The 576716-nt window shown below is 39.4% G+C and overlaps 2 protein-coding genes across 3 annotated transcripts; one reads left to right on the forward strand and one right to left on the reverse strand.

The window, feature by feature from the left end:
• Positions 1–64548: 64548 nt before the first annotated feature.
• On the reverse strand, positions 64549–311591 carry rtn4rl1b (reticulon 4 receptor-like 1b). Its single transcript, XM_041797752.1, has 3 exons — positions 310752–311591; positions 72835–73286; positions 64549–67289 (listed from the first exon to the last, which is right to left on the reverse strand). The coding sequence occupies exons 1-3, from the start codon at positions 310762–310764 to the stop codon at positions 66396–66398; spliced, it is 1359 nt and encodes a 452-aa protein (XP_041653686.1). The 5' UTR covers positions 310765–311591; the 3' UTR covers positions 64549–66395.
• A 627-nt stretch (positions 311592–312218) lies between these two features.
• Positions 312219–431789, forward strand: dph1 (diphthamide biosynthesis 1). Of its 2 annotated transcripts, XM_041797790.1 has the most exons (12): positions 312219–312322; positions 319742–319891; positions 341208–341271; positions 378754–378875; positions 394399–394553; positions 402597–402718; positions 407288–407356; positions 408893–409049; positions 412940–413040; positions 425026–425104; positions 430469–430603; positions 430985–431789. In XM_041797790.1, the coding sequence occupies exons 1-12, from the start codon at positions 312271–312273 to the stop codon at positions 431063–431065; spliced, it is 1287 nt and encodes a 428-aa protein (XP_041653724.1). In that variant the 5' UTR covers positions 312219–312270; the 3' UTR covers positions 431066–431789. The 2 variants fall into 2 exon arrangements, with proteins under 2 accessions (XP_041653724.1, XP_041653733.1); XM_041797799.1 differs by lacking the exons at positions 312219–312322; positions 319742–319891 and adding an exon at positions 337339–337357.
• The last annotated feature ends 144927 nt before the right edge of the window (positions 431790–576716 follow it).

Raw genomic sequence — 576716 nt, forward strand, 5'->3', positions numbered from 1 at the left:
GTAATTTAAGTATTGATAAACACTGCAATCAATAAACATTTACAAGGGGATCCATATAAAAAAAAAAATTTGAGGATCAACTTTTCTGCCTTGAAGGCACTTTACTACAAGTAAGTCCTTGATTCAATGAATGTCAGTATTTATTATTAGATTATAAGTATCAATGCATTGATATTAGTGTTAAGTATCTTTGTTATTTTGGTTTAAGAGAGAAAACTTTTAAAAAAAAGAATAACTTAAGAATTTAGAGACTAAAACTGGACTAAAAAATGTTTGAGTTTTCATCAAAAATTTTATGAAAATTAGACAGATTAAAAATGTGACTAAAACTAATAAGCATTTTCCCCAAAAGACTAAAACAGACCAAATCTAAAGGAGCTACCAAAATTAACACGACATGGTGGTAGGGCTAGAGTGTGGTTTGTATTTTGGTGTGTCCATGTAACTGCAATACTCCACTTACTCTGTGTGCAGGGAGCGCGTTTCAGCGATGTGCATCGGCTTCTTCATGGAGTTCAGCGCTACGCTGACCTTTGGCATATGCTGTGGCGTGGAGTCAATGCAGAAGCACAAATCAGGCTTAACAGTTGGAAGGGTTCATCAGAATACCAGAAATGTGAATCATGTTTGAGCTGAGCAAAACAAACACTGTCTTGTCGATTCTTACTTGTACAGCGCCAGTTCATAACTTTTGTTATCTGAAGACACTTTACAAAGCAGGCAGATCTAGACTGTAGTCTTGGTTTTATTATATGTCAAGACCCAGTATTAACCCACCATGAACACGGCTCTAATCAACATTCACTAAAGTTACAGTGACAAGGTTAAACTTCCCTTACTGGGTAGAAACCTTGAGCACAACCAGACTCATGATCACCAACCATCTGCCAAAGCTGTTTTAAAGGGATAGACAGAAATGCAGGTGGATAGAAGAGGGAGATACATTTGTGGCTGACCTGGCCTAAAATCCACTAAAGCTGTATTTTTTTGGATGGCAGACATAGCCATGTTAAATAATAGACTGATAATTTTAATTTAAGTTACGATAAGTTCGATGGTAACGCCTCTCGTCCAGTGACAGCTGGTATAAGCTCCAGCACCTGCGATCCCCAACAGGATAAGCGGTATAGAAAATGGATGGATTGATGCCCAATTTTCAATGATCTGAGGGATGAACTTTTAAGGATAATGTCTTTGATTAATGATGACTGTTTTTGGTTTGATGATGACAACAATCATCAGTTCTGTTTCAGGAAAGGCACCTTTGCTAAAGCAGATTTTACCTGCAAAGCCTGGGAGGAAAGGCAGTGTGGGTTTAATACTGAGCTGGGAAAAGATCATGCAACTTTGTAATTGTTATGAATTGATCTTTTGTTAAACACTGCAATTGTAACTCTGGTATCTTATAAACCCATGAGGGTTGGGCACTTTTGTGCACTACATAAATAAAGTGCAGTTAATCAATAATGGATTTTGGTAAGCTGTAAGCAGTACTTTCAAAAGGTCATGAAATATTTAACTTTGTATGAGATGAATCTAGAATATATGGAAGTTTCACTTGTCAAAGGAAAAATGCTGAAATTTTTCATAATGCTCTAATTTTTTGAGATGCATCTGTATTTTCATACGGTATATTTGATTTTTACCATATCAATATTGAGAACATTATGTCTTACACCTTTAAGCTGCAACTACTCCCTTTTAGCTCCTAATCCAAACCTGTCTGTAGAAAGGAAACCAAAACATGCAGAGGATTTATTCAAGGGCTGGTACACAATGCCCTCTATCTCCTCAGGTTTACCTCAGATGTGCAACAGATTCCCCCTGTAAACTTAACTTTCATGTTGTATTAAAGCCGAACATCAGTGAGGCTGCACCCCCCCCCCCCATTTTTCTTGCGATAACATCTTGTTCTTGCTGTGCTGCAGCTGTTGCCTGTAGTGTGCTGAGATGGATTAAACCTGTTCTAAAATGGCACAGAGAGGTAACTATCACTTGTTTATGCTTTAAGATTTTATATTGAAGGTTGCCTGTGAATTCCTTCCTACACTGCTGACACTGTTTGGCTATTTTAACTATTAATGAGCTTCCCCTACAGGTGTTGCATGTTTTATAACTGAGTCAGGTGTAGGGGTGGGTGCTGGTCAAAAGGTCACATGGGATATTGTACCCCGGTCTTGCCTTAAACTTTCAGACAGTTCTAGAGCAGCAGCAGAGAAGGATTGATGGTTTGTAGAACCTCTTTAGCCATGTGAACAGAAATATTTTATTCAGTGATGCACACAGAAGCACAGGGAGGAAAAAAGGCTGTACTCCTGCCAGGGTAAATCTAGCAGTTTCCCCAGGGACTCCAGGCTGGAGAGTTATTTTCTGCCCTCATTTACATCTGGCATCCCATCAGCTTCTATTTGAAGCAGGGAAACTAGAACTGTTGTTGAAGCTTCAAGTGAAGTCTCCTGATAGTTCAATTCTCACACCTGTTTTGTAATTTTGATTAAGCTGATTACACACCTCCAGTTAAGTAAAAAATTAGATTGTGATGCAATTCTAATTGATTTTTTGCACTTGTTAGAATGAGATTGGCTGACTAACGAGACTGAATCACGTTTGGTACTCAGAGATAGTTTGCTCTTGCTGTATTTATTAGCAGTGGACGAGCACTCCTAAATAGAATAGTCACTCATAACATGGAGAGAATTTAAATATCATTATAATTTGTGGGATGGCACTCTCTTCCAGCTAACAAGAAATAAAACTCTGGTCTCTTCAAGGCATGAAGGTTTTACTATTCAAAACCTTGGTTTGTTTTATAACTAAATACGTGGTGTTTAAATAGAACTGAACCACCTTTAGTTAGCTAAAGTTAGCTTCAGCGCTGCAGCAGCCAGTTAAGTCTCCCTGTGCTCTTTTAGTCAAGACTTTGCAGCAGAAAGTTTAACAGGTTTATCTGCAGTATTGAGAGTTAATGCTCTCAGAGTTTAGACATTTTAGGACAAAATGGCACAGCATTGGCCACCAACCATTATGCTGATTTATTTCTGTGTTGTGTAACGTCACTGTTACACTGTTACAATGTTATTTAGCAGACGCTCTTGTCCAAAATGACTTACATTTGAGAGAAAGTACAACACCAGCAAAGATCTAGACGGGGGGGAGCAACATCAGTAAGTGCCACAGAGTGCTTCAAGTCTAATCGGACTGAGGTTCTGCCATGCAGTGTTAGAGGCTATGCACGTTGTATGGAAGGTTTTATTATCACAAAAAAAAAAAAACCCAGCCATGAAACAACAAATCTTTAGTGTGAGACCTCACATGTTCCCCACCAATTACATTGTCTACACCTACAAATAATGACCCAAGAGCTGGGTGCAAAAAGAAAAAGAAGTAGAGCAGGACAGTGAGAGCCAACTGTATTTGGGAGACTCATTCTACCACAGGAGACAACAGAGGAGAAGAGCAGTTAAGTGCGTAGTGTTCTCAAAAGAGCTGGGTGTTTAGATTTCTCTTGAAAATATAAAGGATCTCTGCAGATTGAATGGGGTTGAGTAATTCATTCCACCATCGAGGGACAACAGAGAACAGTCAAGGTAGTGATTTAGGGCCCTGATTTGATGGAAGCACCAGGCACCTTTCACTGGTCCAGTGTGCACATTTCAGTTGTCACTTAAGTTGACTTTGGATTTAAACAGGATTTTTAAGTTTCCACTGGATAGTTCAGCTTAAAAAAGTTAAGTTAACCCGACGGAAATGTATGAGTAAAACTAGGTTGATAGAACTAAAAATTTCTAGGTGCCTTTTACTTAATAAATACTGTTTTTTTTTTTTTTTAGTTTCTTGAAAATTTAAAGTAATCAATTGCCTCTAATATTTTGAGTTTCATTAACTAGAGAGGGAAACAGTCAACAGAAGGATGTTTGTGTTTTGTGCTTTTGTGTTTATGAGATGGCACACGTGCAAACCCCTGTTTGAGTCTGGGGATTTGCCCATCAGTGACCGGTCCCCAGGATTCAGTATGTACCTTTAGTCAAGCTGTGCTGATTAAAGATGGAGAAGAAAGAAATGGAGTGGAGGCTCTGCTTTAAATGGATTGAGGAAAATTGCACCCACTGTCAAAATGTCTGGCAGGTGGAAAGCTGCTGGTTACAATAATTGTTGCAATCAAATAAAGTAATAATCCATTGTCGCCTCTGAAAAGCACTTCAGATTGAATCTGTAGGCACAAGTGTGTCACAAGCCCTGATCCTGTTTCCACTTTAATTGGATTTGTGTATAGATAAAGTTCTGTTTTTCTGCTCAAGTACTAGATTATAAGGCCAAGTGGTGAGTTTGTTTTCTCTGCTGTGCCTCCTTGTCATTGTCAGGGTTAGAAGTCCTGAATAACACTACTTTCTTTGGTTCAATACCAGTGAATTGTTTCAGTACTTTGTTTTGTTTTCTTTAACTTTCCTCAGTATAATGTCAGGCTGAGGACAGAGTTTCTTTGTATAAATCTGACTGATGTGTTGTGTAAGTCTCAGGGAGATGTAATCTTCTCCCATTGGCTGAAGAGTTTGAGTGACAGGACAAGGTTTAATACTTTTGGGTCAAATGTGAGGCTGAGCATCATAGAGTTTAACTGTTAACCAGGTTTATACTGTAGCCTGACTTTGTGCCCCAAACCTTCCTCTGAAACACATACAGTTTTCTGTTTATTTATTCACTTGTTTAAATTCTGTCCTCTTTTCATTCAGCATTCAGTAACCTCTATCTAAACTGTGTGTGTAAGAAGAGCTGCTTCATGTACCGAGGTGATATGAATTTGGCTCTCAGTTTAGTTTATCTCAAATATACACAAAGGAAAGAATGAGGCCAGATGTTTGTTTGGATGCATTTTTGTCTGTAAGATTTATTTTTAGGATTTTTATGGCTTTAATGTAGATAGGACAGTGGATAGAGTCGGATACTGTGAAGAGAGAGAGAGAGGAAGAGGGAAGGACATGCAGGAAAGGTTGGATTTGAATTTGAGGACAACAGCCTCTGTTCATGCAACACATGGGCACAACTGCTGGCACATGTGTTTCACATAACATTGGTCAGTTAATTTTTTACCTTAAAGGCCTTGTTTAAGTCACAGGATCATCATAAAGCTTTTAATCATGTGAACAAAAGCTCCTATACAGAACTATTTTTTTAATGATCCCACATGGACAAAGCTGTACCTTTTAACTGATCTTGTCCTGCGTTTGTTTATGTTGTAATCTTTCATAAAAATTTTGGTCAGCTTTATTTATTTAAACTGTAATTTTTTAATATATTTCTGACACAAACCGGGAGTTAAAGATATTCTTGTTTTGACCATTGGGGTGGTGTGCCTCGAGTTAAAGTTTGTTGCAAATGGTTATTTGTCCATATAATCCTTGGGTGGTTGGTGTCTGTAAGTGTTAATTTTTTGACTAAAACGCTGAAGATTTTTGCAGCTACCTTTTTCAAGTGAGAGACTAGACTAGGACTAGCAATGACTAAAACTGATGAAAAGTAAGTTAAGTTTACTTCAAGGAAAATCCATGAAATTTCTCCACTGTGAGTAAATCTGTCAAAACATGACATATCTGTAGCTCTTCTACCTCTCAGCTGAAGGCAGGGAACCCAGGTTTTAAAGGGTGCATAGAACCCACAAACATGATTTGGTGCCAGATTTAAGAAAGATGTTAGGACTAAAAGTAAAGACTAAAATGTGAGGTTAATTGATAAAATGGGACTGAAATGCTTTTGAAATTTTGTTGACTATAACCATACTAATACTATAAAGGAAAAAATGACTAAAATGTGACTTAAACTAACAGGTACTTACTCTAAAGACAAAAACGAAAATGAAAAATAGCTGCCAAAATTAACACAGAACAACTAATGAGAGTAGACCGGGTAGTGTTACCAACTTGACACTTTCATGGCTCACTAACAAACAAAACCATACCCTCGGCCAGCCAGGATTTCCACCGTAATCTTTTGCTTTTTTCCCAAAACCATTTAAGATTTGAAAATTGTGTAGTGTGTGGCAAACCAAAGAGTGACCTGATCCATTGGTATCTTTTTTCATAATACAAATAACTGACAATGAATGTCTCTGACTCGGCCACTCCAGAACATTCACCTTGTTGTCTTTAAACCATTTCTGTGTAGCTTTCATTGTGTGCTTTGAGTCATTGTCTTGCTGTAAAATAAATTTCACAAGGCATAGTTCTCTTGCAGACTGAATAAGATTGTCCTTCAGGATTTTCCTATATTTTGCTTCATTCATTTAACCCTCTACCTTTACAAGCCTTACAGGGCCGGCTACAGAGAAGCGTCTCCACAGCATGATGTTGCCACCACTGTGCTTCACTGTGGGGATGGTGTGTTTGTGGTTATGTGCAGTGTTTGGTGTCCACCAAACATAGTGTCCTGTCTGATGGCCAAAAAGCATTATTTTGGTCTCATCAGACCAAATAACTTTCTTTAATTGACCAGAGAGTCTCCTACTTGTCTTTTGGTAAATTATAGTCAAGATTTTAATAGTTTTCTTCAACAGTGGCTTTCTCTTTGCCACTCTCCCATGAAGCTTTGACTGCTGATCACAGGCGTTGTCTGTAGAGTCTCTCCCATCCCAGCTGCTGAAGCTTATGAGTCCTTCTGAGTAGTCATAGGTGTCTTGGTGGTCTCAACACTCATCTCCTTTCACGGTCACTCAGTTTGTGAGGACGGCCTGATCTAGGGAGATTTACACGTGCATATTCCTTCCATTTCTTGATGATGTATTTAACTGAACTCTAGAGGATGCTCAGTCCCTTGGAATTTTTTGTATCCATCACCTGACTTTACTTTTTAATAACGTTTTCTCTAGTTGCTTGGAATTTTGTTTTGTCTTTATGGTGTAATGGTATTCAGGAATACTGAATAACCAGTGAATGGACCATTCAGACACAAGTGTCTTTATAGTACAGTCACTTGAGACACATTCACTGCACTCAGGTGATCCTCATTTCAATCAAGGGTATCGTTTTATTCTTATCTGAACCATTTTAACTAATGGATTTATGGCTATAACTAATTTTAATCTACAATTTTCCATACATTGTTTTCACTTTAATAGCCTCAAATTAATGCTTCTTCTGCTTTACAATCACTTTGTTGCTTGCCTTGTGTCTGCTTTACCAAATGGACACCATATCATTGTAAATGAGGGTTTCCCATTTATGATCTCTTGGGTATGAATAAAATTTGATCGACCAATGACCTTAAACTTCAACATAGACTATTTTACCATTTAAATTGCTTAAAAAGAGAAAATATGGGCCCAAGCTCAAGCCAGAGGTCTGGATTCAACCCATTAATCCCTGAGGTGTGATGATATCTATGAAAATGTAGAATTTAACAAGCCAAGGCATCGTGTGTGTAATGCTAATCATCTGAGCAGGGTGTGAAGACACTGTCTTTTTTGTTTACAGGAATAATCATGTGACTTCCTTTGGGTTATCTAATCTACTTTTTATGTTTGACTTCTCAGTTCTGCCTGCAGGTCATGTCCCACGTACTTCTGCAAAACAAAACAAGCAGATTGCTTCCAGGTTCTTTCTGCAGGTTTCAACATCTGCATTTCATTAAACCTGTGTCAGTCTATTTATGTATACCCTAAAGATTAGAAAAAGACATGTGAGCAAGTGTGTTTAAAGCTTTTAGACTGATGTGATTCAGATAGATAAGGCCTGATTTCCATATGTATTAGGGAAGGCGATCGCTTGTCCTGTGGCTGTCAGTTTTCTTTAAAGGCCCAGAATCGGCACCACAGGGGCATTTTGAAAGGTGCTGGTGGAATATTTTTCCAGACACTCATTACATTCAAGGAAGGAGAAAAGAGGAAGAAACATCAAAGGTTCAGCACGTCACCCAAATTACTATTCCTCGTACGGTTTCCAATATCGAAATAACTTTGAAGTTTCATGTTGCTCTTTTGTAAACCCCACAAAGGAACTGACATCCCCATGCTTTGAGATCTGCTGGTCCTTATTCTGTATGTGCAGGTGCACATGACCTTGTCTAGGTTCGCTTTAATTGGATGACCCGCTGCTTTGAATCAGGGCTGCTCATCAGTGAATATTGAGGAGGGGAATCATCTCCGAGTTCATTGAAGTGTCAAGATAACAAGTGATTAGACAGAGCGAGGAGAAGTGTTGGGAGACTGTCAGAGCCCATTGGCATGCTGAAAACATCAAATGTCCGTTTTTACCCCCCTCCGGAAACTATTCTGTCTCTGTGAATGAACATGAGAGAACATTACAAACGGTCATTTGTTATGATTCTCATATTGTACTGTTCAGCTGATATGTGTGCGTCATCTCTGCACCCACCCTCTACATCCACTTCCTCCCTGCTTGTCCACTTTTACATCTCTCTGCTTTGCTCTCCTTTGCAGCCTCTACAAAGAGACATTTTTAATAATCTCTGTGGTGTGAGATTTGGACAGGCATTTTAGTTATGTAACTTGGCCCTGCTTCTGTAGCTCTCTTTTTCTCCCTTCCTGCTTTTTTGTCTCTTGGTTTCACTTTTTCATGCATTTGGGACTTTAATTGTGTAGAAAGCAGGAGCTGTGATGATGCAATGATAATAACTAGAAAAAAGAGATAGAAATTGAAATAAAAAACAATGGGCAAATATAGAACCAAAAAGACTATTTATTAATTTATTTCAGATTTTTGGCTTTTGGGTTTTTCATGTCCGTATTAGAGGAGCAGGACAGTGGATACAGTCACAAATTGGGAAGAGATAATGGGGGATATGCAAACAAAAAACATTAAAAAAAAAAAAAAAAAAACCGAGGACAGATTTGAACCCTGAGCTACCTGCTCTGAGGACAACATCCTAATATTGGTGTTGACTGGACCAACTGACTGGAATATAATGATTTTTGGCCTGTTAAGCTATGATTGATGACAGGACAGTCCTCTCAAACATATCTGAATCTGTGCAGTTATTAAATTTATACACAGGAGCTGCACATTTCAAACAATGCTCTGAATGACACAAAAACACAAGTTAATATGTCTACATGTCTCTCGCTCCTCCCAGTGCTGAGGGAGGGCAGTACACTACAATACTAGGAAACAGTTTATTTTAGCAGGCCCTAATTAGTCATTTTATAGTAATGAGGGGTAATTATCTAATAGTTTCTATAGAACAATGTGGTATTTACCTTGTAATAAGTTGACATTTTACCATAATGATAACTATATTAATAACAGAAATGCGGTAATATTAAACAGGTATTTTCCTAGTAATACTGTATCAATTATCTAGTCATTCCTTGTAATACTGTGGTATTTTACCTGAACCCCCTTACCCCTAACCCTGACCCTAAAAACGACTTTAGAATTATTCAGGCAGGACTCACCTTAATTTAATGGGGCAACGTGAATAAATTACCTGGTAACTGTCAATCAGCTTAAATAGAAAATTATCATCTTAATTTAATAATCTTGATTTGCACCTGATCGTCAGCACCTGTGAGCCCTGCTACTGTGCTCAGTAGGTGTCTGCTCCAAGAGTCGGCATGCCACGTTTGACTGATCTGGATAGGGCCCGTGCGATAGGGCAACTTCAAGCTGGTGTTCCGCTAAACCAAGTCACGGCATTATTTGGAGTGAGCCCTAGAACCATCTCCAAACTGAAGGCCAAGTTCCATATAACAGGGGATGTCAGAGACAGGCGGCAAAGTGGGCATCCCAAGAAGACCGTTCCCTCACCCTATCAGCACTTATAGGAACCGTAGGCTGTCTACAGATGTGCCATCCAAAGCTCTCTACCCAGACAATTCCTGGTCTCATAGGGCTGCCAAAAAGCCTGCCATGACTGCCCTTCCCTGTCAGGCCTATTTGTGCTGGTGTCAGCATAATGTACACTGGAACCTGAACATGTGGAGGACCGTTATGTATAGCCATGAGTCCAGATTCTGCCTATGGCAGTTGGATCATAGGGTCAAAGTTTAGGGAAAACTTGGAGAATGCTATGCTGATTGCTGTACTGATAGAGTAACATCTTTTGGTAGAGGCAGTGTGATGGTGTAAGGCGGCATCTCCCTCACTGGAAAAACGAGTCTTGTCATCATTGGAGATAATCTCAATGCAGAGAGATATTGAGATGAGATTCTGCAACCAGTGAAATTCCCATCTCCACAGTCTGGGTTCAAACTCTATCCTCCAGGATGACAACGATCACCCCCACAGAGCGAGGTTTATCTGAGACTACCTCCAGAATTTGGGAGTGGAGAGCATAGAATGGCCTACCAGCAGTTCCGACCTCAACCCCATTGAACACTTATGGGATCAGCTTGGGCGTACTATTCGTGCCAGAGTGACCGACACAACCACGCTGATAAATTCTGGTTGAAGAATGGGATGCAGTTCAACAGCAGTGTGTGACCAAGCTGGTGACCAGCATGAGGAGGAGGTGACAGGCTGTTGTGGCTGTGTTTGGTCCTTTCACATCCTACTGACGCTCCTGTTTGTGAAATGAATAAATTGTTAAATTATCAATATGTCTTGTTTCTTTAAACTTCAATCATCCACCAAACAAGAGTCAATGGTGGAATAAGCTGTTTGGCATTGGCAGAGATTTGGCAGATTTTCCATGGGCGCAACCCGCATACTCAGCTCTGCTGCTCATCCTAAAAATGCAAGGTGGCACCATTTAAAAGGGAAACAAACAGGCTTTCTAACTGTTTAAGATTTATTGTCATGAAGTATTGTTACAACGAAGAAAAAATCTCCCAAACAAATATTTCCTTGTTTTTATGCCAAGTTTATATGCGGTCTGTAAATCATCCAACGTAGCTATGTAGACAGTATACATTATGCTGCTTTCTCTCCACAGTCCACGTTGTTCTAAATGTATTCATCAGAGTGTAGATTCACCATTAGCATTTCTGTCTTTCTCTTTCTCTTTGTTATCCTATGTTTCCCAGGTATCTATCTTCATCTCCTCATTGCAATGAGAGTCCACGTGGAACTCATGCATTCAAACATGTTTGTTTGAATTTATGCCAAGGTCTTGTTGGAAAAACACACTTTGCTTGCTTCTCTGTTTCTCCGCGGGATACAGATTAGATCTCCATGTCAAGTAGGCCGGCCGGGGACAGAGGAGTCACCCCTCGAGGGGGGAAGGCCGTAGCCCGAAGCTTTGATACGATACGTCTCAGCAGTCTCAACCTCTTGATACTCTGGATGATACACAGTGGTGATAGAGTATGTTTCTTTTCCTCCGTCCACACAAACCCTGTCTGAGTTGTGCAAAGAAATTGGCTTATTTACTTACCGTCAGTGGAACCTGTTTCTGGAACACGATGAAAAAAAGAGGAAGTCAAGGAGAGTGACTGGGCTGTCTGAGGAGCTGACAGAGCCCTTGCTCTGGCAGCTTTACACACTTCCTGATTCATGATGATATTTTGACATCTTCTTACGGACCGCTTGAATGTGGAGAAACCTTTTAGTGATGGTATGGAGGAGGAGAAAGAAAAGCTGCAGAGGTTGATTTTTTTGAAAAAAAAAAGTTCCATTGGAGGAGTTTTACTGTTTTCCCTCCAGTTCTTCAAATGTGTTCATATCATCACTGCCTCATTTAAAGAATTTCCACTGACACTTTGTGATGTCTTTAGCTTATTACTGAGAGGACGTATGTGTTTGCAGCTACTGAAGTGAAACTCTGAACCGTACACTCCAGACTATTACAATTAGAGCTGCACAAAGAGACACTTGAAGACCCGAGTGGGGAGGAAAATCTGTTTGAAACTGTCAAATCCTACTGTCACTCAAATCAGCAGGTTGAAGAACACAATAAAGGAACATTTCTGTGTCACACACTGAGCTGTCAGCTCTTTGGTCAAAGGCTTAGGGTGTCAGTTTGAGGCCTCAATTCTGTCTTCAAACCAACTCAGCAAGCAGAGCTGCTATTTGGGGATTCATGGCAACACGAGTGACTCTCGGGTTGTTTCTTTTTCTCTAAAATGATAGTGCTCAAACTGCCTCTCACATTATCACCCAGATAAAAGAAGAAGACACACAACCTAGCTGTCAAGGTGCTTCAGCTTCTGCCCTGCCAACCAACATGACCTCAAACCAGCCCGCAGCTATCATCTCACATCATTTCTTGCCTCGTGTTTGGCTAATAAAACTGACAAAGTGAAAAGATGAGAAGATGGAGAAGCTGAGGGATGCTTTATGAAAATTATTAATGAGAGGAAATTAAGAGTAACACGCAGCTGAAGATCTATAATTAAACAAGAAGCGTCCGGGTGCCAACAGAGTGTCTTGCGAGGAGCTGCGGGCAGTGCATGCATGTCTGTAGTGGGAGAGATAACGCCGCTGCGTGGGTGGGAATGTCTCCTCGAGCCAGGAGAAGCCTGAACCAGCACCCATTGTTTTTGCCTAATTGAAGTCCTGATTTGGCCAAGCAGTGACCTCTGTGTTTCCTGGCCTGTGTTTGAAGTTTTCCTGGTAAGGTAGCCACAAGGGGGAATTTAATGGTGTGTCTGTTTGGCCTGTATTTGGTCTGTTTATCCCATCTACAGCTGCTGCGGAAACATAACAAGACTAAAACAAACGCAAAGGGGAAAATATATTACAATCGAAGCAGAGAATATGTCCATGGCTGGGCTGGAAGCTTTCCAGCTGAAAGGCAAGGTGGTGGCACCAAGTGAAATCCGGTCTTACTCGCAGGCTTCAAAGCCAGGTGGAGAGATGAAATGGTCAACATCTAAATCCTTTCTTTCATGCCTGTCAGCCCCTGGAATCGACAGCCACCCCTTAAGACTTAGGTTTACACCGCGTATAAAGACAGAGGGCCTGGTGCCGTCCCCTGCCATGTTCTGTACCCTGAGTTACCCCGATAAAGACATAAGCCTTGGATCTGGTGTCACCAGGAGCAAGGTTTCAGTCTGCAGGGATTTCTGTAGGATGTTTATTCTGTCATGAATAAACAGTGTAGAACAAGAGTTTATAGTAGTGAGATAACACAGTTTCTGGTAGGGATAAGAAGAAACAGAGAGGAAGACATAATGTAATTTTCACACTTTGAGGTGATGCAGTTTTTTTACTAGCAGTTGTTGCTGAAATGTAGACGAAACAAGAATGAAAAGAGACCTGATTGAAGAAAGTGTTTTATATCCTTGCTTAAATGATACACACTCAGAACAACAATATCCATTAGCCTTGGCAGCCATTATGATGAAAACAAAGGCTATGTTCACAATGCAGGCCTCATCTCTCAATTCAGATTTTTTTTAATCAAATCTGATCTTTTTCTTTGGCTTTGCACATCTCTTGTTTTTTTTTCAGATATGCATCTTTAGGCTTTTATTGTTATTCGGAGAGGAGGATTGTGGATAGAGTCAGAAACAGGGATGAGAGAGTGGGGGAGAGCCATGCAAAGAGGGAGCTGCGGACTGGACTTAAACCTGGGCTGTGTACATGGGGCATGACCTACCACTAGGCCATCTGTGCCCCACATTACCTTTTTAATATGGCCTATGTGTAGACTTCTGTGCAAACAGGTTCTGGTCCTGGACAGCTTAACTGAACTGACAGCTGGGCTTATCCCCCAAACTATAGTCCAGTTCATGAAACAGACACTTGATCTGACCATGACGCCTACATTGATTAGGATCCATGGCCTCTTTAAACCCAGCTTTAAGGCTCTGTATTTTGGCACGATACAGCAATGTCTTTCTGTGGCCACGTTCAGCCATTTCTTTCAAAAGTCTTTCAAAAACAGGACAGTTATGATGCAACAATCACGTTTTGCTTGTACGTCACCCAAAATACTTATGAGGTCTAAAGCTTCACTGTCCTTCCACTGACTACCTCCATCATTGCTATCTTCCATGTTTGTTTTTATTGAGAGTGAGACTTAGGAATGTGTGCAGTTAGCCAGCTAAATGGCTAAATTCATATATCAAATTAGCCAGTGCAAGATTTACAAGTTGACTTATTACCTGTCATTTTTTTAACACAGGCCTAAACTCCCAGTCAAATACTCTTTTAAAAAACTGTAATGAAGCCTCCTGCCACTATTAGCTGTTGTAGCTTCAGCTACATTAACATGAGAAGCTTAGCAGTTGGCATGTTGTAGTAGCATCAGGGTATGACAGTTAATTGTCCTACAAAATAGAGATAAAGTTGTGTGTAGACTGTTGGGTTTATATTCACAACTTAAATGATGAAGAACCACATCATAAGCACAACATTAACCTACAAAGAGGAGCTGGCAGAGCTAGCTGCTAATTTTAGCCACACTTGACTCCGCATATTGGGCTCACACATTATATACCCACGACCCTGTGACGAATCTGACTGTTTTCTAAACATTTGTCCTCTTTAGACTAGTATTTAATGTAGTATTAATGTTGTTTATGTAAATAGGGAAAAAGATGCCCATGAACATCATAAGAGAGACCCAAAACCGTGGTCATCCTCAAAGATCTGATTTAGTACCACATATGAAAGTGTCCTGACTCTGATATGAAAAGGTCTGATTCTATGTGACTTGTGGGTTTACACTGTCAGAAATGAAGCAGATTTGAGTCTGATATGTGCAAAATAATTAAATCCCACAGCCGAGTCACCCGGGTTACCTGAGAGTCATTAGTGGAGTTGTTAACCCAGTTTCACCTAAGGGTGTGTCCTGTGATCTAGCATGAAAGTGTGGTTTGGTCTGTTGTCAAAAGGAAGGGACAAGAAGTGTCTTAGTCCCCCACCTCTGTTCAAAGATGTTTTTTTAACTTGACAAAGATGGCTTCCTTAACACCTCTCTCAAACAGTGATCTTCTTTAGCCAGTTTCCTCACGCTGCTATCTAGGGGTGCATGATAAGACGATCTCAGATCGTGAAGAAATAGAATGTACTGGCGATCTGCTTAATCTGTTTTATCGTAGGATTGGCTCTACTACTTCTCGCTTTTTGCCCCCCCCCTCCCCGATGCAGTGGAGCCTTACGCTAAAAGTCAAAGTGAAACTTAAGATTTTGTTCTCATGACGATTTCTAACTCTTATACAAAGCTTCAGTGGGCAAAAAAAATATTCATTTGCACAATCTGCATAAAGCTTATCAATGTTTTTTGATGAGCTCTAAAGACCCTGTCCTCCAGTCTGCCAAGGTTCAAACAGAGATGATGCGTGCCACGGTTCAGCAGAATAAAGTGTGTCTGAGGCAGAAAGCCTACTGTTGTAACTGTTACAGCTGACATTGTTTTGCTTTCAATTATTATTTTCCTTGTTATTTACAAGCCTTTCCACCTGGCAAGTCAACGTCAGGATAACGCAGTCACGGGTGAAACGTTATAACATCAGCGTCTTTTTATGGAAGGAGGCGGTGATGTCTGTGACGTCCAGTGCATTTCTTTGGCCTATATTCATACTACTGCAGCACGTAATCCTGCCTTTCCTCCTCTTCTCTCCTTCATTGTAAGCAGCAGGCAGGTGCCAGTGTGACACGTTTATGTCACTGCTCATCACAGCCTTATGGAGATGAGGTGAGATGTCATAAAGAACCCTCAATCAAGACCAGTTGCCCCTTTGACAAAGATTTTGGTCACTTTAAATTTCAGTGTGAATGTAGCCATAGAGTCAGATAGGCTGTTGTTGAAATGTGAGGTGTGGATACGAAGCAGTAAATGGATGACTAGGTCCTTATCATCATTCAGTTCATTGATGACCATATTTGGCACAAAAACATGCCTATGATGACTGAAGCAGAGCATTAAAGGATGCAAAGTGCTATAGTAAAGACAGAGGAGACAAACTGGACTTTTAAAATGGGGATCTAGGGTCTATGTCCTAGAAGGCCCTTGTCACATGGAATTAGTGTGATTGCATACCTTACCCTCTTGGTACCCAATTTTCAACTGCATCCACTGTCCTGTTCTCTTATGAAAGCCTAAAAAAGCTCAAAAATCAGTTAAAAAAAAGAAACCCCAACCAGATAGGACTGGTAGGACTTAAAGAGCTTCTTATGTTTTTACTCCATCTTGGTCCAAGCCACAGGGTCACCTTTAACGTAAGTTTTAGTTTGGGTGATGTAAAACCAGAATAAAGGAACACTTGCCCAATGTATGCACATTTTACTGCTGAACACAGCTGATGCGTTGATTTGAACAACCTTATTCATGGTCTATTATCTGTCTTGGGTAGTACTCCAGTACACATCTTAAGAAGCTTTGCTAGATTTGAAAAAGTGGTGGAGACCACAGACATAATGAAATTTTTAACAGATTTTACATTATAATCATCCAAATGCATATGCAAGATTATTCAGCCAGGCAGCATGACTGGGGAGGAATCTGGCCCAAATCAGTGTGATGCCTAACCTTGCAAAGCAGATGGATACGCCCGTTTCCTCATTTTTCACTGGCAAATCCATCTTGCACAGCTCCCGTCTGAACCGTTTGGGCACAGTTAGAAAATGACAGGACCAATCAGGGACGAGGGGCCGTACTCTCAGGCGTGGCAAAGTCGGGACGTAAGCAAGCAGCAACAAGAATCCAGTGCAATTGTGGCAGAAGACATTAACGTGGATGCTGCTAAAGTACCAGTTTTATCAGAACTGGACGACATTTCTTTGTTAAAAGAAGAACAAACAACAGCTGTGAGTTGTTTTCTTTTCAAAAACGACAAAAGTCTTGTACTGACGTGTCTATAGCCGCCATGATTCGAGTTATTCCTCAGTAGCTGCACACGCGCACCTCGATAACGGCTACGTCACGTGTTTTGTTGCTCTGATTGGCCCGTAGAGATGTGATGGACAGAATGTTCATCCAATCACACTCCAAGTTTTTTTTATTTAAATTCTCTGCCCTTTCCCAAATGCTTAGTATTAAAGGTTTTCCTGATGGATCTGTGAAACAAATCCATCTGGCGTGTCAGGTTATGTGATGCATGAAGTGAGAATATTTATTGCAAAGTTCTCTCAATAGTTTATCATTTTTAGTTTAGGAAGCAAATGAATAGAAGTTTTAGACTGATATTTGGTTTTTCTCTGAACTTCATACCTTCCTTTTTTTGAGAATATGACCTTGTGCCCATGACTTCGAAGCCAGTTTAATCTTTTACACAAATGATTCAACCAGAAAAAGAGTTTATTTCAATCCAGGCTGAAGTGTTCCAAATGTGAGTCATGCAGTGTTTCATTGGTAAAAATAAATAGAACCAGGAGTGCCAGAAATAGCTCCAACAGCTTTGCAACTTTGATTTTGCTTTCTCTCTTAAACTCTTAAATCTAGCTGCTTTTAAAAGTGACTGAACAAAAACTTTCACAAGGATTTAAGGGTTGAACTTTCAACCTTTCTGCAGAGATGCACAGGTATACTTAAGGAAGCCATGTCCTCACAACTGGGTGTGCTTCAAAGTAAGTCAGAGTTTTAAAGGTATGATATGTAGAATTACTGCACTAAAATATCTACATTGCTACATAATAAAGCATGGACTACTGGAGGCTGGTGTTCTTTTGCTGCATTTCACTTTATCTTGTCTTCATGTTTTGTGCAGCTACTTGTGATGGACCTGTTATTCTCTGCAATCGACAGTGTGTTCTGTCTCTCATATGCCCTGGGCAAAAATGTGTTGAACACATTCAATGCCTCATTGTTAAAGGTAAAAATCTGAGCACTATCTGAAAGTTGTGACTTACACATTGAGAAGCTCATTATTTTGGGCTTGTTGGCATTAAGTACAAGTGATTAGTCACAGAGGTTTCTCTTGACATTTAATGCAGCTTATTATTATTTTTTTTTGCACTTGTCAAGGAAGACGATGCGTATACCACTGTATCATCAGCATAAAAATGAAATTTGCATATTCTAACATAACAGTTAGTAAATAAAATCGGGCCCAATATGGATCCTTGCAGGACACCGTTTTGAACATTAAAAAAACAGACAATCAACTTTTACACTTTGCTTTCTACCACTCAAGTAATTTTGAAAATATTCAATCCTGGCATTAGCAGCAGACGTTGCCAATGTTGTTGACAAAGTTGATATTGCAAGCCCCACCCCTTCTTGATTTGGATGTCCAATGAGGAAAAAGTGACACTGATGCTGCTCCAAAAATTGACCTTTATTCATCTTAGACTACTGTGAGAATGGCAGCAAGAAAACCAAAGTTCAGCGAGGTTGTATTTTCACTCAGGCTGCTTAGCAATGAAAACACTGTCACACACTGATTTGAAAAATAAGTGCTGGCAGAGCAAAACCCAGCAGCTGTGGACACACACCTTTAAAAATATTTCAACCTGAGATGAAAACAATCCTTTCTTTTCAGCGTGGTGTTACCTGGCAACCTGACTGAGAGTGAGGGGAGTTGACCTTTATCCCAGCTGACATTTTGACATTTTATATCAGAAAGAGCACAGGTATAACTAATTATTGTCTTGTAAAGGACTGTGCCTCTTTAGCTGTACTACTTTCAGGCTGCATGTCTTGTAGTGGAGTGGTTCACTGGGACCTCTAATGAAACAGAGTCATTGTCAGATTAACAAGTCTGCCTCATCTTATTCAAAATATCCACCGTAAAGAAAGCCTTGGGGGCCAAAAGCTTTAAAAATCATCTGTCCTGTGAGGAATGCTGTTTATTCCTCATTAAATTTGAGAAAAACTGAGCTGTGACCTGTCAGATCAGTGGATAACAGTCAACATACTCACTTGAATATCAGTTTCATAATAGTATTGTGTGTCATTTTCACACATAAATTTGTGACCATGAGCTAATGGTCATACTTAACTTCCAAGATAATCATATAGTGCTGCAGTAAGGTGCATTTTATAATTTATGATTTCAACTTTCTGTTTATAAGCAGAAGACTGTGGTGGGTTTTATTCCTTTATTTTCTAAACTACAGAGTCTTCAAGGAAAATGTAAAACTGGGTTCCCCACTTTGTGTGTCTTGGTAGACTTTTCTTTGAATATTGGTGACAGTGTTTTGAGAGAGAAAAGAGCTGAAATGAAAACAGTTCACAGTGAGGTTTGCAGATAAACCAGTCAAACCCCAGCTTTGTTTGTGGGCAACAAACTCCTGCAGCTGAGTTTTCTAATTTCATTATCAACGTTTTGGCCACTGCACACAGAATTCTATTCACCTCCATTATTCTGGGGTTAAGCATTAGTCTGGGGATTGGATATCTTAAAACTGCAGCAAACAAAAGCAGAACTGTCTGAATAGCTGGACGACACAAGGACAAATGGGAAAATATGTTTTTTTATGATTTGGTGAGCTGACACTTTTACCAAAACTTCAAGAATTGAAAGAAAATCAATGATGAAAGCAGTGGAGGGCTGTTCTGGGAGGTCACGGAGTGTTTTGGTCATATTTATTTATTCAAACTCCAGCTGACAAAACAAACACATTCTGATAACACTCAGTCCAACACAATTACAGCCTTGCCACAACAAATACAATGAAGTAGGACCCGCCTCAGTATGTCAAAACAGAAAATATGAGGAACATGATAAAGGATTTATTTCAGGGCTGAGCTGCATTACAGCGCCCACTTGTAGTAATATAAACTGTTCAAAAGGCTTTTCTGGATAAATACTTATATGTTTGTACTTGAGTTAAATTTCAGGGTTTTCAACTTAAAGTAGGGCCACTTTGTACTCCTGAAACACCAGTCAGATTATAGTACTTTTTATCCCTGACATGATTTGTTGTATTTTCTCACTGTGACTTTTAAAATGTGGATCTTTCAAGCACATTATTATAGAAAGGGCACCAAATGATGTTTTGTCATGACAAAGGCCTGCACACCAAACAACCCGGTGCAAAAACAGTTTCTTCCCCCAGGGTGTCACTCTGATAAATGCTTATAAGTCACCACTGAACAGTCACAGATTGTCAGATAATTGAACTTTCATTAACACACACTTTAGCTTTATGTTATACTGTATATCCCACTGTCTCTTACAGAAGAGAATGCTCGCTCTGGTAAAATGCTTTGTTTACATTCGTGACTGCACACCCAGAGCCCTCTTAACGTCACTGATGTTTGCACAAACTATAAAACGCAGGACAAACATCAAACATGCTAGACTTTTTGTTGGAAGATCATCAGGTTCCTCAGAGGTGTTCTTGATTGTTGCTCACTAGATTTTCGGCGCCAAGCATCCTGAATCTCTACGACCGTCTGGTTGGACTATAACTGTGCTGAAAATGAGTAGACTGACCTTGGCTTACAGCAGTCAGCTAATCAATAAGTTTGAGAAAAAAAGGTTTGAAGGGTGTTTTGAAAGATGTCCTTTTTCATACATTTTCAAACATATTTTTCACTTCATCACTGTAAAGATTTGTGGCTAAATCAGGGACAGTTTTAATGATTTAGGGGCAAGTATCAAACGAAGCCCTTCACCGTTTAGTTTAAAGCAATCAGTGAGTAAACAAAATGTTTAAAAGCGTCTGTTTTCAGGCAACAGAGTTACAGGACAGACCCAAATCTGTAATATAAATACCCAACTGTACTTCATCAGCTACTGGAAAAGCATATAACTCAGATCCTTCATACTGAAATACTTTTGACATGTCTCAAGGCTAGGTATGATGCTTGCTACTGGTGCAATTCTTATTCTTCTGCCACAAATTGTAAATTGTTGCATATTGTATGCCCACACATTTCAGGCCTGTAGCCAGACAAAACAAAGGGAGCCCCCCCCCCGGAGGGGAAACTTAAAGCACTTTCTTCCTCATGTTAGAACTTATTTTAGGTTTCACTTGGCATGCATCTCACATTTGCAAGTTCTTCACACAATCACTTATGGAAGGAGAATCACAAAAATCATACTTTAAACAAGATTGAAGCTTCTGATTCATTTAGGGTTAGTTAATTATTTTATTCTGTTGTATTAATTAACATTTTTTTTGGCTTTTGTTATTTGAAAGGGGGACACATTTATGCAGTAATCCACCAATTCTTTGTGTCAGTATGTATAGGGATACACTTGACTATACTATACTTCACATAAAGACATTTTGCTTTATTTTTAAGGGGCTTGGATCTTACTGTTGGGGCCAGGAGTCCCTCCTTGAGATGTCAGTCAAACTCTATTTACATTCAAAATAAATGTCTTGATTATTAAAAGCAATTTTAGACATGTACCTCATATTTGATGCACACTTCAATGACTATCTTGAGGTCCCTTGAAGCATGAGGCCCCAGGCCATCGCCTACCTCTGCCTTATGGTAATACTGCCTATGAATACAATTGCTAAACTTTCTTTACTTACTAAAAGAAAAAGGCAGGATTAAATAAAGCATTGTGGCACATGGATCTCTGAACATGGAAAACCAGCTATTTTCACTCATTTCAAAGTTTGTGCTAACATATCCATAACATATGTATAAAGATAAACGGAGCTACTGCCACTGGAGGGTTAAGTAAAAATAATATATCACAAAATCTGCCTTCTCCTTTAACAGGTAGGTCAAACTATGGTAAAAATACCAGTCAAATTTTTGCCAAACCAGGATTCTGTCATGAGATTTCAGTAATAGGATGCAAAACAGAGTGAAGGCCTCACCATGATTTGTCCTTGTTTAATGTTGCAGCTATTGATTCCTGGCAGATCTGTTGACAAATGCAGCTCCTGTGTGTTCTCATGGTGGAAAATATGACAATAACAATTAAGTCCCTAAACTTTCCATAAACAGGAATCTTTGCTTCAAATCGATACAAGAATCTGTTCTGCTGTGAACTGTATGATCTTAGGCTGCTGTCAACTACATTTGTACAAGGGGCAGCTGTTCTCTTGGCAGATGCTGTGGGGCTGGACTTCAATGTAAACTATGATAAATATTTTGTCTAATTAACATATTTCTGTCAGAAACACTCTCTTCATACATTTTACCATTTTATTGCAAAAAAGATAAACAGTTTTACTTGGAGGAGAAGGCTGTGCTCAAAAGATGCTCCCTTAGTCAAGCAGCATGCTTTGACTTTCCAGGAGGTGCATAGCTAGAAACCCCCTTATGGATAGATACATTTATGACAATGCATACTGAATACAATAAAATTAGTTCAAAAGCAATAGCATGAATCTCAACATGAGGGTGCAACAAGCTTAATACTATAAAGGAGGTGGCTGGGGTGGAGGAGGTTAAGCTTTGCCAGCTGCAGCAGCAGCATGGTGAATCAGCATTAATGCAGGCATCTATTAGTGAGAAGGATGTCATACTGTATTTAGATACACTGCTGTGATAGGCTGAGGGAGCTGGCTGATTATTGGCCATCAGCTGACCACAGCTGGGCGTATGAGCTAACGCTGAGCTTCATAATTCTTTGAATACTTTTATTTCTTTAAAAATTGTATCATTTTTAGCCTTAGTGGTGAAATCAGTCACGATTGCCTTTACTGCACTTGGATTAAGCCAATCCTGACAAAATTGCTGTAATTTCAACTATTTAAAAGTCTGTAAGGATTTTCTTAAATAAGATAGTGGAAATACCAAACATACATTTTTTTCTGCTCATTTTCTGAATTTAGCAATCTTCTGTCGGCCGAATGGGAAACTGTGGGGGGCCTGATGTGAGCTTGGGGCTACCTGCTGAAGATCATGGACCTAAGGCATCTTTAAAGTTTAATCGTGGAGTTAAATATCTGCTTTGGTTATCAGAAAGGGCATGCATCAATTACAGGGCTCCACCAGCCTGCTCCTTCCAGCAGGTTATGGTTCTAAATTAGTCCATGAAATACAATATGTATTCAAACATATTGAAGTGACTAGTTTGTTTTTAAACACTTGTTCTTTATTTGTCTACTATGTTCAGATGAAGACTTGTGAGTCGAAATGCACAGACATTCCTGTTCAATAAAGGATTTTTTAACTACATCAGGGTGCCCGGATCCAAAAATCCGGCAAGTCATTCATTCTTTTTTTTTGCTGTCAGTGGGGCTATTTTAGTTTCCCTTTACACAACAGAAAGACAGAGACAAAATATCCACATTAATGTTCAGTCAATGGGCAAATAAAGCACAGAAGTACCAATCGCAGGGCCTTTTTCAACATTGAGTACTTTAATTCTTTATATGCACATAAAAAGATGTTTTCTGGTTGTACTTAGATCCTTTACGTGTTAAAGATGATTTTGACTTGTAACGGAGTAAATTATAACAGTGTATTATCATCACTTTTGCTTAATTTAAGTACGTACATGGCTGCTGCCTCCACCACTGCCTGCAGTAAAATAACTCCAAATCTGATCTGACAAGTCAGTGGTTGCATCTTTGAGCAGTAAACAGCTGTCACTGAGGACTTGAGGACACTGAAGTCTTTCGGGGCTGATATTGCTTGTTTCGGGATAAATGGAAATCCAACCTGCTGCTGAGAACGGCCTGACAAATATTGACTTACCTGTCAGCCCATCTGATCCTTAATGATGGCTTTGTGAGCCTTTAGGGATGTCATTCTCTCAGCTAAAAAAGAATGACAGTTTCTTGTGCAAAAATGCAGTTGGATACATGTTGAGGCATGGTGATTTGAGGCTTATTTAAGACAGATTTTATTTGTGGGCTTAAGCAAGCACTGTTGATAGTGTCAATATGCAGCAAGTTGTAGGAACCAGACTGATCCGTGGCATTAAAAGTATAACATGCAATTTTCAAAGCGGGTTTATAGTAGATGTCCCCACCTCGTGTTATGATGTGTAACTTTCAGCTGAGTGCACATTTATCTCAAATATAGTGTGATTCTGTTCATTCTTGTAATAGCATAGAATTATCCTCTGATTCTATTCACCTTCATTCAGCTCTTAACTTGTTGAGTGATAAAACAGAAGTGTTGGGAAAACATATCTACTGGGCCAAAACAAAGATCCAGGCATTTGGGGTTGCCATGGATGCTGGGTCTGTGAATGGTGAGAGCTTGGAAGTTCTAGAGCAGATCACCTACTTTGGCAGTGTAATCCATTGATCCACTGACTGCCAGGCTGAGATTAAACACAGGCTTGGATTCGTGCATGGGGCGATGTGTTCACTGAGCAAGACAGTGTGGCGATCCTGGTATCTGAGCATGCAGACAAAAGTGGGAGTCTTTTGGTCCTTTGTCCTCCTAGTCTCACTATACTGTTGAGAGGCTTGGATGTTGACTGATGGCCAGAGGTGCCAGCTTGGGTCCTTCGGTGCATTTTTGGGTATTGTTAGCAAGACCGTGTGCTACTGCTAGTATGTTTAGTTGTGCGAGGATTGGGAAGAGTCCGCTGCCTGATACAAAACAGCAGCAGCAGCTGTGCTTTTACAGGCTCCTGGTGTGCTTTCCTGGGCCTGGTCCAGCTCACCGCATACTGGGTGCCGGGGACCTGGCGGGCTGGTCAAGATGCTGGAGGTGACTGCAAGCATCGAGGAGGGGCCAGCTGGGAGAATACCTGGAGCGATGGGGCATTAGCCTGATGCAGGTGTGGAAGATGAACATCAGGAGGCCAGGGCAATACAGGACCAAGGTTGACACGGCAACCAGCATAATGCTCCCTTACCTGACCCCTCTTATTGATCCTAAAGCTGGCTTGCAATCTCTTTGTGTCTTTGGACCATTCGGTGTTGAAAGGTCTAGTCCATGTAGTGACAGGGCTAACAGTTAGAGAAACATTTTTTGTGTGATGCTGTATGAGGCACTGTAAATTCATGCAGCTTTTTCCTGCATTTTGATTGTCAAACTTGGGAGGATGTAGTATTTTATGTGTGATTCTTGCATTCTGTCTCCAAAATCTAGGTCTTGTTTAACTATCCTATACTTAACTCAAGTTAGACATTAGTCTAGCACAGTGTTTTTTCAACCTTTTTGCCCAAGGCACACCTAAGATCAAGCAAAAATCTCAAGGCACACAATATCCATATCCATACAAAATAGCCTCTTTAAAACATGTTCCAGTAACTTAATTGGTTGTACTGTACAGCTATACAGTTAACCTGGACACAACTTGCCTCAAGGCACACTAGTGTGCCTTGCTAGAGCATTTGAGAACCACTGATCTAGCAGATACACTAGTAGCAGTAGACAGCTACTCTCATTTGATAATAAGTCAAACCATCCCAGCATACAGCCAACAATAAACATCTGACAACAGGAAGTAACAGGGCTCTTTGGTAACTGAGCGTGCAGGTCTGCTTGGCTATGCTCATAAAGTCAGAAGGAGCAAGCAGAAAACTGGCATTCAATTTTTGCCATTTGCTACCACAAAATCACCCTGTCAAATCAAATCACCCCTTTCGAAAAGGTAAAGCATATTTTCTGACAGATCCATTTCCTCTTGTTATTCCATTTTTTTCATTTTTGACCAAAAATGGAAAAACAGAAAAACGAGCAGTTTTTCTGTTTTTTCACTTTGGTTGCAAAAATGGAAAAACAAATAACAATTTTTTTTAAAAAAAAGGGGTCAAATTTGTGCTTTTTCAATTCCATTATTTTGTTTTCTTCATTTAATGAAATACTTAAAGAAAAGGAAATCATGTGACCATTGGAAAAGGTGAACATTTCAAAATAAAAGCCTCCATGTCAAAACAAGAGCCATCTAATGTGTTTTACAGTATGTTAATAAGCCAAAAATAAGTTTTCTTTTTTTTTTCCATTTTTGGTCAAAAATGAAAAAATGGAATAACAAGAGTTTCTCCTGGTTTTTGAGTCTGGTTTCAACCAGGAAATGGATCTGCCAGAAAATACACTGACCCAAAAAGTACCCTCATTAGGCAGGTGGCGGGTGCTTATTTCCAAGCCTGTGTAAGGTACTATACTGTGCAGGACAGGCTTAAAAATGTGGCAAGTAGGTCACCAACAGGTAAGAAAAAGGACTGACACAACCCTAGTTATGTTCTGGATGTCCTTGGGGGTAAGGGAAGATAATCTGCTGAAAAAAATTAACAGTGTTCACACCTTTTGGGTGGACGTGGCAAGTAAGCATGTCTTAAGGTACTGTCCAGTGGGAAGTAGGGTTGCCATAAGCCCCTGGTCATGCTGGGGATGTTACAAGGGCCTGAACACTGCCCACAGTCTCTCAGACAAAGGAGATGTCAAGAGAGTGAGATGTTTTTGCTACATAGATGTGAAGAATGTTATATTTTACACCTTGAACAGGTGTGATGCTGTCATCTCACAGGACAGAGCGAGCTGTGCAACTTGTATTTTTTAAAGTCTTTTATTCATGATTAGAAATACGCTTAGGAAAGAATTCATCAGTGTGCACAAATACCAAATAATGTATCTGTTGCAACCTTGTAATCAAAATAATAATGTTCACCAAGGCTTTGTTCCTTCTGTTGAAGGTGCCTATTATTAATCAAGATGAAGAAATGTTTGTGTCCTCGTCCACAGGAAATAAAACACCACAGGCTGTGTACATACTACATCTTATAAAATGGGTATTAGCTAAGCTCTTTTTCTCCCAGCAGCTTCATGCATATGCAGGCAAAAGCAATTATTTCTGTGAAAACACTTGCAGCCTCCATTAACTCATACATCACACCAGCCAAAACCAACTTTATCTGTCACTGAAATACTGCAGAGCTGAATGTGATAAAAAAAAAATGTCTGCAAATATCCAAATTGTTTAAGGACACAATTTCATTTATCTGCAGCTGTTTCCCTGCCAGCTGTGCGAATCAGAGAATCAGGGACAAGTAAAATCAGAAACAAAAAAAAAACCCTCCAGCAAATAAATGTCGTTTATTTGCCTTGGTAATGTGCTCGTAAGAACAAATGTCAACATGTGCGGATGTGATTAAACTGTTTTCAGTCACAAGTTTGCAGCGGAGGTTGATTTCATTAGAGTCTTGTGCATGCAGGAGTGCTGTAAAATAAGTGTTAATTAAAAGGAAGTGTTGAAGAAATCTAGCCTTCTAACACAGAAAGGACAGAATTGTGTTGCGTTAACTGTGCATGTTGCACCAATGCGTGTCTAAATGTGTCGGCGAGCTAACATCAAACAGCAGACAATAGAGCTGAGGCAGATAAGAGACAACAGACAGATAGGGTGAACTGTCTGAATGACAACTCAGTGGGAGTGTAGTCCCCCTGTCTGCTCCTTAAACCACTACATATTGATTTAGCCACAATTGATTATGACTTCAAATTGCTTTTAAGCAGACTTCAGGATAAACAGGAATGGAGTGATTGGGTAAAGATGTATTACCCTCTATTAGTTTTGATAGAACTGGATCCCGAAAAGGCACCCAGTGACTGGAGGCTATTCTTCAAAGTAGGGGTTAATGATGCAGACAAGACATAATCTGACACTCTAGAACAACAGAAAAGCGTAGGTTAGTGTTCACTTCTTAAAACAGCCTTTAAGAGTGCCTCATCTTCCCTACAACATCACCACATGTGTACGTTTGTTCATATCTAGCTGGTGTAATTAAAACACCAATAATGAACTAAGCAGCAGTTATGATGGAGCTCATACGCAGTGACCCTGACCGCTCTTACTGATCAATAAGCAACTGGGCAAAGACTGTGTTTATTGGCAGCCGCCTTGTTTTGGTTGGCTGCGTCGGTGTTGTTACTGTCAACGCTCCCTCATTAACCACAATCATTTACACACGGGATGAGAACAGCTCTGCCAAAGCTGCCCTTTAATTATGGCAACCATTGATTACTTTGTGGCAAACTTCAGTGGCTTTGATGACGGTGCTTGTTTGGAGGAGGATGCATTATTACACATGTAGTGATCATTTGTAAAATGAGAATTGATTAAGCAGCTGATTACTCTGGAGCCAGGCTGATGTCTCCAAGAGACAACTGGGGGTTCATTTTTACATTTTCAGTTTTACTGTAGTTGTTGCTTAACAAATATATTTGTCATTTTGATAAGGAGGCTGCCACATAACTGCTACATACATATTATCACCTTTGAGTAGATTTGGCTAACATTAGGGTGTGACTAGTGGTTTTGCAGAGTTACAAGCCACTCAGCATTTTCTCTAGCCTCAAACTTATTGTTGGGAAATAACATTTTATCTTGCAAATTGGGTGCATTTTGTATGAAATTCTCCATTTCCCCTGTCAACATGATCATTACTGCTTTCCTCTTCTCTTGTCTTACGATGGTAAGTGGGAATGCACAATATTGGTTTGAATACTGATGTTTGAATTTGTATTTTAGAAATAAAACTTCAGTCCTTAAAACACACTTTAGAATTAAGGAATGAGGATAAACAGAGAAAAAGACCTTAGCTGATGTAGGTCTGTTGGTCTTTCCTAAAACCTAACAATTTTATGAACATACAGCTGATATAGGCTAACATTTTTGAGGATTATTGGATGTAAATATTGGCTGAAATTTTCATATCTGCAGATAGAGATAACAAACATTTTGTGTTAATATCTCCCATTACTTATATCATTGATAATATGGTGCATTCCCAATGAAAAGCTAACCCTGAGAGAAGGGCTGACATTTCCTGAGCTATACTTATCTGATTAAGGCACCTTCATCAGTGATTGTCTCCGGTCTCCAATCCAAACGTCTCTGTTGCTGTAACAGTCAGCACACAGCTACAGCCACTGCAATCATACCAAGATAGCAGCATGCACATATTGACCTTACAAAACCATAAAAATCTGTGTTTTCCATCAAAGAGCTTTTTTTTTATTTTATAGATATGTTTTTTATGTTTCTATATTGACATCCAATGACAAAAGAATTTTTTTATGTCTGACCTCCTTCTCTGTGCTTTTGTCCACTTTATTTATACTGTCTTTCTGTCTCTTGTATGCCTGTCGAACTGCTTAGAGTTTAACCCCTTAAAGCTTGATGACTCAAATAATAGCCAGAAAATTCTCACATATTACATGTCAAATATTATGCACAATACACTTTTTCAAGTTTTTTCAAGCATGAAAAAGTGTACCCTCCCCCCAGCCCCGCACCCCCTTCTCTTTCTCCACCTTTCAGAAAATGTGTGCTGAAACAAAGCTGTTCTCAGACTTTCCCTTCATGATGTCATGTGGGGAGTTAGCACCGCCCCCCCGGGTTCGGTTGGCCCTCCCTGCTTGGAAGAAAGTTCCGCCCTGGCAAGTGATAATCCACTGGAGGGCTTTTTTTTTCTTTATAATTAATCAGATTATATTCAAAAGGCTTTTAAGTAATTTATTGGTCATTTTGATTAGATAAAGGTCTCATAAAAGTGTGTATAAAATATGATACAATAGGCTTTAAAGGGTTAAGGTTACATCTATTCCAAAATGCTCTGTTTAGGGGGTGTGTCCTTTCAAGGTCACATTTACAGACCAGTTATGTCACAGCAGTGCTTTGAAGGCTGTCCTATTTCGAAAACTCCTTGAAAGGCATCCTCCTTTATGTCATGAAATTCATGGCACATCAGTTCAGGCCAAACCAATACATTTTTAAATTAAAGTAATTCATCTCAGGCGAATAGCTACTAATATTAGAAATAGAAAGGGACCTTGAATCTTCAAGTTACATTGGCTATGTTTGGCAGTGGTTAACAACTAGGATGAGCTCCATTGAAGCACTCCCCGTAGCATCACTATCAGGTGTAGTTTCATTATTTGTCCTCAGAAGCACATTTATGCTACATATTTGAATTTGGTTACATGAAATTATGATGAACACAAGCTAGCAGAGACTCTTTCACTCAAAGTATTTAGTATTTAGTAATGAAATATGTGATTTGGGACACACTGTATCTGTCAGAAGCACACTTCACCTGGTTAGGTTTAGATGAGGTAAGTTGATTTGTTGGAATTGAAAGGCCTAAACTACCCCAGCTTTAGCATAGATTTCCCCGAGTGGAGCTACTTACAGCCAGCTTCTTCCAACTCTCCAACAGACTGGCGCTCATATTTGATGAACCAAGTTAAATACAAAGATTGGGAAAACAGAAAATATTCAACACTAAAAGAAAACAGTTAGTGCAAAAAAAAAAAAAAAAAAAAAAAAAAAAAAGGGCAGAACTGCAATAACATAAAAATGATAAGCAAATGGACTGGATTAGTGACCAAACTAACAGGTATCAGGGGGCTCAAGATCAGCACCATGGAGAGCACCACGGCTCGTTGGGCTCACAGCTGTCAGCCCTTATGGTGCACTTTCTGTCCAGAGGTCTGTGGCATCCTTTGTGGGAGACCAGAGTCTTATTTTGTTTATTATAAATCAAGGCCTTCAACTTGTTAATAGAGAGATCCCACAAGCTCACTCAATGTGGCACATACATTTTCCGCAGTGGTTTGACTGTGATGGCGGTAAATGCTCAGAAATCTAGGGTGTTTCATTTGACAACATAATAAGCATCAGTAAACAAAGAAAAAGGACATTTTAGGAAAGGCTGGAATGAAAGGCTTGTAGTTTTTATTGAAACAGATTCACTTGCATCTTAAAATCCCTTTAGACCACATGGTCTCAATCCAGTCTATGAAGCCCTGGTCCTTTGAAGGATGGGTGCTGAAAATTGCTATCCCTGAATTGGTACAAAGGTATAGAGGAGCACAGCTTACTATTTAGTGAAGTGGATATTATTCATCTTATAAGCTACAGAATTCTCTCCATCAGATGACTGCTAACGTTGACTTTCTTCCATTAAGTAGAGGGAACGCTACAGCCAGGTTATGCAGAGCTTTTCTGCTAAAATGAAGTGAAAAAAAAAAGATGTGAATGAATGCAATGAATCAAACTAACAATGTTGGCATAGGTATCAAAACAAGGACATAGAAGACTATAAAAAGCCTCGCTCTGCAAAGACAAGCAATAGAGTCACATTTGAGTAATTTACTCCATAATGTTGTTTTTCTTCATCTACTTGCAGCATTTTGTCTGTCATGATGCCTTCTCTGTCGCTAATGTTCACTGAATTGTTTGGAAATGTATCTTTAAGCCAAATTCTAACAGGAAAGAATTACATCAAAACAAAAAACTTCTGCCAGCACTCAGTAAATGCACCAACAGTCACATTCATAACACACATTTTCAATCTGAGCACCCCTCATTATTTAAACATAGTCAGATAAATCAGCCTGAATGGGTGAGCAGGAGGATTCACTTGAAAAAAATCAAATGTTTTGTTCTTCTGTTCCAGTAAATGTGAAGATGATGTGTTTTGTCTATTTTTTATTCAAATTTCTGCTTACTGTGGGGTAAAAAAAAAGTTAATCCCTGTATTTATGATGTCAGGAGTCCATGAAATCAGTAGAGGAGGGGCTGGGTGTCTGTGAAGGTAGAACAAACTGTCATCGCGTTGATACTCGTGTTTTTCTGAAAGGCCCACGAGGAGACGTAAGGACTCTCACTTTAGTGCTGTGAGAATAGAGAAGAGCTCTTCACTCACTGTTTGCATAAAGCACTTCCCCCTCTGAGAGAGGGATAACAAGGAAGATGCTACACAGGGAATATAATACAGTTTTACCATGCAGCTCGCTTTCAGCCATTCCCCTTCTTTTCAACTGTCTGATTAAGTTTTTCATTGTAGTTAGCACAAATTTTACCCTGCTGACCTCATACATTCTAAACAAGCCACATTTAGATGAATGAAAGGCAGAGATGACACCCCTCACCCAGGAGTCAGGCCTCTGTCATGTTCAATGTATGTATTTGTGACACATGCTGACAAAATGCCTAATGCTTCCCAAGGATGCAGAATGACTTTTGACCTGGTCAGTGTCATTTCTAAAAGTTTGCCAGGTTTGACCGGGTGTCTGCATTGTGCATTTTAGCTGATTTAATGAATTGAGAGAAGACGTGTGGGTCCATGGGTTTTCAGCTTCATCAACAAATAGGAGCAGTAAAGAAAGACAAGTAATGATTTTCTGTCTAGAGTGAAAATGAAAACTAGAAATTGAAGTGGTTTTCTTTTTCATTGTTGAAAAATGATGAGGTGAAGTTTAAAATGGTTTGCTTTTTATATTTCATTTAAAAAAGTACCAAACGCAGCAATAAAAAGGGTTTATCTTTTCATATTTTAAGGCCTTGTCCACATGTAGATGAGTATTTTTTTAAACAGAGGTTTTCATCCATCGTTTTATAAAATACTCTCATCCACAAACGCTATGTTCTCCAAAGCATCTTTGCCCACATGAAAATGCAAAAATGCACTTTTAAATGCTATAAGAAGCGTGTCATGTCACTCTATGAGGATTGACTTGTTTCTAAAAAACAAGTCCATCTTATTCAGAGATAGCGAAGAAGTCTTTGACTTGAAATTGTTCTCATCCAGAAGCACTGACATTCCCAGGAGGGTTTGTGTCTTTGTTGTATGAAGCTGAAGGTACCTGCAGAGTCCGTTCAGGCGTCTGTTCATCAACATAGAAGAACAGCAACAGTATTGGCATGTTAAAAGTCCAGTTAGCAACAATACCACCATTGTTACTGTGTAAGACAATGCATCTGTCAGTAAGGAAATACAGACTAAAGCTTAAAAAAACATTGGATTAAACTTTCATTTAGGGTTAAGGTCAAGGTAAGGGTCAGCAAACCAAAACTTAAAAACCTGACCTGTAAAACCTAAAAACAAAATGTTTTATTAAGCTGACTAAACGGTCTGCTTACGGGAAAAAAGCTTGTCCTACATGAAAACACTCTAATATGCTAATGTAGCGAAGGCTAAAGCTAACAAAACTGCATCAGATACGTAGCTACCATAATCTAGCTACATAGCTATCTTGGCTAAACATAAAGTTAACAAAGCTACGTTAGCTTATGTTACTTCTGCTAAAGCCAGACTGATTTTAGAATGCGAACGGTGGCTCGCTTTAGCTACTAATGAGCTAAAGTGATGTCATGCAACTTCTTCTAAATGTGTCCTTACGTGAATTAATCCCAGATTACACCTCTGACCTTTCTTTTCCTGTTTCATTCATAAAATGTTGCTTAGTCTGTAAGGTTTTCAATGTGGTAATCTCTTGAATGTAACTGCCAGACTTTGTTTATGGATTTAGTCACTTCTGTTCTGACAGAGGCAGTGTCTCACAGTAGTGGTCTGCAAGAGGGGGCGTCTGAGATTTGTGGTCTGCAGCTAGACCCGTGTCATGTGCCATGGAAATGAAAGTAATATCAAACAGGGGAAAAATTGGTGCACAGTAAGATGTCAGAATTCCAAATCTTATCTACATATAAACATTGAGCAGAGTTTCTTGGGAAGGAAGGTCAAAACGCACAGAAAAAAACGCCATTTTCAAAAATTCCTGTCTTTGTTTGGACAAGGCCTAAGACCTGTTGTTGTCATCTGTAGAGTAGTAAACCATATTACAGTACAGGTTTGATGGCCTTCCTGCTGGGCATGTCTGCCTAATGCATCTCCAACAGTGCCTATGTGCGCAGGTGTTCTCCCAGAGTGCCCAGACTAGGAGACACCAATCTGAACACCTCTGTGGGCCTTGATGCAGCTCATCAGCTGGGGACCACCGATGTTGAACCCAGTATGTTGATAGAACCTGATGAACCCAGTTGATGAATCCTGGTGGTGGAGCAGTGGTCGGGATCTTTCCCTGGCACCCCCTGCTGGCACCCTAGGTGTTACTCCTCCAATTGGTTGAGGAGCCAGTGCAAACCCTGCAACCCACTACCACATATGATGGCTTTCCAGCTGGCTTCCTTGCACTCTGTGGACAGGTCTAAGTATTTTGCCTTTTTCCACTTGTGAGCAGCAGTCAGACCCTCCTCTCATGGGATAGTGAGTCTCATCAGTGGGACTATCTTGTTAGCCATGGACCATATCACTATCGAGGGCCAAAGACATGTTTCAAGGATCTCCCTGGGGAACTGGAGCTGTTTCCAAGGTCGACTCTCATGTTTCACTTGTTGCTAGGTGAGAGGAGCCCTGCCACGCCTGTCAGGCGGGCTCTCAACCAGCCCGGGAACTGGTTTGGGGGTGTATTGGGCTGTTCTCACACCCATGTCTAGTGGCCACTAGCAGAACAAATCAATGCCTAGCTGGGGGCGGGGCACATGACCGGGCCCTTTAAACCCAGTAAAGCTCATGGTAACATTGCTTTACAACATACACATGCCCGCAACAGCGGGGCTTACAAGCATTACTACATTTTTTACACACAGTTATGTCATTTTGAAGTCAATCAAACGGACATCAGTGTCTAACAAACCAAGAGAACAACAAAAACACTACACAATTTCCTCAAGCGGAAACCGCGAAAGGGGCTCGGTTGATTAGCTCTTTCAAAACAGGGTCGTAGCAAGCTAATAATTCGATTATTGACACAAAGTTGCCAGCATTTCCCTTACCAAGAACCTCTCTGTGCCCCCTGAATACCAGGTTGCATGAAGCCAGAGTAAGAGTTGCATTTACAATGCATGACCTGTCTCCAAAACAAGGTTGCATTACGCACATTCCTCTCCATTTCGGCATCTATTGTGCTGGTGAGTTTCCACTGCTTGTAGACTATGCATGCACCAAGATGTATTTGCTTGGATTCATGCTTCAAAGAGGTTTCCAGTCACCATGCATTGTTGTAATATGGGGCAATTCGGTTGGCAAAAAGCCAGCAAGGCTCACAGTAACAGCAGTCTAATTTCAGGAAATAGCACATCCAGCTGCGGGGAAGTTTCATGCCAACTTTAGTGGTAGGGCTGTAACAACTTTCCAAAAAACACCGATTGTCGTTATCGGTGGGAAATGGACCTTTGGGTCTGCATGGGCCCATCTTAAGGATATGTATATCTTTTAATGTTGGCGTCCTGGATGTTTTCAGCAAAATTGGCCTGATCACTTGGAAAACTCTCCAGTGAAGGGTTTTCATCATCTGCGTCTGCGTGTCACCTGTAGTGTGAGAAGGAGACCTGCTGCTTTCATTTCCAGTGACCATCGCAGGTGAGGAGGGGGGCTGCTGGTCAAGCACCAGGTCTGGCTCTACCCTGGAGCAGCTAACATCACAGCTATACAGTGGAGAGAGAGAAAGAAGGGAATATAAGCCAGGTGGCTGGGTAACTACAATAACAACCATTCAACAGTTTACAGCTAACTCACACATTGTTTATAGTGTAGTGATAGAATTGCTACCTGTAAATCTGGCTCCCTGACTGTGCTTCCAGTTCTGGCGGGCCTGAATCGCTGCCAACAACAATGTCAGGTTCATCTCCAGGACGACGAACAAAACATGTGTCCAGTTTTTGTAGTTTGGCTTTTCCTTGCTCCTTTTTTCCCTTTCTTTGCGCTTTGTCGCACTTTTATGGTGATATGAACTGCAGCTCATGTTTAGCTTAATACCTTAAAATGCTCCACCTAGCTTGCACTCTGTTGACAACTTTTTACGAACCATGACTCATCCTGACTGGGGCAACCTATATAAGCCCACACATATCCAGCGCTGCTCCTAATAGTAATTAGAAAGTTATTCAGATCAGCCCGTGGAGTGTACTGTTTCCATGACCCGGGCACACGGGGGAGGGACCCGCTTCCCTCGGCTCCTCCAGACCCCTCCTCCGACCCGGGCCAGGGGAGTGCAGCCCCTCCGGAAGCTCCGCCCCTGATTGTGGCAACAGATCTGATTGAAACACCTGAATTCAATAATTAACAAGTGTGGCCAAATACTTTTGTCTATATAGTGTGTGATGTGAAAAAAAAACGTTTTTTTTTTGCCAGTAGCTTGTTAAAAATGGCTGGTCACTGTTTTTGATGAAAATACTCCTCAGTCAGAATAGAATTGTCATCTTTTTCTTATTGCTTTGATTGAGAGCCCCCTGGTGGCAGAATTTACTTACCATGAGTTTAATCCATCTCTTCTATCTATATCTGTCTCTCTTGTTTCTTTTTGTTTAACCCTAAGCTTGGAGCAAATGAAAACACAGGAAGAGATGTTTAGAGTGTTGCTGCTCATAGCTCAGTGACTCACAGGATTTGAGATGAATTTGGAAAGACATTTTGAGGCGATCCTGGACTTTCTTGCATGACTGCAGGACAGAAATACCTGCATGTGTAGGGAAATATACTATAGTGAGATGATATCAAGATAACACAATGTGTCAATAGATTTACTAACACAGCTTGTATGATGCAAAGCACCAGCATTCATGTAACAGTCATTCATGCTATACACATACACCTCTTATTTGATCCCCAGCCTGCAAACAAACATACAACAAACTTTATTCTCCACAGATCGAGATCTGCAATCTCTGTCAGGGTAACTCATGAAAAATTGAAGGAAACAATTAAAAAATTGATGTGATTTTTATTTTATCTGTGTTTATATTCTACTGGGAGAAGAAAAATGCCTCTCAGAGGATTGAACTTGACTGTTTGTGGTTCAGTATTGACATGTTTTCAGATGCTCAGAAGAACAGGCGGATCTGTGCTCAGGATCAGAGTCATTCTCATGCTGCAGGGCATCAAACAAAACAGTCACTGTCTGACAACAAAGAACGCCATGTACGAGCAGAAAACAAAAGTAATGCTGTTCAGTGTTGACATGTTACGTTCGTGCCTCTGTTGAACTTGGGGTAAAGAGATTAAGTAATAAAATGCAGAAAAGAGAACAAAAGGAGGTAAAGAATTAAGTGCTTGGTGTTTCTTTGCACAACCTTTCCCTGACCTTCCCACAGGAGGCTCCTCTGTGTCTGCTCCACTCCTCTGTGGGAATTAACAAGGTCTTACAATATACTGAGTTCACACATACAAATCTTCAACTATCCTGCATTTTTAGAGAGAATTACCTGCTTTTTTTCTTTAAGAAGACAGTCTGAATTACAACAACCATGCTTATGATGGGTTATTCATTAAAAAGGTTGTGTAAACCTTAAAAATTAGAAGTTTATTTTTACATATATAATTTACATATTACATATGTAAAGAACAATTTAAATAATTAACTTTGTCTTTGAGTTAGCGGTGATTTGGCCAATCTATAATGAGAAACACTGACATATTTACCACATGTGACACACAGTTATTTTTCATCTCATTTATCTTGTTTTCAAGATTTTAAGAAGCCAGAATCTTTATTAAAATTGAACCTTGTATTGTGACATATTTTTTTGTTATTTTATAAATCACAGAATATTGATTATTTCCATAATTTCCTTTATTTTAGTTATGTTTTTAAGGGAATTTATTTTACAGTCTCAAACCTAATTTCCTGGCCAGTTAGGCATTAAACAGTTTGCCCCCAAATAACAAATCTAACAGAGCTTTGTAATTTGTAAAACAAGCCTGCTCCTTATCATCCTACTGTTAAAATGATTCTTAAAAAAAAAAACAAAAAAAAAAAACAAAAAAACAAAAAAAACAAAAAAAAACAAAAAACAAAACAAAACAGGGGAACAGCAGTGAAGGCATCCCTGTTCCAGGCCTGGCAGACATACTCTAACTGATGTATGTACAGATTGGACAGAAATAGCTCTGGTAGAATAGCAGTGACCAGAATGTTTAATGGACTGCAGTTGGCTTCTCATTCACACACATGCACACACACTGTCAGCAGCCAAGCCTCCATGCTCTGGCTCTGGCCTTGCCATTGGGAACAATTTAATATTCACTGTCATATGGAAAGAGGAATCTAGGGATAAACCAACATCAGCAACAGACAATCCTTGATCCCGCTTTCATGCCTCTACAGAGGCAAGTACACTCATTCACTCTTCCATTCATTCCTATAGGAATCTCTGTGATAGCAGGCAGAAGTTTTCCAATTTGAACTCTTTTTGTACCGTGAGTATGCAAATCTTTTTTTTAGCTTTGGCAATGGATTTTTGAAGAAAAGTTAAATCCAAAATTTGTCTTGACACACTAAATATGTTGGAATAAGGTAGCTGTACACATGTAATAACACTGAGATATGTGTGACTGAAGTTTTTATTTAGACAGAAAGTTTTTCACCCCTTTCCTGGCTGGGTTTAAGTTGGGCAGGTCAGATACATGGGCTGGCAACGCCACCAACCCACAACAGGGTATTACCCCAACCCTCTAATGCTACAGTGATTTAAAAATCACAGTAAATCATCTCAGCACAGTCTGTTGTTAGCTGATGTCTCTGTCTGGCCCTGTTCTAATGGTATACTTAGGCTAACAAATGGAGAGGTAGGGATTCATGTGAAATTACACGCTCTGTGTGAACACAGAGCTGAAAACAACAAACCCACTGGGGATTTAGTTGTGATGTATTTAATAATGCTCAATTAGATTTACAATGTGTATAATTTTCACTCTGAAATATTTGCATTATTCAAATGATGACTCCCCCCATTATATATAAATGTGATTTTTATATTAGTGCTTACAGCACCTCGGATAAATCCAACAATTTTTCAAAGCCAGAGAATTCTTAATTTATATTTATACCATGGTCTTGGTGAATACTCGATTCTGAATGGCTCTGGAAATTCCATTGGTGTCAATTAACTTCTGATATACGGACACCTTTCGAACTTCTCAAGTAGTCCCGGTAAAAATAATCTTTTCACTGTTCCAAATTAATGTGCAGCAGCCGTTAGCCGTTACTCCGTTAGGAGTAACTATAGCAACCTGAAACAGTCATATTTCTGAGCAGGGAGTACAACGCTGCCAGTCTAAGAAGCCTATAGACCGTCATCAACTGTCACTTTACTGACATAAATAAAATGACAGACTCAAGGTTTAAGGCCTGTAACCTAAGACGGTCTTATCTTTTATATCCGACGTTGTTGACATAAACACGACTATGTGCTCTCAGTTGTGATGAGAGGTTCTGTTCTGTGTTTACTTATGTAAATGAGCAGCGACAGTAGCCAGTGATGTGCGCTTGATATATGTGATAAAATGCACATGTGCTGTGTGTCTATTGATGTGTGTCAATAAAGTTTTGTCCCTCTTAGAGAGAGGGCGCGAGATCCAGTTAGAGCAGAGCTGATGTCCCACTGTGTGATTGTTCCTCCGTTAATAATTCGGTCTGGTACTGGATATGTATGTTAGAAAAGCTGAGCAAACCGACTCTGCTAACAGACGTACATCTTCTCTCCATCATCTTAACACAGAGAGGTGAGTGTCGCAAAAAAACTCACTTCCCTCTTGTTCTTACTGCTATAAACTATTGTCAGAAGATTCAAATAACACAAACAAAAGAAAATAAGCCATTATTTCTGTATAGAGCCAAAGGAAACGCTTCTGATAAACCGGCATGATAATATCTGATAAATATTGACGTGTCTGACGGACAGTAAGCACCTGCAGGGCGTGGACAGCTGTTTCACGTCTGTGACCTCGTAGTGCTGAAAGAGGAATTGTTCTGTGTATTCCAACAGCTAAAACTGAGATTTTTTATCAGATGACTGTTCATGTTAACTTACAGTTTATAGTCTGATCACATGACTTTCCGTCTCACTCGTCTTCATGTCATTTCATTGATAAATCCGTTCAGAAAGTGTGCAGAGCGGACTATATTTTTGTTCCATTGTGACTTCGTATCTATGGCCCGCCTATTTACTGGAGTAGTGAATACATTCCCTAAGAACGTTATGGGATTGGAATGGCTATTCCAGTTATTAGTCAAGCCTTTAGGCGTTGCTAGGGGAAAGAAGTTGTTGGTTTTGTAAAACTTTCTATTTTGATCACAAAACATATAAATCATAAATTAGTAGTTTTATTAATTATATTTGTTGGCAAGTGACCAAGGTATAAGGTTAATGCCCTTGGAGGTGTCCAATTATCAGGGATTAATGGACGACGCGGAGGTGTGAACCGTCCGACGCGAAGCAGAGTCGTTGGGCATTAACCCTTATGTAGGATCCAGAAACTAGTGTTATATATTTTCTAAGGTTTTATTATTTTAAAAAAATTAGCAGTATTGTATTTTAATTCATGTTCATAGATTGAAGATCCACAGAGCGGTTTGTTTTAAACGAGACATTTTCAACAAAAAACAGATTTTTTAAAATTATTATTAATAAACTATTTATAAATAATGATTATTAAACTATTCATTATAGACAGTGATTGAAGTGTGCTTGTCACTGACTCTTGATGAAGTTGTGTGGTGTTCAGAGTGAAAGAGACTCAGTCATATTTGAGCTGCTAACTGTAAAAATCTATACTTATTCTGAAAAGAAAATTCACAGGAAAGAATCGGTAAGGGACAGAATTGTAAGAAGAATTGATAATAAAACGGTATCATTTCCCATCCCTAGTTATTCCAGACGCACATAATTGGGCTCAATGTTTGACGATAAACAGCAACGTTGCAGTCGGGCTGAGTTAATGTAGTCTGAGCTGGCCTTTGAGGGCAAATAGAGACCAGACATCCACCGTGTGCCTCCTTTGCATACATTTCAATTAATCCTAGAAGCGCTGCAAGCTACAAACAACTCATTGGATTTGGGCAGGGTTAACCAGAAAGGCTACTTTTAACAGCTTTTCTCCCCTATTAAAAAAATCTTCCATGAAACAAAAAAGGTAGTTTACTGTTCAGTAAAGCCATCTGCATGAAGGGCATTTCAAACTAAATAGAGACCTGGAGAAAAGGAGATGTGGATGGCACTGAGCAGTGCATCTCCACTTGTTATCTTGTTTTGTTTAAGAGCCCCTTGGTGGAGATTCAGATACTGTGTGTTAAACGTTTGAAATGTAGCTCATTTTACCTTTAAAGACTATAAGTGAGTGAAGATGGTGAGCCATCTGGGACATCGGCCCTTTAAAGATTCACAAAAAAGCATCACAGTGCATTAGAGGTAAACTGTATCAGGATGAAATAGATGTTTGGCACTGAAAGTATAAAACATCACATTCCTTCTCTGCAGATAGGAATGTACTGTATGTGCCTGCAGTATGTGAACATTGTGTTCCTGAACTTGTTCTTACAATATGTGTGTTTGTGTCTTTGTGGAAGTTGCACAGTGACTGCACTGCAATGTCTGGAGCATATGAAAGCAGATCAAAGGTGTCTGGAGCATGCTGTCAAATGAGAGCAGAGGACATTGTGCGTCACAGCATCTCCGGACAGAACTATGGCCTGTCCGCAAATGTCAGCTTTCTTTCTCCTCATCACTTACTTGTGTCCTTGCGGGGGGGCTGTTATGGATGAATAAGAGAGAAGGAAGGCAGAGGAAGCCTGTTTGATCTGACAGGCTTGAGTTTAATTGACTGTGATGGCTCTACAGAGGACACATGAGAAGCGGGATGGACACGAAGCAGAGGTGGTTTCCATTTTTCACTCACTGTTGACAGTGAGGAGCACACGGACTTGGATGCCACTTGTCACTTTGAACCACACTCTATGTAGGCGTCACACACTTAAACGACTGCTTATAAAAGTCTGAGATTGGGTTTATCTTTGGCTACAGATCCCCCTGGTTGGGCCTGGAAATATTATTATTATGATAGCCAGAGTATTGTATTCACAAGAATCTCCTCACTCTTCTTGGTTCCATTTTACAAAATCAAAGCAGCACAGACATCCCAAAATATTTTGAACGCTTTGATCAGGAACTCACTTTCATGAAAAAAGACCTTAAAAAGATGTATCTCCTGCGCAGCACCTTTCCACGCTGGCTGATGTGAGGCTCCACAGAGGTAATAATTTCAATGATGTTACACTCAGCTATTTTAGATTCTGACAGTTGCCTCCCCTGTGCTCTTGGTATGGAGGGAGTTGCACCAAAGCTGATGGGATAGATGGAATCTCTTAAGAGTCTCCCTGTTGAGACGACGTAGCAAACCAGATGGGATGGGAGGCAGGTTTTAACATCTTATTTTTAGCGGCGAGTAAAAGAGCGACACGCTGACAAGTGTAGCGTTACCACTCTTCCTCTGTGACGGAGTGGCATTCACGCTGCCGCCTCACCGTTTGCTGTCACTGCTGCAAGGATGTGACGCACGAGCTCCATTCTTCAGCCCAAACCCCACAGAGACAGCAAAGGACACCATCGGGTACATTTTTACATTTTTATAGCAAGCTCAGGAAGCTTATTATGAAAGAAGCACAGCCTTTCCTTGCCATTAAACTTGGATAAAAAAGGAAATTCTCACCATTTTTCATTTTCTTTGTGCTGTTTATCTATTCATCTATCTTCTCATTTATCACACTTGTCACGAAGACTTTCCCTTCCTTTTTTCCTCCAGCTACTAATAACCACCTCTCTTCTGCATGAATTCACATGTCAAACATTTTTCCTCATCGTGGTTCACAGCTCAGAATCAGAACCAACAATTTGGCACTTCCTTCTTTTAAAACAACATTTTTAGGTTTAAAAAATCAAACAGGAAGCTTAATTTTGAGAATGACTTATCTTTAAAGATAAATATCTAAAGAGTAAATTAAACATATCATAATGGGATCCGGTACAGATTGCACAAATATGCTAAAATCCCCAGTGATTTGTATTCATCATACGCATCAATTTAGGTGAAAAAAAACAGGTGGAGGCGGGCCAGAGGGCTGTTGGTATTCCTCTCCTGCTCTAATATCACCCTCTGCATTAGATAATGGACATGAGGGAGCTCAGAGAACTCCTCACATGTTGATGCACATCTGTGCAGGCCAGCTGTTCTCTGCTAAAGCCAAGAGAAACCTGATGGAGAAGGTCAGCAGGGGTTGGACTGTAAAAGCAGAGGCTGCGCTCCAAAAACACACCTGACAGAGGAGACTTAAAGGTGCCCTGTGGAGGGTTTAACCACATGTGAAGCTGTGGAGCAATGTGTTAGGAGAGAATTAGTGGTATAGAGTACATATATCTAATACTCTGACAGAATCTGCACAATGGTTTGGGCTTCTCCTAAGCTTAAAGCTTTCGTTTTTCTTATTAGTTTGAACTGATTTTTTTGTACATTTTTCACTATCTACATACACAGATTCCATAGGATCCATGTAGTCCCTTGGTGCAATAAACTAGACTGGAAACAGATCCAGGGAATTTGGGTGCAAACCACAGGACAGAGCAAAGCCGTAGTACAGAGAGATCACACTGCACTTGGATGCTGCTGTGGGTTTTTGTGGTTAGACACTTGCCAGTCTTGTGGTAATTTCTTGTTAGACCCTGAATGACCTGACATTTCTGCACAAACTAAGGACTCTTAAGGAGGCCAAGTCAATCCTGGCTGATTGCAGTCTTACTTTGCTTCCAGGGTTTAAATTGCTTCTGTCCAGCCTTAGATTGAGCCTGGCAGCATGTAGGGAAATGACTAAAAATCTCTCTTGTCACAGCTGCAACTGGCCTTTGAAAGGACTAATCATGTGATCATTGGCCATTGGACTAAAACTTATTCTAGCATCCTTTATGTTGTATTTATTGATGGATATATTAGGCCAAATGGATGTTTGTTTTACAGATGACCGCAGGATAAATTGTCTTTTACAGGATTAATGAAGCTACCTTTCAACCTATAACCTTGAAGGACAGATCAGTTCTAATGTCATCTTACACCTACACACCATGGTTGTCAAATATTTTAAAAGTCTGATACCCTTTCATGACCAGACATACCAGGCTGTTCCACATATTCATGGGAAATGTTTCACATCCATCTGGGTGGAGGGTTGGATGAAAGTTCTGTCTGTCACATACAGGTCAAACATCTAGCTGGTCAGAGAATTGAAAAAAAACCCACCTTTTTAACCAAGAAAAGCTTTCAGTATGCTTCTTTGCTTTTCTTTTTACTGAGAAATGTTGTCCAGTTCTGACAAACAAACAAAGAACTATCACTATAGCTTCATGTGGACAGGTTTGCAGTCACTTCAACAAAACCACACTGCCTGTTTCTCTTACATGACACTGATTGGTCCTCTAATTCTCTGACCAGGAACGAGCCTGAAGCTTTGCAACATGGATTGATCTGATGACAGACAAGAAATCTGCCCAGTCCGTCTGCTTTGCAAGGTAAACTTTATCGATACCATGCTATAAAGCAGTGGTTCTCAACTGGTCAGGCATCAGGAGCCACCACTACCTCTTTAGGAGAAATTGCAACCCATACTCTTAAAATGTTTAACCATTTAATCCTCTGAGCCCTAAGGGGTTTTCCTAACCATTTTGTCCTGCCTGGACTTAATATCTTCAAAAAGGTTGTAAAAAATCAACTCTGTGGTGCACAGTCAAGATCTAAACATCCTTTTTCCAAGATAACCTGGACTTTAAGAATATGTGTTATAGGACTATAAAGACAAAAGAAGAAACTAAATGGAAATCAAAAGATTTGTTTGTGTGACATACAGTAAACAAGGCTAAGACATTTTGCACAGCCTTGTTCTCCCATCTCTTGGGGACCAAAAAGAAAAATATAATAGTTCCATGATACAAATTCTTCAAAATATTTATATATTTACAGAAAAGTCCTTGTGCTTCTTTGTGTTTGCTTTATTTGTGCCATTATTCAAAGCACTTCCTGTCTGCAGAGACACAGAGGGCCATATTACAGGCTCTCTGTCTATCTCTTCATTCAGAGCTACTCAGACGTGCAGTTTGGCAAAGCATGACGCAACTACAGAACAGCCTGCCATTGGTTGTCACAGCCCATGTGACAAAATATGGTGGCTAATGCTAAGCTAGCATCATAAAGGATTGAAAATTGATTAAAAAAGGCTAAAGAAGATGTTCAATATTGGAGATACTGGTGTGGATTTAATCTTTGAATTCTACAGAAAGACACACAAGTTCCAGGCTTGCTAGAAAAGCTTCTGTAAGAGCTATGAAGGTATAGACAGCTTCATTTGAACGGCACAATGGAGGGCTTCCAGAGGAGGGTTCAAAAGTTGATCTAACTTTTTATAACGCATGTCCCTTCTTGTCATATACAATAACATTGGTCACAGAGGGTTAAATGTATGTGTGAAAAATAGGTAACCCTAAATAAAACAAAACATGACTGACAAATTCGATGGTACTATTAACTTTTCAAGAGTCAGTATTGGCAGTGTCTACATTATCACAAAGTAAACTCTTTATTTAGTTGAAACCATTCTTTTGAAACTCAATACAATCATCTGGCCTCTTCTCATCTCTCCCTGATTTGTAGCTCCATGTGAAATCTGAATTCAAACCTCCTAGGTAAAAGCCCGATGCTTAAACCACTCAATCAACCTAACCTTCATTTTCAGCTGAGTGTTAATATTACATTAGCTGAGGCTAATGGTCTCTTCTTCTTTTTTATGGCTCTTGTTCATCTCATTTTACTTTAGCTCAATTATCACGTATTATAAAATAAATACAGTATGTTAGAAAAATATTTTTAACACTTTAATACAGGGAAATGTCCTTAATCATTCTGTCTTCAACATGAAGTATTTCTGCTGACTCACCTTAAACTCTCATGTTAACATAAATTTAACCCATGAACTACTTATAAACATATTAAAAAAGGGTCTGAATTAATAGAACTGATCAATTTAGGCTCTTAAAGTGAAAATCCCACTGAGTGACAGCTTTTTAAGCATTACTATATAATGGGATGATTCTCCCTGACAGATCTGTTGGCTCCTCTCACCTGTAGCACTCCACCACTTACTCTAACAAGGATGTTTTTCTAGCTTCACACTTCAGCTATTGGCTAAAACACTGGCATCCCTGGATGATATCACCCTTTGAATGTTGTCGTTCCTCTGACACATCAGTAAGAAAGCAGGGTTGATCATCTGCCAGCGACCTGGAGTGATTTTTTTTTTCCTCCACAGAGATGCAGACCGGCTTCAGACTGTCAAGTGTCGAGCTGGTTGGGTTCCAGCAGATCATTTTGGGCTGCCATGGCTTCATCCAATTAGCTTAGAGCGCTGCAAAGTGCACATTTCAAATTAAAGCGGAGCCTGATTCACTCGCCACAAAATCAATGCAGATCCGTCGCCTCATTTTAGTGGCTGTGATGCCAGAGTTGGTGTGAACACAGTGAGTTTTTTTTCCCCCTGCCTTTACCATCACTCTCTTTTACTCTGTGAACTACATGTGATCCAAAGGCCTTACAGGATTAATGCACCATCAGGGAGCTACAAACAAGGCTAGCAGTTGAACACAGATCAGTCTTTTGCTTTTCATAATCTTTGTTTTTAAAGAGATGTAGGATTTGTTTTTTTTTTTAAACACAAAGAGGCCTTTGGATATTTGGCATCTTTCTTCCCGCATTAGTCAGGCACATTTCAAGGCTAATGAAAGAAAACTGACAAACATCTCAGAGGAATATTTCACTTTGATAAAACATTTTGTTTTAACTGCATGCTTACATAACTTGTGACATTAGTTGCCCAGTAAACTTTTTTTTAAAGCTTACTCTGTTAGCTTGCTCAGAAAATCCCTTTATTGATGATACACTGAATGTAGCTTTTGTCTGCGAGCAAAATGAAGAAGTTTTAGAATAAGCAACAAAGGAACATATACAGGCTGTATGTATTCAAAGGAGATTTTTGTGCCTTCAAAAGTATTCACCTCTTTGGATGTTTTACCCTTTTATCATTTTATAAATCTATTATGGTCAATATAATATTTTTTTTAATTTTTTTTAAGATTTATTTTTGGGCCTTTTCATGCCTTTATTTGATAGAGGAAGGACAGCGGATAGACTCGGAAACAGGGAAGAGTGGGGAGAGACATGCAGTAAAGGGCAATAGGCCAGACATTAGGACTGATCTGTCCTAAAAGTCCTGAATCTTTCAGGTTGGTTTTAAGTATTTTGCTTACAGCCTTGCTGATCATAGCATGGAAATTTAATTTTTAAAGTAATTTTAAAAATCAGATTTTTTTTTTTACTTGTCAGAATGTATCTACATAGGAGGATTAGGGACATTTGACAACAAAAATTTGGTATTTTTTTTTTTAATTCAAAGACAAATGACAGAGTTTTGACTTTTTCGCAGAATTTTGACATTTTCTTAAAATTAAAAAAGATGCATGCCAATTTTTTAATGGCCCTAATACTCTTTCATATCTATACACTCACTGCAGTGTAAAATTACTTTCAAAATTGTTCTAAAAATACAATTTTCAGTATTTTTGTGAATAAATTTATATCTCCAGCCCCACTTGTTGCTTTTTATGTGCTTTGTTTGAAAATGCAGAGCTTTAATTGTAAACTTTTTCACCAAATCCCTACCCTACCTATGCAATGTTACTTAAAAATATAAACCTCAGACATTTTTAGGAGGCAGAAGTGAAAATTATTGGACTCCAGGATGGTGTATCATGACTTTAGAATGATAACGGCCCTTTTAGCTCAGTTGGTTAAGAACAAAAGGATGTTATCTACTAAGTATTTGTTTAGGTTGAACAACATTTTTTTTTTGCCAAATTATGTACAGATTTGTTGCCATTTGAATTTAAATTTTATTTTAAAGTGTGCTAAAACATTAAACTGTCTGATAAGCCAAAAAAATTCTAGAGAAATGCCCACCACCCTCGGCCATCTTTTGTTTGGGTTTAGACCCGGATTTTAAAAATGTTTGGCTCTGCCCCTGGTCTGATGAAACCAAAATTGGGCTTTTTTTGCCATCAGACAAAAGGATGTGTTTAGCAGACATCAAACACTGCACATCACCACAAACACATCATCCCCACTGTAAAGAGGTGGCAGTATCATGCTGTGGGGATGCTTCTTGGCAGCCTGGAAGGCTTGTAAAGGTAGAGGGTAAAATAAATGCAGCAAAGTTAACCTGACAATGACCCGAGGCATACAGCAAAATGCTTTAAAAAAAACAAGTGGAATGTTCTGGAGTGGCAGAGTCAAAGCCAAGTTCATAAACTATCGCTAATTTGGTTAATTTTGTGTGCTAGCTCTCATTTAGACAGGCCAATTCTTGTGGTAATTTCTTGTACACATGTACGTTACACAGTATGTAAAAATCTAAATTTACTGTACAGTGTTGGTTTACACAGAAGTCTGGCTTTTGGCCACAGTCTCTGAGTTCATGGTTTGTTTTGTGTTAACACAGCTGGGGTCTGATACTCGTGTGGGCGGTGCAAACCTACTTGGAGCTCACACAGGCGCTCTGATCCACCCATATGCTGCTGTATATGTGTCTTGGAGAGAAGGGGGCGATGAACATTACATGTAAAAAATATGTTCTTTTAAGAGCATGTTTGTGTATTATTGTAATGTTTCGTGCTGCGTGTCAGTGTGGGTGTGTGTTTATGTGAGTGATGCCTGCGCTGCGGGGTGAGAGCGCGGAGCGAGGGAGTGAGACGAGCTTGAACTCAACCTCAGACACCCTGCAGCTTCACACTGAGTGGGAGCTTGTGGATGTGAGGGGACACACTTGTGAGGGCTTCTTTTATTTGAGTGGGAAAAAAATATTCCAGTGACAGTGCAAACAGCATCAGAAAAGCCTCTTCAGACAGACAGGCTCGCTATCCGCATCCAGACTTTTTTGATGCAGATTGCTTGCTTGGGGTGCTGACCTGTGCAGGGCTGGCATTAAAAGTGGGGGTATCATGCTGCTCCATGACTTCGACATACATTGTTACATTGCTGAATGTTTACATTGAAAACTCTGCAGGTAAAGAAGCATTGAAGCATTGGTCAGTCTGAGATTTTGTTTCATTTGACGACACATGCCACTTGTTTCTTAAGCAGGGACCATGACAGTGCAGCTGTATTCACTTGATCATGAAATGAGGGGAAAAGGAGAACATGAAACAACCACAAAAGCTGAGACATTCTGTAAAATGTAAATACATTATAGAATTTTTTCCAGCCTTCCCCAGATCTGTGCCTTGCAACAATCCTGTCTCTGAGCTCTGCAGAGTTCCTTTGACCTCATGGCTTGGGTTTTGTTCTGATATTCAATATGCAATCATGTCCAATCAATTTGATATAACAAAGGTGGACTCTAATCAAGGTGTCAAGACATCTCAGCAAAGATCTGGAGAAATGGGAGGAACCTGAGCTAAATTTAAGTGTTTTTACAAAGGTTCTGAATTCTTATGTTAATGTGATATTTCAGTTTTTCATTGTTAATGAATTTGCAAATATTTCAGAAATTCTGTTTTCACTTTTTCTACAATTGTAAGACTTTACCATGCAAAACGAAATCCATACATCAATCCAGTATCTCTCTGGGCCCTCTGGGCTGACTGAGAAGATAAAATCTGCTTATATCAGTGGTGGCTGTGGTTCAGAGTTTGTCCTGTCTCAACTGGAAGGTCAGAGGTTCAATTCCCTGTCCCTGCAGCCATGTCAGAGCATTGTTTGGTCATACAACCAGGCATCCATCTTCTACATCGCTCATCCTATTTGGATTTAATCCCAAAGTGATCCCTCTGCTGGATCAGTGGTGTGTGAATGTGTATGACTGAGAGTAGCTGACACTGTACACTTTCCATAGCTTCTTCTGCTTTTAGTGGGTGAATGTGTTATGAAAGGGTATCACTTACCACATTGATTTGCCACAAAAGCTACTGGCAGTCCAAATAATTCTTAAAATGTTAGGTTTTATTTCTTAACCTGCACTCCAGGCAGCCCCTGGACACACCCCTGCTCTTACAGATGAAATCCAGCTTGGTTATACCACAGAAAAGGTGGTCTGATTTGTTATCCTGGTTGTCTTTGTTAGTACTGATGTTGTCTTCTGCTGTAATCCTTGAAATAATTGTAATGTTGTCTTAAAAGGCAGTGAGATAATGAAACAAACCCGTCTTTGTTGTGTATAATCAGTACATAACTTCTATGAGGCTGCTGTTAGTGTGCGACTGAGAAGTGTGCGCAGCCTGACATGATAATTAGATGCTGTCGACCCATCAGCTGCAACTGACATCCTTCATTGCATTTCAAACGGCACAGGAGGCGCATTGTGTCTGCCCTGCTAAATCTGCCTTATTTCTGAGTACTTAGAGAGGCAGAGAGGATTAAGAGGGTTTGGGAGGGTCTGTCACTGGCTAGCCTCAAGGTGAGTGACAAAATCACTACAACATCAGCATATTTCATTCTCTTTGTACCCAGCGGTAAGAGAGCCAGAGAGCCACTTTGTCAGGAGATCAGAACAGAGTTTTATTCAAATTAAAAAGTGGGAGATATGCAGACATGGTCTCCCAAATTGTCCTGTGGAAAAAAAAAGCTCAGAGCTCGAGAGGAGCAGCTGTATGTCATGTCCCAGAAATCCTTGGGATGTTTTAAATAATGAGGCCTTTCGGTGAAAGCTCTTTAAGTGCAGAAAAATACTCAGCCTGGGAAATGTTTATGAATATTTGGCTCTCCAGTTCTGTGTTTACTTGGATTAAGGAAACACTGACTGAAAAAATAATAAAGGGAAAATGACTTTACTAATTGATCAAAATAAGACACTTGTGAGTAAATGGTTTCAGAATGGCTGGAATGATTTTTACTGGCTTAAAGGCAACTTTTAAGATGTTTTTCTTTGAGGGAATTAACTGAAAGACTCAAAGACCTTTTAATATGGTACTTAAGAAAATTTCATGGACAGTAATTTGACTTAATTAGGCTGTGTTGATCTATGAGCAGTTGTTGATTTCATGAGTAAATAAAATGTTTAGTTTCAAGGGGAAAAGAAACACTTAAGCAGTGTCTGAAAATCACAGATTTATTCCTTACTTCCCATCTTGATGTCCAAGAGGACTACAATGAGCTCATAAAATAAAAAGATCGCTGATGGACACTTCCCCCTTTGATGCCATACGCCGATAAAAAATGTTTATACTGTCACACAACACAATGATGTAGTTCAACACTGACTTAACCTTGCAAAGCAGTTGCATTTGCCAGACTCCACGTCTGTCATTAGGCAAATCCATCTTGCAAAGCTTGGATGTCAGTCCTCAACCACATTTATTTATTAGAAAAATAGCAAAGAGCCACGACGAAAGCTTTTCTTGGCAGAGAAGATGTTTTTGCACGACTCCTGATAGGCTTTGACATAAATTAGCCACCAATAAGTTCACAAACTACAGCATGATAGTCCGGACAGCTTAGGCTAGAACTGGATCCATGCCAGCTGCCTCATTTTGTCTCTTCACTCTGATTTGCCCATCGTGAATATGATGGACAGAATGTTTGTCCAGTCACCCTCAAAGAATTTTTAAAAAGTCCTGCCCTTCCCAAATGATTTGTATAAGACGTTTTCCAGATAATGTAAAATACATGTAAAAACAGTCTGTCTGGTGTGTCAGATTAACACTGACTGATGATCAATAATAATAATGTACAATTTAAAAAATCCAATATGATAAATATCAGACTACTGTACTTTAATAAAACATTATACGCACAATTTCCTGGTGTTGTGGTGAATTTTACCATTGCACTCTGTTGTGAGTGGAGGGATATTTTGTGATGGCAGCCATGCTCCTGTGATGTCCCACTCATGATGGGAAGCTCACATGTTGTTATCATATTGTGCAGTTACTGAATCTTCAAGGTTGTCTGTCATACTAATGTCTGAGTTTGTTTTATTGTTTCCAGATTTAAACACAGCTGCAAAGGTGGTACATACTAGAGATCCAGGTTCACACAAACAAAAGTAATCACATGCCTATTTAGACCCACCAGATCAAAGCTAACATTAGCTCTGGCCATGTCCCAGTTAACTTTTAAGTTTGGTAAAAACAGTAAGATTTGCATTTACAAAATATACGTAATTCATTTTTATCTTTTAATTACAGCCTATATATTTCAAATGCAGCCTAAGTGATAACTTAGAAGTGGCTGCACGCTAATGCTAGCTTCAATCTGACTGTAGCATGCGTGCTAATAAGTATAATATTTAACATGAAATGTTGTCTGTTCCCTCTCAGGGTTTTCAGTATCCATTGATTTTGTCATTACTTTTCCATTAGGAAATGGTTAAAAATGATCAAAAATCTTGATGATCTTGACAACAACTTTGAACAAAATGGTATGATATGATAATACCATCTGAACTTCCCAGTCTGAGAATTATGCTACAGGAACATGGCATCCATGGGAATGTGATTCACTACCGACAGGTGTTCCTTAAAACCCTTTTTTACTTTTCTTTTGGTGATTTTTTAAAGATTTGTTTGGGGCTTTTTCTGCCTATGATAAGGGCCACCTCTGGCCTTAGAGAGGTCTTAGGCAGAATCTTGTATGAGACCCCCTACACTACACCATACCCTCTACCCCCCCCACCAGACCACCCTCACCCCTGACAAACTCGCTTTACATTACACCTACAAAATTATGTTAATATAACTATAATATAACTTGAAATTTGGCTAATAAGGCTGTGTTCCTTACCATATAATTACAAGAACTGATTATCTTCATGCAGTCAGTGTAAGAGACCAAGACACATCCATCAGCAGCCCACGAGAGGACAGAATAAAGTGCTGCTGCAAAGAAGAGTTTTCTTCTCTCAGATTCACCAGAGGAGTGATTAATTGTGAGCTGGTGGGGGTTTGTGGTGGGGGGCGCTTTGTGTGTCATTAGCCCCTTGACTGGAGTGTGGACCCCTCCAGGAATGATGGGCTCCATGGCTGCTTCACACTAAAAAAGACAACGTCTCTGTTCCTCAGGCCTCCTCGATTGATCGTGCGTGCTAATTGCAGGCATTGATCAGAGCCAAAGCAGACCAAAGAGGCTTTTTTAACGAGAATGTGAAAAACAAAGAGAAGGGCTGCTGTCTTAAAGGGATATTTAGATTTCAACCAGCCTAGGTCTTATTTTTACAGTGTGAGCCATATAAATCATACTGTTCTTTGCAAGTTAAATAACTAAAACCCCATGACATTGCTAAGAGGCCTTTAGTTTGGAAAATAAAACAATGATAGAAATGTAAAAGAGTATGGAAAATGCCATCTAATTTAGTTTAGTCAAGAGATTGTTGTATAACTAAACAGTCATGCACATATAAAAAAGAAGAAATAAAAAAAAACTTGAAAAGGATATTAAAAATTAGTTAAGACATATATTGTCAAACTAAATTAACTAAAGATGACCTAGTTTATTCTCCTTAGCCTTTGAACTAGTTTCAAGTTTCCCTCATTGATTATTATGGAAATCTGACATCAATAAACTCTGTCTGGCCCGTCTCAACTTATGCAACACTGACTTAATTCAGAAACCATTTCAGGTCTTTTGGCATCATCAGGGTTGGAAAAACCTCTGTGGGCGCACTCACACTAGACCATCCGTACTGTGCCTGGAACCGTTTCAGCCTAAAGTCCGGTATGTTTAGCTAGTGTGAGTGCAATCGTTCCATGCTTTGGTGCGGCACGCTTTGCGGCCCCGGCACAGAGGGACGAGCTGGGCCTGCGCACGGCACAGATGCAAATGAAGGAGCACAAGTGTGGGAATGTGAAGTAACAACAAAAGGACCCGCTTCAGAGCGCAGAGAGCACACCAGGCAGCAGCTGCATGCTAGAGACAGCAGAATTTTTTCTAGAGAGATAGCGAGTGATCTGTATACTTTGTCTCATTGTATTTCAACAAGTTACAAAGATTTTATCAGAGCTGAAGAATTTAACTTTGCACAGCTCCACTATGACCCCATTCTGCTGGATCCCTTGTTTGAGTCACAAACAGCTGCTCACAGGATAACAAACACCTTTCATCCTCCGTGCGTGAAGGAGAGTCTGCCAAATACGTGGACAAGTGGGTGCCGGGGTTAATCATACGGCTGATTTAACCTCTCTGAATATAAAATTATGATGCCATACTATCATCCACTCTATTAACTAACCTTTAATTCTATTTCATATCATCAAGAAGTGAAATTGTGATCTTGTTTGCTGACGTTTGAATGGAACATCGTTTATTAATCCTGTGGCGTTTTCACTTCCAGCTCTCATCAGATGGTTAAAATTCTCTCATCACGGTAAAAAAACTTTTAACTGAACATTTAGTCCTGCTCTGGACACAGGCTGTCCTATGACATGAGAGCTTGTTTGGCGCAGCACAGAAAGTCATCCAAACATACGCAGAGAGATGGCACAGTTCATAACACATAAAGGAATGCCAGAGGGTTCAGATGGTACACGGACACGCAGAAAAATGACTGTAGGGGCTCATACGAGTTAAAAAGTCTGGGTTTCATTCAGCAGAAGTGCCTGGAACTCTGATCAGGTTCCAGATTATATGCTGTGAGCAATGACTCTCCACTATGAACTGCTTTCTCTCACTCTCCTCACTGTGCTCTGTATAGTTAAGCTAGCTACTGATCCCAGGTTAGGTGAAATGACTCCAGTTATTTTACAGCCTAAAAAAACAACACTTACATATACTGAGTCATCAACACGTTTAAGTTCATCATTGGTGGATTCTCCTTGTGATGAAGTCGCCGCGTGATGTATCCGTGCCCAGGCCTGGATGCGTTGAGCAGTGTGGGTGAGGTGAAGTGAGCTTCAGCAAGGTTAGAATACAGCACGGTACGGATGGCCTAGTGTGAGTGCGCCCTAAGTGTATTAGGGATTACTGGGGCTACTCCTCCCTTTAAAACGTCCAAATATTGTAGTCCAGCAATGCAAAATAATGTGAGTAAATTAATTAAATTTAACCATAGTAAAAATATTGCTCATAAATGAAGAAATGATGGTTCAAAAATACATTAAAATGCATAGATACTGGTAAAAATGACACAACATTCATTGCTTGGCTAGCCGGCTAAGGGGGGCCCTTTGTAATATTCTTTCTGGGGAGATAAAATCCCTAGCTACGCCCCTGCTTCCTAGGGCCCCAGGTTGGCAGAGCCGAAGAAGCTCTTCCCCCTTATGGGCTTCCTTGGACACAGTTAGGGAGTTGCTCTGCAGGCTACTCGTTTTCTTTAAATGAGGAATCTTCTCAATCAAACCAGAACTCCATAAGGTTATTATTCTACTTCCCAGTAAAGCCCTGCTGTCTCTGACTGCAGGATTATGGTTAAATGAGAGGGGAGAGATGGTCTAATGGCCCTTCCTGGCCTGGCCTGCTCCTTTATGCATCACAGGGCGTTGTGAGCCATGAAGCAGTCACTTACTGTACACAATGAATAAGGTTGAATTTTCAGTAGGATCAGGTACGGTGCGGTTATGACAGTGTGTCTTGGCACCGGCCAGTCTTTGCAGGTTGCAGCAAGTTTCAGAAGAAAGAAAAGGTAATAATTATATACACAATTGTGGACTGGCCTTTCCCCCTAAGTTGTGCTGTCATGATAATTTGATTAGTTAGTGATGACAGCAATTTTTGATTGTTTATTTCTCTCTTTCCCTGTTGGGCCCCTTGTTAACTTATTTCCTCCAACAATAACAATATTTTTGTCACAACAAGCAGGAAAAAATACCAAGATGTATTTTGATTAAATTCATTTTACTATTCTAAAATAAAGCTGAAGTTTTCTTGTAAATCAGCTCAAACTAAATGACTTCTGAAAGTATTACAGTCAGCATTATGTAAAACCAGCAGTAAGGAAATATGATTCATGAAAAGTAAAAGTGCTCTAACCAGCCCCTTCCTCCTGCTCCTACTCCCACAAAAATGTTTCAACCTATTTGTATTGTTATGGAGAAACATGGCGTGCTGACTTTCAGTATTTTTTCTGCATATTCCGTCTGTCTTGAGGTCAAACATGAGAGGATTAGCCAGTCTTTAATCCATGCAGGTGGTGTTGTGGCCTTGGGCGGCTCGAGTCCTCTCAGTTTAGTATGCATGCTGCTTGGTTTGAAGAAGTGGAGCACAGCAGCGCTCTGGGGGGATTTTAAGCTAAATAAATAGACAAAATAAAAGAGCTGGAATAAGAAAAGGGTTTTATGGAGAAAGAGGTGATATTAGCTTTGTGATTGAGTGGGGAGAGTGGGACTCAGAAGGAGGGGGAATAGGCGCAAGTGTTGTGGCATTTCGTGGTGTGTCTGTGGCTCTTAATTATCATGTCCCCGCGTGTGCAGTCTCCCTTCCCAGCTCACCCACTTTCCTCATCTCCTTTTTAATTTTCTAATTGCTTGGTTTTAATTAAAGCAACACAGAAGTGACAGTGAGTCAATTAAAAAGCCAAGAAATAGGCACAGATAGTCAAAGGCTGCATGTTTCGGGAGGGGATTTCTGTCAGGGAGCAATGTTTCCTCAATACTGTCACACCTTTGCATGAGTCAACATGCTGCCTCTCACGCATGAATAAGTGATGTGAATCTATCATGCCGCTTCTATATTGGGAGACCTATGTTGTGGTGATGTGTAATACACTGCCTGCTTTTTCTATTTACATGTATGATACATTCATACAAAAATCCTGTAGGGTTGTAGAGTAGCAAACACTTCTTTTATAATGTATTTCTTATTGTTTCTTTGCTTTCTTCTCGTTTTGTGGTATCATGTACTCGGCTGTGTTCCCTTTGTGTGTCATTTCTCTCCCTGGTGAATCTCTGCCAGTTCCCCTCCCTCTAACCGTTCAATTACTGATATGCTGTAGCCTTCCGCTCCTCTCATTTTCTTAATGATACCACATTCCACGTTTTAGGACCCATTTCTGCTCGTTCGCTCTTTTAATTATGCAGCCGAGTTTTCTTTGGCTCCGGCTTCTAACAGCACAGCCTACCTGCTTTTACTCAGAGGATCTTCCTCCAGCTGAACTGGGTCCTGGCTGTATGCTGATCGCTCCTACATTTCCTCTGCAGCCAGACAATTACAATTATGTCCCTGCCTTTAATGTACCAGAAAATAACTGGGCCGAGTCAGACGAGAGTTGATGAGTCAGATCCTAATTTACCTAAAGCTGAGAAAACCAAACTATTCAGTGCAACACTCCACTGACAAGAATGATCAGTACAGCTGTTAAGTATCTCAGCTGCTTATCTTCACATGCTTGTCTTTGATAGTTAAGCTTCAACAGTAAAATAAAGGTTTACCACTGTTATCTGTATTCAACTGATTCCTAGTGATTTTAAAGACAGAGTTGAAAAATTAAAGAGTTCAATTTAGACCTCAAGATTTACTTTCCAAAATGAATGGCATTTTCAGATTACTTATTTGTAATGGATTATGGGTTTATATGTCTCTCTAAACAAATAAATCAAACACAGCCTGACAGTCCTGACACAGAAACCAGACACTGAACTGATCCTGCTGTTGGGCTGACATCAAAACCTGATGTTGAACCGACAAAAGCACCCAACGCTGGGCTGACACCAAAACATAACATGGAATATAAATTTTACATTTTTATTGATGTTTTTATTGCGTTAGTTAGAGCCAAGAAGTCAAATTGAGTGTAAATTTCTTTTTGAAGAGAGATCTGAACAATGTAGCAACCATACAAAGTCACAAAACACATTAAAAACACAACAGCACAGTATGGAGAAATCTCAACAATCACGTATTATCTTTGGAACAAAGAGTGCCCTTTAAAAAGCAATAACTACAATTATCTGTCACTGCAGTAATCATGACCCACTCGAATATAATATATTCGATTAAAGTCAGAATTCTGACTTTAAACTCAGAATTCTGACTTTTTTCTCGGAATTCTTACTTTTTCTCAGAATTCTGACTTTAATCTTAGAATTCTGACTTTAAACTCAGAACTCTGACTTTAATCCCAGAATTCTGACTTTTTTCTCAGATTTCTGACTTTTTTCTCAGAATTCTTACTTTTTCTCAGAATTCTGACTTTAATCTCAGAATTCTGACTTTAAACTCAGAATTCTGACTTTAATCTCAGAATTCTGTATTTTTTCTCACAACTGAAAAAAAAAAAATTTGTCTCAAAAATTTTTATTTTCAGTGGCCCTAATACTCTTCCGTAAATATGTGACCTTTAAGATGGTTATTTACATTTCCAGGTAAAGATAATTATATTTTGTAACCAAAAATCTGTTGACAAATCCATTTAGTTTGGCATTTGATAACAAAAAGCAGCCTTCACCTCATTTAACATGTATACTTGACCATAAGGGGGCAATTAAAGAGTAATCAATACTGCCTGAAAACTTTCTTCTTTCACTAAATTTGATAAAGAATAAGTTGTTGTAGTTAAAAAATGTAATTTAGCTGAAAAAAAAAGAAGAGAGCATAGGATGTGAAACTGGGAACATGACCCACCCACTGAGCTCTGTCATCTGGTTGCCCTGGTTTGGGTTCTGGTGTTTGAAGTCGATCTGACTCAGAAAAAAATCTCTTCACTTTCACTTCGGTGTCTTCAGTGAAAGATCACCAGGGACCAGACAGTCTCTATTAAGTAGTTTGGCTTCCTGAGACATCTTAATATCCAGCATTCGCTTCCTAACACTGTATTTATGTTTTATAATCAGTCTTCTGATGTATGAAGACACACAGTGGGTGTTAGCGCTGCCAACTGTAATCCCAGGGTGAAGTTATCAGTTTGAGTGAACACTCTTTAAGGCTCTTACAACTTAATTCAGAGTAAATTTGTGTTTACTTGTGTTGCTTTATTTTTAGTGGACATTAAACAGACATAGAACAGTTCTCATAATAACTACTGAACAAAATGATAATATGTGGAGGCTTGGGCTCTGTTGAGGGTATAAATAACAACAACTTCATTTTCATTTAACATAGCCAGGTTCTGAGTTTTATAAAAAAAACAAACAAACAAACCCCCCAAAAAACCTTTTAATTAGCAGAAAGATTTGCTGACGAAGTCATACCTATGGACAGCACTACAACGTGTTATATCCACTGTAGAGTGCACATTATAAGACATAGGGTGTTATTTTAGACACAGGCTATGTTCAGCTAAGCTAATTGTCTTCTCCTGTTTGTGACCAATGATTTTATTTATTGAACACTTAATGGTATAATCAATCTCAGAACACCCCTGCAATCATCATTTATCATTGTTGGTTAGATGCCTTACACCTCTGGGAATGCAGGTTAGTTCATTTTCCTTTAGTTTTGGTGAAGCCAGCAATTAGCATAAATTACTTCCAGGAAGATTTTCTTCTATCAAGATGCAGCTTTATAAAAAGTAAAAAGACAAACTTTGTAAGGTCTCTCCTCAAGATTGTAAGAAAACAAACTATTAATTGCATGTTTTTGTTTGTAGTTTGGTTTGATCCTTTCTGATACTTTTTCTGGCAGTGAGGGAATCTAACTGCTGATTGGTTTTATAAACAGAACCAAGCAGGGTTTTTTTGTCTCAAGTGTCATTTGTCTAATGTGGCTTGTTAGCTGTACATTGCAGATATTTGTTTACAGAGACAATTAAATGGAAATGAGGGCCTGTTGTTTTTCTGCTGGCATTGCTCCTTTTCAGTAAAAAGCCAATGTAGTTCAGCATTTTAGCTCTCCGTTCCCCAAGTGCTAAGAATTACCATGGCATGAGCTGTTTTTTTGACTGTGGTGCATTTTTGGGAAATTTTGGCAAGTCCATGTGCCCACTGCAGACCTGCTCAGGACAGCAGGGATTGGAGAGGTAGGCTGATTGATACGGGAACGGCTGCTCTTTCCCAGTCCTGATCCAGCCCACTGTATACTGGGTGCCAAGGATGTTGTAGGCTGGTCCTGGGCACCCTGGAGAGATAAAGCATGAGCCTGGCACAGGCCTGGACGATGGCCATCAGGAGGCCAGAGCAGTACCAAGGTCGACCTGGTGAAGTGCAGAACCGGCATATGCTGATAAACCTGATCTGGAAAAATAAAGACAGATGAAAGTTTTACAGTGGGTGTGTAAACATGACAGGCACAACATAAGATTATTTTTCTTTTTTAATGTGGAAATTTTGGATGAAAATCACTGATTCAGCATGCAAAAACCTTATCTTTTTAAAACAAATGAAAGTCGAACTCCCTCTCGGGTTGTTGTTCTCAGCTCTGTGCTCACACTGATAGGATGGTGAGTCACTCAGCTTGTTTTTGTTTTAGTCAGAACTGTTGTAGTTGTATAGTAAGCCCTTAAGGAAAACTAATGCTGTACTGACCTTGAGCTATCTTTATATTGCTATGCATACTAATCAAGGTGGTTCCACACCCTAAATAAACTTTTACTTTACAGAGCTACTACATCAGTAATTGAAATAAATCAGTTTAAAGATAAGTGAACTGTTTCAGCCTCCAAAGACAAGTTCAATTTCCTCTCAACTTCTACCTCACTTTCAGTTAATGCAGAATAAAGGAGTATATAAAATGCAAAAAAAAACAACAACAAAAAAAAAAAAACATAAATCAATTTACCACTGTTGCAGGCTTAACAAATAAGCAATTGCTACCTCAAGATTTATGAAGTTCTCCACTCTGTGCATGGGTCCCCTTTTCCTTCTAAACTACAGTGATGGATGTGCATATGAACAAGTTTATTAGAGAGAGAGTCCACACCCCATCAGCTCCTGCAAATAGAAACAAATGGATGCAGAAATGCCTCATGTGTTTCCTGTGTATCATTTAACATCTCATTCAGCTCATTCAAACATGAAAACAGAAATAGGATAGGAATACTTAGATGACTTTGGAATTATCATGAATGGTACTGTAGTCTGGGAAACTTCATATAACATAGTTTATGAGGTCTTTGGTGCCATTAAACCAAAAGATTAAAGGTAGCCCATATGATGAGACATTCAGAGTAGACATCTAGTAAATGTCACACTGAGCACTAGTTTCTCAGATCAAAGTGGTTTGGCCATACATCCTCTGTCCCTCATCAGACTGCATCACCTCATCTCCAACCCCTAACTCTGAGCTCTGACTCCTGCAGTCATTACAGGGATGATGTACATTCAAATATACAGTCCAAAGATGATTAAGTTCTTATTTTATGGAAGTATTTTGGACCAATCAAAGCCTTTTCTTCAGTTTTGAGAGTCCTTTGGTTTTCTTTGATTTATACTTACTGCAACAAAACTTGACCATTAGGCCTCTATATAAAGCGTCCCTGTGTCGGTAGGACTGTCTCTCTTTCTTTACCCATTTAATTGCAGGCCCAGCAGTTGGAGAGGGAGTATGAAACATGTTTGAGCCTCTGAGTGAAACATAAACACGCTGAATGAAGCACTCTTCAATCAGTGTGAGTACAGAGTTGAGAGCAACAAAACCCAGAAAGGATAATGTTATATGGCCTAAATTGAAGTGTGAACTGGGGGCAACTCTGGCTCAGCAGGTAGAGTCAGCCAATTGTATCGTACTGCATTGTATCTTTTCACATAGTATTGTGTCTTATCATATATTTTTGTATTGTATTTTATTGTGTTGTATTGTATTGTATTATGTCATATTGTATTATATTGTGTTGGATCATATTGTATTGTGTGAAATCATATCGTATCTCAGTGTATCTTTATTGTGTCGTATCGTATCGTATCACATTGCGTTGAAACGTACTGTATCATATCGTATCACTTTGTAATGTTTTGTATTGAATTGTGTGGTATTGTATCATATCATATCACATCACATCATATCAGATCACATCGTATTGTATCATATCGTATTGTTTTGTACTGTATCGTATTGTATTGGGTTGTGTTGTATCGTATGGTATCACATCATATCGTATCGTATCATATCGTATTGTATCATATTGTATCGTATTGCTTGTAGCGCCACATTATGTAATAATGCTGGATTATGTAATAACCCCAACCATAGGACTTAGTGTGGGCTCCAGGGTATGCCCTACCCAACTACCTTGCCCTAACTCTAACCGCTTAGTGACTTATGCCTAAACCTAACCCCCCTTCAGGGCTCTAGACTAAACACCTAACCTTAACCCTAGGACCTAAGGTGGGCTCAAGGGTATACCCTACTGCCTTGCCCTAACCCTAACTGCTTAGTGGCTTACAAAATGCAGCGTTATTATGTAACGAATTGAAAATTTATTACATTATTACATATTGCGGCATTATTACATAATGTGGTGCTACATTGCTTACTGTATCATATTGTATTTTGTGATAATGTTTTGTATTCTGTGGTATTGTATCATATCGTTACGTATCATATCATATCGTATTGTACCAGATTTCGTATTGTAATGTAATGGATCAGTTTGGATCACATCGCATCTTATCGTATAGTATCATATTGTATTACTTTGTACTTTATCGTATTGTATTGTTTGGTACTGTTTCATATTGTATTGTATCATATTGTAACGTATTGTATTGTATCACATTGCATCATATCGTATAGTATCATATTGTATTGCTTTGTACTGTATCGTATTGTATTGTTTGGTACTGTTTCGTATTGTATCGTATCGTATTGTAACGTATTGTTTCGTATCACATTGCATCATATCATATTGTATCATATTGTACTGTATCATATTGTATTTTGTGAAATTGTTTTGTACTGTGTGGTATTGTATCATATCATATCATATCATATCATATCCTATGATACCAGATTTTATATGTCATTGTGTTCTATCAGATCAGATCGTATCACATCGCATCTTATCTTATTGTATCGTCTCATATCGTATTGCTTTGTACTGTATCGTTTGTATTGTGTGATATTGTTTTGTATTGTGTGGTATTGTATCATATCATATCTTATCATATTATATCCTATCGTACCAGATTTTGTATCGTGTTGTGTTCTACAAAATCGTATCACATCGCATCTTATCGTGTTGTATTATATCGTATTGCTTTGTACTGTATTGTATCATATCAGATTAGATCGTATCACTTTGTACTGTCATATTGTATTGTGTGGTATTGTATCGTACCGTGTTGTATCATATTATGTTGTATCGTATCGTGTTGTAGTGTATTGTGTTGTAGCGTATCGTATTGTATCGTAACGCATTGTACTGTATTGATTTGTACTGTGCGGTTTTGTATTTTATTGTGTCGTATTGTATGGTATTATATTGTATCATAATCTGTTGTATTATAATATATGGTATTGTATTACATCGTTGTACAATTATGTATCATATTATATATAATTGTAATATATCATATCCTAAAGTATAATATCATATTGTATTGTATAATGTCATGTTGTACCGTATTGTATGGAGTCATGCAGTATTGAACTGCATCATATCGTATCATACTTTGTCATGTATCGTATTGCATACCAATTTTCACTCTACATAACAGCCTTCACCATCAGTGTGATCGTGGAGTGAATGCGTGTGAATGGTCGAGTGTGATCTGTATTGTTAAAAACACTGAGTACTGAGACAACCAGAAAAGTACTTTATAAGCTCTATTACACTTACCATTCAAATCCATTTAATTAAAGAAATGAGACAGACAGCAGAAGGAAAGGACTGGTTTTCATGACTGGAGACATAAGCTCACCTGCTAGGTTTTCTCCCAGGCCTTCAGCTTAGTTAGTTCTGGATCGTTTTGGTGAGTGGTGAGCCCAGGCTTCATATGACTTGTTTATATTGGTCACATTTTAATAAACTTCAAAGGCTAAATTCATTCAAGTTCATGGGTCTAAGTCTGCTTTTGAGTCCTGTAGAGCTACAAGTCGACATCATTACTTCTTTGCGACACCTTTCAAAGGTGACACAGTAACTGCTTCACCTTCACCTCAGGAGTGGTACATTTAATACTATAAGACAGTCTGGTGCTGTTTCAACAGCTTAAACCCATTCTTAATTTCCCACATGAAATAAAATTGAAAGTTATTCACAAAACAGAAAAGAAACAAAAAAGACGAGAAACCCAGTGTTGCCTGTCAGTTCTAAGAGTTTGACTTCACTTACTTTTTAGAGAGTCATTATTAAACAATGTATTTAGTCATGATATTTGATATCTGCTACAATAATATTTAAATTGTTGCATACCTTCAAAAGGTGCTTGATTTTTCATAGAACCAAAAAGAAAAGAAAAAAAAAAACAAGATTCAGGATGTGGTCATAAGCCAAAGCAAACTAATGTAAAAATTTAGTGTTATAAAATTGATTGTAGCATTATTCAGTTTTCTTTGATTTTCACAGGTTTTTTAGCTCTTCCATCTTCAAAATGCTAGACCCTGCATATAAAAAGGCTCATTTTAGAGGCTTATGTAAGGAAGGTGTGAGAGCATTTATTAGGTGGGTGTTGGAATTAGCCGGGAGGGGAATCTGCTGCTGGTGAGCGGATGAGCATCAAACACCAGATGCTGGACTTGCCATCAGTTTAAACATAATTACAAAGCACTCTCATCCATGCATATAACCATTCCTTTGCTGCTCATTTATCATTGAACAGAATTTGGGGAGAAAAAAGTCTAATGGAACACTTACTTCAGGATCAATTTCTACCGTGGAAGGTGAATTTAAAGAAGAGGAAATGGGATTTATGTTCTAAAGGCCCATTAATAATAATAATAGCCTGGAATATCTACAGATCCCTTGTGACACTTTCATTAATATCCTTAGTGCTGTTTCAATGATTTATTGAACTGTAATATATCACAGTGGTCTCAATGTCAGTTTTAAATGTTCTTTTTTTTCCCTTTTTGGTTAGGAATTTTTTTCCCTCGTTTTCTCTTTGTATTATTTCTTTTTTAAATTATTTATTGCCGATAGTCTAATGTTTACAAGGTAAACTGCACATAAATCATACATGTGTGCGGGAAGAGTCAGTTTGTAGGAGGCAGTTTTGTTCAGGTTCTGATTAGGAGAAACAAACTAGAGTGCAAATAGAGGAAGAAACAGGATCAATTTCTGCTTTAGATGAATTAAATCGAAAAAAAGCATGAAACAGGGGAATAGAGCACTTTCTCCAAACAAGCCCCATTTAAAGAAACAATAAACAGAACCAGACCAACACGGGTAGACATAAGAAGATATAGATTTTAATATCTTTATAAACATTTTTGTACTGTCGTTTTCTGATGATAACTTACTGAACAATCAAATTATGGCAAATAAGGAAGATGAATAGGCATACAGTCGAACGGGTAATATGGAGGTGAATAGTTGTGCATTAACAAAAAATGGCTCTAAAAATATAACATGAAAAATACGTAAATAAACAAACCACCAGGAAATCAAAAAAGTCAAAAGACTCCTCCCGACAAGAGGAGCAGATAACCCTGTTATCATCATCAATGTCACTGATATTGTTTTTCTGATAGTTATACAGGAAATGATTAATATCAGCACTGCAAGAAGTCCTCATGTCTTCTTGTTACTGGTACAGTTTACATCATTGATACAAACACCATCCTATCAGTAGATTCAAGAGAGGCACAAAAGCTCCTGAAGTAGGATGTCCCGTATTTGTTCATCTTTTAAATCCACGTTCTACGGCATCTTATTATTTCAGAAGCGATTGTCTTGTTCTTGGATCCCCACATCAGTTAACATGATCCCTGTTCTCCATGCTCCTGTCAGTGTGCTTTTTTTTTTTATCTTTTATTGATCACAAGTCATTGAATGTACACACACATTTTTTCCTCAAGTCTTGTCTCGGTATTCCTTTTGAAGTTCAATGATCAAGAAAAAAATGTGTTCCTCATATTCTCAGAGAGGAAGGTTTTTCCCTCCCAGAGGAGAGATCAGTTCAGAACAACCTCAGTGAGAAACTGAGAAAGCCCTGTTTGACCCTTAGACCTCTAAGGCTCCTTTTGGCCCTGCAGCGGGGGGGGGGATCTGTCTCTTTAGGTCCGTTTTGTGCCTTACAAAAATCATATGAACAACATCTGACACAAGATATAGACAGACTCTTCAATATTCACAGCTTGATCTCCCAGAGATGCACATTGTTTTCCAAGCAAATGAAATTAGGGCATGGCAGTTCTCATTATCTTGAAACAATTAGCAGCTTAATATTTAGTTGCACAGAAGGAGAGAGGTGAGAATGGAAGCAGATTTGCGTGTTTAATGTGATACCAATGAGAAGTAGGTAAATGGAAAGGATTGTTGGTATGATACCTGAAAAAGCCATCGTTTGGCAGTAGCAGAAAGTAGCTGTTAGCATGTGCCACTGCCTCATACTTTGTACAAACTAACTAGCTGTTGGTTGTAAAAACATCAATGGCTGTAGATTTGTATTCGTTGAGAGACGGGCACATTCTTATGTCTGAAAAAGACTGACATTTTATTGCCATGCTAACACTTTACCTCCTAGTTTATGAGAAACATTCTTGAAATCATGTTAGCATACAAAACAAAAGAAAATACATTATGCAGAGAGGATGAGGAAATGTCAAGGTTCAATATTGAACTTTTTTTGATAGTAATTTACAAACTCTCAACTGAAATTAAAGCTAAACAGAGTGCCTAGCTCATCCATCTCAGAGCTAGCTAACTTACTAGCCACTTGCTCTGTCATCACCTCCTTTTTTTTTTTTTTTTTTAAATTTTCACCACATTTTGGTTGTTGGAGCTCTGGTTGAGGGCAAGAATTTAGAATATATATATGAAGACATGAAATGAAGTCAAACTAGCGTAAGTGGCAGTGCAAGCTTGGTCGCATTAACCTTTCTGTCCTCTTTCTCTCCCTTTGACTTTTGTGCTATGAGTCTTTCTGCTGTAATGTTTGTGCTATGGGTCTTCCTGTTGTAATGTTTGATGCTCTGATGCCTGTTTGAGTCTGAACAGTAAAGCTCCCTACACAACATTTACACATAAAATCACACTCACACACATACATAAATGACACACAGGCCTTGTAGTGCAGGAGCTAGAGAGGGTCTGAGGGCTGTGTCTTTGCAGTTAGCCAAACCCTCTGAAGGTCAGCGGAGAATGTTGTGAATATTTGTTGTTAAAAAGGCCACAAAAAGGGCAGGGATGTGTAGTAAAGACTGGGATAAGGTTGCCCTATTGTTGGCTTGCTGAACCCCACTAGGGGGGCGGACAGTGGTCCGGGGGGTGCACTTGTGCTTCCTCCTTGTGACGGTGCCATCTGGGGATGTGTGGTCATGTTTCCCCCCCTCTGTGAAATCTGGGGAGGAATCCTCCTTGTCTGCCATGACCTCCTTTGAGTGGTGAACCTCGTTGTCACCCTTCCCCTTGCTCCCCCTGGTGCGAGGCTTTGTGCAGTTCCGAGAACGACCAGGTCTCGACGGCTGGACTAAGTGGGTCTGCCCTCCAGAGCCTACCACTACTCCACGATTCATGGACGGATTCACCGTACCAGATAAATTGTTAGTTTGGGCTCTAGACTCAGAGTTAGGAGCAGTTGGCGAACAGTTGGGAAAGTCCTCTTTGCGCAGTTCCTTGAGGTCTTTTCCATACATTTCAGCTGGTGTCTGGCAACCCACTGAAGATGTTGAACCTCGGAAACGTTTTAACCATTCCCACAGAGACAGGGCCTTGCAGTCGCATGACCAGGGGTTGTCGTTGAGGCGCAGGTATTCCAAAGCAGGCAAAGTATCCAGGCACTGTCCAGACAGCTGTATCAGGGAGTTATTGAACAGGTAGAGGGTGGTGAGACGTTTCAGGTCATGGAAGGCCAGACGGTCAACCCACTCGATCTGGTTTTGGTGCAGGAGCAGTCGGTCCAAGGCTCGAAGGCCTCTGAAGGTGTTCTGGTTGACGCTCCACAAACGGTTTCCATGCAGAAACAGATGGCTCAGGTTGTGGAGGTCCATAAATGTGTCATCCTGCAGGAACTTCAGATGGTTATCCTGTAGAGATACAAAGGGCACACAAACACAAGATTATATGAACACTTTTTCCTCACAGTAATAGATTTTGTGAATATGTGGGAATGTTTCATTGCATTATCATCTGTTCAACTGGAAACTCTCAGTGGCTCTCAGACTGTGCCTGCACTCCAGTGCAAAGTGTTCCTAAGATGCACCGTCCATCTGACTTATTGCATGCCTTTCTGCTTCCTGAAAAGCAGAAAACAGTGCTGAATGGATAATCATGATACTATGACATCTGAGCAGTGATGTGTGGAACAATTCTGACTCAGACACTGTAGATGAAAAATGCTAGACAAAGGCTATTTGCTGATGTAAAATGCAACTGCCAGCTTGTCAATCAAAGCACTGAGGTAGCAGAGACACTGACTGGACTGTCAGTGCATTTTTATGATGATCAAAAAGATGGTTTATTGTGTTAGTCCATCTAAAACTGAACTTTTAAGATACCTGTAAACATGCTAGTTTGACACACTATGTCGACAGATAATTTGGTTGGAGATTGATGTAACTTTGCATATACAGTATGCACCTCAGTCATCCCAAAACTGGCCTAGGTGGTCTGCATGCTCCACTATTACCATGCTAGGCTTTGACCTAGAAGTTGGATAGCAACAATTTTTAGATGAAACTGTTTTTAATCATCCTCTTTCAGATATCATTGTGAGCATTACTGATAGTATGTATCAAATTTCTAGCAAAAGTAAAATATAGCGTTTGTATGTAACATACAGGGGTCTCATTAAAAACATGTACAAAACTGGCCTGAGACTGGCATTCTCCACTTCCCACAGTATGTGAAACTATGACCCATGTGTTCTTGCAATTTAGAGAAAGGGGGAATTTGATGACACACATGATGAAGTGGTAAATTAAAGCCAGATATATTTTTTTTTACTGAAACATGTCTCAATATCAAACTTTATCCCACAATCCATGTTGAGATAAGCAGACAGTTTTTCTTAGTGTACCATGTGAGCAATATTGTACCAATATGAAAATATATTAAGTTTCATCATAATAAAACCCTGTCAAGCATTTCATTAACAAAGTCTCACCTTCACTTACTCTGACTGCATTAACTGCACCATAACTTGATAGTTTGATATAGACATCCACACAGCCAAAAGTGTGAACAAACTGCACCAAAGTGCCAGTAATCATTCAGATATTTCCCATGTTAACTGCCTGTATAGCTCTTACTCAATTAGAACCTTTTATCAAAATCAGTTGTGGTGCAGATTGAACTTTACAGAATGCAATAGTAAGTAACAAAATGAAAAAAAAAAACAAAACCTTTTGCTCACAGATCAAACTTCTCTTTCATGATATCCTGTAAAAGGGGAAATATTGCTACCTGATGTGGGCACTCTGACATTATGTGAAGAAATCAATATGGGTCCTCCAAACAAATATAAACTGCAGTAAAACTTGTGTGTAGTGATAAATGGTGGATTCTTTACTACAACAGGAGGAGCCTGTGAAAACAGCAGCAATGTGGTTTCAGTCTGTCTTTTCTTCTGTCTGTGACCCATTCTGCCATAACAAACAACAATGAGTATACCTAACTGCTCTTTCATTCATAAACACCTACATTTTCAGTGTCAGAATGTTTATTTTCTTTCCTTCCGGTTGCAGTTGTGATTCATCACTGGAAACTTTTGTTCTGTCAGCTCATTTTGTCGTGTTTTCATTCATATGGAGGTTTGCATTGAGCGTTTATGACTGAATGTAGACGTATAGAGTGCTGAATGGAAGGCTGGTCTATGTGTGCACATTTCCAGGTGGACTGGGATTTATAAAGAACATTTGGTGAAGGCGTGCATGTACACAATTTAATACATTTATATTGTTTTTGGTGCACACCAATACCTGCGTGCATACTTTAGTCTGACTATGCGCTATAGGGCAGTCTCAGAGTATGATACGTACGCAGTAGGATACAGGGGCAATGATGTAATACACATTGCGAGACATAATGGTTTGGGATAATAAACATTTCCTGCATATAATTCCTCAGAGTTAAATTTTCTTTGTTGTCTTTGCAGAGTTTTAGAGATCCTGCACTTTAAAAAATTTGAATTTAGTGATTGAGTAAATTAAAAAATATTCTGTTTGTAATCCCTTAGCTATTAATAAATACAAGCACAAATTCAAATGGCCCTCTCTGTTTTCCCATTTGCATTTGCAAGAATGTGTATTTGCTTTCTGCCTTAGACCTAGGCACTGCAGTTTCTTTATTGAACCAGAGAGAAGGGTTTAAAGATGCAGTACAATAAAATATACTTCCAAAAGTGACCATGTCTAGGTTATATAGTATATTGTTTCATTCTTATAGTATCTCTAATATCACCTTAGGTTTTCAAGACAGAGAAACACCCACACGGCATTTCCAGTACCATCCACCTCGGAGGCCTCCTTCTCAATGCTTCTTGTTTTGAATTGAGGACTCTGTTCATTAAAATGCCACCATAGCGACGAGGGGTGGTACTTCGGGGCAGCAGAGTCCTGACGTAAACAAGCAGCAGCAAGAGCTGGTGCAATTATGGAGGAAGAGATTAGCGTGGATGCTGCTAAAGTGCCAGTTTTATCAGAACTTGACAACATTTCTTTGTTAAAAGAAGAACAAAGAACAGCAGTGAGTTGTTTTCTTTTCAAAAATGACAAAATTTGAGGACTTATAGTCACCATATTTCATGTTATTCCTCACTAGCTGCGCACGCGCAGTGATAGCAGCTACATCACATGTTTTGTTGCTCTTACTGGCCCGTAGAGATGTGATAGACAGAACATTCATCCAATCACACTCCGAGTTTTTTTCAAATCCTCTGCCTTTTCTCAAACGTTTCCTATTGAAGCTTGGCGTGTCAGGTTAGGGGGAAATACATTTAGAGGTGCACTCCTAAATGTAAGAGTTAGCACATCCTTGGATCCCACCACACATAGGCATTCTGGGACTGCTTTCAGGATGAATAAGTTCACTTTTAAATGAATTTCTCTCTCATCATTAGAAATGTATGAATGAAAATAAAATGTAAACTTTCTGTTTAGTAAATACACCTTCTGAGGTGCTGTTCTCAATTCTAAACAAGAAGTAAACAGCAGAGATGATCGGAGCTGAGCAGCGCTTGTTCGTCATATTACATAGTAATTACACTGTATTAGATTTATAACATATTTACATTCTGCATTGATTATGCATTTAAAAAGCTTCTGCATTAAAGCAACTGTCTGAAGCCTTTCTTATTAGCTAAACCATTGGTTCTTAAATTGTGTGGCAAGTCAAGGTGTGCCTTGGAGATTTGTGCAATTTATTACTACAACAACAACAATACAACAAAAAAAGATACTGTAAGATGTGTTAAAGGGGCTATTTTGCATGGATATGGATATAGTGAGATTTTAGCTTGATCGTAGCTGTGCCTTGGGCAAAGAAGTTTGAAAGCCACTGAGCTAAACTGTATGGGCTCACGTCTTAAAAAAATAAAGTATACGAGTTATGTTTGTCATCTTCTGGACCCACTTACAAGTTGGGGGAATTTTGATTTTACAGTGTATTGCAGTGCTTAGATAACATAAACAGGCTCTGGTGTAACAAGCTGAGTTGTTGCTACAGTATTTTACCTTTTTTTTGCACAGCTTGCATTTTGCATATCTCATTATCAACTCCAGATGTCCTGGTGTTGAAAGAAACCTGAAATAATACACTGTCTTTGTCTTTAGTTTTGGTGTTCTGATTATTTGTGCTGCTTTGTCAAAAAATGCTACTGCAGCATAAAACAATAGCAGAGTCTAGCTGTCCATACATCTAAGGTTAGGCTTAGGTGTGAAGCCTACTGACCATATGTCGAAGGGTTTGGGTTAAGTTAAGTTAAGGATAGGAAAAGTCCCAAATGGTTAGGTTTAGGGTAAGGCACTCAGGTAGGTGATATATTTGAGATGATTTGAGGGTTATCGGGAGTTTCCTGAGTGATGAGCAATGGCCTGGGCAGTGACAGTCACTGTATCTTTACCAACCTAATCCTAACCATTTACCCATGCACACAAATGCAAAATAGCACATTTGGATGGGTTGCAGAAATTGACAAAACACTGGCTCTAGTTAGACTTCTCTGTATGCTGTTTTTTTTTTTAAATTTCAAGTGTACACTACATCATGCATCTGATAATCTGCTCTGGCTTTGTAATTGAATGCAGTAGAGGTGATGCATATTTTGTAACTGACAATAGCATCTGCAGCCATATCGATTCTGTAACTTTTATATTTGTGTACAAATCAGTAAGGAGTAGGATATATGAAGATATACTGCCATATCATGTTTTTTGGTCACAGACCTACTTTGCACTATTTTAGAATTGAGACCCCAGAGCTGTAAAGTTGTCAATGTTTGCACTGTTCAGTGCACAACCAGTTTTCTGTATGTTTATTTATTTCTTTTTGGTATGTAGCTTAAATGGTCAACTGAATGACAGGTCCAATAGTAACTGTCTTTAAGGGGTCATATAGCACTACCTTCTGTAGCAAACTCACACAGACTTTTGAGAAAAAAAAAAAACAGTTGTTTCCCCTGGTGCTTGTAGACTGGGACAAAGACGATGGTGGAATTGAATGACCTAATTTTGCTATAACAGTGACTTAATTTAATGGGCAGAAAATATTCTTGAACAGTGGCGTGCACAGAGTTTTTCAAGGGCAGGGGCGATAAGAAAAAAAGGACACATACAGCGCGTTCTTGCCACTGAAGAGGGCACTAAGTTTCGCATGTTTTTGAGGGCACTTTAGACATGTATATTTGTTATACAAGTAGCACATTATATAGCCTTACAACAGACTAACTAGACAGACTACTCAAGTTAGTTTGTAGTCAGGATCAGCATCCACAAGAACTGTGTAGATTCAACATTGGACTGTGAAGAACACACAGAAATAAATAAATAAATCCCTAGGGGGTCTGGGGGTCTTCCCCCAGAACATTTTCAATTAAGTAGATGCCATTTCCTGTATTCTAGTGCATTTTAACACCATGTTAGCACCAGATAATTCAAACTGGTTCTGTGAGATATACTAGTAGTTCTGGCTCAGTATAGATCAAGAAAAGGCCCAACATAAAGGTCATTGCAACAGTACTGTTTCAAAGTATTTCTTGGTCCTAATGGTCTTCTGGAGTTTAGTGTGTTTTTCCACCCAAGAAGGCAATTTAGTGTGTTTTTTCCACCCAAGAGGGCAGTTAGTGTGTTTTGTCAACCAGGAAGGCACTTCAGCACACTTTTTAGCTCCCAAGAGGGCACTTTAGCTCATGTTTTGCCTCCCAAGAGGGCACTTTAGTGCACGTTTTGCCTCTCAAGAGGGCACTTTAGCGTATGTTTTTCAACAATTGGGCCACAAGGGGGGGTGACCAGCCCCCCCCCCGCACACCACTGTTCTTGAATGCAGTTCAGAAATAAGGCTACATGTTTTGTAAAGGAATAAAGTTGCAAAAGTTAATTTGCTACTTCAAATTAAATTTAAGTTCCTCTCGTTTACCTGTAGGTAAAGATACTGCAGGTTTCTGAGGCCTTTGAAGATGTCATTAGGGAGGGAACTGAGTCCACATCGGTACAGATGTAGCGCATTAAGCCGGCTCAACCCATGAAAAGTATCTTCAGCCAGGGAGCGCAGGTGGCGGTTGTCTCCCAGATCCAGCTCTTCGAGCAATGTGAAACCGTGGAAGGTGGAGGGCTCGATGTACGTGATGTTATTAGAGTATATCCAGAGAGTGACCGTGTTGGAACTGAAGTGACCCCGGAGTAAGCGGTGGATCTTGTTGTTCTGTAAAAAGATGCGTTCGCTGTCAGGAGGAATGCCTTCGGGTACAGACAGGAAGTTGTGGGCTTGGCAGGAGACAGTGCTGGGTGCAGTGTAGCAGATGCAGTGACGGGGGCAGGACCAGGAAAATTCGAGCCCACAGAGAACCAACAGGAACTCCAGCCCGCAGCCTGCAGATAGCACAAACACAGACAGACATACACACAAACAAAGGTTGAGCAAGAGAGAGAGAGAGAGGTTGAGAAAGATTACAGACATAAATCAACAAAACACACACACAAAGACAGGGAGAGAAAAAGAAAAATCTATTGAGTACAGGGTTCATTTAAACTGCATGTATAGATTTTGTTCCTGAAAAGCACAAATAACAAGAAGACTCTTGCAGCATCATCAAACTAACAACACAGACAGTGCTCACATGTGTTTGTGTAGCACACAAACAATATAAATTGGACCTAGTGACATTACCCCTCGAGTTCTGAGTGGAAATGCTTTTTCAACCCAACTTTAAACTATTGTAAAGGGCTGCTGAGGCAGGCCGTAACCCTAAGCTATTTTGTCTAACCATTTTCTCTTGCCTGGACTTACTTTTGTGAAAGCTTGTAAAACATCAACCCTGTGGTGCACAGTCAATCTCTAAACATCTTTTTTATAGGACAACCTGGGCTTCAAGAATATGTGTGCTGCTGTAATTTTTCTTGAATTGTATAAAAGCTGTGGAACTATAAAGACAAAAGAAAAAAAAGTGAACAGAAATTCAAAGTATTTTATGTGCACACAATAATGAATAAAACTTCTAACCCAAATCTTGTTCTCCCATGTCTTGGGAACCAAAAGGTGAAAAAGCAATCATTCTGTGACAAGAAGTCTTCAAAAATATCTACATATTTACAAAAAAGTCCTTGTACTTTTTATAGTTAGATTTATTTGTGCCATTATTCAAAGCAGTTCCTGTCTGCAGAGACACAGAGGGCCACATCTCTTTCTCTTCATTAGGAGCTTTTCAGGCCGTCTCCTCTAGGATATACATGCACAGTTTGAAAAAGTATGCAACGATGGCACAGCCTGCCATTGGTTGTAACAGCCCAGTCATAATGAATTGTGGAATACAAAACAGAAAATGTAGCAGATAGCATTAGCCACTAGCAACAGAAACAATTGAACAAATTATTAAAGAAATTGATAAAAAGACATTCAATATCAGAGTTACTGGCATGGATTTAATCTTTAAATACCACAGAAAGTCACAGAAGTTCCAGGCTTGCCAGAAAAGCCTCTGTAAGAGCTACAAAGGCATGGATAAGCTCACTAGAACAGCACAGTGGAGGGGAGGAAAAAATCAAGTGGCCACAATTTATGGGGCAAAAGTTATTTAACTTGTTGTAATCTGCATCTCTTTCTGTCATGTACAACAATGTCAGTCTCAAACGGTTAAAGCTCCAGACAAATAGCCACACTTGTCAGTCAGATCACCCACCCCCCTTAATTATGACTAACTCTTGGCCTTATTTTCATCAAAGCAGATATATCTGAACCACAACACAAGACAAAAGCACTTTTAAAAAGTACACAATTAAAGACACCCAGTGAGGACATGCATCTCTACATTTTATGCATCTCTACAATTTATTTTACCATAGCTTCCATGGTAACATGTACAGTTTTTTGTTACCCATGCCGGTGAAATCGGCAGGGGGTTATGTAAAGGGTTCCATATCTTTGTTCGTTTCTTTGTTTCTTTGTTTGTATGTGTACAAGATAACTCGAGAATGGAAAGTCGGATCTTCACCAAACTTTCGGGGAATATTGGGATAGTGACAGGGAAGAATTGATTAGATTTTGGTGATGATCTGCGCACCCGTTCGGTTTTTCTCGGACTTCAAAATTTTAAACACCATAGTAATCAATGGGAGCGTGAGTTCCTCGGTGGCGCTGCTTAGGTGTGGGCCTGCCGCCTCAGACAGCCATTCTAGTTCTAAATGTTTTTTTTTTTTAGCTTAGCTTGTTATCATGTGAAAACCAGCAGTACTTTATAGAGAAATAAAGATAAATATATGTCGATCTTGAGAAAATAATTGTTTTTTTCCACAGCAAAATGGAGTTAAATGAAATGCTTAGGGCTTCTATTTAGCATAGTCTTTTTGACATGATTTTTCTTTACCCATTTACACATCAGATTTCCACTGAATACAGCTCCAAAACCCATTTTTGGGTCCCAACCCACCATTTGAGAACCACTGGTTTATCAAATGGCTTAATTTTTTAACACTGGCATGATTTGGACCAATAATGTTTCCAAATTTAGAATGTTATATGTTAACATTTGCAAATTAGGGTCGAGGACAAAGAACAATGGGTGAAAATAAGATTTGCTAGTGTTAGAAAAAAAAAGTTAAAGACATGTAAGACAGATATTCCCTACCATTTTTACTCAGAGCCCCCCACTCGTTTCAAAGATAAGTTGAGACAGGTTTTTTTTTTTTTTTCAGCATATTATTGCCAAAAATCAACATACATTTAATTATATCATTGATTCAACCCAAAGAAGACCATTGTATAAACCAGTGGTTCCCAAAGTGGGCCATGGGCCGTAGGCCATGTTAGGGGGGGCGCGGCAACACAAGCTTATGACTTCAACACTGCAAAAACAGGAGCAGTTCATTGATGTCACCTCAGATTCAGCAGTGTCATTGAAAGCTTTGGCCATACTCTTTCCTTTAACAACATGTGTTGTTTTTTCTGCTGTTGCTGCAATTAAGACAAAAAACAAACCAAAGCTGGACATTGAAAATGCACTGAGATTGTCAGGGGGGTGCCCGGTTGGGAACCACTGACTTGAGATATAAAGAGAAACATCACTAAAGTCCTTCAGTTTAATAGAAATCAGCTGGATAGATGATATTAAATCTCACTTTAAAATCCAGAATTAGTTTTAAAAAATCAGTGTTGTAGATATGAATGCATGGCACTTTTAAAAACACAAAACAACATCTAACAAGACATCCACAGTGTTCAACTTCCAATATACAATGTCTTTAAAGAAAAATCCATTAACACCCATGCATTTCAATAAGCCAAATTCACACTATACTTTGTCCTAAGGTGATAGGAAATAAAACAAGAATGTGATGCAGAATCTAAAAACTGTTTTTGTCATGATCTTTTGGATTTTGTTGGGGACACCAGAGCACATACTGCCTAGCATTTTCTGTCGTCTTGTCACAGAGCAAAGATCTTGTCTCTCTGATTGCCTCCACTTGTGGGTTGCACAGATGGACCTCCTCTGACACAGTTTACCATCCAACTCCACAGAGTGTATTTAGGCTCACAATGAGTGGTGTGCTGAGCAGAGCTAACAATAACACCTGGTTTAGTGAATCAGAGGACTTCTCTGGGAAGCTGATTGGATCCCTTGTGCATCACTTGCCGGATTCAACACATATGCAGCTATTTCAGCTATTTTACCCTTTTGGATATTCTCCTACCTCCGGGACATGGGCTATTAAGAGCCCAATCTCTTCCCTGAGTCCACTGGCACTCCTTTGCAGAGCACGGAGGCTGTGATCGGTCTTTTTGTGTTGTTAAATGGGCCGTGGAATGCTTATTTAAACTTGTAGTAAGTTGCTCTGAGGCGCTTTCTGATTGGTGACATGATTCCCCAGATCCTCAAGACGGGAAATGTGACTTATCCACAGTCTCATCTGAAATGAGCACAACTCACAGCCCATCATGAATGCTCCATCTGACAAACCTCTGGCTATCTTCTTCCCGATTTATAATTCACAGCATGGCGAAGGCCTGATTCACTGCCTCCAATCGATATTCCTCTGTTGCCTTTTAACTCACCCTGTAATCCTGGGTCCTTTATGTTGGAAATTCAGGAGCAGCAGAATTACTTTCCACCAAGAGACAAGCGTATTTATCTACTATATTTTCTTGCCAAACTGTGGCTAAGCTGTGACATTCAGCGTCTGACTTCACTGACCTTTAGCAGTAATTCTCTGTGTCTAGTTGCAGAGCTCGAGCATGTCACCTGAACAGGAGTGTGCTCTCTCGGGCACAGATCTAATCCTATTTGTTAAGCCCTGCCACTGGGCAACAATGGAAACGCATGCATCCTCCCAAATCAGAAATGTACCCAATAAATGAGGCGATTCTTCACGGATGAACACTGTCAAAAGGTTGAATGTGAGTGTGTATTCATGTGTGCTGGTATGCAAGTAAACATGTTGTGCTGCAGACCATGACATGTCATTAGAGCACTACAGCATGCATTGACTTTATTTGGACTTTTCTTTATAATGCCATAACCTTCTCCAGTACATGGATCCTTTAATTTGTCACTGGCAATATCCACATTTTTCACACCGTCAACACCAAACAAGAAAGCTGTTTGAGTCCTTTGTAGCCATGCAGCTGTTATTATCTCAATTGTTCTCTCTTCTCGGCATTTCCATGAGGATGTGTCAAGCATGGCACCCACAGACTGAGTAAATAGGTGAAAATTGTTTCCATTACTCTTGGAAAAACAGGACTCACTTTATTCATCAGACAAATAAGCAAGACTGAATATTCAGTGGCTGTTTGGGGAAAGTTTCCATCAAGAAGCCACGAGGTACTTAAAGCTCCTGCAAGGAACTTTAGGTCTGTGTCTATTTTGGCACCCCCTGTGGACAAAGTGGTACCTCTTTTAACTTAACCCTGGTTTTTACTCCTAGATAACAGGGCACTATGCCATATTAACACTGCAGTGGCACAAGCTGTCATGAGCACTATACTCAGGCCTGCCCACAGAGTTTGTAGGGCCCCTGATGGGCCCTTCCCAGTTGTGATTTATTAATAATATTAATGTATGTGTGTTGGATCAGTAGCATTGGTGCTAGCATCCTGGCTAACAGTTACTTCATAGATGAAAGGTGGCTCTATATGTTATTGGGTTCTTAACACTGCATCACTTATTTTTTGTCTTCTTTTGCACTTTAAACCCTTATTAGCTACTGTTACCTAATGTTGAACACTTTTTGCCACCTTTAACTCTTTCCATTTCTTTATCAGGCCCTTTTTGCAAAAATTTTGCTACTCTTAACCCATTATTGACACCTTTTGACCCTTTTCTCACTTTTAACCCATATTAACTCTTTTTGCCCATTTTCTCTACTCTTAAGCCCTTTACCACTACTTTATCCAATATTTTGGCAACATTTTTACCATTCTTAACCCAATATTGATTTTGAGTTTTTGCCTGTTTTGCCACTGTTAGCCTATTTCAACACTTTTCAAACATTTATGCCTCTCTCTCACCAATTTTCACTACCTTATGTAGCCATTAACCCATTTTTGCCCCTTTTGCCCATTTATGCCACACCTTTACCCATTTTCACAACATTATCTGGCTGTTTTTGCAGCATTTCTGCCACTTTTAACCAATGGTTGATCCTTTTTGAACCCTTTGTCGCCACTTGTAATCCATCTTTAAGACTGTTTTCACCCATTTTTACAGTCTTTAACCCATTCTTGATACTTTTTGACCCCTTTTCTTCTTTCAACTAATTTTCTACCTCATTATAACCCCTTTTCACCACTTTTCCTGTCAATTTGCACCACTTTCAACCTATTTAGGCCCTTTTCCTATATATTTTTACAATTAGTTGATTAGTTTTTCCTTAAAGTTATTACAGTAGTGTTAAATTTAACAGTTTTTCCCAGTTCATAAAATCTAACAGGGTCTGAGATAAATTCACACTTTGGAGAGTGTAAATGTTTTAACTCTCTTGAAGTGTTTATTATTAACACTTACATTAAAATGCACTTTAAAAACAATAATGTATTACATCCTTTTACATTTGGTGTAAATTTGAGGTATTAATAATTTCAATTATTGACACAGAGCAATGCACTTTCCATGTTAAAGATTGCTTTTGGCTAGGATGGAACAAAGAGAGATGTGTAACTAGAATATGTCCTCAGCTGAAAGCCAGCGCTCCACCCTTTATTATTATTATTGTTTTAGAACAGAGAATTAAACAGATTTTGCTGTGTTTGGACACAGAGATGCACCCATGATATTTTTGGGACCCTGCAAGTAGTTTTTGACAAATTGTCAAGTTGTCTTGTTGTTGTTGGCCAATTGTGGTCTGTGTGTTTTAATACGTTGTTACAAAATACTCTTTTGAGGAGGTGCACATCAGGCTATGTGGAGGCCTCTGAGGAAGTTCAGCACTATGCAAACTCATGGAATATGTAGAGATATAAATCTGGCTTTAGTATTAGACATAATGGTTTTAAACAATCTCATTCTAATGTCTTTTAACAGTCAAATGCATAATACATGGAAAATAATTGCCACAAAAAATGTTACTTCGTCTGACACCTACCCCATCACGGAACTTTCTGTCATAAAAATGACAACAGAAATAATGTTTCTTGTTGACTTTATTCTCCTTTGCTTTTGCAGGTCATAAAGAGTTATCAGTATTCATTTTGGCAGGTTTCTTCACCAAGTAAAAACTCCTCACAGGAACTTTAACATGCAACTCAATTTGATACTTAATTTTGGTTTAATTCTACTTGTCTTCAGACCCTCAAAAGGAGCATTTTTATTTAAAAAAAATGCATGAAATGCAACAAATTTAGTCTCCCTTTTGCTCTTACATTTGTTCTGAGATTAAATTATTCCAACCAGAAGCCTCAGCAGGAATTCATCCACGAGGTTTCATTATTCATAAAACTGATCCCCCGCTCACTCCAGTGATTATATTTTTTCCAAGCCTTAAAGTATTTCCATTAAAGCCTCACTTCATGCATGTCAATAGAATTACAGTAGCAGATTTTTTAGCAGGAGAATGATCCGAGGCGGCGAGAGATAGGCAGTGATAAGTGTGATCCACGGGCAGAGCGGGGGAATGAGAATGTAGATGCAGCCGAGATAGTTAGACAATTTGAATCAGTGATGTGCTAATCACGTTGGACACATAAGGATGCGCCTCCTCTCCTCTCATTCTCCTCAGCTTGTCAGGACAAGGTAATAGATTCTTTACTCTGCTTAATCTGCCTGCACAAAATGGCAGCTTTTACTGCATTGTCAGATTTATAGAGAAAAACACAGAGTAAAAAACATGAGCAGTATTGGGTGCAATATCTTTCCCTTCTCTGTGAACAACATCCTTTAACTGCATGCCTGATGAAGCTTTAGAAGATTTGAATTTATGATCTGAACACTCTTTAGATGCTCAAAGTAACTTGTGAACTCGTCTACATGCAGATTGAGTGACGAGGGAGCAGCAAACACTGCTCGTCTTGTTTGCAGCCACGCTGAGGGCATGTGTGCTCTCTTTTGAAGATGGCAGAACACGCACTTCCACGGGAGACTCTAACACCTGCCAGCTCACTGATCTCAGCACCCCGTGTGTTTACATCTCCAAACACTACTTAAAATACAGGTGTTAACGCTGGAACACACGTGTATCATCACAAAGCCGTGTCCCAGAAATACAACGTGCCATTTAAATCATGTATACAGAAAAAAAGACACCGCTTGGACTCAGAGACACAACAAAACTTGAAACAAGTTTGAGAATGAATGAGATGGATCATGGCGGTTAAAAGAGCACAAAGGGCTGAATGAAGCTTGTGTATAGAGCTTTGAAAAGGGCGACTTGTTTTCAACACAGAGAAAAAAAACAAGTATTGTGTAAGACTGCTGTCCTTAAATGAAAAAGTAAGAAATTAATTTGTCATAACCGCATTGTGGGCTCACACAATGAGCCATTCAGCTCAAATTGTATTATATAAATAGCTTTGGACACAAAGGAGCATATACATGCCAATAGTGCCTATTGGAATTTGGCAGAATAAAGGAGAGGCTCTGAAAGGGAGATAATGTGTTTTTGGACAGGAAGCAGCACAGCTATTTCTGTGCCGTGTATCAACACTCTCGTCACAAGTCTTTCACCTCCAAGTCTGTCCCCACGCAGCTCCTCATCACCCCGTCTTCCTCCTCGCTGATTAGCGATGACAGATGCTATTGATAGACGGAGAATCACGTTTGACCCAGCGACCCCATCATCAGCAAGTTCCTTTTCTTTCCATGGGGGCGTAGGAACGGAAATAGATAAATAAATGAATGAAACACAATGGCTCGGGTCCCCTGGCAGGCTGCAGAGTGACTGTGTAGAATATCAGTGAAGCATAGTTCACAGCAGATTTGCCCTCATGAATAACACATCTCTGTTAATAGGAGGGGAATGGTTTAGTGTGTAGAGTTGTGTGACTCTGCCCATCATTAGACTGGACAAACTCAATTTCCTGTGTCTCTTCAAAGACCCTGATAAGCACCCCCCATGTTTTCACTGCTGTTCCTAAATAACGCCTCTCAGTCCACACTTGATCACTGTTTACAGTCATGTTCATGTTGCGCTTTATAATGTCAGAGCAATGTAGCAGACTATTGACTGTCTGCACTAGTTCTTCTGAGGAGTATGGCTTCAGATGTGTGCTGGTATTATAAAATGAAATATACTGTCACTGTGTTCAATAATGTTAATATTCTTTAGAGCAATTCTCATGTCAGAACCTAATTTATATTTGTAGCAAATTATCTGTATTCTTATCTGCATTATGACTTCATATCCATATCATACGAGCTAGCTGCAGAGGTTAGAAAATGTTTAGTAGTAGTTTTAAGTAGTTTTCTTCTGCTATTTAAATGACTGTATGTATAAATACAACTGCAATACACTGTGCATGGTAATGCAATGCTCATAACGCATTTTCCAAAGAAAATAAGATGATGTGATGTTAAACTCAAGAGCAGTTTATGCACAGATCTTGGAAAGCTCAGTTCCACAACATGTGTGCAACACTGAAGGGGGTTGGACCAATCAGCAAGGCGGTAGCTACGGGCAGGGTTTAGTTTGACTGGAAGCAAATAGCAATGGCTTACACTAGGTTGTAGAGGCAGTTTCATCAGAATTGTACCACAATTCCTCAAGCATTAAAGAGCTCATAACCACACTGAAAGCTTTTTTTTTTTTTGAAGGAAAAAGTGTTTTCATTCTTCTGCAGACCTGCTTTGACATGAGTTTGGGAGAGTTGCAGGGGGGTGTAGTGCAAGTTGGTATGGCTGTCTGTGGGTAGAGTGATTGGCTCAGATGTAGCCATGAAGGCAGCTGTATCAGAATTTGGCCACATTTCTCCATGAAAACAGAAGCACAGAACTACACAAAAACAGACAGAAGAAATTCCTGCTTCAGCATGGGATTGAGACCATTTGGGGGAGGATGAGTTCTACTGTAAACCGGTGTTTACAATTGCTGCTACCGCTCAAGCAGTGTTAATGTTGGCAGCTATTTTTAATTTTAGTCTTAGTCTTTGATTAGATGTCTTATAGTTTTAGTCACATTTTAGTCATTTCTAACCATTTCTGTTTTAGTCTAGTTCTAGTCCATAAAGAGTCCTCACATTTTAGTCTTTACTTTTAGTCCAAGCATTTATTCTCTTGCCTAAATCTGGTACCAAGTCATGGTAGCGTGTTCTATACACTGTCAGACATGGGGTCCCTGCTTTCTACAGCTGAGAGGCAGAAAAGATACAGATGCATCGTTTTTAGACAGATTTACCCACAGTGGAGAAATATCATGGATTTTGAATGTCTGACAAAAACTATATTGTATTTTAGTCTAGTTTTAGTCATCTTGACAAAAACTAAACTTACTTTTTTCGTCAGTTTTAGTCATCACAGATCTATTTTTGGTTAGTCTTAGTCTAGTTTTTGTCATGGGGAAAAAGGCTGTTGATGAACATTTTTGGTCATAGTTTTAGTCGAGGAAATTAACACTGTGCTCAAGAGATTAACAGTATTAAAGCCACAGTTTTATCAGAATTGTGCCAATTCTGTCTTGTCACCCTGATTAGCCCGTTATGATTGAGACGGACAGAACATTTGTCCAGTCACCTTCTGAGAACTTTTTGAAAAGCCCTGCCCTTTCCAGTTGTTCTCTTTGGGAGCTTTCCCAGATGAATGTAAAATAGATGCATATGTAATATGCATAATATATATAATACAGTGTTTCCAATACATTTGTTTATTTGTAGCGGACTGCCACAAAAAAATTAGGCCCGCCACAAATAGATTTTGGCGCTACCTGTCCACCCTTGCTCTGTGTATGTAGTGTGTCATTATTATGACTATACCGCAAATATCCGAGTATAATTTATGTGGAAGTTTTGAGCCATCAGCATGCATTTCTCACTGGAGTTTCACTTCTCCCATTGTCCCTGAATGCATCTCTCACAGCAGAGAGCTGTCTCTCCTCCGCCCATCCAGAAAACTCCTGCACATGCGGGTTTGTATCAGCGGTGAGAGAAGCAAGGGAGAGGAAGGTAAACAGAGCAGCATGGCGAGTTAGCGGAGAGTTAGATGCCTTTTAAGACGGACAATGAGAAACAATGCTGGATCTGCAGCGCTGAAGAGTTGTTCAACTTTGAAAAGGAAGAGGTTGAACTTCAGCAGTATTTGTTAAAATATGCTACAACATGACTCTGAGATAACGGCGGCAGTAACAGAACACGCCGCTACAGACATGAGCCCAGTGTTGTTGTTAAAATGCCCAATGCCCTGAGAAAGTGTGCAAACTCTGCAGGAATTTATTTCAGTATGTATTTATTTTAGATTAAGTTTATTTGGAGTTTGTTTACATTTTACATTAAATGAAAGTTTTAAATCCAAATCCAAATCAAACTCCATGTTTCTTTTTTTTTGCCCCCCCCCCCGCCTGGCAACCCACCACCACAAATAGATTCTGGACCTGTGATACACAATTTATTAATTATGTATTATTCACACCCATTCATACACTGATGGCAGAAGTCGCAGTGCTAACTTATTTGCAATATTAACTAATCCCATTCATGCACATTCACACGTCATGATGCAGTAGTGAGAGCAAGTTACAGTTCAGTGTCTTGGTCATGGAGACATGAGAGATAACTGACTCTACTACTAAGGGGCCCCCCTTTTGAATGAAATATCTTTTTTGTAATGTTTTCTGGGAGTGGTCAACTCACCAGAAATGCAACGATATTTCACTATAACCCAATTTTCCACCCAAACAACAGCAGCTTTACCAGCTGTCCTTCTCTCTTACATTGTCTAAGATCAGCACTACAGGGACAGACAGGACGATATTTAAGTGATACATTTACACAATCTTATGTCCTTTTCATACTATTTATGCAGCACTTTTTCTGAACAATACACTAAATAGAACATCAGCTCCTGACATTTTCAGTACGGGTCAGTGATTGCATATTAATTTTAATTAACAGTGTGGGAACAAAAGCACAAATTAAAGTGTTTGTTCTTAAAGGATGAAGAAACAGCAATAAAGGCACCAACGTGAATATTCACTCAAGCTGTCTTCATTTCCATTTTTAAGAATGTCTCTGCTGACTTGTTAAAAGCACTGATTGCTGCCATTATTCTCTGACTGCACAACAAACTCACACATGAACACTCCCGCCAGACGATGCGAGCAGCAACACTTCTGCCTGGGAATATTTGTTTTTTGTTGTTTTTCTTCTTCACAGCCTTCTGCAGAATGTTATAGATTTTGTCTCATTTGCCATTCCCCGGCTCCACTGCAGGCGATATTACCTCATAAGGTTGCCTGACTATTCTTCTAGAGAGTGAAAGGAAAATGGGAGCGAGAACAATGACAGTGCTGAGATCTCTTGGAAATGCAGAAGAATCAAAATATATCAGGAATATATATCACGTTGGGGTTAAATTCCTCTGATGCAGAGGCATCATAGAGCTGTGTCTGTGTGTGAGTGTCTGCTTTGGTGCAGCATCATAACTGGTTTCATCTCTTATCTCACACTTGAACAATACAAAGAAATCAGGTCACAAAGAAGCTGTTTTATAATTCCTTAATACAGAGAATTTACAACATGATAAGAGGATCTTCCTGATTGTGAGTTTAAGACTCATCAGAGTTTCCAAAAATCTCTCTATCTCTCTCTGTCCAATTTTGTAATAGATACTGATTTTACTCGAGAGCTCGATCAGCCTTTACCTTGATTCACATCATCATTCTGTTTCATAATAAAAACTTTATGACTGTGTTATTGAGGATACTGAATACATGCTCAGGTGCTGCAAGTGTACTTGGTAAACTGCTAGTCTGAAAAACGTCATAAATTTATTACACTTATTTTACATCATCCAACTCACAAGTCTAAACATCTTATTTGAACCTCCTGAGACCTGAGCTTTTGTTTGAATGCATCTTCTGTTTCCCCCACTTATCTAGGATCAGTAGGACATGATAAGTTCAAAAGCTCTGCCTTGACTTTGAACAGGAACTAGTTTTGACCCAAAGTGATGTAAAGAAATCTGTAGGGCCTGTTTCTGCAGAAATCCAACACCATATAGGTTTAAGAGCAGATGATTGGGCTGTCGGCCAGCTTGTCAGTTGTTGGGGGTCTTCAGTCAGTCAGAATGGTGTCTGTCACTGAGAGAGGGATGGAGGAGTGATTTTGATGATGGACCACAAGGAAGAATGTCAACAACATTTTCACTAAGATTTCTTATTTTATTGGAAAATTTTCTTTCCAAAATCCATAAAACACAGTGGAAATTTTTAAACGTATTTTTGAAGAATTCCATTAAAGTAACCCACAATTTCTTCAAAAATTCCCTAAATTATTTTTGTCTTGTAAGCCAAGATGTAATGTCCTCATATTTACATGCAGGGACTCTCATATATATATATATATATATATATATATATATATATATATATATTATATGCTTAACAAATTTACCAGACCACCTGTCATATTTGTCTCAAAGACCATCCAGCATCATGAAGTGCTTTAATGCAGACTCTTTCATTTTCAGTGAGCTCTCCACATTTTACCATTTTGAACAGGAATGAGGAGTTTCAAACTGAATTCACCCAAATTTGACTGTCTCACTGGGCTTCTCTGAGAAGTCAGAAATGAATCAAGCATAACATTCAACCACTAAAACAAAGTTTTCTGTTCAGGAATGCAAGTCAATAACTATAATTTGACATATTCATCAAGAAATAATAATGTGCTTTACTATTTTTTTCCGTTTTTTTTGTAAATCAGTAAATTTGAAAATTCATGGATAACAATAATAATTCTATTTTAGCATTAGAAATATCATTTGGGTTAAAGAGCTTCTACATATTGATGTATTAACCATTGCAGAAACATAAAAAATGATTTTGGTAATTACCAATGCTGTTAATTTAGGCCAGCTGTGGCATAAACCTCACTTTGGTTAGAGTTAGGGTGGTCTAATAAATTTGTTAAGCACTGTATATGTAAATATAAATATAATATTTTTTAATGTATGCATTGCTTGCGGCTTGGGCATATATGTTGAGTCTCTCTGAATGTGATATAAAAACTGATTTAGGTAGCACGTCTTTAAATAGGATGTTTATCTGGACTAGTGCAATGAAATTGGCTTAAAAATTGTGAAGCTGCCAAACTTCAAGCCTGTAGCCAGTGCTTACAAAGGGTTCCTTTCTCAAAAGAGAAAAACACATTGTTGCAGTTCCTCCTCTATTTTTTATGCATCTTAAGCTACAAATCAGACTTCTGCTAGGAGTGCAATGCAAATCTAGCAGGAGTGTTTGGTGTTACCACTTCTACAGGGGGCTGAAAAATCCCTGCAAGTTCGAGATAGTGCTAGATAGCTTGTGATTATTATGATGAAATTTACAAGTTATGTGAAAAGGAAGAAAAGACAAAATTACTACTGATTTTTACAACACAAAGATGTGCAGCTGGATGGTGTGTCACAGATCTGAGTTGTTAACACAATCATTAAGGAAAGGGGAATCATGAAAGTGGTGCTTTTAACAAGATAAAAGACTATTTGGTTTGATTTTGTATTTTGTTGGATTAGTTTTAACCACTGAAAGTCATTGCTAGGGGTAGGATGGCTTGTACTTCTGTCAAACACAGCATCCAACATACAAACTGCAAACTGCACATGTGACAGATTAGTGATCAATAAAGATCAGTGATCAATAAATAGATAATGAATAAAACCCTTGTAGTGACATTAAAAGGAAAATCCATTGTTAGAAGGGTCATAAACCCAATGTTAAAGTTCATGCAAGGTTAAAAAAGGAAAAAAAAAACTAAACTAAACTAAAAACCAAAACAAAAAACTTAAGAGATAAAAACACTTTAAATTCACATTTTTTGGTTAAAAGTACTCCAAATGTTAGGATTTTCTAGTCAATCTGTGATCTGCTTCCTAAGCCTTTCTGATAAAAAATGCCTGTGATTGATTAGTCATGCCTGCTGAGGTCAGAAGGGGGAGCTCTCAGCCATGATGCCTCATTCTGGCTAGAGATGGGATTTATGGCTCTTTGAAGGGAGAGGAGCCGTTCTAAAAACTGGCTCATTTTATATTTTTTTATTTAAGTAGCTGGCCAGGGGGTGTTTATGGTTAAATTTACTGGGTTTTTTTTGTGTAAATGAGCACTTATGTATTTGTGTTGATCTGAAAATAAGAAAATAAGATACAAGAAATATAAAAATATTGAAGAAAGATGGAAAAAAAAGTTTAAAAACGATATACCTTTTCATTTACCTGTTTTATTTTGTTTACCTGTAACAGAGAAAATGTAAAGAAAGTAGTGATAAAGGAAATGCAATTGCTTAAAACCCTCTGATCGGGTCGTGTAAAGGTGTAGACCAGCTCTGCAAACGATTAGATTTTTAATCGGATGGGGCTTGATTGATTTAGGTGTTTACATGCAGCATTTCTAATCAGGTTGAGGGTTTCACCTGATTAGAAGTGTCCATGTAAATGCAGTTAGTGGGACATCCAGGTATTTTTGGTATCCTGCAGATCTCGCATTTGTATGCATATATATCAGTACATTCTGCTAGTACAGGCAGTTTCAATCACAGCCTAATACACCTGCTTATGGTGAAGTTTTTCATTGTGACATCATAATTCTATTCAGACAAGCAAAGCTTGTTGATCCAGCTGCTATTCCTCAATTTCTGTGTTGGAACATTGCACGCTCTAATCTTTGTATCGCCTATATTTTGTTTTGCTGCCCATTAATTATGATCTTCCTTCTTTTGTCAGGTTGGCTTCAGTTCAGTGGACTGAACTGCAGCATGTTTTCGTTTTTTTCTCTTTGTCATGGAAGTTATGAGCAGGTAAGAACTGGTGCCCAGTCGCTTAGCAGGCTGGCAAACAGAGCACCAAGTCATGTCAGGGTTAAATGGATCAGTGTGTTCCCCACATTATTGATATTTATGTCAGCTAAGTGCTCTTTGGTGGCTGTTGGATATTGTGAGCAGCAAGAGCGGGTCCATGAGGTGGCCCTGTCGATAAATCTCATCAGATTCACAATTTGGAGTGGAGAAATAGAAAGTTAAAAAAGATGTTGTGATAAACTGGGCAGAAAACTGACTGAAGTTTCACTCTCTTGCAGACAGTTGATGCTGCGGAGAGATGAGGATCTCATCCGTAAAAGTGCTTCTCAGAACACAAACAACATATAAAAGCAGAGAGGCAAACCAGAGGGAAGTTCAGCATAAAAAAGACAGAGATAACGTGAGTGACAGCAGTGTTTCTCAGGATGAGGAATCGGAGGAGCTAAAAATAACTCTGCAAAACAGGCGGTGGTGTATGGAGCATGTACAGAATAAAGGAGGGATTTGTGGAGAGTGTGCAGTTGTATAAAGCTCATTTATTTTAAAAGATGGAGCTTGAGGATGCTGGGAACCATGCAGGCAAAGAGGTGGATGTCTGATGGCTGAGTTACCCACAGATGTTTGATACCTACATTTTAATTAACAGGCTTAATGGATGTCTACAAGGTGCTAATTCCACTTACTTACACTTGCAGGCGCATCTGTACCCGCTGGTCTTTCACACCCTCACAGCACTCTGTTGAGCCTTTCTAAATGCCATACGCCATGCATGCAAATACACATCCATCCATGCGCAAATATACACCGGCACACTCACCCAAATCACCGCCGTTGGGGGCAAGACTATCAGCCACCAACTACATTCATTCATCATGACAGCACAAAGCCAAATGATTCAAATATATTGCACTCCCTGTGGCGGTGTTGCACAGCGCAGTCCAAACTAAACTAATGGTTCAGCAAACTGATATAAATCATCTGAGTGTTTCCATATGTAGTTCAGCGAGTGATACAGAGCGTTTATAATGCAATTCGCATCAGCAGTGGCTAATAATTATCTTTCATGGTTGAAGGTATTTCATGTTATGTAGGGCTCTTGAAATGTGGAGTAATGTTTACAGTCTGTTTCACAAAATACATGATAGGGATAGCTGTAGATTAGGGACTTGATGATGAAGGGTCGAAGGTTCAAGTCCCAGTACAGAATAAAGTGCGGAAATAGGGCTGTTGCAGAAAAGATGCTATTTCTCTGCTAAAGCACTGCTAAGGTACCCTTACTATACCCCTGTACTATAAAATATCTGTATTAGGCAAGGCACATTTATTTAAAGAGACCAAATCACAGGCAAAGCAACTCTATGGGCTTTGTACAGTTAAAAACAAAAACACCCAGAACATTAAAAGAAAAAAAGGAAAAAAATTGAACATTTGTTGTAGATTTCGAAGAGACCGTATGGCAGGGTGCTAGCTGACCAGGATTATCAGATTTATCAGCTTGACGTGTAACTCAGTCTGATAAAGCACTTTGATATGAAATATATCGGGATGTTTCCGTTGATATGAAGTACTGTAAGACCATTTTGACAGTGTCAAATATACTTAGACAGTCAAGTAAACAGTTAGAAGACATGATAAGATATAAAACAGGTTGAACATCTTAGCTTAGACTAGCTTGTTTAACCATTCATATGTCCTTTATGGTGTACATATACTGTATGTTGCTTTTCTGGTAGGGCAACTTCACCTATGTCTTGATATGCAGTGTAAGTCCTGTTTTATCTAATTAATTTCCCGCACATATATTCCAAGCTGTTTAAAGGGTAAACCAGGCAATATTATCCTCTCCCCATTGGCTACAGGTAGTTTATCAGCTTTTACTCCATCCGTAAAAAAGTGCACTTTCTTGTGTTGAACCCTAGGAGGCATTGTGTGTATTTTTACAGATTTATGGACATCAGTCACATGCCTATGTGGAAACCAAGCTCAAGTCTTCTCTGAAAGTCACTTTCTAACAAACAAAAGCATTTATATGTCAAATAATCAGTTGCAGTATGTTGCTTATACTGTATAATGTCTGAAACCCTGTAGTTTATTCCTAAAACACTATACTTTATATTACTGCATCTTCACATGTGTAGTCCTGGCCTATGTTTTTGTAGCATATGCAAAAACAGAGGGATAAACTGCCTTTGTCTGTTTCTCATTAACAATATTTCACATGCTGATGATGTTCGAGTGCACTATAAATTTGTCTCATTGTCACAACATGAGGTAAATTATTAGGCTTGTAGTTATTAGGCTTTGTAATTAATCGGGATTAATAGTGAGAAATCAATCAGAAAAGACATGCTTCTGAATGAGATCAAAACTTTGGAAACAGGGTAAGAAGAGGCAAGGACAGATTGAGCACTTACTAGCCAATGTTGGATGGAGTTAATCTGTGGAATATGGATTTATACATACAATTATGGGAATTAAGAGCACAGAGAATTTTTACATGTGTTGTTATGGACATTATTAAGCTACTTCAGCCATGGTGTGATGGCATCAGAGTGTGATTTGTCAGCATGCATTTTTAATCGCATTTTGCATTTATTGAAAATATTAGACCATCTTATCTAATCATTAATTCTGCTGAATTACAACCGGACACCAACCAACCGGACAAAAAACAAGAAAGACTCAGGCAGGGGGGAATAAACAAAGAAGGGAAACACAAGAAAGTTAAAGTAGATATGGGTACATGGAACAAGGGCAACAAATAGAATGACAGAAAAAAAGAAAACAAAACAGAAGAGCCCATGAGATTTCAAAACACCAGGGAGTTGGAAACTTTAGGGAAGGAAAAGGAAAACATTCAACAGGAAACACATCAAACTTAGGGCCGTGATTAAAACACCATGAATCAGAATCAGGACTGACAAGGACAAGACACGAAACACTGGGGGAAAAGCAACAGAATAAAACAAGTAAGACACAAGACTAAATTTGGAAACAATTACAAAGAAACACACAAAAAACACAAGGAACACAAAAGACTACTAAATAATGAACAAACCAAGGTCAGACATGACAAACCTTTGGTAGCTGAGCAGCTGAATAGTCAAACATGAGGGACTCTGAAACTCTGTTGTTGCTGAGCAGAGATCATAGAACTAGTGTGGATTTATTCCTGTTTTATCTTTTGGTCACTTAGAGATATAATTTGCAACATTTCAACATTCAAGAGCAGAATCAAATGTATCCTAACTAAAAAGATCATTTCTTTTTAATAAAGATTTGGCTTTGGGCTTTTTATTCCTATATTCAGACAGGAGAGACAGTGGATAGAGCAGCCTTTTCCAACCTCCATTATACTGTGGCCCAGTTTGAGACCTGAACATTTTCTGAGGCCCACCACAACCCACACAACTGTGACACAAGGATCAAATATTTACACTTTATTTTCCATATTCTTGTTTCATGAATAATGAATTCCAATGCAAATGTTTTGTTTTCAGATATTGTAAGTAAAATTAATGAGCCATGCCATTTATTTTTTTTTTCTAATCAGACATCTGCAAATAAACTTAGATTTTCTTTTCTATTATTCTTCTCTGTAAATGTTGTTGCTCAGCAAACTTCTCAAGTAGCTTTAATGTCTCAGAAGACACTGATACATTCTTAAACTTGGGAAGAAAGTGGCATAGTACCATGTTTAGCAATGTGTCACCAGTTAATCCAACACTAATTTAACCATGACACCGAATATATGCATCAGACAGAAAGGCAAAACAAAGGTGACATGAGTTAAAACTTCTAAATGTATTTTGATACTTCTGTGACTGACAGTATTAAATATGTTTTCAGGTATTTTCTGATCATTCCAAATGTAAATTTTTATTTTTATTTCTATGAGTACCTCTAGGCCACCGGCCCATGGTTTTGGAAGCACTGGGATAGAGTATGCAATTAAGGGAAGAAAGTGGGGAATGGCATGGAACCTCAGGCTGCATTTGAACCAAAGTGCCCACTTTGACCGCCTCTTGGTTTGTTGTTCTCAGCTCTGTGCTCGCACTCATGGAGCAGAGGTTTTTTATACTTTGTGTTGATGCTCAGACTTGCTTCATGCATGTTTTGTTTTTGCTTCTTGCAAACCTCTTCCTCTTCATCCTTCAGCCTTCAGCCTTGTGTGAAAAAAGTTGGCCATGCCACACTAGGATGCTTAAGCAAAGGCTAAATGGTAGTGTTTTTTTTTTTTTTTTTTTTTTTACAAGCGCTCAACTCTCTAACTCTATGGAGTTTCAAATGGAAGAAATTACTTCACTAAATAAAAATGAAAGCATCTTTGGGTTGTGTATCTGAATGATCACTCCTGCTGCTCTCAGACGGTGCAAGAAGACATTGGGGTAGCCGTTGAAAAGCTTCATCTGACTGGCTTAATATGTAAATATGTATAAAAAAGTCCTCCTAAGTTGTGAATATGTTCCCTTCAAATAATCAAACCAAGGCCAATTAATGCTGTCACACCCTGACTCCCTTAATCACACTAATCAGTCTGTCTCACAAACTATGAGGCACAGCTTTGAGGCTGAGTTTACGGCTTTCAGCAGCGGTCTGAAGGGATGTCATCCCGCCCGGCTCGTCCAGTCACAGCGTCTTGTTCAATCATGCTCATTTATGTCAACGACAGAGTGCAGCACAGCCAATCATCATGTGTATCTGTTAGGGTGACAGCTGAGTTGTTGTAATGCGATGACAGCGAGTAGACAGATGGAGATGAAGCAGCAAATAGAAAACCAAACTGTATCGACTCCATTTGACTTAATAAATGTAGGGTGATGAGGAAATCAGGTTGTTTTACAGAGTTGTTGTGCTCTTGTGCCAACAGAACTGGGGCTCTGGTTCCGCTACAAACCACAGGACTTGGTTTAAGCCTTGTCAGTGAGCATTTGCTGTTTGAAAGATCAGATTAAGGCGTTGAATCATTAAAAGCTCAAGACCGGCTGCTCTTTAGCTTGACAACGTTTGAAGTGCAGGGGGCCCAAACAAAATAGTGAAATTTCCCCATGGATAAGTAAATTAATAGTGTTTAGAAAAGCTGAGATGAATGGCAGACAGAAGAAGACAGAAAAGATATAATTCTTCTTTTGGGATTCATACAACAACATGAAAACTATAATAAGCTATTATCTTAGATGTTCCAGTCATTATTCTAGTGTGCCAGTGGACCCCACAATTTGTTCCCCTTCATTTCAGATAGCTGTCTGCATAAACACTGTCATCCATGCGGGGTTGGCTTCAGAGTAGTTATCAATATCAGTGTGGTAACATGAATAGTTTTACTGTTTCCACCCAACAAAAAATTTGTCTTTGGATGCTTATTTAGGTGCTAGCTGGTAATCAACAGGATTTATGGAGATTGTGTTGTTTTCTGCCAGCTCTATGTCATATAGACAACCCCCTTTCCCCCAATCTGTCATCCCTTTTCTTATCAAACATTGTTGTGATTTAAAATCTCAATCTTGATTTAGCTACTTGAAACCACTGATAAAAATTGCATCATGTTGACATGTGTAGAAAATGACATTCACTCACCTTGCAGGCACACAACACATTCGCCACGGTACATGCCTCTAAAAGCTTTTTTGGTAAATGATTTAGAAGCTGCTTTCTTTGCTTTGGAGTCATCATGGCGGCGTACAGAGCCGTACCTGTGCTGAAAGGAGGCGTTTTCCACTTCAGCACTCTCCACCTCTCGCTACCCCTTTACATGTTGCTCTTAAAACAAACTGTAAGATACCCTCCTGCTGCAGCAGCTGCAGCCTTGCATACAAACCTCATGCGCCCTAGATTCAGTGGATCAATTATTCATTGCAGGTGAGGGTTTGGTGCTCCGTGTACGTAAAGGGCACACACACACATAAAAAGAGAGTTTCAACAGTCTCAACTAATGGCTTCAAAGAGGCAAGAAGAAAAGTGAAATCAGGCAGAAAAGTACGCAGGGAACGGCAATGCATTGTGGTTCATTAGTTTCAGAGACAGAGGGATGACCAAGAGACAAAAAAAGAGTCCCTGTGTGTGCATAACACAGACATCAACCTACATGTGCAAACATCTAGTCAAAATGACAAGATCATCTGTATTGCAAATAATTCCTTTCACTGAGTGTAATTAGCCTAACATCCTTACAGTGATTTGCTCCATTTATGGAAATACTCAGACATATTGTGCACAACCATCCATTCACTGAGAATGCTCAGTATGCATATTACTGGAGTGATGAGGGTCAAAATCAGAGGTAGGGGGGTTGTAATAATGTGCTGAAATGGTCACATGATGTAGAATTTTGCTAATTTTTCTTCAACTTACTTCGCTTTTGTCTTGAGAGCATCTGATTCTAATGTAAATGTAAACAAAAAGGAAATGTCTGTCTTCCTCTTTTTCTCATCTTCATTCAGTGGTTTGAAAACTAAATTACAGTTTCATTATTGCTACCTACAAAACTGGATTGGATAAGGGGGGCGGCTTTAGGGTTAACAGTGAAAACCAAGGTTATTATAGTTAACTAAAACTAACTAAATAACTAAAACTAAAATTCCAAAATCATTTTAGTTAACTAAAACTAAATTAAAACTAAGCTTTCCAAAAAAAAAAAAAAAAAAAAAAACTAACTAAAACTGTATAGTGCTCTTACAAAACTAACTAAAATAAAACAAAAATAGAGACAAAATATCCTTAGTTTTAGTCTTGACACAACCATACTGACTGGCACCTACACCTTAGTCTGGGAGTGTAAAATTGCCTGAATTGATTGGTTGAGACTTTACATAGCGGTAGTTTTATGTCTGGAGTTGTATTAAAACATCATCTTGAAATAAATAAAATGATAAATGAAGAGTAGCCTGTTTGAATATGTTTTTAAAAATTGTATGATGTTCACTCAGCCCAGACATGTATCCCAAAAAAAAACCTACCTAATAAAAAAACCTAATTAAAAAACTAAACTAAAACAAAGCTTTTTTGCAAAATAAAAACTAAACTAAGCTATTAAACTATTAGGAAAAACTAATAAAAACTAAACTGAAATTGAACATAGAAAGTGAAAACTAAATAAAAATAAAATTCAATGAAAAATCTAAAACTATTATAACCTTGGTGAAAACTAAGAAACAGCTTTTGAGGATGAGTCTAAGATCCCGCTGCATCTGTGTTAACCCTGTTCCATCTGGGCCGTCTTCTGTAAGTGTGAGCCACATACTACCTTAGCCAATTCTGTCGCAAGGCATGGCCTGAGGCTGCTGGATTTGCAAGTTCACATGAATACAAGGATATACAACGACATTAGATTTGTGCACACAGTCTCACCCGCAAGTGTTTACATTGGCTAGCTCCTCAGGTTCTATGTGAAATGGTACCAGTACAAAGTAGCTCTTTTGCTACAAAGGGAACTAAAATGGAATATTTAGTGGTGTAAAGATAAACTGGTCTGGATTGGCTAGTCAATCTGAACGTCAAAGGTTTGAGTGCATCAGTCCGTGGAGCCTTGGATAGGTAAAACCGTAACATGAACATTACGTACTATTGGTAACATGAACCGGTCTTTGGACCGGTTTTAACGTTAGAAACTGGTTCACACCCAACTAAGTGTCTAAGTGAGGCCTGACAGGAGGCCTGATATTTGGTCTCTTTTACATAGAAACTCAAAGGCACTTGGACTGTTATGAAATGATTCTCCCTTTTTTCCTCATTTTTGTGAAAGCCAAAAGTTATTTGGATTCCACAATCTGTTTGTATCAGATCGAATTGGATCAGAAGCTAGCAGAGGTGGTGGTTTTATTTCTAGATGTATATGTACTTAAAAAAAATCCCTACTTGCTCTTTGGGTGGTCTTGTGTCTCTCTCAAGCTTGGGTCCTCTATCAGAGGCCTGGGAGCCTGAGGCTTCTGCGCCATATCTTGGCTAGTCCCTGGGGTGCCCTCATCTGGACAGAAGTCTCAGACGTTTCTGGAATCAGCTGGAACCTCTCTATCAGTTTGGGGTTTACAGCCCCCCAGTGCTCTGATTACCACTGGTACCACAGCTGCCTTCACTACCTAAACCCTCTCCAGCTGTTCTTTTTGGCCGTGGTATCTCTCCAGCTTCTTGTGTTCCTTCTTTCCGATGTTTCTGTCAGTCGGGATTGCTACATCTATCACCTTCTTCTGTTGTTTATCAACCCCGACTATGCCTGGTTGATTAGCCACCAGTTTGTCGGTTTATATCTGGAAGTCCCACAGGACCTTGGATCAAATATTTTTCACCACTTTTGTATGAGTATAGATTTTTTCTTATGAAATAAGCATTTAATATGTGCTTAATGACAAATCTTGAAACTACAAAATTTAGCCTTATGTTACATGTATGAGGCCCTTTTAGGGACTGGCATTGGAGATTAGCATAAGCCATTAATGCTGCAGTGCAGTGCATTGGAAAATTGTCATTCGTTACTCTCTGTCTTCTCCAGCTGTCCCTGCCAAATAAAACCAATAAAAGCATAAACATGTATGTTGTCTCAGCTGATAACAAGTAAGTAATTTTCATGATGGAGATGTTATTGCATGAGGCTGTGGGCTAAATGACTTGGCAAGGCCACACAAGTTTCACAGGATTGGTTGAATTTGTGCTAATAGTTGCAGGCTGCATCACAATTTCCTAGACAGAAGGATAAATCTACCAAATATAGCCTTCTTTCCTGATCGTGTTTCCTTCAGACAGACTTCTTCCCCTACAGTCTGCCCCTGTAGTTCTTTACAAAGAATGCTTGTTGAATGCACTCCAGTGTTGAAACCATAGACCTAAGTCTGCATTCAACATACAGACAGGCCTGCCTACAGATTTAGCTGGGCCCCGAAGAGCTCATTGAATGGGCCCTCCTCAGTTGTGATTTATTGATGACGTCAGTACACAAGTGTTGGATAGTGTTGGAAGTGGAAGTGGTCATTTTGCAGTGAAAAAGTGTGTGAGGATGTTATTGGATTTTATGTTGAAATTATTTAATCATGCTACTTCTATTTGCAGGTTTAACTATTTTTTGCAGCTTTTTGCCCTTTTTTGAGACTTTCCACTTCTAACAAATTTTTGTCAATATTTGCCCATTATGCAGAAACTTTTGACCACTTTTTCCTCTCATTTTTTACGCTTCTTGTTGCCTCATTTAAAATTTTTTCTGCTTTCATCCACTGTTGCCACATCTTTTTACATCTTTTAACCAAGTTTTTTTTGCTGATTTCACCCATGTTTTGCCACTTCTTTTTGCCACTTTGAACTGATTTTACGACTTCCGCACATTTTTGCCACTTCTTTTTGCTGCTTTGCCACTTCTTGCTAACCTTGCAAAGCAGATGGATATGCCATTTCCTTGTTTTTCACTGGCAAATCCATCTTGCAAAGCTCCAATCTGAACCTTTTGGGCCCGGTTAGAAAGTGACAGGACCAATCAGTGACAAGGGGATGTACTTTCAGGCGCGGCAGAGTCGTGACGTAAACAAGCAGCAGCAAAAGGCCAGTGCAATTATGGTGGAAGAGATCAGCGTGGATGCTGCTAAAGTGGATTTTTGCCTATTTTGTCGTTTTTTTTGCAGCTCCTTACTCAGCCTCGATGGGTGAACAAAGGGACATGCAGGTGACATTTTCTTTCTGTATCATACACAATACCGGTAACTAGAGTTTCCAACTGACAACTGTAAAGTGTTCCTTTTTTTTTTTTCTTTCTTTTTTACATTTTGTCCTTTGCAGCAAATTATCCATGATCAATAACCAAGTGATCAGTCTCCCTTTGCTCGCCCATTACGTATCGAGGTTGAGTCTGTCACCTGTGCGTCTCTGCAGGTGATCAGACAGAGAAGAAAAGACACGAGTGCTGTTATGTCTCCCCTGTTCATTGATGAGTATTTAAGACAATAACAATGAATCATATGCCTCATATTGATGAATATGTGAAACTAGACCTCATTATTGGATAAAACAACAAAGATTCTCTCTCATTAGCACATAAACACAGTGTCTAAGATCTGCTGTTACTAATAGCAAGTTTTGACTTTTTTCTCGTCATTTCGACTTTAATCTCGACTTGCCCAAAAGTATTTTTCCTTCGAAAATGGCCCTAATCCTCTTCCGTACCTGTTCATATCATAGACATATGAAGATTTTTTTATTTCCAAGTTGATCAGACCCACAATCAGTATCTTGATTTAACGTCAATAAGTAATCAGTATCATGTTCAAGCTTTCAGCTTTATAACAAAACAATTTTCATGTAGATTGGTTCAGGATTAAGCAAGGTAGGGCAGATTTTAAAGGAGAAGTAGGCTTATTTATATTGAGTGTTCGCTAATCCCGCCCGTTCCAAGATGGCGGAGCTGCACAGGCTATGTTTAGCAACTGCGAATGCAGCATCTATGTATCCATATCTATGCTTCCATTGACTACAGTTATAAGCTGCACGTGCGCATTTGCTCCTCTCTCTTGCAAGAGAGAGGAGCTCTGTGGGTACCAAGATGGCGCCCCCAAAGGAATCACCACTAACCAATCACCAGACGGCAACAGGTGGCAGCAGAGAAATACACTCCGTTATTTGAGACACACAGAGGAAGTCATACACTGTCATGGTAAATCTCTGGCTTTCTGCCAGAAACTGCACCTGCGTTCGTTGTCTATCTCATGGAGAGATGCTGGGAAGACAGTTAGCAAAATGCAATAAGAAAACTCAGTCGAGTGTTAAAAATAAGGTCTTTTGAGAGGTGAACAGGTGAAGGAGAAACTTAGAATTTAAGAGCTTGGACTGACCAGCCAGATATCAGGATGAAGCAACAAAGCTTTCACAGAGGAAGAGGGTACACTGAGCCATATTAGACTAATAATAATAAGAAAGTAAATCAATAAATAATAGTTTTGTGTGTTTAAATATTTTTGCTGCATTCAGGTCTGGCATTTATCTTTTTTACTCAACCAGTCACTATTGAAGCAGTGACTACTTGCACCTTATGTCCAAATATCCATATTTAGAATAAATATTTAATTAGCACTTTAACATAGTATTGCCATGTATTGAGTTGATAATGTGTGATAAGTTTAAAATTTCAGTTGAATGTGATAAGAGTTAGTTACTTGTGGTTGCTGATGTCCCTTATTATAGCCATCTTATATATTGAATAATATATTATATTATCATATGTACTAGTTGTTCACAAACCAAACATGCAGATGTAAAAAAGTCATATTAATATGACTTTTTTTTTTTGTTATAGCCTCCCTGAAGTGAAATGCACCAGCCGCCACTGGTTTAGATTGTTATAAAATTATCTTATTTTCCCCTTTTTTGTAATTTTTGTTAAACTAAAAAGTAATTTGCATTCTACAAACAGATTGTGCCGGATTGAATTGAACCAAACCAAACCGAATTGAATAGAATGGAATTGGACCGAATTCTGTATTTTAATGAATCATCAGTCATTTGAATCGTAGCCTGTGAATCGAGATTTGAATTGAATCATCTTGAGAAGGGGAGATTCACACCTTAATGACCTTGTATACAGACTAAGGGTTGGTGCATTTTTCTGCAGAAACTAGGATGAAATAGGACATAGAGTACAAAAGATAAAGCGTGGATCAATAACAAAAGGCTGAATTATGCTGCAGGAATGTCTTGATATCTGAAGTCTGTTTTGTTGCCTTGAGTCTTGGATGCTATTTTAGATCCATTGTAGCTGCTGTGAGCCACATTTCAAAGCTTTTGGAGGGAAGTAGATCTGATATTAAAGAGATATCTTAGTGATTCCCACTAATAAGCAAAGTTTATACAGACACAGATGCATAATTTGATTGTTTTTTGTTTTTCTTTCCTCATCAAAGAGCAACAAATGACATTCTGCCACATTCCCTGATAATCTTTGCTTTTAAGACAGTTTATTGGGAATGCCAGGATGGAATTGAAATGTCTGTATGCATGTGTTTCTTCTTCAGAAAGGGTGGGGGAGTGAGGAAAGGAAGCAACAACAGAATACAAAAGAGCAGAAGAAAGAGAGGAAGAAGAGAAGTGGAAGGCCTTGATCTTAAGAGAGTAATCCCTTTTCATTAAGTGCAGTTTTTCAGACCCTGAGAGCTTCACCATTGATCCTGGTGTAATGTCAATTCATTAATGCACTGGCCCTCTACCCGGCTTATCACCTTGAAGGCCTCCAACAGCCTCTCACAACAAACACGCTCAGCATTTACCGTAACTTTTTGTCTCAACATGAGTGGGGTCTAGGGGATAAGGACTACTGTACCTTCAGCTTTCATCAAATTGAATTTGGATCTGCTCAGCCCTCGGCTGGATTCCATCTTGGGCTTTCCACTTTTTTAGTGGGGCCGCTCTGTCTTCATCAGTCCGTCTTTGGTTTCATATAGTGCAGCTCCAGCACAGGAAGATAACTTATCATCATTTCATTCGCTCAATTCTCTGCAGTGTATCAGGGTTGCCCTTGAGTCACTGTTGTGTCTCCATCTCGCAAATGCACACATACCTGCTCCCGTTTTATTGAGTCTGCACTCAGGAGAAATTTACCTGCCTCCATTATGAAATCACTTCAATTTAGAGTGTAAAAAGAGATAGTTCAGGAATATTACCTGTTAAATTTCCAAAAATGGACACAGTTAATGTCTCTTTTACTTGTTCAAATTGCTGTTGCTCTTGAGGCCTTGTCTCTGCGGTTCTTTACGCCTCTCCTCCTCATGTCGTGTCCCCAACTTGCAGTCTAATTGATTCTGTTGTTCTTTCCCTAAACTACAAAGCAGGAGGCTTTGCAGGATAAGACACAGTCACTGTCTAGGTGTGATTAAAGAAAGCCTGGTCTGGCCGTTGGAGATACTACAGCTGCTTATGGGATTTAGTGAGTCACTGTAAAAGCACAACACCAAACCGAAGATTCACTTCAAAGTGTTTCGTCACCAAAACCTTAAAAACATACCAACCAGTAATTAATTTTGTACTCTGACAACTTTGCGTGGGTGTCCGTGTTTTATCCATAAAGAGAAACCCAAGGATCATGACGGCAAACTTGATCTTTTTTCACAAGATGTTTGGGTGTTTTTATTATGTTGTGAGTGCTGCAGCTCTGCCATTGAAGTTTTTTGCATCCTGTCTCTCCCTCTCCATTGTAAACCTGAACCCTCTGGAGGCAAACCACACAAACTACTCAGCTTTGTGAGTGCTTTTCCCTTCCTCCCGGCTGCTTGTCTGCATGCAACTACTACTCACCAGTGAGTGCTCCCAATCCCCTCTCTCCTTATAAAGCCAAGTGCCTCGCTGCAGACGTTGCACAGATAAGTGGTTTATTTTTTTTCCTCCCTACACAGTGATGGCCTGAGACTAATTTTCTTGCATGTAATGACTTGGTCCCTTGAACTTTTTCAGACGTACAACCAAAGATGCAGCACTGCCTCTGAGTGTTGCACCATGTGAGTCATAAACAAGAATCGTATGCAGACGAGCAGCTGCAAAAAGAAGATGTCAGGCTCTATCTTAGTTCATATAGCTGGATGATGAAATGTGATTCCCTCCAGCGGCTCTCCCTCCCATCTCTCCTTGAAGATGGACAACGGGGAGTAAAGTCAAGGACAAAGCCAGCACCAGTGAGAGGTTTGTTTACACAAGAAATTGTGAGTGTGATATTTCAAAGATGGAGGGAGAGGTGGAAAAAATCATGGGAGGGCAGAGGAAAGGGTATAGAGAGGTGGAGAATGAGAGTGAAAGTGTAGGTGAGGTATAGAAAGAGTAAAAACAACAAAGGGAAGAAGAATAATAGACACTGAGCAAAATACAACCAATTTCCACTTTCAGCTTCAAACAGGTAACAACAAAAGCACTTAAGAACTCCTTCGAGAGTAATTCACTCCCTCCTAGAAATGGTGCTGGTCTTTGGCGGTTTAATTTCTCACCTTGTTGCGGTGATGTAAAGGTGGGCCAGGTGGCATCACTGTTAAATGTGGTTACAGCTATAAAAGACCTCATCTCTGACCCTACCTGACCAGCTTGATAAGTGGGAATACTTAAGAAATATTTTTAAATTTCATTCAGAAAAGACAGTGAGACACAGCTCTCCAGTTCATAGGACTGCAGCAAAAACGAACATTTACATACGGGAAACTATATGGGGTGTCAGTAGCTCAGTCTGTAAGGACTTGGGTTGACAACCTGTTCAGACAAAGTCTGGAAATTCCTCTGGTAGCTGGAGAAATTCATGTTCAGTTCCTGAGTGCTGTCCTCCGCTGCTCTGGCAGGGGTCCTTCGTGGGCATCAGCCTTCACTCTGATATCACTCCATTTATGCATGTCCATGGGATCCTGTTTGTGCATGAACATGTAATTCAGTCTGTGTTAGGGTAGCATGTTCAATAACAGAGTGTAAAAATTGAATTTCCCCTTGAGGGAAGTTTATCTTTTAGTAATGGGGATTCCTTGACATTTGCAGCCAGCTTTAAGTGGACACTTGGGGGACTCTAGTGTCTTAGACTCTTAATTCCAACACTGGTGCTGCTTGGTTGAAAGACTATTTTTATTTGCTTGTTGTTTTCTTTTTGAACCCTGGATGCCATTTTAAAAATACTTTTATTTACATGATAATTCCTTAAATTCCTGGGGACCAGTTTCTTTGTTTCACATATATAATTTTAAATAATCCTAGGGTGACAAAAATGTGTTTTTATCAAATGCCATTTTAAATAAACACATGAGGCATCCTCCTTATCAGCTTCCTTCAGCTTCCCCTGTCTTTTGGAATTCAACCAGACAGAGAAACTGATTTGATCCAAAACTTCTGGGGTCAGATGGACTTAATCAAGAAGAGCGACACTGTAAAAACCTTTAACTTCTACTACAACACCACATGAGGGCTTAAGCCCACAATCCCAGCAAAGATTTATGCTGCCAAACAGAGAAAAGTCCAACAAGCCTGCTGAGAAAAAAGCTTTAGCTCCTCCAACTGTTGCATAGCTCTTATACAATCTGGACCAATATATCATCAAAGAAAAATAAACATCAACCCCTGGACATCTACAATGACAAACCTGTGCTGTTTATGGCTGAACAAATACCAAGTGGCAAATAATCCGGGCACTGTGATCTAGTTGAAGCTGAGAAAGACAAACGCTTAGTGAGTGACCAAAGTCTGGCTGTTGAGACTGTTGGACAATCTTGGCAACCAAAAGAAAACAGACTGTGGTAGTTCTGCCAACAGCAAGCGAGAGGAAAGAGCAACACTTCCTGCCACTTCTGCCTGTTCAAATACATAAGAACTGAGTTCTTTACTGAAATAAAATTCAAATGCTTAAAACAAAAGCCAATATTTCATTTTGAAAAAAATTATCTGGCACAGCTATAGAAGCTGCAAATATGTCAGAACATGTCAGAGCCTGAAGGAAAACCAAGAGAACAGAGTGAACAGATCTTCAAAAAAACTCCCTCCACATTTGGATTTGTACCTCATTTCTGTTCTTCTGTTTCTCTGTCATAACAATCATTTGTATCCTATCAAAGATTGAATGAAAAACATAAAAAGAAAAATGAATTGGAAAGGAAGCTAAAATAGATGCATCAAAATTTAACAAACGGGATTGAGCTGGAAGAGGAAGAAGCATAAGACACAGACCTGAATCCATCAGAAAGTAAAAACTGCATAAGTTGGAGATTACTCTCTCAGTTTGTGCGTGCGATGCAGGACTCCTTCACAGCACACTGACCAGGCCTCATAAAGCACCCCTGCCTTGCATATCTCCCCACTGGGGCTATTATCTTCACACCTCTATGCCCTCAGCACCACAAATGTTACCTCCACACCATGTCGCCCTCTCTCACCCACATACTTTGCTCCACCCTCAGGCAGCAATGATGGTGGGGCTGCTTCAAAGGTTAAACTGGGCCCCAGTCAACCATGGGAGGCTATAATGGTGAAAGCCCAAAGTCAAACACACAGAGTTTGCAAAAGTGATTCTTTCTGCTAAGCTCACACAGTTGACAAAATAACAAACTTGATGTGTGTTTAGCACTTTAAGGGGGGTTTAATTTACTTTGGAAAGAGCAAATAACTGACAAAAGCGCCAAATAAACAATGAAATGTCTCAACACTGAGCAAATGTAGGTCCAAAGCTCCTGTGAGGAGTTTGTGAAACTGCCTGAAATTAACACTGAGGCCTCTTCATGACTTCCAAAAGCAAAGGAGACCAACTTTTGTATGTAGTTATTCTAAATACTCATCACTGCTGCCTCAGGATCAGTGCTGTCAGCCTCCCATGTGTCATAAATTATCTTCTTTGCAGTAAGTGCAGTTTTATGAGCTGCTGCTCATTATTCATCTGCTCCAACTCCAACTCCAATATGATACTCTCAGTTTCAGTTGCTATGTTTTCCTGTACACAAAGAAGCGAGAAATGTGGAGCCAAGACCAGGAACTGGCAGAAAACTTGCACTACACATGTACGTGGCATTTAGGTAGACACAGCAATGCACAAGAATGAGGAGCTAACAATGGCATAGGCCACTGCAATATAGCTATTGTGTAGATTCACTTGCAGAAGTACAAATCTAAATATGACTTATATTACTTCTATAATTGGAGGCGTGTATGACTGTGTTGATTTGCACGCCACAATTGTCCTTGATAACTCTCAGAAGACTTTTTGGGTGTACTGGTTTGAAACTGAAGCCATCAAACAATCACAAGTGCCAAAAGATTTTCTATAAAATCCTCAATTGTTGCCCAGACTCATCATCTGGGCAAACCTGCTACGTCCCATTTATCTCATAAGTCAGATGTAAAACTACAAATAAGGAAGTAATGTTAAATGTAAAACTTTCGGATATGTTAAATTTTTCAAAGATATGTTATTGGGCTTTTATTGCCTTTATTAGTGGATAGGACAGTGGATAGTGGATAACTGCTGGGCCATCTGCGCCTTCTTTGTGACACTTTCTAATGGAAAAATCACGGAAATATTTGTTTTATTCTACATATGGCTATATAAAGTCATTCCAAATGTCTTGCCTTCTACAGTAACACTATAGTTACCAATAGTAACACAACATGTGGTTTTTTAAATGGTGTGTCTTTTATCCAGTATCTGTCTCGTCCCTTTCTGTGTGCTCTGTATGCTTTGATCCAATAGTCCATCTACTTGTGAAGGAAATGAAATATCTTTAGAAGCACAATTTCTATGAAAAGAAACACACAACAGCACATACATATACTTTCTTTAAAAATATTTTCTTTTACAGTGAAAATGTTGGACAAAAAAGATGAAGCATCACAGTCAGACTAAAAACAGACAGCGCTCAGTCATCAAACCCTCTCAGGGCCTTAGCATGGCATGTTATGAAGTTAAAGTTAGCAAATGAGCCAGTGCTTGATGTTTTTTGAGACGATTCTCCATGTTCGTCTTCCTTACTTCCCTTGTGGTAATGCCTGCTCTTCTTTACAGAGAATTTTCAAGCATACGGGAGAAAAAACACACTTTAAGCTGCATTGTAAATGTGATGTGTGGGTTGGTGCGTGGGTGGGATTGGGGTGGAGAAGTCGGGGGGGGGGGGGGTACAGTGGCTTTGCTGGTGAGACTTATTAATACACAATATGCAGTTATCTTGTCTGGAGACACAGTGATTAGTACAGTGTTAGGGATAATTGGAGGTAAAGGATTGTGAAAATTTCATGGTAAGATAATCTAATAGAAATATCACACATAATGCAGTTTGCCTGCTCTGTGTTGAGTGTAGCTGGGATTTCCTTACAATGCAGACTTTAATATTATCTGTGATGTGCAGATGCAGATTTCAAACACCCACGCTGCATGACTTAAAGTAATACATCTCACATTTGTGGTTGTTTAAAGCCTGGAAAGACACGGAGAGTAAATGAGCAGTTTATGCAAATGTTCCCCTGCTTAAGACTTCCTCTTTGAAATCCTGTCCTCCTCTACAGGCTGTAATAAGCCTTATAGTTAAAATAATGATGAAACCCAATGTACTTCATATTAATGGTTATCAATTTCAGCATTTAATACTTTATATCCATTGTATTAATCCTAATTCTCTATTACCTGAAATCTATCATGCAATTGTCCTAACTACAGCAGTGAATGTAATGAATCTTTATTTCCCAGACACATAATTTGATCTTCCTTCTCTGCTTTCTCTGCTGCAGAAATCCACTAACTACTTCATCAGACACCTCCGCTTATGGCTGCTATTAACCAGTCTTCTACACATGTAGGTAGCGTTTATGTTCTTAAAGGCATATGTTAGCTGGCCTTGACAAAAGTGTATCTGATCACATAGAAACAAGGTCTGTAATCTATTTAATGCCCAAGACAGGAATACACAAAGAAAAGCTTTTTTTAAAACATGCTTAAAATGTATACAGTCAATAAGATAATTGTCTAGAACAACTCTAGTGTTGGTTTGTCATCTTAGAGGTTCTGTGTTCAGTCGTCATAAATAAACAGAGTCAGGTAGACTTAAAATAAAGCAACAAGAAGCATCAGTTTTATTTTTTTGTAATTACCTACAGGACAACAGATGGAATTGAGCCGTTATGCCAATTCCAGCATGTTTACATTCATGTGTGTTGTGGACATGTTAATTAATATGCAGGGGATGCCTTTCAAGCATGGCTCTGTCCAGAGATCCTTGGGCAAGTCATGCCTGAAAAGCCTCCTTCTTCAACTTAAGGGCGTCCTTCTCCACTGGTGCAGTGCCACCAGCAGGTTCTTAGTTTGCCACCATGACAGCCATCGACTGTCCTCAGGCCACAACTCCCTACATCTGCTTCCACAATAGAGGCTGTGAACACGGACCACTTGGGTTCCATGTCCCCAAACTCACCTGAGATAGTGGTTGGAGTTGAAGGCCTTTAATTCATAGGGCTAGAGACACCAAAAATCCATTAACATGAATCGGTCTGTATTTTTCAGGCTGTGGTGACCCACTGAGATAATCACATATCAGTATAAACAATGTAAACAAACAGCAGATTAAAATCAGACAATAACTACATATGAAGTATGAGAAAAATGAGAAGCCATCATTGATAAATCACATACCAAGATAATACAACAGCAGAGGAGAGAAAACCAATGATATATACCAACTACAAAAAGCATGAAAGGTCAAAGTCCGCATTTACCCCAGGGATACTACAGCCTTTAAGGGCATAAATCCAACATGCCTCTCTCTGTTTGAGGCCCTTTATTATATCTCTTTCCCATACATCAGACCTGATGACTTTAACACCAGACACTCTTGGAGTTACATCACTGTCATGCTGTGCTACCACATAGTGTTTGGCCATAGGATATGTTGTTTCTGTTGTTGTTTATTATGTTAAGCCCCAGAAGCCTGGGAAAAAAAATGTTGCATGTCTTCACCTGTGGTGACTGCAGGAATAATTTACTCCCTTTGTCTTAGTGTGTCACTGTACCCCCTGAAGAAGGCAGGAGCTGATACATGCTGATGTATTTTTCACTGTTCTAGCCCTATAACTAAAAGCAATTTAATGTTTTTTTTTTAAAACACCCTTAGTGCCTGGATTTGGATTATTTATACAAGTTATTATTGGTCTAAAGTTCTCCACCTTTTTAAAGAATTTATTTTGATGAGCACAGGTGATCTGAGGGATCATATCATATCATATCCTATCTTGTTTTGTATTGTGGATTTACAATGAAAAAATGAATCAGAGGGCAATGTTTCCAACAAAACGTTGAGTAAAAACCCCCGCAAACTGCCTAACTCAGGGGGAGCTCAGCCATCCACACTTTGAAAACCACTGGTACAGTGTATCAAGGTACCATGTCATGTGGTATTGAGATATGGTATATGGTATATGGTACGGCATGGAATTGAATCCATAAAGTATGGTATAGTAAATAGTATGATAATGATATATGGTATGGTATTGTATTGTAATGGTATATAGCAATGGTCATCAACTGAAATTCCCTGAGGTCAGGTTCAACAAAATTTTCTTTAACAAGGTCTGAAAAATCACTGAAAACAATATTTTCATGAACTGGAGGCAATAATACAATTATAATAAAAATAAAGATTAAATATCCAAATAAAACATTTTCCGTTACAAGTAAAATCTTCTCAGTTATTTAAATATTAAATCAGCTACCTGACAGCAAAGGATCTAATTGAAATAAAAAGATTTAATGTTAGAAAAATGAAGTAAAGGTCAAGTATTGTTTCCCCTTTCCTGTTTTGTAACATTATTTTTTGATTAATGGTTCAAAACATTTTTTATTAAAACATCTCCACAAATTAAAGATTAAACAGCTTTTACTCTCTCCCTATTCCTTTCCTGTTACAAGTTTAAATCTAAGCTGAAATCAGGGCTATATCAGACAACTATGAGTCGTGAAGAGATTTATATGGCTACTCAAAACCAAAACAACTTTAAGGGATCATTGTTGACCAGAGAATGATCATGCCACTGATCGTATCAAGCTATTATTTCATTTATTTTCTGGGACTTTTTCTAGACTCTGCAGACTTTTCTGTCTCTGCAGCAGCGAGCTGCTTACAGACGTGCAGTCCCATTCTCCTGTGCAGGTCAAGATAGATCATAAATGTAAAGAAGCTGCAAAGGTTGTAATAGGAGCTAGGACATCACACAGGTCCAGATAGGATGGCACTGGGACTAGATGGGGACTGTGGCCAACAAATCAATGACCGCATGTAAATAGTATGTTATAATATGGAATAGACACCATAAAGTATTGAGTGTTAGATGGTATGATATGGTATTGATTGGTATGGAATCTGCATAGTATGGTATTGTCTATTGGTTTTGGTAAAAAAAAGTACTTACAAAGTTATTCTAGCCACATTAATAACATTGGTTATACATCTGACAAACTATGCATGACAACCAATGCAACTTTGTAACATTAATAATGTACTTGCCTTCATAATGAACACAGACATAGATTTCTTAAGGTTAACTTCCTGAAAGACACTGAAATTGTCTGTTGTGTCACACAGGAATCAAACCAAAGTCCCCTATTTCTTCGATGCATTCATCTTTGACCACACATAATAAACTTCCAGACTACATACTTTGCCATCTAATCTTAGCCCCACATCATGACTATGAGCTAGAGGATATTATTCAGGGCTTTGAGGATTAGAGGTTTCATCAGATTCACCACAAAATGAATAAACAGTCTCAGAAACTGGCAGATATTGAATGGTGCATAGAAGTCTATCACCTTTCCCTCTCCTCTTAAACCGGTGAGAAGGGTACAAACATGGCAGATACAAATCTGTGCCCTAGAATAACCTTAAACAGTTCAGATGTATGCAGTAAATGCATGAGTGCATTAGGCCCCATTACTAATATTGTGATGCTGATTGAGAGAATTGTTTTTCATGGTTACTATGACGTAATCCACCAGTTTGTGTGTAACTTTTTATTCCACACATAGTCCAAAGCAAATTAATATTGCATAATACAAAGAAAATAAACTTTAACTTGTTTCACAGAGCTCTCTAGCAGCCGCGGACTGGCGCTGATCTGGCAGCTTCTCAGCATCTATGCCAGACCCAACTCACAGCGGGTCATCTGGTGCCAGAACACAGACGACACTCAGACACAATCAGCTCAACTTGGCTAGATTGCCTGAATCCCTTTGTTCCTGTCCTGTTCCCTGTATCATATAAAGGCAGAGCAGATGAGGAAACTGCAGGAGAGAATGTGATCAGGTAAAATAAGGTAACATACCTGCTCTCCTTACTGTGCTCAGTGTGCAGCTGCCTTCAAGCCCTTCTGCGTATGACACATTCTCTTTTCATTCTCAAGTTCTAAACTTACAGTATTCTGTCCAGCATCTCAAGGTTTTGAGTCTCCACCACAAGAGTCACAGCGTGTATCTTTAAGTCTGTGTGGTCCTGTTTGTTCATGTGTTAAGCTTTTAAAGATGTGGTCTGCTGTATGGGTCACAGTCAGCACCTTCCTTAGAGAAATGCAGCATGCAATCATCAAGACAGGCTGCAGCTCTAACTCACAAGAGGAGTTTTTAGCTGGTATACTGCAGTTTCACTCACTTCATTTATCAGGACTTTTCAGAGCACCAAATAGGCAATATCAGCTACTTTAATTCACCTCTTTGGTGCACACTTTATCCAGTATTTTTCCCGGATTTTTCTCAACCTTCCAATCATTAACTGCTTAAAGCAGAGGTACAAAATATCTTATTGGGTTTTTGGTGAAGACAGATAATCTGTGATAATCGAAAGAAAGAATTGCAATTTTCCAGGGTTGTGGTAACATAGTTGTTCGAGGTCTGCTCACCAAATGTGTAAGGGGGTAAGCAACCTGAATAGGTTTATATTTCTGGTGAACGATGAACTGAAAACTTCAATAAAATAATGAACATAAAAGCGAGTGTAGTTCACTCCAGAGATAGAGCCTGAGCATTCATGCTACAAGAGGCCATAGAACTGACAACCACTGTATGCTGGAGTTGGGAGAACTGCATCTGGTACATATACTGCCCCTTAATACACCTCAGCCCTGAATTTAGACTATAATAGCACCTGAGCCATAAAGTAAAAGCCCAATAGTACGATTACCAACTCATCAAATACACAATCCAACAACTCCAAAATGCTCTCGTGGACAAGTTGTAACCTGCACATTCACCACGCTATGAAATAATCATGGAACATTACAAGACGAAGTTGTTTTAGAGGCAAATGCAAAGCCGGAACTACACTCCAGGCATGGCTGCTGGGCGGAGCGATTTCAAAAGCCCACTTTTAGTGCAGGTACTTCCGTCAACAAAACTAGAAAAGAAGCCGTTTCAGCTACGTCCAGCCAATGATACTCCATGTAAAACCAAGTAACTACAGCACTGCCTGAGTTGTGCACTGTGTCACTCCGCCCAGGAGACCCAGGAGGTCTCCATAGCGTTAGCTTGAGCAGCTGGCATATCAGCCTCCCAGATCTAAAAACAGCTTGCACTGAAAACTAAAGGAAACGAACCTATTACTAAGACTATAGAGATTATGGCAATGGATGAATTTGCCAAAAATGTTGAAGTATCCCTTTAAGATTGGAGATTTAATCAGGGTTTCATTTATGCATACATATGTTTTAGAAGTAGTTACATGAACAGTGGCTTGCTTTAGCTTTGTTAGCTTTAGCAAACGCTAAACTAGCTCCACTAGCTATGTCATTAACGTTACTATATAAGCTGATGTAGTTAGGTTAACTTTAGCAACATGAGTTTAAGTAAACAGCTTAAGCTAATGTTGCTCTGTGAATAACGTACCTATGTCACTAACATAGCTGATTAGCGAGATTAGCTTTAGCTACCTTAACTATGTAGTTCTGTTATCAATAGCTAAGTTACCTTTAGGAATGTGAGCTTTAGAAAACAGAGCTAAAGCTAACGTAGCTATGCAAATAATGTAGATATGTGCAATATATCAGCACACTTGCACTTTAGCACTACAGCACTTTATCATATGCCTTATGCAATTTAACTGGAATGGTCAATTTATCTCTGGTCTATCCTAAGCTAAGTATTGTTTTATTTGGGTCTGTGTATTCTATTGTATCATCTATGTTGTCTTGTTTTGGTTTTGTCTGACTCTTATGTAGATTTTTAATGTACTTTTTTTTTTTTTAACATATACCATCATCCTGCCGGGGACTACAGATGGAAATTAGCCTATGGCAACAATCTGGCACATTTACATGTCTATGTCCATTAATGTGCATTGTCCCATGTCACAAATAGATAAATAAATGTAGCTTACATAGCTGCTTTGTGAGCTTTGCTTTGGCTACATTTGCTAGCATAGTTCCATTTGGTACATAGCCATGTTAGCTATGAAATTTTGTTATCCATAGCTAAGTCAGCTTTAGAAATGTGAACTTTGGCAAATATAGCTAAAGCTTGCTTAACAATGCAGATAACATAAAGACTTAGCTTACATAACTGCTTGTGAGCTTAACTTTGGCTAGCATAGCTTTGTTAGCCATGTATCTCTACTAGCTATGTTAGCCATATAGCTATGTTAGCTACATAGTTCTGTTAGCTATGTAGCTACGCAGCTCCATTATCCATAGCTAAGTTAGCTTTAGGGATGTGAGCTTTAGCAAAGTAGTTAAAACCTACTTAGCTACGCAGATAATGTTGATACGTAGCTTACGTAGCTTCTTTGTGAGCTTAGCTATAGTTTGGTAGCTCTGTTCGGTATGTAGCTTAAGCATCTAGCGTAGCTATGTAAGGTACACTGGATGTGTTAGAAAGTTTTTGTGGAGGACTTTTTCCCATCAAGGAGACTGTTCACCCAGCTTTATTGAACTTTTTGTTATCAGGTTTTGCAGGTCAGGTTTTTGACTTCCAAGTAATTCAAACCCTAAATGGAAGTTTAATTTGATTTCATTTCAGAGTTTTAGACTGTATTTCCATGCTGAGATACACATTCTCTCAGATGAACAGTCATGAGAGGGGCCGTCAGAGTTAAACAGTCTGCAGCCAGACTGTCTTGCATTAACTTACCATTTTTGTACCTAAAAATGTCATAATTGTGTTACATTTGTTTTTGCTATTTTATTAATGATTTACAACATCAATTTATGGTGTGATGTAACTTAACGTGAGATCTCAGTCATTCTCTGCCTGCCTCTCTGACTCTTCTACTTAAATGGTTGTTTTTCCACCTGCAGGTTTTTTCAGTCAAACCTTACATTCGTAATTGTTCACAGTATTCATTGCAGCAGCAGAGCATGTTTATGTTTGGCATCAGACTCCAACTTCATCCCTCCTCACAGATTTATTTCACATGCAGAATTGAGGAGCGATTAGATGGTATCTTAAACCCCCCCGTCAGAGCTTTCAGGTGGATGCTGGTGTGGTGGTGGGTTGAAAGCAATAATGCAGCACTGATCTAAGGCAGAGCTGGCAACGGCAGAGTAGAGGGAGAGACTAGAAACGTTGCAGCTTAAATAGACAACCAAATTAGAAGGGATGTTTATTTTTCAGGTGATTAGATAATGATGTATGACAGGTGGGAAATCAGTGCAGCACACATATGTAAATGTTGGGCTAAATGAGCCAAATTCCCAAGACATGTATGACAACTTAAACCACCTCTGCACAGGTACGACAAACAACCTGTTAAGTTAGCATTGATTAATATGCACACCTATATTTTACTGACATGCAGAAATTATAGTTTAGTTGAGTGCTCAGCTCTTCAACCTTTCCTTTATAGAATAGGTGTTATGATATTTATACAACCCATAAATTTAAGAGTTTATAGTTTATGGCCTTGTGAGTGAATGATGCTGAAATAATGGCTTGGTGCAGCAAAGAAACTTTTGAAAAGAATGTGAACTATTTCATTTTTTCAGTCTGTAAACTGTGTGAATATACAAAGCATTCAGAGAGTATTCAGACCCCCTTTTGCAGCCTGATGCTACAGTCGAAATAAATTCTGAATACTATCTACATGCACTGTTTTAAAAATGTAAACTTTCAACATAAAGTTAATTTACATCTTTGTGATTGGAGCTTTAGGTTGGATTAATTTAAGTGAACAATACTTCATGGAGCTTTTGTTCTCAAAGCAGGGTGCCTGGGTTCAGGTCCGGCCTGTGGCTCCTTCTAGCATGTCGTCCTCTCCCTTCCCCTATTCCCTACTCTGTCCACTCTCCCTGATAAGATCAGAAACCAGACTTTGGGGCTTCTATGCCTTTATGTGAAACAAAAACTACATCTTGAGCTGCAAATACTAGACATTTTCATGAACCTTTCAGGCAGCAAGCATCTTGGTTCATCATCCTCTTTTTTACAGAAACATAGAACTTGTAAATGAGATGCATGTCAGCATCCGACTGTCTTCCCTTAAAAAGCGAAGAAAATTTAAGGTCTGTCTCTGATTTCAAATGAAACTCAATGAGATGGTAATACCACTCTGTCAGGGAAATTGCATGCTGTAGAAAATGGTGAGAAGTAAACATGAAACAGACTTAATGGGTTAAAACATGAAAAACTAATGGTATAATCAGAGGAGAAGGAAGGCTTTTTGCAGTAGTGACTGCTTTCCAGAGGATATTTGTGTCTTAAAATAAAAACATAGGAATATACTTTTATGTTACTAATAATGTGATACTAAGTGTGGCTATGTGGTATGAAAATAATCATAAATTACACTTCTAATGTGAAATTTATTTCAATTTGTAATTTTTAAATATTATTGATCAAATTGATGCAACATATTGAATGAAATTGACGTATTAATTGATCTGATCTACCACACAAGGCCATCTAGTCAGTGAGTGAGACAAATAGCACTACTTTCTCTATACACTCTAGCCCAGCCGGTGTGTTTTAAAGTGTAAATGTGCAGAGTTAATGCACTTGAGCTCCATACTCAGAGGGAAAAGAGAAAATGAACCTTTTTCCCCAGCGCTCACCCAGACTAATGACACGACAGGAGTTAGAGAAATTGTGGCAGTGAAAAAAAATTGGGCAGCAAATTTTTCTCAGTCAAGAAGAATTTTTCACTTTTAAGTGCAGGGATTTTGTTGTAGCTTTCCCCTCTTTCTTTCAGCCTCCCTCCTCCTGACATGTACTTTGGCACTGTGGGAATTAAGTCAGTGGATTGCTCCAGTTAGAGATGACAAAACAGAACGAGGAAGTACATTTCTCTTACAGAAATAACTTAGACTGGGCTATGGAGAGAGAAAGAGAACTGCAGCTGATATGTTGAGGGATGGAAAGTGGAGATGGTATGACATTTACAGCGTTTTAGATTTTTACAGTCAGCCTGATGTGTGTGAGATGGATACACACCTTCATAAACAATCCTGTAAAAGCAGCATGAAGCCCACTCGGCTCCATGTAGCGGGTGAGATAGAATCTACTGGAGATTAGAATCGAAAACTTGACATATGACATTTGTGTGTTTATGCTGTGCACAAAACTGATTTTTTTCCAACCATCTCACACTTCTGAAACACCAGTAAGACTTGAAATGTGATATTTTGTCCTCAGTGTTGTTTTAATGTGCACAATAACTTCCTTTCCAGACAAATCAACGTGAGGCTATGAGGCCTGTAAACTACACTTTACATAAATAATTTCAGAGCTATTTTAGCTGTAAGCAATCATTGTCTGAAACCACAAACTGATGTACTGCTTAGCACGTACTCAAACAGCCTAAGAAGAATACTGCAATATTCTGAGTGATGGTTAGTATGCAGTCTGGAACATACTAATGTACATCACGCTACCAATCATGTGTTTTCATTCTGAGCTACATTTAATGAGTTAGTTATGTGCCAGCTCATGCACAACAAAGCACAGAATAAAGGAAGGATATTTTCTCCTCTTAGAATAATTGTGTTATTCTGAGAATATGATTTAGTCCAACAGTTTTTGAAAAATACATGCAGCCATATCAATCATATCAATCTTTTATTAAAAGCCATAGTGGTACTGAATGAAGAGCTGTTTGAGAACCAAAAGAGCCCGCCCTTCTTGCTGAACTGAACCAAATGATCCAGATCCCTGAAAAGAGCTGGAATTCCCACCACAAGTTAGCACCAAGATGGCTGTCAGGAGGGATTTTAAAAGGGACATACCATAAAAAACAACTTTCTTGTATTTTTAGCACATATTTTGGGGTATTTGGAGTCAGGGGCAGAGCCAGATGTGTTAAATATCTGGGCTAAGCCAAGACAAAGGATGGTCCAGGGGGGCCACTTCCCCAAAATACTTTTGCTTATCAGACAGTTGTATGCACTATTTTTACACAATTTTTAAACTAACATTTTAATTCAAAATGCCAAGATCCTTGCATTATAAGAAATGATGTTTTTTTTACCTCCAAAAAGCACTTAATTAATTACATCATTTTATTTCTCAGACTAACTGCACTAAAAGTGTCATTTTTAAAAAACTCTTAAATCAGTTTATTTTTCAAAGTTACAATGTTACAATGTCATTTAGCAGACGCTTTTCTCCAAAGCGACGTACATTTGAGAGCAAGAACAACACAAGCAATGATCTAGACAAGAAGAAACAACATCAGTAAGTGCCATCAAGTGCTTCAGGTCCAATTGGACGCAAGTGCTGCCGTGTAGAGTTTAAGGCAGAGTACCTAAAATATACGTTGTTTATGTAGTTGTTTTTTTTTTTTTGTTTTTTTTTTTTTTTTTGTTATTAGACAGCAACAATGAATCAAGGAAAATGTGGGATCACTAATCGCTATTCATTAGACTTCACAACAACTATTTACCAAGTACCAAGTGCTGGATCATTCCCAAAGAGCTGGGCAAAGAAATCCCAGAAGTAGAGCAGGACAGTGCGAGCTAACTATAGTTGGGAAACTCATTCAACCACTGGGGGCAGCAGTGGAGAATAGTCTGGCTGAGACTCAATCTACTACTGGGGACAACAGTAGAGAATTGCCTAGCTAAGTGCAAAGTGTTCTCTGAAGAGCTGGGTCTTTAGCCTTCTCTTGAAAGTAGACAGGGAGTCTGTAGATCGAATGGAGTTGGGTAATTCATTCCACCATTTAGGGACAACAGAGGAGAAGAGTCGAGCTAGTGACTTAGGAGCATGATGTGCTGGAAGTACCAGGCGCCTTTCGCTGGCTGAGCGTAGTGGGCGAGAAGGGGTGTAGACCTGGATGAGGGACTCCAGGTAAACAGGAGCAGTTTTAGTTACTGCTTTGTAAGCAATGATTAGAGTTTTGAATTTAATGCGAGCTGCAACTGGAAGCCAGTGTAGAGAGATTAAAAGAGGCGTGACATGAGCTCTCTTGGGTTGGTTGAAGACCAGACGTGCTGCTGCGTTCTGGATCAACTGCAGAGGTATAACTGTGCATGCAGGTAGGCCTGCCAGTAATGAGTTACAGTAGTCAATACGTGATATTATAAGAGCCTGTACCAGGAGTTGTGTAGCATGCTCTGTCAAGTAGGGTCTGATCCTCTTGATGTTGTAGAGGGTGAAACGGCAGGATCGAGCAATCGAGGCCACATGGAGCTTGAAGGTTAGCTGGTCATCAATCATGACACCCAGATTCCGGGCTGACTTAGTGGGCAAGAGATTATTTGATCCAAGCTGGATATTGATCTGCGGTTCCATAGTGGGACTGGCTGGGATGATAATGAGCTCCGTTTTGGGCAGGTTGAGCTGAAGGTGACGTTCCCTCATCCATTTAGAAATATCAGCAAGGCAGGATGAGATCCGAGCTGAGACAGTTGTGTCATCTGGTGGAAAGGACAGGAATAGCTGTGTGTCGTCTGCATAGCAGTGATAAGAAAAGCCATGGGAGCGGATGATTGCACCAAGTGAGGTGGTGTATATTGAGAAAAGTAGGGGACCAAGCACAGACCCTTGAGGCACCCCTGTTGATAAGCCATGCAGTTTAGACACTCCTCCCTTCCATGATACTCTAAAAGATCTCCCTGTGAGGTAGGACTTAAACCACTGTAGGGCAGATCCTGAGATACCAAGTGAAGAGAGTGTGGAGAGGAGGATTTGGTGGTTTACTGTGTCAAAGGCAGCAGACAGATCCAGCAGTAAGAGAACTGAGGACTGACCAGCTGCTCTGGCCAAGCGAAGTGATTCCGTTACCGACAAAAGTGCAGTTTCAGTAGAGTGGCCCGCCTAAAGCCAGACTGATTCTGATCAAGTAGATCATTGTTCTGCAAGTGTTCTGAGAGCTGGTTGAAGACTGTGCGCTCCAGTATTTTTGATAGGAATGGGAGAAGTGAGACCGGCCTGTAATTTTCAACCAGGGCTGGGTTGAGAGTGGGTTTTTTGAGCAGTGGTGTAACCCGCGCTTGCTTGAAAGCAGCTGGGAAAACACCTGTGGACAGAGAGGAGTTAATGATACAACTCACAGCAGGGCTGATTGTGGGCTCAATCGCCTGCAAGAGATGTGATGGTATCGGATCGAGGGGACAGGTTGTGGGCTTAGAGTCAAGCAGAAGCCTGGTGACCTCGCTCTCACTTAGTGGAGAGAATGAGCTAAGTGATGCATCACTAGCTGGTGGCAGAAAACTGAGTTGGACAGGCTCAGAGAATTGGTTGCTGATGGTAGAAACCTTGTCAGTGAAGTAGGAGGCGAACATGTCTGGAGTCAACATACTGGAGGGTTGTGGGTTTGAAGGAGAGAGGAGCGAGTTAAAAGCAGAGAAGAGTTTGCGTGCATCAGTGGCAGCACAGATCTTTGATTGATAGAACGCCTTCTTAGCAGATTTTAGAGCAGAGGTAAAACAGGACAGTTTTTGCTGATAGGCACTCAAGTCAGTGGTTTGTTTGGATTTACGCCATTTTCTCTCTGCCGCTCTGAGCCCTGCCCTTTGGGTTCTGATGACCTCAGTGAGCCAGGGACAAGGTGGAGTATTTCGAATAGGCTTAGACACCAGAGGGCAGAGTTTGTCCAGAGAGGAGGTCAGTGAGGAGCAGAATGTGTCTGTGGCCTCGTTAACAGTGAGTGTGAAGGACTCGTTACATGAGGCTAGTGCAGCTGAGACCTCGTCAGACAGCTGTGTTGGGTCAAGTGACTGAAGGTTTCTGATCTTAATTGAGTAGTAGATTGTTGAAGTTCAGGTAAGCCAAGTGAGAACTGAATGAAGTAGTGGTCAGAGAGGTGAAGTGGTGTTACACTCAAATTAGCCGTGGAGCAATTGCGAGTTAGAATCAAATCCAGTGTATTACCAGCCTTGTGTGTAGGAGGCGTTTGAACCAGTTTCAAGTCAAAGGAGGACAGTAGTGAAATAAAATCAGTAGCCTGGGCTCTATCCAAGTGGATGTTCATGTCACCCATGACAACCAATGGTGTGCCATCATCAGGGATGTCTGAGAGTAACATGTCCAGTTCCACAATAAAGTTGTCCAGGTGACCCCCAGGTGGGCGGTATACCACAACCATGTAAGCCTTTATTGGGGCAGTGACCTGTACTGCATGATATTCAAATGAGGTGTTATTGTCCAAGGGTTTGAACTGGCTGAAGTTCCAGCTATGAGAAAGAATAATGCCTGTGCCACCTCCTCGGCCAGAAGAGCGAGGTGTATGAGAGAACACTGCATCAACTGATAGAGCAGTTGGTGTTACAGTGTTCTCAGGACGGACCCAAGTTTCTGTCAGGGCTAGGACCTGAATGTTAGACAGTTTAGTGAGGGAATTGATGAATTCTGCTTTGTTAACTGCAGACTGGCAGTTCCAGAGGCCAACTGTGATAAAAGGTTGTGGAAAAGAGGCATTCTGCAAAGTGGATAGATTATGCAGGTTTCGTTTTCTGTAACTATTGTGCTTCTTTCTGTTCCCATATATGACTTGTATTTTTTGGTTGCACATGTTGCGTTAGACTGCTGAGGTGCGTTAGACTGTTGTGAGGCAGTGCTGCCTGTTGGTGGCCTTGCTCGGTGGACTCGCACAGGTAGACTCGCTGGTCTTTACCCAATGTGGGCTTCCACAAGGGCTGACGCTTACGCTGACGCTTCAGCGCAGTCTGTGTACTTATATAGAGAGATATGCCACAGATGTGCACAATTGAGTTGATTGTGCACAGCCGCTAACCGCCCCAGCTGGCAAATTTAGATTCAAACTCTCTTAAAGCTTGGACTACAGTGAAACTCCGCCCCGGCAGTTTACACTTTAGCAATCAATAGAGGGAGCCACACGCGTCAACTGCCTCACCTATTGTTGCAGAGAGAGTGAAACTAACACGTTCAGCCTAAGCAAAACTGCCAACAACCTACTTCCAACTGAAACAACCAAAAGCAGATTCCTCTTACCAAGTAGCTTCTCCCTTCCTATCTCAAAGATCAGAGCTTGTGCAAAGTTACTTTGCATAGGTAGGGTGGGAATTTAGGGAAAAGTTTACAACTGAAACTATGCAACTGCATTTTTAAACATGCAACAAGAACATGCTGAACAAATGCATTGTATTTGTATTGCATTGCATTTTTAGTACAATGGTAAAATTACATTTTTGTGTGTGTGTGGGTGTGTGTGTGGGTGTGTGTGTGTGTGTGTGTGTGTGTTGGGGGGGGGGGGATTTTATGCCTTTATTTATGGAGGAGGACAGTGGATAGAGACAGAGTGGAGCAAAGTCATGCAGGACAGTAGTTACAGGCCAGACCTAAACCTGGGTGGCCTACGTACACAGAGCGTGCCTCAACCACTAGGCTATCTTCACCCCAAAAAGTACTTTTATACTGAAGTGAGTGCAGACATTTTAAAGGTAAAAACATATATTTTTTTAGTTTGGCTTTAAGAATTACATTTTCATGTTGTAATCAGTAAGGCCCGATTTTTTTATCGCTTATTTCCTTTTACATTTATCTAGCATAACACTAAGCATCATACTTTTAACCAACCTGGACATTAGCCACTACCGACTTAAACAATCAAAAAATTGATTAAAAAGTGGGCAAGAAGACACTTAATACTGGATTTTTTGGTGTGTATTTAATCTAAGACCCTAAGAAAGTCACCCAAGTTTGTCATTCTTGTCGTTTACGGTAACGCTGGTCTCAGAGGGGTAAAGAGACATACATCAAAGGCAGCTGTTCTGAGGATGGCTGTTTAAAGCTGGTTTATACAGGGTCAAAAACCTACTCTGGTGCTAGACACCTTATGCTTTGACACAGGCGGCTGTGTTACAAGGTGGGACAGGGGTATGACGTGTCACCTTTGACAACAGAATATACACAGGTTTACAACTTACAAAACTATCTAGCTATTAGAATACTTTTATGACTGCATATGAAACACTTCTTTATTGGTTTTATTTTTACTGGCTGGAAAGCTATGCCATTAGAGAGCTGTTATGTATTATGAGGTGGCTGGGTAAGAGGAGTGAGCTCTTCTATCAAAAATTATGGCCAATCAGACATCCAACCATTTCTCACAGAAAAATTAATGCATTTGAAACACACTATAAAACTGGACTTAACATCGCACCTACAGTGAAAAGAATGAAAGCATTCTTTTGAACTGATTTAAGCTTTTAACAAAGTGTTTAGCTGTTTAGTGTTAACACTAAACAAATGTTTAGACAGTATTAGGACAGTTTCTTTGTTCCATCTGAAAACACTTATTGGGGGATTATCTGGTGTTGTCTTCATGTTTTTAATAAAATGTTTCAAACAAGAGTTAAATCTAAAACAATAAATCTTGTGAATCATAATTTTAAAAACACTCCTTCCTTCTTTTAACACATTATTTTGCTAATCAACAACATAAAACCCACCACTCGTGTTATCTTACAAACCAGATTCCTACTAAAGTATTTAATTAACTGTTTTGTTATACATTAATTAGCTATTCCCCCCTTTTCAAGCCCTCATGCTAATTCCAGCTAACTAGCAACTCTATAACTCTATTGTTTACAGTACAGACATGAAAATGGTATATAACTTATTCTTTATTATCGGCAGAATCAAACAACTCCTGTAAGTATGTCTGGAAAATCTTATGTCTTGACTTCTTGTGTTGGGGGCTTCGATGTGGTTAAATATGCTTACTTCTTTTCAACCACAGTATAATCAGTACATATACACAGCTCAATTACACCCAAAGGGCTCGTCACAGGTTAATGTGATGAAGCCGCATGTGTTCAGCTACAGTATGTGTGTCAGAGAAAGTAGCACATTGTGTAGGATGCTCTAACAGTGTATAGAGGAGGGCCTGTACATGTTAGAGGGTATGCCAGTGTGTAGGAGGGAGTGTAATAGTGTTTGTTCAACATTATGGTGCTGCTGGGAGAACAAGTGAGATTTATAGCTGGAATAGCGTCTCTTATACCCTCTGCTCCTCAGTAGTCTCTTGACAAATCTATCCACATATGTAAACTATGGCACTATTTTTATCTACTTTTTGTCCTCAGTGGTCTACTTTTTATACTTTTGCTTTTTTCCCAATAATATAGCGTTAGCTGCTAAAACTGTGCTGCTGTAGTTATTTGTATCACTGCCAGGGCTGCCCATGAGGGGGGATAAAGAGGAGCGCTTTCTGAAGCCCTGCCAAATTGGGGGCCCATGGAGGTCAGCGAAATCATGCGTTCATTGTGAAATTAAGCTATAACAACCATATTTAAATTTTTACCTGAATAATAACCATTCTTATCAAAGCAACAAATAATTTTCTCATTCATTTATGTCACAGTAGTCATTTAAATCATACATACCTTTTCTTAAAACAGAATCAATATGGGTTAAAAGTGGCAAATATGGGCTGAAAGAGTGGTGAAATGGGATTTTAAAAGTAGCAGAAATGGGTTAAAAGTGGCATAAATGTGTTTAAAGAGGCAAAGGATTGGTTAACAGAGGTAATAAATAGGTGGAAAGTCACAAGAATAGGTCAAGTGGTAAAAAGAGCTTACAAATGGTAATACTTTTGCCATTACAGTGGCAAAAATGGGCATAAGAGTAAGTAAAATGTGGTCAAACCTGGCAAAATGGATAAAGGGTGTGATGAAAAGGGGTTAATAGAGGTAAAAACGGGTCAACAGAAGCAGAAATAGCTGTAAAGTGTCAAAAACTGAATGGCAGAAAAAGTGGTGGAAAGAGTTTAAAGTAGCAAAAAAGGATCGAAAAGATTGGTTAAATAAGATTAGAAAATGGCATAAAGTGATGAAAGGGGTTAAAATGTGGCAAAAAAAGGTAAAAACTTGAGAAAATTGTGCAAAACTGATGAAAAGTGTCAAATAATAGTGGGAAAATGGGCTGAAAAAGTGGTTAAAGGGGTTCAAAAGTGGCAAAAATGAGCTTGAGCTGTAGCAAATTCTGAAGTTGGTACATGTGCATTAACCAGTGCAGTTCTGCTATAGCTGTTCCTTGGAATAATATAGTAATGGTCTATTATGTATGTTACAAAGTCAATATACTGATAATGCCACAGAAACAGAGGTTCATTATCTACAGATCAAGCCCTTATGCTGCGACTTTGTAAACTTTCCTTTGGCTGTATTCTGTTAAAACAACAAAATATTCCTTTTTTCGTCCTAAAATAGTCATTTTAAAGTTTATCCAAAACTACAGTAACCTTCAACACAGAAAGCAGCCTTTAAACACTCCATGACAGAGTAGAGTAGCCCAATACACCCGCTTTCAACTCTAACTTTAGCAGCACACCATGGTCCTCTTAAAAGATGTCTTTACAACACTATAACACACCACCTTCAGCTGAAATGAAGCCAGTTAGACCATCTTGCTTTACACAGTTTGAAACAACGACTGAGGCTAAAAGATGGAAGAGAGTGGTGACAGCTGAAAGTAAAAGAGAAAAAAAGAAAGAGTGATGCAATGTTAGGTTGTATGGTGCATCATTGTCACACATTCAGCAGCTTAACTAGGTGTAGAACGTGGTCCAACATTCACTTGCTTACAAATAAATACATAACTCCATTTTACACCAAGAAGTTTTTTGATCTTCCAGTTAGCTCTGTAGTGTTGAAACCTTACAGCTCTATCTCAACCATCAGATTAAACATTACCCTCTACAATAAAGCAATTTAGCCAATAGACTAAACTGCAATAGTTGAATAGTTTACATGTGAAATGCACATATTCAACATATTAACAGTTTCCTTCAATGGGCATTAGCAGAGTTATATATGAGTGAAATCTAATTATATTAGAGTACCTTGCCAGTTGGCTGCTGACAGTGTCTTTGCCTGCTTTACACCCTCTGCTTGTTAACAAGTGCACATTATCTGAGCAAGTAAGGGTAAACGCAGTGTGCTTGTTTAATAGCAATGCAGTTGCACTCAGAAACCCAAAAGTGCACCACAACAGATTCCTATATTGTTGCTTTTAAACTCAAAAATGTAAATATGTACGACTTCCTGTCAAAACTGTTGTTGTCTTGCAACTTTCTGTCTTTTCATTCATGTTTTTACCTGGAGCAAAGTAAGTACAAGTCCTGTTATTAAGTAACAAAATAAATCGTATATCTGGTCTCTTGTCTGTTACTGAAAGTCATTGTCATGTTTGAAGTTCCTGTCACACCGTGTCCTAATTGCAGACAACAACAAAATTAGCTTGATTACATTGATTCTGATTGTAGAATCCTGACAGCACGTTGCCCTTTTCCTATTTTCTCCTCTGTTGCTTGGGTTGAGAAGACCAAGGAATCAGATAGATAACAAGGCATAATGAGCATCAATTGGAGTATTTCCTTGCTTTTCCTTTACCTTCCTCGCTCTAAAGAACATGTTGGCTTGTTTCACAGAGTGGACAAACTAGGACAGAAATCCAGCAGAGCGGCACTCAGACCTGATCAGCTAGGCTCATCATTAACAATATCCATATTTTTGTTTGGTGTTCTGACTCGTGCCAACACAGAGAATTATTCAACACTGTCAGATCCCCAGCCAATAGAAAGCACCAGACATCCTTTGGTTCCCTTTCAAAATAAAAGTACTAGCGGCAATATTTTTTTACAAGGAGAAACTGAAAATCACAGAGCGGAGAATTCAATATTTAACGCATCCAGTGTGGACAGCACACAAGCGATGCTGTGGAATGTGACGTGATGTCTGACGCTAATGTGCAATTAGGACCGGTGTTAGGAATATTTCGAATATTTCGCTTAAGAAGCTGACCAAAATGTCTCATGTTGTGTTTTCAGACCTGCAGAAGCAACCATGATCGTCATGGACAAGATGGAAAATTTGAATACTGTAATTATTAACATCATAAACTTCTGCTGCTGTAAGGTAGGCATCAGACCTAACTTTGACATTTCCCATTTTCCATTGAAGTAAATCTTGATGCATGTTTAACTTGAAAGCAGGATGACAGGTTTTTTACTTCTAAAAGCTCACTACACAAGAGACCGGCCAAATCAGCTAAAGACACAAGAAGTTCCTCTATGTCCAATGGGGACAAAAACTGTAGCAAATGGTTAGTTTCTCACAGCCGCTTTGACATAAAAGCTCTTTGTTAAAGTCTAGGAAAAGTCATTGCCAAACTTTAAAAGCTTCACCACAGAGTTTTTTGTCTGTCCTCTCCGTAAAGTTGTCCAACTTCCCCTCGATCTGCTATTGTAAATATAAGTGATATGCTGTGCTTGTATGTTAATCAGTATGATAATGTTGTACTTTCTGGAGCAACTGTCAATGTTTTGTTTTGTATTTCATTAGACTGGGTTTGAAATTTTGCCTCACTGCCTGTTTTGTGCCAAAAAAAGAGGTTAAAACAATCTACCAAACAAGCTTGCAAATTCATGTTAAACTTTTGCTCCTCATGAGTCAGAAAAACCTTCAACACAAACCATGTCCTTAACTTCACTGGTGAGTTTCCTCCATTTACGGAAACAGCTCCTCTCTGCCCAAGTGACGCCTCACTGGGTTAATCACTGGAACTGCAGAGGCGAAGCTGGATAAATAGACTCTGCTCATTTACCCTTATAAATGCTTCATTGTGCAGCTGCCCACTGCTGTTTCATACTGTCTGATCTTGACAGTGTCTGCCTTCCAGTCTAACAAACAAGGCGATGACTATCTTGCCATCTGTCCCACCTTTTTGTCTTCATGACTGCTATTTACTCTTCTGCCTCCCTCACGTCCTGCCTGCTGTCTGCACTGCCTCAGATTCACGTTTATCTGCACGATGTACAGGATGGATTATTCACGCTGCATGTGGGTTAATTTATCCCTCTTAAATATCACACCAGCATGTAATTTACAGGCAAAGAACTGGTTTCAGAAATCTATTGAAAAACATTTGTTGGCATTTTCTCTTTGTTAACACTTTGATAAGAAATTTGACATCTAAATGGAATTTGATTTCCATCCATGACTTACATGCCTAAAAGTAAAGAAATTTTGTTAACTCTAATGACCGCCTGGCATTATGCTTTCATGCCCTGCATGCTGCATGTCACATTACTTGCTTTCCTTGCTCTTTCCTGTCACATTTAAACTCCAAAAATAACTTAACTTGCATAATTTCTTTCAATTTCCACAGCTGAATAATAGTAATATGCGTCAGCCTAAGAAACACATTGCATGGTTACAAACTTAATACATTCTGAGATGCTTTATAGATGCCAGCAATCTTCTCTGAGCTTGAACAGGATTGGTTTTTAAACTTAAAAGCCGAAACACTTGCTTTTTTTCACTTACATAAAAATTTCTTTTTACTATAGTTAGCAGTCATGATGGCTGATTTCTGCTCACAGCTCCCTTCTTAAGGCAGCCAACATGACAGTGACAGGTAACCTGATTGTAACACTGGCAGGCAGTGTTAAAATCATGGCCTCACATTTGGTCTCAACTTATTTTCTGTTTTGATGTTGGTAAGCCACCTCTGAGGACATAAAAATGATCCCCTGTGAACTATTCTGCAGAAATGGTGTGCACAGCATATGAGGCCAGCTCTCTCTACCCTGCTGTGAAAACATAACACTGTTAGGAGTGACTTCCCACAGAGCTGCATCATTATACTCTGACTGATCCGCCCTGAACTCTGCAGCACTTCTAAACATCCTGCTTCACATATTTTAAGTATTTATGAGCCTCCTCCTGAAGAGCCTCTTGTTTTCAGCAGTCTTTTTAGAACCACTCCACATTTCCTCTTCTCTTCATACCACTGTTCATTTTCATTCACTGGCTGTCACCTGTTGTCTAACGTCAGCGGTACTATCACTGCTAACACTAACAAGCCAGCCCTGTAGAGGAGACAGTGATTGATGGCATTTTTTACCTATTTTCATCTCACGGCTCATGACAGGACAAACTATGTCAGCTGCAGATATTGCTTACAAACAGCCAAAGATTGCCTCTGCACAGTTCTGCTGACACACCACTGTTTTCTCTGTTTTAGTGACCAATTTGTGTCTTTATGCTGTGCTCAGAGTACAGACTGCAGCTGCTACAGTCACATCAATAATCTGTCTGACACCTAACCCTGCTGCACTGATGGTGATGCAATGTTGGAGTAATTAGAGACAGCCTCTCCAAACATACAATCTCCAGTGAACAAGAAACAATTTTAAGTAATTTCCCTGCTAAACTGTTCTTTATAATAACCAAAATTCCATATGTTTGAAATAAAACATCTAAATTAATAATTAAGGTATTATTAGAAAGTGTTTTTAGTGACATTTACCTAATTTTTTAAAAAACCGATACAATTACATCAAAAAGTCCTATACTTAATTTTGACCTATACTTAAGACTTTTTCAAATTTTGTTTTTACAATAATTGAAGAGATCATATGGAATATTTGATGTTTTTAATAGAACAACCACTGCCACCATATTATCATTAATCAATGGTATCATAACGTACCATAAAGTACTATACTATACAACACCGTACTACACTTGACAACACTACTGTATTACACTATACTACAACGTACCCTAAGTACCATACTATACTAGTATATTCTTCCGTACTATAAAACACAGTAATATACTATACTACACTATACCCTATTTGCTATGCTATGCCATACTATACTATACTATACTATTCTATACTATACTGTAGTATACTTTATCGTACTACTATACTATGCTTTACTATGCTATACTAAAATATGCTATCTCATGCTATGCTATACTATACTATACTGTACCCTTTATACCATACTATAATAATGTATACTGTATTGTACTATACTACACAGTAATATACTATACTACACTATACCCTATCATACTATACTATACTATACTATACTACACTGTTCTATACTGTAGTATACTTTATTGTACTACTATACTATGCTATACTATGCTATACTATACTATACTATACTATACTACACTATACCCTGTTATTATGTACTATACTATAAGTATACTGTACCATTCTATGCAACACAGTAATACACTTTACTGCACTATGACCCATTATACTGTGCTATGTAATGCTATGCTATGCTGTTACTGTAGTATACTGTTTCATACCACACAACACAGTTATATACTATACTATAGTATACTATACTATAGTATAGTATAGTATAGTATACTATACTATACTATACTATACTATACTATACTATACTGTAGTATACTGTAACATACTATACAACAGTACAATACTATATAACACTAAACCATTTTATACTATATTATACAATACTGTAGACTACTGTCAAATACTGTGCCATACTACATATCAAAGTACTCTACTATACTTTACCATACTCTGTATGGTGTCAGAAGAAAGGACATTTCACAGATAATAAGCATATTTTTATTTATGTAAGTTCCACCTGGACTAAAGTCTTTTTAAAACATCAGAATGTGCCAACTTAGAGCTATGAGAAGCTTTTCAAAGAGCTGATGAATTATGGGTGTCTGTTTGGGTATTTATATTTCTTATTTTGAACATTTACTGTAGTTCTGTGACTCTGTTAACTTAAAGGGATGCCTCCTATTTTGTTTAATCTCATTATTATCACTTTTAGGTAAAGGGGGAGGGTCCCCATATTGGTCTTTGCCCTGGGCCTCCAAATGGCTAAGTCCAGCCCTGCCTCACACCTGCAGCTCCCCCTCACAAATCATTCTACTCTGTCAGTTTGTTGCTTTCATTTTTCTGTTTCTGCCCTTTTGACGATATTTATTTTTTAAAACATTTAAGATAAAATAAAACACCCATGTTTGGACAAGTTTTACTTAATTTTACATCATTTCAAAATGTGATCTGTGTATGTTTGGCTCATTGATGATGATGCACATTGCAAAAGTCATCATCAAACACAAGTATGGTAGAGCACTGGCAGGAAGTGGCTGCAGAAATGTGTTAAAACGAGGGCATTAGAAGCTTCACTCTGAACACAAGACAGCACACCTCTATGAATTAAAATACTATACTATAGTATACTATTCTATTCTATAGTGTAAAATAAGATACTTAACCACACAACACAATACAAAGTAACACAACACTCTGCTATGTACTCTATTGAATTACATTGTCATACCACAACAAGTGCTCCACGTCATTTTTCACTCTGGTGGGTTTAATTTATGTTTGTTCATAATTTAGAAATCCTAGCCTTTGTTTATTTGTTTGTTTGTTTGTGTGTTTTTTAAAATGAAGACATGCACTTAATAATACAAGGAAATGTGTTTACCTTTGAACACTTCTGTTATGTCGCCTATTCATGAAAGTCTTCAGTAACAACTCTGACAAACCAGTGTGCTGAAATCATAGATTTTGTGGTCAAAAAAGTTAATGTTATATAAAATATTAAACAAACTTTCACAATAAATTGAAGATAACAAGATAATGCAAATAATGGACTTTAATAAGGATAAAGTCCCTACTTTAGGGTGAAATTGTGAATAGTTTTGCTTAAATGTTGTTTTCTTTATTGAAACAGATAGTTGACCAAAACACTGAAAATGCTTTCATCCAGCTACACCCTCACTGATAGCCAACATCAGTTCGTGCAGAGTTTCTGAGCAGAATATTTATGTAGCTGGTAAAGACTTTGGTGTCAGTCTCACAGTGGCAAATTATCCTCCACTGACTCACTGCTTGCGCTGATGTTCAACAATCACAGAGGCAGAAATAGGCTGTACCAGACCCAGACATGCCAGTTTGTTCTCAGCAACAACATGGAGACTGAAATGCAATGCAGCCACAAAACATGTCTGCTTTTTGAGTTACAGGTTTGATTCCCATTTTTCCTTAACTGGAAAAAAAAAAACTTTTATATTGCTGTTGATGTTGGGATGAAAAGAATGCGTCACTGTTTCCCTCTCGGAGGATTTTTTTGAAAGACGTTTAAGAAAATGGTGACTGAAGTGGAAGCAGACAGCACAGGTTGCGATGAGGCTGTGATGTTCAACTTTTGCACTACTTTAAAAAAAACTCTTTTTGACATTGTGAAGATGTTTTCTGAAATGTAATGACTGTAAAAAAGCTGAAAAGGACTGCTTAAGTTTGGCCAATAAAAAGTGTGGGCCGCTATGCAACTACAAAGTAATGTAGTCATAGGAGGAACTCTGTTGAGAGAACACCCTGCATGACATTGAGATAATGAACTCAATAAAATATATTTATACCTGCCATCTGCTGCAGTGACATGCATGGGTTGATATAGGTAGTTCTTTGAATTCTGACCAGTTTCTCTAATAAATCTGTCATCATAGCCTTATATAAAGAGTTACTTGGTGATGCTGTGCCAATTTTTTGTCTGAACCGCCAATCACAGAAAGCTGAGGGAGGATCTGTCTGGCCGTGTTCGAGCCAGAGTCTGTTATTGAGTGACATTCTGCTCTGGAAGCCATTTAAAAAAAGAATCTGCATAATTGCTGCCCCTAAATGTGACAGGCTATCATTATCTCTGGACAGCAGCTCTCTTTGAGCCCAGCTCATTCTTGTTTGGAGTATGATGTGGTCAGAATTGAGTGGACACAAAGCAGCCCGTATTCTGTTTCAACCCCGGTGCCTCTCACAGTCCCCCCAAAACACTTAAAAGCTTTACTGCTGCAGTAATTACAGCTACACGGCTCTGATCATCTGCCAGAAGTTGGATGTTTAATCTTATCAAAAGCAATCAACACAAGGAACAGCCTCCATATGCCTGATGAAAGACCGTTAATGCAATGTCCCTTGATGTTTTTTCATTTTTATTCTGCAAAGCGTTATTATTTATATTTCCTTTTATGAATTAGGCTGTCTGAGCTGGGAGAGAGCCATTGGCTCTGTCAAGCTCCATTACAGCTAAGCATTTCAGGCAATGACATTTTCCAGCTCATCTTCAAAATTGCTAATATCACACAAACATGCACACAGAGACATTTTAATACTTTCATTTATGTAAGTGACAAAAAAAAAATCAGGTAGCACAAACTCTCTATTTTAGGGTTTTGTCATGTTTACTATTGCAGGAAAAAAATGCCCTTTGTAGGGTTACAGTTGGAGAAAAGTTCACAACAAATGCAAACACAAATAACTACAGACAGAAAACAGGATCTTACAAGTGCATTCACATTGTTCATTGTTCTTAGACATCCCGGCTGTCTGCAAACTCTCACTACCAATATACAGCCACAACTGATGCTGCCAGAAATAAACACAAGCAGTCGACATTCATAACAAAGCATGCACTACAGACTGCACAACCTTAGTGAGCAATGCTTCCGCTCCAAAGGCCAAGAGCTAAGCTCGGCACCAAAACAAACATTTATCAGTAATGAACTCACATTTCCAAACATCATTTACATCATTTACATCATCAGTGATGCTGCAGTTGCTGTATGCACATTTGCATGGCATATCATATTACTGAATCACTGCATAAATATTCAGCCCCTTTAAAGTGAGTGATCAAATTCAAAAGAGGTCCAGCCAATTGGTGATAGTAGTTTAACGATAAGTGAAATGGACCTGAGTGCAGTGAATGTGCCTCGAGTGATTGCAGTACATACAGGTACATCTCAAAAAATTAGAATATCATGAAAAAGTTCAATATTTTTTTGTCACTCTTTTCTGAAAGTGAAAACCATATAGACTCATTACACGTAGAGTGAAATATTTCAAGCCTTTATTTCTTGAAATGTTGATGATTATGGCTTACAGATAAGAAAAAACAATATTCAGTGTCTCAAAAAATCAGAATATTAAAGAAGATCAACAAAAAAAGGATATTTTAAACAGAAGTGTCAGGCTTCTGAAAGTATGTTCATTTCTATGCCTTCAATACTCGGTTGGGCCTCATTTTGCATGAATTACTGCATTAGTGTGGCGTGGCATGGAGGCGATCAGCCTGTGGCACTGCTCAGGTGTAATGGAAGCCCAGGTTGCTTTGATAGCGGCCTTAAGGTCATCTACATTGTTGAGTCTGGTGTGTCTCATTGGGCCACCCAACAGCTGATCACTGTTAATGATGCAGTCAATGCTAGATAATATGTGCATATATAACTTATCTAAACCCCAGTGGAGAAAAAATGAGGTAACAGAACTTGATACTTTGTTCATTTTATTTCAAACTACATTATAGATATTAAGAGAAATTCAACATATAACGTCATGTACATTCCTTCAGTTAAACCTGAAGTGAGTTGTCTCAGTTGATTCTATAAATGAGTTAAACTAGACTCGTGAATTTGACCAGTGTGTTTGAACTGTCTGTTTAGTCCACTGATGATCATTCCTGTACATGATGGTAGTGACTATTAGATTCACACTCTGGGCCCACTTAAATTCAATCATCAAGATATGGAAGGAATATGGCGTGTGTGTAAATCTGCCTAGATCAGGCCATCCTCACAAACTGAGAGATCATGCAAGAAGGAGACTAGAGAGAGAGGCCACCAAGACACCTATGACTACTCTGAAGGAAATCCAAGCATCAGCAGCTGAGATGGGAGAGACTTTGAATACAACAAGTGTTGCCCTGGTTCTTAAAGTCCTGGTTAAAGTCAAAGCTTTATGGGAGATAGGCAAAGAGAAGGCAAGCTCATATTAAGTCTCAACTAGTGTTCCCCAAGAGACATGTGGTAGTCCCACAGTCAAGTGGAAGAAAGTTCTTTGGTCTGATGAGGCCAAAATGGTGCTTTTTGGCCATCAGACAAGATACTATATTTGGTGGACAACAAACAATGCACATCACCACAAACAAATAACCTCCACTTTGAAGCACAGTGGTAGCAGCATCATGCTGTGGAGATGCTTCTCGACAGCCTGCTAAATACTGACCTGCACATTCACCATGCTATGAAATAATATTGTATAATTATGTAACACTACGACACATGAAGCAAACATGTTACTTGGCCATAGTTACTTGGTTTCACCTGGAGTATCATTGGCTGGACGTAGCAGAAACGACTTCTTTTCAAGTTTTGTTGACGGAAGTACCTGCACTAAACGTGCGCTTTTGAAATCACTCCGCCCAGCAGCCATGCCTGGAGTGTAGTTTCGGCTTTGCATTTGCCTCTAAAACAACTTTGTCGCATAATGTTCCATGATTATTTCATATATTTCATAGCGTGGTTAATGTGCAGGTCACAACTTGTCCACGAGAGCGTTTTGGAGTTGTTGGATTGTGTATTTGATGAGTTTGATGAGGGAAAGCCATAAAAACTGGAGGTCTCCATAGCGTTAGCTGAGCAGCTGGCATATCAGCCCCCCAGGTCTAAAAACAGCTTGCATTGACAACTAAAGGAAACAAACCTGTTACTAAGACTATAGAGATTATGGCAATGGGCAAATCTGCCAAAATGTTGACATATCCCTTTAAAGGGGATGAATATTTATGCAATCACTTATTCATCATTACATATTTTTATTTAATTGACATTACTGTAGAAATCTGTTTTCACTTGAGAGAGGGTTTTAGGTTAAAAGGCCAAATTACATTGATCATGATTTATTTATAAAATCAATAAAAGGGTGAAACATCCAGGGGGCGAATACTTTTTTACAGGCAGTGAACATTTTGAAACAGGCAACAATAACTAAAATTTTTATTTTTTTTGTTGCTGAATGGGTGATAATGGGTCTGAGTATTTAAGTAAAAGGGGATCATTGCTTAAATTTAGTTTTCAAGTTTTTTTCAAGTTTTTTTGATTGTCTTTAGCTTTTACTGTTGTCGACAGTCTTTTTACTGTTAAATTTGATGTCACATTGCACACATTAACTACAGCAGATTTTGAGAGGGTGATATAATCCAGCACTTTAAGGTGACAGGATGACTTAGTCATCTGAATACATAAGAAGCCTAAGCCTAAACCTGATTAAATAATCTATCATCCAGCTTACGTCCAGTCTTACAAGCTTTCAGCTATGCAGAGAGATCCAGCATTTACATACTATAAAGAAAAAGACCCCCTTAGCCACTAAGAATGGTGCTGACTTATATCTTTGCCAGAAACTTTGGATGTATGCAAGAAAATATACACATACCTGTACTCTGTTTTATTAGTAAAATTTAGTCTCTGGTCTGTGGTTGTGATGCCTGTCTGTAGGCAATCCAGAAGAATTAGCTGCAACAGTTTGGAGAGTATGCTAGCCAAAGCAATTGGCCTGTAGTTCTTTGTGCTAGATATTTGACCAGTTTTGTCTTTGACAGCACAGACAAATTAGAATCAGGTAGTCAACATCATCATTCTTCCTGACATATCAGTGGATAATATTGCTGCATTTACACATCAGCCAAACCTGACTTCACCTAAATTCTACTCTGACACTGGCAGGAGAAAGTATGGATAAAGTCAGTTTAATAGGTGTTCTGTTTATTTTCACATCTGCATCTAAACCCAAAAAGGAAATCTATGATTAACAAGCTGCTAAAACATTTTCAGGAAATGCTGCCGATGTGGATAAAACCAAAACAGGAAGCTCTTCCCCCCTTGATGTTATACCCAATCACTCTAACATTTTGTCATCTTAAGCCCCGAAAGGATCAGGCAGGCTATGTATTAATCAGGCATTGATCTGGTCTTCTTGTATAAACAAAGACATAATGACTCCCTAGAATCATTCACTGAAAACCCAATGACTCATGTTACCATCGCCCTAGAAAACAGGATTTATTTACAACATCATCTGGTTCCTGGCTAATTTAAATCACCCGCCGTGTCACAAAATGACTTATATCATTTAAACATGATGTTTGCTAATCCTTTCTTGATGAGTAAAGGTAACCATTTGAGCTTTGCCTCCAAACAGTTGAGTCAGGCTTGCTGAGGATGTAACCCCCCTCGTGCTCAGGGAGACACATGTGAAACACGGGAGCTGGCAGAGTAATCACCACATGACATGCATCTCCACTCCCAGACATTAAGGCGGATTAAGCTCCTTCTTGCCAGTTTAAAAGCATCTTCATGGGACTCAAATTTTGTGCCGTTTTGTGGAATCAAAAAAGTGTTTTCCTTTATGGATAGATTTGTCGTCTTGCAGATGAATATTTAATAATGACCCAGGGAGTTTTAAATCAAAACTCGGCTGCGTATACAAACCCTAACTTTCTTGGCATTCCTGCAGAGAGAGGGGGGAAAAGAAAAATCTCTGTGAGCTGCCGTTTTCTCTTCAGCTCTGGAAGTTGATTGACTTTGCCGTGTGAGAATCCTGCTCTGTAATTATCAGTAATTACATGTTTCTCCTTCCATGCCAGTGCTTACATGTGTTGTGTTTTATTTTAGATTGCACCATTAAATGATTCCCAACTCTCACTTATTTGAGAGGGGTAATAATTATGGTGATTGTCTGTGTTGGGTAAATGCGGGGAATCAGAAGAGGCTTTTTGTTTGGATAAGAGGCTCAACGAGGCCGCTGCTGATAGAGGAGGAGGGGCTGAATAATATATACATCTATCAGTCTATCATAGAATGGTCAAATTATCCATTTATCCTTCCAAATATACATCTATGTTTCTATCTATCTACTTATCTTAATGTCTACCTGTCTATCTTTCAGTTTTTCTGTCTATCCGCTTGTATATCTCTTATCTATGAATCCATCCAAGTCTCTTTGTGTCTTTTTATGTTTTTATATATATCTGCATGTTGATCTACTAATCAACTTATCTGACTGTCTATCTACATATCTATTTATCTACTGCTCATCTATCTCCATTTCTTTGAATCTATGCAGTTACATGTCTATCAAGTTATCCCAGTATCTATCAATGTATCTAATTCTATGTATCCATTTATTTATCTATGCATTTACTGCATTTGGTTGCATTTCCAACAAGTGGTCTGGTGGTAATGCAATTATCTGTGTTTCCAAAATACCCAGTACCATCCTACTTTTTTGTCACTCTTTTGTTGGGGCACCAAGTTTTCCTATCTGATCCTTAAGGGTAGAGCTACACAAACTGCTGCCTTATACCCACCATCTCAAGTAAGAGTACAGTTGACTGTGGAGACACAAGTAAAACGATGGTAAACAACATCAAACCAAGCCAGACCAGTTGGTGGAAACACATCCTGGGTCTATGTTCTATCTATGTTTTGTCTGCGGACAAGTGTTAATAAATCTAACCTTCTTATTGTGTAAGAATCATATTTGCTTTATTTCTGTATATAACCTTAGCACCAAAAGTAAGGAACTTTGTGTTTAGTACATCATTTCTTTGTTGTAACAATACTTCTTGGCAATACATCTTATAACCTTTGGAAGGCCTGTTTATTTCCCTTTTAAATGGCACCACATTTGTAAGGAGCATGCATTTGTGGGATGAGCAGCAGACCTGAGTGTTCCAGCCCTTCCCTGTCAATGCCAAACAGCTTATTTTGCTGTTGCTACTGACTCTTGTTTTGAGCTTCTGGTACCCCCAGGCTGACAATCTGGTGCCTGATTGTCACCATAGAACCAATCTCAACGCAGGGAGGTAGTGAAATGAGATTCTGCAACCAGTGGCAACCTGATATCTCCACAGTCGCGACTGAGCCCTTTCCTCCAAGATGAGCGCTCGCCCCCACAGAACGGGGTTTGTCAGAGACTGTCTCCAAAATTTGGGAGTGGAGGACGGAATAGCTTACCAGCAGTCCTGGCCTCAAACCCAACTGAACTCTTGTGGGATCAGCTAGGACCTGCTGTTCGTGCCAGAGTGACCAACACAACCATGTTGGCTGACTTGCAAAAAATGCTGGTTGAAGAATGGGATGCCATCCCACAGCAGTGTGTGACCAGGCTGGTAACCAGCATTAGGAGGAGGAGCCAGGGTGTTGCGGCTGTGTATGGTTCTTTAACACGCTTCTGAGGCTTCTGTTTGTTAAATGAAAAAATTGTTTAATTGCCAAAAAGTCTTGTTTCTTCAAACTTTAATCATCCACCAAACAAGAGTCAAGGGTTAAATAAGCTGTGTGGCATTGGCAAATTTTTCATGGGTGCAACCCACATACTAGGCTCTGCTGCTCATCTCTTAAATGCATGTTCCTTACAAATGTGGCACCATTTAAAATGAAAACAGAAAAAATTTACAACAGTATAACATATATTCCAAGAAGCATTGTTTTGACAAAGAAATAATTCACTAATAATGATTAAATTTATGCCTTATTATTTCAAAAAACTTATGTTAAGTCAGTGCAACATTTCCCTGCAGCCACAGTGATGTAAAAAAGGTACTCCACTTATTTTAGCTGAGACTCATACAGATGCAGATATATTATAACCTTTTTTTTCCTGTAAAGTAAAACAAAACAAAACAAAACAAAACAAAAAAAACAAAACAAAGCAAAGTATCTCAGCCACAAAGAGAGGCTGACTCAAGCAGAGCTGAGAGAGGAGCAGGGAAGTATTTTATATTTGATTTTAAATTTAGTATTTTCATTTAAATATTCAGGGCTCAAGATGGGCCTCCTTGAATGTGTAGCACCCTCAGCAACCACCTTTAACTGATGGCACATGGGCATATTTTGCTGATACTTAAGTCTGATAGATGATTTATACTGTTTGGGTGATATACAGTATAGCTAAAAATATAGACAGAAATGTTCATCTGCTTATAGCGAGATTATGCTGATGATATGCATCCCTACTTTTTGACTTTTCCCTTACTTCCTTTTCAATCCATAACAAGTTCCTTGTTCTGTGGTCAAGTTCAAGTCATAAGTAGTAATTTCTCCTTTTTACAACCATACACAATTCCAAAATGAAATGAAGACTAAAGGGGAGATTAAATGAAGCTTAGTGTTAGTCCATGCAGGGCACCGTAGTCATACACCCAGGTGTGATCAGCTGATGGCCAGCTAATCCTAATTATCCCCTTCACCAATCACAGCTCTTCCTCTCGACAAAGTGGCGTATTTAAGTATGATACACTTATCTCTGCTTGCACTGATTCTGATGCACCGCACTGCTGCTGGCAAAGCTTACCCTCCTCCACCCCAGCCACCTCCTTCATAGCATAAAACTTTTTGCACCCTCATATTCAGATTTATGCTTCTATGGATAGATTGCTTTTGAATTAATTTTATTGTATTCAATATTATCATAAATGTATCTATGAAGGTTTCCAGCCATGTGCTCCCAGGAAACTTAAAGCATGCTGCATATAGGCCAATATAGGAATGATCTACATAACTTTTAATCTGTTTATATATATCTATATATATCTATTTGTTTTATTAATCTATCTTTGTATGCACAAACTATCTACGTATAGCTTCATATCAATACATCTACATGCATATCTACATAATTAACTAAATATCAATCAATATGTTGCAAATCATTCTATGCACGTATTTAGGTATCCATCTATCTACCTTGCTACACATCTATCTGCTTGTTCTGTGTGTCTACTTCTGTCCTCTGTACCAGCAAATCTGTCTACAGCTGCGTATCTATCTGTCAGTCTGGCTGGCTGTCTATCAATCAAGTCTGCATGTCCACCTATTTTCTCATCCATCTATGTCTTACTGTGGATTCCCAAATATGGACAAACACCTGTCTCCTCGGCCCGAGGACTGTTGTTTTTAACAAACTCCCAATTATTTTCCCCTAATGAGCTCCCGCAGTGGTGGATGCTGGTGGATGTGCTCCCCCATCATCATTACTGTAGGGACAGCAGTAGCAGAGCTGGGCCTGACTGGCAGCTTACACGGACCTGTTCCCCCTGACTGACTGCAGGCTGCACTCCCTGACAGCTGGAAGCTGGCCTCCCGGAGCACAGACACACACAAACGCAAACAGACGGGAAGAAATTGTGTGGCCCTGCAGAGAGATGCTAGAAATATACTGGGATTTGGCTTCAATATCATGATTACTTTTAATATCTACAAAATCAATATCACCACAGGGCCAAAACAAAGAACAAAATGCCTCAAAGCAAGCAGCGTAGATCATTCTAACCCTTGAACATATTGCTTTCCTCCTTTATTTATCATGTTAAGTTTAAGGTGTATAGTATTCTATACTTTCACAGCAGCAGTGTAAATATTGTTTATCAGCTTGGTTGAAGCTTCCATTACATTAGTTTTTCCAAAAATGTAGCCAGACTTATGCAGAGTTCTTGGGAAACTTGATCTTCCCTAGTGGATGTATGAATTTCAAAATGAATCACACGTTAAAGAACATGTTTTCTGATCAGTCATTGAACTCTTAGGGTCTGACTGGGTACAAAATGCTACAATCAATTGTCTGAGGCTCAGCCTTGTCTGGTCATTTCCATTTTAACTCTTATAATCTTTGTCTGCCGCAGATATAAGCCCCTGGACGATGATATTGACATTAAATTTAAGCCTGCAGAAGCTTAAGCATGCACATTTGATGAACATTTATCAAATAAAATCTCAAATTCAATCATACAAAACCTCTCTGGTTCTCTGAAGAGAGAATAAGGATTGCACTCATTTGTGCCTGCATTACTACGCAAAGCAGGCCGGGGTCAGCAGCAATATAAAAAAGCAGCAGCCATAGCAGACCCACACAAGACTGCTATTAACCTGGTATTATGCTGCTGGACTCAGAGTTTGATTTAAGCAGTAACCAAGGTTCAGTGGTTAAATTTTTACTTCTTCTTCGATATGACTTTCTGGAAAAGTATGATTAAAAGTCTCCAAAGTGCAATTTCTCTCTCTTTAATGCGTCATCCTGATGATTAATACAACTTGCATGGCTTAACAATAGCTTTCACATCATATTTCACAGTATGGGCTCTGCCTGCTGGCATCACACAGAGAGAGTCTTCAAAGAGGCTAAAATAGAGAACTTAAGCACTAAAACATGCTGTTCCTACACAGAAACCTGAATAGAAGACAGTCCTGAATGCACAAATCTGTGGATTATTTCCTCTTTAATTAAAAGCACATTTCCAGTTCAAGAAAGAAGCAAGATGGGTGAGACAGCTGGTCGGTGATGTTGTTTTAGCTTGAATGTGTCTTCCATTGCATGTGACTGAGCTAAAAGGAGCACTGAGTCTGCCAAAGTCCCATCAAGGTAAAGAAGATGTGGCTCTAACTCAGCAGACTGCACTTGTGTGACTTAGGATTCATAATGAAATGCAGTTTACTGGGGTGAAAACGTGTCCATATGTAAGGCCAGATTAAACTATTAGTGACCCCCTGGAGCAACATTTACAGCACATTGAGACAACATAATTCAAGGCATGTCACGAAACACTGTTTTGTAAGTAACTTCATTTTGACAGGGGGCATTTTCTCCACGCAAGACAAAGAAATGAGATTCAGCGTGGCAATGCAAACTAGCCTTTGTTTTTTATTTGAATTGATGGTCAAAACATGCAAAAGATAGCTTTTAATTTAGATCTAAACAGTTAATTTGCATGTAATTAAAATGGGTGCATTTTGGGCCCTAAGGAAGAAGCCCAGTGTATGAAAAGCTGTTTGGGTTAGGCTAATTGTCTTTTAACTGAATGCTTTGTTCTCATAACAAATGCTAACAAAGGCTGCAGAGATGTCACTGCAAATTTTCACTGAAGCATTAAAACATTTTATCTTGAGCTGCTTATGTTTCCACTGATTTTGTAGAACCCTGTGATCCCGAAAGACATAAGCAGAGTAGAAAACGGATGGATGGATAAATGGATGGATGGAATTTTATTTTAGTGCATGATAAACATATCCCATCTTGCTCTTCACTAAGTTTACCCACTAATCCAAAGTTTGTTTTACCCAGAGTCTGTGGATAAAACAGCTCAATGCTAAACCATAAGGACTTAATCATTGTCACAGTAATGAATTATAAACAGAATACTTTTTTCCTTTTCGAAATCGAGGACAAATGTAATTCTTTTTTTTTTTTTTTTTTTTTTTTTTTGCTACAGGACATTAATTTAATGCATGATGAATTTATGGTAAATGTATGTTAAATGTCAAGTCTCTGTGAAATAAATCTCATATATATATATATATATATATATATATATATATATATATATAAAATAAGAAGCTGCAGAGCCCCAATAGCTGATTTTAAAGTCATGCCTCTGATAAGACATTGCCAACAATTTAGAAGTAAATAAGCTGACCAACCAAGAAGGTCCAGACTACTGTCTGGAGGGTCTGCCCCAAAGTTTGAGAACTACTGCCGTTCCCATGACTGTGTGCCTGATGAACTGTGCGCCTGTTCACTGCCAGAGTGAACGAGCTGAGCACAACTGACCTTGATATCCAGGCTCAGAGAGGGAAAAGAATGAAGACTGACAGAAATGTAATGAACTGTTTGGGAATATTAAGTGCCGCTCTCACTGACATTGGATTGCAGTTTAGAGGGGATATTATCCCAAAATTGCCCACTGCACCTGTAGAGCGTCTATCTGGGAATGAAAGTCACCCCTTCACTGACACCCAGAAAACAAACGCTTTGAGGGGGTATGTGATGAAAAGCTGTGAATTCAGTGTTTGTCTTTGATTTAATATTGTGCATGCGCTGCTGTGGGCCATTAAACCAGAGTATAATTTCATCACATGCAGAGGTAAAGTGTTTGCATAACTGTATAATTGCCCAAGAGGTAAAGGGCATTTGCCTGTGCTCATCATATACAAGCAAACAGTGCAGTGTTTGTCTGTCTACCCAGACAACTATTTGCAACACAGATATTCTTCTGCAGCCTGGATCCTGACTCCGTAGACTGAGATTGCTTCTTGATAACACTGTTCTCATCTCTCAATCCCCCCTACTCACAACCACAAACACTCGGACAAGATTCAGAGCAGGAAAAAAAACTGTTGCAATATAGAAAGGTGTATTGCACACATCTGGGGAAAGAAAAAAAGGTTTTTTGGATTTGCGCTCATATCAGGTTCTGCTGTTTAATAGTGGTGTCAGATTTGGTGGATTTGAGAAGGGTTTTCATCATAGCTTTATGATCTGCTGCTGTGCTCTGTTTCAGATGAGTGTAAATTACAAAGGATCATATTCCAAATGTTTCTGGGAGTCTTCAGAATGTCTGACAGCAGGCATCAACATTACATTAGCTTTCATTTTCTGCTGAGCATATGGGTTTGGCATAATGAAGGAAATGATGAAGGAAATTAATTTGACTATGCACAGGAGTTTGGATTTTTAAAGCACACATTTCAAATCTTCCAAAACAACCGAAGCACAGTATAAAAATGAGTTGACACTGTATTGTTTTATATGCATTTCTCTGATCCTAAGGCATTTACGTCAGGCCTATTTGTTTTAATCATGAATTCCACAATAGCTTTATCCTTAAGCAACCAAAGCCCAAAACATGCACCCTTGAATTGTATTGTCTCCGTTTTCCTGTAGTAACAGAAACTTTTTGGTTGTTTCCCAGAGATCTCTTAAATATTTCACTGTCACAGGATGACAAGGCTGGCTTGCCTGTTGTAACAAGTTAATTTAAGACATTTTCTTTAGTTCTCAAGAAATTAACTCATTATCATGAGAAAACAGCATTGTTATTATTATTACTTAAGGTTTGGAGGCAAGGTAAATCATGGTACCGTATTTTATGGGAAAAAGTAATAATTTCATTCATTTATGCTGTGGTAAAGTATAGCCTTTTTCAAATGTAAACCCCATTTCTTAAAACAGAATAACCTTTTTATTTTGTGATGTTTACAATGTGGATTGTCACACTGACTAAACCATTTGGAAAGTAAGTGCAGACTTAATAAGCCAAACGTCAGAGTGCCAGAGTAAAATAAAGGGAACGAAATAAATTGAAGAAAAGCGTGAGAATTTGGGTTTAAAGTGGCAAAAAACTGTCAGAAAAAATGATGCAATGTGGTAACAGAGTGGCAAATATGGGTCAAAAGTAGCAAAAGTAGTTTCAAAGGAGCAAAATGTGATAAAAGCAACTAAAATGGTTAGGAAAGTCAAAAAGGTTAAAAAAATAGTCAGGAAATGGTAAAAAGCAGTTAAAAACTATCAAGAATTGGTTAAAGTTGTCTAAAATGGGAAAAAGAATGGTCATAATGAGTGGCTAAAGTAGTGAAAAGGCGTCAAAAATAAGCATATAGGTCAAAAGTGGGCAAAGTAAGCAAAAATGGTTGAAAGCAGCAAAAAATTGTTGAAAGCTTTTAAAATAGATCAAATGTGGAAAAGAAAAATCAAAAATGAGTGAAAACGGTGATGAAAAGGGGTTATAAAGTGTCATGAATGACTAATTTGACCATTAGAACCCAATAATAGCGTGCTACTTTTTTCATGTCCAAAGTTAAATAACTGTTAGCCAGGATGCTAGCACCAATGCTACTGATCCATCACACATGTATTGATATCATCAATAAACTAGAAAAGCACTCAGAGAGCGCAGGCCTCCGCCACTAGCCCTATCTCTCAATCGTGAAGAATCCTTTAATAAATTCCTGGATCTGTCCCCATGTGCCCCCCACCACGGCATTCGCCGATTACTCCCTCCCTGGTAGGGTGGAAACACGGTGAGGCAAAATATTGGCTTCACTACAGGAGGACTGCCATGGTGAAAGCATTGCCTGCTGGTGCCAACAGATGCACTGACAGTCTCACTCGTGGTCTCACTGGACGACCGGAAGTCATGGCAGAGGTTGAATATTCCTCTGTTCCTCCCAGCATTGTGAGTATTCTTGCTACAATTCGCTGGCTTTCTCTCTGATACGCTCCAACTCATCTCCTCGACCGAGCGTGTGTCTTTCAAACTCTATGAACTCCAAAACTTTGAATGGAAACACACCCAAAATGCTGCTGGGATTGAAGTTATTCATGTCCACCATCTCCTGGTGTACAGTGGTAACAGCGCAGAGCTCTAGCCCTATCTCCCAATAGTACAGAAAATTCCTGAATCCAGATGGTGATCCAGATCACTCCCAAAATCTAATCAATTCTTTCTTATGCCATTTCTGACATATCCTGATAATTTCATGAAAATCCGTCTACAACTTTTTGAGTTATGTTGCTAACAAACAAACTAACTAACTAACTAACTAACAAACAAACAAACAAACTAATAAACCCATCCGATCACATAACCTCCTTAGCAGAGGTAATTACAACTGGGGATGGCCCATTTTCTGGGGTTTTCATTGGCCAAGCAAATTCTGTGGGCAGGCTTGCGTCTGACTGATTACTTGTCTTAATTAACACGTTTCCAACATTTTGTTTAAGTATTTTAGACATGCAAAATCACATCTATTGTTGGTTTATCCCTTATCTTTTCTACATGAAGCACTTTAGGCTCCATGTTTGCACAAAAGGCTAAATAAGGTTTATTGGGTTTGACTGAGTGTATCATCATGAATAATAATACAACACGCTCAGACACTTCAGGGGATTTAAAAAGAAAGTTCAAGGTAACAAATTTTAAAGTAAAGCATAAAGTTATGAAGAATCCATCACCATGACGTATGTGCAAACATAATCAACATTTACTCTGCATCCTAATCTTACCAGTGTATTGACTCTGCCCCATCACAGCCCCTGGCTCTTCAGGAAACAGTCTGGACTGGGTGGATAAAAAGTATTGATAAAACTCTTCTTTGATGGATAATTCAGGGGGTGGCAGATGAATCATTTTGAAGCCCTTTCAGGAAATTTGCACCATCACAGCCAAGGCACAGTGAGACTACCTTGAAAAAGAGTGCAAAGGAAATTGGAGGAAGTAGCATCAAAGGGAAGGCACAAAAAGATTTTTTTTTCTTATGATGCTGAATGAAAAATAATTTTAGAGAAGTTCAAAATAATTCAAAGTATCAATAATGCCAACTGGTTGTTTGACTTTTTATTTCATCTGTTCTTGTAGAAAAGTTGGTGATTTTAGGCCTGAAAGAATGTTTTGACTCTCTCTCAAAGATTGCAACTGCAGATTGAAACCAGCAACACCTAATTATTATTTAAGAGTCAAGGTTTACAATTATATATAGTTTTCGGTGAATAAAATGTGCACAATTATAATGTCCAGTTGAAAATATTCTGCATGTCAGTTGGCTGACTGTAGTCTAGAAGAACTACAGGTAACACGTTCATGTTAACAAAGTTGGAGAGTTGATAGAACCCAAAGCCAGTTTTTGCTCTTTTTGGTCAGCCTGTATTTTTTATGCGAAAATGCCTGTAGAATCTCAACCCTTTAAAACACATTCAAGTTATAGATGTCTATTTTTCCAGGACAACCTGGACTCTCATAATAGGTGTGCTGCAAAGATGTCAGAAGAACGTATCAAAAGTTATATGACCAGAAAGACCATGTTAAAGGACAAAAAAGAGATAAAAAAAGACATGCACCTTCCCTTATTTCTACACGCCTTATCATCCCTGCCCCTCCACATACATGCAAAAAACAACAACAAAAAAACCCCCTCTTATATTCAAAACAATAACACCATCAGATTTAATCCTAAAGTATTTTTCTTACACAAAATAAAAATAATTAAATAAATGATAAAATGAAAAATTAACAAATTAAACTGCACGGTGCTTATCCTCCAAAGCCCTGAATGGCTGGTACAGGCAGCAGTAATGTGTATGCTGCAACCACCCACCGGCTTTATGGTCCTATTCCACTTCTATCTTCTTTTTGTCTCAAAGATATTTTAAGGGTAACAAGATGTACTCCTCCAAATAGATTTTTCTGGATTCAAATCGGAGATATTATTACTAATCAGCCTCTCTTTGTGTGTGGGACTTAAGACACAAACTCTTCCAGAAAGCCGGGTACTGGCAAGCAGAGCATTTTTGTCCCATAATGAGATTGGGACTGATTTAAGCAGAAGATAATTATAGATTAAACATGTAATCCTAATGCTCCAAAGGCAAAGAAAGATATCAGATTAGTTTTTAGTGGAATGAGGAGTCGGGACTTTGCAGGTGATAATAAGGTGAGACAGAAACCTGCTCTGCTCCGATAGAAGCCTTCAGGACAGGATCGGACTCCTGTGAGAAGACATGTTCCACAATGACACATCTTAAGGGAAAAGTGTTGCATAACTAAGTCATCCTCTACGCAGACATTGAGGAATATTCAGCCTCAGTCAGCCCATCTTACTCAGTTACACAATCCTATTCAACAGCAGCACATCACACCATCACACACTCACACAGTTTATTTCATTCAGCCTGCACACCAGTCCATACAAGCTGGGATCCTATTTCCTAATTACTCTGCCTCATAAAAATTCTCAGAGCTCGTCCTCGCCACTCAACCTGACACTCTGTAGAGATAGTTTAACTGGCAGGAGTTCAGGGAGTGAGAATAACACTCACCCACCTTCATCTCCATTTATCTATTCCTATTACATTTTGCATTAATGCTAATATTTGTAAATGCCATGCTGAAATGCAGCGCGGTGTTGTTTGTTAAAATGGTTTCGCCATGTTTGGATACACTGAGTGTAATGTAGAGCTGAGATAGCTCGAGGGGATAATGGGAAAGAAAAACTGAAGCTGGCTGGCACCAATAAAGATGAGACAGACGGGCCTGGATGTCCAATTATACTTGAGCCGAGGTCAGGAGGAGTGAGAGGTAGTAATGCAGGCATTCATGTCACCTTGAAAAAGTAGCCAGCAGTTTGTACTACATGTTCACTGCTTAGGCTTGACAGAACCTTCACAATAGCAAAAAAAAATGTAATAACTCTAATCTGTGAAATATTTCTGTTAAATGACCTTCAGTTATCTTCAATGCCTTAGCTAAAAGCCCTTCAAAACTTGCAATGAAGATTCCAAGAATGCAAAATCAAAGTCCAAGTAGCTTGAATTAGAAAGCTACTTTTATGGATAAGCACTCACTGCATCTGATTGGACACAAACAGAAGTAAAACGTTAAATAAATAGCTGCAGCTTTTGCAGTATATAGGTTCATGTGCACACTGTATGTGTTGCATTTTAACATGCAGAATGATTGTATTGGCTCATTAGCAGCTCGCCTTTACAACTGTGGGAACTGATTTGGTTAAATTTCAGAGCATGTATATGAAAATCATGTTTCTTTCTGCTATGTTTGGTAGAACTTACCCCCTCTTTTCTTTTGTTTAATGATTTTCTCTAATGAGATAATGCTGCAACATCACTCTAAATCTTTGGTTTTGAATCAGTAAGGTATCTGTTTGTCCATTCATCCATGCACCCATCCATGGTTTAATTAATGTATCAATAGATGTATCCATCCGTCAGTCCATCCATCCATTCATACATCTGTCTGTCCATTCATCCATCCATCCATCCATCCATCCATCCATCATGCTTTTTGACTTGATTTTTTTTCTTAAAAGCCTTCACGTTTCCTGTAATAATTAGCCTACTGTTGTAGTCACCTTTATTTATTTGAGATCTTAATTAAAAAAAAACAAAACAAAACATCAGGATTAAAATGCTTGTTATCCCACGCTAAACTGTTTATTACTTGAGATTAGGGGTGTGACGAGATCTCATGCCACAAGACCTCACGAGATCAAAATGCCATGAGATTTCTCGTTGTGGAAAAATCCATCTCACAAGATCAATATTGCGCTGACACTTGGAGCAGCAGCTCTCCTTACACAAAACAATACAAACTAGAAATTATAAAAGATCACATAGATGCCCCGGACACTTGATAATTGTTAGTGGGAGAGCTAATGAAGTAACGGAGCGGATCCAACCCCCACCCCCTCCTCCACATGTGCTACTTGCACATGGTCTGCCTATGCATAATAAGTTCATCATAATGGTCCGAAATGATGAAATGCTGCTGCTGGAAACCTGTGCAGTATCCATGAGAAAAAGACAGCGTTTATTTAGTCTGTGTATGCGCACAGACTCGCTCATAGTGCTGGTATCTGTGACTTTGTACCTTTTGATTCTGTCGCTGCATCGTCATGTCTCCTTCTCATCTTATCCTCTGTCAGTCACACATCCATCAGCTGTTGACTGAGGGTATCATCAATCAGAAGCTCAACATGTGTAGCGCAATGGGCCGTGGTGTACTGCAGCAGTAAACTTAGCAAACAAACTCTGCTTGAGCGCCATAGAGTCCATTGTCAGCAAACGTGTTATTGACAGAAAGATTTATTTTGAGTGTTTTAAATTTGGATGTACTGAAAGAGGATGAGAAATAGTTTGATCTTACTGATGCAGCTCTTTATATTTCACTCAGTTGTAGACATTTTTAAAAGTATTTTCAAAATAATCTAAATGCTTTTATCATATATAATTAAATATAATATTAAATATAATTTTTGTAATTGTAGCGATGAGTGCATAGTGTGGTAAAATAAAGTCGTGGTAGACTGTTAAAATGAAAGGTTTGATGTGAAGAACATCAGACAAGACAAACTGTGTGTAAGCATTGATAGCTTATTCAGTACAACAGGAGTTAGTTTAAACATTATGGCGATTATGACTTTCAGCCATATGAAGGATATGTTATCCACCCATGTATTTTTTTCCAAAATTAAAACAAAAGTGTAAAATCTCGTCTCGTGTCTCGTGAAACCAAATCTTGTCTCGTCTCGTCTTGTGAGATAAGTGTCTCGTCACACCACTACTTGAGATATCAAAAATGCAAATGAAATGAATTTCTTATCTCCAGAAAACAGATGCTAACAGTATAACATGATAATTAAGTCCAGATCTCAAAAAAAAAGTCAGTATCACTCCTGCTTATTGTTAGAATGGATCATAATAAAAATGTACAAATGCATGTTCTCTTGGGGTGTTGATACTTTGCTAAAGCTGTGACTTGACTGTTTTATTCAGCATTTAAAACTGATATATGTGTTGATAAAGAATAAACAACTGTGCGGCTTTTCTGTTTTATAATGAATACATGTTCTAACCTGAAATATCAAGAGCTTCCCAGTACTTTCTCAGTCTCCCTACTGCTAGTTCCACCAGCAATGACCACAGCATCAGAAGCACTTTGCTATTATGGTCCATGCCATGTCTGTATGAATTAGATGTTAAACCACAGCTTGTTTCTATGGCTACAGCTATCTGGGCTGTGTTTGTGACTGACCAGCCACTCTCTCTGACACATAAACTTATTACACTGGCCTTGACATCCATGCAGAACCAGTCAGCTTTCTAATAAGACAATACAGGAGAAATATTTGGGACTGAACGATTTTCTGTTTGCAGTGGTTCAGAAAAAATACTCTCACTGTGACCTTTTGGTTATCGCCACAATTTCTACTTGTGCACTTAAATATATCAGAATCTAATGGACAATTTTCCATGACATTTTCTCCGCACATTCAGCCTCCCCTGAGGATGAGCTTCATCCATTTGGAACCTCTAAAACACCACCACTATGTCCGTACACTTCTGCAAAAATATCAACTTTGTACATGGCCTGGTACTGTGTTTTTTTTAAAGTGAGACCTGACCTGAAAACCTTAACGTGCTTTAAAGACTCCAAAACACAGACTCATCAGGTCTCTCCTGGATGAGAGAACAATAAAATTTTTATGGCCACTTCCCTGCAGTGGTTAAGTGTTTCACACTGTTGTTTGATGGCGTAACACTTCTGTTTATACACCACGTCTTGCTCTTTACAGAATCACTGGACTGTGTAAAATAATGAAGGATTTTCTTCATTGTGTGAGCATAAGAAATTAGACTGCTCCTTCTTTCTGCAGATTTAGCATGCACAATTAACATGGGAACAATGCCATTATAGAAAGTATCAATTCCCTTTTCATTTGCTTTCATGTTACACCATTTTTTATTACAAACAAGAGCTGGATAATCGTGAACAACTTTGAATTAATGGTGGATTTTCCAGCAAATTTAAAGTCTGTGAGCGAGGCTGATTAGTCTGACAGAAGTTTTCTTTCAAGTTCTTTTTTAGTGAGTCTGTGTGTTATTGCAAGTGTCAGGATCTGCTATTGTAATCAACTTCTTGCATTAGAGTGCTCTGCAGTGCATGCGCGATGTATATTGCTGTGGTAGCAGATGGTTTGTCATTTTGTCTGATTGATATTTGATCTTGTAGTTTGTTGCGTGATGGCACAATAAAGGCACAAATAACAAGGTGCTCCTGTGGGACACCAGGTAGCCTCCGAGGCAGACAGAAAAGCCCTTTAAACATCTCAACAGGAGGCACAATGAGCGTGCAATTGTGTGCAGCAGATGGAGGAGATGCTGCAGAATAGATAAGAAGGAAGAAGGAGAGAGGATGGAGTAGGAGAGGAAATTACTGAGCAGGAAAGATTCGTTGAATGGATGCTTACATGTTTATACTGGAGAAAAATGCACAAGATGTTGCTCTGCAGTGTGAAAGCTTGTGCTAATATATGGACTTTTTTGTGCTGATCTATCTTTAATGAGTATTTTTCAGATTTTTCTCTAGGCCTCTCCTCTGTCTGATGCATGCGGTGAATCCCTGGAGGTCTGAAGCCTTTAGAAAACTGACTGCATAGCTGCACTAATATGAAGAATTGACCACTTTCCCTCGCCAACTTATAGCCAACTTGTTCATTAATTGCCTATTTAAAAAGAAACATGGGAAACTTGACTGCACAGTCTGGAAGCTTCAGGTCTCCCTTATAAGTGTCTAAAATATGCATCACGACAACCAAAAAGATGTCTCTTGCAAGCGTTATATAACAATTTTGCTGTCTGCAATGTTGGAAAGGTAATTTGGGAATAAATAATGTCATCCGTCTGCTTCTTTGCCATTAAGTGGTGTTTATGAGGGGAGATAGCTGCTCAATGTAAATATTTATTTGTAGTCATGCATCCCTTGATTGATTTTGTGGCAACTGCTTTCCCCAGAAAAACAGCAGAGGGCTTGTGCAGCATTGTTAAACACAAGCCTCCTGAATAGCATAGCACTAAAGCCACAAACCCGTATAAATCCAGGATGACACAAGAGTCTATTTAATTTTTTACATGCTGCCTCCATTGTCCTGAAAATACAGCAAAGCCAGCATGAAATTGCAGATGCATTACTCTGGCTAAATTACAGCCAGCGGGCTCCACCGGCACTTCCTAAAATAGATGGGAGACAAGGGGTCAGTTACAGTTTTGTCATCGGCTGATAGGAGCTGCTCAATCCAAGTCAGTTCCACCTACTTATGTCACAAGAGACAATTCCCACAACTGCGAGCGGCACAAGCGCTGTCGCTTTGATTAATGAGACAATAACATTTACAGCCAGCATCCAGTTTAGTCTTCCTCAGAAGTGTTCCCTGAGCACTCCATCTTCGCTCACAGATGTTTCACTTTGGTGTCTTTACTCTCGCTGAGGAGAGTGACGTGAAAAGGAAGTACAAGCATACAAGCATGTCAAGGTAGAGTTAATATGAGGTCAGTGATTGGTTACATAGCACTCAAAGTATCTGGCTGCAGACCGCTATGGTGCGGCATTTCGAGTTCATCTGTTGAAGACCTCTACAATGAGGTGACCCAGACTGTGGGACTGGAAGTGGCATCCATTACCCAAACTGGAACCAGAATGACGTACTGAATGATGTATATTTTCCGCTTGCTGTCAGAGGTTAGATGTTTTACCAATTTATTGATTTCACAAATTAATCATGCTCAATATAATTTTGATTTTTTGACAAAAACAAAATACAGAACACCCCTCTTGAATGTCAAAGTGATAACAGATTTCTACAAAGTAATGTAAATTAAACAAACATATGTTATCTTGAATAACTGTATAGATTTTCAGCCCCTTTAAAATGACTGACTTTATCCAACAAAGGTCTAGCTGGTTTGTGCTAGTAGTCTCACAATTAGAGAAACGGGGATCACCTGAGTGCAGTGAATTTGTCTCAAGTGATTGTAGTAATAAAGACACATGTGTCTAGAAAGTCCAGTCACCAGTTACTCAGTATTCCTGTCTAACATTACACAACGAAGACACAAGAACACTCCAAGAAACTTAGAGAAAAGGTAAAAGTATAAGTCATGGGATGCATACAAAAAAATCCCAAGGCACTGAAACATCCCCCAGAGGTCAGTTAAATTCATCATCAAGAAATGGAAGGAATATGGCACATGTGTAAATTAGCCTAGATCAGGTCATCCTAACAAACCATGCAAGAGTAACCATGCAAGAAGGAAACTGCGGTGGCATATGTTAAAAAAAAAAAAAAAAGTGTCACATAAGCCCTTAAGGACCAAAATGGCTCATTTCATAAATGAGGTGATACAACTATAATACAGTCATGTTTTAAAACCTTTTTTTGGTTAATCTTTTCAACCAACTCTCCATCTATTCATAAAAGTTGGATAATCATGACTTTCAAGAAATGTAACCCTTTAAATGCCAGGTTTAGTCACCATGCCCCCTTGTGTTTTCAATGAGAAAACGCAGCAAGACACCTATGACTACCGTGAAGGAGTTACAAGCTTCAGCAGCTGAGATGGGAGAGACTCTGGATACTACAACTGTTGCCCGGGTTCTTCACCAGTCAAAGCTATATGGGAGATTGGCAAAGAGAAAGCAACTGTTGAAGAAAACTCATTAAATCCTGACTAGAGTTCCCCAAAAGGCATGTGGGAGACTCCACGGTCAAGTGAAAGAAAGTTATTTGGTCTGATGAGACCAAAATGGGGCTTTGACCATCTAGTGGGCACCAAACACTGCACATCATCCTAAACACACCATCCATACTGTGATGCATGGTGGTGGCAGCATCGTGCTGTGGGAATGCTTCTTGGCAGCCGGCCCTGAAAGGCTTGTAAGTTAGAGGGTAAATGAATGCAGAAAAATATAGGAAAATCCTGGAGGACAATCCTATTCAGTCTTCAAGACAACAAAGACTTGTGAGATTTGTTTTCCAGCAAGACAATAACCCAAGTTATACAGGAAAAGATGCATGGAAATGGTTTAAAGACAACAATGTGAATGTTATGGAGTGGCAGAGTCCAAACCCAGACTTCAATCCATTAGAGAATTTGTGGTTGGACTTGATAGGGGCTGTTCACGCCTGATCCCCGTACAACCTGACAGGACTTGAGCAGTTTTGGAAAGAAAAATGAAGAAAAATTGTAGTGTCCAGATGTGCAAGTATGATTGAGACCTATCCACACAGACTCAGTGCTGTGATTGCAACCAAAGTTGCATCTACTAGATGCTGATGTGAAAGGGGTGAATATTTATGCAGTCACTTATTCAACATAACATATTTTCATTGAATTGGCATTACTTTGTAGAAAAAATCTAAAACATGTGCAATGAAAAATATATTCATGAATCATGCAAAGCCATTTGAGTTTTTGTAGAGCAAAAGAAAGTGTGCTTTCTTTCATAACAGCTCCTTTGAACATAAACTCAACAATGTTCATTAGAAATTAGTGGTTAGTATGTTCATGATGTGGGTTCATGTCATGCGATCATGTCTGTGTGGTAGGAACAGAATTCATGAGCCTCTGTGCACATTTATATGCATGTGTGTGTGTTTGACTCCAGTGTGTAGTGTTAAAGTGCATATACTGTATGGGTGCACTGGCCTGTCAGGCTAAAAGCAGGGCAGTGACAGGTCCTGACTGTGAGATTGACAGGCCTACTGGGAGCTGGACAAGAGATGGATTTGGTCCCACTAATTGAACTGTAAGAGCACTGAAGCTTTCAAAGGAGCCAGACTGAGCACCAGCTTCACTTAAGATATGTTAAGGCACCAACTATGTGTGCGAGTATGTGCGTGTGAATTGTCATATTTGTACCTGTATTAATGACTCAGCATTCTGTCAGGACTGCGATAAAGCAGAGCTGCTGTTCTTGTTTTCCATAAAGAAACAATGCTCTGATTTAGTTTTTCTTTTGTTGCTGTGAATGTTTTTGACAGGCTGTATTGAGGCCCCGTGCCTCAACATTGACAGCTCTTGCTTTGCCCAATATTGTGTTACTTTTCCTATTTATCAGAGGTCTGAAAAGTCAACTTTATTGAGTCTAGCATATAACTCAATCCGGGGTTATGGTAATACTGGGATTCAGACATAGCAGTTTCTGTACTTTAGAACTCCAAATGACATGGTCACTATGAAAGGTCTCACTTGAAAACACATCAGTGCTTTCTACTATGACAGTTTGATGAATCTTTTATGTGTTTATCAATCTTAACTCCATGGCTTGTGTATTATTAAAGTGCGCGTGTGCTGCATACATTAACCCCCTGGACAGGGCCGAGACAGGCTGTGTTCTCTCTCTCTCTCCTTTCTCTCTTTGTACCTAGCTGTCCATCATCTATCATTATCTGTTCACCCGCCTCTGTCTGTTTACCAGTCTTGTCTCTCTTCATCTCCATCCTGCCTCTCATCCTCTGTCATGGCCGCCATCTTCTTCCTTGCTGCACCTCTGCGACATCCCTCCTTCAGTCACCTCCACCTATCATCCTCAGTGTGTGTTTATACACATATCCATGCTGTCAGATGGTCCCTGTGCTTTCTCTCGGTCCCACAGGAGCGATGTATCAAGAAGAGCTGTCTGTCTGTCTTTTTCTTCTATGTGTCTCTGAGCTGAGAGACCCCAGTCCTCCTCGTAGACGGCCTTTTGAGTCTGGCCATGGAGCTCTGACAGAATCTTTAGAGAGCCTGTCTGGAACAAGACAGGAAGTGGAAATTGAGAGGGCATTGAAGAGGTTATGAATCCCTGTACCAAGTCCTCTGCTGACAGTCAGCACATCCCTCCTGGCTCCCAAAGAGAGAGGCTGAGATGGATGGGACTGAGAGTCGAGATGGACGGATCCCAGCTGGAGAGTCGACTACAAGAGGGTCGAAAACAAGGGGGGGAACAACACCAACAAAAGATGGAGCACATGATAGAAAATCTAGGATGACAGTGTAAGCATGAGCGTGCATATGTTTTGAGCCTGTACGGATGTAGAGAAGGGGAAGAAGACCAGAGAAGCTTGCTGTGAGTGGTGCTGCAGCTCCACAGAAGGCAGGGCAGATTATGTCTGGAAATCCCTGCATACATGTGTCAGCATTATGGGTGTGTGGTCTGTGACAGAGAGAGAGAGAGAGAGAGAGAGAATGTGGGACAGGGCATACTTCTGCAGTAAGCTCTGACTCACTTTGGCTTCCTTTTCTGTTGTGCCTGCTTCCCAACCTGCCTATTGTGATCCAGCCTGGCACCAGGCTCAGGTTACAGCTCAGCCCGTCCCACTCCAGTCCTGGGAGGAACACAGCAGTCCCTCCACAGACAGGGCCTATTGATCATTGTATTATATCAGGTCCTCATAGCACTGGCATAGGTTTAACTCGGTCAGTATTGGGCCGTGTGTACAGCTAACAGATGACATTTAAACTATATGGCACGTGTAAGCCTGCTGGACTTTAGCTGACAGCCTTACTAATGGATACTTTACACATGGCATTTCTCCCCTGGCTTATTAATACTATTAAAACAGCTTGTTCAAGGTGAAGGCGACAACCGGTCACGTTATTTTGACCAGATACAGTGGGTTTAAATGTTTCTAATAGGCATGAACTTTTTATACAGCCTTTTCATTTTTGTTCCTCCTAACCTGTAGGGCCTTTTAAAATTGAAATACAGTGGCATTATTTCAAATGTATATTCCTCAGACTGCTCAAACACAGCTCAGATCCCCATGAGACTAAAGCATGGTCCACACCACAAGTTAACTGTGATTTTAGGCCCAACATCCCCTCCTGACAATCAAGACCCAGTTTTTTGATGGTTGTAAAGATTGACTCACCAGATTTTCCTATGATATGTAATTTTTTAAAAGTGAACCAATATGAACCATGGAGACAATGAAGTATGCACTCTGTGGATTATCACAAAAAATCAAATTGGGAAGCGTCGGACTGAAGGAGAAAGCTTAAAAACCAAACAAACACAATAATGCAATAATGTGTACTTACTAATTACTAAACTTCTGATTTTCTTTCATGGATGCATTTCCCACACATGTCATTTCTTACACACTTTGCAGTGTGAGCGCAAAGTGGAAGGCATTTTGGGAACGTTTACAGTGGGAGGCCAGGTAGTGTTACCGCTTTTAAATACCTTCTCTCCTTCAATATGTGAAATTTATTAATGAAACAGAAAGTTTTACTGTTTATTTTAAGTTTTTATAGATCAATTCAAAATAATAAGTAGGCAGCAGAGGTGGGTGGATCTGAGTATTACATGGTGCACTGCCTGCACCACATTGTATTGTATTCTCTTTTTATTGCATTGCCATTGTATGTACTGTGCATCATATTTCCTACACTTTTGTATGACAAGGTACATTGCCTGTACTTTGATACTAGTACTGCTCATGTTGGTATCATTAGCATTTCTACAGCAGAAGGCAGCAGCAGCTAGTCAATGATGAAGTCTGGAAGCAATCTAAGATTGCAGATATTCCCATCAGTGACTGTTTACCAAGCCCAGAGGACATCAGCTTTTTAAAACCAGATGAGCTAAAAGAGGCATCTAAACTAATCATATTGCAGGCTTGGTTCTAGCTTAATTTCCACTTTTACTTCCCATCCCTTCAGAAAAGCTGTTGTGGTGGATGATATATCAATGTATTGATCCCAACACTTAGATGGCAGTTGTTTTTAAGACTAGTTATCTGTGGTTAATCTAAATCACACTGGCTTTCCCTCTCTCCCTACTTCCCTCGCTATATAAGTCATAGTGATCGTGTATGTGCTTAGACTCTAGAAGATAAAGCTGTTTCACATGCATTTGAATGATTCTTGTGTCCATCCATTTTCTTGCACTTATCCAGAGATGGGTCATGGTGGCAGCAGGCCAAGCAAGTCCACCAAGGCATCCTTTCCCCAAGCAACATTTTCCAGCCTTTCCTGGGGGAAGAGTTGGGAAGAACTCTTCCAAGGTGCTCCAAGATGAGATATAAAATTGCTCCAGCGAGTCCTGGGTCTACCACGGGGTCTTCTTTCATTTGGACACAAACGGAGGACCTCCATGGGGAGGTGACCAGGAAGCGTCCTGATCAGATGCCAAAATCACCTCAACTGGCTCCTTTTGAGGCCCACTTCAGCATCTCTCTGGATGTCTGAGCTCCTCACCCTTTCACTAAGGTTGAGCCCAGACACCCTCCTGAGGAATTTCATTTTGACCGCTTGAACCTGCTTCCTTATTGTTTTGATCATTACCCAGGGTTCATGATCTTAAGTGAGGGATCGAGCTGAAACAAGATTGACCAGTAAATTGAGATTTTTGCCTTCTGGCTCAGCTCCCTCTGCACTATGGTATGATATAGTGTCTTCAATACTGTTGATGCTGCACCAATCTGCCTGTCAATCTCATGGCCTATTCTACCCTCACTCATGAACAAGACCCCAAGACACTTAAACTCCCTCACTTTAGCCAAAGACACCCTCCCCACCCAGGGAGAGCAATCCACTGTTTTCTAACACAGAGCCATAGCTTCAGACTTGGAGTTGCTGGCCCTCATCCTGAGTGCTTCCCACTCAGCTACAAACAGCCCCAGCACATGCCAACAGAACCACATCATCTGCAAAAAGATGAGATTAAATTCTGAGGTCACCCAACTGAAAACCCTCCTCCCCCCTGGCTGCGCCTTGAGATCCTGTCCATAAAAAATCACAAACAGAATTTGAGAAAAGGGGCAGCCCAGGTGGAGGCCAACACACACTGGTAATGTGTTCGACTTTGTGCCTATGATGCAAACTCAAATCTATAATTGTTGACAGTGATGCTTGAGGTCTTTTGTATTTTCAACATCTGTCAAGATTTTAAAAATATTTAAGCATGTGCCGGGTTTTAGGAAAATATTTCCCAACCAAAAAGTGAAAGTGGATCTAAATGTTGTGCAAATAAATAAACCGTCAATATACATACATGCAACAATGAGTTCAGTAGCTGTTAAATGATTGGAAAATATAAATTTTGTTTAATCTCAGAATTTCCATAGCTATTAATGCTTCCCCTTGCTAAATTTTGAATTCCTCAGGTTTGCATTTAAAGCTAGTTCTGATCAACTCTGAATTTTTAGAGACTTTTTGAAACTCTAAGGGCAGTGGTGTCCTTATTGTACACCACTATGGCTGCAGTGAGATGTTGCAGGGGCTTAACCAAAGTGTGATGGAAGGGACAGCAAAACATATGACTTATGTAATTTAAAATAATCAATGTGTTAATGATGGACCTTAATTGATCTAAGTTAATGAATGAATGCCCTAAGGCCCCTTGTGCTTCTCCTGTAGTACCTTTGAGGCCCACGAGAGGGCCACTAACCTGAAAAGACTCATAAAGGACGTATTGACATGTAGGTAATTCTCATGATTCACAGTGCTTGTTGGATCCCTTTTTACAGATATATAAAGGTCATACAAGTGCTCAGGAATGCATGTATTGCCCCAGAGGACCCCCATAACAAAAATAATTTACAACCAGTCCCCCAGGCACCAGGAGTCAGCTACCCATTAGCCTCCAATATGCTCCTTTCTTCTCATTTTAATCACCTTTAATGGAGAATCACTCATTATTGTCACGGTATCAACCACTTTGATACACATGGTGGCTCAAAGACATGTCAAAATCAGTTAAACCTACATTTGGATCCATCTATGTATAGCTCCAGGGGTAATTGGTGCTCCACTCACGTCCAAAGGCAGATGATCTGGTTACACGCAGGAAGAAAGGACTGCCTTTGAATCTAATGGAAGCCTGATTATTAAATATAAATGGGGCTGAAAGCAGCATGGACAAATGCACACGGTCACTGGAAACAGCCGTTTAAATTGTTTTTCACGCTGGAGCAATTTAGGACATTTTTTGGACACAGAGTCTTGTGAGACGGCAGAGTCGTGTTTGAGTATGATTTACATGTAAAGCATGAGGCATGAACAAAAATAAAACAGTAACATTAGCTGATGCAGTCAGGCAGGAAGACAGGAGATTTAATGAAATCCTGTGTAAGTCAAAATACCAACAGTGAAGCACAGAAAAAGGGCCAACTTCAAGTGGAGGAAAATCAATTAATCCTATAACAAATAACATATAACAGGTGAGATTCATGGGCTCCCTGAAGTAGGAATGATGCTCAAAAGCATTTGGATAAATTAAAGCTATAATTGAATAAATACATAATCATGGATTTGAATAATGCATATGGCTTTTTAGAAATGAAAAGCTTTTTACACTTGTAATTATTTGCTTCAAATCAGACCATGACATTAACTAATGACACAATTACTTTACTCTCAAATGCACCATTTAATCATTCTACATTTCTGTCAAACTTGTCAACTTTCCATATATTCTGCTGCATTTAAATTAGATTTTATACATTCTCCCTCTCCAGAAGTGACTCTTCTTGTTACATAAAGACTGTAAAGAAGTGATGGGAGGCTGTTTAATATTCATTTCCAAATGCCAAGAATTATTTAACTTTAAGTCATTGTAAATTTAACTTTAAGTCATTATAAAGATGTCTCTATTTTGTCATTTTTGCTGTTAAGGACAAAACATACGCAAGAAGTTGTACATTTAGTTTAGGCTAACTTATTTTAAGTGGTGAAGCTAGTTAATTCCCAGTTGTTTTATAAGTAATGAACCATATTAGCTGTCTTACTGAGCACATTTACATGCTCATTCATGTTTAATTTCTGATCTATCCTTGTTACAGGGTCTCGTGATGACAGAGGCCAGATATTTGACAGTCTTTGACAGTCTGATTTTGATACTTTCTTGACATATCGGTCATATTTCTTTGTTAAAACTGAGATTACAAAAATGGATCTGAGTATTTGGCTTTGTCTAAGGCCCTCCAGGTAACATATCTAGGTTTTTAAGAGCTTATCCAGATGTCTTAAACCAGAATGTGATGCTGGCATGCACAACATCATACTTGAGCACCTTTCACACACAAACTACACTTGTGGAAATTTCCTGACTACTTTTAAAGTCTTCTGTCATGTTGTCTGTGTACTTCTCCATTGTGTTGACTGTGTGAGACAGGTTTAACTGTAACCTGTGTGTTATGACATGGGGACATATCCTTGCTTAGGCCTGGTTGGGTCTGGAACGGTGTCGGGTCAGGAATGGGAGCATATGCCGGTTTGGCACTTAGGCACATCAACCTAGTCTTGTACTTCTCTGGCTACCTGATGGCCATCCTCCAGGCCTGCGCCAGACCCATTCCCAATCTCTCCAGGTATTTTCTATGGCTGACCCCTCCATGACGCACACAGTCTCTCCTGGCATTTGGACCAGCCCACTGGGACCTTGAGCACCCAGCATGTGTTGAGCTGGATCAGGCACAGAAAGCACACCAGGTGCCCATAAAAGCACAGCTGACCCCTCCCATCCCTGCTCTATTGAGCACATCAGCATTACACATGGTCTTGCCAACAATACCCAAAATGTGAAGTTTTAACGAAGGAGTCCAGGCGGTGCCTCTGGCCATCAGTCTACGTCCAGGCCTCACAAGAGTGTAGGAACACTGGAAATGCCAAACTGTCTTGCCCGGCAAACCCATTGCCCCATGCACAAGTCTAAGCCTACCAATTAATCTCAGCCTCACGACCAGTGCATCAATGAATTACGCTACCAAGGTAGGTGAACTGCTCTGGAACTTCCACACTCTCACCATTCACAGATGCAGATTCGATGGCAGCACCCAATGCATCCCAAAATGCCTGTGATCTGCGTGCTTTCCCAACACTTCAGCCTCCTAACTCAGCAAGATCAGAGCCACTACAAAAAAGTCTACCAACACAGTAATTCAAATTATGTTGGTATTTCCAATATATAAACTTTAAAACGTAGTTATAAATGACTTAAAATGATAGATAATTCATAAAATTTCACGAGCAACACCTGATGACTACCAGGTAAATAAGTAAACTGCACATAAATTATAGGTGCAAAGCCAAAACTGTGTGAGCCTTTCACAAAAATGGGTAAAGATGCATACAAAAACACTGGCAGTCAAATACTTGTATTATTTCAAGGATCCATAAAGAATATTGTAAATAGGAAGTGGCCATGTGTGGAAAAAAAGGAAATGCATGAGCTGGCTGGAGACTTCTCAGCTGTTTTCTGATTTTGTTTGTGGGATTTCACACACTCAACTGTTTTCGGCCACATGTAATTAAACTTGTGATCTCCCTGTAAATGATGGTTGTCATCTTTGTGATTGCACAGACACGCTTAACACAGCTCATTTAACACCTCTTGTCTATGCCAACACCTCTTTAAAGGTGTTGTCTGATAAACTGCAACACTAAAGAAAATATCAGCCAATTTGCAACATTCTCATACACATAATGAACATGATAGAGAGCTAATAAGGTGATGAATCATGGTCACAGCAGTGAAGGAGAGTCATCTGTGGGGATGTCAGGAGGTTGGGGTAGGAGATGAAAAAAAACCCACTTGTGGAAAAGAAAAACATGGGGAACATCAGAGGGTGGAGGTGTGAGGGTGTAACGGAAGGAGACATCAAATGGGAGCGGGAGAAGTGGGATGCTGTCATTACCCCTGAGAGGACAGGTGTTGACCACGATTAAGACCGAGTTTCACTGGCAACCATCTGGAAACAGCCCTCCCTTCACCCGTGAGGGACGAGACATTTGCAATCATCCACACAAGAGGCCACATATTCAGAAGCACACATGCACATCTCCACACAGCGGCATCTTTATGAGCGTGCTGCTGGGCTGAAACAAACAAACTTTACACAGCGAAGCTACAGCTGAATAGAAGCTAGAGGGACGCTTGACATGAATAATGAATACAATAATATCTGCCTCCATTTTAGATCCTTCTCCTCCTGCGAACACTGACACAACCTCGGCTATAGGTCTGTCCTGACTACTCTGCTGGCTCAACCCAAAATCATTTCCCTACCTCTCGGAGCTGCGGGGTAATAAGGGAGCAGGAAGAGTGAGGGAGAGAAAGAGGAAGAGTCTAAATGAAAAAGCAGCTGTGGTTTAACATCTTCTCTTTCTGGGGCATGGCTAAGCTTTATTGGATTTTTTTTTTTCTGCCTCTGAGTTTCGTCAAATCAAAAAGAATTTTCTCATGACCTTTGGCACATATTCAATGTCAAATTTAATCACTTTTCTAGTCCAAATACGCTGTACATGAAATTAAAACGCAAAGACAGGGACAAATAATAAGGTAGTGTCTGACAAGTCTCACATATTATCCTCTCCTTCTTGTTATGCAATGTATAACAATGCTCAAGTCCCCACTCTGCATCTTAACCCTACTTTAATCAGGAGATGTATGAGATTTATGAAGCTACTTAACACCGAGCTCTATTGTTGTTTCACTGTACAATAACTGACAGTAATCCTCAGACCACTTCTTTTGATTGGAGACACTAAACCAGTATGGTCAATTTCTGCTTGTATAGCATGAGAGTCAAGAGTTTAAAGCTCCTTAAAATATGATAGCATGATGAAAGTCGGCTGGAGAAGGGCACTTAAAGGTATGGAGTGTAAAAAAAAACGATACAGCATGTTCTTTACGTGTGATGTAAGATCTCAAGGCTTTAAGATGAAGGTCAGGTTGAATTTTCTCCACTTTGAAAGTAAAAATTATAACCAGTTTTACAGCTATGCAGCGGTTCCGGTCACACAAACACCCACCCACATGTCCATCCAGTCATCTGCCCATCAATAATGCAGTGATATAATTTGCTAATGAAGAGATATGATGCATGTTAAAGGCCGGTCATAATTGTCTCTAATGGCCCGTAGATTATCGCATATTTAAAAAGTGTTGCCCTTTTTATACTTTACTGCACTGTCTGTCTCATTAACTCTGGTCTAGTTTTTTAAGACTTTCATTGAAGTATTTCATTAGGAGTTACAGCGCTGGGTGGTTAAATGGGAAACAGGCACATTTTCAGCCCCACTTTATGCAGGAAAGAGCTTTTTCTCTGTTCAAAATAGGGGTGTGCAACTGGTGGCATGGGGTCCACATGTGATCCTATTTCTCACTTTTTGTGGCCCAGTCAGTTTACAACATTAACAAAATCTGCGATAAAAGATTTAAAACTGAGTTACCAGTACAGCATGTACAAAAACAAAAAGCATAACAGCATCCATACGTTATCTGTACTGCTTATCCCGTGTGTGGTCGTGGCGGTCTGGAGCCTGTCCCAGCTGTCATTGAGCTAGAGGTAGGGCACACCCTGAACTGGTCACCCAGCCAATCGACATACAGAGAAGACCAATCAGGCACCAAACAGCCAATTATGAAGTCACCAATTAACCAGTTACCCTAACAAAGTTGTTTTGGTGTTGGAATGAAGTCAGAGTACCCAGAGAGAACCCCCTGGAGAACGTGCAAACTCTGCACAGAAGAGCCTTGACCAGCAAGCGAACCAGGAACCTTCTTGTTTTGAGGCAATAGTGCTAACCCCTGCATCGCTGTGCCACCCACATTACAGTATGAATAATTGAAATACTGTTTTAATAAAATTTAATTACTTTTAAAATCATGCATAACTTTAGGCATGCAGGCACTAAGGATTCCTTGCAGTGCCTGATGGGCCACAACTTGGGGTTGAATGGAGGGATAGGCAGAGTCAAGCATGTGTGTCAAAGCCAAGGTCAAGCTCGATGGCATATTTTTTTTGTCCTTTTCACTCCTAGTGAAGAGCCCAGAGCCTGCTGGTGGTTTTCAGGCTCTTGGGACATCCACACTATAAACAAGGGCTCGTGGCAGACAAACTACCTGGACCACCTAGGCCATGCTTACTCATCACATCCACCCCTTACCCTGCCCTAAAGTTGTGGACTTTATTTCTTTTCAATAGATTATTTACCCATGCCCCTGGTAATATGCGAGGATATCCAGAACACGACTGGGGTTGTGTCAGTCCTCTCTCCCACTCAATGGTGCCCTGAGGCGGCTTACTCGTCACATCTACACCAATCTTCAGCCTCAATTTTTGGTCCAATTATTCCTAAAAGTTCTGCACAGCACTGTATTTGTACTGTACTGTTGCCTAATTAATTTTATGAGACTGTTAAGTGAAATGGGATTAATTTGTGAAAAAAATGGTTTGAAAGTTGCAAAGAAAAGGCAGTAAAATTGTATTTTAAAAGTTGAATAATGGGTTAAAAGTGGTAGAAATGTGTTCAGAGTAGCAACACCTCTTCAACAGAGACAATAAATAGGTGCAAAGTGGCAAAAGGGCAGAAAAGTGGGTGAAAAGAAGTTACAAATAGCAAAAGGGGATTAAAAAGTGGCCAGAATTGGTTTGAAGTTGCAAAAAACTAATGGGTAAAAAATGAATGGTATTTTAAAAATAGAACAAAATGGGTTAAAAGTGGCCAAAATGTGAAAAAAGGAAAAATAGGTTAACAGAGGTAATGGATGGTAAAATGTTTCAAAAAATGGGTCAGAGTGGCAAAAAAAGGTGATAAGGGGTTACACATGGCAAAAAGGGGTTAAAATTAGCAAAAATTGGCAAAGGGAGTGGTAAAAATTGGTTAATAGTGATAGAATAGGTCAACAGAGTCAGAAAAAGCTGGAAAAGTGGCAAAATCTTGCAATCTAGTAGAAAAGGTTTAAAAGTGGCAAAAAAGTCTTAAAAGTGGCACAAATGGGTGGAAAGGGAAGTAAAATTGGATTAAAAAGTGGTAAAAATATGTTTAAAGTGGCAGAAATGGGCAGGGAAAAGAGTGATGAAAAGGGTTAAAAGTGAAAAGAAATTATCAAACCTATATCAAATCAGAAATGTCACAGGACTGGATCAAATGTTCACTTCCATTATATTTTAAGCATCTAGTGCAATGTCTTTGGCCCACTTAACATTAGAGTGTTTTAAAATTGATGTTCATACTCATGATCTAAAAACAAATCATTCTTATAGCATCAATAAATAAATAATTCATGATAATTCCAGTTCCAATAGAAGCCATTTAATGGTTTGACCGGCACATTAACTGCACAGCTGCTTTTGAATCAGGTTTACATTAAGTTTTATAATAAGCTTCATTTCCCGCTCCTCCTATTAAGGCGTAGTTCATCATCATCATCAGCTCAGGATCCTCTCTGCTCAAAAAAGGTACTCCTGCAAGTCACTGGGATGGAAAAGCAATTCATTATAAAGTAATGCAGTGTATATCTGAAAAGGTGTGTTTTGTGTAAGGCTATAAGGTCGTGTGCAGGGTGTTGGAGTGAGAATAAACCGAGCTAAGAAAGTTTCATGCAAACTAAATCTTTTAACAAGTTCTTTTTCAGACTCCATTTTATGCTCATTGAAATAATGTTTAAAAAGTGGTGCATAAATGTATTAAATATGTATTACCACACACAATACAAATTAGTTAATAAGTGCTTAAAGTCTTTGCCAGATTTCCCTGCCTGAGCAGACAAAATTTCCCTTGGTGTTTTTGGATTTCTTTACTTGAAATAATGAAAATAGAAACCAGAGTTTCATGAAGTAGAAAATACTCTCAATCATGCATGAAGGCAGCAGTGTGGGAGAGATGGAGAAAATAAAAGTTGCCCCCGTGGAGGGGCCTCATTTAGATGCATTTGATAGAATGTGATTTTGTCTGCGTATGCACGGTTTGTAAAGTAAGCATTTCTCCCTCAGAATAACTTTCATTCTCAGTAACTCCACAGATTTGCCCACATGGGGAAGTTTTCTGGTGTTTGCATAACCGATATCGGTTGTAGTTTGCACACAAACTTGCTTCAACAGGATCTCTAAAGTAGTACCAAAGTGCATTGGAAAGATTCCAACACTCCTCCGCTTCTGCAACTCCTACTGGTACACCTACAGCAAACAATACCTTTGTGCTCTCAGCAAATAACCCCAGAAAATACACACTCAAGTCTCAAATACGAGGAAGCATTCTGTTCTCACTTATTACATTCTGTGATATGTCGAACGGGGAGAATGAAATAATCTCGCTCAGCATGTCCTGGAGATCCCTGTTGTCTGTGCTGCCCCTGCGGACGAGTCAGTGGCTGCTGGAACTGTGAATGTAAAGCTGAATGAATAAGATGATGGGACAGGTTTTTCAATGCTTCGGATCAGCCCTGATTGCAACCTTAGATGCAAATGCTTATTTAATTTAAGAGCAATGTTGAAACCATCAGCTCGATAGAAATGCTACTTTATAGTATTTTTCTGTCTGTAGGTGGTAAATGCAGAAATGTGCAGTTATTAAGTCATATAGTCATGTTACACAAGCCAGTTAAAACGAACTTTGCTTTTAACCCTCTGACACTGATAAAATATACTTTACATTGATGTTAAACCTTTTTACATTTCTGAATTTTCAATGAAGAACAAGCAAAGCTAGTAAAAATGGTAGCTTTAGGCTGTTTATTTCAAAGGTTTTTACAAAATATAACCACTGATATGGAAGGAAAAAAACACTATAAAATTGAACCATTAAGGTTTTATATTATTCACAAAGGTATCCCTAACCTTAATGATGAATGTGCTATATTTCCCTCAAAAATGCAGATCATAATCTCTCTGAAGGACTCTTCTATCAGCTTGTTTGGGATCAATGAGCCTTAATTAAAGATCACTAAGTCCATCACCCTGTGCTTCTGTGATTAGCATGCTCTTGATCTGCCTACCTCAGCTCCATCAGGCTAAGCCATTTTGCATATCTTGCAATTTTTTTCTCTTAAAGGATCATGGAAAAAGTAGCAGGAAAAGGACCACTACAGGCATTAAAATGCCAGGGACATTTAGGGGACATTGAAGATACTCTAAAGATGGAGTACTGAGCCCAAGACCCTGGAATGGATCCCCACAAACTGCCAGAAAAGGGAAGCAAAATGTTGCCGTTCTTTCATTCCTCACAAGCTTGGCATCCACATCAGGGTATTGGCAGAGGGAAGACAAACTTTTACACAAAGAGAATCAATAGGTAAAAATTTAATTTCCCTTGTGATCAATAAGGTATCCATCTAATCTAGTCAGACCATATGACTCAGACTTCATTACAAGTAACAAAGCTGAGACAGTCTCGCCATTTTTCACCCAACAATGATCAGTGTTGGTTAGTACGGTGGCCGGTAAGGGCTAACGGTCTGCAAAAGCCAGACACATTATAAATGAAACAAAACAGCTTCGATATGAGAAACGCTTCAACTTTGGAGTCACAGTCAAAAGTCCAAACAAACTTTAAAAGGGGAAACACGATGCAACTGACAAAATGCTCTCCAAGAATCCAAAACAAAATCATGAATGACAAACGCGCTTCTTATGCAGAGACAATTCCACACTCAAAACGATCCTAATCCAAAAAGTGCTTCAAAACCAGAAACGTCAAAAAGCACCCGGCCTTCAGGGGCCGCTCTAGTACAAAGAGCCAGAGGGAGAGACAGACAGATGGACGAGAGAACGAGCCGAGGAAGGACTTATGATTGTGTTTTTAAAAGGCATTATGCGGAGCGTTTCTCTTATTGAAGCAGTCTTGTTTCATTTAGAGTGAATCTGGCTTTTGCAGACCGTTGGCCCCTACCGGCCACCGTAGGTTAGATATATGCAATAGCTTCTATATCTTTCATTTATGGCCTTTTTTCTATTTAACTTGTTCTGTGTACAAACGACAATTTATGTTCAACAGGTCAGTTTTAAATCAGCATATTAGACACGACAACAGACTGCGTTGTGATTCTCAATTAATATTATGTTGGTCAGGTCAGCAGATCATTTATCACTATTTGTGGGCATGTTTGCACACTTGTGACAAGATAAAATGCATCGAGGATCAAAAACAATGAGTTCATGATGCTAAAATCTTATGAACATGTAAAATACTTCAAGAATTATTTCTGTCAAAAGGCACTGTTAAAATACTAAAGAAAATATGTTTTCTTCACTCTGTGTGGTGGATTTCAGCGGTGGCAGGTAGTACAGTCACCCCCCATAGCCACTTTGGCTGACTGAATTTAGCACATCCTGTGTTTTACTCTAACTGAGCTCAGCTGTTAGCACAGATGCTGTTACAGTGGTAGATGCAGGGGTGGAAAGTAACTAATTACATTTACTCGTATCACTGTAATTGAATCACTCCAACACTTTTTGGAGTACTTTTTAAAATTACTACATTTACTGAAGTATATTTTGGGAGAAGTATTGCACTTCGTTACATTTTTTTTTAAAGCATCAAGTAATGAGTAAAAAAATAACACTAATAGCCAAAACAAGGAGGTCCAAGCTTTCTGCCAACAACAAGAAAATGGCAGGTTGTTTGACTTCCACAACAGTCAATAGCACATAGCAAGAAATTCATCCAGACACTGCTGTTTCATTTTACTTTGGGTTAAGTCACACCTTATAATAAACAACCTGATTAGAGATCTATATCCTCTTATTGTTATTGCACATGAGGATAAGTTTGGATTTCACTGTCACTGTAAGGCTGCACATAAAGGGGGGCAATTTCCCCCAAACAAATGCAAAATGCTAGACTTTTGCACATTTTATATCAGGCCACAAACTTTGTTGGTTGTTTTCCCCAGGGCGAATGGGAAAAAGTTCTTCAAAGTTGGAAGTACAGTGTTCATTTCCAGGGATTGCAGATCTATTTCAAGTAAATTTTAGCACGACATAGTCAATCTTAATCATATGTAACTTTATTTCTAACAAGAAAAGTATGGCTAGAGAAACATTATAGGGGGTCAAAGCGTGCTCACTTGCTAAAGGGTCAGGGTGCCACATTACAGATACCGTACTCTCTATATTCTAGAGCCTGTAATCTGAAGGCTGGATAGCTGTTAGCATCTGCCTTTCCAGTGTATTTTTCTGTTTCTTTAGCCAAAACATCAGGATCTGTATAGACTTACATCATACCAAGAGCTATAATAAATTAACGAAACTATTTCATATGAGTCAAGGTCTACCTGTTCCCCATTAGCAGTGGCATGCCTGTGTCCTACAGTCTCTTGATATTAGTTGCCTCAGTAGATGCCCCCACATCATTAGTTTGCAGTGACCTTCTGCTTCCTTACTTATGAATTTGTGCTCTACTTTTGGACCTCTCTTCTTCTAGACCTGCCTTTGTGCCAAAAATAGATTATCATCTTGGATTACTCTGCTTGCTGCTGTCTGCATTGGGGTTCTCTTCTCCTGTCTGTTTTCTAAGTTTTGATGCAAGGTGCCAGAAGAAAACTCTTTGATTATAACTGTCTGTCCCTCCTATTTCAAACTAACCACCATTTGTTGTTCGCTTCTGTATTTCTGCACCATACAATAACCTTGCATAAGCCGGTAACCTCTCCACCTAAGCATAGCTTCTCCCGGCAGCTTGCAGCAGCCAGCCAGCTAACTAATGGGCCGTTGTGGTGCACGGCAGGAACAGGCGTTCCTAATGATCCATAACTGAGCAGCAGTAGGCTGTACAGTAAGAGCACTCAGGAGCCTTGTGAAATCTAACCCCAATCTCATTTTTCTAACAGCGTGCTCTTCCTGTATAACATGGCGTCACTGGTGGGCGTGAATAATAGAGGAGTGAGACAGGCTCTGAGCACCTAGTCTGCCAGCACCGTCCCTTTCTGTAACAGTTTTAGCATATTTGTTACAGTACCAACCTCCCATGTATGCTGCTGACGCACTGCCATTGTTGACCAGATAATACAATCTGTTTTGGCTCTGGGATTTTCAATCTAGTCCATATTTATTCAAGTCTGCTTCATCCACAGCAGATTCTCCAAAGTCGCTCCTGCACGCATGCAGACGGGCTGAGCTGCTCTATTGTTGAGGGAGAGAGAGAGCCTGTGCTGATGCTTCACAGCCTCTAATCCTATTGGAAGCTGGGCCTGCTGTTTGTTTCCCTGTGTTGGCCCTATCAGTCACACTTAGATGAAGCCTGAGGGGGAGTAATGTGGGTAGATTGGGCCTGAGTGGCACGCGGAAGTTGGCAGGGCAGATGGGGGACTGAGAAGTAATACTGTGTAAAGTAGCACAGCCAGAGGTTCAGTTCACCGTGGATGGATGTGTAATGGTAATGAAGAGAGATGAGATGAATCTGATACTCAGAGGAGGGAAATGTCTCTCTCTCACTCCTTTACTCTCACACACACACCCACATTCTCACACTCCACTCTCGAGAATGGCCCTATGGATTATGAGCCGATAAACATCATTTGCCGCTGTGCCGTTTCTGCAGTGTCTCCACTTTTACATGTTTCAAGAGCGATAGACTGAAACTTAGAAGAATACTACTCACTGATATACGGCACGAAAGAAAAGTGCTGACATAATACGTTGCAAGTTCTCGAAAAGAAAAAAAAAATCAGTGATAGGCCACATGGCTGTGGCTGTATCAGTGTGTAATGGAGTTCCTCTGGATAAGGACTCTGGATGATGGAGAGGGGGAAAGGCTGACATTTGAAAATGTCTCCATCTGATCCTGGGCTCTATCTAGCTTGGTGGGACAACAGTGTCAATGGGATGATTCACTGTGCCTATTTTTAAGCCTCCGGCAGACACTTTTAATGCACGGCTAGCTCATTTTTTTTACAGAATATGCAATGACTTTTAAAATATGCAGTGATGGATGTCACAGCCAGTAAGAGAGTGCATTTCAGCGTTGTTGCAAATAAATAAAACATAAATGTGATCTATTTTTGCAGCATTTCATCCTGGGAGCTTAAATAATCTGTGATAAAATCAATAAAAGGACCTTTTCATGGAGCTTGATATCTTATTAAAGCTAACCAAATAGGATCCAGTGCTTAAAAAGAGCTGCTTTAATGCCCAGTGAGCTTTACTATGAGGAAGAAGAGAAAATGAAGGACTGTTTGATTCGTTTTCCTCCCTATGGCCTGGTGGCTAATTAGAGCAGTTTTTGGACTGAATAAGCAGAGGAGGGGGGTTGGCTTTACTTGATTTAAATCTCAGTCAAAATCATTAATAACAGTCTTTAGTTGGATGCAAGGTCCAGATTAGCGCCTGCACCATGGCTCTACATAACAAACAGCTCTAAAGTATCCAAACATAGCTCCTTTCTCTTACTCTACTTGCTAATGAAGATTTATGGCTGCACTGTCAAATCAGTAATGATTTACATAACACGACGGGAGGCCTGCCACTGATGGAGGGAGAGAAGTGAAAGAGGGAGGAGGGCTATTAAGAGCTTTGAGGTTCTCCAGCAGGCTTGACGCTCCATTATTACGCACACATACAGTAGGTACCAGTGGGAAATAATCTTAGACGGATGATCATATCTGTCAGATTCATGAAGCACAAAAACTGTCAACAGTGTGTGTGAAATAATGGTGATTAATACACTCGCACTGAGGGCCTGGATCTAAATAGGTAACAGTCAGACGTGATCCTGAAACAAACAAGTTCTCGCTCAGTTGGAGCTAGTATTAAAAGTAAATGATAAACATGATGTTCTGCCTGTTCTGTTTCAAACCCGCCAAATTCTGTAACATCTAAAACCATTGCTCAGCATTGTTAATTACCTTGATAACTGAAGTCTCTAATAAGAATAAGTACAAACAACCCTTTACAGATCATGATGCATGACATTGACAGCTGGATTTCCACTAATTATATGATTTTTCTTCCAGCTATATGTATTACTCCCTCAAAATCCAACATTAATCTCTTTGCTTTGTCTCATCAGTAAAATCTCTTACTGTGGGGTTGACCCCTTTGTGTTTCAACTTTCATTAACCAGATAACATAATGCCTATTTCCTTCTGGGATTATTTAAATAATGAAATGAGACCATAAGACACCAATGAGCCATGACATTAACCTTATAGAGCTTATGAATTGCTTTTTCATGGTAAAAGAATGAACAGACCAATCAGCATCAACACAAGCTTTTCTGGGTGCAAAAGGCGTGCCTGCTTGGCTTCAACACGTCTAATTTACCTATGATAATGATAATGATATCTAAACCTGCTGAGCATGCATTATGCAGTTTACTCCCCTCCCCTGCTTACTATGTCATATGTTTTAGTGCTATGATTAGCTCAGAGCTCGTCGTCCAATCACCGTTTTTAAAGGTTCTGCTCTTCCTATACACCCTGTATGAGCTGTGGCCCTGATGGGTGTGAAATGCAGTACATCCCATCTGATGAATCTCTGAAACTGTCTATCTCGCGTGTCAGGTCACCATAACATCAACCAACTATAAAGTCTTGGAAAATTCAATACAACTTTCATGTAAAAGGACCTTTAAACAAAATGTATGCATTTTGCATTTTTATGCCTCAAAATGAATTTAAAAATTCTGTGTACATAAAATCTGTTGTATATGTCACCTCAGGTGTAGTCTGTTTTTGGAGGTCTCCTAACTTTGCAAAGCAGATTGATTTGCCAGACTGTCATCAGGCTGACCAATCAGCGTCATTTGAGGAGAATGAGGCGTGACAACAAGCGGGGTTGTGAGCCAATAGCAATGACTGCCTCCAGTGTAGCAGTTGTAGCTATAGTATAGCAGCACTTTTCCCAGAACTGGACCACATTTATTTACTAAAGAGCAAAGAATGGCAGTGAAAGCTTTTCATGACTGAGAAGATGTTTTCACTATTCAGCTGACCTGCCTCGGCATGACTTTGCTATCGACCCAGGTGGGGTTGAGCCATGGTATACACTAGCTAGCACCAGGGTAGCAATTAGCTGTGATGTAGCTGTAGAAAATTGGCAGTTTAATCAGACCTTGACCACATTTCTGTTTTTAAAACAAAAGCAAAGGGCCACACCAAAAGCTACCCTTTGCAGAGAAGATGCTTTGCACATCTTCCGATAGGCTTCGGCATGAATTTTATCCACCGACACGCTTTGCTGCTCACCGTGGTAGCCCTAGCCTGTCTAGCTCAGGTTAGGACTGGAGCTGCGCATGTTTACTACCTCATTTTGTCTCATAGCTGTTTGGCCCGTCATGAATTAACACAATGAATGGAGGTGCATTTTCAAAAGCGTCAGATTGCATGCTTAGATGTTGATGGTGGCTGAACTTGTAATATTGGTCACACTGGCAAATGGGCTGCTGCCATTTTTTATATTAAAAAAATACTAAAAGTGAACCATATCAAATTTTACTGCATTTTCTCCCCTCATTCACCTATGTATGCAGTTGACAAAGTAATAGGTACAGTTTAAGATATAATGCACTCCAGTGCACTATAAAAACAAAATCAAATATTGTATAATGTACAATGATTGCCTTTCTGACCATGTCAGAAGTAAAGTAGAATTTATAACAGAACTCTTATTGCATTGGATGCATTGGTGGTGATATTGCCATGGCTGATCATCGTATTTCTTAATACTTGGCTTATTTGTTATTATTTGATATGTTTATTCTGCTTTAAAAGCCATTTAACCATACTTATTGAATTTACTCAATTACTCAAAAAATCCTTAGTTTTGTTTTCCTATTGGAAAACGATTAAATGAAAATGATGAGGAAAGAAGAGGTAGGATTTTATAGTTTGCAATCATTCAGGAAATATATGGCTTAATAAAAATAAGGAACCGTCAACAAAATTAAAGGTTTGCATCACAGACTGATGCCTTTCTACAGTTTCATAGTAAGATGCTCTCACTGCAGAAATGAGATCTAAAAAGAAGAGCCACTTTTGAAAACAAGTACAAGCAGAGTGCATCTCTGCATACAGTGTAAATATTGAAAAGGCAGTGAAAAACGTGCAGCCCTCGTCTTTTCTATTGATCATAGCAAGAATGATAGTCATCAGAATCTCATTTCTCTTCGTCTTTAAAGAACCTGGGTAGCAGGTGGACCCTCCAAAGCCTGAAGCTTGGAAAATCAATCAGGGACGTAAGCATGAGTTCCACACAGCTCTCTTGTATGGCCGTCTCACTATGCCCAGGTTAGCTTTAATCATCACTGATCCCTCACTACTATTCAGCGGCTCCGTCTCCTACCCTGAAAGCCTTTGATATGGATAGGTGTGAAACCGGCTCTCATTGCTGATCCCTACCTCCACCAGGCTCACCTTCCCAGTAATTCACTTTGCAGTCTCCGGTTTTTGAATTGATTGCTTTGCTTTGCCTCCATAAATTGGTGTTTGGAGAGCGCCCCTCTCTCTCTCTTCTCAAAAAGGCACCCATCAAATCAAATGGAAATCTAATATAGGCAGGTAATGGGAACGGATAGTGGGTGACCTGTGGTTCAGAATGATGCGTGCAGGTGATGATTTGACATCTGTGGAGATGAGCCCACAGCTGGATCTATCTTACTTGCTCTCCAGTGAGGCATCTTAGGGTGTTAAACAAGTGTAGCACTCTTCAAACCAGGAGGACTGCCTTCATAGTGTGAGCAGTGTGATACAGGTCCAAGGTCAGATCTCTAATCCACACAGCAGAGATGTTCCTGATGGGAAAATAATTACAGCAATACCTCCTTTGATTCTCAGACCTTTTCTCTGCTCTCTATCCCTTTCTATCCCTCTTTCCTTCCTTGTAACCGGCAGATCAAACCTGTTCTTATTCCCCAGGGACCCGATGTCGCAGCCCTTGGTCTCTCAAACAGATGCTAAGGTACCTTTGAGCTTTAACTTGATGTGATTCAAAGTCTTTGTTGCAACACTATACAGGGAAACTGCTATTATTGGAGTTTGGGGGCGGTAGATGGTTGAACAACAAAGGATTTTTAAAAAGGAGGCAGATAATCAAATCCCATCAGAGTGTGTAAAATCATTGATTTATTTCTTAACTCTCACCATGACGTTTTAACCTTCTTCATGGATTTTGTTATCTTATCCCAGCCACACTTCTTGATTTCAGTCAATCTCGCTACACAGAAGGTAAACTCAAAAACAGGGACTAGATGTTGGATGCATTCTGGCTTCCATTTGTAGTCCAAGTAAAATTTTTGACCTGCATGCAGACAGGGAGGATTTGATTATATGCATGAAACCCATCCTTTAGAAGAGCAGAAGCAGCAGGACAAAATCTGCTTTAATGTAATCAACTAGGATGTAAATGTCCAGTGGGTTATTAGATGATTTGGTGTTTAAACATTGTGACCCAGCAGTAGTCATCACCAGAATAAATAGTTGGTTGACCAATTTTTAGTAAAAAATGTTATTATTATGTCAAGCCTGTAGTGGTAGTGAAATGTTGTGTCATAGCTGTAATGCAGTTGCCTGCAACGAGCTTGAGCAACCTGGATCTAAGCTTGCACACTGGGCCAGTGTCATCTCAGAAAGTAGAATGGTTGTCAGTATTTTAGAGCCAACAATAATATTTATTTTTGTGCATTTTTTTGGCTGTGCTAGAGGACTGAACCCATGAACAGGGAGAGTGGGAATGACATGGGGAAAGGAGCAACAGGCTAGATTTGAACCATGCAGAGCCATCCACTTCGAGGGCTCTGTATATGGGATGTGCTGACTAGAGGAGGATTTTGTCAGGAGTCCTCTGCGTCACTGGATAAAGACTTGGATTAATAATCAGCAGAGGGCTGGTGGAATAATGCAATACTATCGTCAGACAAGCTTTGCAAACCAACTGAACATTGTTTACATAGTTACACTGTGATTCTATCTTAAATCGTAGTAAATAAACCGTAAATAACAGTATTACTCAATATTTTCTGCTGAAGTGTTTTCTTAGAAAAACAGACTGATCATCTGAGACGCCACCTCTTTCAGAATGGAAATACATGCTAAAACTTTTGAAATAAAATTGATTTAAATTTCCTTTTAGGGTTATTGTAAGGGTGAGGAAGCCAAAAGTTAAAAGGTTTAAAAACTGACTGCAAAATGTAAGTACAAAACATTTAATAAAGCTAAGTAAACAGTCTATACGGGTTTTCACCCTTATGCTGGTGCACATTTTCCTACCACACTTTTTCCTTCCACTCAACTTTCTATGAATATGCTTGGATACAGCACTCTGTGAACAACCAGCTTCTTTAGCAATGACCTTTTGTGGCTTACCCTCCTTGTGGAGGGTGTTAATGACTGTCTTCTGGACATCTGTCAAGTCTGCAGTCTTCCCCATGATTGTGTAGCCTACTGATCCAGACTGAGAGACTGTTTAAAGGCTCAGGAAACCTTTACAGGTGTTTTGAGTTAATTAGCTGATTAGGGTGTGACACCATGACTTTCCAATATTGAACTTTTTCACAATATTCTAATTTTCTGAGACACTGAATTTTGGGTTTTCTTATCTGTAAGCAATAATTATCAACATTTCAAGAAATAAAGGCTTGAAATAGTTCACTCTATTTGTAATGAGTCTATATAATATATGGATTTCACTTTCTGAAATGAGTGACAAAAAATATTGAACTTTTTCATGATATTTAAATTTTTGGAGATGAACCTGTATAAACTGTAATTTCATCCTGGATTAGACCTCTGATTTTTTCATTTTTGAAATGTTGCTTCATCTGTAATGGTTGAAATGTAGTTATTTCATGAATGTTACTGCCAGACTTTGTTTATGAATGGTGTTGAATTTTAAAAAAAAATCTGAAACATTGTACCAGCAAATAATGCCACTTTTGGCATCACAGATGAACTTCTCTGATAGTTGCTGTAAGAAATTTACGGTCTACAGCCAGACCGTATTGCTTCCAGATTGTCTACCTATGGACCTTAACCTCCACTTCCAGCTCAATTCTTAATCCCAAGTTAGTTGTAGAACTGTAAACAAAGAGCATAATTGAAAGGTAGTCAACATTATCTTATCTAAATCTTCTCATCTGGTTACACAAAAACATCACAAAAATTTAGTGCTGCTTTTAACAGGCTTTGCTGTCAACATACAACAACCAGTGGATTTGACAGGAACAAAACAGGCAACCCTGTGCATCTGCATGACTCATACCTTGAGCATCAGGGTGAGATACAAAAGGATATCTTGTGCGTCAGGACAAGACAACGAGCTTCGTCAGTCGCCACCCTGGGATAAGGACGTGTTGCGTGTCATTAGTGATTGAATGTAAAGATTACATGCTTCACAGCTTAGAAACAGAACTTAGAATTACAGAAGCAGCAGGAGGTTTTCTTGAGAAAAAGGTCTACATGGTAGGAGGTGAGGAATGGAGGTGACTCTGAATAATTATGTAGGCATGTGTCAGTCTGTCAGTCTGACTAAGTGATGCATGGGAGATTTCAGGACACTCGGACCATCTTAAGACTCGCCTCCTCAGCCCAAGTTAATCACTTTTGCTTTGTCGCCCATTTTTCACATTCATCACACCCTCCTTCTGTCTGATTTCTGATTTCTCTGATCCTGTCTACCTCAGTATTCCTCTCTGCTCTGCCATGTCTAGACAGCCACCGTCGAGGCTGACATTGCCATATCACTGATCGATGAATCACCTTGAATAACACATGCAGCACAGCTGGGCAGTGTGGTTTTCCTTGGAGCCACAGATACACAAATAAACACGTACAAACATATTTGACATAACAAAGCCTCTGACTGAGTCTGCATGCAGTGTAATAGATGAATGTCATCCCTGCAGGCACCCCTACCTTTCAATCAATGCACCACATGCAAAAACGCCCTGCTGCGATGTTGTTATTTCATGTGAGGAATGCAGGTAGCATGGATTTTCCAAGAAAAGGGCGTCTGAAGGGCATCCTTATCCCAGTAGGATAACACAACCCATGAATTACTTATGGTGTTGTTGCATCTGACATGGACTCACTCAACAGCCTCATGCTTACAGCTCATCTCCTTTCCGGATGTGCAGGATGTTTTATGAAAAATCATTGACCCCAGACTGACTGAAATCCTCTTTCCTCGCCCAACAGACCAGCCAGAGTCAGACATGCAATTAAAAAGGAGCAGAAATGTTGTTTAAATATTTCATCAGCCAAGCAAAAAAGATCAGCAGACATGGAGGGAAAGTGTCAGTTTTGGTGCGAAGGAACAAATTTTAAAGAACTAGGACGTGTTTTTGTGCATGAGGAATAAAGGTTCTTTGAAGAGGAGGAGAAGATGGATAGATGGAGGTGTAAAATGTGACAGGACAATGGAGGAGGAGTGAGAGAGAAAGGGGTGCAAAAGGAATGCACAAGTCAGTATATTGAGGAAAAAATTGGCCTTTTGGAACCAGGAAGTTGGAGCTTGACCTGCCTTGTATGATTATTTAAAAAGGGGACATGGCTGGATATACTAAGCAGTGCATAAACTGAATAAGTGAATCGTGATCTTGTCTCTATTGAATATTTTTAAGAAGTATGTGCAGTGCAGTGATTTCACCACCAAGGGAAAGAAAATTCATCCAAGACCAAGGACTTGCTCAAGGTCATTCCTTCTTCTTTTCTCTCCTCACGACAGCCTTTTCAGAGCAAAACCACTTTGTATCATAAAGTCGTGATCACAGCTATATTCCCTGCACGTATGCGAGAGAAAAAAGATGATCTATTACTTCAAGAGTGGGCTTGATTTTTAGCTGAGCAGGTTAATTCGAAATGAGACATCAATGTATCAGATCTGCTTCAAAGTGGCACACCAGCACTGATATGCTTTGCAAGTTGAAAAATAAGCTGTTCTATTTATTTCATTATAAAACCGTGCGTTTGCTGCAGCGTAGCTTGGCTGTCATAAATTACAGGAATAATAAAATATAAAATGACATGCACATTCTAAATGAAGCTGCTGAGAATCATTGAAAATGACTCAGACTTATCTGAATAGCTGAAGTACCTTTTCTCTCCTGGCTCTGTTGAAAGTTACACTTTACTTTTTGGGAAGCGCCAGTTATAGCATAATTACACCGTGCCTTGAAACTGAGAACAAGACCGCCTAACTCAGACTAAGTTACCCTCAGTTCTCTTTGCTATCACACATTATGGGACACATTTTTCCTTACTTTCCCTTCCAAGAGAAGAAAAAAAGGACATAATTAATAATTGCCTTGACTCTCAGCTTTGAAATGGCTCTTGAGACTATCGAGGCAACTGTGGTATAAGCAGTGGCACTGCATCTCTTGTTCTGTGTGCAGCCTAGATTTCCTCCTCCTGAGAATGGTGTCTCCCTGGCGACTGTCTGGTCCAATTGAGCCCAGCGCTGATGGCCTGTAAAAATCCCAGTTCCTAGAGCTCAAGCTTCTAAAACATTCATCATTCCCTCACTTTCCTCAAGGTGCACATTCAGCCTGTTCTCAGAGATTTGACAGGGTCTTTTTTTTCTGTATTTCCTTCCTACCATTGCTCCAGTAGTTTTCTAATCACAGTTCTATTTTACTTGCTGGTCAATGGGCCAGCTAAAGGTCAAGAGCAATGTGCTTCCTGTGGTTAAAGCCAAGCTAAGATCGACTCACTTGGACTGTATTTCCTTTATGTGAAATGGCTGTGTTAAAAAACAGGTACAGGCTTTTTCTTGAGATCTTTGTACAACTTTGAAAGAAGATTGCTCACAACGTCACAAAATCTTTAACTTAGCTGTTTCTTACATGTCTCTTCAACATCACCTTAAGTGCCCATAACAGGTATTCACCCCCTTGGATGTTTCACACTTTGACTGATTTTATAAATCAATGGTCAATATGATTTGGCTTTTTTGAGTTTTTAAAAAAGAAAATAACCTCTTAAATGTCAACGAAATAAAAAATATGTAATTTAAAATAAGCGAATGCATAAGTATTTGCCCCCTTTTAAAGAGATTGAACTGATTTAAAAGTAAGGTCCAAATTGGTGCTAGTAGTCTCACAATTAGTGAAATGGGAATGAGTAGAGTGAATGTGTCCCAAGTGATAGGAAGGTCCAGTCACGGGTATATCAGTATTCCTGGCTACTATAACACCATGAATAAAAAAGAACACTTCAAGCAACTTGGAGCAAAAGCTATTGAAAAGCCAGGGGATGGATACAAAAAATCCAAGTCATGAAACATCCCCAGGAGTTCAGTTAAATCCATCATCAAAAAAATGGAAGGAATATGTCACATATGTAAATCTGCCTAGATCAGGCCATCCTCACAAACTGAGTAATTATGCAAGAAGGAACCTAGAAAAAGAGGCCACCAAGACACCTATGACTACTCTGACGGAGTTACAAGCTTCAGCAGCTAAGATGGGAGAGACTCTGCATACAACTACTGTTGCCTGAGTTCTTCAGCAGTCACAGCTTTATGGGAGAGCGGAAAGAGAAAGCCACTGTTGAAGATAACTCATTAAATCTCGACTAGAGTTTGCCAAAATGCAAGTTTGTAGACAAGAAAGTTCTTTGGTCTGATGAGACCAAAATGGTGCTTTTTGGACATCAGACAATTTGGTGGATACCAAACACTGTACACCGGCAGACACACCATCCCCACTGTGAAGCATGGTGGCAGCATAATGCTTTGGGGATGCTTCTCAGCAGTTGGCCCTGGAAAGTTGGTAAAGGTAAAGGGGCAAAATGAGTGAGACAAAAGAAAAGAAAATCCTGGAGGGCAATCTTATTCAGTATATTCAAGATCCACTTTCTAGTCCAACAATGACCTGGAGCATACAACAAAAGCTACACAGATAGGGTTTAAAGACAACAAAGTGAATGTTCTGGAGTGGCTAAGTCAAAGCCCAGACCTCAGTCTAATAGAATCTGTGGCTGCATTTGAAAAGGGCTCTTCAGGCCTGATCCCAGTGCAACGTGACAGCCTGAGCAGTTTTGCAAAGAAGAATGTAATGAAATTGCAGTGTCCAGATGTGCAAGCCTGATTGAGACCTATCCACACAGACTCAGAGCTGTAATTGCAACCAATAAATACAGACTTCAATGAATTCTCCCTTTCTTTTTTAAAATTTACATTACTTTGAAGAAATCTGTTTTCACTTTGAAAATGAAGAGGGTTTGTTGTTGTTTTTTTTTTGGTCAAAAAGGCCACATTTTAGTTGACCTTTGTTTATTTATAAAATCAATCAAAGGGTAAAATATCCAAGAGGGTGAATATTTCTCATAGGCACTGTAAACCTGTATGAAGATTGATGCCAATATCTGACTCAGATACTTGTATAAACTCATTCCAACTGCATATTTGGCTTCAGATAAGGAGATAAATGGTCTTTTTGTACTCTCAATTCATCACTGATAAAACCCTTGTTGCCATTCTACATCAGGCTGATGTGTTGCTTTACCCCAAAGTCTGAAATTAGTTGTTGCTTTAAATCACCCAGCAGTGACGAATGTGCAGTTTTCCACACTTCTTACCAATACCTCTTCTCAGCCATGGGGCTATTTGTTGCTAAATAAAGATCAATACGGAACAAGATATCCATGCAGATACTTGTTCTCAGGGACATTTACTCATTAGTTCAGCACATTTGTGTTTGAAACAGCCTTGGCCTTTGTGCACAAGACAAGATTCCTCTGCAAAGGAAGATAAAAGGGCAGGAGGAAAAAACAGAGAAAGGTGATTAAAATGCTGTGCTAACATGAAAAAAAAAAAAGATTTAGAGCAGCTACGGTTTCTTTGGTAAAACATATAGGGATTCAAATAAGCCAAGCAAGAGTTACAAAGGGTCAGAGCCTTGACCTTGTGTGCCTCACTCTGTTGATCATATTGTACACAGTAACTTTTCACTGAGCTGTTGTCACTGAATCAGAGACACAGAACACACGTTACCAACTGTGGCACAGTCTGCAGATTCTTCTCATCTCCTGTAGAAAAAATTTCATACTTTTCTTCTCCCTTATATTTCTGTTTTTTTGTTTGATTTTATGACCAAATGCACTGCAGAGAGTCTCTTCATCTAATGCTGGGTCCTAAACAAACTTCTTGTTGTTTCTGCTTACGCCATCTGTTGACAGACCAAGTGTTTGGCTTAATCTCTGCTCCTATAGCAGGGGTGTCAAACTCAATCACAGCAGGGGTCGAAACCTGAATTTAGGTTTAATCTGAGAGCCTAACAGGGTCAAGATTTAACCAAAAACTGTCAACAGTGTTTTCACAGGTAATGAAATTTAGGGGAAATTAAACAGTGATGATAAATGATTTTTCTAAATAAAAAAAAAAAGGAAAAATAATTAAATATCACAGCATCAATGTTACTGTGTGTCCATGTCAAATAAATGAGTTAAAGGCTCAAAATATGAGATAAAAAGTCAACTTTATAAGTCCTAAAGGTCAAATACAAAACTAAAATTCAAACTAAGGTTTTAAAAGGCAAATACATGATATTGCCAAAAGTATTCGCTCACCTGCCTTGACTAGCATATGAACTTAAGTGACATCCCATTCTTAATCCATAGGGTTTAATGTGATTTCGGTCCACCCTTTGCAGCTACAACAGCTTCAACTCTTCTGGGAAGGCTTTCCACAAGGTTTAGGAGTATGTTTATTTTACTCCATCATTTTACGTGGACTACCACTTCGCGGCTGAGTTGCTGTCATTCCCAATTGCTTCCACTTTGTTGTAATACCACTGACAGTTGACTGTGGAATATTTAGGAGCAAGAAAATTTCCCGACTAGACTTGTTGCACAGGTGGCATCCTATCACAGTACCACACTGGGATTCACTGAGCTCCTGAGAGCGACCGATTCTTTCACAAATGTTTGTAGAAACAGTCTGCATGCCTAGGTGCTTGATTTTATACACCTGTGGTCATGGAAGTGATTGAAACACCTAATTTCAATCATTTGGATGGGTGAGTGAATACTTTTGGCAATATAGTGTATATGAGATAGAGAGTTCAAATCATGAGTTTAAAGGCCAAGATATGAGATAAAATACAAAATCAAGAGCTTTAAAGTCAAAATACAAGATAAAACTCAAAATTGTGCTTAAAAGGTCAAAATATGAGATAAATTCTAGATCAGGAGTTTAAAAAGTGAAAGTATGGGATTAAAAGTAAAAGTTAGGAGTTTAAAATGTTACAGTATGATTCAAAATGAAAAATTGTGAACCTAAAAGGTCACAATATGACAGAAAAGTTCAAAGTTATAAATCTAAAAGGTGAAATATGAAATAAAATGTCAAAATCCTAAGTTTAAGTCATAATCTTAGGATGTAAAATGAAAATATGAAATGAAAACACAAATTAATTTCTTTCCATTAATCCTGGCTTTTTATCTAACAATTTCTACTCTCTAATTTTTCAGATTTTAATGACTTAACAAGGATTTTTTTTTTTTAAATCTTCAAGGTTAAATTTACATTTTTATATTGGAGGAAATCTGCAGACCTCATCCATGTGAGCTACTCCTAATTAAAATATGAAATGATCTTGCTGGCGGGTAAAACTCCGTGGGCCGTATTTGGCCCACCACCTTGAGTTTGACACCTGTGTCCAATGGGAAAGTCCAGCTAATAGAATTAACTGTGTGAGTTATTGTTGTGGCTTTGTTCAAGAGTGCACTCCAGCTCTTTGAGAGCATGACTTTTTGATTTTGAGTTCAGATTTTTTTTTTTAACCTTGCCTTTAAATCACACTTTTGTGTTCAAAACCGACTCCTTGTCCTTACATCTGCTGCTCTGTTTCCACTTTCTCACAATTCTTGAAAAAGAGGAAGCAACTATAGATTTAAAGCAAGCAGATATTTCCAGCAGTAACAGAGAACATTTAAACACAAGTCATGCTCTCAAACATTTTAAATGCACTCTTGAATGAAACCACAATAAAAACTTCAACATTCTTCTGTCTGTATTCTGATAAACGACTCCTGTTCATGCATTCCTGCAGTCATCTGAATATGAAAGTAAACCTCAGTAACCAAATGAGAGCCTGACAATATCAAACTCTTCTCTCTGTTGTTCTCTGCATGACTTTGACCTCTGCTGCAGCCATCCATGAAAACAAACATCCTACAGATAAAGGGGAATAAAACGCCAAAGGATTTGCATCTTAAAATCTGTCTGCTGTTTTTCAGGTAGACTGCACAAGCTGGCAGATCAGCTCTTTGGGTGGGAAGCTGTCTGGAAATGTCCCTGGCACTGATTGTACCCAACATTTCTGCAGCAAGGACACCTCAAAATCATGTACAGTATGTGTGCTGCTGTCCTCTGAGGTCTGGTAGTGGAGACTGTCAAAGCTAAAATAAATTACCCACACACACTCGTAAGCAGTAAACCCCACATTTCTTGTGAATATAAAACAATTTACCGTTTTGTCCTTGGTGGAAAATCAGGGGACTGTGTGTTCTCCGTTGATTTCCATTAAAAGCAGCAGGAGTGACATGGAGCTGGAGGCTGAGGTAGAAGTATAAACAGCGGCTGTGTGCGCATGCAAATGAGACATATTAAAATTAAAGTGTCTTGGTTAATCATCCTTTATCAAACCCTCCAATCTGCTTTGCAGTCCTCGTCACCGGTCAGGCTGACACAGCCACTGAGACACACTAATAACGTTGCTCATCCAAACAGAATTAAACCTGAAAGGCCTCAGCTAGAGAGGGATCCCCAAGGATCTGGAGCTAAAACGCTTGGATCCATCATACAGGAACAGGCAAGAGAATTTAAATACAAACCTATGGAGACCCAAGTTATTCAACATTAAAACAACCGTTTTAAATGTGATCCAATTATAGAAGTAATAAAGAGCTATATTGGAATCTAAATGCCAAAAGTCCATAATATCTAAGCTCTTTGGTCCTCACAGCAGTATTGTAGTGTGAACAAAATGAGTGCCACATTCAGCTATTGTGTAAGTCAAAGCCTATTTGAAAGAGATAAAGAGCTTTCTTATTAAGCTCATGTGAGAGGCAAGTTCATTAGAGGTTTGGATGGAGTGGGAGGTGTGAATCAAACCTGAATCACAGAGAGAGAAACACATAGAGCTGAGCTAACCACAGACAGGCTCCAAAGGGGCAGGTCTTTGGCCTTGCTGTCAATACCGGGTCACACTCACCAAAGTGCATGTGTCACGCTAACAGAGTCGATGTTACAATGATTACAGTTTCCTTTATTCCACTTTTTTCCTTAACCTCTAATTACCCTGCGAGTCAATTAGTGTAATTGTTGCAGTTCACACTAGTGAGATATGTTGCAAACCAGCTACAGAGACAGAGAAATGGGAGCTGAGAGAACTGGCATTTATACAGGATACAGGTAGCTCTAGGAAGCTTGTTAGACTGCTCTACATTTCAGGGCTGGTTTAATGTTTGATCATTTCCACATTCTGGACACTTTTTTGATTTCCAAAGGGTGCAAATATGTGCAGTTGCCAATGTCAGTTAAAAGCATGACAAAGTTGCTTCAGGACTGGAAGTAATTTCACCGTTTACTTGCAAAGTTTCATCATAAGGAGGACATGGTGTGTTCAATTCCTCGAGATCTATCAGGTGATGGGATAAAATGTTTCTTTTTATAAAAATATTCAGTGCTGCTGCATGTGTATCCGTGTAATGCGAAACCAAAAGGAGATATTTGTTTTTATCGAGCATTTATCAGCAGTCATTTTGAGCTGTTAACTGTCATGTGTAGTAAAAACTCAAAAAGAAAGGACCCAAATGCAAAAACTCCAACTAAGGTGCTAACAAAACCAAAATGCACTAAAGGCTAAATATACCAAACTTAAATCTCACCAAAAAACGATTACTAGAGAGGTTAACACGCTGAGGGTTCACAGGAAGCAAACAGACGAACTGACAAAGACACAGGGGAAACACAGAAACTATACACAGGGACTGATTAGCCACAGGGAGACAGGTGAGGACAGTCAGACACAGGTGAAGGCAATCAGGGTGGAGGGAAAACACAAGGGCAAGAAGAAAGCCAGAGAACACACACGAGGAGAAGAAAACTACAAAATAAAACAGGAAACACTGAACAGGAGAACAAGGAACACATGGAGGGACGAGGATTACAAAATGACACAATTAGAAACTAAACTGGGAAACACAAGGTGTTGGGAACACAGGAGGTAGAAAATCAAACCCAAGGAGCACAAGAAACCTAAGTAACTAAAAATTAACACAACTAAACCCCAAAACATAACAATTAACACTAGCACTGATAGGTTACCAACTTTTTGGTAACAAACCAGCATATAGGGAGCTAAAAACTTAGCAGTCCAAACTTTAATTCAATGCCATACATCTCAAAGATGATGAATGATGCAGTTTTATTGATAGATATAAATGAGCTGTCTGGGAAATGAAGGCTCATGGCAACTTAGCAATAAAATTACTTTTCAACATGTAGGCTTTCACTCATGAGTGCTGGGAAATAGAGCCTCTAAGCAGACCCATTAAGTACAATAAAATAAACAAGAGTGGAAGCCACTTGATGAAATAGTGACCGCTTTATTTGCTGACAGGCATCATAAATCAGATAAATGCCAAACATAACACAAAGGGAACTGTAACATGAAGCAGACGTATGGCTCAACCTGAGAGCTCCTCTTTTGCAGGAGCCATAAAACAAAGAGTGTAAAGGTGGACTCTAGACAAACAAAAGTCTCTGGGCTATCCGTGTTTTATGTCTCTGTTCAGCTTTATTCAGCTGCCACCGTTGAGGGTCTCCTTACCCAGCGGTGCAGAATTAGCGACAGGAAATTAGAAATATGAAATACTTCCCAGATATGCAGTCCTGGTAAGTCAAGTAGAACGACACCACCGCACGACCTCCGCACTGAAATTCAATCAGCAGTGAGGGGGCGATGTGAGAGTAAGCTGCCTGACAGACAGTGCTAAAAGGGGTCAGGAAGTCCAAGGCTGCTGATCAATAAATGTGAGCAAGCAAACACATGATACATGCCTGACATGCACGTACACACAAACAAACTCTTTTTGTGGGTTTAGAGTGTTTAACAGAAATCACAAAACACTCCTCCACCTTTGTGTTTTTTTCTTTTGATTAGCCTGTATGCAAAAATTTCTTTGTCATGTTTCTCTAATTGTGTCTGCTTGAATAAGTGAGTTATTGATTATTAAAACTTTGAAGCATGTGTTTTGTTGTTTAAGAGTTTGGTTTTACCAGTTTTATAAATGTTTACACTGTTTCATTCAGTTTTTATTAACATTGTTAGTAGCAGGTTGCTAACTTTAAACAGTGCAGAGCCACTACAACACGCCAACATAAGTGGCAGCTAGGCTTGCAGCTGTCAAGACAGTCTGGCTGCAGAACACAAATCTCAGATGCCCCCTTGCAGACCCCTAACTGTGAGACGCCACCACGCTAAAACTTCCAAAATAAAATCAGACATGCGGGTAGAGTCAGAGTACTGGATAAGGTAAGGGTTATCCAGGGATAACAAAAGTTAAACCTCAACATCCTGACCTGCAAAACATGATTACAGAAAGTTTAATAAAGCTGAGTAAACATTGTGCTTAAAGGGAAAAAAGCTCATCCTCCATTGAAACACTTTGAAGCAGCTAATGTAGCTCAGGCTGAAGCTAGCAAAGCTATGTAGGCTACATAGGTAGCATGGCTTATGAAGCTATCATAGCTCAAGCTAACTAAGCTACATAAGCTATGTGAGCTTATGCTACATTTGCTAAAGCTTATGTAGTTACATTGCTAGGTAACCTTTTAACCAAATTAGCTTTAGCTACACTTGCAAAAGCTAACACTGCAAAAGCTGACATAGATACATTGGCTTACGTAGAAACCTTAACTTCATAGCAACACTTTCTTTAGCTAAAGATAATGTCATGTAACATTGGCTTATGTAGTTATGTTAAATACGTAACTACATAAGTTTTAGCTTGAGCTAACGCGCCACCGTTGGCTTCTAAAAGTCGGTCTATACATAATTCAATACTGGATGAGACCTCTGACCATTTTGTTTGTTACATCCACCAACCACATTGATTTTCTGGTGTTCGGTCAAGGCGAGACTGACAATGGATGGCAAGAAGTTCTATTTTAATCAGGAACCTGAAAGATTCTGGGCTTTGAGAAAAAAATCTGTGGCTTGTTCTTCACTGTTCTCCAACAGCAGAACCACCTTTAGCCATGACACTTCTGTGGTAGCAGTACAGCACACCTTGCTATGTAGTGATTAGTTTTTGGGTGATGAAAAAGAACTAAATTAAAGTGAAAAAAGTTGGTTTCTTGATTGGCATACAAACCAAAGGTCTGATCCTGTATTTGAAACAATATGGTATGCATTTCTGAAAGGATAAGGATGTTTGCTATGCTGGTTGCTGTAATAACACCAGAAGAAACTATCATTGAACATGATCCACACAACTCCATTTTGTGTATTTACTACATCAGACCTATGATTGGGTTTCTGTTACTGCCCTGCAGACTCTAAAAAGCATTTAGCTATACTCCTCTCTCCATTATTAAATGTTCTTGCCATTACTTCTGATGACTTCTCACAGGCATTCCTCCGAAAATAGAACTCCTTGTTCAGGGAACAGACAGACAGAGTAGCGGGTGGTGAAGATGGTTTCACTGCAAAAGAGACGGCTGAGAATATGTGTAGTGCAGAGAGGGGAAATCTGATCAAATGAGCCAATCCCCAAGTTTGGTGCTAATGATGAGCCTGGAGGAGAAGCCTCCATCCGCTCACCAGATGTGTATAAGATGGTAGCTACGGTGATAAAGAGATGAAGGGAGCATGGCCCATTATGGGTAACTGCTTTCACTAAAACTCTAAAGTGATACACAGAAGACGTTTTACATTACTGTGAGCAATTTCCAAAGAATACCATCAGTTTCTTTACTGATATTTCACCCTGCAGGCAGCAATTCAGTTTATTTTAGTGCCCTATTAAAATCAGCCCGCAGACTCCAGATCTATCTCATCCACAGCTTGAGATCCGTCACAGTGAACAGCTCGGCTTCTTCATCCGAATTTTATTTGTGTTATGTTGGCCTTACATTAGCGACCCGGGACCGATTTCAACACATGCGCCACTGGTGCATTTACTTACATTCACTTGACTGACAAACAGAATTGATGAGTGCCCTCTACTGATGATCTAATCTAGAAGACAAACGGCATTGAAACACTGACAGTGCCAAGATAATACTGTGAATTTAATCCTTTCTGACACTTTAAAGGATAGCTGACAGTGGCATTTAAGGTGCTGGCAAACTTTGGGATTGTCTTTTCTGTTTTTAGCAGTAGAAACGTGCACATTAAGCCATTTCACATGAGAATGAGTACTGCTTTGCCTAATATTAGCACGTTTTTTTTTTTTTTTAACAAAACCTGAGGACAGCAGGAATCTGATATATGGTGAAAAGTTAACTTTGCTCATACAAGGCTTGCAGATCACTCTAGACAGTTTGCAGTAATGTTTATTAATAATATGCCAAACCTGCACCACAACTGAGGAATTTCTAAGTGATCCTGTGCTGTTTGCAGTGTTAACACAGTGATTTGTGTCAAATACAGTTACTTTGAGCTACTTTTATTGACTGCTTGAGTTGTGTAACCTTGATCCCACTGCATTATCTGTTTAAACAAAGCTCTGTCGTTTAATTATCACTGCACACCATTTTACAATAATAAATCATTAGCTAATAATAACCTATAAATAATTTCTCCTATATTTAATAATCTATCAACAAAGTTATAACAGTGAAAAAGAGATGTGGTGGGAGTATTATTTCCTCATTTTATCCAAAAAAGTGGAACCAAAAACATCAGTATTAATGATCGAGGTCCAGACACTTAAGAAACATGGGAAAAAAACACTGTGTGCCAATGCTGCTTACAAGCCAATACACATTTGTGTATTTTTCATGTTTATAGCTCAAGAATATAAAGCCCTTTTATTTGTTTCAAACCATCTTAAGTGCCTGGACCTAGATCATCTTTACCAAGGCTCTTTCTCTCAACACAATGGACCATTTGAATATGATATACTTCTCACTAATCCCTGCTTTCATTAGTGCTGATGCACCACTCTGCTGCTGCTGCCAAAGCTTCACCTCCTCCACCCCAGCCTTCTCCTTTACAGCACAAGCTCATTGCACCCTTATGTTCAGATTCATGCTACTATGAATTAATTGCTTTTAAACTAATTTTAAGATTGAGATTCAGACAACTTTATTGTCTGTTGTGACAGATATTGCCTTAGGTGTGGCACAACATACAGTACGACATACGAACCAAGACAGCTGAAATAAAAACGATACATTCTAAAAAAGTAAAGTAAAATCCATTTACCAATAAATGCTTAAATATACTGAGAGTGTCCCCGACTGAAATAGAGAATCAGTCTTTTTTAAAGTGTAAAAAAAAAAATTGAGCACATCATTACTGTCATTATAGCTGTATCCAAGAAAAAAAAGTGTAAGATGGATTTATGGCCAGGACAGTCATGAGTTTATCTTATTCAATATTGTTGCTCTGCTTGTTATCTCTTTTTTTCTCATGTCCCTCTATCCCTTTACGAGCCACAAGATGGTTTTGGCAGATGGCTGTCAACAGGAGTCTGGCTCTGCTTGAGATTTTTGCCTGCTAAAGCGAAGTTTTTCCTCACCACTGTAACTTTGCTTAGAGGTACTTAGTGATGTGCTCATAGTGGATTAATGTTGGGTCTGTATAAATAATATAACAGAGTCTGGCCTAGATTTGCCCTCTTTATAAAGTGACTTGAGAAACATCAGTCGTAAATTGGTGCTTATACACCATTTATAAATCACAATAAGTTACATGTAGATAATCAAGTATGGTGATTTTTGCAGACAATTGGCCTGAGTTTTTTCAAGAAGCTGGTTTGGTTTTGTTGTTGAGCACCAGAGAAAGCAGATGAAGGAAGCTGGGGTGGTTGCATAGCTCGACAAAACAGCACATTTTGTTAATTTACTTTCCTCAACTTTTGTGAAACTGACAGACAAAAACTTGATCACTGTGATTGATGAGCAACATCATTTGTCTGAACTGTTTAAAGCATACAGACTATGGTGTGTGCTAATGCTTTGTCAGTTTCTTTTCAATGATTTAAAACATGGAAATGAAACATTTCTGGTTGGGGACCAGCTTGATTGTTTTCTCTTTATTTAATAAGGTCTGCCTAACTTTCTTTGGGCCCAATTATTGCTATTTATTGAACAAGGCATGGCTGACTGGTGTGGGTTCACAGTGGGCGATCCATGACTCATAGCCATTCTTCCTTTGAATATAATCATGTACACTTCACATGTACGTTAATGAGTCAGGGCTGTAATTAGGTCATTGAATAATTCATATTGGTGGTATTGAAAAATGTATGCCTGTATACATCAGCACACGAGATGGAGCGTGGCCTAACGCACCAATTATGACGAATGATGAAAGGATGTAATGAGCGCTGATTGTCAGGATTTCATCTCAGTTTTCTTTTAAATTGAGCCAGACAGAGCAAACCAGCAGTGGTTTACTTTAGGGGAAAAATATTATCGTGGATTTGTGTTAATTATGAACAGGTCTTTTAATTATTTCATCAGTGTTAGGTTATAACAATGGGTTCACTCCCAGCTATCTAGGGCTCTAGTAGTTGAGGTATGACTCTCCATTTAATCACATCTTTGTAATCTAACTACCTACTTATCTTAACCCTTGAGCAACTGGTCTAATTCCTTTCAAATCTATAATCTCCGGCTGCGTGCTGAGCTATAAGGGCATAAGATTCACACGTTAGCTACATGGTGGAGTTCCCTTGAGCCGGCTGTCAGGGGGAGTCTGGAGCTCCTCCAGCTGTTTATATTACTGATGGATATCATTCGACTTTTTTTCTCATCCCACTTTCCCCTCTATCCCGGGAGAAACTAAGCCGAGTGTCAATCCTGCAGGGGGCCCGTGGAGTGATTCAATCGGATAGGTTCTCTCTCTAACAATAATCTACACGCTGTCTCCAGAGACCGGCACATAAACAAGAACGCATACATTCACAATGCAACCGTACACACGCTCAAATACTCTACCCTGACCCCGTTGAAGTGCAGGGACCCAGCACCATTTTTGTCTCATCTCTCCCCCACTCCGCCCTCTGCTCTTCTCATTTTCCACCTGTCTCTGATCCTCTGCCTTTTTTACATTTCAATCCAGCGCCTGTTCCTCCTCGTCCCAACAAGGGAGCAAGCAGAGGAGGAAAAAGAAGGAGCGAGAAAACGTGAGGGAGAAAGGGAGTTGTCCCCTTTGGGTAGCTAAGCGATTACCGTTTGAAAGATCCAATCCCTTGCATCATACTTCTCCCAACCTCCTCTACACTCCCATCCCTCAGTGGGAACCTGTTTCTGCCTCTTCTAGACGTCTGGTGCCTCTCACTACTTTTCTCCTCATCCCTTCTTATCCGTTCATTCTTACTCCATTACGACTCCCCTTGTTGTCTCTAATCCCACCCACAAGCAAAACATTTAAACCGTGCTCACGGGTTTCTGTGTTTGTGTTGTCATTACTCCCTGTGCATAGAGGAGGCTCACTGAGAGAGTGAAATAGAACTCTAATGTAACATTCAAGCAAGCAGCCCCAGTGCTTCATGACACAAAAAATAAACAAAAAATTAATGAGATACACAAATTCAGTTTTGAATAAGTAATCACAAAAACGAAACAAAGATATAAATCACATCAAAGTTAAAGCTTCTGTGAGGATTTAATCCCTCAAATGACTGAAATGAAAACTCCATATGACCTAGACAAATGATCTTTCTTCAGACTTTTCTCACAGTTTTTCTAGAACCTGTTTGCAGTAGTGTTGATTCACTCTGACTCTTCTGGAACCAAATCCTCCAAAATGATACACATAATGTCAAAGAAAACAACCAGCATGGCCTTGAATTTGGACTGTCATTCTCATGCTTTCTTCATCCTTGGGGATGCGTGTTTTCCAATGCACTGACAGCTGTTTCGTCTTAAGATCTAAGTTTCATCACATGTAATCACTGCTTCTAAAAAATTTGGCTTTCTTTCAATTTGTTCCAAAATGTCTCCACAAATGTGCTTGCATTTTTACTTTTTATCTGAAGTCAGAGGTTTTGGGACAACTCTGGCACACACTTTTGCCATGTTCACTTTTTAATGCAAAAATTGTTGCACTGTCTCTTTATCAATGGAGACCATTTCTGCTATAATTTTATAAAGAGTAATCGATCATTTTGTTCAGTTTGTTGAATGTTTTCAGAAGTTTTTGATGTGCTTTGGTGCCCAAAATGTTCATGGTCTTGGACATCCTCTCTGCCTTCACAAAATCTTTTCATTCAAACACTCGTGCACATAACCTGCAATATTCCCCATACACCTCAGCTGATGTATGAAAAGATTTGGCTGTTGTTTTGTTCAATTTCAGCAATAGTTAATGTGTTCCTTAACTTTAAGCTAATCATTTTACAATGTCTAGGCAAAGCACTTCAATCAGTAGCTAAAAATGTTTGATATACCATAATACTGCCTTTTTGAAGTACTTTTAAAGGTACACAGTGATAGACAACAACATACGGTGCTCTGTGAGACTAATGCTGTTATTTTAGTAAGAATACATGCCTGTGTGTGTGTTTGTGTTTGGACAAGTGTCTATCTGTGTTTGTGTAAGCATATGTTGTGAACAGCTTCAGGAGCCATGTCTGCTGCCTTATCTGTCTGAGTGGAGTGCTGGCTGCTCCAGCAGCAGATGCAGAGTCCACTGCCCACCGCTTAAGTGGAAGAAGACTAATCCCTCTTCTCAAAGCCCACTCTAGTAAACAGCACTTCTCCAAAGCCACCCATGCACGCCCAGCCTGTCCAGTCCAGCCGCGGACCCCCAATACTCTGTCTACGAGTTCCTTGTGAAGAGATTACCGAGAGCACCTGATCACATATCAAATAATTTCCAGCAGAGCTCCTTGCACCTGCTAGCAGGCCACAAGTACTTCTTTTTCCTTTGGATTCTTCCATGAAGCAGAGCAGGCCCATGTGCATTTCCTGCATCAATATAACAATTGGCCACAGTCATTATCCTTTATCTCCATAGATAGAGAAGAAAATACTGTCATGGAAACCGCAGCACCTGGAGTTAGAGCCTCAGAAAACGGAACCCATCTAACAGCTTGAAAGAGGAACAAACTGCCAGTGAAATGTTCCTAAATGAGTTTTCATATTAGCGATGGGGGGTCTTTTCCCAGTTTTTCCCTTTTTCTTCAACTGGCAAACGGTCTGATAGTAGCTGAGAGCCAATGGGGTATGATTCACTTTAACTGAAAAAGATTAAATCTAAAATTTAAAATTTCTCAGTCCTGACCAGTTCTGCAGATGGGACTCAGGGCAGAGAGAAAACCCAGTCTGGTTTTGTTTTGCCTGTTTCTTTTCTCCCTTTTGTGCATTGCAGAGACAATGTGATAAGAACAGCAGTTTATGAGAGGTTTCCTGCCCCAGTAGTGCTGCTGAAGGCCGTTATCTGCTTACCTTGCTGCAATGAAACAAGGTATTTAACAGGGAAGGTCAGATGCAAAATAGAGATCTGCCATATGGCGTGACGAGTCTTTGATGAGGAAATTCATCAAAATCACAGCCATAACTGGCAGCCTTGTGATTTTTCATCATAACGCTTCCTTTAGTTATTTAGAGTACATTTTTAAAGGTGGGCGGGTGGTTGGAGGAGGAGTGGGGGGGCAAGGTGGGCAGATTGAAATTCATTTAAGTGAACCTTGCGCATGCTGCAGTCGGCTCTGCATGGATGGTTGGCTCCCTACTCAATCAAGTCTGGTCAAAATTGACCCATATCATCCATCCCTGGGTGAGTCAGGAACAGAGTGTAATGTGCCATGCTGGTACATTATTTCAGCATGGCCTTGCTTTGATAGATTTTTAGCTGTAAAGAAAGTGAACTGCTATCAGAAAGCATGCGGCCTTGTCTGAATCTGGATAGTTTCGCAGACAACACAGTCTGTCTTTCAACTTTTCAGATCCGGCAGATTGGTCAGGGGCCCATATTTCAAGCTATGACCACATCTAACATGTATCCAACAGGTGAGATGAATATGAGATACCTGAGGAGGAATTTATGATAAAACAATCTCAGCTTAGACTTTAAGCATAAAGACATCAATACAGAGGAAGTCGAGCGCTGAGGTATTTTTTACATGTACCAATTATATATAACATTATAATGTCAAAATGTACAAATGTTGAGGCACAAAATCTTATACGAACTTAAGAAAGAGTCAAACTTTGGGTCCAAAGGCCTACTATGCAACTTTTAGGGCAGATTTTCAGACCAAATCAAAACCTGTCCTCATACTTTCCCAATCCGTCCCATTCTGATTCACCGAGAGAGAGAGGGAGCAACTACATCAGTCAACAAAGCAGATTTATGTCTACCATCACCACAATACTGCTGATATTATTGTAATGGTACTGGTTAAAGTTTGTTACATGGCAAATGGCAAAAATGTGTCATCCATTAAAAACATGCATTTTTGTCGCATTTGAATCCAGACTCAGTCTACTAGATTAGTTTAATGTTTGTTCGACCAATCCATATTGACAGTCCATCATCTTCATAGTTTTTTTTGCACTTTTCCTAGTACATCATCTGCTGAAAATAGCTCATCAAAACAATAAAGTAGAGAAAAGTGTCTGGGGATACTTGGAGTTTGAAGAAAACACAAGATACTTGTGCCCTACTAAAGGAGAAGCATGAATGATGAATAATTTGTGTGATTGTTTTTTAAGCTTTACAAATATTATGTACATTATGTGGGTTTCCTGCAGACCCTTTAAAAGTCTTAAAAAGTCTAGAATTGCACATTTGAAATTTAATGCTATAAAAAGTCTAAATAAGTTTGATTTTTACCTGTAAGAGGTCTTAAATTTGGAAGGCACGTTGACTCAGACATATCTTATCCAGTCTTTGTTTTCTATCCAACCTTGTTTGATTTTAATAATCTTCCTCCACAAACTGTTGCATCATATCCTCCATAATACAGGAAATTCAGTGTTGGATGTTTCTAAATTTTCCTGGGGAGGACCACCAGACCTCCTTCTGATTTTATGTGACTGTGATTTAATAAACACCAAACTGTTGTGGAACACTAGTCCAGTGCTCTAACATCTGGCCAATCAGGTTGGCCATTTAAAAGTGGTGCAGCCAACCCTGATTTTAACAGGCGTTCCCTGACAAAGATCAACATTCTGCTTTTTATTAGTTAGAATCAGCTCAGCACACCTGCAAAAATGTGTTATGGTAAGAATCACCATATATCATACTGATAGAATAGAGGTATTAATTATGCCAGAAACCATCAAATTTGGACGTTTATGACCAAAATAATTTCTTTTGCCCTGTACCATTGAACATTTCATAAACAGTTCAATAAATCAGTTCAATCAGCCTTGGTGTGGAATACGTAAAAATCTCATGCCTTTCATTTTGGAGCATTTTTCATGCAAAAAGGGGTCCACAGTTCAGGTCTTAAAAAGTCTTAAATTTGATATTTTTTTTAAGTGTGTAGGAGCCCTGATTATGACTCAAAGATACACTTAGGTTAAGATATAGTCAATGATTGGCGCGCCGGTAGTCGAGTGGTTAAGGCGCATGCCATATACGCAGGCAACCCGGGTTCGAATCCGGCCCGTGGCACTATTTCCTGCATGTCTCTCCCCGCTCTCTCCCCTGTTTTCGACTCTATCCACTGTCCTATCAAAATAAAGGCCAAAAATAAATCTTTAAAAAAAAAAAAAGATATACTCAGTGATTGGCTACACTTAAATGGCTATTTGATGGCTAACAAGGCAAATATCTAATCATTTATAAGGATTCTGATGAGGCCAAACAGATTTCAGGTGGGGCCTGGTCAGCTCTGGCTACCACTGGCTCCACCACTGGAACATCACTGGTGCTGCTGTTTGCTGCTCCATTAGAGTGTTATAAATCATGACATCTTCTGTTTGCCAATATGTTTACTATTTATAGATTGTATCAATTTAGACCTTAACTCATTGAATGCCAGCCCTTTTATAAAATGGAAAGTGGCTTGTGCCAGTGTTTTTGGCCATTTTGAGTCATCTTTCAAGACCCACAGAATATTTTGCACTATGATTCTGAAAACACCAAATAGCTCAAATGAAAGAAGAAACTTTCTATTTCATCATGGAAAAAACATTTGTTTGTAGCTTCTTCCGTTCTTGATTTATCTTAAGTTGAATAGAGGCTAGTTTCACCAAAAAGACCACTTTTTTTCTAGAAAGCTGAGAAAAATGCATTTTTGTGGAAGAGAGTCTGTCAAGCAGAACAATGATTTGAATGATATAATTTCGCCTTCAATGACATAAAAGACATCTGAAAATTGTATTACAAATGTTATTTTATTGTCAAATAAATAACAATGCTTCCAGTCACTGTCATGCCATTTACAGTCTGGAACTGGATGGCCTCCACGGGACCTCCCTATACGCCCACGTCCTCTCCTGCTTGTTGCTGTATGCATCCAGCTGGCAAGAGGCCCCCTTATTTCTCCGACGCACGGGGGAACCTTGTGACATTCTTTAGCCTCTTGGTCGGCATAGACGGATGAATTAGAGCGCAGATCCCTGGACTCGCTATCCTTAAGTTCAGTGTCGGTTTCAGTGAGTAAGCGATTTCTCAGGCAAAAGTTTAAAGTTTCTTCCAGTGTCTAAGTTGGAACTTTTAGCTTAGATTACCTCTGTAACGATCACTCTGCTCTTTGACCCCAGGGTCTCCACCTCTGATGTTTGATCTACCGTCACTTCCGACTGTAGTGTTCCGACTATGTATCCCAGAAGCCCCAAAATTACTCATAGCGAGCGTGAGAGCGCCCCCTTGTGCCAGCTGTTGAAAAAACATTTTGACGTATATATACGTCAATGGCACTCAAGCATCGGTTTTTAAATGACGTATATATACGTCAATGGCACTCAATGAGTTAAAAAACTAGTCAAAATGTTTGTTTACAGTGTTAGTATGGTACTACTTTCTTGTGCTGAAACTAAGAAGTCAGTCTAGCACAAACTGTTCTGTTGAGGGCCAAAATTCAATCGATTAAAATAATTTTGGGGGGCCAATCAAAATGAGGCCACATTTGGCCCCCAGGCCATAGTTGGACACCCCTGATTTAGGATTACGAGGTCAAGGTAACAAGGCTTCATGATCAGCCTTTGCCTATGTCTTATGAAATGTGCAATTCAAATAAACTTGATATGCTATATACAATCAAGTGCATACATTATAGGCATGTAAGGTGCTAAGGATTCCCCACAGGTCTAATGTGCCACAACCCAGAGCTAGAGAGGGGTGAGAGAGGTGCCAGTCGAGATGGAAACATGTCGACACACAAGGCCAAGGTAAAGCTCAATGGCATCTCTTTTGTCTGCAGAGCACCACTGGTTTTTGGGCCTTGACGAGGGGCTTGTGGCAACCATACTTCCGGACCAGCCGGAACCGTAGACCATACTAACTCGCAACATCCACCCCTTACTCTGCCCTAAAGTTTGGACTTTATTTTGTTTTCAACAGATTATTTTCCCATGCCCTTAGTTATGTGCAGAAACATCCAGAGCATGACAGGAGTTGTGTCAATCCTTTTCCTGTCCACAGTACTGTACAACACATTGAAAATGGAACCTCTTCAAGTAAAAGGGATACCCGTGTAGTTTAAGCTGTAAAATGAATTTCTGCGACTGAAAAATGTGCTGTTTATTCTTCCGAGTCAAAGTGAAGTGAATTTTACACTTGGAAGTCTGAATGAATGTGTTTACTAAAGCTAACTGACATGCCATACAGCCTTTGTTTGATATGAATTAAGGGTAAATCAAGCTTAAGCTTTGTTCAAATCCCTAAAAAAGGCACTGGAGAAAATATAGATCGAAGTTAGAAAATCATTATGACACACATGCTGACACAGTTCAGTGTCACCGTAGACTGAGTGGACCACAAGGAAAAATCAGAGGATTAAATGATATCTGTTGAGTCAGGATGAGACGGGGTCCAGTCAGGATGTGTCTAGAGGTTCTATTAGTGGCTCCCTGCACCTGTGAGACTGCTCCACGCTCCGGCTGTGCATCAATCTTTTAGGACATGAGCCTGTGGAGGAAAAGGTGGGCCAGATTCTGAGCTGGTGCAAACAAGCAGAAACGAGCTGCAGCAGACCAGGCTGGGCTTGGCTGCTCTGCTCCGGTCTGCTGCACGGGCACGCCAGAGGAGCTTGGCCTGTTTGTCTGTCTGCACAGCAACAAAACAGGCCGGCACAGCACAGCAAGCGTGGATATTTTGGCCACAGTCAATGCATGCATGTGTGTCGGACACTTTGGTAACAACAGGGAATGTGGAAAGCGGAGAAGACTCCAAGAATACAGAGCATGTTGGGTAAAATGTGTTAGTTTCTGCCAGGGAGACTGCATCGCACTTTGATCCTTTTTTACTCATCCAATCCAATACACAGAAACACTGAGGCAATCTCAGGTTGTCTGTCAGCTGTCAAAGAACACACCTTGACTGCCTTTCCCCCCCTTTTTCAAAGCTGGTCACCCCACAAAAGTGGAGTATGTTATTTCCTGTCAGAAATCCATTTAAGGTGTAACCCTACAATGTTACTGTCAGGAAAAACTAATGAGCTTCAGTTCTCATTCATCACTTTTCACTTCACACACATGCACAGTCTTCAGCTCCAGCAGTCGAGGACATACTCAACTACACAGCAGGAGCAGACTCTCCGTTTGCAGCTGATTCTGTTTGTTTCTTCTGTTTGATGGAGTCGAGGATCCCCAGGGCACAGTCAGAATATTGTGGGCAGCCGGAGCGCATAAACAATCTGACGCTTGCTTTTTAGGTGGCGTTCAACATCAAAACAAAGGGAAGAAAGTTAGCTTTTCATAGAAAGGTAGTTTCTATTCTCTACAAAGCATAGCTCTGCTTCTATGTTGGGTTTAACAACAATACTAAAGCATTTACCTGGAAATGATTCGCTCTGGAATCCATTATAATGCATCATGCACCCTGATAATAATGTTCTCTGCAGAAATGTGTTGATTTTTGCTAAGTTTAATGGGGATAGCTTTCTAGAGTGCTATTACGCCCTTGCGTTTCAGAGTGGCTTCAATTAACCTTTGTAGTGATTGCACTGGAGGACACGTTAGAATCCATTGTTAATCCAATAATTATTGCCTGGCAGATGTGCTTGACTCCATGCTGTCAGCCAGCTAATTCACTTCTTGTGTTTTTTCCGCAGGAGTCAATAATTCTTCTGATTAGAATCGGAATTACAGTTTAGAGCTGGAGACATTTATTACAGAGTTATGTACATTCTGTTTACATGCATTCTGTTCTAACTGCAAGGCACATGAAGTCAAATAGATAAAACTGCCATGTAAATAAAAGAGTGACTAAACCCCAGAGATTCAGCTGAGAAAATGCCCTTAGAACATCATGAACAGCACAGGGATGGAGGGGGGATAACATACACACACTCCCTCCTTCCTGCTGTCCCTAATCAGCCACAACAGATTAGACTGTAATTATTAGCCTTAATGTCATAACAAGTAAAGGTGGACTTACCACAAGCTACCTGAGTGTGAAACAATGATTTATGGCCATGTTGAAGACACAAGTTCGCATATTATTAACGTTGTTTTAAGAAAATCATTGTTTATTTGCGATCTCAGTCAACAGCACCACATTACCCACGATGTCATAGTGTCAGTAACTAGATGACCTAGTTACTTTCCTGCAATTAGTCGTGGAGTTACAGGAACACTTAAACAAGTAATGCATTAGGCACAACACTGTTCGTTTGAGTATAAAAGAGAAGGTATCATGTTTTTTAGGAAGCACTCTGGAATGGTACAATAGGTTGTTTGCAGTCATGTGATCTTGATGATACGCAAATTTCAGACCGGGGGCAGGAAGTGAAGAACATCAGCTTTGAATCAATGGGAGCAGAGAAAAGTAAATGCATTAATTAATCAGGTAACCTGGTGTGGAGACAATTGATATCATATGACTTAGTCAAGGGAGACCTGAGCCCTATAGTGCTGGGAGTTGAACTCTTTTCAGCAATCTGGTTCATTTGGCTCAACTCACCAAGAAGAGCTGGCTCTTTCAGCTCCCAAACGTGCCAGTTTGGCTTCTTATAACCTGCCAGGTTTAGCAATGTCATGACATATGATTGATATTTGCGCTGGTATTTTACTCCAACTATGTTCATTTTTTCCAACTGAGGAATATATCATGTAATTATTTCTACAAATAAACTGTCTCCCCAAAACACTTTGCAGGTCAGATGAAATGTGCTTACTGCTTACTGTTACACCATCAAGAATGAGTCCTTAATGCATGGTGTCCCTGTGGTAGAATCAAGACCCAACCACTGGTCCTCAAAAATGAAGCCAATGCGGAAGTGCAAAAAATTGCAATACCCTGAGTGTCCACTTGAGGCTGGCTGCAGGAACACCAGAAGTCCTGTACACAACACATGTTAAAAAGCCTTCTTTTAATACAAGAAATAAACTGGTTTACAGCCTTGTTCAAAAAAACTAAACATGTCTCATTAGCTAGTGTCTTCATGTGCTCTCACTGTACGTGGGGTGAGTTTCTTTTGTACAACAATCATTTCGATTATATTCAGGAAAAACCTCACTGCACACTGATTGGCATGTCTCATTTAATCAAAGGATAGCTTGATAGCCAGAAGCTACCATTTTGTCAACCAGAATGCTAGCTAGCTAGCTGACAGGAAGTTGAGTTAGAGGGCGGGCTGTTACGTTGATCCAAAGTTCATTTGAGACAGCGATTTCAATATGGAAGCCACCGCAGATTGGCTTCAAAAGCTGTTTGAATCCGCCTATTGTAAGCAGACGGCTGACATCACATAGGGTTTGTCCAATTCTTTTTACAGTCTATGAGTAGAATAGTCTGGATAACAGATTGCCCCTACTAATCAATCACACACACATGTATGAATGACCCATCACTAGAGTCTTGAGAAGTGTTGCACTGAGACAGAGGCTACCTATGCCTCCTTAACTTTTCTCCCTCATTTCCCCATAAAAATGCTTTTATTTGAGATTTATTCACCATTAACCAAAAAAACCTTGTGGGGTAAACAACCAAAAATGATATGTTGTTCACAAATAATTCTGTTCAACAAAACAGCTCTTTCGTGTGAACGACAGGAGTTGGCACCTGTCTGAGAACAAGTTTCCTCTTTCAATTTTTGTGGTTATTTACACATATAAAGACCTGAACTAGTACCAAATAAAGAGCTATTTGGGTGTTAAAAGACCAACTTATTACAGGTCTGAGCCAAATGATCAGGATCTTTAAAAAGACACTGATTTCCCATTGCAACAAGCAAGGTCAGAAGGTCATAAGGTGTGGAAACACAAGCGAGATCCGTGTGGCACAGCGTGACAGGATGGGACTGAACCAAACCACGCTGCTTTGTAGTAAATTGTGAAACAAGCTAAAGAAATGTATATGGCCAAAAGCAGTTGATGTTAGCTGGAGTAGTGCAGGACAAAATCTACATCAAAAAAGGAAATTATAGGATGCATGTTACTATTTTAAATGAAGGGTAGAATCCAGTAAATAGTCCAGTGTAAACTTAACTTCACTAAGAGTCAGACAGAGAATAAGTAGTAGCAAAATGAGGCAAATTCCAAAGCTAAAGCCATATGGGCACTAAGTACAAAAACAAACCAGTTGTAAGTACTTGGAATGAAAGGAGAACATACACTGTGAATATGAGGCTAATCAGGCAGAGGTGAGAAGAATCAGGGGGAAGCTTTCAGGGAAGACATTAAAATCAGGAAGTAAAGCTTTTGAACCAGGTGGAAGGGTGAGTGCAGAAAAACCCCCAGCAAACAACAAATAAATGGATTGTGCAAGCATGCCGAAGCATGTCAGTAATCCATGCAAGTATGCAATAAAGAATATAGTACGAGTTTGACTGACAAAAAAGACATACATACCAAGCTTTTTCTTTTTTATTTTATAAAAGACTTTTAAGGATCTGCAAATAGAAAACAAGCAACATTTGCAAATGTGTCATTTAAGCATGTTGTCAGGCTGGGTTCATTGGGACCAGAACAGAGGTTTTGCATAATTTTTTGGCAAGTTCCACATCATTAGCTCCAAATTTGTCTTTCTTATAAGTACAAATAAAGTGCAACAAGGAACAAGTATATTTTTGGTTTGAAAAAACGACTCAGCATACCAGTGCCTGCAGAGAAAACTATGATTATTTTTAATATCGAACAGAAAACTTTGCTGTTCTTGATTCAACTTGAAATTTCTCTCTGAATTGGTCTCACAGGAATGTGATGAGCTCCAAACTACTATCATCTGTCTGCAATGCTCCACAGAATCATAAGAGCACTCTCCATCACAAGAGTGCTATTCCCTGTCAGCCGCGGAGCAGTCAGTAAGACCACAACTTGAACTGCACCGGCCATCCCAGCCTTTTAACCACAGGGCTAAATGACGGTCTGCTGCTCTGACAGTGCTGATGTTTTACTGCCTATATGTTTATGGAAAACTGACATGTATCTGAAGGGCAAATTATCCCCTCAGTGTGGGAGCTGAGTGACAACAGGCAGCCTCTCACACCATGCTATTTCTGCTCCTCTCCAAAAGACCCATCTGCTGTGAGGGATGCATTTATTGATGACTGTTTACTTCTCCTGGTTTGCCTTTGTGCCGCGATTTAGGCCCTGAGTCACTCCAGCAATTCAATGCCTCTGGCTCTGCAAAGCATTTGACTGAGCATTCAGATGGCCTCAAACATCACATCGCACCCACAGTATGTGTCTGGGAATGGTTAATAGTCTAACTAGACACAGCAGAGTGAAATTTGAAAGCGGGGTCTCACTAAAGTGGTTCATTTATCTTGTGTGAACAGAGTCGGCCCACGCTCCGACAAAGAGCAAAGACTTACAAGAAAAATTCTAATCAAGCAACAGAGTAGCATCCACAGGCTTTTGTACGGTCATTTACTCAGAAAAAAACGACCCCGGCACATGATGTCCTGCAGAAACAAGAAACATCTCAGTAACTGGTTGTAATTATTGTGACAGGAGGTGTCTGCCCATCTCATCATCAACCCCTCAATTACTAAAGCAAATTCAAAAATCTCAACTCAGCTCCAAGCCAAATAAAGGTTATGGCTTGAATTTGGATTAAAAAAGCTTAGAGAATACAGCTCATGAAATTACTTTTATGGGTGACAGTAGAGGTTGAAATTAACAATGATAAACATACCCTGAAAATGAATATGAATCCTCTTCTGGTGCAAAATGACTCTAATGAAGTGAGATAATATCAATTAATAAAACAGAGAGGAGGGTGGAGAGGGGCAGAGAAGGGTAGTTGGAGGGTGGAGAAAGTAGCAGGAGATGAGAAATAATGATAGAAAAAGAGAAAGGTATGAATTAAGGAGATAATATACCAAGCCAGCAGTGCAAAAATAGTTTACACTTCATTGCATGGCTAAGGAGGTCAATTTGAGCATGGCAACAAACAACTCTGTTTAATGATTTATCAGTCTAATCTGATGCAGATCATTAGACGAAGAGCCTCTGTACAACTAAAATAAGGCAAGCATGAAAAAAAACCATCAGGAAGTCTGCTGCAAAACAACAGGATTCTGTTCTGGCTAACTAAGTTTGGCAGCTCCTTAGTGGTAGCATGTATATAGTTGATTGAAGACTGACTGAATCTTCACCTTTGCACCAGCTGTCTTTGAATGATAGGTGGGGTACACCCTAGTCAGATTACTAGTCGATCAAAGGCTGACATGTAGAGACAACCACTAATGCTTACACCCACAGGCAATTTGGAGTCACAAATTAACCTCACAAGCATGTTTGAAGCCGGAGAGAGCGCATGCATAAGGAGAACTCTGTAAGTCTCCATCTAACCAGGACTGCACAGCACTAACTACAGCATCACCATGCAGCCCCTCTTTATTTCAGCGCATCACTTTTTACACACATGGGGGCTTAATCCATGCATGTTGTGCTGGTGATTGTATATTTCCATTAACAGCGACTGATCAGGATGTGCGGCAGCAGGCGGCGGGATGTGAGGGATAACCGGCCCAGCTGAGACATAGCCTCACTGCTGGGAAGTCACCAGCGAGACAGTCACACAGACACGGAGGAATGCGTGCTTTCCTGCAGAGCGGAGTTTGTGTGTTCGTGTGTGGACAGCGGTGTGTGCTAACGCTGTCACATTATAAATGAGCACAGCTCGTTGGGGCAGCTGGACCGAGCACGGGGCATCTGGGTAATTTTGAAGAGCTAGAGAGAGCAGGTTTGTCGGCCCAGCTGTGCTAGCTGAGGTGGTAAAATGGGTTTGGGTTGCATGATAGAGTGTGTGAGTGCATATAGATACATACAATGTGCATGTATGCAGGATTCTGTAGGGAAAGAAGCTCCAGGAGTAGCTGTAGGCTTTGTTACAGAAATAGATGGAACCACTTGGAAGTCAATTTGAGAACCATTGAGTGGCTCCAGTTTGGCACTTGGCTCTTACATCCATATACCGAGGAGTGAAGGCAGAATATTGAGGGCTCCCTTGCTGACTGACTGTAGAATAGGTTCTAAATCCTGCCTCTTCCATGTTAACAGATGGGAAATTGGTCAAACTATAAAGTTGAAATGCATGTCTGAGTCTGGTGTGCGAGTTAGTGATACTTGTGTCCATATCCATGTTATCAGCTTTGGCTCGGTTAGTTATTTGGCACAAGGAAGAGTGGATTTAATATTATCATCAACATTGCTATTAACAAATACAGCTCTTTGCTGTGTTCTTCACTAGATTCCACTTTCATACAGCTAAGGAAGACGGATGTGTAGTCCATGTTACAGTCTGGAGGAACATAGTTGTATCTCCCTCAACTTCTCAATCACAAAAAGCCAGACTTTAAATCCTTGGTTCTCAACTGGTGGGTCAGGACCCAAGAGTGGGTTGCAAAGCCATTTTAGGTAGGTTACAGATGTATGCCTGAAATAAAAACACATGTGGCAGACAGTCTTTTGTTTGGAAGGCCATGGCTCCATCTCTTTGTTTCATCATATCTTTTGTTCCATGTCATGTGTAGAAGAAATACTGAGAAATGTTGTTTGACTGATGTCTGGTAACTTCCACCCCCTACTGATACAAACCTTTAATCTGGTCTTTATCAAAAGGAAATTTTGGGCCCCTCAACTTTCCAATGTCTCACACCTATGTGCTGACTTCCTTTGTTAACACTGCGATTGAGGCTCAGTAGGTAGAGTCTGTCTTTTCTCAACCGGAAGATCCGGGAATGATCCCCAGCTCATCCAGTCACTTTCTGATGCGTTCTTGGGCAAGACACTTAACCCCAGTTGTTCCCAGTGCTTTGTAAGTGGCATGTGAATGTATACGGATGTGTATGGACCTAGTCATAGTACCTGTAAAAAGTGTTCACCCGATAGTGGAGTGCTAGTGGACTCATAGTGAGTGAAATGGGATCCCCTGTGTGCAGTGGATGTGTCTCAAGTTCAAAGATACCTGTGTTTGGAAGGTCCAGTCACTAGTTAATTAGTATTCCTGGATACCATTACACCATGAAGACAAAAGAACAAGATAATTCTAAGACCTATAAGACAGCTGGTGAGAAGGGAAAGCTCCATTTGTTGTAGCGTCACTTAGCAGTCATGTTGTCTATCTGTAGTCTAAAGCTCAAACTGCACTGAAGAAGAATTGACACTAGCATTAAGACCATAAACTCACAAGTAAAGGTGAGAAATCAACCAAGAAGTGTATCATTTTCTCCAGAGGTTCCAAACAGTTGGACTTCAGTATGCAGCCCTTGGCCCCCTGCTGGCCATCAGCAAACCTGTGGGTTCAATTCCATACAACATTTGAAACTAGAAGCTGCATTCACACTCTTTTAAAAAAGTCCAAGGGGGCAGCTCAATCTCAAAGCCTTGATGCAGTCAGGGAATAAACAGGCCTGCAACTGAAATGACACTTCACTGAAATATTGATCATCCTCCACTGGAGAGGTGGAATAGAATCCACTTAGCAGACAGACACAACGACAGATAGATGAAACGCTGTAATGCATATATGAGGGAATGGGGATCAGAACAAAACCTTCAGGCAGTGGTGCGAAGCATTACATAAACATGTTTTCTTTCCTCTTCTTTGAACCATACACTTATAATTTGCTGGGATGTCGATAGGTGCTGCATAATTTATTTAGATTGATACAGTGTTGACAACTCATATATTGAGGCTCCTTATATGTAGGATAACTTTAAATAAATAAACAAATAAGCAAGCCACAGCGCTGAAAAGAGAAATGTAACTGCAAGTCTGGCTACTCTGAACAAATAAATAATTCAGGTAACAATCAACTCACAATCTTAGCTGCCAGGCACATAAACAGCACAGATACAGGTACGAACAAAGATGGAGGAGTTGCCTCACTTTTTGCACTTCCTGTCATCTGAAAAATAAAACTTTGTTGTTTGTTCTGTCACTGAGAAAGTCCTCAAAATACCAGCAGAAAGCGAGTGGCTTTTAATAAATCAATTAGCACTATCTGCCTGTGATCCAGCTGACTGAGGAACGAGAGGGAGGGGAGAGGAAAATAAGAGGTGTTGGAAGGAGGGAGAGGACATGTGGAGGGAAGCGAAGAAGGAGAAGCCTTTGTGCTTTTTCTTTTTCCTCTGCCTCACTCTAATTAGACGGGCCAGTGTGAGCAGAATCCTGATGGCAGGATGCAGGGAGGAACAGATGTAGGGAGGAGGAATGAAATGCAGAGAGAGGGTTGGGGGGGGGTGTACCATGCTACTAGCCTGAGCCTGAGCTGGAGAGGTAAATATGATCATGTGCTGCAAAATGTGATGATAAAATGTTGGCATAAACAAACGGATGGGGAGAATAAGATCTGGGGAAAGAAGAAGGAAAATGAAAAGCAGCAGAAGAATTTTGCATGTTTCTCATTGCAGACAAAATCTAATTTGGGTGAGATGCTGCAGCGAGCTCAGTTGATCCCCTCACTGCTGAACTATTCAAGACCTAAACACTCTTTGCTATTAATGGCCTTTTCTAAATGACAGTCTCTCTCAAAACAACCATTTCTCCTCAGAATTACACAAATTCATGTCTTTTAGACTGAAAGACATGCCGGTTTAGGAGAGTAATATAAACTGAGGGTTAACATGTCTGCAGAGCAGCAGTTTTCCTAAAGATGCATCAGCAGTGATACTTACATCATATTGCCGTGACAAATACAAGTAGCTTGTCACGTGTGTGACTTTAAGTTTCACTGACTTAGTGGACATCACTAGTTTCACTATCTGCATTAAATAATATTGCTTTTCCTGTGTGCTTAGGCAACAATCATCCATCTTTACCCATGTGACATTGGTTTGAGTCCATGGAGGAGGAAACAAAAGTGGGAGTGTGGTTGAAATCAAGACATCTTTTGAGAGTTGGAGGTATTTACACTGATTCAAATTTGCTGCACAAAAGGACATAAATAACATAGGAAAGTGAAAACTGCGCTAAAGTCAACATGTTAACACAAGGCTGCACAGTGCGACATACTGTATGTCACATGTGCCACAAGAAATATTGGTCTGTGCTAAGAAGTCATTTTATCTCATTGCACCTGATCATTTTGTATTTGTGGCAAATAATAAATTAGAGTTGAATGTCAGTCCCTCAAGCATCACCCTATTCGCTGGAGCACGAGCAGCTACTGCTGACGAGATGGCAAGGATGTCACTGGCTGCAGGTGAAAGACGGGGCCGGCTCAAGACAAACACTATATGGGTAGTCATTAGTGTTGTAGGACTCACGATCGGTCTTGGTCTTGAGACCGGTCTCAAGACCACATTTTGAAAGTCGTGGTCTTGTTTTGGAGTCGAGAGCATTTCAACTCAGCCTTGTCTCAGTCTCGGACCAGCCAGTCCCGGGATTTTCCATCAAGATCGGTCGAGAACAGCACTGATCTGCTATTCTTCTACTTCATTAATGTGATAATAAGGAGAAGCACTTGATAAAACAACACATAGCTATATCTGCAAAAACCTGGACATCAGTCCATCTTATTTCTAGTCAGACATACCTCTGAACACTTACGTTAGGCCTCATTCACCTCATGTTTTTCTTTGAAAGAGTTGACACCTTATTTGTATCTGTCATATTTATTAAAGAGAAAACTAAAATTAAAAAGAGAATGCTTAACTGTTCAACCTTGTCATGGTTTTAAAAAATAGATTTTTATGGTCTTGGTCTTGTCTTAGTCTTGGTCTTGACTCTGTCTCAACCCCAAAAAGCCTTGGTTTTGACTTGGTCTCGGTGCCCTCTGGTCTCGGGCTAGTCTTGGTCTCAGATAGTGTGGTCTTGAGAACAACACTAGTAGTCGTCATGTTTTAAGAGTAGCGCTGCCGTACACGAACACTTAGTGGTTTTATTAAGGCCTGTAGGTTAGACAAAATTCATGACTAGTATCAGTCAGCATTATACCCTGCTCTCTTCCGTGTCTCTCTCTCTCTGAGTATCTCGCTTGCCCGACTCCTATCACGATCTGTCACAGGTAACAGTTGGTGAATTGATGGAGCTGCCGCATGAACTTCTAATTTAAGGTTTATTTATAAAAATGCATTGTTCTCTTCCTTGTTATTGTAAGTGCTGTTGTTTGTTCCTGTATTAAAAAGACAGACAGCAGTATGATGGGGAGAGAGATGAAGTAGAAATAGTGAATAGAGTTGAACCATGCAGCACTATATTGCAGGAACTCTAAGTGTATTGTTAGGGTAAAAACGAGTGAGATTACAGGTTTATAGTGAACCTTATATGTTGCCTTCTTATAAAGTTACATTACATAATAAATACTAGTCCTGTTTCCCTGAGTGCCTTTACTATGGCCTCTGGTCCAGTTTTAATTGGTCTGTGGTAAATTCAAGAAATGAAATTCAATATGGCCCATATTAGTACATGATGCTTGTGTTCTATTGTGCTATTGCTGTCTTATTCTTGACCAGGGATGTATTATTATGCCAATATTTAAATATTCATTTTAGCCAATACTAATATCAATACAGATTACTATAGTTCAGACTGTAAACCTTAAACTACAGCGGCAAATAGCGGCATGAATGGTGCTCATAAAGGGTCGTAAAGGGTTACTTTTTTGGGGACACTGACCTCAACACTGCATGCCAAACTAAGTGAAGGCTTTTGGTGCAACCACTTTTACATTTTACCTGCAATCTATCAAAGCCAGGCTGTAGTTGAAGGACGGAAACAAAACTAGTTGACTGAGCAAAGATGGCTGTAATAGAGGCACAAAATGGGAAATAAAAGTGAAACGGGGGATATATCCTCTGCTATTCAGAGCCTGAGTCGTGCAGCTGTGAACCCATCCATCTTACACACCTTCACATAAACCTCTCACTTCTTCCTGGGCTTCCATTTCTATCTTTCAATTGGAAATCAGTGGCATAAGAGTGTTTTTTGTCAGAGACAAAGGAGGTTTCTCATTCACACAAACACACACTTATTCATCTCTTGTTTTAAGATCAAACAGGACAGTATCACAGATTGTGCATGCAGAAGTCCCTGTGTTTTAGAGCAGCTGCAGGGCAGAGAGGCTCACTAAGCCGGAAAAGTAATTAAATAACAGTGAATCAAATTAAGCCAATAACACAGTATCTGCAGTATTAACACTGCATTATTTTTGAGTGTAATCACTTCAAATATTCTATGAGTTTTTGTCAGATAAGAAAAATTGTTTGCAAAGTGCAAAAAAGCAATATTGATTTAATTAAATTAGTTTTCAAATTTTGTATTGATCTGTGTTATTTCATAAACTCTGTCTGCACAGGAGAGAAAAATGTCTGTGAACTACAAAGAGTATTACATCAGACTTTCAACAGAGTTTTTAGTGTGTGATAAATAAACCTTTGAGTCTTTTACACTTGAGCTTTGTGTAACTTTTTAATGAGTGACAACCTGCTCTGTTCTTCAAACGGCGAGACTATAAACGCCGCTGTCAGCTGTGTCAAGTTTCGGCAGAACTACAGAGGAGGTAGGTAGGAAAAATCATCCCTACAGAATATTTGGGGAACAAATGGATTATATGCCTCGAGCTCAGCCTCGTCGTCGTCATCGGCCAGATTTGTCATTCTGTGGGATTTGAAACGTCTTCCTGCAAGCTCTTAAAATGGTTTTCCTTGATTTGTGCCACCATTTGGATAGCCAGGCTTTGCCACTGAGTCAACACAGGGCACTTTTTTAGACTTTTACAAAAGGTTTTCCCAGCTGATATTTCTATTTAAGCCAACCTGATTTCATTCCTATGTAACCAATGCTATTTTTTCTACTTGAATGCACATTAAATTGCACAGCATCCCTCGGTTAATGATAAAAGACAGAAAAATAGTGCAATTCGAGTCTTAGATTTATCATGACAAAGGAAAATCTTATACAGATTTAGTACAATATGTGCTTACTGAGATCTAAGGTGGCTTCATCAAATATTGAGCAGCATTTCAAAGGGAGCTGCCACAGTATGATTGAGAAAAGCAAACATGAAAGTGAGATAATCCATCAACACATTTGAACCTGCAAACACTGATGACCCATTTCTTCTTGACACCTGTTCCAACACTTCAGCTGAATGATGCATTATTAACAACATTTATCTTTCACTTCCTGAGCATGTGGGTGCATTTGTATGCGTTGTGCTTGTATAACAGAGAAAAATCTTGTAAAAGAAAGGTGGAAGTCTTCGGCCTGTAACGCCAAGATAATTCTGCTCTCCTCTGACACTTGTTTGTACCACACGAGCACAGAGATAAGAGCTTTTTATCTTTTCACCTTGAGACTCAAAGGAGTTAAAATCCAGTCGAGTGCAAACATTGGTTTGGATTAAAATTTCTGCTGATAGAAAACAAACTAGTGAATTTGTTTTATGCATTCATGGGCTCATATTTTGGCTCTTTTCATGATCACAAGGCTCATCTTTAAAAAAATGAATCTACTTGGAATGAGAGCTATGCTTTCATGTGACACTTTGATTCAGTAAAATGGCTCTGAAGGCTGTATTTCAACACCAAATCAAAATATATTGTTTAATGGTGCCTTTTTAATCTAAATCCTGCCTCTAAGTGGAGGCGACAGAGCCTTAACAATGTTCTGGATATTTCCTGGAAGCCCCCTACTCTGAAACAAAGCTCCTTGGCCGCTGTGGATAATCCATCTGATTCCAGTTTTTCCAGGAGCTGTAATTAAATTTCCTAACGATCGAGGCGCTATAACAGAGGGGGATTGGGCACTGAGCGGAATTGAAGTTCAGAGGAGCGAGACTTCCATAATGAAGCTTATTCATTTAAAACGTATAGCACGCCACCCACCAGTGCTATCTCACTTTCACCATGTAGTCGCCAAATGACCTGACAGAAGAAAGAATGATATGCAGTACTATATGTGGCAGCAGCTGTAATCCATTTCAATATGGAACCTGGTGGACATCACAAAGATGCAGCACATGCTTTTAATGAGAGAGGCAATTAGACTGTAATGCTGAGGGTTCACATGTGTGTGACTCTTAATTTCAATTACAGGATACATCAGTTTCCAATTCAGCTCTGTCTTTGCTCTGTGGGGAAATTTAAAACCTCCACTATGACAGAGCGCTTAATTGTGTTAAGTAAGATGGGCCTGCATTCAAGGTGAGTGCTAATACCAAGTGAAAAGAAGAATGTAAAGCTGATTGCTTTTATGAAGGAAAGACAGCTTCTGTAGATCAGTGTTAATTTTGTCGACTAAAACTATTGCTATAAGTGTTCGTTGACGGCCTTATTTCCCTGACAAAAACTAGACCAAGACTAACGAAAATAGATCTGTGATGACTACAACTGACAAAAAGTTTAGTTTTCATCAAGATGACTAAAACCAGAATAAAATGTAATGTAGTTAAAATGGGGTAGTTTAGGCCCTCGTTTAATAAGAATTTGCCTCCGAAAAAACCACCAATTCAACTCAACTGAAATCTACTCAAGCTCAGGAAAAGGTGCAGACGGGAGGAGACTGACACAGACGCTGCAAATGCAACTGACTGACAGCTGACAATGAGTTACATGAAAGAGGCTGCAACTTTCTGTGAGTAAGTAGTTTTTTTATTTGGATGGAATGCATGAATTTTCTTTGAACTGAACTGGGTTTTCTTGTGTTGAAACTGAACTGAGAAAAGGGACTCCAGGTTTGGCAGGGTGAATAGAACACACTACCATGATTTGGGACCAGATTTAGGTAAGAGAATAAATGCTTGGACTAAAAGTAAAGACTAAAATGTGAGGGCTTTTTATGTTTTAAAACTAGACCAAAATGTTTTTGTGTTTTCATCAACTAAAAGTAGACTTAAACTAAAAAGGGTAGAAATTACTAAAATTTGACTAAAACTAAAATACATTCAATCTAAAGACCAAGACTAAAATTAAAAATATTTGCCAAAATTAACTCTTTTTGTTTGTTTTTTCCTGAGCTGGTGTCTGGCCATGAAGATTAAGCAATAACTTATGATGGGGAGGCCTTAACTTTTCTAGGCCTCCCCATATTTTTCACTTCAAATCTCCTCTTATCATGTGTGATTATACAATTTATGTGGTGCAAACCGTGATAGTGTTAGCCACATTCTGTAAACCAACAACATGGTTTTTGAACTGCTACTATGATGCTTTCTTAAATAAATAGTGTTCAATTTTTCTGTTTCCTGGGTGTTTTAGTCTACTCTACAAAATGCAGAATGTGCATTTGATTTGATGTGAATTAATTCGTCTAGCTACCGTAACTGTGAGCGTAGCAGGAGTAACTTGTCATCTGCCTTCGGCTATCTCCATCATCAGAGCTTGATTTTGGTGCCAAAAGTAAAGCACAGAGTCAACAAAAGGAACAGAGTTTAAATATCTCATATAGGTTTTCACAGTTCAAGACAGCTGGACTAGCTTCTAGCTAACTTGTTAGCAACAGGAAGAAGCCCACACCTAAAAAAAGAGGGATTTGCTATCTACTATGTAATGGTCAGACATACCTTTGTCAATAAGTGGATTCTTTCCTGTGTATGGAACAACACAGTGATGATAAAGGAGATAAGTGCTTTCTTACTAGCAAGTTTGATTGCCACAAGACTTAGATGTGTTGAAGCATTGTGGGAGACTTGAAACTACTAGGTGGCAGTAATGCAATCGAATGGATGCCGACCACCATCAAAATAAAATTAAGTAGAAGAAAGAGCATGATTAGTAAGTTTCTAGGGTGGCCATGGTCAATCCTTGTTATTCCCCCTGGATCCACCCCAGCATAGCCTGCAGACAGAGATGATCCGATAAATGCATTTGGTCAAAATAATAAACATGCGTCTTGGGAAGGATGTTTCTCAGTGGTAAAATGGGCCTTCCAACCTGAAAGTTGGCAGTAGAATTCTTGTTCCCTTCAGCCCACATCCATAAGTCACCTGGCTAAAAGACTAGATAATCACGAACCAAGTGCTGCTTATTTACTATTTGTTCATAAGGAATAATGCTACAACTGTCATGAAGATATTATACCGAAAAAAAAACAAAAAAAAAACATTTGTTGTAAAAAAGCCCTTAAGGCTGGACTGTCAATCCACCCAGTGATCTTTATTCTACCCTTCATCGACTGCCAAAAGCACTGGTTAGCGTGAGAGGATAAGATTGATCCTCAGGGAGAGGGTGAGGGGCTCAGGGGTAGAACTGCTGCTCCTTGCCATGAAAGAAGAACCGATTGAGGTGACTCAGGCATCTGATTAGAAAACCCTCCAAGGTAGCTCCATTTGGAGGGCATGTCTGACTGAGGGGGGAGTCATGACAGATCCAGACCACCCTAAAGGGGATTATATATATTGCAATACCTGGAAATACCTCAGGATCCTTCAGGATCAGCTTAAAAGACACCCGGGCTATTCTACTAGAGCAGTTTCTTCTATAATCCATACTCAGCTTTTACTGTAAGCCTCTTTAAGATGATATGAGAGTCATGAGCATTTGCCACCTGCAACATGTGAAATGTAGATTTGTGCATGAATAAAGATGGTGTTTGGGTGCTTTGGGAGGGGCTCATGTTGTCCTTTAACTGCTGAGGGATTAAGCTTTGAATTTGACTTATTCCTTTTAAGAGACTTTAAGGAAAATCTCAATGAGAGGTGCCTTCACTGGCAATTTGATAGAGCTGAGATCTCTGTTTGAAGATGCTACCATCCTATTGGTTTAGAATGTTTTATACATTTTTGAAATTAAAATGTTTTACTGACAATGTGATTAGTTTTATACTGTTTATGTCCTTCTTTGCAGTTAGGGTTAATTAGTTAGGTTAGTGTTCCCATTAACTTTCAAAGAAGGAGATATCTGTCATTTTATTTAAGTACTAAGTTAATGTTACATACATTAATGTTACATTATATTAATTTTATATTTCATATGGTGGCTATTTTGATAAAGCATGATCTGCAGTTTGCTTTATTTTTGCATTTCATTAGGCCAACTTGTGTAAACTAAATTTGTGTGTGGATAAAAAAAAACATCATAGAATTGGTGTGAATAAAGCAAAGCAAAATAGGTTTAAAAGATTGGTTTAGAATTTTGCTGGCATCAGGCCAAAACATCCTCTCTCCAAAATCACCACTTTTGAGGGAATGAAAAGAACTGCTGTATTTTTATAACAATGTAACCCTGAATGGTGATAGTCAGCATCTTTTTGACCCTTTTTTTAGTTAACAATTTGCAAAAACCCACTGACAGATGTAAAGGATCTTGAAAAACACAGTTTTGTTTTGTTTTGTTTTGTTTAGTTTTGTTTTTTGTCGTTTTTTTTAAGTTAAGACCATTAAAAATGGAGATACAAGTTTTTGGCCCAATGCCAGTGATTTCCAAAATTAAGAACAAATAATGATTATGTTACATAAATGTGCTGACCTTTAAGTCTTGTACTATTGCATTCTTTTTGCATCTGCATAGCAGAGTTGAAACCTTGCAAAGCCGATAGATTAGACAGATTCCATGTCTGCCGTCCAGCTGATCAATCCTACTGAGCTTTAGTCTGAAATGTTTGTGCAAGGTCTGAGAACGGATGAACCGATTAGTGCCGTTTGAGGAAAACGTGGTGGTAACCACAGGCGTTGTTCAGTTGTACTGCAAGCCAGTAAACAGTGATGGCTGTTGAGGCGATGAGCTCAGATGTAGTGCTAGCGGCAGTTTTATTAGAACTAGACAAAAATTTTTTTTAAACTTATCTTGTCCAAAAAGACTTTGTTTTCTCTCCTCCTGAATAGCTTTGGTATAAGTTTGATTCACCAACTGGCACCACTGATAGTGAACAATAATAGCATTAACTGTCGTGCTAATGCCTGTAACGTCATATATCTTGCTGGTCGGACTGGCGAGCAATGAATGTGACAGACGAAATTCTTGTCAATGTTTCACTAGATGTTTTATTCATTTTAACGTCCATGATGGAAATTGATTTGAAAAATAACTGCTAATTAAGACCCTGCACGGACTTATGAGGGCATTACATTTCTTTACATATCTTTCTTTCAAGATAGCAATGAATTCAGCCCCTAGAATTTTAGTGATTATCCAGAACTTTCTCTGAAATTAGAGTAATTCGCTTGGAATGTTGCGGGGGAATTTGCCGCAACATTTTCAGTAATTTTCACTATTTTTCACAACATATTTTGGGGGGAAATGTTTGAATATTTTTTCAGTGTTTACTTTGAAGTTCTGGTGGGATTTGCTTTAAAATTTCAGGCATTTTTATGGAAAACTGGGCGATTTATTTATAAATATTTGGAAATTAGACTGAAAATTTTGAGGGAAAGGATATATAGATATATACATTTTCACAGAAATTTTAGAGAATTTGTTTGGAACTTTTCCAAGGATTTTGCTTATTTGTAAATTCTTGGGAAATTGTTAAGATATTTGCTCTGAAATTTGGGGGCATTTACATGGAATTTTGTAGGATTTATTTTTTCAAATCTTTCAGCTTTTCAGAAAGTATGACTGAAACCTTCAGGGAATATTCTAGGATTGTTTTTAAATGGAATTTAAATAAATTTTTAAGAATTTCAACAAGTTTTATGCAACGACTTGGAAATTTGGGGAGATTTCAGTTTTGGAAGACTCTAGTAATTTGAGGGAAGTTTTCAAAGACCTGCAGAACTTTCAGTGAAAGTATTTCTGGTCTTAATAAGCTCTTGTGGTCATCAGAAAAATGACACATATGTAAGCTATTTTCAAACATATTCTTTTTAAAAAGTCATACTACAGGTAAAGTCATAAAAATTTTGTTTTGTGTTAGATCCAATTTATCCAAAATAAGTGGTAGAAACTAAAACTGCATTGCAAACAAAAGCTTGAGTCTCAGGAGATTTATGGTTACCAGATTAACAGATGTGTGCTTGCACTACTTCATACCACATTCACCTCTTTCACTATCGTTTGAATGAGAAAGACTTAGCATCACGTGTCACTGAATGTGTGTTTCCTTGAGCTTGAATCCTGACTACACTGTGTGCTGGATGTAATGTTTGAAAATGTGCCTCAGTTGTGAGATTCTGAGGTTTTTCCATCCACGTGAGAGGGGATAACATGTCTTTGAGGTCTTACTCATGTGTGACAGTAAGAAGGATCATGGGATTAATGGAGAGTGTCAGCTGCACTTATTGCAGGTGTTATGTTGGGTTAAAGATGTGAAAGAAAGTGAGGGCCACAGATGATCGCTCTTCATGTTCTGCTGTTGGCTGGCATTGGTCAGGAAATTTGGAAAAAGAGGGATGTGTTTTTTCTTTACTTGCACAGGGGAGTATGAAGGTTTTGTTGGAACAGCCCTGCTGAAGATGCATAACAGAAACACGGATAGAAAGTGGGAAATAAGCTGCAAATATCCACACAACCATTCCCTAGATGTAAAATCAAGACTGAAAAGCATCAACATGAAGGCTTCACACTGATAACAAATGGCTCAACTCCCTAATCTTTAGTGTAATGCCATTATTATTGGTGACATGGTGTCAGCTGTGATAGGGTACATCACAGAGTCATTCTGTGTTCATATTTCACAATTGGATAGGGAGAGAGCGGGGTGCTTGAAAAAAGAGAAACAAAATTAATCTAACGAGCTTTTGCTTGTTAAGTATGTCTCCAGCTGAATGACAATAACGAGGCATCCGCTTACCACGATACACTTTCCATTGTGAATAAATGAATATGTGAGCACGTCACAAAACAATAGGCAAATGGAGAAATTAATTCAATGAATCGAAAAAGCCTGCAGTGCCAGATAAGCCATAAGGCCTTGCTGCTGAGGTAGAAAATATGACAGCAGTTGTTAAGCCGCACAGATACAGTGGATGGATCTACATTTTGCAATCTGTCCGTGCAGGGTCCACCGTGGTAAGCTTGGAGCTCCAGCCAGAGATTCTTGCATCATTAATTCAGCATCTCTTTGGCACTGGGTTTTGGCTGCTTTCACTTCAAATACGGGCAGAGAAAATGCTGGGACAAAGAGAGGTCAGAAAGCAACAGAGAGAAAAAACTTACACAAGAATTCTGACAAGCTCTCATAACATTTACCAGGCTTCACCTTAGAGCGCAAAAAATTTGCTCCATTTTGCAATGTTTGGCCAAGGCTAAGAGTTCACAAATAAATAAGTACTTATGTGTGCGACTTCAAACTACAGCGGGAAAGATCAGAGTGAATCCTTCTTAGCATCCACAGTCAGACCCACAGCCGTGCATGAGAGCCAGCAGCTGCCCAAGGGGGTGGGAGTCTGCACATCCAGGACCAGCGAGGCCACTCGGTTATCAGGACAGCTAAAACAGGCACTGTGCTTGGCACCGAGCTACAAAGGACCCGGGCCCTGCAGGGGGAGTCCTGTTTGATGGCAGGGTGATAAAGATGGATGGTCACCCTGCCAACTACCTCGAAGTCATAAAGCAAGGGACAAGTGAGGGGGGAGGGCAAGTTGCAGAAAGAAATACAGCGGCAAGATAGAAAGGGCTTGATAGCTAGAGTATAAGCTGCACTGAGTAGCTTTGAATGCTGGGTAATTGGAAAGGGAGAGCCCTTGATCAGAGCAAGAGGACTCTGCTTACAGCTAAGGGAGACATTTTTAACTGTTGCATATTTTATTTTCCACTGTTATTATCCTGATAGAGCTCTTGAATTTGTTCTCAAACAGCATGGAAAGTGCTGTGGTGAATGTAGCATTCACACAGTATTCTGACTACAAAGACACAATGTGAAAAAGGACAAAAGTTTCAAGCATGTGACTTATCCTCTGGACGAGCTCTGACTCCATCCCAACAGCTTGTGTTTCGCCTGAATGGGCTCATATGGTGACCATGATGGAAAGAGTTCTTATCACTCAGCATAAACACAGACAGCTTGAGATTTGTAGAGGAAGAGAAATAGGGTTTTTTTATGAGGAAATTAAACTTATGTGAGGTTTACAGCATGACCTTGACAAATTTTATCCTCAGATATTGATATATGTCTCATTTATTTATGAGTGAACTGGAGAGAAATTGATCGACTTGCATTTGTGGTGTATGGCGACTAGAAGTGCATAAAAAGGTTGAAGTGCAAGCGGTGACTCAAAGAAAACACACATTATGAGACGGTAATGAGGTTAAAATTGATTTTCTTTTGTATGGCTGTTTTTTTTCACCGTTCAATGATGACTCAATGAAAGATGATTTCAAAATAGGAAGCATGGAAAGGCGAAAACTCAAAAGGGCGTAGGCCACATTAAAATGCAGCTCCACAAATACTCATTATTTTTACACTTGTACAGTCAAAGAGGAGGAAAAATCTCTGCGTTGTAACACTTCAGATTAGTGGACTGAAAAGAAAAAAATGAGTGAATTTGAATGTTTTCCATCTCCAGCTTTGTGTTCTTTCCTCTGAAGTGTTTCCAGAATGACAGGAAGGTACATGGGAAAGGTATTTAAGCATGACAGTGGAGCTGGAATTAGTTAAAGCCATAAAATACTACGGCTGTAAGAATCCCTCCAGCTCAGTCGCCCAGCCTTAGCAAGTGACCTTGAATACATACATAAATGTATGAACACATGGAGACAATATAGAAATATTTACATCTAGATACACTGCTGCTCCTCTATGGCTTATTCTCATGTTCCACAACTCAAGATGACACAACTTCAACATTTCATTTCTCAGTTGTCAAGTGTAAACCAGGTGCAGGCATCAGGTTTGATTTTGTGAAGTGTAGTCAAACATTTTTCTATCAAAGTTTTAAAAAACATACAGTGAGGTGTTCAGGGAAAAAGTTTGGATCACAATGCAAATGTCAAATATCTCATCTTTGTAATAGAGATGTTTGCAACTTGATGCATGAAGTTGTTTATTTACACAATTTGATTTCTACTAAATCCCATCATTTCACATTCAGTAAGTCAGTCAAACTCCCTCCCTGCTCCCCCCTTTTTACCCCAAGACAGTCTGGCTGCAGACCGCCTCTCTACACACCTGCTCTACAGATTAATTACACTTCCCATCAGGGTTAGAGTTAGGGTGAGTGTTAGGTAGGGTTACCAACTTTTTCAGTGCCAGAAAGGGGCAAAATATTTTGCTTTCAGCTCAGTGCCACAGTCATGTGCACATGAATGTACTGTAAATGAAAGCAATGTGTATTTAATCTGTAATTTTATGAAAATTCAAACAGCCTATGTAATTCATAATAAGCCTCTTTTTTTTTACCCCCAAAATAGCCTCTACTCTGAAAATTCTACCACAGACCTCTGTCTGAGAATAACTAGCTGTATTTTTTAAAGAAAATTAATTAAACCATTACAAATTGATCATTTTTCTGACATTTAAAGATTATTATTAACTTGGGACCCCCTGTAAGTCCCTTAGTGACCTCTGACAGTCCTTGGACTCCACTTTGAGAACCTCCAAAATACACCTTTAAATAAACATTACAGTAACTCCACAGCTTGGAGCCTTATGTTTACAAAACTTAAATATCAAAAGAAAGGCAAGCCTCACCGAGTTTACTTTTTCATTGATATTTCTTATTGCTCTTTAGTCTTAGCTCTCTTGTTGCATTTTTTTTTAACCTCCGGGTGTTGTCGACGTTAGAAGAATTGCACCAAAAAAGTTTGCCTCTTTAGCTACTATGACCCTCTTTTGCATCTCTGTAGCAGCATGCCATGTCATGTCATGCTCACCTCTGCAGACCGCTGAAAACTCCCAGCGGCACAAAGTGCAGAACAGTTTTGTCAAATCACCAGTGACTGACTTATGCCATCTTTGTTGCATCATATTCCTTGTTGTGGCTATAAAGCAGTTTCTTTTATGCAAGTTTATGCATATTTTTAACCCACAAAAACAAAACTTTTCTCAGTGGGATTGTAGCTTGTAATGCTGTAGGTATCACTGATGTGCACATGATTGATTGTGATTAATTAACCTTGACTGAAGTGATCAATGCATGGTGGGCTACTGCTTGTGTAAGATGATCTGATCCAGGATCCAGTACAGTGTTGTCTTTCTTTCTTTATTAGGATCCCCATTAGCACTAGCAAAAGCATTGGCTATTCTTCCTGGGGTCCAACACACATAAGGTCATACACATCAACACACAATAAAACATAAACAAACAAATATGGTCAAAAAAAAACAAAAAACAAAACAAAACAAAAGCAGAAACAGCTCCTCTAAAAGTATAAAAACATGTACATACAGAAGAGAAACAAAATGGCCACCCATTTAACAAACATGATGCAGAAAACTAAGTCATAATCACCTTTAACTCATCAAATTTAGTGTCTTTCTATCATCAGATATTACATGCATGTTTTGTGATTGCAGAATTACAGAAAATTAATGTCAGTATAGGGGGCCATCCCACTGGAGACAAACAAACTTGGCTCAAAATATAGGATGTCTCAGTAAATACAGGACAGTCGGCAACACCAAATATTAAAAAATAAAGACCTGATCTGCAAAACCTAATAACAAAACATTTAATATAGCTAACTAAACAGTCTGCTTCAGAAAAAAAGCTAGTCCTCCATGAAAACAGTATAGTTTACATAGCTAAGCCAATACTGCTAAGGCTAACTTAGCTATGTTGTCATGTTACCTACGTAGTTTACATCTCTACTTAAGCTAATGTTGCTAAAGCTATATGTTGCTATGTTAGCTTACATAATAAAGTTAACTATGTAGGAAGCATAGCTGCTACATAGTCACAATTTTGGCAACTTACGTCATTTTTTGTCCTTACAGTGGGGGTGTGTCTCACAGTAGTGGTCTGCAAGAGGGGCATCTGTGAGCTGCTGTCTGCAGCCAGACCCCTCTCCTTTTTATGAGTTTAAGGTATGAAAACAGGGCAAAGCTATCAGCATTTCAGCCTACTATTAAAAAAAACTTTGAGGATGAATTTAGCAGATTCTTTAATTCAGCACAAATTGAAATTAACAAAGAATTCCAGTATTTTTCCCAAAAGTGTGTTTAATGTTTTTTGGGACAAAAACGGTTTTAAAAGCCTTCTGTAGCTCCAGACAGAGCCTGTGCACTCTGATATCTATCTCAAAGTTGTCATCTGAGTCTGAATCTGTGGAGGCTGAATGAGTTAAAGGTGTGAAAAAGAGATCTAAAGGGGAGTTAGAAGTGAACTTATGAGGTCTATATGTCTGTGCTTGAGGCCTGGAGCTGGATGCCACATTAGCCACAAATAGCATTACACTGAAACCTCTGACCAAACTGTCATAGGTTGTTAATGCAATTTGTGGAATGATGGCAGTAAGTCTAAACATGGTTGAGGAATGGTTGAAATGAGAAAGCTGACCTCTATGTTCTGTCACATTGATGAATTCCCTTTTATTAAAGCTGGCTTAGCCCAGTCATGAGCAGATGCTCTGTATGCAGAGGTAAAGTCCTCACAGTACAGGCCTCAACTAAAAAAAAAAAAAAAAAAAAAAAAAGAACTAGAAAAAAAATATATAAAAAACTAATAAACAAAATGAAATTCCAACTGCCATTATGTCAGTGACATATGTAAATGTACAGTCTTATACCGTTATTCTTCAGGTTCATAGAAATAATTTCTTCTGAAATGGTAACTTAAAAAATACTTAGAACAGAAACTAATTTAACTTTCTGATACAAGCTTCACCACGAATAATAGTAAATTTCTTACTTACTGAAAAACAGGTGGTAATTGCAGCGCTGAAAATGGCCTTGGAAAAGTGTAAATCCTAACCAAGAAAGGACAAAATGGCGGTTTCTCCCTGCACATGCTCAGACAGGGCAGTGTGTGGTCCTCATTTGAATACAATATTTTTATGTTCCTGGTACACAATGAAAATCAACTAGCCTGAACACGTTTTTAAGATTACTTTTTCATAATTAAAATCACTTTAGTTTAACACAACTTTTTTACGTTATTTTAACACATTTCAAACCAACTTATTTTAACACAGTTTTATTATGTTACTTTTTCACAATTAAAATCAAGTCATTTGAAATGGAGACAGCACATTTTGAAATTAGTCAAAAAAATATAAGAAGGACTGAATTACACATTTAAATCAATGAAACAAACTTAATAATTATACGTTACAAATACTAAGGGTCAAAATCTGTTTTTTTCAGTGTGTCTAGGATGATATAATACAACACTCTGAAGCCTTTTTCCTTTTCAGAATGCTGAGTATGGTTTGCCTTGTTATATAATGAGTGGTGGCTGTGTTAGTATTATATGCTGTTTTTTTTTTTTTCTAACTCAAAGGTTAAACTCCACACTACCATCATACAAGGTGATTTAATGCATTATTTCAGGCTCTAGGCACTGATACGCTCTATTTCTCTGCAGCTCTCATTGTACCTGCTGCCTTTTTTAAACATTTATTTAGCAAGAGAAAGTTGACTGAGCATGCTTACCCTCTCTCTACAGTGGCCTGCCCAACAGTCATAGAGCTACACATATTTACACCTGGGACCTGCACACTGCAACTCCAGACCAGCGCTATTAGTCACTGTGCCACTTTGAGGCAATAGTGGGTTCACTGCTTTTCTCAAAGGATCATTAATAGAGAGCAAGGGAGAATGGAGCACACTCACTACCTTCCCCTTTTGTCTTTTATCAGCATTAACCTTCTTCTGTTGACAATTTCATCTCTTAGCTGCTTAACCTCCTCATGCCTTAGACATCACTGTCTAAATTGATAGCGTGTGCACATATTTTGTGTAGACATATTTAGTTGAATTTTAATTGTTGTTATCTGCCCTCCTAAACAACACATTCTACAAATTATCCTCTCCACATCTGATAAATTTTAGTCTGCTCTGGGTCACCTAAGACATTAATCAGTTTTGTTATCTGCCTAATGCTTCTCATTAATATTCACATTCACACTATCATGCTGCTGAAACAATGAAAGGTATAACGGCTGCAGATACGACCTTTCAGCACTTTCCCTTTGTTTCTTCTTTCCCTCTCCTGCCTGGCACGGCCTTTTGTCCCTTATGCCCATTCCATAACTATGTATCATGTCATATCTTGCATTCTCAGCCCTCTCTCAGCCCACCCTCCCACTACATTAACCTTTGCACATTGTGCAAGCAAAAAAATCTCTGCCATAAAAATCTCTGGGAGGTCTCGAGGGGCTAAAGGCCATTAAGTGGTCTACAAGGAGTCTTAAACTCTGCCACCCTTTTTTTTCCTTGTATGACGCCTGACTCTTCACTCTCAACAGCCTATTACAAAAGAAAAGGGGACTGCAGATACTGTAGACTTTTTTTTCTTTTTCCTTTGGGTCCCAGAAGAGAGCTTTGCACTTTCAAGATCTTCACAACCCACTGACCACAGAGTCCACCAGAGCTTGTGTGAAGTCATGGAAAGACAGGATCCTGCAGACCTGCTCTGCAGGTGAATGTATTTACAGTACCTGCATTGTAGGCTGCACCAAGATGCAGTAAAAACATCACACATTTAAAGATGAGAGCACTCCCTGGATTCAAACAGAGTTAGTTTGTAATTCTCTTTGGAAAGCGAGACTTGTAGATATCAAATCAAAAGATAACACCACTGCACACTCTACTGAAACAATTTAAGAGTCTCTATTGTTTCAGCAGGTCCCTGATGAAGCCTCCATGACCATGCTGAGAAAATAAACACATAGTAATTGTTTGAAAAGATACTCACTTTGATTTGAAGAAGAAAGGCCATCCTTGATTTTGGTCTGACATCCATTTGTTGAGCATCACAGGAAACTAAATCTAGCAATGTTGTGTGTTTTCTGTGGTTAGGAGTTAGATACTTTTTTCAGACTGCAGTTCTGCCAGTCACAAGCCTTCATTGTTGTCAAAAATTCATAAGAAACAGCTTGCAGTAACACTGCAGCTGAGAGTGATGTAACATATCAGACTTGAAAACATGTGCACTGAAGCCCAACTCTGTCAGACCAGTTTCTATGTGACTGCAGTGATTTTTGAAGCAATAAAGGCAGACTGTACATACCTTACATGTGTTTTCAGTGAGATGGATGGCTGAGGTTGCCGTATGTCTCTTAAAGCAGCTTTAAACAACTTTCTGACAACAATTGAAGTTTAGCAGCCAGTGACTTTGGAAAGGCTGCCCACAAATTTGGCAGGGCCTAAAAATACAGACAACCTGATAACCCCCCACCTTGTTTGGATTTACTGATGATATCAATGCATGTATGTTGGATCAGGAGCCTTGGTGCACAACCTTGCAAAGCAGATGGTTACGTCCATTTCCTTGTTTTTCACTGGCGAATCCATCTTGCGACAAGGGGCAGAACTATCAGACATGACAGAGTCGTGACGTTAGCAAGCAGCAGCAAGAGGCCAGTGCAATTATGGAGGAAGAGCTTAGCGTGGATGCTGCTAAAGTGCCAGTTTTATTAGAACTTGACAACATTTCTAAGTTAAAAGAAGAACAAAGAACAGCAGTGAGTTGTTTTCTTTTCAAAAACGACAAAAGTCCAGTACTTACATGTCTATAGTCGCCATGTTTTGCGTTATTCCTCAGTAGCTGCACACGTGCAGCTCGATAGCGGCTATGTCATTTGTTTTGTTGCTCTGATTGGCCCGTAGAAATGTGACAGACAGAATGTTCATCCAATCATACTCCGAGTTTTTTTCAAATCCTCTGCCTTTTCTCAAACATTTCCTATTGAAGCTTTCCCAGAGGGATGTGTGAAACAAATCCATCTGGCGTGTCAGGTTATTGGTGCAAGGATCCTGGTTAACAGTTACTTCATTTTGGAGCTAAAATGCATGTGAAGCTATTATTTGGGTCTGATGTTGAATTTTTTTTAATCCTGACACTTTTTAACCCCCTTCTCACGTCAACCCATTTTTGCCCCCATTGCCCATATTTGCTCCTTTTATCCCATTTTTGCTTTTTAAAACAAATTTCTGCCACTGTAACCTTGTTTCAGCACTTTTTAACCCCACTTCACTTCTGATTCTATCCATTTTTATCCCCTTTGCCCATATTTGCCACTTTTATCCCATTTTCCTTTTTTTAACCTATTTCTGCCACTCTTTAGCCTTGTTTCAGCACTTTTAAACCCCTTTTTACCACTAAATCCACCAATTTTTGCCCCCATTGCCTATATTTGCCACTTTTATCACATTTTTGCCCTTTTAAACCTATTTCTGGCATTCTGAGGTTTGTCAACTTCATGGCCTCACCATGAAGTCTTGCATTACTATCTTGCATTACTTTCCTAATGGTTTAGTTCCGTGTGTCCATCCACTTTGTTAACATCACCAATAAAAAGTTAATTCTGGGGCGTGCCAGTAGTCAAGTGGTTAAGGCACGCACCATGTACGCTGCCGGCAAGGGTTCAAGTCCGGCCTGTGTTACCATTTCCCGCATGTCTCTCCCTACTCTCTTCCCTGTTTCCGAGTCTATCCACTGTCCTCCTCTATCTAATAAAGGCATGAAAAGGCCCAAAAATACATCTTAAAAATAAAAAAAAGCACTCGGAGAGCGCAGACCTCCGCCATTAACCCTAAGTCTCAATAGTACAGAATCCTTTAAAAAATTCCTGGATCCAGACGGTGATTCGGATCACTCCCAAAATCTAAGCATCCTTTTTTCATAGCAAAAAGCTGTGATTTTTTTATCCTAACACCTCCACCCACACTGCAGCAGCAGATGTAACCTCTAAACTCAGAGAGAGGGTGAATAGCCTCTAGTATGTGGAGGAAAAACCAAACTTGATCCAGCAGCCCCTGAGGCACTGGGCGTGTGGCCTCACCAACTAAAGAGCACCCGTCCCCCTTCTCTGTTTCCCTTGCTGTGGCAGAGCAGCTCAGTATATTCAGTGCCCAGTATTTAGCCAAAAGTGGTGCAGAGTTATATGCCTTCAACTCATGTTGTTTTCAGGGTATTAAAGGTTTATTTGAGTATCTAGCTCAATTATTTAAGCTGCCCATGGTCAATGGTTGGGAGAAAAAAAGTGTCGATGATTTATTCATGGCGAAGTGCAGCTGGGTTTTAATCAGAGGAGGCTGATAGAAATGCAGGGAGAGGAGGGTGTTTTCTTCTATTTTATTGGTGGGAATAAGACTGACAAGGACATGCTCTGTCTTTGTCTTTTTCTCTCTATTTCCTTTGTCTCTCTATTCTTTCATTACACTCTATTATAGAGAACAAAGAAATCTCTCCTCAGATGCTCTTACACTGTTAGGCATTATCAATTTGTGATGAAATGTAGTCATTTTATTATTTTTGCTGTGCCCCCCTTGTTTTAACCTGCCTCATCAACTTCTGCCTCAGTCAGTGATTTCCCAGGATGACTTTCACCAGCTGCCTCATCATACCATCTCACAACAGGAACAACCCAAAATTCCCCTCTCTCCAGGTGGGACAAGGCTCATTAATTGCAAAACTATTAGGTGAATAACCACAATCAGCAATGCTAAAATTAGATTATTATGTGAGCTTGACTCATTTGCAGGTGTAGCACATCTGTTTAGCACCATTCAGCACCATTGTGCAGCAGTAAAATGGGAAAATGCCAGAGTCTGCCTCTGCAGAATGTCCTGTAGTGCAGAGCTGCAGTTTATGTCGCAGTCTCTCATGATCCAGCTAATCAGAAAGTGTTAACAATCCTTTTCCTCATACATTGGTGTTTAATTACTGGATGTAGCTAGAAGGCTTTTTTGCCAAACACATGCAGACATGTTGCACCAACTTTAATCTCTATGTTTAAATTCTACATAAAGATATGAAGCTGCCAACAGGAGTGGTGAAGTTCAGCATGTCAAATGTTCTGCTCTCTGTTAGTTTTCCGAAATGTATTAAGCAACCACATTTTAGCAGGCTTGAGTGTATACAGACAAAATGTTTCATATTGACAAGAATGAACAGGTGAAACTTTGTCTTTGCTGATAACACACCAACTTCAACTGACAGTATTGCACTTGTAAACTAATTTGCATAAAAGTATAACTAATAATATGTTAAAAACCAAACATTTAAATTTATGCCAGAAATCTCCTTGCTTGAATGCCAGCCCAGGATTTGGACCAGGAATGTTCTTGTTGTAAAGTGGCAGCGCAAATCAACAGATCACTGTGCGCCCAAACAAAAACATCATGATGCAAATTTAAAAAAATGTAAAAGTCAAGCTTTGTCCGTTTCTTTCTTCATGAGGAGATGATGACTTTTGTTGTACTTTGTTTTTTTAAATTAAGGTTAATCCTTTCTGGTGTGTTTTGGGAAGAGAAGAAATCTAACTGCTAATTGGGCCTTTCTATGTGGAACTTGCATGTTCATGTCTCACAATCAACAGCCAGTTAGTCAATCAATCAATCAATCAATCAATCAATCAATCAATCAATCAATCATTTAATAAATCAATCAGTCAATCAGTTATTCAGTCAGCCAACCCATCAACAAACTAGTCAACCAACAAACCAACAAACCAACCAATCAATTAATCAATCAATACATCACTTGATTAGAAGGTAAGACAACCAACCAACCAACAAACCAACCAGCCAACCAAACAACCAACCAACTAGTCATCCAACCAACTACACAGCCAACCAATCAACCAATCAATCAATACATCACTTGATTAGTCAGTAAGTCAACCAACCAGTCTATCAAACAACCAGCCAACCAACCAACCAACCAGCCAGTCAACCAACCAACCAACCAACCAACCAGCCAGTCAACCAACCAACCAACCGACCAAACCAGCCAGCGAACCAACCAACCAACCAACCAACCAACTACACAGCCAACCAACCTATCAACCAACCAGCCAACCAGCCAGCCAGCCGACCAACCAACCAAACAGTCAAACAATCAACCAATCAATCGATTTTCATTTCCATTGCACCAAGTTATCTCAAGACACTTTACAAAGAGGGCAGTCCTAGACTGTACTCTGTGCCCCTATGCATTCTCTGTTTCTCTCAAGATACTCAGGTTTTTTCCTGTTCAAAGATGTTGCTTTTAGACCAATTTATGATGCTAAATTGTACATTGTTGTGAGTATGCAAGCCCTGTAAATGACTGTAAATGGCTGACCAAAGACTGCTGGGATTGGATTAAGTTCATCTGCAACCCTGAACAGTATAAGCGTTAGGGCTGAACAATATATTGTATTTTTGTACACCAATTTGACATGACCACCACAGCAATCTCGCTTGAAAGTTGTTTAACACTGACTGCCAGCTTCTATAGAACAGAGGAATTTATGTCCATTCCCAGAGGCATATAGCATCCATCAGACAATGGTGAACAATACATGAGTACCATATCCAAAATATGATATGAAAAATCTTGATTTAAAAGAGTATGTCTGCCATTGAGACACTACATGTATACAGTGGAAATGTCACATGGATATACTAACACTCATATGTATGACACATTACAGCAGCAGCCAAAAGTCAGTGAATATTCTCCAGCTCTAAAATAAAACACTCTCTGTCAGAGCTGATTTTTAATGCCAGCATCTGAGAATCCTCAAGTCATGAAATAACAATCTCGCTGCAAACAGAACATAACACATCCAACACGGCCTCCCTGTTGATAAAAGGTGTTGGGATGATGCATTTTGGCACTGCACTCTGGCATTTAAGGACAGGAATTCACTGATTGGCCTGATGGGTACAATAAAAGGTCAACATTTCACATTTTACACCTCACAGAATGAAGCATCCTTTTACTGATTGATCCATGGGGGGAGCTGCATCACTTTCCTGCTGTTAGGAGCACACAATAAACCTGTCAGAGTCTTTGCCTCTTTCTCGGAGTACTCCATCCCAGCTCTGTACTTTCCACACCCCAGAGGACCTCACGCACTGTCAGCAGGATACCGTCCTCATTAAACACCTTTATGATGGTGATGAAGGAAACAAAATGCCATTCGCACAACATAAATCAAAAGACAACTCCCGAAAAACTATGATGCGCAACACAGGTTGGCATGGCATCATTTATCACCCTCCTGATCCTCGGCCTTCTGACTTCCCTTTCCCTCAGTGAATCACCTGCAGCACAGTCAACCGTGTCATCTGTATCCACTTTATCTCCAGCCCTGAGCCAGCAACATTACAACAGCATGTCACCAAATATACACAGTCACAGAAGCACCTGTTTCCCTCCAAAAAAATGAATAAAAGAATGGAGGGAAACAGGGAACAGTCATGTCTATATATAACTCCACAGAGCCATTGTGAAGGTGCAGATCAAAAATGATGCCGAACACTTTCCCGGCCATCCATCACCGGTGCATCACTGCTGAGAAGACAGAGATACACCTTTTTTTTTCTATTCCCTACCAGGAATCCAAATAATAAATGGTCTCATCTCAAAGGCCTCCAAATTTATTCATTTTTCAGAGAATTACTGAAAAGTAGCTGAGTTACAGAAAGCTGAAAATGCCTGTTTGTCTCTCTCAAAAGCAGTTAAAATCCAAAGATATGTGACTTGATTAGATGGTATCAAAACAGCAAAGATGGAAATGCTTCATCTAGGCTTATCAGTTCAGCCTTTTCATGTGAGTAGTCTTCAATCACTGTTTCAAGCAAATCAACACCCAGTATTAATTCAACACGTCGCTTTTATGTGGTCTAATCAGTTCATTCAAACATCATGAAGTGGATTAGCTTTCTGTGTGGATCAATGACAGCATCTCATAATGTTAACTCATTAAAGGCCCACACCCACCAAACTTTGTTATCCAACACTCATGCCTTCAATCTTGTCTCCCTTCTCCAGACACAAATCCTTTTTCAATTTAATTCGTCTTACATCCGAACAATAGACAATTTAAACATGACACTTCAATAAAGCAACACAATGTCTCAAATGGCTTGCTGTATTTCAGTGCATTGTGCTGCAGTTAGGAAATAGATGACAGTATTGTGCATATTGTGTGAACATCGTTGTTTAATGAGGCCTGTATGGCACAATCATAAAAAGGCTCATATTACATCAATAGGTAGAAAACGGCATCCACAGCAGCTTGTTTTCCTGTGACAATCATGTCACAATGGCATATTTTAAATTGAAATAATACAAGTTTGAATATTGCAATGAAAAAAATATCACTAAACTCAAGCACCCTTATCTATTTTTAACAATACATTTAAGTGGGAAATATAAACAGTTGAGTCTATAGGCCAGTATGGAGTAGACAACATGATTACATCACGGCAGTTACATGCTTATAGTGAAAACTGAAAAATAGCAGAAGCAAGCAGAGGGAAACCGTATTAGAATATCAGATCAGGGAAAACATATTCTAGTGCAGATGGATGACAGAACGGAGCAAAACTTAATAAAAAAAAGACTTGACCTATCATTTCACCGAAGAGGCCAAAGAGAGTCTATAATGATTTACATTGTGCAGTTTGGGAAAAAAAATTGATGGTGAAGTAAGGCATAGATGTTGTGAGTAAGCCAATCACGTGGCACGTGCAAACTGCAAGTGGTTCCTGGCATATAAGCAGGGCTGAAAAGGCCAGGACAAAAGAGATGCTGTCGAGCTCGACCTTGGCTGCAGAGCCAAGTCTTGCAGCCATACGCTGCTTCCTCTGCAAGCTGCTTTTGAAACCCTCCTCCACCTTGATGTTTTCTGTGTAGGCTTGTGGAAGGACAGTGGGATCCCATAACAGTCATACAGCCAGATATAAATAACAAATGCATTATAATTGCTACTCATAAAATTAGAATTTTAATACTGAAAACTGTGTGTCTTTCTTGACTTATTTGTACTGACTGAAATCCATGTTTTAAGAAAAATTTACAGAAAGAAAAAGGTTTTACTTGGGCGTGTAAGACAAATTTGAGTGAAGCATATATTAAGAGGCAATGTTTACACTCATTCAATTTGACCACGTTAACTTAATTTCATGAGGCTTTTATTTTAGGATATGCTTTAATATATATTTAAGGGGTGCAAGTAGCCAAGTGCATGTGTGCTTGTGCTGAATACAGAAGCTGTAATTATGCAAAGGGTGGGAGGCCCGGGTTCAAATCTAGCCTTTAACTCTCTCTCTTCCCCAGTTTCTGACTCTACTGTTTTATCAAAATAAAGGCATTACGGCCCAAAATGAATATAACAACAACAACAACAACAATAATAATAATAATAGTAATGGTCTGTCAGTCTCTCTCTGTTATGAAAGCCCTGCATGAACAGCAGCGTGAGTTGGTAACACTACCTCTGTGTTCTCTAGAAAAAGGGCAGTTTTCTTTTGGTGATGGAGTGAGAGAGAGAGGGCCATGTCTCCATGACCCCTTCACACAACACTGCTTATTGATTGATTGCAAGTACCAGGGCTAAACCCCCTTGCAAGGACAAGTGGCTTCACACGCCCATCCAGCACCCACTCAAACATGCACACACTCACACTCACACATCCATACACCTACAGCCTGTGCTTTGAACAGGTCTCTAAAGTACACTAGGCTCGCCTTTTGTTTGATGACAAATTCAGTGCAGCAGCAGCTGCAAACACAAAGTCTGTCTGTAAGATGGATCGTCAAAGTCAGAGCTCGAGGACACGCATCTTAATGTTTGTTTTTATGCGAACTTTAAATGTAGGAATAAAACAACTGAGGACATACACTGTGCAGTCAGCCCCGTCCAAATACTGTACTTATAGTGGAGCTTTATTCTTTAGTTTATCTCTGAATATTCAGATCTCAACATAAGATACAACTGAAGAACAGTGTGCTTTTGATGTTTTTGAGAAAGTTTGGAGGATTCTGATTTAAACATGGCAATATCCAATGGAAGAAGACATTTCTGTGAAAGAAATGTGGCAATAGTTGGATGTGGACCAGTCTGGCTAAACCTCTGCCTTTCACAAGCTATGAAAATTAGACAATTGTTCTTAAAATTCTGAATGAGCCCCCATTTCTCGCTAACTGGCTCAGAATAGGTGACAAAGAAGGGTGTCATACATGAAACAGTTAATATATCAAAAACTTCAGTTAAAATAATCCAAAATATGTAAATCAGTTAGATCAGTCATGAATGCAATGTATGTATGAGTGTGGAGGGTTGTGGAGTGCGAACAAAACTGAAATTGCTGGTGAAGGTCTGGGAGGGAGAGAGAGGAGAGAGATGTTAGAGTGGAAGCTACATGAATAAGCTGATGCCAGATTAACTCAGGTGTGCACAGTTTACAGTTCAGTTCGCTGATGTCCTACCAAGTCTGCCTATTGGCTTCTGAATCAGGAAACCAAACCTTTACAAGCAGAGAGGGCAGGCCATCACAGATTGTTTTTAACATTAGAGGCACAGCCAAATCTAACAATTAGAAGAAAAACATTTGGCATTCCTGAACAGACTTGCGGCATAGTATCCCCTTCTTTAATGTATTGGCCTATACTTCTGAAATGAATTATGAACTTAATATTTTTCCTAATGGGTATAGGGTAGGGCTGCACAATAAATCACTGTCATGACCGGGCACTTTTCTCACAACACAAGTTGAGATGAGAGAAACCTTATGACTCTGTCTTCATTGACATTTGTTTAACTTGGTTTTAGTCAAGAGTTTTATATGTTTTCACACCATTTCGCATATTCAGCTGAAACTCAAGCAAGCTATCAGCCAATCTCAGAGCAGCTGTTGCCTGTAGCTACATCTGAAGCTGTTCTAGATTAAGAGGTTATTTGTTACACTTTCTAATCTTATCACAGTATCGAAAACAGTCTTGCACATCACATTTTTTCTTGTATAGTGTAGACCTTGTGTAAAAAATCAAAATAAACTAAATTCTGATTGTCAGATTCAAATAGAAATTCTCCATGTTTAAGCTTATAGATGTTCACTGCAATAGCTTTAACAACTCCTTGTGTTCCTTTATATCACCATAAATACTGCAAAAAGAACAGATGTTGCAATATACCTTTTGTCCAATATTGTTCAGCCCCAGTTTGTGGTCTTGATTGCTATTTTTAAGTCTTACTTAACGTTGCCAGATGTTTATTCACCCAATTATGATCCAATTTTGAGTGAATTTAAAAAACAAATCGTGGCAATTGCTAAACTGCCAAAGTTCATAATCCAAAGTATGACATCTCCCTCTTTTATAAAGCGTGTGCCTCGACCCTATCCAACAACTTTGAATCAGATTTGAAAGCTGACTTCTAAACAGACCTCATAGCCAAACATCAGTGGCCAATCTCAATTATGCCAGTTGCAGCAGAAGCGGAGCAAATTGCATCAGACAGGTTCCAAAATCCTGTGAAAAGCCCTCAGAGGAAAGCGGAGGCTTTCTGTAACAGCCCACAGTTTTGGAATGAGAATTTAAAATATATTTTCTCTGTAATGTTAAGTTGTCCTCATACTTAGTTTAGGTGTCCCTCATACTTAACAGAATTGTACACCATGAAATACAAGCAAATTGCCTGCCTCGGTCCACAAGTGTTGTCCTGTCACCGCGGCTGATGAATGTGCCTTTGTGTTCCCGGCTGTTGTGTTGACTCAGGTGCATGAAAACGGTGCAAATCAATGAATCCCGCTAGCAACAATGTTGAAACAAGAATTATGTTGAACCCACAGACTTCAAGCCTCTGCACCAAAATGCTGAGCTACAACATCTAACAGAGATTTTTTTTGACAAGCAAAACAACACAGTGAGTGAACACTGCATTGATACATTGCATTAATCTTTGTAATGTCAACCTGCATTCGCTAAAAAATACACAACGGGTATAATCATGTTAACAAGGAGGCAGTGATTCCTGTGGGTGTGAAACTTAGAGTTTTTGATTTATTTTTATAACATTAGGCGTGACCAAGCCTGCATGTGTCAAAGACCAACCCTGTTATCCCACTATCTGCTTAACCCACATCCACACATGCCTCAAGGCGTGTTTGGATTGTGCACAAATACACGAAACCCACCCAGTGTGAGCGTGTATCGGTATATGAGTGGCGGAAGTGATGGGTATGTTAAGAGGTTATGGATGGAGGCTGCAGGGCAGGCGTAGGCAGAGACAGACTGCCACCAAGCAGCTGTTCGGCTCAGCTGGTCTGCCGTGTGTTATTTATTGCAGCACTGGTTAGCATCCCAGCGTGGTGTCTGCAAAGTGGGTCAGCACATTACCTCCCTTCTTTACTCCCTCCCTTCTTTTGCTCCTCGCTATCTCGCACTCCCCATCATGCATCCCTTTCGCTAACACTGACTCTGTGTGACATCTGTTTCACTACATGTCTCACATCTTTCTTTGCCCCCCTCTCTTCTTCCTTTGCTCATCCCGGCCCATTTAGCGTCTTTTGTTTGTCAAACTTTCCGCTCTTTCTTCACGCCAGTCAAATTCCTTTTAACGCTGCTCCGATCCCTCTCCTTGTGGCCGTCTCCTGATCATTGGTGCATCTCTGTAGTTATCCCCATGTAGCCTGGGCGAGCAACAGAGAGAGAGAGTGGAAAATGGGTGGGGGTATAGCCAGTAAACAGCAGGAGTAGACTGCTGCAGCTCAGACACCCAATGAGCTTCATTAGCAGCCTTCCACTGTGATTCAGGAATCACATTAAAAATAATAAATGCGCAAAGCTCACAGGAGGGAACACACATTCGCATATGCACATACCCAACACTCGCACGCTGGAAAAAATGCACAAATACAAACAAAGTCCCAGGCTCAAAGGCTTTTCAGCAAACACAAGTTCATGGACTTAAAATTAAAAACCTTGTGCTGGGTAAGAATGTGCTCAAACATGCCCTGGTTTCTCCCTCCTCAGAGCATGTGATCATCAGGACACGAGGCTATACGAGGTTGTAACCAGCTGAGTCATCAAGGTTTCCTTTAAATGGGCGCTGAGGTTGGTTTAGGACCCTTAAGGTTTGAGAACTGCAAGGTTCCGCCGAACTCTGCAGAGCAATGCTGATGATTTGCAATCCCCTCACCGACTAGCTGAACACCTTAATCAGAATCTCTATCCCAGAAGCCCCGGAGGCATGGGCAGGCACTGGCCTATTCCCACAGCCGACTTGCTGGGATACAACACTTAGATCTCATAAAAAATAAGCACCTGTGTATGAGGTGCACCTGCATCTCAAAGGGAGGAAATATTAAAATCTATGCCAGCACCTCTCCTCTAATCTCTTTCCTATTCATCATCATTTGACGAGAAAAGGTTCAATCAAATAGCTGCAGCTTCCTTACTCTTTAACAACAAAACCCTTCCTATCAGTCCCCGTGATACCAAACAAGCTGTGTTTAAACTATTTCTTACCCTCTCATGTTTCTGAATTTTTAAAGAAGAGAGAAAAACATTGAATCTAGGCCACGCAAAGTGTGAATGTTTCATATTCTACATTTGGAAAACACACATGTACGTACTTACCCAGCAGTGAGATATGATAAAGAAAATTAAGACACTCCAGTAAGTCTTGCAGCTGTTAGTTTTTCAGATCCTCCTTCCTCTGCCTGTTTTTTCCCCTACCCTAGGTTCCTTCCCCCCCCCTCCCTTCTTCCGGCTCTTTCCCCCTCGGAACAATACCAAACACGTGCTGGCCCGTGCAGAGAGAATAGCTTTGGAGGGATTGCAACCAATTAAAGGGAGCAGCGCTACACTTTGAAGAACTGCTGCACACAAGACAAAGCACTGTGTTTGTAATCTAGCCCAGTGTCTTCTCGTCGGCTTGTGCTCATCAATCCTGTGGCTGCAGCGGGGTGGCAAAGGGGCAGGGAAGAGGGGGAGCGGTGCTTTGCACCAGGGTCACTCCATCATCACCCTGCACCATCCTACCACTGCATCTACTCGCACCCTAATGGCTCATCCACACGGCGCTATAAATGTCAGCATTGCCCACCCCGCTCCACAGGCCATGCCCATATAGTGGGAATCAACCTCCTGGGACTTGATACATGTTTTTGTCCTTCTCTGTCCACTCTGCTGCCACCCCAGAGAGCACAGGGCTGCACTCTGCCACATAATGGGCATTAGTCATGGAGGCTCACTCACTCTGCTGTGAGCCTGAGACTGTGTTTATGTTGACAGCCATAACAGGTGCTGGGACTGGATGACCAATCATAAATCCTTGCTCAATGATTTTTAAAAACTCATATGATTTAAGCCTTTTTAAGGACTATTTTTTCTTTCATAGTGAAATAAACTTTCACAAAAACTAAATCATTGTTTTCTTAATGAAACAAAGATTAAAAACATGCCTTTTTGCTGTTTGGACCATTTCAAAAGACTGGCACCAATCAGGTTTAAGAATTGCTTTAGAATATGTATAAATAATTCATTCAATTCACATTATGATGTCATGGTAGAGCTTCATAAATCCTGAATCAAACTCTTTGGCCAAGTTGCTCCAGCACTGCAGTACAAAAATTAACAAAGGGTAACCGAGAGCATTATGCAAAAAGTGAAATACAGAAAACAAGAGCTGCAACTAGTTAAATGCTACTTTGGCGTCAGTTTTGAAGCATTAACCAAGAAACCCTGCTCTCTACTTGCCCTTTAAACGGTGTTATATTTTTTATCAGTGTTATTTAAGTTAAAAAAACAAAGGCTGCTTTATGTCCTGGTTTGCCTTGACACGGGCTCGTCCCGTTTGCCCCTGGTGTGGATAACAGCTATTCAAAGAGCAGACCTGCAGAGATGTGGAACAGCAAATGAAGCCCAGTGCAACAGTGATGGAAGACTGTATCCAGTAAAAGCCTGCTGGCCATGTGCTACATGTCCCATTGGACCAATGCTCATCTTCTCTGCGCCTCTTCGCTCTGACATTTACTTACTGCATGCCTGTATCCCTTTCTAATATCTTTAAGAGAACTTTCTTGTCCATCTGTCATTTTTTTCATCTCTTTCATTCTCCTCAAGGGTGATGGGTATTTTTATCCTTTTTCTTTCTTGCTTGCCTTTTTTTCTTGGCTGTTGAACTCTCTGCTCCCCCTATAGAAAGGAACTTGCTGCTCTTTTTAGCCTTTATTTGTTGACAAGAATTTACTTCTTGCATCAGCATTCATTTTCCTTCAACACTTAGATCAGTTATGTGGATTATTTGGAATAATTTTTACTTGTGCTCAGATACTCATTGCTAAATCTGACAGTAAGTTTTATCACTTAAGGGGACATTTAGGAAGCAAAAGTGTTTTAAATTCCTGAGCTTTTGGTTTTTAGTTGTGCCCATTTTTTTTAAATTGATATAATTTAAATTTAATCTGCTGGTGTTCTGGGCTGTTAGTCTGCTCAAACAAGCAGGTATCTGATTGGAATTTTGAGTTATTTCATGAATATAATTTGCATCTCAGTTACTTACCAATCAATAGTAAAAATAACACATTAATCCTCATATCAAAGAACAAATTCACTGAAAACTTAGCAAAAACACATAACAGCTCACTCCCTATGAGTGCTATGTCAAAAATGCCTGCCTTTGCAGTGATGTTGACATTTAGACAGATGTTGTGCATGCTCTTGGACTGGATTCCCCAGTAAAGTTGCTTCTTCTTCTCTTTTCTTAAAACCAGCTGCAGCATTCAATCTGATCTGCTCTTCTATTTTCATTCATATGCATGCCTATGTGTGTGATCATATTGCCTGCCTTGTTCCATAACACTGTAAAATATGTGCTTGCTTAGGCGAAAAGTTACCTTGTTGGCTAGTTGATTTAATGTCATTATGTGGCGTGTTTCCTTGAGTTATGCAAACTCTGCTGTCAGACTGTGACAGTTTCCTGCAAACAGCCACAGAAACCGAGAGAGACGGAAAGAAGAGTGAAAGAGGCCAGGGTCCTGCCATGTTTTTTATTATTACTTTCAAGGACTGCATAAGCAGCCATCTTCAACCAGATACACAATGTTTGAACAGAAACTTTCACACTTCATAGTCATCACATACACGATACTGCCAAAAGTATTCGCTCACCTGCCTTGACTAGTATATGCACTTAAGTGACATCCCATTCTTAACCCATAGGGTTTAATATGACGTCGGTCCACCCTTTGCAGCTATAACAGCTTCAACTCTTCTGGGAAGACTTTCCACAAGGTTTAGGAGTGTGTATATGTGAATTTTTAAAGCGCATTTGTGAGGTCACACACTGATGTTGGATGAGAAGGCCTGGCTCTCAGTCTCCGCTCTAACCCATTCATTCAACCCATTCTTTCACAAATGTTTGTAGAAACAGTCTGCATGCCTAGGTGCTTGATTTTATACACCTGTGGCCATGGAAGTGATTGAAACACCTGATTTCAATTATTTGGATGGGTGAGTGAATACGTTTGGCAATATAGTTTATGTTAGCTTGGTCTATGGACCTATATTTTAATAGAGAAGATCTGAGCCAACATAAGCCAGCTCAGGGTTGAACAAGCAGCCTACCATTTCACTAAGCTCTTGCCAATGTGTTGAAGCCCATCCAATATTTACTCCAGTCCGGCCGCTTGCTTGGTTCCTCTCTATTTTATCTCTTAGCTGTTTTACTTTCTAAGATATATATATTTTTGGGAAATTCAATGCCTTTATTTATAGAGAAGGACAGTGGATAGAATTAGAAACAGTGATGAGAAAGTGAGGGAGAGACATGCAGGAAAGGAACCACAGGCCAGATTGTACTGTCCAAGTACATGCGGCCATCTGCACCCCATTATTTTCTTAGCTTTATCCCTCACCATCTTCTTCCATCTCTAATCCTCAAACATTGTATCAGAAACCTCTGGGCGAGCTGGCTGGTGTGTTTATTAGCTGTATGCACTGCTCGAAATAGAACCACAGCCCACTGCCACAGTTACATAGTGATAAAAGCAGGGGAGCAACCACGGGCATCCCGTGGAGATGGAATGTATGGCGTTCTTCCCCCATGGAAAAAATGGCATCCATCCCATCTTACTAATGGTACAGGTAGATTGAAGTGGCATGAGCTACACTTTTGGCCCCTCTTACTATGTCACTTAGAGCTGTACCTACATATTTTGATGCCAGGTTGCTTTATGGACATTTTGGGAGAAAGAACAGGCCGCGTACAGTCACAGTGCATACTGATGGCTGCTGAGGGTGAGAGAACATCATGCAGGAGGTGCATTGTCTTTTCAGCACCAGGACAGCTCCACAGAGGATGTGAAGCCTTGTCCTTTCATAGTGCCGAATAAGAATTGCAATTCTCCAGTCTTTATCCCAGTGAGTCAGTGCTGGAAAAAAATATGCGTATGACAGAAATATGAGTGTATGAAAGCTTAAACCAGCTGTGGCCTGAATGTGTCAGGTTCAAATGTCACTTTGTGTATTGAATAAGGAATAGAGAGGAGAAGGAAAAGCAAGCTTTACAGGGTTGCCATTGGCCTTAATGGAGTCTGAGAGGCAGCTACATACACAACGTCCTCACCAATTGTTCTATCTCCTTCATTTTATCCTTATCCCTCAGTTTCGCTTTAGAGCTATTAGTAAATGTCAGCTGGAGAAAGCACAGATGATAACATTGGGCCTATAAATATTGACATGACACCCATATTGCGGCACACTTCACAGCTATCATCCATCCTGTCACATTTACAGAAAATGTGTTCCTATAATCACTGTAGAATCATGTGTCCTATTCAGAGCAGATAAAGCATGGACTCCCTTCTTATCTCTACCCAAATGTGAACAAATAAAGCCCATTGTCAAGCTTCATGTCACTGCATGTTGTGACATTATTTTTCATTGTCTGACAATGTTACCACAGCAGCTTGTACCATAATCCGCCACTGTGTATTGAAGGTTATCTGTCTTGTATGCACATGTACGCGCATGTATCTTACAGATACCGCCACTATCACCATGACTACCACCACACACATGCACCCTCACACTCACACAGTTGTTCCTTCTAATGATGTTAAGAAAATGCACATTTTTAATAGGCCAAACTTCAACCGGCATCTTCATGTAGCATTTTCCTGATCTCATTAGTGCCTCTCTTCCTCAGCCCATGTGAAAGAAAGCGAGAGAAAGAGAGGAAGAATGCAGACTGTGTGCTGGTTGGTGCCCTTGATAAGACTCGCTTCCTGAAATAAAAAATAAACATGTCTGTCTGGCTTTCTGCATGCCGGTCTGACATTAACTACAAAGCCCCATGGAGAAAGAGCGAAAAAAGGAAAATTAGCTCCTCTTGACATGATTGTGGCAATTGAACCGTGGATTGCTGTTTGCCTTCAGTCTGGAAAAAAGCAGTTGTCTGAAAATCATATTTGGCTCTACAAAGATATGTCCTCTGCGCCCAAACATATTAGGATGTATGGCAAATGCAACCGAGCCTTACATAAAAGACGACACGAGGAGGGATCTGTCTGCACACCAGGTGGGAAACACGCCACTTATGGTTGGCGGGAGTACAAACTGTGAAATTCAAAATAAAAAAGACACCAAATACACAATGAGCGAAAGATTTTAAGTCTCCAACGTTGTCCAGCGTTTGTAAATTGGCAGTGGTTGAGCAAATAAATCTTGGCTGGTCTGATTAAAGTTGCTGCGGTCGAACAAGTTCACTCTTAAAGGACTGGGGTCAATGCAAAAAAACACAAAGTGCTCAATGAGGACGTGGCTTTTGCAGACAGCGCGCTCTTTAATACATGCAAAGCAAAAGTTAATGTGAAAAGCTTCTTGGGATACTGCTATGCCATTCTTTGTAGAAAAAGAAAAATATTGGACATGCATTTAATTTAAGCTCTGAAGCTGGGCTCAGTTGTCTTCCTGGAGTAGAAGGGCTGAGTTCAGAGAGGCGGGAAGATGAGTGGCTGAGAGAAGAAAGGGCTTCAGAGAAGAGCTTCCAAACCATAATGGCTGATTGAGTACAATTTTTCCTAGAAATATTTTTGCCTTTTATAGGGCACTGATCGAAATTCTTGGAAATTCAAAATTTAAGCCCTATAATATAATTGGTGGACATCCAAAGATTTTTTTAAAACTTCTGTCACTGATATATATTTCCCCTGACCAAAACCTTTTATCTCCATTTTTCAGGATTTTTTTTTTCATAAATTAGTTCTATTGGTCAACTTTTACATCTGAAAGTGTGGTTGAACACACTTTTAATCAATATAAATTGTCAAAAAGAAGCTGACTATGAAAATTCAGTATTAAAATCCATCCATATGTTGTCTTCTGCTCATCTGGTCAAGGGCAGCAGGCTAAGCAACTCAACCCAGACATCTCTCTCCTTAGCAACATCTCACCTCTTCCTGAGGTGTTCCCAGGCCAGACAAGATTTATTATCCCTGCAGCAAGTCCTGGGTCTACCCCGGGGTCTACTCCCTGTTAGACAACCTTTGAAGACCTCACCAGTGAGGCATCTAGGAGGCACCCTATTCAGATATCCGAAACATCTCAACCGGCTCCTTTCATGGCAAAGAAGCAACGGCTCTGCGTCGAGATGGCCAATCTCTAAGGCTGAGCCCAGACACCCTCCTGAGGAATCTCATTTGGCCGCTTGAACCTGCGACCTCATTCTTTTTGGCCATTACGCAGAGTTCATGACTATAGGTGAGGGTTGGAACAAAGATCAACCAGTAAATTGAGAGTTTTGCCTTCCGGTTCAGCTCCCTCTTCACCATGACAGTACGGTGCAATGTCTGCAATATCGTCAGTGCTGCACCAATCCGCCGATCAATTCTTCCCTCACTCTTGAACAAGACCTGGAGATCAGTGTTAAAATGTATTGAAAAACGTGTGTTTTTTACCCTTGCAAAGCAGATGGATACTCCTGTTTCCGTGTTTCTCACTGACGAATCCATCTTGAAAAGCTCCCATCTGAACCGTTTTGGCCCGGTTAGAAAGTGACAGGACCAATCAGCATCGGGGGGCAGTACTTTCGGGTGTGGCGAAGTCGTGACGTAAGCAAGCAGCAACAGCTCATCAGCTGTATGTCCAAAAATGGTACCTCTATTTTTCATGCTTAAATTTCAGTAACTGCAAGAAATCCAATGCAAACAAAACCTATCATGACATCAAGCACTACTATTCACCATTGTTTAGCATCTATACAAAATGATTGTGTGAGGCTATTTCAATTACTCTAGACAAATATGGCCCATTTAGTTGCTTCAGAACACAATTTACACAGTGCCTCCATGTAATACATACTAAAATAGATATTTCCTGGCCAACAGGTAATGTATAACAGGTGTCCTGACCCAGCATGCGTTGGCCCTGGCACGACTCTGGGGGGACTGATAGTGTCCTTGACAACTACTATTCACCTGTATAATGTGAGTTTCATCAGCTTATCATGGTTAGGTATGATGTAAGAGCCATTTGTTTGGGGACAAAAAGACATAAAACTGCATTTTTCGTGGTCTGGAGGAAACAGGAAGTTTGAGATGCTCTGGGCCGCTGTTCATTGGTCACTTTCCATGATGCTGACTGATCTCCACTGAATGGCTGAGAAAAATCATTCTTCTTCTACTGTGTCACTGTGAGCAGGGGGAAACCCAGCCCAAGTTGACAAGAGTGACCATATATGGTTCCTTGCCCCATAAAGGGTTAATGCTTATTGTTACAGGGAAGAACACAGAAAACAACATTCTGCTCTGTGTAGTGTTTTTCCAGCATGCTGCCCCTTTATTTAAATGAGTCTTTGTACACCAGAAACAGGGTGTGCTGAAGCAGGGTTGCATAATTCTGCCAACATAATAACAGCTTTAGAAAGATTATGATTATTTAATTGACAAAATATGACCATAATTTCACTAACTTCAACACAGTCCTGCATCTTCAGTGCATCTCCAAGCTCAATATAAATAAAAGTCATGCTGGTTCCTTCGTAGCATGACACCACCAACCCGAATTCCTCCCAAAAAAACAAAAGTGTGGCTCCATCTTGCAAGCTGCCTGTGAAGTGAAAACACTCTCGCCTGTAGCTGCAGCTGTGTCTGGAAGCACAGACCAGTTAATCACAGCATGCTCCAAACAAATGGCTGCAACGGGTCAGACGGTTTACCTGTGTGAGTTTATGCATCGGATCAGATGCTACAAAAATAGACAATATCACAGCTGGTAAAATTACAGTCATTGTTGAATCCTAGAACATAATTGTGGTTATCATGGTATTAACTGTGAAGCCCAGCATGAAGGTAAGCATCCCCCTTTGTAGGAACACTTGTAGCTTCGCATTGTTGATATTGCACTATGCTGCTTTTAATATATATTTTTTTTAAACGTATGATACCACTTTTTTCACAAAACATCTAAAAAAATTTGGAAAGGAGAGAATTTTAAGCCTGTAATTTCTAACCTGTAGCACGTATGGCTGCATATGTTACATGATATTACATTTCATATTATCCTGAGCAGATGCAAATGAGGGGCTAGAGCACCTTAGGTCTGATAGAGATGATTAAAAGTAAGATATGCATGTGTCTATATTCATGAATTACGGTGCATCACCCCATGAGATTGCTGCAGCGGGAAAAATTAAAGGAGGAGCCAGGCTTTGGCTGGCAGATGTGCTGTGCAGCAGGAACACAGGTGCAGTCTGCTTTAATGAGCGAAGGGAGACCATGTGGACTAAACTCCCTCATCTGTTGCCATCACACACCTATGATGAGTCCTTTTTGGGGTCAGTTCCGCTCCGTTTACCTGCCTCCGTTTACAAACAAGTGTCCAAAACTGGCCATATGGAGTCAAAGACGGGGTGAAGGGGCCTCTTTGGCACCTGTGGCCTGTGTGGGATTACCAGTGTTTACTGTGGGTGCTATTGCTGATATATCATGAGAGGGGTTTCAGTGAGAGTGCAGGATCTTTTGTTGCTGTATGACCTTTTCTCAAAATGAAGAATTTATCACTGGAAGTGTTTGGCATGGTGTTGGAAAATGCAGTGAGCTGAGCTAGCAGGAGCTCTGCCTTATTGTGGAGCATTGCAATGTTTCAATAAATGAAACATCACAAAGATGAAGTCTCCTACATTTCCTCTATATAAAACTTAAAGCACAGCAAAAGCAAAAGAAGCTGCCTGTTTTTTTAGACAGTGCACCACTTTTATTTACAGTCAGTGCAACTTATTATGGTAGTTTTACTTGAAATGGCCTGTGCTATAGTTGCTAGTTATTTCTGCAGAATCAAAATACGTCAATAATATGTTCAGTAACCCAAGTGTGCAATGCTGATACAGAACTGGATAACACAGTTTGTCATTGAGCCTATAATTCTACAGTGACCCTACCTCAATGCTAGACATTTTACAGACCTTTATTTCATAACCTCCTGAGACCTGAGCTTCTGTTTGGAGTACATTTTTAGTTTCTCTCACTCAGTTGGGATCAGTAGGACCTGTTAAGTTTAAAAGCTCAGCCTTGTCTTTGAAACAGAAGTCATCTTCACCAAAAATGATGTCCACAAATCTCCCAAAAATCCTGATTCTGCAGGAAAAAAAACAGCCCTGGATCAATTTTTGAGCTGTTTTGGCTCGGTGACATCCACTTGGTCAGTTGTTGGGGGGGTCTAACACATTTAAATACTGAAAATTATGAAGGAACTTCCCCAAAATTTCCAAGCAAATTCCCCAAATATTCAAACAAATTATCTAAAATCTCCATGAAATTTTCATAATGTATTCTCCCAACATTTTAGGCAAATTATCTTTCACTGGGCATTCTGGACACTATCTCATAAGTTCTTAAAGCAAAAATGTTTTTATGTGTCCTAATATGTACATGCAGGGATGCAGCTTGAATATTCGGTACATTTGTACTAACTGCTTTACTTCTTTATTCAATTTCTTTCATATCACTAGTTATAAATAATAAAATTATGTTATGTAAATATAAAAAAAAATCCAGCAGCCATCTGCGAGTTCAAGAAGTCATTGCAATACAGCAATGATGCCACAGAAGCAAAATTTTCTGTTATTTATTGACTTTTTTTGGAACTTTCTAAAACAGCACTTTATTTGTACTGATGGTATATTTTTATTTGCTTTATTAAACATTTCAAATTGATTAATTTTTTATTCCTATCCAATTTACTCACCTTGTTTTTACTGCTCTTTTGATTTTATTCTACCATCATTACCTTTGTAGTATCAATAAATCAATAACTTATATTTATTTTTAAAGCGTTAGTTCATGACTAAATTTATATCAAGGTACAAATGCTAAACCGGATGATGTAGCAAGGATCAGCTGATCACACTCATGGGTGATCGGCCGCAAGAGACCTGATTGGGGCATCCCTATTATTAACCCAACATTAATGCACATAAACTGTAAGTGTATGTAGCAGAAGATGTCTTGTCACCCAGGTCCTATTTTTATTTAATGACTAATTGCTGTAATCTGCCTTCACTGAAAAGTACAGTTGAGTATCATCTGCATAGCAATGAAAATCCTCAGTGATTCCTCATAAACAGGGCATAAACAGGGTGAAAACCAGTGTAAGTACAGAACCTTGTGGAACTCCTTCTTCTATTTTCGTGTACTTTTGGCACTTTGTCTTTCATATCTTGGCTGGTGCTATATATATTTATGTTAAAGGAGGCTACCTCAGCTGTTAAACACATTTTTATATTTTTACTGCTATGCTGTGTTGACAAGCTTCTCTCTGAATTTTCATTGGGATGAATTTTGTGTCTCTGATTTAGATTGTGCTCAAGAACCAATAATTTTGAACACACACACACACAGACGATGAACACTTTATTTGGTTCACTTTGTCTCACAGCCCAGCTAAAGGGGAAAGTAGCTACTGAAGTTGATTTACAGCTACATTATTATCAGGTTTTGAGGCATAAGGTAAAGAATAGGTAAGTGATGCCATCATCATACAGAAGTCCCTGAGTCTATGATAGAAGTACTTATAAAATAAAGCTAGTATATGGGCTACTGCACTGCCTGATCAACAGGAGACTGTGATATCCATGATTTGCTTTAGAAAACAGCAACGCTACCACTTTGCTACTGGGAGCAGCAGCAAAAGGTTACTATCATGCATAACTTACCAATCTAGTGCCTTAAGGTGCCTTGGTTAAAAAACAGAGAACACATAGTGAGATATTTAAATGGTAACTTTTTTTTTGCTGATCCCTGATGCTTACATTTAAAAACTCATAGCCAATGGGACAGCTGTCTAAGGATTACCAGAGGTCTCACTGTCGTATTCAGTTACCACCTCTGTGAGCTGTACAAGACAGTGTTGTGGCTACTCAAGATTAACTTTCATGTTGCATTATGATATGTAGTCCATGAAATGTGAACAGGGCTGTATGCCATCCAATGCAGATGTGAGTGAAAGTTTACTGAAGAGTAGTCTGTTTAGTGCACATACACTGTCTCAGAGGGTTCAGAAAGTAATTAAAGAATTTATACTGTTAATGGGAAATATATGTCACATACTCAGCCAGGCTGGCTGTTTGAAATTTGCATCAACCTGAATTTCCCATTAGATCCAGACAAGCTTTGCTGTGCCTGTGGCTGATGCAAAGCTAAATGAACGTGGGCACAGGAGCTGACCTAGAGCTATTACTACATCTATTGTTTTGCTGCTTTGTCTGCAGTTTGTTTTGATCCACCAAACAAATAAATCCGTTTTAAGATTATGGTGTTTCATCATCGCTGTGCTTGGGGTTACAGGGACAAACATGGGAGCAGTGGTGAGTTTGGAAGAAGATAAAACTGCATTTGGGTTTGTGATGTTTTTGGAGTCCCTCCTGTCTGACATGGCTGGTACGGATGGGTTGCATTGCAAACAGACTTAGCCAGAGCGGTGCTCAGGATATCACACATGGGCATAGACGGATGAAAGGTTCTGGTACTCTGCTTGTGACAACAGCCGTCACAGATCTCCGCTTTGATGGCGGCGCCCTATCTTCAGCACCTGCTAACCTCACGGGATTCCCGTAGAGGACAGGATCAACATTTCTTTCCCTCTCTCTCTGAAGTGTCAGCATCACTGTTTTTATCTAGCAGTGCTTCAGCTAAATATCAAATCCCTTGTACTATTTACAGTGAAACCTCTGATCCCCAGCTTCACTGTTCATTACCATCAGCAATTACAGATAACTGAGATTATTAGACTGGGAGAGAGCTGGAGGAAAGTTGCTCTTCATTGATTACAGTGACAGTGAAATTGGAGAATCAATGTGTCTTGGTTATCACAGCCATTTATCACCATCAAGTCTGCTGTCTGTGTATGTCTCAGCAATATGAACTGCAGATAAAGTGCTGTTTATTAAGAATGAACTTGTGTTGAGTCCATTTCATGTGTTTTCTATCAAGACAATATCAGTTCATTTTTATGCAGTAATGTAGGACTGGGATACACTGAATTTTGGGAAATGCTCTTTATTTCAAATCCCTGACTGATCTTAATAAGCTGCAAGCCCTTTTATGTAAGCCGAGACTCTCCCTGAGTCCGCTTGGAGAGGTCGAATTCAGTTAGCCTCCCCGGATCTAGAAATGCAGATAAGTTTGCTGGATCACATGAACAAATGGTCCTCCATGAGAGGAGAGACTGCTGGTCACTTAGGCCAAAGAAATAAAAGCAGTCCCTGTGGTTTGCCTCCCTCTTTGAGTTTGACCTCTGCGCTAACACAGTCCTCACTACAGATGGCCTGCATGCGCCTCGCTGCTCATTGCTCACCCAGGTACCATCGCTGTCACCTTGTTACCCCCGACTCACACACACCAGTCACACAGCCTGCTGACAGGGCTAAGAGCTGGCATGTGTCCAACAGCCCTGGGCCCACCTCCGAGCAGCCAGGGAAGAGCTAACACAAGCCAATTGAGAAATCTCTTGGTGAATACACTTATGACTGCCTGTAATGCAAATACAAGCTTTTACTGCACAGAAGAAAACAAAGCTTTGTTAACTGGTGCCATTCTGAACATATGAATAGAGTGTTTTTTGGAGATGTTTATCATCTGCTAGCCTCAGGACTACACTGATGTCTGTATTTGATTAATGTTATATCAAAAGCATGTCTGCCCCACCACTTTAAAGCATCTTGGTCCTGTTTATAACCCTGCACTGTGCATCATCACAAGTGATAAAATCTTGACTCACCTTCATATATTTTTAGAGCAGGTGAGATGGTCATTTTATACCAACAGAGGTGTAGTGCAATATTCTATCTTTCTTACAGGCTACACTGAGAAGCAAATATAGTACTAATATTATCAGGACAAAAATGTACACTAACTAGGACAACACATCGGTCCAAAATAAGCCTGGAAAGACAAGTAAAGTCATGCACAATATGAAAACATAAGTTTGTTTTGTAATCAATATAATGCTTTGTTCAGGATCCAGACAAATACAAGTCCTTCATGATATGTCATCTGCCTGTGGCATCGATATCTAAACCGCCACATCAGATAGACTGTTTCATATATCAGTTGCTTGGGATATATTATACATCAACATCTTTTCTGCCAGGAAAAGCTTTTAGTGTTTTTTTTTTTTTTTTGCTTTTTTGATAAAGAAATATGGTCCAGTCTGATGAAACTGCTAATCAAGATTCCGTGGCAGCCATTGTTTACAGGTTAAGGTGCAGCTACACCATGCCCATAATAACCAAATTGGAAATTAAAGATTTACTTAAACATTACAAAGTTTTTCAAATGAAAATATTCATTGTCTTTAGATTTTGACCTCTTTTGGAGGCAAAACATGATTAGCTTCAGAATACTATAGAAGTAATCATGGTACCACCAGTTTTATTTTATAGTTCCAACAGGATATCTATAATAATCACAAATATTGAATAACTAATTTCATTTTTAGCAGTGATGACAAAGTAAAAATATAAAACTGTTATATGCCATTTAAGTGTAATAAAACTGTTATACTGTTGTAAAACTCACAACATTCACACATATTTCAGGATTTATACCACTTTTTGCATTATAATTCCACCAGAAAACATAAAAACTTCACAAATATTAAGCAGAAATAAGGTTCACAGTAAAAATGAAAACTGATAAAAACCACAAAAGTATAATAAAACTGCTATAAGGTTATATAAATGATTTTAAAAATCACACCTTTTTTAGTACTTATACCTTGAAAATTTCTACTAATCAGTAAAATATACCACTGGATCACTTACATTTTTTACAAACCTGTGACAACATCCAGCTACCCTTTAGAGACCTATTAACCTGAATTATGATACGTTATTTGTCAAGAAAACCATTTTGTGTTGTAGCTAGCTAAGTTGGCCATATATTTAACATAGACACCATTTCACACTCCTAAATGGGTGCATGCCCAAATATAGTTCCTTCATGTTTCACACTAAAATTTTGATTATTGCTAGAAATCCTAAGCAATCTAAATCAGCATGGCATTAAGCCCTAGTAATCAATTTACAATGGTTATGGTGTTATGATAGGGCCATTTGTTTGGAACCAAAAGAGACATTAAACTGTATTTTGCGAGTTCTGGAGGATACAGGAAGTTTGAGACACTCTGGACCACTGCTGAATGGTTGGATGGGGTGATGCCACTTTCCCTGACATTGACTGAAAAAGTAACATGGTTCTACTGTAACACAGAGAGTTGGGAGGAGGCCACAAAAGAGGTTGACTAAAGTCACCATCAATGGCTCCTTGTCCCATTAATAGTTAATACATACATACAATACATTCTGATAAATACTGCCACTATTGCTACATCTGAGCTACAGCCTCCCTGGCAGCCATTGTTTACTGGCTTGCGGTGAAACTAAACCCCACCTTTAGCTACCACCTCCTCCTCCTCAGACGACACTGATTGATCCATCCATTGTCAGAACAGGCATCAATGTTTCAGACTGAAGTTTTGCAAGATGGATCAGCCTGATGTCAGACATGAATCTGGCCAATCTATCTGTGCAAGGCTAATTAATATTTGTGTAACCATCGCTCAGAATTGCAAGGAAAATGTAGCATTTGACAAATGTTTTATAAAGCCTTATTGATGATGTAATCCTTAAATCTGCTAAAAAAAAAAAATGAGGACAGGAAGCTCTGAAATTTTCTTGAACTGCCTCACAGTAGGAGACTGTCAGACAGGAGTGGGATGTCTGAGGAGGTGGCACGACATGAAATTGTCTAGCAGCATTTGTTGTTTTGTTGCCACTTTTGCCTTTATATCGATGCTAGGAGAAAATTAATTTTCTCACAGAGTTAATGAATAAATTAAAATAACATACAGTGCTTAACAAATTTATTAGACCACCTGTCATATTTGTCTCAGAGACCATCCAGCATCATGAAGCGCTTTAATGTGGACTCTTTCATTTTCAGTGAGCTCTCCACATTTTACCATTTTTAACAGGAATGAGGAATTTCAAACTGAATTCACCTTTTTATACCCAAATTTGAGCCGGCTCACTGGGCTTCTCTGAGAAGTCAGAAATTAATAGAGCATAACATTCAACCACTAAAACTCATTTTTCTCTTCAGGAATGCAAGTAAACAACTACAATTTGACATATTCATCAAGAAATAATAATGTGCTTTACTATTTTTTCAGGTTTTTTGTAAATCAGTGAATTTGAAAATTCATGGATAACAATAACTATTATATTTTAGCATTAAAAATATCATTTGGGTTAAAGAGCTTCTACATATTGGTGTATTAAGCCTTGCAGAAACATAAAAAATGATTTGGTAATTACCAGTGTTGTTAATTTAGGGCAGCTGTGGCATAAACCTTACTTTGGGTGGTGGTCTAATACATTTGTTAAGCACTGTGCTTGCAAGCAGAAAAGAGTTTGAACTTAAATTATATGCATGATAATACCAGCGGCCACTTCATTAAATATCATCACCCATACCCTCCCACTTACTGTAATCATTTTCCTGAATATTACCTGTTGCATTCACAGAATTGCTCACCTGCTGTTATTTTTATTGGGGGGCATGCTGGGATAATTCACAGACAAGTTAAGGTGATAAGATTGCCTGTTTGCATTTACATATCCAGACAGTTTAACACAATTTGGAGTTGTTTTGGGCAGGTATTAATATACCACACAGCAAACCTTATAGCTCAGATAATGTACTTGTCTAATTTCTAGTCACAAGATGTATGTCAGTCCAACCAAATTTGCCTGGCAAGTCCCGATAAAACTTCTTACTTCAATATATAAAACACACAAGAAAGGCTACAGCTTTGCTTGAAATAATTAAAAAATTTTATCTGCAAATGGGGCGATCATATTTTATATTAAGAGTCTTGGAATGAGATTTACTATCTAAGTTAGTTTGCCAATCTTATTTTAAAGCACTTAAGCAAACTTTCATGACAATTTAACTTACGACAGGCAATTCAAGTCTAATTGTGCGTGTTTGATACCTTGGAATAGGATTTTTATCTGGACAGGTCTAGTGAATGTGGCTTAAAGTACATTCAGTGACATACTTTTGAGTAGAAATTAGACCACTACACATGCTAAGAATTTAGTTTTTGCACTGTGAACCCCACAGTCACCCATTTACCTTCATCCCACCTCCACGCCTCCTCTCTGTCCATTAACAGCAGTAATGCCCCCCCCCCCCACACACACACAGTAAACCATATGGACACACAAATACAGTACATAGCAACCCTGCAGCAATTGAATGCACAGATTCACAGCCATGGAAGGAAAGAGGGAGAAGGGTGGGGGCAGCGAGAGACAGGGGAAGAGACAGAAAGAGAGAGAGAGATACACAGCTAGAAGATGCTTTGCTCACAATAACAAGCAAAGACCAGGCTGCTAACTGCTAGGAGCCTCCAGCACAGATAAACACAAGATAAAATGTTACAAACACACACACATATGCAGCCACTGGAAAGGAAAAGACAGAACTTTGAACAAGTCAACTTAAGTGTTCAGAAACCCAGTGAACTCTGCGCACAGATACATATGCATTATTTAATGTGCATGTAGAAAAATATCAGTTAACATGCTGCAGCACTTCTATTTCTATGACATACAGTACGTTGGGCTTCCAAGTGCTAATTTTTTTCTTTTTGCTGGTATGATTCTGTGACAATGCAATGAGAATATGCTGCAGTAAGCAGAAAAGGTGCTCTTGCTTTGCATATTAGCCTTTCCATCCATTTTCAGATAAGAAACCCTGCAGCCAACACAAGGTGCTGCATAGGTAAAGAACCTCACAGCAGCCTTGATCAGTTAGTGCTGCTTTGAACACCTGTTGTCTTCACTTTAAACAAAAGCCTGCCAAGGCTAGGCTGGCTCTTGCACATTATCACTGACTTTGAAATGTCCATAGCAGATTATTTTAGTACCTGGTAGTTTTACAGAAAGGAGTGTAATTACCTAGTAATATCTCAAAAATAAGGTGGTAACTACCTAATAATAAGTTGGCATTTTACAAAGTAATACCTCTGTAATATTAAGGTAGTATTTATCAAAGAGGGCAGGTCTAGACTGTATTTGCTGTTATGGCCTAAGATTCAAAATGGCTAATCCATAGAATAACAAGATATTACTATACTATGCTATACTCCTATACTATTTGTATTTTGGCAATTCTCTGCTAATTATGTGATGTTTCCTAGTAATTTCTTTTAAAAAATTGATCATTTTTAATATAAGTTGCCTGATAATTCCAAGGTAATTTATTCATTTTGGTCCAGTGAATTAAAGTAATTCCTTCCTGAATAATTTTCTGGTAATTTTTCAGGTTAAGGTTAGATGGTAGGGTAAGGGTAAGGATAGGTTATGGTAAAGTGAGGTGTGAGCAAGGGTTAGTTTAGGGTAAAGGCAAAATAAAGGCTAAGTAAAGGTGAAATAAATAAATCAATATTACCATATGTCTAAGATATTACTTGGTAAAATGCCAACTTATTAAAGGTAACTGCCTGCTTTTTTTTGAGAAATTACTAGATAGACACTTATTACTATAACATTTTCAGGTAATTAGGGCCCACTAAAATAAAGTCTTAATATTTCTGATAAGTGCATCGTGTGACTGTATTAGCTTATGCCATTGCAGCCCATTTATCAACAGTTTTGTTTTCCTGTATGAGCATAATCAGATCTAGAATAAATCAACGGTAGAATTCTTTTCCTGTCTGTCAAGTAATCCATAAACAGTATTTGTGTTACCTTCCGCCCATATCCTGTATTTGTCTTAAAACATTTCCTCTTTTGATATTCTCTCCCATTAGTGAAGTCGGCATGGAGTGACAGAGACAGGAAGTCAAGCCCTGATATGAACGTTTGCAATCTGGTGCCTCCTCATTGCTTGTAAATACACTCAGCAGCTCAGATCTGCCAGTATGAGCATGTGCTAATGGAAGGGAGGGAACTCTTCAGACATGTTTTAGGTTATCAACAGTGCCCTCATTGACATTCACCCACATGGAGGGATTTTGCTAAAGTAGCTCACATGTGAGAGGAGAAGTGTATGTGTGATTGGGCTTTAGATGTTTGCCTTAGAGCGTGTGCAGAGTGTTAATGTCAACACAGGGTGCAGAGGGTGAAGCTCATTGTCTTTGAAGACGTCAGAAAGAGATGAAAGGGTTTTCTTGCACTGATTCCCCCCCTCTCTGTTATCCCTCTCTACCTTTGCTCCCCTCCATAATCCAATGACGTGCCTATAGCTCTCTCCCATTTCCCTACTCAACTTGCACACATTGTAGTATTGACATGCATAGGCCATACCACTCTCTTCTTTAAAGGAAAATGGATTTGGCAGAAGTGAGTCGTGAAGCACTTTTGCCTTGTTGAAAGTCTCATGGGGGTTGCGAATGGATAGATCTCTTCTAGGAGAAGGTATAAAGAGAGAAAAAAAACCTTCAACACATAGTTCATCTTTTAGCTCTAAATGCAGCTCCCTACGCTCCACAAGCATCCCAACAAGTGCTTAACTCTGGCTTCTTAAGAGATGTTAGGTTTACTCTTCTCTGCATGCAGAGGTAGAATAAAGGTTACAGAGGTAAAGGTAAATGTCACAGTAATAAAAATTTCTGAGACATGACTTTTTGTATTTGCACTGAGTCTATATTAGCTCTGGTGAAGCGCTTGGCAAAAACACATTTGCACTGTCATTGGAGTGCTGCAGAGCAAGGAATTTAACTGTTAAAAGACTTGGGCAGACTTTTTAACGAGTGAAGGATCCTTAATAGGAATAAAACTTCAAACAAAGATGTCTCATAGGTACCTTATAGTTTCTTTTACAGACTGATTAGTTAAGAGACATTCAAGGTTAGCAGTTTGCAAAGACAAACGTTAATAAATAACACTTACTTTGTAATGTACGAATTTAAGCAAAGATGCATCTACATACATATTTAATCCTGTTAAGTTACAACTTAAAGACTTCAAGACATCTGTAGCTGTGTCCCAATTCAGGGGTTGCATCCCTAAATGGGCCAAGCCTATAAAGAACTTAGGCTTCATAACCAGCGTAGACTGGTTGGGCAGATTTGAAATGAGTCTGTTGCAAGGAGAATTCCCAACTTGCATAACCAGTCATTCCCACCCTTACTCAATTGTTTCTAAGCCATGTTGCCAGTCATCAAAACTAGCTAAAATACCTAACTAAAACTTATAAATGTTGGGAACATTTTAAGTTTCCAGGTCTTAAGCATTTTTAGCTGATCCTGTTAAGCTGCAATTTTGAGCGATGTAAAAAGAAGAATGTAGCTGTGTCCTAATTCAGGGGTTGCATCCCTCAGAAGACCAAGCCTACGAAGGACTAAGGCATCGTAGCTAGTATAGACTGCTTATGTGGATCTAAAATTGGACAGTCTGGTGCATGGAGAATTCCCTATTTGCGTCCCCACCCTTACCCTAGTGTTTCCAAGCTATGTTACAAGTCATCATGACTAGCTAGCATAGCAACCTAACATTTATAAATGTACGGAAATTTTGAAGTTTCAAGGTCTCAAGTATGATCTTTTTTTTTTTTTTTAGGTAGAAGTAGTTACATAAACGGTGGCTCACTTCAGATTTGTTAGCTTTAGCTATATAATTAACATTACTATATAAGCCAGTGAAGTTTAGTTAGCTTTAGCAGCATGAGCTGTAGGAAATGTTGCTTATGCTAATTTAGCATTGTAGATAACATATCTACACTAGATAACTGCTTTGTGGTCTTAGCTTTAGCTACTTCAGCTATGCTATATGTTTTTTTTTTAGCAACAGGATATTAAGCAAACATAAGTAAAGCTAACTTAGCTACATAGATAGCATAGATAAATAACTTACCCTACTGCTTTGTGACGTTAGATACATAGCTCGGTTAACTACTTAGCTTACACAGCAAACAGAGCTCGTAAGCTAGCTATGTGTTAAAGTGTTTTCATGGAGGACAAGCTTTTTTCCTGTAAGCAGAGTGCTTATTTGTCTTTATCAAACATTTTGTAATCAGGTTTTGCAGGTCAGGGTTTCATCTTTTAACTGTTGGTACTGTTACCTACGTCCTTGCACTAACCCTAAGGCAGGTAAAGGAGTAGGAAGGTCCAGGACAAGAAAATAAAGAAGATAACCAAAAAACAACCCCAAAGGCAATTTAAAAAGTGACTTAAGAAAAGAGAGTATGAACTGGTTAAACAAAAGGGAATAACCTCATATACTGTTCATGTGACATTGATTAGAAGACAAATATGCAGGGGACAAGGAAGTGGGAATTTGACTTTTGAGTATAATCAGGAAGACAGACTGTGACAGAAGGATGGCGAGAAAGAAGAAATAAGTAACAGAAGTACTGGAGATCTTGGTGAGTGTTGAGATCAGTCTGACTGAGCTGTCACTCAAACACACCAAATAGACACCCAACACATGGCTGCGTAGGTTGCTAGCTAGCTAAACTTGGTACATTGGCTGCTAGGGTGAAGAACATAAACAGCACAGCAGTCAAATTGGTGAACTAAAAAGATACAGGAATTATTTCACTTTTTCTCTGAATAAGGTTTTAAGTATGCTCACACAGTGTCTGCACTGCTTAATATGCTGCTAGCTATAGCATTTAGGTCAGTGCACTGAGGTCTGCCAACAACTTCTCTCTACCTGCTCTCCCAGTGCAGAAGAGACCGTCTCAGCTTTTCAATTACTCTGACAGTACAGAGGCAATAGCACAAGGATAAAAGAGTAAAGGGCTGAGGAGATGTGCCCGTCTTTTCAATATTTCTAACACCAATTCGGCTGTCCCTTATGCTGCAGAGGCAGCGTGAATGTCAGAGAGTAGAAGAGATTAGCACAGTGCCAACCCTGACGTAGGTTAATACAGGAGCAGACTAACCATTTATAAGCCGCAATGATTGATTACTGTCAGACTTGAGTGAGAATTAGCCCGAGCTGTGACTATTTTCTTGGCTAAGCTAGCTATTTTGTCTTGTTTTATTGATTTAACATCTAGCTTTAATAGGGATCACCCATTCTCCTCCTAGCTCTATCTTCCCTCTGTGCTGCAGCCTCACGCTTGAATCAGTATCCACTGCATCCCCTTTTTTTCAAATCCTAAAGGGCAGGCTGTTTTATTTTAGTATTTCATTAGTTTTCAGATACACAGAGAAGACAGATTGGAAGCTTGCTCCAAACACACCCACCGCTGCACACTCTGCATTGTAAACCCTTTCTTTCATGCATTTTTTCTGCCTTACTGGGCAACACTTTCTGAGACAATCTGTTCTGCTACTATTCAGCCTGAACCTGCCCAATACCTCAAAATAGCTATGAAATACCTACAGGGAGGTCAGTCATTCATTCGCCAGGTACAAACCAGATGTTTTTCAGCCCATATTGCCATTTTTTGACATTAAATCAGTGGATGACAATTCTACAACAAAGTAACCAGAATTTATTGATTATTTTTGTGACTATCTGAAGTCACCTTCATCCTTAATCTTTTCCGTTTCATGTCTTATCCAACCGGCTATAGCTGCTCAATTGTTCCTGGGCTGTTAAAGCAATTCACAATCCTCTGTTGCTCATTGAGAAAGGAAATTAGAGCATTTAAGGAAATGGTTGGACGCTGCAGCTGGAGAGTTTTATTAAATGGAGATCTTTTACAGTTCAAGAGCTTAATGGCGTTTAATAATAAAGGACACTCAGGAATATTTAACACTTCTCCAAATGTCGGAGGTTTTGAAACATATTTAAACTGAGTTATTACTTGGCTTAGATTGTAAAAGTTTTAGTTTTCCATGTAAAGCAGCCATAAAAAAGATGTAATGCATGTTTGAAGTTAAGGGCTGGGGACTGTGAGACTAAGAAGATAATGATGGTGGGCATGCACAAGGCCACACATGAATAGGGATAAAGGAGAAAGCTTTCTGGGGTCCATGAAGGTTAGCAAAGAACATGGCCTGTCCTAAATCTAAGCAAAGATAACCAAATTTTGTTTATTTTTTAACAGAAATACTCAGCATTGCTAATTAAAACAGGAAATTCACATCTTATTTTATGTAGCTCCAGGAAATGTAGAGTTTCAAAGTGTAGACCTTTTTTCTGAAGATGATATGAATTCATTAACGCCATGAATCATGAGCCAGTCAATAGACTTTACCTGCAGGTAAATTTGTTATGGATTCTGTGTTGTCATGCCAGGACAAGGGCTAGGTATTTCCCATAGCCCCACCATTTAGAGGCCACAATACATATTGTGATACACATTGATTTGGCGTAATACACATGTCTTAAAGGTGCAGTGTGTAAAACTGAATATCAACATCTAGAAGTGGGTTCTAGGTTGCATTTCTCTGCTGGAAACTGTGGCAACCAGTTGAATTTAATGTGTGTCTGTAATGTGAATACAATACAGTACAATACAATACAATACAATAACTTTATTTATCCTTTTTCCTCTATGTTACCATGGAAACATGTAAAAATCCAAGATGGCAGCATCCGTGGAGGGGACCCTCACTACGTATGAATTAAAGGTTTATTCTGAGTTGTTTTTTCAAAATAGCTATTTTTGAATTTAGATGACAAAACACTTATTTAGATAGACCGTCTTAGAAATGTTTTGCTTTATTTTACCAAGTTTGTTCGGCTAAATGCTACTAGGCTAAATATTACACACTGCACCTTTAATGAACACGTCCTACACAGAATACACTGTAGATGTTCCTCTATATTGTCTCTCATACTTTTCACATACTATTCTGGTTTTACTTTACTATAAGCCCACTTGCATTTGTGAGAATAATTTTTTGCTTTACTTCTACATAGAATGACAAAGCTGTTTCTGTAATAGATGGACAAAGTAAGGATCAGCTACGTAACTCATACTGCTTGAAGTAGCTGCTTGATGTCTTTGTTATCAGCACCCCTATTTGTCTCATGTCTTTACAAAAAAGCATAAAGTGCTGCTTATGATCTCCTGATCCTGTTTAGAAGTTGAGGGAAATTTAAATTTAGTAGCATCATTCCATGCTGGCTGGGGCAACACAGATTAGCCTACCTGTTGTTAACCTGGTGTTGTGTCAATGAAGATTGGTGTTGATGCAGTGCTATACCTTGTTACAGCTTGCATGACTAATATCCATCAGCTGGCTTTTTTGTTAGCTGGGATGTGTATTTTTGGAACTGCTATCACAGCATACGACCATTTTGATCCTGTAACATTTGTACTGATACATGTATTGGCAAGGTATAAGTGACGATATATTGCTGGGTGGGGTTTTTGAGCAGAGACTTAGCTAGGATCTGAAAAAAAGTTGGGACAATGGAAAAGTAGAAACTAAGAAAAGGACGATAGAAATGACTTGTTAAAGATCTCTTTCAGTCAGCTTCAAAGTTGATCCAAGCCTGGCCTTGAAGGCAAATGGTATCCAGAAGGCCCACGGTTGTTTGGGGGGAGATTTTTTTCAGGGTCACTAAAATGAGTTTTTACAGTTTCTTTGTTACTGAATTTAATGCAACATTTATGTCTGCAATACAAATCATATCCAAATGGGGGGCTCTACCCTGTAAAGTTCACCCTCTCCACCATAATAAAACACAAAACAAGACTCTACCAGCCACTGGTTGGCAACAGAGCTGATGTCATAGTCATTGATGCCTGAAAAAAAAAAACAAAAAAACACATTGTTCCAGACCAGAGAGCCACTGAAGGCCCAAGGAGTCGAGCATGTTAAGAAAGCCTTTGTGATGGAGGTCAAGTGGCCCCTTCCAGGCTTGTAGCATCAGGTCAGGAACAGACTGAGTCTGGAGTTAACATTATCCAAGCTAGCATGGGAAACACTGCAATAGGCTTGCACTAACAACTGTGGTCTGCCATTTCCACTCATGTATGAGACTGATGTACGTAAACATACAAATGACACCTCCTTGTGACCAATGCAAGGAAGAACACTTGTTTACAGTTGGCTAGAAACCTGATAGAAAATACCTGTAGCCGTGGGATTATTTTTTCAATTTTTCCTCACTCAGTCGCTAGGAATATGGGTTTGTGGAACAACCAGGACTAAAACAGAACTAAATTGCAAGAAATTAGTGAAAATCTGGAACATTTTCAATTTTGAGGGATATTTTGCAAAAAAAAAAAAAAGTTAACTTTTCACTTTTTAAGTGTGAATATATTTCAAACTGCCAAGATGATCTGACAGCATGTCAATGTCAAATTGACTGATAAATCATGCTCCATTTGAATGAATGGGCTCCCAGTTGACTCGACTCTGTTACCATATGTGCGTGAAAATGAGGGCTGAATTGATTCCAAGCCTAACTTAAATTGCTGCGCACCACTCTGTTGCCTCACATATTGAACTAAATGATAGCTTTAAGTGAGCTTTGGCATGGTGTAAAACTGCCCTCTCAGGTGCTCGGTGAAATTATGTCTAAACATAGGTGAAGCCTAAACGCACAAAATGTTTGGCATGGCATTTCAAATAAGTCTGTGTGTCACACAGGAAAAATTTCTATGTAGATCCCAGCACCAAAACCTTTCAAGGTCATTTAAAAGAAGCAGAGCTGCAGCTTGACAGCAGAGGAGAGTTTCACTTTGTACAGCAGGAATATATTATCTTTTCTGCTGCTACTATTTAAGAACAAATAACACAAGCCCCTCAACATGAGCTTCTGCTACTATCAGGGGAAATCAAGAGTTGAGGTGAGTAACAGCTCACAGTAACCTCAAGGTGTATTTCATGTTGCTAACACTGCACCTGTAGCAGAGCAAAGATCCTGGCAGTAAAGCAATTTGTACCCCGTCACATGCTGATGTTTTCTGCCTTGTTATATTCAGCGCAGGATCTCTTCAGCTGATCCGACTGTGACACAGCTGAGTCACGTCTCGCTGTTAGGGTGAAAGATAGAGGAAGTCATCCATCCATAGGCCTGCAAGGGGTAAGACTTTGAAAGAAAAAGGCTAAACAAGGCAGAAAAAGCTCAGGGACGAGCAATAAGTTGTCCCTTAGGTGACCCAGTCTGATGAGAACAACAACAGTGCTAACTGGCCACAGATGCGCCCACACAGACAATGTTTTCAATCAGATGAAATAGGAGAGCTGTATACCCACAGGCTCTATACGTGACTCTGCAGGTTATCCTGTCATGATCCATCTAACAGCTAATTGGTTAAGCTACTGCTGCAGTGGGGGTAAGCATCCTATCACATCTATGATCATGACCTTAATCCACACATTAATTGTGTTTTCTTGGCCTTACATTTTTTTTAGAAGTTTGCTTAAGGAAGAGTCATTTTCAGTGTCAAAGTGATTTAATCTAGAACCACATAAATAGCTGCAACCAAGGGCCACGTGCTGTTGTAATTAAGGCTGAGTCTGAACTGAGGCACTGGAGGGAAGCATGGTCTCTAAGGTCATACTACAATCACAGCCTTCACATGTGGCCTGCCTGCCTCGCTCTGCACCATGGAGAGATCTGAGCTTCCAACCAGGTGACTTTATTATCAACTGCTTAATTGGAAAAACATGCTTTTCATTGGCTGGGTAATGACTGTGAATGGTTTTATAGCTCGTCAAACAAAAGGCTATTTTCAATTACCTGCAAACCCAAGTGTTCGAATGCCATGAAATTGAGCGATGGAAGAGTTTGGATAAAAAGCCTGCTGATGTGCTTAAATCTGTTCAGTTGGAAAATAGACCTTCAGCACCGGTGGTTGTATAATAACGCCTAATAATGTTGAAACTTCACAACTTCTATGTGTCAGTGACAACAACAGATTTTGTTTCCATCCATTACATACAGTGTGTTTCAGACCTAACGTCAAAAACAAAAACAAAGAAAAGCCTGGTTTTCTTCATTTATTATAAAAAAGTAGGGATGACTCATTTCAAAGTCAATTAAACAAAGTTTATTTCAGACTAGTTGATGAGTCTAATGGTAAGAAAACATTCAGAAAATTGAACATAATTTATCCCCCCCAAAAAAGGCTCATCATGTCTGTGGGCAAGCAATGCCAAGCCTTTTTTGCTTAGGAAGGTTCCTTACTTACTACTACTACTCAGCCCTAAATGATAGGGAAAAGAGTTTCATTACTTCCTTCCTTATCTCCTTTAGTAGAGGAAACACTGGACCATCATCAAAAATAAGCAGTCAACATGGCTGTCACATAACTGAATTATACAAGATTTTTATACAGTGGAACTTTAGTTTTATTTGAGAGGAGAGTAAGCAGAGGAATCCCCTGTTCCAGATGTCATATCCCTTCACATGGCTTATATATTTTATCCTTTTATTTCATCCAAACCTCCAATCAACCAATAAACTTAAGTTATGTCACTGGTTTGAGATATTTAGAATTAATGTGGCTTGGAGAAGCTAGCTATACACTGAAGCAGACAGGTATCTGAGCAGCTGATTGGGTCATTTTGACGAGAGTGACGATGACATGCCGTTCACTGTTGATACTTTTCTAACCCTGAGTACACAGAGGAACTTCTGGGTGGAGACTAGCAAGAGAGATCTGACTCGCTGGTGTAGATGTTGAAACTGGGAGCCCATGTTCACAAGAGCTACTTCTTCAGGACTTTTCTGATCAAGGATAGAGGCTCACAGATGCCTGCAGTCTGCATCACTCTCCATCCAGAGTTCTCTGCTGTACTGAATGCCAGTGGGTTTTTTTTTTTTTATTTATTTTTTTTTTTTCTAAAGATTTATTTTGGGCCCTTTGTGCCTTTATTAGATAGAGGAGGACAGTGGACATACTTGGAAATGGGGACCAGGTGGAGAGAGATGTGCATGTGGCAAAGGGCAACAAGCAAGATTTGCACCCGGGCCGTTGTCACTTTAGACATTTTATTCCTCTAATGGCTGATTATTAGACCTGTGACAGTTAGTACAATATTTTTACTTTAAAAAAACACTATCAGCTACTATAGTCGAAAACAAGCTTAAATAACTACTCTGAGCTTAGTTACTTGCTTCCTCTGACAAAACCCACAGAAACAGCTGTTTAAATATAGCCAAAGCTTACAATGCAAAATAGCGCCAGACACAGAGAATTCTGGGTGAAAAATAAAATGCTCCAAAAGTGTTCACGTTAGTGTACATTTGAGTAAGCATTGTTTTTTGGCCCTTTATTCCTAACAACTGAGCAGTTGTACCCATCTTCTAGCCTAGCATGTCTTCAAAAATACTGTACTATCCCTTTAAAGTCCACATGGCTGTGCTGGGTATGCTGCTCTGGTTGAGTTATTACATGCCAGCATTACATAGCACAGCTTGCAAACAACTCCATCTCAGTTAATTAGCTCATCTACGCTACAAGAGGCTACACATCCATTTACTGCTTGTTTACATCTGGGTAGTAGCTTAAGGAGAAAAGGCGTAAAAATGCAACAATCCGTGCTTAGTGGCTGTTGCAATATTGGGCGTGTCACAATATTTGAGCAAAATTGAGGGCAAACATGTAACTTTTTGATAATTTGTTTAAACTGAGAGTAAATTTGGTGGCAGCTGGCAATGGTGACAACTTTTAATTGGTGAGTTGCACATATCACCAATATAAAGTCTTCACACTGCATTGAATACCTTTGGGGAAAAAATGGTAGAACAAGTGGTTCACTTCAATATAAACTCTGCAGTTCCCAGTGGCAGCATTTAAGTTACTTGTGCACCAGCTAGCTTTGTTGATTACCACAGTGGGACACAAAAATCTTGTTTACCAGCAAGATCAGCAGTAGCTGATCTACTGCTCTACTGTTATTCTTTATGACACAGTTTACCTTAAATTTACCTACATCTCTTACATGTTCCCTTTTGCTGCACTGTTTTTCAGCTGTCTTATGCTCTGCTCACTTATTTCTCTTTGCCTCATCATTCCAGCTCTCTTCCCTCTTTATTTTCCATCCTCACTTCATCAATCCCCCTCTGTCATTTCTCTCTTTACTCTGGTCACTTTATCTACATCACTCAAACTTATCTGCCATTGCTCTTTCAATCCCAGCCCCTCAGTTCATATCCTCTGGAAGATGAACTTTCTATATATAACACAGCAAAGAAAAAAGAGACAGGGAAATGGAGAAATTACTGAACAAACAGTAAGAAAAAGCTTGCACCAATCCATTTCTATGCACTGACATGGAGGCCTGTTCCCAGTTTTACCAAGTGCTGAGCCTCATCCCACACCTTTAACCTTGAAGGCAAATGTAGCATAGCACTCCTTTTTAAAATGTTCTGTGTAGGTTTAACAATTTTCATGATGGGGTGATTCCCTTTGGACACTGTGATTCATTTACACCAATGGCTCATGTTGCCTTTGCTTAAAAATCAAGCCAGAAGCTTACATTTGCTGTTTTTAGTTCTGTTTTACTCAGAAAAAGATTTACAGGATAATAAATGTGTAGTGAAATCTAACATTATCGCCTTTAAAGGGAAAAACATATTTAAAGTAAGAGCTAATTGGCACCAACAGTGCTTTTGTTTCCAGTGTTGGAAATTTGAACTTCAGGAGGCCTTTGTTTCTTTGTTTCATAAAAACAGACATGGTATTTTTTTATCCCTAAAGCTCACCTTTGTCTGACAATGGAGAGTCTGATTGTAAAGAGCATGGGACTGAGTGTGGTTCTGATGGAGCGGACTGGAAACACTGTGTCTGGAGGTCAGCTCATCTGAGGAGCACACTCCAATCACTTGTGCACAGTTCACGAACAGTGAGAGCCTGTATATCTCACCTTGAAATTAATTGGTTTCCTTTATCCATGTCCTGAAAAAGAAGGATAAAAAAAACCACACAAATAAGTGGCTGACGAAAACACGAGAGTGGGGGGCAAGGAAGAGGGCAAGGGGTTCATTTTTCTTCCACTTTGAGTCACCGGTTACTCATGGATGGAAGAGAACAATGATAAATAAGGGGAAAGAAAGGTCTATCACCGAGGAAAATAGGAACCGGGAATCAAGCGGCTGCTATCAGAGATTGTAATCACAGTGCTGCACAGCTTGAGGTATTACTGAATGCCAAACCTACCATGATGAGAATGAGATAGCAGGAAAATGATCCTTTGAACTGATTCAAAGTGAGTGATTGTGATAGGAAGTTTTGTGAGCGTGTTCTTGAACATGTACTGTATCTATGATTGCATACCATTACATAAGTGTATCTAGAATGTCTCAGCCAAATGGCTGGCTTCACAACAACAATCTGAAGAGTCTTGCCATTAATCATTGTCACACATATTTGTTAAAGAGTTATTCATGACTCTCACGACTACTGCAGAATTAAGCTCCATCTGTTGCCCTTTGTTCTATTTGGTTAGGGATTCACATCTGTCTCTCATTGTCATAGCTCTTTATTGTCTGGTAATTGTTGTTTTCATTTTGTTCCACAACAATTTGACCAGATCACAGTGAAATTAAGTCATTTCTCCCTGGATTTTAGTTTAAAACTTTCCGAAATGACTTGTGGGAGGGAATTGGTGGGTTTATTACTTAAAAATTGCATACAGTGTTTACTTCTTCAGTCAAAACCTGATGTGTGATCAGCAAGGCCCATAAGGCGGTCTTGCTGATCACACATCAGGTAAAGGGGAGAGCTTTCTGGAGCCCAGCAAAACTGAGGGCCAAGGGAGGTGAGAAAAATCATTTTAAAGTTAATCTATGATAACTGTATTTCATTTTTAACCTGAATAATAACCTCTGGAAACCAAAAAGGAATTTACAAATTTATTCCGTGGTACAATATAGCCCTTTTCAAAATGTAAACCCGATTTCTTTAAATAGAATTTCCTTTTTTGGGAATGTTAACAATGTGCATTAGGAACATTGTACTCAACTGTTTGGAAAGTAATGTCAGACTTTGGCCACTTTTGCACCATGTGTGAAGTTACCCTCTCAGTTAGACAAGTCACCTGTGGGGACCATCTTCAGTATAGCAAGGATGATGCACTGAACTCTGGGTCAAAGTGCGCCCTTTAGTCTTTGTTGCTTTTAGACAATCAAATTAGCTTAGTTTGGGTGAGATGATTAGCAAATATAAATATAATTGCAGTGAATGAGAAACATGCAAATTAAGTATTTTAATCAACTTGTTTGGTTTTACAGTGTCCTCCTGAGCAGGCTGGTTGCATCACTTTCTAACAAATACATGTGGAGAACCCTGAATTAATATTTAGCAAATAAACCACTTGGATGTAGTTCTTACTAAAAATAATTCCTATATACTACAACTGGAGTGGCAGAGCTAAGCAGCACGTCTCTAGTTATAATTTGTGCACCAAGAAAAACAGTTCTGTAGTTATTTCAAGAAAAAAACATAAAACTTCAAAGATATGGTGTAAAACATATATTCAGCTGTGTCTGGCAGGATGCTTTGACTCCCGTCAAGCCAGACTCAGACTTGACCTTAAGGGGGAGGGCAGGGATCTTGGCTCGGCTTCAGGGCCATGGGTCACCTGGGCTGGTCTCAGGCTCAGGCATAGAATCTAACCTCTACTTTATTAAAGCTGCTTAAGGCTGGCTGTGGAAGACCTTGAAATCACACAAAGACACATGCAAGAAAAGTGCAGAAGAAAACATGTTTCAGCATTGCCTTTATGCTGATTAAAAAAAAAAAAAGAAAGAAAAACAACAGTAAGAAAATGTTACAAAGAATGTTAAAAATGTCCCTGAATGAAAAAGTCAGGCATTCTTTTATTTAGTATCTCTGAATGAATCATGCATTCCAGTGGTGAGCTGGTTGGACATCATAACTGGTAAGAATCTGTATAAAACATATTTTTGGGATGTGCCCTTTAAAATTAAGGTGTTTTTTTGAGTCTCAAAATCTAGCTGATGGGTCAGAAGAAAAGTTAGTTTCTTGAGCTTTTAGATTTGTGTATGAATGTGGGGGTAAAGGAACAAAATACAACAATGTCAAGTTGGGCTCTAGGTCAAGTAGAGCAATGACAATGAGCTTTTATGCGTGCTCCTCCTGGATGATTACCTGTGATTTTGGGGGAAATTACCGTGATAAGCCCATGCTGTCACAAATCTTTTTAGCAGTCTGAGCCTGTGTTTTATATCCCCTGAAACTGAAATGGCTCGTGAATTATAGGTTGGAATACAGAATATGTGGTTGCTCAGATGCTCTAGCAGAGCGTGTGAAAAGGTCAGGAAAGAGATGACAGAGAGCAGGAACAACAAAAAGGGCATGCTACGAGAACCACTTCTGGAAATGGATGCAAATTACAATTTGCTAGTTGGAAACCAAAAACATATATGTAATACTATAGTAGAAAGTACTTAAATGTGCCTTAACAGTAGGTTGTAACAAAAAGGAAAAGAGCTAAGCGAGGTTTCTATTAGAAAATAAGAGACCACATGGAGGCTAGAGCCTCTGTTCTTGGAGGATGACTGTACTTGCAAACGTCATATATTCAAGATTACAGTCGCTTTAACAAATATTGTTCAGCTAATACCATAATCATAGGCTGAAGAAAAAATAAGATGATGAATTTGTAATATGATTATTTTCTTTTTGTCCAATTTTGAAGCTTTAAAGAAATTAGTCTATATCCCTGGCCATGTCTGAGAGTGTGACTAATACCTGAAGAAGGCATATCATCTGTTAAAATCACAATAGAATGGAAACATTCTTCTACAGTGCAGTAAATACAGCTTGGGACTGATTTCATAGGCCGTGTAGGGGAGGATCTTCTAATTGTAGATAAACCTGTATCCAGACATCACTGAAGCAAAGTTCTGGCACTGACTTTTCTGGTTTTAGAGACTTCAGTAGTTTCCCAGGTGCTTTATCAAAGTCCAAAGTGTCAAAAACTCACATTTTTAAATGAATACCTGAGTTTTTCAGTGGTTATCAGGTGATGAACGTGTAATTTTGAAAAGATGGAAAATAAAATGCGGATGGCGCAGCACTTTGTGAAGCACATTCCATATCCGTCCCTGCTTTCGGCTCTGATTGGTTGATGTGTGTGCATCCGCTCCAACTTTGATTTTGGTCCCCACAAATGTGTGTGTGTTAAGTTGAGAAGGTTGCACTCGGCTACATTTGGGCAGTAAGATCCATAAATCTTCCCGTGATCAACACCAAGCAGAGCCTCATGGACGTGGCACAGGTCTTGCTTCATTACCAACAGGTGTTGCAGCTCATCTCCAGACACACCTTGCGTGGCCTCCACCATTGTCCTCCCTGCAAAATCCTGCCCACCAAGTTGGATCAGGTCCTCTGTTGGTCTTGTATGGAGCACTCCTGCTGTGATAAAGCTGTATGGATGATCCATATGTGGGCCGGGATTGAGATGTATATCACCTGCCAGGGGTAGCAGTACCAATATAAAACTTGGCACACACCCTTTCCCACGCTGTGTTGAATATTGTGAATCAGTTTTTGTTTTGAAAAAAAGAGTGAAGTCTTGTTTGATCAGTATTGTTAACTGGCTACGTTAAGCTTGGTTTGGTGTGGTTACCCTTTAGTTCCAGATAATATCCAATAGGAACCAGGAGAATCAGACAGCAGAGGAACAGACAGCAAACTTTTCCTCCATCAGAAATCTTCCATTTAAAAGTTCTTTGAACCATAGTATGATCCTTTGAAGATACTCTTTTCTGATTAAAAGTGTTCAAAGAAAAATGCATTAAAAATGACAGAAATGTAAAAGAAAGACTGAAGTGGAGCCCAACAAACCACCTGCGTCCTCCTCAGCAGCCATCTTGACTTCATCTTTTTATCAACAGATTACATCCCACTCTTAGAAATGATGGTTTTAATTTTTACACCTTTGTTTTCCATTAGAACAAATGACTCTATCAGTACAGCACTCAAGCACTGATAAATTACTTTATGCATTAGCTGAAGCTTTAACAAGTTGATGTCACAATTTTTATTTTTGCACTGGCATAAAATAAAGGCTGTTGCTGTTGTTACACCTAATGATAGCGCATGTTATTGGTCTGTCCTTTGGATCAGTCTAGAAAGAGGCAAAGAAGTGGAGCGAGAGGCAACAGCAACAAAAGTCATTTCTACAGCAATATTTTGGTTAGTTTGGAGGTTGCGTTCTGCCAGTTAGGGTAAACCTTATGTCTTCATGCTGCAGCCAAATAATGATGCAATTCAAGCTACAAACCAGCTAGTTTCAGGGTTTGGTGTGGCCTTTAAAACCAAACTTAAGAAAAAAATTACACTAGCAGGTGCAAAAGGCCCTAAGGCTGATCTGTTCATCATTTTAGCAATGCATTTCCTCAGTAACTCATGTTTATTTTCCTTTCAGCATTATTGTAGTTTCTTAATATTGGAAGTCATGATTGCTTTTCTTTCCTCCCAACATTCTGTGCAATGACATCCCACCAGTCACATTGACTCATAACCTCACACAGTTTATATCTCAAAACCTATTAGTCATCCCAGAGTCACAAAAGGCCATGCCATACCCACAGTATAGTTACCTGCTATCACTGCTTTATATCACTTATGTGTCCACTCTTTAGCTTCCACAACTCTCACAGTCTCACCACGTACTGAAGATGCAAAGACTAAAACATAGTCGTAGACACAAGTGCACACAAACTCCAGGAGGGAAAAGGATATGGAGCTGTAATGTATCACCCCCACTGGCATGGCCTTTTCACACAAGCTGTTGTGGGTCTCTTATCACCCACTCTTCTTCCGTGTGCAATGGCAATATTTCTGCAGCTGAATGGTTTGAACATAACCATACATCAGCAGAAACTTTATGGTCTCTGTAGGAGACTCCTAGAGGACAGAGTAAACAGGTTCAGGGCTGTCTAGGTCATCTCTCTCTTTGTTTCTTTGCTGCAACACAACGTGTGAGCCAAGGTGGGAGGAAAGGATTCAAGGCACAAATGGGAAGGCTGAGAGGAAGTGTTTGATGTGTGTGAGTACACAGACGCGCCTGATTAGACAAGAGAACAGCAGCACTTTGTGGCTTCCTGTTTCAGCTCACCTCATTACTTTTCCATTCAGTATCAATAACAAGTTGTACTGTCACAGTCTGCACTGCAGGGGTAAGAAGTCATTAGAGATATTTATTGATTCCTAAAATAAAACAGTCTTTAGGAAGGCATTATGTATAGAGTGGCTAATGGTATCTTGTTACAGAACAAATAAGGTGAGGTCAGACTTAAATCAAGCACCCACTTATGACGGTGTAGATACAGGAGGGATGTATCCACGTGTTCTTGACTGTTCAGTTCACTCTGACTTAACTTTGACCTGCAAAACTGTGGAGCTCTCCAGGGTTCTGTCTTTTCAGATAGTGGGTAGACTGACCTTTGATTCAGCAGATATTGACTGTCTATAAATAAAAGATAAATCAGCAGAAATTTTCTGCTTTCTCATTCTTTATTTCATTTTAAATGACATTTATGTATGGATGGCTCTTTAGTGTTACTCACTAATGCATCCTGAAAAAGTTCCTAAATTACCCCATAGAGGCTGTTGAGGCCATTTTGTGACTTTTTTTTTTTTTTTTGGTACATTTTCAGTTTTCTTTTTGTTATTATTATTTTGCTGGCGTTAATGCAAACAACATACATTTTGGAGGGTACTTTTCTTTAAATTACATTTTTAAATTTAATTATCAGAACTTTTAACAGGCCAATAATATGCTCTGTGGACTTTTAGTATACACTCAGGTTGTTGGTGACCGAAAATGCCCTGTTGAAACCCATTATTACCACAGTTTTTGATCCCCTAGCCATTCCAGTAAAAATATGCATATTATTATTTTAGGCTTTCTATCTAGAGACAATGCTTCAAATTTTCATATTTTGGTCAGGTCGTCACCAAATGTCTCCATTTTCCATTTAAGGATAATCCCATTTAATGCAATTTGAAGTGCATGAAAAATTCATTTCATTTTTTGTGTTTTTTACATTACAAACATCAGGGGGGATTGTGCACATAAACTGGCATTTAAAGGCTTACATTCCTAAAAAGTAATCAATACTTGATATTTATGATCAAGTCTGATCTTGATTAAAAAATTAAGGCTAAAAGTGGATTTTTTATGGTTGATATTTTTATTGCTTTAAATTTATGGTGTTCATTTTTGGTCACAAACAGCCTGATTGTAACAATTTATTAAGATTTATTTTAAATAATAACATTATTGCTTATAATTAATCATTCTTAATGTATTCAGTGCAGTAAAATTACTTAAAGGAAATCCAATTTGCAAGTCGTATTTTTCATTTTTTGTGTTTTTACATATCAACCATCAGGGTGTTTTGTACTTAAACTGGCATTTAAAGGCTGAAATTATTAAAAATTAATACATTTTGGTAGTAATAATCTGTTTTAATCTTGATTTAAAAAACCAAGACAAAAAAGTTAAATTTTTTATGCATAGTGTTTTTATTCCTGATAATGTATGGCCTTTACTTTTGGCCACGAACAGCCCGGGTGTAACAATTTATTACAATTTATTTAAATCTTAAGATTTTTTTATTTTATTTTTTTTTAGGTTTTTTTTGGGGCATTTTTGTGCCTTTTTTGGATAGAGGAGGACAGTGGACAGAGTTGGGAATGGGAAAGAAAGCAGGGAGAGACATACAGCAAAGGGCCACAGGCTGGATTTGAACCCCGTGTACATGGGTCAGACACGGTCAAACCACTATGAGATCTGCGCCCTCCAAATTCTTAAGATTTAGGAAAATAATAATGCATAAAAATCTAAGTTGTTTTTCATTGCTGACATATTGAAGGCTGTGATTATCCTTCAGGAAAATTCAAGTTTCATGATGTACATAAAAACTATTTTGGTTTTGTGTTTTTTAAAATCACAACTGTCAGGGTTTTGCATTTAAACTAGCATTTAAAGGGTGAAATTCCTAAAAAATAATTTAATACATAGGATCAGGTCTGATCTTGATGAAAAATAATGCAGAAAGTTGGAAAAAAATATTAATGTATTTTTTTTTATGTATGCTGGCTGTTTTGGTCACAAACACCCTCAATGTAACTATTTATTTTATACCATCTGGGGATTCGGACCTTCTTGTTCAGTCAGAGAGTTTCCCTTACACCAAGGAAGGAGGAGAAGAGTCTCAGGAAGCAGGATGTGTCAAAAAAGAGATGGGAACAGAAAGAAGGAACAGAACACAATGACATAAGAAGAGTCAAAAGTCTGATAAGGTGTTAATATATTACAAATCACAAAGAATTTAACACATTTCAGTGTATTCTCTATGTTCTTTAGCTAAAATATAAAGATTAGGAGCAGAGGTCTGCTCTTCATAACCTGCATTTGTGGATGAAGTATTTAGAAATAAAAATCAGGGTATTTTTCATCAGCAGCTGTTGAGGTTGCTAGGCAACAAGGGCCACACTTTAAAACTACAGGGTAATGGAAGCCCTGGACAGCTGATGACGGCAATGGGGACTCCTCTGTAGGCCCAATAGTCTCAATTTAGATCATCACAGGCTACAAAGGTCCTTCATATGCTGCTTTCTTTAAAGGATACAGCCCTCAAACATGGTGCACCTTATTGTGCCATAACATTAATGCTACAGAATGTGTTTTGAACTTACTCAAGTCATTTCATTAGGAAGCTTACTTGAAAAAATCAAATTATGTCAATGTAAAGTACTCTTACGTTTGAGTTCACAAATGTTGCTTACCCTCAAATCTCTGTAAATTTCCCGCTGTTTTTCACCTGTGTGACAGCAGCTAAGTTACTGTCAGCTCCTTCTGTAACAGATCTTTTTGCAGCTACTCTTACATGAGTTATTCTGAGCGCATGTCAGCTTAATATGTGTGATATTGGCAGCAACAGTTACAGTGATAAGTAGTAATAGTCAGTTAAGCACTCTCCTCACTCATGCAGTTAAGTGTGAAACTGATATAGCAACGTAATCGCCTCTGCTTCCATCTTGACTTCTTCGCTGAAAAATCCATATGCACCTCTCCCATTGGGCTTAGCTGTGCTATACATAGCCCTGACCTCTTTTTGTAACCTTATACTGTATGTATCTGTATCCTCTTGACAAAATGACCCTCAGACTGTGCTCAAAAGTTAGACTATAGAGGGAAATGTCAAAGACAAGGAGATACTTCATGCCTCGTCCTTTATCTGCTGACTTCCTCTGTACCTTTGTGGGTTGTTGTTGTTGTTTTTTAATCTCTTTATTTTGATAAAACAGCTGCCATTTTCATATCCATCACCCTCCTCTGACATTTTACCCATCATTCATTTACTTGTCATGCAGTCATACAGGTTATGGTCTCGTGGAATTACAAGAATCACAGCCCTGTTCTGTTGTTGATCTGTGGCTCTCCACAAGGAGTTGTTTCCTTCATTACCCAAGCATACGTGAGAAGGCTTATTGACAAACACACAGAGTTGGACTAGCAGTCAGGGGACACTCTCCTAACAGACAGGAGCACCGACACTGTTGACACACTTGGCCTTTAAAGAGAATCCATTAAAATATTGGCTCTCACAGGAAGGAAAGCGCCTGCCAAAGATGCAGGGGACACCAAAGACCTTAAAACGTTTGAATCTCTGTGGCAGAAGTTACTGGGCCATTGAGAAGAAAGTATTTGTTATTATTTTTGTGTGAATGTGCCACAGAGAGCAAACTGGATAAAACTGTGCCAAGCAAGCTTTGCCTGGAGAAAGCTCTTTGTAGTGGCTGTTTGGGTAAACTTATGAACAATGACTCCTGTATTTAATATGAGTTATGTGCAGTGATTTATAATATCCACACTCTCAGGGGAGTTATATTAAATGTACTTAATCAAAAACCAATAAACAAAGAAAGCTATATGTTTGGCTTCATTACAAGGTTATTAAAAACTGTTTTGCTTTGGTCCAGACTTTTTGGAAAGCAGGATTGTATTTAATTTTCTAAAGGTTTAAAGATTTATTTGGGGGGGGGGTTCTATTGTTGAGAGACAGGACGGTGGATAGTACTGGTCTGCCTCTTTATGTCTGTCTCTAGGTGTCTCTGGAGATCCTGAATGAAGACATGATGAAGTTCCAGAAAGACAACCATCACTGCAGCCCTAGGCAGAGTGGCTGGATGGGAGCAACACTGTCAGTGCAAAAAGCCCAATGAGAGTTTAGAGAAGCACAGATGAAGGACTCTAAGACAGTGAGAAACGAGATTCTCTGGTCTGATGAAACCAAGACTGAACTGTTTGGCTTCACTTCTAAATGTTATGTCTAGCTGCCCAACATTATCCCAACAGTGACGCATGGTGGTAGCAGCATCATGCTGTGGGGGTGTTTTCCAGCAGCAGAGATTGGGAGATTGGTCAGGGTTGCTGTAAAGCTGAATGGAGCAAAGTACAGAAGTATCCCCAATGAAAACCTGCTCTGCAGCGCTCAGGATCTCAGACTGGACTGAAGGTTCACCTGCCAACATGGCAATGACCCTAAACACACAGCCAAAACAACACAGGAGTGGCTCAGGGACAACTCTGCGAGGTCTAGGGAGATCTGAAAATGGCTGTGTAAATCCCCAGTTCCAGGTGTGCAAAGCATTTTGTCACATTCCTCATATTCAAAAAGACACAGGGCTGTAATTGCTGCCAAAGGTGCTTCAACTATCGTGACTGAGTAATGGATCTGATCTGCTATTTTTCCAAAGTGCTCTTTTCTGTGTGTTTTGCTGGTCCAGTTTAACTGTTTGTCATGCTGCTTGAGATTCAATTTTCATTGGTACTGAATGTTTTTTCCGTATCCATATGCTTCCATAAAACATGCAAAATACAGATGAAATGGGCACACAGCATACAAGCTGAAGGCTCTTTACATATCCACATGCAAATCAGAGGTAGAGCATAAATGAGCCTTTACACTGTTCAGTCATTGGGGATATAATCTATAATCACAAGTCTAAAGAGAAAAGTGTTATTATGCCACATTATTCTTAAGCTCCCAGTATAAGCTGCTTTTATTGACAACATTTAAAGTGACTTAACTATAAAGTCACAGTATAACAATTTGCAGACAACTGATACTGAACTTGATGGTTGTTGCCATAGTAACAGGAAAGTTCAAGTCTGTCATTCATCAGTTGTTTTTTTTTTTTTTTTTGGCTTGTGAAGAGTGTCATGTTTTTGGCTCTTAAGGGGCACTTGATATCACATATCCCACAACAGACTGAGACAAATGACCAGTCCATCTGGGGAGGCAGCAAAAAGAAGCCTCTTGATATTAGATCCTCTCACATCCTGCATGCTCATCCACAGTTTTTGGTGGTGCATATTTTCTGCCTTCTCCATTTTGCAGCCCTGCTTGACATTCAGATTACGAGAGCGGGGTGATCATGCCTTGACATCTTTGAACGTTGCATCATGACTAACTGGGTCAAACTCTGAGGTTGGGTAGAAAATAAAGAGCTTTAATTTACCATTTTTTTTTGGAGAACTTCACAGAAAAGCTGATTCAACTTTGACCCTAGTGAGTCATGAAAAGAGCAGAAAGTTTGCTCCCTGTGGCATCAAGATGTGGAGTAGTTATGAAAGGAAGAACCTCACCGACAGGGCTGAATCCTCTTATGATGGTAATGCTTGGTTTCATTCTCAATGAAAACTCACTATAGCCTTGTTTTGCAAGACTTTATTTTTTTGTGTGTGTGTTTAGTGAAGAGGCACATTTCAAAAAGCGAAGGTGCCACTTTAAGAAAAAAAAATTGAAGTGTTTTTGTCACACTGACGTCATGTTTTCATGTTGGAATTCTTCTCAACACCTTTTCAAACTTATGAGATAACACCTAAAAGTAAAAAAGGTACATGCATGTGTAAGACATCCTCAGGGAGCAGACAATGAAAAATGAAATGTCACAGGTATGTGTGAACAAGTATAAGCCATGGTGCATGTAGTAGAATAAGAATTTAGAAAATGAAAATTCATACTTCCATCTGGAATTACAGCTGTTCTTGATGGGTTTACCATGTTTGTCATTATTTGACAATCTTACTTTTTAGAGAAACAGTGATTTATCAGGTGTGTTTCCAGGTGATTTTATTCATCTCATGCTTACACTTACACTGCTTTAACTTTTTACAAGTAAAACTGAGTACCAAAGCCTGCCTTTCAGATATTCTGTCTTCATGTAATTCCAGTTTTGACAGTAATATGATATATTAAAAAAAATGAGACTATTTTAATAAAACATCACATTTTTTATCCAATTGCATTCCTATATGCGGTTCACCCTGAAAATTTCAGGAAATTTAAAGGGCCTTTGCACAAATAGAAAATATAAAAGGCATACACATCCCAAAGTGGGTGCAGGATCCAAAACAAAACTAGCATAAAGAAGCAAAAAGGACCAAGACAGTCTGGCTCACAGACCATTTATCTGAGACGCTGTAGATCTCAAAATGTAAATGCATGCCAAACCTTTAGAAATAAATCAGATTAAATGTCAGTTTAGGAAGAGTTAAGGTAACTTTTAGGATACCAAAAGTAAAAAGTTAAAAACCTGTTAAACCCAATCAGAAATGTTTAATAAAGCTCAGTAAACAGTCTGCTTGCAGGAAAAATGCTTGTCCTCAACAAAAACACTAATGCAGAAAGCATCGCTTACATAGCTCCATTAGCTGCATAAGCTACGTAGATAACAGAGCTATGTAGCTAATATAAATCCAGCAAAGGTCACAAAACAACTATGTTAGCTATGTGGATACGTAGCTCAGTTAGCATTATCTATGTTAGCCAAAGCTCACATTGCTAAAGCTAACTTAGCTATAGATGACAAAGCTAAATGTCATCGTACAAAGCAGCTTTGTAAGCTACATAGATACAATATCTACATAGCTACATTAGCTTAAGCAATGATTGCTAAAGCAAACATTTACTTATGTAGTAATTTTAGTCACATAACTAGCAATGTTAGCTTTAGCTGAAACTTATGAAGCTCAAGTGATCCGCACTGCATGAAACTACTTCTAAAACAGGTCTATACATAATTTAAATAATTACGCCTCTTACCTATTTCTGAGTATTTCTTTTGAAATGTATATCAGAACGTGGTTCTATAAAAAAGGGGGGGGGGCTTCTGGCGAGTGCCAAAATTCAAGGATATTGCTGAGCTTTGACATGCTAACAGGAAGCTTGGAGTTTTAAAGTACCTGTTTAAGGAGGAAGACCGGAAGGAGTGATAGCATGTACTAAAAGAGGCTGTAACATCTGTGAAAGGTGAGACAGTACTTTTTCCCTCAGGGTTAAGCATGCTGGGATATTTAAAGCTGTTGGCAAAAACAGCTATTTCTGTTTGATTTGATCCTAAATCATCTTTTTTTTTTTACTGTGTGGACTTAAGGTAGCAATGGTCACACTGCGGCCCATTTGGTTTGGTAGAGTTAAGTTTATTTTCAGTTGGATTTTTTGTCACTTTTTTTTCCCCAGCTTTACTCCTCAGGCTATTTGCTCAGGCCTGTGTGGTGCTGCGCTGTCCAAGGTGCTGAAAGGACAAATATGCAAAGTTCAGTCTTTATTATGTGTATGTTGATGGTAGCAGTTTTACCCCTAGTTCATGAGCAGAAGGACAAGTTTGTTTTAACAGTTACATCCAATGTAAATGCACTGCAATTTGCCAGCAAATCGCCCTGTAATCGCCCCAAATCAGTTCCACCGCAAACACTCCAGTCCACAAGTGTCACTCCGTTCTGCTTTGTTGGAGATATGCTGCAGGTCCACTGCGTCAATCCACATAGAGCATGTTCATCTTAACAACCGGAAAAACGTGCAAAGTATCCAGTCAACTTTAAATTACAACATAATGCAAGGAGTCAAGTTTGTAAATCATTACTGCATCAGCATTACATCTCATTCTGCAGCATAAGCAAAAGGTCATCAGGAGATCAGTGGGCCTCAGAGCTACATTAGTGCCATTTATGAGGTAAAGTTAACTTCTAAGGTGAAAAATCTACATGAACCTTTTTACTTTATATTGTACTCACCCATGGCGGAAGCAATAAAATCATAGAATCATGCTGCAACGTGAAGCAAATTAACCCCAAAAAGGCAAAATAATCCACTGTTGACATACTATTCCTGTGTGAACTGATAGTGCCTTCCTGACCTCTGCCCTCTTGCCTCAAGCTGATCAGGGCTGTCCTGTGTTGTGCAGCATTCTGGACACACTTCAAGTGGTGAAGTCGCTCACCTTAGGTCAGATCAAAACTGTGGCGCTGTAGAGGATGGTGCAGCCGATGTAAGTGGAAAGGATGGGTTATCTTTGCATTTAGAACTATCTTCATTAGCACATCATATTGACACTAATAGGATGAAAACATACTGTATTACCATTAAAAAGGTTAAGCCCCCTGACTATTTTCCCATGTTTCCTCAGTTACTTCATCCTGGCACCAGGCTTGGTCTGAAAGCTCTACAGCACCCCTCCTCCAACAAGCAGTGAAATTTGAGTCTCCCATAGCTTCCCATCAATATTACAATAAAGAATTTGCAGTCCTTTAGTATCAATATTTGACTATATCACTGTAGCCTATTTGTTAAGGCGTGATGCTTATTATGTTACCTGTAGGTGAGAAATGTTGGTGTCCTTACAAATATCAAAGGTGCATTAGATCCAGAGTTGAATCTTTGAGAAGCGCTTGTTTTTCATTTCAGACAACACAGAATGCAATATTATTATGCGGTCTTGGATTAATAGCCATAAACTATAACCAAATAATATCAGGCCATTGTCATTGACTCAAAACAAAACTTGGTGCTGCAATTAGTTCTGTACTGAATGAATTATTCCTGCATATCTGACCACCAGGATGCCATTAACTCTGCATTAGGGAAGTCTTTCAGAGGCCGGTTAATAGTACAGCTCTCCCTCCTATTCTCTCTCACTCACATGTCCTCCAGCCTGATGAGCCTGCACAGAAAGAAACACATCACCGGCAATAACCCTAGGCTATTTGACTGCAAGATGCCTTCCATCACATTGTATTTAGGTACATGATGGATAACGGAGCACATTAATTCAATATTTGAAAAGGCGGAGGCAATTTCCAACATACATGCCACATATCTCTCCTACATTAGTGTCAGCCCATATGTCTCTCTGCTGTGTCCTGCATACCAAATGAGTGATGGATCCGAAGGAGGTTTAGTAATAAGAAGAGTGTGTTTATTTGCCAGTAATACTATGTTAGCGAAATAATGTATTCTACGGTTGGCCTTTCCTATTAAACTTGTCTCTCATGAGACATCAAAGGGTGTGAATTTTAAATGGCTATTATCCTCATATTAAGCCCAGGTTTATGACACTCACAATGGAGTGCTCTTTGATTGCGCCGTTTCATTATAGTAGTGCAGGGGACGCTTATATTTGCATGTGAGTAAACAGTCAAAACGAGTGACGGCACAGGGGGAAGTCAAAGCACAGAGACCCCATTTATCGTTCTCAACAAGTTGCCATTTGTAGTTGAGCTCTGTGTACATACACAACTGCAAACCGGCACATGATTGCTCATTTTCTGTGTGTCTGAGAAATAGACAAAAGGCAAACATTAGTGGTGAAGACGCACACAAATTCATCACACTGTTCTGGGCCCTACGTTGTTTCAAACAGCAGAAAGAGGAGCCAAAGAGGGATAAGACAGTGTGTGCTATGAATTCCAATGCTACGTCGCCGATCCCTTTCTTCCAGACTTATGACATTTAGTCAGTTATCATAGCTGTCAAAACAAGTGTTTTCTCCATGCTGCAGAGCTCTGTAGGTGATGGCGTGGGAGACAAACAAGGAAGGAGGAAGGGAGGGAGGATAAGTGGATAAGAGGGAGCTTAGTAGAGCACAGAGTGGTGATCTGTGATGTGGAGAAAAGCTGGAATGATAACCAAAGAGGGATGAAAGTGAGATAAACAACATTTAAATCATGTGAAGAAGAACCTTCTAGAGGAACTTTACAGCATTGTTACCCTAACATCCTTACACCACACCCATGCTGCCTCAACCTTCATTTGGGCTCAGTGCAGTTGTCTTCTCTGAACCCAGGCTTATCACAGACTGCCTCAGTGTGGACACATCCAGCCCTGGAGGCATGCCCTGGGGAGAAGAGGCCTCTGGATTTTGTTGCAGAGCTCTGATTTAGCTGTTCCTCTGATGATCCAGCTCAGTATTCTCTGCTCCTGTCAGGGTGTGATTAGGTGCACACAGGCAGCTTGTACTTACATTAACATGCTATTTGCAGCCAGCGTTTCTAGATGCTATCTAACGCTGCTTTGAAAGGCTACAGTGTATGCGCGGCCGTGTCTGGGATGCCTGCTGATTATCATTACTAACAAGTCCACAGACAATTCCCACAGCGAGTTATGAGTGTTTAATGACAGGAAACTGCTTAAAACGCTCTCCTTTATCATTTCCTATTGCCGGGCCTTTGCTGCTGCATGGTGAAGAATAGCACAGGTGGACACATTTGGCACAGCAAGAGTCTTTCAGCGCTCATTCAGAAACGTTGATTATGCTGCCAATTTCTTACTGTAGCTGCCTTAACAACCTGTTACTCTGTATTCATTTTCCGATCCTTCTCTTGGACCACCGCGGTTGCTCCCTCATTACCATACATTGATCAGAATAAAGGACTCAACTTGGCTCGGAGTCGCTCTGGGCTGCACAGTCCCACGGCATCCACCTACTGCCTCATTAAACCACTATTCATAATCCCTGTGGCCTCTAAAGCTAAACTCAGCCCCTTTGTGTTTTCTGTAAAATGCCTCACATTAACAAATGCTGGAACAAGTTAATACTTGGAGCAAAAGTGATTTTAGACTGATACTAGTGGATATAGATACCATTCACCTTGAATAAATTAAAAAATGGCTTCTTCAAACACCATCAAGCTAGCAGAGTTTCTGCTAAAATTTGGGTTCATAGATTAAGACCTATCATTTCCAAATGGTTCTTCCTTTATTTATAAATTGGTATTCTTTTTAAATTATTTTTTAACATCTGCTTTATATCAGATTTAAGTGGATATAAGGAAAGGTAAGGACAGCAATGGGTGTCCTTTTTGCCTGCATGAGGATTAAAACAGTTGCCCTTTACTAAGCTGAGCTGGATTGACATATTGATTTTGCCAAGATATGTCAAATTCTTTGCTTTGCCAAGCATCCGCATTCACCCTGATGAGTAAGTGCAGACTGAATCTGAAAGAGAGAAGTTCATTTTCATTTTTGTCAGAAATAAAACAAAGCCTGCAGGGCTTAAAAATACCACACATTCAAAATAGCCAGATCCAGACTGCCAAGTATAGATTTATATCAAAGTACATGAAAAACACTCAAAATTCATATCTTTCGGACTTCATTGTTTCAATAAAAGTAAAAAAAAAAAAAAAGATTTAATTATGCTTGTAAAATTGTGAGTGCCACTATCTACCATCTTTCTTTATTAAAAAAAAAAAAAAAAGAATTTGATAACCTGACACACCAGAAAACCTTCAAAAAACAGTGTTTGGGAAAGGGCAGAGCATTTGAAAAAAAAAACTCGGAGGGTGATTGGAGGAATGTTCTGTCTGTCACATCTTTACGGGCCAATCAGAGCAACAAAACGCGTGACGTTGCCACTACCGAGGTGCGCGTGCACAGCTATTGAGGAATAAACTCAATATAGAACTCTATGACGTGAACCATGGCAACTGTAGACATGTCAGTACACGACTTTTGTCGTTTTTGAGAAGTAAACAACTCACTGCTGTTCTTTGTTCTTATTTTAATGAAGAAATATTGTCAAGTTCTGGTTAAATTGGTGCTTTAGCAGCATCCCTGAATGTCTTCCAACATAGTTGCACCAACCTCTTGTTGCTGCTTGCTTACGTCACGACTCCGCAGTGCCCAAAAGTACTGCCCCTTGACGCTGATTGGTCCTGTCACTTTCTAACTGGACCCATACAGTTCAGACAGGAGCTTTGCAAAATGGATTTGCCAGTGAGAAACACAGAAACAGACGTATCCATCTGCTTTGTAAAGTTAAGAATTTGAGACATATTTAACAAATTTAAACACATCAAACTGAACACATCTTGGTTCTGATAGTAGACTGTATATAAAGATGGACAAGGGAACAGCCACTTGGAAGTGAAGCCAACATGTTAAGAGCTTCTCCTGCTGATTTGCTGTAACATAGGTGATAAATTCTGCATCTTCCATGTTAACCAATGCACAAACTTTAGTGCTACACAGAATCTGTCTTGATAGTTTTTGAGATTATTCAAAATTATAAATTCAAATAAATATCTTAAGAAAAAATGAAAACAATGTAAAACAATCCTGCTCTGGCATCTGAAGCAGCCTTAAGATGACCACACACTAGATGATAATCATGCCAATTGTCAGCAAAGGCCCAATTACCTGTTGGTTCTTCAGATTAGCTTGCCAGATTATCCAGACTATAAACATGGACGTTGTTTGTGGTGAGCACAAAAGACAGTCGAGCAGACATTAGCAGAATTATGATATGATATGGAGGAATAGCCAGTCAGAAGGCAGGGTGACTAAAGGAGGAAGTAAAACAAAAGCACAGTCATGGCAACAATAGCAGGCGGCAGCACCATAGACGGCGCTGATAAACCTAAAGCGAAAAGTTGGATGGACGTCAGAAATGGAGGAGACACAAGAAAAAGACACAAGATTATGTTCAGCTGTGGACTGTACCAACTTAACAGTTATTTGACTTGTCATGGAAAGCTGATTCCAAGCTTTGGCTAGCAGAAGGGGTGTATCAGTTTGGTGGCTCCAATCTTTGAATGTCTTGTTCCATATTATGAAGCATCAGAGGTAGAACACGCATATCAGTGGATAGGGTGCAGAATCTAAAAATGATGTAGAAGACAAGGGGAGAAGGTCTGCACACCAAGGAGCTCCCATATCAGGCTTTTATTAGCAATTGAAGGGACATTTCATGGGATACATAATTAGATACTGATGGGCTTCAGCTGTGTCAAGTCACATGTGTATGTGTGCGTATTTAAGATGGCTACTCAGATACATTCACAAGTCTGAAGAAGAGCACGTAGGCTTGAAACATCACTTCAATTGCTAATAAAAGCCTGACATGGGAGCTCCTTGGTGTGCGGACCTTTTCTCCTTGGTTTCATATTATGTCTAGCAAAATATTTCAGATAAAGCCAGAGGGATTTTTTTGGTTTCATTTTTGTACAAGAAAAGGGATATTGTGTTGTCTATATATCTTTGTTGGGATATTTCACAGTCCTCTTGTAGTATTCAATAAAAACTGGGATGGTGTGCAGAGTATTTACATTAGTGGCTTGTTTTGTACTATCAGGAATCCACTGTAGATTAATGTGCCAATAATTTCTTCTGTCTACTATTAAATTGGATCATGTCGGATTTTGATTGATTCAAATTATTTCGTTTGGTTCAGCTTCTCTCTGGTTTGAATATATCCAACACTTGGAGGTACATGCATGTGCAAGGAGCACTTTGGCAAATCATCCTGTTTCAAAGACATATTACATATTTCCAAGAACTGGGCTGTAAATCAGATGTATAAAGCCAACTATGATTGCAAGTTAAGCATCGTTCTGAAAAATAATACACTTTCTGTATTCAGCAACATAATATTTTTTTGAAATAGATACAGAAATCTTGCTTGTACTGCTTTTTTGTATCTTGGTAGTTGCAATACAGAGAGCAGAGCTTTTTCTGCACATTTCCACCTAACTTCTTCACACATAAAAGCTTTTTGATCAGTTTAAATGGTGGACTTGGAGTCTGGTGTAGATTTTGAAGTGAAAAACCATCTTTTAAGGCATTAAGGTCAGCGTTAAGATCTGTATAGAGATATATGCATTGGAAGTATTCCAACCAGTAAGGACTCTAAAAGGATAAACAGCAACCACCACAGCAACCCAGGCACAGCAGGAGTCTCCTCTGATGAAGAAGGAGCATCTTTATTCATCCGTATCTCTCTCTCGTCTCCATCACTCTGTATCTTCCTTTATTGTGCTCTCTGAGGATCCCTCTCATGTTATTCTGCACTGGCCTATTAGAGTGTACATCCAGCCAGCGCCACATTAAAATCCCTACAACCCAATGCCTGTGGACTCAGATAAAGATCCCTGTTTTTATACAGAATAGTTTGATCCATCTCCGACAGCACTCCACATTAATATTCTCCAACAGATCAGAGACAAAAGAGCCCCAGACCCATGTGCTGTTCTGTACTGACTGGTGTGTCATCTGTGCATCATCCAAAAACAGAGAGAAAGAGAGAATGGGGGTGCGGGGATGATGTCGGGATACTCAAATATACGGTAACACTGCATGAATTTTTCATCTGCCAGCAGCTGTTTTCATAACCTTTTCTCAGGGCAGCCGCTGTGGTTTCTGCAGTGCCAGGGAGTCATTGGCACGTCAAGCTTGGCAGTCATGAGTGTCCGAAGGAGTGCGAAAAACAGAGGAGGTGGGGTTGTTGGCCGCGACGGTGGGTCAGCTGCAAGAGGGGACGAATGCGTTGCTCTCTTGGGTCTTTGGTTATGTTTGAGAAGACAACGGGCATGTGTGTTGCGGTGAATGGATGCCCCTGGCAGGTTTCCCCTAAGAGGGAGTCAGGCGAGAGACAGGATGCTTATCCCTGGAGAAACTGCCCAACCCTCCGTGCCAATTTAGGTCCTGCTGCTGGTGCATGATGGGAAAGAAAAATATCCCTCCCTCCCTTCCCCTGTGAAAAGCACCCTGACCTGAATACCGATTCAGATAAATAATACTCGCTCTGTAGACGAGTGCAGAGACAACTTTTTGAGTATTCATCATCTTAAATCCCCCTTCTTGCCCCCTTCAAGGTGAGATTCAGGGTGTGAGGACCGCCGTGTCAGGCAAACCTGGCGAGAAACACAGTGAGGAGTGAGAAAAACAAGCAAATGTGACTGCGCAGTTGAGAGCTGCAGCCCCAGATTCACAATCATACTGGGAATCACAACACTTTTTAATAATTCAGGATGAATAGAGGAGAGAAAATTCTGCAGCAAGCAAGCAAGGAAAGCCAAGGAAATGACAGGGAAGAAAAGAATCCAACAAAACTCTGCGAACTAAAATTTCCTAGTCTGGAGACATGTCTGCGGCACTGCTATATAGGCTTACGCTATACATCAGTGAATAGAGATCTCTTTAAGCATAGAGAATCGCTGTGCTTCTTGTTATTTATGACCTTGGCTCACTCACACATTCTCCAGCAGCAGCCTCTCTCACTGTGATGTCTTCATTTTATCTGGAGCTCTGCTTAAGAATGAGGAAATTCTCAAATTAGCATGCCAAGCAAAGAATTCACAACCAATTTCACGTTGTAAACATGTAATCAAAGTATACATGCAGGGTGGCTCAGCAAAAATCTGATGACACATTTCAAGCAAAATCTGAATTAAGGCATGCACAGTTATGGTGGTTTGATTTTTCAGCTTGTGCATTTCAGTACACAGTACTTCTGTTTATCATGAAATTAAATTCTAATTAATCCTGTCTCAAATGAATCAGTTTGTTTTCTTGTTCTACTTCTCCCGACCCTGGCGCAAACCACGACTCATTATGTTCCACTATTCTTAATTTTTTTTTTTACCACCGGCAACAAGGTAGTGAGTGAGAAAAAACCTTTGCCAATTAGTCCGAGCCCTTGTGATTTTGCCATTCTTGCTAACAAATCCAATTTACATTAATTATTCATTTTGAGGTCGCACACACAGACACTCATTGTCCCTGCCAGAGGGGCCTGAAGGAGAAGAAATGCTGCAGTAAGGTCTGTTTGTGTCTACATAGTTTTGTTTCAAATACCTCCACTTAGCATGTCTGTCATCCTGTATTTTATGACTGCACCAGTTTGTCTGTATTGCATCAAATATGTGATATCTTGCAGAGTAAAACAAGTCTTTAAAGTCCCTGTAAAGTCATTTTTTTTAAAAAAAATCTGTTTTTTAGGTTTGTTGTATGACAGGCCACTCTGTTATGAACTGCCAGGCCAAATTTCAGTCACAGAAAACATCTCTAAGTTTATAAAATTAAGCTTCAAAATGATGAAGATGAGGCAGTAAAATCTGCTCCAGGATAGTGGGCATGTTGGTTGAATGAGCTGAAGCCACACCCACTCATGAGAAATAGGATCCTCTCAGATTAAAAAAAATAATAATAATAAAAAATGCTTCTGATCAGAACGCAGCTGCCTGGCTTTGCAGCAGAGAGAGACAGAAGCTGGGGATTAAATTTACTGTTTTTGGCATTAATCTCTCAATTATGATAGGTTTAATGACCTGTAGGTCACCAATGGCTGATAGATTTGGGAAATTTACCTCACAATGAACAAAATTAAAGCATTTAACTGGCTGTTAACTTCCAAGGCAGTGACATCAGCTAGCAACAGACTGTCCTGAGATGAACTCTGTGATTTCATATCATTGTATCATTAGTGGGGTGCGGGGTATCCTCATCAAGACTGGTGATGTCATAGGTTCACATATGTGCCCTGCCCACATTAAACCAAACCAGGAAAGAGGTGAACAACTTTCTCACAGTCTAAATCCAAAATTCAGTCACATATTGATCTCAGTGTTTTCACATGTTTACAGCAACCTTGTTCCAACATATCTTGTGTGTGAAGACACAAATTTTGGATTTCACTTTACAGGGACTTCAATTTCATCAGTAGCCTATGTAGAAAACAAACTTGTATGCATGGAGAAATGTCCTCTATCAATCTTCAGATAGTGTTTACGTCTGTACACCAGGTGCTGCTCGGGCTAATATTTTCCTCTGACCTTTTTCTGCAGTTTCATCCGCTCTTATAAACCTGCATTCAATATAAAATCCCAGCCAGTTCAGACAACAAACACCTTTGCCAATTGTCCACATGTCTATCTCCTTCCCACAATGCCCTATTTATTGTTGTGATGGGGAGATACGCTGCAGCCCTGTGAGTGTTTACTGTGGGATGCAGGGGCCGAGCCAGCCAAGCTGCGGGGTCACAGGACGGGTGTTGAGAGGTCAGAGCCTTGATGTTCAGACATTTTCTTCAGGGAATGTTGCTTTCTTTGCTAAACACACACTTGCGCACATACACACATATCTTGGACAAGTCTTATTAATCACAGGGCAAAGAAGAGGGAGTGTATTGAATAAAACACAGCAGGACTCAGTTTAGACTGGAGGCAGAGGGAGTAGACCTGTGATTCACTGCTGAGGCTGACAGATGTTGCTCCACTTGTTGCTTTTCTAGAGAGGAGACTACAAATAATGAAAACATCATGCTGACAGGATGAAGTCTTACCATGCTTATTTTGTTTAATTTTGCAATACTACACTGCAGAAACTCAAATTAGAGCAATAGTAGCCTATTTGTCTAATTTCTGGTAAGGAATATATCACTTCAATTACAGTCCTGGACAAAAGTATTGGTATCCCTGGAATCTTTACAGAAAATACATCATTTCTCCCAGAACTTGTTGCAATTACAAATGTTTTTGGTATACATGTGTTCATTTCCTTTATGTGCATTGGAGCAACACAAAAAATCTGAAGAAAAAAGACAAAATTGACATAATTTTACACAAAACTCAAAAAATGGGCCAGACAAAATTATTGGCACCCTCAACTTAATATTTGGTTGCACAACTTTGGAATAAATAACTGAAACCAATCACTTCCTATAGCCATCAACAAGCTTCTTATACCTCTCAACTGGATTTTTGGTCCACTCTTCTTTTGGAACCTGTTCCAGGTCTCTCAGAGTTGAAGGGTGCCTTCTTGCAACAGCAGTTTTAAGATGTCTTCATAGGTGTTCAATGGGATTTAGATTCGGACTCATTGCTGGCCACTTCAGAACTTTCCAGCGCTTTGTCTCCAACCATTTCTTGGTGCTTTTTGAGGTATGTTTGGGGTCATTGTCCTGCTGGAACACCCATGACCTCTGATGCAGACCGGGCTTTCTGACACTAGGCCCTACATTGTGGCCCAAAATCTTTTGATAGTCTCCAGATTTCATGATTCCTTGCACACAGTCAAGGCACCCAGTGCCAGAGGCAGCAAAACAACCCCAAAACATCTTTGAACCTCCACCATGTTTGACTGTAGGTACTGTGTTCTTTTCTTTGTAGGCCTCATTCCATTTTCTGTAAACAGTAGAATGACGAGCTTTTTCAAAAAGCTCTACCTTAGTCTCATCTGTCCACAAAATGTTCTCCCAGAAGGATTGAGGCTTACTCAGGTATATTTTTGCAAACTCCAGTCTGTTTTTTTTATGTCTCTTTGTCAGCAGTGGGGTTCTCCTCGGTCTCCTGCCATAGCGCTTCATCTCATTCAGATGACGACGTATGGTCCGAGCTACACTTTTGCACCCTGAGTCTGCAGGACAGCCTGAATTTGTGTGGAAGTTGACGTAGGATGTTTATCCACCATTCCAACTATCCTGCGTTGCATTCTTTTGACAATTTTTCTCCTCTGTCCCCATCCAGGGAGATTAGCCACAGTGCCATAGTTATAAACTTCTTGATTATATTATGCACCGTGGACAGAGGCATCTCAAGATCTCTGGAGATGGTCTTATAACCTTGAGATTGTTCATATTTTTCCACAATTTTGCTTCCTAAGTCCTCAGACAATTCTGGGCTCTTCTTTCTCTTCTCCATGCTTGGTGTGACACACACAGGCACACAACACAAAGGCTGAGTCAACTTTTATACATTCTTACTGGCTTCAGGTGTGATTTCTAGATTGCCAGCACCTGTTACTGCCACAGGTGAGTGTAAATGAGCATCACATGTTTGAAGTAAAATGATTTACCCACAGTTTTAAAAGGGTGCCAATGTTTTTGCCCATTTTTTGAGCTTTGTGTAAAACTATGTCAATTTTGTCTTTTTTCTTCTGTTTTTTTGTGTTGTTCCAATGCACATGAAGGAAATAAACATGCGAATACCAAAAACATTTGTAATTGCAACAAGTTCTGGGAGAAATGGTGTATTTTCTGTAAAAATTCCAGAGGCGGGGAGCAGGTGGCCTAGTGGTTAAAGGCGCTCCCCCATGTACGCAGGCGGCCCGGCTTCAAATCCAGCCTGAGGCCCTTTACCGCATGTCTCTCCCCTACTCTTGACCCTGTTTCCGACTCTATCCACTGTCCTCCTCTATCTAATAAAGGCACAAAAATGCCCAAAAATAAATCTTAAAAAAAAATTCCAGAGGTGCCAATACTTTCGTCCATGACTGTACTTCAAGCCATGTGTATCTAACAAGTCCAGATAATCATCTTATTTAGGGATATTATACCATACTTTAGACAAGAAATATTCTGATCAAAATCATTTCTTGAACCAGGTTGTAAACATGTAGTTTAGGACATCAGATATTGGAAAAAGTAGGCCTACTTCTCTTAAAAAGGCCAAAAATAATGATCCTCTCTCCATCCATCTCTGTTTAAATGAGAAAAAAACATGCCATCAAATTGTGCATTCCAACCTGATAAACTTTAAATTCACTCAACATAATCTCTAACACAAAGACCTACTTTGCTGGCTTTGTTTGAGCTGCACATCTATGTTTACAGAGGCCTGTGTGCGTTCTTAAACATCTGCCATACCACTCATTCTCTGTTGTTGTTTTTTATTCTGCTGAGGTATTTTTTAATGCCAAATTCTGTTACTCTCACCCTGTATTAAGAGGACAGGTTTTCTACAACTTATATATTGTCTCTTGTGACACATAAAGTAGTGACTTGGCCAAAAACACTTGATCTCACCCACCTAGTCCATCTGAAAAGTGTTCTGTCTGCACCACAGATATGCTCCGAATGAGGGGGCATGCCCTCGCCTGTTGTTTCTTTTACTGAAGGGGAGTGCAACACAGCACTGCTCAGCACAACACAGAGTAGATTTATCACAAGACAACATAGGAATAAAGAAGAAAACATTCAAAGAGTGCTATATTTTGCCTGTCTGAGGTTGATTTGCTCCCTGTTTTATTGTAATGTTGGTTTAGTGATGAGATTTGTCAGTCTTTGCATGGGATTTTATTTTGAAATTGGAAGGATCCTCTGTTTGAGTTGATCTGCTTTCTACAGATTGGTGCCTGCTGGAAACTGGCTCAACTTAAAATAGACTCAGCATGAGGGGGTCTTTTGGCACGCCCTGGAGACAGGCTGGGGTGCATGCTCTGGAAGCCCAAAGAATGACTAGAAAGGATTCAATAGGCTCAGAGTGCACAGTGTAGACTGAGAGCTGCACAGACAGACTATGAGGAAATAAGGGGTTGATATGGCTTGCTAGCTTACATAAATCAATTTGCAAAAATGTGCAACAGATCCAGACTTAAAAAAAAACATCAGTTTGTATCAATTTTCGTGGACAAAGTGGAAACACTTATATCTGCTGGTTTTTCTTTAGCTTTGGGGTCATAAAGAGGCATCTAGCTTAAAAGTCATCACAGGAGCTTTAAACTTAAGCTGTCAGATCTACAACAACCAGCAAACCATAGATGCAAACCCTTAAACGAATTACACTAAATTAAAAATAAGTCAAATAACACAACAGTTTGGTGTGAACAGAAACAAAACAGAAGTTATAGTACAAACTGTTTTGTTTCTCACATATGTAATCATAATATCACCTAGATCAGAATTATGTGGGCCACGATGAGTAGATGAGTAAAGTATGCCGAGAGAAAGTTGAAGCCTTTTAGTTCTATAGCTCTTTTAGTGCATGCACCTGCTGGGTGGGAGGCAGGGTGCTGAAGAGGGCCCATACATACACTGATGTAACAACAATGGTGTGAATTTCCTACAAAGATAGAGAGAGAGAGAGAAACTGTGTGTGTGTGTGTGTATACACCTGCAGCCGGATCAGCTCAGATGCTCCCACACAGTGCCAAGAGCTATTCCGATCAGCGGGATAATAGTGCCATCATCGCTCGGTTTCATAAGCCGAGGCACTACATGCTGAGATGAGAAACCGTCCAGATGTATGCATTCTAACAGACAGTTGCAAACTAGTGCAGGTTGTGTATGTGTGAGTGTGTGAGCAGCGCGGCCTGCTGTGATGGACCCTGACAGATTAGGATGTGGGCGCAGCATCGTCCCACTGCCGAATCATGAAGTGTGTATTGTGTGGAGATCTTGGGACGGGGAGGATGTTTCTATCATGAACAAGGTGTGAAATCTGGAAATAAACACTGCTTGGTGGACTGCTCTACTTTTAAGAGTGGGAAAGATGGGGGTGGATAAGGTTTTCTCTCTTCTATATGTACTTATCATCTCTGTTTGTCTCTGTCATGCTTTCTTTCTTTTATCTGTTTTATAACTCTTTTGAAGGAGTCGTTATCTTCAGCTCTCAAAAACATCTTTCTACAGTAAACAACACCTTTATAGTGCTGCTGGCACTATCCTTTACTTTATGCAGTTAAATGCTTAAAAATTCCATTTCTCTTTGATTCCTTGTGTAAAATATAACAGAGTTAGCTACAGTTGTCAAAATTTTGGATACTTCAGTACTTTTCAGTATCATGTGATTTAAAAGGATACCATCTCAGATATTTTAATCATCTATATTCAAAAAAAGTATCAAATCTTTGGTTCCAAAGTCATATTTTTAGCCTCAAGAGAGAGAGAGAAGGAAAGAGAACAAAAGATGCACAAAAACATTGGCTATTCTTTGGTACTGAAAACATTGTGAATATCTTTCTGCATTTTTGACACTTTGCAGAAGTTATCTTGCAATTTTTGGTAATTAAATCAGGAAATTACCCAATAGTAGGGGCATGGGACTTCTACTTTTGTTGCCATGGTACAAAAACAATAGATATAATTGGATTTTTACTAGCTTCTTATCAAAGTTGTGTGACAGCTGTTACACTGTCAACAACAACAGTTGTTTAGTGTTACAACAATAATGTGATCTGGTGTTGTCACCAGTGAGAGAGGACGCCACAGACAAATTTGGATTCCCAAAGAATCAAGACTATGCACCCACTGCAGCCAACAGGAGGTGGAAAGAGAGCTGCACTTTTTAACCACCTGTCCTTTATAAAAAGGACATCATCGATATGTTCTTTCCACTTTTCACCAGAACAAAACAAAATCAATTCACCAGGATGAACAACAAACAGAAACTTCATTATCAAGCTGTTGTTGAAAGAGTCACCACCACCACCACCATGAACATGACTGCATGAACATATTTTAGAAAGAAACACTAACACAGAAAATAACTCAAAAAAAAGTTAGTTATTTGACTGTAAGTACAGGCCTTCAGTGCAATATTTTCATCAATCCTCAGAGCTGTTAATAAGCATTATAAAAGCTTTAAATGTGTGAGACACCCTGGTTAAGCAGAGCTTAAACATACATACATACATAAATGCAGGCCTGCCCACAGAATTGGCTCTGCCCCTGAAAAACTGGGCCCTCCACAGCTGTGATTCATTGATGATATCGTTACATTTGTATTGCATTAGTATCGTTAGTGCCAGCATCCCGTCTAACAGTTACCTCATTTTGGAGCTGAAAAGTGTGTCAAGCTACTATTAAGTTTTAAAGTTGAATTTACTTATTTTCACCTATTTTTGCCACTTAAAACTCATTTTTGCTACGGATTAACCCATTTTTGACACTTTTAACCCATTACTGCCACATTTTAACCATTACTCATCACTTATCTGTCTATTTTTGCCACTTTCAACCCATTTCTCTTACTGTTAACAAATGTTTGCAATTCATTAACCAGTTTTGCCACTTTCAACCCATTCTTGCCATTTTTAACCCCTTTTCACCACTATTTCTGCTCATTTTACCACTTCTACCCAGTTTTGCTACTTTTTGCATATTTTTTCAACTTTCAACCCTCATTTAACCAATTATGCCTCTTTTTTAAGCATTTTGCCTCTTCTAAACCATTTTTTTGCCACGCTAAATCCACTCTAGCTATTTTTAACCCATTGTCATCACTATGTCTTTCCATTTTTGCCACTCTTTAACCCCTTTTATTACTTTTCAGCTCCTTTTTGTCAAATTTACCATTTTTTCCACTTTTGGCCCGTTTTGGCACTAACCCTCATTTAACCAATTTTGCCTTCCTTTGCTCATTCTTGCCTCTTTTAAGCCATTTTACCACTGTTAACAAATTTGTGCAACTCATTATCCCATTTTCATTACTTTTCTGCCCATTTTGTCCTTTTTCAACCAATTTTTGCTACTGTTAAGACATTTTTTGCAATTTATTAACTAATCTTGCCACTTTCAAGCCATTCATGTTGTTTACAACCTTTGTCCCTTTTGCAAATCTTTGGCCCATTTGCACGACTTTTCTGCTTATTTTGCCACTTTTTGGCAATTTTTGGCAATTTCAACCCTCAATAAACCAACTTTGCCATGTTTAAGCCATTCTTGCCATTTTTAACCCCATATCATCACTATTTCTCTCCATTTTTGCTGCTATTTAACCCATTTTCATGACTTTTCTCTTCTTTTTTTGCCACTTTTGGCCCATTTTAGCACTTTCAACCCCCATTTAACTGTTTTTGCTTCTTTTTACTCATTCTTAGATCTTTGAATGCATTTTGCCACAGTTAAAAAAATTTTGCAACTCAGTAGCAAATTTTAATGACTTTCATGCCCATTTTGGCCCCCTTCAACCCATTAGCTAATGTTCACAAGTTTTCACAACTTATTAAACAGTTTTGCCACTTTTACCCCATTCTTGCAATTAGAACCCCTTTTAAACCACTTATCTGTCTATTTTTGCAACTTTCAACACACAAATAATCACTATTTCTTTCTACTTTATCATGACTTTTCTGCTTATTCTGCCACTTTCACCCAATTTTGCCACTTTTTGCCCATTTTTGCCCCTTTCAACCCACATTTAGCTAATTTTTCCACAATTTACTCATTCTTGCTTCTTTCAATTAATTTTGACACTTTTAACCAATTTTCACGACTTGTCTGCTCATTTCTGCTACTCTCAACAGATTTTTGCCATTTTCTGTCCACTTTTTTCTCTTTTCCTAATTACTTTATTCTTCCCCATTAAAATTGTCTCAGTTTTTCTAATTAATTTTCAGGCATTCTGACGTTTGTGCACATTATGGTTTAGCTTCAAAGTCTGACGTTACCATCCTAAAGGTTTAGTTCAGTGTTCTCATCCACATTGTTAAGGTTATAAAAAAGGTAATTCTGTTTGAAAAAAATAGGTTTATATATTTTTCAAAAAGTCTATATTTTATCACAGCATGAATATATTGATACATTTGTGTTGCTTTCATATGTGAGTTTTTTATGATGATTTTGCAGACCTCAATGAGCTCCCGATTCGGTTGGGCCCTGAAGGCTCTCCCCTTTACCCCCCCCCACCCCACCTTAAGGGCAGCCTTGCATACATGAAAAAGAAGAAACGCCTCGTGTGCACTCTTGCATGGAAATGCACATCAGTCTCAGAGGTCAGTGGGCCTCTGTGTCAATGACACTACACTAGGCAAACATACAGACGTCATTACAGCCTGCTTTATCTCCTCTTCCCTCCCCTCCTGTTTTACTTTCCTCCTTTTACCCTTTCTCTATATCAGCATCTCTTTGCTCTTTTTTTTTTCATTGTTGACAATGTCATTGAATCTATTAACTTCCCTTTGACCAGTGCAGCGCAGGCTCTCCCTCACCACAAAAAGAAAAAAGTCGCCCAGTTTGATTCTCCTTCTTACATGCAGACATCTACCTTATACCTCTTTGGCATACTTTGCGGTCTCTTAAAAGAGAATGTCTTACACTCCCCTGAGAGAGCAGAGCGAATATGTAAAGAGCTGTAAGTAGAGTAAACAACACAACCCGCCAAATATAGCCACATTAAAGACGTCACAGCATGTTATTTATTTTTTCACAACATACAGGGAGGCTCGCTTAAATAGTCCGACTGGTTGACTGACTAAAAACGCGGCTACAGGAGCAGCTCAGTCTGCAAAGTGGCTCCAGAGGATGTTGTGCACTCTGCTAGCTAACTCACAGTGACTGTTAACCTCCTCATCCATCAGTGGAGAGAGCAGCCGTGACACAAAAAACCTGCTTCTTCCATTAGAGCCCTGACAGAGCCTAATGCCTGTCTCTCCCTCTCTCGTCTGCTCTGTATCTCTCCGTTACAATAATGAAGTCTTCTGCCTCCTTCTGAAGTGAGCAACTCTTTAATAATACTGTTTTTGTTACCGTCTCCTCAGTGGCTCTTTGTTTTCCCGGGATGCCCTCATCTTTGAGGGATGAAGGGGGGGGGCTCACGTTGGCAAAAGTGTGAATTAGTGTTCAGACACATACAGGATGAAAGACCAGCTCTTATTATGGCCTGAACGCATGAGCACACATCTGTGAATAGAGATGTGTAAATGAGCTCTACACACTGACTGCTGTCTGTTTCTGGGCTGTTGTTTTGCTCTTTTAAATAATTGACAAGGCTGTGCTTGTGGAGACAGGGACAAATCTGCTGAGTTAATGTCCCAGCCAAAGGAGTTTTACCACCAAACACTATCAATCGCTCCCCCCGTACATGGAATTGTTACCACCATGGCAGTCCATAAATCTTACGTAACCCCAGCTCAGCGATATAACAAGTCAGTATTACAGCTGTGTGTTGTGTTTATTGTTTCGCTGGGGATGACAACTGCTCTATTTACCCTGTAGATTACATTCACTTTCCAAACAACACTTTAAAGCCGGGCAGGTTGGGGCTGGGGACGCATTAGTGGGATTGCTGGGGGGGACTGTAGTCTGTTCCAGGCCATCTGGGGAATAAAAGGGACTTGTAGATTCTGTAGGAGTTGGAGCTGTCAGGGGTGCACACATGGCTTACACTGATGTTATACCAGGGTGTGTGAGGGCAAAGTCCCGGCCGTGTTCACTGTCAGACTGTGGGATCTCTGTTTTCCCCGGCCTCCCATGGGAGCTGAGAAGTGTTTGATTGAGGCCTTGACTGGGAGCAGCAGCGAAACACAGCATATATGGCAGTGACTATCTGTTAGCCTGACACTTTTTTCTCCTTGCTTTTTTCCTTTTATTTCTTTTAACTGCAGGCGAAGGAGGATGCAGCTTTCGCTTCAAGGTCCCTTGCCAAACACGGCAGATGGGTGGAAACCTCTCCTTGGAATAAATAAAAAGCTCTGAGCTTTCCCCTTTTGCTCACCATTAAAATTCCGACAAAAAACTACTCCTGTACCGCTAAGGGAAGAAAAAGCCCGTATCTGACCGTGTTTACACACAGCTTGGCCTTAAGACCACACTGTTGTGACATCTGTCTCTTTGTTGTGCCAAAATTACAGCCAAGAACAAGATGGCAAAATGTTCTGAGAGTCTTTCCAAGTGGATTTATCTTTAACTGAAATGTACCTGGATTTTTAACCTGAGAAATGTTCAAAGGAAAGTACTTCACAAGTGAAACCCCTGCAGGATCGAGATGATTGGAATATAAAACAATCTGGTTCATGACTCCTCTCTGCTGTTTCTGCTCTTCTAAGCTACAACAGGGTCTCCCTGGCCACACCTCTCACAAAATAAAGAGAATAACCACAACATCGACTGAGGACTCCAGAAATCTAAGGCCCATTTCAAGATGGAGTCTGAGTCTAACCCTGAGCTTTGAGTTGATCTGCTCTCAAATGAGAAACTTTGAGTTTTAATTTCAGAACAGCAGATTTGAGTTAGTTAAACATTTCTGAGTGCTGATTCATGCTGAGTGAACAAATGATGGTGTATTGGGTGCACTTTTGATAACTAGTTGATACAACACATTATACTGAGTTTCTTAATTATGTAAGGTATATACCAAGTGAACACAGATTTAAGTTGGGCCAACATTTTCTGGGTTCAAAGTGTGCAACACAACTTTTAAAGCCATCATCAAGGGTGCCTTGATGCTACAATTCACCATAGCAACAGCTGAAAGGTAACTCAAATGAGAAATCCTCATGCATACAATCAGCAATTGTTTGCTTATTTTAAAAAAAAGGTTTCGCTGCTTTAGCGGCAAAGGAGTCACATGAAAGAAAAAAGAGTTTTAGATATAAGTTGTGACTAAAGAGTCAACTCATACATTTAGGAGACTAAAGTTGTACAATTCAGAAATTAAAGTAGAAAATTACAAGATTCAAGAGATGATTTTAATTTAAAGAAAATAATCTAAAACTGGAAATACACTGTATCTGCAAATTACTGCACTTCAGTTCTGACAGAGATGGTGTCTCAAATGAACAGACTGAGAGAGGGGCCCGTAGAGCTCTATGGTCTGCTGCTGGGCTGTCCTGTTCAGACGGGCTAAGGGTGTAAATAATCTGCACACTGTCATGTTTTGTCAGGATCTTATTTGTTAAAAAGTCACTGATGTTTTAATTTTAGCTTATTCTGAAAACTAAAGAATGCAAACATTGGATACTCAGAGGTAAATTACCTGAAAAAAACCTGCTAAATCTTTATTCCCCTTAATTTGAGCATTCTTAAGCCTTTATTTTTAAAGGCAAAATTTACAACATAAATTTTGTGATATAATGACCTTCATTTATCAAAATTACTACTTTAATCATGATGTCATAGATTTCCTTATGAAAAGTGTCTTAGATTGCTTTACTTAATGCATACATTTGAACATAGATTCATTACACTGGCCTATTTAATCACAGAGAGCCTAAAACTTGTTTTCATTATGGTGGACCTGGAAGCAACTGAACTTGACAGTAGGACAGAGTCTAAACAGGTAAATAGCCATAACAGACTCACCTTACTTTAACTATATTTGACATATGAAACAAAGTAAAGACCATTAGTAGCTATTTTGTGCTTTAACTCTTTCTCAGTATAATGCTGGTTTCACAATTCAGTATCCTCTCAGCTATATCCTGTTTGATTCATTAATTAAGATCACTTAAATTAACATTTACAAATGTAAATGTAGCTACATATAGATGCAGCTACCCTGTGTCATTATGCTCTGTCATGTTTGATTAAAGAAGTAGCCTATGTTTCATTAAGTGTACTTATATCTATATAAAATCATGTGGATTTTTATTCAGAATAAAGCTGAATAATGTGCCTGAGTTTCTTCATTTCAGGGTCAACAGATTCAGAGTTTGAACCTGCTTTGTCAAATGTAGCACAAAACTAACATTTTAAACCCAGTTGTACAACTTGCAGCATGTGTCAAAACCCTTTAAGGGCTTTGTACTGGAATAATTAATAGGCTTATCTGTCACCCACAAAACAGCACCTTGCACCTCCATTGTGAGAGATGCCCTGTGTTTATGATGCTGGGTCTTAATGGCTCCAATGGATTCTATGAGTGAGAGCCAACACTGATGAGAAATGCTCGTTCAAGGGGGAAAAACAGACAAATGTCAAGGACCTTCCTCTCTCTCAGAGCGATGAAATACTAGAAGACTGAGTAAGAAGAGTCCAGAAATAGATTTCAATTTGATGATGATAGTCTGTGAACACAGCAGGACATTTTTTTGACACCAATTCAGCCAGATGCGGAAAAATAGAGGGTAAATTGAAACGAGTAATTCCATTCCACTCTTCTCCCCATTGTGCGTGCCTTAATAAGGTCAAAAAAACATGGTTCGGCTGCTGTAAATGACTGAATTTAAGACTATTCTGAGACAATTGGTAGGGATTTGCATATAAAAAGACATGTGATTGTTAAAAAGACCTTGGCCTATATTCTGTAATTGCTACAACTCCATCTGTCTCTCAATCCTGCTTTTTAAAATAATACTCCTCCGGTTCTTTTTGCAACTATCTTTTGGGTTCTTTGGTAAATCCTCTTGTCCTCCTCGAGCCATTATATGAGACAACATCTGGTCCCAGTCTGTGTCTCCTCTGTTAGCTCTTGAAATATTCAACACAATTAAATCATGCTGCCTTCAAGGATTAGCCGAATATATAGACATTCTTGTGAAACTTGAATAACTGTAAAAACTCCAAACTTAGTTTCAGAAGTAGGTTTTTCTGATCTGCGCCCACACCTAACATGATTGCACACCACAATTATCTTAATCACCCTGCGGTAGGTAAGAGTGGCAGTGAGTTTTAAGTGGTTCTGCAGTTGCAATATCACAGCCCGCACCGTGTATTAACATAGCGGAGCCGAATTAATCCTAACAGGCTGCAGCAATTACCTGAGCCCTGACTGTTCCAAAGTCATTCTGAGCCATAACAAACATATGAGCACAGATAACATTTGCCAGACGCAGACGATATTACGAGCTCAGATGTGACCGTTACAGGAGTCGGTCTCATTAAAGCCCAGGGACAAAGACGACCAGCTCTCATGGAGCGGTGGAGCAGGAGGGCGAGGGAGCAACAGGCCACATACCTAAGAAAGATTCAGAAGTAGAAGGATGATGGAAGCTCCTTCTCCTTCATCATATTTCCAACTGAGGGTTTTAATTTCACAAAGCAGCAAGAGTCGGAGCTTTCATTTCACTTAGAGGCCTCTTTTTTCACACCTTGATACCCTGCACTGGCACTGTTTTCACATCAGACATCTTTGAATAAATGAGCCCGAACAGTGACATGGATGCAATGTGAGATTAATCCAAGGCATAATAAACATGATGAAGACATGCCAGGAGTCACATCCGTTCTCATAAAATGTCACAAAATGAGACATTACCAGTCTGCACATGAAGACAGAGCAGCAATATGCAGCCATGTTACATGAAGTCAGTCAAAACATATACAGTGCTTAACAAATTTATTAGACCACCCTAACCCAAACCAAAGTAAGGTTTATGCCACAGCTGCCCTAAATTAACAGCATCAGTAATTACCAAAATCATTTTTATGTTTCTGCAATGGTTAATACACCAATTTGTAGAAGCTCTTTAACCCAAATGATATTTTTAATGCTTCACCTATCCTGTCTCACCTCAGTTATGCCTCTGTTACTCCTACCTCACTTCTCCTCCACTTTATGCCTCTATGACATTTAAAAGCAAAACATCAAGAGTAAAATATCACACCTTGAAACGGCACTGTAAAACAGCCTAAACAAGCCTATGTTGAAAGGATTAGGCAGGAACAGCGCACGTTCCTGCCTTTACTGTGCCTACAAGGAAAGCCTGAAGAAGGGAGAGAAGCAAGGGGAAAGTGCCAACAGACAACAGACATGACAACAGAATGGCATTGATTAAGTCAGGTATAGCTCAGAGGAGGAGCTGGGGTGGAGGAGGGTTGCAAAAAGTAGCTTGCAGATGGAGCAGCAAAGCATAGCCAGACTAAAGAAGTTTAAATGCGGCAGAATTAGTGCAATTAGCCAATAGCATGCTTAAAATGAATCAGCTGGCCCATCTTTATTTTCAAGGAATGTCCAGATAACCAGTAGGTGCCCCCTTGCCACCACCAGTGACTCAGTCTCAAACAAAACTGTATTTTGGCCATAGGCAAAGCATCCACCCTATTGTGTTACAATGCCCAATTCAGAGTCACCATGTGTGTATTCAGACATGTACCCCAAAGGTCATTCTTCATGAGAACAGAAAATCTTTTTTGTTTTTAGGAGGCCTGTTGTTTCTCTTTTAGTGTGAATTTGTAGTTCTGCCATAATCATGTGATCTCATCTTCATGGGCTGCACTCTGTGGTTAGCTTACACTGCACAGCACTTTGCTAAGTACTGAAATGGATCCAGTGGGTGGGGGAATGCAGTGGTGGTCAGAGCACAACTATGGCATGTACAGTGTCAGAAAGTCAAAAAGAGTACAGAACATCTTCTCTCAAAAAGACCTTTTTTGCTATTCACCTTTTTTCAATTTTCAGTCATTTGTTATGCATGACCAGGATGAAGAAAAATACCAGACAAAGACTGTGACCCCCCTTCAATGTTGGAAGAATTCAAGTGTGAGTTAAGTCTGTGCCACAACAGAAATCTGTCTCTTTTGCCTTTATAGAGTCGAAAAGTACACGGCAGACATTTCCCTTCTCCCTTTTCTTCATCTCCACTATTCCTTTCAACCACATGCCACTCCATCTTGAGGACTTGCTAACTCTCACCGCCAAAAGGGCAGATGCCCAGGTGCTGGTGAAGCTGAATTGCTGTCCTCAGCACACAAAGGCGATGTCACCTGGGGAGTATGGCTCGGAAAAGGGGGAGAGCTGTCAGAGTAACAGGAGAGCACCTGGGATTACTGTCAACAGTCTCGTGGACTGTCTCCCTCCCTGCCCCTCCCCAGCCTCTCTGCTGTCGCTTTAGATCTATGGCATTCTCATTGACTTTGACCTTTAAACTCCAATTAGCCACTTAATCAGAAATTAATTATTAATATTAGAAAAACCAACAGGGCTTAGGTTGTTTGTCTCTTTCACCTCATTATCATCTGCTAATGACCATCCTTGCATCTCATTTCCACAACAAAGATGGACAAAGATGGCATTTGCTCAAGATTTAGGCTTTTTTTTTTTTTCTTTTAAGGACAAACAGTAATGGTTTTTTTTTTTTCTATGTATGTCCTGTAATTTTCACCCCTGACTCCTCTTCCAAGTTGGGAATGTCCTGTGCAAGTTAATCACTGGGATGTCTCTTCAGACTGCATTAATAAGAGAGTCCTCAGCTGCATAATAGAACTGCATCCACTTCTGAACTCACAGCCCTCATGCCCTAATTCAGTGTGAAATGGTTGACAGAGAAGTGTGAAAATGGCTCCCGGGAAAAGAAAAAAAAAGGTGCACGGCAGGAAAAGTGACTTGCACACCAGTTAGCGCTGTCTTCTCCACACACATGCACACTTGTTAATTATTTGTCATCTTCTGTTATGCGTCATGTGGGGAAACAGAGCCTGAGGCTTCAGTGAAAAACCTCCTGAGCATTGGCCACTAAATAAACGGCTTTTGGATTTTAAACAATCTCCTTTGGGCAAACAAGATGCTTTGAATGCACTGACAGAGCCAGTGGTATAATAAATGTCACTCGGCTATCCTGTAATTGGTGTTGTTCCCCTGTCATTTAGTCCTGATGCTGGGTTTTCAGGGCTGAATCTACGGACTACCAATGGGTCAATTAGTTAAAGTTTTCAGCTGACAAGAGACAAGGCATATCAAATACATTGTGATTGAGTTTGGCATTAGTCCACTTCTTAGCAGCATAAAAGTGAATTTGAGGGTGCAACAAAAGCTTTAGGCTAGAAAGGAGGAGGCTAGGGTGGAGGAGGTAAAGCATGTAATCAGCACTATTGAAGAAAGGCTCAGTGAGAAGAAATGGATTGCTTTGTTGAGAGAATGAGCTTGTAGTAGTTTCTTTCTTTAGTGTGTATGTTTGAGAGCAAACACCACATCCTCTTTGGCATGGTGGTGAGGTGAAGTGGGAGGAGTAGCGAGGAAATGAGCCTAACAATTTGATAGAACAACAAAAGGGAAGGGGTGGTGCCTTCAAAGCCACCCCTGGATGTGAAAGAAGAACATGGAGACAGGGGAAGTGTTCATATGTTGACTCCGTGCAACATTATAGGATTTTATTGAAAATCTGTACATATTTAGGATTTTTTGATGTCATTAGTTTCAAACCAGTACACCCAAGAAGTCTTCTGAAAGGTATCAAGTACAATTGGAGCAACAGTTTGGCATGCAGACACATGCACATGTACACAGACATGCGTCAAATTACAGTAGTAAGATTACACTGTATTTTTCCGTTTCTCCCTGGTGATTCTGATCTTCTAAACAGAAGGTGTGGACAAATGTCTTATAACCCTAAAAAAGTGTCACAGCAGCAAGAAAGATGTCCTTTCCTCAATGTTTTTTCTACTTTTTAGTCAGCTTAGAAAGATTTAAGGGATCAGTTTGGGGTTTATATATTTTTTTGCTCTCTCGACATTATCCTCTTCAAACCTCTTCTCTAAACCCTCCGTCATCAGTCTACGCTGCCTCTCACCCGCACAGAAACACAAAAAAGTACAACAATACAGAGTTGACAGGGAGCGATAGCAGACGGCTGACACCATGAGAGGATTAGGGAGATGATAACGTGAGTGGAAAATCTATTTTCTTTAAATGGAAGTCTCTCAAGGTCTCAATGATGGCTGAAAGTTTGCAACAAATTACAGTGAGAGATGGGTTTTATTACTCTGTAAATTCCTGCTTTTCACTACAGGCTGCTGCCTTAGTTTTCCCTACTGTTGAAACAAAAGAGACCATTTGTATTTATGACTTCGGTATTCTGCTGCAGAACCACCAACAAAGCACGATGTCTGTGATTCACATCATCCTTTGGTTAAAAACATCTCTCACAGAGGCGAGAGGAGCCTCTTGATGTTTGTGAGATACTGTTGAAAGCAGCATTGGAGCTGGAGAGCCGCTGTGAGGACAGAGAAAAATGTGGATGAGATACAGTGCCACAGGTGCTTCCCTTGCACTGAACTCATTAATGACGACTCCTCTGACGCTGTCTGCCATCACTGAAAACAAAACATGCTACTTTAAAGTCGTAATTGGAGTTGATTTACAAAATATGATTACAAAATGCATCAGGATTGCATTATTGCTAAAACTAATTATCCCTGCATACTGGACGTCAATCATTGCTGATAGAAGTCACATATTTAGTTTAATTTGTTATAGAAAATGTTTATAACAGAAGAAATAAAGCAATTAGTATTCATGCAATCGCTCATGTGTATGCACAAATATAAAGCTAGCTGATTTGTTGTGTTCATGCAACCTCTTTTGTTCTTTCTGAGCTAAATTCCATTAAAATGTTCCTCACGTTAAATGCAGTCAGTGCAAATGTGTTTCCCAATTAGTCTTATCTTGCAAGTCTGACACATACAAAAAGCTAATCTTACTGTATTTGTGTGTGCATGTGTGTGTAAGCTTCCTTTTTTTCTTCTGTGAGGCCTCTGAAGGCCTACTTTAGGGTAAGAACTTGGATTTAGAGCTGATGATGGATTAAAGTTCAGGTGTAAGGGTTGAGGTATAAGGCATGTAGAGCTGATGCTTAAAGCTGCTTATCGCTGGGTTTTGCATGTTTTAGCCCATTAAGTACAAATGATGTATGTGTTGCATTACAGCCAAAGTGTACCAGTTTTTCAGAGCATGACACAGACGGTGAGTGATTTCCTGACTCCCACACAGCCATCAGATTCAGCCCATGCCAGGAGATGTACTTGTAGAGGCGCTACCTTGAGACTAATCCATCAAAATGTAAATTTAGCTGTTTATTTGCAGCGAATTGGACATTTTCACAAATGTATTCCTGAAAAATGTTGGGTGAAATACCCATCAAATCTTTGTATGTTAGTTGTCCTTACAGCAGAGGACTGTCCCTGTCAGATGTGAGGTCTCATGAGATAAGACGTTACAAAAAAGAACTATTCATAAAAGCAAAATACTCTGCAACATAATAATACAATGAAAATGTTTGCCTTATGTGATTGCTACTGTATTTGTTGTTCATTCTATCCACAGTATCAACAAAAGGGCAGAGAAATTAATACAAGAGATTAGAAAACATGATGAAACTTTTCTATTACGTGCACAGAGATGGTACCGGGGTTCCCCGGTTGTTGCCACTCACAGACTGTTCATCTGAGTTGCTGTATAACTCAGAACAGAAATGCATATGAAGACTTTGGGAATAAAATCAGATTCAACTTCTGTTAAGGGTCAGGGTAAAAGTTAAGGTAAGAGTCAGGGTACCAACAGCCAAGGTAACAGTTTGTTTACAGAAACAAGCTCGTCCTCCATAGTTCCATTCCCAATCATTCTAACTCAACATAGTTAGCTACAAATAGCTAAAGCTAAGCTCACAAAGCAGCTACACATCTATGTTATCTATGTGGCTAGGTTAGCTTTAGCTATGTTTGCTAAAGCTCACATTGCTAGAACTAACTTAGCTATGGATAATGGAGCTTACCTAGCTAAGATCGCTGCGTAGCATGACATGGCTAAAGCTAGGCTTACAAAGTAGCTATGTAAGCTATGCAGAAACATTATCTACATTATTATCTTTTGCTACATTTACTAAAGCTCACGTTGCCAAAGCTAACTTCACTATATTGGCTTATGTAGTAACATTAATAACATGGCTAGCACAGCTGTATTAGCTTTAGCTAAAGCTACCAAAGCTAAAGCGAGCCACTGCTCCTGCAACTTCTTCTAAAACACATCTATACATAATTTAATCCTGGATTAGATCTCTGACCTCTTCCTTTATTTTATTTATTAAATGTTGCTTGGGCTGTACTGTTTGCAATGTGGTGATTTCAGCAATGTAACTGCCAGACTGTGTTTATGAATCTAAAAAAAATCGGAAACTTTAAATACATTGTACCAGAAAATTACAGCCCTTCACTTCTGAGATATACAGTTTCTCAGATGAACGGTCTGTGAGAGTGGCTGTCAGAGATGTACAGACTGCTGCCTGATCCCTCTTGGATATAAACGGTTTCACACCCTCCTGCTAGCTCATGGCGATTTTTTGGAATATTTCCTTCTTCATTCTAACATCAGTTCACCTTGTAGTCCTATACATGTCCTATGTACAGAGGCTATAGTTCTCCAAGTGGTCAACCTTGGTTCACGTCCAACCTGCGGCTCCTTTACCGTAAGTCATTTGCCACTCTAAGTCCCTGATTTCCTACTTTATCCACTGCCCTATCAAAATAAAACAGGCTTACAGCCCAAAATTACATCTATTAAGTGTATCACTTGTCCGCTAGATTGTGCAAACTAGATTAAATTAAGATGCAATACATTTTAGGTTGTGTTGGACTATAGAAGATAGGTCCTTAGGCCAGAAATATACTTGCTGTTAACTAGATGTATGTGTATGCATGATGACTGCCATGCTTGCCCTGAATTGGTTCAGAGTATCAACTATGCATGTCCCCAGATAGTTAGGATAGATTAATTATGCCGTAGAAGTCAAAGTTTAAACCTGTAGCTTATAAAAATACTGTCAATATATCTGTTCAACAAGTGACCATGTGAACCGGTGACTTTCAGTTGAGTGCAACCATGGCTGTGTTTGCATTAGTTTGTTTTTTCACTGAATATGTATCTGAAGGTATATTTTTAATTATAATGAAAAACATTAGGACACGTGTTTTCAACAGCTATTTCAATGGTGACATCTACAGCCGAAGTTGACAGAAAGTTACTATGACCACTAATTTCAACAGAACACCAGTGTTGATTTGTCAGAAGAAAATATGGTTTGTTCTGACCATGGGTCATCAGTCTGAGCTGATTGTGTCTGGATAGCTCCGTAGTTTACACTGTTGACTATGCCACAGGAGATTGGGGGTTCAGAGTGGGCCCTTGGGCAAGGTCCTTGACGCCATAATACCTGTTCCATATATATATTGCTTCAGACAAAAGTGTCTGCTAAATGACATTTTAACATCTGATGATACTATTGATAACTGGAGTTTACAGATAGGACAAACCATCTGGGTACTTTGCTCAAATGATGCTGGCTCTGCTCCATTCTACACGAAAACATTCCAACATAATGAATGGTGTTAAACGGGAAAATCGTGTCTTAAACAATTTAGAAGCTTATAATTCAAGAACTGCACAACTTACAGTTAAAGGGAGACCAAACCCAATGGACAGTGAGTTATGCATAAAAATGATGACATTTCTGAACAGGTATTAGAATCATAACATCAACAAAACATGTTATGTAAGTTTGATCTAAAATTTTAAAACAAATATGTTAGTGAATGTGTGAAGAATGGGTTCACAGGCTGGCAAACCACAGCTCCTGCTGTCACAGTGAAATTGCTGGTCTAAAGTCAGCTGGAACACAACATCGGTCCCACATTTGACCACTTCACCCAGAGCCACAGACTTCTTCTTTCACTTTGACTTTGATGACTTTCCTTTGCCGATGGAAGATAAAAACACATGATGAATAATGGATTTTTATTTAATTATTTGAAACACAATGCAATAGTGTTAAATTTGCATTGCTACTTTTGTTTTCCAATCTGCTGCTTTTCTCTCACGGGGCTTGTTTTAATCCAAAAAGTGGCATGGTCGTGCTCTCATCAATTATCAAAATTCTGTGCTCAGAATCATCATCATATCCACTGTCACTATGTTTGCTGTTTACATCCCAGACAGTTTTATACAACCTGATGTGCTCTCCAGGGGTGTCCTCCAGCAACATACACTGCATACAAGCAAGTATTTTTGTGATGCAGGGGGACTGGTATGCGAACGTAAGGTGAACCAGCAAGCATGTTTTTGGCTTTAGTGTGCTGGTGAAAGAAGAGCACAATTAAAGGAGCCTCTGGAATTAGGACAGGCCACTGTGATGTTATCTGTCTTCAAATGTGCCCTTAAAACTGGCTTAAAACTGGAAACATACAAAAACGGAGGGAGAGTTTTGTGTCGCATTGAACATGTCGTTGAATCTCTAAAATCTCAAATGTCAGAGAAACATTAAAAAAGTCCTTTTAAAATAGCCTGCCTTAAATGGCCTCAGCACACAGCAATGATGCAAGGGCTTACAAACTGAAGATGAATCCATGTCAGGTGTTTTTCTCAAGCATGTTTCAAGAGTTTGAAAATTGATTTTCATACAGTTCTAAAATAAATATAAACAGCAGCTGCTCATGGGAGAGAGAAAATCTATGACATCCAGGTCAGCTATTCAGCTGTAATAAAAGGTCCAAAACACACAAAACCACAGGAGTAAATAGACTAAATAAAAAAGGTATCATGTTGCACATGCTCACAAGTGTTGCATATTTTTCTGTGCTTGTCTGCATGGATCATTTTATATGTGCCTAACACTGTACAATTCATAAGGACGTCATAGCGCCGTACATTCAGTGGACATCTCGTCTTTTCCATCTCAGCTCTGTTCTGACAGATCATCCCTTGTGTCCACTCTATGGTTGAGTGGTTGGGAGATGAAAAAAAGATGGTTTGTCTGCGAGACAGAGAGATGCATAGAAAAACCGGAAAAGAGATTGAGTGACGTGTGTGCATGCATCACTACATAAAGTGTGAACTCACACTCTCTCTCACACTCATGTAAAGTGTATAAATGGTAGACTCAGAGAGAGGCAGGAAATCACAAACAGCACTCTAACTGTTCAAACAAAGATACCAGCTCTTTGTTGTCTCACCTGCAGTTGAATGTACACTAGAACTAGTGTTGGGCTTGTCTGGAGATGTTTGTGGCTGCTGTGGACGTCACTTTACCTTGTTTCAGCAACTTGCACAAACTCAAGAGATCCAGTGTGAGCCAAAAGTGCAACAGAAAATCTTTGCATCCAACTCATTGTTTTGTACTTGGCCACAGATAGCTGCAATGTAAACCCAAGCTGTGAGAGCTGAGCCATTTTCCTTCTATGTGTTTGTGAATGGCTGATCTGTCACAGTGAACACTTTTCCTGATGCATCAGCCAGGCTCCCTGCAATGTGTTATTTTAGGTGCAAAAAAATTCAAATTCACCAGAGAACTTCTGCACTGTTCCTGCCAACACTGACGCATCCCTGCCTCACTATTGTAGACTTAGGCGTGCTGGCATATACTGAGCACTTTTGGCAGACTGGCAAAATCTGTACTTTGAAGTCGTTTGTTTTGAATTAAGTGATTTTATGTCGTAGCACCGTTCAAGCAGCAGGACAGCTGATTCACACAGAGAAACCTTGGACGAGCAGGGATTGTGCATGTTTGGAATACAAAAATCCCCTGACGTACCAATCACCTCTGGCTTCAGCTCTCCAATGAGCATGTGCGGTAGGAAATCATCTCCTTGAGGATCTCTCGATGGCAATGATATAATAGCATTTACCAGCACTGCCATTAGTTTGACACAAAACAGACACAGAAATGTTTCCTCATACATTAAACCTCAATAAAAGCCTCCTCTGGAATGCAGTGACTCATTTCAGCTCTCCCTAAAAATGAATCCAGACGTCATATTTCTCATAAATGATAAGACGATTGGTTCTGAAAGGCTGTCAGGAAGCAGGTTGAGACAAAAGGCCTTCCCACCAAGCTGTTATGGCTATAAGCACTCATCACCGTGGTGTGTTTCATCTTGACTCTTGGAACAGCAATAATCGATCTGATGGCGGCAAGAAAAACATGTTGTTTTTCTTTGGCCCTGAGGCACGTGGCAGAAACACACAGATGGTTTTCCACAAAATAAATACCAATAAAACACAAGCTGTTTGTGCTGTATGGTGACCCCCACTGAGCATTTGTGTGATTTTGTGGGTTATTCAAAGGTTATAGTAGTTTTCATTTGTATAAACAGCTCAGATATCACATGTGAAGAGCAAGTTAGCTCTTAATCATGACAAACTGATGTTAGAAGCTTTGCCAAGTGGTTTCTAAAGTGGGGTCTAAGGACCTACAAGGGTCCCCAAGGGGGCTCCAATGACCACAGCAAAATGAGGAACGGTTTAATTTCTCTATTGTTTCACTCCCTTGATAGTGGCACAAAGGAAGCATGTATTACTCTAATCTATTCTCATTAGAGCCTTTTTTTCTCTCTACTGTTGTCACACATGCAGTGGAGACTGTTCTGGCCAATTAAAGCCTTGAAAGAAGAGGCAGCTCCTTGGAACACAAGATCATGGAATAAAAGTCTGTGGTGCAATGTGTTTCTATCTGGAGGATCTTGATATTAAAAGTTTAAGGAGCCCTTCCCTTTTATATGAGGTGCTAAAGGTCCTGACTGCTCATATAGAGTGTAGCCAGCGGAGGATAACCTTGTGAACCGCGGTTTGATCCATCACATCTAGATGTAGTGACACACTGCAAATAATAACGCTCTGGCAGAGTGCAATGCTGGGAGAGATAGCCTTGTGACCCGGGTACAACTCATAAACTGCAGTGCGGCATCAGCTGTATTAATATCACATATAGTCGTCCCCACGTTTCCTTACACGGATGAATATTTCAGCCTGTGCGTGCAGTGCAAATGAAAAAGATGCGCTTCAAATGGCGCATAGCCTGTAAAATCACATCTGCGGGGCAACGTGGTGCATTATGAAATGTGTCATAATTAAGCATCTATTTCATAACTGTTGAAAAAAAAAAGTACCTGCGCAAGATTCACGCATGTCACGAGGACGCGGAATCCGCCTTAAAGGAGGCAAAATGGCAACATTGCGTGATTTATTCTGATTAAGTTGCTTCTCACTTACCTCTTCTGAACATTTTGCAGGCCTAGGTGTATTTCGTCTTCGGTCCTCTGAGAATCATCTATTCTTATATTCCAGACTGAAAACTTGTGCGCTTTAGTTTTGAAGTTGATCCGGAGCTTCAGTGGCTCGTGGCGCGAATGTCAGCTGTCACTCCTCGAGATTTTCTTGGGATCCACCTTGGCCAGTCGGGTTTGATATTGTTAAGAAAGAATAATCTCCTCAAAGTCTGGCAGGAATCAGATGGGACCTGCGAATTACGAGGCAAAGAAAGCGAAACAGGCGCGCTAAAATCATCCACTCTGTCCGGAATAGCGGTAACTCCGGTGTGTGCGCGCGTGTGCGCACAGTTATTCCAGCACAACCTCTGATAACCAACTCCTTTTAGGCGCAAATTACTGTAGGAATTACGAATCAGTTCGGGGACAAACCGACGGTGAGCGCGAGCAGCTCCCCCCCAAAAAAATCCAAAATTGAAGTGGCCAATCTGAAATTCTTCTCTCGGTGCTTCAGAGTCGTCCAAATCGTATCACACTCGTTAAAATCTCTAATTACCATAAGTTATTTGGATTCACATTCCGCCTCTGATGTCGGATTATAAACGCAGGCTCCTCAAATCCTCCTTAATAATGTAGACTTTGAAGCCTTCGGTTTCCTTAAAATCTCCCTCTTTTCTGCTCTCCTCTTCTCCTCTCGTAATTGTTACATTTCTGTGATCTTGTCTGGGAAGATCTCTCAGCTTTTTTTCTCTCTCCCTTTCTCCACCTATGGATCAGGGCTCGCTGATGCGCTCAAGGAGGGAGAAAGTATGTTGTAGTGCCTCAGCCCATCCAACGGGCAGCATCCTGCTCCATCTCTCTTTCTGCCTCTGTCCCTGTCTGCGCCAGCCTGACACACACACCATGAGACACACACTTCTCCCTGACATCCAGAGGTCTTCATGGGAAAGACAACATGACACCAAGGGACAAAACTGACATGTAACAGTGTATTAACCGGAGGAGAGAACAACACATGAGAGTGATGCTGCTCATTCTGCAGGGGGAGACTTACAGAAAAAAAAAAATCTTATCTCATAAATAGCCTCCACCCAAATCAATATGATATAAATGATAGACTGTCTCCTTATTTATTTTTACTCTATCTATCTATCTATCTATCTATCTATCTATCTATCTATCTATCTCTTTTATTTATGCAATTTTCTTGTGTAAGTTATTTTTATTTTCTAAACATAAAATGCTGATTATAGTAATCAGGTTAAATGTGAAAGTATGGTTGCCCCAAATTGATATGCATTTTTTAAATCTAATCTTCTATTGATTTTTATTGTTAATATTACAATGCACTTGATCTATAGATATCATACCATTCTATTTTACTGGTGAGGTGCTGCTGCTGCTCCGCCGTCCCGTTTAGTAACATCCTTTTTATCAGTGTTCGATTTCTCTTCACTGCACTCGTCATTCGATTGCTTTTGCCTTTCTGATTCTCACATGTGTGGTGTTTTGGAGAGAGAAACATGGCTACGTCCGAATGTGAGGTCCAGATAGTTCCTGCTAAAAAGCCTACAGGTAAATAATAAAGGAGATTGTGATGTGTTTTGTTATGTAGCATGAAGTGACAAGTAGAATCCTTAAGACTGCTGGATTTAGATAGCCAGATTCACGTTGACATCGATGCAGCAACACGTACGTCGCTAGCTCGTTTTCAGCTCAACTAAACATCATCCAAAGAGTCATACAAGAAATGAACAATAACGTCGCTTTTTGAGTATGACGTATGGTAGCGGTTCGGTTATGCTCACGGAATGAACTGATGTGACAAAGAAATGCTTTTTAAGTGGGCAACGTTAGCATAGAGTTAGCATGTTTTAGCGTCGATTAGTTAGTGTACCGTTTTTCGATTAGATACGCAGATTATTTTCTGATATAGTGTTTATCATTATGGTTTAATACAAGTGTTTTGGACCTATAAGTATTGCTGGAGCTCTCTGTTTCCTTTATTCTTCCTCCATGCACATTGGCAGTTGGTGAAGTTGTGCCAGAATTACCTAATTCTGATATCATGTTTATGAAAGACGCCACGCGTCATCATGTGATCGTGATCCCAGTAGTTGTTATTAGTACGACTTCGATGTCTTTCCAGGAACCACTACTAGAGGGTTAGTTCTAAACCAGTATAGCACTGTCAGCAATACTGTACTTTTTGTTTTGTTGTTGTTTTTGTTAGGGTGGACTGCTTTATATTCGTCCTTTCGGTATGGTTTACCTTGTTGTATATTAGGGCTGAACGATTTGCAGAAATAATCAAATTGCGATTTTTTTTTCCAATAATGTGAATGCGATTTAATATGCGATTATTATTATGTTCCTCATCTTATGTATTTTTCAACACATTTAAGCAATAAATCATTCTATATCATACAGTTTAACTTGCCGGAGAATGCTCTGCTCAGAAGAAGCTCCTTGGGTTTGTCAAGCAGATACATGACAATGGATACCGAAAACAATGAAATTATTTTTGAAGCATTTAATCAAAAGTAGCACAAATATAAGGGTGCAACAAGCTATAAGCTATAAAGGAGTCAGCTGGGGTGGAGGAGGTGAAGCTTTGCCAGCAGCAACAGCAGCAGCAGCATGATACATCAACATTAATGCAGGTAGGGATTTGTGAGATGTATGTCATATTTGAATTAAACACTGTGTTGAGAGAAAGAGCTGTGATTGGCTGTGGGTGCTGGGAGGCAATAATTGGGATCAGTTGGCTATAAGCTGATTGTTGTTGGGTGTATAATTTCTGTAAACTAATGCTAAGCTTCATCAATATTAGATAGAATAAGCTATGGCAGAACGATTAAAAAATATCTGATTGTTGTCTTCAGTTGCTTTATTGACAGGGATTATCATTTTTATGTCTCTCTTTGATTAAGAAGAACGTACATAAAACACAAAAAGGAGGTTTTTTGTAAACCATTCTGTGCATAAAATCTCTGCTGCTGCAAAAATGAATGTATCAAACTGGAATTTTGATACATTCTAAGTTAAAGAAATATTGCAACTTCTGTGATTTTTAAATTGCAGCAGGCCTTATTGAGATTTAATCTAATTTGCAATCAACTGCCAAGCCCTATTGTATTTGTCACATTGGTTTGACACATTGAAGAGATAAAGAGCAAAAAGCTCAGGACCATTAATGTAAATAAAGGTTGGACAGTAATATTTTCTCAAGAACCTAGATAGATACTTTATTAATCCAGAGAGAAACTGAAGCAGCCAGTTTCCATACGCATGACAACTCATAAGTGTAGAGACAGCCTCTTATAATAGGTTAAGTACTTATGCCAGACACCTCAAGATTTTAAGTATTAGTGACAGAAGGAAGACCACTGCTGATCTTCAGGCAGAGATGAATGCTTCTGGATCAGAGTCTGAGAAAGTCTCCAGAATGACCATAAGCAGACGACTGACGGAACAAGGCTTAAAGGGAAGGATAGCTGCTAAGAAGCCATTATTGAGGCCTGCAAACATCCAGAAAGGCCTCAGATTTGCCAGGGAGCACAAACACTGGACTGTTGATGACTGGAAGAAGGTACTCTGGACGGATGAGTCCAAGTTTGAACTCTTCGGTCAGCATCGTCGTGTTTATGTCCGCAGAAAAGATAGAGAACGTTTTGATGCCAGATGCATTGCACCCACAGTGAAACACTGTGGAGATTCCATTATGGTATGGGGTTCCATTTGTGGATACGGCGTGGGCAAATTAGTGCAAATCAATGGTATCATGAGCAAGAACATCTACCACAACATCTTTGTGCATCATGGAATCCCTTCTGGACTAAATCTGATTGGTCGTGGGTTCATATACCAACAAGACAGTGACTCCAAACATACTTCAAAGCAGTGCAGAGACTATTTGACCAAGAAAAAGGAATCTGGACAGGGTTTTTCCAGGCTTAAAATGAGATGGTGGGTGGTACCTGATCATGGGCACACAGGTGCACATGTACCGTGCCTTTAACTGGCTCAAACAAGTGTTTAACTAGCGGTCTTTTTTCTGAGTTGTAATTACATGAATTTAAAAAATGACAAGTACTATTTTAAAGCATATTCATTTATTTTTTATGTGCTTTGTTTAACATTTTAGTTTGGTTACATGGCAGCTTAACCACCATTTACTTGCACAAGGCACAGCCAGTGGCAGAACATTCGGCCCTCCTTGGTTTCATTTTGTAGAACCTCCTGAGGCAGTCTTTTTATTCAAAGACTTCCTGGTTTGGACCATCAATGGCCACCTTACAGCATACATCCAGGTGCCTCTCCTTAAGTCTGTTGTGCTGGGGTGTTTTTATCTTTAAAAAAAAAGTTCATGCATTATAAACTTTGCAATATTCTGGTGTAGACATGAATTGTGATAGTGTTCTCAATCATACATTACTTGAGTGTAGAAAATAGCCTGTCAACGTCTGCTGTCTGTGCAGGTGCTGTTAAGGCTATTGCAGCTGCAATGCTGAGAGCAGGATATAGTAGAGAGGCACACCCAGGTGCCCAGGTGTCTTACTTTGACATTAAATTGGGAGATAGATATAAAAATGAGTTTTTACAGCTACATGTTCATCCTTCTGTACTTGTAACTTCCTTAGCATTATTAATCCCAATAACAGAACAAACTAAATATCAAATTTTCCCAAGAAGCACAAATTAAAACTAATGAAAAGCTAGTACAGGAGAACAAGGGTATAAAATAATATTGAAAATAGTCAAATTAAAACAGCTTTCTATACATTTTTTTTCCTTTCATAATTCCTCTTAATGTGAGTATTCAGTCTACATGTCGCAAAAACTTTATTTTCCTCCTCTGTGTTTTGGACCGTTCTTGATTGTTTTCATTTTTGAATTAATTCACTGGAGAACAGCTGAACTCCAGCTCAGTGAAGTCCTCTCTGTTTAATATCATTTCAGTGGACTCAGATGTATTGATTATGTCACCAAATCAATCACTCCTAACAACACGCTACAGTTGTAAACCCTGTGAATAAAGGGGCTGTTGTGATAACTGAAGACTTCTCCGAGTTTTAACTCAGAAAAGTGTTTATGTTCGGGTCTGTTGTGCTAGGTTTGGTGTTAGCATCTTAGCTAAACTTTAGCTCCGTCGTCTCAACAGGTGAGATTTAAAGAGCTGTCGTAGTTCTTAAACGCTTTTCTCCAAAGCGTACAGACGGGCAGACATTTCGAAAGTTATTCTTTCTTTATATAAAGTCCACATAATTGTTTCCTGACGCGCAGAACTGTAACTGAAGGACGTTTTGGCGACGACTGCTGAAACACATCCGTCTACCTAGCGAGCACCTCAGGCGGTATGATGCTTTAACAGGTAGGCCGGTGCTAATTTCGACACAGCGCCACCGCCGCTACTGGTGGTTGCGTGCAACTGCAGTTACATATGACTGAAATGACAGATCCTGACAGGAAAACGCTTGGTGGAATATGCAATTGAAAAAACTGAGCCGTGAGCTGGTGGCGGCAAGGAATTTTGCGGTGGCAGCCGCCACCAAATTCTCTATGCAGGAAAAACCCTGCTGTAGTACTGGAACTGATGGACTGGCCAAGTCAAAGTCCGGATTTGAATCCTATTGAACAAATTTGGGATTTAGTAGATTCGAAGATTGATCTCACAAAAGTTTCATCTAAAGCAAGACTGTGAGAACAGCTAGAAACTATTTGGAACTCAATAACAAAAGAGACTGTGGAAAAGTACATAAAAACAATGCCAGCAAGAATGCAAGCTGTTATCAAGGCCAAAGGAGGCCATACAAAGTATGAAGATTTCTGGTTATTATGTGTGAAGAAGGACTATTTAGTTGTTTCAGTTTGTTATTTGCCAAATAACTTTTTCAGTTTTAAACAAGTTTTTGAAAGATTTCTAAAATATTTATGTTTTCTCATTTTATTTTATATATATATATTGTGTCTGGTTAAACAAGATGTGAGCCAGCAGTACAGTTGTGCAGTTGAAAAACTGATCACTGTGTGCTGACTCTCCTGCCATAACAGAGAGGAATTGAACAGTCGTATGGCCAGGGGAACAATAGAGTTTCTCAGTCTGTCAGTGGAGCAGGATTGTGACCAGAGTCTGACACTGAGCATACTCCTCTTCCTGGTTAAGAGGCTTCATATGATTTCACCATATTGGCAGAGTCTGTGCTTTAATCTTTTTTTTTTTTTTTTTTTATTCATACGTTTTGAAGGAGCACATCTGGATGAATGCTACTCTTTTTTTCTGCATTTTAAGGGACATTGCTTTTTAAACAAACTGTGGTAAGTTAATCATCAGAGGAACCACATAAACCTACTGCGACTGAAAGCAGTTGGAACTGTCTTCCTGAGGCTTTTTGGTTTATTCTCTCTTTCAAACTATGCCAAAAAGGCATGCCTGTATTGGTTCAGATGTAGGCCCATTGAACGAGGTCTAATACACACCTGATCAAAATTTTAAGACCAGATGAAAGATTGCCAGAATTTGCATTTTGCACTGTTGGATCTTAAGAAGGTTCTAAGTAGAGCTTCAAAATGCAAAAAGAAGAAATGGGAGTGAGACAAAAAAATTGAGTAAGCAATTTATTGAAAACAACAATTAAACTGAAATAGGCTGTTCCTCAGCCAATCAAAAGTTTAAGACCATAGTTAAAAAAAAAAAAAAAAAACAAAAAAAAAAAACCCTCAAAACAGAAATAAAAGTTTCTAAAAAGGACTTCATAATGAGTAGCTCCACCATTGTTGTTGATCACTTAAAAACATTTGTTTGGGCTTGCTTGATGCTTCCAGGAGGCTAGTGGGAATGTTGCTCCAAGTGGTGAAGATGGCTTCACGAAGGGCATCCACTGTCTGGAACTGATACCCATTTTTATAAACTTACCTTGCCATCCATTCCCTAATGTTCTCAATTGGATTTAGATCAGGGGAACATGCAGGATGGTCCACAAGAGTGACGTTATTCTCCTGAAAGAAGTTCTCTGTCAGGTGGGCATTGTGAACTGCAGCATTGTCCTGTTGAAAAATCCAGTCATTACCACACAGACGAGAGTCCTCAGTCATGAGGGATGCCCACTGCAACATCTCCACATAGCCAGCTGCTGTTTGACGCCCCTGCACAACCTGAAGCTCCATTGTTCCATTGAAGGAATAAGCACCCCAGATCATGATGGCACCCCTTTCAGTGTGCCACGTAGAAAACATCTTAAGTGGGATCTCCCTGTTATGCCAGTAACGTTGGAGGCCATCAGGACCGTCAGAGAAAAAAACTTTCTTCCACCTTTCAATGTCCCATGTTTGGTGCTGCCTTGCAAAGTCCAAACAGGCAATTTTGTGGCGTTGAAGGAGACGAAGCCTTTGAAGACGTTTTTTGTTTTTTTAAGCCCTTCCCTCGCAGATGTTGTCTGATGGTTATTGGGCTGCGGTCAGCACCAGTAGTGGCCTTGATTTGGGCCAAGCATCTTCCCGTGTCTTGATGGACAGCCAAGCGGATCCTCTGGCTCAGCGCTGGTGAAATTTTTTGGGTCTACCACTTAACTTTTTTGTTCCATAACCCTCAGGATCTTTTAAGAAATTCAAAATGACTGTCTTACTGCATCCAACCTCGGCAGCGATGGTGCGTTGTTAGAGGCCTTGCGTATGCAGCTTAACGATCCGACCACGTTCAGAGACAGAAAGCTTTTTTGCCTTTGCCATTAGGAGGTCATGACAGTGTGAATACCTGAAAATGACATTGAATCCACATTTTCTTGCAGAAATTGGCTTTTAAAGGCTGTGGTCTTAAACTTTTGATTGGCTGAAGAACGGCCTATTTCAGTTTAATTGTTGTTTTCAATAAATTGCTTACTCAGTTTTCTTTGTCTCGCTCCCATTTTTTCTTTTTGCATTTTGAAGTTCTATTTAAAACCTTCTTAAGATCCAACAGTGCAAAATGCAAATTCTGGCATTTTTCAACTGGTCTTAAAATTTTGATCAGGAGTGTGGGTGTGGGTGTTGGTGTAACGTGCTTTGAAGAAGAACCTAAACAATGTGTGTTGTTAAAAAGTACCTTACACAGTAGGCAGGAGATTTTCTTAAATGTTTGTTTGTTTACTTTATAGCAACAGATAAAGCAATAGTAGTAGTTTTGATAGATCTTGGTTGTGAGTTGCTTATTTTGATGAAATTAGCATTAAAAAGTGGAAAACTGTTTATACAACTTTATGTGTTAGATCAATTTATGTATTCAAATTGTGTGGTCAAATGAAGGCTGAAGTCGTTTATTTATGTTGATTGAAAATAAATTATTTACAGAAATAGTTTGGATGCCAAATTAATTATAACTCATTTACACTTTGAACAACTTCTGCATAAAAATTTATGGAGAAAACATAATCTTTTGAATGTGTTATAATTTGAATGTCTGAATTAGTTTTGAACAAAGAGTGAGTAAATTCAAAAGTACAAATTAAAAACAGTTGATATCCTTGATGAAGACGAGTTGAAGTTTATTAACAAGCATGAATGAGCACAAAGTCACTGTAATACTTGAGGAATAAAACTGCATTGAAAAAAAATTAGAAAGATTGATCAAATGTGCTGCTGTTTTTATTTATTTAGGTAAAATAAAATCTACCTGTATCTGAGGACGAATGGGTTGAATTCTTAAACTCTGGTAGTAAAGCCTTGATCACAGATGTCTTTGTTTTTTTTTTTTTTGTCTAATTCCAGCCAGAATTCACATCTACATATTAGCTAGTGAAACTAACTTCAGGAGGTGCTCAGTGAGTGACCAGTATGATTGACTTTACCTGACAAACATCCTGTTAACATTTACCTAACCTGAGCTTTTTTTATGATGACCATGATGTTTGATATTGTACCACTACACTCTAAAGGCTTTTGGTTGTAAAGAATAACACCTTTGCATCAACCTGTGCTCACCACATTGCTAATAGCCCAATTCTTTAACTCTCTCTTCAGTGCGAGGACCCCGACGGGTAGCCAATCAAATTCCAGATGAAATCCTTCAAGACCCCAACCTACAGGAGGCGATCAAAGCTTTGCCTCCAAATTACAACTTTGAGATCCACAAGACTGTTTGGAGAGTTAGACAAGCAAATGCAAAAAGAGGTGAGCTCTCAATGTCCGTAAGCTTTTGTTTCAGTCTGCTCATGGTAATGAATCTGTATTTACTCTTAGAATTAAGACAAGTACTGAAAAACATGCAATTATTGAGGTGGTATATCAGACTGAACAACACAGAAATACAGTTATGTTTTAAACAAAACCCTCATAACTGACCTCTCTCCTAGTTCAGCGTAATTTCAAACTGCACATGCTGTGCTTTTTTACGCCACAAGATCTCAGTTCTTTCTCCATACAGCTGCACCAGTTAACCTTGTAGTCTAAATGAAACTAATAAATGGTTTGAACTCATGCCCAGTGTCTCCAGGGCTTCGTTCAGAAATGTTATTTAATGTGGATCCCAAAGAGAGTATTGACAGTTGAAATAGCAGAAATTCTTCTAATTCTCGTTTCTTTTTATATATCATCTTTTACTATGAAGATAAGTAGTTTTAATTCTGTTTGCCACTAAAAGATCCCAAAACTTGACACCTGCATGCATTTACACATGACATACATCATCTTCTTAGGGGATGCACAAAATTGTTGCAGTGATGTCAGTACCAGCAGATGATAGCTCAATAAGTTAATTATAATATTGGCAGGTATGAAGATGTAGCTGATTTTTACAGTTGCTTCATCAGCCATTCATATCTGCAGAACACATGAAAATTTAGTTTAGTTTAAAGCAGAACCAAAAGGCCTACCTCAACTAAGGTTTGTTTCTTTTTCATCCTCATTCCTTTAACTTTATAGTTAATTCTAAGGGCTAAGGGTTCATGTCTGAACTATCGCTAGTTAATTTTTTGCACTTAAGAATGTTTTTTTGTGTTTGCTGTATTTTTTTCCTCAGGGAACCACCTTGCAGAAACAGTTGTTTAATTTGGAGAATTCAACTGTAAAGTTCAAGCTGTGTAGAAGGGTCACATTTTTATTTGTGCTCTTCAGAGCTTAATATCAGGAGGACATTACAGTACTGTTTGTAGCTCTCAAAAAGGCGGATGAAGCTTGATTTTACTGTTAGTGGCAAAAAATACACTCATGTAAAACCAGGGTTTTATTCTGGCTCAAATTAAGGCAGAGGTGGTACCATTCTGATCATGCACAGCCCGAACCTTCCGGGGGGTACGTCTTAACAGTACTAACATCAAATTAGTGCACTTTTAGAGCAAAATTAAGAGGTTAAATATATTAAAAAAAAAAAAAGTGTTTTTGTCTTTTGACAATGTTTTGCTCCTGTAGTACGTAAAGCAGAGATAAACTGATTCCAATTTGATTGGCCAACTCTTAGTTCCACCAGTTCTTGGTGCGACCTTCTGATAAAGGTTTTGGATGATACCAGTTCTGTCAATAAAGAATGTTAATAACATCGAAGAAAGCTCACTTTCTTTAATAGATGTTTAATTTTAGCTAAAATTAATTTCCATTAATTGTGTCACACCCTTAATTTTATTTAACTTTATTACCTTGTTTATGCTTGAATTTTCTTTGTTATTAAATAACCTATTAATTGCATATTGTATTATAACGCTACACTTAAAACTTTTTCAAATTTTAGGGGCAGACTGCACTTAATTTTCTTGAAATTTCCAGGATTGCATTTGGTATAAAGCTGAGAAACCTTTTCTTGTGCTCCCATGCCCTGCATCTTCCTGACTTAAAAAATAGTTATTCTATTCCCAGTTCAGTGCTGAAGTACTTAACTCTAAATTATTCAAACCTCAATTACAGTTGCTTTACAGGTTTAGGCAAGATTAGCAGCACAGAGTGAATATATAAACACGCAGGATGCACAGCTTGAAGTATCTTCTTCAGACAGACGATGTTTGCAGGCATTTATAAAATACTGTCTATGAATACGTCTGTGCTTTGACCTACTTTGACAACTTTAGTGTACAATCATGCAGGTTCATGATGTGATGCTACAATTCAAACAAGACCCAGTTTCAGAAGGACATGTAGGTCATCCTGCACTTAACCTGCTGTTATTTAAATCTAACATGAAATATATAACAGGAACATGTTAAGGATGTAATGTATTTATCGCTCTGCAGTGTGTTAACTCTTATTACTGAGCAGGGACACCAAACTAAAGCAGGGTGCTTTTCATGAGCTTTTCCATGTCCACTGAGTTTTGGAGGTGCTTAACACTGGAAATGTGAGGGGGATGTGTAAGCCGTCTTTGATCTTTTAGGGGGGACAAACCCTGCAGGAATTGTCCTTATGTGTTATTGACAGAGTTGGAAGACTCCACTCAGACTGTAGCCAACAGAGCACAGGCTTAAATTTCTCCTTAATATCCAGGAAACACACATGGCTATGTGTTGTGAACATATTTTATTTCTTTTTGACATCAGTGGATGCAGATCTTTGTATTTATTTCACTTTATTTTGTTTTTTATTATTATATATATATATATTTTTATACTTTATTTATATTCATGAATTAAAACAAAAACAACAACCTAAAATGAAATAATATATATTTTTTTTAATAATTGTATTATTTCATTTTATTTTTTAAGATTAATCTTAAAATGTTCTTTCCTACGTTTAGAATCACACAGGATTATAAATGACTTGGGATGCACAGTCTTATCACTATAATATCTGTATCAGCTAGTTAGGAGTACCAAAATCAAATACCAATGTGGCATCGGTACCCACACCATTGATACCTACCAGGCTGAATCAAAACACTAATAACAGTGCTTCACTCTGCTACACCACCACCCAAGTGTGACCACTGCCAGTCCAAATGAAAGACACAAAATATCCTCTTGAATTGAATTGATTCTACAATTTTTTCAAAATTACGGAAACAGCCCTAATGCACAAAATTTAATTCAGTTCAACTTCATATATATATGGCACATTTAAAACAACCAGGGTTGACCAAAGCTCTTCACAGTATAGAAGGCAATACATTAAACATGACTACATCATTATATTATAATAAAATCAATTAAAATAGAACGTTACAAAATAATGGAACTAGAAAAGCACTCTGAGAACGCAGACCTCCGCCATTAGCCTTATCTCCCAGTAGTGAGGAATCCTTTAAAAAAATCCTGGATCCGTCCCCATGTGCCCCTCACCATGGCATTCGCCGATTACTCCCACCCCAGTGGGGTGGAAACATGGTGAGGCAAAACATTGGCTTCGCTATGGGTGGACTGTCATGGTGGAAGCATTGCTTGCTGATGCCAACAGATGCACTGACAGTCTCACCCAGTGTCTCTCTGGACGACTGGAAGTCATGGCAGAGGGTGAATATTCCTCTGTTCCTCCCAGCATTGTGAGTATTCTCACTACAATTCGCTGTCTTTCTCTCTGTTACGCTCTGACTCGTCTCCTCGACCGGGCATGCGTCTTTCAAACTCTATAAACTCAGAAATTTTGAATAGAAACACCCAAAAACTGCTGCTGGGATTGAAGTTACTCATGTCCGCCATCTCCTGGTGTAAAGTGGTAACAGGGCAGACCTCTTCCATTAGCCCCATCTCCCAATAGTACATAATCCTTTAAAAAAATTCTTGAATCCAGACAGTGAACTGTATCAGTCCCAAAATATAATCAGTTCTTCCTTGTGCCATTTGACATTTCCTGAAAATTTCATCAAAATCTGTCCACAACTTTTTGAGTTATGTTGCTAACTAACAGACAAACGAACAAACCCACCCGATCAGTAGTGAAATGTATAAAATCTGTTGGAATAAGCCAAAAAGACAAGTAAGATGGTGTCAGACTATGAAGAGCTTTAAAGGCTAACAGCAAAATCTTAGATTTAGTCCTTTAGTGAACAGGAAGCATGGCGGGATCAAGACTGGTTATGGTGGTCTCTCTTTTTGTACCTGTTAGGAGCGAGCAGCTGCATTTAGGACTAGCTTCAAATGCTGGACTGAGGAGTAGTCCACATACAAAGAGTTACAATAGTCAGGTCTAGATGATACAAATGCATGTATCAAACTCTCAAAATCTCTGACAGACAGATACAGCTTCAGTTTGGCCATTGGCTTTAGTTAATATTAGTCTTGGCAGTGTAGATTGCTTTGATTCTGTTTCATAAAATTCTCTCTTTTTATGGCCTTGATGGATCATTATTGTTTTATATTTATGGTGGAGGGAGGGGGAGAAAGATCATCAATGAGCGATGACCTTTGATGAGGGAAGGCAGCATGTTTGCTGCCATGTTGGTCTGTCCCTGAGCTTGTTTCAACCAACAAGACGATGTATAAATGATCAGACCATACAGAAACTTTCCAGTACTGCCTTCTGTCTTTTCTTTGTTTGAACAAATAATTTGAACTGCAGTGGTAGAAAAAAACCTCATCCTGTGTTTTATGTCTGTATTTTCTATTTGAAAAATTAAAGATGTTATTCAACATTTGTGAATTTAAAGGTCACATATTATGCAAAATACACTTTTTCAGGCTTTTCTAACAAAAATATGTGCCCCTGGCCTGTCCACAATTCCCCCAAGAATCAGAAAAATCCCCACCTCCCCTTCTCTTTCTCCATCTTTCAGAAAATGTGTGCTGAAACAAGCCGTTCCCAGATTTTCCCCTCATGATATCATGTGGGGAGTTAGCACCGCCCCCAGGTTCGGTTTGCCCACACCCAGTTCCTGAGAGGGGCTGAGTCAGACTGCTCATTAATATTTCAAGACACAGAAACAGCTCGTTCTGAGCAGGGCTGAAACAGAGGGGTTTTCAGACATGTTTTTTCAGAGAACAAACTCCACAGGCGTGTTTTGGGGACCTCTGAGACCAATGTAAACTTGTCTTAACGGGATAAAATATGTGACCTTGAAAAGGATTCTTTAATGAGGTTACATTCAAAGAATCAGAATTTTCTGATTAATCATTTGATGATTAGTGTTTAAGTGACTGACTCATAACCTAGAGGCATGACGTGTTTATATGTACAGTGCAATACAAGAATAACTGCCTCTGTCTTTCTTCTTTACAGTTTGGGCAGAAAAATCATATTCTATAGCAAATCTGACTCCGTTTGACCTTAAAAATCCATTTTTCAAAGACCAAGGACAGTATATTTTGTTCTCTGAGTTCACTTTGAAATGGCTTTGAGAAGGCGGCTCTTTGCTACTCAGAGAGAAATGATTACAGCAACAGAAATTTAATGAACATATGGGAATGTGATCAGTTCAAGATAGACATCATTAATGTCCAACTGCCCTTCAGTCTCTGCCCCTTTGCTTTGTTACAGGCCCATTTGGACTTAGAGCCTCATGTGAAGCAGGTCACTGGGTAGTGTTACAATGGCAGCCTCCAGCCTGAGAAAAAAATCGTCTTTCATTTATGGAAATATCAAAATGTGTATTCGTAAAGTCGTTTCTGCTGAAGGTAGAAATATGCATATGGCAAGCCAAGAGGATTGAATCATTTCTTAGATGTCCCTGTGGGGCTTGTATGCTTTCCACAGCTTGCTGCCTTTGCTTTTTTATGTTGTGACTTTTTTTTTTTTTTGTATCAGAGCTCATCGTCTCCCTCTGAACCCACAGAGCACAACTCACCTTATCACCCCCTGTCTCTCTTTGTTCCTCTGTGTGTCCATCTGTTTCTTTGTCAGCCTTTGAACTGCTCTTGAGTCGCATGCGCGCTGTCTTTTTAAAACCAAGGACTGAGGAACATACTGCAGAATTTCATTTTAGCTGCCCAGCCTTTTCATCTGATTTTATAAATAGTCTAAAGCCTGATTTTATTTTGTCTGGATGTTTCATTTTAATCTTTTTGTTGGTTAGATGTAATCTCTTACTCTTTCCAAGAGTGGTATTTTAGTCGTTTCAACTTCTCCAAGAGCTTTCAGCGATCTGTCTTGATTACCATCACACTGGCAGTTTGGATGAACTAAAATGAATACAGATTTAATTAGATGGTAAGAATTTGCTGACCTGAGTTTAATGATTGATTCATAGAGAGTTGCAATTTGATTGATGAATATTAATGAGTACAGACCAAAAAACTCCTGACAGGTCTTTTAAGAATGATAGCAGTGTGATTAATTTATCCATATTTTGATCAAAATACAGTAAGAAATATTTACACTTTTAGATTTTTTTACCCCTTTATTAATTTTATAAATCAGTCATGGTCAATATGATCTGGCTTTTTTTTGCCAAAACAATCCTCTTTAATGTCTACAAGGTAATGTCAATTAAACAAAAATCTGTCATATAAGATAAGTGATGACATAAGTATTCACCCCTTTTAAGTGACTGGCCTAATTCACATGAGTGCAGTGAATGTGTCTCGAGTGATTGTGGTATAAAGACACTTATGGCTAAAAGGTCCAGTCACTGGTTAATCAGTATTCCTGGCTACCATTACACCATGGAAAAAGAACACTCCAAGCAACTCAGAGAAAATGTAATTGGAAAGTATAAGTCAGGTGATGAATACCAAAAAAATTTGAAGGCACTGAGCATCCCCCTGAGCTCAGTTAAATCCATCATCAAGAAATGGAAGGAATATGACACGTGTAAATCTGCTTTCACAATGAGGACAAAACATCCAAAGCGGTGAATACTTTTTATAGGCACTGTATGGATAAATGCCATGGATTTTTGGGGGTTTGGGGTTTTTTCTTGGAGCGGGTGATTTTTATTTTAATTTGCAAGTTAAATCTCTCTCTTGTGATAAATAAATGAATATCAAGTCTTGAATTTTGAGTCGTGGTTTTCCATTTGCATTAAATTTAAAGTGAGAAAGACAAATATAAATGAAAGGCTTGACGTTTTACATCAGTTTTCTGATAGAATAAAAAACTAAATCAACATGTTTTCATGAGTCTATATTTACAATTATTGGGAAATATTTTTAAGTATATATAACGAACATTCATCTAGTTTATCAGCCAGCTCCTGAAATTGAACCTGTATTTATATTTTCAAATAAACAACATTGGCCTCTGATGTTGGTTTCAGAGTCATTAGATGAGATTCCTCTAGATTTTTCCACAATTCTAGATTTTTTTACTTTAAAAGTTGACCAATAAGACTTAAATCATAAGTTTCATCTGTGCATACACTACTTAGATGAGCTGCCTGTGTGTATTTATGACCGCCCAAGTTTATTTTTTCAGGCCATTATTGAATTCCTACTTTTTCATCCATGTGAGATCATGCACATGCTGCCACCCTTCTCTTTCTCTCTCTGTCTGTCTCTTGCTTTTCTCTCTCTCTCTCTCTCTCTCTCTCTCTCTCTCCCAGCACCCCTTTGCACTCACTCACTTGGCATCTTTGCATCCCACAACAGCACAAGCGCATAGGAGGGAGATGTCAGAGTGTACAGATCCTGGCCAAAAACATCAACTCACTGGCCTCTGATTGTTACGAACAGCAGTGTCAGTAAGACGGATATAGAGCAGAGAAACTTGGATATTGTTTTTAAATGATTTTATGTAGGCATTGTTTATTTTTCACTAGATGGCCATACACAGATTATACAAAATACTTCCATCTGTTCAGACAGAGAGAGAGTAGTTAAAGAGAGTAAGAGAAAGCAGACAACAGGCGATAAACAGGGCACAGGCAAAGCCTAATGATCAAATTAGTGGTGACTGCAAAGTTTCAGTCCAAGAGATGAGAATAAGACCAGCCAAGCACAGTGTTCCTGATGCTCAAATAGCATCAAAATAAAGGATGATTAAAAAATTCCTCTCCATATAAGCCCTTCACATTGCATGTTGATCTATTTATACTTACTTATCAGATCAATGGATCAGATTTATGCATTGCTCAGTGCAATGCTGTGCAATTAAGATAATTTTTTGGTGGAAGGATTGATATAACATCAGAGAGAAACATTTTCCTAGGCTTTTAGTGCCTATTGAAACATAAAAACATATGAAGTCCACATGTTTACAAAGTTTTTATTGGCATTTATTATTGTGTAAGATGTGCCACATGAACACTTGAAGAAATAAATTTAAAAGGGTGAAGAAAAGGTTGGCTGATAAAGACCGACCTAAAAATTTGAACTAAATATTGGCATAAATCAGCAGGTTATTGCAGAAGACATTAATGTTTTGAACAAACTTTGGTTATGGGCAAATATTTCATAAATACTTGTGTCCTCAGCCAATCACATCCCTGCCAAATAGATAGAGAAATGATTATCCATGGCCGTCACTACAGTGCAACCATGTTTTTCTGCCTCTGAGTCTCACTTCATTCTTCCAATTTTACCACAGCCCTCATCTTACAGTAGGTTTTCAGCTTTGCACACAGCTATTAAATCCCATTTGGAAAAAGTGAAAAATTAGACAAGACATTGAGATAAAGCCAAAGAAGCACAAAGCTGTGCGGCCTTGAGAGTCTTGGGAGACCTTGAATTCATGAATGTGTTTCCCTGCAGGGAATGTAAAATGCTGAGGGGAGCCTTCCTGTTTTCTATGCTCTTCTCATAACTAAAGAGAGAACAATCACAGATTAGCAGTGCTGGCAGCTTCCTTTCAGATGCTTCCTTAAGATTCAAGAGAAGAAGCAACACAGGGACCATCCCATTCAGATTGTGCTGTTTTTGTCTGTGTTATTCTTACATTTGAGGGAAAATAACAGAGAAGTTGCAGAGATGATAAGGATGTAATCAGGAAATTCCTGAATTTCATTTTGAATTAGTGATTGCCTTAATGCCAACGTTAATTAAACACCCAACTAAGCCACAGATGGCCCACCACACTAAACAGGACCATCTAGTTTGACAGCAACATCAAGTTCAGTCCATGGCTCATATCTTGTTTTTCCCTGTTTAATTAATCACCCTTTTTTAAACAGCCTTTTTGTGCTCCCCTCGAGTAACAGAACTACCATTTTCTTCATCCCTAAAATACAAAATGTCTCCACACTAAGAGGACTGAAATGGTCTTTTCTGTTCTGTCTGAACATTATGTTCCTATATAGAGAACATGACTGAAGTGAAAGTGCTGCCAGGGGACAGTTCAGGCAGATTTTAGACAGAAGTATCCACAGACTGGGCAAGCTCCAATGGATGAAAGTGAAAACTGTCACAGTGTCCAGAGAAGAAGACTTTAGGTGTCAGACTGGCCTACATTACTTATTCTTTGTTGTTTTTTTATCACCTTGAATAGTCTTTCAGATCTCCCACAGGTGTTTTTCTTACAAATAAAAATCTGTCACATGCAACAAAATAAGCACAAGCTCAGTCCTTTTTAGTTCCCACCAAAACTATGAAGCTCAGCAGGGTTGTACCAAAACAAACGGCATCCATACCTGCATCACTTCAGTGGCAAAAAAAAAAAAAATTTTTACTGTACTGGTTTAGAGAAGCTACAATTTAGAGTGATGAGAAATAAGTACTTTAGTTGTTGTACTTTATACAGTATTTGTAATAAATAATGTCGTCTCTTTATCACTTGCAGCAGCTTTTGGTTAAAGATATGACTGAAGAGCTGAAATCATTATCAGTCAATCAATCAATCTTTATTTGTACTGCACTTTTCATACAAAACAATGTTGCACAAAGTGTTTTACACACAAACAAAATCAAAACAAAAAATACATGACTCCACCCTACCCCAGCCCTTCTCCACACTGTCCCCTCTTCCCCTCCCCGCAATCCAAACACAATACTGGCAAGTATGTCATAAAGTGCATTGAGTAGTCAGATGACTAGAAAAGCACTATACAAGTTCAAATCCATTTACCAAATCCATTTTATATCAAGAGTAATGGATTCAGTCAGAGCAGGAACTACTGAGGAAACACCATCTTAAAATTCAAAATTAGGAAACACTGGAGGTTAGATTAAAATGTTAAAAACAAGTAACATAAAAATAAATCAAAAAATATTAAATTAAAATAAAATGAAATCATAACAAAAAGATACTAAAATAAGATTAAAAGCACTAAAATAGCTCAATGCAATTGTAGAAGATAAGTCTAATACACATAAAGAGAACTTGGTCAATTATGATAAGAGGTAAAATTCTAAAAGACAGTCATGACATTAAAACTAGAGCGAGATAAATGCTAAAACACTCAGTGATGATATTGTGATGATATTGTTAATTATTATAGGTACCAGTTTAAAACATGAGGAACCAAAGTTTCATATTACTCCATCAGTAATAAAAAATTTTGAAAATGTTTTTTTTTTTTTTTTTTAAGCAACCAGCTTTAGTTTAATTTCTCACAAATATATATTTTTTGTCTGCTGTTTTTTCATCTTTTACTCGTTTAATATTTCTGGCCCGTCCTGTTTTTGCTTTGATGCCTATTTTGTCAGTTATCACACAGTAAATTAACCAGAGTAAATTTTACTCAAATTAGATACAGTTTTACTCTGAAAACATTTTGTCCCAGTCTAGTAATGTTTTCAGTGTTGTTTTCAGCAAATGTACTCAGTACAGAGTAATGTCATTTACTTATTACTGAGCCTGTTTTACTCAGTACAGTGTTACATTTAATATTTTCCGTAAAGAGCTGTTTTTCAGTCCTTAAAGAAACATTTCCTACCCATTATTGACCAATTTCTCCACCATATGGAAATGAGTAACACTTTATATAGCGCCGTATCTTCTAAATAGATTGATATTCCTCTTTATATAAAAGCTACATTTCACTCTCCACCTATAAATGGAGGAACAACAAAATCTGTCTTTGCCTATATATATGTACAGTATTAGAAGATAATGTTCTAATGTTCTAAACAAATGACAAGACCCAGGAGCAAAACAAGAGGAGAGGTAGTATGGTCAAAGGAATTTATTTCACAACAAATAATAGTGAAAATGATGGTGAGTGTACAGGCTGGTGGTTGTCAGAAGCACTGGCAGAGAGATGGAGAGACAGGTGTGAACTTTTGCTATTTTTTCAACGTATCATTTTCTTATGCCACTGGTGATATGCAAAGACATCCAAAGCATGGCCTGGGTTGTGTCAAACCACCTACTGGACTGCTGGTGTCCTCAGGCGGCTCACTCGCCATTACAGACCTTATTTCAGCCTGAATTTTTGGCCCATGCATGCCTAGAAATTCTGCACAGTTCTGTATACTTTTGTAAGTTTTGCGATTTTGTATTTGCCAAAACAATCCTGTAATTGTGTTGACAAATATATGCAGGTTTTAACAACCCTAAAGCAGGCAAAGCCTCTTGACCCGCCTCTAATGCTAGAGTGCTCAGGAGAGCAGGAATGGGAAGGGTCATCTGCTGGATGCGAGAACTGGCTCTTTCCTGGGCCAGATCCAGCTCACATACTGGGTGCCCAGGACTGGCATATGCTCCCATACCTGACCTGACCAAACGCCATTAGGTAATTTACTTTTGGACTCCTTACAGCCATGCTAGGACCCAAACAGAAGTTGGGTTAATGGAAAGAAAACAGAAGAAAAGGACAAGTGTAACATCAGTAAAGACTGTTAAACAACGTTTTATCTTTCAGCTTCCAAGATGATATTAAACTGGCCTAGGAAGTGAATTGTAACCAGAAGGCTGGGCTAGCAGCCCACCAAGGAGGTTATGTGATCGGGTGGGTTCGTTTGTTTGTTTGTTTGTTTGTTTGTTTGTTTATTAGCAACATAACTCAAAAAGTTGTGGACGGATTTTGATGAAATTTTCAGAAAATGTCAGAAATGGCACAAGGAAGACCTGATTTTATTTTGGGACTGATACAGATCACCGTCTGGATTCAGGAACTTTTTAAAGGATTCTGTACTATTTGGGAGTTAGGGCTAATGGAAGAGGTCTGCCCTGTTACCACTTTACACCAGGAGATGGCGGACATGAGTAACTTCAATCCCAGCAGCAGTTTTTGGGTGTTTCTATTCAAAATTTCTGAGTTTATAGAGTTTGAAAGACGCATGCCCGGTCGAGGAGACGAGTCAGAGCGTAACAGAGAGAAAGACAGCGAATTGTAGTGAGAATACTCACAATGCTGGGAGGAACAGAGGAATATTCACCCTCTGCCATGACTTCCAGTCGTCCAGAGAGACACTGGGTGAGACTGTCAGTGCATCTGTTGGCATCAGCAAGCAATGCTTCCACCATGACAGTCCACCCATAGCGAAGCCAATGCTTTCCCTCACCGTGTTTCCAGCCCACTGGGGAGGGAGTAATTGGTGAGTGCCGTGGTGGGGGGCACATGGGGTCGGATCCAGGAATTTTTTAAAGGATTCTTCACTATTGGGAGATAGGGCTAATGGCGGAGGTCTGCGCTCTCCGAGTGCTTTTCTAGTTATTATTAAATCAGATCTAAGGAGCATCAATTTTAATGATAGACTGAATAAAAAATGCTTAATAAGACCTGATGCAACCTCCAAACAGTCTCAACGTTGAATAAAGAATAACAGCAGATTATTAGCTTTATGAATCTGGTTTTGTTATTGTTGAGTTCGGTATGTCAGATTGCTGTAGTTTATCTAGGTGAGGTTAGATTACAGTTATCCACATTTATTCTATTTTTTTGGGGTTTTTTTTGTTTTTTTTAGCTTTCGTCTCATAAAGTTTACACTCACAGAAAATGCACTGCCATCTGCACACTACTTCTATTTTAGTTGTTTGCACTGCAGGTGATTGACATCAGACCATTCATCACATCCAACCACAAATGTTTGCAATGCAATCACACACTCCAAATTTAATCTAGCATGGGATAATCCCCATGTATAGCCTTATTCTGGTCTCCTAGCTTTAACCCCCCTTTTGAAAAAAATTCAGAGTAATCCCTTGGCTTTGTCCGCTCAGTCTGCTGTTCACAGATAAATTGGTGTTTCCTGCACTTTCTTAGTTTACCTCCCTGTCTTTGATTGTCAACATAATCCCACATGTAGATTTCTTGCTCTTAAACTTCCAGCAGTGGGTATACTAGGAAACACCACAGCAAATGAAGTGAAGCATTTGGAGAAAAGACACCTTACTCTCGTCCTTGTGAGTTTTCAGCTGAAAAAAAAAACCAAGACTTCGAAAGCTGTATAATTGACTTTCTTGATTAAAGGTAGAAGCAACTTATCATCCTTGTGTTCCATGTGTATTCAGTCCCTCCTCCTGCGTCAGATTCACCTTTCACCATCGGCAGCAGATGGAGAAAGCTCTTTGCTTCTGTCAGCTGTGGCAGAGGTGTGCTCCGAAACCTTTCTCTGTTAATAAACTTGCCCTTTTCCAGGTAATGACCTGTCTCTCAGTGTCTGCCTGGGCGCGCTGTGATCCCTTAACCTTTCATCAGTAAGAAATGCTCCTGCCCCCCCACCCTACACTGCCCCATCTATCACTCCATCTCATGGCCAACCTCCCCAGCTTTTTGTCTGTCCCAGCTTTTATTGTTTAATGCTGTCTGCCACTGAAGTCATGGAAATTGTTTTAAGCCCAGTCATGTGAAAACCTTTGTGTGCTGCATGCAGCATCCAAGACTTACAATTGTCCTCTCAGACTTTGATGGATTTATTGGAGAAAGGTAGGACAGAGTTTGACTAGGAGAAAATGTCACGGTTGATAAAAACAAAGTCTGCTTTTCCAGGTAGATGCTCCATATGTCTGACTCAGTGGCAGGTATTCACAAAACATGTCGGAACATTATGAATACAAGTTTGTGATTAGCTTGTGTACACATAAAGCAAAAATGAAGAAAAGTAAATAGTAGAAAGAGAGCTGGAGACAAGAGGACTGAAAGATAGATACCCAAATATCCAACCATAGAACCCCTGAATTTCACATAGTAACAAATAGAATACACTCCAGACTTAATTAAAAATCATCTCAAATGCAGTTAAGTTAATTAGAACCATCTTAAAGCAAGAGTTTATATCCAAACAAACACAATGAGGAGTGCATTAGTACATTATTCAAAAGTAATTATATCACATTTTTTTTAACTTTTGCCTAGTACATCAATGTTGGCCAAAACTGTGCTGAAATAAAGAGTTTTTTTTTAGCTTCTTCCTTCCATGAAATGAAGAAAATTGTGTGTTTATACATTTGTCATGATACATAATAAACTAAGAAACATTAAAAGATTGAGAATAAGGTTTATTTCCAGATAGGTTTGCACCGGGGGTGTCCAAACTTTTTCCATTGGGGGCCACATACAGAAATTTATAAGGATGGTGGGGCCACTTTTATATATCTCACCTTGATAGTTAGTAAAAACCTATCTAATGTTGGTTAAGATATGCTCAGGGTACGGGTATGCGTAAATGGCTAGTTGGTGGCTGACAAGGCAAATGGCCACCATTGCCAATCATTTTAAGGATTTTGGGGAGGCCAGTCAGATTTCAGTCAGCTCTCGCTACCATTGGCCCCACCCCTGGAACATCATTGGTGCTGCTATTTGCTGTTGTAATCCATTAGGGCATTATAAATGAAGATATCTTACTATTTGGATGCAAATATTTTTACTGTTTATAGTGTTGTTTCAATTTAGTCCTGAAAAAATAGCTATAAATCCTTGACAAAGGAGGTTTGTTTACATATTAGCATGGTAGCACTGCCTTGTTTTGAAACTAAGAGAGAATAATACAGTGTAGCACAAGCTTAATGCTCTATTGAGGGCCATATGTAATTTAATTTAAAGAATTTGGGGGGGGGGGCATCAAAAATGAGCCACGGGCCACATTTGGCCCCCGGGCCATGGTTTGGACACCCCTGGTTTACACATAATTTGAATTTGAATAATTTGCTTTTGGTGCAATTAAAGAGTAATGACTATAAAGGTTAAATATGAACAGCAATAAACAGTAGTTTCCCCACTGTTCTTTAACTTTGATAAGAAAAAATAACAGTGAAAAGGTATAAACAATTGAATACAAGATGTGAGGAATAGAAGAAATATGCAGTATTATGGTTTGTGCATGACATCCTATAGAATGATTGTTTTACCATTTGGCTGAGGCAGATAGTTGCCTGGGGCGTCATCCTTCAAGGAGCCTCAAGATATAGTAATTATAGGTGTGCATCAAATGTCAGGTATACTCACATAATTCCTAACCCCCATGATACCTTGTGTGTATTCTGGGTGTCACTTCTGGTGCATTCTGCCACTTAATTAGGAACCCCAGCACTCTCCATTGTAATGAGACGTTAACCCTGATTATTAGAGCGATTCAGAGAGGAAATTGTGCAAACATCATTGATGACACCTTAAACAGGATCATGTGATTATTCCTCTGTCTCCTTTAACTGAGGGATTAGAAGACAATATGAAAAATGGTCTTAGAAAATTTGTATTTATTTAACTCTGTTAGCTTGGCATCAGTATTAACATGGTAGTGAAGGCGGTTTGTTAAAGGAGGAGGTACACTGCATTGTTTTTTTTTTCCTAATTCTACTATATAATTGCTAGTTCCACCCAAAATTCTTACAAACTTAGAGCCCGAAGTAATAAGGTAGGTACATCAAAATATATTTCAATAATTAAGATTTATATTCAGAATATAGGTAAGGTGCCCACACAGAGACAGTCTAGCATTGTAGTTGTACCCCTATTTGTTAAAAAAGAGTACAAAAATGGACGTTTGATCATTTTGACACATCTTTTTACATTTAAGGACCAAGAAAGAAGCTTTGAGAGGAAGAACTCCCATCTGAATTCAACCTCCATAAGAAGCCCCATGTCTTCATAACAGGCAAATTATACCAATGTTAATCTATATAGAAATATCAAATCCATGAAACAGTTGAGTGTTGTGTGGTAAAATGGTGTAAAATACACAATAAAACATGGTTTGTGGCAGAAGAACTGGTACTACAACTGTATTGAGCATGTATTATTTCTATTACACCCTGCCTGAAGTCATATAAAAAGATTTAAGAGTGTGGACTTTATGTTCTGTTGTTTCTCATTTAAGAGAAGTGAGTACTGCTTGATCACATTTTGGTATTTACTGCAGTAGTTCACTGGTTTTGTTAACAGAAAAGAAGTATTTCAAGACATTTTTCTTTGTTAGATAACAATGCTGTTTTCCTCCAGCCTCATAATTCAAAAACTGCCCCTGAATGAGAAGCTTGATCTTATTTGGTGCAATTTGAAGTAAGGCTGTTGATTGGCTTTAAACGTCTGGAATGCTTTATCTAACCATAATTATTTACACCTTGAAATCATTGAGTTTTTCTTCAGTTACAATGGTGTCAAATTACACAAAGCATTATTCAAACAACCCAAGAAAAATGATTTTCTGGGAAAAAATAATTAGGTTTGAGATTGAGGAAAATAGTGATAACTATTTTAAATTATTCCACATTTTGGAGCATAATAGCTAAATGTGAATCCTCCCAGTTCAGAGTAGACCCATGTGATTTGAATCTTTAAACAGTAAGTAAATGTTTGGTAGAGTCCAGTAATCCACTTCAGCATTTATATTAGATGGTGATGGTCCAAATAGACTTTTCTAAAATAAAGATAAAGAAGTGTTTATTATGCCTCTGTTCAAAAGAAGACTAACCCCCTTTGTTATGCAGAATCTAATGATTTAATCTGTTCTTGAAAGCTGCCCAAAAATGAGGAAGTATGTTGAATAATATCGCTATTTTGTTTAATGTCTTTGTCAACAGCAGGAAACTCAGTCCTATATCCCCATCATCTCCCTACAAATCTCCTCCCTGTCACTCTTGCCTTTCTCAATCTTGTCCACTTCATGCTCTGATTCCTACTTGCTCATTCCTCGTGGGAATACTTGACATCATCAATATCTTAGTAGGCTCTGATTCTAAGGTGTCGTTATGTTTATTTCATGACTTGATGGCAAAATTAATGTATACTTCATCACAGATTCCTTAAAGCAAATACCACAAGATTTATCTCTCAAGTAATCCCCACAGGAGGACTCAGATTTTCTCCTTTGAAATCCAGGAAAACATGGTAATGCTAACTTGAAAAGAAAACTCTGCAGTCCAGTTTGTCTTGGATGAGGAAGCTTAGAAACTTTGATGGCTGTTGAGTTTTCTGAAAGCATCTTTGAGCATGTTAAACTCATAGTATCTGTATTTAAAGAAATGTAAAGCCAGAGGATGTTTTGTTTAATTATCCTCCAAGGGAATTAAAATAACGGAAGAAGTTGTGTATGAAAGAAAGAGTAGTGCACGACTGAGGCAGACAAAATAGCTTTTAAAAAAAATCACTATAGCCTTCATCTTTTCAGCTGAATTAAACCAACAGCAGCACTGACTGTTAGGGTATATTTCTTCTCTTCTACTGTGCATGAACTAGTAATTTAGTTTCACTTATGTCCATGTCTATTCTCATGTTCTTTAAAACTGAATGTAAGCAGCTTGAGCCAAACTCAGAATTAGGATTGTGGTTAGCTTGTTGACAAATAGGGAATGTCAAGTAAAAAGTTCATCTCATCTGCATTCTGTTCTTGTATGTTTGGAGAATGCAGATATGAGGTTATGGCCCGACTCCAGCTATAGTTCTGTTCTTTTTGTGACCAGGTGAGTGCTGCAGTGGATGTGGTAAAGCACGTGAGAAGAGAGACTGACTGTCCGAGCATGTGTGTGTGGGTAAGAGAGAGCGAGAGAGTAACATTGTTGTCTTGACTAAGGATGTCCCTAAGAGTCTATTTCTCTATTCGGCTAAACGCTCATTTAAATTTTGTTTAACTGACTAGTCTAGAGAGTAGAAAATCCTTAGAAAACTAACAGATTCCTCACAGGGTCATAGTGTCAGCAGATGTGACGTTCGCCTGATTCACTGTCTACAGCGTGGCTAACATTACAAGCTAGAGCTGCCAGCCTTCGTTCCTCTTTGCATATTAATATCGTGCTTTGACATGTGGCCTCTTTTCACTTTGGGTGGAAATTACACCCAACCCTCCACAGCCTACATACCACTTTATTTCCGTTTACTACTTTAAAAAGCTGTGATACCTGCTGTTTGTACTACATGCTAACCACTAAGCCACCGCTGAGCTTCTCATGTTTACATCCATGAAGTGCCAGACAGGAAGGCAGCGGCCATTAACTGAAGCTACAGCAGTCTCTAGTGGTGTGAGGTTCATTACAGTTTATAAGAGCATTATAGACCGGTATTTCAAGCCTATTTTATAAAAATGATGGGTAATCTGTTAAACCGACTCGTAAATCCCGTGCCAGCTAATCTGATAAACGACTTTAACCATTTTAGCAATTAGCTGCGCGCATCCCTAGTGTTGACCAGAGAGAAGCTGTGTGTGCAACAGTAAATGTCCCAACTCCCCAAGACTTAAGCCAGGCTCTTGTGTCTGGTCATTGTGTGCTGCTGAGGGGTTAAAATACGGTGTTAGCCCTAAAGTTGGCTTTAGCATTGCAGCAAACAAATATTGTCTTCTTGTGCTTTTTGACTTTAGTCAGGACACTGCAGCAGGAAGTTTAACATCTTTATTAGCTATCTTTTGTTTCTATGTCATGTCATGATTTCTAATGTGCATACAACTCTCAACAAACATTGTAAGGATGTGAGGCGGCTCACTCCTGTTAAATCAATACAACAGAGAACAGCAAATTATGGACAATTAAATCCACCTGTGACAAATTTTGACACTAAATGTGGTCAACAACATTTGACAAATAATCAGCCATAGTTTATACAACACTGCTGAGTAAATTAGATTGTTTCATTAGTTGAAATACAGTTATGGTATGCTACTCCTCTTAGCAGTTTCAATTTTGTGTTAGCAGAAAGATAGCTACTTTCTCCCCCTGCCACCTTGCCTGTATTTTACTTTAAAAAGTATATTGCAGTGCACTACTGGTAATTACTGATATTAAACATATGTGTACAGTAACGATGCATAAATGTAGGGTAAGTAAATATGCAAGTTGCAAAATTGCTAATGAAAGTAAAGTAAATAATCCATAGGGTATTAATAGCACAATGGTGCATTGCATTTTAAAAGTAACAATGTAGATGGTATGAAAAATATTGATGCATGCGGTTATACAGTTAAACCGCTAAAAATAATTGCCTATAATTTTTTTTTTTTTTTTACAAGCGCGGGCCTAAAATCCTCGTCAAAAACTCTTTGATAACTGTAATGAAGCCTTCGCCCCAGCACCTCACTGGCCTTAAACATGAGAAGTTTAGCTGTTAGCATGTTGTAGGAACAGCACAGTATGGCAGGTTTTTTGAAAATAGAGTTATAGGCCATTTGGTGTTTTAGTTGTGTATAACTACTCAACTGTAGTAAAGCGTGACCACATCATGCACGATATTAATCTGCTAAGAGGAACAATGGCTGGCGAAGCTAGCTGCTAATGTTAGCCACACTGCAAGGCATGGCTAACATCATACCTGCTGACACAATGATCCTGTGATGAATTAAACTGTTCTGTAAGCCTTTTCTTCTCTTTAGACTAGCCGGTTCAACACAATTTAAATGGGCGTATAGCCTAATAGGAAAATAGGGACCTGGTGTAAAGTGTAATATTACACTTTACAATAAGAAGTCATATTCAGTTTTTTCCTCCTGAAGATTGAGGAAGTCTTATACACATAGAATGTCACAGGTGCATACCTTTAGGGTTCAGTACATAAATTAGTTATTCTAGAATCATTCACTGTATATTTCATAGAACAGAAATAAGCTTTTTAGATAAACTAGATATTTTATATTAGGGTGTTATTACAGCTCTAAAGAGGGGCTTTTTTAGAAAGGAGCTTAATGAGGATTGCCTCACTTCTGAAACCAGCCTCAAGTGGCCGTTAAAGTAACTGCAGATTTTGGCTCCTCTGACTTGACTTTGCTTCTCACCCCAGGAACTGACCTTAGGTTGACTTCACACCAGAGCTGTTTGGTCTGCTTTAAATACACCCTGGTTCATTTCCTGAAGAGTCCTGTTTGTTTTAAGTGGTGTGAAAGCTCATGAGCTTGCATATTTATCACACTTAAATGTTTTGGATCCTCAAACTAATTCTAAATGATGACTTTATTTATTAAGAGAAGAAAATCCAAACCTATCTGGCCCTATGTGGAAAAAGTAATTGGTGATAACTGGTGATGAGTCTTTCGCATCGCTGTGTAGGAATTGCTTTTACCCATTGGGCCAGATAGGTTTGGATCTTTTTTCCCACTTAATTAATAAAATCATCATTTAGAAACTTTTTTTTTAGAAACATTTTGTATTTACTTGGGTTGTCTCTGTGAGATATTACATTTGGTTTGATGATCCGAAACATTTAAGTGTGATTAATATGCAAAAAAATCGTGAATCTCCCCTCCAAAAGTATTGGAACGGTGAGGCCCATTTTTGTTGACTGAAAACATTTGGGTTTGACAGAAGAAGCTGAATATGAGATAAGAGATCAACATTTCAGCTTTTATGTCAGGGTATTTACATCTGGATCTGACACACAACTTAGAAGATAGAATTATTTGTAACACCAAACATCACATTTTTAGATGAGCGAAAGTATTGGAACAGATAGACTTAGAATATATTAAAGTGAATAAGACTTCGTATTCTTTGCCTGCAATAACTGCATCAAGCCTGTGACCCACTGACATCACCAAACTAGATGAGCCATTGTCTTTTTCTACATCTTCTTTTCTTTTACATCGCTGTTTGTTTTGAGACAATAGTGCCCTAAACCAATAGCTCCTTGACATCCAGATGGTTTGGTTTGTTTGACCAAGTGCAATGTGAAAGCAAACCAAATCACAACAATGTTGCAGTTCAGCCCCCAATTGAACAGAGACCTGTGAACTATCAGGTGTGAAAATGACCTGAGTGTCAGGCCCTTTCTCCTCTCTGAGTTGAGCAGATCAAGGCTGAAAACTACTTATTCTTGCCCCTTGTTAGATTGTCCATTGGCTGATGCTCGTTTGTGTCATAAGTCATTACATGAGTAGGACCCTGGTTTTCAGCATGTAGCTTAACGCAGTTTAATTATTTGCTCATTAAAATGTTGTTTGATTTTAATTTTATAACAGCTTGAACCATTTGTCCATATCAAATTCTGGCTTTGAAACCTACACTTGTGTAAAGCTGGTAAATGGTGGGGGTGTTGTGTGTGTTTCAGTAGAAAAGAGAGTAAAAGTGTGACTCACAGAGCCGGTGGCGAGCGCAGAGACAGACAGGAAAAAGAGAGAGTGTAATGGCTCCGTACAAGCCCTGAGCTGTAGAGCCAGACCTGTGGTGATTGGTTTGGACTTTATTTCCAACAGCCCGTCACTCGCTAAAATAAACCAACAGAACCGCCGTGGCAGAGGGGAAATTGCCCTGAAATGTCACCATTTGCTGTCAGTAGAGCTCTCTGAACCAGTAACACAGGCTATGAATAGCTTTGCTGTCCAGGATTTATTGAATGTGCCTTCACTTTAATGCAAGAATGATAATTTTTCTTCTTTGTTTGCCACTCTTCCTCTCTCTCCAGTGGCACTGCAGCTACCAGAGGGCCTGCAGATGTTTGCCTGTGTCATCGCCGACATCATTGAGAGGTAAGGCAAAGAAAGAAAGATATATTCCCCTAATTTAGCAAGTTATTTCCAAGTCCAAGAGCAAGCAGCAGGTGCAGAAGTAAACCCAGTCATGTATGAACTTGAACTACAGCGGCTGCTCTGTACTCATTAGGAGAGCGAGAACTTTATCGTAATTCCCTGCCTTGCACTCGATCAGGGATTCAGGAGAAAATGAGACGCGATTAGGTTTTAGGACAGAGAAGATATCACAGCTCCACTCGCTCACCGTAGGAGAGGGTAGAGATATTATTCTTGTTAATTACATCTTGTTTCAGTCTGCATACGCTCTATTGCACACCAGCACTCCATCACAGAGACACCAAAAGTTTTTTTGCCATCCTGCAGCAAGAAGTGCCAAAGCCTGAATGTGTCAAGTAGTTTATCTTTTATGCTATACTGTGGTTTGGCCTGCACTGTGCTAAATATGAGAATTCCTTCAGAGTTTTTTAAAAAAAGAAACATTTTAAGACCTATAAAGCTGTAAATAAAAAGAGAAAGGAAGACTGTCTCTTAAGTGTTTTCTCAGGGAGAAGGGCTGTGATCATTAAACACCACTTTTTGTAGGTGTGTAGTCGATACTAACAATATGCTGAGATGGGTGAGATGAAGAATAGAGTGACTGCAGTTGTCATAAAATTTTGGATATTTGATTTCACACGGCTGCATTATCCATGCTACTTTCTGATGAAGATGTCTATGTACCTTAAAAATGAGAAACTTTTGTGCCACTTCTCAAAGAAGTCTTGGGGCAGGAGGTTGTCTTTCTCTTCTCCTTCACGTCTTTTATCTTTCTTTTTACTTTATCATTTTGTTCATCTTTTCGCCAGCTGCATCAAACTGCTATCTTTATATCATTCTTTACTGTCATTTCTGCTTTTTTATCTCAAAAAAGATGATGGAGTGAGGTTTTGATGATAAGGTTTGGTCTTATCAGTCCAGCTGCTATCATACTGAGAGCTACAGCTGTTTGCAGCGCAGCCTTTAAACCAAACACCCATGTGGTCCACATTTATAGGGTGTCAGTGTCCATCATGGAGTCTGTTAAATCGGCCCCATCTCTTCTAATGAGAGCAATTAGCAGACACTAATTGCCTCTCTCACTCACTTCATACCTCATCCTCTATCGCATGTCTCTCTGTTTTTCACCATCACTTCCACCACCATTTCTCCCCCACACTGGGACTCAGAAGACAGTTCTCACAGTTTCCCCTTCAGTCTGACCTGTGATATATTTTCCCTTAAGTACCCCTGTGCTGTCTTTCCATGTTAAGAGTTTTACTTGCAATTCTGGTCTTTCCAGATCTAACAGATGGGTTCTTTGAATCCTGGATGAACATCACAGCCTCTGAGAAGCACTGAATATCTTCCATCTGGTGCACAGACTGACAGGTTGGGTAAAAAATTTGGATGACACCAGCTGGGTTTTTAGGAGCGTTGTCGCGTCAGAAAACTAGAAAGTTTTTTGACAAAAGCAACGATGAACCAACATGTTGGTCATCCAGGATCATGAAACCTCTGTTTTATCCTGCACACATTTCCAGTTTTTACAACTTTGGTCATACTTCGGTATTCTTTTTTCTACCTTTTACTTGATTGTGATAATATTTTACTGCTAAACATCAGAAGCATGGATGCTGGGATACTATTCGTGAATGGTCTGATAGAACATGGTATGACAAGACACCACACAGTACGATTCAGACACAATACAATATAATGCAATACAGTACAACTCGATAAAATATAACACTAAATGTTTGATACAATATGGCAAAACATGATACTGTACGTTAGATACGATACAATGCATTGCAATATGTTACGATGTGATGGGATACAGTGTCATGTAGTATTGTACAATGCAGTCCAATGCTATACGATACAACATGACAAGACACAACACAGTACAATTCAATACAATATGACACACTATGAATCGATCAAACTTGAAACGACACTACGTATATGATACTTTACATTTGGTTGTGATGTGATAGTATGCCATATGTTAAAATACAAATGTGATGCGCCACAACCAAATACAAGGGGCGTCCTGATCCCGATTGCACGCGTCAGATTGGGGCAGATACGTATAAGCATTTTTTAATTGATCTGAGATTGGCAATTTTATACAATCAGCCCAGCTGATCATTTACATCAGCTGTTGTAAATGGAGCACAATTTGCGGCAGGCTTGAAGTCCAGTGTGAAGTTTTCACAGTCAGTGATGATTTGGGCTGCCATGGCATTTGCTGGTGTTGGTCCACTGTGTTTTCTGAAGTCCACAATCAACACAGCCATCTACCAGGACATTTTAGAGCACTTCACTCTTCCTTCTGCTGACAAGCTTTATGGAGATGCTGATTTCATTTTCCAGCAGGACTTGACCTGCCCACACTGCCAAAGGTACCAAAAGCTGGTTCAATTACCATGGTGTTACTGTGCTTGATTGGCCAGCAAACTGGCCTGACCTGAACCCCATAGAGGATCTATGGGGTATTGTCAAGAGGAAGATTTAGAGACACCTGACCCAACAATGCAGATGACCTGAAGGCCGCTATCAAAGCAACCTGGGCTTCCATTGCAGTGCCACAGGCTGATCGCCTCCATGCCACACCGCATTGATGCAGTAATTCATGCAAAAGGAGGCCCAACCAAGTATTGAAGGTATAGAAATCAACATATTTTTCAGAAGCCTGACATTTCTGTTTAAAACATCCTTTTTCAGTTGATCTTATGAAACATTCTAATTTTTTGAGACACTGAATTTTGGGTTTTCTTATCTGTAAGCCATAATCATCAACATTTCAAGAAATAAAGGCTTGAAATATTTCACTCTATGTGTAACAAGTCTATACAATGTGTGGGTTTCACTTTCAGAAAAGAATGACAAAAATATTGAACTTTTTCATGATATTCTAATTTTTTGAGATGTACCTATAAAGCATGAGAGTGAAAACAGTCCAATGGCCACTTATAGCATCGGTAACAAAACTGTTTGGTAAAGCAGGTAACATTAGGGCTGCGTTTAATACCACCAATTTGATCAGACATCTCAGAACTAAACATGCAATGGAATATGGTGACATCACTATAGCAACAGAGGAGAGGGCTGCTAGAGCAACAGATTCTGGACTTCAAGAGGAAAGATAAATACCTTCAAGAGAGCAATAACGAAATAATATCATAGAAAAGATGACTGAGATGCTGGCTTTCCTAAACAAGAACCCTTCCTCTTAATGTGAAGGTAACAGCAGGTAAAGAAATCAGAGTGAGGGAAGAAAAAGTTCTGTTCGAGCTCCAGTTGCACTGTAGAAGTATCACTGTGATAACAAGAGTTTCTTGTATTTGATTTTCAGGTTTTGCTGCAATGTTTTTTGTTCAGGTCTCAGAGTAAGCTGCTACATTTTATCAGAGATTGTTTCTAATCTGTATGATTTATTTGGTGCTGATCCTGTGCTCATTTAAGTCTAGCTGCTCACACCACTTTAAAGTGGAGTTGGGATGTTTGGAATTCAATTTTTGGAGTCGTGACTATAATAGTCAAGCTAATTGTACCACTTCTCAGTGGCATTGTAGTATTTTTACATTCATTTATTGATTTCATTATTTTTTATTGTGCCTAAGCACTTAACATGCACTAAGTGAATATGTAACTTTATTTATGACTAGTTATTAAAGTGAAACAGAGCCATTAGACCATTCTCAGTAGAAATTAGATTTTAAATATTTTAGAACAATGGTAGCTGTACTAAGTTGAGTAGAATAATCCTGAGAACTCCAGTAGGTGTTCTTTTGATTTAAGTTATTTTGTAAACTAAAAATATAGAAACTCTAACCTAGGGAAATATGAGTTTCTTGTCACTTTCACCTCTTACTGAGCTTCATCTTTTACTTTCTTTCCACCTCTGTCTGACAGTGCCCTTTTGCCTTCTTCTACGTTTACTCATCTGTTAACTTCTTCTTGCCCTTTTAACCTCCTTTTATGATACCTTCAGTCATGGCACAAGCACAATCATGAAGTATCATGAAGTAGCGATGATGGAGGGGTGGTATCTGTCTAGATCCCTGTGTTTTCTTTAGTATTTGGCACCAGAGATTCATTAGTTAGATCATGACTCAGGGCACCAATTTATTGCTCCTTCGATAGTTTGTTCCACCCCTAATAGCAAGTGAGTCAGAAAAGACGAGAAAAGTAAAGCTTATTATACCAACCTCTATTTCAGAGCAGAGCCACCACAGTAACAAAATAATTTTTGTGATTCACACCTTTTTTCCCTCTCGTATACATTAAATTGCTTAAATGTTAGAGCCAAGCTATCAGTAAGGAGAGCAGAGATGTAATACAAGCAGGCTGCAGAGAAACAGGCAATATATTTTCACTGCTAACAATCCATTAAAGTATGGTGGGAAAGGCTCCAATGAGATGCTTTGGATCAGCTCATGGGATCACTTGCAATTATTTTACTGTTCCAATTTGCTTTCCGCTAAATACAGTATTTGATTAAAGCTTTCACAATTGTTTCCTTGACTTGAAATTGGCAGTTTTAATGGTTTTTCCACTAGTAAGAATGGTTAGAAAAATAATGATTATTTTTTAACCAGCCTTCTGACACCAAAGTGCCATGGTTGACTCAGTGGAAGGAGTCACTACAAATTTTTTCCCATACATCAGATGGCACAGGATCTTGGGTAAAGTCTACACCCATAAGATGGGAATCTACAGTTTAAGGTGAAGCCATCTGTCTCCATTTAACAGCAACCAAGACATCCACTTATAGGTATTGTGGCTTTGCTGACTTGAAATCTTTTAGTCATATTTTGCCTTTGTAATGCCAAAAACAGTGTCAGTATGAGTTGACAACTAAATCACATCTTAGGACTTATTGGTGCCAAAAGTGAATCGAAGGTCAACACCATCTGGAGGCTCCTTACAGTACCATCTTTGATCCAGATGTGGTGATAATATATGAAACATTATTAAGACGAAACCAAAGGAACTTAAGGTCTCTGTTGATGTCTGTCTCCTACCATACTGTGACCTGCTAGATGGTGACCTGACAGTCAGTTAAGCCTTGATAACAATCTCTATATAAAGGGCTCAGTATTTGGCTGATCCCTTCAAAAGTTTAACCTGCAGGTGAAACTGTCTGTTTCTGGGGGTTTAATCCGCCCCCAGGATAAGATGCTTGTTGGGAAGAAACCAGCTGAGAGGCCGGTCAAAAGGTTTATGTACCAAAAACTTGGGAAATTAAAAAACCCGCTCCTGTGTGAAATCTTTAAATGAATGTCCAGATAGAGAATTATGTAAAACAGACAGCAAAGTGGATTTAGCATGGATTTAGACGTTGATGTTTGGAGATAGTAACTTGAGGATGTTTGAGGAGCCAGCAGCTAACCTTGTTTTACCCTGTTTAGGGTTATCAGAGGTTTCAGGCTTTGGGCAATTTTGCCTTCACCATACTGCCTTCAGTCCCTTGTATTGGCGAGACAGGGCTGAGGTCCATATCAAAATGGGGATGAAAGAGCTAAGCTGGCCTCAGAGTAAGGAGCTTCAGCGGGAGGGACTGCTAAGTCTAAATGAGGACAATCTGCTCTGAATTATGGCTACGCTGCAGTTAATACATCCAGGCCAAAACAAACACTTTTTACACACACACATTTATATCACAGAGTAACACGCTTAAAGGGACAGGAACCACATTTCAACATTTTCGTCCTCTCTCCCTCTCTCTATTTATACTGTAAGAGCATGATTTACATAATTAAAATGAAAAAACACAACCATCTACAGCCTCCAAAGTAACAAAGTCAAATCAACACAGTTCTGATTTTGAGAAGAATCAAAACAGCTAAAAGTTTTAATTAAATACACAACAGTAAGAATTGATTGCAATGAGTAATTTGGTTTTAATCTTAACCTTGAAAACTATTGACAGAATCAGGATAAGATGCACTTAGTGCATTGGACTGGAAAATCTATATTGTCTGCAAGGGGGAATTTGGTTTGCAACAGTAGTCCACACAAGTAATACACAAAATTAAAAAGACAAATACAGAAACCCTAGGGATGTGAGAGATTATTCCAGTGCCAGTGCTTAGGGCGCCCTTACTAAGTGGAACTGGAATTACCTGTTTCAATTGTTAATACCTACCTTCAAACGTTTCTTTCCCAAGGCACGTCCAAGATCAAGCCCTGCTTAGCTTTCATAAGCTCTATTTTTCCCCCAGAGATTAGCTTTCTTTGACGTCTTCCGTTTTACGCACATGAATTTTTACCATAAAGATTAGCCATGTGCTGTGTGATGTTGATAGGCAGACTTCACCACTGAGCAGGAAGTAGTGTAGCCATACAAAGAAAATAGATCAAATGACTTAGAGTTTACATTTGCTCTTCTGCAAGACACCTTTGTGCTAACACAATATATATGTGTTATATATATTACATATTATTATTACATTATTACACATATATATATATATAATAATTCATTATATACTTGATTGGTTATTTGCGTACTTTTCAGTCAGACATTTTGGCAGTAAAAATCTTTATCTGTCTGTGAAACCGAGTTAAAAACAGCTAAATACCAGGTAATGTAAACTCTGTATGTAAACATGTAGCAGTAGCTCCACATAGACACACTAAGGCATGCAAACACTGATTGCTGTTCTGTCTTGATGGCTCCGAAGTTGACAGCACATTCCCCCCAGTATGCCTCTGTCATTAATTCTGAGGCTTGTGGTTGTAGCTCTGTGACTGTTAGCCACACTTGGCAAAAACTGTGCTATTTTCTTAGCGTTAACTATAGCCAAGTCAATTTATCTGAATTGAAATGTTGCATTTGCCTGCTTTGAAATTAGTAGCCAGGGACACCCCTGTTAAATACATTTGATATTCATACATTTCTGTGACGAACTTTTAGGAATGTTTGGCCAAAAATTTAGGCTGAAGTAAGGTGTTTAATGGTGAAGAAGCTGCCTGAGGGCACGGATGAGAAGAAGGAAGACTGACTCAGTCCCAGTTATGCTCTGGATGTCTTTTCATATTACCAGGGGCATGGGAATATAATGTGTTTAAAAAATTGGTGTGTAAGCATGGCAGAGAGTACTGTCCAGGTGGGTAGTTGGGTTGTTGTGCTGTGGATGTTCCAAGGGCCTGGTGGTCTCCGGTTGTGTGACCATGGATGAAAAGGTCCGGACAGAAGAGAAAATGCTGTTGAGCTATACTGTATGGTTAGTACTTTTCATCTGAATCTACCTCAGTATTTCAGAGTCAGCAAGTAAGTCCAGAAGAAGGAAGTGACTTGTTAACTGCTTTTTTGCCCTGGGTTTTGCCTTGTAGGCACAACACAGTGTTTATCCCTTTTGGGGGGGATTTTTTTTAGCTGCAAGCAATTTAGGAGAAACTTCAGAAAATAACCAAGAATGAAAGATGTCCCACTGCCTCATTTGCATTTGTGTTGTAGTTTTTGAGATAATTTTCCCCAAAGTGCTGGAAGTTATCACCAAGACAATAATAAAGGAAGGGCAGACATTCTTGTTGTGATGAAAAAAATTCAGACAAGTATCTGTGAGACAGTCTACATTTTTTGGTCAAACACTTTAATAATCAAGTCTGTATCAATAAATCAATAGTTGATTGAAATATTACAGCAATGTCATTATAATTGCTCTTTGTGCACTGACATCATAATGGAAAGCATGATACATTTTTCATAATTTATTTATAATTGTTAAAACATTCATCTACTTTTTAAGACAGAAATCCTAAATCATTTAGTCTCTCCCACTTCTGAAACCAAACCATCATACTTCGCCTTAACAGGATCATTTAAGTATACCATTTAATCTACATTCATCCAGCGTGGAGGTGCTAAAATGTTAATGAAGAAGATCTACTTTATTAAAATTCGACCTGGTTTTGAAATTCATTATATGGGTTAAATTACCTTCCAGCAAGTATAACTCAATAATTTCCTGGATTTTAACATTTAATTCCAGGCGTTTTCAGGCATAATTAAACAGAAATACATGAATAAATTGGATTCCCATTAATGGTATGCAGCTATAGAAGCTGGGGCACTTTCATACCGGAGCTTGCTTGGTATTAAACTGACCTGTACACTACACTCCTCTTGTGACACTTTTTGTAAAGCAGCAATCTGTTTATTACGATACCATCATCCTTTGTGGGTTTTTTCCTCTGCCATTTCATTTATTTTTTACTGTCAGGGTTGACACAGTCAGGAGAATTCAGAGACTTATGAACTCTGTTTCACAAGTAAAAACAAAAGGGGAAAACCTTTGAAATAAAAAAAGAATTGGTAACTTTTGCAGGCAAGCAATGAGGCATGTGCTGTCACTGCACCATATGTTTTATTGCTTTTGATGGTATGCCAGCTGTCTGGTTCTAGCTGTGAAAGATACTTTTATGAACTTCCTTCAATATTTACTGCTGCCACTGCCTTTGTGACAGAGGAGGAATAAAAAGAGAGAGGAGCAGGAAGCAAGATGTGTGTGGGGCTGTCACCATGTCCTAATCCCGAGGACAGCACTAGCATTTAATGTTCCAACTCTCTGTGGCCTCCTGGCACGAAAAACCCCAGGCGTCTACATAGAGATGTTAGCCAACAACCTAATCTGAGGTCTTGTACTGTGAGGCTTGTTGGGTAAACGACAAATTTGCTGAGCACGCAAGGCCAAAAGGGCGCCTGTTATTGAAACAAAAAAACAATGGTGAAATAAAAACATCACTTTCCCTGACTGAGTCCCCTGGCTCTTTATTATAGATCACAAGGGGACAATTTGCTGTCTTCACAGGGCTGGAGTTTGAATTTCTTGGATCGTTATCCAGTACTTTTGTGAAGTGGTACTGGCACTAAGTGAAATAAATAAATAAATAAATGTTTTTCTTTTTCTTATGAAAAAGAAGATTGATGAACTGCTGGTGCTGTATCTCAGAAAGTAAGGGTTATCATTTGTTCACCAAGGCTTCAGTCATGTTGAAAACTGAAGTTGAGCTCTACATAATTTCACTCCCCCTTTTTACAAATAGTGATGTTCTAAGGGAAGAATTGCACTAGTTTAGATAGTTTAGATATCAGTCAGGAAAGAGTGAAAATTCAGCACTATTTATTGAAGGCAGGTCACAGCGGCAGTTAGTAAACAGTGTGAAGTTGGTTTACAGAACGTAGCTAGCGTTAGCAGTGCTAGCAGTGCTGGCTTTTGATCCCGTTTCTGCTGAATATCTTCACTGAATGCTTCAGTTCAATTTAAGTATAATTATAGTGAGCTTAGATGCAAATTTGTTTCCTATGAGATGCTATCGGGGCTATCAGTTCATCATTGTTTACACTGGGTTAAAGAGCATTATTGCAACAAGACAGTTGCCTTTAACCACAGCTACTTGGGGGCAACTAGTGTTGGATGGTTGCATTGTTTTTTAGATGTGGCATCTGACTAGATCTGACTAAAACTCAGATTGTGGGCCTGAACTAATAGATAGTATAATTAGTTTAACTGACAAGTAATTGTGGTGCTGATGATGGAGGGGTTTGACTTTAACCATTGAGGGAGTCACCATGCCCGTCCCTGCAGGTGGTGAGTCCAAAGGATCTTTGGTTGGCTTCTACAGATGTTCTGGCAAACTGTCTGAAAACCCAGGCGGGGAAAGATGAGCTCCTCTCAGGCTGCTCTCTGCAGTAGTGGGGAACTGCTGACCCATGTTGTTGAACGGTGTCTGTGTTTGTAGATTAACCTTGCCAACACTTCCTCTGAGATGGAGGTAGAGTGTACTGATCCAGTGGAAGTTCTGTCTGTATCCCTGGTGGAGGTCGCTGAGGTAGTCAAAAAAAACTCCCCGGTGGCAAGACAATGAGATTGGCCCTGAGATGCTAAAGGCTTTGGTCACTGTTGGGCTGTTATGGCTGATGCGCCTTTTTAGAGTCGCATGGAGGTCTGGGACAGTGACTGTGGAGTGGCAACCTGGGTGGTGGTTCCCATTTTTAAAAAAAGGGGACCGGAGGTTGTGCTCGACCATTGTGGTGAAGAGGGAGCCGAACCGAAAGTCAAAGCCTTCGATTTACAGGCCAATCTACATCCCAACCCTCATCTGTAGTTATGAACTCTTGAGTAATGACTGAAATAATGAGATCTCAGTTACAAGTGGCTTAAATGATCTTTTTACGAATGGTGTCTAGGCTCAGCCTTAGAGATAGGTTGAGGAGCTTGGACAGCCGAAGGGAGCAAAAAGCTGCTCCTCCTTTGCATCTAAAGGAGCCAGTTGAGGTGGTTCAGGCATCCTATCAGGCTGCTACCACCACAACTTGGCCCTGGATAAGCAGAAGAAGATGGATGGATGGATGGATGGATGGATGGATATGTTCTTCAATTCAGAAGGTCTCTTAAATCATAATGTTTATAGAATTGAAAGCTCAAATACTCCGAAAGAAATTGATAAAGACATGAACAATGAAGGGGCAGTTACAGACAGAAAACCCAAGTAGAAGAGTTCATTCTTACGTACTTCTTACTTACTTCTCGACAGTTACAGGTATTTTATTTTTCCAAGATCTTGCAGACACCTTGAAACTATTCACCACTTACCACAACCTGTTATTTTACATTTTCAGCATTTTTTTTAACAGTAAGCAAAAGAAAAAACATCCCAGTGTCTTCACGCTCCTGTTTAATGAGGCCCACATTTTTGATTCTTTTAGTAACATGAACAGGAAGGAAGTTCTTCCTAAAAAGGGATAGAAATAAAGATAGAGCAGTGACTGAGTCTACACATGGACAGACAAGGCAAACCAGCCTTGGCATTGGCTTTACAATGATGAGTCAGTGATTTGCAATTTGTACAAAAATAAACGGTGCCTCACATCCGGTTACTGAGTAGAGGAGACATAATAAATTACCTAATCACAAGAGTCAAGTGTGGAAAAAAGGACTTTAATGGGCTTAAAAGCTAGCAAATTACAAACACTCAGCAATGGATGACTCTCAACTGTATTTGCATCTTTAATTCTTAACAGAGAGTAAAATCTAACGATTTGTAGTGACACCATCAGGATCACATCTTTTGCTCCTTGTAAAAAAGGACATTTTTAATAACATCATCATTTGTGACACGGTTTTGTAATGACAAATGTAAATTCCTCATTCTTTAATCACTGTATTTATTGTTCTAGGAGTAAACATAATTGTTACATTTGTTTCAAGCTGCACTGAATGAATTTATTCAACATTAGCATAAGAGATGTTACCCTGGGTTTTACTTGACCAGTTGATTTCAACTAATGTCTCACAGCTCTCTCAGCCAATCACAACTTATTTCCTCAACAAAGTGGTCCATTTCAATACAGCATCCTTCTTACTGATCCTTGTTCATCAATGCTGGTTGCACAACACTGCTGCTGGCAAAGCGTCACCTCCTCCTTCCCAGTCTGCACCTTCTAGCCTGCAGCTTTGTTGCACCCTCATGTTCACTTTCATGCTGCTTAGGCATAACCTTGCAAAGCCGGTGGGTTCACCTGTTTCTGTGTTTCTTAATGGCAAATCCATCTTGCAATGCTCCCATCTGAACCGTTTAGGCCTGGTTAGAAAGTGACAGGACCAATCAGTGTCGAGAGGCAGTACTTTCGGGCACAACAGAATCGTGACGTATGCAAACAGCGAGAAGACACTGGTGCAATCATGGTGGAAGACGTTAGCATTAATTCTGCTAGCGGTTTATCAGAACTTGATGACATTTCTTCGTTAAAAAAACAAAAGTCTTGTACTGACATTCCTACAGTCACCATGATTCGTGTTAGGCAGCCCTATGGAGTTTACTCCTTGGTTTGGGGCTACAACGTCATGTGTTTTGTTGCTCTGATTGGCCCGTAAAGATGTGACAGACAGAATATTCATCCAATCACCCTCCGAGTTTTTTTCAAAGCCTCTGCCCTTTCTCAAACACCGGCTACGGAAGGTGGGAAAAAGGAAGTTGGCAAAACTTGGTTTAAAGTGGCAGAAAAGTGGCAAATAAAGGTTATAAGTGACAATAAGTGGCAAACATGGGCAAAGATTGGAAATTGTGGCCACCATGGGTTGTAAGTTGCAAAAAAGTGACAAAAAGAGGTTTGAAGTGGCAAAAAAAGTGGTGAAATAGGTTTAAAGTGGCAAAATGTGTGGAAAAGATGTTTAAAGGTGTCATGATTTAACAATTTAAACATCAGACCTTATAATAGCTTGACACTTATCATCTCAAAAATGAGGTATCTGTTAGCCAGGATGGTAGCACCAATGTTACTGATCTAAAACACATGCTTTGACATTGTAAAGAAATCACAACAAGAGAGGGCCCATTCGCAGTTTTTTCCAGGGGCCCAGCCAACTCTGTGAGCATGCCTGTCACCAAGTAAAACTTAATGTCCATTATGGCAGTAAACGGTTTAATGTATGACAAAGGTGTTCCTGACTGAACTAAAATGTACTGAAATGTACATTTCTGAGTAGCTCACAGGCTTCGTTAAATTGTGTGTAGCACTCACATGAGGTTGGCAGTCGTGACTCTGAAAGTTTTTCTCTCCACAAAGATGTTGGATGGATTGCACTTAGATATAGGGAACATTTTTCCTGTCAGACTCAGTGGTAACTTTATTTATTTATTTATTTATTTAATGACAACATGTTGAACAAAGCAAAAAGCTAAAAACTACAGCAGTTCAACTTTTATTTTCCTGCATGCTGTTATTAGCAATGTGCTTAAGGTGAGTACTGCTCAGCATAAAGACCTGCTTTTAGATGGGGATTTTATAGGCTGGATTATAGTGCCTTAATATCTACATAATGGCATATTTCTATGACTTGTGAAAGGAAAATAAGAAAGCAGTGCTTCCTAGGTATAAGTATTCAAAACCATACTTGAGATCAGACTTTAGCAAAGTAGTTTCTCATTGAAAGATGGACAGAAAAAATAAAGAGTATAATTGAAAGCAAAGTCAGAACACACAGAAAATGCTGTAGAACTGACACGTGAGTTTTTATCATGACAAAAATTCTGTCAAGGTTCCTCTATCTTATCAAACACACTTCATTATAAAATATTTGCCTCTTGAGATGCAAAGTGTTTCCCATATTGCCCATTCACATGTTCTATGTGGGCAGAAAATCCATCTCGCATACTCTCAAGAATATTTTCTCCAGTCACTGTTCTAAATGAAAGAGCTCCCTTTACATATTTTCTAGGGGCTTGTGGTGCTGAGGGTGGCAAGTGGACAAGTTTCCAACATTTTCCAAACACTGCAGAGAAACAATGAAAGATACTTGTCTGGTATGAAGAAAACTGACTGCATGACCAAAATGAATGTGTTAAATTACTAACTGAAGATTCACATCTATTACAAAGAGCAGAAACATCTGTGGAAAAAAATGTGCTGTTTTCCCCTGGAGCAGTAGACTCTGTGGAGTGTTTAAAATGCACAGGATTGTGTCTGAAGATTGACTGAACTATCATGTTTAGTCCTTAAACATTTATTCCAGATCTCTTCCTCTTCCTCTTCCTCTGTAACTCTACAGAACTACAACAAAAATGACAACCCTGGTGATGTTTAGGTTCTGCACGGTTGAGTTATGGGGTGCCGATAGGGTAGTGTTAGCACTTTGGCTAGTCTTGGCTTTGATGGCAACTGAAGGCCATGTGATAGTATATTGTAAGGGCATAATTTGGATAAGTGCTTATCCTGTATTTCAATGTGGCATGAGTATTTTATGTTAATTTCAAACGAGTTAACGGTAAAAATCTGTCTGAAAAAGTGAGTGACAGAACAAGAGCAGGAGCCAGTCAGGTTTGATCAGAAAGGAAAGCTGGTGTGAAGGAAGTTGATTTTGAAATGTTCATTGTTTGGCCCTCTGGATGAGTTATGCACTATTTTGTACAATTCAACAACAATGTGATAGCAGACACTTACTTGTGATCCCACTGACATATCACTGTACTTGTTCCCTGTCTCTCTATATCATGTACAAGCCAAGGTAACTGTCACAATGGGCTCTGGATGGCTCGTGTCACATGCTGTGTGTTGGTAAATTAAGGAACTGTATGCACACCATTCCCCTAGACATCTCCAGGTGCAGCTCTATAGTCATTCTCATCCATCAGAATAGATTCCTCTATATTCCGTATGGCAGGTTGAATCATTTCAGTGGGAGCAGCAGCCACAGCCCACAGCCTCCCAGGGTAAATGTCAACTCAACCATTAGGAAGGAGCCTGGAAGGAGCCTCCAACGCCTTCTTACCTTCACAGCATCACAGTCTCCACGGTGCCTGCAGCGCAGCCGAGCTGTAGCAACAGATCTAGATGTAAGTGATTGAGTGAATGTGTCTGTATGTCAGCTTATAATGTATGTTCAGTATGTGCATACGTGCACCTTGGCTCTGTGTCTCTACTGAGTTCTGTCTGCTCTTTGGCTGTTTGAACTTCTCATATATGAGGAATTCATATACGGGGTAGCAGGAGAAAATGGTTTCTAAGAACCTGTATGTTCAGAATTCAGAAAACTTTATTGTCTGTCATGGCAGAAAATTGCCTTAGGTGTGGCTCAACATACAGTCCAACATACAACCAGAAACACAACATATAAAACTAGACATTACTAAAAACAGAGTTATAGTGGCTATTGCAATTGAGTTAAACAGGATAAAAAGATAATCAGATAATCTGAAAGTGCTTTGGGCAAATACGCCTTATAAGAGTAGTGATAACAGTAGCTGTCAGTGTAACATTTATTGTTTATTTGAGATGTTTGTAGCGGTAGGAATACAACAGCTTTGGTAACTGTTTTTCTTGCCTAGAAGGACTTTATAGCGACGACTTGATGGTAAAAGCTGAAAAGATTCATGTAGTGGGTGTGATGGGTCTGCTGTGATGTGGTTGGCTTTCCTTCTTACTGCTTGGGTGTGGAGTTCTGACAATTGGGTTTGATTTTCTCCAGTTATTTTACTTGCTTGGTTAATGATCCGGGAAAGATTTGATTTGTTTTTAACTGAAATGAAATTGAACTAGGATGTGATATTGAAGGTGAGCACTGATTCTGTGAGTGATTTGTAAAGAGCTGTTAAAATGTCCTTCCTAACATTGAACCCCCTGAGTTTCTTCAGCGGGTAGAGCCGTTGTTATGCCTTTTTGTACACTGAGTCTATGTGGTGAGAAAAATCATTGTCCTGTCTATGTCTATGCCCACATACTTTAAGGTCTCCACTAGGGCTGGGCAACTAATCAGAAATTAGATTAAATTGCAATATGGCCTGCCGCAATTTACAAATTGCACAAGTTGCAGTATTTCTTTAACTTGAAATGGGTCAAAATACCAGTTTAATAAATCAAAGTTTTGCAGCAACAGAGATTTTATGCAGATTATGCAAACATTCAAGTGATAGATTTTTTATAATGGTTTACAAAAATCCTCCTTTTCATGTTTTATCTATGTTTTCCATAATCAAGATGAGGTACATAAAAATGACAATCCCCTTCAATAAGGCAAATTACATAAAATTTGCAAATTGAGCAAAAATAATTGGTTCATTCTATCTAAAATTGATGAAGCCTACTGTTAGTTCACAGAAGTCATACCCCAAATTGTGATCAGCTGATAGCCAGCTTCACCTCCTCCACTCCAGCCGCCTCCTTTATAGCATAAAGCTTGTTGCACCCTCATATTCAGATTGATGCTACTATGGATTAATTGCTTCTGAAGATTTTAATAATTTTCAATACACATTATCATAAATGTGTGTATCTATATGGGGATATCTAGACATGTACTCCCTGCAGAGTCAAAGCAGCTGCTTGACTAACCCAGGGAGCATCTTTTGAGCAGAGCCCTCTCTGCCAAGTAAAACTCTAGTAGATCCATTTTGCAATAAAATTATTAAATGTATGATGAATGTCCTGGTTGAATGTAGGCTATGATATGGAATGATTCATTGCTTGAATTTGTTGAAAAATATGTAAGATGAGGAACCTAAGAATTATCACATATAAAATCACAATTGCAATATTGGGGAAAAAAATCGTAATTAGATTATATTTGCAAATAGTTCAGCCCTAGTCTCTAGCAGCTCCACTGCCTGCCCGTTCAGTGTCATAGATTCAAAGAGGGGTTGGGGGGCATCAGGTTTTAGCCTCCTTCCACAGCACAGCCCCTTGGTTTTCGAGATGTTGAGCTCCAAGGAGGTCTCCTTTTTCTGGGCTATCAGAATGTCAGCCTGCTTGTGGTATGCGGACAAGGAGTCCTTATTCTTAATGTGGGCACCCAGGGCCATATCATCTGCATACTTAAAAAGGGAAAGGTCATTGTCTTTGCAGGTTATATTGTTTTTATAAATAGAAAATAAAATCAGGGATAAAACACAACACGCTGCAAAGGTTGTGAGAGTACATTGTGTTAAAATCTCAAGTAAAATACATGAATAAAATCCTTGTGTGGGGGTGTGGGGAGTTCAGGTGCTTGCATACAGTGTCCAGGAGGGTGAGACAAGTATCCTCCACCCCCTCTTTGCTGCAGATTGGAGTGGGTTGAGCCCATCTGCCACCATAGCATTAAGATGACCACCTACCACCCTCTCCATGCACTTACACTGTATGGATTTAAGGGCTTCTGGTCTGAAGTCCTTTACCTCCCTGGCATCAGTCTTCTTTGGCATCGGAATGATGGTTGACACCTTCCACACCTGTAGGACACAGCTGGAGTCCAGGAGCAGCTGGAATAGCTGAGTGATGACACTACCTAGCTGAGCGGAACATTCCCTCAGCACCCTGCCCTGAAGTCCAGAGGCCTTGTGATATGTGACGTGGCTCAGTATAGATGTCACCTTCCTCCTGTCCGCTGTGACTGACAGACAGGTGGGGCTGGTCAGGGTCCAGTCACTCTGGAGAGAGTCTCTAAGAGAGACTTGATAGCGAGAGCCAACCTGTCCCGAGACATCAGGAAAGCTAAACAGGACTACACACAGAAGCTAACAAGCCACTTCAGAGACAGCAGAGACAAATGGAGTCAGGATATCTTCACAGACATTTTCAACACTTCTCTGAGCCAGGCTGTTGTTCCATCTCGCTTCAAAGACACCACCATCATACCCATGCTCAAGAAGCCCACTCCATCCAGCTTCAATAACTACCGCCCTGTTGCACTGACTCCCATCATCTTGAAGTGCTTTGAGTGGTTAGTCATATCACACATCAAATCCCCCTCCCACCCTAGACCCATTCCACTTTACATATCGGGTCAAACGGTCCACTGAGGATGCTATCTGTTCTGCTCTCCACCCAGCCCTCACCAACCTGGACACAAAGGACTCATATGTGAGCATGCTGTTCATAGACTTCAGCTCAGCATTCAACACTATCATCCCACAACAGCTCATCTGGAAACTGGACCAGCTGGGTCTCAACACCTCACTTTGTAATTGGTTGCTGGACTTTCTCACAGGAAGACCACAAGCAGTCAGGGTCTGGTCATGATGAACACTACCTCATCATCAGCGACACCCTCCAAACCCTAAAGGAACCAGTCAGTATGGCTCAGATACTCCAGCTCCTCTGTGTCATCTTTGATCATCAGGAAGGCAGGGAATAAGATCGAGGTTTTACAAGAACAAGAACTGCATGTTAACTGACATTTTTGAAAAGTTAAGAAGCACTATGTAGGCAATATAGGCCGCCTGAGCATTACACTACACAAATACATGTACTTTGGTATAGAGTTGGGCTAGCTTTTGCCGCTGTAACAGCTTCCACTCTTCTTGGAAAGCTTTTCACAACATTTTTGAGTGTTTCTGTGGGACAACGAGAAGCCCATTCCACTTCATCCCAAAGATGCTTGATCAGGTTGAGATCAGGAGTCTGTGCCAGTCAAGTTCTTCCACACCAAACTCATCAAACTATGTCTTTACAGTCCTTTCTTAGTATACTGGGGCACAGTCATGTTGGAATAAAAGGGCTTTCCCCAAACTGTTGGCACAGATTTGGAAGCATAGCATTTTCCAAAATGTCTTGGTATGCTGAAGTATTAAGATTGGCCATCACTGGAGATAAGGGGCCAAAACCCGAAAAAAACAGCCCCCATACCATTATCTCTCCCCCACCATACTTCACAGCTGGCATGCAGTCAGTCAGGTAACATTTTCCCAGCATCCACCAAACCCAGACTCAACCACTGCTAAACAGAGAAGGGGGATTCTTCACTCCACAGAACATGTTTCCACTGCTCCCCATGCCAGTGTCTGTGTGCTCCATCCAACACTTGGCGTTGAACTTGGAGGTGTGAGGCCTGCACACAGCTGCTCAGCTATGGAAACCCTTTCCATGAAGCTCCTGTTGCACAGTTGTTGTGCTTACATAATGCCAGTTGTAGTTTTCAGCTACAGAGTGTTGGCAACTTTTAAGCACCATGCACCTTAGCAGTTGTTGACTTCGCTCTTGTTATTTTATGTGGTCTTTTGCTTCGTGGCTTAGTTGCTGTTGTTCCCACTTGCTTCCACTTTCTAATAATATCACTTACAGTTGACTGTGGCATACCCAACAGGATGAAATTTCAAGAACCATCTCGTTGCAAAGGTTGGAATCCATCACATTACCATGCTTAAAGTCACTGTTCTCTTCAGAATGACCCTTTTTGTATCACAAATGTTTGCAAATGGAGACTGCATGGCTAGGTGCTTGATTTTATACACCTTTGGCAACAGGTCTGATTGAAACACCTGTATTCAGTGATAAACAGGTGGGGCAAAATACGTTTGTCCATATAATCTAGCATGTACAAATTGTAAACAGTTTTATTCAGGAAAGAAAGTTAAGGAGCTTAACAGTTTTTCAGAGTAACTAAATGATAAAAAAAATATGATTATTAATCATTTATTTTGCTACTTCAGTAACCCTGGAAACCCTGCCCTCTAGAAATAATTTCACAAATATATTGTTGGAAGTCACTGTGTTACATGCCACTGCTGAAATCCACCCACACAGGGCAGCTGTTTTTGTCCAGCCCTGAGTGACACCCATGCTCCCCAAGTGATTTTGATCATTGTATGCGGCTGTGCAGTGGGAGAGTGTAAAGTGAATCAGCAGCTCTTATGTCCGTTCACCTCTCAGACAAAGACCTGGAGGACCAGGACACCTACTAATCACATCTCATCTGGGGGATATCATGTCCAAGCAGACTCCGAACCCTGATAGGTGCTGACACGGTGTCATGCGATATCCAGGCAGATAGCACCTCTGAAATTGCCTGAGCTGTAACAAAAGTATGATTGATTCAATCTTAAGATACAGCCAGAGAAAAAAGGTCACTAGGATAAGACTGGGCGGCAGTATGGAGGGTTTACTGTTTGTTATTCTCTGCGTTTTGACTCAGATGTGTAATATTAGGAAAGTAAGGAGGGCATTGTGAAAGGGTAAGGTTTTTCACATTCCACCTGGAACCACCAGATTTAGCTAGTCTTAAATGCCCCTAATTTAAAGAAATGATAAAAACACATTTCCCCTTCTCTCATCAGAGCTTAGAAGAGATAAGAAATTCTTAGTACTGAGGGTTACAGTCCTTATTTCTCCCTCTGTTCTCTCTCCATTACAACCTCTCAGACCAGCCATAATCACTCTCAATTTGGATGGAATAGTCGCAGACACATGACCATGTAATTACATTCTTGGAGAGTTGAGGAAGGCCTTGAAGAAAACTGTTGAAAGAAAATTACAAATGTATTTAAAATGTCCTTTCACAATTATCCATCTGACATAGTTGAAGGACACAAATTTGGGATGCACAAAGCTCAAATTGGGAAGGATGAAAAACAAATTAATAAAACCAGAAAAGCAAAATTGAATGCCAACAATTGGATTTGGTTTTGTTAACATTTAGAACTGCAGTTGTTTTAAACACTTTTTATTGTGAATCAAGACAAGCTGTTATGTCACAAATCCAGCCAGAAACACTACTTTAACATGGTGAAAATGTGAGCATATCATTCACCATGTTTTTCATGTTTATCACTGTTTTGATCAGGGAGTGTAACTGTGGATTTTATCTACAGAACAAGAAAAGGAGCTCATATGCAAAAGTCTTTTATTTTGGAGGATAAATGAAGGACAGCTCAATCACCAGGACCCACCCTGATTCATCAAGCTTAGAAATAAAGCTTAATTAGGAGGCGTTACCAAAAAAATTAAGTGAGAGCTGTAATGATAGACAGCAGCCCAGAGAAATTATGACAAGTAGCAGAAGGAACTCAGAAAGCTTGAGAAAATGAAAAGAGAGGGAAGAGACTGTGAAATGACTTGAGGGAGCCGCCTGACAGACGATGTGGGGGGAGCCTCAGGGATGAATGAAAGTGGGATTAGAAAGATCTGACCTCATCAATCAATACAAGAAAAGGTTTTAATATTATTATTTTCCAGAGTTGACTTGTATCATGAGGATTATGGCTATAAATACAGGGCTGCGCAGTGTTTGTGAGATATTGGTTCCTAGGTTTGAATGTTTATTCACTGCATATAGATTGTTTCCTTTCAGCTTGGAAGAAAGCATTATAAAGTGTATCCCTCAGGCTCATTTGCACATCAAATGAAAAGTTTCTTGCAGTTTCTGCATTGTTTGTTTTACTGCCTTTTTGAAGATGACATATCATAACCCTTTACCACCCTTGAACACAATCCTCTGTGGTTTAGATGGAATCCCTGTGCCATTTGGTCAAAATACAACATCAAGCACCTGGGGAGGTTTTTGACCCTGTGTAAACCAGCTCTAAAAACCATCCTCAGTTTCAGTCTCCTTGAATGCAAATGAGCTCCCACCACTCTATCCTGCAGGGCATGCTATGTGCGACCATTGCTGTGGGTGATCAAAGACAGAGATATCAGGTGAGGAACAGGTATAGTAACAGTGATTCAGATGTCACGATGAGCACTGATTTCAGGCTTTCAGTCATAGACAGACCACAAAGGACAGGATTGGCATGGTTCGCATTTTGTGGGATGTTAGGTACTCCAGATACCCAAATATACAGTATGTACAAATACAGTGCCTATAAAAAGTATTCACCCCCTTGGATGTTTTTTTCCCTTGTATTTATTTAATAAATCAATTATAGTAATTAAAATTCAGCTTTTTTCCCATAAAAATTACCTTGTTTTCTTTAAACCATTTCTGTATAGCTTTCGCTGGATGCTTCAGGTCATTTTCTTGCTGGAAATATAGCTGTAGTTCTCTAACAGACTGAATAAAATTGTCCTCCCAGATTTTCCTTTATTTTTCAGCATTCATTTTTGCCTCTACATCTACATACCTTCTAGGGCCAGCGGCCGAGAAGCATCCCCACAGCATGATGCTGCCACCACCGTGCTTCAGTGTGGATGGTGTGTTTGTGGTGGTATGCAGTGTTTGGTGTCTGCCAAACAAATTATCTTGTCTGATGGCCAAAAAAAGGAACCATTTTGGTCTCATCAGACCAAAAAACTTTCTGCCACTTGACCAAGGAGTCTCTCTCATACCTTTTGGTGAACTCTAGTCAACATTTAATGTGAGGTTGCTCTTTGCCACTTTCCCAGAAATCTTTGACTGGTGAAGAACCGAGTTGTATGCTGCAGAAGATTGTAACTCTTCCACAGTAGTCATAGGTGTCTTTGTGGCCTCTCCTTCTTTCACAGTAACTCAGTGACTGGATGGCCTGATTTAGGCAGATTAACATGTGTGCCATATTCCTGCCATTTCTTGATGATGGATTTAACTAAACTAGGGAATGTTCAGTGCCTTGGATTTTTTTTTTTTTTTTTTTTTTTTGCATTCATCTTGTGACATGTACTTTTCTGTAATCTTTTCTTTGTGATGCTTGGAGTGTTCTTTTGTCTTCATTGTGTAATGGTAGCCAGGAATACTGTTTAACCAGTGACTGCACCTTCCAGACACAAGTGTCTTTATACCACCAAGGGTAAAACATTCAAGGGGGTTGGTGGCACCTCTGATAGGTACTTTAGACCCCAGTTTGCACATCTAGCTAACACTTCACTCGCAGCATTCTTTGTTGTTGCTTTCTAGTAACCTGGAAAATATTCACTGTCTTTATGGACCATAGACCTATGGAGCTGTTTAAATGGCTTCTAAATCTATGATTTTCAACAAGTATAACTACTGACTGTTTTCCCTTCTTCAAATGTAATGAACATTGGTTTGTCAGAGATTTAAAAACGACAAAACAGGCAATGAGAGCAGGATTAGTGAACCAAAGCAGTAAAAGTTTGTGTCCAGGCCTTCAAGCTCTATTAGCCTGAGGGCAATTAACGGGGTATGTAAAAAGATTTAGTGCTTAGTATATGAGAAAAGCCCCTTCCTATTGCACTGCAACTTTTCTACATTGTTTTTATAAAAATATTGGTTGAAGCCTTTTAATTTAATTACAACTGATGATGTTTTATTTAAAACCTTGCATTTATTCTTGTGTATTTAGTCATGAATCTTTAATGTTATTGGAGCTTTAAAGTAGTCCCTAAAATCAGTATTCACATGTGGGCTTTCCATGACCCCCCTGTGGTGTAATTAATTTACTTAAGGCCTTGATCAAGAAAAAATTGTTGTTTCCACCAGTAACCACATCTACGGGAGCTTTAGTGTTCTGTTCTTGTAATTGCACAGCAACATTTGATACCCCCCTTATCTTTCGTCTTTGCTGCCTGATCCTGTCTTTAAATAGCTTCACTGAACTGATAACCACTGTGTCAAACTAGATCTAGTTTTCTGTATTATTTTTTAGAGATTAGATCTATGTCAGGTTGTCGGCCTAGCTCTAAGTTTTCACCTCCTGGAGCAATAGCAGCCCAAACAGCAGTCAGATGTTGCCATATCATCATTTGGTCTTGTTTGGTAAATTGGATTGCAGCTTTTTTTAAAGCATGCTCTGCTATTGCTGTGCAGTTCAGGGCTCTATCTTGATAAAGCTGTAGGCTTTTCCATAATGACCTACGGATCAGGCTTTTTGAATAAATGCCATGACAAATAGATGAGATACACTCACAGAAATAGCAGTAATGATGTTGTTTTTCAGGGAGTTAAAGGATTATCTAATGGTATTACTGAAAACATCTGTCTGAGCATCAACCCGCGCTTGCTGCCTCATGTCTCTGTGTTTACACATTCCTGGCAGATGTTCAAGGGCTGCAGTTAGAAAGTCCTATTTTACAGAAGGGGGGGGGGGGGGGGTTGTCCCCAGATAGTTGCAGCAGGAAACAGACGGCCCTGGATTCATGTGTCAGTGTTACAATGAATTATGACTAGAAAGGCAAGGAGAGACACTAAGAGGAAAGCATTCAGAACAAAAGGAGAGGAGATCATTTAATCCTCCTGACCAGTGCCCCTTGCCAAATGTATTTTTTGGAAGGAAGCATTTGTTGGGATATTTTTTCTGCATCATATGTGCAGAAAGCATATTATAGATATCAGATTTGCTAATATTATGAGCAAGCAGGGCATCTGTCTTGTTTTGTCCTCCCTTTCATTTTAATAGTTCAATCTCTGCCTCTTTTGATCTCATAGGAAGCACGTCTATTGACCCCAGCTCAGATGCCCTTTCAATTTCCTCCTCATCATCATGATTTTTCCTCCTTCACTGGACTTAGTTGTAGCATATTTTTCTCCCCGATTTACCCTAATGTAACCCGTTCAACCAGAAAAAGATGGCTGTTCATCTCTATTGAGCTTTTAGGAGAAGCCTTCTTTCCCGGGCCAGTGTGCTGTGCCCCGTGCCAAAGCCCACACACAGACACACAATGTCTCAGTGGAGATGCTGCTGTTTGAAATAAAATGGAATAAAAAAAAATGAGCCCTTAACAGACAGCGGAAATAGTTCACTTGCATCCTGTTTACAGGAGAAGAGCCTGTGTCCTTATGTGTGAGAGTGCCAGTGCTTGGTGTGACTGGGTAGACAAACTTGCCACATATGCTTATTTGAGCTCTCTGCCCACTGTATATCAGTGGCAACTGTGCAAGAGCAGTGCTGCTGCACCTGTGCCCACCTCTCTGACCTGCTTGTCAATTTGTCTCCTGTGAGACCAGTCTGCTACCTCGGCTATTATTAGACTTTAGATGTAAAAATCTCACAGGCAGCGCAGTCACAGAGACAGACAACCTGCTACGGAGCGTGCTGCAGCCTTCCTCTTAAGCTGCAGGGAGACGCGGTTACAGTGTAGACTTTACTTCTTAGAAGAAGAAAAAGTGTCTTGCTCTAGTCTAATCCTTTCTGTGTATATTCACCTCAGCTGGGTCATTCAGGGTAAATCACTACAGACTATACTCATTTGAAAACAGTCATTTTGAATGCAGAGTTGCGTAGGCAATCATGAGATTCTCAAGAGCAGAAAAACTGCTGCTTTGCCCCCGTTAATCCCTCCACCCATTTATATTCCCCTGCTGCACAATGATTCATTCAGTCACATCATTCAAATGTGTGCACACAAACATGCACAAAAGGCTGTAAAGTAAGTCTGGTTGTGTTTGTGTTATGGCTTACAGCTGCTCTGGTTTTTCTAAATAAATCAACATATTTTTCTGTGTTTTACTCTCTTTTTGGGAAGTCTTTGCCTCAAAGGATGGTGTTCTGTTACCTTGAATGTTTACTGGTAAAAGCCAAGGTAAAGTAAACTAAAATTTGATACATGTTTTGTAATGCAATAGCTGCTTTTTCATGCTAAACTAACCATTTTTGGTCTTGAAGGTTAGATTTTAGCTCCCTGAAGGAATGAAATAACTGTACTGCACAAGGCCCTAGAGTACACAAGTCGAGTGTTGAACCATCGAGGTCAAGTCAAGCTTTTCATATTTCCATGCAAGTCTAAAGAAAAACCTCAGAACATCTCTGCCCTATATAGCAGTAACTTTGTTTAAAAGACATTTTTTATTGAGACATCTGTTTCATTTTGAGCTTCAAGCAATGGCAACATTAATTGTTTGAAGAAGAGCCAACTGGATCAGAGAAGCTCCAGATCTTTTGGAAACTTCTGACACTCCTCATTATATTATAAATAGGCACAGGAGCAGCTAAAGGGATAATCTAACTGAGCCCACACACGTTTGGCACATCAGATCCTGTGTTTTTTAGGGATATCATGTCTTAATACTGATCAGTGGCAGAGAGGGGGGGAAGATGCAGCAACGGGACACCGACACAAACACTTAAAGAAATCATGGTGTTCATGTGATTCTTTCAGTTGCTTCTGTCAATATAACATTTTGCAAATGAGTCTGACATCTGATAGAGTTAACATATAAATAACCAAATAATCATTTAAGAAACTGTTAATTGTAACACATAACATATTTATAATAGGTAAGATTATGTATCTTGGTAAATGTTCTTTATGATGATTGATTGTCCTCCACTTACTTTATCTACTCATTTTCTCTCTCTACACTATTATTATCAACACACATTGCATGTCTCCATCTCCTCCTGTTGTCTCGATTCCTGTGTGATCTTTTGTCAATACTCCTACGTTAATAAAGGTTGAAGAGTTTCCTGGTGCGGACATGAGCCCAACTGTCGCTAATTTTAACCACCGGTTTGTCAGTTTGCAGCGTGATATACAGGGGATTGCAGGATTTTCCTGTATTACAAGTGTCAGACTTGTTGCGAGAATTTGATAAATTGTGCGCAATTGCTGCAATCTCGTGCTGAAGTTCAGTGCTCATTTAATGATCTCAGACATAAAACAAGAGGGGAATCGGTTCATACACAACTTTAGAGGATAAATCAGTTGCATTGAAGAACTCTCTCATGATACTGAGTCAAACCATCCTAGCAAACAGTAGACCCCAGCTCTGACACGGGGAGGAGGGGGCGGGGCTCTCTGTTCAGTGCACGTTTGGGTTTGCTCAGCTCTGGTCATGGAGTCAGAGGGAATGAGCAGAAAACCAGGACTCAGAAATTAAATACATTCATGTAAACAAGATAAATAACATAAGGCTATTTAGCTTGTTTAATAAAGGGACCATGTATAGACCTGCTCTATGGGAGAGGTATCCTTAAATGACTTCAGTGGTGATCTGGCGCTTTATAGAAAATACAAATAAATAAAATTGACTTGACGTTCAAGGGGGGTGGGGGGCAATAGCATGGTAGGGGAAACGCTGAGGTGGCTTTGACATGTGTTTAAGAAAGGAAATGAAGGAAATAAAGCTTAGTGTACTAAGCTGCTGCTGGTTTAGCTCAGCTGGTAGAGCTGGCACTCTGTATACAGAGGCTTAAGTCCATGAAGCATTGGTCTTGGCGTTACTTTTGCCCTTTGATTCATGTGTAACCTTCACTGTCCTTCCCACACCTCTTGTGTGTCTTAAAGTTCCTGTAAAGTTGAATCAAAAATTTGTGTCTTAACACACTAGATATGCCAGAATGAGTTTGCTGTAAACATGTAAAAAAAAAAAAAAAACACTGAGATCTGTGTGTGATGGGATTTTGGCTTTAAACTTTTAGAACGTTTTTCACCTCTTTCCCGGCTTGGTTTAATTTGGGCAGGGCAGATATAGGGACCCACCATGCTACCGACCACTGTGGGGAATTACCCCACTCCGTTAATACTACGGCAATATAAAATCACTGAGCATTTCATCTCAGTACAGTCTGTTGTTAGCTGATGTCACTACAGTCATTAAGGGTTAACAGCCAGCTACATGCTATGTTTCTGTTCATTGTGCAGTAAGTTCCCCAAATATGTCAGCATACAGGTCATTAAAAGTATCATAACAAAGAGATTTGTGCCAGAAAACAGTAAATTTTATCCCCAAATCCTGTCTCTCTGCTCTGGCACAGAGTCAAGCAGCTGCACTCTGGCCATAGTTCACCATAAGGTCAGGGGGCAGGCTAATTGCTGGAGTGCTTGTCTATTTTTCACTTGAACTGGATGCAGCAAGAACAAACATCTTACCTATCTTAGCTGTTGAAGGTGGGTTTTAATCCATATTTCACTTGTCTTCAGCCCTGGATGATTTAAAGAATTGGACTGTGGCTTTGGCTCTCTCAAAGCAGTAACAATTCAGTCCCTCCAGTCTGTTAGAATTGCAGTGCTTAAGTTTTCATTGAGGACTTTTATTTTGAAGAGCAACTTCAGAAGATCTGTTTTCAGCAGCAATGTAACAACAAAAACATCTCATAAACAGGAGAGAAAGTTAACTCCGCATAACCCAGAAAATTAGATATATGGAATACTTTAGGTGTTAAATACAGGATGAGAAAATGAAACTGAGACTTTTTAGCTCTAAACTGTCCGCCTGTTGTAGCATAAATATGGTTGTTTCTCCACTGGCTTGAATAAGAGATTTGTAACGTAGCAGCATACTAGAGATGATTCCACAAGTGTGGTAGTAGCATTTTTTTACTTAATTTTAGAGGATCGTTTTTCTTGTGAATTGTAGAAGCATCCTAGAGCAGATATTACTGCCTCATTATTTATGATTTTCAATTCTAATTTTATGAACTTAGAGAAAATTTGAAAATTTGACCTGGTGGTTCATAACACAGTTGCCTGTCATATAACAAACGTATAATACATATTTTTTTCATCACTTTAAGCTGTCCTAATCAATAAAGACACAAGGCCCCCAGTGTGGTAGTAAAATATGCAGAATATGATGCATATCAACAGCTCAAAAAATTCTCCTTTCCTTTTACCACAAAAAGTTATCATTGATTCATCAGTAATCTACACAGACAGACAATTCTTTGCACTTGCACCTCATAAATATGTTGATATATTTAGAAAAATAGAGCAGCTGTGGGGAGGGGGGAGTCTCAGGAGGCAGTACATAACATAAAAAGAACCATGCAAAAATTAGCCTTGATATCACTGCAGTGTGTTTTTCTTATCCCCTGTATCAACAACAAAAAAACAAGAATTCCATAGTTGCAAACAGAAAACCTAATGAATCAGTTTCATCATGCGCATCATGATCACACCTGTCGCTCCCCAATTGCACGCCAGTGGCAGAATATAAACATCAGCTACCCTGCTGTTCCCACATGCAGCTCACGCCAGAAAATTACAAAGTCAAATGTATTTATAAAGCACATTTAAAAACAGCACACTTGACCAAAGTACTCAACAACTGGGGGAGACAATAAAATTTGAATAAAATCCCAATAAAAGTGATGATTCCCACACACAGCAACACACAAGCCCTGAAGATGATTGAATTAGAATAAAAGGTTTAAGAGCTGAGATTACAATGAAAATTAAACAGAAGCAGTGTGATAATCAGACTTGCCCAACAATTAATTTTATAATACAGCAGTATTGAAAGGATAGAGGGCCATTGAAAAATCATTGTGACTCTAAAATACCAATTAAGCAGATGTTAAGTGGACAGCAAGACTTTACAGAGCATGAGAGCACCCAGTGCAAAGGCCTGATCCCTGCAGTTTCAGGAAGTTATGAGAAGTTCTGGTAAGAGTGAAAGAACTATGTTGAAGCAATTAAACTCTTAAGATGCTCATCTTGATAGGCACGGTTTGGAATTTGCAGAAAAGACAAATTACTGGTGGTTTTCAGCAGTACAGTACATACAATAAAAAAATTGTATGAAATGTTAAACTGTTTCCTTGAATCATGTGCCTTGATTGTATAAAAGTTGGAAATACAGCAGCTATACGCCACCTTTTTTAAAAATATATTTTGGGGTTTTTTACTGCTTTTATTTGGAGAGAAGGACAGTCAATAGAGTTGGAAACAGGGATGAGTGAGTAGATACATGTGGGAAATAGGGCTGGGTAATTAATTGAAATGTATTTTAATACGCACTACTGCAATTTTCAAATCGCACAAGGCGCAATACTGTATAACGCAAAGCTCAGAGTTTCCTGTTGGCAAAATTTGTATGTCCTTAATATGTTACAATGTTACAATGTCATTTAGCAGATGCTTTTCTCCAAAGTGACGTACATTTGATATAAAATATAAAATAAAGGTTACAAATATTGTCACATAAACACATATCCATTTTTAACGCCAGTTATCTTACAAATACACTGTAAGAAAAAATTAGTTGAGCTTACTTAAAAAACTTACGGAAAGTTGTTGCCTCAAAAATAATAAGTAAACTACACTTGACTTTTGTGAGTTAAAAAAACTTGTTTGTTAGTAGTGTGCAGTACTTGTTCTACTTGAACTATTTAAGTATTCACTACTAGTTTAAAATCAATTATTTTAAGTTTTCACAACTGAGATTCAAATGTTAATTTAAGTTTGCAGGACTTAGCCTAAATCATCTACTTTGAGTGTGTAATACTTAATATTTTTAATGCATTGTAAACACTGATAAGTTAATAGCACTCAAAATATCTCAGATAACTGATTACCTTAGAACAACAGCTAGTACAAAACTTTTGTAAGTCATCATTTCACCTTAGGTGGACTATCTTGTGCCACCATTTGCAACAATGGCTGTTGGTGACCCACTTCATCAATGACAGTGTGCCATACAACTTTCACTGATGCTGATAACATTATCATTATCAGTGCCCCCTATGGGCAGGACATCTTTAATTGAGACAGCAACTTCACTCGTGGTGCATTTTATTTATTTATCTTATTTCACCTTTTTTTAACCAGGAGAAAACCACATTGAGATTAAAAATCTCTTTTTCAAAAGTGTCCTGGCAAAGACAGCTGCAGCAAACAGAGTGCATAAAGGTTTAGTGCCCAAAGGCATTCTGGGAAAACTGCAGATTTGCCACAACTCAAATAATATGAGTTATAACAAAAAATACTTAAATTGTTTGAGTACTGTTCACTTAAAACTGAAATAAGTTCTATCAGCTCATAAAAATAGAGTTCAAATCGCTGTTTTGGATTTTTAAGTTAACACAACTTAATTACCCCCCTTTTTACTTAATTTTTTTAAACTAAGTAAACTTAAGTAAATCAAGCCCTTTTGCTGTTATGGCCAAGAAGTACAATTAACTTGTTTATAATAAGTATTTAGAACAGATTAAGAAGAATTGAATAATTTCAACTCAGTGTTTATGAGTAAAATGGATGTTGCTTTTTACAGTGTAGATCTTAGTGAGTTGCATAGCAAATGTGTCATTTTCTTTGAAAATTTCTGAATATGGTGTCCAGTCAACTATACTTAAGGAAAGATCTTATAACTTTAGTTTGCTTCCGCAGGCGGTCCACCCTAGTATCTACAGTGCCATGAAAAAGTATTTGCCCCCTTTCTGATTCCTGATGTTTTTGCATATTTATCGCACTTAAATTTTTTGGATCATCACATTTATTTTAAAATGACAACCCAAGTAAATAGAAAATGCAGTGTCTGAGTGATTGTTTAATTTTTTAAGGGGGGAAATAAACCCAAACCTATCTGGCCCTGTGTGAAAAAGTAATTGCCCCCTGAACCTAATAACTGGTTGTGCCACCCTTGGCAGCAATAAATGAAATCAAGCGTTTGCGATAACTGGTGATGAGTCTTGCATCACTGTGGAGGGAATTTTAACCCACTCTTCTTCGCAAAATTGTTTTAACAGCCATATTTGAGGGTTTTCCATCATTAACTGCCATTTAAGGTCACACCAGAGCATCTCAATTGGGTTTAAGTCCAAACTTTGACTTGGCGACTCCAAAACCTTAATTTTGTTTTTCTTGTGCCATTCAGAGGTGGACCTGCTGGTATATTTTGGGTCATTGTCCTGCTGCATAATCCAAGAGAGCTTTAGCTTGAGGGCATGAACTGATGGCCGGACGTTCGCGTTCAGGATTTTCTGGTTATACAGCAGAATTCATCGTTCCATCAATCACAGCAAGTGGTCCAGGTCCTGAAGCAGCAAAGCAGCCCCAGACCATCCCACTGCCACCACCATGTTTGACTGTTGGCATGATGTTCTTTTTATCAAATGCTGTGACGTCTTGGGGATCATCAAGATGTTTCTTGGCAAATGTGAGACGAGCCTTTGTGCTCTTTTTTGTCAGCAGTGGTTTTGGCCTTGGAACTCTCCCATGACGCCATTTTTGCCTAGTGTCTTTCTTATGATTGACTCATGAACTCTGACCTTAACTGAAGCCAGTGAGGCCTGCAGGTCTTTGGATGCCATTCTGGGTTCTTTTGTGACCTCCTGGATGAGTCGTCGTTGCACTCTTGGAGTTATTTTGGTTGGCCGACCACTCCTGGGAAGGTTCACCACTGTTCCCAGTTTTCTCCATTTGTGGATAATGGCTCTGACCGTGGTTTGCTGGAGTCCTAAAGCCTTGGAAATGGCTTTGTAACCTTTTCCAGACTGATAGATTTCAGTCACTTTGTTTCTCATTTGTTCTTGGATTTCTTTAGATCGTGGCATAACCTGTTTCTTTTTGAGATCTTGTAGCCTACTTCACTTTGTCTGACAGTTTCTATTTAAGCAATTTCTTGATTCAGTTAATCTGGCAGTAATCACGCCTGGCTGTGGCCAGCGAAAATGAACTCGGCTTTCCAAAAAAATGTGATTAATCACAGTTAACTCATGATTTAACAAGAGCGGCGATTACTTTTTCACACTGGATAAGATAGGTTTGGTTTTTTTTCCCTCCTTAAAAAAATTAGTAATCATTCAAACACGGCATTTTCTATTTACTTGGGTTGTCTTTGTGAAATATAAAAATTGGTTTGATGATACGAAACATTTAAGTGTGATAAATATGCAAAAACGTCAGGAATCAGAAAGTGGCAAATACTTTTTCACGGCACTGTATTGACAATGGCTTGACAATGTATGACAACGTCCTTGGATATAGAACTAAAATTTATGTAAGGTAAGACTGACACACATGGTAACACAGTATATTATGTAAGCTCTATCTACATGAAGCTGACATCAGTGCATTAAGGTTGAGAATGTAAAAAATTCATGTTATTTTTCTATTCTATCAGGATCAACACTTTCACTGTCCAACTCGGCAGTTTAGAGGTGCAAAACGATTTTGCATGCATTTAAAGAATGAGAGCAACTTGAGGAAGCCAACTCATCCAAGAGAGGACATGCAAACTTAATATAGAGAGAGCTTTGGCTGAACATTAAAACCAGATCTCCCTTTTGGGAAAGGACAGAACTAAGTACCAAACTATTCTGCTGCTGGAGTCCTGTGTAGCTGGAAATGTAAATCCTCTTTTTTTCTTTAATAATTAATGACAGATGGTAAATGTTCCAGAGGAACCATAAAAACTAAAATGTTTATCGTGGGCCCATAGGATGCAAACGTAGAGAGCTTGGAACTGCATGAATCACTTCCTCACCCATTTTTTGCTTTCCTAGCAAAGGTGCTGCTGAACAAATTGAATTAGTGGTGAAATAAGAGAGCATGCAAATTAGCAAATTGTATTAACCCACCAGATGCAGCAGATGACTGTGAAGAGTTCAGCCTTTGCCAGTTTTTTGGCGTGTTGACAATTGCTACTCTTGCCAAGCAAAAGCATAAATGCATGTTAAGTAGCATTAATGCAGCTTTAGAGAGCGAGGAGTTCCTCTTTAGAGGGCTTGATTGCACTCTGAACATCAGTTCAGAGTTTTTTTAACCACTGCTACTTTTACATTAGCTGCAGGTAGATAAGAAACAAGCACAAATATATTCCCACTGTTCTCCACCCTGTCTTGCTCTTAAGAAAGGATCTCAGCCTGCATTTCTAGTACTTTCGAGTTACAAAAGAACATTCCAGAGCCTAACCTGAACCAAAAAAGTAAGCGTAGTTATCTATTTTATTAGTATGTGGCTATTTGCCATAACATCTGACAATCAAAGCCACTGTCATGTCCAAATTCCACTCACTCCGCCTGTGCAGGGTTCCAGGCATGAACTGTTTTGCTCCAACCTCTGCACCATAACTCACAAAGGTTCCTGGAGTGCAGCCTAGCCAAGGAAGATGGGCAGTTCACATGGTGAACAAAAAAGATTGTTGATTTGCCATTCATTTTTACATTATTTGTTTTTTTTTTTTATTTGTTTTTATATTTGTTTTGTTTTTTTGTTTTGTTTTTTGCTTCCACTATAGGTGAGTGCATTAGGAAGTTAAAAGGTTTATGTTTTCTACAAAGGAAGTGCACTTTACAAAACAACCTCTTTAATGTTAAAGTGAAAACAGATTTCTACAAAGTAATGGCAATTGAACAAATATGTAATAATCCAACAGAGGTCCAGCCAATTGGTGCTAGTAGTCCCACAGTTAATGAAATTGGGATCATATGAGTGCAGTAAATGTGTCACGGGTTGTGGTATAAAGACACCTGTATCTGGAAGGTCCAGTCACTGGTTAATCAGTATTTTTGGCTACCATTACACCATAAAGACAAAATAACACTCCAGGCAACTCGGAGAAAAGATTATATAAAAGTATACGTCAGGTGATGGATACAAAAAAACTTTCAAGGTATTGAACATCCTCCAGAGATCAGTTGAATCCATCATCAAGAAATGGGAGGAAGATGTCACATGTATAAATCTGCATAGATCAGGCTGTCCTCACAAACTGAGTGACCGTGCAAGAAGGTGACTGGTGAGAAAGGCCACCAAGACACCTGTGGCCACTCTGAAGGAGCTACAAGCTTCAGCAGCTGAGATGGGAGAGACTCTGCATCCAACAATTGTTGTCCAGGTTCTTCAACAGTCAAATTGCTAAGGGAGTAGCATATTGAAAAAAAGTATAGTACATGTCCACAAGAGTTCACCAAATGGCATGTGGGAGACTCTGTGGTCAAGTGGAAGAAAGTTCTTTGGTCTGATGAGACTCACATTGTGCTTTTTGGCCATCAGACAAGATGCTATGTTTGGCGGACACCAAACACTGCACACATATCCAGGTGTTAATACTTTTTCTAGGTGCTGTACTGAGACTGGCTCATGACCATAAACTGTTTGCACTTGATCAGTGCAACCTCCCTTCATGAATTAAACAGTTTTATTGTTTTTTGTTCTCCACTCTCTTGTTGATCTGTCTAATTATAGACAGTATTATTAAGAAGACAAAAATCCTCAGCATAATGCCACATAGTGAACATTTTTTTTGCCATACATTAGATGTCTTTACCCTTCTGTCTATCTGGAGTAGTCTTCCGCTGTAAGGTGAGAGTGTTTACAAGTGAGCAACCAACTCAGACAGATTTCAGAGGCAGTTCAACTGAAGTTTTCCCAGGATTTCTGGAGTGTGTCTGTGAAAACAGCAATATAATGCTTCAAACAAGTGTAGCTCATAACGTGGATAAAATCATTGATTTCTGTGAACTCTGAGTTGCCCTGCGTCAGAGTAAAACTTTAAACTTTGAGGGAGCTTTTTCCATGTGAGCTCGGAGAGTTATGAAACTCAACTGTTTAAGTCAAGGACTCATTTTGTAATTGGGACCCTCCAGGTATGAATATTTGAAATATATGAATGCAAAGTACCATTACTTGAAATTCAGTCAGAAGCCTTCTTCCTCCTGAAAAGAATAAATACTGAATAAATGTGCTGCTAACAGAAGTGCCACCCAGAACCATAAACCATGTGCACTAAAAACAGCTCATTTTTTCACCAAGTCATTATTCATGAAGACCCGCTTGCAGAACTTTTGATTTTAAAGGTGTCCTTTGACGAACCTTATAAACTTGTTTTTTTTATGAGCTAAACTGAATAGCAGAGTGAGAATTACATACAGCCTCCCTCAAAATACCGAAACATTAAATAGAAAAGCAATGTGGAGCAAAAGTAGAAGCCTGTTTGTTAAACAGAGCCGTGTAATTATCATTCACAGTTTAGTGTCATCTGCAAAAAGCTGACTTTTTAGTGCAAATAGGATGGTTCAAAGCAGAAGAAGCATTTTATTTCACTTTCTCCTGCAGCATCTCCATAAAGCTGTAAAACACTGGTACCAACAAGTTTGTCTTTTATGCAGACATGAGAAGAAATCCCTGTCTAAGTCAGGAAAGTATATCATCTCCAGAGGAGAGGAGCAGAAAGATCAGTCTGCTTCCACAACAACAATACTGGAGAGCAGTTAGAGGCTATTTATATGAAACATATGAGCTGCTTAACATGCTGATGAACAGCGATACAATCAGCTGGCTCCAAAGTGGTGTGAGAGTATGCACTCATGCTGGCATTGTGTAGATAGATACATACTGTATTTCGCAGTCTGCTCCTACGCTTGTGTTTGCAGCACACACATACACCCTCACACTAATGCTTCAGTTTTTGTAACAGCGATTCCAATCAATCCACGATTTCTCACACATATTGAGCTGTATGCTAAAGAGCTAATTAACACAGGCCGTTATGGAGCTCACAAACTTCCCTGACATCTTAATTAGATCTTAATGACATTTCAGTAGGAATGGCTGAACTGAGCGAGCACCCTGAGATGAGGGGGAAACCGGTGCTGATATACAGAGAGGAAACAGGGAAATGACTGATATCAGAGTTTAAGAAATGAGAGTTTTAGGAGATGGAGAATGGAATAAATGAAAATAAGGAGCTGTATACATAACCGCTAGCTGTATAATATATCCTATGTAAGACTGCTTGTGTTAGAAATAGGATTTGATTAACACTGAAGCCCTTTTATCCTGTCTTCCTTCTTTTCCCTCTGTCCCCCAGAGGGATACAGGACTATACATCGCCCAGTAATTACTATGCCCATTTCCCAGTAGTAACACATCTCTTATGGGGCCTCTTAATCGCATTTTTAGCATTTATGACCATGAAATTTCAGTTTAGTCACCCTACAAATAAATGAATATGCATTGCAGTGCCAATGACGATAACATGATAATGGTATTTCTGGCAGATAGATGGCTGATTAAATGCAGTAATATTCTGTAGTGCTGTGTTTTGCATTGCAGATAGTTCTGTATGGTCCGCAGTGATTTCTGGGAATGCTCTAAGTGGAAGGTGGGGATGGTGGGGATATTTTTAGCTGAAAGGTTGATGCACCTTTATGCAACTCCAAACAAAATCATCGGACTGTGATGAGAGAACAATGGGCCGCAGCGATTGAGCAAACTAGTTTAAACTCTGCAGCCTTCAAATTTACCATGTGATTATATTTCTTTCAGTGCACCGTAATTACCTTCCTGCTGTCCTGCTGCAAACACACATGTACACAGTGCAAAGACTAACTTGTCTGCAGAATTAACACCTTGTCAAAAGAAGGGGTAATTGATTAAAATCTCTAAAGGCAAATGTTTTATCACCAGATAAAGTTGCTCTGCCTGTTTATTCCAGGGCTCAGCTGGCCTGCACTGCCCCTCACTCAAGAGCAGCTATTAGAGGAGAAGGGGACAGCGAAATAGGGAGAGACAACATAGAAAAACGAGGAGAAGATGATGAGGAGCCCAGAGAGTGTGCAAAGCAGAGATTCCATCAGAGAAAATGAGGAGGGAAAGGCTAAACAGAAACTTTGTGTGAAGCCCCTTGTGAGGAGCGGAGCAAGAAATAAACAGAGTGGATGTGGGTTGAAAGATTGGGCAGCAGGAGACACATTACTTAGAAATGTGTTGCTTGCTGCTGATGCTGTTCTGTGTGCAGCCATGTCTGTTTATCACTTTCCCTCTTCTCCCCAAGCCCTCCGTCTCATCTCTATTCTCCCCCTTATGTGTAGCCTAAATCTGTCAGAATACAGCCACAAATACCTGGCAACAACCAACATTTGCAACCACCCCCTCGTCTCCCCATCTTCCCTCCCCTGCAATGCCTCGAGCTTCTGTTCATTTGCACTTCCTCCCTGTTACTCTGAGACTTTATTCATTTCACTTAGCCTTTATGGGTTTATTTAGCATTTTATTCGCCTGTAAAGGGCAATAAAAGAAAGCGCTTGTTTTCTGTGCGTTGGCAATTCATTCTAACAGATCTGGGTCTGCAGATGCTTGTGTAATTTGCCGGTCTTCCTTTCAAGAAGGTCATGATTCTTTTTCCTATTAAAAGCACAAAGTGGAGTGATTGGCCCACATGGTCTGTGCTTCACTCGTTCAACCTATTTGTGGTGTTAAGCATCTAGTCTGAATGGTTTATTCTTATGCTACAGATACTAACTGTTGCTGAGGCAGTTTCTGCTATTTCCAGGCAAACGATCTGTAATTCAAAAGCAAAGATAAACCTGCGGCTGGTCTGAGGCCCGGACTGCTGACCCATTAACCCTTACCTGGCAGAGCTTTAACTGCCAGACAGCTTGTGCAACACTGGGACCTCTTGCTGCAGGTCAGAAGGAGCCAAAGAATAACAGTGTCAGCCTGATAGGCTTTGAGTCAGTCATTGACTGACATCACTGTTAGACACTATATAGTGTTCTCTATCTGTAGCAAGTGGATGGCCATTGATCTTATTCAGCTCTCACATAATCACACCGTGCCTGGCATGCTATGTGTATTGATTGTGTGGTAATAAATGGCAGGATGTGTATATGGTCTGGGACAGCACTGATTACTGCCTATGTGTTGTCTGTTCTTTGCAGGTTCACGGAGGCAGATACAATCGTGATGGGGGATGTGACATATGGCGCCTGTTGTGTGGACGATTTCACCGCCAGAGCTCTGGGAGCTGACTTCATGGTGCACTATGGACACAGCTGTCTCAGTGAGTTTTTTTTTTTTTTTTTTTTTTTTTTTTACACTTTAGGACTAGTACTGTCTTATTATGGACATACCACTCAGACGTGACCCACAGTTTAGGCAAGAAGGTTTTTTAAGCTTTTAGTTGCCACTAGGCTGGTTTCCCAGAGCAATACATGGCTAAATTTGGATTAGAGGGTGTCTGGAGAGGAGCTACTGGTTTTATCAAAAATAAAATCCGGTGCATAACCCGCTTTTTATTACCTATTTCTATGCAAAAAGTTTGCTGCAGCCTATATACCAAGGCATTTTTGTAATTGAGTATTCTGTTATTTATTCTGTTAATTAATTGAGTAATCTGGAAAGAAATATAGCATGCTCTGCGTTTTTGAAATAAATCACTGTATATCTCATTCAAGTGCAATTATAAAAGACAACGGGAGAAAAGATGGATCTCTCAAATAAACTACAAAGTGTCTTTTTAAAATGGCCATTATCACACATGACAGAAGTTCTTTAAAATGTGCTTTAAGTACCAATAGCATAACACTTCATTTGAAACTTAAAAGATAAGTAAAGTAAATAAGTAAATTACTGCCATAATTATAGTTTTGGGATCCTCTCCCATGAAATTTTAAACACTAACACTCTGTTATGTAGTTTGTGTTTATTCTGCAATTTGTCATTAAATCATCTTGTTTTTGGCACTTATTTCTTGAATTTATTTTATAGCATAGTATACATATAGTGTATGCAATACCGGCAGTTGAGACACAAGCACGAAAACGCAGTTGAGGCATGAAACACTTACCTTTCAACATCAGTGCATCATATTCACCACATTTTACAATACAGTAACGGGAAGGGCAAAGACATTCTGCCACACAAATAACTGTGCAAAACACAGTACTGTGTGTGACACAGTGGGCAAACATTGCAATCAGAAAGTATGCAAAACCCCTTTGTTTTTTTTTTTTTTTGTTTTTTTTTTCAATTTTCTTATGTTGTAGCCTGATGCAACACTCTTTTAATTGATTTTTTTTATCTCCTTAGTCTAAACTCATTACCCCATAATGACAAAGTGAAATCTGAATTTTAGAAACTTTTGAAAACTTATTTAAAGTAAAAAGCTGAAATATCTCAATTACGTAAGTATTCAGAGCCTTTGCAACAACACTTGAAATTTAGCTCAGGTGCCTTCTGTTTCTCAGGATCATTGCTAAGATGTTTCCTCACCTTGTTTTGAGCCCAGTTGTGGTAGAATAAATGGATTCCTCCAACAACAGCCAAACTGAGCAATCGGGGGAAAAGGGCCTTAGTGAGAGAGTTGACCAAGACCCCAATGGTCACTCTGACTGAGCTCCAGAGACCCGTGTGGAGATAGGGCAAAGTTACAGAAGGACAAACATCACTGCAGTCCTCCACTGATCTGGACTTTATGACTTATAATCTGGATGAAAGCTGAGGGTGTATAAATAAATGAATAGCTGATATTGAATGAGCTCAAAAATAAGGCACAGACAGATTTCTGCTGATTGATAAAATAATTTGAGTAACACCAGATTTTAACCACTGGAGCTTGAACTCTTGAAATGCTTGTTCATGCAAAAGCAATCCACAGGATTATAGCTATTGGTTTACCTAGTCAAAAGATAGTCCAGATTGGACTAGGACAGGTGGATCCATCTGTCAAAACTTCAAACATTTGTTCCCAGTCACTGAATGACTGGACCAGTCAATCTCATTGGAGGAAAAGAGGCCAGGAGTGACAGGTGTGGTGTAATTTTACTGCAAGCCTGTAAACAATGGGTGCCAGTAAAGAGATTACACTGTAAAATAAAATGCGTTGAGCCTTCTTAAAAAAGTGGAAACTCTTTGCCTCAGAAATAACAGGTAAACTTAGCTCAACTAATTTTAAATTCCTTTTTTATTTTAAATGAACTACATTTAAACACTTAGTGATAAGTAATGATGCCATCTTTTTTGTTAAGCATGTTATACTTGTGTCAAATTAATTATCTCAAGCTAATTTTTTATTGCACTGTGAACCCTGATATGTTCATAGAGCTCAAAATAGTAAAGGTAACCAATTACCTTAAAACATTTAAGTAATACTCACTGAAAAAAACTTTTTTTAAGAAGTTTTGGGCTACCATTCAACCTTAGGTAGGCTAACTTCAGCAACCATATGCAACAATGGCTGCTAGTGACCAGTGTTGGGTGTAGTGTGGTACAAAGTAACTAATGTGTTAGTGACATGACATTACATTAGTACGTAACGCAGTATTGTAACGCGTTACTTCTGCTCACTGAGTAATCACATAACAGTTACTGTAAAATAAGAGAAAGGGAAAACAAATCAAGTGCCCCTTTTAATGTGTGCTCACGCAACACTCACCGCTTCAGGTGAGGGACACATTGATGCAAGTCCATGGAGGAGGAAGAGGAAAACAGTGAAGTGGTTCAAATAAGGACATTGTTAGACATGTGGAGAAATGAGCACTACTTTGGATTTGTTGCACATAAAGGACAAGAATGTGACAATTAAACTGACCAGGCCAGAAACAACTTTCTGCTGCCGTGAACTCTGCATCAGTACTGTCCAGACACCTGCAAAGGCAGCCCGCTAACACAAAGCTAGTAAAGACCCCCAGAGCTTGAGTGATGCTCAAGATAACTGCATGATTCTGACACCTATCAAGCAGCTAAAGCTTGATTTTCAAAATCAGCCAACAGTAAACACAAAACTGAGATAAATAGGCACATGGCAACATATCATAGAGGAAGTGTTACCTATTGTGGGCCTGTTCTTGACATATTTGTCTGTGAGGTGCTGTTGTGGTCTGATTTTCACAACTTTGTTGTCAACATTGGTGTGACATACAGAAACAATCATGGTAATCACTCCAAATATCCGCAGGAGAGCAGAATGAGCTGGTTACAGCCTTTCTCCCTCCTTCACTCTCTATAAGTGACAGATGCCAGTCAGCACCATGGACAGCTCCACATTAACACACATGAGATTTTTTAAACATCAACAATCTCATCTTTAACGACACAAATGCCCACTCATACTTTGTACCTTTTTCAGTCATTACATGCCAAAATATCTAAATCGTCATCAAATTCATAAATAATAATGAAGACGTGGACAATAACAATAAAACATGAGCTTACCTGTTTATTTGGCTCAAACTGCCCACTGTTGATCCTTTGTCTTCCTTTCTCTCTTTGTTCACCTTACTGATGCTGTTAAATGTGAACGTGTCTTGGTTTTTAATGCTTTTGTTAATGTTATCATATTCTCCGCTGACACTACTTTGGTTCTCCTAGAGTCTGATGGACGCAATGGTTTAATATGAAATGTATCAAAGTTGATCGTCTTTCTCATATTTCCTCTGTCCCTCTTGCTGTGTTAAACCAGATTCTGAAAAAAATACCTCATGTGATGTGCACAAAACTCCTGCTTCAGGTGTCACTCTTGACATGACCGCGTCCATACCTTCAAGACAGGAAAGCTCTGATATGTGCTGTGCTGTAGACGCACGACATGATGCACATCTAAGTTGATAAATACAAATTTTCAGAAAGTTAAACATGAATTTAAAAAGCTGCACTATCTCAATATAGCATTCTGAAAAATGTATTTTTTTAATGTAAAAAAAAAAACATTTCTGTCATAGCTGCAGAGAGCCACTTACAAGGGGCCGAAGAGCCAAATGCAGCTCCGAAGCTGCAGGTTGCTGACTCTTGCTCTAGTTCCTCTCTTGTACCATCACTTCTTGTGTTGACATCACTCACGTATGCTTTCACCATATACTGCATTAAATATTGCCATTGCATAATAATACACTAATGTGGGAATATGTAGGGTTAAGCATTGTATTTTTATTGACAATCAAGTCAACAAAATATCTCAGGTGACACATAGTAATGCAAAAGTCATGTAACTAGTAGTGTAACTAGTAACTTTCTGCTCTAGGTAACTAAGTAATGTAACTCATTAAAATTTTTAGAAAGTAACTGATAATGGGTTTCTTTAGATTACCCCAACACTGTTTGTGACACTGTCATTAAGTTCAGCTTTCCAGATACTCAGCACTGGCATTTCCCCCCAGAGGCAGGACCTCTTTAACTGAGTTGGTAACTTCACTCATGGTGCAAAAGGGTTTAATTCCAAAAGCCATTCTGGGAAAACTATGCAGATTAAGGGGTGATAGTCAAATAATTTGAGTTCACTGACAAAGAATACTTAAATTGTTTGAGTATTGTTAACTTAAATTAAATAGCTGGTTTAGATTTTTAAGTAAACACAACTCAATTAATTTTACCTTTTACTGTTACAGACTTACAGTGTTTTGTAGTGCACATTTTCTTATAAAGAGGAGGAAACAGCTGCACTGAAAGCTTTTCTAGTGGAAAAGATGCTTTTAATCTTCTCCCGACTGGCTTCAGCTAGAGTTGAATTTACCATCTGGCTCCACTGATAGTCAACAACAATATTGGCTGCTCGCATTATGTAGTTTATTACCCAGGAGGGAGCACACTTACTATGTCATACTTTGTTTCTTTAATTACCCTGTAATAAATATGACAGACAAAATGTCCAGTTGCCCTCCAAGTTTTTATTTTTGTTCATTTCAACTGTTCTGCCCTTCTATCCAGTCACCATGTATGAGCTGTTGCCCCGATGGATCTATGTGTACCATGCCTTAAGTATGTGAAACAGTCCATCTGGCGTGTCAGGCTAGCCATTTGTAAGATATTTGCTTTAAAAAGGCACCAACAACAATTACCTAAACGAGAGGTTAAGTTTTGTGACTAAATCAGTTGGGTTTACATCTTTACAATCAGCTTGTCACTTAAGGCAAACATGCCCCTTATTGTGCATAACTTTAACTGCAGTATCATTGCTCTGACAAATTCATCTTTAGGCATAGTTAGCATAAATGAAGGTGTAAGCTTTGGAGTCCACTGGTTGTGTTCCTGATTGTATCACTGTTTGATTCTGATGTAAAGGTTACCATTTTCATCTGAAGCCTATTGGTGATCGACTCCCTTCTGGAGCCACAGATGGCCTCATAGAACAGTTTTGTGGTTTCTCTGCTAATTCTTTGTTAGGTTTGTTTTTGCCATTTAGTTTGTCCATTTCTCATGAAGCTCACAGAGAAATTTAGATCACACGAGCACCTTAAGGGAGAGACATCAAGTCAAAGACCAACCAATGGAGGGACTTATCGATCAATGGAAAACATTATTAGTTAGTGCATCCTGCTAGCCCTAGTATGGGTGCACATATCAGACCTTTGGAGCCTGGACATCACATTTAGGCAGCAGATCAATGGGGAACATGCATTAGAGCCGTCCTTTAGAAAGCCTCATGCAGTTCTGGAGGACCTTCAGCCTCGCCCCCGCTGTCTGTCTCTTACAGAACATGGGAGGAAATGCTAAATCAATAGTTTTGATATATCCCTGCCAGAACAAGCTCCCTTCTCCCAAATACCAGCAATAGGCCACAGAATTTTAATAAATCAGAAAGCTCTTTCTGTTTATTTTTTAGTGTTTGTTTGTTTGTCTTTGTGTGAACATTTTTGAGGAGGAGTTATGTGTATGCATGCATGTATGTTTACAAAAAAGATTTGAAGATGTCCATAATTTACACCTAGATGATCTCTTTAAAGGCAAATAAAAAGGGACCAAAGATCAGTTATTGGTTGTTTGTGAAGCTTCTCTGAAGAGATTTTCAAACAAATTGAGTTGGAGTACAGATTCCCAAATAACCTGTGTTAGAGTGCCAGTATGTGTGGGTCTGCCTGACCTTCATTGCACAGTCATGAGGACATTATATGCACTGCTTCCAAAGATGTCAGGTACCTGCAGGAGATTAAAGACAAGTATTTCAGACTGACTCACAGAGAAGCTGTGTGTGACCCACGCACCTTTATCTTCCTTTCATTTCCTTTAAGGGATCTGCTTTTGAAAATTAGTGCCATCTGTACTCTTATTCTCGTAAAGCACCTCCATCTATCGCAGGAGAGCATGGGCAAAAGCATAAAGCCATGGTATTATATGCTTTAAGGTTTAATAGTGTTACATATATTAGATTTGTGACTTTAACTTAACCCTTTTGAGGTTTAAAGAACATTTTTGTCACCGAAAATGTGGGGGAAAAAACGGAAGAATTAGAGGAGAAAGAGAGTGAGAATGAGTTGTCAACAAGTAGATGGAGCAGAAAACATATAAAAAAAAATATAGCTAACTGTAGCTTACTTTAAATGAACACATATTTCATCACAGCTAACAAGAATTGGGATGAATAAAACCAGCAAATCAAGGCAGGCCTGCCCTGGCAATTCCAGGCCTGCTGCTATAGGCCTTTTTAGGGATGCATGATATTAGCTCAAAAGTTAAAAGTTGAAAATATCAGCTTTATGTACAGATACAGTCGTAGAGTTTTATGCTGGACTAACAGACTTATATCAGCTTAAACAATAAAGTGTGTTTTCATTACTGGAGTTTGTTTCTTTGTTCATGCTTAAACTTAATGTGTATTTTAAGGACTGAAGCTTTAGGTCTGAGCTACATTTATATATCAGTATCGGCCAAAATGAATTTGTAAATAACGGCATATCAGATATTAGCAAATATCTGATATTGTGCATACAGCTCACAAAAATCAAAACTCCACTATCTCAAAATATTAGAATATCACAAAACACCAGTCCAAAAAAAATATTTATAATACAGAAATGTTGACCCCTGAAAAATTACGCTCATTGAAATCACCCCAGAGACTTTTGGTAGGGTTTAGGTCAGACAAGTTGCCTGGCCAATCAAACACAGTAACACCATTTTTAGCAAACAAGTTTCAGGTAGTTTTGGCTTCACAGTGGGCAGATGCCAAGTCCTGCTGGAAAAGGAAATCAGTATCTCCTTAAATCTTCTCAGCAGGAAGCATGAAGGACTCTAAAATCCCCTGGTAGATGGCTGTCAGTGTTAGCTCTGGACTTGATAAAGCACAGTGGGCCGCAGATGATATGGCATCCCAAAACATCACTGACTGTGAAGACTGAAAAACACTGGACTTTGAGCATCTTGAATTTTGTGCTTCCCTGATCTTCCTCCAGACTCTGGGACCTCTGGGGTCAATGATTCAGTTCTTTTTCTCCTTAGCCCAGGTGAGACACTGATGAAGTTGTCTGTGATTCAAGACTGGCTTGACGCTAGGAACAGGAGACTTGAAACCCATTTCCTGGACTTGTCTGTGGGTGGTGGTTCTTGATCCACTGACTCCAGCCTCAGTCCACTCCTTGTGAATCTGATTCAGATACACGTGCTCATGCATTTCAATCGGATCTGAATACAAATTATCTGACATGCTCTGTTTCGTCACACCAGTTAAATCTACTGACAATTTGCCGTAGAAGAAGAAATTCTTCTTCTGCACCTGTAAACAAACTGCCGTAACTTTACACTAGCCATCCCCAAATGATGGCCTGCGGGCCAGGTCCGGTACCAGCAGGTGTAATCAGCAGGCCTGTAATCAGACCCGTGAGACGTTTAGGGAAAAAGATGGATATTTGTTAATATTAATTTTGAAATATTTGTGTATTTCAAATACAAAATTTCTGTCATTTATCACGATCAATCTATAATTACAGCAGGGAAATGTCATAATACGATGCAATACATGAGTTAAATATGGTACATTGAACCCTCTGTAGAATGGGGAGAAACATCATATAAAAGACGCATGGCGGAGCGCACACCAGTGCAACTGCAGCATCAACTCAGCTCTGCAAACATGCTGTCCAATAAGGGAGGCTGATACAGACTGCATTATTTTTAAGATTGAAGGAGATTGAATTATTTTGTCTACTTTTGATGTTTTTTTTTAAAGATGAAGAATTTGACCACCGTGCAAAGCTGCACATAGAGTCCAGTCCTGTTCGCACCTCTTACTAGCTTTCTGCACCTCAGACCTTAACAAATATCAGAGCCAGAGGTTTTTGCCTTTTAAAGCCAAACTTCTTCCCTGTGGGGTATTAAAACAGCTGCTCTCATGATATCTTCCAATAGTACAGAATCCTTTAAAAAATTCCTGGATCCAGACGGTGATCCGGATCAGTCCTAAAATCTAATCAGTTCTTCCTTGTGCCATTTCTGACATTTCCTGAAAATTTCATCAAAATCTGTCCATGACTTTTTGAGTTATGTTGCTAACAAGCTAACAAACTAAAAAACAAACAAACTAACAAACGAACAAATGAACAAACCCACCCAATCACATAATCTCCTTGGCGGAAGTAAAAATAACAGCATTTATAAATACAGACTAAAAGGATGAAACACTCACTGCACTACTAGGTATTAAAAGCCATCCTGAATAAATAAGTCTTAAGTTTTGATTTGAGGAGGCCCAAGTCAGAGATAGAAGGACTGGAGCCTATGTATTTACACACTGGTGATAATAAGCGGCTTTACTATGACTTTATTTATAAGACACAAAGACACAAATACATAGAAGCACTGATGGGCCGAGTGAGTCCCGTCCATCTCATTGACTGTGTCTCTGATTGCAGCGTCTGAGTGCTCTCAGGCTACCATGCTAATGCAAACACAGATCGATGTCACTCTCTTTTGCCCTTTCGGTTTAGCGAGTGTCCATAAACAAGCAACAGACAGCTGTTAGTCTTTTTTACTTGACTCCTCCAACCCTTTTTGCCCTCATGATATATTAAACTCCTTGGTTTTTCACTCAGTGCACAGCCCCAGCAAAGCCCACCTTTTTAAACCCCACATCCATCTCCTGCTCCTCGCTCCATGCTTAGATGTGAGCCCATTCATCACTTCTGGTGCCAGTTAATTGACAAGCCTCCCCCTAAACCCCCAAACGCACATCCACATTCAAACACTTACTCAGAGTATCCTATTACTTTTTCCACTCTTCCTCACTTCAGTGACCTATCTTTTAGAAGGCATATACTACATTATTGAATCACATACACCTACTGATGTATTGAAATCCAGTGTTTCCCAGCCTACTTTAATGGGAATTTATCATTTCTTCCTCCTGTTTCATATCCTATCTGACTCCTAAACTTTGTCAGTTTTAGAAAACCATGCCCAATCTTTGTCTAGTTGGATGATACAGGCTTTATCATTCTGCTTCAATTTATCAATATAGTAGATTTGAAATAAAACAGTCAAGATGTGACAGAAGCATAGGCTGTCAGCTTTGATTTGAAGGCTTTCACAAAATTATGACATTTTCCATTAAGGAATTACAGCCACTTTATTCAGACTAAAATGGCCATTTTTCACAGCTAGCCATTTCTAGCCAAGACTTACTTATCTGTGAGATATTTTAATCTGTACGGTAAAAAGTCAACATTTCTTGAACTATTTTTCCCCACAGAGTGATTCAGTTTTGCATTTAACTACCTCCCTTGTATCACTCATTTCTTTGAATTGGCTGTTTTTGTGCCTGTGAGGCTGCACCCTGGTAGAAGGAAACTCATCACCATGAGTAAACACTCAAACCAAGTTCTTAAATGATCACTGTGCGAGCAAAAAATGAAGGTAGATTCTCAATTTTGTCAGTAAATTTCTTAACCTCAAGTATATCAAAGTATTCACACATTAAAAAATGCTCAGTTTAAATTGCTGGCTCAGCTCTGTCTCCTGCTCCCTTGCTCTCTGCTGTCAGTCATAGCAGCAGCAGGCTGAGAGACTTACCAACATGATACAGGATGCTCTCACAAAAGTGTTTGGCTGCAGCCTGGAGACCTTTCGTATCTCATGTTCTACTCTTCAAGTAACACCAACCGAACCACACTCAAACTGATTGTAATTAATGGGTCATTAAGAAAGGAATCTTAGTGGTGTAAACCTATTAACACCAAAGGCTGCCTAAAAAAATCCCTCTAAAGTAAAAGTAATGTTTGAAAATAAACTCCAAGAACATGAGGGTTTTGTGAAAAATTGCAAAGTATGTCAATGGTTACCATAATCTTAATTTTGCAGCCTTAGTGGCAGAAAGAGATAAGAATTAAAAACAAGCATTTTAAGAGCTTAAACCCTGAAATAACTGCCTCTGTCGTTATGTTTGCTGACATTTTTTTAAATTAGCTATGAAATCAAAATCATCATCATCCTCTTCCTAAAGATGTCCCTAATCCAGTGTTTCCCAAAGTGGGGGTCGGTAGACACTAAGGAGGGTTTGCAGACTGATTTCCAAAAAAGAAAAAAAACAAAAGGAAATTTAAGATGATTTAAAGTGGTACATTTGATCCATTCTCTTAAATAATATCCTTAAAATGAGTTTAATTTAAAAGTAGACCATAGCTAGTAACTGAGATATTTGCTTCTATGTCAGAAATACGGGCAAAACCTTCTTAAAATGTAAATTTCTACATGATGCTTTGTGCAACAACCTATGCTTTAACCCACTGGTTTTCCAACCTTTTTCTTAGCCCCCCCCACCCACCACCACCACCACCACCACCACCACCACCCCACACACGCACACAAACACACACCCCCCCACACACGCACACACACACACACACACTCATATCTAAGAGAAGCATACAATCAAACATCAATTTTAGTTGTTTTCACTGACAGAATCCCAACATAATAGGCCTACATCTACTTGTTCTTGTCAAAAGATCTATGCATAACCTATCCATTATTACTACGGTGTATTAAGGTCACTCTGGGAACAAAAATGATAATAAAGAGGATCTGTTAGCGTTAAAACATTTTTTTTAATAGTTCTATAAAATATTTTAGTGCAGACAAACCAAAACTTAGAAATATTTTTAGACTATAAGTCACCCACAGACCCCAGGTTGGGAACCATTGCTTTAACCAACTCCAGTGACAGTGGGGTCCCCGGTCTCTGGCGCTGTTATTTTGATGGTCACAGGCTGAAAAGTTTGGGAGCCCCTACCCTAAGCCACTGACACTTGGCAACTGCATCATAAACCAGAGTTGCCGCCATAATATACTGCTGTGGTCAGTGTGGTCTTTTCCCCTTGCTTGATTTGTCAGTCATCGCCTTTGTAAGAGGTCAACTTAAAAAAAATGTTTTCATTCTTAACTTCTCTGGGTGGGGACTAGAGTCTAAAATAAAAATGTTGAATGGCCTTCCAGTGTGTATTTTAGCAAATCATGTGCAGTCCATCAGTCACGCGTCTTAAAAAAATTAAATCATCCAAAATGCACTGACATAGCACCAGGCCTTAAAGGCAAGAGCACACTAGTGTCTAAGGTCTTACGTGTACATACATGTGAATGTTGCATCTGGTCTTAATGAGTTTATTACACTTACTGCAAATAAATCCCTGAACAGATTTTCAATGTAATGAAGCAGCAATAAGTGAGCATATGTGCCACAGAGATCTGCTAAAAAGGCCTTTCTCCTTCTTCCTTCACTGCAGATGCATTAATCCAGCCGGTAAATGACAACAATCAGCAACCTGATATTGTAATGTTACTCCACAGCCTGGTGTAGACTGATCCTTACAGACTGTTTTATCAGCACTCTGAAAAGTGAATATAAAGTCCTTAAAATCATGCTCAGTGTTAATTATTTTCTAGTACAGCACATGATGCAGGACCAGCCGGTGACACACATACAGTATATACTATATATTACAGTGCTTCCCGACCATTTTTCCTTGGAGCCCCACTTACATATACCTAAGAAAAGCAGAGACCCCCGACAGCCCAAGAGAGAAAAAAAGTGACCCACTGCCATCAAAAATGAACATAGGTTTTAATAGTTTCACTGATTAATCCCTAAAAAGGCCGATGCATGATTCTCTTATCAAAAGACCTTTGTTTAAACTACTTAATAACTGCTTTATCATGGTTTTAGTCAATATTTGCAAATCTTATTTTGGCAGTCTCAGAGCAAACAAAGCCTCTGTTCATAGAGATAAATCAATCATTGTCAGAATACACCTGATAGGAGTCAGGAAAGCAAGAAGCATCCTTCTTGCTTTTGGTTCTACTTCTCTTGCAAACACAAAAGCCTGCTGCTACACAGTAAATTTACTTGAGTAAATTTTACTCAAATTGAATAAAATTTTAATCTGAAAAATATAACATTTGGTCCCAGTCTATTTGGAGTAAAATTTACTCTGCTCACAGAGTAATGTTTTAAGAGTTGTTTTTACTCTAAAAAGTGTTTTTATTTAACTAAATGATGATTATTTACTCCATAATGAACAAAATAAAAACAACTCTATAGCAACTGTACTCACTATAGAGTAACACAGACCTTAGTTTACTCATTATAGAGCTGTTTTTTGTTTAATACTAAGTGATATTTAGTCCTTTCAGAGCTGTTTTTCATTCCTTTAAGAAATGTTTCCTACTCATTACGGAACAATTTCTACTCCATTTACAATTCAGTAACACTTATGTAGAACTTTATCTTACTCTAAATAGATTAATCTTCGTCTATATAAAGAGCTACATTTTCTCTTGATGGATAATTCTGCCTTTCCACCTATAAAGGGCATTACAACAAAGGAGGTTTTGTTTTGCTTATTTGTATTAGACAATGCGTTCTAATATTACAGAAACAATTGTGATTAACATGACAAGGACCCAGGTGCAGAGCACAAGATGAGGCAGTAAGCTTAAAGAAGTTTATTTGACAACAGTGCAAATGATGCTGAGCTGGTCAGTGGTTGGCAGAATCACTGGCAGTTAGATGGAGACACTGTAATAAAAGGACAAAATGGAGTTAGACAAAAAAGTCATTAAAAAACACTGGATTATCAAAGGTTGAAGAGGAGCCAGGTTACCTGATTAGAAGCTGTAGTACACAGGTGTCTGAAAGTTCATCACCAGGTGAGGAGGTCTTGATTGCAAAGAATTAGCTGCAGCTGGGACAGCGAACAAGCTGCAGCCGTGACCAGCCATGAGTGACACCAGCAGAGCTGAAATTTAAGTAGGTGTGGTTAAAGTTTTACTCCAGCAGAAATTACTCTGTTTTTTTTTTTTTTTTGCTCCAACTCTGGTGGTGACTGGTAATAAATATACCCAAAAAAAGAGTACATTTTACTATTTTTGAGTGAAATATTCTTTACTCTGGAAAAATTACTCCCCAGATTGTCCTGTGTAGGCAATTGGTCCATACAGAATGGACCTCAAATTAAGGCTGAAACATTTCCTTGAGTAGTTAGAGTAACTCAATCAGTCCTGTACACTTGCATGCCCATTGTTTGATTACAGATAAATTTGATAAATTTGTTATTTTTACAGTTACGGTATTATACTGGCATGATCGTGGTGTAGTGTTGCAGTGAAAAGTGAAAAAAGGAGGAAACTTAAAGTTTTCCACAGAGAGTAAAGAAAGTGCAAATGTTCGCTGCATGTGCTCAGTGGTCATATGAGACAGCGATCAGTTTTTGTCTGCAGAGGATTTCATAACCTAACTGATTGACCTGAGAGTTATAAAAAGCTCCAACAGGCTTCACGGTTCAAAGTCCTTTCTCGGTGCTTTCTCTCATCTGTCTCTCTATCTTGCTCCCCTCCATGTGCACATGTTGAATGATGTGTTAAATTACTATTTATTCAAAATTCAGTGCCCTCTTGTCTTGCTTGCAGCATGTTTTCAAAAAGATTTTGGCATCCCAGAGCATTAAAGAAGACTGCATATTGATGACAGATGGATACAAATCAAACAGAAACATGTTAATGCCACAAACAGTGACTAAGGCAGAGAGACAAAAAGGTCAGAGTTCATCATCATACAGTCAGGATTCTACAGATTTAAAAAATGCTATCCAGGTTAGGGGATGGTGCTTTTTAAAGTTGATCAACTTACAAACAAAAACTGTGTTTGACAAAATTACAAGTGAACGTCATTTGAAATAAGATTATATTCCTGTTATGTAAGACGTCAGCTTCCATAGTTATCATGAGACCAGTGTTAATTTCATCAACTAAAACTATGACCAAAATGTTTGACAACTCCCTTTTTTCCATGTGGAAGACTAGACTAAGACTAGCTAGAAATAGATCTATGATTTTAAAAAGTAAGTTTAGATTTCATCAAGGAGACTAAAATGTTAGTGCCGGACTGTTGGAGATTCAAAACCCATGATAGTTTTCCCCCTCTGATAACTTGAACAAAATAAATGCTTTGACAAAAGCACAGACTGAAATGTAAGGACTTTTTATTGACTAAAACTGGACTAAAATGTGTTTCAATTTTCATCGACATAACTAGTCTAAAACAATGAAGGTTAGAATCTGGATAAAACTAAAAAGAAATTTGTTTTAAAGACTAAAAGAGTTCTTTTCAAATTTCAGACTAAATTAACACTGCGTAATGATATTTGTTGCTAGAATGTGAACTATTACTCTCATGCATAAAGTAGAGGATTTTAAAATTATTTACAGGTGTTCAAGTCCCTGTAAAGTGAAATCCCAACTTTGCATCATAAAACAACTATATATGTTAGAATAAGGTTGCTGTAAACGTGTGAAATTACTGAGATCTACATGTGACTGAATTTTTGATTTAGACCGTTAGAAAGTTGTTCATCTCTGTCCTGGCTTGGTTTCATTTGAGCAGGGAATATATATGAGCCCATGACATCACCAGTCTTGATGGGGAATTGAACGGAATTAAACAAAAATGGTTAATTTAAAAATGGCTGAACATGCAGTATTTTTGATTATATTACCCAAATAATCAACAGAGTGATCTGATAGAATGCTCGTTTAGGAAAATAATCAATGACTGCAGCCCTGCTCCTAATGTACTACAAAAAGCAGCAAATACACTTTTCATGGTGACAGTCCAGTCCCCTGTGTACAGATTCTACATTTTTATGTAGAACTGTGAATAGGCATTAATCCTTTGTAAAAGACATCTCACATCTCCTCCACAGTCTCTTTCCACCATTTTTTCCCACCAATTTTCACGCTTTACTCCCCTATTTGTCTCTCTTACTGCTTCCTTAATCTGGGTCATCAAGTAAGCTGCAAATGCTCATAAAACATTTCCACCATAATGGCCCATTTGCTTGATCACAGCATAAAAAATCTCCCTGTTCTTGATCTGCAAATTGAATGTAACACGAGAGGAAGACAGATTATAATGACCGACGCAAACGATAATTAGTCTTTCTTATCCGTGGCCTTTCCCCCTTCCTGTTTTCTTGGACCCTTGGCACGTCTCTCACCACCTCTCGTGTGGCGGGGTGCGTAGTAAATGGCCTGTGAAATTAATGGCATTAATAGTAATCGCATGTGTCCCTCTGCTTCCACTAAATAATTGAGGTCTTTGCATCAGTTCTTGCATGTGCGCTGGAGAATCACACTGAATGAGTTTCAGTTAGATGACGCAGTGGGCGGTTGCTGCAAGGTATAGTGTGCATGTTCTGTAGTTTCCAATGTTTTACTGTACATGTGCTGCGTGTTAATGTTTGAGGCAGCATCAATAGTGTATATGCCACTGGCTAACCTGACACAACAGAGTAAATTATTCATCTGCCTTTCTTTTTGTCTTCCCACAGTCCCCATAGACTCCACTGCAGGTATAAAGATGCTCTACGTGTTTGTGGACATCCAGATGGACAATGGACACTTCCTGGACACGGTCAAGTTCAACTTCACTCCCGGGCAATCTCTGGCACTCGTCAGCACTATTCAGTTTGTGGCAGCACTGCAGGTGATTAAACACCAGCTCTATTTGAATTTTTATGAAAAAGGTTTTTTCTTTGTTCAGAAAGAGCTGACAGAAAGTGATTCTCTATCTACACCTGAGGAGTTTTTGTCACTTTTGTCTATTTTCTGCTTCTTTTAAGTATTTTTTTATAGATACAGTATGGGAACACACATGCACATACAAATATATATATATATATATATATATATATATATATATATATATATATATATATATATATATATATATACATACATATTTCTGCACTTTTCCTGGCTTTTATGAACAAGCTTGCTCTCCACACTTAAGCTCAGTTCAAGTGTGGGTTTGAGGAACCCAGCAGCGGTTATTTTGGATTTGAAAGGTGGAATGAACTCGGAAGGCCTCTTGGTTCAGCATCGTGCTTATCTCTGCTCTTTATATAAGCAGTGGCAGTAGCTATAGTATTAAGGTTGAACATCTCCCTCTGTGTTCTGTAATGCATTTCATTTGCTGTGTTGAACCAGAAGCACTCTGGGCTTTCTACTAATGTAACCGCTGTTATTTTTAAACCTTTCTCTGCAGGTGGGTTATGTTTAATGCCGGGTGTGTGTGTATATGTTTGCATGGTGTACTGTAAGCATGTATGCCTGTTTTTTCAGTCGTAGGCTTGCTGAGGTCAAATGTGAGGCAGGAGGAGCTGGGAGTTCACCCTTTATTCTCTGTGGAATGCCTTAAATTAGTCTTAAATCGTTAAATTTCTCCCTCCACCTCCAAGCACTCTAACTCTTTATTTAATTTTCTGCTGTAATTGTTCGCTCTCTCATCGTCTTCTTCCTTGCCCTACATGATGAAGGTGTTGAAAAAAGTTGCTCCTTGAGTAAGAAGGTGCTCTTTTTATCAGGAATACAAAATTTCCGTTTTTCAAGCATACATTCTTTAATACATAATTTTAGTGTGACATACTGCTGACTGGACAGTGTTTTTGCCGGTGACTCTGAATCATAAATCTATGTTTTTTATCCTGAGTAGCTGCATTTATCAAAATCCAAGTGTCATGCACGACCCATTAAAGATCACAGACAATCAGAGCCATCACTGCTGACCTTTCCCATTCTGTGAGTCATTACCTTGCTGTTAATCCTTCATCCTCAAATACGACCTCTTCACGTGTCCTTCTGCTCTAAAATTCCACGTCTTTCTCTTTTGAATTCATTGTGTGAATTTTTTTTCTATGTGGCAAGCTATTGTTTACATCAAAAAAGAGAGAAGCCTTTACATGAAGAAGAGTGACAGGAATTGATATGCAAAGCACGTGCACAGAGTGTATAAAATCATGTAATTTCACTCAAAAATACAGACTCTCATTGGCACAAATAAAAAAAAGGAATTGGATGAGCATGGAGCTGGAAACATTTCAAGCTTGGCACATTTAGATGTTTATTGACAAGTGGGAAGTGACAGCTGAATTCACAGTCATAACATGAACCTTAAATACAAAATGGGATGTGCGCAGAGTTTTACAAAAGTGATGATTTTATGATGAAACTATTTTTAAAGTAAATAAGATTTAGGAATTCCAGGAAAAAAAAATCTGAAACACAAAAGGATCTTAATTCACCATACGAAATTTTATAACTGACTGAAAATAAAAGACATGATAGACAATAGCTAGGGTGTAAATTTTCACAGAGGCCATGGTCCAGACTGCACCTTCAGTTTTGGGTTCATGTCTAAGGATGGCCATGGTTAACCATTTATCAAATCAGCCAGCGCAAGATTTACAAGTCAGTTTGACAAATTACCTTTAATTTCTCATACACAGGATTGAAATCCCAGTCTATAATGCTGTTTTAAACTGTGATGAACCTCCTGCCACTAGGAGCCACTGTAGCTTCAGTGAACGGCCGCTGCCTTCCTGTCTGAGCTCTCCCCCAGCACTTAATAGGATGTCAATATGGGAAGCTTAGCAGTTAGCTTGTAGTAGGAGCAGCACAGTATGACAGTTGTTAAGTAATAAGTAGACATAAAGTTGTATTTAGGCTGTCAAAGGTTGAACACACATATAACTAACCACCCAAAGTGAAAAGAAGCCACATTTCAAAGCATGATATTAATGTGCACAGAGGATCAAAGGCTGGCGGAGCTAGCTGCTAATGTTAGCGGGTGTGATGTGAGCCTGGCTAACACAGTGACCCTGTGATAATTTTGACTGTTTTCTACGTTTTTATCTTCTCTTTAGATTAGTCAGTTAAATACAATTTAAATGAACGTTTAGCCAAATGGGGAACAGCATATCCCTAGTCATGACTCTGTATGGGTTTGGCTCATTGGGAAAATACTGCTAGAAGTCCTGGATTCATATAGAGGGCTTATAAGTGCCCCAAGTGATTGTAGTATAAAGACACCTGTGTCTGGAAGATCCAGTCACTTTTTAATCAGTATTCCTGGCTACCATTACACCATGAAGACAAAAGAACACTCTTGGCGACTCAGAGAAAAGGTTATTAAAAAAGATAAGTCAGGGGATGGATACAAAAAAATTCCAAGTTCCTCAAAGAAGAATGGAGTAAAATTTCAGTGTCCAGATGTGCAAGCCTGATTGAGACATATCCACACAGACTCTGTGCTGTGATTACAGCCAGAGGTGCATCTACTAATCTGTCTTTAGGGGGTTGAATGTTTCTGCAGTCACTTATTTTACTTCACACATTTTCTTTTATTGGCGTTCTTTGTAGAAATCTGTTTTCACTTTGTTTTTTTTGTTTTTTTTTTTGTCAAAAAAGCCAAATTGTATTAGCCACGATTGATTCATAAAATCAGCAAGAGGGTGGAACATCCAAGGGGGCTGATACTTTTCATAGGGACTGTGGTTTCTCTCATTTATAGCTTGAACTGGCACTAGTGACAATAACAGTCTGTTCCATGTTGTGTTGTTTGAAACTGCCTGTGATAGCTGGTACAGTCTTTAGCATAGCCTATGAACATAGATAGAAAATTTAGTGAAACAAAATTTCAAAATAAAAAGCAACACCGACATTGATTAAATATCCTATTTGGAAATTATAAAATAAATACAAATAATAATGAATCCTATTTATTACTTTTTAGAACAGCAGGTGTAGGGTTTGTTGATGCTAAACCACTGCTTGTGTAATCCAGTAACAGACTGTTTTATGCAAGCAGAAGAAGGTATTTGAAATTAGGCTTGAGCGCTTAACATACAATCAAATCGAGGCTCTTGTACCACAGTGTATCCACAAAATCCTAGTGTCTTAGCATCGCTAATCACTTCAACCCTCTCTGCTTTAACCCTTAGAGCTCCAGCGGCACGGATCGTGCCAGAGGCACACCCCTTTGTAAATTGCTTGGTAACTTTTGAACCCTAAGTCATAGGCACTAACTTGTTTTTCCTGTGAAAGCTCTGTAATGTGCCTTTCTATATATGTTCTTCATGCATTCGTGGCTCTTACATAACATTTTCTAGTGAGCCCAGAAGCTGACTTCCCGGGGTCTCTGAAGACAGGGTTGTCATATAAAACAAGAAGCGACACAGTTCAAAAAAACATTAATAACTTTTTAACCATATGTCAAAGACACTTACTCTTTTCACTTTTCTTCTGAAAGCTGACCATTTTGCCGTTTGTTTGCTACCTTCAATGTCTCCGTAGCCCTAAAGGAAGCCGTTCTAGCAAGCCCGGAACTTCAGTGACTTTTCGGGGTCTTTAAATATAAAATTCACAGCGCTAGATCCGATAATAAGTGTCTTTTTGTATATTTAATCTATTTTCGATCATTTACTTTGGCTTTCTTCGGTGGGCAGTGCCATATTTGTTTAGGGCAACGTTTAGATGCAAAGCATTGTGGGAGTTGTAGTCGACCAGTTGCTTCTCTACTGCTTAAAGGAACCGCACAAATGTATCTAACTGCAAGAAAGCACATGGACTTTCTCTTGCATTTACTTAGATATTTTGAAAACTGCTAGTCACAGAATGTTTATTTTTTCACTGTTTTGTCCCCAAGAGCTGGGAGAACAAGTCCGTGCAAAGAAAATGCTTTGTCACTATTGTTTACTGTGTGTTATCAATGAAAATCTTTGAGTTTCAAATTCCAATTTGTTTTTTCTTTTGTCTTTAGAGTCTAGTAACTTTTTCATAATTCAAGTGACATTACTGTAGTAAATTTATTCTTAAAGCCCAGGTTGTCCTGAAAAAAAAAGATGCATAGAGCTTGACTGTGTACCACAGGGTTGATGTTTCACAAGCTCTTTAAGAAAAAAGTCCAGGCCAGACATGATGGTGAAAAAAATAGCTGTGAGCTCTTACTGACACCTGGATTGGGATGTGGATGCCATGTGGAAGCTGTGTATGTTTGCCTTTTTTCACTATTCAGATGTATTGATTTGCGTGACTCCAAGAAAACAGTAAGTAGACAAAGGGTTCAGCAAACCAGGAAGCTCCTGATTCAAGCAATTGACTTGCCAAGCCAACATGCTCTTCTTAGACTTTTATGACTTATATGTATCAGGCATATGTTGAACGGATTGGTAGTATGCAGTTGAGATTCAGCAACATCAGAGTAAAGTCAATAGATGTAAAAAGAATTGCCTGAATCTGTCATCATCTTTGCTTTGGTTCCCTACAGGCCAGCATAATTCAAGAAACACCTACACTCTCACAATGTGCAATAGCATTGTATGCTATTGCAATAACTATAAAGCTGGATCCTTCATGGTCTACATAACACCATGTTTTTGACATGTTTCTCCAAACACCCCAAAAAGTAAAAAAATAAATAAATAAATGAAATTATTTATATATATATATATATATATATATAAAATGTTTCTTCCACTAAAACGGCATCCAGATAGCTGAACGAATGCTAGTTTGAGCTGAATCCAACTGACCATTATATCCAGACCTCCAGTGATTGCCTAAAATATATTGAAAATGAGTTATAAAGCATTTGTTGATCACATAAAAATAAATAATTGATTGCAATAAAATTCAGACATGTGGAGGGTACAAGGCTTTGTCTGTTTGCTCACTTTAACTAGAATAATGAAAAGACGCATTCAGTTCTCTACACTGTAGACTAAGCTGTTTAAAAATTAATTACAAGCCACACTTTTATTTCAGGTCCTATTGACTAAATAAATGTACTACTTTTATTATTAATAATTTTCATTTAGTTATTTTTGATAGAATATCCCCTTTTTGTGTGGGGTGGTTGTGGAGTTATGGAGGCTCAAAGGGAAAAAGCATTAAACCACAGATTTATAGAAAAAATCCCTGTGACACCTCTCTCATCCACCACTATCAACCACTCCATTCTGTTCTTCTGTCGGGAACACTCCCTCAGCTTCACTGGCGCCGTACTCTTCTGGTTCAAGTCACAACTCACAAACCAGCAACAATTAATCCATATTAATAACTGCTCCTCCTCCACAGCTTCTCTGACACAAGGTGTCCCCCAGGGTTTGGCACTTGGTGCCATCCTGCTCATCCTGTCATCATATTCTCTCCCTCATAACATCCTCCATCATCATGGTCTCCCTTTTCAATGTTACGCTGATGACATCCAGCTTTACAATTCCAACACCTCAATTATCACAGAAACTTGCTCCACTTTAACCAACTGCCTCTCTGAAATAACAAAAAAACATGGATGAACAACCATTTCCTTTCACCAAACTACAATAAATCTGGTATCATGATCATTGGCCCCAAATTACTCATCAAATACATTTAAAACCTCAACTTCCAAATTGACACCTCCAACCTTTCTCCCTCCCCTCACATCTGCAGTCTTGGTATTTTGACTGTCACCCAACTTACAAAGCCTTTATTGCATTTTGACTAGACTACTGCAACAGCATGCTCTACAGTGCATCTTCAAAAGTCCTCAATAAACTTCATTACATTCAGATCTCTGCAGGATGCCTCCTCACTCACTCCCGTGACCACATCACCCCTGCGCTTCAAAATCTCTACTGGCTGCCCGTCTTATATGGCATCCAGTTTGAAATCCTGCTCCTCACTCATAAAGGCCTTAATCACCTGGCCTTCTCCTACCTTACTGACCTCCTACACCATCACACTCCTACCTGTAGCCTCTGTTCTTCAAACGCCAACCTCCTTTCACTGCCATCAAGAACCCAGCATCAAACCTGGTAGGACAGAGCCTTCTTTATAGTCGCCTCCCTCATTTGGAACTCAATCCCAAAACATATTCAAGACTGCACGAATATACCCACATTTAAATCACTGCTCAAGACTCACCTTTTCAAACAAGCTGTGAATGTGTGATTTTGATGTTGTTTTGTCACTTTTGGTTGGTTGTTGTGTTGGCTTTATCTGTGTCTAATGTTGCTCTTTATGTACACTATATGGACAAAAGTATTCGGATGCCTAAACATTTCACCAACAGGGCCAGTAATGGAATTGTATTCAAATACATGTACATTAATGTGGAGTTGGTCCTCCTTTTGCAGCTATAACAGCCTCCACTTTTCTTGGAGGGCATTCCACAAGATTTTAAGGTGTTTTGGGGGAACTTTGTGCCCTTTAATTTAGTTGAGCATTTATAAGGTCAGGCACTGATGTTGGATAAGGAGGCCTGGCTCACTATCTCTGTTCCAGTTCATCCCACAGGTGCTCGATGGGGTTGAGGTCAGAGCTCCATGTGGGCCAGTCAAGTTTTTCCATACTGAACTCATCAACCATGACTTTATAGTCCTTGCTTTTTGCCCAGGAGCTTTTGTCCTGAGCCACAGCTATGTTTTAATAAGAAAGGGCCTTTCATAAACTGTTGCCACAGAGTTGGAAGCATAGCATAAAGCCTAACCTCCGCCCCAGCCCCTTCTTTTATAGCATTAAGCTTCACCTCCTCCACCCCAGCCTTCTCCTTTATAGCATAAAGCTTAACCTCCTCCACCCCAGCCTCCTCCTTTATCGCATAAAGCTTAACCTCCTCCACCCCGGCCTCCTCATTTATAGCTTAAAGCATCACCTCCTCCACCCCAGCCTCCTCCTTTATAGCATCAAGCTTCATAAAGTTTTTTTTCAAGCATTAAGATTGCCCTTCACTGGAGATAAGAGGCCTAGCCCAAACCCTGAAAAGCAGCCCCAAACATTATACTTCCTCCATCAAATTTAACAGGTGGCACAATACATTAAATGAAGCTCCCACTGCACAGTTTTTGTGCTTACATTAACACCAGTGAAAGTTCAAATTTTTCAGCTGTGGAATGAGCAGAGTGTTGGTGACATTTACACGTCATGCGTCTTGGAGGTCATTGATCCCATTCTGTGATTTAGCATGGTCTTCTGCTTTGTGGCTGAGTTGCTGTTGTTCCTAAATGCTTCCACTTTCAAATATCACTTGCAGCTGACTGTGGATTATCCAGTAGGGATGATATTTCACAAATCGTCTTATTGCAAAAGCGGCATCCAGCACAACACCACGCTTGAAGTCACTGAGCTCTTTAGAAGGACCCATTTTGTATCACAAATGTTTGCAACTGTAGAATGCGTGGCAAGGTGATTTTATACACTCATGGCAACAGTTCTTATTGAAACACCTGAACACAATAACTAACAGTTGTGACCAAATACTTTCATCCATCGCTATTGCAGTGTCTTCAAGTTTATTAAAAGTGCTTTATGGATAAAATGTATTATTATTGTTTATTATATAATTAATGTTAATTCTTACTGTTCTGTTTGAAGTGCCTTACTCCCCTACTCCTGTTGGTGGCCAGTCTCCTTTTATTTTTCCTTCGTACCTCATTCAACAACTGTATGTGACCTGCTGTTAAAGAACAAAAGAAAATGAGAATCGCTGTCATCCACACACTTTTTACTAGTTTTGGTTGATGTTTTCCTATTAATATAAAGTGCTGTCATGGTTGCCTCTGAGAGTTACTGTAAGGCTTTTCCACAAAGCTTCCTTTTTAGAAAACAAGTCTAAACTTAAGACTAATCCAGAAAACAAGAAATAAGTTGATACTGAACTTGTCAAAACATACAAATCTAAAACTATCTTTTCTTCTCCATGCTGCAGGCCGTGAGTTCAGCGCTAAAGTCGGACTATGATGTGCTGGTCCCACAGTGTCGACCTCTGTCCCCAGGAGAAATTTTAGGCTGTACCTCCCCTCGCCTGGACCGCCATGTTAACGCCATAATGTAAGAAACCTCTTGTTCAGCCTAGGTCTACCAGCTTAGACTCATCCACACCCCCTCATGCCATAATTATTCTTTGTATAGCCTTTTCCCTCTATATGACTCAGGAAATAATCAGTATGGCATCATTACAATCACACCAGACATTGCTAGGTGTGTTGGCGTGACAGATTTCTATATGCAGCTGGAAACAGGCAGAGGCAGATTCAGAACAGAGACTAAAAGTCCCTTACACAAAGCATTGAATTGCATAAAGCCAGACAAACAAACCAACCACAACACATCCACAAAATGCTCGCCAAATTGCCATATTTGAAAGAGATGTTTTCAGAAAGCATGAAAACCACAGTGGTGCATTCATGGTGGGAACTGATAAAAAAGTGTCACCATTTGTCTTTGAATTTGTCTCAGCTTGTGTGAACGGTTTTTATTTCCCCTTCATTTTCAACAAATGGAAGAACAAAATGAAAACTCCAATAGAAAGCTGCATGTGTCCTAAAAGACTTAATGTTCACTGATTTTATTCACATCAATAAAAATATAGTCCAAGTGAGACTATCAAAATGATGCTTATCCCACCTGTACTACAGGGAGGAGGGCTCTCCTGGCAAAGTAACAACATCAGGCATATGAACAACACCTCCATAGCCACTTTCTGCCCATACAGTACATCTGGTTGAAGCTCTATAGTCGGCACAGTCTTACGCTTTGTGATATACAGTGAGTTGAAGTAATTCTCTGGGTATAATTATGTCTAGGTGCATCACCCCGAGTGTCTGATCCTTACACATCTAGTGTTAGTCTGTGTGATTAAAACCTCCCAGAGCACAAGATTAAAACAGCTACACAAGGACAAGCTTCACTATATGGATAAGCTAGGCCATATGGGAGAGAAAAGCTACGTGTGTGTGGTGTTTTAGTTTGTGTGTGTGGATGTGGAAGAAGTGAAAGTGGAAGGGTTAGTGTGTGCTTCACCTACTAATCCAATGTGCGTTGTCTTTGATGTGTGTAGGGGTGGATGGTAGAGAGAATCGATTAGGCTGCCTTAGAGATGGTACATCACTCTTTCTCTCTGTTTTTCTCTCTATACAGAAAAAGGCCAACATTTCCAAACAGTACTCTGCATTGATTTTTTTTAATTTCTCTTATAATTAGGTGAAAATTGTAACTATGTTAAGTCAACTATTCTAAAGTAAAATAAAAATAACAGAAAGTAGTCAAAAATAAGAGCTATTTATTTAAGAAGTGATCACAGCAGCATTTGATAAACAACTGTGCATGTTGGCTCTTGATACACCGATTCCAGCCTCAGTCTGCTCCTTGTGAAGCTCCTCTAAATTCTTGAATCTGCTTTATTTGGCAAATCTCTAAAGGCTGAGCTCATCCCTGTTGCTTGTGCTCCTTTTCTTACCAGACTTTTCTGTTACAGTCAACTTTTCATGAATATGCTTTGATACAGCCTCTGAGAACAGCCTGCCCTTTCAGCATTGACCTGCTGTGGCTTGCCCTCCATGTGGAGGATGACAGTGATTATCCTCTGGACAGTAATCAAGTCAGCAGTCTTCCCAGTGATTGTGGTTGTGTGCACTGAACCAGAATGAGAGAATAAAGGCTCAGGAAACCTTTGCAGGTGTTTTGAGTCAATCAGCTGATTACACCTCTTTCCAGGACTGAAATAACTGACCAAAAAATGTACTTTTCCACAATATTATTAACCTAAAACAGAGTGTTTCATGTATCTACTGCATGGATATATTTTACATTCATCTGGGAAAGCTCCCATAGAAAGCCTTTTGGAAGGGCAGGACTTTTGAAAAAAACTCTCTAAAGGTGATTGGAGGAACATTCCGTCTGTCAAATTCGTGACTGGCCAATCAGAGCAACAAGACAAAATAAGGCTGGGCTTGTGCACTGAGCAGACAGGCTATCTTCTTGTTTCAAAGGAAAATGTGGTCCACTTCTGATTAAACTGTCACGTTCCTACAGCTACATCTGACCTGAAACAGGTTGGCAGAACAATGAAAACATTATTTCCATCATGAAAAGTTTTTAGTGTTGTTTTACTCTTTATTTTATATAGAAATGTGGTCCAGTTCTGATAAATCAGCTGCTGTGTTGTAGCAGCCATTGCAATCAGCTAGAACAATTTAACCCCGCCCATAGCTACCGCCTAGTTCTGCGGAAATGGCGCTGATTGGTCCAAACAGCACACGGTTTCAGCACAAACACTGTGGATTGGAACTTTTCAAGATGGATTTGCCTGATGACAGACATGGAGTCTGGTAAATTAATCTGCTTTGCGAAGTTACAGTATTCTAATATTTTGAGATTATTTTTTGATTAACTGTAAGACAGAATACATGCAAGTTAAAGTTTTAGATTAGATTTGAGGGAAAAATATAACTTAAGCACATTTTTGGGATGCACTTGTATGTGTATTTCAGTGTTCGTATTTGCAAAGCTTAAACATTCAAAGTCACAAACAAACACAAGCTAACTAGCAAGCTAAATTATAAAAAACATTCCCTTGCAGATGGAGGTCAACAGCGATTTTTCAGCCAGCATTTTTCTGGATCCTCTCTTACATCTCTCGTGTTGTGGGGATGCTTCTCTGCAGATGGCACTGGAGGGCTGGTAAAGGTAGAGGATGACATGAATGTGGCAAAATATAGGAGAATCCTGGAGGATAATCTTATTCTGTTTGCAAGAGAACTACAACTTTGGAGAAGATTTATTTTCTCGTAAGACAATTACCTGAAGCATAAAGCGAAAGCTACACAGAAATGTTTTACCGACAACAAAATGTGACACATGCTTCTAAAATGTACCGGAAAAGCAAGTTGCAATTTGCCAATCAAATCTATTTTATTAGACTCAACAACAGAGAAACAGGAGCTGGCTGTGTCTGGATGACAGCCATCCCCAATAGGAAGCCCTGCATCGACGGACTGTAAAAGTTAACCCAAATAGGACTACCATTTGACCTTGGGCTCAAAAGTATTTTTTTTATACTGACCAATCATGTAGTGGTACCAGAAAATACAGATTTTTAATAACCATCCCTACTAACTGGTGAACAGGATTGGGGAGGCAGTAGAAGTGTGGGTGCAGGAGAGGAAGAAGGGAAGGGTGAGTAGAATGAAAGGTCTGTCCAAAAAGAGCATTTGTTTTCATGTGAAAATCCACTCTGACCATTACACAGTCATACTTTAATATTTATAGCCATGTGATGGCCACTCTCTTGTAACATGCAGTATAGTGTAAGCTCTTTTTAACAGTGTTTTTTTTTTTTGTTTTGTTTTTTTTTTAGCTCATCACCTTGAACAGCTGAGTAAAATCCAACTTTTGGCATCTAACATAACTTCAAAATGAGTCAGCGCTCCAAAATACATTATTTTTAATTGCATTTCTTTCAAGCTTTGAGCTACTCAGGCATTATAGAGAATGAGTTTGAACGTATTAGTCTTTGAGGTCTGTCTCGAAGCGTTAGGAAAGGCCTGGTGTGTCTCATTTCTATAATGAAGGGAAGTATTTTTTTAAAAAGCTTTAAAGTGCATGAAAGAGCTGTAAGAACAGATCTGTCAACCATTTCTCTCTGCAGCTTTCTTTCCATGTCTCAGTCTCATAAGACCATTAAGTAGAATATGAATGTATAGATCTGCAGTTTCATAACACATAGATTCCATTTTAGGAAGAGCACTTTTACATAGAACAATAGAATGTAGATTCAAGGGCTATGATTATAGGGAAAGCACTCCAGGCTCTTAAAGCTACAGAGAGCTGAGGACAAACATGGCTGAAGTGCAGCAGAGTTATTGTTGTGAGAATAATTATGTGAAGTCTTTGAATGCTGCAAAGAGGAGAGGTTCAGCTCTGCTTCATTTTGTGTTGATATCCAATGTAATACATGACACACAGCAACACATGTGTACTTCAAACAAACACATACATGCTTATAAGTAAAGTCTTGGTAATAGATGCCTCCAGGTAGCTTATATGGCGAACCACCCACGGCTTCAAGCTGCTCTTAAAGCTGACCAATTAGTGGGTTTAATTGCATGTCCTGTCTCAGTAGGCCTACTGAGAGAGTACAGTAATGAGTAGGAGGACTGACCTCAGCCACTCATTTTAACAGCAGGACTCTTTAAAGCCTGACCCAGACAGAGGGTTTTTCTGTGTTTTCAGGCACCTATAAGCCCTTCTATACCTATGGTTTGGTGAATAACCCAAACAGGAGCCTGGACTAATTGGCAGGGCTTGTATTCTCTGTAAACTGTGTGCTCTAGTCTTTGGGGTCATGTTCCCTCACAGCAAAGATTCGCAGACCCCTTCCCTCCCAGTGTTAGACCATCTGCCTGGCAACACTTAAGTTATCTGTTAAAAGGCCCCAGAGAGGAATGGATTTATTTATAGAGCTAGAGAGAAAGCTGAGAGTATAAAACTGCACAATAGAAAAGCTAGTATTTGTTATAGTTGCACTTTGGATTCTGATTGTCTAGGGGATTTTGACTTCCATAAAGGATTTTTCCTGTCTTGACTTCTAACGTTGAATTGATTTGTGTTTCTCTATAGTTATCTGGGAGATGGGAGGTTTCATCTGGAATCAATCATGATCGCAAATCCAGATATCCCTGCCTACAGGTACTGTGGAACTAAAGTCTTTCTTCTATCCCATTGATCCACTGTAATTACTATTTTACTTCATCTACACTAGCGTGTGTCCATAATGTTCAATTAGAATAAAAAACTTTTCACACACAGATGGTGAGCCTAGACAGACAATATATATCAGAAAAAAAGGAGATGTAGAAAAACATTATTTAATATCTCAACAAAATGCAATTCGTTTTCACTTCCTTCTGTAAAAACACCCACATTTTGTAATAAAATTCCTGACTGCTGTTACATGTTCTTTGCCTAAATACTCGGGCTGTCAGCCTCATTGCATTAACTGTGATGCTATTAAAGTTGAAATCAGCAGGGTAAAAAAGGTTTATCAGCAGACATAAACAAATAGACAGTTATTTCATGATGTGCTCAGGATCAATGCGGTAATAATAATTAGGCAATGTGAAGAAATGCTATGACATGTCTCGATGTAACTCAGTAAGAAAAGTTCATTCTGTTTTAGATGAAAAAGATGCGATGCAGTTTCAACAGACAGACATTTGTTTGGTTGGTTGTTTCAGCAATGTAAAACATGTAACAGATGGAATAGTGACATTTTTAACTTTGTAACTCAAGCACTACACAGCTTATACCAGTTTGGTCAAAAGTTTATTGCCATTTTTTTCTTTCCAACAAACAACAAAGAAGGATAAAAAGTGTTATCAGTAGGGACTTGGATCTGTTTGGAGTTTTGATAAGTGTATCAATATCAATAAAAGTTAACTATCTCCATCCCTTATCCACAGACTTCCTCCCTAAATGATCGTGGAGCTGTGTTTGTGTATTTGTGTGTTTGTAGGTGCATGTGTGAGTGTTGCACGCTATGACACAGTGTCATGTAGCATTCATGTAGCAAACTTTTTGCTACATTTTCAATTAAAAACACATTGCAACTCTGTATTGTGTTATAACCCCACACATTTTGTAATAATTTATTAGAAAACATTAGAATATGTGTGACATATTGTTCATTGAAAGAGTGCTGCAGATTGTGTTTGTTATTGGGGAAAATTCATTACATTTTGTTGGGTTATTGCATAATGTGGCATTATTTATTACATAATGTGTTGTTAGAAGATTTTGCATAGGGAAGATATTGATTAACTCTTATAAATTAAGGAATTACAACAAACAAGATCATCCATTTTGTTGCAGTGTGATGACGTTTGGTGAAAATGAAGATCTGTTTTTATCTTTTTTGTATGCAAAGTTACATTGTATTACAGACATACGCTCTGCCACACAGATCACAAGACTCTCATAAACAAGATCTAATCTCAAGTGAGCTCCTTGTGCCAAAGAAAAGCAGATTAGACGCTCAGAAATACCTAATTTTTTTCCTAAGATACATCCTGTCATACAAGATGACTTTTCATAATTGGATTTTTTTCATCTTTTCCTGCATTTTCTATCTAAAGATAGACACCTGAACAAAAGGAAATATCTTGTGAAATGTATTCAATGTGTTCACACACCTATGTTTCTGCTGCTTTTCATGTGTCCTGGTAGATATGACCCCTACAGCAAGGTGTTCAGCAGAGAGTACTATGACCACGAGGCCATGCGTTCCTTAAGGCTCCAGGCTATCGACAAGGCTCGATCAGCCCAGAGATGGGGCCTGATCTTGGGCACGCTGGGCCGGCAGGGCAGCCCAAAAGTGCTGGAGGTAAGAGTGTGAATCCTTATTTCAACAGTCTACATGTCCCGAGGCCACTTGTGCAATGGCTTGTAATATTCATCAATGTGAGTTTCTCTGACAAGTGCTTTGGTGACACGAAGGACTGATAGAACAAGCTCTGGGAGCTTGTTATTTCACATTTAGGATGATGCAGCTCAAAAAAGTCCTATCCTTGAATCTACTGTTGGCCTCAAGGTTAGCTGTATTGAAGAGTCACTGCTAGAATTACTTGCTTAAAGTTATTCTAATTATCTTAAACCTGAACAAGCAATTTTTAATTATGACTGTTAAGTTTATCACATAGTAGTCAGAATCCTAGCTTTTCTTCTGAGACAACTTTTGTTATGAAGTTGAATTTTGCATATTTAAGCTCTAAGCAGTAAACTAATCATGGATTAAATCTTTGTTCACTCCGAATTGTTGCTTATTGTGTTATAAATGACACTATGAATCATGATTTAAAAGATTAAGGAGAATTGTCTCATTTCTACTTGCGCATGCCAGCTTGTGATGCTCCATTGATCTCAGACAGACAAGTAGGAACTCTTTGAAGTTCAGCTTTTTATGCATTACCATGCACACAATTCTGTCAGGGTTACAAATCGATAGACCTAAAGTCCCCTCTGGTCTCTTCTAACCCACTGCTGCTCCTTCAGGGTTTACAACATATTGGTCTCCTATTGTTTCATACATCAGCTTCCTGTCTTTTATCTGTTATCTTGACTGCATTGTGTATAATTAGCACATATCCCAGTATGGATATGGTGCTGAACTTAAACATTTAAAAGGTTTATCAGTCAGTCTACATCTAAAAGCTTTTATGTAGCCCTTATCCTGTTTGTAAATATCATAACTTGAAGGATTATGTAAAGCATTAAAGGAAAAATGTCAACCACATAGTGAAAAGTTTTATATAACGGTGGCTGGAAAGGATGGATTAAAAGGAGGTATTTGAATTGAAAGACCAACCAGCTTTCCCATATTGATCCTTGGAGATTAAGAGGTATTCTGTCAGATAACCTCTCAGGTAAGGGGGACACAGCTATCTCTGGCAACAGCACTGGTGCAGAAATGTCTCATGATACTCCCAAGGACAGTAGATATCTGCATCATCCATACTTTTATCTCACCAAAGGAACATTTAAGAGATTTCTTCACCTGGTTTGGCTGCCTGCTGCATTCCTGAGTAACACCTTGGTCCAGGTACCAATGCCAAAAGCTTCAAAGACAGAGTCGGTGGAGAGCAAAGATCCTTGAACTGGCTAATATTTATTGATGCTGTCTGGGCTTGTACCCACGGGGCCTGAGGAAGTAAAGGAGAGCAGTCCTGTATGGTCCCACTCCTCTACAAGGTGCTCTGGTAAATGGAAGGCAAAGCTGTGATCCTTGGAGAGCTGAACTTGCACTAAGGAAGATGGACTCCCTTCTACACAAGGCACCAATTCTTAAGCCAATCTCCTGGCTGATACCAAACAGTTCTCGGAAAGCTCATAATTCCCTTGAGCTGAGCACAGCTGGGCTAAAGGTTTTTCTGTAGAAAAGGGGGCATCTGGATGACTGTCCAGGGAGAAAAGCTAATTTTTGCTTGATCTGTTATTGTTGGATCTCATTTCCAGAAGATAAAAGCAAATCAATTTTAGTGGACTTACAATGGACTAGACTTTGGTCTTCCCAGTTCCCATAACCAATCACAGCTCCTTCTCTCAACACAGCATAGTATTTTAATATGAAGTACTTTCCGCTTATCCCTGCTTGCATTAATGCTGATGCACCACACTGCTGCTGCTGCTGCTGGCAAAGCCTAACCTCCACCACCCTAGCCTCCTCCTTTATAGCATAAAGCTTGTTGCACCCTCATTCAGATTCATGCTACTATGGATTAACCTCTTTTGAACTTACTTTATTATATTTAGAATGCACTGTTATGAATGTGTCTATCCATATGGGTGTCTCTATATGGGCTTCCTGGAAGGTCAAATTATACTGCTTAACTAACCCAGGGAGCATCTTTTAAGCAGAGCCTTCCCCACCAAGTAAAGCTGTATCCATATCCATTTTGCAATAAAATGGTTAAATGTATGACGTGAGTGTTCTTTGATAAAAAAAAAAATAATAATAATGTAGGAAAACTGGGAGAGAGTGGGGAATTACTTGCAGGAAAGGACCCACAGGTTAGACTCCAGCCCTGGCCACCTGTAGCCTTGCAAAGCCCATCAACTGATCAGATTCAGTGTCTTTCACCAGACAGACCCATATTGCAGAGCTTCAAGCTGAAACTCTCATTACTAGTCTGTAAATGGATAGACAAATCCATGTCATTTGAAGAGAACAAGTCAGTAGCTACAGGCAGGGTTTAGTCATTCAGAAAGCTGGTGAACAATGGTGGCAGGTAAAGAGATTTGCTTGGATACAGCTCTCCTGGCCGACTTTGACAAGAGTTCAATTTGCCAACTGGCTCCACTGTTAGTTAACAGTGATAATGACTGCCTGTCAAGCTCAGATTATGAAGTTTACACTCAAGGGTTGCACCATGCTCTACACTGTATGTTATATTGCTCTGATTGGCCTGTAATGACAGAGAAAGAATGTTCATCCAGTCAACCTCTAAGATTTTTGATTTTTTTTTTTATGTTTACCCAGATAGGTGTGAAAGAAACTTACATAGCCAACACAACCATGGGATGCCATCCCACATCAGTGTGTGACCAGGCTGGTAAACAGCATGAAAAGTATTAAGGGAAGATTAAATTGCCAGTATGCCATCCAATCCACCAAATAAGAGTCGATGGCAACATAAGCTGTGTAACATTAGCAGAGATGTTTTCGCAGTTTTTTCATGGGCATAACCCACATGCTCAGCTCTGCTGCTCATCCCACAAATGCATGTTCCTAAGAAATGTGGCACCAGTTAAAAGTGAAATAAACAGGCTTTTTAACAGTGTAAGATTTATCTCAAAGCTTTTTTATTGTTTTTTTATTGTTTGTTACAATACAGAAATTTCCAAACAAATTTCCTGAATTTACATTCCATGCCATGGAAATGTAGAGCATTGTACCGGCATGTCCAGCTTACATACTCGATGCACAGCCTGACCGCTAAGCCATCAGTGCCCTCTGTCTAACTTTGTTTATCCAATGTTCATTCCTGCTGTCACAGTCTGCAGACACCCGTACCTGCTGACTTGTCATGGCCACTGTAAGACAGCAGCACCCACAAATCAGATTTCAGTTTGTTCATATTAAGGGAATGCAATTCTGCCTTGAAAAACCCAAGTCAGTTATCCTTTCTTTTGTGCATTGGCAGACAGTGATAATTTGAGGAGACTGATTACCTGTGAAGTAGGAAGAGCAGAACCCACACTCTTGAAAGCAGCCAGTTAAGTTGGTTTAGGCATCCAGTCCAGATGCTTACCCCCCTGTGGAGGCGTTCTCTCCAGAGCCAACTGGAAGGTGACCCAGAGGACAGCCCAAAGGGATGACACACTCCATCTGGCCTGAGAATGCCAAAAGAAGCTGGAGGCCATGATTTAGAAGAAAAATGTCTCTGCTACATTGCTTGAATCAAAACCACTTTTTAGACTAGGGAAGCTTCAGCAATAAATAGATAAATACACAGACATATATACAGTATATGAGGCTCCAGAGCCTTAGCTGAAAGTCTTCTGTTTTTGTTGTCTAGATTAGAGCCAAAAGCTTTGGACAGCCTTGACTGGAACACTTACAGGATTGTACCTCTGTGAGCATATGTCATCTTCTGTGATTTATTATGTGTATGATTTGATAAAGTGCAGTTTTATAACCCTATAGAGAATGGTGTTTGATGTGTGGATTGAAAGCTTTTCTTTTGACCTTGTATGTTTTTGTCTTTCTCTTCCCAGCACCTGGAGTCAAGGCTGCAGTCACTAGGCAAGGCTTACACTCGAGTTCTACTGTCTGAGATTTTCCCCTGCAAGTTGGATCTGATGCCAGATGTGGATGCGTGAGTATTGTGTGCTTATATTTTCACTAATGCACTCTCCGGTCAAGGACACTTGGATTGAATGAATCAGAAATGCTAAGCTGTGGTGGATGAATATAAATGATTGACCATTTTTAAGTGTTTTTGTTACTTTGTTCTTAGTGTTAATGGAAAAAATCATGTCCCTATACCTGAAGCAAATGGTGATAAAAGCATTAAGTTTAAAATTCTACCAAGATTATGAACATTGATTTCACCTGGGAATCAAAGTGTGTTTGCAATCATAAACTCATAAAGAAAAACTTTGTTCACTGTGACAATTAAAAAAAACTAACAATAGAAATGTGCCTCACTAAAATGTAAAGAGAGCTGCTAGCATCCCGTATTACATCACAAATAGTTGGTTTAACATCAGCCTGGCCTCTGAAAAGACTAAGTACTAACTACAGTTTTTATTATAAAATAGCACTTGGAGTGGCCAATCAGATTTCATGTAGATCACGTCCAAATGTGCATCCCACATTTTGAGGACCAGACTGTTAATAGTTTAATAGTTAATCCAGTTGCTTTCAAATACACTTTGGTGTCTTGGCTTCTCTTTGATGAAACCTCAGATGCTTTTAAGTTTTTATACAATACATGACAAAATATCAAGAAAGCCAAAATGTTTCCTTTAGTTATTTTTTTAAGTTTGTGATTTTTTAATTTTCATCTTGACAGTTTCATTGAATTCTTGCTACAATTTAATGCAGACTGCTTGTGCCTGTCCTACATCAAAAGCATACAGCTCTGCAGAGTGCTAGTCCAGGCTAGGGCACCTCACCTTATCTCTGATTCCCCCATCCTCTTGCAGAGCACTCTTTTGAGATTTTCTCAGTTTTTCTATTTCCTCTTGATTTCACTTTGCAGTTCTACAGGAGCATCTAAAAACAATAGGATATCACGAAAAAGTTATTTTTCCTGTGGTTTTATTACCGAAGTAAACTTTATAGGAGATGAATCTAGAATATATGAAAATGGAACTTTCTGAAGTAAATCACTGGAAAAAAAAAACATTAACTTTATATTTGAATCCTTTTAGATGTACCTGTATTTCCTCTTGTTTCCTCTTTGCAGTTCTATTTCATAATTGATGTTGGTACCAGAAATAGTTTTCTTTTTTTGGTGGCAGTTATGAGTCATTAGGGTAGGTAGTAGTAACATTGCCACTACCTGGAACTTGCATGTAAAGAGGGTCAGGGTTTGTTAAAGGTGGCAAAGCTGTTTAGGCTGTGATGGTCAATGGAAGGAAAGATAAAGAACGCCTCTGCAATGTCATGGTGGGCAGTGGGAGCTGGCATTGTGAGTGGGTTGCTGGAGATCACCTTTCAGCCCTCTGGAGGTGTTGTGGGACTAACAATGAAACAACGCACCAATGTTTACACTTGACAGCTCTGGTGTAGTGAGTGTTTTTGTCAGCCATCAGTCAGTCAGTATTAAGGGGGCCAAAATTAAAGGCAGCATGGGTCTAAGGATTCCTTTGCTGTGTGCTTATGCTTTCAGTAGTGCAAACGTATCTTCAAATTTCCTCTTGCTCATTGTTTTCCTCACTTGCAAACTTGTGATTGTGATAGCTTCCTTTTTAAGGCTTGTTTATCTTCTTGTCATGGCCCTTGGAGTAACTATGATCAACAACAAGCAGTCAACCAAATTTGCAGTCATAAACATTTGAAATGTATTCTGTAAGCATCAGTGCACATATAATTTAGGAGTCAGCATAATTTGCAAGTTCACTGTCTAACAAGAAGTGAACAAACAGCAGTACAGAGTAAGTAGGCTCCCAGAAAAAAATTTGCATTCATTCCTAGGTCCCACTAACGTTCTGTCTTGGAAGCAAAACAAATCGTCCAGTGTGCTGAATACTTGATATGCTTCACACAGATTGAACAAGCCAGACATAAAACATTTTACACATGAATGATCTATTCAAATGCTTGTTTCATTCTGTAGTTGCCAGAAGGTCAGAGTAGAGTGAGGACTAGGAAAAATATTTAACCTTGCTCCTCTCACTTCATTTACTCTGCAGATTCTCACACTCATAAATCCTCTAAATATTAGTGTAAAAATATATTGCATTAACTCAAGCTCATAAAAACTGAGGCCCTCACCAATAATACACAAAAATCACTCTCTCTACCCTTGTGCTGTGAGCTATTGGTGAAGTGTGACATTATACATCATGCCATTAATACATCCTGATAATTACAGCAGGAGGGAGTTGTTATCCATCAGCACTTATTACTGTCTAAAAATGAGAATTACATCTTCCAGTTTCCTTCAATGAAATATCAAGTGGCTACTCTGAGGTGCCGCTTTTCTATTTCCTCTGACCTCAAAGCATAAGAACCATGATGCACATGGACAAAAGGTTAGGGAGACACTGATGTGCACCAGCTTCAATCATACTCACACAGGCGCACACGCACAGGCTTCTCACACTCCCTCAGATTGGCCTCTCGCTGTGGAGTAATGAGAGGTGTGATGTGTGAGGGAGGAGTGGGTGAGAGAAGGACAGAAGGTCTGAGAGAGATTGAGAGGGAGTTTGGAGAGAGAGGGAAAGTGATGCAGAGGTAGAGAGTTGAGGGGGCTGTGTTTGGAAAGCAAGTGATCACGGAAAAGGCTGGGTTTTTTTATGAGATTTTTGGCTCTCTTCTTCAGACTGACGTATGAGTGTAACTCTGACATTATGTAAGTCAGGCACGATTCAGCCAACCAAAACAAACCTTCATTACAGGAAAAAAAAATGCTTTCAGCAAGGTGAAAAGAAGCATTGGAATACAAAATTATGGCCCATTATGTACAAAGACAATATTATCTTTCATACACCAGATCCAGTTTATTAGTACATAGAACTAATTAGCTACCATTTATTAATTTGAAGATGATTTGAATATATTTAATCTATTTTTATTCATATAAATTAGGTTGTGAAACCCAATACAGCACAATTCAATTGAATTTAATTATAACACACACTACAGCCACAAAAATGGCTGTGAAATTTAGTGAATAGCAGTTTCAAAACAGAATGCAGCTCATTGTAAATTTGTTTTGGTAGAGAATAGGCACTGGTAATGATTTTCCATTAGTGCCCTTCACTGTTGATAAACAGTACTTTTTCATATCTTACTCTAGTTTGCCTTATCAGATTACAACATGCCATAAGCATTGATAGGATGGTTTTAAAATAATTTCAATTACACTGACGCCTCAATGTGACCTACAAAAGCAAAAATAGCCTTGATATGTTGTATATAATGTGGATGAAATCATAGATATGGTATGTTATGCCAGATTGATGTGTTTCACACATCCATCTGGTAAACCTGCCGTAGACAGTGTTTGGGAAGAGCAGGACGGGAGCTTTGTTAGATGGATTCGCCAGTGAGAAACATCAAAACAGGCGAATCTATCTTTTTGCCAGGTTAATGTTATGTTATAGTACCTTATCATTTTTTATCATGACATATCCTACCATATTATATTCTGATGTACCATATCATGATGAGGCATACTGCATAGTGCCATACAGTGTTGTATTATTCTGTATCATATCATGTTGTATCGTATGGTGTTGTATCATATTGTATCCTATTGTAAAGTGTAATACTGGATCCCATCAAATCGTATCATATTATATCATCTCATACCATATCCTATCGTTTAGTCGTCTTGTCTTTTCTCGGCGACCAAACCATGGCAGTTTTTGGGGAGAGATTTCAAGGTGAATACAGTGCATTCAGAAAGTATTCAGAACCCCATCACTTTTTTTTCAATTGTGTAATGTTACAGCCTGATGCTACAGTTCAATTCTCATTAATCTACATTCAGTACCCCATCATGACAAAGTAAAATCCATCCACCTTCTTATGCTTATCTGGGGTCGGGTCGCAGTGGCAGCAGGCAAAGCAAGTCAACCCAGATGTTCCTCTTCCCAGTAGCTATCTACAGTGCCATGAAAAAGTATTTCCCCCCTTTCTGAGTCCTGAGTTTTTTGCATATTTATCACACTTATAAGTTTTGGATCATCAAACCAATTTTAATATCTCACACAGACAACCCAAGTAAATAGAAAATGCAGTTTCTAATGATGATTTTATTTCTTAAGGGTAAAAAAAACAAAACAAAATCCAACCTATCTGGCCCTGTGTGGAAAAAGTAATATTTTTTCACGGCACTGTATCCTAGGCTATCTCTTCCCAGTTGGGCGTGCCCCAAAATGTCCGAGCTCCTGACCCTCTTTCCAAGGCTGAGCCCAGCCACCCTCCTGAGGAATCTCATTTCCACCGTTAGATCCCACAATCTCATTCTTTCAGTCACTACCCAGAGTTTATGACCATAGGTGAGGGTTGGAATGTGGATCGACCAAAAAAGTTGCTTAAAGTGAAAACAGAATTTCAAAAAATTGCAAATTCATTAAAAATAATTGAAAAAAATGAAACAGCATATGGACATAAGTGTTCAGACCTTTTGCAAAGCACTTGAAATTTAATTCATTTTCCTCCTGTTTCTTTTGATCCATGCTGAGATGTCAGTACACCGTTATTGGAGTCCAGCTGTAGTAAATTAGACTGGTTTTACATGATTTGGAAAGACACACACCTTTCTATAAAAGGCTTCATGGCTGAAAATTCATATCAGAGCACAAACCAAGCCATGAGGTTAAAGGAACTGCCTGCAGAGCTCAGAGGCAGGATTGTTGTGAGGCACAGATCTGAGGAAGGCTACAGAAAAATGTCTGCTTCCCTGAAGGTTCCCAGGTTGATTCGTGCTTCTTTGCTCTGCATTAGCCAACTAAAATTTCTTAAGCCTAATAGTTATATTACTTAAAAAGCCAAAAATTGATGTATGATCTCTAATATGGATCGTGCCCACAGCTGTGATTAAAACAGAAAGACATTACAAAAGACCCATAATTAAAGAAGTTTGGCCTTTCTTTCCACATTCAGAAACTGGTCCCAAGCCCCCCCTGGATCAAGATTTTCACCGCAAGTGGTGTACTTTTTGTTTCCAAGGCCTGTGCTTTTCAACACAAATGAAACCTCTACATGACTGCTTTAGTTTTCAACCCCCCCCCCCCCCCCCCGCTTAAAATAGCTTATAAGAATGCAGTCATCCTACATTAAGCTAAAATAGACTTTACAAACTACCATGCATTTTCAAGTGAGCTGAATCTGGCTATGTTTAAAGAGGAATAATGAGAAAGAGAGACGAAAGATTGAGAGATAGACGATGGGGTGGTGGAGGACGCCTGAGTGCTCAGTACCAGCCGACACTGCACACTGTACAGAACCCACCCCCGGGCTTTCTCTGTCATTAGACTCGCACATACTCACTCATATAAAGAGAGAGAGACACCATTAGCATATGCTCTTAAGTGTGTAATTAGGCTGTCCCCAAGCAGGTTTTAAACCATTGTACAGATATCTGAACACCACACACACTTATCTCAACTAGAGCGTAAATGCCACCCAGTGCAGTGCAGTGCACACTTTCATCTTCCTGTTTGAATTTTTAATTTTTGACTCAATTGAAATGAAAATGTTTGTTTTATTCAATTGAGTTTGCCTTTAGAGATGAGCACTTTCCATTTTTCTCTCTGCTGTGTTGAAAGGTTAATTGTTCTTGCTTCTGGCAGGTTAAGATTGTGTGTGTAATTGAAGCGAAGTCATGCAGGTAGAGGGCTTACCAACCAGCGTCAGGGTGTAATGGGCCACAGTAGGAAATGCAGCAAGGCCATGGCTTGGACTTCAATTGCTTAGCAGTGTTAAATGTCACAAAGACTTACCTTTATGTATCGCTGCAAGCATCCTTTTCCTCTAATCCTCACAGGTGTCTTTGGGCTAAAGGGTTTTACTTTTAAACACTGCACAAATTCAAATCTTAACAAGGGCAGTTTTCTGAATTTTCTAAAATGCCTAATTATACTTACTATAAGCCATATTCACCAGACAAGTCTGAATAAATGTCTTATTTTAAGACAGTACAAGCAATAAAGAAGGTCTGTGTAACTTGTAATGAGGAAAACAGGTTTTCTATTCAACAGTCTTTTATCTCTATTCAGATTTTCTTGTTACGTTTCCAGACATAAGACACTTCTTTTGACATTTAATTCAGAAAATTATGTAAATGTGCTTATTGCACTGCCAGTTTTACTCACAATAAGCAGCCCAGGCTTTTCTTTACTTCTTTAAATAACAATAGGGATTAAACAGTTACAGGTTTTAATTTCAAGTATGATAGAAATAAATCATTTTAAACCATTTGTGACAACTGAGCTATGATATAACAATAGATAATGATCAGATAGCATGCTACATAGGTTTGTTCACCATCATGAATGAACAAAAAACTTTCACAGTTCAACCAGGTGTGTAAAGAAACATTTCAAGAGACATGGTTGTCCTGTTCCTCTGTCCTCCCACCTTATCACTGTCTGTCAGAGGGTACAGACACAGAAGAGCACATGAGCCTAAGGAGCACTTAAGCTGCAGTTTCATCAATTCATAGGGTCAAAGCACATCAGTATTATAAATCAAACTATACCAGAAATACAATTCCCCTCAACTGTAGGGAAGAGCTTTAGAAAAAAAAACTCCCGACTGTGGAAGTAGTATGCACTCAGCGATTTTAGCTGCTGCTCATCTGCTCATAAAGGTCATGAAAAGCACTCCCAAACTTCAGAGCAGCTCCCATTAGTTAAAAATATTAATCCACTGCTGAAATCCATGTTGTAATTGGCTTAGAAGAAAAGTTTTTCTTTTAAATTGGAGTTTTCTGTGAAAAACTCTGATAAAACAGCTGCAAGGACAAGAAATTTGTCCTTTTATTCGGCTGAATGACTCATGACCTATTAAACTTGTTAATATAATCAGCCAAAACCACTTCTGTTAAAACTGTATTATTTAATCTTTTCACCAAACAAATGAAAAGTATTGATGGTTGCATTGTGAAGGACGTAGATTAATAAGGGTTTTGAACTGAGAATATGACTTGTTTGTTTGGTAACTCTGGTACTTTTCTGTCCTATCAAACATAAAAATGATAGATAACGTCGCAAATGAAAATTTATGAGAAAATTTCAGGGTTTAAAAATTTCTAAATTTTGACACTGGATACTCAAAAAATATTTTAAAAATAATAATACATTGTAAAATATTTAAAAAAAACATTCATAGATCTTTTTTGAGGAACAGTGATATGTAGTCTTGGATTTTGTTCATGAAAATAATAAAAAATGATGTGTACTTTTTCCAAGTGAGTCCTGGGAGGCCTTAGCTTTTCTTGGATACAAGTAGGGGATGCCTTCGAGGAAAAAAAAAGTTAGGAACCATTGGTTTATACAATGGTCTTTCAGTAAGAAAAGGTGTGTTTAGGCCTATTAGGTTGGGATTTTATCAGTGAAAACAAATCAGTTATTTTAATTTTGAGGGTAAAGTATCACATTCATCTGTGTAGGTCCTGAGGGGACTAGGCTTATCTTAGGTATGAGTAGCAGGGGCGTCCCTCCAAGGAAACAACACTTGAAACTACTGTCCTAGAAGGAAAAAGATTCAGTTTCTGTGCAGCTTTGTAACTCTTTTAGTACCGTCTGTTTTCTCCATGTGGAGTTTGCTCTCCTGCTAGTATAGTAGTTTAGCTCTCACCCTACTGTCACAGTTGGTAGGTATGGACTCAGCCTAAGAGCTGTACTGCTCACCTCTGCTAGTCATTTACTGTTTTTAATTAAGGAGTCTTTCCATTTAAACCAATGCTCCACATGGTTTATTTACTTAACAGTATACCACTGATTTTTAATGCAGGACTATGACTTAATGAGGGTAAAAAGCTGTCTTTATGTATCACAGCACGCTTTGCAGCTTGCAGTATATCGTTGATAGGGATACATTTTCAGTAGATTAAGTGGTGATGACAGCACATGTCTTGGCATTTTATACTGGTATTGGGTGCACCAGTATAGGAAGTGGCCAACTTTTTTGCTACCTAAACTGCATCTTTCTCAAACTTTCTGCCCTTCTCTCAGACTGGACTTTATGTTAAGTGTGATGTGATATTTTTGACGAGGAATTTGATGACTGAGCTTAAGACTTAAATTTTTGTTGTTTAGAAGGCAGATCCTTTTAAAAACAAAGTTTCTGCCAAGCCTGTATTCATACATGTTTTTTCTCTTAATGTTTTATTAATCTCTACTTGGAGAAAGTTATGGAGCAAGGCCTTCCTTTTACCTCAGTCTCTGCACCTTTTCTCTCCCCAGCTCTCTTCTTGTACCACTGCACTACATGATTAGCCAATGCTTTGGCTAGATTGAAGGCCAGATATAAGCTGGGAGTACGATTTGAGCCCTATTCAGGAGGCAAAACCCAGCCCGGTGTATGATGTGTTTTACTGAACTGCATCATTCAGCGTGTCTCTGTGCTAATATTAGAAAAATCCCTCCTGGCTCCAGTGCCAATCAGCTATCAGCTCCTCTGGAGGGATCCTCTTTGTGTTTCCTTTCATGCTTTCTTTGTCACTTTCCTCTCAGACCCTGCTCTTGGTAACTGCCCCGAGGATTTAATAAAGGAGTCTTGGTTTGCTTATTAATCCCCCTCCCTCTTTTTAACCACTCTGTTCTTTTTTAGCTTTTTAGACACATGCATACACTCATCTACTCACATGCTTGTTCTCGCACATATTCAAACTGTCAGGCTCCCCCGCTGTAATTAGTTCCCTCGTACTGTGTGTTTGGACTAAGGCGGTTTTGATACATGTGCCACGTTAAAGGGCTCCTGTTAGAACCAGCAGCTGATGGACTTAAAGGTCATATTCCAGTTCCCACAGCTCCATCTCTACACAGCTAACTTAGGTCAGAGGAAGCTAGTGCTTGGTGCAAATTTGTCTGACTCAGCTGGCGTTCAAATTAGAAGCATGAATAAGAATTCACTCCTTTTTTAAGAGTGTTATTTGAAAATGAGAAAATGCCATGCGTTTGCCTGGAGGGGGCTGAATGTTTCAGTGACAGAAAGCAGAGTGGAGCGAGAGTCAACAGTGCAATCTACTCTGCAGTTAGAGAAAATGTGTGTAAAATGAAGAAAAGACAGATGGGGGTTTTTGACGCAGAAGGCATGAAAGTATTCAGGCGATTACGAAACTTTTCCTCCTTCATGTGTTTCCCATGCAATCCTCCTGCACTCCTTTGCTGGAATCTCAAACAGATGTATTCTTATTGACATTTATCTACATCTAACATTATCTCTGAAGGGACTTTATAGATGCACTGCTTAGTTCAGAGCTGTCAATACTTCTAATGGAGCTCCATCATTAGGATTACAGGGACAGGGATGGGTCTGGTCCCTCTGTGCAGATGCAGCGGTGGATAACATTGATCTGTGAAAGCTAACCCCCGTAGCCCCGGCTGCTCCTCTGCGTCTCCGCTCTCCCATTGTTCGTTTTTCCCCCTCCAGCTGTTTACATCCACTCCCTCCGCTCTCCCTCTTTCATGCATTTTCCAGAGTAAACACTTTTTCTCTCTGCCAATCTTCCTCTCCTCTTCTGTTTTTCTTTCCCTCTTTCTCATGCCTCTTCAGTCCCCCACCCTCCTTTCCCTCTATTTTCGTCTTCATTTTTTCTCCCCCTCTCTTCGTATCGCTGTATATCTGTGTCCTTCCCTCTCTTTTTTTTCTCACCCAGTCTTCCCCTCCCTATTTCTCGCGTACACAGCCCCCCTCCCCAAACCTCACCCTCCACCCCCCGTTCTCAACCACCCTGTCTGCCAGCTATGTAGGCTACCTCCGTTGAGACCAGGCTGGTGCAGTTTTTTTATTTTTTTTATTCACACTCACCTAACCTCTCCTCCTTTTTTCTCACTGCATTTCTTCCCTTTTCACCTCTCTCCTTCTTTTTCTGTTTATGACTCCTAGAGCCAACTAGTGGTGTTGAAAAGAATCTTTTCCACGATGCATCGTGATGCGGACATGGACGATTTTGCCATGATGCAGAGGCAGCTAATAATCAATGCAGTGCATATGCCTTTCCCCCTGCAACTGGACTAAGCCCTAATTCTCAGATAATAACCTGTTTCCCTTCCAAACATTACTGCTTTCATTGCATTTCAATGGTAGTCTTATTTTGAATGGCACAGCTTTTCCTGTCTTTGTCAAAAAAGATTTTTGAATCTAGAATGGACAGACTCTGATATGTTTCTTGTCCCCAGTTTAAAACTAGTGTGGCTCATACATCTCATTATTGTCACAGTAGATAAATGTGGTAATGTAAAACATTAGGCTACTAAGAGACAAAATGTGCATCGTTGGCGTGAAAAAATCCAACAATGACAAGGACAAAAGGAACTAAGAGCCCAGTTTCCTGACCCAATTAAACCCACCTTAACTATGTGCCAACAATGTTCCCATGAATTTACTTTGGTTTTCAGTCAATATAACAATCCTTTTATGGTACAGGAAAAAAACTGTCAGCTCAGGCTAAAAAAAAGATGTTAAATGTCACCAAAATGGTGCTTTTTGGCCATCAAACAAGACACTATGTTTAGTGGACAGCAAACACTGCACATCCCCACAACCCAACTGGGAAACATACTGTGGTGGTGGCAGCATCATGCTGTGGGGATGCTTCTCAGCAGCTGGCCCTAGAAGACTTGTAAAGGTAGAGTGTAAAATGAATGCAGCAAAATATAGGAAAACCCTGGAGGACAATCTCATCCAGCCTGCAAGAGAACTACAGCTTGGAAGATTTATAACCCAGCAAGACAAGGACCTGAAGCATTCAGCACAAGCTACACAGAAGTGACAACCAGATGAATGTTCTGAAAGCCTAGACCTCAACCCAGTAGAAAATTTGTGGCTGGACTAAATAAGAGCTTTTCATGCCTGATCCCCATGCAACCTGACAGAGCCTGAGCAGTTTTGCAAAGGGAAATGGAGTAAAATTGCAGTGTCCAGATGTGCAAGCCTGATTGAGACTTATCCACACGGACTCAGTGCTGTGATTGTAGCCAAAGGTGCATCTACTAAATGCTGACTTGATGGGGATGAATATTTATACAGGCACATATTTAACATTACACAATTCTAACTGACATTACTTAGTGGAAATGGGTTTTCACTTTAATATTAAAGAGTTTGTTTGTTTTTAAAGAGTCAAAAAAGCCCAATTATACCGACCATGATTGATTTATCAAACCAATAAAAGAGTAAAACAACCAAGGGAATGAATACTTTTACTGTATATTAAAACTGTTTTAAAAACCTGAGCCTTTGACTTTAAAAAAAATATATATATTTTTTTTTTAAATATTGCACCTATGTATTTTAATATGCCTATCATGAAATCTCTCATTTGTCATGCAAACCTTTCACTTGAAATAAGAGTATTATTATAACAATGTTATTTTTCAGAGTATTTGATATCATTTCATTGCATGATAAAATGTAAAGCTTTTTTTGATAGAAATGATCTCTTACATTAGGAGTTTGTCTTCATTAGACTGTTTCTGCTTAAAAATGTAGCCAATGCAGTTAGATAGAAAATGGAGTATGCATAATATAATATCAAATTGAATTGTTAGCCTGATAATTGTAAAGAAATCAAATCAAGAGACCAGTCAAGATGTTGACCCCCCCTACATTCCCCAGCACAAACATCCACCTCTCCCTCCTAACTCGCCTCACGCTCTTTTCCCACCTCCCTCCTTCCCTGCACATTCAGACCGTGTTGCTGCTTTTAGAGCTGTTGCAAATCAGTTCAGATCTCTCCTACAGATGCTGAAGATCAGGTGGAGGGAACCCCCTCCCTGCACAAAAAAAGTCGCATCACATATCCACATGCAGCATGAAGCCGGCAGATGTGCCCCGCCTGTCTAATAGGATCTAGGTGTCTCGCCCTCTCTGCCTGGCTCCGTTTTACACGCCTATTTGCTCCCACTTCCAGATGCACGTCTGAGCTCAAATTTGCACCTTCTCTCTCCTACAGGTGGGTGCAGATCGCTTGTCCACGCCTCTCTATTGACTGGGGCACAGCCTTTACCAAACCCCTGCTGTCTCCATATGAGGTAAACACGCACCTTATCATCTCACAGCTGTCACTCACTTATCAGGGGAGTCTCATGCGTTGCAGGCACATAGACACACTCGCAGACCTTCAGCTGAATGAAAGTCTCTGTGTGATTTTGTTCAGGAGTCATCAAGGCCTGCTTGTCCCTCCTTCTTTCTCTCCCTCCACCCTTTGCACGCAAACACACACACACACACACACAGCTGCAGCATCAACAGAAGACTACCCCCCCCTACTGGCTAAAAGACTACACACACCCCTGCCTCTCCTTGCAGCTGTCTTGTTTTTTTCTAAAACGGAGAGAAGGAGAGATAGATCGGATACAAACCCCATGAAGACCCATTTCAAAGCGAGTGTTTGTGTGCTGCTGCAGCTGCTGTTGCTACTTTGGCAGTTTTTGTGTTATTATGTGTCAGCATTTGATGTCCACTATTAATTCATCCAATGATCTTCTGCAAAGATTTTCTGCTGATTTAAAATCCTTGCGAAATGGCTACAAGGGGAATTGCCGTCATGAATATTGACTCTTGATTTGAAATGGTTGCTGTTTTCAGTGACTACGTATATTTATGCGCCACTTATGTTCCGGAACGAGGCCATTGAGAATAATAATGGCATCCACCTTAGCAGGAAAAGGGATGGTTATCTTGTATTGTTTCTGACAGAGGTTTATAAGTTGGAAATTTGCCCAGCTATAATAAGGAAAGCAGTGATCTGTTTTCTAAAGCCCTTTTCTTAGAGCTCACTCTGCTTTCCCTGCTGGCCATTTGTAAACAATGTTTGTGCATTGAAATGATTTGCAGCTGGTGTTTCAGTCTGCCTGCAGTCGAGATAAGTCTTAATTCACCCTCATCTCATACCTACGAGTGCTATACGTCTCAGTGCGTCGTGCTTCTTCTTTGTGGCATTTACAACGAAGATGAAGAGCAACGAGGAGGGAGGGTGGAGTGAGCAAGGAGAAGGGCGGATGGCTGAAGGTGTAAGAGAGGGGCGAGGCATTTATTTTCAGTGCGTCTCATGTTATATTTATAGTCAATAAGACACACTTGGCTCTCCTGTCAGAGCAGGGATTAGCAGGGGAAGCTAGCTTCCACAGAGAGAGGAGGAGAGTAGAGGGGGTGAAATCTAAAGAAATGAGAGGAGGGTGGAGTAAGGGCAGAGGAGAGGAGGAAATAAAGAGGAATCTGGCAGAAGGATGTTTGGGTAAAAAATAACACAATGAAAGATTCTTCTCAATGTTAGAGTTTGTTTATGAGAAAAAAAATTCTGAATTTAGTTTACCTATTTAATCTATTTTTATAAGCTTTATATTAAGAAGGAAAAACCTACTTAAATAAATAAACATAACATAAATAAACATGATAATATACAGTGCTTAACAAATTTATTAGACCACCTGTCATATTTGTCTCAGAAACCATCCAGCATCATTAAGTGCTTTAATGCGGACTCACCATTTTGAACAGGAATGAGGGATTTCAAACTGTATTCACCTTTTTATACCCAAATTTGAGCCGGCTCACTGGGCTTCTCTGGAAAGTCAGAAATGAATCAAGCACAACATTCAACCACTATAACTCATTTTTCTGTTCAGGAATACAAGTAAATAACTATATTTTGACATATTAATCAAGAAATAATAATGTGCTTTACTATTTTTTTTTTTTTCATTTTTTCTACATATTGGTGTATTAACCATTGCAGAAACATAAAAAATGATTTTGGTAATTACAATGCTTTTAATTTAGGGCAGCTGTGGCATAAACCTTACTTTGGGTGGTGGTCTAATAAATTTGTTAGGCACTGTATGTGCTACAATTGACCTGTGATCAGCATTTTGTGTGATACTTAAAAACATGAAAAAATAGACTCCGGCAACCACATATGTATATTTTTAATGTTACGGACGATACCAATGAAAATTTAGCCAGTGGGTAGTCAGTTGGGTTATTCACATGTACAGTATGACCAGGCTATTATTTTTGATGTAATATTTCTGGAACCCTTTGACGGATTTGCATCAAACTTTGCTCAAATGTTCATTCTGACTCAAAAATGAACTGATTTTATCATGGAATCATCAGTCACAAGCCAAAGATCATGAGGCTTATCTGTATCCCTTGCTTGAGAGAATTTCTTCAAACTTTGCACAAATGTCCGCTCTCACTCAAGGATAAGATTTTGTGGGGTAAATGTCATTAGGCCTCATGATCAGCCTTAGCTGTGGTACATTTGTACCACAGAAAACACCCCTGCCCTTCTTCTTGACTCAACACTGTACTTATACTGGCAATTGCAAACTTTGTGGATGCATATGACTGCCAGATGGTAGTTGTAATGTTTTTAAATATTCAGTTTAGGTACAACTGGTAACCATCAATTGAATTATTCTCTCTTGTTATTCATGCTTTTTATATTTTGATATATTGATAAGCATCACACCACAGAAAACATAATGTACCATTGGATTTCCGTTTGCAACATAAACTATATTGCCCAAAGTATTCACTCACCCATCCAAATAATTGAAATCAGGTGTTTCAATCACTTCCATGGCCACAGGAGTACAAAATCAAGCACCTCGGCATGCAGACTGTTTCTACAAACATTTGTGAAAGAATGGGTCACTCTCAGGAGCTCAGTGAATTCCAGCGTGGTACTGTGATTGGATGCCACCTTTGCAACAAGTCCAGTTGTGAAATTTCCTCACTCCTAAATATTCCACAGTCAACTTTCAATGGTATTATAACAAAGTGGAAGTGATGGGAATGACAGCAACTCAGCCACAAAGTGGTAGGCCACGTAAAATGACAGAGCAGGGTCAGCAGTTGCTGAGGCGCATAGCGCACAGGGGTCGCCAACTTTCTTCAGAGTTAATCGCTACAGACCTCCAAACTTCATGTGGCCTTCAGATTAGCTCAAGAACAGTGTGTAGAGAGCTTCATGGAATGGGTTTCCATGGCCAAGCAGCTGCATCCAAGCCATACGCGTTCTCTGGAGTGACGAATTGCGCTTCTCCATCCGGCAATCTTATGGACGAGTCTGGGTTTGGCAGTTGCCAGGAGAACAGAACTTGTCTGACTGCATTGTGCCAAGTGTAAAGTTTGGTGGCGGGGGATTATGGTGTGGGGTTGTTTTTCAGGAGCTGGGCTTGGCCCCTTAGTTCCAGTTACAGGAACTCTGAATGCTTCAGCATGCCAAAAGATTTTGGACAATTCCATGCTCCCAACTTTGTGGGAACAGTTTGGGGATTCCTGTTCCAACGTCACTGTACACCAGTGCACAAAGCAAGGTCCATAAAGACATGGATGACAGAGTTTGGTGTGGATAAACTTGACTGGCCTGCACAGAGTCCTGACCTCAACCCGATAGAACACCTTTAGGATGAATTAGAGCAGAGACTGAGAGCCAGGCCTTCTCATCCAACATCAGTGTGTGACCTCACAAATGTGCTTCTGGAAGAATGGTCAAAAACTCTTGTAGACACACTCCTAAACCTTGTGGAAAGCCTTCCCAGAAGAGTTGAAGCTGTTATAGCTGCAAAGGGTGGACCGACGTCATAGTAAACCCTATGGATTAAGAATGGGATGTCACTTAAGTTCATATGTGAGTCAAGGTAGGAGAGCGAATACTTTTGGCAATATAGTGTATCTGTATTTTGGGGGTGGCAAAATTTAATAACAGAGGTCTCTTGAACTTGTTTATAAGGCAATATGAATACACATGTATTATTTTATAATACAATCCACAGAAATGTGGAGGGGAAAAAGCTGTGATGCATCAGTGTAACTTTTTGCAGCTTATTCACTTTGAACCTATTAAATCAGCCAAATGAAAAATGATATACAGTGACTATAAAAAGCATTCACCCCCTTGGATGTTTCACACTTTTATTGATTTTAAAAATTGATCATGGTCAGTATACTTTGGTTTATGAGAAAATATTTAATGTCAAATTGAAATCAGATTTCTACAAAGTAATGTTAATGGCTGCAATCACAGCACTGAGTCTGTATGGATACGGCTCAATCAGGCTTGCACATCTGGACACTGCAATTTTACTCCATTCCTCTTTGCCAAACTGCTTAAGTTCTGTCAGGTTGCACAGGAGTTGGGCGTAAAGAGCCCTTTTCAAGTGCAGCCACAAATTCTCTAATGGATTGAGGTCTCGGCTCTGACTATGTAGCTCTCGCTATATGCTTTGGGTCATTGTCTTGCTGGAAAAAGTCTCCAGAGTCATAGTTCTCTTTTCCTGTATTTTGCTGCATTCATATTACCCTCTACTTTTACAGAGTTGGCTACCCAACTGCCTGTTGGAAACAGGTAGTCAACCAACAATTTCAGTCAATGAAATTAGCACTGTAATGCACCGTTATACTGGTTTCCAGCACTGATTAAACACCATGATAAACAATGATAGGACACAGAATGTATGAAATTAAGCTTTTCTTTCAGTTAGGACAAATCATCATCATGTCGTGTCACATAAAAGCATGATGCCATCAAAACTGAAGCAGCATTTAATACAGATGATTAGTTTCAAAGATGGTTGTTGCGCTGTAGTGTTGTTTTGTTCTGTCTCAGATCAAGATTTCACTTATTATCCTTGTGTAAATTTGAGTGGCTGCAAATATTCCAAAACTAGGGTTGTAAATTTGTCATAAAAGTGGGTCACTGGTGGGTCCTCCTGAGTCTCCACCAGTTGAGAATCGCAGCTCCAGAAGACATCAAGCTGCTTTTTCATGTCAGCTTTGTGCTCAGTTCTCCCAAAAATCTCTACATTAGCTTTTAGAATTTTATACACGAATGCATTTCTGTTATATTTTCATACATTATCAACAGTACTCCACATTGTATGAGATATGAGATAGTTTTTAGAGTAGGAATAATTTGAAAGATGACAGAGCTCACTGATCAAATGTTTTGTTTTACCATTCTGCACACTTGTTTATACATCTGTTCCATCATTGAGCTGCTCTGTCTGTCTTTCAGAATCAATATTCACTCACACACACATTTACTACCCATATGGAGCAGTCTACACTTATGTCACAGCATTGTCATGCGAGTGCTGTTGTTCTCCTGTAACAGCTGTTGTGTTGTGCCATGCAGCTGGATCAGGGATAACATGACAACTCTGCCTCTTATCCAACATTAATATTATGACACCTGTCTTGTCTGTTGTTGTCTTCTCATCGCACTTTGGCTTCCTGCTGCTTGCTTACCCCAAAACATTCAAAATACTAGATATAAAAAGAATAATCACACACTGTAGTGCCTCATACATGTTGGTGTCGTACACGTCTGGTGTCGCACCCTCAGGTTGCTGAGATTAATTATTTGTGATATCACTGTCTCTCAGGCAGCTGTAGCTTTGCAGGAGGTCGGCTGGAAAGAAGTCTACCCCATGGACTTCTACTCCAATCAGAGCCTGGGGCCGTGGGCGCCCAATCACCCTGACAACCAGCCCGCACGACCCGCTCGCAGACAGAACCAGGTGAGCTGGGGCGGGAGATAAAAGAGGGAATGTCAGAGAAAAAAAAAGAGGGGGAGGAGGAAAAGCTCAAAGAGTGAAACCTCTGCTTGTATTTGATGACTTATCAGGATGTCACCACACTGACACCCAGTGGTACAATGAAAACAAGACACAGCTCTCCAGACAGAGCTCTTAAAGGCGTGGTTATGACCTTGACCTTGAATTACATCATGTGTATTCTTGTGTATTTAAAGCATTAAAAGAGGCAGTTAGACATGCAGTTAATTGCTGTGTTAGAATACACCCTGCAGTACACATAACGCCCCACATTACCACTAATCTGTCTGAGGTAGGTACTGTCACCATTCCAAGTGTTAATGCTATCCAACTACCCGCCTGCAGAAACAAGGCTCGGAGCCAGCCCTTCCTCCCAAGCAGTGTGGGCAGGACCGGTGCGCCCCCTGTGGCTGCAAAGGAGAATGACACATCAGGATGAGTGCCTTGTGTTTGTGACTCGTCTTGTGCCTGCTCTCTGTAATGGCTGGAGGGAGGTCAGACCAGAGGAGGAGGAGAAGTGGGTATGTGCCCAGACAGTCTATCAACGAAGCAGAGCTAAAGCCAGAGGAAGCCCTCAGCCGCTCTTCAAACGGATTACCAGCCATAAATAATCCCTCGTCTTACAGCACAGCAGATCAAACTAAAATTCATTGCTCTTATTCACGTTCTCCCTGCATGGGCTCTGAGCTCAAAAATGCACACAGCTGAGAGAATAACTGTGTGTTTATGAGCTCGTTTGTCAAAAAATACCCATGAAGGAGCTGTTTTGTGCTGTGCTATGAAAAGAGTTCTTCCTGCACAGGACAAAATGTGTGGGCCTTTCTGTAATAGAGACGAGGTTCATGTTATTGTTAGGGAGAGAAAGTGTGAGATGACCTTGAGCACGTTGTTTAGAATTTAAAGTATCTGTAGATGTGGGAGGTTTGAGTCAAACTTGTCCTTGGATGAAGCACTGTATGTAGACACTTCAAATGTGGTTACCTTCGTGCTCGATTCAAAAAGTGAGAAGAAGCACTTTGTTTGATGTATATTATGTGACTTTCTACAAGAATATTCTCTTAAAATGATGTGATTGTGATGAAATACATTCTGACAAACCCTCCTCTGTCTGCCTCATTTTCTAGTTACAGTCTAAAACAATAAAATTTAAACAAAATTTTGTATCTTTGGATTGTTTTTCATAAGCTGCAATCTTTTTAAGGCTGAGAGAGGTATGAGTACCAGATGTGTACTGAGCTAGTCACGATTGCTCTCCATCCTCATTAATTATTGATGCTGGAGTCTGTCAATAAAGAAATAAATAAATATATGAAGACTATTGCTGTTCGCTTGCCACTGCAGAAACTGATTGACAGCAGCAGCACAGCACAGCTTCGGCTGATCCCAAGAACTTGTGAACCTCCTCCAGGTTGCAGCACATTCTCTCAGGTGAGTATCATCTTCTGTGGGTTTCCCTGTTTCTCTTCAACTACCAGGCAGATCCTCTCCTCTGGTTTCCAACATCGTATCTCCTTGGCAACAGAGGCCCGGTGTGATGTCCCGCCAGATGTCCGTCTTTTTCAGAATGTGTCTCACGTGTCCTAGTCACCGTTGTTATTTTGAAGAGCTCAGTACTGGCTGCAGTAAAGTGTGTGATGCATGGCGGTCAGGAATAAATTATTGGGCTGCAGAGCTCCCTCGCAGCTGATATTTGATTTATTTTTTGGTGCACTCTGTCAGGGGGGATAGAGGGAAGGAGATTCATAAATTCTCTTTTCTCCCCATCTAAAGTATGCAGTTTCTAATCTCACACTCTACAGATTAGTTTTGCTTTAAATATTAATTATTTACTCATATTAACATCAGTGAAAGTAAATGATTCAAAAGAAACCCTAGCCTTGCTGAATCCAAGGCATACCTCCTGTGCAATACACCCAAATTTTAAACCATTTGACTATTAAGTGAGATCATTAATACTGTGATACTAGTCAAATAGGGATATTGCATCATTAACAATACCAGAGAAGGACTTTAATTCTGACTGATTGATGCTTATTTTCAGTAATGTAGAGCAGGATATATCCTGGTACATGTAATGCTTGTTATTGCCTTCACTGACTGTTTGTGTAGGTAAGACTATTCGGGTTGGCCCAGCCTTTCCCAGCCAGGGTGCCTCCTGGCATTGCCAAGGGTGCCTTCAAAATGCTTCAAATTCAACCAAGAATTTCCATGAACATGCAGCTATCCTGGCATAAATAATCAAAATGGTCTCATATGCCCTTTTTCTGATGGAACGCCAATGTCAGTGCAGTAAATGAAAAGGTGTATGCAGGGCTTAACATTTACTTTTTAGCTGACTAGCCTCTGTGGCAAGTAGTCTGCAAAAGTTACTAGCCACTCTGAATTTTCACAAGACGCTACTTTCTGTTTGGACAAAATAATAATACATATTTAAGTAAGTTTATGGCATGCTTAAAATTACTTGAACTACATTGCATTGAGTATTCAGACCACCTTAACTTTTTTTTTTTTTTTTTGCAGCCTGATCCTAAAGCTAAAAAAAAATCAGTCAAATCAATTATAACTCAGTACCCCATCATGACAAAGTGTTAACAGAATTTTAGATTTTTGTTTGCAAATTAATCAGAAATTAATAAATTGAAATATCACATTGACATAAGTATTCAGACCCTTTGCAAAAACACTTGAAATTTAGCTCCGGTTCCTTCCATTTCTCTGGATCTTTGCTGAGATGTATCTACACCTTGATTCGAGTCCACTTCTGGTAAATTAAATTAATTGGACATGATTTACAATGGCACGCACCTCTCTATAGAAGGCCTCACAGCTGACAGTGCAGGTCAGAGCAAAAACCAAGACATGAGCTCAAAGGATCCTGTCTCTGAGTTTAGAGACAGGATGGTTGCAAGGCACAGATCTGGGGAGGGGTACAAAAAAATCTGCTGCACTTAAAGTTTCCTAGAGCCCAGTGGCCTCCAAAATATCAAATGGAATAAGTTTGGCACAACCAGGACTCACCTAAGAGATGGTCATCCAGGCAAACTGAGTGGTCAGGGGAAGAAGGGCCTTATTGAGGTAGATGACATGAACCTGATGATCACTCTGAGAGATCCTGTGTGGAGTTGGGACAAAGTTTCAAAAGGTCAACCATCACTGCAGCCCTCCACTGATCTGGGCTTGTTGGCAGAGTGGCTTGACAGAAGTGTCAAGCCACTCTGCCAACAAGCCCAGATCAGTGGAGGAGTGGCTTGACAGAAGTGTCTCCTCAGTGCAAAACACAAAGCCTGTGTGCCTTTCACATAGAGTATTTTGCAAATTCCAAGCTCTTTTCACTTTGTCATGAGGGGGTACTAAGTGTAGATTAATTAGACTTTTTTTTTCGACTTTAGGATCAGGCTGCAAAATAAGAAATATCAATAGTGTGGAGGCTCAGCATCCCCACTAAAAACAAAAAGTGAAGGGGTCTGAATACTTTCTGTATCAAGAGTGTTCTGTAATTAATATGCGGAGGTTATCAACACTGAATAAACTCAAAGATGAGATGCCTATACTACACCAGAGTAGAAAAAAAAGTTGCATATTCTGAGCAAATGAATACAAATTCTGGATTATGTAATCTTAGCTAGCGAATGGTATTGTTGATTTCATGTAATTTATGTACAGAAGCCCTAGCAAGACATAGGCATTCATCCATTTAATTTACTCCATCTTTCAGTGATTTCTACTGATTTCCTGTTGCTTTCTTCAGAAAATGATTGATTTTTCATGTTATCTTTACCTAACACTGGTTTATCCATAGCAGCTTAATTTCAGGTGGGGGTGTTTTTTTCCAAATCCTCTTTAATCTTAGGATAACAAGGCAGGTTTTCTCAGTTCTGTGGAGAAATTTGTCTTGTAAACTCTGGCAAGAACTAAACAGGCTGGTTATGAGCTAAGTTTCAGCCAAATTGTGTGTTTGTTTTGCAAGTTTTAAATTTAAAGTTTTAAATAAATGGACATCACTAAACTGCAGGTCACATGTTATCATGAGACACTGTAAATAAAATGAAATAGACCTGAAATACTGTATAGTCTCCTTTCAAATGCAAAGAAAAAAATCTTTCTTTTGTTTGCATGCAACGATACGCAGTTTCAGACACAGGGTACATTTGAACAAGGTGGCACTTTTTAAGGAACCACAGAATATACTCAAAACAAATCATACATACGTATGCTGTACTGTGCAGAACTTAGAAAAAAGGTTTAGTTGGGCAAATTATTGAGGCTGATTTAAGGTGTGTGATGAAGAGTAAGTCCACAATCAGGCAGGAAAGAGGACTGGCACAATCATGGCCATGCTCTGGATTTCCTTACCAGAAGCATAATCTGTTGAAAAAATAAAGTTCACACCCTCAAGGTGGAGTAAGGGGTGGATGCAGTGACTTAGCACAGCCTGTCCAGGTGGGTAGTAGGATTGCCATGAGCCCATGGTCGTGCTGTGGATGTCCCAAGGGCCTGAAAACCACTTAAGATTACTGGGCGCATTACCAGGGGTGAAAAGGACTAGTTAAAAGAGATGCCATTAAGCTTGACCTTGATTACCTAGCAACACCTGTGTCGACATGTGTTGAGCTTTACTCTGGCCACCACCACCCCTCTCCAGCCCCAGGCTGTGCACATCAGGCACCGTGATGAATCCTTAGAGTCCTGCATGCCGAAACGTAGGCACATGACTGTATATACAAAATGAATGATCATTTATAAAGGCAAAGATCAATATACAGTCCTCCACTGTTTAGCTGGTAAATGCAATCACAATCATGGCAGGCTAACAAAATATTTTCAAGCTTCTCTTTTCCAACAAAAAAAGCCAGGGAACTACAGTTAATCAAAATCCGAACTGTAAATACCCAACAGTTTTTTGCTCATCACCATAGGTGTCTACCTAACATTTTCTTAGAGAGAAAACTTTTGGGGGCTTTTTGAGGGGCTTGGGCCCTGCTGTTGGAGCCAGGGATCCCCCCCAAAGATGTTTTTAGTTTTATTTTATCTTTGTTATGTTTGTCCCACTCTTGGTCCCTTATTTACTTTATACCTTATATTTCATTCCTGTAATGACTTTGTAATGTCTTTTGGCCCTTTGGGGACAAGAACCCCCTCTGCCTTACCCTCCCTTATGGTCAAACCACCAATGCTTGTCTGCTTTGGGCTTCTGTAATTATGACTTAGCTGTCATTATCTATTAAATTAACAAGTAAGTCATTTAACATTAGAAACAACAGTTGTGCCCTTTCAATTTCCACTTACAAGTGATTACTTTGCTGATCAGCTTACAGTCAGATTTTCTACGTTAAGGTGACGTACCTGAGCCGCAGTAGTTCGATGTTCTTTATAGCACTGAGCCTCTCTGAGCCTGACCTCAGAGGGAAACGGCTGCTGTGTGAATATGATGAATAGCTTCTGATTAAACTGTCTACCTGTGAAAAACTGCAAAAATGCAAAGAGGAAGGATTGCTCCTAACCTCCTAAAGTAAATAAAGGTAAATTCCTGACTAGATGGATGAAACTATATTAAAAACCTCATATTGTGAATAGATTAGGTTTACAGAAGCAAACAAACAGGGGAGTTAGACAGCAAAATGGATTAGGCTCTGATTCAAAGATTTGTTTTAACTCCGCCAGCGTCAGACTGTAGCCTACACTACAAAATGAAAAACATTCGCATAATAAAAAAAAAAAAAAAAAATGCTCTGACTCTGTGAAATATATAGGAAATAAAGAAAGAGTTGGTACAGTAGTGGGACATTTTTTACCTCCTGACAAGACCTGAGCAAAACCAATGGAAGTGGAACACCATCCGTGCACCCTTGAACCATCAGTTATCCATACTGCTTGTCCTGTTTCTGGTCGTGAGGGGGCTGGAGCAGCTGTTACAGGGTGAGAGACGGATTTGCTAGACTGGTCATCAGTCAGTCACAGAGCTGACATACACAGATAACTGTGCACACTCACACCTATGCTAAAGGCAATTAAGAGCCAGTAATTAACCTAAAAAAGTGTGTCTTAAGACTGGGGGAGGAAAGTACCAGCACATGCTCAGCCAAAACATGCAAACTCAATACTGAGAGGCCAGTCTGAAATTCAAACTTACTTTGAGGTGACAGTGCTACCACTGCACCAATGCAGTCTTTTCATCCTAACACTATTTTTTGGCAATACTGTCTCTATTACATCACGCTCATAAAGCATACTGAATTCAGTTCTATCAATCTCAGTCTGACTTCTCTGAGATTTATTACAAGCTGTGCTTCCTGCTCAGGGACCACTAGGTGGCATTGTTTGCATAGTTTATCTGTAGTCCTGCACACCATTTAAATCATACAGTTTATTGTTGAGGTCATGGAGGCATTTGAGTAATGAGTGCAGAGGGAAAGTGGTCGGCACATTGCTGTTACTGTGGGTGTAAATCTTTCTAGATGTGGTAGGAATTTGACTCTCAGCACTTTCATCCATCCAGGCATCCCCTATGCACCCTCTCTGTAATAAAAGTGTCAGTCATTATACTTTCTCTTCCATTTGCACCCAAAGGGCAGATCTGCCCTCAGACATATTTATTATGGGTGTCTGCAGAGGCTGTAGTTGTAACCATTGTTAAACAACTTTGCCATGCCAAGGACCACATACAGCATTAGCCTCTTGCAAAATTTCATAAATTGCTTTTACTTTACAATAACATATGCCAAGAGTTAAACATACAGCTTCTAAATATATGTTTGATACTTATAATAATATAATACATGTCCTTATCCCTTATTAACAACTGATAATCTTGTTATTCATTCATTCCATGTCTTTATTGTGGACAGTCTTTCATCATTTGTCCTCACAGTTATCAGTGATAGTAAAATTATTTCTCTCTTTTGTTATCAGTCATCGTGGCTTTTCTTACCTGCTACAGTGAAGCCATGCTTTATATATGCAAGTTCATACTGACTAGTTTTGATGGTGTTATTCTGCAGTCGCTGCTCATAAGCAGCAGGGTCATATTTATTCTGTTGGTCTTTTTCTTTTATTTTCCACTTGAAGAGGAAGGAGGTAGCTAGTTTTCAGTGGCAGAGCTACTTTCTGGTATATATTCATGTCACTCCCAATGGCTGCTTAATTCTGACTGACTAGAGTGGTGCGTGTTAATTAAAAGTGAAGGACTGACAACAATTAAACAAGGCATGTTGTAATATGCAGTGATTTTTTTTAAACCAACATTTTTTAAAATCCCGTATCAAAGTCAACTGTTACAAACAAGGCCACCCATGAGGGGGATAAAGGGGAGAGTTTTTTTAGGCGCAGCCAAATGGGGGTCCATGGATGTAAGAAAAATCATAAAAGAAAAAAATCCGTAAAGACCCTATTTTTACCTGAATAGTAACCACTCTTCTCAAAAGAGCATTTAAAAAAATATTCTTAAAAAATGTAAATCCCTTTTCTAAAACCAGAATTAAAATGGGTTAACAGAGGAGTAAAATAGGTGGAATGTGACAGAAATGGGTTGGAAAAGTGGTCAAAGGGGTAAGAAGTGGCAAAAATGGTTGTGAAACTTGGTTGAATTGGCAGAAATGGTTTCAAAAAGAAGCAACAGTCAGTGGGAAGTGGCTAAAATGGGTTTAAAGTGGGGAAAAATAGGCAGGGAAAAAGTGACAGTTCAAATGTGGCAAAAATGAGTTTAAGGTGCTCAAGTTAAAAAATGGGTTAAAGTTGCCACAGCAAACAGGAAAGTGGTCGAAAAGGGTAAAACATGGAAAAAGTGGGCTGAAGGTAGCATAAATGGGTTGGAAATGTTGTTAAAATGGGTATAAAAAGTGGTGACAAGGGATTGATAGTGGCAAAATTTGGTATAGGGGGCCAACAATAGGTGGGAAGTGGCAAAATGCCTTTCAGTGGCCAAAAAAGTAGATAAAAAGGAGATGAAAGGAGGCAAAAACCATTAGAAAATTTGGTGAAAAGGGTTAAAAGCAGCAAAAATTTGTTTAAGTTGGCAAAAAAGGCAGGAAAAAGCATTAAAAAGGAGTCAAAATGTGGGAAAAAAAAGGGTAAGAATTTGTGGAAATGTGGAAAATAAAAGTGGCAAAAATGGGTTTAAAAAAAGAGGCAACGGTAGGTAGGAAGTGGCAAAATGGCCTTAAAGTGGCAAAAATGGGTGGAAATGGTGGTGAGGTAGAGTTTTAAAAGAGGCAAAAAAAAAAGGGCAGAAAAAGTGATGAAAAATTAATTTTAAAAACTGGTTAAAAGTGACACAATTGTGTTAAAAGTGTCAAAAATAGGCAGGAAAAAATGATGTAAAGTGGTTAAAATGTGGCAAAAGCAGTATAGATTGTGCAAAATTGATAAAGTGGCAAAAACGGGAGGAAAAAGTGGTTAAAAAGTGGAACAAATAAATAATTTCAACATGAGAAATTTGGCACACTTTTAAGCTCCTAAATGAGGCAACTGTTAGCCAGGACCAATGCTCCTGATCAAACACGCAGACACTGATACTATCAGTATATATACTGTAAATCCCAATGGGGGAGAGCCCATTGGCTGGGTTTTTAAGGAGCTGGGCCTGATATGAGCAGGTCTGGTTACAAATAAAATGTTAACATTTTTGTTCCATTTCCACCCTTTTTTCTTTGACACCCCTGGCAACCCCCAACAGGTAAAGATCCCTAGTTTAAAAAGCACTGGCTCTAGTTTAAACACGTCACAGTGCTATAGATATAACCTAACTTCATGATCACCTCGTTGCTATAGCACTTAGCTTACAGCAATAAGCAGTGATATCACTCTAAGACCATCAACTAATGCACCCTCCACAAGCACACCGCTTCAGAACCCTCAGAAATGACTGGAATAAGTGTTTTTTCCTGTGTTTATGTTTTTCTGTAGCTTGTGTGCTACCAGGTTGAACATGCAGAAGCACCTGTGATGCATTTAGTTGTTTACTCCTCTGACCGGGGAAAGGCTGAGTCACAGCAGCCTCTCACAGTCCCCGCCTCTCTTTTATTGTCATTTTGTGCTCATCAGGCCATTTTACATTTATATGTTGCTCAGTAAGTGCATTATTTTTAGCTTTCATCACCATCTATAGAGTTCATTTGCTTGTGTCATGTTAGACCTTCACCTTTTTTTATCCAAAAGTCACAGGTGGGAAGGAGACTGAAGTTTCAGAATATCGCTCATGAGTCATGGAACTATGACAGAAATAAATAGAAGAGGTGGAGATGTTTGCAAGGTTTGTTTTTTTTTTTTTTTTTTTTTTTTTTTTGTCCATGAGTGCGTCTTTAAGGGGGGAAAGCCTTTAGAAAAGTCATGTGGGGTGACTGTAAGTCTGCTACTCTTTCTTTATGTTTTTAAGGTGTTATAAATCAGAACTGATGAGCAAAATGGTGGTATTTTGTGTCTGTATTTATATCTGTCAGGGCAATGTAAAGGGGTAGAACTGGGGAAAGTATAAGAGAAGAAAATAATTGCTTGGCTGCAGAAGAATGCTGTATGAGACGTTTCTTTGTGTGTGCCATGGCAACAATAACAGTCGTCTTGTGTGACAGTGCAGGTCCACTTTTAATTTTAGACAAAGGTCTCAGAGTAGGGGCTGCATGTGAACGTTTTTAAAAGGTGAGATTTAGACATTTCAGTGAAAACTTTCTGTATACTGATGAACAGACTGTCTGCCATAGAAGTTACAGCCTTGGCGGTCTCTAAAGTGCTGACCTCGTGTTTCCAAACGTGTCTGCAAAAGGAGGAAAAAATAAATCAGACCTTCAAACATGCATGAAAACACAACAGGTCCCTTTAGGAGGGAGGGGAGAGCAGTAAACCTGGTAAAATCAGCCTGTTGCAATCATGTTCACACTCGTCTAATTCTGAAGTGTTTCATTTATTCCGTTTGGATTAGCAGACTCCATTAACTGTTGAAATTAGCAGCATTGTGTTTAACAAGCCTTTGATCTGCATCCCTGTGGAAATGTGAACAGTAAATGATGATGTCTACAGGCGGCTGACTCCGTGCACGTGTGGGAGAGAAGAAGCCTGGGCAGCCAAGCAAGAATGTGAAGGAAGGTTGTGAGAGGGTTGGATAAGAGTCTTTCGTGGAAAAAAAAAGTAAGTGGTGTAAAGAGATGACTAATTCAGCGTGGGAGGTCAGCCTGTCCCTCATCATCCAGCCAACAGCCACCCCAGCACCCAGCACAGGGCTGCTGTCACAAAGTCACCTTCCTCCTCGTCCCACTCAGTCCTGATGGGGATTGTCAGTATTTTCCTCTGATAATGGCATTGTTTTGTTTTAATCAAATGTAAAGCAGGCAGTCGTTTGGTACTTTACTTCAATTCTTTTATCTAAACATATCAGCATTTCTGAAAAACATTTGGGTTTTCCAACCAACAGGGTTCTTTATTCCTAAAGTTTTTAAATCTCTTCATCTTTTTACTTTGTTTTATTACCCAATTTATTAATAACCCTGAAAAACCTGTGTAGACGTTAAGTTAAGTTAGTGAGAGCTGGGAGAAAATATGAGTCACTGAATGTGAACTCATTCAACTCCACATATACCACCTGTCACTCCAGCAGCCAGCTACAGTGACTGTGAGCTAGTACTATGACATATGGATGTGAATATTTATGTTTATGTGCTTTAACATGATTCATACATTTTCTGTTGTGTGACTTGTGCTGTGTCATTAGTCAGTCCTGAGCTAATAGTGCTTCCCCACTGAAACGACTGCTATTTTCGTATTGATTAGCTCTGTTTTACAACATTATATGTTGATTTTGACAGAACACTAGAGGATAATAGTAGACACTGAGATAACAAGGGAGGAACTAATAGGTCTTGGTTTAAACAAGTAATTTGGATAAAAAGCTGGTTAGGTTATGAGCTCATCAAGTATAGGTGCAGAGCATTTCAAAAACAGCAGCAGTAAGAGGGAAAAAGTATGCCTGTTCAGTGCCACAAAAAACTATTAAATCATGTTTCCATCCCAGGTCTTTTTCAATTGCTAATTTTTAAAAGTGTGATTAAATAAAGTGTGTGTGCAGGCAAGCTTTATTCTTCTAGTGCTGTTTATTTAACATGTTATTGTCTCTTCAGAAACATATAAGTTATTTATTATAATTAACCAGAATTTGTGTAGGTAATCTTGATTAATCTCCCTTTTTTGTTGCATTATTTCATTTTGGGCTTTGTTGTGACTTGAACTAAGGGTAAATTAAGTCCTGATCAAGGTATTATAGTTAACTAAAAGTAACTAAATAACTAAAACTAAAATGTGAAAATCATTTTAGTTAACTGGAACTAAATTAAAACTAAGCTTTACCCCAAAAAAAAAGAAAATTAACTAAAACTGTATCATGCGCTTAAAAAACGAGTTAAAATAAAGTAAAAATAGAGACAAAATATCCTTAGTTATAGTCTTTGACACAACAGTTCTGACTGGTACCTACACCCAAGCCTGGGTAGTGTAAAATTGCCTGAATGGTTGTTTAAGACTTCACACAGTGGTAGTTTTATGTCTGGAATTGTAATCAAAAAATATTTTTTAAATAAATAAAGAGATAGCACTTGTATCTGAAAAAAAATAAATAAATAAACAAATGGTACTCTTCCCTACCTATTTTTGCTGTCAAATGCCTAATTAATTGTAGGCTTTGGAATCAGTTAGCTGCAATTCATTGCAAATGTCAACAGTCTGAGAAAGACTGCATTCCTAGTAGACTCAATAAAAGCAGGAACAACACAATAAGAAAAGGACGTGCTTATATATGGCATCAAAACTTTCTACCAGCTTTGAAAGGAGAAGAGGAGACCAGTGATGAATTGTCCACTCATTTGTCAAACTAGGATGTAGTTTATCAGTAGAATATGGATTTTATCCATAAATTATAATCAGTATAAGCAGCATTCAATTTTAATTGCATTTTTTACCCCTGTGGTTCATTAATTTAAATTATTTTTAAAAAATTGACAGCACTATTTATTAAACATCACTGTGGCTGCATGGAGACATGGCAGTGGTTAACCTATAGTGTGCTGAAAAGAGGATTTTTAAATAGTTGATGCTTTTATTATGGGCCGTGATTAATTGCCATTGATGCATTAACGCTGAAAGCTCCAATATCCTGTTCAAGTTTGTTACATTTTTTGTTTATTTATTTATTTTGACTTTATTTTATCCCGATTGGTTCCTTACTTTATTAAACCTTTTAACACCACTTCTTATCTTCTTTAAAAAGTTTCACACCAATTTTTTTCACTAACACTGACAGCTAGTTATACATTGAAACATTAAGCATTCTCTTTAGAATGAAAGTTATTGTGTAAATTAAATATTTAACATTGTTTGAATTAATTTATTTAATGAGGCGTTAAATAGTTACTGAAACACAATTTTGTAACTACCAAAGTAGTGCAAAGGTTTGATTTTCATTTGATTTTCATTGATGCAGTTTATCATAAAACCATTAATTAGACTACCATTAACTCAGTTTAAGGTACTTTAAAATGTGTTTTGAGAGAGGGAAAGTACAAACAACTCTGTGTCCCCTCATAGAGAGAAAAACATTTAAAACCTTTGATAAATCTTAAAGGAGTTCAATCTGATTAATGGGGATAACAGGTTTGTAAAATTGAAGCTCAGTGTTGTTTCATCCAGGACATGGTAGTCATGAGCCCAGCTGTGATCAGCTGACAGACAGCTGACCCCAAATATCACCTCCCAAATTGTAAAATTGTCCAATGTATTAGGGGAGTGTTCTTGGCTGAAATGAATTTAAGTAGAGGGTAATGTTTACATACATTATCACTCCTTCAATTATTGTCTCTGAAGTGTAAAGAAGTTGCCAAAACTAAATGCACTATATGTAAATCTTACAAGAGAACAAGAATTGAATTTTAGATTGTCAAAGAGTGTTTGGAATCAGTGTGGCTCCTGAGGGTGGATGGGGTATGGGAAGAAAATTTGAAAGTTTCTTTGTGACACCTCAAATTGAGAATGAATTACTCTACAAACAATAGGATTGCTGAAGACGATGTGGTCAACCGAATGCCAGTCACTCACTTTTAAGGCTGTGCATTAAGCAACAACCATTCTGGTACAAAGTTATTTAGAGATTTTATGTTGAAAGAGTCCCAAGGCCCCACACATTGTGGATCTGGGCTTGATAACCGGTGACACGATCTAAAAGATGAATCTCCATCATTTCACATTCCTGATACTTGCTTGTAAAAAGAACTGGTTGAAAAGTGGCATCCCATGTCCAGTACAATGGTTTGAGATATTCCATGGAAATACTGACACGTTGTTTAAAGAAAAGCTTAAAGAAAGGCTAGATCGTGATGTCTGCTGCGCAGAAAAGACTGTACCAAGTGAAAATCTATCAAAAGGTGCCCCCTGGTAAATTTGTTGTTACATTCGCTTTTATTGATGTTTCTGTGTATTTGTACCTTCAATGGAAAAACTCATGTGTTTCAAACTTTCGAAAAGACAGCGCAGCTATATTTTAACTATTATTATTATTAATTTGGTACTAAAGTAATGATTCAAGAATGTGAGTGAAAATCCTCACAGCTCCACAAGTTATTGATTTTGAGTTGACGAGAGTTGCAGCTATTTTGTGGCTACTTTTTATGAGAATAAATTTGTACCTTTTAGTGGGAGTTTTTTCATATTTTCCACAAGGACAGTGAACCAGCTGACCTGTATTTTTCTTACTTCAGGGACAGCTATTGTGATGAAGTTTAAATGCCACAGGCATTTATTTAGATGTTGAATGAAGTCTTCAGCCTCCTTTTTTGTACAGAATATTTTATCAATACCAAACAGAGCCTTAAGAGTACTTATATTCTCCACTTCTCCAGGGGGTAAGTGGAAAAATAACCATTGTGAAATATTTTGAAGAATCAACCCTTGAAACATACTGTCGTTTGATGCTATTTATTCTTGTCTTCCTCATCTTTTTTGTCTCTAAGTCTAAAGCTTTGAAAATTTTCTTTGTACTTTTTCCAGAATTGATACCTACTTATACAAAGTACATATAAGTCCTGAAAATACTCAAGAACATCTGTAAGTTTTTCTTAAATCAGTGCTCCCTTTCTATAATCTCCTGTTGTCTTAGATAAATACAAAAACAAACTAAATTGTTCTTTTTTTTAAGTTGCTTAATGCCAACATTAATACAAATTTCATTATTTGTGTTTTGATTTTTTTTTCCAGTTAGAGTTCATGTTCAAGCTCAGCGTGTAGGCTTTTAATATGCTACAATAACATCCACCCATCTTCAGAAGGACCCTTGCCAAAAGAATGGCAGTTTACTACTCAGAATGAGTGATTTTTATATGTACATGTCTGTTTAGTTCAGTGGAAAAAGTGGAAAACACTGAATATCAGCCAAGTTCAATGTTAGTTCAGTGTGCCTGACCCTCAGCTTTTAACTCCTTGTAAAAACAAAGTTACAATTTCAATCAAAAATACAAAGTCTCATTTGCATGTGAATAGTACATTTATTAGTTAAAATGTGCATTATATGAGCATCATTCCAACACGCATACTACTGAAAGAGAAAAAAGGATTCAGAACTAAAACTTTCTGCTATTATCACTACTATCAAAATTCACAGCCAGTTCAGGATGTTCCCTGAGCTCTTTTTCCTGGCAGGAGAGGATCTGTTTTTATCAGGACTGGACAGGTAGCCTCTGCCTGACACCTCTCTTTGGATAAACCATCAAAAACCTCAGACTTTCATCTGCATGTCAAAGAGTATCCACTCCTTCAGTACAACTAAGATGTGATATTCATCCTTAAATATAAAGAAGATATGTGAATTAAGATCTTTAGTTCCTGTGATTAATCATGGCCTGGTTCTTAAAGATCACTGAATGTGAACACTTATTTGCACAGTTTAGGCAAATCTGTTGTTTTCTTCACTTTTGTGCCATAAATCGAATAAGAAAAATGCCATGAGAGTTCTTCTTTTCTCTTATTTGCATGCAAACATTTTAAATACATGTTTTTTCTATTTCATTTGCACTTTTCTGCTCCAGATATGTGCTTTTTTTGCCCCCTAGCGACCATGGCTGTAGACTGTTACCAGTGGTGCTGTTGCTACAGTAACAATCTAATGCCACGGTCACCATAGAGACAGCAGGGGAAATATGATTGGCTGCAGTAACGGCTGACGTCCTGGCTGGTTTGATGATGTTGCTGATGCAGCCTTCGGTAGTGCTGGGCTCAGAGAGGGGAAAAACTTCACACAGCAGAGCGGCGTCTTCCCACTCAGCTGAACTCTCTCACAGTGACAGAGGTGGCTTTTTCTTTCTCACACAGAGCAGAGCTTTGCCAGACGTCAGTAGCCATGACTGTAGACTGTTACTGTACTTTGGAGGAGTTTTTAGCAGTAAGCAGTCTAGAGCCAAGGTATTGATGCACTGACTGACAGAACAGAGCACAGGCAGTAAGTTAAGACAAGCTGAAGAGGATTAAAAACATATAAGCTCAGAGCAGCATGCAAAAGGAAAGAGACACCATCATGCAGCCTTTTGTTCAGTAATCAAATCAACACAAACATATCAGGGTGTAAAATGCAAAGAAAACCAGCTTTTTAGTGCACTTTACAGACTCTGCCGTGGTGTACTGTGCTGCAATGCTAGCCGCAAAACATCATACCCCTTCCTGCCACAGGCCTAAGGCTCTGTGTGGTCAGACTGCCGGTTACAAAGCCCACTTGTTGTGTTTGTATTATTGATTTCCATGCCGATTATCTATGAGTCAGACACAGGATATGGACAGACAGGGGGCACAGGGTGGATTGGTAGCTTATGCAAGCTCATCTGAGTAACTCTGGGACTGACGTCAGCAGTCAAGAAATTTGAGTACCTACAAGCACTTATCTGATGTTTATATACTGACTGGGTGAAGTGGTCTAGGGGTAAATTGTGTATGTTGAAGTAAACGTGTTCTCTTATGGAGGAATCTAGAAAGGTAGGGAAGCAAATGAGAGGGGAAGTATCTAAGTTTCATTGGAGGTTACTTGTGACATGTCCTGGTTCCTATATAGCTCCACAGTGACGTCACTACCAGTTACTCTCATAAATGCTAAAATTAGTAGTAGGTGAGGATTAGTAAAAATAGAAGTCCAAGCATCCATTCTTAATGATGTAATTCTCTAAAAGTGGACCTGTTTTCTTTGTAAAGTGGTTTGACGCTGTCCATGGTGCTGAATCTCATCCACTGACCGACAAACACTGCTGGCCGAGTTTCTGCTGCTGCGTGAGTCGTAAGTATGGCAATAGATGCTCCACATAATTTCTAAGACGTGAAAAAGAGGTTGGAAAGTTTTAAAGTACGTGCTTTTAAGCTACTGAACTGATACGAAACGTATGTGGAGAAGAGGCTGCAAAGCCGTGTTGATATGATCTTTACATGTCTTCGGTCTCTCATAGTTGAGGCATGTCTAGTGTACATTTCAGCTAAAACAAGCTGTTGGTTTCAGGACTCCTAGTCTGTCAAAGGTCAACCCACAGATGACTTTCAGCACCGTGGACAGCGCCATACTGCTCCGGCTTTTCATTAGCTACAGTGAATTTAAAACATCCTCGGCAGAGTGTTGCTTGCTAACTTTGTTTCCACTGACGTCGTTGAAAGTCTGTTTGTAGGTAACCCGTAGCCGGACATTGGTGCTAAAACCAGTGGGAAAGGTTATCGAACCATGCTCATTATAATTCAGGTCATACCCCCCTCCAGGAGTTACACTGGGGAGTTTTCATCAGACCCCCGGGCCTTCCCACCCCCTCACCTCCCTCATCTCTTCTTCCTAGTATAGAGACACATCGCAATGCAGGTTACAGACGTATATAGGCGCCTCGCGCTGTGTCTTTAAAGCCCTCTGATGCTTGATTGGGAGTCGTCTGCATGTGCGCAGGAATGACGCAAAATTGACTTCATCTCAAGAACGCGTCACGATGTCATTTCAACATAAGACAAAAAAGGAGAAAAAACAAAGCTGAGCCGGGGAGAGGAGCTGTGCCTGCCAAGTAGAGGAATAATAGGTCAATTTATTTAAAGAAGGTCCCTCCGCCGGGGTATACTACACTCTTACATTGATGTATGTATTATTTCCGGTTGATTCTCTTAAGCTCGATAGATTATTTCTACTTACGAGTAGGCCTATATGTTATCTAAAACCATGTGACTTCACACACGAGTCATGGCTGTATTCGACATTTATAACTCCAAGGAGCAGCCCGTTAAAGGACACGTCCCATATGGGCCCAGTGATACCCTCGAAAACGGAATTAAAAGAATGAACCCGCATGTCGTGATTCTCCCACCGTCTGCGGGGATGCAGCCTGGTTAACATGCAGTGAGCGCAGCCTACACCCCACAAGACATTCTCTCCTTTTTTCACAGTTGTCACTGCCCATGTGCGCCAAAGTGACTCACACTGCAGTAACTTCCAGCCTCTGTAATCTACCGTACATGCACGAAGTGACACGCAGTAAAAAAATTCGATGACAGAGTCAGCTTACAGTAAATTTAACGAGCTTTAATTGGTGTCAATTTCTCACTGCACGTGCCACATAAAAACAAATATAATTTATCGCAATTTTAAGAAGAGGATGCTAAAAAGAGGAAATAAACTTACCTTTTTATCCTCGTGTGTCCAAATGAGATTTCTTCACTTTACAAATTGATCAAACTATATAAAGCAGTCTTGCCAGTTTCCACCACGTCAAATTATAACTTCGTTGCCGCAATTTTGTTTAGTTAAATGAATCGCATGCTGCCAAATCGAGATATTCTCACCTTACTGCAAAAGTAACTCAATTTTAGTCATTTTTCAACCTCGCTCGTCGCTCTCGCGCCTCGGTATCTCATGAAATTCAGCGGGCTGTCCCGGCGATCTGCTCTTATAGACATCCCGTAGTACTAGTAATGGAGATGGGAGGGGACACTCATTCATTCAGAAGCATCACCTACATGGACGATGTACGTGGACTCTTACGTCATCGAGGAAATTTAGTCAACAGGAGGACGCTCAGGGTTCCGTGAGGGGAGGAAGGGAAGGAGGAGGGGGGAAAAAAGAAGGAGGCATGACGGGGGTGGGGGAGGGGTGTGAGTGTAGGGGTGATAGGGGACAAGCTTTGGATTTCAATTTGGTTTCAGTGATGCTGCCCCTAAAGTCGTGCCTGTGTATAAGCAAGTTTGAGGCTGCTGAATGAATCGCTCCCCAGGATATTGTTTTATTGAAGGGTACAAATTTGTGTGTCAAAGTGAGGAGGAGCAAGAACTCTCACAGGAGGAAGCAAAGTTAAATGAAAATTAGTCATCTAGACCGTTCTGTTATGGCTTATTAAACCATTTGTCTGTATCAGACTGTGTGTGATGATCACTTCCGTTTTTTGCGCCCGTTACGTAATTTGTGCCCTCCTCTTCTCATCAGAGAATAATTACAAGGATCAAACAGATCTTTGTCATTCCTGGATTATCTCCGGGAGGCACCATGGAGCTGAGGGACTCCACTGATCTTCCTTTTAAAGGGGTAGTTCAGCTACTTGGAATCCCAGTTCAAGAAAGTTGGAAGATATTTGTGGAACAGATGTATAAAAAAAAAGGTTATAGTCTAAGGAGCAGAGGCTGAGGCAGCCTGACATTAAGCCCTCACTATGAGTCAGACTCCAAAAACTTTGAATCCTACATTTCCCTTCTTGACACCACTCTTGTACATCTTGCAGACCAGAGGTGTCCAAACTATCACCTGTGGGTTGATTTTTAAGTGGCCTGCAGCAAATTCTAAAGTTAAAATGGAATGTGACCCAAATTAGAACATGGAGCTTGTGCCGGACTGTATTGTAATTCCCAGGTTAGCACTATCACTGCTGTGTTTTTTCTATACACAAACACTTTGACAAGAAAAATCACTGATAGGCATTTTTAATGACAAAACTGAGACGGCAGCGTAAATGGTGCACACATTAACAACCCAAATAATAACAATATCTCAAATCAGGACGTCCTCAAGAATCAAGACAAATATACAGTGGCACGAATAGTAGCATTAATCACACTCATTAGCTCTCCATCTCACAGTCTTATTCACAATGCATATCATGCTGATGATAAGCACCAAGAGTCCTGTAAAGTTTGTCTGCTTTTGCAGTTTGCTTTCGTTTTGTATCTGGATGTGGAGATGCACCATCAGCCTCTCCTTTTTCAGCTGAATGGAATTTTTTTCTCATTCCGTCGGAGGTGGATCCAGTGGTAGCTAGGGCCAATCAGAGCTCCTTTAAAATCTGACTGGCCGGCCAAAAATCCTTAACAAAATTGAGCATTTGCTTCATCTGCCATTAATGGAAAGCAGGGAAGTTTTCCTTCACGAATATTCAATTACTTAACATATCTTAACATACATTAGATTGGTTTTCTTACTTTAATACACTAATGGTGAGTTTTGTCAAATTGACCTGTCATCTTTATATTTTTCTGTGTGTGGCTTTCAATGATAAACGTTTAGACACCCCTGTCCTGAACCAATTTTGTAGACCCATATAGATTTAGGGTTAGGAAAAAGGCAAAAAGTTGTTTACTTTTTATAAAACCAACTTTATTTTACTCAGAATAGCAAGTGCAAATTGAAAATCATACCATAAATTGAACATAAAACAACAACATGGTGTCAGGGCAGGTGTGTGTGAAGGTGTGTGTGTCTTTATGAATGTGTGTGTGCCTATATGAGTGTGTGTGTCTAGGGGTGTGTGTATGGGTGGGTGTGTGTGTGTGTGTTTGGGGGTGTGTCTGTATGGGGGTGTGTCTATATGAAGGTGCGTCTGTGTGTGTGGGTGTGTGTATGGGGGTGTGTATGGGGGTGTGTCTGTGTGAAGGTGTGTGTGTGTGTGCATGGGTGTGTATGGGGGTGTGTCTATATGAAGGTGTGTGTGTGTGTGTGCATATGTGTGTGTATGGGGGTGTGTCTTTATGAAGGTGTGTCTATATGAAGATGTGTGTCTATGTGAAGGTGTGTGTGTCTGTGTAAAGGTGTGCGTGCCTGTGTGAAGGTGTGTCTGTCTATATGAGGGTGTGGTGGGGTGTGTGTCTGGGTGTGTGGGGGTGTGTGTGTGTGTGTGTTGAGGCAAATTGAGCCATATTTGATCCACAGAGCAACCCACTGCTTTTAAGTGATGCATGCAACAGCCAGTATTCTCTGCCGGGTCATACTTGTACCTGTAACACCACAAATGTCCCTTTTTTTTTTTTTTTTTTTTTTTTGAGACCTTCAGAATTTACTAAAATGGTGAAAATGTCTTTTGTTTTGTTAAATAGTTGTGTCTGAGGATTACATGAAGCATCATTCCAGTACAAAAAAGCAAATGATACTTTTTACATACCTAAACTGGAAAACGGGTCAAATTTGACCCGAACACGATATAAGGGTTTAGATCTGTTATTATGGGAAAATCAGCGTTGTTATCCATCCACAACAAGAAATAAATCATCACTTTAAGAAAACAGCCAAAACTTACCTCTCATTACAGGACAACATTCAAAAACATGTACAGATTCATTAGGGCATCCATACTCCAGATTAGTAGGAGACAATGTATTATATTTAATCCTGAAGACTACATCTTATGAATAGTAATTTCTGACAGACTTTTTCTTTTCTGAGGTGAATATTTATACAAAATTTATAAATTAAGAAAACACTCAAAAGCTAGCCAAAGAAATACTGGGATTCCATTCAAATTCTAAATGAATACAAACTGTTACCATAAAACAAAAGAAACATGGTTTCACAATTCAGTCACATCCAACTGAGGCTGCCCTTTGTGACTCAGTTATCTTGAAATGAAAATGGAGTTTTATCCAAAATCACAGTGATGGCAGAGCATTGAAAAAGTCTTCTGTGGTTGTCAAATGTGAAATTAAAGAGCTTTTTTTGAGTGTTCTTTCTTTGACATGTTGTAGATTGGCCAGTTTAAAAAACAGGAGAAAAATTAAATCTTATTCCGACAATGAAAAATTATCACCATCATCCGTTTATAAAATCTGGGCTGTACCAGCTTCAAATTCTGATGAATGTGGGAAGTAGTAGAGAACAAGTAAGAAAGGAATTGTGCATTGATTTAGCCCTTCAGCAAGCAGTTGATCTTTTCAGAGTCAGAAAAAAAATAATAATAAAGTTCTCATGCTATTAGGAGATGCTGTTGTAACATATTTATGTGATACAGACGAGGTCCAGAAGCTGGAGCAAAGAAGCCCTGAAAAGTGTCAAAAAGTTGGCTCTATGTGGAGAATTTTTCTCTCTCTCTCTTTTTTTTTTTTTTTTTGGTCAAATCTTGTTTCTAAGGTCAAGACTGAATCAACGAGTCAAAGGAGTGGAGGATGTAGAAGTGTTGAGGATTATGTAAACTTTTATCATCTACAATTCAATGGCAGCTGAGCAGACTCCTGTTATAAAAGCTACATGAACCTTAAGATGAGGTTTGAGGGCCTTCAGTACAGACTTTGTGTAAACTTCTGTTTTCAATGTTAGGAATTAAAAGTCAACATTTAATGCTGCATGAAAACTGAGCAATGGATGACTGCTAACAGAGGCTAAGGACTGTATTATTAAAAATCATTTCCTTTCCTCAGTTCTTTGACCTGATATTTTTGGATGATGATTACATCATCCTCACAGTCCATCCTCAACAGACCTATCTGTCTACTGATATTTTGGCACAGGTGTAAGAACTAAAAATAGTGAAGCATGGTTTACAGTCACACCTGTGTCAATAAGTCCAACTGTGCAGAACAGTTGGGTCTCTTTCTCTAAATTATCTGCCTCTGAGGTCATGAATGAGGCGAGCCAACGTCAATAATTTATGCAGCAATGGAATAATATGAGTAGTATTATGCAAAAAGAGGGCAATTTCTTGATAAGAATTCAGAAAATACAAACGCATGAGCCAAAACTCTGAGCAGCCCTTAATGTATCCCCTCGTTTTCTTTGCTGCGTCGTTTTTTCACTCTGTCCCCCTCTTATTTTCACTATAAGCAAATATTGACCAACTCAGGCATTATCTTGAACCAAAATATCCTCCATATTGTTGAGAGAGGAGGCAAAGAAACATAAAAAGAAAAGAAGTTGAAAATTGGTTAGAATAAAGGGTTACAAGTGGCAACAACTGTCTGAAAAACATGGTGAAAAGTGCTAACGGAGTGGCAATGATTGGATAACAGCACCAAAAATGGCCTAAGAAAGGCAGAAAGAGGCAAAAAGAGGCAAAATGGGCATGAAATAACTGGTGAAAAACAATCAAAAAGTGGCAGAAATTGGCCAAAAATGCGGGACTAAAATGCGATGGTAGCAACAAAAATGGGTGGGGAAGAATGAGTAGGGGTTAAAAATTGCCCAAAAATGGGTTAGAAGTGGCAAAGTGGTCAAAGATGACAGTGACATCTTTTAAATCACTCCTTAAAACTCACTTCTACAGAATTGTTTTTATGTGACACTTCCTTTAACTTATTTTATAATCACCCTTTTATTTGTTTTGTTGCTCTCACTGCTTTTAAAGAAGACATATTTTAGCCTTTTAAGACAAGCTTTTATTGGTCTCCGAGGTCCCCAAAACATGCCTGTGAAGTTTGTTGCTGAAAAAACACTCCAGTATAGGATTTTTTGTACATCTAAAAACCCCTCTATATCAGCCCTTCTCAGAACGAGCCATTTCTGTGTCTGTGGCTTTAAATGGTAATTAGCTGTCTGACTCTGCCTCTGACCACACCCCTCTCAGGAAATGGATGCAGCACTCCTTGTACTACAGACTTGACTGGGATTTAAACCATCAACCTCCTACTGTAGTCAGCAGGATAACCCACTGAGCTATCCAGCATCTCAGCTGGTAGTTGAGAGGATCAGTAGAGGAGGGTGAAACTTTCCTCCAAGTGGGGGAGGGCCAACCAAACCGGGAGGCAGGTGCTTACGCTCCTGGTGAGGTCACCAAGAGTAAAATCTGAGAACGGCTTGTTTCAGCACACATTTTCTGAGAGGTGGAGAAAGAGAAGGAGAAAGGGAATGGATTTTTCTGGTACTTGATGGGATTGTGGACAGGCCAGGGACGCATATTTGTGTTAGAAAAGCCTGAAAAAGTGATTTTTGCATAATATGTCCCCTTTAACATTGACTTTTCCTTCCATGGCCATCTTAACACCATCTGATAAAATGTTTATTTTCATTTAATTTTATTTTTACTTTATTTCATTTTAAGTTTCCTTCCTTTCCTTCTCTTTTTACCTCCTATTAATTTTTTTACTTTTGTTTAATTGCTAATGATGTGATGTCGTCTTCTTATGTTCATGATTTTACTGTCATATATCACATTGTCTTTCCCTAAATATTTTAATCTTTTAATATTTTAACTGCTTTTATCATCATCTATGTCCTTCCTTGTCCTTTTAATTATGCTAATAGACATCTGTATCTCAGTTTGTTTTGACTTTCTGTTTGAATATCAAGACTTTCTCTGTCTGGTTTATTGCTAATTTGTTTATCTTGTGAATCCCTGAGTTCTTGCTTTTGCTGTCTGTTAAAGCACTTTGTAAACATCTGTTTTTAAAGGTCCTATATAAATAAAGTTATTATTGTTATTATTAGGGTCCGAGGACCCCTTCTAGCAGGTGCAGGAGCGTCCGTTTCTTTCTTCTTCTTCTTCTTCTTATACCCTCGTCTCTTTGAACCTTAATTTGACCCCCTAAACATGCTCAAAAACTCACCAAAATTGGCACACACCTCAGATTTGGCGAAAAATTTGATAAAATGAAAAAATTAACCCCAAACATGCCAAAATGTGCTCTCTAGCGCCACCTAGGCACACTAAAACGGCCCTCACAGCCAGTAGGAATGTCGTAGAGAGATCAAACCAACGTTGAAACGCTCGTCTCATCGAGACCCACAAATCACGTGCTGACATCCCTAACCTATCTCAAACAGGAAGCCAGCAATTTGCCTTTCAAAAAAAATTTTCCAGGAAAAAAGGGCTCCGAACAAAATGTATAGCCTCCTAGGCCGTAATATCATGTCATTTTGGTTCAGATCAAATGACGTTGGCGTGAAATGTCAAACTGGTCATCAGAATGGGGAAGAAAGGTAGTTGAGATGACCTTGAAGGTGGCATTGTTGTCAGAGCCAGTCAGGCTGGTCTGAGTATTTCAAGGACAGCAAAACTACTGAGATTACGGATCATCTCTGGGGTTTACAAAGGACGGTCTGAAATATTTTCAGTGAGCAGTTCTCTGGGTCACAATAACTTCAATAACCACTCATTAAAACCAAGGCACGCAGAAGAGCATCTCTGAATGCATGCTGAACCGTGAAGGAGATGGCCTACAGAAGTAGAAGACATACAGGCTTACCAAAATTTGCCAATAGAAGATCAGAAAAAATTGCCTGGTCTGATAAGTCTCAGCTTCTGCTGCACCATTCAGATAGTAGGGGCTGAATTTGTTATAAACAAAGCCTACCAGGCCATTAGCAAATATTGCACATTCAAAGTCACCTAAATCCCCTTTCCTCCCCATTGTGATTCTCTGTTTATTGTTCAGCAGATTGCCTTGACCATGTCTGCATGCCTATATGCTTTGGTTGCTGTCATTTGATTGGCTGATTAGATAATTGTGCTGATAATCAGTTGAGCCATTCTAAAATCCCACCCCACATTTTATGTCAAAACTTCTTTTCAAGCCCAAAAGGCTTTACGTTGCAGGTTTTACATCACTGGGTTAAAGTACAAGCTTGGCTGTTGCAAAGTATCCTTATATTCCCTTCTCTCCTCCTCCACACGCCCAAGCAGGCGTAATAAAACTGCAACTAGTTTCACTGTAGATGTGTGTAGGAGGTGTACAGGAGTTAATGACAGCTATAGGTAATCAGACAGCCCAGTAAAATCACTAGCAATTCAGAAAAAAATGAATGTGATTATCTAAAGATCCCCGATAAAGCATCAACAGCATGTTTCATTGAATGCAAATCTTCCTTTTTCTTTTTTTTCCTGCTTCTCTTACATCTTCTTCTTTTCATAGGTGGGACTCTTTGATTGGCTGCTGCATGTGTGAGTGTACAAGCATGAAAAAAAAACTGCGGTTAACAGAAGAGAGAGAGAGCAACAGTGATGATTCACTTGTTTATTGTAAGCAGGAGAGAGGCAAAGAGGAGGTAAATATCTATGTGATGAAGAGATACACAGGATGGACTGAAGGACTCTCTAACACTGTAGACATGTGTTAAACAGGAGCATCCCACATGACACGTGTCAGGTAACAGCCATGGGGACACTGGATGATGTGATAGACAGGAAGAGTTCATCACACAGAGCTTTTCACTCCAGATGATCATGTAACACCTTACAGGGCTGCTGTCTCTTCACCTGACTTAAGTTAACAAATCAAACAGACACAGATGACTAAAAAGCATTTTTTTTTACCTTTAAGTCTCTACTAATCCCATATTTTTACTGTTCAAATAAAGGCATTCTAAAGATATTATTTTCCATGCTTGTTCTATACACCTGAAGGAGTTACCCAATAGAAAAGCAATGTATAAATCTGCTCACATTAAGAATTCAAGGACTCAGAAAGAAGACAATGTCTTCAATCCCAAGCCTCTGCAGTCATATGTCAATGTGTCCTTGGGCAAGATACATAACCCTCTGAGGCCAACGTTGTTGTACACGACTAGAAGAGATACACGTTCTTAAAAGTTGAATAACTTTTGAATCATAAATCATAGCCACTTACATTTTTTCCACTGAAAGCCCTTTGTTTTGTCGCTCTAATGACAATATATCCATCTTTTTGTAGTCCTTTTGGTAACTTTTCCAGCAAGCCAACAACTTGGGTGACATTCCAGGGTCTTTAAAGATTAAAATCCACACCAGTAACTTCGATACCTGAACATCTTTTTTCTAAACAAATTTTAAATCAATTTTCAATCATCTCTGCTGTTAGTTTAGCATTAATCAGCTTAATGTTTCCCAAAATGGATGTCACGTGGTCTGTGACAACCAATGGCAGGCTGTTCAGTTGTCATGTCATGCTTTGCCAAACAGTGCATGTGACACCGGGAGCCTGTGATGTGGCCCTCTGTGTCTCTGAAGAGAGGAAAGGCTTTTAATAATGGCTCATAATCAGCCAATATAAAAAAGTGCAGGAACTTTTTTAATAATTTGAATATTTTGAGAACGTTTTGCAACAGAATCAGTAAAAAGGTACAAATTAGACCACACATGATGTCAGAAGATAAACACTTGGTCAGTCAATCAGTGGCCTTATTGGGGCATTTCACCACAATATTTATATATAAAAAGAGCCAAACATTCTCTGCAGGTTCAACTCCCAATCTCTACCCTCAGATATTTGCATATTCTCACCACATCCCTGCCTCTTTCTATAGGTAATGGCATTAAACGCATTAAAAAAAAATTACAATTTGCATTGGATTATAAGACATACATATATACACATACATATAAAATTAATTTAATCATTAGTTTAACACTGAACCAGTCACATGATAACGGTAAATGGACTTTACTTATCTTTTCTTGTCTTCACACTACCCAAAGTGCTTTACAGTTGGAATTAATTCATCCATACACTTCCATAACAGCTGAACAGGTATGGCTGCTAGTGAGCAGACGAGTATGTTCATTGAATTTGGAGTTTATACGTCAGGACTTAAATTTACAGAGCCCTATAATTTTCTTCAAAACAAAGCGTTTCACCATTTCCTATACAATTACTCTGTGTAATATTTATAAATCCAATAAAATTAGAGTTTTTAATTTACAGATTAAACTTAGGCAAAACTCATTGATAAATGATATCAAGAAAGGGCTCTGTTTACCAAAGAAGAGTAGTGTGGTGTGTTGAAAAATAATGCAAACTTCACTTCAATTCGTTAATTTTTGAAATGTGATTTTAGTTCATAGTTTTAAACTGTGAACTTTGAATGTCAAATAGTTCAATTAAATCTGTGTGAGCTGAGCTTTGAGGTGGCTCATTTTAAGCAAAAATCTGCACAACACTGACTAAACCTGCAGTGAACAATCTCTCTTCCCCATTGCTGGAATGAGGTGAATAAAGCATCTGCAAAGCCATGTCAGCATTTAATAGTGCTTAACCCAAAATAAGCAGTGGCAGTTTAATTTTCCCAAGGTTTCAAATTTGCCATGGTTTGGTGTAAAAATTAACATCAATGGCACCTGTGCATATAAGATGTAGTAATCAGAAACTGTAATATAAGTATTTATCATGCACAGAGATGTTAATAAGCATGTTTCTTTGTATACATCTCAGCTTCATATCCTGAATATGACGAAAACCAGGATGAAGCTGATAAACAGGATACTCAAGTCCATGCAAACTGACTCATCAACATATAAAACTGCAAATTAGGACTGTTAGATGATATTTTCAATTGTGATTAATCTCATAAATTCTGTAGTTAATCACAACTAATCTCCCTTTCTATCACATTCTGAAATTCTACTTTCTACTTTTTGGCATTTTAAATTCTTATTCTGTCTTAAACTAAGAAGTAATTAACGTCTGCTTTGGATATAGACCTGCTTTTATTTTGAAAGGAAGTAAGAAACATAGGCTAGATTATGCCACGGACTTAACCGCAAGAAAATTTACTTTATATGGATTAAAAAGGGGACAGTAAATGGGGAGTAAAAAAAACATTAAATATATGATAGCACAAGGTTCAGATGACTTTTGACAAATCCACTGAGCTGTCTGTGATTCTTAAACTAAAATAAGAAATTCAGGTGCAGCGTACTTATTTTGCATCACTGTGGCTGCAGGGAGACGCTTCAGTGACTTTACCAAAGTGTGCTGTAACAATAAAGCATGTAATTACTGTGATTTTAGAAATGATCTAATTATGAACCTTAATCAACTGTGATAATGTACTAATGTTGACAGCCCTGAAGAAAATTCTACAAGAAAGAAAATATCAAAAAACAATTTGTCCAGTCTTGGGGACTAGGGGAACCTTGGATCAAACCCCTCAGCACAATATAAGTGGACTATCTGTTCTCTCTATCAGCTGTGAAAGCAAACAACCAACTTGGCAGAATTTATAATGTTGTGTTTTACTGGTTCAAGGCAAAAATGATAGATGCATTCAACATTATGTCAATCAGAGTTGTCACAATATCAGAGTTTTGTTAAAGCTTTAGGAAGTTTCGTACTGTAAAACACTGAATAGCAGATAATTGTATCATTTACAACACATGGTATTGGAAAGTAAAGCAGTGTTGATCATTCTGACAGCCTTGAAGGTATTCACCCCCTTGGATGTTTTACTCTTTTATTGATTTTATAAATAAATCATGATCAATATCATTTTTACAAAAAATAACAAGAAAAACCTCTTTAATGTCAAGTTAACACAGATTTTGATAAAGTAAGGTCATTTAACAAAAATATGTTAGGTAAAAAGTGATTGCATATATATCCGCCCCCTTAGTGCTAGTAGTCTCACAATTCATGAAATACGGACCACCTGAGTACAGCAAATGGGTCTCAAGGGATTGTGATATAAAGACTCCTGTGTCAGGAAGGTCCAGTCGCTGGTTAATCAGTATTCCCAGCTACCATTACACAATGAGACCAAAGAACACCCCAAGCAACTCAGAGAAAAGGTAATTGGAATATCCCCTTGTGGGAATAGGAATATCTTATCTTATCTTATCTTATCTTATCTTATCTTATCTTATCTTATCTTATCTTATCTTATCTTATCTTATCTTATCTTATCTTATCTTATCTTATCTTATCAGAAAGTATAGGTCGGGATGGATACAAAAAAATTCCAAGGCACTCAACATCCCATGTTGTTCAGTTAAATCCATCATTAAGAAATGAAAGAAATATGGCACATGTGTAAATCTGCCTTTATCAGGCCATCCTCACAAACTGAGAGAGCTGGTGAGAGAGGCCACCAGACTCCTATGACTACTCTGAAGGAGTTACAAACTTCAGCAGCTGAGATGGGAGACTCTGAACACACCATCTGTTGTCTGGGTTCTTCACCAGTCAAAGCTTTATAGGAGAGTGGCAAAGAGAAAACCACTGTTAAAGAAAACTTAGATCAAATTTCAACTAGAGTTTGCCAAAAGGCATAAGGGAGATTCCATAGTCAAGTGGGAGAAAGTTCACAAGTCTGATGAGACCAAAATGGTTCTTTTTGGCCATCAGACAAGACGCTGTGTTTGGCGGACAGCAAACACTGCACATCACCACAAACACAATATCATGGTGGTGGCAGCATCTTGATGTGCGGATGCTTCTCACAGCCAGCCTTGGAAAGGCTCATAAAGGCAGAGGGTAAAATGAATGTGGCAAGATATAGGGAAATCCGGGTGGACAGTCTTACTCAGTCTGCAAGAGAACTACAGCTTGGGAGAAGATTTGTTTTCCAGCAAGACAATGATCCAGTAGAACTGAAGCATACAGTGAAAGCTACACAGAAATGGTTTAATCACAGCAAGGTGAATGTTGCCCAGGCCTGAATTCAATAGGGAATTTTTGGTTGGACTTGAAAAGGGCTGTTCACACTGATCCCTGTACAACCCAACAGAGCTTGAGCACTTTTGCAAAGAACAATGGAATAAAATTGCAGTGTCCAGATGTGCGAGCCTGATTGAGACCTATCTGCACAGACTTAAAGCTGTGATTGCAGGGTATTCGACTATTTATGAAGTCAATTATTTTACATTATATATTTTTGTTAAATTTACATTTCTTTGAAAAAATCTGTTTTCACCTTCACATTAAAGATTGTTTCTATCAAAAAACACAATTTATATTGGCCATGATTGATTTATAAATCAATAATAAGGGGGTAAAACAGCCTAGAGGGTGATTAGTTTTAATAGGCACTGTAAGTTCCGTTTTGTGAATCTATTTTCAGAGACTGTGTCTAACATGAAAAATATATTTTTATGGTATTAATAAATGGGTTTGAGGTTTCTATAAGCATCCGCTTCACCTAGACAACTCTCTCGACGCACTCATTAAATCCTGAAGCACGACTCAGTTAGAGGTCCAGAGAGTCAACTCCAAAAGAGAGACCTGGAGATGAGTTATACAAACTAATGAGTCAACATTAATAAGTCATACAGAATCAAAGGTGACGTTGGTCCGAACTCTTACACACACACAAATATCAGAAGCAGTCATCAATGTTCTCACTGAGGTGTCATGAATTAAGTATGAAAGACTAGTACGTCACTGGGAGTGAAAAGTCTCAGTGCACTTCGTGTTCGTATGCTCATTTCACCCCCCCCCATTTTTTCCCTACCCTGAGGCTGTATTTCACAACTCTTCGCTTCTTCTTTTCTCACATTGTAGTGGAGCACCATCTCCAGCTTCCTCTACCACAACCTCCCAGATCTCCTCCTACAAAGGAAAAATCTGCCCTTCAAACTGGAGCATGTGTCAGAGAGAGAAAAGACAAGGAGGCAGAAAGCTTACGAAAAAGAAAAGTGGATGGGGGGGTCTTTGATGTCCAGGGAATGCCTCTGTATACTCTGTCTGATCCCCTGTGTCTTTTTGGTTATGCAAGAGAGAGTGATTCCTCCTTTTTACTACATTTTTTCATCTCTTTCTGTCCTTAAGACTTCTTCATCTTATTCTTCCAATCTGGCCTATATCTGCTCATCTCTCTGCTACATGATCATCATTCTGCAGGTGTAGAGAGAGAGACCCTCGGTATTCACCTGCAGAGTGCTTCCCCTGCCCCACCTCTCCCCCATCCTCCCTCTCCCTCCCTCACAATCACACACCACTAATCAGTATTCTGCTTTACCCCTCTTCCTCTTCCTGGTTTTCTTCTTTCTTCCTCCCTCCACTCATTCCTTCTCTCTTTCTCCCCTAATTTCCTCCTCTCATTCCACTACAGCTGCATAGTTTTACATGCACTGAGGCGCAACATTGACAATGATTCAGCCTGGTTTCCAATCTGCAGCTTGTTAGAACCGAGGGCCTGGAGCCATGTCAACGCTGGCGCTACAGTACAATGTCAAAATAGAGAATTAGCCCATGCCCGGCGCCCCAGTAAAGCAAATCACATGAGTATTTTCTCCACTACCTGCTGTTTAACATGCTCTGAATTAAAGTCTATGCATGCCGATGCATATGTATCGGCTCCTCATGCATATTTATCCAGGGTCTCATTTGGTTACAGAATCCCTTTTACTTACATTGACATAAAACCCCCTTTACTTCATTCCAACATCAACACTGCTCATGAATGTTTCATCACACCAACCCTCCCCACACCTCCTTCTCCTCCTCCACAGCTCTGCCTCACCCCCTCCCAGTGTTAGTGGGTGAGAATTAATTAAACAGGATCACCCAAAGGCGGTTTGATTCAACTGGCTGACGTGACTGTTCGATCACCGGCGTACAGGTGTGGGCTCTGCAGAAGAGAGGAGAAACTGCCTGTCTAGATTGTCAGATCTGGCAAATCAAGGACTTTAAACGAAATGCAGCAGGTGAAGTTGAGACTGTCCTGCCTTGTGCGCATGGATACAGTGCATTCGTCACTGGTGGTTTTAAAAGCAGAGAGCTGGTATACACCTATATCTTTCCACTGACTCACTGGATTCAGATAAATTTGGACAAAGTCGTTGGTCTGACTCAGCTCATCACGAATCCTCCAGCCAAAGTGTTACCAAGACAGAAACACACTTTGGCGAATAATTCCACCCAGCTGCTTTCTTCACTTTCATACCTGCCATTCATTAGAATCTCTCATCTTTTTTCATTCATGTTGGCTTTTGAGCCTCTCTGGAGTGTGATGTGTGAATGAGTGGAATACAGTACCTCCATATATGGAGGTGCTGGGGGAAGAAATTCTGTGACACATGAGATACAGCAGAATTTGATGTTAGCCCTGTTCTCCAAGGGACAAAGAATAGGAGGGGGGAGAAAAAGAAGGTGAGAAAATAGGAGAGTGAGAATGAGCTCAGAGTGTAGCCCAGAAACTCTGAATGAATTTCTACCTTGAATTTCCGCTGACCCACATTCTCTTCAGCAGCTTATCTTCAAAAATCCATCTTATCTGGCTGCTTTTCTTCTGTGAAACTTAAGTCTCCAGACTCTTTCTGCTCCTCTTCTCTGTAGCTCCCTTTGAGATGTTGCCATGAATCTGCATACAGTATGCACCGGCCCCCTGCTGGCTATAAACACTCACTGCGCCCTGGAGCTCATTTGAATGATATTAAGCTGTATTCGTCATCCTGTCTCTGAGGAATACATTAAAAATGCATCACTCGAGGAGTACAGTAGCAGCAGGTCTTACACATACAGTATGCACATTTGTCTGGATGGAATCAGGACAAGCATACGTTAACACATATGTAGGTTAACTCTTCAAATATATGGTCCTATGAAGCACCTTAGCTATTCTACACTGGCCTCCACACCCCTGTTTTCTTCTTCTCTCACTCTCTCTCTCTATCCATCTTTCCCTGAGCGGTCCACACACACCGCACATGACTCATCCAGATGACTCACCCCCACCTCAGCCTCCCCTACCCCCCATCCCCCACACGCACACGCTCAAACATCTTTGTATTATCTCCCCTGGCTAACCTTGACAGAGAAACACAGAAAAGGTGCATTGTAAGACGTAGCAGGAGATCTGCAGCTTTATGCCACCTCCATGTTTTACATAAGTGCCCCATGGACCAGGCCCAAAAAGATTAGCATTTTTATAAATGTATCCGCAAATATCCTCCTTATAAATAGAGCTTATGTTGTTAAATTTACTTTGTATCCAAGGGCTAATGCGGTACTGTGTTAAACCTTTTAAGTAATATTGCACATATGCATTCTGGATTTATTGAAATTCATATCAAGGAGGGCAGAAGCCATATGTGCCATGATTGAAGTTTCACAGTTGATTTTTCTTCTAAAAACGAACCTTTTTTGTGAAATGATTCAGACTTGTAATAGTACCGCACAAGCCTGCAATCTTTCTAACAGAGCAGAATTAGGTGCCATTAAGTGTCATTACCAGGTGCCATTTTTTTCAAAATGGTTATCACCTTAAGTGCAGCCAGTTAGGGTGTATGTAGTCAACTTCTGGGTAGTTTTAAACGGACTGTATTGTATTTAAAAAGCAGGTTGTTTCGGTACGTGATATTCAAAAAACTTTGTATTCCCTGACATTCAATGAAAATTCCAAAAAAGATGACATTGTTTTGTTCGTCGAACATTAATATCACATTTTATTTTTTCAAAATTGTTGCATTTTCTCAAATCCATGTTTTTTTAAATTCAGTGCTAGGGAGCGTTTAAGTTTATCTACAAAAGTTTCTCATTAATATGTTTCTGCCCACACATTGTATTCATATTTGATATGATACAGTTCCTTAGTGCACAGCAGACTGGAGTAGATGCAGAAATAATCACTTCTAAATAAGAAATAGGGCATGTGTTGTAAATCAGGAATTGGTTTGAATTGAAAATCAGTTCTGAATCGATGAAACATTCATATGTTTAGGTGGAATGCTTGTGTGGAAAAGAAGCCAGCAAAGAGTTTTCTGAAGAATCTGAAGAATTTGGTGACACCAAGAAAGCAAACCTCTAAGTTTTCTGTCATTTTTCAACAAAAGAAAAAGAAAGTCAAAAGAAAAAGTTTCAGTTAGTATGACCTTTAGTTAGCAGCCAGTTTCCTCATTATATTTGTTGAATTGCTTGTTGGATTGGTATATCAGACATGGAGGATTTATGCCATATATTCTTCTAAGGTTGTGAAGAAACATGAGCATTATCATTAAAGGGGACTAGAACCCTGGACGAGACTCTTTTCTTAATTCCCCTCCCACCTGTACCTGCAACAGGTGTGTCAAATCCTGCTCCATCCCAGCCGGATTCAAACAATACAAGTTAAAGATTCAGAATACCAGACAGTGTGTTTAATTAAAGGCAATATTTATGTGTTAACTTAGGCTCCACCTTGATTAAGTTTTCTCTCTGGATGAAGGAAACCCTAAGAAAACAACCACATCCTTGTCATGCATGACAGTGCCGCACATGGATAAGAAAAGCAGCTGTAAGTCTCAGACTGATGTCACTCCTGGTTATGGCTTAGTAACAACAATAAATTTATCATCATTTATTTTAAAGTTATACAGAGAAGAAATTATTTCCATATGCCTTCTAAAAAAAACTACAGCTCACTTCCATCAGCTCTCGCAGACAGTAGACTAATCTTTACTCTGCCATCCTCGTCGTTAGATGTTTAATGCAGTAAGGCATAGAGAGATGTGTTTTTCCCCCAAATAACTGCAAAATCGCTCAGAGGGGAGCATTAAAGCTATGTTTTTTTTTTGTTTGGTTTTTTTTTTTTGACTTATTCACAACATTTCAGTGCGTGCTCTTTTATGCAGCACTTTAACAAAGCATCACGTGGCCCACCTGCCGGTTGAGACAGACAGACTCACATTCAAACATGTTTAAGCTACACCAACAACTACATCTGACAATACACTCAGTGAGTGATTCTAACAGCAATGTGTGACACATCTACATTATCTTGTTTAAAATGAGAAGTGCTTTAAAGAGAGCCTACTTTGATTGGGAATTGTGGCACAGGTGTATCAAAGGTATCAAATACGTTTACTTGCAGACGTGTTTCAACAAAGTCCAGTTGTTTTCCAGATGTGCCACTTATTCTTCCTAGATCGTAGCAAATGCATTCAACTTCAGTGTGACATCATTCCCAACTCCAACATCTGGCTTCCAAAGTAAAAAGAACACAGCAGAAGTCCCAGAATGATGACTTGGTGCAACATTTTGGCATTTTATAGAAAATCTGCACATATTTATGATTTTTTTCATGGCACCAGTTTTGAATCAGTACACCCAAAAGGTCTTCTGAGAGGTAGCAAGGACAATGGAGCACAGTGTGGTGTGTAAATCAAGACAAACACACAGAAAAGCATGCTGCCAATTATAGTAAGATTAAGATTAAAGTTACATGGTATTGGGTCATTGACATAAAGGCAGGCAAGAGATGGTTGAATATATTATAATACACCGCATATTTTGGGGGAAGTATAGGGAACATTGGTCATGTCCTTCCGGGTTTATAAAAAAAAAAAAGATATATAAAAACAATAAGAAGAATCATCATTAGTGCTGTCAAGAAGTACATCCATTTCAATTCACATTTGGGCATTTTTAGTAAAATATTGACATATGCATTGATTCACCTTCTTCTATTCTTAATTAACCATAGATTAAAATTCCTAACAAAAGTTCCTCTAAAAGCATGATTTCATGCAATAAAGACATCAAAATGCATTTAATGTAACTAAATGTTTGTGATGAGACATGATTGCAGTCTCTTTCTCCTCACATGTTTGAAGACCAGGCCACCAATAGATGTCAGTGTTGCTCTGACAAAATTTCCCTGCCAGCTCCTGTTCATAATGTATGTATTTGTCGACCCCTGTCACACAGAAATACTGCATTAAACCCACAAGGCACATTTAAACCTATTTAGATATGTTATTCATTTTTCCCTCCTTCTCCTCAGGAGACCCCAACAGCACGTCTTTTTTTTCTTCCTTGTGACTTTGAGAGTGCCTGTCTCTGTTCTTGCTCTTCTTGGAGATCAAGATTTAATAAATGGAGACGTTTGACTTGTTGCTTTCATCCGATCCAACTAACCTCTATCTCACATCTATAATTCAGTAGCACTGTATCTTACACTATGAATAACTGCAGTGTGATGCATCTAGAACCTTGTGAGCTCTGGGCACCTGCAGTGGAAGCTTTCATGTTGATCCATATTTAATAGCATATACTGAAGGTGTGTGTTGCTCCAGCATGTCACTGAGTCAGCTGTCGATCCAGCTCCTATTTGAGGGAATCAAACTCTAATTCTTTATCTGTTTGAGTTGTTGAAAGTTGCTTAGTTGATGAAGACCGAGTCTTCTGTCTGTGCATTCCTGCAGCGGCTGTGTGGGCTGAAATTGTGGCTCCTAACTGCCATGGGAAGAGCAGATATGACTGTGATATAAGATGATTTAGTGTCATAATCTAAACCACGGCTGGTTGGCTGCTGTACAGGTCACCACACACTTGGGGTGTGTAATCTATCTCTGGTCAACCTCACACAGGATATGCCAACACACACCAAAAACCCAGCGAATGCCTTCCTTTTAAAAAAGAAAAAACACTTTTAGTCAGAGGGAGGCAGACGGAGACTATGGTGATTAAGCTCATAATTTTCACAGCGCTGTCAAGTATTAATTGCGGTGTATGAGTACCATACTGGATCACGATGGAGACACCTTTGTTTTATTATGGTAAATGTAACTGGACAGTGTGACAGTAAGGAGAGACCATTGGAATTCTTCATGTCCACCCTTTTTAGATTTGTAGTCTCACTAATGCCAAAAGGGAACATTACTTGGCTCATAGTAGAGTACAGAGGATTGTCACCCGGGGAGGGGGCCAACATTTTCTTAATATCATGCTTCTTCTCAACCAGAGAGCAGAGACGTGGAATAAAAGCAAAGAAAAAGGTCAGAGAAGGTAGTGAACAAAGGCGGGAAGATATTCTTGAATGTTTCCTGTAGGGTTTTCTAAATGTAAAGAAAGAAAAACTGTGTTTGCATCAGTGTTAGAGCCAACGAATCCATTAACTGTGTTTCAGAAGCTAAATATTCTGAATCACTGAAAGTAAACATCTACACTTCCCTGCCTCTAGTCACTGACCTTACTTACTTTATTATTTGTACATTACAACCTCTAACTGTCTCACAGTGGAACATCTTTAAACTGTCTGCAGGATGTGAAATGCTCTGACTACATGCCGACATGTGTGTTTCCCTCCTTGTGTGCCTGAAATACAAGAGAATGAGGAACTTTCTCGTATGTATAATTCACAAAGCCCTGCAGAGCTTCCAATTATATAGCGCAATTAAATTTGTTATCTACTCACCTAATTTAGCAGGAATAAAAACTAAAGAGATTTAGGTAAAAGGGAAAATTGCTCATAGACAAAGCTGCTGATGAGGTGCAATGCAGAATTTTCTATTAAAGTATTTATTACAGTGTCTATAAAAAGTATTCAACCCCTCAGGGGTTTTTATCCTTTTATTGATTTTAAACATCAATCATGGTCAATAGGCTTTGTTGACAAAAAGACCTCTTTTATGTCAAAGTGAAAACAGATTTCCTCATTAAATGGAACGCTTTAATGTTAAATTACTGTTTGCATAAATATTCAACCCCTTCAAGTCAGTATTTAGTAGATGCACCTTTGGCTGCACTGAGTCCGTGTGGATAGGTCTCAATCAGACTTGCACATCTGGACACTGCAATTTTTCTCCATTCTTCTTTGCAAAACTACATGAGCTCTGTCAGGTTACACAGGGATCAGGTGTGAACAGCCCTTTCTCAAGTCCAGACACAAATTCTCTATTGGATTGAGGTCTGGACTTTGACTCAGCCACTCCATAACTTTCACCTTGCTGTCTTTAAACCATTTCTGTGTAGCTTTCGCTGTATGCTTCAGGTCATTGTCTTGTTGGACAATGAATCTTTTCCCAAGCTTTGGTTCTCTTGCAGACTGAGTAAGATTGTCCTCAAGGATTTTGCTGAATTCATCTTACCCTCTACCGTGATGAGTCTTCCAGGGTCAGCTGCTGAGAAGCATCCCCATAGCATGATGCTGCCACCACCGTACTTGATGGTGTGTTTGTGGTGATGCGCAGTGTTTGGTGTCCACCAAATATAGTGTCCTGTCTCAACAGACCAAAGGACTTTCTTTCACTTGACTACGGAGTCTCTCACATGCCTTTTGGTGAACTCTAGTTGAGATCTGATAGGAGTTTTGACTGGTAGGATCCTGGGCTGCTGGACTAGAGAGCATCTTTTGAGTAGAGCCTTCTCCGCCAAGTAAAACTGTGTATCCATTTTGCAATAAAATGTATGACCGTACCATTCATATTTTTATCTGCTGGATTTCCGCCCATGAAAGCGGCCAAAGACAATCAAATGCCACCTAACGGAAACTCAGATCAGGGGTTTCCAAACTTTTCAGTCTGTTACACCAAAATAACAAAGCAAGAGACTGGGGATCCCCACTTTCCCTGGAGGTAGTTATAGCATAGCATATAGCATTGTGATCCCCTTTCAGAGCATAGCGACTTTTCAAGGGGTCCTGACCCCCACTTGGGAAACCACTGACCTATATCAAATGATTCAAAACAGTGAACATCTTCTTAAATAAGTTGAATTTGTATTCCATCCTTTCCAGAAACCGACCCAGCCACTGATTCACGGTTGAAACTTAAATGTCAGCATGTCAACAACATGATTTAGCATTCAACACTAACAGTGAGTCAGACATTGCCTTCTACAAGGCAAAGAAAGTTTAATGTAAGAGCTGACTCATTTGATAAATTTCCAACTTAACAAAGAGGGAAAATTAAACACTGTTAGGGGAAAAATCAAAGGACCTTGAGGTGGAAATGCTAACATGGTTCAGTATGTGGTATAAAATACTGGAGCATCTGGAGATGGTCTTTTTTTTTTTTTTTTTTTTACCTTGAAAATTCATATCTGTGGCTGAAGAATTTATTCAAGTGCCATTCTGGGTCTGAGTCACAAGACACTTTTTGCAAAAGTACATACTGGGGAGATGTGAGATAAGGTCAGTAATTCTTGAGATTTTAGCACCAAATCGCATGAAATACACAAATCCACAGCTTCAAGGGCCGGATGATTCATCGTTTCTCATTAATTAATCACAAGTAGTGCAATTTCTTGTAGTTCTTACTGAATGTCTGGTGAGTCAACCTTTCTCCCTGCTGGGTCTAAATGGTGCACATATACTTCAATTTATCTGTGTGAATGTGTGAGTGCTATGAAGCACAGCACACGCTCCTTGTGGTCTGGCTGCAGCAGCTGCATGGCCAAAGTCACGTCCTTTAGAGCAATGCTTGTGGGAATGTGGCAAGTTTGGTTGTGACCAGCTCATAAAACACTGCACCCTGGCACTGTCCTGCTTCCCCTGCAGACAGGGAAGCAGCGACCAATGGGGAAGCCACACAAGCGGCCAGCGTTAAAAGCTTCTCTCTACTGCTGCTCATTTTCCCAGCCTCACACATGCAGCAGCTCAGCTGACACAGGGTCAGGACCTTACACTACTGGCCGCTGTGGTTTTCTGTCTCTGTGACCAGTTTCACTTCACCTGAACAGAGGAAAAAAATGAGTTCTTATGAAAGATGATTTTGCTTATGTCAGTGGCTGCAATATCTCTGACTGTTGATCTTATGAAAGAGTGTTCTGATTTTGCTGTCTTGCAGTTGCCATATTCAGTGTCCTTGTACAACAGTTATAGATAATAACTTGAATTGTGTTAGGCCTATAGCATTTTATTGTAATGCCCTCCTGCAGAAAGCTAGCCATTTAAACTTAGAGAATTGTAGAAAAGTGGTTGCCATTTAATGCCTCTGCTGTACATCAACAACTGTAATGACAATGGAGGATGAATTTGGGAATTTTCAGCTACTTATTTTAAGTTAAGATGGTGTTAGTTCATCAGACAACACCAGCATTCACAAACTTCCTAGCTAGCCTTACCCTTTGTTAGCTGCTGTGTCTGAAACCTCAGCCTTCTTGCAGACTGCCATCTAAACAGACTGCAGTAGTAAGTAGTGTGTTTGGCTACACTTTTTATCAAGACAGACCATTAATCTGAGACTCAGTATTTAAGGATGGAAGTGCTGTACATTGCCAGTAAAACATATTTCCAGTTTAAGATTTTTTTAAAAATTCAATTTTATTCGTAAACAAAGTCTGTCTGTTACATTCATGAAATAACCACACTGCAAACATTACAGACTAACATTTCATTAATAAAATAAAGGTCAGAGATCTAATCTGGGATTCAATTATGAACAGACCTGTTTAAGAAGAAGTTACTCAAACAGTGGCTCACTTTAGCTATATTAGCATTAGCTAAATTTAGCATAACTACACTAGCTACATGATTTAATGATAAATAAAGCTCGTATAGTGCTTTTCTACTTACCTGACTACTCAAAGTGCCTTTACACTGTAGGTCACACCAACCCATTCACTCACCATTCACACACTGATGGCGAAGGTAACCATGGAGAATATGGCCATCAGTATTGACTAATCTAATTCAAACACATCCATGCCTATTTACACACCACCACCAAAGCAATGGGAGCAAACTAGAGTTAAGTGTCCTGCCAAAAGACACAATCAATACGGGATTGCAGGAGCTGGGGATCGAACCCACAACCTTTGCAAGATGACTGACATTACCTACTGAGCCACAGAAACCCCTAATGTATAAGCCAATGCAGCAAAACTGGCTTTAGTAGCATGAGCTTAAGTAAACCTAGCTAAAGCTAACTTAGCTATGCAGATAACATAGATTCACTATGTAGTATTGTAGCTGCTTTCTGATCTTAGCTTTAGCTACATTAGCAACATAACTACGTTAGCTAGTAGCTAATTCAGCTAACGGAGCTATGTAAGCTACACTTGCTGCATTGGAATGTTTTCATGGAAGAAGAGCTTTCTCCAGTGAGCAGACTCTTATCCTATGTCCATCAGCTTAACCCTTACCCTAATCCTAAACGGAAGTTTAATCTGATTTTATCAAAAACGTTTTAGTATGGTTTCCATTCAAAGACATACCTACAGCTGACCTTGTCTGAGCATGTCAGCATTACACACATGGTATGCCAACGATATTCATTTAATACTTAAAAGGTCTGGCCAGTTCAGTACACATATGAGGGTGCACACAGAATTACCATATTGCACACAGCTAGCATCACAAAATATATTAGCCATATGCAGGCCTACCCACAGAAATGGCTGGGCCCCTGAACACCCCAATACAGGGACCCTACTCAGATGTGATTTATCCATCTAACTATGTACTGGACCAGTAGCTTTAATGCTAGCCTAATAGCTGACACTGAATTCCTTTTGGTACTAAAAAGCTGCTCCTTTTATGCAGGGTATGGCAACATGGCTGCAAAGATGGATTTTGAAACAGGCTAAATTCTACTGAAGCAACAATAAATAGAATTTGTGTTTAGGTTGCATTGATAAGAATGGGTTAAAAATAAAATGGTTCAAGCAGCTTTTGCTGACCTGCATAGGCCCTGCTGAACCTCTGGTGGTTCTCCCATCTTCATCCTCTTGTAAGCGGCCTTGGCTGTATATAAATCCTAACTTGCTTAGCTAGCCAACAGCACTGCATGCTAATATTTAGTTATGACTTAGCTAAAACACATAAAATACGCCTGTGGCTTACTTTGAAGTATGTTTCTCCATTTTTGAGTCTGTGTTATCTTCCTGTTGTTGATTATTAAAAAGCAGTGAGTTATTGCTTCTAGTCATCTGTTTTTATGCTCAGAGGTCAGTTAAAATGGTTGCATTATGACATGTTAGCATATCATCCAGGAAGCAGCAACTGCAGGAAATAAAAGATATTAAAACACACTTAGAATATCAAGACAGTGAGAGCTGATTAAAATCATAACCAACTAGGATTGAAACATCAAACCAAATGAATAATTACGTACTTAAGTATTCTGTTTATGACAAATTACCAGATTGGAGTTACAGTTTAGTTGATGAATGTGCTGTAGCTGTTCTAAAACATAGTAAATGATTATCAAGTAGGAGATTAATAATGTGTAATGGAAAATATAAAAAGACATTAATAATATTTACTAGATATATACTCAAAGGGAACTGCACATGGCTGAAAGTAAGTTCAGGATCATATGACTAGAGGTTGCAGAAGTGACTTTGTGGTTTTGTTGTTGTGTTGCGAAGCACAAGTGACAGTGGAAGTGCCTCTGCCCTGTCAGTGCACTCTGTGGGTCTCGGTCCCACACTTCAATATGAGCACGCACACAAGCATGCTGTAGGGGCCAAGCAGTAATTAAAAGCAAAAGTAAATCAGTGGTTCTTGGATTTTTTATGCATCATTACAGTCCATGGAAAACTGAACCACAAGTGTAAGTCATTGCTGACATGTCTCATTTTCTATAAAGTTTGGAGCTAAATCTAGCCTTTACTGTGCCCATCCATATATTCATAGTCAGTATCTGGGTGTGCATGTATCTGTAAAATGAAAAAATATAATCAATTGGGTTTCTTTGCATTAGCTACTTTAATGTGTCTTCATGCAAATGCATCTTTAATGCCAAGCACTAAAGCATGTGCATTTAGGTTTGTGTTGCTTTTTAAAGTGTCAGGGCAAACAACCTAAGCCGCCGCTGGCTCCACAGGGCCTCACCAATTCCCAGAGGTCCCAAACCTTGTCACCTCCAGTCGGTCCTGGCCTTAGTTACAGCCTCCATCTTCTGCCATGCCCTCAAACCCTTGGAAGGCCTCCTTCCTGCCATAAATGTCACAATCTTCTCTCACAAGATAAATGAACTTACTGTCAAGAGCCAAATAAGATAATCTTAAATCAGCAGCAGGATCTTTTCATACCTTCTGTCTGTCTATGATGTTTTTTTTCTTTTCACAGGATGAAGACAACACATTTCAATAAGTGCAAACGTGTCTGAAAAAAAGCCTCTTTCTTAGAGCTTGCATAAATGAAGGTCATGAGAAGTCTTTGTTGGTTAAGAGTGATTTGCTTTGATGTTTATTTCACAGAAGATGCATTTTAATCAGGTTTCGAAGAAGTAAAATGTCATAGATCAATGGCAACGACTGTGTTTAATTTTTAAATAATGTTTGGCGTAGGAGTGTTAAATGCACATTCTCTTATTCCCTCTCTCAAGGCAGACAAAAAGAGGTTATGTGCTGCTATGTGCAACATGCAACATTCACTTCACTTCAGTGTAAAGGTAAGCTGAATTGTGGTGTGTAATGATGCTAATGCTGTTATTAAAGAGGTGTTTAACACATCATCGGTGGATGAAAATAAAAATTACACTCCACCTACAGTTAGGCCTCCTCTGTTCTCCTCCTCTCAGTGAAAGACTGTCACGCTCCTGTCCATGTGAAAATTGTCTATTTTTGTAAAAGTTATAGTCTCAGGAGATGCATGGAGACAGTTTTCTCTGCTTAGACAACTAAAGGTGTTTTAAGTGCTTGGAACCCTGTATTTTTTGACAACAATCAATCTTGCTCTTATTAAAAACAATTAATTTGAATAAAAATGATATTTAAATGTAATTTTATTACACATAACAAATCGCAACAGACACACTGTAAACCGGGATTTTGTTTCTAATTAAACTTTTGAGCAATCATTAATTAATCTTTCATATTTTATAAAAAAAAACGTTGACATTACTAAATCAAATTAGTCGTTTGTGTTATTCAGCTGAAAGATGCAATGCAATGATCATGTTAAGCTGAGATAACTTAGTATGTTTAGTTCTTTAAGAGGGGGGAGGAGCTATTTCTAAATTCTTCCCATCAACGATGTGGCGAGCTCGGTTGGCAGTGTGCGGAGTTTTATGGTGGCCGAGAGGTCTCACACAAATGCAAATTCAAAACGCTTTGCAAAAAGAAAAAACACGGCATTTGAGGAAAAACACAAAAACAAAAGTTCACAACACAAATACAAAAACTTGCTGCAGCACATGAATACTCAGCGTCGCGCATGGATACATAAACTCGGCACAGCGCGGAGGCAAACAAATTCCACTACAGCACAAAAATACGACAACTTAGCACAGAAGATGCAAATAATAACAATAACTTTATTGCTAACTGAGCAATTAGCAGGCTAGCAGGTCAGACAAGTCTTTGGGAATGCCTAGTTATAACATTAAAAGATACCTTAAGTGACACATTGTTAAAGTTATTTAAATGTGTGCTAACCTAACTGTTGCTGACCATATAACTGCTGTTGCTGTGGACGATGTTGATGTCTGTAATCACAGTTTGCTAGGCTGTGAGGATGTTACAATGGTGGAGACACTGATGCTTGCTGATGTAAATAGAGGTTAATTAGGAAAACAAGTCGGTGATGAGCTAGACAGTTTGAGCCAGCTACATACAGTAATTAAGTGGCATGAGCTGAAAGTTAGCAGCTCCTGTCGTGTGATGGGAGCCTCAGGCTAATGTAAGCTTAAGCTGGAAGGCAGTTGCTGGCTAGCAGAAGTTGTGAATGACTGTTTTAATAGTGACACAAGATAAATCAGCTGTAGTGACTATGATTTGGATTGAGATTGTTTGTTGTTGTTTTGCTTGGTAGAAACAGTCCGAGTTAAACTTGGTGTTGTTGTTTTTTTACCATAAGGATCATACATGCATGTGCTTTTGTATACATCCTAATAACAGTGCTTTCAAAACACTCACAACTGCAAAAAGATAGAGTAAATGAGTGAAGGACATGTGAAATTGTTTTTTTTTTTTTTTCTGTACATGAATTTTGTGCAAGAATTTCTTTCTTTACATATATATATATTATATATATACTGTTTATGGATAGATTAGGGACTGTCAGCACTAATGCATTAAGCCATATTAATCAAGGCCCATAATTATTGCATTAATTTTTCATTTGAATTAATTGCATACTATATTTTCTCTTTCAGGACACCTTGATTCCACCATTGCAACATCTTTGTGCAGTCAGAGGCAGGGAGAGAAGCAGGAAAACCCCCCAGATCAGAGCGGGCATCACTGACAACAGAATGACATTGATTAAGTCAGATGTAGTGTAATGGAGGAGCTGGGGTGGAGGAGGGTTGCAAAAGCAGCTTGCAGAGTGAGCAGCAAAGAGAAGGCATGCCATAGAAGCTTATATATGCCTAAACTCAACAGGAAGCTTAGCATGAATCAGCTGAGCTCAATGAAATGGCAGCTTGACACCGTGGCCTGTCTGACCTAAGCCATATGCTCAATATCTTCCAGAAGTTCCTTATTTTCTTTTGAAATTAAAGCAGGTCTGTGTCCAAACAGTAACTTACTTTTCCTTCATTTTAGACAGGAGAAAAAAACAAAATGAAAGAAAAAATTGGGATTTACTGCAGGTATCCTGAGATAAATTGTGATTTCAAAATGTAATCCTTTGATAGCCCTTATATAATATAAACTTAAAACAAAAAGTAAGTCCTTGGCGTGCCGGTAGTCGAGTGGTTAAGGCGCATGCCATATACGCAGGCGACCCGGGTTCAAATCCAGCCCGTGGCACTACTTCCTGCATGTCTCTCCCCTGTTTCCAACTCTATCCACTGTCCTATCAAATAAAGGCCAAAAATAAATCTTTAAAAAAAAAAAAAAAAGGAAGGAAATTTGTGTTTGATACCTTATTTCTTTGTTGTAACAATGCTTCTTGGCAATACATTTTATACCGTTGGAAAGCCTCTTTATTACCCTTTTAAATGGTGCCACATTTGTAAGGAACATGTATTTGTGGGATAAGCAGCTGAGCTGAGTATGTGGGTTGCGCCCATGAAAAATGTGCCAAATTTTCTCTGCCGATGCCAAACAGCTTATTTTGCTGTTGCTATTGACTCTTGTTTTGAGCTTCTGGTACCCCCAGGTGCTGCCAATCAGGTGCCTGATTGGCAGCACCTGTGAGTATGGGCCCTGCTACAGTGGTCAGTAGATGTCTACTTCAAGAATCGGCATGCCACGTTTGACTGATCTGAATAGGGCCCGTCGGTTGGGCAACTTCAAGCTTGTGTTCCACAAAACCAAGTTGCGGCATTGTTTGGAGTAAACCCTAGTACCATCTCCAACCTGAAGGCCAAGTTCCATATAACGGGGAATGTCAGAGACAGGCCGGGAAGTGGGCGCCCCAAGAAGATGACATCCCAAGAATACCATTTTCTCACCCTGTCAGCAAGAACTCTATCCTCCAAGATGACAACACTCGCCCCCACAGAGCAGGGTTTATCAGAGACTACCTCCAGAATTTGAGAGTGGAGAGGATGGAATGGCCTGCCAGCAGTCCTGACCTTAACCCCACTGAACACTTGTGGGATCAGCTTGGGCGTGCTGTTTGTGCCAGAGTGACCAACACAACCACGTTGGCTGACTTGTGACAAATGCTGGTTGAAGAATGGGATGCCATCCCACAGCAGTGTGTGACCAGGCTGGTGACCAGCATGAGGAGGAGGTGCCAAGCGTGTGTGGTCGTGTATGGTGCTTCCACACACTACTGAGGCTCCTGTTTGTTAAATGAATAAATTGTCAATGTGTCTTATTTCTTCAAACTTCAATCACCCAATCCACCAAACACCAAACAAGAGTCAATGGCAGAATCAGCTGTTCGGCATTGGCAGAGAAAATTCGGCACATTTTTCATGGGCGCAACCCACATACTCAGCTCTGTTGCTCATCCCACAAATGCATGATCCTTACAAGTATGGCACCATTTAGAAGGATAATAAAGAGGCTTTCCAACAGTATAAAATGTATTGCCAAGTAGCATTGTTACAACAAAGAAATAATGTACCAAACACAAATTTCCTTGCTTTTTGTTTTCAGTTTATATGTATGGGTGACAGAGGAAAAAAAGTTTATAGAAGTGTTTACCACTAAGCAAAAGTGCCCTGATATCTCTTAGTCACTCTGAGCAAAGAGACGCTACTTTTTTGAAATCATATCTCTTTCTGTGTGCGCTCTTATCTTTGGTAACATTTGGTGACCTGTTTCTGCTTCACTGTGGTTTGCTTTTATTCTGAACTGTGCTCACACTTCTTGGTAGTAGACCCCACACATGCACATGCGCACAGATACAGACTTTAACCCGTGGGCATGACATTCATTTCTGTAGTATCCATGCAGTTCTTTTATACAGAGTCCTCTTTGCTCTGAGAAATCATTCAATGTGAATGAAACACATATGCTCCATTGACTCCTCTCTCTGTTCCAGAAACAGTGATTGAATCTTGAATGGGCGTGATTATGATCTGCTGTCAGAGTCTGGGGCCAGATCAGACACATGAAGGTGTGTGTGTGTGCCAAGCCAGCTGTTGTTGGCCTTGAATGGGTCTTGGCTAGAATAAGGTCTTATCTTCTCTGCATATCAGATGGTGGAAGCTAATGGATCATAGCTCTGGCTCAGAACAATATAACAATCTTCCACCTGTACATATTTATTACAGAGACATTTCAGCGATTGAGAAGGTGAGTAAAGATTTAAATAGTTCAGGCTCTCTACTGATTGCAAGAAAATGCATTCATGCATGTGTTTATTTGTAATCTGTGTTATCGTTAAGTGTTACAGTGACTATAATAAGTATTCACCTCCTCGGATGTTTTACCCTTTAACCCGTTTTGTAAATATAATTATGTAATGTTAAATAAGCGACTACATAAATATTCACCCCCTTCAATCAGTATTTAGACTCAGTGCACTGAGTCTGTGTGGATAGGTCTCTAAAAGGCTTTCACGTCTGGAGACAGCAATTTTACTCCATTCTTCCTCGCAAACTAGGTCATCGTCTTGCTGGAAAATAAATCCTCTCACAAGCTGTAGTTCTCTTGAAGACTGAAAAAAGATTTCCTTTGTTATTTTCCTATATTTTGCCACAATCATTTTACACTCTACCTTTACAAGCCTTCCAGGGTGGGATGTGAGAAGCATCCCCACACTGTGATGCTTCCACCACTGTGCTTCACAGTGGGGATATGGTGATTGTAGTGATATACTGTTTGATGTCCACTGAACAATGTGTCTTGTCTAATAGCCAAAAGGCAACATTCTGGTCTCATCAAACCAAGGAACTTTTCCCCACCTGACCCTGGAGTCTCTCACAAGCCTTTGGCAAAGTCTGATCAAGAATTACTATGAGTGTTCTTATAATAGAAGGTTTTTCTTTGCTTGGGCAACAGTTGTTGTATGTATGCTTGTAACTCCTTCATACACTGAGAAAAATTAATCTGGGCAAAAGTAAATTTAACTTAATTTCATTTGTGATATCAACAATTAAAATCCAAGTTTCTAGCTTTACATAAATACACCTAATTTTGTTGTCAGTTTTTTTGTTAAAAATACATTTCAGTTATGAGATAACATCAAGAAGCTGTGGAAACAAATGCAGATACTTTCCTTGCAAGCATTGTTAAGTGACACTAATGAATACCATCTGTGGGAGTGATCTTAAATCATATAGTATGAATTATTGCGTTAAACTGCATTGAAAGCATTTGTCATTTTTACAAGCTTAGTGTAAATGAAATTACATGTATTTCAAAGAAACAATTAAGTTAAACAAAGATTAGTCTTGTTGAATCTACTTGAAAGTGTAAGTAAATTTCACTTTGATTGTTTTGTTCTTGAACTAAAACAGAGTAGTAGTTTTTACAAATATTAATATGACTTCTCTACAAAAACAATTTATGCAAAAAGTTGCCTAGGATTTCTAAGTAGGTTGGGCTGAAAATTTTTATCAGTGTAGTAGACATAGTTGTCTTGGTGGCCTCTCTCACTAGTCGCCTCCTTGCACGGTCACTCAGTTTGAGAGGATGGCCTGATCTTGGCAGATTAACACATGTGCCATATCCCTTCCATTTCTTGATGATGGACTTAACTGAACTCCATAGGATGTTCTGAGCCTTGTATGTTTTTTTTTTTTTTTTTTTTGATCTATCCTCTAACTTGTACTTTTCAATAACCTTTTCTCTTCAACAAAAGGGTATAACATCCAAGGGGGTGATTACTTTTTAAAGGCACTTTACGTGACAGTTGAACATGTCAGATTTAGCCGTGCTGCTTAAATCTGTATTTCTTCCTTTCATTTTAAACATCTGCACTCGAAAAGGTCAACCCTTGACTTGGTCTGTCTATCACAGTGATGACTATAAGTTAACCTATGTGGGAGTCTGGGCACAAACGTGTAAACCTGAAACACATACCACCTGTTATTGCATAGGAAATGTCACAGACAGAGTGGAAAACCACATAAAAATGTCTGACGTTACTCTTTGGAGGTAAATGTTGGGGCTTTTTTTTTCAGGGGAAATAAAAACCTTTTCGTGGCAGTTCAGCTCTGTCTCATACGTATTTTTGTGAATTGAAAAATAGATCATTCATACTTTTATTGTCTCTTTTATGGGATCAAGGATGAAAAGAGACACTAATTGATGATAAAGCAGATGAATCAACAACAATGGCTGAGGGCTGTTTGATTTAGTAGTCCATGCACATGGCCACACTCATGAACAACACAAAACATATCCTTGGTGCTCTATGGGGGATCAGTGTGAGCTGTTGCACAGGAAGTCATGACTCACTACAGGAGAGGGAGAGAGAGGGAGGCAGAGAGAGGTAGAGTGAACACTGGGTATCAGTGGGCAGGGAGCAAAGACAACAGCACCTAGGCAGCTGTTGCCACGGTTACCGCCTCTCGTCAGCACCGGAAAAAATACACACATAAGAGCGGTGCTCTTGCAAAGGCAAGGCCAGCATACTTCTTTAATGTGCAGGGTGGACACTGAAGGACCCTTGAAAACACTGTTAATGCAAAGTTTAGTTGTGTCTCTGTTGTACATGTTTGTGTGTGGGAGGGCAGGTTTGTTTTCTTTTCATTCTTAAAAATACCAGAAACCTCGTTTGAGTTTTTGACCTAGTTTGAAGAATGCAGCTTAACAAAAAAAAGGTTCACAGATACATAACTGTGGTGATGAGAGTTCAGCTTTATTATGAGAAATTAGAGAATAAACATCCACCCTGAAAGGTTCTGATAAAGATAAATCTGCGGATGTTTCATGCTTACAAGGACAACATTAAAAGCTAAATCTGGCAGTATTTGATGTTTTTCTTCAGGTACCAAACCAGAACTAATTATAAAATCTTGCGTTTGATGTCATGACATACATTTATCCTCAACCTGTGGTCCACTGGAGCCAAACCATCATCTGTCCTGACTGCAAAAAAACTGTTAATTGTGTACGGTAAGACAATAATAGAGGATAAAATTGTATTTTGTGATATATGGGCAATGAAAGACCCAATCGAATTGTTTACTGTGTATTGCTTAATTAAAAACGATCACACAGCTTTCTGAATTTGAAGGCTGTAAGAACTTTAATTTAGGCAAGTTTTAAATCAGCCTTACATCACTAAAAATATACCATCATAGCATCTATTTTTTCCTTTTGAAATTTTTAAATAGACCTCGCACAATGAGTGAAGTGGGTGCATGCTGCTCTTGAATGCGTCAGGGAGACCCACTCATACCATAGAGCCCCCAGTGCCTTGCTTTGAGAGGCTATGACAGTAGCTTGTTTAATTAATCTGCAGTTTTCCCAGAATGCCTTTGGGCATAAGAGACTTATGCACCATTAATGAAGTTACTGACTTAGTTCAAGATGTCTGGAGAGCAACCACAATACACAATGAATGGTATACTGAACATGAAAAACCAGAAAGAGGACTTCCTGGATCAGTGTGCACCTTTCAGTTCTCACTGAACTTGGCCTTTACCTTGAATGGTGTAAATGTTCAACATTAAAAGGATATTTCAGTATTTTTGAAGTTGAATTGTATGTGCTTGCTGTGACAAAAACACAGAAGCTTTCTGTGTGTCAAATAAAATGCTTAAAACAGGGAAAACTTGGGAAAACTTAATGCATTTGTGCTACCACTTGAAGCAATTTTTCAAAAGTTTATCCAACAATTCTCTTTTTTCAGTGTATGAGCCTGCACCTTAAGTTCCCCAAAATGCATTTTTGTATCTGATTTCAAAGAAATTAGCAAAACTAAATTGCCCTGCCAAATAACGAGCATGTGGATTTGTAAATTTAAAAGCATAACTACCAATATGTGTCAAGTTTTCATGAGAAAGCTCCAAATGTTCTTTTTTTAGTTCTGTCTGCACCCTTGCAGTAAGCTTATTGAGTAAGCAGTTGTCCCAAAGAGGCAACAAAACCTTTTTTCAGAAGTAACAGGACAAAGCATCCATAAATACCTTACCCTACATACATAATGCACAGCAAGATTTTGGCTCAACGCTAACATCACCATGCTTGTATGCTCATGTATGATAGTGCAAGCATGATGTTCAGAAAATGTAACCTTTGCAAGGTTCAACATCTTAGCGTGCTGACATTTGCTGATCAGCACTCAACAAAATGTACAGATTAAGGAGGACGCATGCCATTAGTTTTCCAAGTATTCAGTCATAAATCAGATCACTGAGATGTCCTCATTTATAAGGCAATACTTAACTTGCTTCCCACATACTTGTGTAATTTAATTCATTTGAATAATGTAGGAAGCTTCAGTCTTCACTCTGTGACCCAGTCACAAAACTTATTCTTGTTATCTGTTCACAAAGTGCATCTTGGAAGAGGAGGAGGGAAAAGGAGTTTCTGGTTGCATGGGATGTTGGAATCTCCTGCAGGAAGGTTTGGGGTCAGGGGGAGCTGGTCTTTAAACATCCTTTAAGGTAGACTGGAGGTTTAAAGACAAGGCATCAGGCTGTACTGTAGATGTTTGATTAAGGATTTTCTGCTCTGTGATCCTCTCTGCCTTGTTTTGTTATTTTATTTACCTGTAATGGTACAGCTGTAAAAGACATCCTATATCTGGAGATGTCCAATTAGCAGTTAGTGTGGATGAAGCCATAGCAGTTTTGTCTGTATATCTTTCTTAAAACAAAAGAAAAGAGCTACGCTGAAAGCTTTTCATGACATTTCTTTATTAAAACAAGAGCGAAGAGTCCTACTGAAAGCTTCTCTTAGCAGAGAAGATGTTTTTGCATGTCTCCGATATGAATTTTAGACACCAAAAAGTTCCGCCAATTCAACACTATGGCAGTGTTAGCCTGTATAGCTCTGTTTAGCACTGGAGCTACTACCTCATTTCCATTTTCATATAACCAAAGGAAACATAAAACATGCACTACATAAACAAAGCTTTAATGGCCTGTTATTATTGAATTCAGGTGTGGCAGTCAGACCCGTTACCACACAGTCTCCATTGGCTAGCATTTATGATACAAAATGGATCGCTCTAAAGAGTTCAGTAACTTAAGCGTGTTACTGCCAAGGATGCCAGCACTGCAATAAGGTTTTAATAAAGGATTTTTATGACATCGGAGTGCCTCGGATTCTCAGTTCTGACTGCCATCTATATTACGGACTTTTATTGACAAGTAAACAGGCAAGTCATTGCTCCTCTTTTTGCAGCCGCAATAAGACAGTTCATGAAATTTCATCCCTGCTGGATATTCCACAGTCAACTGTAAGGGATATTATCAGAAAGTGGAAGTTTTTAGGAACAACAGCAACTGAGTCATTAAGCGAAAGACCATGTAATATCACACAGCGGGGTCAACAACTGCTATGTTACCTACCTGACCACTATGCTTCCAACTTTAAGGCAATAGTTTGGAGAAGGCCCTTTTTAAATCCAGCATGACTGTGCACAAAGCAAGGACTATAAAGACATGGTTGGATGAGTTTAGTGTGGAAATACTTGATCAGCCCACACAGAGCCCTAACTTCAACCCTATGGGGCACCTTTGGGATAAACTGGAATGGAGACTGCAAGTCCAACATCAGTGACTGACCTCATAAATACTCTACAGAATGAATGGGCACACATTCCTGCAAAAAAAAAAACTCTACAAAAACTTGTGGAAAGCCTTACAAGAAGTGGTTGTTATAGCTGCAAAAGGGGGGGGGGGGGGCAGCTCCAACATGTATTTGAATACAATGTCATTACAGTCACTGTTGGTGTAATGTTTAGGCCGGCCAAATACTTTTGCCCATATAGTGTTTTTTCTGTCCTGAAGTAATGGGTAACCAAAGCTTTTTTTAATTTATAGCCTGAAATATGTTAGTATTAAACGGCAAAGCAAAAACCTCATTGGTTGCTGAGACATTTAACCCCAAAACACAAATGTAAACCATGTGGTAGAGCTAAGGGAAATGTCAGAGGATAAGGAACGTCAAACAAAAACATCATCCAAGCCCTTGGCCATTCATCAATAACTCTAAAAAAGTTATGGATGTAACCAACCAACCTTCAAAGTGATGATGCTGCCTCAAGCGACACCAAGAGATACACTCTGATGAAGAACAGTAAGACTATTTAAGAAGTCATGAACAAAACTAAGGCACCAATGATTTGTTTTTTTTCATGGAGTATGCTGACAAAAAACACTTGGCATGACTCAAGTGTTATCCTTTAACCCATGTTAACCATTATGGCCTCTAGAAGTGAATAACACACCCACTCGCTCCATTTCAAACACATCATTTCGTGTGTGAGTGTGCGCCCACACGTGCTGCGTGTGCATCCCATACTTCTAAGGGCAGCTCTTAACCTAACAGAGGGATAACTGTGGGATAAACAACTTGCCACTTGTGCTAACACTGAAGAAGCAGACCTGCTCAAGGGTGGTTGTATACACACCCACAAGTGAGTGTGTATAGTCTATAGAAACACTCTCATGGTGTGTTGATACTGCAGGTGATTTACAGGCTGCTACTGTATAAACTATTGTTTTAATCTCATTGCTCAGGTTTAGGGCTTTGTTAATGTCTGTCTTTGTGAATCTGTGTATAACAGACAGCGATTAGCTTTTGACAAACGGCCCGCTCTCTATGCCCGAGGCTGCTTCTGAACAGACTGCTGTCTCCCTCTGACACAGCCTTGGATCAGCAGTCTCTGATACATAGAAGTGCACTGAAGGATGCCCTGGATGTCATTCAATGTGCTGTGAAAGGTGAAGTGTTTTCATTTAGTTTTTATAATTTTATTCCTCCATGCCAACGACAGCAAAAGCCAGGAGCATGGCTTTGTAAGGTACATACAAACATACGTACATTCTTTGAATGCAATACCTAAAGAAGGCTTTGAGAGACTTTCTTCAAACTTGAAACACCAACAAACAACTCGAACTGATTAGATTTGGCCCGTGTGTTAATTGCTTACTTGTGAACACAATATCCCAACATTTTGTAAATGGCTGCTCTGACTCAAGGATGAACTGATAAGATTTTGGAGCAGATTCTCTACCTCACAAAGAAATATAACTGCTTGTAGATCTAGTTTTCAATAAATATGGAATTTGGGTCAGGGTGAAATTTAGGGTCGGGGTCGACGCACTTTCTCATAGGCTGCAGCTTTTATTATTATCCTTGTATATCTTTTATCATAGCTTCCATTTTGCTGAGACATTAGTTACTCCTTTTGTTTCTTCTCATACATATTCTGCTGTGACAAATACATTTATTTAAATAATTTAATCCTTAATGGGAAACTGTTTGATACAAACTAGCCTGGTGTAATTATTGCTATTTTACCCTCTGCTCTGTGCTCTACAGGTATGTGGAGAATTTCCCGAGAAGATAATATTGTATGAGATGAAGTACTGTGGTACTTTTATTTTAAAAAACAGAAATAAAATGACAGACTTTTGCACAAAAACAGTTGTTCACTTTTTCATTTACATTTTCCTCTTTGTTTCTCTTTGGATTTTTGTTTGAGACCTTTGAGACTTAAAGTAACCACATCAGCCAATAAAATGTCCACAAAGATGTCTGTCTAATATTTGATGATGAGTTGTCTGAGGATTATGTCTGGTATTTTAACAGTCCATGTTTCAGCAGTATTGGTTACCATCACACAGAGCAAATACTAGTATCTTAACAAGCTGTTTTCTTACCACATTTTCCAGTACAATGCACCACAGCAATTATCATCACTGCCAGTCCCTGAAAGGGCTTTATATAAACTATACATAGAGAATACTAGTATTAAGTCAGTCCACCCTTACAATTGGTTTACATTTATACTTTAAAGACTGATGTACATATGAAATATAAATCCTAAAGGCACAAGTCTAGCTATAACCACACTCCATTAAAGCTTTAATTATGGTTGTCAAAATTGTCCTTCATTAATACATTTCAGTAATATTCTAAAGGTTCCAATCTCCTTAATTTAAATGATGGACACTATGAAAAAGTATGGTGGCCTGGAAGTGCAATACAAAATTAGGAAGTCTGAAAACTTTCACAAAGCTTGAAAAAAATTCTACATTAACCCAAAAAAAATGTATTTCATAAAATAAATATACATTAACAAAATTTTTCATTGCATAAATACATTTACAAAACACTTCTACAAATGAGGAAATAAATGTACTTTTTACAAAACAAATGTACAAAAAATTAAATACAAAATTACAAAATCTGAAACACTTAGAAAACTTGAAATAAATCTGCAAAGTCCAGTACAGATTTACAAAATCAAAAAACACCTCTACAAAACTTGAAATATTTTTACAATGTCTAACACAAAATAAAAAATCTGAAAGACTTTTAAAAAACTTGAAATAAATCTACAAAGTCCGATACAAAATTATAAAGTCTGAAACACTTACATAACCTGAAACCTGGGTAAAATCCAGCATTAGGTGCATTGTCTTTCTGTTAGATTATTTTGTTGTAAATTTGTTTAAGATGTTTAAAAATGTTCTATGACTTTTAAATTCATCTAAGCTCATGACAAAGTGTTTTCTTATTGTGTTTTGTAAAATGAATATTTAAGATTTGAATTTCAAATTCAAAAAAATACATAATTTATTGCTAAGAGTGTTTCAGACTTTTTAACTGTAGAAAAGTCCTGTAACTTTTAAAGGCCAACATCCATCATAAGAACTGTACATAACTGCAGATAATGCCCATCAGGACTTGAAGGTAAGATTTCCCACACTGCCTTCATTTTACTACTATGTGCTGGGGTATTTTTGCAGTGTACAGTATTTGCTTGCAGTTTTTGGGAAATAAAAACAGGACATTACATAATGGATGCCTTGGATTTCTATTTTTGTTGCTGAAGTATCAAATCATGTACTATTATTGCTTTTTTCAAGGATCCTATCTAAGTGTAAATTTCAGCATTAAGGCTGCTCCAAACAGCTATCAGTTTGAGTTTCGACCTTGAAAAGTCTGTACTGCTGTAGTTTTAATGATACAGTAACAATGAGTTTAACTATGTAGTACACTTCTTTTGGCTTTTGAACTGATTCAAAGCACCTTAATGGGTTTTTCCTTTTTGTAAACTTTCATGACTAAAAAGTGTCAAGAGTCCTGTTCATGTAGGGCCTGTGAACACAGTCACTGGTTTTTGCACTGGTGTTGCTCATTTTTAAGAGTTTTCAGGGTTTAGTGGCCTTAGCGCAGAAACGTCTCTTTCGTTGCTGTACTCACAGCACTCTCAGCTGAAACTTTTAAAACAGCTCCCCATTCATTTTGCTTTTAAGCAATACCAAATCAAGAAAGGGCAGGGCTTCTGATATCAGCTTTGTCATCAGCAGTGGCTGCTGTTGACAGATCCGAGTCATCTATTTGAGGATACAGTTTCAACGTTTAAAACGGCTGCTTTTCTTGTTAATATTTCGATGAGTAAAGGAAGCACACTTAGCTATTTGTAACAGAAGACTTTCTTAGCATAGCAACCATAAAATCTGGTGAGAAGTGCTCTGAAATGGAAGTCGCCAGTGTTGCCAGTGCAAAGATTTTTCCCTTCTTAATGTGAGTTATGAGTTAGAGAGAAACATTCAAGGTCTTTAGACATGAATGTAAAGCACCTTGAGCTTAAACTTGAGAAACACATTTAAAAAAGCTGTTCGGACTTTCACCCCTACCACAGCTATAGGCAATTTAACCTAACAAAGATAGACAGCTACCAAAGGTATTATAGATGTAGAGAGATTTTCATTCTGGTGTTCCAAAAATATGAGGTTTATGGTCAGTGTATTTTATCACCTATGGATTTTTAGTATCATAAATAATAATTATAAATAAAGAAACACACTGTCTCCCAATTACTGTTTAAAAATAGGAACAAAACAGGCCCTGGGCTCTTTCAGGCAGTTCACATTGAATAGAAAATCAAAAAAAGGACTACAAAACAAACAAAAACAGTCTTTTGTTTTTCATTTCTCATAATCCAAAAATAAATGAATATATTTAAAAAAATGTCATTTTTCATCTTGTTTTGTGTTCTGATCAAAAAAGGGGGATCAAAGAACAGAACATTGGCAATGTAGCATTCTGTTTCCCAACATAAGATGCAAGTCAAACATACTGGGAAAAAAATGTTACATCAGTAGCGTTATGTTCTTTGATCTCCCTTTTTTTTAAATCAGAACACAAAAACAAAAAATGAAAAATGAAGGTTTTCATCCATTTATTCCTTTTAGGAAAATGAGTGACAGAAAACGTAATTTGAAAAACTAAAAACTACTTTGTTGTTGTTGTTGTTGTTTTTCTTCTGGTTTTTGATTCCCAATTTAATATGAACTGCCTGAAAGACCCATGAGTAGGTTTTTACATGTTTTGTTTCTCCATTTTTTTTATTTTGGATTCTCATTCCAAATTAATAATAAGTTAGCTGTAAAATACACTGACCAAATGCATACATCTAAGATTACTTTCAGTGAATGAGACAAGTATTTTGAACGTATGTAAGGGGCCAAGAGTCCATATGAAGGCATTAAAATAGATTTTTATTATCCTTAAAAGTCACTGGGAGGACTCTTAACCCCAAAAACAGGGTCAGTATTGTAAAATGGCATGCAAAAAAGCCAAAAAGAGATGTTTAAAATATTTTGTTTTATTGTGACTATTGCTTTAGCTAAATGGGGGAGGGCCTCATTATGGTCTTTGCCTGGGGCCTTCAAATGACTAAAACCACCCTGACTACTATCCATGAGCCAAGGAAACATAACACAGCTTAAATACATTTTTTATAATTACTCTGAATACTTCAAATTAGAAACTCAAGACTTATCTTTTCTTTCAATTGCAGATAAAAAAAAAAATCCAAATTTTACCCCAAAAATGAAGGTGTAGTTAACTGTGAGTTCTAAATCTGCAGCGTCTGTCTTAAAAAGAGTTTGGGCCTGCTGTCCTTTTAAGCAAGCGGCTGTCTGAGAGAGTTTGATATCAGTGATAAAAAGTCCTTCCTGTGTTTGTAACTTCTGCTTACAGTTACTTCACTTGTGAGAACAGGCTGATCATCTCTCACTTCACTTCAGGTTGTACACTAAGTGCAAGAAATGTAGTTATCGTGTGCCGTCACCAGAGGGCACAGTCTTCCTTCGACAGACAGACAGAGAGAGAGGCGTCTCAGGTGGTGTGAGCTGCCTCACTGTATTAACAGTGATACTGATTGACACATTGACTCTTTGACTCTCAGTGTCTTGTTCATTTAAACCCCTTCTGTCTTTATGGTTCACTTATTGTCTTTTTGAATATAACTCAACCTGCTCTTTTTTCACTCCTTTCTGTGCCTCGTCTTCTTTGCAGTGCATGTGTGTGCTGTCTGGCCTCAGTGACAGCTTCTGGGAGTTGACCAATCACGAGACGAGAGCGAGGTCTAAAGAGGGCTCTGAGGCCATGAGAAAGACTCGCCCACCCCTCTGACAGCCGCAACCTCTCCCCCGTAAACCAGCGCTGCTCTTGCCCCTGCCGACGCTCTGACACACACTCAGTCTGTCACATGTGCTGCACACAAACATGTATCAAACTAATCTAACTCTTACTTTTAAGAGAGAATTTCTCTCTGTGGCTGTAGGTCAAAAGGTTAAAGATAAGCACGCTAAGTCGATGAAGAAATTGCCTGATAGTGTGACATGCAAATCAGATGCAACACATCTTTTGCTCATTTCCCAGGGTTAAGTTCCCCTTCTCTGTACAACTCTGTATCGTCACCACCGACACATTTTCACATGCGCTTATTTCCCCCTGCAGCCATGTGGGCAAGTCTTAGCACTCTCACCAGCTTTGCTCTCCAAACTGAGATTCAGTCAGATTTGCAGCTGATTAATGAGAAACATGCACACACTGGCAGAGTGGCATGCTCCTCCACCACCCTTGGTGCCCTGCAGGCCTTCTCACCCTCTTTCACTGACTTAATCTATTTATTTCACAAGCATACTGTGCAGTCAGATAAGATTTAAACTTCAATAAAAATGCGAAAGAGCAACTGCATTTATTTTAATGTATTTGCACAGAAAAAACTTTTAAAATCTAATGAAGAAACCTTTTATTTTTTTATTTTGTGTGTACCCTGACCTGCACATGACCCCTAATCTCGGTGCACTGGTGTTTCATGTCAGTGCTGCCACACCAGGCAGAAGTGAAACCTGTGGGTGTGTGGCTTTCTGCTGGCCTGCTGTATGTGTATTTCTGAACATGGCCCCATACGTGTGCATCTCCTCGTACCCACATTTTTGCAGACGGCACCTCTGACGCCTGCCTCTCTCTTTTTGTTCTCCAATTCTGTCTCATTTTCTCCCTCTGCGGTGGGCATGTTCTCTTCACTGTGGTTACACATACGCACACTTTTTCTAGTCAAACTGGGGCCAAAAGTCGTGCGCGCAGACTTTCACAGACACACAGGGGCAGGTCGGCACGTAGACGACCTGATCAGAGCACGTACAACACCGTGCCCCTCTTTTCTGCAGCAGCCACCTTAGCATGGGAAGGCACATGTGTCCAACTTCACACACTGACAGACACATTTACAATCGATGGATGTTATTACAGGAGCTAGTTTACTTTTATGCCTAATATGCAACTTGATTTGTATTTCACGTCCACAGGGAGATAACATGTGTCTTGTGGTTTGCATGGAGAAACATGAGATGTCCATTGGTCTGTGTCAGTGTGAGAGCGGAGGCAGTGGGAAAGCCTGAGACTGTTTTTTCACAATCACTTAGATCGAAAGAAAAAACATCCTCATTATGAAACTGTTATACCAAGGTAAGTTATATCCCAGTATGTCAGTTGATTGTAGTCCTTTGCATGTGTGTTTGTTGACAACGTCACACAGAAACCAGTTAAAGCGAGAGATGGGTGTTTCTGATCGTCGGGTGTCAACCAAAGTTCACTTGACCTAATAAAACCAACACAATTGCTTTTATGAGATTTGATCTATCTCGACATCATACTTGAGGTCTTTTTAAAGCTAATCAATCAAATGTAGATGATATGGTTTTAATGACGCACTGTATTTCCCATGTAGGTTGCAACAGAGAGGTGAAAGACTAGAAGGACACCTTCATATCAAACTTTACAGTCAAATTCTACTGACACATGATATTTAATGAAGGACTTTTTTGTTCCTTTTGTGGGTTTGTGGGAAAATATGTAAGTGCTTGATGTCATGGCGTTTACTTTAGTTCATATTAGACTTTGATATCAACCATGATTGCTTAAAGAAACAGCAATTTAATAGTGACACCCATGGAAAACTCAAAGTAATTAAAGGCTTGCGTGTCCTCTTTGTAGTCATCTGACTTCTCAAAGCAATTTTACACTGCAGGTCAATCATACCCATTAACACTTAGTCATTCCACATTAACACAATGATGACAAAGGTTTCTATGGAGAGTGGGAATCAGTATAAACTAATCCCATCCGTATGCAGCCATATATATTCACAGGCCACTAAGGCAGTAGTGGGAGTAAAGCCCCGAATAGTTAATAATTGCTGTTTTGACCTCCTAAAATACAGCTTAAAAATCAAACTTGATTAATGTTGAATTAAATAATGCAGCATTGGGTGCACTTTTGGTCACTTGAGTAGTTGATACAACACATTATTTTGAGTTTCTAAAATTATGTAAGGTCATACCCATGAGCATAGATTTAAGCTGGGCAACATAAATGGCAACATGAAGTATTAAGTTGGACACCTCAAAAAAAGCTGCAAAACTTGTTACTTAACAATTTTAACATTTGGCCCTCGTATTTGATTTTACGGTGTATTTATATCGACCAATTTCATGCCCCAGGCTATATTGTGGTTCAGTGGGTAGCACCGCCACCTCACAGTAAGGCAGTTCCTGATTCAAACCCGCATGAGACCTTTCTATTTTGAGTTTGCATGAGTTGGTTCTCTTACCACAGACAGAAACATGCTTGTTTGATAAATTTGTTATTCTAAATAGGCCATAGGTGTGCGTTTCAGCATGAAAATAGCCTCTACATTTCAGCTTTGTTATTGATTGGTGATCAATCTAGGGTGTACCCTGTCTCTGATCTAATGACAACTTGAATTTGGGTCCAGCACCCCGTGACCCCAAATGCATCAAATTAATAGATAGAAATTATGCCCTTTTTTGAGGAGATATTAATTCAGCATCACTTATATGACACTAGATGTATATATGCATAAGTAAATCCATCAATCAATCAATCTCTACTGATACTGAAGATATCATTGGGGGGTAACCTTCATTTGCAATGATGGATAAGTTACATGAGATAACAGCGATTCACATAACAAGTAGAAATACACATAACAATGGACTATCAAAAAAGAACTATATAACAGACTTTTTTCACTATACAACTAACTGAAGTACAAGTGGTGTTATTGCAGCAGAGAAGACAATTATCAAGCCCACACCTTATGGATGAATGACATAAGAAAATACTATGATGCTGAGAAATGATAGCCATTTCTACAAGTGGACTAAAAAGTGGAAAAAAAGTGGTGGGGGTGAAAAGATGCAAAAAATGGTTTAAAAAAGTAACAATTGGACAAAAGAGTAACAAAAAGTGGTTAAAAGTGGCAAAAATTGTAACAACCAGCAAAAATTTGCAACAAGTGACAAAAATGTGCAATAAGTTCAATAAGTTACAACAACTGGTAAAATAGGCAACAAGTGGCATTAAAAAGCACAAAAAAGTTTCAAAAGAAGTAGCAAAAGGGGAAAAAGTAGTTACAATAGGCAACAAGTGGCAAAAAAAGTGTTAAAAGAGGTGAAAGAAAATTTTTGCCAAAAGCGGCAAAAAGGCTCTAAAAAGGGAAAATTGGTAAAAAGAAAAAAGAGGGTAAAAGCATGCAGCAGGTAGCAAAAAAAAAAAAAAAAAAAAATTGGCAAAAGAATTGGCAAAAACGGGCAAAAAGGTTCAAGAAAAGGTAAGAAAGATAAAAGTAGGCAACAAGTGGCAAAAAAGTGTTAAAAGAGGTGGCAAAAAAAGTTTCACAAGAAGTGACAAAAGAGAATAATAAAGGTTCAAAATAAATGCAGAATTGGCAAAAAGGGTAAAAGTAGGCAGGGAGTGGCAAAAAGTGCAAAGAGTAGCAAAAGAACGGAGCTAAAAGGGGCAAAAGTGGCATAAAAGGCAAACGTTCAAATAAAGGCAAAAAGTGGCAAAAAAAAAAAACAAAAGAAGGGAAAAGTAGGCAATGAGTGGCAAAATAAGAGTCAGGAAATATCAAAGGGTTAATCTCTGTTTTGGTGCTGGTGTGTCTTTTTCATCATGATAATGTGGGTGTAGTATCCTTGAACAAAAACATCCTGTCTTAACCAGCCAACATGTCAATTTATGTTGAACTTGATGGGCAAACCCAAACAAAGAGTCTTTGGTTCTTGGTGTTGTAAATAACTGTGTCAGTGTCTCACCTGGCAACAGTGATGACAGGAATGAAAAAAACCTTAAAGAATTAAAAAGGCCTCTTCCTCATGGTCTCTTGTGCTATCATAGGTCATACAGACACACCAGTATTCAATGTTTCATGCCTTTAATGGATCGCCAACATAATCCAAATCCACATTGTTCTCCCCAGAGTAAACAATTTCCCTCTGCGCTGTATTTGGCGACTGGGATGAAGATATCAAGATATCAGAATTGGACAGAAAGAAAAATTCTCAGAAATGCATGGCAAGCTTTTTACTTCTCGCAGCTGAGAGTGATTCAGCCACTGATGGAGTTTCCAGTGAAGGACCTCTCAGTTTTCTGCTGCCCTGCCAACAACCACCAACCCCGCGCTCTTTCCTGGCTCCGGCCCTTACCCAGGGGCAAAGAGAAGTACGCCCGGGGGGGAGACAAAAGGGTCAGATGGATCAACAGGAACTGGTGTGTGGGTGGCAGTGCCAAGGGATGAACGAAGGAAGAGAGAGGAAGAAGAGGAAGGTGGGAGGGCACTCTAGAGGCCTAAGGAGAGGGAGGATCTACCAGCAAATGGAGTGAAACATTGTGATTCAGACCCTAGTCAGGAGTGGGGAGGGGGGGTAAGAGGGCAAAGAGATGGAGAGGGGAAGGGTGGAGGGGAGGTAGAGTACTTGACTGTACAGAGGGAGTAGGGGAGGGGTGGTGAGGCTGACAGATGCCACAGTCCAGGCCTACAGCACAGGAAGTCATTCATACGCTTGCACTGGGAAGTGTCTTCTCACTGAGCAGAGTCCAAGCTCACAAAGAGTTACCCAACTCCGGATGAACGTGTGACAAAAAAACTGCTCCCACGCTTTGCATCACAGCATTAGACATGACTGAAAATGAAACACAGTGACACACGTCAATAAATACACCGACAATCTGACAACATCATGCTGGGGCCTTTTCTTAAATGAACTTTACTCTTTGAACTGTGCAATTTTTAAAGTGAGGCAAGTTATTAAGTATCCAAAGTGGTTTATTTTCATTACATAAATTGATAGCAAGGGAACAAAACTAGATATTGATATCCCAGTATAAAAAAGCTATGATATTTAAGTTATGGGCAGTCAAAATATTATTTTTTTATTGTAATTTTGATAGTCCTTTATTGACAATTTGAAACAACACTTACCTGTGTCTTCATTATCAACTCCAATAACTGTAAATTAATATAGTTTATGATCTTGAAATTTCCATGTATTGTTTAGCTAAGTGCTGCATTGCCTCACCGCTGTAATCTGAAGGACACTGCTTCAGATTGCTTATTCAGAGACAAACAGTGTTTGGCACTGTTGTGAAAAATGCAAAAGGAAAAAAAGGAAACACAAACTTCAAAGTAAGAATAAAACCAAGACATGACTAAACAAGCTTTTTATAAAGTAAGGATATGAGTGAGGTACCATTGTACTCAAGTAAAAGTAAGTTAAAATTTACTTAAGTAAAAGTCAAAGTAGTGGTCTATAAGTCTACACAAGTAAAAACAAGAAGTATCATTTAAAGGTTACTGTAAGCACTGAGTACTGAGTAGCTACTGAGAATTTTATACTGTCAAATATGATTTTTCCTTATTGGCAAAGACAACAAGAGAGATCTTCAACCAGGTTGTTCAGGTAAGGTCACAACTCTATAAAACACAGCAAAATTGACAGTATTAATCAAACTTACTTAGAGTTAAACTGAACACTTTTGAAAGTGTTAAATATTTTACAGTACAACAGAGCTGCAGTAACTCTTGAATATCTGTGGTAAGGTGGGTCTACTCTGTCAAGAAAAAAAAAAGCAGAGATTCAACCTTATAGCAAGGCAGTTGATACTGATGCATCCTTTAGGAACACCTCAAGTAACAGGTGGTAACTCTAACTCAATGGATATCTTCATTCATGGTCCAAATGTGTCTCAAATACAAAACAACAACAACAATCCACCTGAAGCATGAGCAGGAGAACCCCAGCAAGGATCACTGTACAACAGGTAACATCCACACACAAGTAATCACTCTGCCCAAGGGCATGATGGGAGCTCCATCCACACATCCCCCCAGATTTGAGATGGTAGTGGGCGGATCTTAAATCTATTGACTCCCTACAGAGATGAACACTGGTGGATCAATACTATCAAATAACTCCAACACTGAAGACAATTTCAACACTCCACTTTTTGCTATGTCCAACAGCTGTGCTGTGTTGTGACATGGAGTCATTATATGTGCTACTGTGTAGTCAGCAGAGATGGAAAAAGTATAAGTATATTGTACTCAAGTAAAAGTACAGTTACTCTAATTAAAACTTAAAAGTACTGATTTCAAAGTTCGCTCAAAAAGTTCAAGTACCCAAAAGAAACCTACTCAAATACAGTAGTTTCTATGGAAGCCCATTTTTGCTAACCTGACACGCCAGATGGCTTTGTTTCACACATCCATCTAAGAAAGCTTCAATAGGAAACGTTTGAGAAAAGGCAGAGGCTTTAAAAAAAAAAAAAACTTGCAGTGTGATTGGGTGAACCTTCTGTCCGTCACATCTCTATGGGCCAATCAGAGCAACAAAACACGTGACGTAGCTGCTAGCGAGCTGTGCGTGCGCAGCTACTGAGGCATAATGCGAAACATGGCGACTACAGACATGTAAGTACTCCACTTTTGTCATTTTTGAAAAGAAAAGAACTCACTGCTGTTCTTTGTTCTTCTTTTAACAAACAAATCTTGTCAAGTTCTGATAAAACTGGCACTTTAGCAGCATCCACGCTAATCTCTTCCTCCATAATTGCACCAGCTCTTGCTGCTGCTTGTTTACGTCACGACTCTGCTGCGCCTGAAAGTACTGCCCCTCGTTGCTGGTTGGTCCTGTCACTTTCTAACCGGGCCCAAACCGTTCAGATGGGAGCTTTGCTAGATGGTTTCACCAGTGAAAAACAAGGAAACGGGTGTATCCATCTGCTTTGCAAGGTTACATTTTTGCCACTTAAAAAAGAAAAATGTGGAAGTTAGGCAATTTTTAAAAATCCTAAGTCATAATTAAGAAATACAAAGTCGAAATTGTGAGATGATTTCAAATTTCTCAAATTTATGACTTAGGACTTATTTTTCAAGAATTGCCTTACTTTCATGTTTCAGTAAATGTATACCAGTAGAAAAAAAAATCTTAATGGTGTCTTATGACCTTAAGGTTGCATCTACCTTATTGAATTTAATGCACAGTAGTAAAAGTGTTTGTTTGTTTTGTTTTTTTAGTGGTAGAAGTGCTCTGCTACCTGCTGTCGAGCATGTTCATATATCAACATCCTAATGCATCTTTCAAATTTAAATTGACAAATAAGATGGCTGTACACTTGCATAGCATCAGCTGTAAAAGCTGTGGTGCAGTGCACTGGAAATTGTTGCTCAATTCACCATATATACTGCATCCTTCCCTGCCAAATAAAACATATGCATAAAACAAAATAAACTTATTTTATAAGTTTTAAGTCCTAATATGCCTAGGTCTGATATCCTTCAGAAATGATGTCGACCAACTAGTGTGCTTGCTGTCAGTGTCTTTGTGCATCTCCCTCCATCCCACTTTCTCAGCACATCTTGTTGCAGTAGATGGCTGTTCACTGTAAGTGTAGTTCAGCTTTGGGTTTCTGCCTGTTAGAAAAAAGCCTTTTTCCTTGGTGCTGTTGCCAAACAGAGTGAATAAAAGTTGATTGATAGTGGGAATAATTGCATCCAGTACACTGGGTTCAAATGATAACAAGAGGCATAGAAGAAACGAGGTGTTCCCCCACATGCATTAAGGCAAAAATGGCATCAAAAGAGTTCTCTACTTTAACATTATAGAAATAGAGGTGTTTGTCCATCTGTGAACACAAACTACAGACTGGATGAAAGCTGTTTCCTTGGTATCGATGCAACATCAGGTCTTATAAGTTCAATGTAAAAGCCATGACTTTACCAGCAGTAAGTGTGTGTTTTTGTGTGGTGTGTAGAAGAGTGATGTGATGGATATGGATGAACAGGGATTTTGAGGGGGGCAGATTGTACTCTGGCAAGGAAATACAGCTCTGTGCCAGAGAGGGGTCTGCTCATCTCATTGCCCGCTTGCACACAAACACACACATGCAGTACACACACGCTAACTCTCTCTCTTAAGCCCATTTCCTTTGCACAGGGCATGGGAACTCCCCTGATCCTTTTCCTCCCACTCTCCTCTCTTCCTCCACATCATCTCTGTCCTCTTGCTCACCCTCTCTCCTCTTGTCATCTCTCCAGGCCTCTCTCTCTCGCTCTCTCTCTCTCTCTCCTACCTCTCTCCATCACGTCCTCGCCCTGTCCTGCCCTCGCTCTGTCACTCTCTCTGGTACCCCTTTCTTCCTTCATGGTCCCCCTGTCCTCTCCTCCGAGTGTCTTCTCCTCATTCATTTTTATTTCCTGCCTCCATCTGTGCCCAATTTATCCTGAGCACAGTCTGTGTTTTTTCCCTGATAATTTGTTTTTGATTCCCCAGAATTAGAAAAGCATTGTACAGCGCACTCTCACCACGGCGATCACACATACAAGCAGGCGCACACACGTGCACTCACACACACGTACGCACACATTTTTATTGTATTATTCTATAAAAGTTCCTATAAATCACTGGTTATTAATCGGCCCCAGACGGCCGTCCCCCTTTTGCTCCCCCTCTCCCTCTCCACACAAACACAGACCAGATGCATAGGAAATGGGATGGCAAAAAGGGCACCCAAGAGACAGGCTGCACTTTTTTTTCCTCCCTTCTCCTCCTCCTCCTCCTTTTCTTCCCCTCTCCTCCTTCCTTTTTTTCCGAGAACGTTTCATTTATGTAGCAATGCTCAGACCCCAGACTCACAGAGGAAATAAAGCTTAAATTAAAGTCTAGAAGAAATAAATTAAATAATAAATACAAATGGGGATCTGCTGCCAAATGGCCCGGTGTGTGGGATAGAGGTTAAACGTCCATCCTCTGTAGTCAAAGGCAAATGTGTTCCATCCCAGCTGTTTGGATCAGCTCGTCTCAAATGTGCTTGTGTGTTCAGTTTCATTCACATCTTTTAAAGGAATAGTTTGGTATTTTTGATGTTGGGTCAGTTGAGGTACTTAGCAATAGTGGCACTAGCCTCTAGAGACTTCAATATGTGTTCCTCCTATAAGCACAGGGGCACTGGCAAAGAAGCTAGTCTGTACAGCGCTAAAAACAGGCCATGTCATCATTCAAGTCAAAAATGCTCATTTTTGTTTATATAAGATTTGGGGCTTTTTTGCGTTTGTTAGAGAGAGATAGGATAAGTGGATAAAACTAGACACAGGGATGAGAGAGCAGGGAATGACAGGCAGTGAATGAGCCACAGGAAGGACTTGAACCTGGGCTGCCCACGTACATGGGGTGTTAGACCTCCTGCACCATGGTTTTGTTAAAACATAGTTTGTCATCGTTGTCTTTGTCAAAGCCACAAGCTCAATGCCTGATCAGGAGATGACAACCCGCTGAGATTGAGGAACATGTAGCTCAAGGTGGAAATAAAAGGTTCCAAATTTTTCCATAGCATACATTTGAGCAAACATTGTTTTTTGGCTGATTATCACCTAAAACGCATTAAATCTCGTGGAGCAACTGTACCCATCCTAGCACTGCATAGCCTAGCTTCCCTGCCAATGTACCCAGTGTGCTCCGGTTAAAGGAAACTGAAATCTCTGAAGGGAAATGGCTCTCAGTGTTAATTTCATTAACTAAAGTCTGACTCAGAACGTTCGTTGACTAACTTTTTCCCAATGAGGAGGATGGGACTAAGGCTAGCTAAAATTAAATCTTTGATAATAAAACCTCTGATGAGATGTAAGTTTAGTTGTCATGACTGAGGCTAAAACAAGACTAAAATGTTAGTCCTGGACTGTTGAATGTTAAAATTCATGATATGGCTGCACTGTATGTAGAATTAGTACACTTTAAGACCAAACAGTCAAAGTTGTTAAAAAATGAGTTGTGTTAAGTTAAAAGTCCAAAATGGTTATTACAACTCTATTTTTCTACGTTAATAGACCACATTTTTAGTTTTCAGTAAACAGTCCTCAATCATTTTAAGTATTTTTTGTAACTGTACTCAAATTATTTGACAATCACACCTTAATCTGTAGAGTTTTCCCAGAATGCCCTTTGGGCATTAGACACTTTGCACCCTGAGTGAACTTACTGACTCTTTTACAGAAGTATTGCCTGTGTAGACCATTTTCAACATCTAAAGGAAGTTGCACTGAACTCTGTAAAAGGGCTATTCTGGATCAATTGCAACTTCATCTTTTACTGTGGGAATGAACAGTTTAAGGTTGTGGAAAGAATTTTAATTGTAATAACTTAAAAAATATAAATATAAAAGCTATTTCAGCTCTATTTTTCTGAATTGAAAGGACACATTTTTAGTTTTCACTAAACAGTGCTCATTTACTTTAAGCCTTTTTTTTTAACTGTTATCAAATTATTTGACAAACATCCCATAATCTGCAGAGTTTTACCAGAATGCCTTTTGGCATTAAGCACTTTTGCATCATGAGTGAAGTTACTGACTCAGAAAAAGAGAAATCCCGCCTGTGGGGAGCAACCACAATAAGACTTCCTGGTTCAGTTTTCATCTCTTATCATTTGTAGAGACATAAGTTGGCCTACCTCGAGTGGCATTAATGTTCAAGATCAAAGAATGTGATAGAAATAAAGGACAACTGCAGTGGACAAAGAACATTTAGCTTTATGAGTAGTACTTACAAATGATGTTATGAGTTGGATTCATGGGCAGAGCGAGGGGGTGGCTTATGGGGCTTAAAAGCTCTGAATCTTTCAGGCTGGTTTTAAGTATGTTGCTTATGGCCTTGCTGATCACAGTGTGGAAATGTAATGTTCAAAGGAATTTTAAAAATCAGATTTTTTTTTTACTTTTATGAACATGTGTCAGGATGATTTGTGACATTTAACAAAACATTTTTGGTATGCATTTTTTTTAAAAGTCTAAGACAAATGATTTTGATTTTGTAACCTTGCAAAGCAGATGGATACACCTGTTTCCTTGTTTTCACTGGCCAATCCATCTTGCAAAGCTCCCATCTGAACCGTTTGGGCTCAGTTAGAAAGTGACAGGACCAACCAGCTATGAGGGGCAGTACTTTCAGGCGCAGCAGAGTTGTGACGTAAACAAGCAGCAGCAAGAGCTGGTGCAGTTGTGGAAGAAGAGATTAGCGTGGATGCTGCTAAAGCGCCAGTTTTATCAGAACTTGACAAGATTTGTTTGTTAAAAGAAGAACAAAGAACAGCAGTGAGTTGTTTTCTTTTCAAAAACGACAAAAGTCGAGTACTTACATGTCTATAGTAGCCATGTTTCGCGTTATTCCTAGTAGCTGCACATGTGCAACTCGCTAGCGACTACGTCACAAGCTCGTTGCCCTGACTGGCCTGTAAAGATGTGACAGACAGAACGTTCACCCAATCACACTCCCAGTTTTTTTCAAAGCCCCTGCCTTTTCTCAAATGTATCCTATTGAAGCTTTCCCAGATTGATGTGTGAAACAATCCATCTGGCAAATTTTGACTTTTTCATAGAATTTTGACCTTTTCTTCGAATAAAAAAAAATGCATGCCAGCTTTTTAATTGCCCTCTTTCGTATCTATACACACTGCAGTGGAAAAATACTTTTTCAAAAAAAAAAAAAAAAAAATTTCAGCATTTTTTGAATAAATTAATATCTCTAAACCCAATTTTTGCTTTTTTGTGCTTTGTTTGAAAATGAACTATTTCAACTGTAAACTTTTTTCACCAAATTCCTACCCTACCTATGGAATGCTACTTAAAATATAAAGTTCAGGCATTTTTAGGAGGCAGAAGTGAAAATTATTGGACTCCAGGATGGTGTATCATGATTTTAGAATGATAATGGTACTTTTAGCTCTGTTAGGTTAAAAATATCAACGAAGTATTTTTTTTTAAGGTTGAACATTATTTTTGTCTAAATGAAGCATAGATTTGTTGGCATTTTGAATTAAAATTTTTATATAAACATGCGCAAAAATAGTGCATTAAACTGTCCAATTCACAAAAAAATTCGAGGGAAGGGCCCAGCCCTCAGCCAACCTTTGTTTAGGATTTTAAACATGTCTGGCTCCACCCCTGGTTGGATTAAAACAAAATTTTTAAGTGTAGTAAAGTTTCCACAGAGTAGTTTAAATTTAAGTCAATGGTTCCCAAAGTGGGCTGTGAGCCCCCCCCCCAGCCTTGCCTTGTTGCAGCAAAACAAGGCTAAGCAACAAAAGCTGGTGAGTTCAGCCCTGCAGAATAGGAGCAGTTGATTGATATCACCTCAGATTCATCAGTGCCTTTGAGAATCTTGGCCACACTCTCCTTTTGCAACATCCTACCTACTGTATCTCAGAATGGTTTAAAGCAATTAAAGTATTAATTTACCAGTTTGGCTGGTTAAAGTATTTTTAAGAAAATAAAAAGAAAGGTCTACAATGTAAGGGCCCGTACATGCCACTACTATTGCCAACCTAGTCATACAGCCCTCAGAAATATGGTAATATCCCCTTTAAGGTTGTCCTCAGTATTGCAAAGAATGTCACTTCCTTCTTTTGACTTGCAGTGTATCTTGCATCTGTGTGGCCAGACTAATCCAAGAGACAGTTTCTAAAGTGGCTGAGACATCTGTGTGCCCCCTACCTGACAGATGTCTGTGAGACGGTGCCTGCCAGACACCCAGTTTCCTCCCTGTGAGCTCACTCTCTTTCATATTAGCAGCTTTTCCTCATCAAACTACTGTAACGCATACATGCACACACCTGCACTCTGCTGGCTCGCTCAGACTGAGCATAGAAAGGGCGAGTAACCACCAGAGAGAGGGATTTGGATTGAGCGAAAGTGAATTATAGGGGGACTTCAGAGACAGAGGAAGAGAGACAGGGAGGATGTGGATGTAATCTAAGTGAGAGGACATATCTGTCCCACCCCGTCCTACACTGCCTGGGAGCCTGGATGATGTGAGGAGGGCTGGAGTGAACTGTTCGCAGCGAGCAGGCAGAAAATGTGAGAAATGTGCGTGTTGGCTGCTGGGACGAGGGGGAGAACGCTGGTTTTCAGGCACGCAGGGACAGCGTGCAGAGTTCTGCCAAAAGAAACATGGTGCTCTGTTCCTTCACAAGAGCTATGAGGGTGAAGAAAGAGGGCAGGGGTAAAAAAAAAAAAGACAGAGAGAGACAAAGGGGAGAGATTTGTGTGTGGAGGTGTGTTTGTTGAAGAAGATGATGAGGGGTTCCCCAGGGCACTCTCCCGGGGCCACTGCCAAATGATGTATAGAAGTATGTAATGGCCTGGTGTGTTGATCAGGAGACTCGATTTCTTTTGATGTAAAACTCAGGACTAGACATAAATATGCCCTCTGTAGCTTCACAGTGTGTTATTGATGATAATTATATATTACAGTTGTTTCTACGTGTGTAAGTTCATTCTGAGTTTCATAAAAGATAAAATCTTGAAATGTCCAACGAGCTGTGCAAAGCTGTCAAATGTATAATGTTTCGTCTGTAAGTCATTCAGCGATAAGGGTTTGGGAGTGAGCTGCAGCCAAGGCCCGGGCCCAGATGTCCACTTTCAGCTGTCCTTGCTGACCACTGCCTCGCCTGCCAACACTCGCCTGAATATCCCCACATCGCTTCAAATATGTAAATATGTTGACTTGGAAGGATGTCCTCTTCTCTTCCGACCTTGTAGCACTTCTGGAGAGAAGCAAGACAGCGCAGAGGAGAGAAAACAGCTCCAGCACTCCATATAAGGGCCTGTGGGCTCGAACACCGGCTTCTCATCACTTTCTACTCCGTTGGGCCATTACACAACTTAAGGGAACACATGCAGGAACCCTAACCTTCAACACTTAGTCCACACGCTCACACACAAACACACTACATGGTAAGATGTGGAAGATCTAAATGGACACCTAGGGCTGCGTGCCCTGGCTCACACTTTAAATGAAAATGATGCTTTTTTTGCAGGTGGGGTTCATTTTGCTCCGCTTCTACATTAAACCAGAGATGAGGAGAAAGCCAGAAAACGAACTTAAGAATATAACAAGTGTTTTTTAAATGAGTTGCAGTTTAGGGCCATAAGCAAATCCTGCCTCACCATATTTTAAAGCCAAATATTGAAACTTTTACCCATCTACATTTATCTTAAGATGAATATAAAATGGTAAGAATCTTGATTTTGAGAACACTTTTCTATACTCGGATGATGATTCATATCTAAATTTACAACAAACTTTATATTTTCTCTAGATTTTGCAGAAATCCAATCTTGTTTTGTCATGAAAAGCTCTTACAAGCTTAATCATGAAAAACAGAATTTTTTTACAGTTTTGTTTTTCACTGCTTTTATTCTGAAAGAATGAATGATTCATTTAACTTCTAAATATAAAACCATCCAAGGGAATTAAGTTTCTTCTCTCCTTTATCTGAAGGCTTTATTTGGAACTGATCTAACTTTTAAAATATGGTATGCTCATTAAATATATTCAACTTCTACTGCAAAAAAAATTGATTTATTAATTTATTGTTGATTTAGATGTTTGTAAATCACATTTCTTAGTATTTAACTCAATTTAAATTCAGCATCAAAATGCTTTTAGCATATTTTCTTTTTTACAGTGTAAAACAGTGGTCTTCAGCTGGTGGGTTGGGGCCCAAAAGTGGGTCCTGAGGCTGCTTTCAGTGAGTCCAGAAAGCCTGAAAAGAAATTGTTGAAAAATCTAAGATATGTATGGAACCCAGACCATACATTGTAGAAAATATTGTATGAAGCTTGAAGGACATGATCCACTCAGGTACTGCAGGGGTTTGAGTCCTATCCGTGGCAGCAGCCATACTGTAAACGCTGTCTCAAACTAACTTTAGATCAACCTCAGAACACAGTGAGGGAAAGCCAGGTCTTAAAGGGGACATATTTTACCCTTTTTAAGACAAGCTTATATTGGTCTCAGATGTCTCCAAAACATGCATGTGAAGTTTTTTTGCTGAAAAAACACTCCAGTATTGGACTTTTGCATGTCTAAAAACCCTTCTGTTTCAGCTCTGCTCATAATGAGATGTTTCGGTGTCTATGGCTTTAAATGTTACTGAGCTGTCTGACTCCGCCCCTGACCACACCCCTCTCAGGAAATGGATGTGGCTTAATGGATGTGGCTCTCCTGACCCTCATCTCAGCTGCCAACTGAGACATCATGAGACAGCACGATTTCATGAGGGGAAAATCTGAGAACAGTTTGTTTTGGCGCACATTTTCTGAAAGGCTGAGGAAGACGGGGGGGGGGCATTTTTCTGGTACTTGGGGAAGTTGTGGACGGGCCAGGAGTACATATTTTTGTTAGAATTACCGAAAAAAGTGATTTTTGCATAATATGTCCCCTTTAGGTCTTATACTAGCCATGCCCCTAATAATGTATTTATCAACATCCTAATTCAAACCAAATGGATGAGTTATTTATTTATTTTAAATCAGTCTGTGCAGCTCATGCCCATAAATATATGAACTATTCTGACCAAAATCATGTTTTGAACCAGGATGTAAATGTTTTTATTTCTGATGTAAAAAACATTTTTTCAACATAGAGTTTGTATTTGACCTCTATTGCTTCTGCAAACAACCACTAGTGGACACTAAAGGAACTGCAGTTAATCGTACCTCGCACTGGCTTCATTTTTCAACCACCAAGGTTACTGCTTCCACCAGCGGAGAACCACTTGTTCAAAAGACACTAAAAGTGGCACTTTCACAAAGCAAAAACCCCTTCAACTGAAATTTAAAATAATTGGTTCTCAACTGGTCTAGCCTCTGGACCCACCAATTTCTTCAATGACAAATTCTGACTCAAATTTCCCAAATTTAATCCGTTATGTTGCAGTTTGGATCTTGAATGGAACAAAATACATGACCATTAAAAGAGACATGACAAAAATAAGTTTTACACTCCATTTTCCATGATTATGGGGGCCTGGGGGGGCCTGTAACACTTTAACAAAGCTAGACAAATAACATAAACCAAAATATTTTTACATTTCACAAACCAGAATTACATAACCAAAACAATTTAAAAAAAAAATACAGTACAAATTTGCAAGATGTTTGATACAAAATAACAAAGGCTGAAAGACTTTTACAAAGTCTGAAACAAATTTAATAAGTCTGATACAAAATTACAACATCCAATGCAAAATAAAATTGAAAACACTTTTACAGAGTTTGAAAAAGTTACAAAGTCCAATCCAAAATAAAGTCTGAAACACTTTTAAAAAATTTGAAACAAATGTACAAAGCTCATTCCAAAATTACAAAGTCTGAAACACTTATAAACCTTTAACTGTATTTAGTCTAATAAAACATTACAAAGTCTTAAACACTTTTACAAAACTTGAATCTTGGGTTACTCTCTGGATTTGGCACATTCCCTTTCTATAAGATACTGTTGTTTACAAATTTGTTGTAGAAGTTGTAGAAGTATTCTATAACTTGTACATTTTTCTCAGCTTGTGTGAAACTGTTCCATGTTTTGTAAAATGTGAATTTCAAATGTAGTTTTTTTAAACTGTAAAATTAGTTTCATTAAATGCAATTTTTTCTTTAGTGTTTCAGGCTTTGTAGTTTTGTATTGCACTTTCAGGCCACCATACAGCGCCTCCCTGTGGTTATGCAGAAAAATAACTGTTGACAAGCAACACTCACTGAATGAATCCCCTCTATGCAGGAGACACTCAAGAACACGGCTATTAATGAGTGAAGAGAAACGTCAGTTTTACTCTATCTTTATACTTCCTGTCTTCGGCGTGTGCACACCCTGGCCCTCGGCCTCGTGACAGACATATCTCAGAGCAGTCATCGCCTCTGTTTCCCAGGCTGCGCAGAGTAGCATAAAGTGAAGCTGTTGCTCATCTCTGTAGCAGTGCCTCCCCACCTACAAGCCTTCGTGTCCCTGCTGAACTCTGTGTGCCCTTTCAGTCCCGGATGATTAAAAAAGGGGGGGGAGACAGGGAGACAGAAACCTCACTCATTCTCATTTTCCAGTACTCTACCTCTTTACTTGGTATGTGTGGTTGGTTGACTGTGTGTGAGAGGTGGGTACATTCATCCAGGCCTTTCTGGCTTGTGGGTATTGGCTTGTGGTTTGGGTCTTGGTGAAGAGCGAGGGTGAGGGTGGCGGAACACCATGGCAGCCACACTGCCACAGACATACTGGCACCAGTGAGCCAGTACGAGTTCCTCTTTCCAAAATACGGAACCACCACTCTGCCTGTGTGGGGGTGGTGAAAGGTTATGTGTGTGTGTCTTAACCATCAGCAAATGCCTGTGTGGCTTTCACTATCTGTGTCTAAAACTGACGGGGATACACGCTGATATAATTACATGGGTTTTGCATGTAGACTCTCACAGACATGTGCAAGAAGAAGAAAAAAAAACACCTCATCTGTTATGTGCAGTGCTTTCTGCTTGTCATGGAGTTTGCACTATAATTGAAAAAATGTTACTTTCATTCACAATTACAAACACAGGCATGCATCAGCTCCAAAGAGGGGAAACTTGATGACAGGAAGGTTTAATTTTCAGGTAAACATAAGAAGGTGAAGAGGTCACAGAGAAAGAAGAGGCAGCTTTTAGGAAGTTGTCCTAAAGTCATGCTATTTTACAGATGGTAGCACTCTTGGCAGGCTTCGCCTCCCGCTGCCAGCCTTTTTCTTTCTTATTTTTCCCCTCCTTTCCTCTGTTTTTCTCTGTGTGTGTCTCCATTCTCCATCCCTCCCTGGGGCTGGCAGCAGTGTCTGGGCACTCGTTTCACTGCTGGCCCTGAACCCAGCAGGATGTGGAGATCAGCGCTTAAGTGTGTGCGTGTTCGTGTGTGAGAATACGTGTGTGTTAGTGCGCGGGCATGTGCTTCTGTTCTTCTTTTCTGCTCCCCTCCTTTTTCTGATTTTGCGTCTTGGCTGACTTTTTTACCTCTCGAAGAATTTGGAAAGGCTGTGAGATTTTTTCTCCAGCATGACTTTCAGCAGTGCTCCCTCTCTCTCTCTCTTCCTCTGGTGCTCTCTCGCTCCCTCTCACCCTGCGTCTGCTGTGGCTCCTCCGCTAATAGATTTCATATGTTGCTGCAGTTGACATCAGTCTTAAACTATTTTACATGTGATCTGCGATATTTCCTCAGGAAATCTGTCAGATATTTATTAAAGGCTAATCAAATAAACCTAACTTGTCGTATTTTTACCTTTTCTTTCTTGTCCTTTTCACACTCCCTCCTTCTTCTTTTCCTTGCAGCTTTATTGTGTCGTGTAAGCTGTTGTCCTGCTTTTGGAGGCAGGCTTGATTCTATTATTATTACTCATGCTTTTTAAATAGCCTTTTTTCAAGAGACAATTTCCTTCCATTCATAAGAAATGCTGCGGGTCAGACAGCACACAGGTTGGGTCTGTGTGGGCCGCTGGGGGTCTTCCCCTTCCTCTGTCTCCTTGTCACACTGACTTTATTTTTTGCAGCTTTTCATTTAAAGCCATGCTCCTTTATTTAAGGTTTAAAAAGTCTATTGAAAAAAGTCTTCAATTACACTTTGTCTGACAGTTTCACTCAGATTCACAATTGGCTTTATCTTGCTCAACATCAGATAGTTACCAAGAATTTCACAGTTAATGTGAGATTCCGTTTCTGTCATAATAGAAATATCGTCATTTGCAGGTACAACATATTTACAGTTTTAGATTTTTTTAAAATTCAACTTCATTCATAAACAAAGTCTGGCAGTTACATTCAGGAAGTACCACACTGCAAAAATGACAGACTAAGCAACATTTTATAAATAAAGCAGAGGTCAATTTGGGATTTAATTATGTAAGACCTGTTTTAGAAGTAGTTAGACGAACACGCTTGCTTCTGCTTCGTTAGCTTTAGCTAAAGCTAACATAGCTACACTAGTTACATAGTTAACTTGCTATGTAAGCCAATGTAGCTAAGACAGCTTTAGCAACATGAGCCACTAACGTAGTTAGATAACATTGTAGCTTTCGTAACTAACTTTAGCTGCATTTTGAATAGATATCTATGTGCTTCATGAGCTTAGATTCAGCTATGTAGCCATGTAGCCACATTATCTACGTAGTTAATGCAAATAACAGAGCTACATAACCTGGTTTTGCTACATTAGAATGTTTTTTTTTTATGGAGGACTAGCTTTTTTCCTGTAAGAAGACTGTTTACCCTGCATTATTAAACATTCTGTAATCAGGTTTTGGAGGTCAGGTTTTTATCTTTTAACTTTGGTTTTCCTACCCCTTACTTTCAGCTTTACCTTTACCCTTAACAGAAGTTTGATCTGATTTTATTTGGACATTTTAGCATCTACAGTCATGGACAAAAGTATTGGCACCCCTGGAATTTTTCCAGAAAATACACCATTTCTCCCAGAAATTGTTGCAATTACAAATGTTTTGGTATACACATCTTTATTTCCTTTATGTGCAACAATATAAAAAAGCAGAAGACAAAAGCAAAAATGGACAGAATTTTTCACAAACCTCAACAAATGGGCTGGACAAAATTGTTGGCACCCTTAACTTATTATTTGGTTGCACACCCTTGGGAAAAAATAACTGAAACCAATCACTTCCTATAACCATTAACAAGCTTCTTACACCTCTCAGCTGGAATTTTGGACCACTCTTCTTTTGCAAACTGCTCCAGGTCTCTCAGATAGGTGTTCAATGGGTATTTTTTTGAGGTATGTTTCGGGTCATTGTCTTGCTAGAACACCCATGACCTCTTACGCAGACCCAGCTTTCTGACACTAGGCCCTACATTGCGGCCCAAAATCTCTTGATAGTCTTCAGATTTTGTGACTCCTTGCACACAGTCAAGGCACCCAGTGCCAGAGGCAGCAAGCCAAAAACATTTGTAATTACAACAATTTCTGGGAGAAATGGTGTATTTTCTGGAAAAATTCCAGGGGTGCCAATACTTTCATCTATGACTGTATGTCTGTTCTGACAGAGATGGGGTCTCACATTAATGGTCAGGGAGCGGGGGCATCTGAGATATATGATCTGTAGCCAGGCTCTCTTGAAGCCTTTTTGGCTAATTGAAATGATCCAACACAGTTTTAGTCAACACTGCAATGCTACTACAACCACATCTCCATGACAGCATGTCCTGGATGCACAACAAAGCATAATCAAATGTGACAAAGGATGCAGCACAGCGGTTTTTGTTTCTGTTTTCTTCTATATCCCTTGCATGGACATGGACAAGAGACAAGAAAAAAAGGAGATGATAAAGTACCAGCAGTGTCCAACAGGGAGATTATTTTTAAATTTCTCTCACTTTTCTCATTTAACAGAGCTGGCTAGCTTGTTTCACAAAGTGAAGATTGTTGAGCATTAACAATAACCATATCCATGTTTAAAATGTTATCTTCAGACTTTTGTTAATACGGAGGAAAAACTATGTGGCTCACAGCTATCAATAGCTCATTGGTGCAAAGCACACTTCTGTTTCCCTGCTTTCAAATGAAAAGAACTAGATGTCATACTCTTAACAAGGAGCAGAGAGTTAAATATTTAACAGATGAAGTATCGAAAGCAAGCATTTGATGCAACACTATATTTGACACATACTGTTAGGATACAGTGTAACTTCAATGACCCCTCAAAAGCTTTGAAAGGAGGATGTCAAATTACCCAAAACACACATTTAAAAGGAAACACTCTATTTTAATGACCATTGGTCAATTAATGATCTGTTGATTGAATAATTGTCCTCCACCATACTCAGCTCATTCTCTTAATAAGGTGGTCAAATCAAATGCCACTTCCTTCACATGGATCTCTGCTACATAACTGATGTTCACACTCTGCTGCTGCTGACAAACTTTGCCTCCACCCAAGCCTCCTCCTTTCTAGCCTTTAAGTTTACAGGTTTTAGCACTGTGTTGCACTGCCAGGAAAGTCAAAGCATGCTGCTTGGCTATCCCAGGAAGACTATTTTGAGCCAAGCCTTCATCACTAAGCAAAAAAGGAGCGACGCCTGAGAGCTCGTTCTGGCAGACGACTCAGGCTGCACTGATTTCACACCTGACATGCATCATTATCCAATCAACTGACAAACATCCACTCAATTTGGCAGTCTATTTAAGCTGCAAGATTTCCGCTCTCTCCCTCCGCTTTTCCATTGCCAAGTCTGCCTTGAACCAGTACTGCACTTCTTGCTTTCAACCCACCACCACCTCAGCATCCACCTGTGGGCCTAAAGAGGGGTTTTAGATACAGTCCCATCACTCTTCAGATTCTGCATGTAACATAAAACTGCATGGAGTGACGTGGTCAGAGCCCAGATGCTAAAAACAAGCATGCTCTGTGCTGCAGTTATTTTTGTAAAGTAAAACTGTGAGTGATCTGACTGAGCTGTGTAGCCATTTTGGGACAAATAGTTAAATGAATGAAGAGACTGTTCCTGACTGATGGATATTGCCAGGGTTTCAGTACTTAAACACTGCTGTTATACACTATATGGACAAAAGTATTCAGCCGCCTAACCATTACACCAACAGGGACTGTCTTTGTTTCTGTTCACAAATTTACTTTTTAAAGTTTTAAAAAAGAATAAATAGCAGTTGTAAAGTCAGACTTATTTGTTGTTTTGTTTTTTTTTTAATTCAAACACAAGTAATGTCAGTTAGAACAAGTTCTGAACATCTTTGCTCACTACATATTAACCCCTCGTACCCCCATATGGGCATAAAATCTATACATTTTTTAAAATCAACAATTAAAAAACATATACGATATCGGTTCTTATTGGTCATTGGCCTTCAGGAGTAGGAAATTATTGGTTACTGGTATTGGTTAAAAAAAAATACTTATAGTGCATCACTAATACAAAATCTTTCAATTTCAATTTGCTTTATTGGCATGAACAGATCAGTTACTGCCAAAGCAGTGTAAAAAATGCATTAAATATTTACACATAATATAAATTTGCATATTAAATAATTTCACAAATAATCAATGTATAATGAAATAAATCTGATAATTAGATAAAACAATAAGACTTTAAAATAATAGAAATAAAACATGATAATGGTAATAACTATAATAATAATAATAATAGGTAAATAAAATTCTGTGTGTTTGTTGGGAAGAGACTGATTGGTTGTCCCTCGGGCTATGGCAGAAAGATAAGATCAAATAATTAAAATCAAAAGGAAAAAAAAATCAAAAAAAAAAATCAAACCTTAAGATCAAATAGGAGTGTGCTTCAGTTTTTCAATATTGAATAGCACTCACATGTAATTATCTAATAATTTCTCAGGAATAATGTGGTAGTTACCTTGTAATATGTTGGCATTTTACCGAGTAGTCTGTCTGTAATATTAAGGAAATATTAACCTAGTGCTAATTTATTCACCATCAAGTGGTTTCTCTTAATATTGTGGCAATTCTCTGAATATTAGGTGGTATCTTACCCTAAGCCTAACCCTTGTAATATTTCAGCAATTCACTGGTAATTAGGTGGTATATCACCAAGATTTTTTTAGAAATAAGATGGTACTTTTCTAAATGAGTTGCTTGATAAATCCACAGTCATTTCTTATTTTGACCCATTAAATTGAAGTGAGTCCTTCCTGAGTCATTATCAAGTAATCTTTATGGTTAAGGTTAGGGGATAAGGGTTAGGGTTAGGGGAAAAAATACCATCTAATTACCAGAGAATTGCCAAAATATTACAATGAATTATTCATAATTAAAACATTATTACTAAGTAAATACTAAGCATTAATATATTTCTGATTATTACTAGCTAAAAGTCCAGCTTATTACAAGGTTATCACCACTTTATTCTTGAGAAATGCGCTACTTATTACTATAAAATTGCTAAGTATTTAGGGCCCACTGAAATAAAGTGTTACCCAACAATATAGTATTATTCTGTCATGTTTCCTTTAAATATTTAGAATTCGCTTACAAGCTATGTGGTGTAACTGTTTGAAGTTTGTAGTGTCTACTTTACCTTCACTTACTCAAACCACTCTTCCTCTAAACTCTTCTTTTTCTTTTAATCCATCTGCACAGTTCATGTCATGTCTCCCCATCCACACACTCATGGAGTCAAGCCGCCATCCTCTTTTCTGTTTCCTCCGCCTTCCAATCCAGCCCATATGTTACCTTACAGCACCGGGGGCCAGACGATGCAGCATGCCTGGAGTTGTCTCTGCACGCAGTCGGAGCAACACGCTACCTTATAAAGACAGGTATTCACACTTAGCATAAAGCACTACTGCACAGTGTAAAATGTGACAGACACTGGTGCAGGGATGCAGGTTTGGAACAGAGGCCAATGCTGTGAATATGCTCTGGTAAAGTCGCTGCAATGGCAGATGTTTGCAGCTGCATCATTGTGTTCATGTTTCTGCAGCTGGAGATGAGTCTGCTGTGATTACACATTCACAGTTTCGGCTTTCTGTTTAGATTTCTTTATTTGTTTCTATGAGAAAAACTAATGATCATTGTTTGAAGTTGACTTTCTCGCTCTAGATTACCCGTGTGAAGATTCGATATGAAGAGATAAGAGCCTTGGCGATGATTACCACCCTTTCACTTCAGACTTATGACTTGGAGAATCGAGTTGAAAGTCTGTGTGTAATATATCAGCGTTGCAGTTTGTTTTCTCTCTCTGTCATTGCCCGGAACAGCAGTGATGGAAAACAAACACATCAGCACTTGGCATTCTGAACTCTTAAATTGCCCTCCCTCGCATCCCTCCCGCTCTTTCTAGCTTTCTTTCTCTTTCATCCTTCTCCCAACAGTACACTCACTCGCTTCTTTCTGGGGTCCCCTGGCTTTAGTACCCATAACTCAGCCTAAGAGACACCAACACCCACACCATGCTCTCACTAACCTTTATAGAGCGGCCAAGACGCAGCCAGAGAGAGAGGGAGAGACAGGGCAAATACTTTCTCTGCCGTGCTCTCTCTCTTTCTGGGCCTCAGGCTGGAAAACAAAAGGAGGAGGAAGATGGACTGAAGGGAGTGGGACCCGCTCCACTCTGGGCACTGGGAGAGGAAACTGAAGACAGATGATTTTGGGCGGAAAAGGGCAGAGGGAGCAATGCCAAGGAAGCGAGGGCTAAGGTTGCAAAGATGGTGTGATAGAGACAGATGTAGAGAGATAGCCGTGGCAGAGGGTGACTGTCTGTCTCCACAATCCTCTATGTGTCTGTCTGTGGCGGATTTATGTGTTTGTTTGTGTCTTCGTCCTCAACTCTGTCACTTCCGTAATGCATCCCATATTTTATGCCGTCACCAGCATGAGTTCGCTGGCTCTCTATAGCATTTAAAAGCCACTTTTCTCTGCACTCGCTCCATTCTCTTGTCAATATACACAACTTACTGTAACCCCTAGTTCCATTGACTTCTATAGAGGCAACATTTTCTCTCAAACACATGGTAATTATAGAAGTATGTGATGCCTCAACTTTTGGTTTGGGGTTCTGACGGCAGTTTGAGGCTGTTGCTGGAATTTGGATGAGCTCTGCGGCCCTGGTCATATTCAGGTATACTCTCTGCCATGCAATTACGTGGTTTTATTTGTTTGGTGTAAACAATCTTGTATCGTGAAGATAACACTGTGGGACTGGCTGTTGAGCAGAAGCCAGTGGCCAGCTGGATGGCAGAGGTTCTGACGGAAAAAAGAAGACACTAAATCACAAAATCCACTAAAGATGGGACTGGCTTTTAAATTGTTTCTTGGCCTGCAACCCGGGTAAAGTGGGTGACTTCTTCTGAGGTCAAAAACCTTAAGTATACTGAGTGTAATTTAGCACTTAGCACCCATGACAGTAACGTTTGAGAAATCAGTCAAGTCTTTGTCTTGCACAAACTTCTGACAATGTTGATTCCAAACCAAATCCAGTCAAATTTATACATACACCGCTTTCCATATTATTAAGCAACTGACATTTTCCTCATATTTTCCAAATTATTTATGCAAATGACAGTCAAGAGTATTTTCAAGTCATCAGCCATTAGATCATAACTCAGATGTTTTTGACTAAACTTCATAATGATAACCATTTTTTTTTTTAAATAAAAACCCCCAAATTCACTTTTCCACATTATTAAGCACAACAGAGTTTTAAAACATTTTTTTGGTTGTAAAGAACTGAAAATGGTCATTTGTTGAATTTGCAGCGTTAGAAGGTCATATTTACTGAAATCAAAAGCTATTTCAATCAAAAACATCTTAACAGGCCAAGTTACATGTTAACATAAAGACCACTTCTTTGATATCACCTTCACAACTCTTGCATTCATTGAGCTTGTGAGTTTTTGGGGAGTTTCTTTGCAGGATGCCAGAATAGCCTCCTAGAACGGCAGTTTTGATGTGAACTGCCTCCCACCCTCATAGATCTTTAGCTTGAGGATGCTCCAAAGGTTCTCAGTAGGGTTGAGGTCAGAGGTAGATGGGGGCCACACCATGAGTTTCTCTCCATTGATGCCCATAGCAGCCAATGACACAGAGGTATTCTTTGCAGCATGAGATGGTGCATTGTCATGCATGAAGATTATTTTGCTACAGAAGACACTGCTCTTCTTTTTTTACCATGGCAGAAAGTGGTCAGTCAGAAACTCTATATACCTTGCCGAGGTCATTTTCACACCTTCAGGGACCCTGAAGGGACCTACCAGCTTTCTCCTTATTTCAGCCTCTTTATTACTCGCAGTGATGACATACTCAAAATCCCTCCATACCGCTGATGATATTAAGCCTTTGATTAACCAGGAAAACCTCACTTAGACTAAAATTCTGCTTTACAGGAGTGCAGATGGTCCAGTGGATTAAGGCGCTACCCATGTAATCCATCCACTGTCCTTCCTCTGTCTAATAAAGGCACGAAAAGGCCCAAAAATAAATCTTTAAGAAAATTCTGCTTTACGAGAAAGTTCTGGTCAGACTTTCCCTGCATAGTCCCCAGCAGTACTGAGCACGCCCAGAGAGATAGATTTGCTTTGATGTCATCATGAATACATAATAAGCCATGTGCTTGCCGTCTGAGGAGATAAACAACCCCAGCACCACAGGACAGTAGATGTAGTAAGATTAGGCAACTTTTAGTTTGTATTAACGCATTCTCGCAACATATCTTCTAGGTTACACAAAATATCATATGCAAGTTTTCAGTATTTACTTATCTGGTCATTTGCATGTTTTCTGCCTGACATTTTAACCGGTTATATTTTTATCTGCCGGACTTCCGTCCTTTTTACCAGCCAATGACCGGCAAATGCCGGCTAACAGAAACTCAGGCTTAGCAGCCGTGGGCACCCCCTTGTAGTCAGAATGGTACAATCTTGGTTAAATAACAACATTCGACTATGAGGTTCATAGTCGAATAAGACTCCTCCGAATCAAATCATCGAATCGCCGACTATTCCAGGTCAGCGCACCTATATGCAGATTCACAGCAGAAAAAGAGATACCTGTTGAGTTGCAAACATCATAATTATGGAATAAACTCTGTTCCTTCCAACCAACTTCATCGCCATAAACATGCAAGAAACATGTCCAGATCAGATGAGATATATAACAGAACTGTCCAGCTTCAATACTACTTTGAGAGGATAATGGACATGAATACCAGCTGGAAAAAGAGGCTACATTATAGGTGTTCATTGTCAGCAATTTCAGGTTTATGTACAATTGTGTGTTTAGTTTGAAATTCTGTGGCGAGATCCAGTCAAAATTGTGCAAAGCACAAACATAGTGAGCTTGTGTCTCCATCCATAATACCAAGCAGGCTCACCCCTGCCTATATGCAGACTACACATAGCACTTAAGATCCCATCACCCTCACTTTGAGTGTTTCTTTTCTTCTCTCTCTCTCTTTCTGAGTACATCTGGTGTGTGTATGATAAATATGATCAAGGTATGTATATATACAATGTTGACCAAACATATGCCTCACTTTGGCCAGGGGTGGCCCTGATGCCAAGAACTGTGTGGCTCCACATGGGGTCCCACTTAAAATCTGATTGGCCACCCTGTGGGTGCTATTCAAGAAATACCAAATCAACTATTTACTGTAGACTAGAGACAACAGCTCTCTTAGTTTTGTAAAAAAAAAAAAAGTTTAGGCTAATAACAGATGCTAATGGGATGGAAGAATACTGTATTGCTAAATTATAAGATAACAAGATAGGAAACAGCAGAAAGTGGACAGTACTTGATTAAAAAGGATAGTCTTTGTGTGTATTTTTTCCTCAGTCCATAAAACAATGCACCTTTTAAAATGTCTAATGGTAGTTTAAAGACACTTCCTCTCAAATTTCACTGTGGTGTCCATCATCTTGTCTTTCTTTCCCAGAGTAAACCTAATTGTGTATGCCTATAAAAAATGAAAGAACTGGCGAAAAAATTGAGACAGACAGTATTATCTTAAAGAGGCGCACTGGTTCATTTCAAGAAATAGGAATCTTATGACCCTGAAAACCCCTTGAATAAGTTAATCCAGTCATGGCTCTACATCAGGAAACAACAAAATTCCAAACTAGCAGCAAATATTGCTCTTGAGATGAAGCAGTCCTCAAAAATTGTTGCTGCAGACACAACAGATTGTGAAAGCATGGGGAAGAGATCGATGAGAAACTTGTGTGGGTCCTGAGTTCACTCACAGGAGGTGATGGCTGTACATGAGGGAGGCTAACTGTGGTTAGAGGCCTCTGACTGTAGGTTCCACCTTGGGTGACTGATGGCTGTGTATTGGTATGGCTTTATCAGAGTTACAGAGTGCTTCATAACAAAGGGAGTGTTGGGAGAATGGGTGAGCGCTGTATTGTTGTAAATGAGTGTGACTGAGAGGTTAGATACCATATGGCAATGAAGTCATCTGGCCGGGCCCTTCTTTGTAAGCCCCACCCGAGCCCCGCTGAGAGACACAGGGCGCTGAGACTGAGGAAAAAAACAACTTTTAATCGATTATGATAACCACCATCTAAATCAAATCCCCTCCACTCTCCCCTCCACCCCACTACACTCCTCCTCCTCTTCCTCCTCTCCTTCACCTCCATCCCTCTCATTTATTCCACCACACCCCAGGGTATTCTGCTTTCTTGGCAGAACACCGGAGAAAGCCACCTGCAACCCTCGCTCTCTCTTAATCACACATATTCACACACATATCAATGCACAACATGCACACACTCAAAAAAAGCAATTCTCTTAATCAGTCTGACACACAAGACAAAGCTCTCAGACATTGCAACATGCAGCATGAGTGTGTATTTGTGTGCATGCTCTTCTCTTGAGAGACTCTGAACTCCATTCCAAGATGTGGAGTTGTACACGTGTATAGTTTTTATCGACATATCGGAGCCAAGCTACAAGCTTCCTTGCTAAAAAATTCCCTTTATTCAAGCAGATAACCATTCCTGACACACATTCAAATAAGTGCAGCAGCCACCTTAAAGGTGGGGAACACACCTTTATCTGCCCTGAAGCTCATCACAACATGAACCAAAGGAACATAAAGGGATTTTCCATCAATAAATAATCTTTTTCCTCTAAGCAGGGTACACTCTGCAAGGTAATTGTGCCAATTCTGGGGTCAGATTTCCCCCTTTCTACTAAAATCAGCAAAGGCCTGATTATTGTAAAGATAAAGATTATCTTAACAGATTTTCTTGTGGTAGAGGTATGTTGAGAGGGATTTTTTTTTATTACCTCCCTCAACTGCTTGGAAGATGATCAGAGCCGCTCTTTTTACGTTGTAAACACTAAATATGTTCAGTATTCACAATCAGAAAACCTCTTGTGTAAGGGGACCATGAAGGAAAGCTAAGCACGTACTCGGTGGATTGTACATGAAACAGATTGCCAATGAGGAGGCCAGCAGACTAAAGAAGAGAGCACTACAACACAACCATGGCAATGACAATAAACATGAAGCATAATGTTAGATGGACAAAAGAAATAGGCCGCCCATAAGGGGGTATAAAGGGGAGAGCTTTTTGGGCCCAAGCCAAATGGAGTGGCCATGAAGGTCAGCAAAATGTTATTTATTCATGCAAGAAAAAGTGGTCAAAGTGGCAAAATTGGGTTTACAGTGGTAAACTAAAAAGTAAAATGCTGTTAAAATTGGCAAAAGTGGGCATATAAATTGGTGAAGAGGGGTTAATTGTGGCCCAAATGGGTAAACAGTCAGGAGCGGCAAGAATAGGTCAACAGTAGCATAAAAACCAGGCAGAGAAAGTGGTGGAAAAGGTTTAACAAGTGGTGAAAGTGAGCAGAAAAGGTAATGAAATGGGATTAAAAAGTGGCAAAAATGGGTTAAGGGTGGCAAAAAATATGTTTGAAGTAGCAAAAATGGGTTAATAGAGGCAAAAGACAAGGGATAATGTGAAAAAAGGTAGTTAAAATTGGCAAAAAGGGGCAAAAAATGTTGTGAAAAGTGTTTTTAAATATTTTAAGTTGTTAGAAGTAGGAAAGGTGGATGGAAAAAGTCATGAAAATGGATTTTGAAAGGTACAAAAATGGGAGGGTGTTAAAATGTGGCAGAAAGGGGTAAAAAGTGCAAAATAGATAGATGACAAAAGTGGTAAAATGGGTGGGTAAGTGGTTAAAAGGAGCTAAGAAGTGGCACAAATAAATAATTTCAACATCCAGTAATAGCTTTACACACTTTTTAGCTCCAAAATGAAGTAATAGTCGTCAGGGCACTAGCTCCAATGCAACTCATCCACACATACATTGATACATTGGTAATCATGACTGGGAAGGGCCCATCCTCTGGATTTGTCAGGTGCCCAACCAACCCTGTGTGCAAGCCTGGTTGCTGGTGAATAAATCTGTTACCCATAATTTCAAACATACCCCATATTCACAGCAATACCAGGAGAAGCACTCCTAAGCTAATAGCTGCCTGTTTAGTCTATCCTTACTGTTGCACTGCACTCTTTCAGTCAGAGGGTCACAGAGGTTATACAACACCATGGACAAAGAAAAAAAACTTTTTCTTCATAGAATTCTCTAAGAGGCCACACATCCTTTCTAGAAAAACTTTCAGCTTCTTAATGTACTCATCAATTGTAGATCTGAAAAATCACAAAGTGAACAGCAAATCAACTACAAACAGGCAAAGTGGATTACATAGATCCTGCATGAATTTGTAGTTCTGATGTGATCTCTTATCTGCAGCTGCTCAGGGATGCAGTCGGCTGTGCATCACAAGAGTGCATGCTTTCGCTTCAGTTCCTGACGTTTAACACTAGGCAGCACAGATGGGTTAAAATCTGACTAAATTTATGTAGTCTGATCTGACCTTCACTCTCACCCAACTTCCAGAGAATGAAATCTTGTCATTCTAATATTTGTATCTGCAGATATGAGTTAGATCTACTCCGGTCACTTCATTCTCAATATCCAATCCAGCTGTGGCATTACAAGCATCAAGGAGACCAAGATGTAATCCAGGCCTTGGTCTCAGGATCCAGACTATGATGTGCAGCTTGTGATAAATTTACTAAATCCTGCATAGCCCAAGTTACAAAAAAAGTGAATATTACTCCATGACTTGAAATATTTATATTTCACAGCATCTTCTCATGCAGGACGTGTATCTCTGCTCTGACAGCCTTTTTAAAGAGTCACGCTGCTTTGCCATGGGTCATGAGAATGAATTGACTGAATTAAATAAAATGCAAGGCAGAATGTCAGGGCTGAGTGGGCTACTCGCTGGGCCGCCAGCTCTGTGCAGTGTGCATGCAGTGTCGCAGATCGCCGGGTTGACACTCCTGTGTTTGACTGATTATAAACCAGCAGTCACTGCACAGTCTCAGTGCTCTCTTTACTGCCAGGGACAGACAGGAGAGTTGGTGCGTGGGCTCATTTAGTGAAGTTCTGGCTCATCCTGGATGACTGCTCGTCTGAAAGGGCGCCCAGGTTAGAGGAGAAGTTAACAGAAGACAGAGGTCATTGTGTATACTTAACTGAAGTGAGTGTCTGAGCACACAGAGGTATGGATGAGAACTCGAGTTTACAGTTTATCCTAGGTGGGTGTTTGATGGGTGATTGCTGTCATAGCAGGTGCTGCTTGATTCTCTGCATGTATGAGTGCATATAAGGTATCATTATTGTTCTTCCTGGCTAAAGAGGGAGGCCTATGTATCCCACACTTAATACTTAGTGACTTGACCTGGATGTCCCCAATAGATCAGAATCAATGTATGATATGGACTTTCAGCCTTTATTGTGTAACCATGCAGTTTTTCTCTTAGTTTACCTACATTTTGGCATCTTTGAAGTCAAGCTCTTTACTGAGTCCCTAACCCAGTGCAAAGCTCCTCTGTTACTGCACTTATTTACTTACACGATGTAATTGCAAAGGAATTATATCAGTGTCCCAGCATGTGATTTAACACACCCTTGTCTCTACATGAGATATCGGAACAGCGATGAGATAACTTGGGCACACCATTACACTTCTGTGGCATTTACACTGAAGGCAAGACACCACATGGGTATTTATGTCCCACCTTGAACTAGCAACATAAAAGGAGCTTTATATTAATGATACAACTTTTCACCAACATTTAAGGGGATATACCATAAAAAAAATAACTTTTTGTACAGGTTCTTTGCACACAGCAGCAGATGACTCCCCTCGGGGGGCAAGTAGTGATTTCTGCATTGAAAAATGGTACCAGACAGGTCATGGTTTTAGCCGTTCATGGCTATGCCAAATGTTCATGGTGTGAAAATAAAAATATTCTCAATTCTTTTGCTACTTATGTGTCCAGTGAAATATTTAGGTAAATAATTTAACCCTGATCTTACCTGTATTTCTTCAGCTGATGTACATTGCACCAACCTCCATTCTTGCTGGTTGTCGCGAGAAATATGTCTCTTTTAGGAGATCTAGATTATTTGGCTCAGTTTAGTAAAGCTGGTTAGCTTTGCAAAGCAGATGGATATGCCTGTTTCTGTGTTTCTCACTGGCGAATCCATCTTGCAAAGCTCCGGTCTGAACTGTCACTTTCTAACCGGGCCCAGTTAGAAAGTGACAGGACCGATCAGTGTTGAGGGGCATCCTGACTTAAGCAAGCAGCAACAAGAGGTGTAATTATGGTGGAAGAGATGAGCACGGATACTGCTAAAGCGCCAGTTTTATCAGAACTTGACAACATTTCTTTGTTAAAAGAAGAACAAAGAACAGCATTAAGTTGTTTTCCTTTCAAAAACGTCAAAAGTCATGTACTGACATGTCTATAGTTGCCATGGTTAGCTTTATGCAGCTCAGCTTGGAGTTTACTCCTCGGTAGTGGCTACATCATGTTTTGTTACTCTGTTTGGCCCATAAAGATGTGACAGACAGAACATTCATCCAATCACCCTCCAAGTTTTTTTTCAAAGGCTCAGCCCTTTCCCAAATGCTTTCGATGAGAGGTTTGTCATGTTAAGAGTTTGTTGTTTGGCTCCCACACGGCTCTTAATTTGGCCACAGTTTGTCTTTCAACATGTGTGTTAAATGAAAACAAGTGATGGCGGAAAGGAAACTAGCACTCAAACGGGAGCTAGCTACCATGGCTCACATTAAAGAGCCATTTCATAGTACTCGTTTGTTTGTGAACAGCACATCATCACTTGTATGCTTACCCCATAAGGTTTATTCAGTTAATAGTATATCCCCATTTCAATTAAAAGCATGTATCTGACAAAATCTTTATATGTCTGAAAACACACCATCTGATGGCATGTTCAGAATCTGTGCTGAGCATTCTTAGAGACACTGTTTAGAGATGTTTTTTACAGGGTCAAAAACCTCCTCTGGTGCTTCATCCATATCATATTTTGGCCAAAGCACAGATGTTTCATTTAGACCACAGGGGTGCAAAGGGGGTAAGATTTGTCACCTTTATTGTCTTATTCCAATGTGTTTGTGAAATACCACTATACTACCAGCCCTGTGCCAACAGATAGATTACATTTGTGGACTTATTGGTAATCAAATCAGTAATTTTCTTAACTGACCAGGCATGCAGATAAGAAAGCAAAATATTCAGGTTTTTGGTCTTCATAAGATTAAGATCTCGAAGTAAAGTGAGGCTTCATCAAATTCCTTCCTTGCAAAACACACAGACAAAAGAGATAAGTTCAACAATAACAAACTATAGCCATGCAGTCGCAGCACTGCTAGATTGAATCATCTAGAAACAACCCAAACATCTCTTTCCAGATTTAAGATCTCAACAGCAGGGAAACTTAAGATCCTGCAGACTTGAGCTTTGTCATTAGTCTTCATCTTGAACCACAGAGTTAAAGGATTGTTTCATCACTGCCTGCTGACTGTCTTCCCCTTGAGGTCTGGATCTGCACACAGTGTGGCCAGAGGGCAGAGGGGCTCCAGGGAGGGAGCAGGTTTCATCACTCACTGTGCTCTTTAGGCCTGTGTCCCTCCAGGCTGAGGGGGGAATGTAATGAAATGGCTGCAGCTCACATCAGTGTGGAGGAGAGTTGGAGCACAAGACAGTACCACAGAGAGACTCCAGCATTCCTGCTGAAGCATCTGCTAAGGACATCCAGACTGGGCCGGAGCCCGACCCCAAGGCCTTCTGAGCGGCTTCATTCAGAGAAATCTGGAGGAGATTTCCCTGATCGGAATGCCGGGCCTGGCATCTTCTCCCTCGGTCGTGTTTGTTCTGATTGGTAGTCTGCTTTTTTAATATGTTACAGAGAGTGCGTATGTGAGGATGGATCTGTGATCATGAGAGCTGTTTTCGAAGCTCAATGCTCGCTCTGTGAACTGGAGCAGTTGCAACCACAGAACAACCACATGAGACCAGAAGTAGTGACGCAAGACGCACGCCGGAGCAGAGCCTGGGAAAGTGTGTCACTGAAAGTGCAGCAGTGCATCTTACATCCTCTTTGAGTCTGTTTGTGCCGTGTAATAAAACACTGGGACATTTCCACTCGAGTGTCAGCAAGTTACTGATAGCTGATGTGGTAAGAGAGTGATCCCTGCTTTTAAGCAGGTCATGTGTTTCACTTTCTTTTACATCACTGCACATTAACCAGAACATGTGGATTACTTGCACAAAGTTAAAAATACGTTTTCATTCCTAGAATGTCTGACTCTTAGTTATTGTGTAAATAAATCCCCTAACTTGCCTGGAGGATGATGCAACTCTGGACTTTTTTTATTAAAAGCAGTAGGCTGTAACCACAGGGATACTGGAATTTAAGGCAGCTGAATAATTGCATCAATTTTTTGATGATTCAGCAAAAACACCCATTTTACCAACTACAAGTACTCAGTCCAACTAACTCCTTTTTTATAAGGACTACGGTGAATGTGTGCATTGAAAACCTTAAAACGAGCCGTTAAAGACAAGCCTGTTTATATTCAGTGATACCATTCATGAACCCAAAGTAGAGAGCTAACAGCTGACAGAGGAGATATATTATGTTTTCTTTGGATGGCAGAAAGAACGTAAGACTAGATTGAAATTGAAAGGATCTGAAAATATCACATTTTCTGGTAAATTGTGTCTGTTCTGTCAAGAGTGTGCCAGAAACAGACAGTTTTAGGAGTTTTCACACTGCTAAGAGGGCACACTTCCTGAAACTCTACTTCTACTTACTGTCTGACCCTCATTTTTTGGCATTTGGATACCAAGTTGTAATCCTCAATCTTTTGTGTAGATGCCCTTCAATGTGTAGTGAAGACGGTTTGATATCCTGTAGCTCAGACAGCAGAGCTGATCTGAGATGCCTTCATCTGGATTGTTTTGGAAGTGTAGATGCATTCTGGCACACATTAAATTCAACAACTGATGAGATCTGCTGTAGTACTTCAGTAAACTAAAAGCACGGCTTCATTTATACATCTGTTCTGCCACTCTTGTAGTGAAGGGTATTCTGTCTCTTTTTAGAGATCCGGATTATTCGGCTCAGCTGAGTAATAAAAACCAGTCTTTCAGCTCCCAAACAACCTTTTATTTGGTCCAATTTTGCTTCTTATGTTTTAAACACTAAAAAAGACGGAAAAAAGAAACCAGTTCTCAGAAATGAACTGACTCCTGTTGTTTACATGAAAAAGCCAGCTCTTCTGATTATTTCAGACCAAAGAATTGCTACTAAATGATTTGAAACTCGTAAGTGCTTGTGACAAGCTGCTCTGCCACATTCTGAAAGTCTGGCAGTTCATACCACTGCAACTGAGGAAGATGATGAGCCATTTCAATGACAAAGATTTTCACAGCCTATAACAATGGATTTGTCTCTACAAGGACAGTACTTTATAGGAATGGGCTTTTTAATACCCTGATATACGGTAATACCGTATACCAGGGTATTATAATGTAGCCATGCTATTGCTGTAATTACTGTCATTAAGACGATGCCATGTAATGAGGGCATGTTTTTAAAAAAATGCCTTAAAAATACGTGTCCCTCTCTATCAGGAGCACCATTGCCAGTATGTGAAGATGCTTTAACGTGATAAATGAAATCCTGCTTATGATTTCATTTCAATTTGGCAAATGATGAAGGTGTTTAGAGTTATACTGGCACATTTAAACTCGTGCGCGATGCCCAATGGCCTGGTTCTCTGGTACGGTGCTGGCACAGCGGTGTGGTCCTCTCTATGGTCAAAGTGTTTAAGTACAATGCTGTATTGTGAGTGTACAGAACACGTTAATTCTTCGTTGTGTGTAGATCAGTGATAAGAAATGTTAACGTTTAGGCTATTAATGCTTGCTGCAGCAGCAATGGCAAGCATACAGTAATTACCCCATCAACAGATTTTGAAAACATCTAAACTTTTTTGAACCCCTTTTGTTGAGAAATTTAGATGAAGTTTATCAATGTTATTTCAAGCTCTGAAGTAGTCTGTGTCCTATAAAGTGAACTTGGGGCACGATGGAGCTCACCAGGCTGCACAATCTGGATATAAATAATTAAGGCAGACCTTTATCTATTTTGAAGCACACCAGACATTGCTTCACATTTGTAGATACTCAATAATAATAGCTGCCATCATATATGGCAGCTCAGTTTCACAGCACTTATAAATAGTACAATAAAGCTTTGCAGTCTTGCTCAGTCAGTCAATGGCCCAGCCGCTTTGTCGCACCCTATATACTGAGGTTACAGTCTTCCAAGCAAGTGGTCCGGATTCAATTCTGGCCTCATGCTCTATTCCTGCATGTCATTCCCAACTCCCAGATTACGACCCAATCCACTGTCCTTTCTAATAAAACCTAATTGTCCAAAAATAAATCCCAAATAAATCTTACTTGACGACTTACCTTTGTCACCTTGCGTCAGGGTTTGTGATGGGTGCTCTGTCTTTAATTATTCTAGATCATTGTTGGTTTTATTTAACTTTTCTTTTCTCTAAATCTCTTAAATATTACTAATATACATTGTTTAATTCTCCTGTCTTACACCGTGTCAGCTGTAAAGCTGTTTGGTTAGGCTCTTGTATTTTACTATGCTGTTGGTTGTTGCAGATGATGTCATGCTCCAGACGGGGAGAAGGAAGGGATTTTTGAACAGAGAAGTGATATTAAAATGCCAATGTTTTATGCTGTCAAATTAGGAAAAAAAATCGCTGACTACTTTGAACTTTGAGTCCCAAAAGTAGTAAGGCATGAAAATGAAATGTTTTTAAAGCTCACAGAGAAACCCTCATGTATGCAGTGAACTTTTTATGAAAGGTAAGGCTACAACTTACACATGGCCAAACCTGAAATAATACAGACCAGAGGTGTAACATTTACTGAAACATATGATATGCCTAAGTGCTGTAGATATGTTATGCAGCTTGTGTTTTGCAGCTAGATATATACAGTATGATTTTTTTTTTAAAGCAACTTTCTAGCAAGCATGTCAGCCCAACCAAAAACAAGATAACAGTCATTACATGCCACTTTCTATTCAAGGTTGATGACCCAGCCACACACAAATCAGCCGTCAGTCTCAAGACTGTTGTTTGCCTTAATTTGGCTGGACATGTGGTAGGAGTTCTGCAAGACTAATGTGTAATATCCATCACTCTGCAACAGGCAAATCAGTTAACCCATGGGCAAAATCATTTTAGTATAATGTGTAGGGATCATACCCAGTATATCTACAGATTTTCTAATGATGAAGAGCAATTAATTTACAACAGACATTAAACGGCTGATTAACCACAGAGAGAGAACTGGATAACTGTCTGATAAGGATCCATCCGATCTAAAATCATCTTAAATCAATCAGCCCTGAAACTTTCCCACCACTAGATTTTAATTAAGAGAATTTGCAAATCTATTGACAATCCACAATAATTAATCTCTTTTTCTTCCAGTGATATCCAAGTTGAAGGTTGATCTATGACTTCAGTAACAGAAAGAAGGCAATATATTCTTAGTCTACTGGAGTGAAATGAAACTAAGGGAAAATTCATGCTGTCTCATAGGGTCAGTTGTACCTGCATTGCAGTTCTAGTTAAATATTTTTAACAATACCAGTTGTTACACAGCAAACCTTCAGTAAAAGCAAAGCCTAACAGACAAAGAAAACAATAACACAAAGTTAGACGCATTAAAAACAGCCTAGGGTAAATTTAGCAAAAGGTGGTTCTAGAGCTTTAGTATTGTCAAGTAAATTGCAGGACTAATAAAGGAATATCTTATCTTAATAGTGAAAGCTTTGAGAAGCTATAGAACTGAATGAGTAGCAGGAAAACAGTTCCTATAGATTTATTCATCCCCTTGGATGTTTGATTCTTTTAATGATTTTATAAATCAGCCATGGTCAATATAATTTGTTTTTTGGACAAAAAATTACAAAACACTTTAATGTCAAAGTGAAAGAAAGATTTCTACAAATCAATTTCAAGTTAATAAAACATGTAATATAAAATAAGAGACTGCATAATTATTCACTAACATCATGTCAATATTTAGATGCACCTTTGGCTTCAATCACAGCACTGACTCTGTGTGATATAGGTTGCACATCTGAACATGGCTGTTCTGTCAGGTTGCACAGAGATTGGGCATGAACAGCCCTTTTCAAGTCCAGCCACAAATTCTCTATTGGATTGAGGTCTGGGCTTTGACATTCACCTTGTTGCCTTTAAGCCATTTCTGTGTATGCTTCAGGTTGTTGTCTTGCTGTAAAATAAATCTTAGCCATAGTTTTCCTGCAGGCTGAATCAGATTTTTCACCATGTTTTGCTATATTTTGACACATTCATTTTACCCTCTACCTTTACGAGCCTTCTAGGGCTGGCTGCCAGGAAGCATCCCCACAGCATGATGCTGTCACCAATGTAATTCACAGAAGGCATGGTATGTTTGTGGTGATATGCAGAGTTTGGTGTCAACCCAACAAAGTTTTTTGTCTGATGGCCAAAAAGCACAATTTTTGCCTCATCAGACTAAAGAACTTTCTTCCACTCGACTATGGAACTCAGTTTTCTTAAACAGTGGCTTTTTCTATGAAACCCTACAGCTTTGACAGGTTAGAACCTGGTTAACAGTAATTGTATGCAGAGTTTCTCCCATCTCGGCTGCTTAAGTTTGAAACTTATTCAGAGTAGTCATGGTCTCTTGGTGGTCTTTCTCTCTAGTCTCCTTCTTGCACAGTCAATCAGTTTGTGAGGACAGCCTGATCTAGGCATATTTATACATGTGCCATATTCCTTTCATTTCTTGATTATGGATTTAATGGATATCCGGTGGTTGTTCAGTGCCTTGGAAATGCTTTTGTATCCATCCCCTGACATTTAATTTTCCATAACTTTTTCTCTAATTGCTTGGAGTAATCTTTTGTCTTCATGGTGTAATGGTGGCCATGATTAGTGATTAACTACTGACTACACCTTCCAGACACAGATGTTTTTATAGTACAGCCTTTTCTTTTTTTCTGGATATTTCTAAGCTGGGGAGTGTAAGTGACAAAAACAGTGCAGTTTTGTGAATCATTCAAACTACCAGTCTTTGCCCCATCTTTGCACATGTCTCATCCAAAAAAAAAAAATCCTTTTGATCATGTCTGGAATTCTGGTTAACAGAGGTAGTTTTTGTGTCATTACTTTCATCCCGTTTGAAAAAACCCAGCCAAGAACAAGCAGTATTTTTTAGATTTAACAGGAACAAATGCCATAACAGTGTGTTTGTGAGCTGTTGTGTGAGAGTGTGTGGTACGTCTATCAGTGTGTGAGGGCATGGGTGTGTGTTTGCCTGTGAGAGGCCCAGTGAGTGGGAGAGTCGGGCTCTGCTGGGACTCACAGCTGCTTCATGGTGCTGTTCCAGGAAGAGCTGCTGGACTTGTTAGTGTTTACTGGCAGCCAGTCAGTGAGTGTGTGTCTGTGTGTGTTTATATATCATTGCGTTGATGTTAGGTTGGGTGTTGGTCCACTCTTATTTGGCCACTCATGCTCTCCCCTCACACTCCTCTAGTCTTCCTCTGAAATTCACAGCAAAATTAGCCTGCGGCACTCAGCCATGACACATGATACAGAGCAGTGGGGGCTGAAGTGTGATTCTCTCTGGTGATGGATCTTTAAAAACTGGGCATTGATGACAACTGGGCAGAGCTTCAGGTGCCATTTGGGGGATTTTTTTTCCACATCAGAATTCTTCACTGTGCAAAACAATGCAAAGCTAAAGATTCAATTATACTTTGTTTAAAGTGTTTCTTTCCACTTGTTAAAAAAATGTGGAGTCATCCATCGAGCAGCACACATAAAGCTAAAAAGAATCTGATGCCTACCTCAAGGACATGTTACCGTGGTGGATGCTTGAATAAAAAAAGAATAGAGCTGTTGTCTCTTGCTAGGTCTGCTCTAGAAAGAAAGTCAACTGAAAATAAGACCACACTTTTTACTTACTCGACTCCATCCATCTTCTCCCGGTTCGGACGAGTCGTGGTGGTAGCAGGCTGAGCAAGTCAACCCAGACATCTATGTCCTCAGTGACACTTTCCAACTCCTTCTGGGGGATCCTGAGGTGTTCCCAGATCAGACAAGCTGTTTAATCCCTTCAGTGCATTCTGGGTCTTCCTTGAGGTCTCCTGGCCAGATGTGCCTGGAAGACCTCCAAACAGAGGCACCGAGGAGGCATCTTGATCACATGCCCAAACCACCTTAACTGACTCCTTGTCAATGTGAAGAAGCAGAAGCTCTCCTCCTAAATCCTTCTGGATGTCCGAGCTCCTTACTCTAACTCTACAACTGAGCTCAGCAATCCTCCAGAGGAAAACTGATTTCGGCCACCTCTGCAATATCATTCTTTTGGTCATTACCCAGAGTTCATTACCATGGGTAAGGGTTGGGAGGTAGTTTGACAGGTAAATCAAAAGCTTTTCCTTTCGGCTCTACTCCCTCCTTAGCACAACTGACCGGCATGATGCCCACAATACTTTTGACATTGCACCAATCTGCCTGTCAACCTCACGTTCTTTTTTACCCTCACTCATGAACAACACCCCGAAATACTTGAAGTCCCTCACCTCAGGCAGAGACTCACACCCCACCTGGAAGGAACAATCCACCGTTTACTGGCAGAGAACCATGGCCTTGGATTTGGAGGTGCTGACTCCCATCCCAACTGCTTCACACCTAGCTGCAAACCATCCCAATGCCTGCTGGAGGTCCCCAGCTAAGGAATTGTAAATGTTTATGTTGAAGTCCCCCACAAGTCAACCAGGGCCACCTCCCTGCGACTGACAGTGGCAACAGTGTTGCCAGATACAGCTAACAGTTTCCATTGCAAAACGTGTCCACAAATTGCCAGAATGCACAAAAAATACCTAAAATATATAATCAATAGTTAGTACTGTCTTTTTCTTTTAATGAACATGCAGTACTTCATAAAAGCCCACTGACAGCCTAACAGGCATAATCCTGCCCATGACGACAAGCAGCAGTCGACCAACCATCATCTCAACTCCTCGAAAAATGGCTAATCTGACAGAGCTCAAGAACAAGAAATCTTTATTTTTCATGTCGTCTAGCTACATATTGCACTCACATCTGTGTCCAGTTTTACATAATCACACACTCAGAGTTAAATTATGTGCACACACTCAACTTTCAGAGAGATAAAAAGGTGTATTATCATTATCATTATATTTTACAGCAGGTAGAGAATATTGTCTTTGTTATTTTACCTTTAGATGCAGGGCATGCTTGGGGTTGCTCCTTAATCACATCAGTGAAGAGCACTGATGCACATTTTACCATAACTTTGTAGAAGTACAGCTATCTGGCACAGCTGTCTGCAACACTTGGGTATGTGGCAACTGGGTTTGCAATACAGCTGTAGGCATATTCAAAACTCCCCTCAACTGAATGTCTTTCCAACTATGACGTATAATACTGAAGTGTTCTACTATTTGTTTGTTTTATCAGGATCCCCTTCCTGCAGATTGGGCTTTTGCTACCTTAACACTGGCTACTGTGAGCCGTAACTAACAACAAAAACAAAATTTTCTTGTTTTATCACTATCCAAAAGCTTACTTCTCTTGCAGACACACACATAAACACACACTCACACACACTCATACCCATCACTCTTGTGCATGGTTTTTGCACTTTCTCTCAATCACTAACAGGACTTCATTCAGTGAACTGTTCAGGCTACTCAGGGTGACTGACAGGCCTCAGAAGCACTGCTGTCAGTTTGACACGTTCACTAACATCAAGAACAAAATGTCATTTTACTTAGCTAAAAAGAACAAATAAGAACATAATCCAGTCTGTTAAGATACAGTAAAAAACCCTCCAACTCATGAAAAACAAGACCAAATTATATCAACCCACCCGAACCCATTTTAGCCCGCACAATACGTCATAAAACCGCCCAATCCGGCAACACTGAGTGGTAGTTATCCCCATATATCAGACATACCATTAAGATGACTTAGAGGTTTTCCTGTGATCAAGTCCACCTGATATAGTTTGATAAAGGTGGGAAAAATTTGCTAAATATTTTTCTTTGACATTTAAAAAGCAATTTCTCATCCTGCATTTTAACACTTAACATATTTCTATTATTACATTTCCTGAGTGATTTGAAGTTGTGTTTCTCTCACCTTAATAAGATGTCTGAGTTGTTAAGTTTCTGCTGGATACACTCCATTTCCTGAAACTGCTCTTCAAAAAAAAAGTCTTCAATGACATTAGGAGGTGGAGACTTTAATAGTGACAAACTCAGTAGAAGTAAAAATAGTCTATATTCATTGACCATAAGCTTTGCTAAGCGAAGAGAGAATGGCAATTTAATGGCGGTTGTTTTGATAGGGAGACAGCAACAACTTACTTCTTTTAATTATTCAGGAATCATTTTGTGTGTTTAAGTACACTTCTTATTTTCATTAATAGGGAGATTTAAAAAAATCTCATGACATTGTTGTATTTGTACACTGCATGAGGGAAGTCCAGAATAAATGGGTATAAGTTCTAAAAGCAATACAAATTTAGGTAGGGTGTGGCTGGAATTTGGGCTAAATTTAGTCTTCATAAGAAATACACATACACACAAAATTATCAAAGACAAACACTGCTTTGTCCACAGGGTCAAAAAATTCAACCTAAGTCTCTCACAGGAGCTTAAACATCCATTTTCGTTTAACTCCCCTGTTGAATATCCTCTATATCCACGTGCCAAACTGAGGCTATTTAAAAAACGACAACATTCAATCCACGGTCTTCGTGTTTTTCTCCTAGTTTCTTCACACAGTCAAAAATTTTTCTGTCTGTAATTCTGCACCAAAATAGGCATGCCGAACAGTATTCCCTAAGTGTGGGATCTGTGCAACAATTTTAAGTAAAGTTATTTAATACTACAATCTATCTCGCGGACAGACACAGTTAAGCCAGCCGGTGCAGAGGTATGAGATTCTTCTGTAACAGCAGCTGATTTATCGTAGGAATAAAATCAAAAACACGAAACTACAACCTTGTCCTTTTTCCAAACCTAATTCCACCCACAGTTTATCACAGTGACAGAGGCTGGGTAAATATTCCACTGAATATATGTCTACAGGAGAAGAGCTGTGAATCTGTCATGACACTGTAAGTCCCTTCAGCTACTCCTCGGCCTCTCATGGGTCTTGTCACACTTTGAAAGGACTGGAGAACAGACTAAACATGGAGAGACTGGCCTTTCTCCTCACTAAGCTCTGAGGTGTCTGGACCAGGAGTAGATGGAGTCCCATGAAGGGTGGTGCTAGTGCGAACATGACGGTGCGCGTCTGCTCTCCTGCAGGTGATGTGGAGGGGAACAAGCAGTCGAACAGGATGTGATGTAAAGAGAGTCCAGTGTGGCAGAGGGGTTTTTGGAATGTTTCAGAGTTTCTCTTCACTTATCGTTCGTGTTTTCACTTGGTTTCATGTTTAAAGGAATTTCCCCTGAAAACTCTGCATAGCACAAAAACCACAAAACCTGTGTGGGAGAAACAGGCTGCAATGTGTTTGAATGAGTATGTGGCCATTCAGTCTTGTATTTGTAGGGCTATTTTGTATTTCTTTCCTGTGGATAACTTAATCTTTTAATTAGGATAGCAGAAAAACATCCTCAACTATTCCTCTAGTTTTATGGTTAAAGTGTGACCTCACAGAAAGGGCTTAACGTTTATTTGCTTTGGAAAAGCTCCCACTGGTCAAGATCAAGAAGTGATGCCCAAAAAGCCCATTTAAAAAGCTTCCTTTAGCCAAATTTCACATTAGCAACTTACAAGCAAAATTTGAAATTAGAGAGGAAACAAAACAGAGGCTAACTGAATGAGCAAAAAGCTTAGAGAGGTTTTACAGCTTCTAAAATATAAAGGCTTAACAGGCTATTCATACAAGAAATAAGAGAACAATTAACACTGACATTCAAAGATACCAGTATGAAATAATATAATTTTAGACAGTAGTAAAACCTGTTGGAATTAGTCTGTCATGGATCAAAACACAAGGCGCATGAGGACAAACGAGACAACAAAAAGTGACCTGAAGTGCATCCCAAGTCGCTTGAATTATATCCACGAATCTCTCACCAGTCTTTTGAGTCTCAAGGCCTTTCCACACTCTGTTTCTTTCGTACGAAATTTTCACACATCAAAAATGAAAATTAGCTCACATTGTTCTCATTGCTCAAGCTGAAATTTTTGTCCATCATTATTTTTTTCAGAACAGGTTGGAATTTTTTTTTTATTTATTTATTTTTATTTTTATTTTTTTGTTGCTGCAGCTCCCCTTGCTCCCCTGCTCACACCCCTCCCTTCTCTCGCTCTCTCTCTCTCTCTCTCTCTCTCTCTCTCTCACTTGCACTGAAACCTCACTTAAACACTGTGATTTTCCTGTGTATTATGTGGATATCAATCACAGAACATGATCAAAAGTCTGCAAGAACAGACACATAACAGAGACTGAAATAAAAAGGTGCTCTCTATTTCTTCAACCTGGCAGAGCACTCTGACCCACAAGCTGGTACCGGTATGTACTCCTACAAACTGTCAAAGTTCATACAAATAAAATTGAATCATTGAATCAGCTGTGCAGTTGTTCCAAATACACACAATTATTACATGCAGCATTTGTATGAATTCTGTTCACCTTTGCCCTGTTGGTTGTGAGATGATGAGCATATTAAAGAGCTGTTTTTATGTCTGTTAGTGGTGTTATCAAGCTGCAGATATACAGATTATGGGCCGTAAACCAGGGTTAACAATGACAACAGAGTTGACACATTCATGTGGCATTTTATGTATCAACAAGTGGAATGAGTGGTTAAAAGGTTTTCCAAAAGTACCCTAACGTGTTACATTTTATCAATAGGTAATGCAGTGATCTTAATAAATTTCATTTAATTGGCTCATTGGTTCATTTTGGCTCGCCGTCTCCTTCCATACTGTTTCATTCGTCTCGTGTAAACATCAACATGCTGGACAGCTCACTGCCTCACTTGCTGCTCATAATGACACCATAGCAAAAGCAGAAATCCCCAAACAGCGCACATTTGATGTTGGTTCATTGTTGTGTGGTACGTCCTCTTTTCCTCTGCACCTCTGTTTGGCTGGAATGAAAGCCCCACCAACATATAACTGCTTGATGTTATTCAGACAGTTTGGTCCGTTCAACCAGGTGCAATGTGAAAGCAAACCACAAGCAACCTTTCACTGCAACCAATGGTGTGCCTGGAGCCCATTGGCGTCGCAGATGTGGGGTATGCGGGGGTCCCCCGCACTTCCTGTACCTGCCACTTCTGTCCCCCGCACTTTTCTGGCCTATAATTCTGAGTTGGATAAGTTAAATTCATTTTAACAAGTTGGCACTCATATTTCCGAGTCGCCATGAACACAGCATGGCATGTAGGCTACAGTGCTGCATGTCTTTCCGTGAGCAGTGAGCTAGGACAGTGAGACAGGTGCTCTTACTCTGGATGCCACATGCCACGTTCTATGCAGGGTTTATCTGAGCAGCTGAAGACAAGGTTTATCAGGGCAGTAAGAGTGAATTACACCATAAAAGTTTTGAGAAACTGTTAATTAACCTTAGAAAAGTAAATGCTAAAAGGTTCATCGCAGTTGCAGAGAACTGCTTTTAAACTGTTGTCGCTGGGTCTATCCCTGCAACCCCCACATTTCACATTAAATTTGATTCATTAATATAGTTTCTATCCAAAATGATGGAAAAGTAGTCAAAATTCTGATTCTGAGCATTTAGTAAAACTATCAGCTGTTTAAATTTAGTGTAATAGAAGGATGCTGTTAAAAAAGGAGAGTATAACAGACATATTTATGTGAGTGCTCAGTGTGTGCATGTATGTTTGTGTGTATGGGACGGTACTCGAGGTAGAGATAAGAGCAGCCAAAATGGCCTCAGGAGTCAAACTTGAACCTAGGCAAGGGAAACGAGAGGAAATGGGTCCAGAGGCCAGACTCAGCTGTGTATATATTCTGCGGGGATCTGAAAGTGGCCGTGTACCCATCCTCCCCTCCCTCCCACCTCCCACTCCCTCATTCCCTCCCACCCTCCTTCGCTCAGTTGGCCAGCGCCACTCCGTGCGTCTCAGGGCAGATTTCTCCCACAGTTGGGAGTGCTGGGTTGTGTGGCGGCCTGTTTATACTGGAGCGTGGACTTCCTAGTGGCAGCCTGCACCTATCTAAACATCCCCCCGGCCGCTGCTCTGTGTTCCCGGCCTCGCACAGCCCCCCACCCACCCCCCAACCGCCTCCTCCTTCCCCACCCGGCTCTCTCTGCTCTCTCTCACACCCTCTTTCTGCTTCATCACTTCTTCACTGCACGTCGTCTTGTCATCCCTACTGTCCATCTTGTTGTTTTTTCTTATCTTTTTCTCTTCCTCCTTTTACCCACTTCCCTCTTCCTCTGCTGCTTTTTCTCTTTTCTGTTTCTCTGTTTCTGGCGCTTTCACCCTTGACTTCGTCTCACTGTAAGAGCATAAGCAGAATAAAGTGGATAAAAAGAAATTCTCAAAGCACAGTCAGTCTTTTTTGTTTAAAACTTGATTTTGATATTTATGTGAACCTTCTCAGATGAGTGTTTTTTTAAATCTGCTTTTGGTTTCTGTTGTAGACTAGCAGTCTGTGGGTAAAGATACAAACTAGCCCTATATGGCATGTTATTTAAAGGATAGAGAAGGACATTGGAATAAAGATACTTGTATCTACTGTATACAAGGCCAGGATAGCTCACCTGCATACAAGACTGTCCAAGCTTCATCTCTCAGTTTTAGGCTGGATGGTTGGATCACAGTGAGAGATAACTAATTTCTTTAAAGTTTATGGGTGTGGGTTGGAGACGAGTCTGGAAGCATTTCTTCTGCATGGTGGCGTCTTCACAGGTTGTTTCTGCTAATGCTCATTCACCTGAGTGTTGTTATGCCATTCAGTGCAGATGCAGCACTTCAGGGATGATGCATTTTTTTTGTCTATTGTTAGGGCATTTATGGCATATGTGCCTTTAAAAGAAAACAAACAAAAAACAAGTATGGACTCATCCCATCATGTATCAAGAGTATCACAATATGGATTGGCCATCCCTCAAATAAAACTTGGATGTGATAACATGTAAGGAAAATTAGCACAGGTAACCTAGCTAAAACATACTGCTTCACTGTATGTACACACAAGATTCCCAGAGGGATAAAAAGTGGGAATTTGCATAGTTACTCTGGAAAAAGATGAGGAGCAAATTAGGATACAGGTCATTGATGTCAGGTCAAGATGTCAAACTAGAGAATGATGCAAGAAAAATATTGACATGCTAGTCTTGCTGAATCGTGGTCTTGTGCCATCTTGGGCACATCTAGTGTTATTCCCAAAGCTCGTATTAACACGATGTGATTCATGTTGACCAAGGTTATTATAGTTAACTAAAACTAACTAAATAACTAAAACTAAAATTCAAAAATCATTTTACTTAACTGAAACTAAATCTTCTTTTTTGGTAAACTAAGCTTTACCAAAAAACAAAAACTATCTAAAACTGTATAGATCGCTTACAAAACTAACTAAAGTAAAATAAAAATGGAGACGAAATATCCTTAGTTTTAGTCTTTGACACAACCATACTGACTGGCACCTACACCAGAGTCTGGGGAGTGTAAAATTGCCTGAATTGATTGGTTAAGACTTCATACAGTAGCAGTTTTATGTCTGGAGTTGTATTCAAACATCATCTTTAAACAAATAACATGAAAAGTGAAGAGTAGCCTGTTTGAGTAAGTTTTTAAAAAGGCATGATGTTCTCTCAGCCCCGACATGTATCCAAAAAAACTAAAACTTACACTAAAACTAAAAAAAACGAAGCATTTTTGCAAAATAAAAACTAAACAAAAACAGCAGTAAAAACTTATTAAAACTAAACTGAAATTGAAAAAAGAAAGTGAAAACAAAATAAAAATAAAAACTATTGAAAAATCCAAAACTATAATAACCTTGGCATGGACTAAGCCAGCCTTAAGGCAACAAGCACACCCTGGGATGTTTTAATGCAACTTTTAACTTCCCTGCATCCTCCATTGAAAACCAGCCAAAGGTAATTGACAAAAAAAAATAAAGTAGAGAAGAAGAGGTGCCTTACTGTTCCTTATCAGTCCTAACATTATTGTAACCTGGCACGCCAGGTTACAATAAACCTCTCATACACAGCACTTCAAAAGGGCTGAGGCTTTGAAAAAAAGTGACTGGATGAACGTTCAGTCTGTGACATCTTTATGGGCCAATCAGAGCAACAAAACACGTGACATAGCAGCTACAGAGTAGTAAACTCCATACAGAACTGCATAACACGAACCATGGCGACTGTAGACATGTCAGTACACGACTTTTGTCGTTTTTGATAAGAAAACAACTCAATGTTGTCCTTTTTTCTTATTTTAACAAAGAAATGTCATCAATTTCTGATAAAACTGGCACTTTAGCAGCATCAGCACTAATGTCTTCCACCATATCTGCACGGCCTCTTGTTGCTGCTTGCTTACGTCACTCACCCAAAAGTACCGCCCCTTGTCGCTAATTGGTCCCGTCACTTTCTAACCAGGCCCAAACGGTTCACATTGGAGCTTTGCAAGATGGATTTGCCAGTGAGAAGCACGGAAACGGGCGTATCCATCTGCTTTGGTTAACATTATTGCTCTTCTCTTAATTAAACAGCTTCCACAATTTTGCTTGAAGGATCAGACAAATATGAACTTATATAACTTAGCAGTGATCATCACAGAGTTTTGGTATCACTTTATAATAATAATAGGCATAATTACAAGAATGAGATAACTGTTGATTAACTAAGAAACACATGAGTAGCTAAATGCTAGTTAATCTGTACTAAAATTGGTATAGTAACTAGGTAATGGACTAACTAGTCAACCACTGAAAAATGAGGAATTAACAATGAGTTAGCCATGACTTAATAAGGAGACGAGACATTGGATTCTTCGTGATTACGTCACAGTCAAAAACTGTTTGGCATAGTTACAAAACATGTTACAAAAAAACTCCTAAGTGTCAAAGTGAAACAGATTTCTTCAAAGAAATTTCAATTAAACATAAGTGACTGGATGATTATTCACCTCCTTTAAAATGACTGACCTAATTCAACAGACCTTCAGCCAATTGGTGCTAGTAGTCTCACAATCAGTAAAATTGGGATCACCTGAGCACAGTGAATGTGTCTCTAGTAATTGAAGTGCAAAGACACCTGTGTCTTGAAGGTTAATCAGTATTCATGGCTACCATTACACCATGAAGTCAATAGCAACAGCAAAATAAGCTGTTTGGCATTAGCAGAGAAGATTTGGCACATTTTTCATGGGTGCAACCCACATACTCAGCTCTGCTGCTCATCCCACAAATGCATGATCCTTACAAATTTGGCACCATTTAAAAGGGTAATAAAGAGGTTTTCCAAGGGTATAAAATGTATTGCCAAGAAGCATTGTTACAACAAAGAAATAATGTACCAAACACAAATTGCCTTACTTTTTGTTTTAAGTTTAGTTAATCATCCATAATTTGTTGGTGGGAAAATGTGCCTGAAATAGAGGTTTTTTTTTTTTCTCTAAAATATCACAAGTTTACAGAAACCCTGGTTTGGAAATTTTTGATATGTTTCAGTTGACCTGATAACCGTATAACTCTCAGTTTCACCCACATACAGACACATAACACATCAGCCATGTAACACACCTCTCCTTTGTTTGTTTATTTGTCTGACTTTCAGCTCCTGTCCCAAAGAGCAGCAGCAGGATATCTGGTGTAACACAATAGCAGCATCTGTTCCCCGGGGAGCTCCCTCTGCTCTGTGCTGCAAGAAAACTGGAGCATCCAGTGTAGTATGATCGCCTCTGTCCAGGGAACACTTGTAACTCTTGAGGCAGGCTGAGAAAACTGCATCAGGGAGTGTTTGTGTGTGCAGACAACTGGTTTCATTCCCAGCTTCCCCACCTTCTGCACTGGCGAGTCCTTATCTTAGTCATGGTTTTACATGGCTGAAGAATGAGCTTTCTCTTGGGATCCCCTCAGCCCCTGTTGGGCTTTGTGGTTGCTGTAAGCAGTGATGACTGAATGATTTGTTCTGGTGTAGTCAATCTGAGGTGAAGTATGTTGGACAAGGAACGACTGTGAAGTCCCAGGGGAGATGTGTGCATGTTCACCCTGAGTGAAGAATGTGTGTAAAGTGTGGGTGAATTTGAGAGTGTGAAGTATGGAGGTCCAGCGAGAGCAGGGCCAGAGAAAGCTCCAGTGAAAGCGCGCCCTCGCTGACAGATGAATTGCTCTAATTAGAAATCCATAACATCCTGCCACATGGCCGCCTTATCCCCAGCACACTTCCTGCTCTGGGCCAGGCTGACGACAGCCAGCCCTGCTCCTTCTGTCACTCCAAGGGAGAGAACCAATCTACGGACGAGTGTGGGGTGTCTCCTCCAGCACATGCCCCATGCTCAAGTCTTATCAAGCCCCCCTTCTTTTGGACTATTAGCGAGCATATGTCAGTGTGTTAGCATGTGAGTGTCTCAACCCTTTGTGTCTGGGGTCTTGCTCAGCTGGCTGGCTCTCTGTCTCAATCACTTCCTCTGTTTTTGCCACTCACAATCATACTGCTGCTCTATCTGTCTGCCTTTCACATCTCACCCTCCATTACTCCCTTCCTCCTCCTCCCAGGTGTCTGAATGGGGGGCACAAGTTGAAGGAGTCCAGAAACCAGCAAAAGGGAATACAGATGATAACAAAGCTGCAGGCCTGGCTCGTCTCTAAGGAGGGTTCTTGCACTGGCAGGAGCAGCGATGCCAGCAAGTTGGAAACACTCCAGGCCAGGAGACAGTCAGCTCTGCACATTAAGTCAAACATAACAGAGATCTGTGCCTCATAATAAATGTTATATAAAGCTTAATAGCCCTGCTAAATGCTCTGCACTATCTCTGGCCCAATATGAGCTTAATAAGCTCTGGAGACGGTTTAATTGTCCTGTAGTTAATGATCGCACAGCTGATGAGCAATTTCATGGCATGTTTTTCTCATAAGATGCTGTTAATAGGTTAGCTCTTAAAGGTAAATGCTAGGGCAAAGTAAACAATAACACAAGGTGTTGTAATAGGGTGTCTAGCTCATACAATCTGCCAAAACAGCTTCATTGCTCATTAGGGAAGAATTTGCACGTGTGTGTAACACTTTAAGAGGCATGTAATGTAACCACTCCACTGGCAGTCCAGTAACTCAACATTTTACTGACGGTGTAGAAAAAATGTTGCTCCTTGTGGATCTCTTTGAAAATCAACCCAATGCATTGTGCACACATGAACACCAAACACATTGAGAGAACACAACAGTTCTACACAAGAACATTACATAAGACCAAACATATCAGACGATGAAAGCAGAGCCAAATATAATACTCAGGTTCTTAGCAAAGAGAACGAGCTAAATAGAAAGGCTAGCTAAGATGTTGGAGGCAGCTTAGATAAAACTGGTATCAAAGGAAAGATTAGAGATGTCAAGAGGTAGAGCAGAGAGTCATCAGCATATAAGAGTAATAGACTGGACATAACATCAGTGGCTTCATTTCTTGGTTTCTAAAGCAGGCAATGATGGTTGCTTTATGTAACATTTTGTCTCAAAACAATTTTCAACCTGGAGACAGGCCAATAAATTGAATCTGGGGCAGGCCTTAAGCCTCCTGGATGTGCAAGTCCTTGTTCAACTCAGCCTCTCCTAATTACACATAACTTGTGTCATATACACATATTCAACTTTTGTTGAGTTTTTATCAAAAAAATAGAAGCTGTTCTGATTTCAGTAGTTTTTTTTGGGAACCATGCTTTAAGCTTGTTTTATTTCTGTGTTAAAACAGGCATATTAATATGGGCGCGTATAGGACTTCTGGAACTTTCGGAGCCAGCCTCAAGTGGGCACTAGAGGAACTGCAGCATTTTGCACTTCCACATTAGGTTAACGTTTCACATCTGGAGGTAGCCATGTCAAGCCAGGTCAAGTAAATTTAGAATGGAAAGGTGCCAAGAAGGAAGCCCAGATTTATGGAGATGGGTTAAAACTGCCTCAGTTAATAAAGAGTGGATTCAATGTTACGTTTGGAGGAAGTTTTAAACTAGCCCCCTAAGCAGAATTGGCAACTTTAACATTAGACCCGGAATTTGTACAGATAATGAGCTGCCACACAAGTCTTGACTTCTCTTTGCCGCTTCTCTTTGCCGCTTTTTGGGTATCGTTACGGGAATGACTGCTTTTACGGGCCCTGGTGAAGCTGCCCTGAGCCTGAACCAGCTCAATGCATGATGGGTGCCCAGGACACAGTGTGAGGGTGGAGCTGGAAAGATATCTGGAGAAATGGGGCATGGGCCTGGTGCAGGCCTGGAAAATGGCCATCGGAACGCTAGAGGAGTACAGAACAAGGATGCTCTCAAACCTGACCTACTCAAGTCTTCTGCCCACATTTGCCAACAGTTTGTCAAGGTAGACATCAAAGCATATTACAGTTCTAAAATGGTTCTTTCTTTATAGAGCAGTTGTGGCAGGAAGATGCAGGTTGACATGAATTCTCTGACAGACATTAAAAAAACAATGCAGTGTGAGCCTTATGCAATAGGAGCCTTATTTCAGGCATGTACTTCTGTAGTCAGCATAATCTGTCAGGGCATGTAACAACAGGTGGTTGTAAATGTACCTAAATGCTCTTTCAAGGAAGTCTTTCTTTTTTAGCAGGGTTTAGATCTATTTGCAGGGTCAACATCTGTCTAAATTTTACATTTATTTCAGGTTCTTCCAACCGTTCAGTGTCTTCTTTTGTAGACATACTCGGTCTTGTTGCAGAAAAAAAAGACTCAAGTTAGTAGGAAACTTTCTGAAAGTATGGAAGTAATCACTGAGAATGATATTGTATTTATTGGCTTTTATCATGCCCGTTGAGGGTAAGATTAGACCAAAACCAGAGAAGGAAAATTTAGCCCACCTGCTTTTAATAATATCCTCTGGTACTTTCTATTGTAGGGCATAGTGAGCACGCATTGGGTAGACTGAAAGTGAAATGGCATGACAGAAAAATACTGAACGTCGCATCTTTACAGCACAATTTAAACTTGAGGAAACTTATGGAATTTCAAAATATGCACACACACACACCAATGTAAAGTACAGCAGCACACAAAATGCAAGTGTTAGACTGGCTGTTGTCTAAGCAGACTGGATTGCTGCGGTCGTTGTTATCCTTTTTGTCTTTTCAGTAACACCCCGCTAACATACGTTCACAAATGCTAGCACACAAACACAAGCATGTTGCGTTCGCCCACACACATTCAAATACGCATACATATCAGCATACATGAACTTCTGGCTTCATGTTTAAAGTATGCCGTTTTTTTTTTTTTTTTTTGTCTGAGGAGGGGGAACAGTCAGCAAAGAAGGGAAAAGTGGGACAAGTGAGAGTCAGAGAAAGAGGGAGAGGGAGTCGAGCCACAGAACAGCGCTGCTGCGAGCAGCTGTGGCACTCCCAGATTTCCCCCTGATTGCTTTCAGCTGGTACTTGAACCCTGGGCCTTTTGGGTTTTGGAGGCCAGCCCAGACCCCACAATCCCCCCAGCGCCCCATCCAGCTGCCTGACCCCTCCCTGACCCCGTGCCGAGGATAGGAAAATACGAGCCGTGCCAAGCCAGAGAGACTCTTTTATTTTGCCTGCTGGCATGCTGCCGGTGACCAGGGCTTACATAATGGGAAACATAGCAGGACCCAGGAGAAAGCAGCCCCCCACCACCAACTTCTTCTTTTCCTCACCAATCGATCCTCCCCCCTTTTTCTCCATCTCTTTTTCTCCTCTTCTTCATTTCTTTTCCCACTCCGCTCCCCTCCTGCGCCCACTTGCTCCATCCTCTTCCTTCCCCTGTGCACTCTGCCTCCCCTCCTGTTTGTGATATATCTTCTTGGGCCCACTCGCCTGGGCACATTTATTACCAACAGCCTCGACACAATCCTGAAGCCGAGCCACCAGCACCACATGTGCACACAGACACACTTACATGCACAAGTGAACACATGTGGGCGTGTGTTTGCATACTCTGAAGTATCTACAGCTTGTGTTGTGCATCCTTGTGTACTTGTAAACTTTAATAGAAGAATGTACATGCGGTTATTAAATGTTACCTCCACATTCCAGCATCAACAAAAGCAATACATTAGGGCACATTACAGTCATTTTATGTTTCAACCACTTGTTTTATGTCCTCAGTGTGGTTAAGTGATGCCTTGGGGTTTTTGTTGAGTTTTATTTTAGCTCAATAAAGCAAATTCCTGCCAACCACACCAAAAAAAGTTGGAAAGAAAAACCATGTATTGTTAAACATAAGTGTTTTCTTCCTCGTTTAAAATCCACTTTAGCTTCATTTTGGTGAAAGGATGAAGCCATCATGGATGAGTTGTTCTTACACTGCTATTATTTCAGTTACTTTGGGATTGGGTTTAATTTTATGACCCTCTTTATAAGAATTCATTTGGAAATATAAAACAGCACCAGGAAAAACAAGCTCTCAGTTTCTCTGTTTGAACTAATAATGGAAGAGCAGGGCAGCCTGTCAAACCTCGAACAGCCGACTGACCTCTCCACTCAACTTAGCCTCTACGTTTGATAAAGTCCACTGGGAGCCAATTTAGAGGTGATCAAAAACCAATTAGTTGTTCTGTGTGTATTTAGGATGACATCACCAGACCACAGCGCTCCAGTTTAGTGAGGTCTAGACTGGCTCACCACAGCTCAGGGCAGACACCGTACAAATAGGTGGCCTGTATAACTGCATCATAAAAAACCCCTGAAAAAGAATGTAGAGACTATTTGTTCTATTTTAGTTTGGTTCACATGCAGTTGGACCCCATTAAAGAAGAGATGACTGAACATGTACAATTTCAAAAGCATCAGGAAATGAGGCACTTTTACTAAAAAAACAATATGTAACTTTTCCACCCTATAATGTTGTTTCAAAGTCAATCTAAGAGGACACTAACTTTCAACAGGGCTGGACTGGCAATCTGGCATACAGGGCAATTTAATGGTGGGCCAATGCCTTTTGGGGCCTGTATGATTTATCGGTTGTTTTAATTTTTTTCCATTTAGCATCAGCCATAGAGCAGGGGCAGTGGCCCATTGGATGTTTTCTTTATAATGCTAGTTTGTACTTCTACTTTAGGGCTAAGAATGCCCACCATATTCACCTCTAACCACATGGCAGATACCTCTTACTTGTGTAAAGGTTTGGTGAAAATAATGTTTGCTGTATATATAAAATATATATAAAGGGGTACAAAGCTGTCATTTTGATTTTACGAGGCTGTTATGCCATTTTGTGTACGAGCTGCATCATCCATAAGTAAGTCTAATTGTGCCAGCTGTGTTTCAACTCATTGCCAATTTCATGTCACATTTTCCCCGAATGAAGCTTGGCGGCAGGCTAATGTGCAGCATTATTACATCAATGTTCTTAATCCTGCCAATTTAACTTGGAATATCTGACCAGTTCCTGATACAGCTCTTGATCCCACAACTATGGGTACTGAAAACATTTCTGAGATTTAGATATGTGATCTGAAACAGGCCAGTAATGAACAAATATGACGGATAAGATATTGATCTTTATTCAAAGGTCAATTTAAGTCAGTAAAAGGTAACTTTAGCCCTGTTCAGACTGGCGGTTCAAGGCACAAATTAGCACCTCTTTGATGTATTTGGTTTAGTATCAGTGTCATAGAGGCACAGCACAGTAAAAGAGGCTTTAAAGACAAGAACCAGCAGGGGAGAACAGATTTGCACATGTGTGCATCACCCCTCGTCAATGCAGTGTGAATCTACTTAGGCTGGCCTGCAGTGTGAATGCATCCTTCAACAGCATAAGGTTGCTGAATCAATATGAAAGTACAAAAGCGTATCGACGACAGGGCTTTGCAGAATAGCACTCTAAAAGGGGGATGGGTAAACTTCCAGCTTGTACAGGGAATATGTGAGTTCACAGCTACAGTGTGAAGAGCACCACAATGTTTGTATCTAGGTGCCCCCAAGGGCCATGTTGTTGGGTATGTTACTGATCAGTATGGCGTGAGTGGAGGGGTTTCTTCACTGAGTGCAAGTGAGGAAACCCCTCAACTCAATCTCAAAGCAGGTCAAAGTCAAACTAGAAGTTGGACCTCCAGCAATTTCTTCCTTTCAACACAAGCACAACATTGAGTTATAAAGTATGTCACAACTCCACTACTTGCATTTAGTCCAAAGAGACTAAAAAACGTATTAATTTCAGCTGCATTTGACTTTTCAGATGGCTTATTGACAGCCTGTGTTTATTCTTACTATTTGTTTTAATATCTGTATTTATGGTTGGCCCCTGGACCAATCCACAGAGTCCTGGGCACCCAGTATGTGGTAAGCTGGATCATGCCTGGGAAAGCACGCAGGGTGCCTTCCATTGCAGCTGACCCTCCTATCCCCACTCTCCCTAGTATGTCAGCTTTAGACACTCAGTCTTGCCAACAATAGATTGAGAATGATTACCTCTTATATGGCAAAGAGAAGTTGTCAGAAAGGAGTCAAGCCGGTGCCTCTGGCCATTAGTCAATGTTCAGGCCTCACAAGAATATAGTCAAACCAGGAAGACCAAGGACTGAAAGACTGACTTTCAGCTCAGGATTGATGGATTACATTACCAGTAAGTGAACTGCTCTACAACTTCCATGCTCTCACTATTCACAGACACAGATTCACAGACACATCCCCAAATGCCTGGATCTTTGGCCAAAGAGACACTCTCAACGCTTAAGCCTCCTCACTCAACAAGTTCAGAGCCCCCACAAGAACGTCTAGAATGGTCTCTGCAAGGATCACAGCATGATCAGCAAAGTCCAGATTCTGATAAGTGATCAGAAGTCTCGTTCCAGGTGCCGACCCAGAATGACTGTTAAGGCAAAACAACTTCTGTGACTCATCATAACAGCAGGGATGTTGTCATCAAAGTTTGACAGCAATAACTTTATCAGTTTTCCTACACATTGCCATTTGGTTTGTTTGCATTTGTGACTGCTGTGCATGCATGGCTCTCTGTGCACTTATTGGTCAGTGTTATTGACATCACAGAATAAATAGTCGAAGAGGTCAAGAGGTGTCTCCCTGACTGTTAATTTCTGAGATTGACGGGTCCTGAATCTCTACGACAGTCTTGTCGGGTTAAAATTGTGGTGAAAACGTGTCTTCTGACCTCAGCTTCGGTCTAACTTTGAGAAACAGGAATAAGTGCAATTGTCGTGTTTACATATATCGTAAAACTTCAGCTTTTGTCAAAACAAAACAATAAATTAACTCTCGTGTCAATAGATGACATTATATTCTTTAGGCTTTCAAAATTTTTAGACCATCAGAAAGGATAGTCCCTTGAGGCTGAGCACTGACAAGCTCATTTGTGCAGATTTTCATTGGATGTGGTGATGTTAAGAAAAATAATAACTAACCCCAACACACCTTTCCTCTGACTTGGAAAGCAAAATATTACAAGTTCCCGTGGAAGGTCTCAGCTAAACTTTGGCAATCTAGCCCAAACTATAATACGAATGACACTTTAAGGTGAGGTTGGGTAACGTCCAATAAGCTCCTGGCGATACAATCAAGGATGTATGATGTCCATCATCTCCTTTTCACTCTTCATTTGCCGTCCTTGAATCTCTCACTACCTATAATGAATCCTCATTCCTGGGAATGTCTTAACAAAGCTGAATAAGATTAAGTCATGGACGGGTGTTCAGGGAAAACACTGACCTCTTCTCCTCCCTTTTGCTCTTCATCTTTCAGTCTTCAGTTTCTCTTTTTTGGCGCTTTTCTCCCCTCGACGCTTCTCTATTCTTGCTCTCCCGTGTGCCCCCCAGCCTTCCAGATTGTAATAATAGTAATAATGATAATAATGGTGATGGGCCCAGTGACGGTGATGTAAAGAAACATAATATAAGAATAACAAACACACTCTCCAGCCAATGGCCATCGTTTGACCTCTGAAGATGTGAGTGTGTGTACACTTTCTGCAAAGCTTCTGAAACCCTGATTTTTGTGTGTGTGTGTATGTGTGTGTGAGAGAGAAGAAAACAAGGAGATAGAGAAAGACAGCGAGCGGAGAGGGAGTTTGCTGGCATGCTGTATATACGGTCACTTCCTCTCCAGTTTAAACAGAGCAGGCTGTGCTGGCAACCTCCGCTCCCCTCTCCAAATGGTTTGCATCATGTTTAAACCCCCCTGCCACCACCCCTCCCCTCTCTCTTTCTCTCCCTCTCCCCGTCTTCCTTTCTCTATAAATCATCAAAATCTCAAACTTTATGTGTTTGAAAAAAACTTCACTTCTTTGCTTTCTCCCTGCAGAAGGGCACAAAAAAACCTATAAAATGGTTCTAAGATAGCTCTTCACTTCAAACACTCAGCTTCCTCTCACCTCCCTCAAGCCCTCCTCTGGCCTCCTGTCACCCCTGTGTCCTGGTCAGGGTGCTCTCATGTCTAGCTGTGGCCTCAGTAAAACACCGCACAAGGGGAGCTGGCAGCCTCAGGAGGCAGATTATCTGGGTAGACAAATCTCTATAGTAAACCCTTCTGTTTTTGAATTATGCTACTCCCATGTGGCAGTGTGCTGTATGCCTGGGTGGGAAGTAAATGGCCCAATTTTAAACTCTGATAAGAATTCACTGATAGATGAAAAATTCAACTGGCCATGAACAGCCAACCGAAACATGAGCTGCCCTGTGGAGGCTGAGATCACAGGCTTGGCTCACAATCACAGTCATCAAATAGAGATGGAAAAAATGTAAAACTCATTGAAGCTTTACAAGCCACTTTTTTATTTTGCGCACTTACTTTTTGCATTTGTGACTTTACCTTTTTTTATTTTACCTGACATACAAGACAGACTATCACATATGCATGGCATGGGATATGTTTCACATCCATCTGGAAATGGGGTTTGGCTATGGCAGAACCTTGAAACAAAAAGCTCAAAAGTTTTTTTTCTGGCAGGCACTCCGTCTGTCATATTCATTACTGGCCAATCAGAGCAGCAAAACAAATAGCATTATTGCAAGGCAAAATAGGCAAAAAGTTGCAAAGAAAGGAGAAAAGTGACAAAACTGTTTAAAAGTGGTGGTGGTGAAATGGTATTAAAAAGTGGCAAATGGTTTTTAAAGTAGAAAAGGGGTAAATGTGGTGAAATTGGATTTGAAAAGCAGGAAATGGGTTAAAAGTGACCAAAAATGCATCTACAGTGTCATAAAAGGGAAAAAATTAATTAATTAACTGGCAAAAGTTGGCAATGTGGTAAAACTTTAAATTTAAATTGGCAAATAGGGTTGAAAATGGGCAAAAGTGTGTTTACAAAGGCAAAAATGGGTAAAACAGAGGCAAAAATGGGAGAAAAGTGAAATTTACCTTTTAAGCATATCCCAGCTTAAAACCAATATTTTCAAGGTTAGGTGATTCAAAGGAAAACTTTATAAAAATCTTATAGTTTTACATTCATTCAAGGATTTGTCGGCTGCCATGTTAGTTCCACAAGAAGGCCAAAGTTCAGCAATGGTACACTGTTCATTTCATCGTACTTCTAACGGATGTCAAAGTAATCAAGAACGTCTCAGTCAGAACCAGCAATGACCTTTGTAGTCAAGAATGTTGCATTGCCTGGATTTATAGGTTAATGTAACCCTTTAGGGTGATGAAATAATTTTCATCACCCTATATAGTGCAGGTGCCAAGGAAAAAATAATAACACAGCCATATAATAATGATTTTTATTTTTGTTTTCACCATCATAAATAACCGCTAGGGTCAAAACTCAAAGGTACTTTTTGGTACCCAATGTACGCTGACAATAGTGACTGTTAGACCATGGCATTTAAAAAAAAAAAAAAAAAAAAAAAACATAAATAAATAAACAAGTAATAAGAAGAGAATGAACTGAACAGACACATTTTTTTCATGCCACATTAACCTACCAAGGTCATACTGTAAGTACTAAAACTTCTCGAAGTGAAAGAAGATCTTATTGATGGCACGGAGGAAACAACACACATGTATATAAACATTCATGTTCAAATAAGCATCATGATTAGAAATAAAGATAAAGAAATAAAAAAAAATGCCAGAGGAGTAAAGAGTCACACCTCACAAGTGCACAGAGCTGTACTTACACCTGCCCCGAAAGCCTGATTTGCAGCTGCATTGGTCAGCTGGTGGCAACTCTTGGCTATGGGGGAGTTGGCTGTCCAGAAGACCTGCCATTCTTCACCAACCTTCTGCCATCCCCAGTCAGCAGGACTCTCTGCTTCTGGCTGACGCTTGGTTGCCTGGGCCCAAACACAGCCAGCCTGGTAGGCAGCATGCCTGGTGTGCTGGAGCAGAGCTGCTCTGGTTGGTGGAATTGCCACATAAAGCCTCTGATTTCTGGCAAACATGTCAAGTCTGGCCTCGTCCACAGTGGCAGCAGTGCTGGACCTGTCATACATCAGTATCACAAACTTCTCCAGTATCTCCAGGTCGCCATCTTCCAGTGTGAGAGGATACTGGCTCAGCTTGGAGAAGACAGGGGAGGCCTCTGGACAAATGTCCCATGTTTCCCAGGCAGTTCTCTTGCCCTTGTTGCGGAAGGCTGTCACTTAAGTCCCCTGTGATCTGTACACCATCCAGGTAACTAGATGAGCAAGTCATGTAGAGCCCCCTTACCCTTTGGCTCGGCTCTCCCGCGCTGGCACGCCCTGTCAATTCAGGTGCGGCTATCTAACTAAATTATATTTAATAACTACCAACTACTGTTTACTAGCTAATTGATATGGGGCTGTTAGACAGCATTTGGGACACTAAGTCTAGGTATGAATACTTTAAATTGATGGTGGCCATCTTGGATGCCATCCTTGTAATCAAATTTTATGTTATGACAATAATTAAAAGAAAACTCATGAAGCTGGTTATCAAGAAACATTTTTATCTTTAAAAAATCATCAGGCAACAAATTTTAAAAAAGACAAAGCAAAATGTGGTCAGGCAAGGCAGTCCTCTTGAAAAATGACAGCCATCTTGGATTTTTGCATGGCCAGCATTATTTTTGAAAAGAGTAGACCTTGAAGAGTACATGTACCAAATTTCATGCTTGTATTACTATTTGAACGATTCTTGTGAAATATGCAATTATCCGCTGCTGTGGTTGTCAAAATTAGATTTGCACAACTTAAATCATTGTCCCACTGGATACCTATGAAAATTGATAGGAGCAAGTATTTGTAGGCCTGTTCTGTGGAGGTTTAGTACTTACAATTTTTGTTAAGTTTTGACAGATGTGTTGTATCTTTTTGGTGTGGGTCCTGGGGGGCTTAGCTTTTCTGAGATACACTGTATAGACTGAAGGATTTGGCCACACATGTTGTTTATTGATTAAAGTCGTGCTGTGATTAATGCCCCCTTTGCAATAAGACAGTTCATGAAATTTCACTCCTGCTGGATATGATAGCAGGAGTTAACTGTAAGTGATATTATTAGAAAGTGCAAGCATTTAGGAATATCAGCCACCAAGTGGAAAACCACATAAAATCACAGAGCGAGGTCCACAACTGCTAAGGCACATGGTGCATAAAAGTCGCCAATGCTCTGTTGATGCCATAGCTGAAGAGTTCTGACCTTCCACCGGCATTAATGTAAGAACAAAAATTGTGTGTCCTGGGCTTCATGGAATGGGTTTCCGTTGCTTAGCAGCTATATGCAAGACTCACATCATTAAGTCCAATGCAAAGCGTTAGTTGGTGTTAAGCAAAATGGAGATCGGACTGTGGAGCAGTGGAAACATGTTTTGTGAGTGATAAATCAGGCTTCTCTGTTTGGCAGTCAAATGGGTGAGTCTGGGTTTGGCAGATGCTGGGACAATGTTACCTGTCCAACTGCACTGTTTCAAGTGTGAAGTTTGGTGGAGGAGGGATAATGCTATGGGGCTGTTTTGCATGGTTTGGGCTAGGCCCCTTATCTCCAGTGAGGGGTCAGTCTTAATGTCTTAGCATACCAAGACATAATGGACAACTGTCATCTGTAGTTTTCCTCAGAAGCATCACCTAACTGCTGTGACCTGTCCTTATCAGCTGTTCTTTCCAAGTCCAGCTGACAGGTCCAACCTCACTAGATATTAGCACTCAGAAATGAAAATGAGACCATTTTGGGAGGCAATATGAGTAACATTAACATCCAAAATCGTGGTTGACAGTTTGAGATGTGCCAGAGGATAAAATGTTCCTGAGTGGAGTTAGTGAGATTCTTATTGTGTCACTTCTCCTTACACAGACATGGTGTGCAGCTTTACATAAGAAATGTCTTTGTTTGTTTACATTAAGTCGTTAAGATATAATTGATTTTTATGAAACGCTTCTTTGTTCCAGATAGCATTCATACCTGTGGATGTGTGCATGTGTAATGCTAGAGTTGGCACAAGCTATCTCATTAAACTTGGCTGTCCCCACACAGACCCCTCACTGTATTTAGTCATGAAGGGGATCTCTCCAAAGCCGGAGGAGACTCTATAAATCAGCCAAAATATTTTGAGCATCGTCCCGGCCTGCTGGCTGGCACTAGCACACCCACACACACTTAAATTCAGACACACGAAGATATTTTCACACAGATGACACACACCAGCACTCAGAGTCGACTACATGGGTGGGCACACATTACTGTCAGCTCTGGAGATGGGGCCGATAAAAACAGGCCCACAGCGCTGCAGATGAAGGAATAGAGAGGCAATGTGGGGACAACCACCGTTAAACTAATAGACACACATACAAGCACAAGCACACACCCCTTAGGCTTTGGCTCGGTGCTCCGTCTGAGCAGATCAGATTTCATCATCTCACCTCAAGATAAAAATGTTTATCAGAGGCTTTAAGTGTTTCTACTGAGCCATGGTTTACACTCAAACTCACCATAACACACTCTATTAAGTCCCATACAAGCTTCTGATCCAACACAGGTGGCATCCTTCTGGAAAAAAAGAATAATCTATTCATTTGGAATTGATTCACACTGATAAATTAGTTGGGGAAGTACCACTGTGAGACCTTGCTGTAGCTTGGAGAGGAAGAAGCAGTGCTCATTTCCATTTCAAACAAGCTGCAGTGCCCTGCAGCCATTTCTTCACTGACTGAACATGTTTCTCACTGGACCTGGATCAAAATAAGACTTTAATTAGCTCCATCCAAGGCCCAGGAGTGAGGGCCAAAGAAACCACAGACCAAAGGTTGGGACCAGGTGTGAGACATGAGAGGTGGGAAGTGTTTATGTTTGAGTGTGAAGTGCAACAGTGTGGCTTGTAGCAGTGAAACAGCAGGGGGGGAAATATACAAGTCAAGAAGGGGTAAGTAGGCCTTAAGTTCACCTGCTTAGAAGTAGGGCTCCCCAACACTCTGTAAAATGTAGGTATTGCTTACAAAAAACCTCCAAAAAGCTGAGTGTCTCCTGAAAAACTACACAGAATCTTTCATTCTTATTCTTGGTAGTATTGCCATTGTTGTGATCATCTAAAATATTGCAGTAGTCAGCCTCTATGTCGCTCCCCTCTCTCAGATTGCCACTGATCATCAGTGTTGAGGCAAAGGAAGCTGAAATCGAAATACTTGACGTCCCATTCCCTTTTCAAAGTGTGTACAAAAGTGAATCAAGTTGCAGTCCATCAACCACGAATCTTAAAAACAGTAAGATCCTTCAAAATCAAACATCTTAAACGTGCTTAAAGGCATGAATGTACAAATGTGACATCTGGTCTAGATGAGTTTAACAGAATTATCCCCAATGTTTAAGTTAAGGATTAGGGTTATTCAAGTTAAAGCAATCAAAAGTGAACATTTTTATTTATTGGTACAAACTTAATTAAGATGTAAAGGTGCAGACGGCTTAGTAGTTAGGTTGTGCCCCATGTTCGTTGGTAGACCCAGGTTCAAGTCTGTCCCATGGCTCCTTGTCACTCCCCTACTCTCTCATCCCTGTTTCTGACTCTATCTGTCCTTCGCTCTTAAACATATCTAAAATTTAAAAAAGGTGTGTGAAGTAGCTGAATTAAACTCTGAAGAAATGGAAGAAAAGATTTTGAAATTAAAAGTTTAAATAGTAACAAAACAAACCATAACATATCAGCCTGTTAGCCTGATGAGTGATGAAAATAAATACAATCACTTCACAATAGTTTTTAAAAGACAGCTCTTTCAGTGATTTTAAGGAATTTTCTTTTTGTTTTTGCTAGGAAATTATCTACTTGGGACTGAGTTTTATCCTGTTTTATCAAGTTTAAATTGCATCTTCTGAAATGATGGTTTTGGTAATTTTACTGATGTCTTTCTGTTTTAATTCTGTCAACTTTCTTAATTGGGTAGGTTTTATCAATTTTATCCCGTGAAGCTATGTATGACTTTGTTCTGAAAAGTACTATATAAATAAAGTCAATATTATTAGTATTAGTTGTAGCAGTAGTAGTAGAAGTATTAATACTAAACGTGAGGCATATCAAAGTTTCTCACACATCCTTTCATATTTCTGTATTTGGCACCCAGTGAACAAAGTTTTCACACCTCTACTCCATTTCCCACCCCTTTCTTAGTTTCGTCTTCTGTCATTTATGATGACTTAAGTGGCTAACAGGTCAAGTCCCATCTTAATACACAGTAGTTTTATTCCAACTGCTATCATTCCCCATAACACTCCTGTTGTCACCACGAGTGAAAGAAAGAAAGAAAGAAAGAAAGAAAGAAAGAAAGAAAGAAAGAAACAAAGAAACAAAGAAACAAAGAAAAAAAGAAACAAAGAAAGAAACACTTGACACATAAAGACCTAGACCTCTCTGCAGGTGAGTCATAATGACACTGAGATTGGTTCTGCCAGTTTTGTGTCATCTATGGTTGAACTTTAGTGACAGTCCTACTAAAGGTACAATAAGTAGAACTGACTACTCCTATGTACAACAGTGCTTATAAAAAGAATTCATCCCCTTGGATGTTTTACCTTTTTAATGATTTTATAAATCATCCATAGGCAATATAATCTGGCTTTTTTGACAGAAAAGACCAAAAGAAAACTTCTTTAATTTCAAAGTAAAAACTGATTTCAGCAAAGTAATGCCAATCAAATAAAAATATGTTATTTAAGATAAATAACTGCACAATATTCACCTCATTTACTTTAATGACTGACTTAATTAAACAGAGGTCCAGCAGACTGGTGCTAGTAAGCTCACAATTAGTAAAATGTGGATCACCTGAGTGAATGTATCTCAAGTGATTGTATCATAGAGACACCTGGGTAATCAGTATTCATGGCTACCATTACACCGGGAGGATAAAAGAACACTCCAAGAAATTCAGAGAAAAAGGTAATTGAAAGTATATATCACAGGATTAATACAAAAAAATCTCCCAGAGTTCAGTTGAATCCATCATGAAACTAGAAAAGCACTCAGAGAGTGCAGACCTCTGCCATTAGCCCTATCTCTCAATAGTGAAGAATTGTTTAAAAACATTCCTGGCCAAGGTAAAAATGGAAGGAATGTGGCACATGTGTAAATCAGCCTAGATCAGGCTGTCCTCACAAACTGAGTGACCGTGCAAGAAGGAGACTAGTGAGAGAGGCCACCAAGACACATATGACTACTCTGAAGGAGTTACAAGCTTCAGCAGCTGAGGTAGAAGCAGCTGCTCATGTCCAATTCCCATGCAACCTGACAGAAGTTGAGCAGTCTTGAAAAGAAGAATGGAGTAAAATTGCAGGTTCCAGATGTGGAAGTCTGATTGAGACCTATCCACACAGATTCAGTGCTGTATTGCAGTCAAATGTGCATCTATTAAATACTGACTTGAAGGAGGTGAATATTTATGCAGTCACTTATTTCACCTTTTTTTTATTTAATTGACATTACTTTGTAGAAATCTTCACTTGGCCCATGTTTTGTTCTGCTTACTAGAAATGGACCATGACTATTCTCTGCCATTGACTGCATGTTCTTTTGCCAAAGATCACCACAAATTGCATAAGTTCATTCCTTAGTCCCCTGTAACAGTTGGACCGTCACATACAAGAGACATGCCACTCTGCCCGCCTCTAAGCTGCTTTAACATAAGATGTTTTTTATTAAACAGCTAACAACAGTTGTCTTTTTATGACTGAATTTTACATATTGAGGGAGAAAAGCTGTTAAAAGTTTCCTTCCTGCTGAGAGCAAGCCCAGAATACCTTGAAAGTAGCTCACAATGTGAGGAATGCCTTTACCAGTCTTCTCCACTATTGTGTGAAATTATCCATAAGACAGACATGGTGGTTACCTTATGGAGTGCAGTATTAATTCAAGAGTCCTTAATTCAAAGCAAGAAGCAGGCCACTGAGGATGGCATAGCTAAGTAATGAGTGTCTAGTTCTTATCTTCTGTTATTGTTTTAAAATTCCTGCTGTAATTCTGACAGTCATGCTGTAATCATCTAAATAAAATAGTGAGTTTGTGCTCACTTTTCTCATGACTCGCTCGTGATAATAAATGTGATAGGTCCACAAACATCATGCATATGCCTATTGCATGGATGACTAAAAATAACAGCAGCATGTTCCTTGTTTTACACCCACAGCTTTAGGTAGCTTTTAGTATGTTGTGGGTGCTGCAGCAGTGACCGGGTCAAAGAGTTAACAGATTCTGTGTGCATGTGAACACAACCCCTCATCTGAGGCTTTTTTCCTGAGTGACTCAGAGAAAAAAGGCCATCAATAGCATCAGTGTTTGGATCCAAGCTCGGTGACTCTGTCAGGGTTAACAGGCTTTTAGTCCCCACCAAGTCAACCCCCTGAGGTAATAGAAAGCAGCTGACCTAAAAGCTTAGAGTAGTGCAGGTTGCGTCCTGGTGCTCTGACTAATGACCCTGTGTTTTCATAGCAGGCTGAGGGCTGGGGTGTTACATGTGGCCTCAACAGACCACTTAAATACACTCACACGTACACAAACATGCAGCCAGATGAAAGAATTATCACCCTAAATTTAACAGAAAGTGCCATGACTTTTAGAGTGTTGAATGTGACCACAGCCATTGTGAGATGATGCACAGCCACTGACATTTTAAGCAGCATTAATTACGGTACTGTCAGAAGTTTGACTTGTGATAGGAATTCTGATAACTGATGAGACATAAGTCACCTCATCCCCATTCTTTTGAATTAAGTCTACCATGTTATAAGTGCTGTAGTAATCTCTTATGTTCTAGTAACTGGTTACTCATTTTATTAGTCATACAGAATTTAGATTTATCACATGAATCTGAGCAAAGCTTCTGAATTGCCTTATCGCTGTAAATGTTTGCACTGAACCAAAGTGAGAAGTCAAAGTGTAATCACACCTCATAACTAACATTAATATTCATGGCTGTATTAAGTCTGGTGTTCACTTCTGCTCTGAATCGCTGCTGTAGCAAAAGGATTCCATAGCCCTGAACCTATGCAGAGGCCTATTTACTGATGTGATTGGTCCGCTGGGTAGCATCAGGTGACTGCCAGTGTCTCTGAATGTTGTGTGCAGGTATGTTATGAGTCCATGTGTGAAATAAAGGGCCACAGACAAAGAACCGATTTCCTTAAATCTACCTGCCAACATCAGAAAAATACAGGTGCCTTATCTCATCTGTGTTTTTTAGTGGCTGAAAAAGTGCAAAAAATTACCCACCCACCAGCTCAGCTGATTCAGTGGCCATCTTCTCTCTTTTGTCTTTGCTGATCAATATCTATCAGCTCCAATATAACGCATTCAGTTCAGTTGCCACAGATACCTGTTTACAAACAAGCAGAGAATGTGACAGGATAAAGAAACTTGTGAGATAACAAGTACGGAAACTGAACTGCTGACTAGCATTTTGGTAGTGAATAGCAGAGTAATGCATGCTGCCTCTACTCAGTCTCACTTTGTAAATTTTACTCTAGGGTGCTCCACCTAATTGTCAAACCTCAGATACAGGAGGAAAAATGCAGATGCCATGCTAGCCGTGGGACATTGAACCAGCTCTTCATCCTTTGCAGGGCTTCTTGAGTTCAATTTTGTCACCAGTCTCCATGACTTGGAGAAGGCCCTGAAATATGAGGTCCCAGGGCTGCTGCAGCGAGCCATCAGGTCACTGTATAACCAAAGTGAGAGCTGGTTTTGCATCCTAAGCACAAAGCTGGACACATCTGGAGCATGCTGGCCTCTGCCTGGGCTGCCACTTATTTATGATACTGTTTGTGATTTTCATGGACAGGATCTCAAGGCGCAGTCCGGAGGAGGAGGATTTTTGGTTTGAGGATCTCAGAATATCGTCTATGCTTTTTGCTGATGATGTGGTACTGTTGGCCTCTTCTGCCAGGGACCAGTGGTGGGTAGAGTACACACTTACAGTACTCAAGTAAAAGTACTGTTACTTAACAATAATAACTATTCAAGTAGAAGTAGAAGTACTCATAAAAGTAAGTACTTGAGTAAATTATTACCTTATTAAAAGACTACTCAAGTAGTGAGTAACTTCATTTTGAGCAAAATTTATCAAAACATATTGCATTACGACATTATTCAGGGGTAGTAATGTAAGCTGTTACTATTCAAACACTGCACTAAGTGAAAATGTAACTTTATGTAGATGGATGAGGCTGGAAAAATACAAGTAAGCCTGTGAGTATGAGTGCAGGGCAAAAAAAAAAAAAAAAAATCTGCCATGCATAGTCGTGGATTGTGTTGTGTTACACCTTTGTGTGTCTCTCTGCAGAAATGTAGGAGAAATCTCATGTAAACAGACTTTCTGTATTAAAAGACCCACGATATTGTTACTATTGATTTTTGTATATTTCAGCCTTGGGAACAAAATTACTTTTATTTAAATCTAACAACATTGTAATCATGTATATATATTGCAAATGTATGTACACATTTGCAGATCTTTGTATAGGTGGATCTATTTATGTATTTGTTAATAGTTTTTTGCAATAATATCTCCATACAGACACTGCAATGCACATCTGTCTGACAGGCCACAGAGAAACCTTTTGTGTCTGAATGCATTGATATTTGCCGACATTGAAAGAAAACACAATAGAGAGCCATGTTCATCTATTCTCATTTCTAATGTAAATTATCCAATATTAGAAGAGCTTCTTGCCTTAGATGATAAAACATCAGTCTAAAGGTGAAGTTAAGAGATCACTCAAGTCCATAGCATCAGGGTCATTAGAAAAGTTAAGATGATCTATGACTATAGATAGGTAGTGAATGTATCCTGCATGTGCGTTTGTGCGTGTCTGTGCTTGTGTGTCTTGCTGGGCTAAAGTTGGGTCACAGACACACTCCTGCAGCCCACGTCTGGCCTCTCTTTGGCTACAGGTGCTTCACATTATGGCTCATAAAACTCAGTGAGGGAAAAATTACTGCCACAATTTGTTAGGGGAGGGGTGGGGAGCATGGGCCATGGATGGGGGTGGGGGGGTCATACTGGAGTTGTGTATAAGGATACAATATTGACATACGTGACTGTGTTGTGTCTGCTGAACGCTTCAGCATTCCAGCCCTGTGCCAGGAAAGCCAGATTGTTTTTGAATTGAGCTCAAGTGTCATTTTCTGACAGATGATTTAGTGGCTTGTTTGTGTGTGAAAGAGTGTGCGCGTGTGTGTCACAAGCCAGCTGGCACACTCCTCGACTGATGGTGTGTATGCCATACGTGCGAGGAGGAAGGTCACAAGGCCACAGGGTCGCGGGGAGTGCACCGAGGAAAGAGGAAACAGGCTTAATCTCAGAAAGGCTGGCAGCTTCCTGCTCAGAGAGGAGGGTACACAGAGGACACTGTCTCAGCTCTGGATACCCAGCGAGAGAGTTTACTGTGTAATTCAATCAGGATTAGTCCACTCACTCACGCCCTCTAATCAGAGTGAAAGCGAGAGGCCAGACTGAGCTTTAAATCAGAATCAGCTAAACTTGACTTTACTTCCAGACACAGCCTTTTATTTGCCTTGAATCATGGTCTTCAAGACTAGTTTCTGTCAGAATAAAAATAAAAACCTTTAACATTAACATGCACCCAAGCTTGTCTGCAGTACAACGTATACACCCATGTGTTGACCGTTAAAAAGAAATGATAAAGATAAGGAGCTCTGTTCTGTTGTTCCATTCAGCCAATTTTCATCAAAAGCTTCTCACATCTCATTTGTATATTTATGCAGATTGAAATAACCAATCACAGTTTCCTGTGTTTTCTCTGAAGACACTTTTTTGATGTTTACAGTAAACCAGGTCGTCTTGTGGTGAACACAGCTCAAAAATAATTCCAGGAATAGGAAATGAAAAAATAGAACAAGCATGTGAACCTCTGAGACCCTCAAAGTAAGTTCTGAAAGGTCACAATATCGATTAACATGTTTGTGCTTGTGTCAGTCTAAATTTTTCTAATTTTCGAATATAATGTCATTCTCAAAATTTTATAAACTTCTTTCTTAGTACAACTACTGTAGGCTTTTGTGCTTTTCTTTAGAGAGGACAGTGAACAGAGTGGGGAGAGAGCAGGGAATGACAAGCAGGAAGGGTGCCACAGGCTGGGTTGAAACTCAGACCTTCCACATCAAGAACAACCACCTTTTTACATGAGGCGTACAAACAATTTGATTTGTATTTCTTAATTGTGCCAAAATAATAAAACAAAACTCATGGTATCAATTAACAGACCTAATTTCAAAATGAAATTTATAAAATGAATATAAAGTGCATTCAGAAAGCACTCAGATCCCCTTCATTTTTTCAGTTTTGTTATGTTGCAGCCTGAGGCTACAGTTAAAAAAAATAAATTGTCATTAATCTACACTCAGTATCTCATCATGACAAAGTGAAAACATTGTTTTGCAAATTTAAAAAACAAAAACACAGAAATATCACATCGACACAAGTGGTCAACCTATATGCACAACCCTTTAATTTTAGCTCAGGTTCCTCCCATTTCTCTCAATCTTTGCTGAGATGTTTCTACACCTTGGCAGGAGTCCCCCTGTAGTAGATAAAATTAATTAGACATGATTTGGAAAGACACACAACTCTCTAAAGAACAGCTGGCAATACATATCAGAGCAAAAAACCAAGCATGAGGTCAAAGGAACTGCTTGCAGAGCTCAGAGGACGGGATTGTTACAAAGCACAGATCTGGGGAAGGCTTAGTAAGAGAGGTGACCAAGAACCTGGTGGTCACTGTGACTGAGCTCCAGAGATCCTGTGTGGAGATGGGACAAAGGTCCAGACAGACAGATCTCACTGCAGCTCTCCACTGATCTGGGCTTTATGGCAGAGAGGCTAGACGGAAGCCTCTCATCCATATAAAACAAGAGGAACAGGAGCTGAAGTGTTTTCACAAAGAGTCTGAATGTCAATGTGATTTTTTAGGGTTTTTCCTCTTTTTTTTTTTATGAATTTGCAAAATATTTTTAGATTCTGTTTTAACTTTGTCCTGATGGGGTATTGAGTGTAGATTAATAAGAATAAAAAGTTTGGGGTTTTTTTCTGACTGTACTATCAGGCTGTAATATAGCAAAAAAAAAAAACTGAAAAAAAAACTCGGAGGATGATTGGATGAACGTTCTGTCTGTCACATCTTTACGGGCCAATCAGAGTGACAAAACATGTGACATAGTAGCCCCAAACTGAGGTGCTCCCCTGCCGACAAGTAAACTCCATAGAGAGCAACATAACACAAACCATGGTGGCTGTAGACATGTCAGTACATGACTTTTGTTGTTTTTAAAAAGAAAACAACTCACTGCTATTCTTTGTTCTTCTTTTAATGAAGAAATGTCATCAAGTTAGAGGTATAATAGAAAGAAAGAAAGAAAGAAAGAAAGAAAGAAAGAAAGAAAGAAAGAAAGAAAGAAAGAAAGAGAAATATGGAAGAAGTATAAAAAATATCCTAATAATCAGATCTGTATTGGCCGCTGTTATTCTCTCATTACTTATTTCTAAAAACTCTGAAAAAAGCTTGAATAACATATTCACGCCGTCTTCCACAGTCAAACTTGAGCACTTGCATACAAGCAGGAAATGAGTGAAGTGAGTTCAAGACTAAAGGGTCATGGTCAGTTAAAGGTCAAAGGTGAAGTCTGGCAAGAAAGCTTTTCCATCCGCATCTGGAGAGAATCTGGAGCTTTGACTAAACTAGATGGAAGAGGAGGATTCACCTCTGATAAACAGGAGCTCAGCCTGTCACATTCAGATGAGGGGACAGTAGTTTATGTTGCCTGGAGGTATGTGGGGTTTCATTGTTGGTCGTCGTCCAGGTTACTTCTTCTTGGGGTACATGGTAGAATTTAAAGAGGTGAGGACTGAAGCTCTTTGGATGAGCCCCAAGTGTCAAAGAGTGAAAGCATCCCTCTTAGCAGACTAAACATTCAGATATGACGATTCCACAAAACTCTGGATTATGTTCAGGAATGACATTTCATTGCTGGCGCTTTGGCAAACGTAGTATGTTAAAGTTTTGGCCTCTTTATTGTAACAACCATGTGACTTTTTTTGTTTCCACATTTTTTACTAGTTCCTAAATGTTAGTTCTTAATGGTAAAAAAAATAAGATAATAAAATAGCAATATTCCTGAACCCAGGATCTGGAATTAACACCTGCAAAGTGCAAACATATTTTCTATTCATCCTAAAAAGCTCAGAGGGTTATCTGACTGTCAAAATGCTGAGAATTAACTATGTTTTAGCTGCAGGTTCCTTCTGTATATCAGATATTCATAAGAGCAAACACCTATTAAAACAGACACTTCTGTACACTCATGAATGCCTGCCACCACACTCAGCTGTTTACTGTACAGCAGGGGTGTCAAACTCATTCACAACAGGGGCCGGATTCTAAATTTTCAACTCATTTTCAGCAGTGATGAATTAAGGGCAAAAAACCTTTTGAAATTTAAAAAAGTCAACATGATAAGATTAAGAGCTCAAACTCTGCAAAAATTAAATGAATGCGTTCAAAAGGTAAAACACATTATTTAAAGTCAAAATAATGTTTTTATAAGTAAATATATGAGATAGAAAGTCAAAATGATGAGTTTTAAAGGTTAAAGTAGGAGTTCAAATCATACATTTTGAGTCTAACGGGTAAAAATATGAGATAAAAAGTGAAAATTAGGAATTGTAACATCAAAACATGTGATGAAATTTAAAATATTTATGTTACAAAGCTCATATATGACTTAAAATTTAAAATTGTGAATCAAAAAAGGTTAAGATATGAAATAAAAAGTCAAAATCATAGGTTTAAGTCATGATTCTGAGAAGCAATATTGAATTATGAAATGAAAACACATAAATATTTCCCCACATTCCTGGCATTAGATTTTTACTCTTTAGTTTTTCAGCTTTTTATGACTTAACGAGGATATTTTGAATCATTGAGGTTAAACTTACATTTTTATAGTGGAGACAATCTGAAGACCTCATATCGGTGGGCCAGTTATAATGAAAATATGATATGATCCTGGGGGCCGGGTGTAACTGTACAATGGGCCGGATTTGGCCCCCACGCCATGAGTTTTACACCAATTCTGTACAGCATGGCTATTCAATTACAAATCCAACAGGGCCAAATTTTAAAATAAAGAAATGTAGCCGGACCAGACATGTTCGGTACCCAGTAAGTAGCTGGTAATGTCAAAATCCGAAACTAAACAGATCAATTTGATGAAAAATATGCACTTTTTATTCATAGTCTCCCTCTTAAATTTGCCAACATGACCAAAGCACATCAAAAAGTGCACAAAAACACAGCAGAGATGCATTTGAAAATAACCTCAGGTAATAGAAATGTTTTTTCACTTGAATAAAAATAACATAAATAGCATGAAAAAGTACAATGAAATTCTGTAAATAATAATTTTGGTCAATCTTACCCAGGTATATCTGAAAGTACATAAAAACTAAATTTGCACAGTCGTAGCTACAGTTAAAAAGGACATGTTTTATTCTCTGTATCTTAGGGCTACTTCTGTCAGCATCACTAGCCATGCTTCAAAACAGCGCCGTGCATTGTAGGTAGACTGTTGCTAGGCTACGTGGAGTGTTGCATTCACAGTCTGAAATACTGTGGGGATTTATGAAAACTTGTGAAACAGGTTGCCCTCTACATCTCTGGCATGACCGCAGGCTGGGCACACTTGGGGGGTGGATCTGGGCCGCACGTGGCCCCCGGGCCACTAATTGAATAGGCCTGCTGTAGAGGATATCTTCATAATACTCTTGGCCAGTCAAATTTTTTTCATCTTCCTGCCACCTTGACTATCAAGTAAAAAAAAAAACGGCTTCAGTAAACTGTTGTGTTAATAGGGTAATATGTATGCTCATGTTATTGTCTTTATTTTAGGTTTGAAGGGGTTAAAAATCAAACACTTGTACTCTATTGTAATTTATCTACATACATTGAAACCCATGTATTGCTGTGTTAAAACTAAATTGATTGGACCCCCCCACCCTTCCCCGTTTTGAGCAGCCTTGCTTATTGATAACACATAAATAAAGATTTAAAAATGGTAATATCATATTTCATTTGCCTTTTTAGCACTAGGGGATTCTTAAAGAGCTTAAAAATCAAGGCATGTATAAGCCTGTTTATTTGCAATAGTTGTTGCCAGTGGTTGACATTTAGCCATTTATTGGTGAAATCAAACTGATGTTTGTTCAACTTATAGCAAAATTGTAAAAGCTGTTCATTTTTGCACTTCTGTCTTTCTATGTCATGTGACGAGTGCTATCTACTCTTGCTTACCATATTTACAGCTTATCAGATCCCACAGCTCTACTCATCACCAAATCATGTGTGTGGTTTACACTTTATCTGCAGCTAATCCACCGCTTCGAAAGAAAATAAAGCGTCAGATGCCGGGAACTGATTCAATACTCAGAATTTCATTTCTGGTGCCAAATGATACCATTCAGCCCTGAAGTGTGCCTTTACTGACCTGTGTTTTATAAGAGCCTCTCTTTCTTTAAAGCAGTGTCTGCAAGAATTAGTGCCTGTGTTTCCTCCATGCTCACCACTAAAAAAGATCAGAAACTGTGAGGCAAACCAGCACTCTGATTTTAGAGACATTCTCTTTCTTCACTGCAGTGTTCATACCCAGGGCCTGGTAAAGAGGTCCTAATGTCTAATAACACTTCCTTACGTGTTGTTTTATTGGCCTGTGCAGCTGGTTTTGGGCTTTAGTGGTTTAACATACTGTTCAAGCTCTCTGCAGATGATTACTGGGCCTACATGAAAGCTTGTTGAACAAGGAAATGGGTACCAAATTACCATTAAGTGATCTGGGTGGATTACCAAACTACTCCATCCAAATAAAACAGAACTTATGTAACATGAGAGCCTTGGTTGTTGTTTGTGTTCCCCCACATTTTTGTGTACTTCAGATGATCAACAGCGGAAGATCCCCTAGCTCAGGGAAAAAAAGTCCAGAACTATTTCTGTGCAAATGAAACTTTAACAGACGGTGAGTGTGAGTGCCATCACTCACAGTGAAAGAAGCTGAAGTGCAACACAGCAGGGCAGCACTTTGGGTCATGTAATTACAGCATTACCACATAATGAGAGTCATTTGTACTAATCTCAGGGCCAAACTGACTCTCAAAAGAGTTTCTATACTAGCAGGAAGGTCTACTGGGAGAAGGTAGAGAACGGAGCAAACAGGTGCAGCATTGATGTAAAGCAATGAGCCTTTTAAGTGCAGTATACCAGTGATTAACTTGCTCCTTCTTCCATTGATGTTCTGTCATTTTTTTGCTCTTGCTTTAAGGCTTTTTGCTCTCTCTAAACTCCTTTGGCTCTATGAATCTTTATAGATCAACTCTACTGTCAATAATCTTCTATGCTGTCATGCCTGAACAACACTAAATGAAAGTCTTTGAGGATTATCATGTGTCCATAAATGACTTCTTGACCCTCACAACATTTCCGTCTCCCTTAGTAATAACTGTATGGTCTGTTAAAAATTGCACTGTAAGCTTGATACTTGCTTATTTTGCTTTAACAAAAAAAAAAAAAAAAAAAAAAAAAAACCCAGCATAAAGGAATCATGTCCTGGCCCAAGCAGCTATGGACCTGGAAACTGTTCTCTCAAAAAGGTCAGTCAAGATGTCCCCTATGCCATTATTGTTGATAAGAAGTCCTTGATTTTTATTGACCAATGAGGAAGAAGTGACATTAATAATTGGTTGTTTGCAATCACATGACTGAATTTCAGGTGGTCAGGAAGCTGGGGTCAGCCTTTAGGGATGAATGGGAACAGAGGAAAGTTAGTATTTTACAGTTCTAAATGGATCTCTAAGCTGTAATTATGATTGGAAAATTTCTATACACATCAAATATGATCCCTATGCTTGACAAAACAGTGATTTTTTCCACGTTTTTAAGAGATCTTCCTGGCATGGAGGCAATCAATATCACAAATACCCACTCCTGCAGACCCCCTAGCATCTAGCATCATCCAGCCAGATGAAGGGAGAGCAGAATCAAGAAGAGTTTAGTACTGAGCTGAGAGGTTAGCTGAGCCTCTTTAACAAGTATACAATTTTTTTTTTTTTTTTTCACAAACATGCTTTCGATTGAAACAGTGATATACTATCAACCAAGTAAACCCTGTGGGTTGAGCAAAGTGATGATGTACCATTTACAAACAAGCCTGAGCTACAAAACAGCTCTTTAATGTGGCTGCTGTAGCTAGCTAGGCTTATATTGTGGCCTTTGTGAATTAGGTTCTATTTGTAGTAAGGCTGATTTGCGCTGAATTTTGAACATTGCTCCTACTCCTCATTTATATATATGTAAATGGGGCAGGGTGCTGTTTCCTTGTCTGAGTAGTTTGCCTGCATTTTGTGTGCAGTTAGCATGGATATCCCCTTTGCATGTGCTCTGTGGATCTGATGCAATCTAGTTTGCCATTTTCACAGCTTAAAACTGTGCAAAAAAGTTGCAATATTCTTTAGGTGATCTGCACCTATAGGTCCAATTTTGTACAGCTTTTCATCATATGGGTAGGGCAGTGGTGTCCAAACTTTTTTCACTGAGGGCCGCATTTGAAAATGTATAAGGATTGTGGGGCCACTACCACATGCCTCACCCTGAGGATAGCAAAGTTAGTAAAACCAATGTTATGATGGTTGAGATATGCTTAGCGATTGGGTATGCTTAAATGTATAGTTAATGGCTGACAAGGCAATTAGCCAACCATTTAAAGGATTTTAGGAAGGCCAATCAGATTTTAGGGGGCCCTGGTCAGCCCTGGCTACAACCGGCTCTGCCTCTAAAAACACCATCGGTTTTGTCTACATTAAGCCACAAAAAAACTCAATTTAATAAATTCTTCTGGCCAATGTTTTTGTTTACAGAATTAGCATGAAAACGGCCTTGTGCTGAAAACAAAAAGTACGATACAGTCACGCACAAGCTTCATGTTTAAATGCATTTGATATCTAGAATTTGCTGTGGGCCAATCAAAAATGGACCGTGGGCCACATTTGGCCCCGGGGCCACAGTTTGGACACCCCTGCACTATACGGACAAAAATATTTGGCCACAACTGTTTATTACTGAACTCAGTTGTTTCAATCAGACCCATCCCAACAGGTGTATAAAATCAAGCACTTAGCCATGCAGTCTCCATTTGCAAACATTTGTGAAACAAAATGGGTCAGTCTGAGGAGCTCACTTACTTCAAGCATGGTACTGTGGTGGATGCCACCTTTGCAATATGACAGTCCCATGACATTCCTCCCTGCTGGATATTCCACAGTTAACTGCAGTGATATTGTTAGAAAGTGGAAGCATATAGGAACAACAGCAACTCAGACACTAAGCGAAAGACCATGTAAGGTCACAGCACAGAGTCAACGACTGCTAAGGTGCATAGTTTCTAAAAGTGGCCAATGCTCTGCTGATTCCATAGCTGAGGAGTTCTGAACTTCTACTGGCATTGGACTGTCATCCATAGGCATATTATACTCTAAGGTGAGATAAATTGCTGCAGACAGTAGTACAACTAGTCAAATCTATATGCATTTCTTCAAGCATCCCTCATGTGATGCGCTGCTGTACTTTGCATCTCCTCTGATGTCTCATCCCTCTCTTTTTTGCAGTAACTTCAGTTCAATCATCTGCTGCTTGATATATTTATCAGCTCTAACTCCAACATAATATGCTCAGATTCTGTTGCCGTGATTTCGTGTGCACCAACAAGCAGGTATTTAGCTTTGGCACTAGGAACTGGCATAAAAATCCTAATGTCACATATCATTTATGCATAGTACTGCAGGGCCACGTAGCCATGCCACTACAGTGCAAATTCGCTGAAAATTTATAAACCAGGCTCAATAATGGCTTGGGTCAACACCTGTGACATCTAAAATACAAAGTACTCATCAAGAGCTCTCCTCCAACTCCTCTCTCTGATGCCTTTTACTTCCACCTGTCTTATCCACTTCCCATCTCTCCTCTTCCTCTACCTCTACTTCAGGATGAAGCCAGAGGAGAAGTTAAAGCTGGTGGGCAGCGTGGCTTAAGTGCTTCCTGCAGGGCCTGTGGACAGGAGGAACCGCCGTTGGCCCTCAGCCTTTAGGGGTGGAAAGTATGTGTCGTAGGCTTTGCTCCCACCTCCCACCTCCCAGCCTGGGAACGGAAGCTGGGAGCCGACAGGGAAAACAAGCAGACAATCAGGTAGGGCCTGAGTCGAGTGAGAGACAGAGAGAGAGGGAGGAGGCGGAGCTTAGAGATTCATCAGGTCCTAAAAGATTCAAGTGAAGCTTGAGGAAAAGCACACAGATGTGATTGGTCTGGGATGGAGGTCTTGTTTATGTGTTTGTGTGAGCATTTCCTCATCCATCAAAGAAAGTGAGAGGATGTGTGTGTTTGCAGAGGGATCGTGAGTGTGTGTGCATGTGCATCACTGAAACTTAATCCAATATTAAAGTTCAGAGAGTGTTTGGACAGTGTTAGCCGGCTGGTGCGTGTGTGTGAGAAAGTCGGTTACTCTGTGTCCAGGCATGTGTGTGTTCATGCGTTAGAGTGTGTTTGGTTAAGGACAGTGGCCAGCAGGGGACAGGGTGGGTTCAGGGCAGGGGAGAGGGGATGGCTAAAGGGAGGAAGAGTGTGGTGTTCAGTTTCCACAAGGGGGGTCCTGTCAGCCGGCACGTAACAGAGCGCATGTGGGTGGGGGGCACAGACCCCTCTCTCTCTCTCTCTCTCCCTCTCTCTCTCTCTCTCTCTCTCTCTCTTTCTCTCTGTCTCTGTTGTGTTTAAGTAATAAAGAAAATGTTCTCAAACTATCTTCTGATTTTCGAGAATAAATTTTAGAGGCATTGAGAGATCCAAGAGACAAAAGTGAAATGTTCTTTTGCACGTTTTACTGAATATATCAGGAATCATTTAGAGCCTTATTAAAGCTCCTGTCTGGAGTTTAAAGCTGTTTACAAAACAGACCTAAGTTGTCATTGTTTTCTTTTAATGGCATAACATAGCAAACAGGACTAGAGATGCACAGATTGTAAATATTACAGCCCATGCCTGATTTTCAGTACTTATTTTGCTGGCACTGCTAGCAGTGCTTATTTTCAATTCAAAACCAATGTAGTCCAATGTTCTGAGCAATCAGCACCCTGGGCAGAAAAAATGCCCCAGGCATCGTCTGTTTTTGTCGTCCGTCTTTTGGTTGAAAACTGTTTAGTGTTTGGAACAGTGCTGCTCTAATCAATGTCACCCCTTCCTCACTAGCCAATCAAAATCAAGAAGGGGCGGGACTTCTAACAATAGCAGAAGAGAATTCAATCTATCTTGTCTTTCTCCATAATTTTTCAAGGGTAATTATCAAGTCTGCAGCTGCTGCCTGTGTCAGGACAGGATTCCTTTACATTATCTTCATGTCTTCTGCGTGATATTTCCTTGAAATACAGAAATATGAAGAACATAGAACAATTTTCAAACAATGTTACAGATTCTACTGAGGAAAGAGGCATTCAGTTTTTGTAACATAGCAACAAGAAACACAGACGAGAAGCACTCTGAAAAGGAGGCTATCAGCACTGCCAGCGCTAAAAGAGCCAGCTGTGGACACAGGTCCTAAATAAACAGTTACATGTGCTACATTTCAGCATTAAAATATCATGACTCAACAGAGAAACTTCTGCAACTGACATCTGTTCATGCCCACATTGTTTGCTCGTGGCTGATGTCTTTTTAAAGGTGCGATACAGGCAGATACTAACGTTTTACCAATGGCTGTGAATCCTTACAATTCACACAAAGTCTGACTGTTCTCAATAATAAATTTTACCATCTGAAAGCACTTGCAAAGGGTAGAAATCAGATAAAATGAGTGATTGTCAAGAAAAAAAATTCAAGTGCAAAGTTATTTATTTTACTATTGAAATGACGCAGGGGGATTGAAACAACAAAATCATCAGAGACTCCTTTGTCCACAGGGGGCCCCTAAATAGACACAAATTATAAATTCCTCACAGTAGCTGAAGTAGAAGTGGCAAAGTAATGATCCAGTCATATCCTACCATCATATCATTGACCTACTTTCTCTTTCAGTTCATCTTGGACTTTTTTTAAACAAGCGTCCGCCATGACAGTCATTTAGATTCAAACTGAGATTTCAATCTCATTTTAGTTATCTTTGATCAAATAAATTCATTTAAGTTCTGGCTGCTTTAAACTAAGCCAGACTTTAACTGAACAAAGCATATTATCTTCATTTTAAATATTTCTTATATAAAATCATTTTAACTAATTAAAAACAACTTAACACTGATGATGAATCATTTTGAGATTAAAAAAGACAAAATGATAAGTTTAAAGGCTCAAAAACTGAGAAAAAAAATCAAACTTATTAGTTCAACGGGGCAACGCATGACATTTAAAGGCAAAATCATTTCTAAAGGCAAATGCATGAGAAAGTCAAAATCATGAATTTAAAGGTAACAAGAAAAGCACTTGGAAAGCACAGACCTCAGCCATTACCCCAATCTCCCAATAGTACAGAATCCTTTAAAAAATTCCTGGATCCAGACGGTGATATGGATCACTCCCAAAATCTAATCAGTTCTTCCTTATGCCATTTCTGACATTTCCTGAAAATTTCATCAAAATCCGTTCACAACTTTTTGAGTTATGTTGAGATGTGGGATTAAAAATCAGGAGTTTAAAGGTCAAAATGTGGGATTAAAATGTCCAAATCATGAGTTTAAAAGGTTTGGTCCTCAGGCCTTGAGTTTGACACCCCTGTTTTAAAGCAACAGACGGTGGAAGAATCGCCATGCTTAACACAAATGACTATGATTCAGTCTAATGAGCTGACCTCAAAGGTGCTCACAAACGTAGAAATTCACAAAGACCAGATGAAAAGAGATGTTTCACCAAAGGCAGTAATCTTAATGCATACAGAAGCCTTGATACCTCTGTAGCTGTCCTTGTAAATATGTCTTTGTGTAATTTTTCATTAAAATGTCAACATCATGCACGTCAGACTATAGTCAAAGATGCATTTGCCTCTGTTTTCAGCATTTAATTTGGTTTAAAGTCACCAGAAAAGAGGTTAATGTTTAAAACTGTATAACCAGAGTGTGCTAGTGTGAGTGTTGGCCCATTCAGTTCTTCTATTGCAAACAGATCATATGGAAAATGAAATTTTTTACACTTAATAAATTTATTTCAAGCTATCCAGTGTTGGTATTTCAGGCTTTCTAAGCTTTCTGGATACAAAATGTGCATTAGAGAGATTACCATGGGGAATTTATGGACAAGGGTGTTTATTCAGTGCTGGCATACAGCAGGTAACATGTCCCTTTATCTGTCCAGGCTCCGGCAGGAAAGACATCATGATGTTGGATGTAAAATGTCTGTATTAGCACTCATGAAAAGCCCCTGATCCAATCAGAGGTATGTAGAAGTGTGAAAGAACAACTAAATTAAAAAAGTTTAAGAATATGACAGACACTGACCTTCATCATCTCTATTGCAGAAAGTTGCTCCCTTTTAATTAGTGCGAGGTGGCCCATAGAGGTTGACATGCTTGAAAGCTCTTTATGGCCACACTCAACCATAAATCCGTCTCTTTACTTCCTCCCAGTAGTCATCCTGCTTTTAAGGCAGGGTTGAATGCTACTCATAATTATCTGGCCAGAAACCTGAGTTTCTAACAAAAGGCTTGTAAGTAAATCAGGAGTTTATGAGCCAAAATCGAGTTATGATTGGTGATAACTGATATTAGCACTCTGCCTCACTTCTCCAACTTGGTTCACTTGCTCTACACCTGTTTTTCTGAGCAATCCTAATGAAATCAGCGGCCACGGCTGGTTTGGATCAGTTGCTCAAGTTGAGGTGCAGAGTTTTCAGAGCAGAGGTTGGTGAGGTCATTGGATCCGGTGCAACGACTTGAGTCATGTTACAGAGTCGGCTCGCTGTTCTCCTCGAGGTTCGGGTTATTTCCTTTTTTTTCCTTCAGAATGGAAACAAGTGAGTTACATAAAACAATAAACCAATTATCCTGTGTTACAGATCTCACAGTGGGTTTTGTTTGTGTATTTATTAGTACTTCATTAATTCGCTCTGATATAATTACACAATAATGATTTTATGTGTGTCAAGTATGCGCTGTGTTTGGTACGTGCTGCATTCACTGTCCCAGGTCACAGTGGGACGCCAGTGATCGAAGCAAAGTTGAGAGACGAGACGAATGGAAGGGATGGGGGTGGGGTTGTGGACGTGACATCCCCAGCTGGCCTGTGACATCACTCCGACTGGGACAGGAAGTCGGGGAATTGGGAGGGCAGGGTGCTGTAGGTGACATCAGGGCTCCGTCTGGGTCTCTTGGTCCTCCAGCTGGGTAAACTAGACTTAGAAAGACCCCCCAGATCAGACCCATACATCCGCCTTTGTATCCAACCAGACTTTGCTTTTCTTCGACACTGTCCGATCGAGGTTTATGTCACCTGCCTTCTCATGATGCCATCTGTTTCCTCATTCCATCTTCCCTTTATCTAACTCTCTCTTTCATGTGTGTGTTTATGTTTGCATGTGTGTCTGCTCCTCATCCGCTCACTCTGACCTCGCACCTCTTCTGAATGTGATCAAACAGACCCCCCGCTGGCTTACATGTACACATATATACAGTACATGGGCTTATTCATAGCTGTAGTCATGTGACTGGAGCAGAGGCCTGGAGAGCCAAATAGTTAAAGTAGAGAACGAAAATGGACTCTTTTTGAAGCTTTTCAATTTGCCATCTCTTCAAAACAACATATGTTTACACCTCCTGAAAAGTATTTAAAAAAAAAGGAGGTACCAAAATATACTGCAGGGTCTGGGCACATATGGCCCTTGTGACCTCAGTTTGTTAAACTTTTTCAGCCAGTATAAGCAACAAAGTCCTCACCAGATTCTCACTTGGGTAACTCCATGGTTTAGTAATGTTTTTAATGGGAATGCATTGGTTCCCAGCCTGGTTCTTTGCCCTTTGGGCCACGCCAAAAATGTAGGGGGGAGGAGGTGCAAGACTGTCTGCTCTGAGCTCATCAAAATGAGATTTTCACATTGATAAAAATCATGAAAACACACCTAGAGATGGCCAACAACATTATTTTGGTCAAATCAAGTGAGTAGGACTATTCTTTTGGGGTTTTATCCATGAAAACAATTTAAAACAATGTTAATTTTTAACCACAAGGTTTCTCCTTTTTGGTTTCTGTGGGAACTAGGGGACTCAACAGTTTTGGATACAAGTAGGGAGGCTCCAAGAAATTACTGTTGGGAGCCAATGGATAAGTGCATCCAATAGAGCTCTTTTTTTTGGCAGCTCTGATTCTGGAAGTAAAATTTGCCATTCAAATCCCCCATAGACATGTTGTAAAATCCTTTTAACAATGCCTTTAATGCAGGAACCAAGCTAACCAGCTACCTGAATACTCATGACTATAAAATTTTTAATTCAGCACAAAAATGGCATTTTAAAAGAGAGTAAAAGGTATGATTGTGTGCATGTTTTTCTACGAGGCTGAAGGGACTACATATCCCACAATCCATTGCAATTCCTTTTTTCATTGTTTAGGATTGTTTTTCAAGCTTATAAACCATATACGTGCCTTTTATCAATACTCACCTTTATTGTAGTGTTTATATTTTAAATGACTAGAAAAGCACTCGGAGAGCACAGACCTCCACTATTAGTCTTATCTCCCAAAAGTGAAGAATCCTTTCAAAAATTCCTGGCTCCATCTCCATGTGCCCCCCCCCACCACGGCATTCGCCAATTACTCCCTCCCCGATGGGGTTTAAACACGGTGAGGCAAAGTATTGGCTTTGCTACAGGTGCCGACTGGAAGTCATGGCAGAGGGTGAATATTCCTCTATCCCTCCCAGCATTGTGAGTATTCTCACAACAATTCGCTGTCTTTCTCTTTTTTATGCTCTGACTCATCTCCTCAACCGGGCGTGCGTCTTTCAAACTCTACAAACTCCAAAACTTTGAATAGAAACACACCCAAAAACTGCTGCTGGGATTTAAGTTATTCATGTCCACCATCTCCTGGTGTAAAGTGGTAACAGCGCAGACCTCGTCCATTAGCCCTATCTCCCAATAGTACAGAATCCTTTAAAAAAAAGGATTAATGTTGCTAACAAACTAACAAACAAACTAACAAACAAACTAACGCACTAACAAACAAACTTACCAACAAACAAACTAACCCGATCACATAACCTCCTTGGCAGAGGTAATAATGTAATTTATCATAGCTGGCATACAGTCAACAGCATTCTTTTGTGGGTGTGGTAGACATTTCCATGGGTACTGGAGACCCCATCATTCAGAGACATCACTGTGGCTATTTCAGTATTTTTGGCCGAGATTGTAAGCAAACTATGTTTTTCCTTAAAAGGGGTTGATATTAACCTGGCAAGCCAGATGGATTTGTTTCACACCTCCATCTGGAAAACCACTCATAGACAGTGTTTGGGAAAGGGCAGAGCCAGTGAAAAAGAACTCGGAGGGTGATTGGATGAGCGTTCTGTCCGTCAAATCTTTACGAGCCAATCAGAGCAACAAAGCACAAGATGTAATCGCTACCGAGCTGGGCCCCTACCACTAGGACTTTGTGCTACATTGCATTGTATGAAAAGTGCTATATAAATAAAGATTGATTGACTGATTGATTGATACCAAAGGAGTAAACTCCATGGCGGCTGTAGATATGTCAGTACATGACTTTTGTCGTTTTTAAACAGAAAACAACTCAATACTGGTCTTTGTTCTTCTTTTAACAAAGAAATGTCATCAAGTTCGGATAAAACTGGCGCTTTAGCAGCATCCACGCTTATGTCTTCCGCCATAATTGCATTAGCCTCCTGTTGCTGCTTAATTACGTCACGTCTCCGCCTCACCCGAAAGCACTGCTCCTCGTCGCTGATTGGTCCTGGTCCTCAGACGGGGGCTTTACTAGATGGATTCGCCAGTGAGAAACACGGTAATGGGCATATCCATCTGCTTTGCGAGGTTAGGTTGATATATTATGAGCTCAGTTTTCATTTTAATCAGGCAAAATTTGGACTAAAAAAAAAAACAGATTCTGTGCAAAAGCCTTAACTTGGATACATTCGACTACATTGCTGACAGGGCCAAAGACATTAATCATGCTAGTACATAGAAAGGTAAAGGTAATGTTTTGACATGCAGCAGTAGAGAACACTGGCTACAAGTCTGTTTTTTTAGTGCGCTGCTTAGGCTCCATTACAACATCTCATCTAGTTTGTGACCCCTTTCTACACGAGTCACGATTTGTACGAGTAAATGCTTATTTTTAACCTACTACAGCACACCCTACAGCACACTTCATAAGCCATAAATATGCTGTTTTTTTTTTTTGTTTTCCTCTTTTTTGTTTTATGTTTCATTCAACACAGGTTGAAGAAATTGTAAGCTGCACTACTGTCAGTTAAAAGATATACATGAGGGAAATAGAATTATAAATCTTTATGTTGCTTTTTTTTCTGATGAATCGAACTCGTAACAAACCGTGACCCCAAACCGAGGTGACCATGAACTGGTAACCTTTACGGCCTAAGTGAAGAATGACAATAAAATAAACTTTTAACCTTGAATAAAAAAACATAAACTCAAAGCTTGGCACTGAGGTAGTCAGCATCTCCGTAGCATGCAGCAGCAGAAGACAAAGCAAGCTTTTCTTGAAGATCACTGTCCAGTCCTCTTGAGATGCTATGGGACAAACTGAAACAAAACACCAATTGACAACCCTGGCAAAGTGCTGGTCTACGGTGGCCCTGAGAGCTCACAGCACTGCAACTTAAGAAAACACATGCAAAAAGACAAAACACAAGCAAATTAAGAAAACATCTTCATCAATTTGACAACACATGCGCAGCATTTAGAAAACATGCTGCAAAGACCAACACAACACATTAGAAAAACGCGCTGCAAATAGACCACAACACATTAGAAAAACGCGCTGCAGTCTATTTGCAGCGCGTTTTTCTAATGTGTTGCGGTGTATGTGCAGCGTGTTTTTCTAATGTGTTGCGGTCTATTTGCAGCGCGTTTTTCTAATGTGTTGTGTTGGTCTTTGCAGCGTGTTTTCTAAATGCTGCGCATGTGTTGTCAAATTGATGAAGATGTTTTCTTAATTTGCTTGTGTTTTGTCTTTTTGCATGTGTTTTCTTAAGTTGCAGTGCTGTGAGCTCTCAGGGCCACCGTACTGGCCTCTAGTTGCCCATCAGTCTGCCCTTTGGGGGGGAATATTAAGGGCTTAAATGGGTTAGGGATCTCCACACTAAGCACTTATTCTTTTAGTTGGCCACTAGTGCTAAGGGAAACTGATGAGAAAGTGACTGGCTGCCATTGTACGATTATTGCCTAATTTGTGTTACCAGTATTATCACAACAGATTTTTCCAACATAAGCATTTATATTTGAGCATCAGATGTCAAGGCAATGATTGTTTTAGGAGCAATTATTCCAAAAACTTGCAATGTATTTGTAACTTTTCATTTTTTATACATTTTTGACATCTGCTTTTATGCTTTTAGAGAAACAAACATTACATCAAATTTTGTTTCCATTATAAGCCAAATTTCAGGGAAGATAATTTTATTTGCTTTAGCCATGGAAAACAAAAAGGGAAACTGGACAAATTGTCACTTTTTATTTGTGGGTAATGACTTTAAAAGATTTGGAATACTGTTTTCCAAAAATTGTGTCTTTGTTGTACAAGTTCAGGTTGCTGCACTACACACCACAATTCCAGCCATGGTGTGTGCCATAAAAAATAACATAAGGGATAGTTGAGTCACGGAAAGTTCATGAATTATTAAGAAGAGAAAAGTTTGGCCAATATAAGAAGTCACAGTATGTGAGCAGTGTAGTTAAAGTCTCAAATTAACAAAATCCAAACTGAAACTTTAGACTGATGGCAGAAAAATGTAAATTCATTTATACAATAACAAACATGTAATAGA

This window comes from Cheilinus undulatus, linkage group 2 (genome assembly GCF_018320785.1).
Source record: "Cheilinus undulatus linkage group 2, ASM1832078v1, whole genome shotgun sequence".
Lineage (NCBI taxonomy): Eukaryota > Metazoa > Chordata > Actinopteri > Labriformes > Labridae > Cheilinus > Cheilinus undulatus.

What these genes read in the sequence shown, in the direction of transcription:
- rtn4rl1b (XM_041797752.1), bottom strand. An exon ending in TGCAGTATCTTTACCTACAG is followed by an intron (nt 67,290 to 72,834) that starts GTAAACGAGAGG and finishes GTATCTCTACAG; the next exon opens with GATAACCATCTGAAGTTCCT.
- dph1 (XM_041797790.1), top strand. Translation starts at nt 312,271, where the DNA reads ATGGCTACGTCCGAATGTGAGGTCCAGATAGTTCCTGCTAAAAAGCCT. An exon ending in CCCTGCTGTCTCCATATGAG is followed by an intron (nt 425,105 to 430,468) that starts GTAAACACGCAC and finishes ACTGTCTCTCAG; the next exon opens with GCAGCTGTAGCTTTGCAGGA. An exon ending in CCGCTCGCAGACAGAACCAG is followed by an intron (nt 430,604 to 430,984) that starts GTGAGCTGGGGC and finishes ACCCGCCTGCAG; the next exon opens with AAACAAGGCTCGGAGCCAGC.